The sequence below is a fragment of the Oryctolagus cuniculus genome, chromosome 1, assembly GCF_051225735.1.
Source record: "Oryctolagus cuniculus isolate XC-2025 breed Fujian yellow rabbit chromosome 1, ASM5122573v1, whole genome shotgun sequence".
NCBI classification, from domain to species: Eukaryota; Metazoa; Chordata; class Mammalia; order Lagomorpha; family Leporidae; genus Oryctolagus; species Oryctolagus cuniculus.
The window spans coordinates 66780907-67351560 of NC_142867.1; the positions used below are offsets into that span (position 1 = coordinate 66780907).

At 49.2% G+C, this 570654-nt stretch overlaps 4 protein-coding genes, 5 long non-coding RNA genes, 3 other non-coding genes and 1 pseudogene across 27 annotated transcripts; 7 read left to right on the forward strand and 6 right to left on the reverse strand.

Moving 5' to 3' along the window:
• The first annotated feature begins 7941 nt into the window (after positions 1-7941).
• Positions 7942-20456, forward strand: MOGAT2 (monoacylglycerol O-acyltransferase 2). Of its 2 annotated transcripts, none has more exons than XM_070064860.2 (6): positions 7942-8307; positions 9467-9645; positions 16516-16720; positions 17057-17231; positions 17750-17949; positions 19216-20456. In XM_070064860.2, exons 1-6 carry the CDS (start codon positions 8217-8219, stop codon positions 19368-19370), a joined length of 1005 nt encoding a protein of 334 aa, XP_069920961.2. In that variant the 5' UTR covers positions 7942-8216; the 3' UTR covers positions 19371-20456. The 2 variants fall into 2 exon arrangements, with proteins under 2 accessions (XP_069920961.2, XP_089167725.1); XM_089311599.1 differs by lacking the exon at positions 7942-8307 and adding an exon at positions 8379-8496.
• A 30673-nt stretch (positions 20457-51129) lies between these two features.
• On the forward strand, positions 51130-84256 carry DGAT2 (diacylglycerol O-acyltransferase 2). Of its 2 annotated transcripts, none has more exons than XM_008263828.5 (8): positions 51130-51459; positions 63616-63744; positions 68586-68693; positions 68882-68952; positions 74591-74795; positions 75310-75484; positions 76549-76751; positions 78435-84256. In XM_008263828.5, exons 1-8 carry the CDS (start codon positions 51339-51341, stop codon positions 78587-78589), a joined length of 1167 nt encoding a protein of 388 aa, XP_008262050.1. In that variant the 5' UTR covers positions 51130-51338; the 3' UTR covers positions 78590-84256. The 2 variants fall into 2 exon arrangements, with proteins under 2 accessions (XP_008262050.1, XP_051678248.1); XM_051822288.3 differs by lacking the exon at positions 51130-51459 and adding an exon at positions 53285-53419.
• Positions 84257-92339: 8083 nt separating this feature from the next.
• LOC127483754 (uncharacterized) lies at positions 92340-93238 on the reverse strand. The gene is made up of 2 exons (XR_007910371.3): positions 92654-93238; positions 92340-92490 (listed from the first exon to the last, which is right to left on the reverse strand). It is a non-coding gene; the product is annotated as an uncharacterized LOC127483754 (long non-coding RNA).
• Positions 92406-419632, forward strand: UVRAG (UV radiation resistance associated). Of its 9 annotated transcripts, none has more exons than XM_017344617.4 (15): positions 92406-92535; positions 125130-125247; positions 133261-133295; positions 160089-160250; positions 174246-174320; positions 200247-200329; positions 251828-251933; positions 267799-267925; positions 285294-285378; positions 288452-288539; positions 290021-290081; positions 298044-298209; positions 353687-353765; positions 394349-394440; positions 417773-419632. In XM_017344617.4, exons 1-15 carry the CDS (start codon positions 92497-92499, stop codon positions 418473-418475), a joined length of 2019 nt encoding a protein of 672 aa, XP_017200106.3. In that variant the 5' UTR covers positions 92406-92496; the 3' UTR covers positions 418476-419632. The 9 variants fall into 9 exon arrangements, 7 of the variants coding, with proteins under 7 accessions (XP_017200106.3, XP_002708730.3, XP_017200101.3 ...); XM_002708684.6 differs by lacking the exon at positions 92406-92535 and adding an exon at positions 93533-93825; XR_016232752.1 differs by lacking the exons at positions 92406-92535; positions 298044-298209 and adding an exon at positions 93533-93825.
• Positions 170668-171417, reverse strand: LOC100352559 (ubiquitin-conjugating enzyme E2 variant 2 pseudogene; annotated as a pseudogene).
• On the forward strand, positions 401284-401405 carry LOC127485270 (small nucleolar RNA SNORA26). Its single transcript, XR_007912391.3, has one exon. It is a non-coding gene; the product is annotated as a small nucleolar RNA SNORA26 (small nucleolar RNA).
• A 30219-nt stretch (positions 419633-449851) lies between the features above and the next one.
• Positions 449852-469046, reverse strand: WNT11 (Wnt family member 11). 4 transcript variants are annotated; one of them, XM_008258421.5, is made up of 6 exons: positions 468691-469046; positions 465373-465523; positions 458693-458928; positions 456644-456921; positions 454129-454421; positions 449852-450577 (listed from the first exon to the last, which is right to left on the reverse strand). In XM_008258421.5, exons 2-6 carry the CDS (start codon positions 465453-465455, stop codon positions 450403-450405), a joined length of 1065 nt encoding a protein of 354 aa, XP_008256643.1. In that variant the 5' UTR covers positions 465456-465523; positions 468691-469046; the 3' UTR covers positions 449852-450402.
• Positions 469047-469719: 673 nt separating this feature from the next.
• On the forward strand, positions 469720-473719 carry LOC149128444 (uncharacterized). Its single transcript, XR_016232758.1, has 2 exons — positions 469720-469867; positions 472888-473719. It is a non-coding gene; the product is annotated as an uncharacterized LOC149128444 (long non-coding RNA).
• A 7546-nt stretch (positions 473720-481265) lies between these two features.
• On the reverse strand, positions 481266-487465 carry LOC108178574 (uncharacterized). The gene is made up of 4 exons (XR_001795333.4): positions 487277-487465; positions 484371-484625; positions 482284-482549; positions 481266-481644 (listed from the first exon to the last, which is right to left on the reverse strand). It is a non-coding gene; the product is annotated as an uncharacterized LOC108178574 (long non-coding RNA).
• Positions 487466-487520: 55 nt separating this feature from the next.
• On the forward strand, positions 487521-487592 carry TRNAP-AGG (transfer RNA proline (anticodon AGG)). The gene has a single exon. It is a non-coding gene; the product is annotated as a tRNA-Pro (tRNA).
• A 222-nt stretch (positions 487593-487814) lies between these two features.
• Positions 487815-487886, reverse strand: TRNAP-UGG (transfer RNA proline (anticodon UGG)). Its single transcript has one exon. It is a non-coding gene; the product is annotated as a tRNA-Pro (tRNA).
• A 21280-nt stretch (positions 487887-509166) lies between these two features.
• On the reverse strand, positions 509167-511243 carry LOC138849994 (uncharacterized). 3 transcript variants are annotated; one of them, XR_016219012.1, is made up of 4 exons: positions 511153-511243; positions 510326-510385; positions 510109-510178; positions 509167-509498 (listed from the first exon to the last, which is right to left on the reverse strand). It is a non-coding gene; the product is annotated as an uncharacterized LOC138849994 (long non-coding RNA). The 3 variants fall into 3 exon arrangements; XR_016219011.1 differs by lacking the exon at positions 511153-511243 and having other exon boundaries at positions 510326-510456; XR_011389366.2 differs by lacking the exons at positions 510109-510178; positions 511153-511243 and having other exon boundaries at positions 510326-510632.
• Positions 511244-511722: 479 nt separating this feature from the next.
• On the forward strand, positions 511723-513807 carry LOC149128445 (uncharacterized). The gene is made up of 3 exons (XR_016219013.1): positions 511723-511932; positions 512936-513034; positions 513326-513807. It is a non-coding gene; the product is annotated as an uncharacterized LOC149128445 (long non-coding RNA).
• The last annotated feature ends 56847 nt before the right edge of the window (positions 513808-570654 follow it).

Genomic DNA, 570654 nt, shown 5'->3' on the forward strand with positions numbered 1-570654 from the left:
TCCCGGATCAGCTCCGGTGTCCTAGGATCGCTCTTGAGAATTAAAGGAAGCAGTACGTATGGATTGCCTACTTAACAGTAGACACTCAGAAGTGCAAGCTCGTTAGTAACTCGTTCATATAAAGAGCAACTCAGGGAAGCTGCTTTAGCAGGGTGGTGCGGGAGTGGCGCGCTGAGGAGCAAATACAAGCAGCAGGATCCCCTAAACTTGCTAGAAGGAAGCTCAGAGGTGCAGCAGCAGGGAGGCGATCAGTAAGAAGCACCGACATGGAAACCGAGCAAAGAATGCGTGTACCATCACACCCCTAGTGAGGAGAGCCATCAGCGGCTCCGCACCTTCCGGAAACAGTGAAAGGTCTGAAACTCAGGTCCAAGTGCGCTCAGCGCCTCGGCAGGGCGCCTCTTAAAAATGCACGCTCACATCGCTCCTGGGTGCTGAAAACCAAAGGGGAAGAGGCCCGTTACACAGGGAGGAACAAGGATAGGACTTACATGCTTAAAGGGCCGGATAAATAAAATAAAACCCGTCAACCCAAAACCTGCATTGTGGAAATCTCTCTCACATTTGAAGGCAAAATATGGATGTTTTCAGGCAAACAAGAGCCAGCAGACTTGTGTGTATGAAACATATAGAAAGAATGATATCCAATAACAATGCCACACAAATGCATTAGAACTCCAGAAATGGTCAAAGTAAAGGCTTTTACTTAGATACTTAGTTATATTAAGATACTAATATACTTAGATACTAAGATAACTTAATTTTATTCATGTCAATGATTAAAAAAGGTGGCTAAAGAAAAATAGTAACAATGACACTATTATATACTGTTGTAAGGTTCTTGATTCATGGCAAAATATAGTATTTAATAACATGCTGTTAAAAATTAAAGATTAATATTGTAAACCCCAGGGGGATCATTACAATTTTTTGAAAGAGGAATATAACATCAGTATTGGGACACAATTGGGATCATAAAAAAATTCAATCCAAAGACAAGCAGAAGAAAAGGAAAAGAAACAAAGTTGGAATACAACTAAGAAAACTAGATTTAAATCAAATTCTATCAATGATTACACTAAATGGTCTAGACACACAAATTAAACAATATTCAGACTGGACTAAAAGCAATATGACAACAACATTCTGTATTCAAGTTCACCTTAAAGATAAGATCTCTTAACTTGGTTAAAAAGGGAAAAGATGGAAAGAGATAAACTGTGCCAACACTAATGAAAGAGAGCTGGATAGGCTATGTTAATGTTGAACAAAATAGAATTCAGTTAAAATATTACCAGCATAATGACAAAGGAGAAAATTCACCAAGAAGACAAAGCAATCTAAAAAATGTATGCAACTAATAATAGAACTTCAAAATACATAAGGCAAAAATGAATAGAACTAGGACTGAAAGAACAAATAGATAAATTCACAATTATAATTGGGGACATCAACACTTTCCTCTCATTGATTGTTAGAACAAGCAGAAAGAGGATTAGTACCTGCATGGAGACCAGAGCAAAACTCTCAATTCAGTTGACCCTACTGGCATATGTAGAACATCCCACCCAGAGTTTGCATCATTTTCAAGTGCACATGGAAGAGTCACCAAACTTATTCTGCATTGTAAAACAAGCCTCAACAAATCAAAAAGAATTACTCTCATACATAACACATACAGGCTACAAATAGCAAAAAGATGCCTGAAAAACCCATAACTATCTGGGAATTAACAAGTGTCTAAATAACTCAGGGTCAAAGAGAAGTAACAGGAAAATTAAAGTTATTTTGAATTGAATGAAAAGGAAATCACACAAATCAAAATGTATAGGATTCAATTAGAACTTTTAATAATAAGAATGTTTTAATAAAAATTGTTTATAATAGAAAATGAGTCCCATATAAATTAACTTAACCTTCTACCTTGTAGAAAAAGGAGAAGAAACTAAATTTGAAGCAAGTAGAAATCAAGGAAATTGAAAGCAGGAAAACACAAAGAGATCAAAATCTGGTTCCTAGAAAAGATCAAAATAGCAAAAAGAATATGCATGGAGCAGGCACGTAACCTAGCAGTTAAGACACCCATATCCCACATCAGAGTATCTAGGTTCTATTTCTAGCTCTGACTCTGACTCCAGCTAATGCAGACCCTGGGATGCAGTAGTGATGGTTCAAGTAATTGGGTTCCTGTGACTCATGTGGGAGACACAGACTGAGTAGGGCTCCTGCCTTTGGCACTGGCCTAGCTCCAACTGTTGCTGGTATTTGGGGAATGAATCAGCAGATGTGAGCTCTGTCCTTGTCTACCTCTCAAAGTCTTTAAAAAATGAAATAAGAGTATCCTTTTTTCTTACTCACATGAGAGTACACTGCTAACACGATGCAACACCATTCCCCGATACTTGGGTGGGTAATTCCTGTAGACAAGAATGTTCATACCTAATTATTATAAAGCCATCAATTAGAAAATTAACATGGATGCATTATTATTAGCTGGTCTACAAAGTTTATTCAAATTTTGCCAATGGACTCAATCATGACCCTTATATAAAAAAGGAACTCGGGTATCCAAGTTGCATTCAGTTTTCATGTTTATTTAGTCATCTTTCATATGAAACACTCCCTCCATTTCTTCTTGTCTTTCAGGACTCAGATGCACATGGAGCAGCCACTTTGTGTAGTAGTCTTCGTCTTGGGTTTGTCTGGTGCTTCCTTGTGGTTACAGTCAGGCTATGCAGTGTTGTTGAGAATATCACAGAAGGGAAGTTCTGTTCTTCCTATCACGCCCTGTCAGGTGGTATATAAGTTTGATGGGTTACTGGTGATGTTAAGTCTATTTGGATAAAGTCATTGTCTACCAGTTCTCTCCAAGTAAAGTTACTCTTTCCCAATACATGATAATGAAACATGAGACCTTGAAAGGTTGCTGCCATATGATTTCATTTCCATAACATTCCTGAAATGACAAAACTATAGAAATGGAGAGCAGCTGAGTGATTGGCAGAGTGTAAGGAAGGGAGAGGGCAGAGGAGGCCGTGGGTGGGTGCAGCCCCCCACACAGCACAGGGGCTCTGGTGGTGATGGGACAGCGTCGAGTCAGTGTCCTGCTCGGGACATCATACCACAGTGGTTCACACTGCAGGGACCCGAATAAACCACACATGGGCCAAAGACATCAGTAGGAAGGATAATTAAGTCTCCAATACATGGGGGCGGGCTTAGCAGGTAAAGCTGCCGCCTGCAGTGCTGGCATCCCATATGGGCGTTGGTTTGAGTGCCGGCTGCTCCACTTCCAGTCCAGCTCTCTGCTATGGCCTGGGAAAGCAGTGAAGATGGCCCAAGTGCTTGAGCCCCTGTACCCATGTGGGAGACCAGAAGAAGTTCCTAGCTCCTGGCTTCAGCCCAGTTCTGGTCGTTGTGGCCATTTGAGGAGTGAACTAGAGGATGAAAGACTCATTCTCTCTCTCTCTCTCTCTCTCTCTCTCTCTCTGCCTCTGCCTCTGCCTCTCTGTAACTCTGCCTTTCAAATAAATAAAAAATCTTTAAAAAGAAGAGTCTTCAATACACTGAACAGTGATGGGCGTTTGGCACAGCAGTAGCAACACCTATTGGGATGCCTGCATTCTATATCAGAGTGCCCGGATTCAAGTCCCGGCTTTACTCCTGACTCCAGCTTCCTGCTCATGTGCAACCTGGGAAAGATTGTGAAGGCTCAAGTGCTCGGGTCTCTGACACCCATGTGGGAGACCCAAATGGAGTTCTGGCTTCCATGGATTTGGGGAGTGAACCAGCAGATGGGAGGTCTCTCTCTCTCTCTCTGAAATAAACTATTTTTTTTAAAAAAAGATGAATTTATTTTAAAAATTAGCAAATGAAATCCAGTAATGTTCAGAAAGAAGTAAACATGTGTGCAAGGTGGGGTCAACATTCAGAAATCAATGCACCCTGTCAGTAAGCTAAAGAAGAAGAATCACATGATCTTATCAATTGATGCTGAAAAGCACTGGACGGGCTGGCGTGTCACAGGGAGTTCAGCTGCCGCCTGCATTGCCGGAATCCCATATCGGAGTGCTGGTTCGAGTCCCAGCTGCTCCTCTTCTGACTCAGCTCCCTGCTAATGTGCCTGTGAAGCAGTGGAAGATGGTGCAAGTGCTTAGGCCCCTGCCACTGCTCTGGGGAGCCTGGGATGGAGGTCCTGGTTCCTGGCTTCAGCTTGGTCCAGCCCCAGCCATGGGACCATTTGAAGAGTAAATCAGCAGATGGAAGATTCTCTCTCTGTCTCAAGCTACTTCCAAATAAATAAATCTTTTTGCAAAGGAAATGCACTTTAAAAAATTCAGCTCCCATTTGTGATAAAAAAAAAACTATTAAAAACTGGAAATGGTGAGGAACTTCCTCAGTTATGATAAATAACATCTATGGATAACCTAGAGTTGGCATCACACTTAATGGTGAGAGACTGGATACTTTCTCCTTAAGGCTGGGAATTTGGCAAGGATGTCCTCCTTAGCAGCTAAGGCAAGAAAACAAGAAAATTAAATAGAAGGTATGTAGGTAGGGAAGGAAGAAGGGAAACAGCTTTATTCACAGGTGATGAGATTGTCTACAAAGCTGTGGATTCCGTGAAATTATAACATTCTAAGAGGTTTAATTTATTTTTTTGAAAGAGAGAAAGAGAGGGGTGGGGGGCACCTATTTACTGCTTTACTTCTCAAATGCCTGCAACACCGAGGACCGGGCCAGGCTAAAGCCAGGGTCCTGGAACTCAATCCGTGTCTCCCACACGGGTGGCAGGGCTCCAGTGCTCGATCCATCACCTGCTGCCTCCAAGGGTGATTATTTGCAGGAAGGCAGAATGGGGAGCAGAGTCAGGACTTGGGATGCAGGCACCCCAGGCTGTGCCCCCCCCCCCCACTGTGGCAAGTACCCAGCGCCATGAGAAAAGCTTTTGCAGATGATTCTAAAACATACAAGAGTGATTAAAGATTATTTATAGCCTAAGATAGGAGAGAGCTCCCTGGCCCAGATATTAGAACTAAATAATTCAGAGGGCGTAGCACCATTCGAGACAGAGAGATCGACTAAGGGGAGAGAATGCAAGCCCACACACAGGCCACGCGTGTGGAGAGCGTTGCTACGTGACCGGTGGGGAAGGAGGGCAGGCTCAGCAAGCATCTTCTAATGGTTATCCGCGTGTCACAAGATAAAACTGGACAATAACTCATACTTCGTAAAAACCCAGATGAATTACGAGCTCACACATTGAAAACAAAACTTTAAAATTCTAAATAGAAAATATAAGAAGAGATTTCCTAAGGCAGACCAAACAACAGCTATTAAATAAAAAGCTGATAAATATGAATATATTAAAATTTAAAATATTTGTTTATCAGGGACTGATGCCAAGCCCCTGATGCTCGACTTACAATTCAGCTCCTTGCTAATGCGCCTGGCAAAGCAGCAGCAGATGACCCAAGCGCGTGGGCTCCTGCACCCGTGTGGGAGACCAGGATGGAGTCCAGGCTCCTGGCTCAGCACTGGCTGTTGTGATATTTGGGAAATGAACCAGCAGATCAAAGATCGATCTCTCTCTCTCCCTCCCTCCCTCTCCCTCTCCCCCCACTTCTCTCTGTAACTCTACCTTTCAACTCAGTAAATAAATCTTAAATAGGATGTGTTTATCTAACTGACAAGCTAAATTTTGAGAGAAGAAATTTATATTATTTGCCACCATGAGTCTATAAAAGCATCTTCAAGTGCATATGAGAAGCACAAAAAATGCTGTAGAGAAATGGGCAAAAATTAGGACCTAGCTTTTCACAGGTGAGGAGATGCCTGTGAGTAGAGATGTTGGACATCAGTGATCAGGAAATGCCAATCAAGACTGGAACAAGGCAGCATTTTACCACCTGGCAAAGGATAAGAAGTGTGACCACCCCAGTGTCAGGGGATGAGGATCCATGGGTGCCCCCTTGTTCCTGGGGGGAGTGCAGATTGGTGTGATTGTTCTGGTAAAAGGTTCACATACCCTGAGCCCCAGGGGTCCCTCTGGCTGTGCTGAGTCTGTGGGAAAGAGAGTGGGGATAGAGAGCCCCAGGCCATCCAAGGGGCTGGCTGTGGCCGGGGAAAGTAGCTGCTCCGTTCAGGAGGTGTCTGAGTCAAGAAAAGACTAGAACAAGACCTCTGTGTAAAGTGGTATCTAAATGGCCAATAGACCCAATAAAACAGCTCAGCCCAGAAAGTCATTAGGAAAACCCTGGCGCCACCAGGCAGTACCACTGCACACACAATAAAACAGCTACAATGTGGAAGACACACAGACCAGCCTTCTCAAAGATGCCTTGTGAACATACAAATGCGCTACCACTTTGGAGGACAATATGGTTTCCTCCTGTGAGTCCCAGCCATCCCATTCCCAGGTGTGTACCCAGCGAAGGTGCCCTGAGAGACGCATCCGAGAATGTTCTCAGCACCACACTTCAGAGTAGCCAGGGACACTGGGCAGCCCACATGCTGCATTCACACGGCGAGAACAAAGGCTCGCAGCGGGGACGGCTCTCACACACATGGCCTTGAACCCAAGAAGCCAGTCTCAAAAGAGCACAGACTGCACGATTCACTTCTTTTTTTTATTTTAAAAAATACTTATTCATTTATTTGAAAGAGTTACATAGAGAGAGGAGAGGCAGAGAAAGAGAGAGAGGTCTTCCATCCTCTGGTTCACTCCCCAGTTGGCTGCAACAGCTGGAGCTGCACTGATCCAAAGCCAGGAGCCAGGAGCCAGGAGCTTCCTTTGGGTCTCCTGCGTGGGCGCAGGGGCCCAAGGACTATGGCCATCTTCTACTGCTTTCCCAGACCATAGCAGAGCTGGATTGGAAGTGGAGCAGCTGGGTCTTGAACTGGCGCGCTTATGGGATGGTGGTACTGCAGGTGGCGGCTTAACCCACTTACGCCACAGTACCGGCCCCCACGATTCACTTCTTATATAGATCAGGACCAGCTGGGAAGGGTGTGGACCTACTGGGGGGAGCTCGGTGATTGGCAAGGAGCCAGGGGCTGCTGGCAATGGTCTGTTTGTTGATTCATGTGGTGACAACACGGGGTGGCCCCTGTGTGAAAATGCCCCCCTGTGTTTGATACACTGCAGATTTTGGCCTGAGCAACCTGGTAAACAGTTACCTTTGCTGAGATGGCAATGAGCAGAGAAAGAACCAGAAAGGGGAAATGAGATTCAGTTTTGAACATGTTATAAGGGGTGGCCATCAGCATGCAAGTGCGGAAGTCAAGTAGCCGCCTGGACGTTCAAGTTCAGAGCTCCAGGGAGAAGGCAGAGCTGGCCACACAGACCAGGAGTCCTGACTGTGCAGACAGCATACAGGGCCATGAGCCTGGATGTGATTAGCAGGGGAGTGAATGCAGAGGGCAGAGGTACCAAGGGGTGGGGGTGGCGGCGGGCTCAGACAGTCTTGAGCATGAAGGAGACCATGAAGGAGACCACAAAGGAGCCCCCAGGCAGCTGGGGAGAAAACCAGGAGAACGTGGTGCCTGGTGGGCCAGCAGGAGCTGCTGAGAACTGACCCCTGGACCTAGCGACACCCACGTCACTGGTGAACTCGTCGAGGGCAGTTTTGTGGAGTGGTGGTGTCGGCAGTGTGTGGGCAGGGAGGACCCACGGCGGGTGAAGACAGGAGGGTGTGCAACATAGCCAGCTCATTGAGTTTGGCTGTGCAGCTGGACAGAGAAATGGGGCAGGCAGTGGAGGAGGGGGTGGGGCCAGGATTTTTAGATGAGAGCCACGACAGTGTATTTGTGGGTAGGGAAGAGTAGACATGGCAGGAGAGAGAGAGGGGGGACAAGAGCTGGAGCCAGGTCCTGGAGCAGGTGAAGGGGGTGGGATTGCCGAGCCCCACCTGTCAAGAGAGCGAGCAGTTGGTTGGAAGGGCAGCTGCAAGCAATCAGAGAGGCAGCCTGGCCGATAAGGGGCTGCCGGGAAAGCTGATAAATGCCGTAGGGCTCTTTCTCCTCCTCTTTTCTTCGGCCAACCCCAGCACCAACTCAAAGGTTCCTTCTGGGAAGTAGGGCCCTGCCTGGGTGGGGGCAGGGAGGCCTTGGCACCAGGCTGGGCAGAGTTTGGCCCCCTCCCAGGCAGCTTCAAGCAGACACAAAGCCCGGTGGGGGCCTGGCCACACAGCGGGGGCGCCGGGAAGACGGGCACCATGGTGGAGCTGGCACCCTTGTCTGTGCCGTGGGAGCGCAGGCTGCAGACCTTCGCGGTCCTCCAGTGGGTCTTCTCCTTCCTGGCCTTGGGTAAGGCTGGCTGCGGGCAGGCGGGAGGCCCCAGGCACGGGGTGCGGGGAGGGCCCAAGCAGCCTGGCCAGGTGCACGCCACACGCTGATGGTGAATGGCTGTGTGCTGACCGGACTCTGCTGCAGTCACAAAGCTCTCAGTCGCCCTGGGGGTCTCTTGGGCCTGCGCAGAAGCCTTCTGGGCAGCAGGTGGGCATCATGTGGCCTTGGGCAGGTCCTTAACTTTCCACCCATGCCTAACCTTTCTTGGCCTCTGCTTGAACATCTGCAGAATGGGGATGTCAGGGTTGTTGTGGGTGAAATGAGGCACTGTGATTACTCCTGGCCTGGCCCCTGCGCAAGGCTCACACAGGAGGGCACGGCCTCTCCCTCACGCCATCCGTAGATCTGTGCCCAGGGAGGAGGTCACCTTTGCCCAAACTCCAGCTCCCCTCGAGGTGACATTTTGGAGGAGAGCTATGGACCTGGGTTCCAGCTCCCTGCTAATGCACACCCCGGGAGGCAGGAGATGATGGCTCAAGTGCTTGGGCCCCTGTCACCCACGTGGAAGACCCAGATGGACCTCCTGTCTCCTGGCTTCAGCCTGGCCCAGCCCCAGCTATTGTGGGCATTTGGGAAGTAAACCTGCTAATGGGAACTGTGTGTGTGTGTGTGTGTGTGTGTGTGTTTCTCTGTCTCTCTTTCAAATGCATTTTTAAAAAATTGTTTTAAAAAAAACCCACAAAGTGCCCTCAGCACAACCTTGGACAGTTGGCTCTGGGTGGGCAGGGATTGTCTGTTCACCGCTGAACCACTAGCACCTGGCACGCTGTGGGTGCTATTTGTAAATCGTGGGCAGAAAAGGGTCTCCCTTCTCCCTGAGATCCCAAGACACAGAAACTAGAACAGTGACTCAGTCTGCTGTCACCATTTGTGGAGCACCTGCTGAATGCAGACTGCTGCACGGTTTGCGGGGTGGGCGTGGGGAGGGCCACGCAACCTGGTGCGGTGGATTTAGTGAGCTGGGGCTCATGCCCATGCTGCCTCCCCCTCGGCGCCCCCAGCTCCTCCACGAGGGCGCAGGAAGCGAATCTCCTCCTCCTCCCAGGGTCGAGGGTTGGGCAGGATGGGGCTGCCCTCAGTCTCCCGCCTTCTCTGACAGCTCTGCTGTCCTCCCCAGCCCAGATCTGCTTTGTGGCGTTCATCGGCCTCCTGTTCACGAGATTCTGGGTCTTTGCTGTCCTGTATGCGACCTGGTGGTACCTGGACCGGGACAAGCCCCGGCAGGGCGGCAGGCGCAGCGAGGTCTTCCGCCGCGGGGTGATATGGAAGTACATGAAGGACTATTTCCCCGTCTCTGTGAGTGTCGCCGGCTGGGCTGCCGGTTGGGCTGCGGGGTGGGGCTGGCTGGCGCGTGCAAGACCCTGGGCGGTGCTCCTTCGTGGCCTGAGACAGACCAGCTTCTCTCTGTCCTGGTCTTACCGTCTACAGGGATGTGGAGGGAATGAGGACCAAGGCATACGCAGGCTTTGCAGGGGCTCTGGGGCACAGATAGGTGCTTAAATTTTTTAATGGGTTTATCTGAAAAGCAGAGAAACAGAGAGGCAGATAGAGAGCGAGCTTCCATCCACCGGTTCACTCCCCAAAATGCCCAAAGCAGCCAGGGCTGAGACAGGTGGAAGCCAGGAGCCCAGAACTCCATCCGGGTCTCCCAAGTACTTGAGCCATCAGAGCAGCCTCCCAGGGTGCTTCAGCGGGCAGCTGGATCGGAAGCTCGGAGGCGGCACTCAGAGCCGGCACTCTGGTATGGGATGCAAGTGTCTCAGACGGCGACTCAACTGCTGTGCCAGGTGCCCGCTCCCCCGACATGTTTCTTAAAGACACAAACCCATCCGTGTTTGAGGCTCAGAGTGAAGGCATTGAACTCACTGGTCCTCCGCTTACATTCATCCCACCATAAGACTGAACGTGCAGAGAAGGACAAGGGTGCGGTCCCACCCTGCCCACGGCAAGTTCTTTTACCAATTTTAAAATGCGTGCATTAGCGTGGCTGAAGGGACAGGGCAGAGAGCCTGAGCCGGCCTTGATTTCTCTGCTGTGTGTCCTCACACAAGGCTTTGTCCCATGCAGAGCCTCAGTTTCCCCATGGCCCTGGAAGCAGATGGGTCCCCCCAAGTCTTGGTGCCGCCTACCATCCAGCTCCCTGGCTCAGGACACCACATGGTCCTCGTCAGCCACTGGCCCTGGGCCTGAAGGCCAGGCCTGGATCTGAGCGAGCGGACCCTTCAGCTCCCTCACCTGCCCCAGCTTCCCCCAGCAGACTGAAGGCCTGGACCAAGCCGCCAGGTGGCCAGAAGGGAGGGGGTGGAGGGAGCAGGGTCTGCACAGGGAAGAGGAGAGAGGGAGGGCATGGAGCGGGGTGGCCTCCAGAGCCACGCAAGTTGGATCCTCGTGTGTGACCTCGGGGAAGCCCCCAGTCCCTGGAGCCTCAGTTTCCTGATATGCAAAGCGGCAATAAAGCCACTTATCTCCCTGGGCTGTGTGGATTCAAGGAGATGCCACAGGTCAAGTGCCTTGCAGGTTCTCAGTGCTGTTTCATGGAGTCAGCACGTGAGAGCCAGGAGCCCTGCCATGCTGTCTCCCTCTCCCACCCCCCAGGAGCCCTGCCATGCTGTCTCCCTCTCCTACCCCCCAGGAGCCCTGCCATGCTGTCTCCCTCTCCCACCTCCCAGGAGCCCTGCCATGCTGTCTCCCTCTCCCACCCTCCCAGGAGCCCTGCCATGCTGTCTCCCTCTCCCACCCCCCCAGGAGCCCCACCTCCTCCCGCCCCCCCAGGAAGCCCCTCAGCTGCTTAGAGAGAAGGGGTGGAAAAATGGAAAACCGGGCCCACTGCTGTGAAACAGCCAGCCCGAAGCCCGGAGCTGGGCTCCCGCCTGGCCCCCTCCTGAGTGTCTTAGGGCCCCACAAGAACTAGCAAGGCTGGGCACCCCAGGGAGCAGGGCCTCCCGGGCAAAGGGCAAGAGTTGGCTGGAGGAGGCGTGCACTCACCAGCAAGGCAGGTGTTGAAGGGCAGAGTTCGCGGTGACCTGGGCCTCCAGCGGGGGCTGCCCGGCCCTCACCTGTGCCGCCTCTGCAGAGCTCCCCCCCCCCCGGCTCTTGGCTCTTGTCAGTAGCCGTGGGCACAGACCTATCCTCTCACTGGGACCTTTGGGCTTGGAGATTCCAAACTCCTTTTCTTGCCTCTTCTCTCTCCAGCCTGGGGCTCCCTCTTTTTTTCCCCCTAAAGATATATTTCATTTATTTGAAAGGCAGAGAGAGAGAGAAAGCCCAATCTTCTGTTGTGTTCCGGATTGCCCAGAGAGAAAGAACCAGCGAGACGCACCGAAATGCAAAGAACAAAGGGACTTTATTTGTAGGTCCAGCATGCTGGGGCCCCAGCCTCCCATGCAGCGCAGTGCTGGGAGACCAAGACCCCCTTCTCTTTGTTCTTGGGTTTTTATAGTTCCCTGGCAAACAAGTATTACACCCCCATTCCTTCCTTCCCCTGGCCCTGCAGGACCAGGGACGGCCCACCTTATTGGTTGCCTCCACCTGGTCTTGCAGACTGCACCAAGGACTGCCTGGTGTCAGGTTTCATCTTCTCATACCAGGCGCATCCTGGGCCTAGTCAGTTTTTTTGTCTTGTAAGAAGCCTGTCATGGTGTGGCATGACAGGCAGAAATGGTGTTGGGACAGCTCTGTGCCTACCAGACCTGCTGTCCTTGCAGTGGCTCCCAGGGAGGGTCTTCTCAGTGCTGACACCATTGACATTGGTGAGATAGTGGACTTAACTGGCACAGGGTTTTTTTTTTTTTTTTTTTTCATTTTTTTTTTAATTTGAAAGGCAGACACAGAGAGAGAGAGAGAGAGAGAGAGAGAGAGAGAGAGATCTTCCCTCTGTTGATTCACTCCCCAGATGGCTGGGCCAGGCTCAAGTCAGGAGCTAGGAACTCCACCTGGGTCTCCCACATAGTGGTAGGGGCCCAAGTTCTTGAGCTATCATCTGCTTCCCAAGATGTACATTAGCAGGAAGCTGGATCAATAACAGAGCAGCTGGAACTAGAACTCAAGCACTCCAATATAGGATGCAGGTGTCACAAGCAGCTCCTATTTGCAGAAGTTGGATGTGCCTGGTTTTTCAGGATTATCATGGCACCGAGCCTTTGCCACACCACCTATCAAAGGTAGGCAGTACCACCGAGTGGCCAGCAGAGGGCGAGATGACGCGCAAAGTTGGCTTTGCTGGTCCTGGACTGGGAGCCTGTAGGAGTGCTGCGTGGCTTGCAGACTCCATTCCCAGCAGGAATCTTGGGTGAGCAGAAGGCTGCAAGTCCCAGCTCCATCAGGCTCCCCTGCCTTCACAAGCCCACGCACTCCACTGTCAGGTGCCTGCGCTCATCTGTTGATTCCCGAGCATCTGTGGGTCCTCTTGTGATTCTGTAAACTAGCTCCTAGTGGTGGAATTCAAGCAAAATCAGGAAAACGTTTCTAGGCCCTGGCACTTCCTGAAGTCACCCTGTGGGCTTCCTAGAGAGCTGTGGCCACCTCCGGCTGAAGCCCCCTCTGCCCTTGGAGGGGGCTGGGGAGCCTTCACAGTGATTACGTCATCAGTTGGAGCAAACACTGCCTCCCCAGGCCAAGGCCTTCCTAGGAGCAGCTGGGCGCTGTGGCTGGGGCTGTGACCATGTGGTCACTGTCATGGCCAGGCTCGGGGCTGTGCAGTACACCCCTCTGACCTCACCCAGGCTTGGGACAAATTCTCAGCTCCTCTGTAGCTTTCCAGGACTCACTCGGGACAGTGCCAGACCCTCTGCCCCCACCCCACGGGTCTTTGTTTTTGTTTTGTTTTGTTTCAAGATTTGTTTATTTAGAAGAGTTACAGGGAGAGAGGGAGAGACACACAGAGAGATCTTCCCTTTCCCTCTCTCATGCCCCCTGCAGGCAATGGCAGAGTTTGGCCCCATCATCTGGGTGGCTGTGGGTGGTCACTCGACCCCTCAGCTTACTGGGACTGCCACAACTCAGCAGCCCCCTGGGGAGGGGGCTCTGAGAGGGTTAAGCAATCTGGCTCTGCTGTAGGAGGGGACAGGGCGTTTGCTGGGAGACAGGGCTGGACGGGCGTGGTGGGGAGCTCATGAGCACTCCTCTTGCTCAGCCCAGCCCCAACACCCTCTTCCCGAGAGCCCCATGGGTGCTGTGCTCTTCTGGGCAGGAACTGGGCAGGCGCCTGGGCTTTGCAGCCCGGCTGCCCGCCCCCAGGAGGACTAAAATGCCTCCACTGAAGGCTTGTACACGGCGGGCAGGGCCACGTCATTTGTAGCAGCAACAGGATGGAAGGGACACCGGTGTCCATCGACTGAGGAATGGACAAACAAAACGTGCTTTGTCCACGTGCTGGGGTAGTATTTGGCCATGAAGAGACACAAAGCTCTGACAGCAATGGGCCTTGACAGGGCCACGCTAAGTGAGAGAAGCCAGACCGAGAAGGCTGTGTACTGCATGATCCCATGTATAGGAAATGTCCAGAAACAGGTGAACTCACAGAGAGAGGGTGGAGGGTGACTCCTAGCAGATGTAGGCTTCTCTGTGGAGTGTTGAAAATGTTCTGGAATTAGATGGTGGTGTGAATTACAGAATCATTTAAATATATTCAAACCACTGAACTGGTTTAAAAGGGTGGATTTTATGGTGTGCAAATTACATCAATTAAATAAAAAATCCAGCCATCCCCAGAGCCTGGCAGCCCGGCGTCCCCTTCCCTAGCCCCACTTGATGGCACCACGCTCAGCTTGCAGGTACGTACCTGGCTGGGGTCTCCCAGGCCCCTGTCTGTCTTGGCCCAGGCTCGCTCCTCTCCCCTGAGCAACAGCCCTCACACAGCTCCCCTTCCTCCTGGCTCACCTTGCATGAACCCTGCAGCAGTCCAGGGAGGGGTAGTCCCTGCCCTGGGGGACTGAGGGACCACTGAGGCAAGAAGGGGTCAGGGGCCTGGGAAAGGTCATGTGTGAGCCAGGGTCAGAACCCAGACGTCCCAGCTCCCAGCTCAGGGTTCTCCCTACCGCTGGTAGGACCTGGGGGATGTGTGGACGGCGCTGGGCTCCAGGGGCCTCCCTCCGAGGCAGCTGGTCTGCCCCATCTGTTGGCTGCATCGCTCCCTCCCTCCATCCCACATTCATTCCAGAAGTCTGCTCGGCTCCAGGCCTGCCCTGGGGAGATCCGCGGTCTCCAACCTGTGCACTGATGGCCTTGGGCGCTGGGGATGGGTACAAGAGGTTAGCACAGGAACAGACGGGGAGGCCACGTCTGGGGAGGTGTCAGGAGCATGCAGACGGTGTCAGGATCTTGTGCAAATCTCGCCTCCCTTGCCCACACACGGGCGCCCACAGCATTTCATGGCGCACCTCCCTCGTCGCCGTCCACAAGGTGCCGGTCCCGGAGGGTCGAGTGGGTCCACATTCCAGCAAATCACAGTTGTGGTGGGCCCGCCTCATCTTGCCCCTGCTTCCCCACCTAACAGGCTGTCCCCACCTGTCCCAGCCAGGACAGCAAGAGCTGCATGGTGCTCCATGGTGCACCTGTTTCATAATTCATCTAAACTGGCCCTGTGGGTGGACAGCTGAGTGGATGCTGAGGCTTTGATATTGCCAGAAAATGATGCTCCTGCCAAGACGCTTGTTCAGATGTCATTTTGCACAAGCCTGAGACTTCCTGGAGGCTGCAAGTTCAGTTTTGTTTTTCGGTTTTGCCACATATTGTGCCCTTCCAGGGATACAAAACTCCATTGCAATGAATGAAAACTTATTTCAGTACATTGAGCAACATATGGTTTTAAATTTTTTGAATATTTATTTATGTATGAGAGAGAGAGAGAGGAGAGAGAGAATGAACTTTCACTTACTGGTTCACTCCCCAGATGGCCACAACAGCCAGGGCTGGGCCAGGCTGAAGCCAGGAGCTTCCTCCAGGTCTCCCACGTGGGTGCAGCACTTGGGCTGTCCTCTGCTGCCTTTCCAGGCCCATTAGCAGGGAGCTGGACTGGAAGCAAAGCAGCCAGGACTCCAAGTGGTGCTCCTGTAGAGGATGCTGGTGCTGCCGCTGTGGTTAACCCGCAGTGTCCAACACCGGCCCCCAGGTATGGCTTTAAACAAACTACCACATGGGCTCCTCGCGCAGTACCTGTCATGGTGAGAGTAACCAGAGAGTTATCAGCTCTGTCTATGTTTTCATGTCTGCATGTGGGGGAGGGGTCCTCCAGGCAGCCTCCAGCAATGGGTCAGGAGGTGCCTGGAGGGCAGGTGGGGGGTGGCATCTCCAGAGGCCACGTCCAGGCCAAGGACAGGAAAATGTGGAGCTGTCAGCCAGGCTGGGACAGACATGCTCAGCCACTGCTGCCTGCAGGCTGCCCTGAGGCCGGGCAGCAGGTGTCCAGGGTCCCAAAGGTGGGAATGGGGTCCTCAGGGAGTCATTGGCTGGAGGGCTCCCTTTGATGCCAGAAGGGCAAAGCTGAGTCACAGTGCAAAGGGCTGGGGTGGGGGTAGGGCAAAGTGTAAGGCCCAAGAGCCAACCCCTGGGGCCCCTAGGCCTGGGGCTCCTGGGGCCGTGGGGCAGGGAACTGGTCCCACTTGCAAGCCCAGCAGCAGTGGTCATCTGTGCAGACTGGCCACACGGCAGAGCAGCCTGGCTCATGGTGGCTCCTGCCCTCCGCCCTCCGCCAGCTCCCCTAGAAGCTGCTCCAGACGGTGGCCTCTGCAGCTCACTGTGCAGCCTGGGCTCGCTGTGGCGCCGGCCAGGCAGAGAGTGGACTCAAGGCCCTGAAGGCCTGGCGTGGACAGAGCAGAGAGCCGCAGCTGTTGATGGCACAGCCTGGGTTGTGTTCAAACAGGGCACTTCCAGCTCGGGGGCGCCCCCGTGTGGCCCATTGCTGCCTCCCCACGTCACATGCGGCCCAGCAAGCCCCAGAGTCCACACACCGCACCCTGAGCAGCCCTGGGCAGTGGCGTGGCCAGGGTGAAAGCGTCCCATTTGACAGATGAGGAGCCTGAGCGGAGCGCACGGCGTCCAGAGCCAGCGCCCTGGCGCACACACCACGGCTCGCCTCTCGGAGGCACCTGGAGAGGCAGAGGCTTGCCCAGGGTCACCGGAGCGGGCGGCGTAGACTCAGCTCCCGCTCACCACCTGCCGTCCCTGCAGCTCGTGAAGACCGCGGAGCTGGACCCCTCGCGGAACTACATTGCGGGCTTCCACCCGCACGGCGTCCTGGCCGCCGGCGCCTTCCTCAACCTGTGCACCGAGAGCACTGGCTTCTCCTCGCTCTTCCCGGGCATCCGCCCCCACCTGATGATGCTGACCTTGTGGTTCCGGGCTCCCTTCTTCAGGGATTACATCATGTCCGGGGGTGAGCCTGCCCGCCCTGGGGCGCTGGGAAGGGTGGGGCTGGGGGAGCAGATTGTGGTGGGGGTGGAGGCTGCTGACAGCCCTCCTTCGGGGGGGGGGGGGCTCCAGGAGGAGGAGGCTGGAATCAGGGGGGCACTTCTGCAGCACCTTGTGGGGCACGGGGGCCCACGAGAAGGTTGGCAAGGGGGGGCAGACCCAGGGAACCGCAGCTGGTGCGGGGTGCGGTAGGTGCCAGGAGGCCTCGGTGGATGTGGCTGGTGGGCACTTTCAGCCTTGGGCCTTGCTCTCTCCTCCCCTCCGGTCCCCCAGTACTGACCCTCCGTCTTCTCTCTCCCAGGGCTGGTCACATCAGAGAAGGGGAGTGCAGATCACATCCTGAGCAGGAAGGGCGGCGGGAACTTGCTGGCCATCATTGTCGGGGGTGCCCAGGAGGCACTGGACGCCCGGCCTGGAGCCTACACGCTGTTACTGCGCAACCGCAAGGGCTTCATCCGACTCGCCCTGGTGCATGGGTAGCGACCGGGACTTGGGGGGAGGGGTCCCTGCCGGTGGGAGGGGTCTACTCCAGCAGGGGGTTCTCAGCCCCTTCACGTGGTGTCTTACGTGTGAACGCTGAGAGAAGCTGAGACAAGGGGGATGGGGATGGAAGGGCCTGGGGGGAAGTGGACATGGTCACCAGAGACCGGGTGGGGGTGGTCTGGAGGAATGGGGTTCATTCAGGGGCCTGCTACAAAAACACATCCTCTCGCCTGGGGGTGAAGCGGCTTTGAGGAATAAGAGCCAGCTGGCGCAACAGGGATTTTTCTAGGAAAAAATAAAAGCAGGTGTTTTCTCTCCGGGAGGATGCTGGGAAGCACGGGGCAGACAACTGTGGCCCCAAGAGGGACCAAGGCCGTCTGGAGGATGACCCAGGCCTCTGGACTCGATCCTTGCTCCAGTTCCCGCTCCCTTCCTGTGCAAGGGCAATGACCTTTCAGCTTGTGCAGCCCCTGGGGCCTCCCCCAGCACCCTGTGCTCTGCTTCCCTCCAGGGCGGCCCTGGTGCCGATCTTCTCCTTTGGCGAGAACGACTTATTCGACCAGGTTGAGAACTCCTCTGGCTCCTGGCTGCGCTGTGTCCAGAACTGGCTGCACGGGATCATGGGCGTCTCCTTCCCACTCTTCCACGGCCGCGGCGTCTTCCAGTACAGCTTTGGGCTCATGCCCTACCGGCGACCCATCACCACTGTGGGTGAGCGAGGTGGCGGCCTGGGAGGGGCAGGCTCCAGGGACAGCACCTGAGCCGGTGCCATAGGGGACTTGGAGAGGGCTGGACACACACCTGCTCTCCTGGTGCTCACACCTGAGACTGGGACACGCAGAGAACCCTTCTGGAAGGCAGCCTGGAACAGGAACTGGGAGTCGCTGCTGGTTGCCGGGCACCTGCTGAGTGCCAGGCCCGACCCGGCTCCCTTGCATGAAGCAGCCCAGCGCATCCTGACAATGCCCGAGGCAGGGGTTATGATCCCCGTTTCGCTGACGGTAAACTGAGCCTAGAGAAGTTAAGCAGCTTCCAAGAACTCACTGCGCCTTTGAGTAACAAGGTTGAGGATTGAGTCAGGATTTGTCTGACTTCTCATTATGCCAGACAGGGGTTTAATTTTGCCCAAGAAGACAGAACAAGGCTGGTTTGGAGAAGCTGGATCCCGGGAAAGGGCACTCGAAATGACTTAAAACTGTGCCTACAGCACAAATCCTTGGGCTTGGGATTACAGCCTGAGGGGTTGTCAGGCCAGGGCTGGGCGGGAGCTTCAATGTGCACACTTGGCACCGTCTATGCAGCTCCCCAGACGCCCCCTCTGCTTTCTTCTTGGATTCTAGCAGGGTTCCTCCAACACGGTTGGCAGTGAGAGGCTCATTTGTCTCCCTATCCGTCACTGACTTGTTCTAGCTGAGCACAGGGTGGCCACCCCCGACATCGTGACCTTCCCTGGGTCATGTGGCAACATTTTCATGCTCCCTCCAGAGCTATCCCAGGAGGAAAGGATGGGGAGCTGCCTTCCCAGCCAGGCAGAACCAACAGAAGGAGGCTGATTCCTGTCCAAGGTGGTGGGGGTGAGAAGAGCTGCCTGGCTGTGAACTTGCTCCCTCCTAGAAATACAGGGCCTTGTAATCGGCTTAGATTCCCAGAATCACGTAGCCTGGAGGTGAAGAGCACACCACAGGGGTTTAAAATCTGGCACGGGTGCTTCCTGGCTACGTGACCTTGAATGAGTTTCTTAACCACTCTGAGCCTCATAGGCCGACCTGTCAAACAGGACGAATGAGAGGTCTTAGCACCCGAGGATTAAAGGAGACAGCACGTGTGAGCACCTAGCATATGGCCTGGCCTTCTGCGAGTCCACTTCCTGGAATCAGGACTGGAAGCGATGGCAGGAAGAGTTCCTTCCTCCGGGGGTGGGCCCCTTTGACCCAGCGGCTCCCATGCTGAACCACCGCCCGCCTCTCTGCCTTGCAGTGGGAAAGCCCATCGAGGTGCAGAAGACACTGCACCCCTCGGAGGAGGAAGTGGACCAGCTGCACCAGCGCTATATCAAGGAGCTGTGCAACCTCTTTGATGCCCACAAGCTCAAGTTCAACATCCCTGCTGACCAACACCTGGAGTTCTGCTGAGTCCCTCATGGCAGAGGAGGGGCTGCCCCAGAGGCCAGAGCTGGTGCTAGGGAGCCCAGCTGGAGGCACTGAGGGGGTACATGCTTCGGCAGAGCCTCCCCCGACTCCTGCAAACCCAACCTGTGTCAGGCCCCCACTGGAGCTGGCATCGTGGAAGGAGAGAGCAGGCTCCCGCATGCGCAGAGCCTCCCTCTCTGTGCCTCTGTCTGCTCCTCTATGAGATGGAGAAGGGCTGGAAGAGAATGATTTCTGAGGTCTCTGTCCTCTGTTGTAAAGTTACTCAAACACGGCCCACTGAAATGTGGGGAAACCAGAGCCAGGTTTTTTTTGTCCTCGAACCCTGAGTGACAGTGTAAAAAGTCACCAACTCCAGCCCTCTCTCCTACCAGCTTCCCCACCCTGACCTGGAGGCCCCAGCTACTTCCTTCCCAAGCAAGCGAGGAGAGGTTGACCAGTAAGCCCCTGCGCTGGCACTAGCCACCTTCATGTGTCTGCAGCCTCTGGGCTATGGCGTGGTGTCCAGCAGGCGCAGGAGGTGAGCCACGAGGACGGTGCTGTGTCCCTGTCTCTGTGACTGTGGGCAGACCTCCTTCCCCTCCCTCTGAGCCACAGTGTCCCCAAAGCACATGACGACCTCTGAGTCTCAGCTCTGCCACTGCAGAGGTGGAGGGCTCCACAAGGGCCCCTCTCGCTCGTCCTTTGTAACCTCAGGCCCTGACCTTGGCATCAAAGGGGTGCTTTGGGGCAGGTGTTTGGTGCAGAGGGGTAAGCTGCCACTTGGATGGCCGCTTTCCCTACTCAGTGCCTGGTTTGAGTCCCGGTCACTCCATACTTCCTATCCAGCTGCCTGCCAGTGGAGTTGGGAAAGCAGCAGAGGATGGCTCAAGTGCTGGGGTCCCTGCACCCACCCCTGGAGACCTGGATGGAGCTCCTGGCTCCTGGCTGCAGCCTGGTCTGGCTCCAGCCCCAGCTCCCAGCTGTTGCAGCCAATTGAGAAGTGAATTAGCATATGGAAGATCTCTCTCTCTCTCTCTCTCTCTCTCTCTCTCTCTCTGCCTTTCAAATGAATAAATATTTAAATAAAAATAGGGTTGTGTTTCATAAATGTCTGTTAGGGGCTGGTGCTGTGGCATAGTGGGTAAAGCCCCCTCCTGCAGTGCCGGCATCCCATATGGGCGCCGGTTCAAGTCCCAGCTACTCCACTTCTCATCCAGCTTTCTGCTATGGCTTGGGAAAGCAGTAGAAAATGGTCCAAATCCTTGTGTTTCTGCAACCACATGGGAAGACCCTGAGGGAGCACCTGGCTGCTGGCTTCGGACCAGCACAGCTCTGGCCATTGTGGCCATTGGGGAGTGAACCAGGGAATGGAAGACCTCTCTCTCTCTCACTTGCGCTCTCTTGCTCTCTCTGCTTCTGCGTCTCTGTAACTCTGCCTTTCAAATAAATTTTTTTTTTTTTGACAGGCAGAATGGACAGTGAGAGAGACAGAGAGAAAGGTCTTTCTTTTTTTCCGTTGGTTCACCCCACAATGGCCGCTGCAGCTGGCGCACCGCGCTGATCTGAGGCCAGGAGCCAGGTGCCTTCTCCTGGTCTCCCATGTGGGTGCAGGGCCCAAGGACCTGGGCCATCCTCCATTGCACTCCCAGGTCACAGCAGAGATCTGGCCTGGAAGAGGGACAACCGGGACAGAATCTGGCGCCCCGACCAGGACTAGAACCCAGGGTGCCAGTGCCGCAGGTGGAGGATTAGCCTAATGAGCCATGGCGCTGGCCCCAAATAAATCTTAAAAAGAGTCTGTTAGTCCTTTTTACTTCTGTCCTCAACCTCAGCTAACAGGGCTGGGCAAAGCCTCAACATGGACCCCAAGCCTGGCCCTGTGACCCTCGGTCACCTTTCCAGAAGCTGCCTCAGAGCGGTCCAGAGGGGCTCTCCTCTTCCTGATGCATCAGCCCTAGCTTCCCTGCTCTGACCCCCTTGGGCTGGGTAAGAAGAGCAGGGCAGATGATGTAAGGCAGACACGAGGCGTGAGGGTTCACGCGTCTGCAGGCGGGGTGGGGTGGGCACACGAGCCCCGGCCAGCAGATCCTGAACTCTTGCATGAGGGACTTCTGTCCTCCCCAGGGAGGGGGCAGGGGAAGGCTGGGTCGCACTGGGGCTTGTGGCTCCCCTCCCCCTCCAGGAGCAGATCACACGATGACCACAATGTGGGAGGGGGCATTGGACATATGTAAATCTGATCCCACATCCTGGTCCCATGTTCAGCCTCCCTGGGCAAGTCTCATCACTTCCAAACCTCAGTTTTGTCATCTGAGAAATGGGAGTTAGCACATCCACACCCAGAGTCCTGAGCGGCAGCTGCTGAGATGGTAAGCAGAGGCGGGGGTCAGCGTGCACAGGGACCCCTGCGGGTGCCTGTTACCCGCGAGGGGGCAGGGTGGCACAGAGGTCACAAGGGGAGCAGTGACGTTCAGGGAAGGGAGTGACGGTTTCCAGCCACGGGGAAGACCTGGAGGAAGTGACTCGCAGACAGGGCCGTGAGGAAGTTACGCCAAGCAGGTGAGTAAGGGCCCGCGGTGCGTGTCCGTGGTTGCATCACAGGGGTCACTGGGTAGACACCAGACACAGCTAGTGCACACCCACCAGCTCACCTGCCACCTTACCCCGTCCTGGGTAGAACAAAGTTCACTAAAACGGCCCGCAGGTCAGGGGTGAGGCCTGGACCCTCCCCAGCCTGGCATACAAGGCTCTCCTTGCTGGCCCTCTAGACTTCGCCAGCCTCCCCCTCCCCCCGCGCCGGGCACCCACACTGCCCTCGCATGGTGCACGCCCTTCCCGTGCACCTGAAACCCTTGCCCTGACCCGGTCATCGTCACCCCCAAAGACCACCGCCCTGTCAAACCTCAGCCCCTCCCCTTGAAACTACTCTCTGCCCTGAATCAGAGGTAGTTCCCTCTTTCAGGAGTGAGGTCATGGGCATGGACCATGCACTGGGAACACTCTGAGGGCCAAGACCACAGCCTTGCTGCCTTTGGCGTCTTCCTAGCACCCCAGCATGGGGCCTGATGTGCCTCTGCATCCCCACGAAGGGGGCTTTTTTCCTTTTTAAAAGATTTATTTACTTGAGAGGCAGAGCTACAGACAGAGAGAGGTCTCCCATCTGCTGGTTCACTCCCCAAATGGCTGCAAAGGTCAGAGCCGGGCTTATCCGAAGCTAGGAGCCAGGAGCTTCCTCTGGGTCTCCCGCATGGGTGCAGGCACTTGGCCATTTTCTAGTGTTCTCCCAGGCCATTAGCAGGGAGCTGGATCAGAAGCAGAGCAGCCGGGACTTGAACTGGTGCCCATATGGGATGCTGGCACTGCAGGTAGAGGCTTAACCTATTATTGCCCCCACCCACAGAAGTGGGACTTGATTGGATGCATCAGTTATCCCCATCCAGCACCCTCCAGGCCGCGGCAGGGATGGTGGGGAGGGGATCGCATTCGTTGTCTGTTGAACAGCAAATGGCTCCTAAACAGCGAACGCCTGCTGTCTCACGGTCTCAGGGGCTAGAGACCTGGGAGCGGCTTAGCTGAGTGCTTCGCTCAGGGTTCCTCACGAGGCAGAGCCAGGCTGGGCTGTGACTGTAGTCTGACGGCTCAAGGAGGCTGGAGGAGCCGCTTCGAGCGCATGGGCAGCGAGGGGCAGGAGCGCGCCTCATCACGGGAGCGCCTCACCACCCGGCCCCTCCGCAGGCCGCCAGGGGCACGCTTCTGTAGGGCGAGTGAGTCTAAAAGAGAGAGCAGCCACCCTGCCGTTTGTGTCTGAGCCTCGCAGTCCCAGGCCAGCGAGGCTGCCCTGCTTCCTTGGTTACACCCGAGTCACTCGGTCCAGGCCACGCTGCACACCGGCGGGTGAGCACAGGGGGTGAGGTCGCGGGGGATGGGGTGAGCCCCTGGGGACCACGCTGGGCTACCCCAATCTGTGTGCTTCTGCACAGGGTGGCCACAAAGAGGGCGCTCACGTGGGGGCAGCCGCAGCTGGTGGGAGGCAGCAATGATGCGTGTGATCCATCGGCCTCGCTGGGAAGGCACAGGTGACCACTGGACTTGAGCGAGCCTGGAGGTGGGGAGGCTGCTTCCTTCGAAGAAACCTGGGAGGCAGCATCGAGCCCTGCTGTAGAAGGAGCCACACCAAACCCATGTGCAGAGAGGCATCCTTGCTCGGGGGAAGCCTGGGAGACTGGGGTGTTTGCTGTAGCTTCAGCCTTCTTGACGGGTGGCAGGAGCAGCACGCACAAGGGTCAGTGTATTAATCTGGCACCTTGTAGCTGACACCTGCTGGCACCCTCAGAGTCGCCTGTGGGGCCTCACCATCGTGTGGGGAAGACGATTTCCTGCACCCCAGCACACACGCACACTCAGACAAGAGACGGCAGCACGATGGGTCAGGTCCGAGGTCCTCAGTGCTGGGGACAGGTGGGGTCTCCTCTGGCAATCACACTGTCCTTTGACCTGGGAGAAGTTCTCAGCCATCATCACTCTCTGGGGACAAAGGGCCCGCTGGGGCCCAGACCTTCTGATACTGCTGTGCGGTGACTCAGCTAGGGGTGGCAGGCGGGACAGGGATCAGCCAGCACAGCCCAGCCAGCAGCCACGTGGCATGGGGCCAAGGCTCACCCTCCTGGGGGGACTGTGTTTTCCCAGGACTCAGAAGGAGGTGGAGAGGTGAGGAGGGCGTTGGCCGGCAGCTGCTGAGTGAGCAAAGGCACAGAGGAGTGTGGATTCAGAGAACAAAGGTGCGGGTTAGGTCTCTAGGCCAGCAGACCTTCATGGAGCCCTTGCTGTCCCTGGGACCGGAGGCAGAGCGACGACAGGGTAGTCCGGGGTACTGGTGTGGCCTTGCCCGCTGTCTAGTCACCGAGGCAGGTTAGCAGGAGCCCTGGATGGTCCCAGAGCCAGCAGGGGTCACAGACCAGGCCAGTTGGGCAGAAGCCGCTGTGGGGGGAACAGAGCATCTGCGTGAATGACGTCATGGAGGGGCAGAGTCAGCCCCTCAAGCCGATTCCTGAGCACCTACTGTGTGCTGGGCCCTGGGGAGCATGTTCCGTGGACATCACCTCAGTGGTACCCGCAGTGCCCTCTTTATAACAGTTGAGTTTCCTTCCTCAGAGAAGAACCCTGGCCCCAGCGCAAGGGCCGCCTGCTACCAGACAGCTACCACAGGCCACGCTCTCCCTGCCTGGGTCTGGCCTGAGACCCAGCAGAACCGCACCCCGGAAAGAGCAGGGGCCCAGGAGAGCACCGGGCACACAGCTCCCGCCCCCGCCTGGCCCCTGCCCAAGTCGTGTCCCCGCGCTGAGCCTCGGCTTCTTCCTCTGGAAAGAGCAGGTGCTCATTCCTCCTCTTCCCTCCATTCCATACATCCCAGGGAATGGCCTGTGAGTGCCCCGGGATGGTCCGCACCTGTCACAAAGTAGCTGGGCGGTCCCTAGAGGGCGGATCTCCCTGTACTGCCATGGAAGCCTCACCTGAGGGTTTCCGTCTCCGGCCAGGTGCACCGGGGCGGTGGGGAGTGGCTACGTCTCTGGTGGGAGAATACATAGAAGGAGATGGGCAGGCAGCTCCTTCTGCAGGGACCCTTAAAATAACAAAAAACCCTGGCTCCATCAGGGATGTGTGGGTGATGGGGCCTCCCTCAGAACAAAGTAAAACTGCCAAAACCTGCGTTTGATGAGGCTCTGCATCAATGCTTCCCAAAACACGTGTGATAAAGGACCAGAGGTTTTTTTTTTTCCCCCTAATCATTCACAGACCTCTTTATATTGAAAAATGTATTTATTATTATAAAAATAAAAAATAAAATGAAAAAATTTTAAAAATACAACTTTGTATCAGTTCCAACAGCGATAAAATGGCTCAGCCGCACCGCTCTGCTCTGCCGTTTCTGCCCAGGTCGGGTCCCCAGACCATGCTGCAGCGGGAATCTTGAGCACATTTTGCTAAGTCAGACTTAACGACCACACACTGTGATTTCATCCACGTGATGTTCCAGAGAAGGGTAAGATACTGACATGAGAACCGAATCAGCCCTTACCAGGGGTTCAGGCAGCCTTTGCCTGGAGAACCGTAGGGAATTTCTCGGGTAGTGGAACAATCTGCCTGGAATTGTAGACCTGCATACACAAACCCACAAAGTAGGGGCTAGCAACTGGCCCAGTGGCTAGGACGCTGCCTGTGACACCAGCACCCCACATCGGAGTGCCTGCTTCCAGTCCTAGCTACTCCTCTTCCCATCCAGCTTCCTGCTAACAGGCACTTTGGGAAGCAGCAGGATCAAGCACTTGACTCCTTGCCGTCCACACGGGGGCTCTGGCTTTGGCCTTGCCCAGCCACGGCTGCTGTGGGCATTTGGAGAGTGAACCAGCAGATGATGATTCTCTCTCTCTGCTTTCAAATAAATGCAAGTAAATAAATAAAACTTTTAAAAAAAGGCTTGAAGAATTCAGGTAAATATTTTAAAAAATATTGTGAAATAAAAACCCACAAGTCAATTTTAGTGTATTGAAATTAAATTATTAAAATGAGTCCAAAGTTGAGCATCCCGGAGCAGAATGAAGACTCTGAAGAAAGAATCTTTTTTTTTTTTTTTTTGACAGGCAGAGTTAGACAGTGAGAGAGACAGAGAGAAAGGTCTTCCTTTTTCCATTGGTTCACCCCCCAAATGGCCGCTGCAGCCGGCGCGCTGCACCAATCTGAAGCCAGGAGCCAGGTGCCTCTTCCTGGTCTCCCATGCGGTTGCAGGGCCCAAGGACCTGGGCCATCCTCCACTGTACTCCCTGGCCACAGCAGAGAGCTGGCCTGCAAGAGGAGCAACCGGGACAGAATCTGGCGCCCCAACTGGGACTAGAACCTGGGGTGCCGGCACCTCAGGCAGAGGATTAGCCTAGTGAGCCACAGCGCCGGCCGAAGAAAGAATCTTGGTTGCCCAGTAAATGCAGGTGAGACCTGCGGTTCAGGGAATGAAGGAATACAGGTGCTGGCTTGAGTGACTTGGAGAAAGAGTATTTTGGCTGGAAACTGTAAGACAAACATCAAAACAAAATGTACATAACACTGCATTGTGGTGGGTAAAGCTGAATTGCTCACAGGGAGCACGTTAAAAATTCAGAAACCGCTGTGCTTGCGTGTGAGAGGGAACAGACAGACAAATGGGTGGTGGCAGCCAGTTTTCTCCCTGTGGGAAAGGGAGGGAGCCAGACGGATGCGTGTGGTAAGGGATAAGAGTGGGAGACTTCGCCGTGAACTGACCCAGAAAGACCCAGAAACATGCATCCACAGATTTTCCTAGCTCTGTCTTCTGAGAGAACCCAGAGGCAATGGCACCCCAATAGGAATTAGCACACCTAGAGCCCAGATCTTAGTTTCTAACACCATTCTTAAAAAAAAGGGGGGGGGGTAGAAAGAACAAAAAAAAGAAAAAAACTAAAAAAAAAAAGGGGGGGGTGGTGGTGGTGGTTCCTGAGATGCCTGGGGAAATGGCTGGTTCTAGAGCTGGGGCAGGGACAATCCCAGGTGAGCCCAAGGACTCTCATAGCAGCAGGAACTCAAGAGGAATTCCAGAAACAGGATGATGGGGTGTGTCTCACCCGGGAGCAAACTGCAGAAGCTGCCAGCGGCCAAGCTGGAACCACGGGAGCGGCAAGGTAAATGATGTAGTATTGGGATGCTAACCCAGAGCGCGAAAGGATCTGTGAGCGAGTGCTGATGTAAGTGATCGGAGACTAAAGCAATGGAAGAGACGAGAACTCTCCCTCACAGAAGATTCCGGAGTAATTCACGGGGCTGTTCCCCCCCACCCCAGGCACGGGAGCACAACCCCCTCCCAGGTGAACTTGGAGTGCTCCGTGACTTGCCTCCAAGGGCGCAGGATGGGAAGGGTTGGGTGTGGAGGGACAGACATGGGGTACTGTACAGTGGAAAAACCTTGGGCAGGGGGCCAAGGTTACTCTCCCCAGTGCTGTCATGTTGACAGTGTCCCCTGTGCTGTGGTGAGGATGGCATGCCACTTTGCCTCCCCAAAGCCCGCATTCCCAAGCGAAAACATAACATGCATCCAAATTCAGGGGCATTCTACAAAATATCTGACGCACAGTCCTCCAAACGAGAGGTCACCAGAGGCAAGGGAAGCCTGAGCAACTGCCCCAGACCAGGGGAGGCTGAGAAGAGCACCAAGTAAGCGTGGTGTGGCCAGGCGGCAGTCACCGGGAGTCACGGTGAAACCGGAAAGACTGGAGCCCGCTCGATGGCAACACCCAACCTTGGCTCTGGGCCATGACACAGACAACAGCCACGCACAGTGCTGCACAGGGGAATGTTCTGGGATGAGGCCATGCAGTCCGCAACTTCTCTGTCAACCTAAAGCTAGTACAAAATGATAAGCCTACGTTAGAAAGCTGGCGGTGGGATTAATGCCGTATTGGCTTTCTGAGGCCGCTGTAGAGAATTGCTGCTCAGAACAGCAGGGTCCACGCTGGAAGTGCAAGGTCAGGGCGACAGCAGTCCGATCCCCGCACAGGCTCCAGGGCCATCTCTTTCCCCGCCTTTTCCAGGGTCTACAGTGATGTTCCCCGGCCCAGGGGCTTCCTTCTCTCCTCAGAGCACTCTGCTACCCTCGTGACGTCACTGCTGCCACCTGTGCCTGCTAAACTGTCTCTCTACGCCCCGCTTACAAGGATACTTCCTGCTACATGTAGAGCCCAGGAGACTCCCTGCAACTCGAGCCCTAACATAGGTGGCCGGCGCTGCGGCACATAAGCCACTGCTTGCTGCACCCACGGCCCGTGACCGGACACCAATAAAAGTCCCGGCTGCTCTGCTTCCCACTCAGCTTCTTGCTAACGTGCCTGAGAAGGCAGCGGAAGATGGCCCAAGTGTTTGGGCCCCTGCTCCCATGTGGGAGACCTGGATGGAGCTCCTGGCTCCTGGCTTCAGCCTGGCCCAACTCCAGCCATTGCATCCATTTGGGGAGTGAACCAGCAGCTTGAAGACCTCTCTCTCTCTCTGTCTCTCTCTCTCTCTGTGTGTGTGTGACTCTGCCTTTCAAATAAATAAATCTTAAAAAAATAAAAATAAACACCTGAACACGGTCACGTCAGCAAAGAGATCTCAGCCACATGAGGTGGCATCCACAGCCCCTAGGGGCTAGCATGTGGCTGCCTGTGGTGGGGCCGTTTCTCAGCCACCACAGACGCCAAGCGCACCCATTCTCCCCGAGCCTCAGATTCCGCCCCTGGAAGTCACACACATAATGTCTGTGAATCAGAAGGGACTAGGATCTGAATAGCACCTTGAGCCGGGCAGGTGAGCCATGAGCCCACACCTCCATAGGCTCCTTCTCTCCACTCTTATGGGGTTCTGTGGCAAGGTCAGCGTGGCATAGGCAAGGGAAACTGGGGCTGGGGACCCTGAGACCCAAGTTCAAATCTTGGCTCTGTCGATAGCTGGCAGCCTGCCTGCAAGCAAGTGGTGTTAGTGTGTGCACTAACTTTTGCACACGATTGTTAGAGTTGCCTGGGAGAGAGTTGCAGTGAGGTGACCTTGTCCTGAGATGTCGTGATTGCAGGCTGTTCCCATTCCTGGCGTCTTGACTGGAGGATCTCGGTCCCTCCCAGGAACCGCAGGCCACAAGGCTTAACGATGGCCATAGTGGCAGAGACTCCGCCACCGTGGCCGCGGGAGGGTGATGAAGGGAATAAAACAGCCTTGTTGTTTCTTGCTGGCTCCCACGAGTCCCCCTCGGTCTAATCGGGGTCGGCGGTGGCAGCCTCTGTTTGAATGACCAATGGGGTTGTTTTTGTTGAGGACTGATTTATTGATTGATTTGAAAGGTACAGAGAGTCAGAGATCCCTCCACCCCATGACTTACCCCAAATGGCTGCCACAGCCAGGTCAGGGCCAGGCCGAAGCCAGGAGCCAGAAACTCCATCCAGGTCTCCCACATGGGTGGCAGGGACCCAAGCACTTGAGTCATCGTCCACAGCCTTCCCAGGCCATTAGCAGGGAAGCAGATGGGAGGTAGAGCAGCCGGGACTCGGTCTGGCGTTCCCATGGGGGATGCTGGTGTCTAAAGTGGCAGCTTACCTGCTGCGCCGGCACTCGGACCCTGGTTTCCACAGATGAAGCCTTGCGATTGCTCTGATGATGGGCGACATTAGCTCCGAGCCCCAGTTAGATTATCCTCCAGGAAGACTTCTATTGTTCTTATTAGTAGACCTATATCACAAAAAATTGCCGTACCTGTGAGATTTGCCCACTAACATTGTGCGCAGTCGTGTTTCCCTGCGCGACAGGAACACTTGCATAACATCCTCTGCTCTGCCTCCTCCTGCCGCCGCTTCACCAGCCCCGTCTCCCTTCTCCACTGTCTTTAACCACCCACAGATCCACCCTCCACTATGTGGCCAGGAATGTCTCTGACCCACCAGTCCCTGGGTGCAGACTCACCTGGGCTCCTCAGTGCCCTGTGGAGGGTGCATCTCATGCACTGGCACAGCCTGATTCCCACCCCCCCCCACCAACTCCTTACCCTCCCACCACACTGAACTTTCTCCTAGTTCCCTGGACACCCTGCTTCCCCTAATGCCAGCATTCTGCCCAAGCCATTCCTTCGGCCTGAGCTGCCTGCTACCACCCCCATCTGATTCCTTTTGGTTTTTTAAGTCATTTCAGATATCAGCTCCTCCAGGAAGCCTACCCTGATGCCACCTCCCTCCAGCTGTGAGGTGCCCCTCTGGGTTTTCATGGCCCTCTGCTTCTTTACAGCTCAGCGTCAATCACTTTCTTAAAGTGCCTGGGCCTCAGCCAGACTTCCAATCCAGCTGCTCTCACTTTATGCTGACGTCCTCGCTTTCCAATAGAAGGCTCCTGCATTTAGGGGGAGCAGGCCAGGGCCGGGGCTGCATGTCAGGGGGTCCAATCCATTTTCTTCCCTGGCCTGTAGTTTCCCATCTGTACACCAGGGGCAGGGAGCCCCTGGCTGGCTCTAAGGCCCTGGTCAAAGGTGGGAGGAAACCCCTGGGGGCTGGGGTGGCAGCTGAGCTCCCAGCAGCCTTATCAGCCCTCCACAGGCAGCCCCAGACAGACACGAGCCTGGGTGCTGAGAGCGGCGTGATCTGGGCCATTCCAGCCAAAGGTCAGTCCTTAGTGGCCAGCTGCAACTGGCCTGGCCCTGGCCCATGCTCCCCTCTCCCTTCTCCTGAGAGCTGGGAATTAAAACAAAACAAAACAAAACACAAAACTTGGTAGGCCTGGTTTCTGGTGTGAGCTCAGGAACACGCATGTGCGAAGTATGTGCAAGTCTGCAGATGCGCTTCTGCACCAGTCCATGCGTGCATGTGAGAGCAAGTGCACACCTGTGCATGGGTCTGCGGGAGGGCCCCCGTGTGCGTAGTGCACGTGCAAAGTCCCACCGAGTGTCCCCGTGCCTGCACAGCTGGGTACACGGCTGAGGCAGTGGAGCTGAGAGGCCAGAGAGGAGTTGGAGACCCCCGCCCTGCCAAGCTATGGCACTTGCTTCTTTGGAGCGCCCCCGACCCTGCTGCCTCCTGTCTCATGCCAAGGCTGCAGCCTTGCTTCTGGTCCCTGGTCTCTCCCAGGGAGCCTCGCCCTTCCCCCTGGCCACCCACTGCTGTTGGGAGAGACCCAGAATCCTGAACTCAAGCTCCCCCAGACGCTCCCTGGCCATCCCCGCGTCCATTCCATGCTCCTGCGGGTCTCCCTCCTAGCCACCTGCCCCTGCCCCTTCCCAGGCTGGCTGTGCACTACTGAGCACACTTCCCCCACGTGCAGGGCGCCGTGCCCCCACCGCCCTACCCTCACCCCAGGCGCCCCTGAGCCAAGGCTAAGGGGTGAAAGGCAACTGCTTTGCTCCAAGATGGGACACACTCTGGGGCATAAGTCACATTTCAGGGCCCCTGGGGGAATAGACATGCCTAGTTCCTCCCCTCCCTGCCCTGCGTCCTCAAAGCCTTCCCCAGTTTCTCCCTCAGGCTCTGCTTTAAGAAACCAATGGTCGTTCACTCCCCAGGCCTCCCCATAGCCCACCAGGGAGGGCGGAGGGTGGGAGGGGGAGGTGCTTCCACAGCGACCCTCATCCTGCTGCCCCACGACTATTGCCGGCCTCCCCTGCAGGTCCAGGCCCCTTCAACAAAGCCCCTAACAGCCCAGGCTTGGGGCGGGGGTTCTTTGAGCCTGCTTGGGTCTCCCAATCCCAGGGGGTCCCCTTAAGCCATCATCTGTTTTTGGAAAAGGAAGCACTCAGGATAGGAAGGCACAAAAAGAGAAGTCTTGGGGCCAGCGCCGTGGTGCAGTGGGTTAATCCTCTGCCTGCAGCGCTGGCATCCTATGTGGGCGCGGGTTCTAGTCCCAGCTGCTCCTCTTCCAGTCCAGCTCTCTGCTGTGGCCCGGGAAGGCAGCGGAGGATGGCCCAAGTGCTTGGGTCCCTGCACCCGTGTGGGAGACGAGAAGAAGCTCTTGGCTCCTGGCTTCAGATCGGTGCTGCTCCGGCCGTTGTGGCCATTTGGGGAGTAAGACCTTTCTCTCTGTCTCTCCCTCTCATTTTTTGTAACTCTACCTCTCAAATGAATAAATAAAATCTTAGAGAGCGAGAGAGAGAGAGAGAGAGAGAAAGTCTTTCGGCACGGAGGTCTCAAGGCAAGAATTCCAGGGCCGATACCCTTGCCACACTGCCACCTTCCAGGGCAGACAACCAGGAGGCCAATGGGGTCCTGGCTGGGGAACTCCAGATGGTGTCATTCTTGGGTAAGGCCTCGTGTGGTAGACGAGCTTCCATTCGAGAAACCGAGACCCCGTCCCGACTTGCACTCAATCACTCTAGGGGGTCTCCTGATGCCCTGGGGGCCCCACCTCCCTGTCTGCGGAACTCCAGTGCCTGGGCACAGGGTGCACCCTGGATAGATGCAGCGGTTCCTCAGCCTGTCTGCACCTCAGTGGAGATGAGCTGACTGAGCTCAGCGCTGGTTGGCGGGTTAAGGGGGGTGTGGCAGGGAGAGCACTTGGCTTTGTACCATCCCAGGGTTGTATAACTGGACTGGTGCTGTGGCCTCACCGACTTGACAAGGCTCCTGTGCTTTGTAAAAATCAGAGGACGGAGCACAGGGGACTCAGGGAAGCAGGGAGGGCTGCAGGGACGTCCCTTCCCTGTGGCCCACCTGCCCTGCCCAGACCTTGCAGGCTTCACACAGGAAAAACAGATGCCCCAGGGGCTGCAGCATGCGTTCTGGGCAGCTGAGCTAATCCAGGTTGAGCAGACGTGTCTCCATAGCTGACAGGGTCCACTGAATGTTTTTTAGATTTATTTTATTATTTATTTGAAAGGCAGAGATGCAGAGAGAGAGGGAAACACACCCCCCCCCCCAGAAACGTAGTGAGAGCTTCCATCCTCTGGTTCACTCCCCAAATGGCCACAAAGACTGGAGCTGGACCAGGCCAAAGCCAGGAGCCAGGAGCCAGGAGCCTCATCTGGGTCTCCCATGTGGCTGCAGGGCCCCAAGCACTTGGGTCATCTTCAGCTGCTTTCCCAGGCGCATTAGCAGGGGGCTGGATCTGAAGTAGAGCAGCTGGGACGAGAAGCGGCACTATAAATATGGGATGCCGGTGTCCAAGGCAGCACGTTAACCTCTGGGCCACGGCACCAACCCATAGACTTGTGCTATTGCTACTGTTTTATTTATTTCTTTATTTTTCAGATTAGAAGCCCTGCCATTTTGGCACTCTCAGTCCTTCACTGAGATGCATGCCTGCTCTGCCAGGTGCAGTCCCTTCCTTAAACTTGGCTAGCATGCTTCTGTTAAAAAAAGAAAGAAGATCCATTTTGTCAGAGTTCCACTTTTGATTATGGCAAATTACAAGTAACGTGAAAGCTACCTCGTGACCACGTTTCAGTGGCCAGTTCAAGGATGTCCATGCCTTTCACCTGCTGACCACAGTCCACCTCCAGAACTCGTCACCTCGCAAAGCCCACACAGAGCCAGGAGCTAGACACCTCATCGCCTGCAGCCCCCTCGCATACTGTTCCGTTCTGGAGCTGAGCAAAGCATCGGATTTGATGTACAGTGCCTTCAAGACAGACCTGTGGACGGCTTACTGTGCCACCTACATGGGAGACCCGGAAGAGGCCCCTGGCTTCAGATTGGCCCAGCTCTGGCCCTTGTAGCCATCTGGGGAGTGAACCAGCTGATGGGAGATCTCTCTCTCTCTCTCTCTCTCTCTCTCTCTTTCTCTCTGTAATCCTGCCTTTAAAAGAAATAGAATACTCTTGATTCCAGCCCAGCTGTCTAACTCTGGAACCTCTGCTCTTACTACTCCGTGGGGCCCATGCTGCACAGCTGGGGAGGCCAGGGGGTTTGGTCAAGGTCCTTCCTGAAGGGTCCTTGACCCTCAGCTCCATGACAAGTCCTACTGGAGCGCTGTTCTGGTTCTGTTCAGGAATTCAAGCTGGGACTTCTACTTAGAGTTCACACAGCAAGTTCACATTCAAGTTCCAAAACCTGCATAGGAACTCTGAGGGTCCTTTAAGAGGGGACACACGAATTCGTTCAGTTTTGGCGTACAGAGATGCAATGCAGCTGCCACACAAGTGGGTAAGAAGAAACCAATAACATCTCAGTGGGTTCTTGATGTAATGTGGCCTTGCACGCGGCCAGCAACCAAGAGACTCCAATCAGGGGGCATCTGACTCACTGCGAGGTTCCCACGACCTCTTCCGAGCGCTCCGGGGATGGTCGGGGCTGGGTGCTTTGGACACACTGCTTTGGGCAATCAAGAAACTGCACCCCCTCACTCTGACCCAGTTTGGACACACAAAGAAAGCTGTCGCCGGCACCGCGGCTCACTAGGCTAATCCTCCGCCTTGTGGCGCCGGCACACCAGGTTCTAGTCCCGGTTGGGGCGCCGGATTCTGTCCCAGTTGCCCCTTTTCCAGGCCAGCTCTCTGCTGTGGCCAGGGAGTGCAGTGGAGGATGGCCCAAGTGCTTGGGCCCTGCACCCGCATGGGAGACCAGGAGAAGTACCTGGCTCCTGCCATCAGATCCGCGCGGTGCACCAACCACAGCGTGCTGGCCGTGGCGGCCATTGGAGGGTGAACCAACGGCAAAAAGGAAGACCTTTCTCTCTATCTCTCTCTCTCACTGTCCACTCGGCCTGTCAAAAATAAAAAATAAAAATAAAAAGAAAGCTGTCAAAATCTCCACTGGGAGGACTTGAGGCTGAGATCGCTCCTGGGGAAGCAAACCAAAACCCCATTCCAAGTGAGCAGTGGGGAAGGCCAGCCGACCCCTGCATGGTGATGTCCGGCCGCTCCAGCTCCCGTTACAGCCTGGCCCAGCGGAGCCAATCAAGTCCTGACGACCGGCTGTACTTCCGCTTTCTGACTGTAAAAGCTCAATATATGGAGCACAGCTCGCTGAGCCACTGTGGGATCTGAGTGTTGTCCGGAGAGACCTTGTTATCTTTATTATCTCTCAAGTCTTCTAACAAAGCCACACTTCCAAGCTCAAGGTGGAGCTGGGCCTACCGTGCTCCGGGGCAGGGTAACCAGCCAGCAGCCGCTTAGCACGGGGCGAGGGGGAGAGTTGCAGGGAGCTGCAACCTGAGGCATAGGTGCAGGGGGACTGACACCTGAGAGCGGGGCCAGAGCACTGGGAGACATCCTCAAAATCTCAGACTTCTGTATTTGGAAGGGCACTATCAAGAAACCGAGGGTGGGCACTGGGCCTAGTGGGTAAAGCTGCCACTCGGCACACCCTCGTCCCATGCTGGCCCCTCCTGATGCCAGCTGCTTGCGCATGTAAACCCTGGGAGGCAGCAGGTGACGACTCAAGTGTCTGGGTCCCTGCCACCCATGCGGGAGACCTGGATTCAGTTCCGGGCTCCTGGCTTCAGTCAGTGCAGCCCTGACCACTGAGGGCATTTGGGGAGTGTGTGACCTTGGAAGATCTCTTTCTTTCTCTCTCTCTCTCTGCCTTTTAAATAAACTAAATTCTTTTTAAGCTTTTCCAAAAAGAATTAAAAAGAAAAGATAAATTGAGACAACTCAGAGAATAGGATAAAATATTTACAAAGCATGTACCTAAGGAACTGGCGGCTACACTGAAGCACTGTTACAATAAAAAGCCAACACAGACACAAATGAATGGAGGAGGAGTAGAGGTTGGAGGCGCAGACTCTCTTCCAAGGAAGATCCATGGTCACAAATGGCCAATAAACACATCCCTGGGCACGGGGAAAACACAGATCAAAACCGCAGTGAGGTGCCACTCACGTCCACTAGAATGGCTGGAATCCAAACATCGGGTAATAGCAAGTGTCATGAACGGTGTGGAGAAACTGGGACTTTCAACACTGCTGGGGGAAGGGTGCAGTGGTGCAATCTGAAAAAGTCTAGAAGTGCAAGCAGATGAGAAGCAGCTACCATCGAACTGGGAAATCTCACTTAGGCGGGCGGGTACCAGGAGCAATGGGAACACACGTTCACGCCAGAATGTGTTCACAGACATGCACAGCAGTGTTATTCATGATAGGCGACAGGTAGACACGACCTGTATGCCTGTCAGCGGAGGAATATACAGCCACATGTAGCGTCCACACACTGCGATATTATCTGATCATAAAAAGAGATGCTGCACTGATACATGGTACAAGGGAGACCCTCGTGAATGGCTAAGTGAGAGGAGTCAGATGCAGGGTTTCCCATGACATGGTTTGCCATATGTGCGATGTCTAGAACAGCCAAATGCAAAGAGCTAAAAAGTGGACTGGTGGCTGCCCGGGGCGGGGAGGGATGAGTGATGGCAGGAATAATAGCGACAGTTTTTTGTTTTTTTTGACAGGCAGAGTGGACAGTGAGAGAGAGAGACAGGGAGAAAGGTCTTCCTTTTGCCGTTGGTTCACCCTCCAATGGCCGCCGCGGCCGGCGCACCACGCTGATCCGAAGCCAGGAGCCAGGTGCTTTTCCTGGTCTCCCATGCCAGGAGCCAGGTGCTTTTCCTGGTCTCCCATGGGGTGCAGGGCCCAAGCACTTGGGCCATCCTCCACTGCACTCCCTGGCCACAGCAGAGAGCTGGCCTGGAAGAGGGGCAACTGGGACAGAATCCAGTGCCCCGACCGGGACTAGAACCCGGGGTGCCGGCACTGCAAGGCGGAGGATTAGCCTAGTGAGCCACGGCGCCGGCCATAGCGACAGTTTTAAAAATGGTGGTAAAGTGGCCATATCATAAAGTTTGCCACCGCAGTCATTTCAAAGTCTACAACTCAGTGGCATCGATTAGAGTTGCAACATCGAACGGCAACATTGCCACCCAGTTCCAGAACTATTTTTACTCACTAACAGACGCCCCGTGCCTGTCGCCCACCCTCAGCCCCTGGCAGTGATGGGCCTTAGCTGTTTGCTTTGTCCTGTTTGAGGTGATGAAATGTTCTAAAATCCACCGCGCTGAAGGTTGCACAATGCTGTGTGCACACACAGATCCACTGACTCGCACACTTTCAGAAGGCGACCTGGACGGTACCTGAGCCCCCCCTCAATAGAGCTGCTGAAAAGAAAAGAAAGGAAACACCGAGAAAAACCCTCCGGCACCCTGATCTCTGCCCTCAGCGCGAGCTAACAGCAGCCAGCGCCTGGCGGAGTTGGCACAGAGATCCACAACGGGACCCAAACACCAGGCTCGCTGAGAACAGCACGCGCGCCCATTCCCAGGCCCGAATCCTACTCGCCTCGGTTTCTCCTCTTTTTCGACATAGAAGGGCTGGCACTGCATCTAACAGGGGAGGCCCACTGAAAAAAAGCCCACTGTCACGAAATAAACACAGGGCAGAATCGGACCTACGCTGAAGCTGTGAGAGAGTGCATTCGAGCGATCACTAAGTGACAAGAGCCAATGGAAAGGCCGGCCAGGAGGACAGATGGGGACCGGGGTGGAGAGGTGCACTCCATTCACAGAAGAGTCAGACCAAACGCTAGAACTAAAACACATATCCAAGGCGGGGCCCTCTGACGCTCTCTGCGGCAGACCTGAGACAGCTGGGGACAGAGAAGGGAAATTATCAAACTGAACACACAGGCAAAAAGGACTGTCTACGGGGAAGGGAGGACAGAGCATCCAAGAACTGCAGCACAGAATCAGGCAGCTTAAAAGTGTACAGAACTGGAGCCCCAGAAGGAAAGAGACAGAAAAGACAGGCGGCCTTCAAGGAGACAAGGGCTGAGGGGCAGGCGTTTGGCTTAGCTGATAATGTGTCACCTGGGACATCCACAGCCCAGAATCCATGTTGGACTTCTTCTTCTATTTCTTCTTCTTCTTTTTTTTTTTTTTTTTTTTTTTGGACAGGCAGAGTGGACAGTGAGAGAGAGGAGAGAGACAGAGAGGAAGGTCTTCCTTTTCTGTTGGTTCACCACCCAATGGCCGCTGTGGATGGTGCGCTGTGGCCGGCGCACTGCGCTGATCCGAAGGCAGGAGCCAGGTGCTTCCTCCTGGTCTCCCATGGGGTGCAGGGTCCAAGTACTTGGGCCATCCTCCACTGCACTCCCTGGCCAAAGCAGAGAGCTGGCCTGGAAGAGGGGCAACCGGGACAGAATCCGGCGCCCCGACTGGGACTAGAGCCCGGTGTGCCGGTGCCGCAGGCAGAGGATTAGCCTATTGAGCTGCAGCGCCGGCCCAGTCATTATCTTTTAAAAAATATTTATTTATTTATTTGTTTGAAAGGCAGAGTTACAGAGAGAGAGAGAGAGAGAGAGAAAGAGAGAGAGAGAGAGATCTTCTATCTACTGGTTCACTCTCCAAATGACTGCAATAGTCAGAGCTGAGCCAAGCCAAAGCCAGGAGCCAGGAGCTTCATCCAGGTCTCACACGTGGATACAGGGGCCCAAGCACTTGGGCCATCTTTTGCTGCTTTCCCAGGTGCATTAGCAGAGAGCTGGATCAGAAGTGTGGCAGCGGGGACTCGAGCCAGCGCCCATCTGGGATGCTGGTGTTGCAGGCAGCAGCTTTACATGCTACACCACAGCGCTGGCCCGACTCTCTCTCTCTCTCTTTTTTAAGATTATTTTTATTTGAAAGGCAGAGAGATGGAGACAGAGTCAGAGATTTCCCATCTCTACTGGTTTTCTCCCAAATACCTTCAAAAACAAGGGTGTGCCAGGCCAAAGCCAGAAGCCTGGCACTCAATCCAGGTCTCCCATGTGGGTGGCAAGGACCTAACACATTGAACCATCACCTGCTGCTGCCCAGGGTGTGCATCAGTAGGACCGGACTCGGGAGTGGAGGTGGGACTTGGGCTAAGAAGTCCAACATGGGGCCAGTTCGAGTCCTGGCTGCTCCACTTCTGATCCATCTCCCTGCTAATGGCCTGGGAAAGCAGCAGAGGATGGCTCAAGTGCTTGAGCCCCTGCACCCACATGCAAGACTCTGAAGAAGCAAGTGGCTCCTGGTTTCAGAGAGGCCCAGTTCTGGCTGTTACAGTCATTTGGAGGAGTGGACAGTGGATGGAAGATCTCTCTCTCTCTCTCTCTGCCTCTAACTCTGCCTTTCAAATTAATTAATTAATTAGTTTTTTTTTAAAAAATACTGAAAGGAAAAACCAGTCCTTCCAGGATTGTATTCCCATTGAAAATATCATTCATGGCTGGGCATTTGGCCTCGCAGCTAAAATGCTGGCTGTGACACCTGGGCCCCACTCAGAGCGCCTGACTCCAGCCTCCTGGTTCACACCTTGGTGGGTAACAGTGATGGCTCAAGTGGTTGGGTCCCTGGCACCCACAGGGACTGAGTTCCTGGCCCCTGCTTTGATCTGACCCAGATTGAGCTGCTGTTGGGCAACCGGGACACTGAACCCATGGATGGGAGCTCTCTGGCTGGCTGGCTCTCTGCCTCTCAAATACACAAACTGCTTTTTGAAAAAACCAGTAAAACAAAGTCCTTTTCCAGACAAAGGCTAAGAGAATGCACTGCAGCAGGGGTACACGACAAGAAGTGCTCAAGGAAGTTCTTCAGGCAGGAAGCGTCTGATTCCAGGTGGAAATCTGGATTTACACAAAGAAATCAAGAGTGCTGAGACGCAAGGTCACCATAAAACACCGCGCTCTCACTTTCAAGTCACCTTAACAGATGATGGCTTCCAACACAGATGTAGTGACATTTGCAGCTGAAAACATCTGAAGAAACAAAATGTGTAACAAAGCAGCACATGGGATAGGAAGGGAGAAACCAAAAGCTCACCCTGTCTGCAATGGGAGCTAGTGAATTTAGGATGTGCACTGCAAACCCTAGACCCACAAGTCTAGAAAGGTTATAAGCAATGATGTGGTAGTGGAATGAAATGGAATCATAATAAAATGCTAAATCAATCCACAAGAAGACACGAAAAGGGGAGGAGAGATAAAATTAGATGGGCAAAAGAAAATCAAGAAATCACTACAAAGCTAGTAGATTTAAACTGAGCCATATCAATCACATTTTGGTGAAGGGCTAAACGCCCAAGTAAAAGGCAGAGACTGCTGAATTGGATTTTTGTAAAAAGACCCACCTATACACTGTTTACAAAGTTCTCACTTTAAAAATAAAAGCACTGGGGCCAGCACTGCGCTGTAGTGGATGAAGCCGCCTCTTGCAACACTGGCATCCCATATGGGCGCCAGTTTGGGTCCTCGCTGCTCCACTTCCACTCAGCTCCCACATAATGTGACTGGGACAGCAGTGGAAGATGCCCCAAGTGTTTTGGACCCTGCCACCCACTTGGGAGACCCAGATGAAGCTCCTGGCTCCTGGCTTTAGCCTGGCCCTGCTCAGGCTGTTGCGGCCATCTGCGGAGTGAACCAGCAGATGGAAGATCTCTCTCTGTCTCCCCCCTTTCTCTCTGTGACCCTGCCTTTCTAATAAATAAATCTTCAAAAAAGTAAAAAATAAAAAAGTATAGATAGGTTAAAAGTAAAATGGTGGAAAAATTATACACAAACACTAATCCAGCAATGAGATAAAAGAGAATTCGGTGGCTGTGTTCATTTCAGACAAAGCAGGTCTGAGAACAACATTACCAGGGGTCAGAAGAGATCTTATATAATGACCAAGGGGCCGCTTTGGACAAAGACAGGCACTCCTGAGTACACGGAACCCACTAACAGATCTTCCAACCAGGGCACACAGAACAACCCGACAGAATTAAAAGGAAACATGGTCAAAGCCACACCTATAGTTGGAGATTTCGAATTTCCTTTTTCTGCTGAGTCATGGATTGAACAACTAGACAGAAACTCAGAGGATCTGTGTAACACTACCAAACAACTTGGCCTGATATTTACAGAAAATTGTGCAAGGGTAGCTGAAGGGAGTTCCTTTCAAGTCACATTCAATATGTGCAAAAAAAAAAAAAAATGTGAAAGACTTGTCAGGACAGACCACACTACCAAAATTATCCACAAAACAAACTTCAACACATTTTAAAGAATTGATTCCATTTAAAGCTTGTTTTCTAATTAAAATGGAATTAAACTAGGACAATATAGCTGAAAAACCCCCAAACATTTGGAAAGAACACATTTCTAAGTAAAAACCAAAGGAAGAGATTACAGAGGAAATTTTATAATATTTTGAGATGAATGAAAATGAAAATACAACATATCAAAATTTATGGCATGCAGCTAGAGTAATTTTTAGGAGGAAATTCATAACATTCAAATGCTTATATTACAGAGCCAGCACTGTGGCATAGCGGGTAAAACTGCTGCCTGCGGTACAGGCATCCCATATGGGCATCGGTTCAAGTCCCAGCTGCTGCACTTCTGATCCAGCTCTCTGCTGTGGCCTGGGAAAGCAGCAGAAGATGGCCCAAGTCCTTGGGTCCCTGTACCCATGTGAGAGACTCGGAAGAAGCTCCTGGCTCCTGGCTTCAGATTGGTGCAGCTCTGGCCATTTTGGCCATCTGGGGAGTGAACCAGTGGATGGAAGACCTCTCTCTCTCTCTCTCTCTGCCTCTCCTTCTCTCTCTGTGTAACTCTGACTTTCAAATAAATAAATAAATAAATCTTTTAAAAAATGCTTGTATTAGAAAACAAGAAAGGTTTGGAAGGCAATAGGTCAATGTTAAGAAAAAGAACAAATTATAGTCAAAGCAAGTGAAGGAAGGAATAAAGACAAAAGCAGAAGTAAACAAAATTGAAAGCAGAAAATCATTGGAACCAACAAGTTTTTACTGAAAAATAAAATACAATGGATAAACCTCTAGTCAGACTGTCCAAGAAAAAAAAGTAAAGTACGCAAATTACTAATATCAGGAAGAAGAAAAGAGATACCACCACTGTCCCTACAGACATTAAAAGCACAGCAGGTGACTCTTAGGGACAACTCCACACCACTACACGTGAAATCCCAGATGAGGTCTGGTGGAGGGCCCTCAGAAGTGGCGGAGCCATTTCTTCCACGTCTGTGCCTGTGTAACAGCGAGGCTCGGGAGCCTGCGCTACAGACTGTGCAAACCACTGCGGGAAGCAAGCCTCCAGTTCCAAGTGCTGTGGAGTTGGCCCGGCAGAGCCCACACTGGGCTGGCTGACTGGGTTCAAATTCCTCTGAGTTTATCTCAGGTCTCAGCCTGTCTCTTGACACCATGTACACAAGAAGTGACACCCATGGACTTAATTCTGGGTTCTCCTGGTCACCCCGGTCACCTCCAGCACCAGCCCAATACAGGGAGGAGGGTTTTTTTTTTATTTATTTTTTATTTATTTATTTTTTTGTCAGGCAGAGTGGACAGTGAGAGAGAGAGAGACAGAGAGAAAGGTCTTCCTTCTCTGTTGGTTCACCCCCCAATGGCTGCTGCGGCTGGCGTGCTGCGGCTGGCGTGCTGCAACCGGTGCACCGAAGCCTGGAGCCAGGTGCTTCTCCTGGTCTCCCATGCAGGCGCAGGGCCCAAGGACCTGGGCCATCCTCCACTGCACTCCCAGGCCACAGCAGAGAGCTGGACTGGAAGAGGAGCAACCGGGACAGAATCTGGCGCCCCAACCGGGACTAGAACCCGGGGTGCCAGCACCGCAGGCAGAGGATTAGTCTAGTGAGCTGCGGCGCCAGCCTGGAGGAGGGTCTCTTGCACCTGGTGTCTCCCTCTGTTTCCCTTTCTCTTCCTCCCTCCCCCCTTCTCTGCCCCCCACCTCCCTGTCATTCAGACCCAAGTAAGAACAAGCAAGGGCTTAGGCATCAGACCAACCAGGACTCAGGTCCCAGCTCTCTCTCTAACTCGGTATTGCCTCTCTAAGCCTCAACTTCTTTCTTTCTTTTTTTATTTATTTGAAAGACAGACTTACAGAGTGGTAGAGACAGAGAAAGGTCTTCCATCTGCTGGTTCACTCCCCAGATGGCCACAACAGCTGGAGCTGTGCCAGTCCGAAGCCAGGAGCCAGGAGCTTCTTCCGGGTCTCCCATGTGGGCATCCTGTTCTGGCTGAAAAGCCCAGGGGAGCATTTCAGGCATGGAGAGCCAACACACTGTGGCAAAAAATGTTCTACATAAAGTACCCTTGTGGATGAGATGCCAGTGGAAAGAAGTGGTCAACAAAGAAGGAGGTACTTTTCTCTGAAGGGAGACGAGAACTTCTGCTTTGCTTATGGCCTTGTTGAGCTAGTGGATCCAAAAGGCTTCCACAGCCGAGGCAGCTCATGTCAAGAGCCTTGAGCGATCACTGATGTCATATATAAAGGTGTTATTTGTTAAATAAACAACAAGAGTCACTGTGCTCTAACTTCCCGAGCAGGACCTCTGTCCCCAAAGAGTTGTATCATGAGACTCAATAGTAAAACTTGTTCTCAAGAATCACTTCCTTTTAGAATATTAAGTGGAGGACACTACTATGTTTCATAAGCTATAGTTACGTTAAGAACTCACAAAAGACGCATCAGTCTTGGGTTCTTTTTTAAAGACAATTAAGTTTCTAAAAGGAAAGAGAAGGAAGGAAGTAAGAGAAAGGAGGAAGGGGAAAAAAAAGCAAAATCACCTTCGAGAGGAATAACATTGAACAGCCCTTGTCAGGACTGCCAAGGAACAGGTCTCTTATTTTTTTTTTCATTTCATTTTATTTTTTTTCTCTTTTTTCCCCACTTTGTTTCTCAGACTAAACAAGAGAGGGGTGGGAGAGTGGGTGGGAGGGAGGGTAGGGTGGGAAGAATTACTATGTTCCAAATGGTTTATGTATGATATACATACAAATAATTTTTTAAAAAAAATAAAAGGCATTAGAACCAAAAAAAAAAAAAAAAGACCCTCACCAGATGCTGGGACTTCCTTGCCTCCAGAGCTGTGAAAAATGAGTTCCTCTTCTGTGTGAATTGCCCAGTCCCCAAGATTCTGTTGCAATGACACAGAATGGACTAAGACTAGGGCTTCGGGCTGTACGGAAGGCTTCCTGGAAGCAGAGGCACAGGGCAGAAAGGGGAAGCAGGGGAAGAGTCCTTCAAGGGCCCAGAGCTTTCAAGAGCCCAGGAGCAGAGAGCCAGAGGTGGGAAGGCACAGAGAGCAGCACGCTATGATCAACGACATCAGGGAGAGAAGCAGGGGGCGGGAGGATCACCCGAGGCCTTGATGCTGAGCTGAGGAGCCTGGACTCCATCCTCAGGGGTGTGAGGGGCCCAGAGCGACAGAATGGATGTCTTCCAAAGACGGTCCTGGCAACCCGCAGGAGGGCATCGGCACAGAGGCTGCTACCACGCCTGTGCCGGGTGGCATGGCCCAGCATGCAGGAAGAGAAGCAGCCCCGTTCTGCGCCTTTCCCGTCCCCCAGCCCCGGTTATAATCCCCACAGCACCGCCCTTCCCAGCCTTATTGGTGCCTCTTGCACACCCGGCGGCTGATTTACACACCTCACAAGGCCAGGCTGAGGATGGAGCCTGGAGCCCCCCAGAAGCCCCACTCGAGCCCTAGCCCCGGCCTGGAGCGGCCACTCTTCCCTGCAGCCTGCTGGCCACCGTCCCCGCTCAGGAGCCAGGCTGACAGCCCAGGGCCTAGGTCCAGGTCAACACGGGAATGTTGTGAGGTCACAGAGCAAGCACTGCTGACACAGCGCTACCACTCCCCCTGGGTGACTCGATCCCAGCTCCTGAGAACCCATGTTTCTTCCTCCGACGGCCACAGCACAACCTTCACAGAGGGCATTTTACGTCACTGACCTCAGAATCGGGCCAGCATTGTGCAGCTATTGTAAAGCACAGGCTCTGGCGTCCAGCAGCCTTGGTTTAAATCCTGGCTGTGTGGCTTGCCAGCTGTGTGACCCTGGGGCAAGTTTTATAACCTCTTGGTGCCTCAATTTACGCATCTGAAAAATGGCCTAATGATTGTATCTACTCCACAGGGTTGTTGTGAGGCTTAAATAAAGCCACCCCTATAACATCCCTGGAATAGTTCCTGACAGAAGGTAAATACTGCGGCTCAGTACCTGTCACTCCTTGCGTCCACTTCATGAGACCTGCTACTTCCTCCTCCCTCTGGAGAAATCCAGATGGCACTAGCTCCCCTCCAGTGCCTCGATGCTTCTCCAGTGGAAGCCCATGCCCCAGAGACTACAGAGTTCTCCTGCACGAGCTCCCGCGTGCAGTCAGCAACTGAATCCAGCAGAGTAGCGCCGCTCAGCGCAGGTGTCGCCTCGGCTGTTCCCAAGATGTGGATTCAAACGGTGGGCCCCACCCCAGACCACCGGGGGAGGGGGGGAGCACAAGGCGCCAGGACCCCCTGCAGCAGAGCACGGCCCCTCCTCCAGGACCCTGTCACCGGCATCTTGAACCTGCTCCCTGGATTGCAAGCTCCCGGCGAGCAGGGCTGAGACTCACGCATCCCTGCGCAGGGCACCAGGCTGGTGCTGAGCCAGGCACACGACATTTCCAGGTCCCTCTAATTCTGCCACTGCTGGGCTGCCGCACTCCTGCCAGACCCTCGCTCACTCTGCCTTTTCTGCCTGTTTGTTTTTTGTTTGCTTGGCTTTTTTTTTTTTTTTTTTTTTTTTTTGACAGGCAGAGTGGACAGTGAGAGAGAGAGAGACAGAGAGAAAGGTCTTCCTTTTCTGTTGGTTCACCCCTCAATGGCCGCCGCGGCCGGCGCACCACGCTGATCTGAAGCCAGGAGTCAGGTGCTTCTCCTGGTCTCCCATGGGGTGCAGGGCCCAAGCACTTGGGCCATCCTCCACTGCACTCCTGGGCCACAGCAGAGTGCTGGACAGGAAGAGGAGCGACTGAGACAGAATCCGGCACCCCAACAGGGACTAGAACTGGGAAGGCGGGGGTGGGTTAGATAGATCCTTCCAGCTACGACAAAATGACCCATCGACAAGCCCGTGTCCCCTCTCAGGCCTCCAAACCTGCCTGCATTTGAAGAAGGGGTTCCACCGCTAGAGCAAGCCTGGGAAGCTTCTGCAGAGCAGTAGCTGCTGTTTCACACGTCTGTTTCCTCTTCCCCCAGAAAACAGGAGCTCGGGACTGCAGCCCCAGCAGGCAGCACAGGGCTGTGGTGCGTGTGTTCACGTGTGTGTGCATTGTGTGTGCATTGTGTGTGTGTGTGTGTGTAGGGCAGGAAGGAAGCACGGATGAAAAACGAACGCATCGGCAGCTCTTTACGCAATGCAAGGTCCCACCAACCCCGAGCTGTGCAGGGAAAAGGCCCCGGGCGAGTTGAGTAAGAAGCCTGCCGAGAGAATGATGTAAGGGCGCTTTCTGTGCACATTGCAACAGAACGTTCTAAATCGGGCCCGGGGCTGCTTCCCAAGGGTCTCGGCCTGACCCGACTCCTCTCTGTCCGCCAGATCTGTCACACATGACAAGTCCCCTAAAGCCGGCCTTGGAGCCAGGATTGTTCTTGGCCTCTCTGAAACCTAGAGCCACCCTTGGTCACCTTCCGACCTGCCCTACCTCGTCGGCGGGGTCCAAGGTTCCGAGGCCTCAGTCACCCTGCTTTTTCCGGCCGTGCGCTGCTTTAGGTCAGGCTGCGCCGTCATCATCGCTTCTCCCTTCCCTCCACCCGACAGCACCAAGACCATGGCCAGGCACGGCACAGGGCACTGGGATTCAGACACTTCTCTGACTGCACCTTTTCTGCCCTCCAGTAGCCTCTGCCGGGGAAGACGGGGGCACAGGACCACCGTGGAAAGGGAAAGGACACTCCTGGGCTGGGTGCTGCGAGTCTTCCATTTACCCCTGCCCACCGCCCGCCTTGGCTGTCCCTCCACACTCTGTAGGGACTGCATGGACACGGGCAGCCCTGCAGCAGGTGCAGGGGGCAGTGAGTGACCTTGCCAGGCCACTGCGGCTTCTCTGCACATCTTGGAGCTTCTACCAGGCGGCCCTCCCCTCGCAGCTCCCTCACTCCCAGCCTTGGGCCACTGCAGCCTCCTTTGCTCCCCATACTCTGCCTACACCTTTGCGCTCAACTCTTCTTAGATCTTCATCTTGATCTCTCTCCCTAAGGAGATTAAAACAAACTTAAAAAACAAAACAAAACAAAAAACACCAAACTTTCCTCAAATCCCCCAATTTGGTTGAGCTGTCCCTGCTGGGGGCCTGACCCAGGGCAGTGGTAGTGAGGAGGGATGTCCTGGGGTGACAGCTGAGGCTGGCCTTGCCTGGATAGGCCAAAGCTGACCACACCTCACCCCTGCTGCACACCTGGATGGCCCCCTCTCTTGGAGTCCTCAGTCTGGCACCCGAGACTGCCCCACCTGGCCTGGATGATGCAAGCCGCAGGTGGGGCCCGTCCCCAGGAGAGGGACAGGAGGGGCTGGGGGATGAGCGGGAAGGGGTCCCAGGAGGGCTGCAACTGGGCCACACGGTTGCTCTGGCTGGGAAGGAGGAGGGGGGAGTTCCTGGGCCCGAAGGCCATGCCAGGCTGCCCACCCGCTCGCTGAGTTGATCCACCTTGGGCCATGAGGACGGGTTCCATGGCATCTGGCCACCCTCTGACTGCAACAGCTCTGGTTTGCCCAACTGCCACATGGGAATCGGCTCACAGAGCCTCGGGAGAAGCTTAAAGGAGCAGTGGAGGGGAAGTGGTGCTCAGCCGGTCGTGCGGGAGCGCACGGCCTGGAGGCCAAGGAGGAACTGAGCAGGATCCAGCGTCACCACTCGCTCCCTGTGTGATCCCGGGCAAGTCCCTTCACCTCCCTGCAGCTCAGCTGCAAAGCAGGGGGACCCGGGCAAGCTCACACGAGCCAGGGCCTGGCACAGCACAGGGGGCCGGGCAGACATTCATTTGTGTCTTCCTCTGTCTTCCTCTTCGGGCAGGCATCCCATCTGCCATGTCAGCCAGCCACTCTCCCCTGCGCAACGTGGACTCTGACTGCCATCACCGTCTCAGAGGGGCAGGTGGCAAATCCTTCCCTAAGCCCAAAGCCACGCCTCCCGAGGCAGGAGGAGGCTGGGTCTGCCACCCAGCAGGGCCCATGATGCTCAAGCCCTTCTGAGATGGGACTTGACCTCTCTTAGGTCTGGTTGAAGTGCCTGCAGGCAGGGCTGGGAGATGATGAAGACGACCCAGGTCCCCACAACCGCTGTCACAGCCGTCCAGCTCACACCCAGGGGAAGAGCAGGGCAGGACTGAACAGGAAGGCAGGGCTGCTGGATGTGTGGGGAGGGGGCTGGAGTTGCTGCGTGGCACGAGCCACAACACCCCACCCCCGTCACCTCACACCTCACACCTCACGTACAGGGGACAGCTCCGGGACTTAGACAGCTTCCAAGAACCTTCATCTCTGGGCTTCTCTAACTCTGGGTTTGATTTTCCACCCAAATCCAGCTCAGGCCAGGCTGCTTCAGTCACAGCCATGGTGGTGGGGGCCAGGGCCGGGGCGCTCAGAAGTGAGCCATCACGCCTCTCAGCCCCGGGCTTGCCTCTGCAGCCTTCGGTGCGTGCTTCCACGCGCAAAGCCCCCAAACCAGGGGCTGGATTTTATGGCCCCACTCCTTAAGCCCCCATCCCCACACCTCCAAACCAGCTGATCTCGCTCACCCACCACTCTCTGCTGCTCACTCCCCTCCTCTGGTTCAGCCCACAGCAGGTGGATAAAATGCAAGCTTCAGATCCGGCCTTTGTCAAACTCTCCAGCCTCATCTCCTCCCCCTCCTCTGCCTCTGTCTGTCCTTCTCCCACTGCACGGCGCTCATGGTTCCCAGTCTTTCGCCCAGGCCGTGACCTCTGTCTGAACACCCTTCCCCTTCCCCTCAGTCTGCCAGACTCAACTCAACCTCTCAGGTCCAGCAGCAACGCCGTATCCTCTGCACCTTCCCAATTCCCTAGTGCCTCCTCCTCCAAATAATCACGCATCGGTCAGTCTGCAGAGCTAGGGCCACACTGGGACACGGCGTGATGAGGTTCCTGGCCCAGGAGACAGGCAGACATGCACACAGATGGTGACAGCACAGGAGGGAGGGGCTGAACTTGGCAAAGCCTCCCCTGTTACCCTGCAGCACAGTTCGGCTGCCTTGCAACCAATGGCTTTGGAACATCATTTCTTGATTGCATATCCTCGAATCAGGGACTAGGGCTGGTGCCCCTCTGTGTTCTACTTAGGGCCTAGCCTTCAGAAGGGACAACAGGCAAATGTACTGCTTTAGATGAACTTGGGAACTGCATGTTTCAAATGGGCCTTGTTGACCCGAAGTCTTGAAGATAATGATGTCCTACTTCTGCACAGGGGTAACACCCTTCACCGTGCAATGATGTCACACCCTCTTCCAGTCCTCAGGTGCAAAGGGCAAGATGGGAACAGTCGCCTGTCATATCACCATGTTGAACTGAACCCTCGACAAGACAGGGATGGCAGCTTACCCAGGGCACTTGGGCAGACACTCGCCCCCCAGTCCAAGCAGTGCCCCTCAGCTCATCCTGTGAGGAGAGTGGGTGAGCCGCGAGTTCCAGCCCAAGGCTCGCCCTGCGGGACACCCTTCCAAAGCAGGTGCAGTCACTCACTCATTGACTTGAGGTCTTTTGGGCCAGCAGCAGCCTGACCTCCGAGAGCACCCTCCTCTGAGAATTCACTGACACCATCTTCATCCACCCGGATGTGCGTCTCTTTGCTCATAATATGATGCACCTGTTGCACTACCAAGCCTTTGCACAGCCCAGTCCCTGTGCTCCCCCGTGCACAGTGTGGGCCACTAGCCTGCTCTCGGTTTCCTCTTCTAGCCTCTCAGCCTCACCACGTGCTGGCTCCTCTATCTGGTATGTTTTCCCCCTTGGCCTCAGGTTCAGAAACATTTTCTCCATGGGATTCACCGCTGTGGCCTTGAGGGGGTTGGAGTGTTTCCACATCCCTCTGGTGGCCTTTGTCCCACGCTGCCCTGGGCCTGTGACTTTTGGCATTCTCCCCTCCCCCAGGGAGGCGATGGTGAAGACCCTGAAAGCAGAGACTTCTGCCCTGGTGCTCTGGTCCTGCAGCCAGCTGGCTCAAGCTATGCCCAAAAAATCTGTCTTGTCCCTGACATGCCTGTGGCCCTCCACTGTGCATGCAGTAAGTCACTCCACCTCATTCTGGAAGATCTCTCCCCCTGCCCCACCGACACTCCTCTCAAGGCCAAGCCTCCCCCCAACTCTCTCAACCACCACCCTAGCATGGGGGGTCCCCCTGGCACTTTCCCCACTGCCCTCCTGGCCTGCGGCCTCTTCTGCCACATGTGGCTCCAGGGCTCCTAAAACTCAGCTGCGCTACTTAAAGCTCCCCCACTCCCCGAAACCCCACTCCCATCCTAGCGACTCAAAAGTGGCATGTTCCAGCCATCCTAAGAACAGGCCCTCTGTTCCCTCACTGGCAGCTCATATTGGAACGCTGCTTTGTATCCTGGCTGCTCTGCCTCTCATCCAGCTTCCTGCCAATGCACCTGAGAAGGTAGTGGAACATGGCCTGGTGCTTGGGCCTCTGCCACCTGAGAGGAAGAGCCAAATGGCATTGATGCTTCTTGCTCTGGCCTGGCCTAGACCTGGCTGTTTCCATCAGAGGATGGTAGAACTCCCGGCAACACACGCATCATCTCTTTGCCTTTCAAGTAAAAATAAATCGATCTAATCTGTCTTGAAAAACAAAATGGCAGAGCCCAAAACTAGACTCCAGGTCTGATTCTAAACCTGCTATGCGTCATCCTAAGTGCACTCAGACCCCAGCCCTAGGCAGGGTCCTCGCCCTTCTGTGGTTGCAAAGCACCCCTGGATTCTCTTGTTCTTGACACCATACCCTCTCCGAGAGCACCCCAAGGCCAAGGGCAGCAGATGCAAAGGCAGGGGTAGTTTCCGGGTGGGAGGGTAGGTTAGAAGTTCAGCCCCAACCTACCTATTCCCGACACAACTGAAGAGAGTTGGGATTTCAGCCTCTGCTGCCTAAAGGTGGTCCTGCCAATAGGGAGAAATCGTAAGGCCCGCGCGTGCTCCGCCTGGCCCGCACGTGCTCCATCTCCCGGCCCACGCTACAGCTGCGGGCTGTACCAACCTCCGTTGGGGAGTGCTAGGGGACGGCCGCGGGAGTACGAGAACGGCCAAGTACGCCCGGGAAGGAAGGCTTGGGCTCCTCTCTCCCCTCCCAGCGCCTCTCGCCCGCCGGCTCCCCCATGGCGTGCTCGTTCCGCGCCCGGGCACAGGTGCCACCCCGCGGGGCAGTGGTGCAGCCCGCGGGGGTGGAACGGCCTGCCCCGCCCCGCCGCGCCGCGCCGGCCCGCCCCCTTGTGAGGTTATAAAGCGCCGCGCTCGGCGCGCAGAGCGCTGGAGCTGTCGTTCGGCTCGGGTTTCCGCTGCTCCTCGCGCCGCGGTCGGTCGGCCGCCCGCCTGCCGGTGCCATAGCTGCCCCCCGCTCAGGGGCCGTCCCCGGGCTCCCGTGCTCCGCGCGAAGCCCTGGCCCCGGCGGCCGGGGCATGGGCCAAGGGCGCGGAGTTAGGCGGCTTCCCGCAGGGCCGTGCCCCGCACCGGCGGCAGTATGAAGACCCTCATAGCTGCCTACTCCGGGGTGCTGCGGGGCGCGCGTCGGGCCGAGGCGGCCCGGAGTGAGAGCTCAGATGGAGGCCGTGCGCTGTCACGTGAGGGGTCTGGGAGATGGGGTGAGTGTCACCGCGGAAAGGCTGTGGGAACCGGGCGTTCACCCTGGCGTTGGGAAGGAAGCTCAAGATTTCGGGAAGGGCTCTGAGGCCGGCTGGTGGGGAGTGGAGGGCCGGTGAGGTCCTGGTCACTTCTGGGGAAGCTTGGCGCCTCCCGCCCCCTTCCCCCCAACCCTCGTCATCTGGGTCTGAGACGAGGGAAGGATCATGGTTACCTGGTCTGAGCCACCCAGCCTGGTCCGGTAGTCATCCGGTTCGGGCTCCATTGTGACCACTCATCAATTTTTGCAACCTCTTACATCACTTCCCGGCCCCCAGCGGGTTCCCCTCACGTGTGAGATGGGGGTGACACCATCCACCCTTCTCGGCTCTCAGGGATCCTGGGGACATCTGCGACCCCAGCAGTTCCCTCTCCCTTTGCCCTCATCAGGTGGCAGCAAGCTGTTGCAATGAGTTGGCTGAGGCCGGTGGCGAGAGTCCCATAAGCCTCTAGATGGGGACATGCCTGGAGGACAGGTGTGCCCGTGCTGTCTTTGTCCCACGCCCATCCTCTGAGGCAGGAGGCCCTGGGTGTCCTCCAGGGTGGAACGGAGCCCCTCAGTGAGTCAAGGGCAGAGCTGAGCTCAAACTCCAGAGCTTTTTCCAGGGGGAGCAAGAGCATCCCTTCCACCCCCACACCCCTTAGCTAGACTCAGAGAAACCGAGGCAGGAGGAATGAAATCCAGACGGGGAAGGCAAGGCCCCGGGAAGTCATCAGACGCGTCTGAGTCTGCAGATCTGTCTCTCACCAAGCCCGACTGTCAGCCCCGAGTCTTTATTCCGCTGAACTTCTCCCACCTGGGGTTTCTTTCTTTAGTAATGTACTAATTTTAGCAATGTAGTAACCTACACTCCCCACCTGCGTTATAAAAATCAAATGTATTAAATATAGAAATTTTGAAAGCTATAGACAAACAGGAAGAAAATTAAAATTGCTGTTCAATCAATTATGCAAAGATAGCCTTGAATTAACATTTTGGTATTTTATCTTTATTCAGAGTCTGTGCAGATAAAGTTGAGGGCATACCATAGATACAGTTCTGAACCCTGCTTTTTCTCTTTTAATGTTCGTCAAAATCATTTATAATCTAGTGGCCGGAGCTGTGTCCCCGTTCAACTGTATGCTGGCGTTGCATTGTCCCTTGTGTGTCGAGTACACTGGGTTTCTGCCCCTCTTGGTCTGGGTTGCACTTGGACAGATACCCAGAGAGCAGCCTGAGCGGCCCCAGGCACCCGGCTGGTAGCCTCAGACACCCCTGCTCTCCGGGACTCCCTTTGAGGCCCTGAGCCGGGGAAGGAAGGGACTTGCCCGCCTTCACGCCTGTAGAAATGCTTTTGTCTTCAGAGGTAATGGGCTGGGAATGCTGCCTGTGGCTCTCCTTGGAGCTCCCTGGCCCTGGGCTCTGCGGTCCCCAGGCCGGGAGCTGTGCCCTGGCTCTCACCTCGTTGACCTAGAGCCTGTCGATCAGGAGAACTTGTACTCTAGCAAATGGTTCTGAACGGATCGCTTAATATCATGTCAGAGGCATATCTCCATGCTGTCAGCAGATCTGAAAAATGCCATTTGCTGCTTGCTTTTGTTTGTTGTTTTTGTTGTTGTTGTTGTTGATTTTTTTTGGAAGTGGGTGCAAGAATTACAATACAGAATGTGACAAGGGCTGGTATGAAATGCAAGCCTGTGTGTGTGGCTCTTGGGCTTGCTTTGGTGAAAGACTGGGTGGAGTAGGGGAGGGTACAAGGCGGGTCTGGTTATCTGGGCATCTCCATTAGACCTGCTTTCTCCATCCCTGGTCCCTGAAGACACTCCCCAGTGGCCTAGTTTGCCTCTGCAGATAAGGTCCCACTGTTGCGAGGTAGTGAGCTCCCTGTCAGCGGCAGCGTTCAAGGAGAGACATGGATTCTGAGAAGGGAAGTCCTGTGATGGGTGAGAGAGGGAAATCGACGCCTGGGCGACCGGTGTGTTCGTGGGGGCCTGGGTGCGCGGGTGTGTGCGGATCTCTGAAGGACTGCCCTGGGCCAGGCACAGAGGCTGCAGAGTCACTTGCGTCAACCTCTCTGCCTTTGCCCCCGTGCAGTGGGCATTTCAGATCAGAGGGGAGAGCATAGGAGGCAATCCGGAGTGGGGCTGCCCCAGGACAGTTCTGAGCCGACTGACTCTATGTGGCTCCAAAGAGCAAGGCTGGGGGTGGGTGGGAGGTTAGCAGGGGCAGGTTCTAATGTCCCACAGGGCTCCTTTCCTCCACCTCCAGCTGCGGACCACACGGGCAGGGGCTTGGTAGGGAGTGATTGTTGGGGTGACTCTGGAGCAGAGGGTCGGCGGGTCCCTGGCCCATTCCTCAAGCATCATGCTCTCATATCCTTCCCCCTTGATTCCATGTAGCTCTCCCCCTAACAGCACAGAGACCACGTTCAGGTTGTCTGTGTTGCCAAGAGCTCCTCTGGGCTGGGAAAGGAGAGCTGAGAGTATTAGTTTATTAGCAGGCTGGGTGACTCAGTGGCCAGTGTGGCAATCCTGCACCACCCCCACCCTCCTATCCCCCAAGTTCAGTAACAAGTCCGTGAGTCATGAAAACATAGGTAGCTGTTAGCACCGGATCTGGGCCAGCCCTCATGGTACAGACGGAAGCCCTGAAGTCCCAGAGACAAAGGACTGGTCCAGGATTTTCAAAGCCAGGCCAGAGCCAGATCTGCCTCCCCGGCTGTGGCCTGCCTCCTTAAAGTAGGAGATGTGTGGGAGGCTGCAGGCTCCCCTCTGAGTGTTCAGGGGGTTGGGTGGCTGAATGAGTGAGGGTTGCTCCCAGGGGTGGGGGGTGGGGTGGCAGCAGCTCACCTTTTCCGAAGCTTTGCCGGGAAATTCCCCAAGTTTGCCCTGGGGGATAGAGACACCAGGAGCACCCAGAGCTCCTACTGCCTCGTGAGCTGCTTGTTGCATTCCTTACTCCTCCGCTTACTCCCATCATCCTTCAAACCTCCCAGACTCCCTGCTGTGGCCTGCGACGTGTACTTGAGTACCCTCGTTCTTACTGTCTCTCAGGCTCCTCTCCTGTGTGCCGTCTACCACGTTCCAGACATGCTGGTGGTCTTCCCGCTGCTCCAGCATTGCCCTCCATGCAGTCCCACCTCAGGGCCTTTGCACATGCTGCCTGCCTTCCCAGATCCTTGCATGGCTGGCTTCTGAACATTCAGTCTCTTCTCAGAGGCCTTCCCTGGTCACCACATCTTGTTGTGCTTTAGTAGCCTTTATTTATTTATTACCTAAATTATTGCATGTGCTTAACTGCTAGCGCACTGCCTCCCGCCATGACAGGGTCAGCCCCTGGGGAACAGAGCCCTTATCTGTCTTTCTCAGTGTGTGGCCATGCCACACTGCCTGGCAGGTAGTAGGTACTCAGTAAATGTTTGTTGAGGGAGTGAATCATTGATGGGACTTCCCTGATCCTCCCACCAGGAAGCTCCGCTTTTAGCTTCAGGTGCACCCAACCTTCCTCGGGCCTCCTCTCTGCCTGCCTGGCTGGGTGCTGGGGTCGCAGCTGTTCAGGCCCTGGAGGTGCCAGTCTGGCAAGGAGCTGGGCCCCAGGGCTAGACACCGAAGTCAGAGCTCCAGGCCTGCAGCCCTGCCTTTTCTCTGGGTCATGGTGGGTGGCTCATTTCCTCCCTGGAAATCTCACTCCCCCTCTCTGGAAAACAGGGTCAGAAGTCTCAGGCTCTCCAGGGTGGAATTAATGTGAGTAGGAAGTGCTTTGGAAACTAGCTCGTTCCGCTTGTGCTGGTCCTTGTTGTTTGTCCAGTGTGACGGGCACCAGGCTCCAATGCTTTGGAGCCTCACTTGCTCTGTGCTGGGACTTCCAGGAGGGCTTCACCCAGGTGGGGACCTGCGGTGTGGGCCCTTTGATGCTTTGATTGAGGGCCTCAGGCGTGTCGAGCCACAATCCCTGCCTTTAAGGAAGCAAGACCAGAGGGATGTACACACAGTGACCGCGCAGAGTGAGCGAGCAGTGACCGGGGAGGAAGAGGGGAGAGCTGTGGAAGCTGGAGGTAAGGGTCAGGGAAGGCTCCCTGGAAGAAGCGACATCCTGTCTGGATCTTGGAGGAGGAACAGAGCTTAGCAAGGCAGGCAGGGCTATTCTGCACATGAATAGAGGCGTGAGTACTGGGTGGGAGAGGCAGCCTGACCACAGGGCCCCTGAGTGACCAGCCCGGGCTGAGGTTCTGGTGTGCTGAGAGGCAGGGGCAGGGGCAACGGACAGGCTGCTGGATGCAGTTCACGGTGGCCTGCCTGCGTCTGCCTGCAGCCTCCCCGGGAGGAAAACTTTGAGCTCCTGGGAAAGGAGTTAGAAAATGCAGTTGGTTTCTCAGCCTCCAGCACTCCTGGGTGCTCCCGGGGTGCAGCCGCCGCTAGTGCTGGGGCTGGGAGCTGGGCCCAGGCGCAGGGTAGGTGAGCCCCTGCTCAGCCACAGAACTGCTATGCAGCCTCGACAAACCACTGCTCCCTCCTGCCTCAGTCTCTTCATCTATAAAATGGACAAAGTGCCCTAAGGGTATCTTCCCTGGTTATGGTGCTGAAACCGGGAACGTTTTGGGCAAATCATCAGGAGTAGGAAGGGTGAACTCGGTTTCTTATTAAGGCAGAATTAGCAGTTCTCAGCAGAGTACCAGGAGCCCGGCTCTGCATCTGCTAACTGCGTGCCCGTGGGCACCTCTGCCTCCCCGTCTGCACAGCAAACAGGGCTGGCTGAGATGACCCTTTGGATTCGGGCTCTGCCCCTGACTCTTGGGGTCACCCTCTTCCTCCTTCTTAAGTTCTCCTTGTGAAAAGGTGTCACATCCTGCGTGAGGCCTAGACAAGTGCCCCTCCTCGCCATGTACTGTGATAGGGGCCCATTTCGGGGGCTGCTTGGCAGCACACCCGCAAGCCAGTGGCATTGCTGTGGCAACCCCTCCCACCTGAGTGTTTTGAATGTACTGGGTTAGAGGGTGGAGCTGGGGAAAGCCAGGCCCGGGTCCTTAGCAGTCATGTCCAGGGTCCTTGCTGTAGCTGCAGCATTGTCAAGAGTACAGTGTCCTAAGGGGCACACGTCCTTGGCCTCACCTGCCGGACTCTGCCCTGGTTCATGCAAACCAAATGCATGAAATCCAGGCTTCTGGAGTAGGCCGAGTGGGGTGCCTGCTCCCTGTAGGGGGTGTTTTGTGGATAAAAGCACATCCGTGGGTTCCAGCAGAGCACAGAAGGCCCAGGTTGGCAGGAACTCAGCTGACCAACCCCAACCCCAGCCGCCTGGTTTCAAGCCAGTGGGGAGACCAGGGTCCAGCGAGGGGGAGGGTGACCCTGGGGCTGCCTGGGTCCCTGCACCAGGCCCTGAAGACCAGCAAGCCTATCCAGGGTCCTGATGCTCAGGCCAAGCAGCCAGCCCAGCACGCCAGCCTGGGGTTGCTTTTCCAGTGCCTGGCTTTCCCTTTGGCCAAGAAGTCCCGAGCCCCCCTTCCCCCACCTTGGGCCCTGCTTTAAAGATGCAACATTTGCAAAGCAGACCCCTGGAAGGGAACCATTAGACCGAGAGTGCACAGTGGCAGGGACCAGTGAGTGGCAGGCCAGCTGCCTGGCTGAAGTTGGTGGAGGCCGTGGGGGCGCTGGTTGGCGCTCTGCCTGGCCTTTAGGCTGCGGCCCCGCCCTCGCTGTCTCAGCAAGACCAACGCTCCCAGTCTCTGTGCCGCAGCCCAACTGAACTGCTCGAGGTTATAGTCTCTGACCTGTGTCTTCTCGCCCTTGAGGCCCTGTGGCTGCCAGGCCCCCAGCTCGGGGGGCTGACCCCACCCCGCATCCTCCTCCTAAGCTGTTGCTTCCCCAGGAAGGGCAGGGCTGAGGGCCTCCGCTGGGCTCCTGGCCCCAGCTGACCCTCCACGGTCCTTTTCCCCCAGCCGTATGTGGGTGGGGCATCCGAGACCGGAGCTCAGCCTCAGCAGGTGCCCCAGAACCAGGGGAGGCAGGGGCTCCCCTGAGGAGAGTGTGGCCTGCAAGGGGGACTTAGAGCGTCCTTACTGCCTGAGTGGTGGCGTCTGGGTTCCACCCTCCCTTTTTTCCCCTGGAGCCTCCCACTGTTGCCCTCAGCTTTAAGCAGTCCTCCAGGGCGGAGCCCTCCCCCCCACCGCCCCAGCCCCAGGATGCTCCGTTTGACCCTGTGTCGCGGTGCCGGTCAGTCACCTGCAAAGGGCTGATCTCTGTTCTCATCCGGGTCTGGTTTATTCCTGCCACAAACATTGACCAAGCCCCTGCTCCCAAGTCTGACTCCATGCCTGGCCCAGGGACTCTGGTAAATGAGACGTGGTCCTGGCAAGCGCACACACACGGTTCCCCTGATGAGGAAGGCTGAGTGCAAGAGGGAGGTGGGGGTGTTCAGCGCAGCCTGCATAGAGGCAGGGCAGGAGGGCCGGCTGGCTGGTCACCGTGGCGTGGGGTCGGTGTGCAGTGCCTAGCAGGTGCCTGGTGAGTGTGTGCGAATGCCGGGCTTGGAGGTAACAGAATCTACCCCGAGGGCATCGCAGGCAGCGCACAGAGCCTGAGGGAACTTCCTGGAGGGAAGGAAATTCTGGCTGAGCAGCGGTGAGGCACAGCTTCAAGTGCAAGGCTTTTGATAGCCTAGCCCTGTGCTGGGACTCTCCCAACAGCACACGTGGCCCTCAGAGCAGGCTGTGGTGCTGTGGTCAAACCTCTCCTTACCACACACACGTGAACTCCTGCTGTGCGGCCCCTGCCCCAGGAAGCCTGGAAGAGAGCTCCCCTCTGGCCTTGGCCCAGCTTTCTGGGTCTCCCTGGGGGCCCGGGGGCAGGATGTCCACCCTCTGCTTCCATGAAACCTGTACCCAGCCTGGCATGGGTAGGCTGAGCTTGGGTGCAGATGGGTACAGGTGCGTCGTCCTTGGGGCTGGGATGTGAGCGGGAGGATTGTGCCCACCAAGAGGCTGTCACACCTCTGTGGCCTCGCTGGCGCTCTGTGCCAGACACTCCGGCCTCTTCCTTGAGTTACTCGCACTCCTCACCACCGTCCTGGGTCCCCACCAGGAAAGACGCTGGGTCTGGGGAGAGGAGGTGACTTTCCAGGCCTCCCAGCAGGAAGAGTCAAAGCCGGGACTTGAACCCTGAGTCTCCCTGTTGCCTACGCCTCTGCTCCAAGGCCAGCGTAGGCCCAGTTGTCCCCATGAGACAGGGGACAACAGAGACTCGCTCGCTAATGAAAGAGCTTTCCTTTTTATGACACTCATGCCCATATATTATCTCGCTCAATGCTCACAACGACTTGGCGAGGTGGGTATTAGCCCCACTGCCCTGATGAGGAAACTGAGGCCCGCACAGGAAGTGAGTCATTCAGGCCACACTTCCTGCACATCAGGGGCTGGGCTCTCTGACACCCAGCTTCTCAGGCTGGGGTACCCCTTCCCCAGATGCCAGTAGTGGCGTGGTAATGGCTGGGGGCAGTGGTGAGGCTGTCCAGAGGTGTGACCTACCCACTTTCCGTGAGTGCCCAGTGCCTGCTGTCTGCCGGCCGGGGGGGTCCTCTGGCCCCGGCCTCTATCTCCTTGCCCAAGGGAGTTTTCCTCACGGCCCTCAGCCCTGCCTGACGTTTCACCGCACACTTAAGCATAGGTATTGTATCTCTGCCTGGGCAGAATGTAAGCTTCCTACCAGGTGGGACACCTGCTGTGTGCTTGGCACCTTGTCAGTGCTCTGTGCTTTGAGTCATATCTCTGACCCCATCCGCCTCTGCTGGGAAGCCCCCTTGGGTTGGGCAGTCTTGCATCCCGGCCTGTTTTGGGTAAAGGTACCCTCTCCCCACTTCCAGGCTCTGGGCCTCGGTGTGAGAACCCCGTCGACGTCTGTGCTCCACCAGCTGCAGTGCCCACTCTCCTCCCCTTTGCTCTCGGAGCCTGTCTTCAGGGCCGTGGCAGAGCGCCGGGGCCTCCTTGGAGCATCCTCTGCCACGGCCCTCACCTGGCTACCTCCCTTGTAACAGCCCCGGGGCCCTGCACCGCCTGCAGAGCTGTGTGTGTGCCGGCATTCCTACCCTTCCTGCCCTGTGTGGCCACCACGTTTTTCGTCATTTACTCTTCCTAACCACGTGTGGGGGAGGGTAGTGCGCATCCTCATTTTATAGATGTGCAGCCTAGAGCCAAGTGCGGTTAGGTGGCTTGCGCACGCCGCAGAGCCAGGCAGGGGCAGAGCTGGCCCAGGTCCCTTTCTCCGCTTCAGGGCTTTGGGGCTGAGACTCTGCCGCCCGCAGGTGTGGTTGGGACTGGCTGCAAGCAGCCGTGGGATGCAGCCTCCCAGGCTGCTCTGGTCCGCCGCTCATGTCTCATGGCGCTCAGACACCTCCACCCTCCCTGCTGCTGGCGGCTCTGGTTTCACCCTGGCAGCAGGAGCTCGGCCTGGGGGAGCACGTGGGTGGGGGTGTTCCCACTCCTGGCCCGAGAGACGTGGGGTGTGGGATGGGACATTGTGGGCGGTCCTCCTGAGCTGGGGTGTGTCACCTTCCTGGAGTGTGGGTGGTGGCCAGCCCTCTGTGGCGTGGCATCATAGAAATGATAGGGATTTGCTACCCAAATACCTGAGAGGAGCCTTGGTGGCCCACGCCCCGAGCCCGGGCAAGCGGCTTCCCCCCACTTCTGTTTCCTCCTCTGTGACCTGGGCTGCCAGTCCCTGCCATGTGTCCCTTCCCAGGGAAGCACTGCAGGACAACAGTGCCCCACGTTGTCATGGCAGGGGAGGAGCCCAGCTGCTGTGGGCCTCCCCCACGGGTCCACGTCCTCTGCCCTCCCCACATGTAGGAGCCGCTGTTGGAGGTGGCCCTGGGGACTTGTCTTCTCAGCATGCGTTGCTCTGCTCTCTAGCCTGTCCTGGCTCTCCCCAGAACAAGGGATGTGTGTAGGTAGGGGGGATCTGTCCCCTTCAAAGGCTGAGAGCTTCTGCCCCCCCCCCCCCCCCCCCCGCCTCAGGGTCCTCAGTGATGGGGCTCGCGTGGGTATGGCCTCTCTCCAGGCAGCCAGGCCTCCAGGTGGTCACCCTCTCTGAGTTACTTTTCCTGCCAGACCCTGTGCAGGGTCCTGGGCAGAACCCAGCCCTGGTGCCCGGGAGCCCCTGGCAGAGGATGATAGCCATGCGGGACAGGTGCTGTGACAGTGTGCAGATGGCGTGCAGCTGTGCAAGGCAGGCAGGGAGCAGACTGGACCTGGGCCTCAGCTGGATGCTGTGGTTCCCTGCTGGCCCACCCAGGAGTCAGGATCAGGTAGGCTGTGTGTGCAGGTGGTGGCATGTAATGGCTGTACCGGCAGTCCCACCAGCTTCTGCTGGCCCCCTCCTGGCCACAACTGGGGCAGAGGCAGTGCCGACAGCCGGGACTGTCAGCGGCCTGTGGGTGTCCAACTGAACTCCACTTCCAACTACCCTGGGCAGCTGCGCCACAGCTGCTGAAAGTGATGAGCTCTGGTGCTCTACTCCCGAGCCAGGAGTCCTCTGGAGGTCAAGGCCAGAGGTCAGACAGTTCTCACCACCCCCCCCCCCATTTTATGGTTGAGGAAACCAAAGCTCAGAGAAGTGAAGAGACTTGGGCGAGCTGACACAGGAGTTGGTGGCAGAGCTGGGACTGGAACCCACTGTATCAGCTGCATGCAATGCCTGCACCTGGCCCACTCCTCTGAGGGAAAACAGGTCACTGTCCCTGGCCGGCCTCCAGGGAAGGCTTTGTTGTGGAGAGAAGAAAGAAAGAATTTGGGGAGACCTGCAGCACAGGGGCAGACACAGAAGCCCAGACTGAGACCGACTGCCTGCCTCTGGCTGAGTGACCTTGGCCGTGTAGCACCACCACAGTGGGGGTGTGGTGCTGGAGTCACAGGAGTCCAAGCACCTGTTCAAGCGCTTTGCGGCCCAGAACTTGTCTCCTGGGCATCATGCGTGTCACTCGGCCCTGCAGGGAGGGGTCCTAGGGTGCCGGGGAATGGCTAGAGCGGAGCTCTGCTCTTGCCATCCCCTCTGAGCCCTCCTGACGCCCACCCTGCACCAGCCCTGGCAGGGTACTGGGGTTCGCCATAGACCCGACCCAGGCCTGGCCCCCAGGCAGCTTCCAATCTGATGAAAAGACAGTGTGTTTGTCTGAACTGACGGTGCGTGCCAGGAAGGGAGCCTAGAGCCCCATGGAGGCTGGCGTTCTCTCTCTCCTTCATCTGCAGTGCTGGTCTGGCCTGCTTCCACTCTCAGATTTCCTCCCTGTCGTGGCAAGGCAGCTCCAGCCAGCTCTGGGCTTGTGGGTGGTCTTTAGAATTGACGACCCAAGAGAAGGAAAGCCCTTCTCTCTCCAAAAACGCCAGACACGTGGCTTTAGCTTGTTGTCGGAGGTGAACAGAGCAGGGCAGACAAGCAATGACTTGATGTTCCTTAGGTCCCCTGGGGGTTCCCACTGCGGTCTAGGGTTCAGCATCCCTGGACGGGCTAGCTCCCAAGGCTGGGCTCTGCCGTCAGCCAGGTTGGTCCGAGGCGGCCTGGCCCCCAGCATTCCAACAGCTCACAGAGGCTGCTGATGCCACTGTGCCTGGACCACACTTGGGTAGAAAGTGCTAGAAGCCACTCTGTCTTCTCTCTGCTGGGCACAGCCTGCCTGCCCTGAGTAGAACAGGGTCTCACCTGCCCCTGAACCATTCTGGAGCAGCCGTGGCTCCTGCGGCAGGTCCGGGAGGCAGAGCCACGCCGGATCACGCTGGAGGCCCTCAGACTCCCTGGGAAGCGGGAGTTTGAGAAGGGGGTGAAGGAGCAGTTATGACCGCTGGCCCAGCCTGGTGGCCTGGCTGCTGCTCGTGCTTTGCCGAGTGGAATGGGGAGTGTCAGATGCTCGTGAGCACTGGATCCCGGCCGTGCGCCGGCCTGTAGCAGGGAGCCACTGTCGCATGGGAAGCAGAGCCAGGGTCAGAACTCTGGTCTGACTCTTCCATGCCATAGCACGCCCCCTCCCTCTGATCCGTCAGACCAGGTAAAGGGGATGGACCCATGCCAGGCCTGGCATCTCCCGTGCACCTCCTCAAAGTCACAGCCATCGGCCACTTTCTGCCAACGACAAGTGTGTGAGTGTCTTCTCCCCCACCCCCGGAAGTCTGCTATGTACCTGTTGCTCTGCAGATTTGAAGGACAAGCAAAGGCCTGAGTGTCAGCCCCGAATCCTTCTCCCTCCCCACCCCCAGGCGAAAGGTCATGAGACCCTCTAGGACAAGGGTTGTAATGAATCCTCTGTGCTCTGGGCCTTGCACGGAGTGGGTGGTGTGAAGGAATGTTTGACCAGCACACAACAGGCGCTCAGAGAAGGCATGCAGCTGGGGCTCAGCACAGAGGGGGTGTGATATGGCAGCTGGAGGGAATGGGGAATGGGTTAGCAGCCCTGCCCGGGCCCCTCCCCAGTGTGGCCTCTCCTGCCATCTCCAGGCTTCGTGGGGCCACAGCCACAGTGCCAACTTCATGGGCACACCTTGTCCTCACTTCCAGGCTTGGCGCTGGCTTGGTACTGGCATAGTGTCCTCCAGGTTGCCCAGGGCTCCCTGGGCCCTGGGAGCTTTGCACAAACAAAAACTCCCATGCAGTTTCTCCCCGGGCCGTGAGCTTGGGCACTGGAGATGAAGCCGGAAGAGTCAGTCCCTCTGAAGGTGGCCTGGTGGGGGTGGGAGCATGCTGCTGGGACAAGTGGTATCCGCCGCAGGGGATCGGGGGTGGGAGAGCAGGGACTGGGGATGCTCAAAGTACACTTGGAGGAAAAACATTGCCTACTGGATGTTGACCCTCTGTCCTTGGCCTTGCAGCCACAGCTCGCAAAGATTAAATATTTGCGCTGGATGCAGGTACAGCCTAAGCACCGGAGTTGTACTGGGGTGGAGGAGAGCAGCTGGTCCCTGAGGCCCCTGTACGTGCTTCATCTGCTCTCCACGATGGCCCTGGGAGGGGACACTGTCCCCACTGTGTGTACACAGCCCAGAGTTGCAAAGGGCAGGAATCTGAAGCCAGACCTGACCCTGCAGCCACGTGCCTGTCACCTGGAAGGCACCTGCGGGGGAGGGGGAGGCTGGTGGTGGGCTGACGTGTCCCCTCTGCCGCAGGTGCTGGCTCCAGCATCCTCGCCGCCCTCCAGGACCTCTTCTCTGTCACCTGGCTCAATAGGTCCAAGGTGGAAAAGCAGCTCCAGGTCATCTCGGTGCTCCAGTGGGTCCTGTCCTTCCTCGTGCTGGGTAAGCTGCGGCTCGGACGGGGGGAGTCTGGGCCGGCAGGGACTCTGCACGGCCGCCCCGTGGTCTCCTCGCGCTTACCCCTACTTCTGGGGCTCCAGATCAAGGGCTCTAGCCTGCGGCTGTCAGGAGGGCTCGGCAGCATCCCGCGGGAGGTGGCAGTGTGGTTCCCACTGTACAGATGGGAATCCCGAGTCTCAGAGAAGGTGGGGGCCCTGCCCAAAGGCACACAGATGTAGAGCCAGGTCTGTGGGCCCCCAGTGCCTGTGCCTAGCAACCAGCATTGTCCTACTGTGGGGCCGCTTTGCCCTCCGGCATTAGGCTTCAGTCCTGGCAGTGCTACCCACGGGCCCTGTGACCCTGCGACCCTGCGTGGGTCACTCCAGCTCTCAGCACATCTGTTTCCCCATTTCGAACGTGTCTACTTCACATGGCTTTCATGGCACCGGGAGATGAGGAATGAGAGTGCCTGGCCCAGGGTTGGGCATGCTGAGCCCCCATGATGCAGGCACTGTTGGTCGGGCAGCCCCTGGAGCCCACCCCAGCCCTCGCCCACCCACCCTGCTGCTTCCTACAGCTGCCGGCTTCACGCCCATGCTGTTTTATCCCAGCACCGCCCACATCAGTGCCTTGGTTGCTGCTTCTGCAGGTCTGGCTGGATGTCACCGTGCCCCCAGTTGTCACCCAGGCCTGGGTCAGGACTACTGGGTCATCTGGGAGGAGGGAACAGACCCTGGTGTCCTTACCCAGGCCTCTGCATGCTCAGCATAGCAAGTGGCGTCCCTGGTGCATCGGGCATGGACACGCCTGCTGCTGGGCCTCACAGGGCACAGCCCAGCACCGGGCAGCCAGTCCCTCCTGCCACCCACTCTCCAGGGCTGTCAGGCCGAGGGGATTGGCAGGAGCTTCCAGGCCAGTGCTGAGCGGCCGTCAGGGCACAGGCAAGGACGAGGGAGCTCTTTGTTGAAGCCCCAAAGTGTGCCAGGCCTTTGACATGTCCTCCTTCGAATCCCTACTGCCCGAGCCTGCCAAGCTCATGAAATGGCCGAACTGGGGTATAAGCAAGAAGCCAAGTGCATGCTCGCTGGGGAGCCTGGGCTGCACAGAACCAGCCTACATTTTTAGCCCAAGAGTGGGCTTAGGGGGCCATGAACCCCCTCTAGCAAGCCGCAGACCTACCAGTGTGAGCGTCTGCATGTCTTCTGGGGAGAGGGACCATAGCTGTGGGCAGGTCCTTCCAAGGACACAGGGCCTCAGAAAGAAAAAGACACACTAGTTAGGGGAGCAGAGCAAATTGAAGTGGCCCTCCACAGGGACCAGCTCCCCCCCCCCTCCCACCAATAATGAATATTTAGCTGCTGATTACAATCCTTGGGGAGGGAGCACAGTGCGACCACCAGGCTTTGTTGAGATAAGGAGGAGAGGTCCAGGGAGGACAGAGCCTTGCTCAAGGTCTCACAAGGAGAAAGTAGTGGGGCCAGCACCAGAACCCAGGGACTCTTATCAGCTCCACCGCTCTGCAGGGCCCCTGCTTGTCCCCAGAAGCCCCCACTGTCCTTGTCTGAGTGGTCGGAGCTCAGCTGGTAGGGGGCTGAGCAGCTGGAGGAAGCCCAGCCTACGCAGCATGCCATGGGGATTCCTCCAGCTGTGGTTAATGATTGAGCCAGCCCCGCCACAGCCACAGCCCAGAAACCAGCCCAGCATCTTCCCAACGCCCTGTGTGGGCGGGAGCCGGGCCTGTAGGACAGGGTAGGTCTGCTAAGCTCTGCTAATGAGCACCCTGAGCGCGGCCGCTCCCTCCCACTGCCTCGCAGCCTGCCGGCTGGGACTCACCTGCTGGCACAGAGGCCTCCCTCTGCACAGGGCTTGTCACCGTTTTTACGCCATTGGGCCCCTCTGGCATTCTGGGGAAGGCTGTGGGCCTCAGTGGGGATTTCGCTTTGTTTTAATTTTTTATTTTTCCATGAGATGCAGAAAGAGACACACATACACACAAAGAAAAAGAATACTCAGCTACTGCTTCACTCCCACATGCCCATGATGGCTAGTACTGGGCCAGGCAGAAGCCGGGAGCCAGGAACTCCATCCAAGCCTCCCACACGGGTGACAGGGACCCAGCAAATTATCACTGGCGGGAACCATGAGCAGGAAGCTAGACTCAAGGGCTAGAGCTGGGCAAGGAGCCCAGGTACCCCAATGTGGGACACCAGTGTCTTACCTGGCATCTAAACCACCGACCTGGAAGTGGGGCAGCCAGGACTTGAACTATGGGATGCTAGTATCGCAGGCAGCAGCTTTACCCACCACACCACAGCACTGGCCCTGACCTTAGTGCATTTATTTATTTATTTATTTTAGATTTATTTTATTTATTTGAAAGAGTTACAGAGAGAGGTAGAGACAGAGAGAGGTCTTCCATTGGTTCACTCCCCAATTGGCCACAACAGCCGGAGCTGCGCCTATCTGAAGCCAGGAGCCAGGAGCTTCCTCCAGGTCTCCCATGCTGGTGCAGGGCCCAAGAACCTGGGCCATCCCACACTGCTTTTCCAGGCCATAGCAGAGAGCTGGATTGGAAGAGGAGCAGTCGGAACTAGAACCGGCGCCCATGTGGGATGTTGGCGCCTCAGGCCAGGGCTTAAACCCACTGCGCCACATTACTGGCCCCAACCTTATTGCTTTTAAATGTTCAATACAAAATACACTGGATTTCAAAGGAAGCCAAGGATATTGACATGTAAATGTCTACACATTGGAGAAAAGCCAATTACACATATAGTGACACACGCACTATCTTATTACTTCCAATAAAAAGACCTAGCAAGAGGTAGTAATTACTGTAATGGTCAAGTAGCGAGGAGAAGGAATGAGTTTTCAGGACATCTGCCGTTGCTGGGATGCGACATGGAAGTCCCTTTGTCAGCCTGGGATCATGTCACGAGGAGTGCTGATCCGTTGTGGTTTGTGACACATAAGTGAAAGAAATGCTGAATTTCCGTGAGAGGAAAGTGGGTGTTTGGATGTCCTTTCCTTCCAGTCCAGATCCACGGACACTCACTGAGGGCCAGGGTGTGTGTGAAGTCACCACCCGCTCCTTCCATCTCCGCCACGCTATGGGGAATTGTGGCCAGGGAGCCTGTCGGGCGCGTGGCGGGGGCCTCCGGCACCCGGGCTATTTAGTCTCAGAGTCTGCGCTCTTCATCAGCTCCCACCACTGGGCGTCTGATCGCTGCTTGCCTCCTGGGCTTGGGGCTGCAGAATTGTGTCTCGAGCTGCTGGGCCCCCATGCCACACAGGTGTCCTGAGCCTCCCCCTGGGGGAGCCAGCCTGTTCGCCACACCTCCCGGGCCCAGAGGGATCAGTGCCTGCCGCAGCCCCACCACCTAGGAGGGTGGGACTGGGAGCACAGGACTGGATTCTGAGAAAGCAGTGGGGGTGGGGTGGGGTTCCGTCCTCCCTCGCGCTCAGGAAGCCCTTCTGGTGTTGGCTGCTGGGGGAGAATGCATCTGCCTGGGTTTCAGTGCCTGAGGTGCTCAGGCCGAGGGCCTGCCTGCAGGAGGCAGTCCCCCGGCGAGGGAGGAGACGCCAGGGCCAGGGCTAGATCCAGGAACGCCGTGTCTCCCTGCTGGTTCTTCTTCCCCACGCAGCCACCTACGGAGAGGCCAGCTGGGGCGGGACGCCCTCTGCGGAGAGTCAGTCACTAGGCAGTGGGGCCTGGGGCTTCAGACTGCTCAGAGCCTCCTGACATCTGGGCCCACCCAGGCCCTCCCGGGAGTGCCCACCTGGCCTCTGCAAGAGCTCGGAGACCTGTGGCAGTGGGGGCCAGGATGGTCCCTTTCCTAGGCCTACAAAAGGAGACCTGGGGCAAACTGCTGGCCAGGGTGATCTGGGGCGCGGCCACACATGGCCCTGTGTTGTGGCCTTGGCCCCTGCCTTGCCTTCAGCAGGTACTGCGGGCACACGGCCTCCCGGGCCTGTACTTTCACCTCCTGAGCTGCTCCTGGGCACTGTGATCACACCTTCCAACGCACCTGTGCCCTGGGTCTAGCCCCCCCCCCTCCCCCCAGGACAGGCCAGCTCAGGAGTCTGGGGTAGGATGCTTCCCTGCCCTCAGGTTACGGGGAGTGCGCCTCTGGGCCTGTCCTGTCCCATGGGAACCCAAAGGAGGCTGAGCGGGGGGCGGGGAACCCCGGAAGCAGGCCCTGGGGTGCCCATGGCTCGCTCAGTGTCCAGTGGCGGGTGGGCACACAGCAGGGCTCGTCCTCCCCGAGTCGGGTGTGTGTGTGGGGGGTTGCTGGCAGGGGCCCACGCCTCTAGCAAGCAGGGGTCCTCGCTGCTGCTGGTCCTGTGCCATGTGCCAGGGTGCAAAAAAGCCGTGGCCTGCTTGTGTGGGGCCCTCGGAGGTGAGAGACCGAGGCGGGCAGTGGACGCTCGCTGAAGAGAGGAGATCTGAGCAAGGCCTTGAAGGCTGGCAAAGATCAGAGGGAGAGAAGTGCTGATGAGGGCCTGGAGGGTGAGCCGGGGGCCGGCCCAGCCCTGTCCAGTGCTTTGCTTCTGTTCTGTGCCAGGCAGGCCCGCCTCCGGGGGGCCTCCTAGAGGAGGAGTGGGCTGTGGGCTGTGCTCCCTCCCTATTGCCATGGTAGCCGTGCTGGGCCCTGGCACAGGTGGGACGTGCAGGGAGGAGACAGACCCAGGAGACGAACCCGGGCTGTGCTGTCTGTCAGCGGCTGCAGCTGGGGACCCCCAGGCCCACAGCTTCGGCTGCGCCTGGCTTGGTGCCCCTGTAGTGCACTCGCACTGCACAGAGGGGAGGCCGAGGCCCTGACCGCGGCCCCCACCTCCCCCAGGAGTGGCCTGCAGCGTCATCCTCATGTACACCTTCTGCACCGACTGCTGGCTCCTCGCCGTGCTCTACTTCACCTGGTTGGCCTTCGACTGGAACACGCCCAAGAAAGGTGAGAGCTGTGCCCCCCCCCAGCCCCGACCCCGCACCGCCCCGTTGCACCAGCCCAGGCGCCTCATCATGGGCTCTGTGGGAGACGCCCTGGTCCAGTCCGGTGGGTGGTCTTGTGGGAGGGACCGGAGGGACCTCGTGGGAAGGGTCTCTAACCAAACGCCCCCACCCCTGCTTCTCCCCTGGAAGGTGGCAGGAGATCGCAGTGGGTGCGGAACTGGGCTGTGTGGCGCTACTTCCGAGACTACTTCCCCATCCAGGTAAAGGCTGTGCTCGTTAGCCTGGGTCTGTAGGAACGCAGGGCGGAGCTGCACTGCGGCCCAGCCCACCTGTCCACGGTGGCCGCAAGTGCTGAGCTGGGCAGTGTGGGATCCTGTACCGTGAGCATCTGCGGACTCTACCCTGCTTTATGCAGGATTTGAGGCAGCTTGGGACACACGGGATACCATAGCAGGTAAAGAGCAAAATCAACACGTAGGGGGAAAATACAAGTATTTCAGACATAATAAGCAGCACACTTGTTGCAGGTGAACTTCATATTCAGCTCAGAGCTTCCTGGCAGTCAAGGCAGAAAGGGAAACATGATAGTTCTTGATTTCTTGTCTTGGGCAAGGAGGAGGTGTATTGGTTCCTTGGCAGAAATAAGACTTATTACAACATTTGAATGTAAAAGATGAGAGCCATAGGATAGCATACATTATGACCAGTGCTGGCCTACCATAGAGCAGAATTTAGGCACAGGTGTTTACACAGTGCATAAGATGCATCTCCTCTCAGAGTGTCTGGGTTTAAGCCCTGGCTCTGCTTCCAATTGTAACTTCTTGCTACTGTGCACCCTGGGAGGCAGCAGTGGTGGCTCAAGAACTTGGCTCCCTGTCACTCACATGGGAGACCTACACTGAGTTCTGGGCTCCTCATTTCAGCCTGGCCCAACCCCGACTATTTCTGGCATTTGGGGAGTTAATTTTTTTTAATTTTAAAGATTTTTATTTATTTATTTGAGAAGTAGAATTACAGAGAGAGGAGAGACAGAGAGAAAGGTCTTCCATCTGCTGCAATGGCTGGAGCTGGGCCAATCCAAAGCCAGGAGCCAGTGGCTTCTTCCAGGTCTCCCACGCAGGTGCAGGGGCCCAAGCACTTGAGCCATCTTCTACAGCTTTCCCAGGCCACAGCAGAGAGCTGGATCTGAAGTGGAGCAACCGGCACATGAACCAGGGTCCATGTGGGATGCTGGTGCCACAGGCAGAGGCTTAGCTTACTGCACTACAGCGCTGGCCCCTAGGAAGTGAAATTTTTAAAAATTTAAAGAAAAGGCGTAATTCAAAACGCTGGGGGATTTCTCAAGAGCAGAACTAAGGCAGGTCAAGTGCATCTGCCTGGCCCCCGGCTGGAACTCACAGTGGCAGGTCCCAGGGGCCCGCGCTCCTCCCCGAGCTCCTCCTGTAGAAACACCCTTGTCACGGCCGGCTGGGGCTCGTGGTGGTGGGAGCAAGGGCCCCGGCAATCTGCGTGCAGTGAACGAAGCCTGTGAGCTGGCGGCCAGCATACTCGGCCAGCCCGCAAGGACGAGCAGCACCGAGGCGGGGGGGTGGGGATGGGAGGCGCAGCACGCAGAATCAGAAGGAGAGTCTCTTTTATTTGGAGCTTGCCTGCCCCTTTCCCTCAAGAGTCTTCCGTAGCCCGTGAGGCCAGCATTCACCAGATGCCCGGTCTACGGAAGCCGACCCGGAGGAGCTGGGAGCCGCCGAGCCGAGATTCCAGATTCCACTGCTGTCCTGGGCTTTGCCACAGCCCTGCCTTTGTGCGCAGCAGCCCCAGGGCACCCCACATGGCAGCCGCTCAGGCTTCTTCCCGTGGGCCCGCAGGACGGAGACGGGCAAAGCCCAGTGCCCAGGGCAGGGCATGGTCTCCACTGAGACATCACCCCCCCCCAACCCCCGCCGCATGAAGTCAGGCCCAGGTGACCTCTGGGTTTCCTTCTTGCTTCTCCAGTGGCTGTCCTGGGCCCTGCACTGCTCTTCTGAGCACCTGTGTTCTCCGGGCCGCCCTGAGGCCGGACAGGATACATGGGGGCAGTCCGGCTTTCAGTCTCAGCGCCATGCCTCCGGCCCCTGCCCGGGTCTGCAGTGCAGGCTGACGCTGTGGGCCGTGCTGCTGCCTGGCACGCCAGCAGACTCCTAAAGCTTTTCCCCTGCCTGGCTGGCTCCCTGGGCCCCCAGCCCCAGCACAGCTGCGGCAGTGGCTAACGAGTGGAGGTGGCATGTGAGCACATGATGCCAGGTGGTGTACCCTGGCTGCTGTGAGTCGGTGACTAAGACATCCTGGCCTACTGCCTGGGGGAGGTGGCTGTGTAACTCTACATTCCTCCGCTGCCTGCAGTAGTGTGGGGGTGGCCCCGGGCCGGCTCCCTCTGTCCACCCCAGCCCTTCCCAGGACCTTGCTGCTCCTTGGGCTCCCGGCCCCTCTGCTGACCCCCATCTCAGGCTGTTGCTGCTGGGCGGGTGGGGAGCATGTTGCATCATGGGACCTGAACCTCTCGTTTTGGAGGTGAGGAAACCGAGTCCAAGGAGGGGCAGGGACTTGTCTGGGCTGCACAGCAGGTCCGGGGCAGCGTTGGAGCTGCAGCCCAGCCCTCCTGGATCTGGGCCCCAGGGCCTTTGCACTGAACTCCTGCTGCCTGTTCCTCTGGGACGATCAGCCCTCTGGTTTCCACACTAGGCTGATCCCCACTCCCGGGGTCCAGCTGACCCCCCCTTGCTGTTGGAGGTCTGGGTTCAAGTTCCAGCCTTGCCACCATTCGCTGACCCTATGCTGGGCAGGGGGACACAGAAGAGTCAGCCCCGGCTGCTGTACCACGGTGAGCACTGTCTGATGGCTCCTGCCAGCCTCTGTCCCTCTCTCAAGCTCACTGTGCTGCATTTGCAAACTGCGGCTGTGCACGTGAGAAAAAGCAGTGCATTGGAGTTGGAAGTGAGCAGTGGCCAGTGCTGGGACGTTGAACCATCCCTGCTGTCTCCTTGCTTCAGGGACCCGGCCTCAGTGTCCTCATAGGCCCCTGTGGCCTGGAGTCTGGTAGCATGCCCGCCCCACCCCACAGGATGACGTGAAAGATTGGCGGTCAGGCCTGGGGCAGGTCAGTGTCCCTCCCGCCTGATCGCCACTCTCCCAAAAGATCCGAACAAGCCCAGTGTCCTTATCACCTCTCTGTTCCAAGAAGTCAGCTGGGAATCAGAGCCACAGTGCTCGTGCGAGCTGGCCCTGCGAGGGCCCCTGGGTGCCAGGACTGAGGCCAGCTGGGCCCGAGACAGCCTGGGACGTTGAACCTCAACCTGAGGCCGAGGCTGGACTCTGCCCCTGCCCCTGGGGCCTCTGTGCTTTGGGGCTCTGACGTCAACTCTGAGGCTCTGTAGGGTTGGGTGTGACCCTCCTGTTCCCTGCCCTCTTTCCTGGCCTCTTGCCAAGGCTTATGTAACGTAACTTAACGTAACATGTGGAAGTTTCCCCACCCTCACATTGCATTCTCCGAAGGGCTCTTTGCCACCAGACCAGCCCAGTGGGCAGACAGTGCCTTCTCCTGGGTGTGTGTGGCAGCAGCCACCGCTGGGACCCCTGGCTGCTGGGAAGGGAGTGGGCAGTGCCAGGGTCACCGTGCCTGAGGTGCACGCAGGATCTCTGCAGAGGGGACTGGGGAGGACCGTCTGGGCTTAGACGGACAGTCGGAAGCGTAGAGAGGAGAGATGGTCCCCTCCTGTGCCCCTGCGTCCCTCTGCTGCCTGCCCTGCTGGGTAGGCTGAGGCACAGCTGCTGCTTCTCTGGGCCCACCGTGCCTTTCCTGTCTGGGAGGCAGGCTGGGAGTGACCTGCCAGGAATGTGTCCCAGCTCACATTAACCAGCAGGCCTGGCCTGGACACCCCGCCGGGCTGGGGCTTGGCCCTGGGAAGCAGTCAGGGGACACAGTGCTTCCACCAGCAGTGCCTGTTGAACAGACTCCCAGCGAACAGACTCCCAGCGCCCAGGGCCCTGGGCCTGCACTTAACCTTGGCAGGGGAGGGGAGGAGGAGATGGTGGACAGAGCCAGCTGGGTCTCAGAGGCCAGCGGAATGCTCTCCACCTTGTCATCCAGGCGGCGGCTTAGATCTGGGGACTCCGCCAGCTCGTTCTGTCCCTGGGGCTCTTGATGACATGACAGGCCTGGGCCTGGCCATCGCCATCAGCTTAGGAGCACGTTCCCAGCCCCCACCTCGGTAGAGGCTGGCATGTGTGCTCTCCAGCTGACCCGGTGGGGGCGGAGCTGTTGGTTAGGAGGCAAAAGCCCCGGTAACCTCAGCTCCTCTCGGGACCACTTCCGCCACCCCTGCCCCACAGGCCAGGGCTTAGGCTGCTGCTGTGCCCCACTTGGGGGTGGGCACCTGGGAGTCGGCTGGGCTTTTGAGCTGCTTTTATCTGCTTGCCAGAGGCCAAGTAGGGGAAAGGATCCGAGTGTCCCCCACACTGGGGCCATACAGGCAGGTGCAGCGCTGGGGATGGCGCCAGCCACCCTGTGCCTCCCCGCCAGGCATCCATCACCTACCGATTGGGACCTTTGTCTTCTGAGGTAGCGCCCCCTCCCCCCAATCTGTGCGCAAGGTCCTTTGGAAGCCTCAGCCAGGTTTCCAAATCTGGAGTCATGGAGAATGCAGGCATTTGGCACCATGCCTGTGGTCAGGACTCTGCTCGCTGCTCGGGAGTGTTAGGGGCGCCCTTCTCCTGAGAAGCGGAGGTCAAAGACTTGGATCCTTGTCCTTGGGAGCCATATCCCTAGCTGCGTAGTCCTGAGAGCAGGCAGAGGTGTGGACAGAGGTGCCCTTTGAAGTGTTGCGTTTGCGGAACTGCCCAGACGCCTGCCGGCCAGGGTGCAAGTCCGTCCCGAGGGAACTGGGTGCGTCGGTAGAAAATGGGGGTAACAGCCACATCAACCGCAGCACCTGAACGTGTAGTTTAAGCAGAAACTGTTGGCGTAGAAAAAGGTCTCGCTGTGCCAGAGCTGCCCGTGGGGAGGGTGGGAGCGGCGGCCCTTCCCAGTCTCCTGTTACGTCACTGAGCTCTGAAAGCTCTCCATGGGGATTTGTTATGCTTGTCATCGGGGGCAAAAAGTGATAGTTCCCCAACAGAAGGCTGTCACCTTCCCTTCCCTCCACCCCGTCCCAGGCTGGGGGCCTCTCACTGCACCACCCCAGCCCTCCAAGCCAGCAGCCTTGGGGCAGGGGCCGGCCTGGAGGGAGCCCAGGACAACTTTGTTGGTAGAGCCGCACCCCGCCCAGGCCGGCTGCAGCACGGCACTGGGCAGCCGATTGCCCTGTCCTGTCCTGCCTCAGGACGTGAGCTGCGCGTCGGTGCCTGGCAGGAAGTTTCCATTCAGGCCAGCAGCACGCCCTGTTCTCTGGGCCCGGGAGATGGAGCTGGGCAGCTCAGTTCCTTCTGTGAGCTGTTAAGAGCCCTCCAAGAGGCTCAGTGTCGGGGGAGACTGTCAGTGGGGGTGGAGCTTGCAGCCGAGGTCCCAGTCGCCTTGGACTTGGACTTTACCCTGATGGACGCTGGGTGCCTCTCCTTAGTCTGAGACTGGCAGGGGTTGCATTTAGGCTTTAGAACAATTCAGATGCCTCTGAGGAGGAGGATGGGCCCAGAGGAGGAAGGCAGCAGGGGCAGAGTGCAAGAGAGAGGAGCTGGCATGTGATTGGCTGAGGCATAAGGGAATGAGGGAGAAAAGTCCCCACACCCAGGGGCCAGGTGTTGAGAGATAGGGATCAAGTGTGGGGTCACCGCAGCTCCAGAGGCCTGGCACGGGTCCTTCCCCACCCTCTAAGCGTGCCTGGGTGCCCCCTCCCTGCCAGTTCCCACTGACCTTGGCTTTCCCCACAGCTGGTAAAGACGCACAACCTGCTGACCACCAGGAACTATATCTTTGGATACCACCCGCACGGCATCATGGGCCTGGGTGCCTTCTGTAACTTCAGCACGGAGGCCACTGAAGTGAGCAAGAAGTTCCCTGGCATCAGGCCCTACCTGGCCACGCTGGCTGGCAACTTCCGGATGCCCGTGCTGAGGGAGTACCTGATGTCTGGAGGTGAGCGTCGCCTCCATCCGCTGGCTTCCCGGGTTTGGGCCGGCGCTGCTCTGTGGAGGAGGGTGATGTGGGCACCCAGCTCGCCGGGCCCTGCTGTGAAGTATCTGCCCCAGACCTAGCAGGAGCACTGGCATGCTGGAGTCCCATCCGCCCCAGGGACCCCTTTTCTGGGCACCCCAGCCCTTGTGTTGCCCTCTCTACAACTTGACCATTGTCTGTGGCGCTGCCCTCTGACCTCTATCAGCCCAGTTCACTGGGATCCCCAGCAGCAAGCACAAGCCCAACAGAGTCAGAGCCTCAGGGAATGTTCGCAAAGCAAACAAGTTCCTAGAACAACCTTCTATCGTTATGCCCATCTTACAGATAAGTAAACCGAGGCTCAGCAAAACGATTTGTTAAAGCAGCTTGCACGTGGCTGGGTTAGGTGCCGGGCCCAGTCCTGGGCTTTCTGTGTCATGTTCGACAGTGTCCTTCCTTGAGCAGTCCTGACCGTGTGTCCCTCCCTGCCCCGCAGGCATCTGCCCCGTCAACCGGGACACCATCGACTACCTCCTGTCCAAGAATGGGAGCGGCAACGCCATCATCATCGTCGTGGGGGGCGCAGCTGAGTCCCTGAGCTCCATGCCCGGCAAGAACGCCGTCACGCTGCGCAACCGCAAAGGCTTCGTGAAGCTGGCTCTGCGCCACGGGTCAGTGCCTCCCGCACACATGCACACACGTGCACATGCACGCACACACCCGTGCACACCCCACGGCAATAGGCACCTTGCCTCTGGGGATGGGGCCCAGCCCCCCAAGGAAGGCCTAGGAGGGAAGGCAGGTGGAGCTCACACCACGTGGTTTGGGCCAGGCTTGCCCAAGTGCAGGCTGAGTACCTGGGTGTGGCAAGGGTGGGGCCTACTGGTGGGCTGAGAGGTGGGCTCTTCTGTAGCAGGGGCCGAGACGTGCATGTGGCCAGGAAAACCAGAGGCCAGGCAGGGAGGCGAGGCTGGAGGCCGCGGGGAGGCCAGCGGAGGTGACCTGAGGATGAGCAGGAAGGAGCTGGCAGCTTTCCAGAGAGCCAGGGCCGCATTCCTTGTTGCCCACCTGCTCATCACCTCCCGTTGACAAAGCACATCCCACCCTATGTGCGCCTGCTTCTGCTCCCCAGCAACCCAGCAGGTGGTCACGGCCCCAGCTCCCTCTGGGGAACACCCAGTGAGGCTAAGGGACCCAGCCAAGGGCTAAAGCGTGCAGACTCCAGCTGCACTGCTCTCCTGTCACATCTGGCGCCAGGGTGATGGACCCCAGCAGCGGCCAGGCCTGGACGGGAGCCCGGGCTGCACACACCATGTGGAGAAGGCATGGGTGTCCCGGAGTGTGGCCACAGGACCTTGCCTCAGGCAGAAGAGGCTGCTCGGCAGGACCCTGGCCTGGCCAGCCCCTGGGGGCACCGTCACGTCACGCGGGTCCTTGCCTGCAGGGGAGGGAGGATGGACAGTTAGTGACAACACAGTGTGAGTCCACAGCTGGCAGAGGCTGGTGGATGGGATAGGGAGGCAAGCACGGAGGATGCGGGCACAGAGTGGAGAGTGGTGTGTGGGCAGAGGGCCCTTCACAGCCTGGTGCGGGGGGCACAGGAGCTCAGACTGCCCTCCCAGAAGATTCCAGGGCACCCCGGGGGCAACGGGGCAGCCGGGCCGGCGTCTGGGCTGCCAGCAGGCACCGAAGCCAATGATGGGGCCATGGCAGAACAGGGCCTTTTCCCTTTCAGAGCCGACCTGGTTCCCACCTACTCCTTCGGGGAGAACGAGGTATACAAGCAGGTGATCTTCGAGGAGGGCTCCTGGGGCCGATGGGTCCAGAAGAAGTTCCAGAAATACATCGGCTTTGCTCCCTGCATCTTCCACGGCCGAGGCCTCTTCTCCCCGGACACCTGGGGGCTGGTGCCCTACTCCAAGCCCATCACTACCGTCGGTGAGCCCTGTGGCTGCACTGTTAGCCCGGAGGGCTTCGTGTGCCGGCTGTGGGTGGTGGGGTGGGGCAGGGCAGGGCAGAGGCCCATTGCTGGTTGGAAAGGTGCACTGTGCCCGCTGGTCTACCAGGAAGACACACTGCCACGGAGACCCTGACGGCAGGGAGAGGGGGTGCCTCGCGGGTGCCATCGAAGGCATGGCACACCCCACAGAGCAGGCGACTCTTATGCAAGCTGGCTGGAATTCTGCAGCCGGACAGGGGAGGAAGAGAGTGTTTGGGAGGCAGCATCCTAAGTGAGGGTGCAGTACACCTGGAAAATAGAGCGGTGGGAAGGGCAGCCCAAACAGCCGTGCTTGGCTCCCAGCTATGTGCTCGTGCGTGTCTTTGGGGCAACTTAGAGGATTCCAGAGAGCGACCTATTGAGAAGAGTGTGTGCACAAATGTGTGTACATGTGTGCATGTGTTTGGACACAGGTTTGCACACTTGTATGTGCACACGGGTGGGTGTGTGCATGTTGGTATGTATGCATGTATACTTGTGTGTGCACATGGGTGTGCGTGTGTATGTTGACATGTATGCATGTACACTTGTGCATACACAGGGTAGGTGTGTACATGTCTTTATGTGTGTACACGTGTGTGTATGAGTGGGTGTGTGCATGTTGGTATGTATGCATATATACTTGCACATGGGTAGGTGTGTACTTGTTGGCATGTTTGTGTATACACGTGTGTACATGTACACATGGATGAGTGTGTGTTGGTATGTGTGTATGCACACAGGTGTTTACATGTTAGTATGTGTATATGTGTGTGTACACATGAGTGAGTGTGCATGTTTGTATGCATGCATGTACACTTGTATGTGCACACAGGTGGGTTGTACATGTTGGTATGAATGTGTGTACAATTGTGTGTGCTCACAGGTGGGTGGTATATGTGCATGTACACTTGTATGCACATGGGTGGGTGTGTGCATGTTGGTGTGTGTGTACACGTGTGTACATGTACACATGGGTGAGCGTGCACTCCCCTGCACAGTGTGGCTGGCAAAGGCAGTGGCCCCTGGGTCATGACAAGGACCGTGCTCAACACCTCGAGAATGGAAACCTGCCCTTGCCTTTGGGAAGGGAGGGTGGAGACTGACACTTTAACGTGCCCCTTGGGGCTACTAGATAGAAAACGGGTTAACAAATGGAAGCTAGAGAGCATTCCAGAAGCGTCTGTGGTCCTTGGTGGCTGGGCCTGAGGGAGCGGCCATGGAGAGGGAAGAGAAGTGCAGGAGTGTGGCAGAGACTTGGGAGCTGGCCTTCAGGGCCGGGCTGGCCGTGGAGAGGAAAGCAGGGTAGATCACAAGGCCACACGGCGTGGGGATGCTGGTCGCCTCCTCACTCTCCCTCCCACCCCGCGTTTCAGCGCACGACACAGCGCTCACAGAACCCCCAGCAGAGCCGAGGCTGTGTGACAGCCGTGGAAACTGGGGCTGAGAGGCCTGCCGGGATCGGATCGCCCAGCAGCTGCTTAGCAGCTGTGTGGCCCTGTGCGCGTCTCTTCCCAGGCCCTGTGCTTCAGTCTTCTCGTCTGTGAAAGGGGGCACACTGAGAGGGAGCGCATGGAGCAGTCGGCTCGCAGAGCATGTGGGGTGCTGACTAACCAGAGGCCTCTACCCCTCCGTCCCTGCAGTGGGGGAGCCCATCACCATCCCCAAGCTGGAGCACCCGACCCAGCAGGACATCGACCTGTACCACGCCATGTACATGGAGGCCCTGGTGAAGCTGTTCGACAAGCACAAGACCAAGTTTGGCCTCCCGGAGAGCGAGGTCCTCGAGGTGAACTGAGCCCGCCCCTGGAGGCCAGCTCCCAGAAGGAAGCAGCTGCAAATCATTTTCTACCGAGTTCTCAAGTGCTTTTTGTTCTGTAAATTTAGAAGCGTCATGGGTGTCTGTGGGTTATTTAAAAGAAATTATACTTTGTTAAACCATGGCAATGTTAGGTCTTTTTTGAGGAGGAAAATGTCACTGCCTACAGCTCTCCCCTTTCTGTCCTGTGCTGTCCCAGGTGGCGGCTGACACGGCTGGGCCTCCACGTCCACCTCTTGCCCTCCCAAAGTGAGGGTGCACACTTGGCCCTGGTCAGCAGGGAAGGAGGGAAGGCTGGCCCCCAGGGACTCTGGCCAGGTGGCGCACTGGCTGTCTGCGGCCAGCAGGGAGACGGGCAGCAGGTGCATGTGCGGGGCTTGACAGGGCAGCACGTGGAGGGCACCGCGGTTGTCCCCGTTTGGGGAAGGCCTGGGTGGGCGACTGGAATGCTCCGCCTTGACTCTCCTTTCAGCCCCTCACCCACCCCCAGTCTCAGATCTGCCTCCTGGGGGAGGCGAGGGTGCCAGCAACTGTGCTGGGGACCAGGGTGGGCCCAGACCCACCAGCCTCCACGTTCTGGAGTGGGGGTGGCCTCAGCACAGGCTCAGTGCCAGCCCAACCCACCACCCCCAAGTGTGAGGGTGAGGAAGGGCCCGTCTTCTAGTCACAGAGGGGCCTGGCCTACTGCACAGCACATTGGTCCCAAGACAAGAGGTGCGGGCCCCCGGCCTCGCCCTTCTGTGGCTTTGTGTGGGTGCCGACCCGGGGAAGAGCCCCAGCCCCTACTCCGTGGCTTCTGTTTGTATCCTGTCGGACTTTTGTATATTCCCGACGAATAAACGAAAACGAGAAGCCTCTGTGAGTGATGGCCGTGTGTGACACACCTTTGGCCCCCAGGGAACTGCTGTATGTGGCATAGCCTGTGCTGAGAACCGGTCACCTCAGCATTGAGCAGCTGCAGGCACTGACTGGGGGTCTCAGGGCCGCTGTCCCCCAGGGCCACATCGGCTGGGGAGGGGGCCAACTCTGCAGGTGTCACCAGGCTTGGCGGAGGAGGCAAACATTCACTTCCTGGCCAGCTGTTGACCTGAGGCCACTCTCAGATCCTTGCCTCCTGGGCCTTTCCAAGGGGCAGCTCCCAACACAGCAGAGAAAGTGAGCAGGAGGAACCAGGGTGCCAAGAGCAAAGTGGCCCCGCCCCTTACGACTGCACCTTCACTGACGTCCTGAGCCCTCCTGCTGTGTTCTGGTCATTAGAGGCCAGCACACACTTCAGTGGAGGGGATTGTACAAGGGGCACAAAGCAGGCAACATGAAGCACAAGACTCGTGCCCAGCTGGAAGCTTCTAGAATGGCTGAACTGGATCACTCAGACTGTGGTCCCTGCCCTGGCTTCAGCCATAGCACAAAGGGAGAGACCTGGGCTGCCGTCACGCTAATGATTACGAGATCTCACAGGATGGCACACCATGACTCCAATTTGTTTTTTTTTTTTTTTACATTATTTTCATTTTATTTGAAAGGTAGAGAGATCTTCTAGCTGCTGTTTCTCTCCTCAAATGCCTGTAACACCCAGGACTGACCAGGTCAGGCCAGAGCCAGGAGCCTGGAACAGGGATGGCACAGACCCCAGTACTGGAGCCATCACCTGCCTCCCAGGATGCATGTTAGCAGGACGCTGGATCATAAGCGGAGGAGCTGGGATTTGAACCAGGCTCCCCGATGTGGGGTGTGGGCATTCCTGAACGCCCACCCCCTCAATTCTGTTCAGTGAATTCTGGGAACGCATCCAGCACAGGGGGCTCAGGTCAGAGGTCAGGCATTTCCTTCAGGACACGGCAGGGCGGGGAGCCTGTTTCCTGCTGAGAGTCTAAGCCCCAGCCTGGGGCTGACTCAGGGCTGATGGTAACCCCCAGCTTCTGGTTCAGGCCAACCCCTGGCCCTAGTCCAGCCTCCCGTTACTCTCAAGCATTACTCTTGTGAGTAGTGGACATCTGTCGCACACTAGGAAACTCAGCCATCCCTGCCTCGGGACAGCAGGGCTAATGCCCAGGTCCCAGACGCCCGAGGGATCTCCTAGTAGTGGAGCCCAGCCCTACTCTTAAGCTGAGCAGGAGGGACCCAGGTAGGTGCTGTGAGCATTGTCTTGGGACAGGGAACTGGAACCTCCTGTACCCAGAAGCCACTCTACCCTTTTTGGGGTGCTACTGCAGCCTCCTCCTGGCTTCTGCCTGTGGTTCCCAGAAATGGCCACAAGGGGGCACTGAGGATGGCTCTGAGGCCAAGGCCACAGCTGCTCAAACCGTTTATCCACCTTCTACTCTGGGCTTAGTGAAAGTAAAATCTTGGACTCACAGATGCTCAGAACTAGACAGAAACCTAGAAATTATCCAGAGCCACTCCTCCTACCTGGGGAAATTGGCCACGGGGTGTGCCTTTCATCTGGGCGGATCCGGGAACATTACCACGAGCCGCCTCTGGGTGGCCCCAAGGGCTTCTCAGTCCTGGGGTGTTCGTAATGTAATCAGGCAGCAGAAATGAAAAACACTCATCTTTCAGATTTTTTAGAAGTTCATTTATTCGAAAGAGAAACAGATCTTCCATCTGCTGGTTTACTTCCCAAATGCCTCCAACAGCCAAGTCTGGGCCAAGCCAAAGCCAGGAGCCTGGCACTCCATCCTGGTCTCCCACGAGGGTGGTAGGGGCACCAGGACCTGTGCCTGCAGCAGCTGGATCAGAAGCAGAGGCTGGAATCAAACCCTGCACTCCTGATATGGGATGCGGGAGTCCTGAGTAGAGGCTCCCACCTGCTGCACCACTGTGCCCACCCCGTCTTTAAAACTAACCCTCGCCTCCTATTATGTGTCCTGTCCGGTCCCAGACGTCACCACTGTGCACCATCAGCAGAACATGGTGGACTCTGCTCTCCCCAACTCCAGTGCCTGCACGCTGATGCTACTGTTGGAACGTCTCTCAAATCCCTCCCTCCTTCCTTGTCCTTGAGAGCATGCACTAATGAGTGTGGGATCCAGCTGGAGACACTGCCAAGACACCATGCCAATTTACGTCTCTGAGCCTCAGCTGCTGCTTCTGTAAAATGGGCAGAATCCCTACACCTGAATAAATGAGATAATGGGTAGCACGATACAGGCTAGGTGAATGAAGTGTTCATCTCGGGCCTTGGCCCACAGCTGCGAGTGTGATCATCACCACGGAACTGAGCGCCCCGTGTCCTGGCTTCTTTGCACCTCATGGTTCCTGCTGCCGTCGAAGTGGCCTGCTGCTTGCCCTTCTGCTTTGCTTTGCTTTCTGTTTCTCTTCTTTCCAATAGAAGTTGTATGGAGATGCAATCTGCATGCCGTAAATTGCACCGTTTTTAATTGCACAGGACAGTCGCTTTCCTACATTCACCAAGTGCACATCAGTCAGCACTCTCCCAATTCCACGGTATTTCCATCGCCCTCATTTAATGAGTTACAATGGGGTCTCTAGGAGAGAGAGAGAAACAAGGACTTCCCCAACCCCTGGCTTCAGCCACTTTAAAAAAAATGTATTTATTCGAGGAGGAGGAGAGAACTCGTAAGATAGCCGTTCCCCCAAATGCCCTCAGTAACCCTGGCTGGGGAACCCAGGAGCCAGGAATCACCCAGGTCTCCCATGTAGGTGGCAGGAGCCTAGTAACTTGAGCCAACACCGCTGCCTCCCAGGGCCTGCATTAGTGCTGGAGTTAGGAATCACAGCTGACAGTCAGAGCCAGGCACATGGGTGGGACTTGGGTGTCCTAACCAGAGTTAACCTACAGGCCAGATGTCCTCCCGGAATTGTGGTGGATTGAGAAGGCTGTGCCAAGATGGTGCTGGCAAGCAAGCATCAGTTATTCAGGAAATGGCTTCAGAACCCACCTGGAGCCTGCCTGGCAACAGGCAGTGATTGGTTACAGCATACACCGCCCCTTGACTGGATTGGATGCCTTGGCTATATAAGCTGCTGCACCAACTAAACTAAAACGAGTCTGTGAGCTGCTCGCCTCTGGCCCACTTTCACCCAGCTCCCTTTGTCTGTGTTGTGACTCTGCACCTCTTGCCCCCACCACGCTTCTCCTTTCAGAACGAATCCACAGCAACACCAAACCACAATTTCTGTAACAAAATCACGCACCATATGTATTTCTTTTTCACTCCCCAAATGGCAACAGCTGGGGCTGGTCTGGGCCAAAGCCAGGATCCCACATGCGTCACAGGGTTTGGGCCATTGCCTACTGCCTTCCCAAGTGCATTGGCAGAGAACTGGATCGGAAGCGGAGCAGCGGGAATGCGAAGCTGCACTCCAGTGTGGGACGCTGGCCCTGCAGGTGCAGCATAGCTGCCTGGGCCACAACACCAGCCCCTCTTTCTGTCTGTCTTCCTTTATTTATTTATTTATTTGTTAATTGTTGTGTTTGTTTCTGAGAGGCAGAGACATGGAGAGAGCTTCCATCCACATTCACTCCCCACATGCCCGCATGGCTGGAGCCAGGAACTTAATACAAGCCTCTTACGTGGGCAGCGGGGACCTGACCAATTGACCCATCACTTGCTGCCTCCCAGGGTCTGCATTAATAGGAAGTTGCAAGCAGATGCTGGGTGCAGCAGAATAAGACGTGGATGTCTCAAGTGGCGTCTTAACCGCCAGGCCGAACATCTGCCCCCGCCCCATCTATGTTTCAAACTTCTTTTCCGTATTCCTGTTTTCTTTCCTTGTGAACTCTTTTTCAAAAATATTTTTTCATCACTTTCTGTTTAAGATCTTTTACTTCATGTATTTTCATCTAATTTTTTGTCACGCATACATACAATCTTCCATTTTTTTTCATACAAATCACAATAGCACACATTTAAAAACATTCCTTTTCTCAGTTCTTTTGTTTTTAAAGATTAGTTATTTAAAAGTCAGAGTTAGAGAGAGAGAGAGAGATCTTCCATCCACTAGTTTGCTCCTCGAGTGGCTGCAACAGCTAGGGCTGAGCCAGGACAAAGCCAGGAACCAGGAGCTCCTTCCAGGTCTCCCACATGGGTGCAGCAGCCCAAGCACTTGGACCTTCCTCTACTGCTTTCCAGACACATTAGCAGGGAGCTGACTCAGAAGTGGCGCAGCCAGGATTTAAACTGGTGCCCAGATGGGATGCCAGGGTGACAGGCAGCAGCTTTTACGCGCTACCCCCTGGCACTGGCCCCTCCTTCTCTCAGTTCTAAAATATCAAGTGATTTTTAACATTTCTGAAAACTGGATCAGGTTGAGTGTCCCTTATCTGAAATGCTGGGGATGATGAATCTCAGACTCTTCACATGTAGATGATGAGGTAGCTTGGAGATGAGACCCAAGTCTAAACATACTCGTTATGCATGTATCACATATACACCATTTGCATAGCATGAGACAATTTTATACGATATTTTTGCTGCAGCCCCTCACATAAAGTCAGGTATGGAATTTTTCACTTGTGGCATCCTGTTAGCACCCACATTTTGGATTTTGGAGTATTGCAAATTTTAGATTTTCACATTAGGGATGTTCAACCTTTATATCAAAGTATTTTTTTGTAATTAAACACAAATTATATTTTTTGCATTCAATGTATCTAGTATAAAATTGTGTTCTGAAAACAAACATGACTTCATTGTATAATTTAACATATATGCAGAAACGCTCTTCCATGAGAGACAATTAAAAATATTGGAGTGAGACGGCGTTTGAATCCCAGCTCAACTCTCAAAACATGTGACTTGGGGCGAGTGACCTGGCGGCCTTGGCTTTCTGATCTCATGGCTCTGTTGCTGGCGACACAAAAGCCGCGGCAACAATGCCTGGCAAGGGATCCTGCGCTCAGTAAGTTGGTAGCCTTTTTTAAGCTCTGAGCTTCAGGGAGCATTACCTGACCTCTCCCCGCTTCTACAAAACCCCATTGTTGTAGCCCCAAGTAAGCTAATTAAAATCTAAGCTTTAATAAGAAAAATGTAATGAAAAAGGCCAAACATAAATACGTCTTCATTTTGGTTGTGGGTAATAGATGACTGTGTAATGAACATTACAAGATTTTATTATTATTATTACACTTAGGAAACGATCTTTGCCTACAAAAATGTGCCAACTACAAGACAAAAAATGTCTCCTCTTGTTTGAGAATAAATAAGAGACCTAATGCCCTATTGTGGCCCAACAAGCAGGAGTGTTTGCCAACATAACCACAAGAAAGCCAATTAACACAGAAAAATGATTACAGTCTGATTCCCAGGGCCGTTTGTCTTGGTAATGCCCGTTTTGGTGAAAGGATCCAGTTCAGAGTCAGTGCTGTTACTTCAGCCTCTTCTTATGGGAACCAGTTCCTCGATCTTTCCTTGCCTGCTGTGACCTTGACCTTGGCAGAATGCCAGCCCACAGATGAGGGTTGGGGGTCTCCCAGGGAACAGCTCGGCCTTGCTTTGTCTGTGGCTCCCTCGTGGTTGAGTTAGCTATCCAGCATTAGCAGGGGAGCTGTGGATGCTGGGCTGGCCCACGCCCTATTGGGCAGCACGTGATGTTGGTGTGTGCCACTGCCCATCATGGCCACCGCGATCTCTGTAGCATTAGTCAAGTCCACACTTTCACACTGTGCTGGTGCCTCCCTCCTTATGCCACAGCTATTGTGTCTTTCCATCAACAAAGACTCATGGATGCCTAGGTTATTCAATGGGTTGAAAGCCATTCTGTCATTCTCTTTTGATCCCCAGTGTACCCCAGATTTGGGCAGCAGGAGCCCCTCTAAGTTGGTTTCTGTGGCCTTTGGACAGGCTTTGTCCCCACCATTCTTGAGAGCCACGTGGGTGCAGCGGCCCAAGCACTTCCTCCACGGGCTCCTGCTTCTCTCCTTATATTCAGAACTCCTTTTTCTTTATTTATTTGAAAGTCACAGTTACACAGAGAGAGGAGAGGCAGAGAGAGAGAGGTCCCCCATCCGATGGTTCACTCCCCAATTGGCCGAGCTGCGCTGATCCGAAGCCAGGAACCAGGAGCCCCCTCAGGGTCTCCCATGTGGGTGCAGGGGCTCAAGGACTTGGGCCACAGCAGAGAGCTGGATTGGAAGAGGAGCAGCCAGGACTAGAACTAGCGCCCATATGGGATGCTGGTGCTCCAGGCCAGGGTTTTAACCCGCTGCGCCACAGTGCCAGCCCCAGAACTCCTTTTTCTGATGGAGGACTGCCACCCATCACTCTTCGTGGAGTTACGTCTTTGCTCCATGCCCCTCTGAGTAAACCAGTCTCCTGTCCCTGCTGTTGGCCTCATCTTCAGTCTGGGTACTGATGCCCTGCCCTCCTCCTCAGGGCCAGCTGCATGGTCAGGCCACCCGCGCATTCACCCCGGGCCCCGTGCTTGCTTTAATGCTGTCATCTTCCTGGAATTTTTAATCTTTGCAAAGAGGGCTGTGCATTTGCACTGAGCCCCACAGTGAAGCAGCCTGTCCTGCACTGACCCCTTGCTCGGGGTGGCTCTCCCACCTGGTCTTCCTCACCAGCCATCCTGGCTGGAAACCTTGTGCCAGGGTCCTCCCCTCCAGCGTCTCCTGGGCAGTGTGTGCAGACTCTCCTCATCTTGCCCTGGGCCCCCACCCTGCCCCCAGCCACCTTGTCCTTAGGCCCCACCCTAGGAGCTTGGGGACTAAGTTACTTAGGCATTTCATCCTTTGGATATTTTGCAGCTAGCCTTTGCTATCGACAGGTGTGGGGTTCTCTTCCTCTTGGGAACATTCAGAGTCCTAAACAGCAGGCAGGGTCGTCACTGACACAGCAAGCGTGGGGTGCGGGACACAGCCCTGGCCTGGGAAGCTGGGTCCACACCGCTGATTTGCCACTAGGAACCACGGGACTTTGGGCAAGTCAATTCCGTTTCTGAGCCGGTTCTACTCACTTCCCAGGATCCCGCAGGGGTTGATCAAGCTGATGTCTGTATTCGCCATGTTACGTCTCTGTGGCCCTCAGGGACATCCGTAGGCTTGGAGAGGAGAATCTACTTGTCTAGAATTACCCAGCTAATGAGGTGCAGGTCCAGAATGAGCTCTGGCTTGGTGACTTCTTAAATTTATTTAGCTATTTATTTACTTAAAAGGCAGAATAGCAAAGACAGAGGGACAGAGAGAGAGAGAGAGAGAGAGAGAGATGGGGGGGGGTGTTCATCTGCTGGTTCACTCTCCAGATGGCCATGACTGTTGGGGCTGGGCCAGGCCAAAGCCAGAAGAAGCCAAGAATTCCATCTGGGTCTCCCACGTGGGAAGCAGGGGCCCATGGACTTGGGCCCAATGGATGAGAGATGTATCTCTCTCTCCCTCTCTCTCTGTCTCTTTTCTCTCAAGTAACAAAATGAATGAATGAATGAAAAATAAATATTTTTAAAAACTTCAGAAACTCTAAGCACAAAAAAATAGTGCTGCTTCTGGCTCCTGGCTTCGGCCCGGCCCAGCCCCAGTCCTTGCAGCCATCTGGGGAGTGAGCTAGCAGAAGGAAGAGCTCTCTTCTCTTTCTCTCTCTTCTGTAACTCTTTCAAAATAAATAAATAAATATTTTAAAAAAGAAAAAGAAAGCCTAACGAGCAGGCAAAGAGCTGCACCAGAGTCTGAGCTGGCACCGGGAAGTCACTCGGAAGGGGCAGGCTACGAAGAGGAAGACTGCAGAAGGCCAGGTGAGCATCAGAAAACCAAGAAGAGGCCGTTCCCCCAAAGAGCCCTGCACGCCCAGAAAACCTGAAAGAGAGCTTCCGGAGCAGCCTTTCTCCTTTTGTAATCCCTCAAGGCCACTTTCTCAAAAAAGCATCTCCAAAGTGAATGGTGGGGTGCCCCAGGGGCCTCCAGCCCTGCTCCACTGGCCACAGCCTCAGAGAGGAAATGAACTTGCCCACGGCCACACAAAGTTTGTAGCAAAGCTGAGACAAAGACTTGGACTCTTGTCCCCAACATCAGTGCCCTCTCCTCAATGCTAGTGGTTTGCACAATGTCACCGACTGTCCATGCGTCATCGTGGACACAGGAGGAACTTGAGAAGTTCTGGGCCAGGCGAGGTGCTGCTCACTGAGTGCAGGCACATCCAAACCCGGGCGCCAACTTAGGGAGACCAGCCGGGATGCTCTGCTCCAGCTGGCTGTGTGCTGAGGTCAGAGGGTGAGGAGGAGGTAACTGGGGCTGGAGGGACGGGCGGGACAGGCAGTGGAGGCCTGCAGGAGTTGACAGAGTGGGCAGGGGCAGCCAGGGCTGAGCAGGGAGGAGAGCAAGGCAGACTTTTTTTTTTTTTTTTAAAAGAAATTGATATAATTTAAACATTTATTTATTGTTTATTTGAAAGTCAGAGGTACAGAGAGACAGAAAGATCTTCCACCTGCTGGTTTACTCCCCAAATGGCCGCAGTGGCTGGGGCTGGGCCAGGCTGAAGCCAGGAACCTGGAGCATCTTCTTGGTCTCCCATGTGGGTGTAGGGAACCAAGCACTTGGGTCATCTTCCACTGCTTTCCCAGGTGCATTAGCAGGGAGCTGGATCTGAAGTGGAGCAGCCAGGACACGAACAGGCACCCATATGGGATGCCAGCATTGCAGGCAGCAACTTTACTGGCTACGCCACAGCGCCAGCCCTAAGAGCTTCCTCCAGGTCTCCTATGGGGGTGCAGGGGCCCAAACACTTAGGCCATCTTCCACTGCTTTCCCAGGAGCATTAGCAGGGAGCTGCATCAGAAGTGGAGCAGCGGGGACTTGAACCAGCGCCCATGTCGGATGTCAGCATTGCAGGTGGTGGCTTTACTCGCTGTGCCACAGTGCTGGCCCCCTGATAGATTCTTCTTGGTCAGTGCTTTCTTCCTCTTCCAGCCTCCTTGCCTGTCCTGTTGCTCTCCCGTATCGCCTTTGTGTCAGCCCTGTTAAGCTGGCTGATGGCTGCCTCTGTGCCTTTGCTCATGCTGTTCTTTCTCCCCTAGGAAGTCCTCCTGGACAGCGCACTAGAATCACTCACGTCCTGACAGACTTTGCCATCTCGATTGCTGCCCTTACCGCTTTGCCCTGAAATGATCTGTGGATTCCTTGCTTTCAGACTGGACTCTCTCAGCCTCACTTCACATGGTGCGCAGGCTGGATGCCTGGGGAAGGTCTGAGGGGTGCCTCGCCTCACATGGAGGTGCATGGGAGCAAGGCTCTGTTAAGAGGAAAGGGATGTACTTGATTCTGTTAACATCTGAGACGTCAAAAGACCAATCTGCCCTATTTTGCTCTTTTTAAAAAGATGTATTGGGGCCGGCGCCGTGGTACACTAGGTTAATCCTCTGCCTGCGGCGCCGGAATCCCATATGGGCAGCGGTTCTAGTCCTGGTCGCTCCTCTTCCAGTCCAGCTCTCTGCTGTGGCCTGGGAAAGCCGAAGAAGATGGCCCAAGTGCTTGGGCCCCTGCACCCACCTGGGAGACCAGGAAGAAGCTCCTGGCTCCTGGCTTCGGATCGGTGTAGCTCCAGCTGTTGCGGCCATTTGGGGAAGTGAACCAATGGAAGGAAGACCTATCTCTCTGTCTCTCTCTTTCACTGTCTTTAACTCTACCTGTCAAATAAATAAATAAAATCTTTTTAAAAAAAAGATGTATTAATTACTTGAAAGGCAGACTCTCTCTCTCTCTCTCTCTCTCTCACACACACACACACACACACACACACAGAGGGAGAGAGAGAATTTCCCATTTGCTGGTTCACTCCCCAAAGGGCCGCCAACAGCCAGGGCTGGGCCAGGCTGAAGCCTGGAGGCTAACTACCTGGGTGTCCCATATGGGTGACAGGGATCTGAGTACTTGAACCCTCACCTGCTGCCTCCCAGAGTGTGTATTAGCAGGAATCTGGATCAGAAGTGCAGTAGCTGGGACTTGAGCTGTGCACTTTGCTATGGGATGCAGGCTTCCCAAGCAGCAACTTAACTGCTGGGCCAATATACAGTTTATGGGGAGAACATGCCTGCCCCTGCTCCTCCTCATATAAAACCACTCCTGCATCATGGGTGCACTCACGTTATCCTGATTGTCTCGGAAGGGCCCCACCTCCAAACATCATCAACGTATGAATGGGGGGGGGTTAAGATTACAACACAGGAAATTTTGGGGAATGCATTCAAACCACAGCAAATACTCAACATGGGGACAGCTGGGTGTTAGGACACCAGCCAATCCTGAGCCCAATGGGGCTGAACACCTGTTGCTCATCTATCAGACTCCTAATTGGGGCTGTGATGCTGGCATCCCATAGCACAGTGCCCACGTGAGTCCCGGCTACTCCATTTCCAATCTAGCTCCCGGCTGACGTGCACTCTTATGTGGGCCCCTGCCACCCATGTGAAAGACCCGGATGGAGTTCCTGGATCCTGGCTTTGGCCAAGCCCAACTCTGAAGGCTGCAGCCATTTGGGATGGATGGGTGATCTCCCCAACCCGCCCGCTATTGCTCTGCCTTTCAGAGGAATTAACAAGTAAACATTAAAAAAATCCTTCTAGTCATCTTTAAGACTTGATGACGCCCCTGAAAAGCTGGTCACTCTGTCACCACTTGACTTGATATCATTTCATGAATATCATTTTTGGCCAGCTTACAATCCATGTTCTCTAAACTTGGATACATATTAATTTGGGGGATATACAGCACTGTATAAGTATTACAATAATTTAATTCTAAGTGATTTTGAATATTTTATGTTGAAGCAAATGGACATTTTATGAAATAGGACCCAAATAATATAAAAGTTTTTATAATAAAATAGGACATATGAAAATGGTGGTAGAATTTATTGTACACTTACTATAGCCTAGAGACTTTTTATTCCCAAAAATTCATTTATTTATTTAAAAGGCAGAGTTACTGAGAGGCAGGGGCAGAGAGACAGTGAGAGAGGTCTTCCATCTGCGGATTCACTCTCCAGATGGCTGAAATGGCTGGAGTTGCACCAATCTGAAGCCAGGAGCCAGGAGCTTCTTCCGGGTCTCCCAGGCAGGTGCAGGGACCCAGGGACTTGGGCCATGTTCTACTGCTTTCCTAGGCCATAGCAGAGAGCTGGATAGGAAGTAGAGCAGCCAGGACTCGAACTGCCACCCATATGGGATGCCGGCACTGCAGGCGGCGGCTTTACCCACTATGCCACGGCACTGGCCCCTATATCCTAGACACTTCACCTAATTTTATTGAACATGCTGCAAGCAGTAGGCTATCCGAGTTCTAGGAAGGTCTTGGGGGTGGGAGCTGTAGTTCTGGCGTTTGTGCTAAGGGGGTGGGGAAGTCTGTGATGGGTTGTTTTTCTAGGTCTGCATTTCCAGCATGTAGTAGTTAGCTGGCACTGAGCTGCTGAACCTCAGTAAAAACTTGAGGAAAGAACGGAGCCTGCTCTGTCTGCTGGAATACCCTCTCCATCTTTCTTCCCTGCATGGTAAACTCTTATTGGTCCCTCAATACCCTGTTACATGTCATCTCCACTGTGAAATCTGACTCTCAACTCTTTTTTAGCCATTGGAACACCTGGGCTCTCCTCAGACCCAGCACTGAGCTGGTCATACTTCTGTTCATTTACTGGACTCCCACGGAAGGAGTAGCACTCCTCCAGAGACAGATCTGGGGTTCATTCCCAGCACCGCGTGAAGGGCCTGACACACAGTGAATATTTGTTGAACAAATGAGCAATCAAGATAGCTAAAACTCAGAACGGACCCCAAAAGGAGGAGGAAGTGACTCTGCTCTGTCCCTGAGCCCTTTTTCTTAGCTTGTGTAGTGGGCTGACTGACAGTCTCTGTGCTCTAACTTCTGGATTCTGTGACCATGATCTTATTGGGGGGGAGGGGAACATATTTGCAGACGCAATCAAAGTTTTCAAGAAGAGAGCTGAATTATCTAGGTGGGCTCTAAATCCAGTTACAAGTGTCTTCTTCACAAAAGAAAGGAAACTCAGGAAGGAGAGAAGCCATATGGAGACAGGCAGGGGTTGGCGCTCTGCCACCACAAGCCAAGGAACCCTTGGAGCCCCCAGCAGCTGGGAGAAGCAAGGCGGAGGCTTCCAAGGAAACAGAGCCCCCTGTCACCTTGCCATTGGACCGCCTGCCTCCAGAACCGTGAGGAAATAAAGTTCTGCTGCTTTAAAGGACCCAGATCCTGGCCTTTTGCTATGGCAGCCCCAGGAAATAAACACAGCCTAGAAACAGAGTATGTCTTCTGTGAAATTCCACCAGATCTTGGCACCACATGAGTGGAACCAGATTTGGGATTTTCCCAAGGACTCCCTCTCAACCAACACCTGCCCACACACTGCAGGCCCCAGCCTTGTGGAACCACTCAGCATCTGGGAGGAGGAGGGGCCCACGTGACAGCCATGTGACCCAGCTCCCAATCAGCTCTGCCCTGTTTTTCAGGCTTCTGAGCAGCATAGAGATAGCGTGTTTACTTGTATTAAATGTTTTAAATGCCACTATTATATGTCAGGTCCTGCACTTTACAAACGTCGACTTCACCCCACAGCCACCCCTTTCCTATTTTACAGATGGAAAAAGTGAAGCTGAGTGGGAGCTGACTTGGCCAGGGACACACAGCCAGGAAGTGGCAAAGCCCAGATTCCAAAAGGGCCCGAGTCCTGTGCGTCTGAGTCTAAACCCGGTGTTCTCTCTGCTACGTCAGTCCCTAGGTGGTAGAGCAATGTACAGTCTATGGGGAGAACGGCAGATCAATAGCCTGCAGGATGACTCAGCGCTGTTTATTATAGAAGCGATCGCCCCAGACACACACTGTCATTATGTTCAAAGACGTCTGCATGGAAGAGGTGGCATTTGAGCTGGGGCCTTCACTTAAACAAACTTCCTGATTCTCTTCTCGGTGAAGCGCTGGGAATCTGGAGATGAATCGCACAAGGTCCTTTTGCTTGAGGAATTTACAAGTATGTGTGTGGGGGTGGGAGGGGGGATGGAGGGGGAGGGTGCGGGGAGGGGCGGGGGCCGGCGGGACGCAAGCGGGTATTGAGGAGGGAGGGTGGGCAGCCCGTCTGTGTTACACACCTGGTAAGACAATGCACTACACGGAATAATCAGCTCTGCGGCAGCGGGAAGGTTCCGAACGCAGGGTCCCAGGAGAAGTCTTCTGAAAGTGGGAAACCTGGCCCAGCTGCGCTTTGATGGGTTAGTAAGCGGCACTCAGGACAAGAAAAGCAGCAAAGGCTTTCTAGGGACGGCGTAAGTAACCCCTGCGGAGGTGACCCAGCGCCCCGGGGCGCCAGGCACACCTTGCAGCTCAGCGGACTAGGTCGCGGACTGCGAGGCGAGGCGTGGACTTGCGGGTCGGAGCGGGTCGCCGGAGAGCGCGTCTTCCGCCGGGTTTCCAGTCCACACCCGCACGTTGATGAGGACACCTCGGCGAAGGGCTGCCATAGGGGCCTTCGAGGGGCCGACCAGCAATCGCCACCCTATGGGCGCCGAGCGGGACCCGCCCTCCTCCGGAGCCGGTTACCACAGCAACTAGGTTAGGGCGGAAGTGGCTCCGAATACCGAGTTTCACTATCAGGTGACTCTAGCCTTCTGCACGTGACAGCGGAGCCCAGGCGCGCGCTCTGCCTAATCGGGACCCCGCCCCTCCATCCCTTTACTGACAATTGATGGCGGTCTAGAGCAATGGCCCTTGCGGCTCCGCCAGGAGACTCCGCCCCACAGTAGTGAAACAACCAATTAGACTGGCACATAAAGAAGCACCGCCCCAGGTTTCACTCCGATTTGACAGACGCAATTGAGGCCATCCTCAAGTTCCTCCGCCCCCAGTCCATTCCGGCAGGCGACGGACAGACCTTTCTATCCAATAGCGCGCCCCGTGGCCCTCGTTGGGTCCCGCCCCTAAGAGGAATGAACCAATGAGCGGGCCAGGACTGTGCCGGGTGGAGGGGTTGCACTGCGGTAATATGGCTCTTCCTTAGCCAGCGGCGGCGGCCAGCGGGGAGCTAGAACAGCCCTGCCTCTCGGGTGGCGGGTTTCTAGGCTGCAGGGGCGCGACAGATCGTGGCTAGGAGGTGGCGGCGGATGCCGGAGGAGCGCCTGCCTCGCCGCTTGGCGGCCCCCGAGTCGAGATGAGCGCCTCGGCGTTGGTCGGAGGCCCGGTCCCCCCGCCGCCCCCGGGCCCGGCCGCCGCGCTGCCGCCCGGTTCCGCCGCGCGGGCCCTGCATGTGGAGCTGCCGTCTCAGCAGGTATGCTCGCGGCGCCCGGAGGCACAGGAGAGGCCCGCGCGGAGACCCTGCGGGCTCCGGGAGACGCGGAGAAGTGGCGCGGAGAGCTCGCGGGACTGAGGGCGGCTGTTGGGGGGTCTTGGGAGGGGACGTCCAGTGATGGCCGAACCCCTGGGACATCCCCACGTCCTGGGAGAAGCCCGTTACCTGAGATGGGCTTGCGAGGCGTCAGGCGGAGAGCCTGGGGGACTCCCGGGGTCCCAGTGCGAGGCCGCTTGGCCCCGGGAGCGAGCCGGGAATTCCCTTGCGCAGACCCTCGGGAAGCCCGGGTGGCGCCGGGCACGGAGAGCGCTCGCCCTTTCTCCGTCGGTGCTGTGGCGCGGGGCCGGCGTTCGCTTTGAACGTCCCCTTTTGATGAAGTACTCCCCTCGGCCCCTCAGAGAAATGTGTTTGGGACCTTGGGGTTTCCTTCCCAATTAGTTAGGAGGACTTTCCCCTAGTTCTCTCCGATGAGCGGCTGTGGAAGGAGGGTTTGATGGATGTGCTCACGCCTTCCCCACTTCTTCAGCAAGGGCTTTGAGAGCTTCTTGTAGGGCGCTAAGAGGGAACTGTGGATTTGGGGACCCGACAAAGTTCTTTGTGTCACCCACGTATCTCTAGAGCCCCCTCCCCCCTTCTGTCAGTAGCTCCCCCTCTCTCTCCCAAGGAGAGACTTTGGAGGAGTCATGGCATTAGAGTTAAAATACCTTTCATCCTCTCCATTCCTCCTTCCTGGAAGACCTAAGCGAAACTGGTAGTCTTTGAGAACAGCGTGCTGGATTTGCGCAAAGCGCTCCATGGCCTCGGGTTCCGGGAGCCCTCTCTACTCCAAGGGATGGCTATTGCTGGCATCTTCATTTTACCGTGGAGGAGACTGAGGCTTGTCCAGAGCCTTGCACTTGGTGTTGTTGGGGCTGGATTGCAGAATCCAGCGTCTGACTTTGTACGGTGGTTTGCTTGGGACTTGAGCAACCTTTTCTCCACAACCTTCACACCCTGTCTCCTATTTTCTATCCCTGCCCATGGGACTTAGGAAAGATTTATAAAGAGGCAAGCAGAGGTTTGGGAAGACAGTGCATGAGAAATGGAAGGGATTTAGGAAAGGGGTGGAGGGACTGGAGGAAGAGAGGAGCTGGAGTAATATCCACAGTGGTGGCATTAGGTAGGGATGCAGAGTTGTTCACAGAAGCTAGGGCTGTTTGTGTGGTAGAAGAGGGTCTAAAAGACGGCGGTGGCAGGTGCACTGGTTTTGTGGCGCTCTTGGGCGGGGAGTTTGTGGGTAGTGAGGTCTGGGTTGTATTGTGAGGTCCCCAGAGAGGAGAGGTCTGGCTGGGGAGACTACCTAGCAATGCACATTCATGTGGATTTTCATCTGCGTGGGAGGGGAGATACTGGGGAAGGCCATGGTGGGCGCTGTTGGAAACAGCCTGGGGAAATTCTAGGGAGTTGGGGGCCAAGAAGGTTTTGGTTTGGGGGAGAACATGTGGGAGTAGGAAGGAGAAGGCATCCTTTATTTCAGAGAGCTTGTTCACAGTTTAACACTGGGGGAAATAATCCAAACAAACTGTCCGTGGAATAACTTAACTGCATTTGTTGGCGTTTGTCAAGTTTCTGGATTGGTGCCGAGGGATATATAGTGGCTTAAGTGTGTAGCGAATGCTTTGTGAGTGCTGACTATGCTATTTACAGCTTTCTGGGGGTGTCATCCTTCTTGAATTCTTGGAAGGCAGCCTGTGTAACAAAACACTTTGACTTTTGTCTTTGGCATTAATGTAGTTTTCTGGGTCAAAATGCTTAGATTTTTAGGGTTTAAGTGTATAATATTAAGAAGGTGCACACCTGTGGAAGTGTGATTTGTATGAAGCCCACAGGTTATTAGTATCCAGCTTGATGAATTTTCAGAGTGAACACAGTTATGTAACTACTACCCAGATTAAGAAATACAAAATTATTAACATCCCAGAAGGCCTCCTTATGTTCTCTCCCATGTTTGCCTTTCTATTCTCTCCGAAGGAACCACTTTTCTGATTTCTAGTGGAGATGAGTTTTTGCCTTTCTTGAACTTTATATTAATGGGATTGTGCAAAATGTTTCTTTTTTCCCTATTTTCTTTCATTCAGTATTGTTTTGGAGAGTCACAAGATATGTGTATAGAAAACCTTTTTTCTGCACTTTAATTTGTTGTCTTTTTTTGCCTAATAATTTTGGAAAATTTCAAAGGTTTAAATAAATTTGAAAGCTAGTTTTTCACTTTCTTTTTTTTTTATTTATTTATTTTTGACAGGCAGAGTGGACAGTGAGAGAAAGAGAGACAGAGAAAGATCTTCCTTTTGCTGTTGGTTCACCCTCCAATGGCCGCCGCCGCTGGCACGCTGTGGCCGGCGCACCGCACTGATCCGAAGGCAGGAGCCAGGTGCTTCTCCTGGTCTCCCATGGGGTGCAGGGCCCAAGGACTTGGCCCATCCTCCTCCACTGCACTCCCTGGCCACAGCAGAGAGCTGGCCTGGAAGAGGGGCAACTGGGACAGAATCCGGCGCTCCGACCAGGACTAGAACCCGGTGTGCTGGCGCCACAAGGTGGAGGATTAGCCTGTTGAGCCACGGCACCGGCCTTCACTTTCTCTTAAATAACACTTTGAAATTTGTACATTCTGATACATCCCATGATAATAGGCAAGTTGGCAATGTTTCTAAACAAACTCAGTTGATTGAAAATTTCTACCACGAAGCTGATTATTTCAAAGTGTGGATTCCGGAGTTCCTCAGCCTACTTCTAGGGCAGTTTCTCAGCCGTAGCACTGTTGACATTTTGGGAGTTGGGGGAGACTATATGATGTTTATCCATGTTGCTAGCCTCTGCCCACAAGATACCAGTAACTATTCCTCCCCAGTGCTGACAATCAAGAATGTATTCATTGAGTGGGCTTTTGGCTCAGTAGTTAAGTCACCGCTTGGGACATCTGCATCCCATATTGGAGTGCTTAGGTTCTACTCCTGGTTACTCTACTTCCCGGCCAGCTTCCTGCTAATATGTACCTTGGAAGGCAGCAGAAGATGGCTCAAGTACTTGAATCCCTGCCACCTATGTGGGAGACTCAGACTGGTTCTGGCTCAGATCTGGTGCAGCCCTGTTGTGGGCATTTGGGGAATGAACCATAATAGATATATATAAAGATAGGTAGAAGGAAAGAAAGATCTTTCTCTGGATATCTGTCTCTGTTGTCTCACTTCCCAGATGGCTGCAGCAGGCAGGTCTAAAGCATTCCAAAGCCAGTAGCCAAGAACTCCATCCTGGTCTCCCACATATGTGACAAGGTGCTTCCCAGGCACATTAGCAGGAGGCTGGAATGGAAGCAGAGCAGCTGAGACTTGAACTGCCACTCTGATACAGGATGCTGGCATTGCATGCACTGGCTTAACCCACTGTGCCTCTAGGTTGACCCTGAGAAGCTTTGTTCTAAGGTATATGTTTATTTTAGAATAGAGAGTATTCCTGCTATTATTTATTCACTTATTACAATCTTTGTTCAAGTCCTATTGGTTCTAAAAAAGTGGCTGTAATTCTCAAAATTTTAATTTACTATATGACATTAATTCCAAAAGTATTGGATTCCTCCTGTCCCAGTCGCCACCAGCAAAAGGCTTGTTTTTGCTTAAAGAAAGCCCACAAGCCATGTATAAGACCCAATCTGGCTGGCGCCGTGGCTCAATAGGCTAATCCTCTGCCTAGCGGTGCCGGCACACCAGGTTCTAGTCCTGGTCGGGGTGCCGGATTCTGTCCCGGTTGCCCCTCTTCCAGGCCAGCTCTCTGCTGTGGCCAGGGAGTGCAGTGGAGGATGGCCCAAGTGCTTGGGCCCTGCACCCCATGGGAGACCAGGAGAAGCACCTGGCTCCTGCCTTCGGATCAGCGCGGTGCGCCGGCCGCAGCAGCCATTGGAGGGTGAACCAACGGCAAAGGAAGACCTTTCTCTCTGTCTCTCTCTCTCACTGTCCACTCTGTCTGTTAAAAAAAAAAAAAAAAACAAAAAAAAAAACGATCCAATCTGTTGTATTTTCATTCACTTACCATAAAAAAGTTAAGCCTGCATAACTCCTGAACCTTTTACCAAATGAGTACTAACTATAGTCCAGATAAGCTCTTTGACCATGCTAAATGGAATGACTGTTTAACATTTGGCTCCTTTTGCTTCTATGTAATCTCAGTTTAAGTGTGAACTACTCATGCATCTTTTTAAAAAAAAGATTTGCTTTGGGTCCAGTGCTATGGCCTAGTAGCTTAAGCCTCCGCCTGTGGTGCCTGCATTCCATATGAGTGCCAGTTCCTATCCTGGCTTCTTGGCTTCCTATCCAGCTCTCTGCTGTGGCCTGGGAAAGCAGTAGAAGATGGCCTAAGTGCTCGGGCCCCTGCACCATATGGAAAAACTGGAAGATGCTCTTGGCCCTTGGCTTTGGATTGGCTCAGCTCTGGCTGTTGCAGCCATTTGGGGAGTGAACTAGCAGATAGAAGACCTCTCTCTTTGTAACTCTGCTTCTCAAATAAATACATTTTTTTTAAAGAGATGTGTTTATTTGAAAGAAGTAGGGGGCAGGGGGAGATGGAGAGAGAGAGAGAGATCTTCCATCTGTTGGTTCACTCCCCAAATGTCCACAACCTGCCAAGGCTGGAGCCAGGAGCTTGATCTGGGTCTCCCATGTGGGTGCAGGGATCCAAGAACTTGGGCCATCTTCTGCTACTTTCCCAGGCGCATTAGCTGGGAACTGTATTAGAAGTGGAGCAGCTGGGATTAGAACCAGTGCCCATATGAGATGCAGGCATTGCAGTCAGCGGCTTTACCTGCTGTGCCACAATGCTGGCCCCCACTTATACATTCTGAAGACTGATGTTGTTCTTTAAGTTTTGTTGAAGTTTGTAATTAGCTAATGAATGCATGTAGACTTATCTGAAGCATCGTTTTCTTCACACCCTAAGATGGAGGAGTCTGCACATAAAAATGTGTGTTTTGTGGTAGATGCATTTAATATGTACTTAAAAGCTTAACTGAGAGATTTCTTTTCTCCCCAAAGACTTCCTCACTGGAGTAAAACCTAGCTACATTTCTCAGATAGGGCTCTGGAGGCTTTTTAATGATTATTTAGTGACTTTTTTTTTTTTTTTTTAAAGATTTATTTATTTATTTGAAAGGCAGAGTTACAGAGAGACAGAGAGAGGTCTTCCATCTGCTGGTTCACTCCCCAGATGACAGCAACAGCTGGAGCTGTGCCGATCTGAAGCCAGGAGCTTCTTCCAGGTCTCCCACATGGGTGCAGGGGTCCAAGGACTTGGGCCATCTTCTACTGCTTTTTCAAGCCATAGCAGAGAGCTGGATGGGAAGTGGAGCAGCCAGGACTCGAACCGTTGCCCATATAGGATGCCGGCACTGCAGGTGGCGGCTTTACCCGCTACGCCACAGTGCTGGTGCCCCCTTCTCCCCCTTTTTAAATCTTGTTTATTTTAATTTTATTTCAAAGAAAGAGAGAGAGAGACAGAGAGATAAATAGAAAGAGATTTTCAATTTGCTGGTTCATTCCTCAAATGCCTACAACAGCCAGGGCTGAGCCAGGCCCAAACCAGGGGTCCGGAACTCAATTTGAATCTTCCATGGATGGCAGGGACTTAAGTGTTGAAACTATCATCTGCTGCCTTCCGGGGTACACCTTAACAGGAAGCTGGGTTGGAAGCAGAGTGGCTGGGACTTGAACCCGGCACTTTGATATGGGATGTTGCCATCCCTGGCAGCCAGCCAGATGCCTGCTCCTAATGACGTTTTTTGGAAGTTACATGTTCCTTTAAGACTTCAGTAAAAACTATGGACTCTTTCCTTATATAAAGAACACACAATTTTGCGTGCAGATTTGGTTCTCTTGAAGCATCCACAAAAGACCTCAGATAAAGTGTCTACCTGGTTTAATTCCTTTAAAAATTTCAGAAATTTTGTGATGTATTATTTTTTTCCTGAATTGGGTTTCCCATGTCAGTACATATATACCTATCATTGCATAATAATCCTCAATGATGTTTATTTAACACTGTGTAAATGAACTTTTGGACTGTTTCCAGTTTTTCTCTGTTACATATTTACAATGAATATCAATATACAGGTTTTTTTTTTTAAAAGATTTATTTACTTATTTGAAAGGGAGCATTAGAGACAGGCAGAGGCAGAGAGAGAGCTCTTCCATCCGCTGATTCACTTCCTATTGGCCACAAATGCTGAAGCTGGGTTGATCTGAAGCCAGGAGCCAGGAGCTTCTTCCGGGTCTCCCACGCAGGTGCAGGGGCCCAAGGATTTGGACCATCTTCTACTGCTTTCCTAGGCCATAGCAGAGAGCTGGATTGGAAGTGGAGCAGCTGGGACACAAACTGGTGCCCATATGGGATGCTGGCACTGCAAGTGGTAGCTTTATCCGCTGTGCCACAGCACTGGCCCCAGGTATTTTCTTTATGTATACATTTACTAATATTTTTTGTTGCATAAATTTTGAGCAGTGAAATCACTCAAATGATATATAACTTTAGAAGATATTGGAGGAGCCAGCGTTGTGGCACAATAGGTTAATCCTCTGCCTCTAGCACTGGCATCTCATATGGGTGCTGGTTCTAGTCCCGACTGCTCATCTTCAGATCCAGCACTCTGCTATGGCCTGGAAGAACATTAGAAGATGGCCCAAGCACCTGGGCCCCTACATCCACGTGGGAGACCTGGAGGGAGATCCTGCCTCCTGGCTCCTGGCTTCTAGCTGCAGATTAGCTCAGCTCTGGCCGTTGTGGCTATTTGGGGGAGTGAACAGGCGGGTGGAAGACCTTTCTCTTTATCTCTCTGTCTTTATCTGTAACTCTGCCTCTCAAATAAATAAATAAAAATATTTTTTAAAAGATGTTGGCAAATTGTTTTTCAAAAATGATATTCCTATTTATACTACTGCCATCAAATAATGACAGGACCTGTTTCTCTATTCTTTTGCCAACTTTATGATTGTGTTTTCTTAATGTTTTCAAATTAAGTGTATGTATATAGATTACACATACATGCACACATACACACACTAGGTAATACATTAATATGTATATATGTTTTTGTTGTTTAAATGTATATATTTTAAATTTTTAGCTATATTTTAACAGCTTTTTTTATACCAGACACTATTGTAAGAATTTGATCTCATTTATCTTTATACAAACCTATGAGTTTGAATATCTTTGTATAGGTTTATTTAGCATTTTAATTTCTTTTTTGTGAATTGCTTATGTCCTTGACATTAATTTCTCTGCTTGTTTGCTCATATCTTTCATTGATTCAAAGAACATTTTTTCTTTTGCTTTGGGGAGAGGTAGGGTATATTTGGGCTATTAGTCTTTGAAATTCTTTCTCTCTCTTTAATTTAAAAGTCAGAGTTACAGAGAGAGGAAGGAAGAGACAGAGAGCGCTATCTTCCATCTGCCCGTTCACTTCCCAGATGGCCACAACAGCTGGGGCTGGGGCTGGGCCAGGCCAAAGCCAGGAGTCAGAAGCCTCTTCCGAGTCTCCTACATGAATAACAGGGGCCCAAGTACGTGGGCCATCTTCCTCTGTTTTCATAGGCACATTAGATGCTGGTGTCACAAGTGTCAGCTTTACTCTGCTTTGCCACAACATCAGCCTCTTAATAATTTTTAAGTTGCAATTCAGTGGCATTAAGAACACTCTCAGGGGTGGGTGTTTGGCAGAGCTGTTAAGATGCTGCTTGGCATGCCTGCAAATCCCTATCAGACTGCCTAGCTTTGCTCTGAATTCCGGCTTCCTGCTAATGTGCACAGGTGATGCAGCAGGTGATGGCTCAAGTACTTGGGTCCCTGCCACATACACGGGAGATCCAGAGTGAGGTCCCAGCTCCTGGCTTCAGCCTGGCCCAGCCCTGGCTGTTGTGGGCATTTCGGGGAGTGGACCATCATATGGAAGATCTTGCTTTCTCTCTGTTTCTATCTCTCTGCCTTTCAAATAATTAAGAAGAAGAAAAAAACATGCCCAATATTGTACAACCATCAGTGGTGTTCATTTCTGGGGCTTTTTCAACATTCCAGATGGAAACTGTACCCAATAAACAGTTGCCCATCCCACTCCCTGTCAATGAATCCCTGGTAAACTCTTCTACTTTCTGTTTCTATGAGTTGACTATTTCAGTATTTTAGTACCTCTAAAAAGTAGAATTTTATGCAATGTTTGTCCTTTTGCGTCTTGGTTATTTCACTTAGCATAGTGTTTTCAAGGTTCATCCATGTTCTAGCATATGTTAGAATTTCATTTTTTTTTTTTAAGAATGAATAATTCCATTGTATGTGTATACCACATTTTGTTTCTTCATTCATCTATTGATGGAGCCTTAGGTTTTACCTGATAGCCATTTTCTGTGCCAGGATCCTATTCTGACTACCACATTATATTGAGTTGTCCTATCTCCCTAGCCTCCTCTAAGCTGTGACGATTCCTTGGACTTTCTAAGATGATCTTGACAGTTTGAGTACTAAACTGGTATTTTGTAGGATGCCCTCCCCCAACTGGGATTAGGTTTTGTTTTTTTTCCTCATGATTATACTGGGTTGTGGGTTTTTGAGAGCAAGGCCTCAGAGGTAGTGCCATTTTCATCTTAAATCAAGTGTGTATACTATTAGCATGATGTATCACTATTGATGTTAAACTTTTATCTTCACCAGCTGAAGTAGTACATGATAGTAAAAACATTTCTCCTGTTGTACTCTCAACAGATGTGAGGGTTTATCCCCACACACCAGGCAGTTCTTCAGTGGGACTTGATAGGGTACCCTATAATTCATTTCAGTTGAGATTGTCTACCTGGAGTTAGCATCAGATTCCACCAGCTAAAGGTTCATTCCCACAAGTCTACAAACCTCCCCCCGCCCCCTCCAACTGCCCCTTTGGCTGCCAGTCTCAAGTCTGGGTTTTGGAACAAATTGGAGGTTCCCACATTCCTTCTTCCATTCTGACCGTTTGCTAGAGTGGCTCAGAGGACTCAGGCAAGTTACTTTCTAGTACTTGAACATTTGCTGGCTCTTATGGTGAAGGATATGACAAAGGATGCAGGTGAACCGCTGCGTGGAACACATGCACAGGGCTGAGTTTGGAGCAGGTGGCTGGAGCTTCTGTGCCTCTGGGGCGCCCCACCTCTCCATGCTCAGTAACTCAGAGGGTTTCCAAACCCTGTAGTTCTGGGATTTTTGTGGATGCTTCATCAGTAGGCACAATGATTGTTAGCTCAAGCTCTCGCCCCTTTTCCCTTCATGGAAGATGCGGAGTGGGCAAGTGGCTGTGAGCCAACCGAGAGTTGTTTCATTAGAACTGAATGTGCGCAGAACACCCAGGAACTTCCCAAGGCTTAGGCATTCTGTGTCAGGAACCAGGCCTGCAGACCAAATATTAGAAAAAAGATTCTTCTAGCACCCCTGTGCTCCAGAAATTACAAAGGTTGTAGGAACTGTGCTTCAGGAACTATGATGGAAGACCAGATATTTCTTCTTAATTTCACAGGTTGCATTTGCTGGGTCCATCTGCTGAATGATTCCTCTTTCTGCCTCACCCTTCTGCACTGTGCTCTCTGGAAAGAGATGACTATGCATAGCCCACACTGGAGGTCTTTGATTCCTGTTTGCTGTAGGTGCCCACTCTTTGCAGGTTTCTGGTGAAAAGTTTTACGTAACCTCAAAGTTTGGGACCATCATGCTTTGTTTTATTTACCATAGCACCTGCATTAGCACTGTGCAACATTGTAGGGACTCAGTATATTTTTATTTTTCAGTTTTTTTTTTGTATATGATTTTTTCCTTTGAAGAACTTTACAGCCTAAAGAATGAAAGGAAAGGTTAGATTCAGTGAGATTGAAACACAGTCAAGAAAAATGATAGAGGCACAAAAGCAGATATAAAGCTTAATTTAGTTGTACATGATGCGTATGTCCCCTTTATGTGTCTGTGTTTATTCAGTGTCCTAACTTTTGTTAATGTAATCATCTTTCTGCTATTTAAAAACAAAAAGCCTGTTTTGTTGTTAAGGCCACACAGAAAAAGCAGTGTCTAGGGAACATACGCTCCGTACAGGTACATACCATGTATAGTTCATTCCTTCCACAAAAATTATTAAAAAGAGAAGAAAGTAAATATAGTTGTATACCTGTAAAATAAGATGATGGCAATTCTTTTTTTTTTTATCTTTTTTTTAATTTTTTTTAAATTTTTTTACAGGCAGAGTGGACAGTGAGAGAGAGAGACAGAGAGAAAGGTCTTCCTTTGCCATTGGTTCACCCTCCAATGGCTGCCGCGGCCAGCGCGCTGCGACCGGCGCACCGCGCTGATCCGATGGCAGGAGCCAGGAGCCAGGTGCTTTTCCTGGTCTCCCATGGGGTGCAGGGCCCAAGTTTTTTTTTTTTTTGTTTTTTTTTTTTGTTTTTTTTTTGTATTCAGGAGGCAGAGAGTGAGAAGGAGAGAGACAGATAGACATAGACAGACAGATCTTTCTCATCAACTGGACTGAAGCTGAGAGTCGGGAACTAAATCCAGGTGTCCCATGTGGGAAGCAAAAACCCAGTTAGTTCAGCCATCATTGTTGACTCTTTTTTTTTTTTTTTTTGACAGGCAGAGTTAGAGAGAGAGAGACACAGAGAGAAAGGTCTTCCTTTTTCCGTTGGTTCACCCCCCAAATGGCTGCTACAGCCGGCGTGCTGCGCCGATCTGAAGCCAAGAGGCAGGTGCTTCCTCCTGGTCTCCCATGCAGGTGCAGGGCCCAAGCACTTGGGCCATCCTCCACTGCCTTCCCAGGCCACAGCAGAGAGCTGGCCTGGAAGAGGAGCAACCAGGACAGAATCCGGTGCCCTAGCCGGGACTAGAACCCGGAATGCCAGTGCCGCAGGCGGAGGATTAGCCAAGTGAGCCGCGGCGCCGGCCACTTTGCTGACTCTTGGGGTCTGTATATCTGGAAGATGGACAGGAAGGGCCGGGCCAGGACTGAACCCAGGCCCTGCGATACGGGATGTGGGCATCCAAACTGCTGGGCCAAATGCCCAGTCCTGGTGGCAGCTTTTGAGTTGCTTTGGCTCTTGTGAATAACACCAGATGTGGAAGCTTTGGAAATTTAAGGAAGATATTAGCATCCTAAAATTATTATTTTATGTAACAATGCCATTGAGAATTTGTTTTTTTGTTGTTTGTTTCTTTGTTTTCCTATGAAAATACCTAGTTTTCATTTGAAAGGAAAAGCTATATTCTTATTTAGTCTTTAAGATTTCTCCTCAGGATCACAATTCTTAGCTTTGTGGCAGAAAATTCAGAAGTGAAACTGACTGGAAATAGAGCAAGAGCAGAATTGAAACTAATAAGTTGGTTCTAAAGTGTGTAGTAAAATGAAAAAATACGAGATTTTCATAGTCTCCCAGTATGTATTTTTGAGAGCTGTATATTTTTACCTGTCACACCTATTATTGCTGGGGAGAAAAAGGTGTCATTTTTAGTGTCTGAAAGTGTGTACCTATAAACCAGAGATATTTTTAGAAAAATTAAAGTTATCTAGTTAAGATTTTATATTATACTTTAGGTTTAATGCTATCAGTTATGCCTCCTGCTGATAGAGTTAGCTTTTTCGATTCTTTATAGTTGATCAGTTTGTTTATTTGTTTTCCTTAGCAGATACAGGTAAGGTAAGCACACGGAAAACAGGAAGCTCGATATTGCAATTGTTTTTATTCATGTTATACCTTGTTAGTTTGACACCACATAACCTTGTTTTCCATCTTATTATAAAATGGAAGCAGGAATTTTGAATCGTGGAATTTTACAGCTGCAAAACCTGAGGCCCTCAGAGGTCAGACTGTTTGTCCGGCCACAGACGTGGTGCGTCTGTTTGTTCCTGCCCTCCAGGGTTTGGTGAGGAACACAGATTAGTTTAGCAGATCTGTGTTGAACGTCTTGCTGTTGCCGCTTGGGGCAGGGGGATGGCCAGAACTTGGTGAGCACTTGTGCTGTGCTTGGCTGGGTGTGTGCAGAACTTGTTTCTTTTTGCTGGCTTTGGCACATTCGCCCCACAGCTTTGGGGATTTCAGGCCAGAATGGAAATAGAGGAGCGGCTGTGTTTTGAACTTCTCTGTTAAGGGCAGACACTCAGATTCCACCCTCCCTCCCCGTGTGTGGTGTGCGTTAGAGCAAGACCTTGGAATGCCCCTCTAAGAGTTTGAGTGATCGTCTTCCGGCTTTGTCTCTGGTATTTACCAGGCCTATCTTTTTAAAACTGTTCTACTTAACAACTCCTGATTCTCTGCCCCTTTGTTTCTGAAACAGTAACTGTCTGGGTTTTTTGATGGCAGGAATTTTGTTCTGTGTTAATATTTGATGCTAATTGCTGTAGACTCTCTGGTTAGTAGTGTTGCTGGGCATTGTACTCACTCGTTCTTTGTTGAAACTCTAGTAAATTGTGCTTATTGATTAAGAGGCTGAGGTGGTGGCAGGTCTGTTGGTACCACAGGTTAAGCCACAGCTTGAGATGCCCACATCCCATATCCGAGGCCCTAATTTGAGTCCCAGCTCTTCTGCTTCCCATCTTGAAATAGCACATGATGGCCCAGGTGCTTGGATCCAAGCTATCCATGTGCAAGGCCCTGAAGGGGTTCTTGGCGCCTGGCTTTAGCCTGGCCTAACCCTGGCTGTATTGTGGGCATTTGGGGAGTGGAACAGTGGATGGAAGAGCTCTCTCTTTTCTGTGTGTCTTTGCCTTTCAAATAACCAAATAAATCTTAAAAAAAGGGAGGAGGGCATGATATTGTTGGGTAGCAGGTAAAGTGGATGCTGCAACACCTGCATCCCTTTTGGGTGTGGTTCAAGATTCAGCTGCTCCACTTCTGATCCAGCTCCCTGCCAGTGCACCTGGGAAAGAAGCAGAAGATGGCCCAAGTGCTTGGATCCCTGCACCCATCTGGGAGACGTGGAAAAAGCTCCTGGTTCCTGGCTTTGGCCTGGTGCAGCCCTGGCCATTCGGTCCATTTTGGGAGTGAACCAGTGGATGGAAGATCTCTCTCTCTCTCTCTTTCTCTCCCTCTCTCTCTCTGTAACTCTGACTTTCAAATAAAAAAAAATCTTAAAAAATCTTAAAAATTGTGTGCCATCACAGATAGCAGAGGAAATGCCACGCTGTCCTCCCCAGGAGGTGACTCATCTCCCTGTCCAGTGTACCTGCTACTGTCCATTAGTCACTTAGTAGCTGTTTAGGTTATAGGGTGATTGTTGTGGTGTTGGTACGTTGTTATATTAAAAAAAAAAGAGTCTAAGGCAGTTTTAAAATTGAGCATTAAAACCCAGTACTTAGGAGTCTCACTTGTTGATTGATTTATTGAAATATCTGGCAGTTTTTCTTACCATGGTGTTCAGAATGTCCCAAGAGATGCAGTCAGATATTTTTTAGAAAATAAGGAGAAACATCAGGAAGTTGTTCATGAAACTTGCAGTCACTTTTGGCTTTCTTTAGTAGACTCCTGGGTAAGAAGAAAAGGAAGATATAAAAGTGAAAATGGGAATGAGAATTATAGCTGTTTTTCCCCAGAAAGACTTCGTGATCTTTAGCAAGGCTATGCTTTTTGTGGCTAAGGGTTTAAATCTGAACTCTTAAGTAATTCATATGTTCCTGTCAGGCTGTGTTAAAACTTTATCTGAGTATGTAGTAGAAAAAACTGAGTCAGCCACTAATTTTGTAGATGCATATAGAGGACCTTTTTTGAACTGTTAGGCACAGGATTTGAAATTTCAAAACCGTGTGCTTTGTTTCCGCCGATCTACTTATGTCTTTCAGAGGATATGAATGATTTCCTTCCTTAATTCCAGCCATTCTTTGTATGAGCACTAATTCATAAAACTCAACTTTTTTTAAAAAAGGAAAATGAAAACAGCTTTATTTAGCATTATGAAAAAACGTTTTAAACTTTGTCTTCTCTGATGAACAGAGGGATGTCCTGGAGAAAATGGGTACTGCCTTCATCCACTGATATGTTACTATCTAGAAAATTGTTGAAATTGTTAATATCCAGAGGAAACTTTTTTAGTTTTTCCTTCAGCAAGTAGCTCATAAAGCAAAATGGGCAGGTGGACTGTGGGGTGATTGAGGTCTAGAATACTTTATAGGGCCACACCCACGATAGGCTGGAGATAAAGTGGCAATGGACAAGGTCCCTCACTTTCTAGCAGGTGAGAGACATGGCTGGATAGGCCATGTTTCAGTTCCTGCAGGTCCTGTGGTCTTTGTAGCAGCTCTTGAGTTCTGCTGTTGTAGTGTGGCACCATCTGTATACAGATGAGTGTGGCTGTATTCCAGTAAAACTTTATTGATGTCAATTTGTCAATCACCAAAAATTTAAATGTATTAGTTGGCTTTATTTGCGATTCTAGAAATGGGCAACTGTCCAGTCCATAAAAGTGAGTTAAATGTTCCAGTTGGCTGAGCAGAGGAGAGTAGGCTTGCAGACAGAAAAGGGCTGAAGAAAGCACAAACAAAGAACAAATGGAGATTGGTTGCTTCAAAGGGGTTTTGGTCCTTTCAAAGGGAGATGGGTTATTTCACAGTTAATTTCCTTGTAATGTGAGGACAGTGAGACAGTAGTAGAAGAACAACTGATTGGTTACTTTAGATTGTTTTTTTTTGTTAGGATTAAAGCAGAGGCCAGTTTCATTTTCATGCCAGTTGAAACTGGCCCTTTTGGGAAATTTGGTATGTCTTTCCTGATTTCTCAGATGGGATAACAACTTGGTTTTGGTACTGTACAGCTAACATGAGTGACTCCATTTTGATTTTTTTTTTTTAATAGTACAGTAGTCAAGAAATGTTTAGAACCTGACATCTTGTGTTCAGTTTCTGGTCCCACCATTTCTTAGGTAGGCGGTCTGGAACTTACTTAAATTCCCTATGCTTCAGGGAGGCCCAGGAAAAACGGGCCCCATAACAGCCTATCCTGTAGCGTTGTTAAGAGGATTGGATGAGTAATGGATTTGCTTAATACTTGGTACTCAAGTAATGTTGTCCTATCATCACTACTACTACCTCATTAGTAGTCTTGGCACAGAAGAGTAAATGATCATCTTGATTTGGGTAGTGGGTAGGGCAAGAGGTCAAGAAGGACCCTCCAAAGTAGAAATTGTAGAGCTTGGTCATGAAGAATGACTTGGTGTGTGTATTTAATTGTAAGGGTTCATTTTAGTACGATTTTGTGATTCCCTGCCATATTTTCCTGCATTCGAGATTCATTGTTTATGGGACTGCTTGGTGGCACAGTAGCTTAAGCAGCTTGCAACACTGGCATCCCATATTGCAATGTTGGTTCAGTTCCTTGTTGTTATGCTTCTGATCTGGCTTCCTACTAATACATCTGAGAAGGCAGTGGAAGATTGCCCAAGTACTCAGGCACTTTCCACCCATTTGGGAGACCAGGATGGAATTCCTGACTTCTGGCTATGACCTGGCCCAATCCCGGCTATTGTGGCCAACTGGGGAGTGAACCAATGAATGGACAATTGATTGATAGGTCTCTTTCTTTCCGTCTCCCTCTCCCTCTCTGCGTCACTCTGCTTTTCAAATAAATAAATTTTTTTTAAAGGTTCAGGTTTGTTGTCACACATTATTCCAGAAATATCCTTTACTATTATCCTTGAGCAAGTTTTCCATCCTTTACTTTTTATCTGTTGCTACCCTGTCTTGTGCTTTTAGTAGCTAACCTATTTAAGCTCATTCTCGTAGTATTTTTAGCTACAGTAGTTTGAATGCTCCTCTGCCCCCATCTCCTAGAATAAGTGAGAAAACCAAGACCCAGAAAAGAATAGGGCAGAGGCCTAGAGTTTAAACTCAGTTCTTCTGGCTTTAAAATTCAAAGCTCTTTTCCACTGCCTTACTCTGTTTGCCCATTGGATTTGAAATACAATCTCCAATTTAATTTTTGCCTCTACCTTCACAACCCTTTGTAGCTCCAGGTAATGGATAGATTGTGGAAGTACATGAAAATCAACCAACAAAGGCTAAGGAAGCTTTTGGATGATTGATAGTAGTATCATTATTGAACTGTTAATGTTCTAGCTTTGTGTTTGGTGTACTTTCCAGTTCCCCATTTACTACTCATTACAACTGTATGAGGTTGAAACTATTAGTTCCATTTCACAGATAAGTGTAGAAGCTTAGAGAGGTTAAACACATTCTCAAGAGAAATAGCAAAGCTGGAATTCAGACTCTATCTTGCTAAGTGTGTGCCACATCACAAAAAGTCTTTGGGATCACTGAAATAAATAGCTCACAATTAGATTTTCTTTTCTTCTCTTTTTTTAAAAAAGATTTATTTATTTACTTTAAAGTCCGAGTTACACACAGAGAGAAGGAGAGGCAGAAGGAGATCTTCCATCCGCTGGTTCACACCCAAATTGGCTGCAATGGCCGGAGCTGAGCTGAGAGCCTCTTCTGGGTCTCCCACATGGGTGCAGGGGTCCAAGGACTTGGGCCATCTTGTACTGCTTTCCCAGGCCACAGCAGAGAGCTGGATTGGAAGTGGAGCAGCTGGGACTTGAACTGGCGCCTATGTGGGATGCCAGCACTGCTGGTGGTGGCTTTACCCACTGTGCCCCAGTACCAGCCCTACAATTGGATTTTCAACTGAAGTTCTCTCCTTTTGTATTTTCAGGTAGATTTAGTCCAACTTAGTTTGTATAGGAGAATCTTTAGAAGGGTTTGCCTTCATGCTATAGCATGCAGGCTGTTGTACAGGAGTTAGGCTTCATGCTGTGAGTGCTATATTCTGTCTGTTCAATTATCCCTGTTGGAGCTAAGCATGTGTAACAGTCTTCCCATATTATTTGCTCTTCAAAAAGTCAATACTTGGGGCCAGTGCTGTGGCATATTTGGTTAAGCCTCCTCCTGCAGTGCTGGCATCCTATATGGGTTCTGGTTCATTCTAGGCTGCCCCCCTTCTGATCCAGCTCCCTGCTGGTGGCCTGGGAAAGCAGTAGAAGATGGCCCAAGTGCTTGGGCCTCTGTGCCCATGTGGGAGATGCAGAAAAAGTTCTTGGCTCCTGACTTGGGATTGGCCCAGCTCCGACCGTTGCAGCCATTCGGAGAGTGAACCAGCGGGTGGAAGTCTGTAACTCTGCCTCTCAAATAAATAATAAAATATTACTTAGTAATAGCTTTCTAGTCTTGTGGGTTTCAACTACAGCTTTTACCTGAAATCAACACATTAAACTTTAATGCTTTTTAATGATTTGCCCCTTCTTAAGGAATTTCATAGAGCTTGCTATTTGAAAATGAGCTCTTGTTTGCAAGAGGAAGTTGAAGGGCAGACATTTGGCCTGGTAGTTTTGCTGCCAGTTAAGATGCCCATATGCAGTATTGGAGTGCTTGGGGTTGAGTCCCGGCTCCATCTCCTGATTCCAGCTTCCTGCTGATGTGCACCCTGAGTGATGGTGGATCATGACTCAAGCGATTGGGTTCCTGTCACCCAAGTGGGAGACCAAGGATGAATTTCTGGCTTCTGGCTTTAGATTGCCCCTGCCCAACCCTGGCTATTGCAGGCCTTTGAACCTGCAGATGGAAGTTCTATCTTTGTTTCTGTCCCTCAAGCAAAATAAAATAAATAAATAAAAATGAAAAAAATAAGAGAAAGTTGATAGATGCATAAGAAGGAAGCTGGTTTTTAATAGTATAAACCATGATAGTTTTAGGGCAGTGATTGAAGGGTGTGGGAAAGAAGCAGATGCCAGGAGATACTGTGAAGGAAGAATGGATGGGTCTGGATGGATGATTTGAAATGGAATTGGGAACATGGGAGACCAGAAGAGCCAAGAAGTCTCAAAGATTGTGAAACAGGATGTCTTGGGAGCAAATACTTGGTGTACTTGGCCCAGGAGATAGGGCGTGGGTCCAATTCTTGATTTTGCTTCGTATTAACAGGGTGAACACGGGTAAGTCATTTTTACTTAGGCCTTCAGTTTTACTGTCTGAAAAATATGTGAGATGGCTGGGCTCATTAACATGTGCATGTGAACTACCTGGGGATCTTGTTAAAGCACAGATTCTGACTGGGTAGGTCAGAGGTGGCACTTGCCAGTGAATTCCCTGGCGATGCAGGGTAGCAAAGGGTCCTTTCCAGTCCTGCAGGCCTGGAATTCTAGTTATTGAGTGTCTCTGCTTCGGGTCTGTTATACTCTTTTGACTTTGTCACCTCTGCTTACATAGATCAATTCTTCTCCCTTTTTTTTTTTTTTTTTGTAAGGGAAAGATTTTATTGGGGGAAACCTGACAGACTGGAGGGAAGGGGCGAAGAAGGAAAAGAGGGAGGAGAGTGAGAGTGGGAGTGAGAGAGTGAGAGAGTGAGAGAGAGAGGTCAGGAGATGGAGAGAGAGAGAGAGAGAGAGTAATAGATCAATTCTAAATCTGCCTCTTCAAGTTTAGAAATGCCTAAATCAATTCATCATTTCCACTGATAACCACATCCTGCTCTCAGTATCCCCATTTTTGTATGACTTTATGTTTATAAAGTACTTTACAGTTTTCCAGAGAGCTTTTATATCCATTATTTCATCTGGTTCTTAGAGTAACTCTGTCACACTGCTTCTGGTAATGGGTACCACATACACCTGTGTTTAAAGGTTGGTTGCCATATCTCTGTTCTTTTAAAATGTAAATTTAATTCTGTTTTTAAAAATAGTTCATATATTCATAGGACTCACAATCCAAAAGGCAGATAAGGGAGTACAGTGAACAGTCACTATACTGCTCTGTGGCCTGTGTACCCACTCTGTCTCCCTGGGGCAGCCAGTGTTAACCTGGTAGTATAGTAGTGCCTTTCCAATAGCTACATGATTGTATTCTTTTTCCTTTGCGAAACACAACGATACCATTCTAAACACTCTGACTATATCAACTGTATTTTTTTTTAAACTAATAGCATATCTTGGAGATTGTGCCATGTCAGTATATAGCCATGTACTATTTCCTACAAGATATACTGTAATTTAGCCAGCCCTCTATTGATGAACATTTACATTATTTCCAGTTTTTTCACTAATATAAGCAATATTGTCTTACATATATTGCATATCTTCGAGTATATTTTTAGCACATATGCAGAAATGGAATTGCTGCATCAAAGAATATGTCCATTTGTAATTTTGGTAAATATTACCAGCTTGCTGTCCACACAGGTTGTGCCATTTACACTCCTTTCAGCCCCATTTTTTGCTACTGCCTCATCTTGGAATATGTTATCAGATTTTGTGGTCTATGCCAACTTTACTGTAATTTTAGCTTGCATGTCTGAGTAAAGTTGAGGGTCTTTTTATGTTTAAGAACTCTTTGTATTTCCTTTTGTATGCATTATCTGTCAATATTCTTTGCCTTTTTTTCTCCTGTTGGGTCATTAGAGTTTTTCTTATTGATTTCTACAAATTCTTTATGTTTTAGTGAAAATTGCTTTTATTATTTGAATTAAAATTGTTTCCTTAGATTATTTTTTCCTTTGAATTTGCATGTGGAAGTTTGACATGCATGATTTTATTTTTTTTATGTTTTAAAGGATTTATTTATTTATTTGAAAAGCAGTTACAGAGAGAGAGAGAGAGAGAGAGACAGAGACAGAGACAGAGATCTTCCATCTGCTATTTTACTCATCAAATGGCCGCGGTGCCTGGGACTGGGCCATTCTGAAGCTAGGAATCTGGAACTCCATTTAGGTCTCCCATGTGGGTAGCAGGGGTCCATCTTCTGCTGCTTTCCAGGGATATTAGCAGGGAGCTGGATCGGAAGTGGAACAGCCAGGACTTGAACTGGCACTCTGATATGGGATGCCAGCATCACACACAGTGGCCCAACTCACTATGCCACACCACCAGCCCCTTATTATCTTTTTTTTTTTTTACCATACATGATTTGAAAACATTTTGTATAGTATTTTGTTTTGATAGTTTCTGAGTTTTGTAGTGTTCTTAGACTTTATAAACCATTTCATCATGATTTCTTTATGTTTAAATATTTTTAAACCATCTGGAATTTGACATAAGTAAACTATAGGGTGTGTATACATATGTGTGTCCTGATGAACACTCTTGCTGGCTTATTGGTCTTCTCTTCCTCTTTTCAGCCACATCCAGTATCTAATCAGTCACCTACCAACTCAGTTTTTGTTTAGGCTCTTATATGATCTTATACTTTCTTTCTGACTCATTGCTATTACTCTAAAACTTTTGTATTGTGGAAATTTCATGTACACTGAAATATATATCAGTGTATATTGGTCAGAATAGTAATGCATATTGAAATGTATATATATTACATGTACATATGGGGAGAGAGAGTAAAAGAGGGATGTAACGGACCCCAGATACCTATTACCAGCTTTAATAACTGTTACCTCGAGGTGGATCTTGTTTGATCTACGTGCCTGCTACTTGTTTTCTCTCCCTCTACCAAGTTATTTTGAAGCAAATACAGGCATGATATTATTCTTGATGCTTGGACAACTGACAACTGCCATTTGTCTTCCAATTTAAAAAATAAATTAAAAAATTTTTGTTAATTGAAAGAGAGAAGGACTGGGTCCAGGCTGAAACCAGGTGCCTGAAACTCAATCTTAGTCTCTCATGTAGGTGACAGAAACTTGCTACTTAAGCCATCGCTGCTGCCTCCCAGGGTACACATTAATAGGAGGCTGGAATTGGAAGCAGAGCAAGGCCTTGAACCCAGGACTCTGATGTGGGCATCTCAGTGACAACCCCTGAACCAAGCATCTGCCTTTGTGTGTATCTTCTCAGGTCATCCTGTGTATCTCTGTGTCTTTCTGCCTTGGACTTACGCTTCTAAATACTGCATAAAATTTTACATAAAATGTTCCCTTTTGCTGTGCAATGAACTCCATTTCTTTAGTAAGATTACACACACTGGAGCAAGTTGTTGGGCTGGCAGTGAGATGCCTGCGCCCCACACCGGGGTGCCCAGGTTCCGTTCCTGGCTGTGGTTGCTTACTCAAGCTTTCTGGCGAGGCAGATCCTGGGATGCTGCAGTGACGCCCCAGGTAACTGGGTTCCGGCCACCCGCATCCAAGACTGGTGTTGTGTTCCCTGCTGTGTGGGCATTTGGGGAGCGAACCAGGGGTGAGAGCTCTTTTTCTCATCTTTCTGTTTTCCTATCTCTGTCTTCTCTCTCTGACTCTCAAATTAAAAAAAAGGGGGGGGTGCAGGGAGATCCCATACTCTGTAATTAGGGAATCTCTGTAATTAGGGAATACTGTGTTGTATTCCCACAGTTCCTAAGCATAGTCTGTGAAGGAAATACCAACAGGAAAAAATAGAAGAAAGGAACGAGATGGGGACAGTGAGAGAGACACACAGAGGGCAGCGCTGGATTTGTTATTGCAAAGGATTTTTTTTTTTTCTTAGAGTCAACTTACCTTGAGGAAAAGGAGGATCTCCCACTAAGATTGGGGTAAATGGGGTAGAGATAGGAAACCCAGAGCCACAAGTTTAAGAACTGTACAAAGTTCAGAGATGTATTTTGTCTTTTCTATGTCTTTTTTTTTATAGTGCTTAGTAAATGACTGCATTAAATTCTTGGACTAACTTGAACTTGGGAAAGAGCAGAGAGAAGGGTAAAATAAAGACTTTAGTTGCAAGGTTGTATAGTTTGTGCCAGAGACAGCTCTCAATTAGGACCAAGCCCTAAGAAAGGGATTCCTGAGAGATTAGGGCTGTTGGGTTATTTAAATCTGTACCGTTGTTGGTACTGTTTGCTTATAGCTAATAACAACTGGACTCTAGTTCTAAAGCATTGTGTGTGCTTTCAAAACTTTCCAGGGACCAGTGCTTGTGGTGCAGTGAGTGAAGCTGTCTCTTGTGACTCTGGCATCTCATATTAAAATGCTGGTTCAAGTCCTGGCTGCCCCACTTCTGATCCAGCTTCCTGCTAATGCACGTGAGAAGGCAGGAGATGATGGCCCAGGTGTTTGAGCCCTGCCACCCACATGGGAGACCTGGCCCAGACCTGGCTGTTGTAGCCATTTAGGGAGTGAACCAGTGAATAGATGATCTCTCTCTCTCTCTCTCTCCCTCTTTGTCACTTTGCCTTTCAAATAAATCAACAAGTCTTTGAAAAGCAAGAAACTTCCACAGTGAGTCTTTCAGGTAGCATTAAAGGATTAGGAAGCAGTAGGTGACTGAGAGTGCTGTAATATAGAAGGGAATTTTAGGACCGAGTTGAATTTTTTTTAGAAGATGTATTTGTTTATTTGAAAGAGTTATACAGAGAGAGAAGGAGAGGCAGAGAGAAAGAGAGGTCTTCCATCTGAGCCAGGAGCTTCTTCCCAGTCTCCCACATGGGTGTAGGGCCCCAAGGACCTGGGCCATCTTTTACTGCTTTCCCAGGCCATAGCAGAGAGCTGGATTGGAAGTGGAACAGCCAAGACTCGAACCAGCGTCCATATGGGATGCTGGCACTGCAGGCAGCGGCTTTACCCTCTAAGCCACAGCACCGGCCCCAGCCAACCTGAATTTATCAGGTTTAAATTCTTTATTTGGTAATTCAGTATCTTTACTTTCTATGGAAAACTAGTTTTCCTCTAAGTTTGCTTTTGTTGTCCCCCAAAAAGTTAAAGCAAACTTAAAGTCATCTGAATTTACCTGAGACAATCCAGCCCTTAACTCTTTTTCTTTTTTTTAAAGATTTATTTATTTATTTGAAAATCAGAGTCACACAGAGAGAGAAGGAGAGGCAGAGAGAAAGAGAGATCTTCCACCCGCTGGTTCACTCCCCAGTTGGCTGCAACGGCCTGAGCTGTGCGGATCTGAAGCCAGGAGCCAGGAGCTTCTTCTGGATCTCCCATGTAGGTGCAGGGGCCCAAGGACTTGGGCCATCTTGTACCTTTTTCCCAGGCCATACCAGAGAGCTGGATTGGAAATGGAGCAGCTGGGACTTGAACCGGCGCCCATATGAGTTGCTGGCCCTGCAGGCGGTGACTTTACCCGCTGTGCCACAGCACTGGTCCCTAGGCCTTAACTCTTGCCTGTCATTGAGACTGCCCCCATTTTTTGGAAATAAATGCCTGCACTTAAAAACAAATGAACCCTGGAGTCTAGAGTAGGAATGAGAAAAGGTATCCAGTACAAATTTGACTACATTTCCAAAGCAAATACTATTTTAAAATTTATCTCATAACATCTGTATCAGGGCTCAGCAAACAAGGACTAACAGTGGTTTTTTGTTTTTTTCTTTAAACAACCAATGAGCTAAGGATTGTTTTTACATTGATAAAGGATTCTAATCAAAGTAAAAAAGAAAAATATGCAGACGGACTGGATATCCCTGAACAGTGTAAAATATTTACTCTCTGACCCTTTCAACTTCACCAGCTCCTGATCTGCATCACTCAGGGTATATGGTAGTATTTTTTTTATGTGAACATTTAACATTTCTTGTTCTTTTGTTTATTTTTCTTACATTTTAATAGCTTTTAAAGCATACTTACATGGTTTTTCCTTTTTTGAATGTACTACAATTAAAGAGTGGTTATTCAGGTTTTGCTTTTACAGCAGTGTGGGAATAAACAAATTTGCACACATTTGTCTGACTTGTGGGATTGCTTGGTCAAATATTTTGTGCATTTAGAAATCCGGTAATTGTCGCTAAATTGCCCTTGCTCCAAATTAGACCAGTTTGTATGTTTCCCGATATTATTTACTGTACTTGTATCAACCCTCAGAGACAAAAATACAGTAGTTTGTTTAATCAGGTAGATCTCTTCAGTTATCTATTGCTGTCAAATAGAAAATGTAGTGACTTAAAACGACATCATTTTTTTTTTTTTTTTTTTTTTGACAGGCAGAATGGACAGTGAGAGAGAGAGAGAGAAAGGTCTTCCTTTTGCCCTTGGTTCACCCTCCAATGCCCGCCGTGGCCGGTGCACTGCGCTAATCCGAAGGCAGGAGCCAGGTGCTTCTCCTGGTCTCCCATGGGGTGCAGGGCCCAAGCACTTGGGCCATCCTCCACTGCCTTCCCGGGCCACAGCAGAGAGCTGGCCTGGAAGAGGGGCAACCGGGACAGAATCTGGTGCCCCGACCGGGACTAGAACCCGGTGTGCCGGCGCCACAAGGCGGAGGATTAGCCTAGTGAGCTGTGGTGCCGGCTATTTTGTTTATGAATCTCTAGTTCGGATGGAAACAACTTGTTGCTGCTTGCCATGATGTCATTCGGGAGGCTCAGGGGCTCAGGACATGGTCACTTACAGATCTAGAGATACCAGCTGTGGAGAACACCTGTGAGGCTCTTCCTGTGTCCCTCACCAGGGAGTCACGGGTCCAGGAAGAGCATCCTGAGGAGCAGGGAGAAGCCACAGCACCTGCGTGATTTAGCCTCGAAGTCACATAGTGTCATTTATGTTGGAGTCACCCTTAAATGTGACTTCTTCTTACTGGCAAAGTGGAAACATCAGAGTGTAACGGAGCACGTGAGATGGGATGAATCGGCGCTACCATGTTTGGAAATGACAGTCTGCCCCAAGACAGCATGTTTGTTTTAATGTGCGTGTCTTTACTTATGGTTGTACTTACACATATCTTCATGCATTCACTGATTATTTCCATTTCTTTTGCTGTGGCCTGCCTTTTCATATATTTTGCCCCTTTTCTACTGGATGGTAGGTTATTGGCTATTGTCTGTGTTATTAATTTGTAATGACTCTTGGAGATAAAGCAAATTTCGACTTGCCGATGCCGTGGGAGTTGTAAAAGTTGTATGATTGTATGTGGGGGTGGTTTCGTTTGGTGATTGTGGGGATGTGTGGAGAAATTATGTTTGAGAACCATGGTACTTTTTTTTTTTTTTTAAATATTTACTTATTTACTTGAAAGTCACAATTACACAGAGAGAGGAGAGGCAGAGAGAGAGAGAGAGTTCTTCCATCCTCTGGTTTACCCCCCTGATGGCTGCAATGGCTGGAGCTGTACCGATCCGAAGCCAGGAGCCAGGAGCTTCTTCTGGGTCTCCCACATGGGTGCAGGGGCCAAGGACTTGTGCCATCTTCTGTTGCTTTCCCAGGCCATAGCAGAGAGCTGGATTGGAAGTGGAGCAACTAAGTCTTGAACCAGTGGCCATATGGGATGCCAGCACTGCAGGCGGCGGCTTTACCCGTTACGCCATAGTGCCAGTACTTTGGTTGTTAAGCAAGGGGAAGAAGGATGCGTGGGGACCATTTCCTTTTTCTTCCAGCCATTAGCCTCCCCATCACTCTCCAGCAGTGAGGAGGAGATCAAGGACACTCCAGTTCTCAGAAGCCAGAACATTTTAGATATCCACAAGGGCAAGCAGAGCATGGTGGGGCGGATAATAGAACCACAGAAGCATATATAATTCAGCACTGAAGTTTGCTTTGGGTTTCTTTTAGTTCTAAAGTGTGATCTGACTAATTTTTAAGCCTTGCTGTCCTCTATACTGAGGGTCAAAATTCTATCAACAAAAAGAGATTGGCCTAACAGTTATGATCATTTTCTAAAATATGGGGATGCTTAACAAAATAAAGTATTATTTATACCTTTCCACTAAATTAGAAAGTTACTCTTCATCTACTGTCCTGATATGGATAAATTCTTAATAATAGGTAAGTCCTCCCGATGTTTATCATTTTTGACAGCTGTACAGGGATGGGCTGATGCTTGTCATTATGGTACTCATTTTAGGTACGGTTTGATCCAGAGACTTAAGTAGTAACTGCACTTGAACTCCACGTCTCCTGACTCTGCTCTATTTCTTGTTGGTATCATTGCGTCTTCATTGTGATGGACAGATGGTGGCCAGTATCTCTAACCCTATGTCCTTCCAGGTTCAGGGCCTGTGGGGGATGTGGGCAGAGAACTCTCAGTAGCTTAATATAATTTCTGAGATTTTCATTGGCCATAAGTGGGTAATATATTGTGGTCTGGGCAGTGGAAGTGTGCTGATTGGCCCAATCTGAATCCCATGGTCACTATTGATGCTGGACGTGGAGTTAACTCCACAGGACTGTTCTTGGAGGAAGTGGTTCTTTAAAGGAAATTCTGAGGGTGTGTGTGTTCATTTGTTTGTTTTAACAAAAAAGATGCTGGGCAGGCGGAAACAGACAAATAGAAAAACAAATTCTTATCGACTACAGTTAAGTTTTAAAGCAGTTTTCTTAGGAAATTGGTGGTATTAACAAGAAAACTAGCTACTTTAGTTTCTTTAGAAGCATTGATTTACAATCATATTAATGAATGATTTTTTTTTTACTAAAGCAGATGTTCTGAATTTCTATGCGTGTGACAGAAGTTTTGTGTTCAGATTTATATTTGAAAGATACGTGAAAAGATGAGGGGTTAGGATCATTCTGCCCTTTTGCCCACTGGCAACATTTTGGATAGTCATTCTCTAATTATACATCTCCCAAATAAAATCTGAATAAGTTTTAATTTTATATGTTAGTGAACGTTTTTAACCTCTATATAAAATGTATTATATAGTGTTTCAAAAATATTTTAGTCATGTTAATTCGAACTTAAATATCCAAAATCTCTTCAGCTTTGGAGATGAATGTTATTAAAACACAACTCAAGGCCGGCACCGCAGCTCAATAGGCTAATCCTCCGCCGTGCAGTGCCGGCACACTGGGTTCGAGTCCCGGTCGGGGCACCAGATTCTGTCCCGGTTGCCCCTCTTCCAGGCCAGCTCTCTGCTGTGGCCAGGGAGTGCAGTGGAGGATGGCCCAAGTGCTTGGGCCCTGCACCCACATGGGAGACCAGGATAAGTACCTGGCTCCTGCCATCGGATCAGCATGGTGCACCGGCCGCAGCGCGCCGGCCGTGGCTGCCATTGGAGGGTGAACCAACGGCAAAAGGAAGACCTTTCTCTCTGTCTCTCTCTCTCACTGTCCACTCTGCCTGCCAAAAAAAAACAGAACAAAACAAAACAAAACAACAGCAGCAAAAACACAACTCAGGCTGCCAAAAGCTACCACAGTAGAATGATGCACACAGAGCATTTTTAACTGTGAAAGCATAAAGTTGAGCATTTGAGAAAGTATAAGGAGGTTCCAAGTAAAGAAGATTGACTGGAATGTTATCTTAAAGAATAATTACAAAGATTCTATCAATTTTTTTTAAAGATTTTATTTATTTATTTGAGAGGTAGAGTTACAGAGGGAGAGACAGAAAGAGGTCTTCCTTCCGCTCATTTACTCCCCAAATGGCCACAACAGCCAGAGCTGTGCTGATCCAAAGCCAGGAGACAGGAGTTTCTTCCGGGTCTCCCAGGCGGGTTCAGGGGCCCGAGGACTTGGGCCATCTTCTACTGCTTTCCCAGGACATAGCAGAGAGTTGGACTGGAAGAGGAGCAGCAGGGACTAGAACTGGTGCCCATATGGGATACTGACACCGCTGGCAAAGGATTAGCCTACTGTGCCACAGTGTCAGCCCCAAGACTATAAGTTTTAATTAATCAGAACATTTTTACTTCCCTGAGATATTTGAACCAATTAGATCATAAGATAGTTGGGTTTTAACTTATATAGGTGGACCATTTGAAGAGATGACCTGATTTTTTTAAAAATTATTTTCTATTTATCTGAAAGGCAGAGTTAGAGAGAGAGAGAGAGAGAGAGAGAGAAACAGAGAGAAACAGAGAGAGAGAGAGAGAGAGAGAGAGAGGTAGAGAGAGGTCTTCCATCCACTGGTTCACTCCCCAAATGGCTACAATGGCCAGGGCTTGGGCCAGTCCAAAGCCAGGAGTCCAAAGCCTCCTCGGGTATCCCGTGTGGGTGCAGGGGTCCAAGGACCTGGGCTATCTTCTGCTGGCTTCCCAAGAGCATTAGCAGGGAGCTGGATCAGAAGGGGAGCAGCCAGGTCTTGAACTGGCACCCATTTGGGCAGAGGCTTAACCTTCTATGCCACAATGCCAGCCCCAATGACCTGGTATTTAGTTCTACATAAAGGAGGTAAACAAAAAATCTTATGCTAGATAGTGCTCCTAGACCATGAAGTATTTTTATGTGGGTCCTGAGGATTTGTGCTAGTCCTGAGGCACTGCTGAGACTTGCCCCAAGTTCACTTTTCAGTCAGTTCATAGGTGTCGCTCCCCCTCTTCATGGAGGAACGACACAGGACCCTGTGCTGTTCTTTCGTCTGCTCGGCCCTCCCCGGGTTTGCTGCTGGTTCTTCCCGGGTTGGCTACTGTCCCTTCCACCTCCGTGGAAGGGTGGTTCCCCCTGGCCACTTTCCCCACTTCCGCAGGGGAGCGGCACTCCGCCGGCCGGCTCTCTCGGGGCTGCACAGGTGTTCCCCTTAGATGTTCCTCTTAGATATTCCCCTTAGATGTTCCCTCTTAGATGTTCCTGGTGCATGCCGTCTCTCTCCTCCTTTATAGTCCTCCTCCGCCAATCCTAACTCGGCTGCCCACACGCCAAGTACGCTGCTCTCCTCCAATCAGGAGTAGGTCCTACAGTTTATTGGCTGAACTGGAGGCAGCTGTGTAGAAGCTGTTTTCTTCTCTCCCAGCACCATATTGTGGGAGAGCAGATGCATAGAATAAGTCTTAATTCCAGTAACTTAGTCTAGTCCGAGTTGCTCCCCACACATAGGTTTGAAATGTTCTGTGTTCTCCACTCTCTACTGGGTGAGCATCAGAGTTTGGTAAGGATTCTACACTACTCAGGTCTAGGGTGCCTTGGAGGTGGTTGCCCTAACTTCCTACAGAATGCAGAGATTTCTGCAGTAATATGATGCTTCCATTATAGATTCAATCCTTGTCCAAGCCCTACATACTGTCAGTTGCATTATGATTGCATTTGTCATTCGCGAGTTGAAGGATAGGGCATTGCTGTGTCCTCTCTAGCAGTAGAAGAGTGGAAAGACCCAGTCATATCTATTAGGTATATATAGTGTATAGGTAAACATACCCATAGATAAAGGTGTAGCCTCTTTGATTTCTTTTCTTCCTTCTTTTGAAATATTCTCTCATTATTTACTGTTTTATTTCTTTGTTTACATTTGGTGACTTACAAATATTGGGATAAAGAAATGAATAATGATAATGAGGAATATGTAACCTCATAGAGTTGTTATGAAACTTAAAGGATTGCATGTATAGAATGTTTAACACAGTGCATGACACATAGTAAGTGTTTAATAAATTCTGCCAGTATGGTAATGGTAATGATCTCTAATATAAGTCTTTTCCTGTTAGATTAATAGGGAAGATAACTGTAATTAACACAAGGCTGAATGAAATAACTACCACAGTAGAGAGAGAAATAAAGTTCTTATTTATGCTAATAAAGGAGCAATTAATTTCAGTTGGAGAATTGGAAGGGGGAATTTTTCCTCCTGAACTTTGAAGTGTGAATAGGATTCCTTATAGAAAAGGGAAAGGGGTAGTAGTCTAGTTTGAGGGGTAGCATGAGCAAGACTGTGGAGCTAGGAAAGTGTGTGGCTGGATTCATAGAACCTTCCACAGTCCTGTGTGATCCAGGGGCTGGGTATGTGGTACATCTGGTGGAAAGTAAGGGTGGGATATAGAGAAGTCAGCCTGCTGAGAACTCTGAAAACAATAATGGGAAGTGTGTATTTTATTCTAGAGGCTTTGGGTAATATTTGTAGGTCTGAGCAGAGGAAGTAATTATACTGCCAAACAGATATGCTTATTGTATACGGATAATTAGTGGCTCCTGTCAACTTAAAATTTGACTGAAAGGGCCAATAAAAAGTGTACAGTGAGCGAAAATGGTTGCTGTAGTCTAGGGTGTGAAGTAAAAACTGTTGGTACTTGTGGAAGCATGAGTCTTTCAGAGTAAGCCTTAGGAAACTTTTGTAAATACATTTGGAGCTTTTCATACTTAAAGGATTAAACAAATTTATTAGACAATAGCCTTCTTTCTCAAAGAATCTTAATCTCTACCTTGGGAGAAGGATTGGGAACGTATGTGCATGGAAAAAAAGGATGGGGCCCTCTGGCTGCCTTCTCATGTGATTGAAGATAGACTTACCTTGGGAAAATGGGCTGGTTTTCGGCCTGAAGGGAGAGCTGTAAGCATATTTTAAAACTGAGCACTTGACTTCTATTTTTAAGTTTCTGAAGATAATTTTATGACACAGGGAACTGGCTTTTAGGGATGAATCTGATGTGTGCAGACTTTAGCATTGCCAATATTCCTTCTCTTTTTAAAAAGATTTCTTTATTTGAAGGGCAGAATGACAGAGGGAGAGAGAAATTTTCCATCTGCTGATTCACTCCCCAAATGTGCACAACAGCTGTGGCTAGTTGAGACCAAAGGCAAGAGCTGGGAACTCTGTCCAGGTTTTCTATATGGGTGGCAGCAATCCAAGTACTTGGTTCAGTATCTGCTGCCTCACAGGTGCATTAGCAGGAAGCTGGGTCAGAAGCAGAGCAGCTAGAACTCAAATCGGCGCTCAGACATGGGATATGGGCTTCCCAAGCTGTGACTTACCCTGATGTACCATAATGTTTGCCTGAATATTTTGTGTTTTTGATATGCAGTGATTTGACTATCCCTGAAGCTTTTCTTGTAATTTTTTTTTCTGATTCTTGTGGAGCTTCTTGCATTTCTGCCACTTATGATTCCAAATAATTCAAGCATCCTGGTTGGAGAAATTTTTAGGAAAGAGGCCTGATTAGGAAATAGAGACTGGTTGACGACTGGTGAAGTGAGAATTTAATTCGAGCTTACAACACTGTAGTTATTGGCTGGATGCAGTGACCAGTGAGTTACTCCTTTTATATTGTGGCGTTGGCCTCTTTTTCTGGTTGTATGGATTACCTAGCACATAACTTAAACAAGCAGTGGGAGTGTATGTATGTAATAACTGCTGGGTTTTTGTTGGTATGAGATGGACTTTGCAGGTATTTTTTGGTGGCAAAAAGCAAATTGCTACTTAGTTTGTGTTTCAAGGAGTACCAATGCTGTCCCACAGGTATATAGTACTCATGTAACATTTCTACTTCTCAGAAATATTTCATTTCTGTTGTTGTTTCATGCCAAGAACAACCTGGTATATAGACAGAACAGGTTTGATTCCATTCTGGTACAAAGTGGATGATGAGACCTAAATAAGAGACTGAGTTATAGTTTCTGACTCAACAAATAAATGGCTGGGATAACCATTTCATATATGGACACTAGCTTTCTGAAAAAGCTTTCTTCTAGGAAGAATAAGGCTGAATGCTGTCTCCTTCTGTTACATTTTAGCGGCGTCTTCGACATCTTCGGAACATCGCTGCTCGGAACATTGTTAATAGAAACGGCCATCAGCTCCTTGATACCTACTTTACACTTCACTTGTGTAATACTGAAAAGATATATAAAGGTAAGGAGACCTGGGGGCTTGCTCTCCAGACTGTTGATCTCATTTTACTTTTCCTGTAATGTGAGTTATTCTCAGTGTTTCCTGCTATTCCTCTTTATGGGAAAGCTAAATTGTCATGCTGTCAGAAAATATCTCATGAGCAGTTGTTATGTATATTGAAGAAGCATGGCTATTGGATAGTTCTTTCAGATAACAGAACCTTATGTTGATAAGTTTATAATTTCTTTATGAATGTTAACTGTTAATATTCCAGAAGCTAGCATTTTTTTTAAAGATTTATTTTATTTGAAAGAGTTATACAGAGAGGTAGAGAGAGAGAGGGGTCTTCCGTCTGCTGGTTTACTCCCCAAGTGGCCGCAATGGCCAGGGCTAAGCCTGGCTGAAGCCAGGAACTTCTTCCGTGTCTCCCACGTGGGTGGCAGGGGCACAAGTACCTGGGCCATCTTCCACTGCCTTCCCAGGTGCATTAGCAGTGAGCTGGATCGGAAATGGAGCAGCCAATATTCGAATCCGCACACCACAGCACGGACTCCTGATTCATTCATTCTTTTTTTTTTTTTTTTTTAAGATTTATTTATTGATTTGAAAGGCAGAGAGGCAGAGGCAGAGAGATTTTCCATCCGCTGGTTGACTCCCCAGATGGCCCTTAACAGCCAGGGCTGTCAGGCTGAAGCCAGGAGCTGGGAGCTTCATCTGAATCTCCCACACAGGTGCAGGGGCCCAAGGACTTGGGCCATCTTTTACTGCTTTCCCAGGCCATAGCAGAGAGCTGGATCGGAAGTGGAGTAGCTGGGACTTGAACTGATGCCCATATGGGATGTCAACCCTGCAGGCGGTGGCTTTACCCACTATACCACAGCGCCAGCTCCTCATTCATTCTTAAACTTGGGATTTTTATAAAATCAAATTTGTTCTTCAGCCATAGTTGTGTTCTTACCCTTGAAATGAAGTGTCTTTCCTCCCCTGGCATGCCACTTAGCATAAATATTTCAGAAGAGGAACTCTATCTGAGGAATCTTCAAAAAGTTTGTGGAAAATGTGTATTATTAAAAACCTATGCATGAATTTAAAATTCTTTTGCACCAAAATAAAGTTATCTCTTAATTCCATTTTCCATGCATTTTTTGAAATGTAATACAATTTGGTGATCTCATTGAGGTTTCAGTAGTTTCAAATATTTTCCATTGAGCTTTCCTTTGAACTCATATATCCAGTTGCCTATTCTACATCTTCATCTGGAGTTTTAATAGTTTTTATTTATTTGTTTTTTTGAAAAGTAGAGAGTGGACCTGGAGGGGGAGAGAAAGGGAGATAATTTCTTTCAGCTGCTTCGCTCTCCAACCAAAGCCAGGAGCCAGGAACTCAAACCAGGTCTCCCACGTGGGTGGCAGGGATCCAACCACTTGAACCATCAGCAGCTGCCTCCCAGGGTCTGCATTATCAGGAAGCTGGAAGCAGGTGCTGAGCGGAGACTTGAACTCAGGTGCTGTGATCTGAGATGTCGGTATCCCAAGTGGCATCTTAACTGCTGTACCATGCATCCAGCCCTGATAACTTAATCTCCGATGTTCAAAGTGGAGTTTCTGATGTTCCAGCTCTGACCCACCTCCTATTTTCTTTATTCTGTTAGAAAATAGCAACTGTATTTCCTTGACTAAAAATCCTGGCGTCCTTGATTGTCTTCTTTCTCTTATACCCCACACCAAATCTTTCAGCAAATAATTTTGACTCTTCTTTTAAATCAAAATGTCTCCATATGTGGCCCACTTCTTAATATCTCCACACCTGTGTTGACAGACTTCTAACAGATTTATCTATCCACGTAACCCTTCATTTTTTTCTCTATCAAGATCTTATTTATTTATTTATTTTTTTGACAGGCAGAGTGGACAGTGAGAGAGAGAGACAGAGAGAAAGGTCTTCCTTTTTGCCGTTGGTTCACCCTCCAATGGCCGCCGTGGCCAGTGCGCGCTGTGGCCGGTGCACCGCGCTGATCCGATGGCAGGAGCCAGGTGCTTATCCTGGTCTCCCATGGGGTGCAGGGCCCAAGCACTTGGGCCATCCTCCACTGCCTTCCCGGGCCACAGCAGAGAGCTGGCCTGGAAGAGGGGCAACCAGAACAGAATCTGGCACCCGGACGGGGACTAGAATCCAGTGTGCCGGCGCCGCAAGGCGGAGGATTAGCCTAGTGAGCCGCGACGCCGGCCCTATCAAGATCTTATTAAAATGTTATTCCTCCTCAAAACCTTCCTGGGGCTTTCCATCTGATTCAGAGTAAAAACAAAAGTCCTGTTTACTTCCTGAAGGTCTTTCATGATCTCACCCCCTTGGCTCTTGGAAGTCTCCTGGTGCTCTTCCCAGCTCTGTCTAGCCACATCAAGATTGTTTCAACTTAAAGGACTCTGTACTTGCTGGTTGTTCTTTGCTCCAGTTTTCTCCATGTCTATCTCAGGTCCTTATACCAAGTATTTCTCAGGCCAACTCTCCTTGATCACTGTTTTGTGACTTTTCTCCTTTCTGATTTATTTTCCTCCACTTTACTTAAGATCATTGGATACAGTGGATATTTAATTATGTGGTTAATGTATGTCTCTATCCACTAGAATGTAATAAGCTCATGAGGGCAGAACTTTTTTTTTTTTAAAGATTTATTTATTTATTTGAAAGAGTTACACGATGGGGTGGGAGAGAGTGAGAGTGAGAGAGAGGTCTTCATCCTCTGGTTCACTGCCCAAGTGGCTGCAACAGCTGGAGCTACACTGATCCACAGCCAGGAGCCAGGAGCTTCTTCCAGTTTCCCACGCGGGTGCAGGGGCCCAAAGACTTGAGCCATCTTCTACTGTTTTCCCAGGCCACAGCAGAGAGCTGGATCGGAAGTGGAGCAGCTGGGTCACAAACTGGTGCCCTTATGGGGTGCCGGCACTGCAGGTGGTGGCTTTAGCTGCTAAGCCACAGTGCTGGTCTGAGGGCAGAACTTTTTAGCTCACTTTTGCTCCTTGCACTGTCCCCAGTACCCGGAACAGTGCTTGCCGTATACTAGGCTCTCAAATATTTTTTCTTTTTAATGAGATTTTTGTTAGGTGATGCAGTCTATGGTTCCAAACATATATAAAGGCTCACGTTAAAACTGCCTTTTCACCTGTCCCCAAGTACCCTGTTTTTCCGCCTCACCCTGATAACCACCGTGATTCTCTTTCTTGAAATCCTTTATGCAAACACAATTAAAAATGGGGATGTTCTTATTCCTTTCTGCCCTCTTCCCCACAAAAGAGTTGCGTATTATGTATTTCTGTACTATATATTTTTCACTTAAAGTGTCTTAAAGGTTTGTCCATATCGATTCTGAAAATTCTTTTTTGCACAGTCCTGCACTGATTAGTTGAATCGTGGTTTATACTGGCTCCTATATAAGGATTTAGTCTTTTTTTTTTTTATTTTGATTAATTTATTGATTTGATCCAATTTTCATATATTGATACAAAATTACTTCATTTTTGTCAAACTGCACAGAAGAAAACTGAAACGACTAGATTTAAGTAAATCCATGTATCCAGTTCATGACAATATACTCTTTTTTTTTTAACTTTTATTTAATTAATATAAATTTCCAAAGTACGATTTATGGATTACAATGGCTTCCCCCCCATACCGTCCCTCCCACCCACAACCCTCCCCTTTCCCACTCCCTCTCCCCTTCCATTCACATCAAGATTCATTTTCGATTATCTTAATATACAGAAGATCAGCTTAGTATACATTAAGTAAGGATTTCAACAGTTTGCTCCCACACAGAAACATAAAGTGAAAAATAATAGATGATTTTTTTTTTTGTCTTTTGCTATACACACAGTGCTACATTGAATAACTGCAGAAGTACGTTATTCTGTGTGAATGCTAGTATGCCTATAGGGCAAGTTCCATATGGAGTTACTGGGACAAAGGGAATGTGTCCTTGGTTTTGGTAGATAAAAATGTATGAATGCTTTTTAAACACAGCTTCATCAACAGACTGTGCAAGCTTGAATTTTTGCCAATCTGATAGGTGAAAAGTACTTCTCCAGTACAGCCCAAGTTTGTATTTCACCTGTTGTGACTGAGATTGAGGCACTAATAAAGCATTTGTTGAATGAATGGAATGCTGCATGACAGCCAAAACATGCCTAGGAAGCAGGCCTTGCAATCTCCTGATTGCTTTGTTTCATTAGGTCTTAGGTAGGTACATAGAGAAGCATTTGTATCTAATGGTTCCTTTTATGTAGCAATAGGTCTTGGATATCTTATTGAAAATTTACTTGTCAAATGATTTTGCTCAAATTGAATGGATAAAAATTAATAAAATTTTATCAGTAAAATAATTTATGATGTATTTTTTTAAAAAAAGTTTTATTTATTTATTTGAAAAGAGTAACACAAATAGAGGAAGAGGCACAGAGAGAGAGATCTTCCATTCACTGGTTCATTCCTCAAATGGTCCTAGCAGCCAGGGCTGGGCCAGGCTGAAGCCAGGAGCTTGGAGCTTTACCTGGGTCTCCCACATGGGTGCAGGGTCCCAAGCACTTGGGCTGTCTTTCACTGCTCTCCCAGGCACAGCAGCAGGGAGCTGGATGGGAAGTGGAGCAGCCGGGTCTCAAACCGGCACCCTTATGGGATGCTAGCATCACAGGCAGTGGTTTTACCTGCTATGCCATGACACTGGCCCCATATGAAGTGTCTTTAGCCACTATTTTATTTGAGTCGCATTACAGCTGTGTTTTTTCCAGGTGTCATTCTTTGAAAAGTGCAGAAACTTTAGCCTTAAAAGTTAATTGACCTGTTCAGAGTCTCCATGCTTAGACATACATAGTACATTATGAACTGGAACTACTTTTGTACTCTAAATTCACTATTTTGTTTTTGCACCATACTCCTAATATTATTGACAATATTTTGCTTTTTTTAAGTTAAAGAATGTTTATTTTCATTTTACTTGAAAAACAGAAACAGGGAGAGAGAGAAAGAGATGGAGAGAGATCTTCTAGTTGCTGGAGAGAGAGTGAGAGAGAGGGAGAGAGAGAGATGGAGAGAGATCTTCTATTTGCTGGTTCACTCCCAAATTCCTGAAACGCCAGGGCTGGGCCAGGCTGAATCCAGGGCTCACTCTGGGACTCCCCCTAGAGCCATCATCTGTTGTCTCCCTGGGTGCGTTAGCAGGAAGCCGAATCTGAAGCAGAGTAGCTGAGGCTCAAACTAGGCACTCCAGTGTGGGATGTGGGTTTCCCAAGCACAACTTAACTGCAGCACCAAATGCCCAGTCCTACAGTGTTTTAGATGTGATCGAACGATAGACAAAGTAGGCCTGGATTGTTAGAGATTGCCTCATCCTCAGTGATTTTTTAAAATTCCAAATTGTGCGCCCCCTCTGTTGGCTTCTCCATTTAAATAAGCAGGTCCATTTGGAGGGTCCAGTGGAGAAGGCAGATTGATTAGCTTGATTCATTTATGTGGTCAGCTGGTCCACAGTTTTTGAAGACATGATGTTATTCATCTTCTTAGAGATAGAGCTAGACATTGTGAGAACTGTTTAGATACTTTTTGAAGACTAAGCTAACAAATCCTCTTTCTCAAAAGAATGAAAGAAAGAATGTTGCGCTTTTCACTGGTTTTAAAAGCATTACATACTTGTAATAAATTCAATCAAAATGAGTACAGTAAAAAATGAATATAAAATGAAGACAAGCAGTATTAGATATATGCTGAAAGTTTGCTGCCGTAACAAACAGCACTTTTAAAACCCCTTGTAGGCTTTTTTCTTTCCTGAATAAAACTAGGACACACATATATTAGGATGTATGTATCTACACATGCATACTTGCCTAGTCAGTTAGTGATTGCAATAATTGGTTAACCAAGTGGGAGCAAAACAAAAAGAGTACTATGTAGTATTGTGTAACGACACATAAACATTGTTAGCATAACTGTAAAAATGAGAGCCAATTGTAAGTCCTTTCTTTGAACCTACTTTTTTACTTAATACAATGTGATTCTTTCTCAAAAACAGAATGATTATTTTTTCATCATTTTTCTTTTTTAAAAAAAGGTTTATTTATTTATTATTTGAAAGCCAGAGTTACACAGAGAGAGGAGAGGCAGAGGCAGAGGCAGAGAGAGAGAGAGAGGGCTTCCATCCTATGGTTCACTCCCCAATTGGCCGCAACGGCCAGAGTTGTGCTGATCTGAAGCCAGGAGCCAGGAGCTTCTTCCAGGTCTCCCACGTGGGTGCAGGGGCCCAAGGACTTGGGCCATCTTCTACTGCTTTCCCAGGCCATAGCAGAGAGCTGGATCGGAAGTAGAGCAGCCGGGTCTCAAACCGGTGCCCAAATGGGATGCTGGTGCTTCAGGCCAGGGTGTTAACCCGCTGTGCCACAGCACCGGCCCCATTTTTCAACATTTTAAAAAGAAGATAAAAATAAAGCTGTATAGATGATATGTTTGTAAGAAGTGTTTTCACCAAAAAAGCTTTCCTGTAGGAAGTTTGTGTTTTGGTCCACTTTTCTTTTACTGCTTGAAGATGTTCAAGGTTTAAGTATTAGTGGGCCACTGTGACATGTTTTGCCATTATTTGAGTTCCATCTTTATGGTTGCATTTTAATACTTTTCTTTAAAGCCCATTATTGTAAAACTTTTAAGCATAATCTATGAAATTGATCAGTCGTGTCTGTGCAAGGAATAGTTTTAGGTACTGATAAGACAGTGGTTGTAACAGAACAAACACTGCTACCCTCATGGAGCTTGCTATCACCAGTTGGATGAGTGGGGCGTATGTTTCAATATATTAGAAAGCAATTTTGTCCATGTAGCGCCTAGAATCATCTCATGTGCCAGTGGTAGGTTGCCTCCACATGGGAAACATTGCCCTCTAACAGTGTAAGGACACAAGAGGCCTTGTGGCTTGGGCAGTGGCAGAGCAGCACGTTGGTAACTTGGGCAGGGTTAGCAGAGGGAATGTTGGGGGATCGTCGGGGATGGAATGTATCTTTGACCCTCTGACATTCTTTCATTTTGTCTTTGAGTTTTAGAACATTACTCAGTATATGTGGAGATCTGTAGAATCATGAAACTTTAGTGCTGACAGAGGACTTTTAATTGTTGCTGCAGAGTTGTCTAATGAAGAAATGAGCCTAAGGAATGTTAGTGACAGAGATGCAATTAGAATTTAGCTTGCCCGGTTGCTGGGTCAATGTCCATTCCACAGCACTGCAGTCGCAGTGGTGCTGATTAGATGTTTGAGAGAAACTGAGAGGGTGGAATCAGTTGCAGGGTGGAAGTGGGGAAGCAGGAAGAAAGTTTGAGCTTGTAAGGGCTCCGATTATGAGTCATGGATAAAAGGAGCCAGTAAGGTGACAGTCCCCGTATTGAATCTACAGAGATTTTAACATTCCTCATGGATGTTTTTCTCTGTAGATGGATTTTCTTTTTTTTTTTTTTTTTTTTTATTTATTTATTTTTTTTGACAGGCAGAGTGGACAGTGAGAGAGAGAGACAGAGAGAAAGGTCTTCCTTTGCCGTTGGTTCACCCTCCAATGGCCGCCGCGGCCGGCGCGCTGCGGCCGGCGCACCGCGCTGATCCGATGGCAGGAGCCAGGAGCCAGGTGCTTTTCCTGGTCTCCCATGGGGTGCAGGGCCCAAGCACCTGGGCCATCCTCCACTGCACTCCCTGGCCACAGCAGAGGGCTGGCCTGGAAGAGGGGCAACCGGGACAGAATCCGGCGCCCCGACCGGGACTAGAACCCGGTGTGCCGGCGCCGCTAGGCGGAGGATTAGCCTAGTGAGCCGCGGCGCCGGCCTCTGTAGATGGATTTTCATTTTTATTTCTACTTTATGTGTTTTTTTTTTAACAGATAAAAATACAGAAATAACTGACCCCCTGATGTTACAAAGATTTCACTAGGACATATATCTAAAAATTTACAGGATTAAGAGTTAATGAACTTATTTGCTTTTGCATCACTTATTGTTCTTTTTCTTCTTTTCCAGAATTTTATAGAAGTGAAGTGATTAAGAATTCCTTGGTAAGTTTACTTTCTGGCAGGTGCATGTGACTAAGCCTATAACTCCCATTTCAGAAAATTCACAGGGGTAAAATAAGTTGTCAATCAGCTCTGGTATTGTGAGGCTTATCAAAGTATCATTCTGCCCAGTTATTGTTAAATCACCATTGATTTTCTCATTGCTGTATCTCTAATACCTAGATCATGCCTGGCACATAGCATTTACTGAATGAATTGATAGTTCTTTGTTTAAAACTTTAATTTAAATCTCTTACAAACCTGGCTTTTGACTTACCAAATATCATAATAAGTGCTATGTTTGTTAAGATATAGTTCCTAAGAATTTCATGTGTAGGGCCTTTTATAGGGTAAATCCACTTGTTTCCCGACAGTGGCATTGCTCATTCAGCAAGCTGCAAGTATCCTGATTTTGATAATGTGTACACTGGATATTTGTGTAACTGGCTTAGTTTACTAGGCCATCTTGAAGAACAGAGCTTTATGGTAACAAAAATGTCCTTGTAATGGTCTAGGACCCTACTAGATTGGCTCCTGTCCACTCTTATGGCCTTGTCTGCTAACACTTTTTTCCTCCCATGGTGCCAGATGTATCTCCTCCTTTCAGTTCTTCAGACATGCTGAGCTCGTCTAGTTCCTTATGCCTGGAACACTTGTTTCCTCAGCTCTTCACTTGGCTGAAGATTGCCCTGAAGTCTCACCTATGTCACTCCAGCAAGGCTTTCTACAATCATTTTACCCAAAGTAGTTCCCTTTCCCCTCATCACTCTTTTTCAAAGTCACTTGGTTTATTTTCTTCAGAGCATTTATCACTATTGGAAACTCTTAAAGATGTTTTTTGAATTGTTAAAATTTGAGAGGCACAGAGACAGAGAAAGACAGAGATAGGGAGAGATCTTCCATCTGATGCTGGTTTACTCCCCAAATGCCCAGAATGGCCAGCACTGGACCATGCTGAAGCCAGGAACCTGGAACTCGCTCTGGGTCTCTCACAAAGGAGGCGGGGACCCAAGTCCTGGAGCCATCATCTTTTGCCTCCTAGGATGCGCACTAATAGGAAGCTGGAATTGGAAGTGAAGTCAAGACTGAATCACGTCACTGATACGGAACACGTTCCAAGCGCCATCTTAACACCCACCCCTAGAAACTCTGGCTCTCATGTGCTTAGTAGCTGTCTTCCATCTACTAGAACATTAGTTCTATGAGAGCAGGGACCTTGCCAGTCTTGTTCACCATTGTAACCCTGGAGTCTAGATTACGATAGATGTTCAGTGACTACTTGTTAAATGAATTAATGAGAATCAGTGGTGTGTTATATTTACAGAATCCTTTTTATATATGTCATCCCATTTTGACCATCAGAACAACTGTAAGGTCCATGGTGCTGGCAGATCTGTTGTTTGTTTGCATGTTTGTTTTTAAGATTTATTTATTTCTTTGAAAGTCAGAGTTATAGGGAGAAAGAGAGAAATAAAGAGATATCTTCCATCTGCTGGTTCACTCCTTAGATGGCCAGAACTGCCAGGGCTGAGACAGGCCAAAACTAGGAGTCAGGAGTTTCATCCAGGTCTTCCACATAGGAAGTAGGGGCCCAAATTCTTGGGCATTCCTCTGCTGCTTTTCCCAGGCCATCAGCAGGGAGCTGAATTGGAAGAACAGCTGGTTCACAAACTGACTCCCATATTCTCATATGGGAAAATGCTGGCATTCCAGGCGGTGGCTTTACCTGCTGTGTCACAGTGCCAGCCCTGATGGGGCAGATATTAAGAAACTGATACCCGGGGCAGATGTTTGGCACAGCAGTTAAGTCACTGCTTGGGCTGCCCTCATCCTGTAATGGAGTGCCTGGTTTGTATCCTGGCTCCTCGGCTTCCGATCCAGCTTCCTGCTAAAGTGTACCCTGGGAGGCAGCAGATGATAGCTCTAGTACTTGGGTTGCTGCCACCCAAGTTTGAGCCTGGATTGAGTTCCAGGCTCTTGGCTTCAGCATGGCCCATTCGTGGCTGTTGTAGGCATTTGGAGGATGAACCAGCAGATGGAATTGTTTTCTCTGTCTCTCCCTCTCTGCCTTTCAGATAAAATGAAGAAGAAGAAAACAAAAATCCTAGAGTGTGCCAACGACTTGCAGAATCAGTCACAGAACAAGAACTCTAGACCAGACCTGCCTTCGAGTCTCTGCTACTCTTTTCTCCTCATCCAGCTGTCTTCTAGATGTCCCTAAACTATCATAACAGATTTTGGATCTTAGGACTGATTCCTTGAGTCCATCTCTGGGGAGATCCAATCACTGGTAAAGCTCTGATTCCACATACGCTAAGTGATACACGTTAAACGTCTAGGACCCTGCTTGACTTTTAGTAGCTACTGAGTAATTACTAATTTTCCTCCTCTTCTGGCTCAAGTGAAAACAGATCTTCTGCAGACATTTGGGAGCTTTGGATGATTAGGGGACAAACAGTGTAGAGTTTTGCCTTGATGTATCCTCTTTGTCAGACGGTTCTCTTGTTGGGCATGGTTTTGCAACATCCCATTGCCTTTCCCTTCATTTGTATAATAATGGGTCCCATGCCATAGTGGTAGTTGAGTGTGTTATCATCTTCTTTTTTTTATTTTTAGTTTTTAAAGATTTATTTATTTATTTGAAAGGGAGAGAGAAGGAAAGACAGAGAGAGAGAGAGAGAGAGAGAGATCTTCCATCTGTTGGTTCACTCCCCAAATGGCTGCAACGGCCAGGCTGAGCCAGGCTGAAGCTAGTAGCCCAGATCCTCTTGGGTCTCCCACATGGGTGCAGGGGTCCAAGGACTTGGGCCACCCTATCCTGCTTTCCCAGGAGCATCAGCAGGAAGCTGTATTGGAAGTGGAGCAGCCAGGACTCAAACTGGCACCCATATAGGATGCCAGTGTTGCAGGAGGTGGCCTTACCCACTATACCACAATGGCCGCCCTGAGTGTGTTGTTTTATAGTTATTATATTTCTTGGCTATTTATTTGATTTTCAAATCCGGATTTTGTATCTCTGAATATTAGCTGCCATTTTCAGCTGTGTTTGGCTCCCATCTTCAGTTGCTCTGGAACTATCTGTGAGGTTGTGACACCTCCATCCCTGATACACTCAGGTTGAATACTGTCTCCAAAGGAATTGTAGGATGGATGTGAGACAAGAAAGAGGATTGGACTAGACGACTTCTAAGTCCCTCTCAGGTCACAGTGTGTGCTGTGCAGTAATTGTTTCCTGAATATATCAGTTAGAACGTCAGCTTACATTGTAATTGTGAGCATTCTGTCTCCCAAAGGTGAGAGCCCCTGCGGGTCACAGACTACCATCTTTGTCCCCTTGGTTCCCAGCCTATTTTTATGGAGTAGCTATTGGATAAACATTGATTCATTGATGTCCTTTAAAGGGTATTCTGTTTTAATGTGGTTCTATCAACTTTAATTCATTTATTCTTTTTGAGGGAACTCGTCTGTCTTAGCCATGTGCTGATTGTGACTGATTTAGCTGAATGGGCAGCGGGCACCACAGGCACCAGCCATCCTCAGAGAAAGTGCCAGAGATGGTACATTGTTTCCTCCCTTCTTGCTGTCTTTGAAGAACCACTGCTGGGCCTAAGATAGCAGAATTTGTTGGTTTCTTTTCTTGCTTGGGATTTTTAAGCTATTATGATGTTGGCTGAATAGAATTAGTGATTTAAATGCTTTTATTCCCTACTGGTTACCATTGTGGTTGACACAGTGAAGGTGTTCAGCAAATATTTCTTTTTCTTTTTTTTTTTTTTATAAAGATTTATTTATTTATTTGAAAGAGTTACACATAGAGAGAAGGAGAGGCAGAGAGAGAGGGTGCTTCCATCCGATGATTCACTCCCAAGTTGGCTGCAATGATCAGAGCTGCGCTGATCCGAAGCCAGGAGCCAGGAGCTTCTTCTGGGTCTCCCACAGGGGTGCAGGGACCCAAGCACTTGGGCCATCTTCTACTGCTTTCCCAGGCCATAGCAAAGAGCTGTATAGGAAGTGCAGCAGCCGGGACTTGAACCGCTATGCCACAGCGCCAGCCCCAGCAAATATTTCTTGAATAAATTAATTCTTCCATAAATATATTTATTGACTGACTCAAAATGTCCTGAAATGTTAACTCTTTATTAGCTGTTAAAGGATTAGGCAAAGATACAAATACTTTATTTTCAGCCAAGGCTTTGAGTAAATTTTTCACTTTGGTGAATTATGTTGGACTCTGATGAACTAGTGAGTATCCTTTTTTCTTCAAATAACTTTAGAGTGTAGACTGTTTCCTGGTTTTATTTTTAATATTCCTTTTCATCTGTTTGAAAGGTAGAGTGACCAGGGTTCCTGGGGGAGAGCATGATCTTCTATCCTCTAGTTTACTCCTGAAATGCCTACAGCACACAGGATTGGGCCATGATGAAGCTAGGAGCCCAGAACTCAATTTGAGTCTCTAGTGTGTGTGGCAGGGACCCTAGTATTCAGATTATCACCTGCTTCCTCCGAGGCCACATTGCACATATGTGGGTGCTGGGGCCCGAAGTATCTGAGTCACCCTTTGTGCCTCCTCTGGCGTGCAGGTAGCAGGAAGCTGGATTGGAAGCACAGTGACCGGGACTCGAGCTGGGTGCTTCAGTATCCCAAGCAGCGATTTAGATGCCGTGCCACATGCCCACTGCTACTGCGGTGTTCTTTTGTTTTTAATTTAATTTTTAATGTTTGATTATTTTCATTTATTTGAAAGGCTGAGTGATACATAGAGACAGATAGAAACAGATACAGAGATCTTCAATCTGCTGATTCGCTCCCTAAATGGCCCCAACAGCCAGAGCTGGGCCAGATTGAAGCCAGGAGTCAGGAACTCCATCTAGGTCTACCATGTGGGTGGCTATAAACAGTATTCCCCCCACCTGGTCTCCCATGGGGTGCAGGGCCCAAACACTTGGGCCATCCTCCACTGCACTCCCTGGCCACAGCAGAGAGCTGGCCTGGAAGAGGGGCAACCGGGACAGAATCCGGTGCCCTGACCGGGACTAGAACCCGGTGTGCCGGCGCCGCTAGGCGGAGGATTAGCCTAGTGAGCCATGGTGCCAGCCTAAATTGTCCTTATGTGCCTCTTTTTGTGCCCCTTTCTGACCCATGGCACTTATTAGCACTGTTTAATGAGACTTCCTGCAGCCTTGGTGATGTTCCCTGCGCTGTTCAACACAGTTGCCACTGGCCACATATGGCCTTGAGCCCTTGAAATGTGGATAAGTCCTAATGCAGAACTGAAGTTTATATTTTATTTGATTTTAATTTAAATAGGTACATGTGGCTGGTGGATATCACATTAGATAACAGAAATCTGTTTCTGAAAAGTTTTCACACAATCATTAGCAGAAAAAATTTATCCTTTTTCTCTATTTTTTTTTTCTTAATGCTTGACTTTTGTTACACCACCGTTCTAAATCAGTATGATGGTTGTTTGTATGGTTGCCTTCGCTTTTATAGATAATAAACTTCGTGAAAGGAAGAACTTTGGGTGCTTCGTCTTTGTAATCTCCATTGTCTTTGTTTTGTGAATTGCTTGGACTTGGCAAATAAACAATAGGAATAGCATATCCTATATTTATACATACAAATCCAAGTTGTCAGTTGTAACATAAGTATTTTTAATTAAGCTGAAGAAGTTTTTTTAACCTCTTGTTACTTTGGAGTTTTCCAAGGGTATTTGCAGTCATTCCCCTCTACTGCTGCATTGTTTGACCTGTGATTGAGGATCATTTTATAGATAACTCAGCAATAAAATATCAGTTTATCAATCAATTTCTTGGGCCCCAGTGGGATTTCCCATAAGTCTTGTAAAGAAGTTGTGTGGGGAGCAACTCGGACTAGACTAAGTTACTGGAATTAAGACTTATTCTATGTATCTGCTCTCCCACAATATGGCGCTGGGAGAGGAGGAAACAGCTTCTACACAGCTGCCTCCAGTTCAACCAATAAACTGTAGGACCTACTCCTGATTGGAGGAGAGCAGCGTACTCGGCGTGTGGGTAGCAGAGTTGGGATTGGTGGAAGAGGACTATAAAGGAGGAGAGAGACAACATGCACCAGGAACATCTATCTGAAGGAACACCTGTGCAGCCCCCGAGAGAGCTGGCCAGCGGTGTGCCGCTCCCCCGCGGAAGTGGGAAAGTGGCAGGGGGAACCGCCCTTCCACGGAGGTGGAAGGGACGGCAGCCAACCCGGGAAGAACCAGCAGCAAACCCGGGAAGGGCCGAGCAGACAAAAGAACAGCGCAGGGTCCTGTGTCGTTCCTCCGCGAAGAGGGGGAGCGACAAAGTTGGATGATGGCATTTCTCCACTGACAAATATTTATTTATCTAATACCAATTTCATGCCCTATTGCTTTGTTTCTGTGCCTTTCTGCCTACACAAAAGCTCAATATTTTACTGAAGTCTGATAAAGTTACTGAAGAGTTTACAGACTGTTAAGTGTGCCCATTGCTGAATTCTTTCAGGCTCAATATACTGCTATGGTCCCCTCATGAGCTTCTCAGACACTGTTACTCTCTTACTCTTCTGACTTTTAATACCATAGATTTTTCTTTTTTGAAAGATTTGTTTATTTATTTGAAAGACAGTTACAGAGAGGCAGAGGCAGAGAGAGATCTGCTGGTTCATTCCCCAAATGCCCATAACAGCCAGATCTGGGTTGATCCAAAGCCAAGAGCCAGGAGCTTCTTCTGGGTCTCCCATACGGGTGCAGGGACCCAAGGACCTGGCCCATCTTCTACTGCTTTCCCAGGCTATGGCAGAGAGCTGGACAGGAAGTGGAGCATCTGGGACTCGGACCGGCATCCCATATGGCTTTACCTGCTATGAGACTCATTCATGTTGTGGGATGTATTTGTGGTTAGTTTGCTCAATAGTAATCAATTGTAATCTGTATGTATACTCTTTTTTTGTGTTGATGGGCATTTGGTTGGTTCTTCATTTTGAGCTAATATGGTTAGTGCTGCTATAAATATTCTACATGTCTTTGGGTAATTTTATGTTTGTGTTTCTGTTGCCATAGAGCTAGGAGTGGAATTGCTGGGAATATACATATGATCAACTACAGCTGCCCAATAGTTTTCCAAAGTTACTGTTTCATTTACATTCTCACGACTAGCCTGAGAATTTGTGAACATTTGATTTTTAAAAAAATCTGTTGGGTTTAAATTGTTGATAGGTATCATATTTTTTTATTTCAGTCTAAACCAAAAGAGGTGTTTTATTTAATTTTTAAAAACTTAATTGAGAGACAGAGTGAACTCTTATCTGCTGATTTACTCTGCAAATGCTGCAAACTCAGGAGCTGGGAATGAAGCTGAGAGAAGGGTACACAAACTGGGTTTCCCAGTGGATGACAGGAACTCAATTACTTGAGCTATCACTGTTGTTGCCCTAGGTCCACATTAGCAGGAAGCTGGGGTCAGGAGCTGCAGCTGAGAACTGAACGCAGGTGCTCTGATGTAATTCATGTCATGGGTGGCCTAACCACTAGGCTAAATGCCACCTCCTAAGAGACAGGTTTTAAATGGCAATTAAATTAAGCACACGTGTTAACCAAATGCTCAATGTCAAAGAATTGTTATCAAGCACAGCTATTTTTAAGATACATTGACCCTTGATGTCTGCCACCTGGTGGTCACAGAGTGTAGGACATTTTGATTTTGCTGTTTCTAAAAAGAGAATTCACCTGTCAGTTTGAGGAAAATTGCACATTAGATTTGATGATAAATGGGAATATGTTAGATGGAAATAAATATAATGGAGTAAAATAAATCAGAATGAAAATAGTATCTGACTGGTGGATGTGTCACCGGAGGAAGGAGCCGTGGGAGCCGTGGGATTCTTGCCTTCATGTGAGAAAGAATTCAGGCATGAGACAGAGTGAAGTGATAAGGTTTTACTGAGGACGGGGCATCCGTCAGAATGGACAGGACAGGTAGAGAGCTCTCAGTCACTTGGACTGGGGGAGAGCGAGGTTACATGGTTGAATGGAGAGAATGCACCTGGGCAGGCCAGGCAGGCTGCTTGGCAGATCGCAGAGGGCTGAGTGCACAGTCTTTGTTTAGACTTCCGGTTTTTAAGGGAGTCTCTACCCCCTCCCCCTCTCCTCCAGGACAAAGGATGGAGAGCTTTGGCAGAAGGGTTTGTTGGGTGAAAATACAAAAATTCCTTTCCAAGTTTACCAACGAGGTTGTCAGACAGGGGAAGCATTGTTGGCATCAGCCAAAGGACTTCTCTCTAGGGAAGCCATAGGCTAATTTCTAAGATCCGTATCTTCGATAGGGCAGGGAGGGTGGGGGTTTTCCAGGCAAAGAAACAGGAAAGTACAAAGATAAGAATGTATTTGAGGTTTTCAATAAATGACTAAGAAGTTAGTATGACTGGAGTGGAGTGAGCAGGAGTGGTTTGGAATTTTGTCTAGTTCATACGACAGAGAAGGCAAGAACACTGAGCTTCAAGGTAGCAGCGCAAATGACATGAGAAGATAATAGAATAGTCAAGGGTGGGATAGCATATGAGTTTTTTTAAAAAAGGTTTTGTTTATTCATTTGAGAGGTAGAGCTACAGTGAGAGGGAGAGACAGAGAGAAAGGTCTTCCATTCACTGGTTCACTCCCCAAATGGCTGCAATGGCTGGAACAGGGTCAATCTGCAGCCAGGAGCCAGGAGCTTCTTCTGGGTCTCCCATGTGGCTGCAGGAGCCCAAGTGCTTGGGCCATCTACTACTGCTTTGCCAGGCCACAGCAGAGAGCTGGATTGGAAGAGGAGCCGCTGGGAAATGAACTGGTGCCCATATAGGATGCCGGTGCTGCAGGAGGATTAACCTGTGCCGCAGTGCCAGCCCCGCATATGAGATTTTGAAAAATGCAAATTTCAGAGCATCCGGTGAACAGGGGCTCCCTAACTTACTCTTCTGTTTTCTATAGTCCCTTGCATAGTGCTTTACTCAGAGAAGTCCAGTAAATGTTGCCTTGACGTAATTAGAACGATCAATTTTTGACAGGTTAGATTGTGGGGTATGACTCCAAATTGTATGTCAGAATTCATGGTTTATTCTCAGATATATTTAGTATAGAACAATTAATGATGGATATATAGTTCAATTTTGATGTCTGGTTCAGCTAGGCATACCTTCAAATTACCATTTTGTTGTTCAAGGGAAGGTTAGATCATTAATATTATTGAAGGATCATTGGATTGATTAATAACTAAAACAGTTGAAGCAATGAGAGTGGAAGGGGTGAAATTTTGGTGAAGTTGCTTTTGTACATCTACGAAAGTAGAGCTGCATGGGTGTGATCAACCCATGCCTCTGTCTTTCACAATAATAAAGTTAATCGTTGGATATTTTTCCAAAAGGTAGTTTTTGCTTTTAACTTTTATTAGAATTTTAAAAATCTCACATTGGGACTAATAATGATGATAGCTAATTTGTGTTTTGGTATTTCTCTGTATATGTGAATTTCTTTAATAAAGATCTATCAGTAGGAGTGGCATTGTGGCACTGTGGGTTAAGCCACTGCCTGTAATGCCAGCATTCCATGTAAGCACTCCAGCTGTTACAGCCATCTGGGGAAGTGAATAATGGATGGAAGATTACTTTCTCTGTCTCTCCCTCTATTCTTTGTAACTCTGTCTTTCAAATAAATAAATGAATGTTTAAAAAGCGACATCAATATGTGTTAAGTACCCACCTGTGATTTATGTAGTGTGTTGGATGTGTTATTTATGAGGGTACTTCAAAAGGTTCAGGGAAAATTGAATTAAAAGAGGTTTATTTTGATGCAAACTTTTTTGGAACTCTAGGTATAGTTTCTTCATTATGCAATTTACATGAACTTTTGGAAGACCTCTTATATAGTATTTCTCTTCCTGATAACATTCCAAGGTGAGAATTATGCCTATTTTATGGTGAAAGAAAGAGGTTCAGATAGGCTCAGGAACTTGATCTAGGACATAAAAATAGCGGCTGATAAAACTCATGTCCAAGGCCCTGCTTTTTCACAGCCTCCCATGTATTACATATCCTTCAATTGATCAGAAGTCTACTGGAGACCTAACAGAGGTCAATTATGGGACTTACAGTGGAATAAGCAAAGTTCTGGAGCTTGTATTTTTTTTTTTAACTTATTTTGAATTTTGTTTATCTGAAAGGCAGAGAGACAGGGAGAGAAAGAGAGATGTCTTCCATCTGTAGGTTTACTCTCCAAATGGCCACAACAGCCAGCCAGGACTGAGACAGGCTGCAGCCAGTAGCCTAGGACTCAAATATTTTATTTCCTCACAGTGGCTGGGTTTCAAGTGCTTGAGTCATAACCTGCTGCTTCCTAGGGTGATCATTAGTAGGAAGCTGGAATTGGACTTGAACCCAGGCACTCCGATATGAGATACAGGTTTCTCAAGCTACCTCTTAACCCTTGCACCTAGAGCATTTTTTTTTTTATTTTTTATTTTTTTAGGAAAAACATGACATAATTTATCAGAACCATAAACCTCTGTTGGAATTTTTACTAAGCTGTTTTTAAATCTTTGAGAAACTGAGCAGTACAAATGTTCTTAATGAGATATTGGCCTGAGTTACTCTCAAACCAAGTTTATATTTTAGTTGGATCATGAATGAATGAATTAACATTTAATCTCTCTCTGTCTCTTTCTCTGTATGTGTGTGTGTGTGAGCATGTATGTGTTTTATGTCCAATGATATTGCCCGGTGTTAAAGTGTATCGTTTTCAAGGTTTTTCCAGCTTCAGTCTGCTTAACTGCCTGATTTGCAGGGACAGTGAGATAATCAACACATGAAGTCATAGTGTCAGGAAAGGATGGGCTGCTCTGAAAACAAGTATGAGTGAGTGTTATTTCTCTCGGCTTGCAGGGGGAGTTAGGAAAAATTTCCAATAGTAAGTAATTCCTAAGTTGAGACATGAAGTCTGAAGAGAGGTGAATGAGACCAAGGAAGGAGTTTATTCGGCTATTACTAATTATAAGATAGTATGCAATTCCAGTGAGGTATCTTGTGTTTTAAGAAAGTTGGAAAAGCTTCTGTGTATTTGTCGTTGTGGTTCTTGTGACCATACATTTATTACCAAGCTGTGTTACAATAATAAAAAGGGGTAATAAATAATGACTTCAGGTCCTTTTGTGGGTAGATAGCAAGCAGGGAGCTTTTCAAAGCTGTGAATCCCCGATATTCTGCTACTGTACTTTCAGTGCGTATGGTTTCAGTCGCTAGATGACACTAGCCCTTGAATAATTTATTCCATCTAGAAATTGAACTGGAGGGGCCAGCATTGTGGCGTCGTGGCTAAAGCCACCACCTGTGATGCCAGCATTCCATATCTCTGGTTTGAATCCTGGCTGCTCCACTTCTAATCCAGTTCCCTGCTAATGTGCCTGGGAAAGCAGTGGAAGATGGCCTGAGTCTTTGGGCCCCTGTAACTGTGGGATACTCTGAAAAGATCTCTTCTCTCTCTCTCTCTCTCTCTGTCTCTCTCTGTCTCTCTCTCAACTCTGCCATTCAAATAAGTAAATAAATCATTTAAAAAATGAAAAAAAGAAATTGGACTGGCATGTAGAGGTTAAATAAAAAATTTTTTCTGAGTCTGTACAGTGAATCTATTTAACAGTGGTCTTTGAATGTGTGGCAGCCTGTATCTGCCTCTATCTGAATGTACCAACTTAAGAATTATTGCTCATTGTCTGGCAACTATTTTGTAGAAGTATAAAGGAAAGTCTTTGTAAGGAGAAGATTGACAATAGCTCTACTGTAGAGATGTATTGACTGACAAAGGAAACCCACGTGTCCAACCACATGAAACAACTTCCAAAAATCCCCTGTCCTTCAAATGATTTGATATATTTTAGAATGCAGTTCTTCAGAGTATTTAATACAGCACCCCTGGAAGCATCTTCTGGCTGCCTCTGCCATACAGTATGGCCCTTCAGATACAGTCACCAAGTCTTTCTTTAAATTTGGATGGGGGTGGTTTTTCATGTTTTTTTCTGGTGCACTTATCACATTGATAATGAGGATTCAAAATTACGCTATTTATATTCTAGAGAACATGTACTTTACTGAGAGGTGATCTTACACAGGGGGAGTAAATAAGCACCTTCTCAGGTAGTAGAATTTGGAGGCCTGGAAGGTCCTCCAGCTCTTGCCCTTTAGACTTTAGAACCTGAAATTACATCAGAGAGAGAGATGACTCCATTTGATTTATTTCTTAAGGCATCTCCTTTTTTTCTCATTGTTGGATTTTTTTACTTATTTTTTATTTTTTAAAGATTTATTTATTTATTTGAAAATCAGAGTTACACAGAGAGGAGAAGCAGAGAGAGAAAGAGATCTTCCATCCGATGGTTCACTCCCTAATTGGCTGCAACGGCCGGAGCTGCGCTGATCCGAAGCCAGGAGCCAGGAGCCTCTTCTGGGTCTCCCACAAGCAGGGGTCCTTGGGCCATCTTCTACTGTTTTCCCAGGCCATAGCAGAGAGCTGGATCAGAAGTGGAGCAGCCGGGTCTCGAACTGGTGCCCATATGGGATGCTGGCACTTTAGGCCAGGGCATTAACCTGCTGCGCCACAGCGCCGGCCCCTGGAATTTTTTTTTAAAGAGATATTTATTTGAGAGGTAGAGTTATAGACAGTGAGAGGGAGAGAGAGAGAAGGATCTTCCATCCACTGGTTTACTCCCCAAATGGCCTCAACGGCTGGAGCTGGCCCTGTCTGAAACCAGGAGCCAGGAGCTTTTTCTGGGTCTTCCAAAAGGGCGCAGGGGCCAAGCACTTGGGCCATCTTCCACTGCTTTTCCAGGCCCTAAGCAGAGAGTTGAATTGGAAGAGGAGAAGCCGGGATGCAAACTGGAGCCCATATGGGATGCTGGCGCCGCAGGTGGAGGGTTAGCCCACCTGCCACAGCGCTAGCCCCTCATTGTTGGGTCTTTTAAAAAATTTTCTAGGGCTGGCACTGTGGCGCAGTGGGTTAACGCCCTGGCCTGAAGCTCCAGCATCTCATATGGGTGCTGCTCCACTTCCGATCCAGCTCTCTTCTATGGCCTGGGAAAGCAGTAGAAGATGGCCCAGGTCTTTGGACCCCTGCACTCGCGTGGGAAGACCCAGAAGAAGCTCCTGGCTCCTGGCTTCGGATCAGTGCAGCTCCAGCCTTTGTGGCCAATTAGGGAGTGAACCATTGGATGGAAGACCTCTCTCTCTGTGCCTCTCCTCTCTCTGTGTAACTCTGACTTTCAAATAAATAAATAAATAAATCTTTAAAAAATTTTTCATTGAGATACAATACACATGTAGCAAAGTGAAGGAATGACAGCCTGATGACTTTTTAGAGGGAACAGATCAGTGTAACCAGATAAAGAACTAGAACATGATCAACATCTCTTGTGTTCTCCTTCTTGTCTCTACCTCTACCCGAAGAGAACCACTTGGCAGACTTGCCTGACTACCAGTGTGGATTTGTTCTGCCTGGTTCCTAACTCTGTATGCCATGTAATCTTTTTTCTCAGCGTAATATTTGTGAGAGTCATCCCTACTGTTGCATGTATTAGTTCATTTAAATGCTGAACATTTAATTTGCATTTGCCCGAGGTATTTGCCTAGTTAGTTGTTGAGTGGTGATGGAGTAGCAAGAGCAAGTTTGAGTACTTAGGTGTGGACTTATGTGCTTGGTTGTAAGTTATGTTCTGCTGTAATATATATTGCTGAGTAGTTTTCCAAAGTGTACCAGTTATATCCCTAACAAGAACTGGTTCCAAAAATTGGTATAATGCAGTCTTCGTCAAAGGAGTCTTACTTTTTTGAAGATTCAGTAAGAATATATAATTTTTTAAAAATATTAATGTATTTATTTGAAAGTCAAAGTTACACAGAGAGAGTAAAGGCAGAGAGAGAGAGAGAGGTCTTCTGTCCACTGGTTCACTCCCCAGTTGGCCGCAATGGCTGGAGCTGTGCCGATCCGAAGCCAGGAGCCAGGAGCCTCCTCTGGGTCTCCCACGCAGGTGCAGGGGCCCAAGCACTTGAGCCATCTTCCACTGCTATTCCAGGCCATAGCAGAGAGCTGGATTGGAAGAGGAGCAGCTGGGACTAGAACTGGCGCCCCTATGGGATGCCAGCGCTTCAGGCCAGGGTGTTAACCCACTGCGCCACAGCGCCAGCCCCAAGAATATATAATTAAAGTGGTTGTATGGTGTTTGGTACATGAAACTTTTAGTAATAGGATGATAGGTACTGTAGGAGATAGACACACTGGTAGAGATCCCTGTGTTTAAGGAGCTTACCTTCGGGAAGGGAAGACCAAGGAGAATATCGTGGTGCCGTATCATGCCCAGGGGCAGTAAGAAAGTGCAGCCCTCCCAGGTTTCTGTGGAGCACAGGGGAGGTGCTGTCACACGTGAGGACAGCAGTGCACACACAACTCACAGTGCTCCCCTTTCATGGAGCAATCATGCCAGTAGTAATATTGAGTGAAATGGTTTTTGTTCTCTGTAAAGCATGATTCATATTAAGTGGGACAGTAAATCACTTTTTCTGAAGGACACTTTTAAGCTATGCTTTCTGATTTTGGCTGTAAACTTAATATTTTTGACCCCAAAATGAGTAGCTCTTCTTTCAGTGGAGTACCAGGAGTATGATATTTTCTCCGTGTTTATTCAGCAAACATCTGAGTGTCTAGTGTGTCTCTAGTGTACTGCATTGTCTTTCTGGGAGCACAGCCCCACCTTCACAGAAGTTTGGTCTGGCAGCTCAGGAGTGATCTGCGGAAGAGATGTTTGAACTGAAACCTGGTGGTCAGAGGAGCAGTAACCAGGAAATGAGCGGGTGAGGGGAGCGGCAGGGAAAGGCCTAGACAGACCTCAGCTTCCTCATTTCAGAACTTCAGTTGGACTAGAAAAGTTCAGAGGTCCCTTTGAGTTCTAACATTCTTAGGACATATAAGCCAAAGGAGTCCCTCATTTTATGTCTTACTGTATTTTGTGTAGCTTCCTCATTCCTACTATAGTCCCTGTTCAGTGAAGCCAAGTACAATGCTAGGCTTGCAGTAAGTGGCCCTCAAACGGTTGCCATTAATCCCATAAGGAGTTGGTTTAGTGAGGAGGACGCAGGCCAGCTGGGCGGACCAGTGAAGGCCAGGAATGAATGCTTCAGTCCTGAGGTGATAGTCTAGCCTGTGCTGTCATGTTTGATCACTTAGCTGTCTCTGCCCTAGTCAGCTGTTGAGTCGTGATGGAGTAGCGAGAGCAAGTTTGCTCCAGTAACTCTTTCCTCCCAGGGAATAATGGCACAGGTAAAAGGCAGAGCTCTCACTTCCTGTTTCTGCTTCTGGCTGAGGGATATGAAATAAGGAAATTGTTGACAGTTTCTTAAGGTCTGTTGTTCTCAATTCTGGCTTCTCTAGTCTAGAGGGGCGAAAGAAAGAGAACTAAACTTAAAATAAACATGTAAAAGGAACATGCGGCACATTCTAGAGACCTCCCTCCAAGTTCTGGTACCGTTTTTACTAACTGATGTTAGATAAGGGGCTTGACTTCTGTTTCACTGACTCTAAGATGGACGTTTCCTCACCATTCAACAGCTCTGAAATCTACATTCATCACAAAGTCAGTTCTTTTCAGTGAGGCGAAAATAGTGATGCATCTTACAATTCATAGTTTCTTGAATTTGATAAAATATGGTATTTTGTCTTTTTAGCTGTTTAGGTTAACAAGTTGTCTTATTTACTTCATGAGGTCTTATTGTTGGAATCAACAGTGCTAATTCAACTGAATGGGTTCTTACATATACTAGGTTAGGCATTCTTCTATTTTCTACTCCTGTGTTATCTCACTTTGTATAATACCTAACACTATGTGCAAATGATGGCAATTACTATAATTTGTTATTCTATTTAAGCTTCATAAAATCCTGTGAGGTAATAGTTCTAGTTTTTGTAACTGGAGATTCCGAGACACCAAGAGGGCTTATGTAACTTAACAATCAGTCTACCAGCCATTGGTTCTTTTTGGTTGATTGTCTTGGCCATTCCTAAGCCTATCTATGTTTCTAGTGATTACTCTAATGTCTACGTAGCTTAGTGGTCAGCCAGTAATTGGACAGACTTTGTGCTCAGATGCCACAAGCCAATAACTGCTGCCAATGGGTTGGGAGCGCACTTCAAGTTCAGGTAGTATTTAAACATTCCTCAGCTTCTACCTTCCACTGGGCCTCCTCAGGTCTTCGCTGTTGGCTAGGGATGTGTGGATCAGTTAGATCCTCTTTGGGCTGTCCATTGTTCATAAAAAGATTGCCTCTCATGGTTTCCTAGAGCTGTCTGGTTTTCCAGATGCTCCTGTTAAATGGCTGTCTAGTGTGCCAGTCCTTCGCATGTGCCAGCCAAGACTGTGACCTCAGGCTAAGCTGAGTTGCTGCTCTTCCCTGTTCATTTGCCTCTGAGATCGCTAGTGATACTGACAGCATTGCTAGGCTGCGGTTTATTCCATTCTGTATTCCTAATCAAGTCAGACCTCTCTAGCAGTGGAGCTGCGGGGTTTTACAACTTGCCCTTCCCCCTCAAATGGAACAGCTTTGCAGACCAAACTGGGGTTGAGGATAAAAGCAACCCCAGGTAACAGGTAAGAATGCTATGCACTCCCCTGTTCTTTACCTGAATTTGGCAGTGTTTTTTTTTTTTTTTTTTTTTTTTGCCAGGCTGAATTTATTCAGAGAATGAACTCACAGAGGCTGAATATGTGGCAGAGGCTGGGTCTTTTTATATCTTAGATAGGCTAGGGATGGGGGTGGGGGACAGTAGGTAGAGATGAGGGTCTCCATCTCCATTCTGGTTCTTCAAGTTTGGCCCACTGGCTTCCAAACCTGGGGAACAATACAGAGTATGAGACTGAACTGGTCTCTTGAAAGCAGGCAGGAGTAACAAGAACTAACATGACTGAGGCTTATGTCCTTGTTCCATCAATCCTGACTCTGGTATAGATAAGGAGATGGGGCGCTCGTTTCTTTCTAGCTGCTTCCTTATGATACAGGGTGTTGACGCAGGTTGGGTATCTATACTCTGGATCAGATTGATTGAAGAAGAGCAGTCTTGTGTTGTCCCTGTATGATTGCTTGGGATATAATAGTCATTCGTTTCTGCAAGAACCTTTGGAATAAGTTAATTATATATGGTAGAAATAGGAGCACTATGATTATGAGAATAAAGGAGATATTAGAGACATTGACCACGGTGGGCAAGATAGCTGAAATAAAGAAGACAGAGGGGAACATAGGAAAGCAAGAGTCCTGTCCAGTTAGTGGGAGGCAGGGCTATGCCTGGTTGCCACAGGGAAAGAATGCTCTTTGTTTTGTTTAGTGTGTACATGCTGGTGAGGAGCCGTGGGGTGGAGTTAGTCTGGCCTGCTTCTAGTCCTGGGCTCCCTCATTTCCCCCATCTGCGTATGGAAACCCTGACTGCTGTCCGGGGTGAAGGCCAGGACTGAAGCTGAGTTCTTCAAGCTGAGTAGGAGCGGAGTAGGGAGCCGTGGTCGAGGCGGGGTTCCAGCAGAAGGTGGCCTCGTGAGGGGGCTGCAGCGCTAGCTCACAGAAGCTGCCTCCACTCTAGGTTTCATGTGAGTGGCCATCTAGAATTTTATTGCCTGGAGAAAATGAATATAACAAGCAGATTAAATACACAAGGTCCAAAATTAGAGGACCTAAGAAAGGTACTGTCTAAACCAGGAGGGAGTTTTCCCATTGAGAAGCAAATAGAAACTGACAGGAGGGGCTTGAAAATAATCCAGTGGGCATTAAGGTTTGGCCAGGTATATGTGAGGTATAGACCTGTCTCGTCACATAGGTACTGGATGAGATATCATAAGGGAGGTGTGGGCCAGCGCCACTGCTCACTAGGCTAATCTTCTGCCTGTGGCGCTGGCACCCCAGGTTCTAGTCCTGGTTGGGGCGCCGGATTCATTCCTGGTTGCTCCTCTTCCAGGCCAGCTCTCTGCTGTGGCCCGGGAGTGCAGTGGAGGACGGACCAAGTGCTTGGGCCCTGCACCCGCATGAGAGACTAAGATAAGCACCTGGCTCCTGGCTTCGGATCGGCATGGCGTGCCAGCCGTAGCAGTCACTTGGGGGATGAACCAATGGAAGGAAGACCTTTCTCTCTCTCTCTCTCTTTCGCTGTCTAACTCTGCCTGTCCAAAAAAAAAAAAAAAAAAGGGGGAGGTGTGAACCTCCTTAGGGAAGGTGCCCCGTTGACTTCCATTACCCAGGTGGCCTGGGAGGAGAGCTGGCCTGTATTGGAAGTTAGTATCGAATGGGTGGCCTCTCTAAAATAAAATTTCCAGCTCTGCCTTGACTGTTACTGACCCTAGGCTGTCCTGATGGCAGTGTTTATTTTGGAAGCTGGGCAGAGTGAAGGGCTTTTTAGTGTGGGACCAACAGGGTCTGCAGTTCTGACCCAGGAGTCCTCCAACCCCTAAGGCAATTCTGTTTCCAGTGGCCTGGCCCTTGGCAGAGCTGACAGAACTGACAGCTGCTCGTCCAGTGCCCTGACTTCTCATATGGAAAACAGGCGCCATTTTGGGGTGGAATGGCCTTGTTGGGTCTCCTTGATAACAGATCACGGTGTAAAGCAGCAATTAGTTGGCATGCCAACTATCCCTACATGGCTCCTGCTGCCTCACTCCTCTTTCTCCTGGTTGCTGTTAAAGTAGAACACAGAGGAAGCCTTTAGGAATGTCTTCCAAGTAGGCACTTAACTCCATCCGTAATCTTGGTAGCCTGAGCTAGAAATCTGTGGTCACAGGCATGTAATGGCAGTATTATTCCTTTTAAATAAGACGATGCCCATGAGAAAAGCTATGTCTTTCTATGTAAGATCAAACACAAAGACCACCTTATCCAAACTGTCTTATATAAGTTCTAAAGATCAAACTACATCCTGATGGAAAGTCCTACGAAATGGAGTCAGTTTTCCATCTTCAAGAGAATAGAGGAGAAATGAGGAAACAAGTCAGGCTTCCAAGATTGCTTGCTGTCCATAACTTAATATCAAGTGAAAACTCAGTGAACAGTTTTAGTTGTCAGTTAATTTACGAAAGCATTTACCAAAAAGTCCAATGCCTTCAGTAAATTTTAAGAGCAGATGTAGCGGGAAATATTTCTTGAATATCTAACAAAAGTGTACACCAATTAAGACAGAACTGTTAGTTTTCCTAAGTAGCCATGACACATTACTGGAGAGAACAACAAAGCACTTTCAGTTATTAGCAAAGAGATTTTGGCTGCCACTACATAAGGCAGGGGAGAAGACAGAAGAAGGCTAGGCTCTGAGCGTTCTTTGGAGTGAAGTTGCTCAGGACTTACTGTTCTGGAGTTTTTCTTTGCTATCGCTGCCAAATGTACAATGCCAAATATAATGGAGATGGCTGTCATCTTCATGCAAGGTGTGGCTCCATTATGTTAGGTTTTCAGATTTTGGAAGAAGAGGAGGTGGCTAGTTAAAGACTTTATGCTAGGGAAGACAGAAATGGGGGTTAAGGGAGAGTAGGGGCTGAGCTCTCCTGGACCCGGTGGGTGTGGGTGTGGGTGAATGGGTGTGTTGAAGTCACACTTCCGTTGTATTTGAACAACAGGCAGAGAGTCCTTTCTGGAGCTGCTGGTTGGGGAGGTGCAGAGCACAGCAGGGACCCTGAGAAGGTGGGCAGGAAGATATGAGAAAGGCCTCTGGGTGAAGTTTACAATGCATTGTCTTAGCAGTTTGGAATGTCCCAGGTGCAATTCCAGAGCAATAGCATTCACTATCTTTCTGGGGAAGGGAGGGGTCAGGAAGAGAGAGAGAGGCTGTTCTGGCTGCTGGTGAGTAGGAGGGGGGACAGGGCCAGTAGGGGGTCATGTTCCAGAGGTGGCAGCATCCCTGAGGGAAAAGCAAGAATGGAAGAAGGGAAAGTCGAGGGTTTGAGAGGAGACTCCAAGTGTTTCTCTTGCCTGAGGGCTTGGAATGAGGAAAGTTGACCTTGGAGGACAAAGGCTGGTATGTATGGGACCTCTGACCATTTGCTGTTTCTCTGTGTAAAGTTATTAAAATCTTGGAGAATTTTGAGACAAAAAATGCCAAATTAGTGCAGAGGTGATAAATCCTTCAGGCCTAGCTTGTGCAAGTCTTTTAAGAGGCAGACCGGAGGGAAGTTGAAATTTGGAGCAAAATACAGTCTGAGGGAAGAGGGCTTTTTTACTGGGCATTCCCCAGGAAAGAATCACCCCAACCAAGAACTTAAGTTCTGAGTCCTCTAAGAGGAGAATGAGATAAATCAACTGAACACCCCAGGCCCTGCAAGAGGGAGATGAACCAGTCACAAGCATTGCCCCAGTATGCATGGAGCAACAGAAACCTCTCTTACCAATCTGTTGGGTTGTGAATTAGGTCCGACATGGGCATACAACAATGAGATCTGGCAAAGGCTATGGCTGTGAATTCGTTGGGAAAATGAGGAAGTGCAAGTGGGAATGAGAAAGTGACTAAGGCTGTTCTTTACTTGTCTGGGAGGTTTTGGAGAAGTGTCTCCCAGGCCCATCCATGTCACTCCAAGGATGACAGGTGGGGGAATCTTGGAAGCTGCACACCTCCTCTTCCCCACTGCTACGAGAAGAAGCCAGGTCAGAAATGAAAGTAGAAAGAGAGAGACTTGGATACCCTGTCAGGCTGTTGGGGTCCGGTTTTAGCCTGGGGAAGTTTGAGCCCTGCCAGAGAGTTGCCCTGGTCAGAGGCTCTCAGTCATCCACCAGGTTATTCTAGGTCCCACACATCCACAGTCTCTCTCTTGAAAGGGAAATAATGATTCAGCGTGCCACAGGGAGAAGGAGAGAATTCGGAAAGCAAGGGAATTTGGAAGAAGGGGGGAAGGAGTCACCGCTCTTACTCAAAAGCCAGATCCTTTGCTTCCCTCCTCACATAGGGCACCAAAATGTAAAGAAAAGGGGTGCAGAACAGAGAGGACACAGTGTACAAACTTGGAGCCAGACCAAATTTATTCAAAGAAAATAAACTCATGGGGCCGGCGCTGTGGTGTGCGGGTAAAGCCACTGCCTTCAGTGTCAGCATCCCATATGGGCACCAGTTTGAGTCCCAGCTGCTCCACTTCAGTCTAGCTCCTTGCTATGGCCTGGGAAAGCAGTAGAAAGATGGCCCAAGGCCTTGGGCCCCTGTACCCTATTGGGAGATCCGGAAGAAGCTCCTGGCTCCTGGCTTTGGATCAGTTCACCTCTGGCTGTTACAGCCATTTGGGGAATAAACCAGAGGATGGAAGACCCCCCCCCCCCCCTTTCTGTAACTCTCTTTCAAATGAATAAATCTTACCAAAACAAAACAAAACAAAGCAAAAAAGAAGAGAAAATAAATTCACAGAGATTGACCAGCTGCCAGAGGCCAAATTTGGTAGTTCTTTATGATTGACTGCTTCTCAATTTTTTTATTTTATTTATTTATTTATTTATTTATTTATTTATTTATTTTTGACAGGCAGAGTGGACAGTGAGAGAGAGAGACAGAGAGAAAGGTCTTCCTTTTGCTGTTGGTTCACCCTCCAATGGCCGCCACAGCTGGCGTGCTGCGGCTGGCGCACCGCACTGATCCGAAGGCAGGAGCCAGGTACTTCTCCTGGTCTCCCATGGGGTGCAGGGCCCAAGCACTTGGGCCATCCTCCACTGCACTCCCGGGCCACAGCAGAGAGCTGGCCTGGAAGAGGGGCAACCGGGACAGAATCCGGCGTCCCAACCGGGACTAGAACCCCGTGTGCTGGCGCCGCAAGGCAGAGGATTAGCCTAGTGAGCTGTGGCGCCGGCCTGCTTCTCAATTTTGTATGTGCCTGTAGTTGATTTTCAGGGCCCTGAAATTGTAGTTTTTGTCAGTTTGGTCCAGTTTTATTTTTTTCTGTTTTGGAGAAATACTTGCTGAACTGCTCACTGTGCCCAGTCAGAAGTCCTCCCCACCCCCAAGATTTTTTCTTATATTTATCATTTCTTTGCTATTCACTCTTTCTTACAATACAAGTGTTCTGTCTCGGTTCATTTCCCATATGCCTAAAGTACTTCCTTAAGATTTATCTTTTTTTTTTTATTTATTTATTTATTTATTTTTTTTTTTTTGACAGGCAGAGTGGACAGTGAGAGAGAGAGACAGAGAGAAAGGTCTTCCTTTGCCGTTGGTTCACCCTCCAATGGCCGCCGCGGCCGGCGCGCTGCGGCCGGCGCACCGCGCTGATCCGATGGCAGGAGCCAGGAGCCAGGTGCTTTTCCTGGTCTCCCATGGGGTGCAGGGCCCAAGCACCTGGGCCATCCTCCACTGCACTCCCTGGCCACAGCAGAGGGCTGGCCTGGAAGAGGGGCAACCGGGACAGAATCCGGCGCCCCAACCGGGACTAGAACCCGGTGTGCCGGCGCCGCTAGGCGGAGGATTAGCCTATTGAGCCGCGGCGCCGGCCCTAAGATTTATCTTTAATGAGCGTATGTTGGTATCATGTTCACAAGTCTTCTTGTCCAAAACTGTATTTATTTTACTGATTCATAGACTGTTCTCACTGAGTATAGCATTCTAGATTGTCAGTTATTTAATTTTTTTAAGGCATCAAAAGTAAAATTCCACTGCCTTTGCTATTGAAAAGTTAGTGATTGGTGTGGGATTTCCTTGAAGGGATTTCATTCAGGCAGCTTATCCCTTTGCCTCGGTGTGTTGTGTATAGTTTCACTTTTATGTGTCCTGGCTGACTTTTATTTTCGTGTTTCTTGATTTTGGTCTGTTGGGTATTTTTGAGTCAGTGAATTAATATTGGTGTTTTTTAAGATCAGTCCAGGATTTGCCACTATCTCTTCAAATAATGCCTTGCCCCTTTCCCTTATCTGTTTTCTCTCTCTGGACTGCTTGTTAAATAAGTGTGTTTCAGATCTTTCCATTCTGTCATGCATTTCATTCTGTCATGCATGTTTTTCTTCTCATTCCTCTCTGCTGCATTCTGTGTAGTTTGTTTTTCTAAGGAAGCTTCTTTCTCCACGTCTCATGACAGCCTTGCCCATTGATACTTATGGGTAGGATTTGGGTGAATTTAGTTTTGTTTCACCCGAGGTTTGTGTGGTTTAAAGTTTTTTTGTGGTTCCAGCTCAATGTAGACTTCTTTCAGACAAGGGTGAGGTCTGGGTCTGGGCCTCATCTCTCTTAAGAGCCAAACCCAAACCCTAGGTTTGCATGGATCCACAGTGGTTTCATGACAAAAGCCCTCCAGGTCTCCACTTGTTCTGGGTGCTTTCCTTCTTGGCTTGCAAATGCTTTGGTGAGGATGGTGTTTTACTATTATTCAAAAAGGGTTTTCAGCCAACATTTTTAGTTGTCTGTTCTCTATGGGACAGTTGTCTAGCCTGCCTGTATCAGAAATGGATGGCTGCCTTTCCTTCAGTCCTCGGGCCAAGTAGTCTTTCCTGTTCACCACGTACATACTTATCAGTGCCAGTGCTCCATAGTCCTCCTTTTTTTTTTTTTTTTTTTTTTTTTGACAGGCAGAGTGGACAGTGAGAGAGAGAGACAGAGAGAAAGGTCTTCCTTTTTGCCGTTGGTTCACCCTCCAATGGCCGCTACAGCCGGTGCACTGCGGCCAGCGCATTGCGCTGATCCGAAGGCAGGAGCCAGGTGCTTCTCCTGGTCTCCCATGGGGTGCAGGGCCCAAGCACTTGGGCCATCCTCCACTGCACTCCCGGGCCACAGCAGAGAGCTGGCCTGGAAGAGGGGCAACCGGGACAGAATCCGGCGTCCCAACCGGGACTAGAACCCAGTGTGCTGGCGCCGCTAGGTGGAGGATTAGCCTGTTGAGCCACAGCGCTGACCTCCCCTTCAGTCTTAAGAACTTCTTTTTTCTTTTCTTTTTTTTAAGACTTATTTATTTATTTGAAAATCAGAGCTACACAGAGAGAGAAGAGGCAGAGAGAAAGAGGTCTTCCATCTACTGGTTCACTCCCCAAATGGCCATATAACAGCTGGCTCTGAGCCAATCTGAAGCCAGGAGCCAGGAGTCTCCTCTGGGTCTCCCACATGGGTGCAGGAGCCCAAGGACTTGAGCCATCTTCTACTGCTTTCCCAGGCCATAGCAGAGAGCTGGATAGGAAGTGGAGCAGCGGACACCCAAACCGGCGCCCATATGGGATGCTGGCACTGCAAGCGGTGGTTCTACCTGCCACGCCACAGCACTGACCCCCTATTTTTCCTTTTTCATAATAAATGTTTTATTTATTTATTTTTTTTCAAAGGTTTATTTAGTTATTTGAAAGAGTTACAGAGAGAGGGAGGGAGGGAGGGAGAGAGATCTTCCATCCACTGGTTCACTCTCAAATGGCCACAACGGCCAAGAATGGGCCAGACTGAAGCCAGGAGCCAGGAGCTTCATCTGGATCTCCTGTGCGGGTGCAGGGGCTGAGCACTGGGGCCATCCTCTGCTGCCTTCCAAGACACATCATCAGGTAGTTGGGTCGGAAGTGAAGCAACCAGTGCTCAAACCAGTGCCTCTGTAGGATTCTGGCCCGGCAGGTGGTGGCTTAATCTGCTGTGCCACAGCCTGGCCCAGCAGGTGGTGGCCTAATCTGCTGTGCCCCAGCCCCAGCCCCAGCATTTTTTATACTGCAGCTAGTATAGTTATTCCTAGACCTTAATGTGTTCTTCATAATTAAGTGAAACTCTGCTCCTGTTTAGCAGGGCTGCTAAAACAGTTTGCGTCTGATAGAGATTAGAGGTCAAATAACAATGGGATTCTGTTGAATGTAGATTGAAACTCTTTCATGATGGGAATTTAGTTATTATACAATCCAGTCTAAGTTGAATACATAAATGAACTTCCTGTATTATCTTTGTGCTGTTTCTTGGTGGTATCTCAGGGTGTCCCTTCCCACTTTGGTTAGGGAAAAGAGTGCCATAAGGATCAAGAGGAGTTATCTTATATGAAAACCCTTTAATTTACTGGCTTATATGATATGCAAATTTCTAGTTTAACAAGATTGACCTAACATTTAACATTGGGAAATGAAAATATTTGATGCATTTCTCATTGTTAAAATTTATTTGAAAGACCGAGATGGAGAGACAGATTTCCCATCTGCTGGTACATTCTCCAGATACCCACAACAGCCACAGTTGAGCCAGGCTGAAGCCAGGAGCTGGGAACTTAATTTGGGTTTCCCACATGGATAACAGGGACCCAACTAAAGCCATCGTCGGCTGCTTCCCAGAGTGTTTGTTAGCAGGAAGCTAGAATGAAGAGCAGTGCTGCTACTTGAACCCAGGCACTCCAAAATGGGAGCTTAACTGCTGCACCAGTCACCCATGCCTGTTCATATCTATTGAGGCTATTTAAAAAAAAAATTATTTTTGTTTATTTGAAAGGCACAGTTACACACACAAATACACACACACACACACATACAGAGGGAGATACAGAAAGATCTTCCATCTGCTAATTCACTCCCCAAATTGCTGGGACCATCAGGGCTGGACCAAGCAGAAGCCAGGAGCCAGAAACTCCAGTGTGTCTCCAGTGTGAGTGGCAGGAACCCAAGTACTTGGCCCATCTCCTCTGCTGCTTTCCCAAGAGCATTAGCAGAGAGCTGGATCAGAAATGGAGCAGCCAGGACTTGGACTGGTGCTCATATAGGATGTCAGAATCACAGGTGGCTGCTTAACCTGCTGCGCTACAAATCTGGCCCCCATTCTTTTTTTTTTTTTTTTTTTTTAGTATTTATTTTTATTTATTTGAGAGGCAGAGAGAGAGAGAGAGAGAGGGAGGGAGAGAGAGAGAGAGAGGTCTTCCATCTGCTGGTTCACTCCCCAGATGGACACAATGCCAGGAACTGCGCTGATCCGAAGCCAGGAGCCAGGAGCTTCTGGGTCTCCCAGGCAGGTCATCCTCTACTGCTTTCCTGGGCCATAGCAGAGAGCTGAACTGAAGTGGAAAAGCTGGGACTTGAACTGGCGTACATATGGGATGCAGGCACTGCAGGTGGTGGCTTTACCTGCTACGCCACGGCACCAGCCTCAGCCTCCATTCTTAACCTCAAAACCTTTTAGTGGTCCCCACCTCCCTCCTTGTACAGAGTAAAGTGTTGTCTCCTTGGCAAAGCATGGAAGATCCTTCAATGTAGCCCTAGTTCATCCTCTAGCTGTGTGTTCTGTATTGTGTGCTTCAGCAATTGCTCTTGGTTCCCTGACCATACCATGCCATTTGACACCTCTGAACTTTTGTGTCTTGTTCCCTTTGACTGCAATTCCTTATTTTATCTGGTGAAATTGTATTTTAAAAGCCAAGTTTCACAGCCTTTGTCATGTTTTCTGTCTGTTCCTTCAGAGATTATTATTCCTTTCTGTGCTATGTAACTTTTTATATAATTTTGTGAAACAGTATAATTATTTAAGTAGAGATCTGAATCTAGCAATACATTGGAGGCTCTTTGAGGGAGCTGTTTATATTTTGGTTTTTAATAGTTATGTGTTAAGTGTTGAATGAATTCCCATATGAAGCTCTGCCAGTGAGAGATGGGAATACATGTGCCTTCTAATGACTATAATAAGTACGCAGAGCAAGTATCATTATCATCCCTTTGTGTTAATTAGAATGTCTTCTTGGTTCATTTAAGTTCGCAATTTAATATATTCATGAGGTCTTTTTTTTTCCTAAGTGATTTATCAACTAATTGAAATAATTGTAAACAAATTAGAGTCTTCCTAAAGCGCGTTTTTGCTTTCATCAACAGAATCCAACGTGGCGGAGTCTAGATTTTGGAATAATGCCAGACCGTCTCGACACATCTGTGTCTTGCTTTGTGGTGAAGATATGGGGTGGAAAAGAAGATGTCTATCAGCTATTGATTGAGTGGAAAGTCTGCCTGGATGGGCTGAAATACTTGGGCCAGCAGGTAATTTTTAGACTCTGGGTTTTAGTGGTGGTCATCTCAGAATTAACCTGTCTGACCTTTCTGTTGATTCTTTGGCCTTTTCGTTTCCTAAAGAGAGACTTTATGATTATTTACTTACATTATTGTTTGCTTATGTGATGTTGCTTACTTATGTTTGAGTCATTGCACTTTTTAAAAAAATACCTTTAACTGAAGAAACTTACAAAGAAGCACCCTATACTAAAAAAAATATAGGAAAAAAATTTTTTGAGTGTCGGAAAGGGTAGGTTTTTCACAGCATTCTGCTTCCTCTTTCTTATTGGATATTCTCCCCTAGGATCTGAAAATTACGTTGAAATATGGAATACACTATTAGACACTTCTCTTTCTCTTTTTAAAATATTTATTTATTTATTTATTTGAAAGGCAGGGCAACAGAAAGCGGGTAGTGGGGAGGGACATAGAGAGAGAACTTCCATCTGGTCGTTCACTCCCAAATGGTTCTCAATAGCCAGGACCCTCTTCTGGATCTCCCACATGGGTGCAGGGGCCCAAGGACTTGTGCCATCTTCTGTTGCTTTCCCAGGCCATAGCAGAGAGCTGGATTGGAAGTGGGGCAACCGGGACTCGAACCGGCATCCATATGTGATGCCAGCACTGCAGGTGGAGGTTTTACCCGCTGTGCCACAGTGCCGTTCCCGAGAGCCAGAATTTATTGAGCACAGGGATATGATAGATGCCTGACTGATACACAGCTCCCTGTCTGCACTTTTGCTGTATCTATGACTGATAGAGCTGATCCATCAAGAAGTGTTCTTGTAACTGAGCTCAAAAAGTAGCTCTGTAACCCTAACACAGTATTGCAGTATACAGCTAGCAGCTGCATATGAAATGAGAGCCGCCTGCCATCCCCAGACAGGTTGTTAGAATTAATGTTTATAGCAACCTTGTGAAGGTTATTATTACTCTTTTTTCCCAGATGAGAAAGTTGAACCTTAGAGAGTTTAAGAAATTAATCAAGATCAGATAGTTAGGTAGAGCTAGAATTTAATTCTGGGCCCAGCTGATTGAAAACTTACTTTCTTTGTGTTGTATCACACTGGTATATACACATGTGGAGTATATACACCGCACTATGGAATGAATGCCTTTTGTATTTTGTGATGCCTGTTGTACTGCTATTAAAGGTAACCTTAAAATGTTAGTCACAGATTATTTATACACATCTGTGATGTTTTCTTAGTATTTATTCAGTATATACTTTCTAGTATGTTTCTTTTTAAAGAAATTATTTATTTGAAAAGCAGAGGTATGTATACTTTTTTTCATCTGATTTTGAATGTAACATATATTCTGAGCAGGTATTTTGGCACAGAAATGAAGACAGCATTTGGGATGCCTGCATACCGTATATTAGTGTGCCTGGATTCCAGTCCCAGGCCCACTTCTGATTCCAGCATCCTGCTACTGCACACTGTAGGCCACAGCAGTGCATGGCTCTAGTTAAGTCTCTGCCACCCACATGGGAGACCTAAGTTGCATTCCAGGCTCCTGGCTGTAGAGTGGCCAGTTCTGGCTTTTGCCAGCATTGAGGACCAGCAAATGGAAGATCTCTCTGTGTCTCTTTGCCTTTCAAATAAAAAAACAAAAATAACAATTTAAAGGAATTCTTCTAACCTTTTTTAGAAAAGTAGCACGTGTTCTTTGTAATCACTTTGGAAAATTTTGATCAGTACAGAGAAAAGACTAAAAACTACACAAATTCTTTCTTTATAGCTACAGATAAGCTGTTATTGATAAACACAGAAAACTGAATAAAAAATTACATGAAATCTTCCTGCCAGCTACATCCATTATTAACATTTGGTGAATATGATTTTAATCTTTCTTCTCCTAAGGACATATGTATATAATATTTTATGTTTATAAAATTTCAGATCCCATCCAATCTTAAAGCTGATTTCAGAATTCTTTCTCTTTTTTCTTAAGAGATGACAAACTTCTTGAGATTGATTTGTAGTTTTCATAATAAATTTCTGATTCCAACCTAATCTTTTGGTAGCAAAATGATGGAGATAAACAGAATGCATGTGATTGATTTTGTTTTCATAATAAGAGGTTGAAGATATGGAAGTCAGGTGAATGTTCCCAGGAATATTCTGTTGCTGGCTTTGGTAACTCATCTGTAGATACAGAGAGGAGAGAGCAGACATTGTGTCCTGATAATCCTTGTTTTTCCTCCACGTGAGCCCTCATTTTAATCCTTCACAGCAGAAGCAATTTTTTTATTAGCCACAACTCTTTCTAAAGTAACTACATCTATTTTTATATTTCACAATTGGGCATTTATTACTATTTTGAGTTATTTTAGATCTCAGTTCTTTGAATTTTTAAAGTTTTATTCCTCCAACCTTTAGCTGAAGTTTCATTTGGGGTGATCCTAACTGAGGCTCACATCAGTTGCATCTGAAAGAGAGAGGTATGTAGACAGTAATTAAAGAGACATTAAAGACTTTAGGGATTGGATACTATTATCTCTAAAGTTTTTGAAAATAGAAAATACTACCAAACCTTTATGTTTTTCCTAGTGCTTCATGTGTTTGAAAGCACTCTTGCAGACTTACTGGAGTGTGGTTTCTGGGGATCAGAGAATGTGTAGTATGCCTCTGAATTCCCTGACCTTCAGGAATGCTTGTTACAGTCTCAAGAAGTGTCCATGGGAAATATGTGTGAAAAATGGTGCCTCTGAGTTCACGGTGAGAATTTTGTTGGTATTTTCATTTTAAATGTTTATTTTACAATTTTGGATTAACATGTATTCCTTATATATTTTTACAGAGTACAGTGCAATATTTCAACCTATACACACAGTATTAACCAGTTATAACTGGCAGTTAGCATTTCTATTTCCTTGTCTTTGTGTTTGGAGCCTACCACCAGCTCCTTGGTTCCAGTTCTTTATAGAGAATACACACACACACACACACACACACAGACACACCAGCGAATGGAAGTCCTCTTTCTCTGTCTCTGCCTCTCTCTGTAACTCTTTCAAAAAATTAAAATAAATCTTAAAAAAAAATAAAAAAGACTTTTTTTGTGTGTGTATAAAAAACATTGTCTTGACATATAGTTGCCCATTGTGCTGTAAAATACCAGAGTCCATTATGTTTACGTTGCTGTGTCTTGGTAGCCATGATCCACCCTCCCTGTATCTGCCTTTTCCTCACCCTTCCCAGCCTCTGATTAGCAGTATTTTAAAGTCAGATAGATTTTTAAAAATTCCACATGTGAAAGGGAATCTACAATATTTGTCTTTCTGTGCTTGATTGTTTCACTTATATAATAACCACCAGTTCTGTCCATTTTACTGCAGATGTCAGCATTCTCTTCATTTTTTATGGCATAATAGTATTCAATTGTGAAAATGTGTACCGCACTTCCTTTATCTATTCATTCATTGATAGATACCTAGGGTGAGTCCATATCTTGGCTGTTGTGAGTAGTCTTGGAACAAACATGGGAATGTGGGTCTCTCCTTCAGATGCTGATTTCATTTCCTTTGGCTGTGTACCCAGAAGAGGAATAACTGGGTCATATGGTATATCTATTTTTAATTTTTTGAGGAATCTCCATATTGGTTTCCATAAGGACTGTACTTATTTTGCATTCCCACCAACAGTGTATTAGGATTTCCTTTTCTCTACATGCTCATTAGCATTTGTTACTTTTTAATATCAGCCATTCTCACTGGAGTGAGAGGATGCCTCATTGTGATTTTGATTTGCATTGTCCCTGTGACTAGTGATCCTGAGCACTTTTTCATGTGTCAGTTGATCATTTTTATTTTTTCTTTTGAGAGCTAACTATTCAGAACCTTTGCTCAATTATTAACTGGGTTGGTTTTTGTTTTGTTGAGTTTTATTTATTTTTTATTGTTTTTTAAAGATTTATTTTATTTATTTGAAAGAGTTACAGAAAGAGAGGCAGAGACAGAGAGAGAGGTCTTTCATTCTCTGGTTCACTCTCCAATTGGCTACAACGGCTGGAGCTGTGCCGATCTGAAGATAAGAGCCAGGAGCTTCTTCCAGGTCTCCCACGTGGGTGCAGGGGCCCAGGGACTTGGGCCATCTTCTACTGCTTTCCCAGGCCACAGCAGAGAGCTGGATCAGAAGAGGAGTAGCCAGGACTAGAACCTGCACCTATATGGGATGCCGGCGCTTCAGGCCAGGGCTTTAACCTGCTGTGCCAGCCCCGAGTTTTTTGATTTCCTTATATATTCTGGATATTAATCCTATGTTAGAGAATAGTTTGAAACTATTTTCTTCTAAAGATTTTATTTATTTACTTGAAGGATAGAGTTAGAGAGAGGGAGGGACAGAGAGAAAGGTCTTTCATCCACTGGTTCATTCCCCACATGGCCACAATGGCTGGAGATGCGTCGATCCAAAGCTCAGAGCTTCTTCCAGGTCTCCCATGCAGGTTCAGGGGTCCAAGCACTTGGGCCGTCTTCCATTTCTTTCCCCAGGCCATAAGCAGAGAGCTGGATTGGAAGAAGAGGAGCCGGGACACAAACTGGCACCCATATGGGATGCCAGCACCACAGAGGCTTAACCTATTCCACCCAGCTCCAGCCCCTTGCAGTTCTTTTCTTCCATTGTGTTGGTTGTCTATTTACTCTTGATTGTTTTCTTTGCTGCACAGAAGCTTCTTAGTTTGATATAATCCCATTGATCTCTTTTTGCTTTTGTTGCCTGTGCTTTTGTGTATCCAAAATATTCATGGCCTATGCCAGCGTCTTAAAGTGTTTCCCCTGTGTTTTCTTCTAATGTTGACTTACATTTAGATCTTTGATCATTTTGACTTGATTTTTGTATAGGAGTAGAAGGGGGCACCACTGGTTCACTCTTTTGCATGTGAATATCCAGTTTTTTTCCAGCACCATTTTTTGAAGAGAATGTTCCTTCTCCAGGGTATGTTTTTAGCTTCTTTGTCAAAGACAATTTGATTTTCGATACATAGATTCATTCCTGGGGTTTTCATTTTGTCTGGTTGGTCTGTGTGTCTATTTTTATATCAATGCCATGCTGTTTTGGTTGTATGGTATGTCTGGAAGTCTGGCATTGTGATGCTTCCAGCTTTGTTCTCTTTTTCAAGATTGCTTTGTATATTTAGCTGTCTTTGGTGTTTGCATATGAATTTTCGGATTGTTTTTCTGGTTCTGTGAAAAATGTCATAGATATTTTGATTGGGGTTTTGTTGAATTTATAAGTCACTTTAGGTGGTATGAGCATTTTAATATTAATCTATGAAAATGAGGAGTTCTGTTCTTTTTTTGTATCTTGTCACATTTCTTTCTTTAGTGCTTTCTAATTTTCATTATACAGGTCTTTCACATCCTTGGTGAGATTTCTTCTAAGGTGTTTTATACTTTTCCTGGCAGCTATTCTGAATGGAATTGGTGTTCGACTTTCTTTCTCAGCAAGTTTGTTGCTGGTGTATGAAAATGCTACTGATCTTTTCATGCTGATTTTCTGTCCCACAACCTTCCTGATTTTGTTTATGAGCTCTTATAATCTCTTGGTACGGTCTTTAGGTTCTGTCTCTCTAGAATCATGTCATCTGTATATAGTGATAATTTGACTCCATCCTTTCCTATTTGTATGCCTTTTATTTATTTATTTTTCTTGCCTAAAGATTTTGACTTAAACTTCCAGTACTATACTGAATAAGAGCAATTTAAGTCTGATTCCAGATCTTAGAGGAATAGCTGTCTGTTTCCCCATTCAGTATAATGTTGGCTGTAGGTTTGTCATATATAGCCATTATTATGTTGAGGTATGTTTTTCTATACCTAATTTATTCAAGATTTTTTTTAAATCATGAATTGGTGTTGAATTTTATCAGATGTTTTTCTGCATCTGTTGAAATGTTTTTTTCTGCAGCTGTATTGTTTTTATCTTTCATTCTGTGGATGTGATGTATTATGTTTTTGATTTGCATTTGTTGAACTTTCTGCAAACCTCAGATAAATCCTATTTGATCACAGTGAATAATCTTTCTGATGTGTTATTTGATTCACTTTGCTAGTATTTTGTTGAAAATTTTTGCATCTATGTGGGGAGCAATCCGGACTAGACTGAGTTACTGGAATTAAGACTTATTGTATGCATCTGCTCTCCCACAATATGGCGCTGGGAGAGGAGTAAACAGCTTCTACCCAGCTGCCTCCAGTTCAACCAATAAACTGTAGGACTTGCTCCTGATTGGAGGAGAGCAGCGTACTCGGCGTGTGGGCAGCCGAGTTGGGATTGGCAGAGGAGGACTATAAAGGAGGAGAGAGACGGCATGCACCAGGAACATCTAAAGGGAACATCTAAGGGGAACACCTGTGCAGCCCCCGAGAAAGCCGGCCGGCGGTGTGCCGCTCCCCTGCGGAAGTGGGGAATGTGGCCGGGGGAACTGCCCTTCCACGGAGGTGGAAGGGACAGTAGCCAACCCGGGAAGAACCAGCAGCAAACCCGGGGAGGGCCGAGCAGACGAAAGAACAGCGCAGGGTCCTGTGTCGTTCCTCCACGAAGAGGGGGAGCGACATAATGGTGCCGTGACTCGGATAGGAAACCTAGGACGGATAGGAAACTTAGGAGGGAAGAAACGGGAAGAAGTGGAAAATATCGGAGAAAGAGACTAGCAAACAGCCTAGGGAAAAGCCGGACGATAAAGGTGCCGGAAGAAGCTATTGAAAGCCTAGGCATAGACTCGGATACGGACTACGGGGGGAAGCTGGGAGAAATCTCTAAGGTTGAAAGCGAAAGTGAAAGCTAGAACAAACAGACTCGGATGCGGACTGTGGGGAGAGGCCAGGAGAAATGAGGGAGGAGTATTGTTGGAAGAAAGCTTGGGGAAACATACCGGGTAGAGAAAAATGTTAGGGAAATTGAAGCCGCGGGGGGCAGGCCAAGGCGGAAACGAAAGCCACTTTGGGATTCTCAAGTTAGCCCGGGAATAGGGGGCGAAAAGTTGAAACCAGAAGCTGAAACGTAAGCCAGATTGGGATCCGTCTGATTAGCCCGGGGAGCAAAGGACGGGAAGCCAAACCGTGGAGCGGAGACGTATGCTGGGTTGAATTCGCCAGGCTAGCCCGGGGAACTTGGATTGAATGTTAGTGGTGGAGACGCAAGCTACGCTGTGTGACTCGCGGAAGCCGCCGCGTGCAGAGAGAGCACGGGGCGTGAATAGATAGGGAACGGGGCTGGCGCGAGGCCGTGGTGCAGACGCGAAAGGGCTAGTGAGTAACCGCGGAGTGTGCGCGCAAAGCCGAGCCGCGCAGATGAGAGAGGCGCGGGCTGAAGCGGCTCAGAGCCGGCGAGGCGCTGAGAAGCAGCCTCGGGGCGGAGCCCGCTGGCGGGGTGAGGCGCCGGGAAGCCGCGCGGAGCTGTGAAGCTGCCGGCAGGGCGAGGCGCCGGGAAGCTGCAGGGATAAGAGAAACAGAAGTTTAGAAGTAAAATGAGAGAAATAGGAATACTGGAAGATAGAAGTAAAATGGGAGAAATAGGAATGCCCGGAGATAGAGAAATAGAAAGGCCTCCCTACAATACTGCAATTAGAAGGCTTGGATTCGGTCTGCCTGATTAAGTGAGGCGATGAGCACCTGCGGGCGGCTAGCAGCTTATGCGCCGCAGGTCACCGAAGACAGGCACGAATTAACATCAGTAAGGCCTCCCCACAATACAGCAATTAGGAGGCTTGGATTCGGTCTGCCTGATTAAGGCGGTAAGCACCAGCAAGCAGCTCGACCAGAGTATGAGCTGCAGGTCACTGAAGATAGGCACGAACCAACACTAATAAGTCTCCCCCACAATACGGCAATGAGAAAGCTTGGATTCGGTTTGCCTGATTGTTAGGGCTTGTAAGCCCCTGCAGGCAGAGCAGAGCATGCGCTGCAGGGCACTGAACACAGGCACGCATCAGCGCCTAAAAACCTCACAACATGGCGAAGAGAGGACCCAGATTCGGTTTGCCTGATTGATAGGACTTGTAAGAACCTGTGGCAACTCTAGCAAGCGGAGCAGAGTGTGTGCCACGGGGCACCGAAGATAGGCGCGTATCAATGCCAAAAATAAAAAGAAAGGGGGATCTGTGGGTAGCAATCCGGACTAGACTGAGTTACTGGAATTAAGACTTATTGTATGCATCTGCTCTCCCACAATATGGCGCTGGGAGAGAAGTAAACAGCTTCTGCACAGCTGCCTCCAGTTCAACCAATAAACTGTAGGACTTGCTCCTGATTGGAGGAGAGCAGCGTACTCGGCGTGTGGGCAGCCGAGTTGGGATTGGCAGAGGAGGACTATAAAGGAGGAGAGAGACGGCATGCACCAGGAACATCTAAAGGGAACATCTAAGGGGAACACCTGTGCAGCCCCCGAGAAAGCCGGCCGGCAGTGTGCCGCTCCCCTGCGGAAGTGGGGAATGTGGCCAGGGGGAACTGCCCTTCCACGGAGGTGGAAGGGACAGTAGCCAACCCGGGAAGAACCAGCAGCAAACCCGGGGAGGGCCGAGCAGATGAAAGAACAGCGCAGGGTCCTGTGTCGTTCCTCCACGAAGAGGGGGAGCGACACATCTATATTCATCAGGGATATTGTTCTATAATTTTCTTCTTTTTGTTATATCTTTGTATGACTTTGGAATCAAGGTCGTGTTGCCTCATAGAATGAATTTGGAGAGATTCTCTCCATTTCAAGTCTTTGGTTATAGTTTGAGGAGAAATGGTGTTTATTCTTCCTTAGAATTTGGCAGCAGAACCATCTGATCTTGCATTTTTCCTTCTTTGGAGATTTTTAATTACTGATTCAGTCTCATTACTTGTCATTAATCTGTTCATGATTCAATTTTGCTGAGAACATGTATCTAGAAATTTATCCTTTTCTTCTTGATTTCCCAATTTGTTGGCATATATTTGTTCATAATAATCCCTAATGATCCTTTGCATTTTTTTGTGGTATCTGTTATGGTATCTCCTTTTCCATTTCTGATTTTATTGAGTCTTTGCTTTTTTTTTTCTTGGTTATCAATTTTGTTTATGTTTTCAAAAGAAACAACTCTTCACTTCACCACTCTTTTTGTATTTTTTTTAAAGATTTATTTATTTGAAAGTTGGAGTTACACAGAGAGAGAAGAGGCAGAGGGAGAGAGGTCTTTCATCTGCCGGCTCACTCCCGAAATGGCCACAATGACCAGAGCTGCGCCCACCCGAAGCCAGGAGCCAGGAACTTCCTCCGGGTCTCCCACACAGGTGCAGGGGCCCAAGGACTTGGGCCATCTTCCACTGCTTTCCCAGGCCATAGCAGAGAGCTGGATTGGAAGAGGAGCAGCCGGGACTCAAACTGGCACCCATATGGGATGCCAGTGCAGCAGATGGTGGCTCTACCCAATATGCCACAGTGCTGGCTCCTTTTTGTATTTTTTTTAAAGTTTCTTTAAAAATTTTTTTATTTATTTTTATTTGAAAGGCAGAGAGACACACACGCAGAGATATCTTCCATATACTGGTTCACTTTCCAAATACTCATAATAGCCAGAGCTGGGCCAGCAGAAGCCAGGAGCCCAGAACTCAAAACCAATTTCCCACATGGGTGGCAAGAACCCCAGTGCTGGAGCCCAATCTGTTTCATCCCATGATGTGCACTAGCAAGAAGCTAGATTGGAAGCAGAGGAGCCAGGTCTCAAACCAGGCACTCCTGTAATGTGTGGGAATCCCAAGCAGTGACTTAATCACTGTGCCAAATGCCACCCTCAGTCTCTGTCTTTCCATTGGGCAATTTAGTCCATTTACATTTAAGGTTACTAATGGTAAGTAATGGCTTAGTCCTTCATTTTTTTCTTTTTTTTCCCCTGAGGACGCTTTCCACATTTTATTTACATTTTATGACTCACTTTAATCTCAAAATCACATATCCATACACCTATTTCCTTTTTTTGTTGACTTCACTTGAACTTAAATGCAGTGTTTCTTAAACAAAGAATGTAAACAAATATTTACCGTGCCTGTTACATGTAACACACTGGAACAGCTTTTAACTGAAATTCATCGACTCCCCCAACTTTTTTTTATTATAAATACAGGTATCAAAACAATCCTGAACATATTTTTATACTACTAGTAGTCAGCACCCACACTATTTTAAAATGTAACACAATTTGTGACAATATTCATTGTACCTGCTACTTTAATCAATTTCACTGCAGCTCTTTCACTAAGCAAGATGGATAAAGCATGCCATTTCTGTTTGTCCTTCTTGGGATTTTTACTTTTCAGAAACATACGTTTCCACTGCCATCTCACACGTCTTACCACGCTTGTGTCTTGTAAACCCCAATCCTACCTACAGCACTCCAGGTTTATGTTTAAATGCCAGTGCCTCAACAGGAAAAAGAAAAATTGTGCTGCATTTTTCCTCCCGTTACCTGAAAACGTAATGGGTATACATATATTAAATATATTGCAAATGTCCGGGTCACATATACCAGCTGGAATTCTTTGCTGAATGTGTGGGTATTTTGCACTGTGATATTTAATCAAGACATTAATATGAGTAGAAGGTTGTTGATTTAAGACAAGGTTGAGATCCATTAAAATTAATTGTTGTATGTCCTTCTGGTGGCTGTGGAAGCTTCATAGCTTCTTTGGACATCATTAGACATCTTAGCTCTTGAAGTACAACTTTAATGCTATATGAATTTTGCCTTTTGCTAATACTGGTATGCTCTGTGCATCCACCATTCCACTGAAATTCTTTATCCCATTCATATTAATTTTTGTTACAAATCTCACTGATGGAGGAGCTTCTGAATATTTAGGCCCACATTCTGCTTTCAGGCTGTATAATCTGTTCTCATAATTTGTCCTTGGTGGCCCAATAATCATGCCTCTCCACCTTGTAAGTGTCATATCTTCATCATCTTCAAGGCCCCAGCTAACCGTACCATCGCCTACTCCTTTTTGTCCTTCTTCAGGTTCTTCCAACAAGCGAAATTACGAGGAACTTTAACTCCTGTGGAGACTGCCATCTTCTCCTGCAGCCCGACTAGTCCCGTCATTTTTTTCTTTCATATTTTATTTTTTTAAAGATCCTTTTTTATTTTTCTTACGGATCTTATACTTTCATATCTATTCATGATGTGGTTGTTGCTTTCTTTGTTTCTGAATGTAGGGTACTTTTAAGCATCTTTTTAAAGCTGGTCTGTTGCTGATGAATTCCTTCTTCACTGGACAAAGTATTTATAACATTCTTTTCTTTCAGAAAACAAATTCTGACATTCTCTTTTTTTTTTGACATTCTTTTCTTTCATAATTTGAACTATATTGTTCCATTGCTTCCTGGCCTGTAAGGTTTCTGATGATAATCTGCTTTTAAATCTGATGGGAGTTCCTTAAAAGTAAGCTAGTACCTTTCTCTTACAGATATTAGAATTTTTTTATTTTTTATTTTATTTTTTATTTTTTGGACAGGCAGAGTTAGACAGTGAGAGAGAGAGAGAGAGAGAGAGAGAGAGAGAGAGAGAGAAAGGTCTTCCTTCCGTTGGTTCACCCCCCAGATGGCTGCTACGGCCGGCGCACCATGCTGATCCGAAGCCAGGAGCCAGGTGCTTCCTCCTGGTCTCCCATGCAGGTGCAGGGCCCAAGCACTTGGGCCATCCTCCACTGCCTTCCCAGGCCACAGCAGAGAGCTGGACTGAAAGAAGAGAACCAGAACAGGACTGGCGCCCCAAACAGGACTAGAACCCAGGATGCTGGTGCCACAGGTGGAGGATTAGCCTAGTGAGCTGTGGCGCCAGCCTGTAATATTGTTATTTTGAGAATTTGACCTTACATGTCTTGGGGAAGATCTTTTTGGTCATGTCTATTTGGAGTCCTGTAGGCCTTCTGTGCGTGGAAGTCTGTACATTTCTTCAGATTAGGAAGTTCCAGTTATTATTTCAATGACTAGGTTTTCTGTGCTTTGGATTTTCTCTTTTCTGTGAGGAATTCCCATTATGCAAATATGCATTCATTTAATAATGTCCCAAAGATCTTGGAGACTGACCTCATTCTGCTCTCTCTTGCTCTCTGACTGGTATTTCAAAAGATCTATCTCCAAGTTCAGATAATCTTCTGCCTGATCTAGTCTGCTGTGGAATCTTTCAGCTTTATTTTTATATTCTGTCACTGTAGTGGGTGGTAGCAGCAGTGGAGGTGTGGGACACTCCTGGGACTCAGTGGGGTTGCTTGAGTCTCTGGTACACATACACCAAATGCTGTCCATGCCAAAGGAAGAAGCCGTGGGACCAGTGATGGTTCCAGGATCGGCATGGTGTGCAGCACCCCGTTCCCCAGCCGATGTCTGTTTGAGGGTGTGTAGTCTCATGGCCTGCTGAGATGGATGCTTCATGCAGATCCTGTATGGGGACCTGAAGCAGCAGCACTAGCTGGTGCTGGGATAGGTGGGGTGAACCCTTAGCCAATGTCCTTGGAAGGGCTGGAAGCAGCAAAAGCAGGGCGGGTGCTGTGAGCTGGCTAGGCATATGTACATCCTTAGCACAGTGTGGAAAGTGTGCACAGTTCTGAGCAGTGGTGAGCAGACTAAGCTGGGGTCGTAGGCTCTCTGACCTGGAGTCCTGGTGTGCATGAGTTCCAGCAGCATTTGAGTGATGTCCCAGGTGGTTAGGCACGGGGAAGGAGTTGGGAGGGAGGGTGAGCCCAGGTCTGAGGGGCAAGCACCCCTACTTCTAGGGTGCTAGGAACAGGATCCCCTTGCTGTTCTGCATCCCTTGTCTCTTGAAGGGCAGAGTGCTGCCCAAGCTAGGGTGCCAGGTTTGTTGTATTCTGCTGGATCTGGCTAGATTCATGAAGTTATAGGTGTTGTTGTTGTTGTTGTTGTTGTTTTTTAAGTTGGTAGAATATCTGTGGGGCCCCAGGGATGGGGATGTGTCGGGTGTTCTGTCCTTGGAAATATAGATGCTGTCGACTGGCGCCGCGGCTCAATATGCTAATCCTCCGCCTGTGGTGCCGGCACACGGGGTTCTAGTCCCGGTCGGGGCGCCGGATTCTGTCCCGGTTGCTCCTCTTCCAGGCCAGCTCTCTGCTGTGGCCGGGGAGTGCAGTGGAGGATGGCCCAGGTGCTTGGGCCCTGCACCCGCATGGTAGAAGCAACTGACTCCTGCCTTCGGATCAGCGCGGTGCACCGGCTGCAGCGCGCCGGCTGGGGTGACCATCGGAGGGTGAACCAATGGCAAAGGAAGACCTTTCTCTCCGTCTCTCTCTCTCTCACTGTCCACTCTGCCTGTCAAAAAAAAAAAAAAAAAATCTAGATGCTGTCAGTGACTTCTTTCTTAAGAGGATTCCACGCTGCAGCAGCCTGCGCTTTGAGCGCTGTGGGAGATGGAATGTGAATTCCTTCTCTGAATTAAGGCAACTGTGAGGTGTCTGGGCAGCTCTTCTACTGGGCTTCTAGTCTGTGGTGCCTGTGGATTCCTCCTGCAGCCAGGACCACCTGCTAAGGCCATCATTCGGATGGGCTCTGCTGGGGCTCTCCTGTTAACCCTTCTTCCTCTACCCCAGTAGTGGATTCCTCCGGGCCACTGGGCTGTGTCCTGATAGCTGGGTGGCTGTGTTCCTTTCTCTGTGCTGCTATCCCAGTCCCCCTGTCATTCTCCTACCCGAGTTCTGGTGTTCTTCAGGAACTTGCCTTAAGATGTAGCCATTTATTTGTTGTTTTGCTTCTTCTGTGTGTAGGAGGAGGTGAACATTGGGTCACCGCTGTTTGGCCATCTTGGAAGGTCTTCTGATGGGTTTTGAGGCCTTTTACTAATGCAGGAAGTGCTCAGTTTATCACCTGGTCTTTGATAAGAGATTTGTTTTCTGCTAATTTAAGATGGAACCAGCCTGTTCTTCAGCAATGAAGTAACTCTTGTTCTCTGATCAAATCAAAATGTGATTAGAATGATTAGAACTGATAGTATATTTTCTTCCTCTCTTAGATTCATGCCCGCAACCAAAATGAAATAATTTTTGGGCTGAATGATGGCTACTATGGTGCTCCATTTGAACATAAGGTAAGAGGAGTTTCCTAATGTTATGAGTTTTGTTTAGCACAGTGCACCTTGCAGGAATTCAGAGTAGATATAATCCTGAGAAGCTCTGTGTAAATAGAGTCGTGTTTTAAGCATCATTTATAATATGTTGTTTTGTGTGGCTTGTATTTTGTAAGACATCAGAACCACCCTGATTCATCTTTTCCAAATCCTATTATATTGATTTTCTTAAAGGAAAACCTGAGCTAGCTGTTTCTATTTGACATAATTCTTTGGGGTTAAGAAAGAATAGTGAATTTTGATGAAATACAATGTAGTTTTATTTAATACTTCAGATGCCTTGTACACCTTCCAGTAACTTTTTTTTAAAGATTTATTTATTTATCTGAAAGAGTTACACAGAGAGAGAAGAGGGGCAGAGAGAAAGGGGTCTTCCATCCGCTGGTTCACTCTCCAGTTGGCTGCAATGGCTGGAACTGCGCCAATCTGAAGCCAGGAGCCACGAGCTTCTTCTGGTTCTCCCATACAGGTGCAGGGGCCCGAGGACTTGAGCCATCTTCTACTGCTTTCCCAGGCCATATCTGAGAGCTGGATCAGAAGTGGAGCAGCTGGGACTCGAACCAGTGCCCATATGGGATGCCAGCACTACAGGCAGTGGCTTTATCTGTTCTGCCACAGCGCTGGCCCCCTTTCAGTAAATTTTAAAAAACTATGAATCAAGTTACTTTATAGTCTGTGTAAAGATGACCAGAGAAAGGAGAGGGCTGGGAATCTCTATTTGCCGCTGTCTGTGGTGCTATGCCAGGTGATTCATGTACTTTCTTACATGATATGCTAGCCAGTGTGTCTATTTTATAGAAGGAAACAGGCTGTGAAGGATGAGCATATAGGATCTAGAGAGTAGCTGAGCTGAGTTTTCAGTTCGCCTACCTCTAAAGTCTATGTTCTTTCTACTCTGTTAAGACACTTTACCTAAAAATTTCTAAAGCTACGCATTATTTGCACTTTGTAATCATGTTGTGTTGTAATTCTTGGTTATCTGAGATGCAGTTGCCTGGAGTTGCCTGTTCATTCAACAGCATTTTATTGAGTATAGCTGCAGTGTGTCCGCCCCTGGACTGCAGGTGCTGGGGATGCAGTGGTGAGCGAGTGAAGATACCCCTGCTGTCATGGAGCGCATGGAAGGGCTGAACGCTGATCAAGTAGTCCAGCAGATATATGCATAAACACAAATGGTGTGTGTGTGGGTGCTACGGAAGCGTGTAGTGAGGATCCCATCTGTTCTAGGGGCTCAAGAAAGGTCCTGAGCTCAGACCTAGCTTTTAGATGCTGAAGAGAAGTGAGCTGTGTGAAGGGGTGAGGACTGGATGGGGCTTCCAGGCAGAGGAGAGTAACAAGTTGGAAGGCTGAGGCGGATGGGGACATGGAGAGTTTTAGGGACTAAAGGGGGTCAGAGTGATGGGGGAGAAGAGGACACCAGGAGAAGCTGGAGAAGTAGGCAGGGACCGTATCACATGGAAAAGGATGTGACGCTAAGCACAGGAGGCTGCACTGCACGACCTTTAGCACACAGTGTTCTAACCAGAGTTGTGTTTTAGTAATTCCACTCTGGCCGAAGTAAGGCCTGGGTATAGACGAGGCGGAAAAGGTGTGGGGAGACAGTTGGGAGGGTCTGCACTGTAGTAGGTAGCACATGTTGATACTGTGAAACAGCATTATGATAGAGTCAAGAAAAGCTAGATGAATAAGCTTTTAGGAGATAAAATCATTAGGATTTGGTGATGTTTGAATTTAAGGTATAAGAAAAAAAGAAATGTCAAGGATGGCTTTCGGGTTTCTGGCTCAGATGAAGTAATTGGATGCGTAAAGGTAACAGACACCAAGGAGGCCACAGGACACGGGAGAGAGAGCAGTTGGTGGAGGCACATGTAAGTTGAGAGTGTGTCACTCTGAGTTGGAGATGCCTGCCTTTCAGACATCCATGTGTGCATGTTAAGAGCCTGGAGTTCACAGAGATGCAAATATGGGGCCATTGGCAGATAGCCCTGGAAATCCTGAGTGTAGATAAGAGATGAGAAGCAGGCAGTGAGGAAAAAGGGGCCAAGTAAGCAAGCCTTGAGCACCTCCCACTCTTAAAGGCCAGATAGAGAAGGAGGCACTGGAAAGGTGCCTGGGAAGGAGTGGTCAGAGGAAAAGGGAAAAAAGACTGAGGTTTCTTACAGACTCTGAGGCCAAAGAAAAGAGGGTTGTTTTGTTTTTTAAGATTTGTTTTTGTTTGTCTTGTTTGTTTTTTAAGGGGAGGGAGTGGTCAAATATGATTAGAACTGAAAATTGCCCTTTGGATTTACTAAAATAGAGATTTTTCTAGGTGATTTCTTCAAAACTCAGGTCAAATTCTGACAGTCTTAAAATTATTTTTAATTTAATTTGTTTTTAAATGATTTATTTATTTATTTGAAAGGCAGAGTTAGAGAGAGAGGGAAAGAAATAGCAAGAGAGATATCTTCCATCTGCTGATTCATTCCCTAAATGGCTGTAATGCGAGGGCTGGGCCAGGCTGAAACCAAGAGCCTCATATTCCATCTGGGTTTCCCACGCGGGTGGCAGAGCCTCAAGTACATGAGCCATCACCTGCTGCTTTCCCAGGTGCATTAGCAGGAAGCTGGATCAGAAGTAGAGCAGCTGGGACCCAAACCGCTCCCATAAGGGATGCTGATGTCACAGGTGGTGGCTTAACCCATTGTACCACATGCTGGCACCCTTTAATTTTAAAATTCATTTTCTGAGTTTTTAAAATATATCAGTATCCTAATGCATAGCTTTAACATAAGATATGCCAATTTGTATCTAGGTTTGTTTTTCTTCCTTTCAAATCTGTAAGCTTTTTGACAGATTTCCACTTGTAATATTGAATTCTGGTATATCTACCATAGTTGTTGGGATATGGTATTTGCTTATTAAAAGGGTTTTTCAGTGTAGTGGTTAGGATGCCATTCGGGATGCTCAGATCCCATATTGAAGTGCCCAAGTTGAGTCCCATTTCTGGCTCTTGATTCCCGCTTCCTGCTATCGGCGACTTAGGAAGCAGCAGGTGATGAACTAAATAATTGGTTCTCTGCCATTCTTGTGGGTGACCCAGATGGAGTTCCAGGCACTCAGATTTTGCTTGGCCCAGCCCTGGCTGTTGCAGACATTTGAGGACTGAACCAGCAGTTGGAAGACCTCTCTCTCTGCCTCTCCTTCTCTTTATAACTCGGACTTTCAAATAAATAAATCTTTTAAAAAATAAGTGAATGAATGAATGAATGTATGTTTGTGATTAATGAAACAATAGTGGGACTGCTACTGGTGCTGTTTTTAGTGTCCCATTTACATGGTTAGCTGTCTGGACACTGTGCAGGCATTAAGTTCTTTCTGTAACTGGTAACTCACTTTGGCATGTAGTAATAGCAATACTGATAACCAGTATCTATTACTGCACATCAAACATTATTTTAAGAAGTTTACCTCTGGTATTGTATTGTATTTATTTATTTTTGAAGATTTATTTATTTATTTGAAAGTCACAGTTACACAGAGAGAGAAGGAGAGGCAGAGCAAGTGAGAGAGAGTGGTCTTCCATCCTTGGTTCACTCCCCAAATGGCTGCAACGGCTGGAACTGGGCCAGTCTGAAGCTGGGAGCCAGGAGCTTCTTCTGGGTCTCCTACATGGGTGCACGGACTCAAAGACTTGGGCCATCTTCTACTACTTTCCTATGGCTATAGCAGAGAGCTGGATCATAAGTGGAGCAGCTGGTACTGGAACTGGCACCCATATGGGATGCTGACACTGCAGGTGACAGCTTTACCCACTATGGCACAGCACCGGCCCCTGGTATTGTATTTAATCCCCCAAGAAACCGGTAGCTGAATACTAATAGTTGTTGAGATTTTGAGTAGGCCAGTAAGTAGTATTCCTGTCTTCTCTTGAGTTTGGAATAAGTTCAGAGTGCTAAATAAATGGAGATCACAATGTTGGCTTTATTACTGATAGAAGTGGTTAATGTGGCTGATGCTCTGTGAATTAAGCAGCTGGACCATGACCAACAGGACTTTTGTGTTGTTTTTCCTGAGTTGAATCTCCCCCTAAAAATAACAAAGCAAGTGACACTGAGGGTTTCCTCTTGTAGAAACAAAGTCTGATCCTCCAAGCCAACAGCAGAGGTTGTCCGTGTGCTTTAGATGGGCTTCTCCTGGTGGGAGGGAACAGAGAAGGAGCTAAGCCAGTCACGTTCCGATCCGTCTGCTAAGCTCAGTCCTCAGAGCAGTCAGCTGCTGTTGCTGGGGAGGAGTGGAGGACTCAGAGCAACTGGAAATGTTCCTTGCATGACCTTGTGTCCTGGCAGTGTAGTGGAAAGTTTTTCTCCCATGTGAAAACGTAGGAATGCACACTGAAGTGTTTCCTCTAACAAGAATATCTAATATTTATTGAGCACTTTTGTGCTGAGCACTGTTCTAAATCCTTTACTTTTTTTTTTTTTAAAGATTTATTTATTTATTTTTAAAGTCAGAGTTTCAGAAAGAGAAGGAGAGACAAATTTTCCATCTGCTGAGTCACTCCCTAGATGGCTGCGATGGCCAGGGCTATCCTAGGCTGAAGCCAGGAGCCAGGATTTTCATCCAAGTCTCCCATATGAGTGGCAGGGGCCCAAATACTTGGGCCATCTTCCTCTGCTTTTCCCAGGCCATTAGTGGGGAGCTGGATTGGAAGTGGAGCAGCTGGGACTTGAACTGGTGCCCATATGGGATGTCAGCGTTTTAGGCAGTGGCTTTATCCACTATGCCACAATCCTGGCCCTCAATTCTTTACATTTTTATTTTTTAAAATTTATCTATTTATTTGAAGGGCAGTGTGACAGAGAGATCTCCCATCCACTGGGTCATTCTGCAGATACACTCAACAGCCAGGGCTAACCAGGAGGCAAGAACTCCATCTAGGTCTCCCATGTGGGTGGCAGGAACCCAGGTATCAGGGCCAACATCATTTACCTCCCAGACACATTAGCAGGAAGCTGTATAGCATAGAGTAGCTGGAGAGCACAGAGTAGCTGAGACTTGAAGCAGGCATGGAGTATCTGACAACATGAAAAGCTTTTTTTCCCCTTCTTTTCTTTTCTTAAGTGATTGATTTTCACTAGAAGAAGGTATTAAAAAATAGCCTAATTTATAGTCTTCTTTATGTCCAAGATAGACTGGTTTGTCAAGATTTTCTACTGTTAAGGAAAATAAAGTTGCCACTACTAAGCTTACTATTCTAAAATTAGAATTCATTCCTTAATGCTTGGAATTTCGACATCTCAAAACTGGACCCATGGGAATGCTGATTTGCAAATAAAGCTAAGAATATTTAACACTGCACTTTGAGGTTTAAGTTTTACTCTGCCTAAATTGGTGATAAGCAAAGCAGCCATGAACAACATTTTGTTTATACAATCCTATTGAAGATAATTTATGTTTTTTTAAAAACTCTGCGTCTTTCATCTCTGTTGAATCTGTGTAAATCTTTTTTTTTTAAGATTTTTTTTTTAAATTTATTTGAAAGACAGTTATAGAGAGAGGTAGAGACAAAAAGAGAGGTCTTCTATCTGCTGGTTCACTCCTCAGATGGCCTCAACAGCCAGAGCTGCGCCGATCCGAAACCAGGAGCCAGGAGCCTGGAGCCTTTTCCGGGTCTCCCACGTGGGTGCAGGGGCCCAAGGACTTGTACCATCCTCCACTGCTTTCCCAGGCCACAGCAGAGAGCTAGATCGGAAGAGGAACAGCCGGAACTAGAACCGGCAACCGTATGGGATGCCGGTGTCTCAGGCCAGAGTGCACCACAATGCTGGCCCTGACTGTAAATCTTTTCAAAATGCAATTCTTAAAAATTTTGATTTTCTAACAAAATTCTCCCAAAAAAACCCAGCATTTCCAAGTGGAAGCTTAACCCACTGCCCCACAACAACCCTCTTTTACATATTTTACTTAATTTAAACCTCACAATTGTCCCTTAATAGAAGAAGAAACTGGCACAGAGAAATTAAGTGATTTTCCCAAGATTACACAGCTACTCAGCGGCAGAGCTATGACACAAAACCAGATAGTTAATGCATGATTGTAATAAGTGGTACATTTTATTCTTTAATGCTTTAGTGAATGAGTTATATTAATTAATAAATGTAGCTTATCTTGCTCCTTTACCAGCATTCAAATGAACACCTGACATACAGGCTGAACCTTGAAAAAGTGCCATTTTTAAGAAGGCTACAAACAGGGTTTTCAGTGGGTATGGCAATGTAAGGGCATACTTCGAGATTCCATTCTGCACCTAACAAGTGATGATGAAATTTGAGAAATTTAATGAGGCATGTCTTGCTAAAACAACAATAGCAACAACAACAACAAAAAACAAGATAATAAATGTCTCTGGAACTGAAATGGAAAAGAAGTGCAAAGAAGTGGGCAAAAGCAGCAGCTGTGGGCCTTTTGGACTCCCTTGCCAGAGGAGGCAGCCATGACTAAAAGATGGCATCTTTGGGAGCAGAATGAGCATTAAAAACTAGGTGGCTCTCCCTGTTGAAAAAGGAGATTGAAAAAAAGCTCAAGTTGAAAGAGAATCTTAACAGAAATTTATGTCTTTTTTAGTTTAAATTTTAAATATATTTTATTTATTTAAAGGCAGAGAGAGGGGACAGAGACTGAGAAATTGAGAGATTTCTCATCTTCTGTTTCATTCTCCAAATGCCTGCGACCCAATCAGGGGTCTGAAACTCAATCATGCCTTCCACATGGGTTACAGAGATCCAAGTACTTGAGCTGAGCACCCTGCTGCCTCCCAGGGGACACATTAGCAGGAAGCTGGAATTGGGAGGAGAGCGGGGACTTGAACCCAGACACTCTGGTACGGGCTCTGGGTGTCCCAAGCAGCATCTTAACCACCATCCTTAAAGGGAATTTTTAAAAGCTATGAGAGAAAAAGGAAATAACACCTATGAACCAGACTGTTGTCAGACTTCTCATTGTCCACAGTAGATGCCAAAAGAAATGTAATACTGTTAACCGTTAGCATATAATGTGGGTGTTTCTGTGAGCTGTGAGCTCTCAGTCAAGACGGAGGGTGAAAGAGGGACAGTTTTAATCACACAGACTGAACGGTTCCCAGCCCTAGTCTTTAACCCATATTGAATGATGTAAAGAGAAGTTATCCTCAAGGGATGTAGGGTGGTAGACAACAGCAAGGGGTATAAACATGGTTGAAACAGCAGGGAACTGATGTGGAGCGGCGGGTAAAGCTGCCGCCTGTGACGCTGCCATCCTATATGGGTGCCAGTTTGAGTCCCAGCTTCTCCACTTTTCATCCAGCTCCCTGCTAAAATGGCCTGGGAAATGACCCAGGTGCATGGGCCCTTGTTACCCACATGGGAGACCTGGAGAAAGCTCCTGGCTCCTGGCTTCAGCTCGGTCCACTCCTGGCTGTTGTGGACATCTGGGGAGTGAATCAGCGGGTTGAAGATAGCTCTCTCTGTCTCTCCCTCTCTTTCTGTAATTCTTTCAAATAAATAAACAAATTTTTTTAAAAAAATCAATGAATTGTTTTAACTACTGACTGTAAGCTAACAAACAAAAATCAGTATTTGGTAACTGTGTGTGTGTGTGTGTGTGTGTGTGCGTGCACGTGTGTATTAAGGTAAAGCAGACTAAATAGATGATTGTTATTCAAGGTGTGTTCTGTGGACCAGTGCTAGTGTAAGAGCTGTCATCATTCTGTGGTGAGCCATGTGCTAAAGTAAGAATAAAAATTTTGACACTTTTTTAACTGTTTAGCATTATTATGACATTTTATTCTATTTTACCAAATTATCCGTTCACAATGGATTGAAGGAAAAAGACCCAAACAATTAGTCCTTCCCCACAGAGGGCAGAGAAGCACTGCCCTGGACAGTAGTAACAGGGTGGGCATGGGTATGTTCAGGGTTAACACTCACTGAGGGTGCTGGTTTGTTTGGGAGGCTGGAGATAGTTGAGACTAGAAACGGAGAATATAGATTTCTGATTAACAAGGGGAAAAGGATTATAAAGGTTTGTCAACTTGGTAAGAGACAGAAAAGGAAACAGAAGTATATAGTATGGGCATAACAACGAGTCTAAAGATAGTTGTAATTACAGTAATTAAATGGATATCATCCATATGTTTGCAATGTTTCATAAGCAATTTAAACATATTAAAGCAATGAGACTTTGACAAGATTGAAATTTACAAACATGTGCTTTCTACAGAAGAGGAAAAGTTATACGTTTGAGGCAGTAGTGAAGCATGTGTTAAAGCAACTTTTAAAGTAGTGACTAAAATTTATATTTACCAGTTCCTTGGCAGTCTTGTTCTTTTCATTAGCTGTGCCCAGAAGCTTGTCCTTGCGGGGAATGAGCATGTTCATGTTAATCCTCCCTTTGTCCACATTCTCTTCAAATGTCTTTGGCCACAATAGGTCTAAAAGCTTCAACTACTTCTTCTTTCCCTGAGAACTTTCTCTTTGTTGTTTATCTGCTTCTCTCTAAGGCTTTATTCATTTCTATTGAGCTTTTAGGAACCTAGAAAACCTTTTAACTATACTCATGAACTACAATGAGTAAGTAATTTATTCTCATTTTTAGGAGTGTGCTTGGAAACTATTTAATGCATTTAGTCCTTTGTTCTGTAATCTCTGGTTGGCATTATTAAAGAGTGATATAGTCTTGTTAATTTTATGCAGTAAAATTTTATTTGGCATACAAATGTGACACTCTGAAGTATTTAACTGCAGTGCAAAGTGGTGATTGAACAAGTGATGATGAAGATATCACCAGTTGAAAAATGATTTCATGATTTTTTTTCTGTCAATAAATTCCATGCACCTGCTGTTGCTGTGTGCCTGTTATAAACTAGGCACTGTGAGATGCGAAAGAGTGTAAGACACAGATCACTCAAATATTTTGCTGTAGATAATATAGCATGTATACCAGAAGTCCTCCAGTTTACAGATGGGTTTAGTTTGAAAAAATTTTTTGTTAATTGTTTTATTTATTTATTTGAGAGATAGGGCAGGGAGATGGGATCGCTCCTATTCATTGGTTCACTCCCCAAATCTTGCAATGCCCAGGGCTAGCCTGGACTGATGTTGGGAGCTGGGAACACAATCTAGGTACCCAGTTTACCCAATTAACCGATTACTTGAGCCATCACCATTGCCTCACTGGGTCTGCATTAGCAGGAAGCTGGAATCATGAGCTGGAGCTGGGTGTGAGGTCAGGTACTTTGATGTGGGTCATGGGCTCAATAAATATCCACTCTGAAAAATTGGTTTGCTGTCAGTTGTTTGGGTCTTGCAGATAATACAAGTAAATTACAGCAGGACATTCAGCAATTTGAAGAGTACCCCGGGGAAAGGTTTTAGTGTTTGGAAACTGTGGAGAAGTTGGGCTGAGTGGAGGTTGGTGAATAAGTTGGGGCTTAGAGAGAGGTTTGTAGGTGAGTTTAACTGTTGGGATGGCAGTTGGGGGAGGGTGGGGAATGAAAGGCTGTTGGACTTGCTGTTTACCCAATAAGCTGGAAACTTTTCGGTCCCAGTTCAGATTGTGTCTTTAATATATACATGAAAGTTGGTCTTTGTCTAAATTTCCTTTTGACACTCACTGTTCATTTTGGGGCACTGCTAACAGCTACATTGCGGGGATGAACACTTCTAGTGATTGAGAATATGGATTTTGGAGTCAGATTGTAGTGGGTTGAATTCCTGCACTTCTGCTGCTTACCCATGAGATCTTGAGCAAATGGAATAATCTCTGAGTTTATTTCCTCATCTATAAGTGAAGATAACAATTCCTGTCTCATCCTAAATTGTCTTGAGGATTAAATGTGAAAGTATATATTACAAACCTCACAAGTGATCAAGTTCAATAAGAAATGGGGAAACTATTATTCACTAGGCTCCAAATCCTAAAATGCTTACTGTTATATCACATTGTAACCCTAGCAAGGTACTGGGCATGTAATAGGTGCTCATCAAATTTTGTTAATGAATGCAGGAGAATGCTTGTTGTGTTTAGGACTCTCATAGAAATTTGGGGATAAAAATCTTGAGGAGCTGATATGTTCCCCACCCAACTTTATCTTCCACCTTCAACTTTTGACATTTTTTTAGATAACTAATCCTTGCACAATAATTCTATCTGTTGTACAATTGACAAAGTGCAAAAACCATTTAGATTATTAGGAATTCTTTTCTCAGACTAAAAACTAAAGCAGCAGTATCTTCAGAGTCCAGTAGATGGCAATGCTTTCTCATTTTACTGGAAAAAACAGCTTGGAGATAGACTGCAAGTCAAAGGATCAAGTCTTTTTGAGAGAAGAAAACTCTGAGGCAATTGAAATAGTATTTTGTGGTGAATTTCACAAAATTATCCATATAACTTGATCAGCCTAAGTAAGTAAGTCAAACTGAGATTGAAGCTTTAGGGACAACAACAGCAAGTTTCAGGATCTGTTTTGAGAGACTTTACACATGAAAATTTCCTATTTTATATTTTTCAAGGCATGGTACTTTGAAAAAGTAGAAAACCTGAAGTCAAATCCAGATTTGTTTTGGTGTTATCTGTATTTCTTGAGCAAATCACCTAACTTCTCTTAGTTTTAGGTTCCTCATCTTGAAAGGAAATCCTCAGTAGCTATTTACACTGCTGGGAATGTTAGAATTATCTTGCTAATACTCTTGTTTCATAGATCAAGGCAGTAAGTCAGGGAGCATTATGACCTATTGAATTTGACATGGCAAGTTAATTCCACACTGTAGTTGATAATATACACATGTACACACACATAAATTTTTTTTAAAAAGATTTATGTATTTGAAAGGCAGAATTATAGAGAGAGAGGAAAAGAGAAAAGAGAGAGACAGAAGGGAAGAGAGAGAGAGAGAGATTATCTACCTGGTGATTCATCCCCCAAATGGCCACAATGGCCAAGGCTGGGCCAGGCTGAAGCCAGGAGCCAGGAACTTTATCCAGGTCTCTCACGTGGGTGGCAGAGGCCCAAGTATTGCTGCCATCATCTACTGCTTTCCCAGGCACATTAACAGGGAGCAGGGTTGGAAGCTGAGCACTGGCGCCCTTGTGGAATGCCAGCACTTCAGGCAGCTGCTTACTCTCCCCTCCCCCAATATGATTTACTATATGCTTTCACAGATCTTTAATGTTTGTGGATTTACCTATAAATCATTTTCACTCCATCCTTACAACAACCCTGGAGGAATGAGGGGCAGCTGTTGTCATTATTTGCCCTATAATTAAATTCAATCACAGAGTGGTAAAGTGACTTAGTCATTTCTGTATTGTAAATTGCTCCTTTCTCTTTCTCCTAAAGCCTTTTGGATATACTTTTCTTACAGGCGTGCCAGTTTATTATACATTTTTGGATGGTATATCTGTCTTCTTCTCTAGAGATTCCACACTGTATTTTTTTTTTTTTTTTTTTGATTTGACAGGTAGAGTTATAGACAGAGATAGAGACAGAGAGAAAGGTCTTTTTTCCGTTGGTTCACTCCCCAAATGGCTGCTACGGCCAGCGCTGCGCCAATCTGAAGCCAGGAACCAGGTGCTTTTTTCTGGTCTCCCATGCTGGTGCAGGGGCCCAAACACTTGGGCCATCCTCCACTGCCCTCCTGGGCCATAGCAGAGAGCTGGACTGGAAGAGGAGCAACCGGGACTAGAACCCGGCGCCCATATGGGATGCTGGCACCACAAGCAGAGGATTAGCCAAGTGAGCCATGGCACCGGCCCCCTCCACACTGTATCTTAAATTTCTGTCTCTGAAGCTAGGTTCAGTAGCAGGCATCTAATATTAGGTATATATTGTAATTGTATATATGTATTTGTATATAGGTATTGTAATTGCAATAGGTGAATATTGTAATTGTCAGGTAAATGACTAATATGTCAGGGTGAGTTAGAAGCATAACCAGAATCAGAATATGTTTCTCTTTCTAGATACACACTTTCTTGATTATACCATGTTACTTATTAAAAGGTAATAGCTAGGTGCTTTTCCTCATTTCATTTCTTTTCTAAAGTTATTACTTATTTTCATGCTCTTTGAAAGACAGTCTTAGATCTTCCATCCACTGAAATGCCCATAACAGCCCGGCCTGGTCCATAACGAAGCCAGGAACCTGAAACTCTGTCTGGGTCTCCCATGTGGGTGGAAGGGACCTAAGTACTTGAGCCATCACCTGCTGCCTGCCAGGGTGTGCATTAGCTGGTAACTACAGTCAGATGCAGAGCCAGTCCTCAAACCTGGCACTCTGATATGGGATGTGGGCTTCCCAAGGGGCATCTTAACTCCTGTGCCAAATGTGTGTCCCTCATCATTTAATTTGTGTATGTGTGTGTGTGTGTGTTTAAGATTTCTTCTACCATTTGATTTCACTAACTGTGATTAAATGCTGTTTGAGATCTCTTCTTTAATTCATAACCACTCAAGTAGGCTGAGATGATGAAACCTAGAAAAGTTAACAGATTTGTATTAGTTAAGTGTATAGAACTGACAAATTAAAAAGACATCCATTTCCTCTTGCTAGTCATACTCATGGATATGCACTAGTTTCCAGATCTCATCCCACTCAGTCTGTAAGCAGAACTCTCAGAAGTAGGGATTGGGTGTCCCAAGCAGAGCCTGTATTTTAACAGAGAGCTGCTGATGGTGTGATTTCTGTCCAGGTGTTTCAGTACATCATCATTAAGGAAAAGTTGGAAAAATCGTAAAAATGACTTCTTCCTAAACGTATTTGATTCTGTTTTCTGACCCCTCCATTCCATTATTCCACAACAGAAGAAACAAAGATGGAACAAATCCTCAGGCACTGTTTATAATGGCTGCTTGTTTTTGTTATGCAACAGCTCAGTGCCTGAGCCCAGTTTAAAATTCAGGATAGGACCAGCACTGGGGCACAGTAGGTTAATCCTCCGCCTTCGTCGCCAGCATCCCATATGGGCGCCAGCCAGTTTGAGTCCCGGCTGCTCCTCTTCCAATCCAGCTCTCTGCTATGACTTGGGAAAGCAGTAGAGAATTGCCCAAGTGCATGGGTCCCTGCACTTGCGTGGGAGACCTGGAGGAAGCTCCTGGCTCCTGGCTTCTGATCGGCGCAGCTCTGGCTGTTGCAGCCATCTGGGGAGTGAACCAATGGAAAGAGGACTTTTCTTTCTGTCTCTTCTTTTCACTGTCTGTGACTCTACCTCTCAAATAAATAAATAAAATCTTAAAAAAAAAATTCAGGATAAAACTTTGGGATCTCCTAGTAACTGTTATACCGAGTGGGTAAAGAGCCTTTACAAGCTGCCACAGCCGGCCATCACTCAGAGTGCTTGTTCTGCGTCAGACACTGTGCCAGGTGCTTCACCTGTTTTTATTTTACCTGTATAACAGCCCCCTGAGGGCAGTTACTATCCTCACTGTGTGAGGGAAGCAGTGCACAGCTCGTGAGCAGCAGAGCCCTGTTTCAAACCCAGGTGTAACTTATTTGAAGACTAGTTCCCTTAACCTCTGTGCAACCTGGCACCTCGACATTTCTTCGTAGAGTCTGTCAAAACAGCAGGTCTCTGTCTTTACAGTTAACCAGAGATGCCCACGAGGTGTGCATTGTGAAAATCAAATGAGAGACCACCGGGCCAGCACTTTGAACTGTATGAAGTGCTTTGTTCTACAGACTTGGGTATTTGTTATTGCAATGTGGGCATACAGTGCCCATGAGGCCAGCAGCCCACCAGAGTCCACAGAGGTTCCATGCATTAGTCACCGTATTTGGCTTCCCTCAGAGTCTTTTTCCCCCCTCCTTCCTTTCTTTTGGATCAAATTAACGTTTGACAGATGTTTGGAAAATCATCTTATCCTGTAATTCATATTTATAAATCCTGCTGCTACAGTGTGGTCCCATTCTCTCTCTTCATTGAAGCCAGAGAATAATCTGGGAAAATGCCATGTTTCCTGTTATGAATTTGGAGGATCTTGTCTTCTTAGCACAACTTTTGAGCTTTTGAGTATTTTAATACTGCATAATTCAAAGCCAAGTATGGTTCCTCATATAGATGTTTTAGATTCTTGAGAAGTAAACAGAAACAGAGCTCTAGATTTGTTCTCACCAAGGGATTCAGAGGGCTTAAAATTGTTTTGTTTAAAATTTTGAAAGCCTGTTTTTATTGTTCTTTTTAAAATTTGTAATGAGGGCTTTTGAACAATAAGTCAATTTCAGTTTAAATTATTCTGTAAAGCTGGGAATTCTTTCTCTGTCCTCTACTCCCGTGATGCCAGTCGGCATGTTGTTACTGTCGCCTGCTCTCACTTCTGTCTTCTGCAGTCGTTATAATCATTGGTGTATTAGTGCCTTCTTTGTGTTTAGGGCCCATGCTCCTTTAGGGTTGAGATTTATTGACTTGCAGTCCCATGAGTATTTTTCCATGAATGAATGAAGTTTACTAGGATCACATTGTCCTCATCTGTATTCTAAACTAAAATTTTCTCTTAAGAGATGGCTGCTTAAATAGGATTGCTTTCAATCTTCCCATCATTAAGTAGCATTGGAGATATTTAGTCCACTTCATGCTTGGGAGGGTATGACTGTAGCTATGATTATTTTCCATGAGTACAATGGAGTGTCAGTGAGAGTCTCTGCATCTCTGTTGACTTGAATTTAAAAAAAAAAAGATTTAATTTTAGTTTTGTGATATATATACTTTGCTTAATAACATTCTTATTGCTGATTGCTTCTGTTAAAAATTTTTTTTAAAGATTTATTTTGTGGGCCCGGTGCTGTGGCATTAGTGGGTAAAGGCTCTGCTTGCAGTGCCAGTATCCCATATGGATGCCATTTAGAGTCCCGGCTGCTCTATTTCTGATCCAGCTCTCTACTATGGCATGGTAAAGCAGTGGAAGATGGCCCAAGTCCTTGGGCCCCTGCACCTATATGGGAGACCTGGAAGAGGCTCCTGGCTTCGGATCAGCTCCACTCTGGCCTTTGCAGCCATTTGGGGAGTGAACCAGTGGATGGAAGACACCTCTCTCTCCATTGGAAAGGCAGAGAGAGAGAGGAGAAAGGTCCATCCACTGGTTCACTCCCCAAATGACTGCAATGGCTGGGGCTGGGCCATGCCAAAGTCAGGAGCCAGGAGCTTCCTTCAGGTCTGACACGTGGGTGTCAAAGTCCCAAACACCCTCTGTTGCTTTCCCAAGCACGTTCGCAGGGAGCTGGTTTGGAAGTAGAGCAGCCAGGACTTGAACCGGTGCCCATATGGGTGCTGGCATTGCAGGTGGTGGCTTTACCTGCTATGCCACAAGGCCGGCCCTGATGCGTCTCACTATTTTCAGGGAGAGGAAAATCATTGTCTCAAACCTTTGGCCAGCCCTGGGGGAATGTACAGAAGAGGTCTCACCTTCCCTCCTTAACAACTCAGCATCTGGGCTGCATCAGAGCTCAGAGAAGGAGGGTGTCCATGGCTTGCTGATGCTTTACAGAGACCCTTGCATAGTTTTTCTCAGTTTAAACTTGGCTAGCACTTAAAAGTGCATTAATCTCCTTGAATACATACACATGGGAACCCAGGCTGACTGTGGCTTCATCAGGTAGCTATTTTAGGAGTAGTTATACAAATAAATAACTGTATTTTAAACAAGTATGCCAACTGTAGCTGCAAATGTGTGTAAGTAGTGATGAGCCCTTGTTCCTGTTTGTTTTTGCTTGCCCATCCTGATTTCATTCAAAGCTCGCTTACAGTTTTAAGGATAAAATACATAACACTGTTGAGTTCTGCCGGGGACAACCTGATATTGGGTCCATAAGCTGTTGTCCTCGGGACTCCACTTGGGCCTTTATTCTTTTCATTAACACGTTGTATCTGGATGATTCTGTGATCCCGATTCCTCCCAGATCTGCATCTCTAGTCAGAATGTGCATGTATCTAGACTGGTATCGATGTTTTCAGAAATGCGTCACTAACGTGATCCAGTTCTCTTCACCCTCTCTAAAAACCTGTTAGGGCTGGTGTTGTGGCCCAGTGACTTAACCCACTTCCTGAGATACTGGCATCTAATATCAGCGCTGCTTGGAGTCCTTGTTGCACCACTTCTGATCCAGCTCCCTGATAATACATCTGGGAAAGCAATGCAAGATGGCCCAAGTGCTTGGATCCTTGCCACCCACACAAGAGACCCTGGATAGGGCTCCTGGCTTCCTACTGGCCCAGCCCTGGCCATAGCAGCCATTTGGGGGAGTGAATCAGCAGATGGACGATCTCTTTCTCTCTCTCTCTCTCCACCTCTCCCTCTCCCTCTCTCTCTAACTTTGCCTTTCAAATAAATTAATTTAAAAAAAAAAAAAAAAAAAAAAAAACAAACCAGGCCAGTGCCACGGCTCAATAGGCTAATCTTCCGCTTTCAGCGCCGGCACACCGGGTTCTAGTCCCGGTCGGGGCGCCGGATTCTGTCCCGGTTGCCCCTCTTCCAGGCCAGCTCTGCTGTGGCCCGGGAGTACGGTGGAGGATGGCCCAAGTGCTTGGGCCCTGCACCCCATGGGAGACCAAGATAAGTACCTGGCTCCTGGCTTCGGATCAGCACGGTGCGCCGGCGGCGGTGGCCATTGGAGGGTGAACCAACGGCAAAGGAAGACCTTTCTCTCTGTCTCTCTCTCTCACTGTCCACTCTGCCTGTCAAAACAACAACAACAACAACAAAAAAACAACAACACAAAGCCTCCTGTTATGTACCTAAATTCACTTTCTCAAGTCAGACCACGGGAGTCAGTCAGCCTGGATCCCTTTCTCTCTGAATCACTACTTATGGTTATTGCAAAATAAAATACCTACTTCTTTCCTGATTCTTGACATCACAATCAGATTCATCTTTCTCCAATGCTGATGATGTCTTTCCTTTTTTTTTTTTTTTTTTTTTTTTTTTAGATCACGTTAGTAGCATTTGACCTTAGTAGTTAATGGCTCACAAGACCTGGCTGAGATCTGATTCTTATTTCTAAACACCCTGTCCTTAACAGTGTCCTGTGTTGAAATTTGTCATGCTAATGTTGGCATTGACACTGGAAGGTTCTCTGTCACATACCTTCTGTCATCAGTTTGGATTCCCCCTTAGCTGCGCCCATAGCACCTTGCATCCCATTTCTCTTGTCCCTGACCCTTGTCCTTTTATATTCTGGTTGCCTGTTTGCTCGTTTCTCTCTCCTGCTAGACTGTAAGCTGTGTGAAGGCAGGAAGAGTGACTGTCTGGATCACTAATTTATTCCTAGTGCTTAGCGCTCTGCCTGGCAAATAGTAATAACTCAGTTAAATGTTTGTTGGATGAATTCAGTGAAACCTCAGTAGCAGGAGACTGATAGAAATTGTTTTGGAATATGCTACTTTGTTGTCATCCATAGTGTAGTTTGTTACTAAAAATTCTCTATGTCCTAGTGGTTTCTTTCCATTTCTGTACAGACACCTGTTACAAGTGTTTCTAAGCTGTTATACTTTAAGTGGAACTCTTCATTTTTCTCTAGGCTTGCTTTCCCTTCCAGTTTTCCACATCTTTACTATTTTTCCATTTGTCCAGGCCTCAGATCTTGTAGTCAGTTTTGATTGAGCTCTTTCTTTTATCTGCTGTATTCAGTTAGTCACTAGACTCTTTTGAGTCTTTGAAATAACGCTGGTATCCATGGCTACTGTTCCATCTCTGTTGCCATAATCACTGGCGTCTCCCAAGGACTGGATTTCTGCAGTAGTTTTCCACTCTGTCTAACTGACCGCTGCCTGATTAATCTTGTTAAAGTGGACTTTAATTTCTTGATTCCTCTGCTTAAAGGTTTTACAGAGTAAATTCTTGTTGTCAGCTGAATGTGTCTGAATCTCTGACCTGATTTCCTTCTTTTCAGCAGACCAAGTGCCGTCAGTTTGGCTGCCTCTCTCTTTTCATTACCATTGATGCAGGTTGAACTGTCATTACATCTGGTATTTGTAGACTTTATAACAGCCAGTAGACTGTACCTGGGCATTCTGCCTCCTTGAATTCATAGTTGTCATATCAAAGTGACTTTTCTGGAATGCACCTCACATGATTGCCTTACAAAGTCAGACACGCTTCATGAGGCTTTGTTGCCCATAGGCTGTCTGTTAGCACAGTATTTAAGGCTTTCTGTGTTCTGGTCCCCCCAACCTACTTACTCAGCACTATCTCCCACTACTTCCCTCTCCAGAGTTTTCAATAATTCCCACATCACCGAAGATGAACAACTTGGACCACTATTTAATAACCTCTGAACGCAGTGTGTGTGTTCCCACCGTCATGTTTGGCTAAAGGTGTTCATCTGTGTGGGACTTCCCTTTGTGCCATCCAGCTTCTCAGTACGACTTACTTCCTCCCGGTCCTACCACCATCTTGTGGGGGTTCCTGCCTCTACTCGGTGGAGTCCTTAGCACACCAGAACTCCCATAGCTTTTGAAATTTCCTCTTTCTTATGGCATCTTTACATGATTTACTTCTCTTGCATCCTTAACTGGGTTGTATATGTTATGTGGATGGTGAGTAGCAGTTGTCTAATACCCTCTATGTATTAGGTGTGCAGTAAGCACTGAAATGATTAAGTATGTGTCTAGTACTATGTGAGTAGGTTATCCTATCCAGCTGGCTTATTTCTATATTATTTTATAGTTTTAATGAAGTTAAGGACGGTCTTGTGACTGCTGCCACAGTTAAAAACTCACAAAATGTACAGTAATGTGTTTTGAAAAGTGACTCATCCAATGAGCTAGTATAGGGATGAGCAAACTACAGTCCACATATTTTTGTATGGCCCATGAGCTAAGAATGATTTTTATATTGAAACCATAAGGGATTGAAAGGAAAAATGAAGAAGAATGTGTGACAGAGATGACATAAGGCCTGCAAAGCTTAAAATATTTACTAACTAGCTCTTTATGGAAAAAGTTTGCTGAGCTCTGATCTAGAAATACAACTGATTTGCCTGGCCTCACTCCTGCTCATTGGATGTGTGGAATTATCTGTTTCCCTGAATAGTTTAATAGACACTCACCAGACTAGTGACTATTCCCTTCCTTGAAAAAGAATCGCTGGGCCTGGCTTCAGAAGAGTTTTGAGTGACATGTAAATCTCTCCTGGGCTCTTTGGCACTTGGCAGTATCTCCCTCAGATAACCAGATACAAATGAGCCGTTTCTTTCCATTATAGCCCTCGTCAGAGGCCTGTGGAGATTGCACATCTGGGGAAGTCAGATGTCATTCAGAATAGGGCTCTCAGCATATTTCAAGAATGTTAATTGCCAAGTGACAGCTAAAGCAGAAGGGCTTAAAAATGTCCTTAAGTTGCCTTAAATATACATGGACCTAGAATTTTAGAATTGGAAAAGGTCTTAGAGATCATCAAGTGTGCGGTGGTTCTTAAGAACCTGGGCTGCGGAGCCAGACTGCATGGCTCTTTACTTAATCCTCTCCGTGTCTCAGTCTCCTCACCTTGAAAGTGGGGCTAAGGATGGTGCCTGTCTCCCAGGGCTAAGCGAATAGAAAGTGGATTAACATGCAACACACTAACATTTAAAATGTTACCATTACCACCTAAAACACAATACTGAGCCTGGTACTCTAAATGCTCAGAAACCTTATTCTTGTTTATAGTGCCCTCAGGTTTTATTATTGTTTTTCTTAGTAGTGATCTAATTTGTTTTTTAAGAAAACTTTTTTTTTTTTTAATTTCCCTTTCATTTTCATTTGAAAGGAAGAGAGACAGAGAAATCTTCCATATGCTGATGGACTCCCCACCAGAGTTAATTGGCTTTTCTCACTTCTGTGGCAGCAAAGTGGATGAAAACCTGGGATCCCTGCTCTCAGTTAAAGTGTTGGCTTTAGTTATAGGTCAGTCGGTGTGGATGATTTTTTAATAGAAAGAGTATTTGGTAACTTTTTGTATAACATTAAAAACACCAAATAGAGCATTATTAATCATTTCTCCTGAGGATTTAAAACCTCCTTCTAGTGTCCTTTATTGTTGTTTGGATTATTATTTTTTGGATATGATATTATTGTTTGGATTATGCGGCCAGTTAGACCTGGCTCTCGACTGTCCTCATCTGCCCTTGCCACATGTCATTATTTCATAGCCATCTCTTTTTTCTTGAAATTCATAGAGAATTATTTTCTAAAGATACAGTGTAGGGGCATGGGTACATTCACAGTGTTGTGCAACACTACCTTTCTCAACTTGCAAAACATTTTCTTCACCACAAAAGAAAACTCTCCAGATGGGAAGCAGTCACTCTGCATTTGGCCCTCCTCCAAAGCCCTGGCAAACCCCCATCTGCTTTCCGGTCTGTGCATTTATGTTTTCCAGGTACTTCACATAACTGGACTTCCACTAGGTGACGTGTTCTGTCTGGCTTCTTTCATTGAGCATAATGTTTGTGAGGTGCATCCACATATTGCATGTATCAGTACCCCATTCCTTTTTAGGATTGAGTAATATTCTGTTGCATTTATATACCACATCTTGTTTATCCTTGCATCTGTTGTTGGACATTTGTGTTGTTTCTACCTTTTGGCATTGTAAATAGTGCTGCTATGAACATGAGTGTACCAGTGTTTATTGAAGTGGCTGTTTTCAATTCTTTTAGATATATACTTGGGAGTAGAGTAGCTGGGTCATGTATAATTCTGTATTTAACTTTTTGAGAAATTGTCAGTGTTTTTCCACACTGGTGGAACACTTAGTCTTTTTAACATCAGTGCATCAGGGTTCTGATTTCTCCACATTCTTGTATTTATTGTATGTATTTCTTTGTCTTGTATTTATTGTGTCTATGTGTGTGTGTGTATGTGTTTTAGCCACCCTGGTGGTTATGAAGTAACCACCCTCCATTTTTTTGATGAAATGTGTCTTTAAGTTTTTCCCTCATTTTTAAATTAGGTTTTTTGTCTTTGTTGTTGTTGTTGAATTTTAGGAGTTCTTCACATAGTCAGGGTATCATTAGACCTTTATCGGATATATGATTTGTAAAAATTTTTTTTCTATTCTGTAGGTTGATTTCTCAGTTTCTCTGTACACATTTGTCATGCAGCCAGTGCTACCATGTCTTTTCATCTTGCAAAACCTAAATTCTACCTTTTAAATTTTTTTAAAGCTTTTATTTATTTATTTGAGAGGCAGAGTTACAGACAGAGAGAGGGAGAAACAGAGACAGAGGTCTTCCATCTGTTGTTTCACTCCCCAAATGGCTGCAATGGCTGGAGCAAGGCTGATCCAAGGCCATGAACCAGGAGCTTCTTCTGGGTCTCCCACCTGGGTGCAGGAGCCCAAGATCTTTCACTGCTTTCCCAGGTGCATTAGCAGAGAATTGCATCAGAAGAGGAGCAGCAGGGACATGGGTGCTGGTGCTGCAGTGCCAGCCCCTACCTTTTAAATTTAAAAGTTATTTATTTTCATTTTATTTGAAAGACAAAGACAGAGCTCTTCCTTCTTCTGGCTCACCCGGCAATGATCACAGCAGCCAGGACTGCTCCAGGCGGAAGCCAGGAACCCAAAACTCAGTGTGGATTTTTCTTAGGTGGAAAGGGACCCAAGTACTTGAGCCTTCACCTGCTGCCTCCTAGGGTGCCCATAGCAGGAAGCTGAAACTGGGAGTTGGGACTTGAATACAGGCACTCTGGTATGACATCTGAGCATCTTAACTGGTGTGACAAATGCCGACCCTGAAATTTTACCTTTTAAATAACAATTCTTCTTTCTCCCCTCCCCTTGGGCCTTGTCAGTTACTCTTCTACTTTGTTTCTGTGAATTTGACTAGTCTAGGTACCTGGTATAAGTGGAATCATACAGTATTTGTCCTTTGGTTTATTTCACTTAACGTAATGTCTTCAAGGTTTATCTGTGTTACAGCATGTGCCAGAAATTCCTTTTTGAAGACTGAATGCTATTCTATTGTATAAACATACCACATTTTGGTTCATTCATTCATTTGTCTGTGAACTCATGCATTGGTCTATCCCTGAGATATTGTAAATACTGCTACTTCAAACATGAGTGTACAAATACCTCTTTGAGAACTAGCTTTTTATTCTTTTGCATATATACCCAGCTATAGATCCCAAGTTATATGGTATAATTCTTTTAATTCTTTTAGTACATTATTATACTAGCTTTGCTAGTATTTTGTTGATGATTATATATCTATATTTATATCTATATTTATAAAGGATATTGGTTTTAGCTTTCTTGTGTGTGTGTGTGTTTTGCTAGTTGTGGTGTCAGGGTAGTACTGGACTCAGAATGAGTTATGAAGTGCTTCCTTCTTTTTTTGTTTCATTTGAAGACTTTGAGAAGAATGTTTTGGTTTTTCTTTTATATGATTAGTAGAATTCACCAGTTAAATATTCTGATTCTGGGCCTTTTTTTTTTTTTTTTTTTGCTAGCAGTCTTATGATTACTGATTTAATCTCTGTTGCTGTTACAGATCTATTCAGATTTTTCCATTTCTTCCCTTTTCAGTAGTTTGTGTGTTCCTAGGAATTTCCATTTGATCTAGGTTATCTGATTTGTTGAAATATAATTCTTCACAGTTTTCTTTGATTATCCTTTTTATTTCTGTAAGGTTATTGACAGTGTTTCCACTTCTGTTCCTGATTTTGGTGATTTGAGTTTTCTTTGTTTTTTTTTCCCCTTGGTCAGTTTAACTTAAGATTTGTCAATGTTGTTGATCTTTCAAAAGAACCAACTTTTGTTTTTGTTGATTTTTCTCTATTTTTAAAATTTTTTATTCTGTAGATCTAATCTTTCTTTATCCTCCCTTCCTCTTTATTTTGGAATTGGTTTCTTCTTTTTCTGGTTCCTAAAGGAACTTCTTTTTTTATGTGTTTATAACTATAAATTTTCCTCTGAGCATTGCATCCCTTAAGTTTTGATGTGATGTGTTTTCATTGCATTCATATCATTCGTAAGTCACCTTGAGATTTGTTCTTTGATTTACTGATTATTGAGAGTGTGTTATTTACTTAGTACATTTGTGAATTTTCCAAATTTCTTTCTGTTACTGATTTCTAGTTTTATTTCATTACACTCTGAGAAGGTACTTTGTATGGTTTTTGATTTTATAAAAGGTATTCTTTTGTAAATAGACATCTGTCCGAAGGTGGAGAATATCCCAGCACTAATTGTGCTTTACATAATTGCAAGCAGGTTGTTGACATCTCTGGTTATTTTCCCCTTCAACTTTGTCAGTTTTTGTTTCATATGTATTTTGTTACAGGTTGTTATTTGCATATGCTTATACCTTCTTGACTCCTGTTAGTTATAGAATGTCCTCCTTTGTCTTATAAGAACTTTTGTTTTAAAGTCTGTTTGTGTGATACTAGGATAGCTAGATCAGCTCTCTTTCGATGATTGATGACATGAAATACAATTTTCCAGGCCTGACACTGTGGCTTAGTAAGCTGAGCCTTTGAATGTGGCCCAGGAATCCCATATGGGCTCTGGTTCATGTTCCGGCTGCTCCTCTTGGTGTTATTTCTTCCTTAAATATGATAGAATTAATCAACATTTTGCATGCAAATTCTTTGTCGTTCTTGTTTTAAGATTTGTTTGGGGGCCTGTACTGTGGCATGACTAGTAAAGCCACCACCTATGGTGTCTAGCATCCCATTTGGGTGCTGGTTCGAGTCCTGACTGCTCCATTTCAATCCAGCTCTCTACTATGGTCAGGGAAAGCAGCAGAAGATGGCTCAAGTCCTTGGGCCCCTGCACCCACGTGGGAGACCTAGAAGAAGCTTCTGGCTCCTGATCGGCCCAGCTCCAGCTGCTGAGGCCATCTGGGGGAGTGAACCAGTATATGGAAGATTTCTCTCTCTGCCTCTGTCTCTGTTCTTTTTATGAGAGGATTTTCAATGACTTACTCATTAAAGTAGATCCTACAGGGCTGTTCAACTATTGTTGTTTTCCTGGTGTGTCAGTTTTGACAATTTGAATATTTTTAAGGAATTGTCTAATTTATATTGTCAAATTTATTAGCATAAAATTGTTTATGGTATTCTAGTATCATTTTAATGTTTTTAGTAAAGTGACTTTTAAAAATGCTTATACTGGCATTATAAATACAGATACTTAATGTGGTACTTATTATATACCTTTCATTTTACAAATATTAAGTATTTCAATTGCCACAATAATTTTTGAGGTAGATACTATTAACATCTCCACATTACCAATGAAAAAACCAAAGTTAAACTCAGAGAGTTTAGGTGCCTTGCTTAAAATTACAGAAATGTGGCCGGCGCCGCGGCTCACTAGGCTAATCCTCCGCCTAGCGGCGCCGGCACACCGGGTTCTAGTCCCGGTTGGGGCGCCGGATTCTGTCCCGGTTGCCCCTCTTCCAGGCCAGCCCTCTGCTGTGGCCCGGGAGTGCAGTGGAGGATGGCCCAGGTGCTTGGGCCCTGCACCCCATGGGAGACCAGGAAAAGCACCTGACTCCTGGCTCCTGCCATCGGATCAGCGCGGTGCGCCGGCCACATCGTGCTGGCCGCGGCGGCCATTGGAGGGTGAACCAACGGCAAGGGAAGACCTTTCTCTCTCTGTCTCTCTCTCTCACTGTCCACTCTGCCTGTCAAAAAAAAAAAAAAAATTACAGAAATGTTATGTTAAGGACTTGAATTGAAATCCTGATGGGCTGGGTCCAGTCTTTTTTCCTTATCTAATATTTTCTTTTAAAGATTTATTTATTTATTTGGAAAGCAGAGTTACAGAGAGACAGAGGCAGAGGCAGAGAGAGAGACAGAGGTCTTCCATCCACTGGTTCACTCCCCAAATGGCTGCAACAGCCAGAGCTGGGCTGATTTGAAGCCAGGATCCAGGAGCGTCTTCTGGGTCTTCCACCTGAGTGCAGGGGCCCAAGCACTTGGGCCATCCTCCACTGCTTTCCCAGGTGCATTTAGTAGGGAGCTGGATTGGAAGTGGAGCAGCCAGGTCTCGAACCGATACCCTTATGGGATGCTGGCACTGCAGGCAGTGGTTTTACCTGCTTCGCCACAGTGCTGGATTCCCTTATCTGCTATTTACTTCATTTTTCTTAAAGATGGCAGAAACCCCTCTTCCGTTCTTCTTGTAGAATGATGCTGTCTTTTCTTTAGAAACTATCATTACTCCTTTTTATCACTGAGTGGAAATGTTTGTTTCTTATATTCCTAATTAGAACTTGGAATGCATTTTTCCCACAAAAACTACATATGATGGCTTGGCATATTTGAAAATATTACTGTTAATACTCTTTAAAAATTTTTTTAAAGATTTTGTTTATTTGAGAGGCAAAGTTACAAAGAGAGAGAGAAGGAGAAAGGTCTTCCATTTGCTGGTTCACTTCCCAAATGGCCACAAAGGGCAAGCTGAGCTGATCCAAAGCCAGGAGCCAGGAGATTCTTCAGGGTCTCCCACGAGGGTGCAGGGGCCCAAGGACTTGGGCCATCTACTGCTTTCCCTGGCCATTAGCAGAGAGCTGGATCTGAAGAGGAGCAGCCGGGACATGAATCGGCGCCTGTAAGGGGTGGTGGTGCCGCAGGTGGAGGCTTAGTCTATAATGCCACAGCACCAGCCCGTTAATACTCTTCTTGAGTCATGTAATATGTTAAAAAGATTTCTGGAGCTCCTTTGGGAAGTTCACTGGAGTTTACAATGAGAAACATTGTTTCTGTAGGAAAAAGAAGACAATTTAAACCTTGCCTGAAAGAGTAGACTTCAGCCATGTAGGAATTAACTCATAGAAATCTCTAAAATTTCAAATTGTTTATTGTAAATTTTTCTTTTTAAATAAAATAAGTGTGATTAATTTGTGCACAGATTTGTTAGTGTTGGTTAATTTTTTGATAACCATCTTTCAGGGTCACTCAAGTGCTCAGAAGAGTAACCTTCAGGTGGATCAGAACTGCGTTCGCAATTCTTACGACGTCTTCTCTTTGCTACGGTAAGAAACTTCCTGGAGTCCTCCTGAATTCTAAAGACTCTGCCTTATTTTGAGTTTGTGACATATCTACTGTGAGGAGGTGTGCAGGAGCTTTTGAAGCTATTACTCAGGCTTGGCATTTTTAAGTGAAGGCTTCATGGGCTACAGTGATTTAAGTTTATCTGGTTCACAAAGCCTTTGGAAATTCATTTCCTTTTTCTGGACTGGGGGAGGGTGGTTAAAGCCGGTGATCTTGAAGCAGGCAAGTGATCTGTTTTCTGACATCCTGCACGCTAGAGAGCAGCACTCAGAGGTGTACAATTTAGACACACTGAAGCCTTAACAGCTGCAGTATCATCAGAACAGCCCCTGGCAGCCCCAGCCAGGGCTTAGGGCTTTGACCTGCTGGTCCTCTTGAAGGAATCATGTTTGGCAAACCAAAGGGGCTTTGTATGAATCTAATGCTTAGAGGCCTAAATGTCTCAGCTCTGTATTTTCATAATGTCTGGGCTTAATTTTGAAAGATTTTGAAATTTGGCTTTAATTTCAGATGTGGTAGATCATCAAGGAAATTTTCCCAAGGGGCAAGCTACCAAAATAAATGCAATTCAGAATAAAGTTAACAGTGACATTCAACCTGTGTTCACCCTACTCAGACTGAGATTGTTCATTGAAATTTGATTTTGGCAGGATTTTTCTAATGTTGACATAACACATCATAAATTTCAGACTGTCAGACATGCTCTATATATCTACCAGAGGAAGAGCCCAGAAGGACGACTGGAGAAGTGGTTATTTTATAAGCACTATAAGATTGGCCTTTCATTTTTAAATGCTGACTCTTGTACATGATGCTGTAGTCTCATGGACTGTGTAAATTACTCTGAAGTAACAACGATTTTGACTACAGTAAGCACATATGTTTGATGGCTTGAGTCTTATCTGAGAGATGCCTTCATCTTGACTGCTTGGAACAGGGGTGGGGAGCTTTTTTTGTGCCAAGGAACCATTTGGATTTTTATAACGTGATTTGAAGGCCATACAAAATTATCAGCTTAAAAATTAGCCTGCTATAGATTTATTGAATTTCAAGTCCCAACTGTGGTTGCCTTGGCAAGGCCAGAACAAATGATTTTGTGGGCCTTATAGGGCCTGCAGGCCAGATATTCCCCACCCCTGGCTTAGAATATGTAACAGAACAGTCAGGGCTTAGTAATTAGAGTGGAAATAGAAAGTGGGGGCTGTCAAAGTAGATACAAATTTTTTAAAAAGATTTATTTATTTGAAAGAGATACACACACACACACACACACAGAGAGAGAGAGAGAGAGAAGTCTTCCATCCGCTGGTTCACTCCCCGTTTGGCTGCAATGGCCGGAGCTGCGCCAATCTGAAGTCAGGAGCCAGGAGCTTTTTCCGGGTCTCCAAATGGATTCAGGGGCCCAAGGACTTGGGCCATCTTCTACTGCTTTCCCAGGCCATAGCAGAGAGCTGAATTGGAAATGGAGCAGCCGGAACTTGAACTGGCGCCCATATGGGATGCCGGCACTGTAGGTGGCGGCTTTACCCTCTATGCCACAGTGCTGGCCTCCAGATACAAATATTTGAACCTATTGAGTTTGGGATACATTGAGTTTATTTTATTTCTTTTTAAAGATTTATTTATTTATTTGAAAGGCAGAGTTAAAGAGAGGGAGGGAGGAAGGGGAGGGGAGGGGAGGGGAGGGGAGGGGAGGAAAGAAGGAAGGAAGGAGAAACAGAGAGAGAGAGAGAGAGAGAGAGAGAGAGTCTCAGTCTTCCCTTCTGCTGGTTCACCCCTGAGATGGCCACAACGGCTGGAGCTGTGCCGATCCGAAGCCAGGAGCCAGGAGCTTCTTCCAGGTCTCCCAAGTGGGTGCAGGGGCTCAAGGACTTAAGCCATCTTCCACTGCTTTCCCAGGCTATAGCAGGAGCTGGACCGAAAGATGCTGGCACTGCAGGTGGTGGCTTTACTGCTGTGTCCCAGTGCTGGCCCCGACACATTGAGTTTTAAGCAATAAAAAAACAATGTCTAGAAATAGTTTTAAATTTTAATAAGCCACTAACGTTTCTTGACCTCTGTTCCCTTCTGTAAAATGAATATATGGATACAGTTATTTTAAAGATATTTTCTAAGTGAGATTATGTGATGTTATTAGTAAAAGCAATAGAAGTGAAAGAAAAACTACCAAGTTAGGAAAGGATTTGGAAGGATAGTGTAGCATTTTAGAAGCTAAAAAGAGAATGGTTTCGGCTGGCGCCACGGCTCAATAGGATAATCCTCTGCCTGCGGCGCCAGCATACCGGGTTCTAGTCCCAGTCAGGGCGCCGGATTCTTTCCCTGTTGCTCCTCTTCCAGTCCAGCTCTCTGCTGTGGCCCGGGAGTGCAGTGGAGGATGGCCCAAGTGCTTGGGCCCTGCACCCCATGGGAGACCAGGAGAAGCACCTGGCTCCTGGCTTTGGATCAGCGTGGTGCGCTGGCCACAGTGCTCCAGCCGCAGCGGTCATTGGAGGGTGAACCAACGGCAAAAGGAAGACCTTTCTCTCTGTCTCTCTCTCTCTCACTGTCCACTCTGCCTGTCACAAAATAAATAAATAAATAAATAGATAGATAGAGAATGGTTTCAAGGAATTTTGAAAGCTTTGTGATAAAATAAGACCGCAAGAATCGAAGGAAGACTGTTGGATCTTGTGGAGCAATGTGGTGCACTAGAGAATGTTTTGATTAACATGGTAGCTGCCTTTAATTATCTCAGATTTATCCTAATTATTTTAACTTCTCGAATTCTTCTAAAAGGTGAAAGCAGTGATGTTACATATTTGTGTAATTTAGACTTCACTAAACAAGTATGCATCTTCTGCTCTAGTAAATACTCCACTGTTCCCATGGTTTTTGCCATAGAAATGTTTTTTAGGAAGCTTAGTTTGTGCCTGTCACTTTAAACTGTTCCTTGTTTCCTCTCTCTTTTTTTTAAGGATTTATTTATATATTTGAAAAGTCAGAGTTACAGCAAGAGAGGGGGAGACAGAGACGAGAGAGAGAGAGAGAGAGAGAGAGAGAGAGAGAGAGAGGTCTTCCATCCGCTGGTTCACTCCCCAAATAGCTGCACTGGGATGCCAGAGCTGCAGATGGCAGCTGTCCCCGCTGTGCCGCAGCGCTGGCCCTGGTCCTTCCTCTCTAACTCAGGCAGCATTGCCCACAGAAGGAGACTCTGAAGAAAATATTCCACTTCTTTTTCCCGTGCTTTCTTGGTCTGTTAAATAGGAGCCACTTTGTTTGTTTGTTTGTTTGTTTGTTTGTTTTTGACAGAGTGGACAGTGAGAGAGAGACAGAGAGAAAGGTCTTCCTTTTCCATTGGTTCATCCCCCAATGGCTGCTGCAGCTGGTGCACCGCGCTGATCCAAAGCCAGGAGCCAGGTGCCTCCTCCTGGTCTCCCTTGTGGGTGCAGGGCCCAAGCACTTGGGCCATCCTCCACTGCATTCCCGGGCCACAGCAGGGAGCTGGACTGGAAGAGGGGCAATCGGGACAGAATCCGGCACCCCGACCAGGACTAGAACCCGGTGTGCTGGTGCCACAGGCGGAGGATTAGTCTAGTGAGCCCCAGTGCCAGCCTTGATTTGTAATATTACATGAAAACACAGAGTCTGGTATCATTGAACTGTATAAAGTTTTCGGTGTTGTAAGGAATCAGGATTAGAACCCAGGTTTTCTGCTTCTGTTTGTTGAGAGTGTGTTCTAGTTAAGAACCTTCACTATACTGCTGTACCACTACTGTGCATGTGTTCTCTCTCTCTCTCTTTTTAAAGATTTATTTTATTTATTTGAAAGTCACAGTTACAGAGAGAGAGATTTGAAAGTCACAGTTACAGAGAGAGAGGTCTTCCATCTGATGGTTCACTTCCCAAATGGCCACAATGGCCGAAGCTATGCTGACCCGAAGCCAGGAGCCAGGAGCTTCCTCCAGGTCTCCCACGTGGGTGAGGAGCCTAAGGACTTGGGCCATCCTGTACTGCTTTCCCAGGCTATAGCAGAGAGCTGGATTGGAAGAGGAGCAGCCAGGGCATGAACCGGTGCCCATATGGGATGCCGGCACTTTAGGCCAGGGCTTTAACCCGCTGCACCACAGTGTCAGCCCCATGTGTTCTCTCTTGACTTGTTTCCATGTGACTGTCACAGAGAAATAGAAAATTTTTTTTTATGATTTTTATTTATCTATTTGTGAGGCAGAATTACAGACAGAGGAAGGGAGAGATAGAGAGAGGTCTTCCATTCCCTGGTTCACTCTCCAAATGGCTGCAACAGTGGAGCCATGCCCATTTGAAGCCAGGAGTCAGTTTTCTTCTGGGTCTCCCACATGGGTGCATGGACCCAGCACTTGGGCCTTTTTCCACTGCTTTCCCAAGAGTATTAGCAGGTGCTGGTATCTCAGGGGACAGCTTTACCTGATATGCTGGCCCCTAGAGGTTTATTTTCAGGTAAACAGACTTTTGATTACAGGTTACTTTGTTATTTTTGATCCTTTAGGATGTTCACCACAAGGTGTCAATGTTGTTCTTTAACTGGCATTTGAAATTCCATTCATCTTTTTTATTGTGGGGTGACAGAAGTAGAGCACTTCAATAGAATATAAAGTGCTTATGTCATTTTAGAAGTTAACTTTTAAATGTATTTTTATTCTTTCTAGATTGAAGAATATAAGCTTTTTAGATAGTTTTCTCTTTCTGGTTCTTTTTTACATTTTAAAAAATCTTGTTGGTGATAAGGAGCTATTGAAAGATTACAAAGAGAGGAATGACATGGTCGAGTTGGCAATTTAGAGTTGTAACCAGAGTGAACCTGAGGGGCGAGACTGGGAGCCCAGGGTCATCTCTAGCCCTGCCTGTTCTCTGAGATGGAGAGATTATTTTTGTATTAAAAAGATTATTCTTTTTCTTCTTATACTCCCTAAAAGCAGTAGCTCTATTATAGTGGTTTTCTTCTAGTATAGTTTTTCCCCTCTTCCTCTTCTGAAATGGCTATCTGCCAGCTTGATAAATAGGATTCCAGCGGGAAAGTGAAGGACTTTGGCTCTCCATGGAGGTTCCAGTCCTGAAACTGCCATGTGCAGGTAGACTGGATGTAGAAATTGGAGCTGATGACTTAACTTTTCTAATGAGCCTAATCTTGTAAAATGGGGATTTTATTTCTCTCCTACTATTAGGAATACTGTGAGAATTTTGTAAAGTAAAATATTTCTTTTTTTTTTAAATTAAAAAATTTTTTTTTAAAATTTTTTGACAGGCAGAGTGGACAGTGAGAGAGAGAGACAGAGAGAAAGGTCTTCCTTTTGCCGTTGGTTCACCCTCCAATGGCCGCTGTGGCCGGCGCACCGCACTGATCCGATGGCAGGAGCCAGGTACTTATCCTGGTCTCCCATGGGGTGCAGGGGCCCAAGTACTTGGGCCATCCTCCACTGCAACCGGGACAGAATCTGGCGCCCCGACCAGGACTAGAACCCGGTGTGTGAGCGCCGCAAGGCAGAGGATTAGCCTAGTGAGCCGCGGCGCCGGCCAGTAAAATATTTCAAAGATCCTGGGACACAGTCTGAGATCAGGCCAGCTCTTTGGTTCAGGCATCTGGTGAGGCCAGAGGATGATGGAGGAAGAATCACATAGCAAACCAGAAAGCAGAGAGACTGGGAGCAGGTTCATTCTCCATATCCCTGTGTCTTTTTTTTTTTTTTTTTTTTTTTTGACAGGCAGAATGGACAGTGAGAGAGAGAGACAGAGACAAAGGTCTTCCTTTTTCCATTGGTTCATCCCCCAATGGCCACAGCTTGCCGGCTGCAGCAGCTGGCGCACTGCGCTGATCCGAAGCCAGGAGCCAGGTGCTTCTCCTGGTCTCCCATGGGGTGCAGGGCCCAAGCACTTGGGCCATCCTCCACTGCACTCCCGGGCCACAGCAGGGAGCTGGACTGGAAGAGGAGCAACTGGGACACCCCGACCGGACTAGAACCCCGACCAGACTGGAACCCAGGGTGCGGCGCCGCAGGCGGAGGATTAGCCTATTGAGCAGCGGGCGCTGGCCAATCCCTGTGCCTTTCTTTTTAAAGGAACCATGATTCCATTATGGAGACCCACCCTAGCAACCTGACCCAATTCAATCACTTTTCAAAGTTCCCACTTTCAAACACCATAAGTGGTGTTTAATGCATTAACCTAAGATTGGGGTCTGGTTGTGGTGACGAGCCAAATCGTATTCAAACCATCCAGACTGTGTGGTATGTAGTGCGACCTGTTCTTCCCAGTTGCAGACGAGGAAATTGAGGTCCAAAGCAGGCAAGTAGCTTACCTGAGGTCACATCCGAGGTCACACGCTGGGATACTGTTAGAGCCTGTGTTCAAAGCCAGGCAGTCTAGCCTCAGAGTCCACCTTCTTAACCAGCACGTTGTACAGCTCTCCAGCCTTCTGTGCTGCTTCTGTACAGTTTTTCAGCCACATTGCTGCCATAAAAGAATCATCCATTTTGCCACTGTTTGGGCTTACAAATCTTTGAGCTATTGTGTATAGGGTGGATAAAGTTCACACTTTTAAATGTGATATTCAAAAGATATTGCTCAAAATACTCCCATAGGGACAATGCCTTCCAGCCTGTAATTAATAGCTGTCTTTATGGAGAGCATTTATGGTGTTCATAATTAATTTGTTGTCTGATTCTGCCTCCTCTCTTCTCAATACCCCTAAACTATGATCTCTTTCATAACAGAATCCTGGTATTATTTGGTCTTTGTATTAGCTCTATCACAATGTCTATCATCTTATGTATTAAGTAGATAATAAATGTTGTTTCTGTTGATCAAATTGAACAAGTTTTTTTTTTTTTTTTTTTTTTTGGTAAGGCAGAGTTACAGAGAGAAGGAGCCATAGAAAGAGAGATCTTCAGTCTGCTGGTTAACTCCCCAGAGGCTGCAGTAGCCAAGGCTGGGTCAGGCCAAAGCCAGGAACCAGGAGTCTCCTCTGGGTGGGTGCAGGGGCCCAAACACTTGGGCCATTTTCCCAGACCATTAGCTGCGAGCTGACTAGGAAGTGGAGCAGCCAGGATGTTGCAGGCTGTGGCTTTACCTGTCACCCCACAGCACCGGCCCCCCTGTATCTGAAACGTGTTGAAAACGCAGTGGTATCTGTGAACCTTCAGCTGCCTCTTTTCTTTCTGCCACCGCCCTTCACGCAGCGTCCGGTGAAAGCTTCAGGACTTGGTGACGTTTAATGCTACCGCTTACATGGCTTTCTCTAGGAGAGTTTTATTTGGCTCTCTGCAGGGAAATTCCTCTTCCCCGACTTTGATAGAGGGTAATTTCATCTGTAAAGTTGCCATTTTAAAAGGGGGTGCTCACAACAAATAAATGGTCCTTAGGGTGATATTTATAAAACAGATGGGATGAGAAGTGTAAGTCCATAACTTTGTTTATAATCTTTCAATTATGGATGTGATAACCAACTTGATTCCAGGAAAGGTTTTTTTCTTCTGCCCTAGTAGTCTTTTCCTAAGTGGTAATTGCACACACACAGGCTACTGAGCTGTGAAAAGAAGAGGTCATAAAAGTTACGTATAAAGCTTACATACTTTTCCTTGTAGACACTAGGCTCTTACCCCGTGTCTGTCTGCTTATTTTAAATAGGTTAGAAGCGGGATTAAGAGGATTGCCGTTAAGAGATACTAACAACAAGAAGTGACAGTGGCTAATTTGCTGTGTAATATACTCTTTGATTCCAGAAGATAGCTGAGTGATAAATCATACTAGCTACTGCTACTACCTGTAATTGTCACTAGGTTTGGATTCGTAAATAACCATCTCAATACTTCACATAAGCCAGCACTGCGGCTCACTAGGCTAATCTTCTGCCTTGCGGCGCCAGCACACTAGGTTCTAGTCCCGGTCGGGCGCCGGATTCTGTCCCGGTTGCCCCTCTTCCAGGCCAGCTCTCTGCTGTGGCCAGGGAGTGCAGTGGAGGATGGCCCAAGTACTTGGGCCCTGCACCCCATGGGAGACCAGGAGAAGTACCTGGCTCCTGCCATCGGATTAGTGCGGTGCGCCGGCCGCGGCGGCCATTGGAGGGTGAACCAATGGAAAAGGAAGACCTTTCTCTGTCTCTCTCTCACACTGTCCACTCTGCCTGTCCAAAAACAAAAAAAAACTTCATATAAAAGGAGAGAGGGAGAGAGAATCCTACTGTAAAGAAAGGCAGACTAAGCCAGGCCCCAGTACATATACATTTTTCCATTATGCCCTATTGATAATAGAAGGAAAGAAAGAAAGAGAGAGAGAGAGAAAGGAAGAAAGGAAGGAAGGAAGGAAGGAGGAAAGGAGGGTGAGAGGAAAGAAAGAAAGGAATGAAGAAATTAAAGCTTTTTGTAAGAAAGCAGGTACATGTGTTAAGTATTAGATTTTCAATCAAAATTTAAAATAAAGTGTTAGTATTTAACATAAGTTTTTAACAAAATTTACATTTGTGTGTAATAGCATAGTTTATACTTGTTTTTCATCTTTATGTATATGTGTATAAATGAATATATTTACATAAAAATGCACTTGCATTTTTATAAAAATGGCATTTAAACAAAATGTTAGAGTAATAGAGTAATTTTAGATGAAAGGTCTTTTTTGCCTCTGCCTTGTAACTTTTTTTCTTTAAACCCTTCTCCCCCATCCCCTGCCTGCAAGACAGAACTCATGTCCATATGAAGCTAGTCAGCCCTTCACCCATGTTAAGAATCTCATGTGTTTCCATCTGTATTTGTCTCATGGCTTCCATGAATAGTAGTCATCGATGCCATGTATGTGAATATGTATTGGACTTTTAAATAAGATGCAAATATTCTTAATAACTATATATAAACCATAAATATATATATATATTATATAAATACACACAGAGTGAGAAATATGCAAAAACTATGGCATACTTCCATCTGCTGGTTTACTCCCCAGATTCCTGTAATAGCTGGGACTGGACCAAGCTAAAACTAGGAGCAGGGAATTTAATCATGGCCTCCCATGTGGGTGGCAGGGACTCAAGTAGTTTGAGCCATTACCTGCTGATTGCTGGGACACAGTTTATCAGGAAGCTGGAATCCATAGTGGAGCCAGGACTTGAACCTAAGTGCTCCAATATGAGATGTGGGTATACCAAGTGGCATCTTAACTACTGCACCAAATTACCTGATTTTAATTATTGTTTTAACAAATTGGATAGATATTATATATGAGAGTATTTACTCCGCATCTTGCTTTTGTTGTTCAATGTTGATATGCAAATCCTTCCAATTCACTTTTTTTTTTAAAGATTTTATTTATTTGTAAGTTACAGTTACAGACAGTGAGAAGGAGAGACAGAGAGAAAGGTCTTCTGTCCGCCGGTCTACTCCCCAAGTGGCTGCAATGGCCAGAGTTGCGCCGATCTGAAGCCAAGATCTAGGAGCTTTCTCCAGTCTCCCACACGGGTGTAGGGGCCCAAGGACTGGGCCATCCTCTACTGCTTTCCCAGGCCATAGCAGAGAGCTGGATTGGAAGAGGAGTAGCCGGGATGTGAACCAGCACCCATATGGGATGCCAGCGCCGCAGGCAGAGGATTAACCCCCTGCACCACAACGCCAGCCCCCCCACTCTCTCTCTCTTTTTTTTTTTTTTAAGATTTATTTATTTTATTTGGAAAGCAGAGTTACAGAGAGAGAGAAATAAATATGTATATAGAGAGATCTTTAATCCGCTGGCTCACTCTCCAAATGGCTGCAATGGCTGGAGCTGTGCTGATCCAAAGCCAGGAGCTTCTTCCAGGTCTCCCATGCGGGTTTAGGGGCCCAAGGACTTTGGCCATCTTCTACTGTTTTCTCAGGCCATAGCAGAAAGCTGCATTAGAAGTGGAGCAGCCGGGACTTGAACCGGTGCCCATATGGTATGCCAGCGCTGCAGGTGATGGCTTTACCAGGTATGCCACAGCACCGGTAAATTCACTCTCTTAATGGCTTAATAATAGTTTACCATGGAGCTGTACTGTTTTTATTCAGCCATTACCTTGATGCTAGGGATTTCATGTTTATTCTAGCTTTGGGATTTTTGTGTTTATTTGTTTTCCTAGTGTACATATTACTCAGAGAATATATACATAGATACTCTTATTTCTGTGATGGCTTTATTTCTATGGATTAACTTTGTTGTACCTGAGCGATGTCAAGGTATTACTTCAACTTCTCAGGAGTCAGTGCGATTTCTGAGTCAAAGGGTTTGTGCAGCTTTCATGTTAAGAGATACCAGATAGATTTCTAACAGGCAATATAATATATAACATTACTCCTTACCTTGAATCATTCCAGGCAATTGGTGTCATCATTTTTTGGTGATTTTTAATAATTTGAACAATGTAAATGATACTTCAGTGTAACTTCAATTTTTTTTTTTTTTTAATTTTTTAAGTCTGGTTAACTACTTAGTTTGAGCTACAAGTAAAGCTGAACATTTTTCCTTGGGTTAGTTATTTAGTGTATTATTCAGTTAATTTGTAATTATTCAGTTAACTTGTAATTCAGTGTGCCAGCACTTTCCTTTTCCCAATGGATTTAAATACTACTTTTCTTTTATTAAAAGAAAATATGTACTGCAGTCTAGTTCTGGGTCCCCTTTTTTGTTTTTCTGGATTTCTGTTTATTTTACTGCTTCCAGATTTATTTAATTACAGTATTTTTTAGTATGTTCTAGGATCAAATAGGGCAAGTCCCTCTTTTGCTATTCTTCCTTTTCTTCCTTTTTGGGCTATTTTTAGAGTTTTTCTTCTGTGTAACCTTTAAGGTTATTTTATCCTAGTCTAAAAAAATCAACCTTAGTGGAATTTTAATGAAAACTTTTCTATCAATTGAAATATCATTCTAACTTTGGGCGAGCTGTCAGTTTTATATCAGTGTTCCATTACATTTGTTCATATTTATTTTATTTTTTCAAGAAAACTTTGTAGTTTTCTTTATATTTTTATTTGCCTTTCATTTATTCTTAAGTATGTAATAGTTTTATACATTTTGTATAAAATATGCCTTCCATTTCTGTATACTTATGGCTATTATAGGGAAAGGCTGTAATTTTAAGAAAATTTTATATTCAAAGACCATATCTAATTTTTTTTCTTGTGTTTTTTTTTTTCTTTTTTAAGATTTATTTATTTACTTGATAGAGAGAAAGGAAGAGAGAGAGCATCTTTGACCAGCTGTTTCACTTTCCAAATGGCTACAACCGCCAGCACTGGGCCAGGCCAAATCCAGGAGCCTGGAACTCCATGCAGGTCTCCCACTTGATTGGGTGGGGGGCCCACCTACTTGGGCCCTCTTCTACTGCTTTCCAAAGTGCATTAGTGGGAGCCGTATTGAAAGTGGAGCAGCCAGGGCTCAATGGGGCTGCCTGTATGGTATGCTGGCGTTGCAGGCTGCGGCTTTATCTGCTGCGCCACAGTGCCAGCCCTTCTGTTTTTTTTTTTTTTGTTTTTTGTTTTTTTTTTTTTTTAATGAAAAGTTCTCTTGGTTTTCTTGACATTTCAACATTTGTTAATATTAAACTTTTCTTCCTTTAACTTAATAAGGTGCATGGCTTTCCTGATAAGTATATTACTGACTAGTTATAGTTTAGTCTTTTGATCATGACTACATGTGAGATTATTGTATAGTATTTGTTGCTGTTTTGAGGGTGGTGAGTATCCATTTCTCCCAAGATATTAAAATTGAATTGTGAAGCTGTCCGTCTTTTCTGTGTTCCTAATCTGTAAAATGATGGTAATGACAGCGTCTACTCTTTGGGTTGTTGGGAGGGTTAAGCAAATTATTATAGAGTGCTCAGTAGTGTGCTTGGGCATAGTTGCTCTATATTTATTAATGATTGGCATCATCATCATCATCATCTGAGACAGATTAAATAATTTGGGGGAATTTTCAGCTCTTTAAAGATTAGAACTTAGCTATTAAATCATCTAGGGTTTTTTAATGGTGAATCTTATTGTAACCCCTGTAGTGCCATCTGCTCTATCCATTTTTTCCTTCATTTCCTTGATTAATTAATTGAATTTTTTTTGGTAGGAAATCATCTATTTCCTCTAGATTTTCAAAATTATTTCTGAATCAGTACACAAAGTTTTATTTTAAAATTCTCTGAATCATTTCAATAGTTTACAGTACATTTTCTAGTTAAATTCAGAAACAACTCCAATAATTTCAGTTAGAAGTATTTGTTGTATTATGAACTCTTCTTGGACAGGTGCTTTCTGTTGAAGTTGTAGGGGTGTGTGTGTGTGTGTGTGTAAGCTGAAAAAAAGATTTGAGGTACTTTTTGGCTTTACATTGTTTCTTAAAGGCCAGTGTTGTGGTGCAGTATGTTAAGCTACTGCTTGAGATGTCAGATCCCATCTCGAAGAGCCAGTTTGAATCCCTACTGCTCTGCTTCTGATCCAGTTCCCTGCTAAGGCACCTGGAAAAGTGTGGAAGTTAGACCACGTATGTGTGCCCCTGCCACCTGTGTTGGAAACCTGGATGGAGTTTCTAGCTCCTGGTTTCAGCCTGGCCTAGCCCTTGCTGTTGCGGCCCTTTGGGAAATGACCTGGCAAATGAAAAATCTCTCTCTCTCTCTCTTTCATTTCTCTGTATCTCTCTCTTACTCTCTAATATTCTGCCTTTCATATACATAAATAATTCTTATAAAAATGTTTCTTGGAATGAGAGTGGAAAACATAACCGACATAATGTTAGGGAACTTTATATATCTGGTTCACAATTATTTTCCCTAGCATACACCACCAAAGTGCCTCAGGATAGGATGCATAGAATTTGTTGAATGAATGTATAAACAAATGATTGAAACACAATGTGATGGCATAATAACTGAATAATAGGTATATTTTTGGAGAAATTTTTAAAGTAGTATATTTAAAATCAACTTTTCAAAGATGATATGTTCTGCCATGATTAAACTATATTTTTAATATAAAATAACAATATTTAATTTTGGGCAAAGTGCTTGTTAACTGGAAATGTTCTGTGAAAGCATTGTATGTTAAATGACCTAATTTATTAAATGAGTAGTCAGGACGTACTGAGAGATCCCATAGGATTTACTTTATTTGGAAGGCTAAAGGACACAGAGAGATAATGAGGGGGAGGGTGGGAGGGATTGAGGAAGAGAGAGAGAGAGAGAGAGAGAGAGAGAGATCTCCCATTTGCTCATTCTCTTCCCAAATGGTCACAATAGCTGGGGCTACCTTAGGCTTTTGCTAAGAGCCTGAAACTCTATATTGGTCTCCCACGTGTGTGGCAGGGGCCCTAGTACTTGGACCATGTTCTGCTGCTTTCCCAGGAGCATTAGCAGCTCCTGAATCGGAAACAGAGCAGCTGGGACTTGAACTGTGTCACAACACTGGCCCACTCTCACAGGATTTAACTAGAACTTCTGTGGGCTATTCATGCCGCTAAGTCAGTTTTCTGAAGTTCACTTGAATGTTCAATAGAAAATGGCAACTTAGTGGGTAAATTAAATGAGCCATCCCCAAAACAATGTTTAGAAATCCTGGCTTAGAGCAAAGTCAATTTTCAAATGTTGTTGAAATAATGAATGAAGAATAAAATCAGTGTAAAGAAATATAGAACAACTTTGAGGGCAATTAAGTATGTAAGTAGTCTTCTATGCACGAGATACTCTCTGTCTCTGCCCCTGTCCATTAATTCTGGCTTGAATTCACAGGGTTGCTTTACTGAGACTGCTTTGTTTAAGATGTCACTGTGAATTAAGGCTTTACCATCACGCCCCTCATAGCTTCCTTGTAACTTCTACATTCCCACTGGTGCCAGGCATGTTCCAAGGCAGCTTTCCAAGGTTTAGTGATTTCACCCTGGTGTCTCTGCCAATGAAAATAACAAGTTGCCATTAAACACCTACCCCACCCATAACTTGATTTTAACATGTTGTTTTATTAAGAGAATTTATCAGAAATTTTGGGAGAATCAGTGCATTATGCTCATGAGTATATCACCTGGCCCTTGGACTAATCTTTGTTCTTAAAGTGGGATGGTTCACCTTGGAAGAGAATGTAGTAAGACTCAACGTGCTTATTGTTGAGAGTGGACTTTGCATTGACCTCATTCCTACAGTTGGTTCTTTATGACTGGAAATACTCTATTAACATGAGAAGCCCGAGTCTTTCTTTGGGGACTTATATTCTAGTTGGACAGATTTACAGATATAGCAAGCAAGGAGTCACTCATTCATTGAGAAGTTAATAATAATCTCTAAATGTTTTGTGTTCTAGAGTAAGTCAGAATCCTTTTTTTACAAAGGGTCTATTTATGTGTTGGGAGAAGGAAAGTAATGCTTAAGTACCTAAAACATGAAAAGCACTTAAGTGCTAAATACTTAGCATACGTATTTTTGTGATATTCACAATAACCCTGGTTTTACTGGGTAAGCTTGGGAAGTTGAGTTCCTTGTTCCCAAGATATGCAGCTAGTAAGTCATTCGGAGTCCAGGTCTGTTTGGTGGGAAAGGCCTTTCCATTGTGCTTCTCCATCTCATGTGGTGGAATTCCCTGTGACATCCTTTCTCTTCTTGAAACTGCCTAATAGCATGCAGACCCCTCCCAGTAAAATTTCTTTGGTGGTGCACCTGAGCATAAAGTGGGCCAGGCATTTTTCAGAGTCCTGTGGCACCCACACAATGGAGACTTTCATAATAGGCTTTCCTGAGCTCTCCAGAACACGCATAGTATACTCCTCATTTCCCCACCTCCCTGTGGAAGAGTGTTAACTAACACCTGTAGGTTTGCCACTGAGGTGTTTCTGTGACTAGGGCCACATGGTTCCTTTTACTTCTTTTCCCTGAGGATGATAGGTGTGAAGTGACTTGGAGTTCATGCCTTTTCCTTAGTTGGCATCCCTGCCTGTTCTCAGGCTCCTATTCCTTATTCTTGGACACTGTAGGAAGCATAATGCCATGAAGGTAAAATGACTTCCACAGTAGCCCTGGATTTTTTAGTCCTCAGATTCTTTGATTCTTGTGACAGTGCTAGATTCGAACCCTGGAGGAGAACTGGCTTTAAACAGTTCATGGAGAGCTCGTCTGGAGATTAAAATTTATGAAAAGTTCCATGTAAGCCAAGAAATTGACTTAGCAACATTAAAAAGGAGTTAAGATTATTTTATATTGCATTAATTAAAATATATTGTCCAGGTGGAGGGAAATAATAGTCTTCCTGGACTTTGTGTTTATTAGCTCATATTTGGAAAATTCTTCTTTACTTGAGTCCCAATTTACTCTGAGAAAAAGTGAGGGGAGATGGCCAGGATGGGGAATGGTTTTAAAGCATTTATACAAGAACTAGACGCTATTTTGCCTGCAGAAGAGAGGACTTTGTGGATATAGCTGCTGTCTTTACATAGTTACTTAGTTAATTTCGCAAACAATTTTTGAGTGAGAATAATTAACAGCACATTTATTGAATATGCACTATCTGCCAGGTACGTCCTTTATATCCTGTTTAATTCTTAAACTCATTGGATTGCTGCTGTTATTTCTATTTTACTAATGAAGAAAGGGGAATTGACTTATGTGTTATTGCACTGAGATAGACCTGGGGTTTTCTTAACCTGTTTTCTTTCCCTTTTCCCATGCTGTCATCCATGTTCTGTAGAGTTTGGGCTCTTTTTCAAGGGATGCAGTTTGGAATGGGAAAGATGTATGTGTGTGTGTATTGCAGTTTTAAGCTGCTGAAATTACTGACTATGATTGAACATGTAAGAGTGAGTGCCTGAGGTTGGCATATTGGATAAATTTTCTGTACGTATAAAAAACAATGGTAATGATAGTGGTAGAGTGGTGTGTATGTGCATGTGTGTGTGTGTGTTTGTGCGTGTATAAGGAACTAAAATCTTCAATTAATAAGCTGGAATAGTCACTGGGAGTACTGTAGATAGTCACAAAAAGAGTAAGTGACATAATCACGTAAACAAATTAGGGGGCTGAGGAGTTTTAGGGATTGGAGGAAACCCGTGTTCTGGAAAGCAGCAGAGTTGCAAGAAAGACATCTGCTGTATCTCCAGGCTCAGAGTCACACGAGGTATGGGAGAAAATGCTTGACCATGCATGTTCTTATTTAGTTCTCACAACCACCCTATAACAGGGCTGCTGTTACCCTCACTTTTAAAGTTTAGCTTAGGAATACTGGAAGTGGCATCATGTGAATCCCCAGTAGAAGTCACAGGGTTGCAGATGTTGGTTGACTCAATGCATGAAGAGACTTTTTAGCAGTAAGAGGTGCACTAATGGATGTGTTCTTTCAGGAGAGAGAGTGGGTTCTAGATCTCTCCCTGGAGTGGAGGTCTACCTGCCAAAGTCACTGCTTGCAGCAACCACAGAATGAAATAAGGAGCAGACCAGCATGCAATAGGAGAGGAAGGAAATGGATGTTTGTTAGCTGTTGGAAATGGGGCGAGAGACAAGGAGTGAAACAGTTGACTTAGCTTTTCTTTAAATTTTTTGATTATGTGATGGATGTAAAGCAGTGTAAATGCCCTCAGTGACTCAGTTGTTCATTAGAGGTTTTGAAAGTATTATGCTTGTTTAAAAAATTTATTTATTTATTTGAAAGAGTTACAGAGAGAGAAGGAGACACACACACACACAGAGGGGGGAGAGAGAGAGAGAGAGAGAGAGAGAGAGAGAGAGAGAATCTTCCATTTGCTGCTTCATACCCCAGATGGCTGCAATGGCAGGGCTGGGTCAGGCTTAAGCCAGGAACCAGAAGCTTCAGTTGGATCTCCCACATTGGTGCAGGGGTCCAAACACTTGAGCCATCTGCTGCCGCTTTTCCCAGGCCATTATCAGGGAACTGGATCAGAAGTGGATCAGCTGGGACGTGAATTGGTGCCTATAAAGGATGCTGACATTGCAGGGGCAGCTTTACCTGCAGCTTTATCACAATGCTGGCCCCGTAAAATTATTATTCTTTATTTGAGAGGCAGAGAGACATTTAAATGGATGGACATCCCATCTGCTGATTTACTCCAAATGCCAGTAATGGCAGGAACTGCAGCCAGGAATATAATCCAGGCTTCCCAAGAGGGCGACAGGAACCCAATTACTTGAGCCATCACCACTGCCTCCTAGAGCATGCACTGGAAGGAAGCTGGAGCTGGGAATTGAACTCAGGCATTGTGATGTGGGTCACATATATCTTAACTGCTAGGCTAAATGCCTGCTCTTTCAATTGTGTACTTTAAAAATGGTTAATTGTATGTTAAGTGAGTTTTATTTAGATTTAAAAATATCTATATTTAAGCCGGTAGTTTCCATTTTATTCTGCTGAAAACCATTATTCAGAATATTGCATAAGAGCCGCTGTGGTAGAAAGGAAGTTCCTGGCCTTCATGCAGCTTGAGAGTTTGGTGTGTGTATGTGTAAGGATGTATGGCTATGAAGAATAACTCACCCTACAGGTGGTAAATCTCAAATGCTCCCCACCTCCAAAAGGGTGAGAATAATCGCTGCTGAGCTTCTAAGAAGGAAGGGCTTGCTTGGTTCTACTAAATATTCTTAGTATATTTGTCACGAAACATCTTTCCAGGTGTCCTACTCTCACTATTGCTAGAATTTTGAGGCAGCTTACTTTGTTCCGTTTTCAAGATATTTGAGCTTGAACGATGACATCAGTTGAAGAATTTCTGGAGGAGGATTAGGTTGATATTTTCAAAGAGAATCTTGTCAACTAAAATATCCTGGGAAAGGACTTAGAGCAAAAATACAGGACTGCTGATCTTCTGCAGGATCGCTGTTTTTGTTAGGCTTGATTTCAGTATGACAACAATTTTTAAAGACATATTCCTTTGTTTAAATAAAAAGGACTATTGGTTCCGAATTTTTTCACTAGTTTTTATGAGTATTTTAGGTATTGATTTCTTTTTTTAAGATTTACTTATTTGGAAGAGTTACAGAGAGAGAGGGAGAGACAGAGAACGAGAAATCGTCCATCTGCTGATTCATTCCCGAGATAGCCACAACGCCAGGGCAGGGCCAGGGCGATGCCAGGAGCCAGGAGCTTCTTCCAGGTCTCCCACAAGGGTAGCATGGACCCAGGCACTTGGGCCATCCTCCAGTGCTTTTTCCCAGGCTGTTTTCAGGGAGCTGGATTGGAGGTAGAGCAGCTGGGACAGGACCCGGTGCCCATAAGGAGTGCTGGCATTGTAGATGGCAGCTTCGCCCAGTAGGCCACAGTGCTGGTCCCTAGGAACTGATTTTTCACAAAGGTTTTATGAGCATCCTGAGTCTCTTATTTCCTATTTTACTAAATTAGTTGGGAATTTCAGCACACTAGTGTTTTTTTTTTATGTTATTTTCTAACAACAACAACAAAAAAACCTTTGTTTTTAGAACAATTTTAAATTTACAGAACCATTACTAAGATGGCGCAGAGTTCCCAATATGCCACACACTTAGCTTCCTCTATTCCTAGTGTCCTTCATTAGTATGGCACTTTTATTTCAGTCACTGAGCCAGTGTTGATATAATATTATTAACCAAAGCCCATGCTTTATTCAGATGTTTTCTGCCAGTGTGTCATCTTGGTTACTGTTAGTCATGTCTCCATATGCCACTCTGGGCTGTCACATTTCTTGTTGATGAACTTGACAGTGTTTTAAAAATTTATGATGTATTTTCATCTATTTGCGAAGCAGAGAGGGGAAGAGAAAGAGAGATATCATCCATTCACTGGTTCCTTCCACAAATGGCTGGGCCAGGTAGAAACCTGGAGCCCAGAACTCCATTAAGTTCCCCTATGTGGGTAGAAGAAGTCCAAGCACTTGTAACATTGTCTGCTGTCTCCCAGGATGCATTAGCAGGGTGGAATGCTTTAGGAATGGGGGTGCCAGGGTCAGAAATTGAGGAGCCAGGATGCAAACTGGCATGCTGATATGGGATGTAAACATCAAGTGGTGGCTTAGCGCACTGCGCTGTAATGCCTGCCCCCTATCACAGTTTTGAGGGTTACTGGTCAGATGTTTTGTAGACTGTTGCTCAGTTGAGATATCTGATTTTTTTTTTTTTATTATTAGATTGGACTTACAGACTTTGAACAGTTTTTAAAAGATTTATTTACTTGAAAGGCAGAGTGACAGAGAGAAAATCTTCCATTTACTGGTTACTCCCCAAATGACCACAACAGCAGGGCTGGAACAGGCCGAAGCCAGGAGCCAAGACTTCCATCCTGGGTAGCAGGGACCCAAGTACCTGGCTGTCTTCCACTGCCTTCTCAGATGCATTAACAGGGATCTAAAGGGGATCTGGAGCAGCCAGGACTCCGACCAGCACTCTGATGCGGGACATCAGCATCACAAGTAGCATCTTACCTGGTTTCTTCATCTGCTGCGCCATAATGCTGGCCTCTAGATTTCCCCAACATTTTTGATGATCTAATAGTTGCGATTATTGGGGCCAGCATTATGGCTCAGCAGATTAAAGCCCCAGTGCCAGCATCCCATGTGGGTGCCCGTTGGAGTCCTGGCTTCTCCATTTCCGATCCAGTTCTCTGCTAATGTGCCTGGGAAAGCAGCGGAGGATGGCCCAAGTGCTTGGGCCCCTGTACCCATGTGGGTGACTGGAAGAAGCTCTTGGCTCCTGGCTTCAGCTTGGCTCAGTCCTTGCTGTTGCAGCCATTTGGGGAGTGAACCATCAGATGCACGATCGTTCTATCTCTGTTCTCTCTGTCTATAACTCTGCTTTTCAAACAAACAAACAAATAAATATTTAAAAAGTTGTGATTATTTAATTGTGATAATATGTTTAAAAATAAGCATGTTATCATATAATACCTTTACGAATCATGGAGCATGCTGTGATAACCTTTGCAGTAAGAATTTTAAAGGATGAATTAGGTGCAGGCTTGAGTTCTGACTGGTCAGCTTCTTTTTTTTTTTTTTTTTAAAGATTTATTTATTTGAAAGACAGAATTACAGAGAGGCAGAGAGTGAGAGAGAGAGGCCTTCGACTAACTGGTTCACTCCCCAGATGGCTGCAGCGGCTAGAACTGTACCAGATCTGAAGCCAGGAGCCAGGAACTTACTCCAGATCTCCAACGTGGGTGCAGAGGCCCAAGGACTTGGGCCATTCTCTACTGCTTCCCCAGGCCACAGCAGAGAGCTGGATCAGAAGTGGAGCAGCCAGAACTTGAATTGGCGCCCAGATAGGATGCTGAAGCTGCAGGTGGCGGCTTTACCTGCTATGCCACAGCATGGGCCCCTACTCAACTTGTGAACCAGCTCCTTGGAAATGCACCTGGGAAGACAGCAGAAGATTGTCCAAATGCTTGGGATCACTGCACTCAAGTGGGAGATGCTGATGGAGTTCCTGGCTCCTGCTTCAGCCTGGCCCAACCCTGGTCTTTGTGACTATTTGAGGAGTGAACCAGTGAATGGAAGATTCCCCCTTCCCCACCTTTCTGTCACTCTGCCTTTCTAACATATGATTAAATGTTTTTGATAAAAGATCACTAGCAACAAATCTTGAGAGCCTGTTATTAGTAGGTCCTTGTACTACTCGGTTAGTAATCCCTCCATTCCATCAGTGCCATTGGGAGCTCTACACAGAAGACTAGAAGGATGAAAATCAGAGTGCTGCTTTGTGAGAAGCGTGTGTTCAGGGCAGCTCTGTGAAGAGGCTGGGTTCAAGCAGGTGGATTTAGACCAAAGGGAGCCTCCTACCTAAATCTAAATCTCGGCACCAGCTTGCTCAGTCATATCTTTTTTTTTTTGGGGTGAATGTTGGTGGAGAGAAAGGAAGCACCTTGCCATCTTCCATTATAACACTTTACAGGGTGATGCAATTCTGATTATTCTATATTTCCCAGTAGGTTGTACACCTTTGTGTGGACAGGAACTTTGGTGTATCATGCACATGAGTATAGATTATAGCACATGTAGGTGTTACATTAACAACGGATAATTGGGAGTTTCTCAGGCAGTACAAGCAACAAATTGCCCTTGGGTAGCAGCATTTAGAATGATAGAGAAGCTTGCCTGACATGTTAAATAACTTCTTCTAGATGTTGATCGCACTCCTCCTTAGGAAACCTTCTTGATCTCACTTCATTCCTCGTGCACTTGCTGCATTAGCCTTGCATTAGGCTTTTATATAGATATATCTTTAGCTCCTAAATACAAATTACCACTTTTTTAAGTGCCTGTTATGTGCAGATATTGTGCTTGGTATTGTGCACATGTTGTTAGGCTATTTAATTCTTTCACCAGCCCAGCACATTGGACAGATGAGTAACATGAGGCTCTGGCAGGTATTTCAGCTTGGCAAAGGTTGTCCAACACTTTCTTGGTGCCCCCCAAGCTTGAGGCCTCCTCTCCTGTTCTGTCTTGCTTTCAAGAGCATATCATGACTTCAGTAAAATGTACACTTAATGAAGGTCTTTGATTCTTTTTGGATCCCACCACAATTCCCTTTTCTTATGTTATTATTATTAGATCAAATTCCATTCTGGTTCTGTTGATTATATGATCAAGGGCAGTGTATTCCTAACACTTCCTCAAACTTTGGTACTGAACAGCAAAGCTGGTGAAATAACTAGTTTCAAATGTTACATTTTTCAAGGCAGAAAATGAATGTCTTAACTTCTTGGATCCATCTATGATAGACTACTATTATAGAACTGTTTTTTATATAGAGCAGATAGAAACAGAGTTTCATAATAGCTCTGAGGAAAAAATAGAATTATTCAAAGTGTGTTAGGCATTCCAGTTGTGATACTTCAATACTAAGCTGTGCTCTGAAGCCTTGGAAACCCTAACTTCTCAGGGCTTGTTTTTAAACTACAGTTTTCTTTTCTAATATAAGTAGATTTTGATGGTAGAAAGAAGTTGTCTTGTGGAATTACCCTGAGGAAGCATTTGAATAGACTTGAAACATTGTTTATACATAAATAAATTCACCACTTCGAAAGCTCTTCTGACAAGGCACAGTATGTACTGGCATCTGCAGGCCAGTCTGTGTTTGATACTGATACTGAGTTTGCATCATTCGTAGGAGCTGGCAAAAAGGGCCTCTGATAGAAAGCAAATGGGAAAGGCAAGGTGTTGGAATTCTTTTTATTTGAATTTTCTTTTAACCTTTTTTGGGAATTCTTTGGAAAGTCCTTTTCAAAATGAGCATTTTTTGGTGAGATAGAGTTAGCTTGACACAGCTGTGTTGATTGTATGAGTTTTTTCCTTAGCACTGTTTTCCAAGTCAAGAGCATGATCAGTTACTTTCACAATGGCTGTTACTCATATGTTGTTCATTCATTCAGCAGATATCTAGTGTGCCCTTAGTATTATTGTGCTGGTTATGTGCTGCAAGATACAAACGTAAACAAGTTATGGCCTCAGCCTTCAAAGTGATTTCGGTCTTAGACACCTGGGCCCTCGGGGTCCATCAGTCAGTGTTCTGATGTAGTCCTAGCTGTGCTTCTCTGGAAGCTCTACGAAAGGAAGCCCCAAGCTAGTCATGGGGAAACCTGTAGGCGGAAGTGATACCTTCCTTCCCATTCTGCCACTCTTCCTCTGACACATTTTTAAAAATTAAAGTAAATCCTGCATATGATCTACAAATGTAAAATCAAACTCTGAAATGAAAATAAGAGTTCCTGTTCTACTCTTGCCAGCCTTGCCCTAGTCCCACTCCTTGGCAATAACCTCCTTTAATTAGCACTTTCTGTTTTCTCTTATGGAAATTATTATTAAAACTTGAAATAATGAACATTGTTATTTGTGAACTAAACTTTAAATAGTGACCCTTAGCTTTATACAATGAAAGATGAAGAATTTAGTGCACTTGTAGTACCTGCCACCTTCTCTCTCTGCCCTTCTACTTCTGTTTTCTTGTAGCTGTCTCATTTTTAAAAAATATTTAATTTGCACTGAGAGGCAGAGAGAGCCAGCCACCACATCCACTTGCCACCCTCAAATGCCTCCCTTGCACTGCCCGGATGCTTACAATGACACAGATGGTTCAAGGCTGAAGCCAGGAGCCTGGACCTCAATCCAGGTTTCCTGCATGGGTGGCAGGAGCCTAGCTCCTTGTGCTATCACCTGCTCCCTCTCAGGGTACACATTGAGAGGAAAGTGGAATCAGGAGCTGGAGCCAGGACTCATACTTAGGCACTTTACAATGGGATGCAGATGTCTGAACTGCTGGGCCATCCACCTGCCCTAGATATCTTATATCTATGTTGTCAGATTTAAAAAAATTTCATTTTGTCATGTTATTATAATCAACCCTATGCTTTATCTAAATGATGACTTGAGAAATTGAACCACAGAGAAACATCCTTCATAATGCTCTTTTGGGTCCAAATAGTATGATACAGTAACACTAGGAGAATTTCCTGAGAGTCCATGGACATTGTGGTCTTTTTTTTTTTTTTTTTAAGCATAAAGTCCTGCCTTTCTTTGTTTGGAATTGTGAATTGCAATGTATTTGTCACAGCCAAACAATAACCAAAAAGTTTCCAAAGTACATTAAGCAGCAAAGATATCTCCAAGATATGATATACAAAGTTCTTTATTTTATGCCTGGGATGAATCTGTTGGCTTTGTTCAGAAACTGTTTATTCTTTTTATATATTCTGTTTTACAAAATATGGTACTCTAGTCTCCAAGTCCATAGTAGATTAAATGTTATAATTTAGTGGGGCTACTGGCAGGCATACTGAAAGGCCTGAGCAATGTCAGGAACCATACAGAGGAAAGGTAGAAAAGACTTTAAAAGCTAACATCATAATTTAAAAAGTATTATGATGTAGGGCTGTATGATACAAGGAAGTTCTATGAACCTGAGCATCTTGCTGATGTTTATAATGATTATTATTCTTTAAGAAAATGTATCAGCCGGCGCCGTGGCTCAATAGGCTAATCCTCCACCTTGCGGCGCCGGCACACCGGGTTCTAGTCCCGGTTGGGGCGCCGGATTCTGTCCCGGTTGCCCCTCTTCCAGGCCAGCTCTCTGCTATGGCCAGGGAGTGCAGTGGAGGATGGCCCAGGTGCTTGGGCCCTGCACCCCATGGGAGACCAGGAAAAGCACCTGGATCCTGGCTCCTGCCATCAGATCAGCGCGGTGCGCCGGCTGCAGCGGCGGCCATTGGAGGGTGAACCAACGGCAAAGGAAGACCTTTCTCTCTCTGTCTCTCTCTCACTGTCCACTCTGCCTGTCAAAAATTAAAAAAAAAAAAAAAAAAAAAAAAAAAAAAAAAAAAAAAAGAAAATGTATCATCATTTTCATTGTGTACTGTCAGAGCTAAAGAAGTAAGAAATCCTGTAGTCCTATCCAAAATGGTTAAATATTGAAGAATTATTTTTGATTATTGAAAAAGATAAGTATATGATACAGTTATCTGGGACTTTAATTTTGTGTGACATATTCTGATATTGGTAGAATCGAACAGTTAATTTTCATATTTATGACATCAGCAGAAGTTGCTTTATTGATTATTGGAAACTCAGCCCCAGCAAACTGAATTATTGTTGTGATAACTGTTGAGCCCTGGTTATGAAATATGTCCATTAGGGAAAAGGGCCGTTTTTTTCTCTCTCCCACTGCCTCTCCCATCTCTCTTACCATCAGGTCACTGAATTAACCTTTGTTTCTATTGGATGAGGAATCGCATGGATTGGCTGGCGCTGGGTGTAAGCGGATGTACTTCCCTCTATAAAAGTCTTGGTTTGGAGTGTTGCTGCCTGAACCCTCCCTGTCTTTCTATCTTGAGCATTTTGTGTCTTTTATCCTCTGAAATATTTGCAGATTTACAGAAACATTGCAGAAATGGTACAGAGAGCTTCCCCTCTTCAGCCATTTGAAAGTAAATTAGAAAGATGTTCCCTCAGCACCACTACATATGTTCTCCAAATAACATTTTAGGTACCATAGTACAATGATTAAAATTAGAAAATTTAAATTAAATTGAAAGTTTGTCATTGCAAAAATTCAAAGAAAAATAAGGAAGGAGAATGGTGGGCAAGAGTAAGGCAAAGAGGGCTGAGGAGGGTGGAAAGCATCATTGTGTTCTTAAAACTGTATATGTGAAATATGTGAGATTTGTTCCCTTTATCTAAATAAATAAAAACATTTAAAAAATAAAAGAAAATTAGGAAGTTACCATTGACTCCTTACTGCCATCTAACCCACACACCCCATTCTGATTTCTCTGCTCTCCAAATCTTTTTTGAGAGAGAGAGAGTCACAGAGAAGCAGAGACAGAGACAGATGCTGGTTCACTCCCCAAATGACTGCAATGACTGGGGCTGGGCCAGGCCAAAGTCAGGAGCCAGAGCTTCCTCCGGGTCTCCCACATGGGTACAGGGACCCAAGCACTTGGGCCATTCTCCAGTGCTTTCCCAGGCATGTTATCAGGGATCTGGATCTGAAGTGGAGCAGCCAGGAATGAAACTGGCATCCTTGTGGGATGCTGATGCTATAGGCAGTGGCTTAACTCACTACACCATGGTGATGGCCCCCTCTGCAAATTGTAACAAAGGGATTCCATCTGGCATCACGTATTGCATTTACTTATCATGTCTCTTTATTCCCTGTTGGCCTGAAATAATTCCTCAGACTTCCTTGACAGTTTGAAGGAGCTTTGGAGCAGCTGTTTTGTAATGTACCCCGATTTTTTATGGTATGGTGTTTCTTCATGAAGAGATTGAGGTTAAGCATCTTTGGAAGGAATGTTACAAAAGTAACATGTTCTTTGTGCATCCTCTTAAGTGGTACTCGTTTTGATTTTTCCCACTGCTAGTGATGTTCACTGTGAACCTTTGGTTAGAGTGATGTCTGCCAAATCTCTCCCTGTGAAGGTCATCTTTTTTGACTTTTCAATCAGTAAGTATTTTATGGGGCAATATTTTTAGATTATATAAATATCATTTTCATTGAGTTTCTAGTTTTTTCATACATTAATGTTTCTTGACTGAATTTTTAAAAAAGATTTATTTACTTGAAAGGCAGAGTTACAGAGAGAGAGAAAGAGAGAGAAGAAAAGAGGATATGGTCCATTCACTGGTTTACTCCCTAAATGGCCACAACAACCAGGACTGGTCAGGCTAAAGCCAAGAGCCTGGAATTCCATCCAGGTCTCCTACATGGGTGGCAGGGGCCCAAGCACTTGGGTCATCTTCCATTGCTTTCCCAGGTGCATTAGCAGGGAGCTGGATCAGAATCAGAACAGCCAGGACTCAAACCAGCTCTCATGGGTTGCTGGCCCCTGAATGAATTATTGAAATGATGGTTACCAAATGATTATTTTTAATTTTGTCATCTCTTCTACATTTATCATTTGATATTCTCTAAGAATAGGTTTTCTTTTCTTCCTATTTGTTTATATCAGTGTGAACATATGGATTCTTGTTTTATCCAGTATGTAATAATTGGGTACTATAATTATTTATTTTGATACTCAAATCATTCCAGATTTGGCCATGGGAACCTCTTCAAGCTGGCTTCTGTGTTGTTGTGAAATATTTCCATCACTCTTTGAGTATTTCCTTACTGTCTGGCACAACATATTCCAGGCTCATATTCCCTTTGCCCCTGCATTAGAACCAGTTGTTTCTCCAAGGAACTCTGGTTTCTTTCTGTAAAGACTCATTTTTTTAGAAACCAAGATCTGGGTCTATGTGTGGTCTTTGCAACTGGAGTATCACTGTTTCCAGGCCTTCTCAGTGGAGAGAGCTGGGAAATATGTGCAATCTTACAATGGATACATGTACCTCTGTAGTTTCATATCTTCTATCTATCTGCTTATGTTGAAAGCCATTAATTCAAGCAGATTTCCTCAATTCCAATCCAATACCACAGGTTCATTTTAGTTTTCTTTCTTTCTGTACTTGTGACTCCTTTCTCCAGCCATGAAAAATTAGGTCCCCCAATATCTTTATTTATTTATTAGATGATGATGATGATGATTATGATTTGTTAGACCAGTTCCCTCTGAAATCAGTCTCCTGTTGTTGCTGCCATCCCACCATCATCACTCAGGTACCATCCTCACCTCCCTGAGCCTCTAGCATCCCCCCACACCCTGTGCCAGGCTGGCTAGCCTCCTCCAACCTCCTCCCCCACCCCTCCCCTGTGCTACATAGAAGTCCACCTTATTTGGCTCTACTTAAGGCTCTGGACTGAATTATTCAGGAAGAAAAGAAGAAACAGGGTGGAGGGGAAGGGGTCACTTTTTAAAAAAATGTTTTTTTTCTGGTGGGAATTAAGCCTAGTCTTTGTTAGTCTATTTTAGCCAGAAGTGGAATACCTTACAGTGGTCCTATACATTTTGATGTATTGGAGAGCATTTTGGAAACAATTTTAGTAACCATTGATTCTTCTCTACACTTTAGTGGAAGAAGGGGACCTTATCTTGCTCCTTCTGTATCACATTCTTCATCTCCCTTTGTTTTCATTCAAATTTGAGCCAGATTTATTCAAACTGAGCTGATTTTTTGAAAATCTGCTGTGGACCAGGCACAGTAGAATGCGAAAGAGATTCATAAGATCTGATTCCTTTTCATAGGTAATGCAGAGCTGAAGGAGTTTACAAAATATCCTATAAATTGTACCTCTGAAATTGGTAGAACTGAGTTTTGAACCAAATCTTTTGTTTTCCAGTCTTTTACTTATTTGTTTGTTCATTTGAGAGGTAGTTAGGTAGATAGAGAAAAGAAGAAAGGGAGGCAGGGTGGAGGGAAAGAGACATAACAGAGAAAGCTCCTATCTGCTAGTTCCCTCCCCAAATGTCCACAACAACTGGGGATGGGTAAGGACAAACATGAGAGCAGGAGGACTGAGTGCAGGTCTCCCCTGTGAGGGCCCAACTACTTCAGCCATCAGCTGCTGCCTCCCCAAGGTGCACATTGGCAGGAAGCTGGAACCAGGAGTGGAGCTGGGACTTGATCCAGGCACTCCAATATAGAATGTGTGGTTTTTTTAAATATTTTTTTTTGAAAGTCAGAGTTACACACACACACACACAGAGAGAGAGAGAGAGAGAGAGAGAGAGAGAGAGAGAGAGAGAGAGAAGGAGAGGTCTTCGATCCACTGATTCACTCCCCAATTGTCTGCAACAGCCAGAGCTGCACCGATCCAAAGCCAGGAGCCAGGAGCTTCTTCTGGGTCTCCCACGCGAGTGCAGGGGCCCAAGAACTTGGGCCATCTTCCACTGATTTCCCAGGCTACAGCAGAGAGCTGGATTGGAAGTGGAGCAGCCAGGACTGGAAGCTGCGCTCATATGGGATGCAGGTACTGCAAGCATTGGCTTTACCTGCTATGCCACAGCGCTGGTCCCAGGATGTGGTTGTTTTAACTACTAGGCCAAATGTCTACCTGAAATATCTTTTTTATAATAGCAAAGTATCCTCCTTACACATAATACACAGAGTTATAAGCCCACTCATATGTCTGTGTGCATGCTTATGTACATCCATTTCCTGTATAACTCAGGAAGCTTCATGAGCATATTAAGACTAAAATCAAGTCTTGAGTTTTCACTGTCTTCAAGTTATTTTTTGCTTATCAGTGATTAAAAAGACTTGTGAAGTATCTGAGATTGTGCAAGGCTGGTAATGAGCTGGAGGTCTAATGGGATGAAAAGCAGGCAACAGAGAGTGGTGGCTTATTATTTGGAACAGACTTCAAGGGTTGTCAGTGTCAGTATGCTGGTATAAACTTGACTTTGGAGACACTGTAGTAATTTTGATATATGTCCAGTTAAAACTACAACAAAACTGCCAATATAGAAAGAATTCTGTTTGCTTATTTTCTTCAGATAGTAGGCCAAATGGAGAAAATTTTTAAGTCAATTCTGAAATACTATACCAAAAACCAAAATAAGCAAATTTAATCACATGTGTTGGCAATGAGTGATTTTATGAAAAAGTGTCAATTTGTGGGAGCAGTTTTTCTGCTTTCTAATACTAGTAATAAGACCATTTGCATAACTGTAAATACAGCACAGAAATGGGACAAAGAGGACAAGAAGGCAGTGTAGTGTAATGTAGAAGAAGGAGAAGGAATTGGAAGTTAGGAGACTTGGTCTTTAGTCTCAGCTAATGGACATAGCTTTGAGACTTTGGGCAAGTCATTTAATCTAACTGGGGTTTTATTTTCACAATTAAAAGGACAGCATTGAATTAAAAGACCTAAAATAAATTCTAGTGCTAACACTGTAATGGTCCTTTGATTGTAAAGGTGACCTTAACTGCCAAGAGACCGTTTTCCAGTTATTTCTAGAACTAACAATATTGAAAATAAGAATTGCTTTACAATATTATGACATGGTCTTTTCTACTCAAAAGGTGATTGTCTGGTTGCCTATCTAATTCACAAAAATTTGGCATGTTTATTTTAATGATTCCTAGAATGTTAAAGCCTTCACAAAGATATAGATTGTCCATTATTGACAAGATTATATCACAAGCAATTCCCCAAAATGCCTTGGACAGTGGCATTCTTGCTGGGATAAATATACAGGCTTTAAAAGAGGGTAATGATATTTTGAATCACTGCTAATATTTAATATTTATCAAATGAGATGCTTTTGAAGAATTTAACCCCCAGAACAAACCTCCAAAGTTACACCATTTGCATCCCTATTTTACAAATAAGTCACCAAAATGTTAGGTAACATCCACAAATTCATATGGTAAATAATCCCAGCTGACCTGGGATTTCAACCATCACTGGCACTGCATTCTGCTACTTCTTATATTTATAAAATCCAAATGTATCAAATTGCCTATTGTATTTCCATCGGTAGGTAATGCTCATTGATTGTAAAAATGTTGCCTTTTATAAAAAATTCACGACTTTATTATGTAATTTTTCATCTTTATAGACAATTATCATTTTAATAATTTTGAATTGTGGTTGAGAATGAATCTATACCAGCTCAGCAAGTTCTGATATACAATGACAATCAGTTGTTAGGTGATCTTTGGACTTTCTATCTGAATTGTTTCTGGAAGTTCTTCTGGACAAAAAATGAATTTGTTTCAAGATGTTTCAGCTACGTCATTAATAAACACATTGTTTAATTCAGGTGACTTTTTCCAGTAAGATTTTCTCAGTGAAGATAGTAGTCACTCATTGATTTACATCTGTGAGCAAACTCTAAAAATATCCTTCTAACTTTGGTTTTGTAAGCTATTAAAGACTATGTGTACTAAGAACATGGCTGAAACCAATTCTTTCTGCTAAGAATTTTGTTGTTGAAGTTACAAATATTTCTCCTTATCTTTATTATAAATTTCCTAGAAATTCGAACTTTTCTAGAATCTTCTGTCAAGATCTAAAAATAAAAAAAAATCTTTAGTTATGTTTTCTCTTCAGTAAAGTTTTTTTTAGACAGAGAGAAAGGTCTTCCTTTGCCGTTGGTTCAGCCTCCAATGGCCGCCGCGGCCAGCGCACCACGCTGATCTGAAGCCAGGAGCCAGGTGCTTCTCCTGGTCTCCCATGTGGGTGCAGGGCCCAAGCACTTGGGCCATCCTCCACTGCACTCCCGGGCCACAGCAGAGAGCTGGCCTGGAAGAGGGGCAACCGGGACAGAATCTGGTGCTCCGACCGGGACTAGAACCCGGTGTGCCGGCGCCGCAAGGCAGAGGATTAGCCTAGTGAGCCGCGGCGCCGGCCAAGTAAAGTTTTCTTTATCTCCCTCTCCAACCTAAAATTGTATTTGGTGCAGAATATGGGATTCAAATTAAGGAAATGTCATTTTCCCAGAATTGAGTTTCTGATAAAGTTCATCTTATGCTGAAAGTTGTCATGTCTCATAGATACCAGTACCTCGGGGCCAAGTGGAAAATCATTACAAACCCTTGCATTTGGCTATGTTTTGATCACAAGCCTGCAAATACAAATCCCTGGAAAGTGTAGCCTCTGTCTCAACTTGTGATTTATATTTTTATATATAGTCTTTATTTGAATGGCAGAGAGATAGAGACAGAAAGAGATAAAGATCTTCAGTTACTGGCTCTCTCCCCTAATACCTGCAGTGGCCAGGCTGAGCCGGGCTGAAGCCAGTTTCTTGAGTTGTGTTGTCATTTTTATCTTGAAGTGACTCTCATTGCTGTTTATCCAATGACTTTGAATTCGTGAATTCCCTTTCTGTCTTATCCCTTCAGTCCATTGTGGAAGCTTTTGCTTCTTGGTCAGACGTGGTGGTGCTTCTGCTCAGGGGCTCCACACAACACTGACCTCATGGTAGAAGAATTACTCTCTAAGGTCTACAAATCCGTTTCTTTTCTTTCCGGACCACCACCACTGCTTTCTATTAAGATTTAACCGCATTTACTAATTTCTTTTTTTAAAATGCTATTCTTATGAAACCCAATTAGTTGAAAAAGTATTGTGGAGATTATAATTTTAACATTGACTTAAAAGTCATTAAGTATTTATTGAACACATGCTAAGTATACAAACCATTTGCTAAACACAAAGAGGGAACAGAAAAAAGAGAAAAGAGAAGAACCTTGCTGTGTATCCAGTTGCATAAGATTTAGTACATGGGAAAATGGTGAGACCAAGTGTAGTCAAGTGTCCATACGTTAAGTGGTCCATATGTTAAGCAAATAAAATAGCATATAAGGTACTTAGTATCCTAGTTTCATGAGCATTAAGCGGATTTAGGAAAAAGAGAAGCCAATATGATTGCCCTGAAGTCTTCAGGGAAGGAATGAATAAAGCTGAGGGTTGGGAGGAGAGTTTTTAGGATGTGAGGACAGCGATAGGAGCATACAGCAAGGATAGAAGGAGTGGTAGAGACAGTAATAAGACTCTACTGGAGTAGAAGAATCATCTTGAAATTACACATAGAGGGCAGTACAGTGACATTCAGATTGAGAATTGATTTGGTAAGATAGGCTGTATAGAGAAGTGGCTGATATTAGTAATCCTTGAGAGTTATGTGATATAAACAGTGTTTTAAGAATGAGCATACAGGGGACCGGTGCTGTGCCGGCATCCCATATGGACACCAATTCAAGACCTACTTGCTCTACTTCCAATCCAGCTGCCTGCTAATGTGCCTGGGAGCAGTGGAAGATGGCCCAAGTCCCAGGGCCTCTGCCACCCATGTAGGTGACCTGGAAGAAGCTTCTGGCTCCTGGCTTCCCCGTGGCCCAGCCCGGTTGTTGTAGCCATTTGTGGAGTGAATCAGTGGATGGAAGATTCTCTTCTCTGTCTCTCTCTATCTCTGTCTCTCCTTCTTTCTGTAACTCTGACTTTGAAATAAATAAGAATGAGTATATATTGGTTCAAATATATTTCTTTTTTTCCTATCTGTCTTGAGATCAAAGGTTCAAATTTATGAGCTGGTTAACTGCAGTTAAAGATACAATCTATGGCCATGAGCCAAAGCAAAGACAAACAACCTATAATGAAATTACATTATGGAAATGGGATTAAAATTTATACTGCATTAGTACCGTAATTTTGCCATTGAGATAGTCAGTCTGTTCAATTTAACATATAAGGTTAATGGAGAAACTTTGAAATGGAAGATATCTGTGATTATTACGTGTCAGTTGAGCTTGCATCCAGTTACTTCACTGAACTCTTTCATTTAACAGTTGTTAATCGACTCTCTTGGGTCTATAAGGTAGATAGTGATTTTTTTTTTTGCTTTGCAAATGACAATTTTTCTTTTCTGAAAGAAAAGAAAATACCTCTTTTTTCCTCCCTCACCTTATTATTCTAACTGAATCTTCTACCTTGGGTGTTTTGTGGTTATATATGAAAACACCTAAAAATTTAGTATATAAAATGTATAGTATACAAAATGTATAGTCCTCAGGTCTTCATAGCTCAGTTGTGTGGTTTTCACTGGAGGCCTTCATGTAGTTGCAATGAGATGGCAGCTCAAGCTGGAGCCATCTGAAGATTGTAGTGGGTTAGACGTCAGAGTGTTTCTTCACCCACACGTTTGGTGCCTCAGCTGGAGACGTTGGAACAGAGGAGGCTGGTGAGGTGACTCTGTCTTCTCCAGGCAGCCCCTCTGCATGGCTACCTTGGCTTCCTCATATATGGCATTCTCAGGACAGTCAGATTTCTTACATGGAAACCAGTTTCCCCCAGAATGAGTAGTTAGAGAGAGGAAGTAGAGTTATATGCCTATAATATCAATTATAGGCTTAATTATACTTAAATGATTCTAATATTTCTATGATAAATTTTGCTTGCTTATGATAATTTTTTTCAGTATAACATTGAGTTAGATTTACTGACTTTCCTGTTAATATTTTGCAATTCTTTATAGGAGTGTCTAGCTTAGTTTTATATTTTGTATACTGTACCTGTCCAAATCAACTGGTAAGGTTTGCGCTAGCCTCAAATGAGCTGAGAAGCTCTCTGTATTTTCCTATGATTTGAGACACTTAATATAATTTAGACTTGGGGAATAGATCTTACCTGTTATCCTAGTCCATTTTGTGCTGCTATAACAGAATACCTGAGAAAAACATTGAATTCATAGTGTTCTGCCCTTGGTTCCCCAACACACAACTTTCTCACATGCAAATAATATGCATTTCATCTCAGCAGCCTCAAATGTCTTTTTTTTTTAAGGTTTATTTATTTATTTGAAAGGTAGAGTTATAGAGAGGCAGAGAGAGAGAGAGAGGGAGAGAGAGACAGAGGGAGAGAGAGAGAGAGAGAGAGAGGTCTTCCATTCTCTGTTTCACTCCCCAAGTGGTCGCAACAGCTGGAACTTCACCAGTCCAGAGCCAGGAGCTTCTTTCGGGTGTCTCATGTGGGTGCAGGGGCCCAAGGACTTGGGCCATCTTCCACTACTTTCCCAGGCCATAGCAGAGAGCTAGTTCTGAAGTGGAGCAGCCAGGACTTGAACTGGCACCCATATGGGATGCCGGCACTGCAGGCAGCAGCTTTACCCACTACACCACAGCACTGGCCCCCTCAAATGTCTTTACTTCGGGTATTAACTCTAAAGTCCAGAGTCTCTTTGAAATTAGGTACAGGTGAGACTCCAGGCACATTCATTCTCAGACAAAATTTCCTCCAGCTGTGAGCCTGTGAAATTAAAAAGTTGTATGTGTCCAAAATACAGTGGTGGGACAGGCATTGGACAAACATTTCCATTCCAAAGGGGAGAAATAGGGAAGAAGAAAGGAGTAGCAGGTGTCAGACAAATCCAAAACCCGCTGGGGTGAATAATGCTAAATCTCATCTTGAGAATAGTCTTTCCCTCTGTTCTTTCAGACACTGGATGAGCCCCCAGGCCTCAGGCAGCCCCACCCCAGTGTCACTACTTGTAGTGTTGTACCTGCAGCTTTCCAGGCTGCTGCTGAGTGCTGGTAGCCCAGTAGTTCTGGAGTCTAGGGGAGTTTCACTCCCACTGCTCTGATGTGGGCTAGGCAAGGAGTCTGTGAGGCACTAGGAGCAAAGGACCACCCACACCCAAGCCATGCCCACTGTTCTAGTTCCATCATCTTCCACGCTAGGTAGGCATGGCTGAAACCTTGGCATACCCACTCCTCATCATGGAGCTAAGCCTCACTTAAATCAGGCACCAGGTGCCATGACACTTTTTTGAACTCCTTTTTGGAGATCACCATGGGTGCAGCAGCCCTATCCCTTATTCTATAAAAAGGGGGACCCCAGGCTGGGTCGGGGCAGCTCTCTCTTTTGAGCTTGCCTGCAATCATGTCTTGAGTGTGTGCTATCCCTTTGTCTTTCCCTAAATCCTGGTTTTCTTTTTATCTCTGTCTAGGTCTCCCAGTTGTATTCTTTTTTTTTTTTTTTTTTTTTTTTTTTTTTTTTTTTTTTTGACAGGCAGAGTGGACAGTGAGAGAGAGAGACAGAGAGAGAAAGGTGTTCCTTTGCCGTTGGTTCACCCTCCAATGGCCGCCGCTGCAGCCGGCGCACCGCGCTGATCCGATGGCAGGAGCCAGGATCCAGGTGCTTTTCCTGGTCTCCCATGGGGTGCAGGGCCCAAGCACCTGGGCCATCCTCCACTGCACTCCCTGGCCATAGCAGAGAGCTGGCCTGGAAGAGGGGCAACCGGGACAGAATCCGGCGCCCCGACCGGGACTAGAACCCGGTGTGCCGGCGCCGCAAGGTGGAGGATTAGCCTATTGAGCCACGGCGCCGGCCTCCAGTTGTATTCTTACACACTGGAAAACAAGATCCTGGACTAAGTCTAGCTGGTGGACTCTCTAAACCCAGACAGGGCTGTTAATCCCCACAGCACTTTTGGAGGTCTGCATCCCCCCAACAATTCCACTAGGCATTGCCCTGGTGGGGCCTGTGTGTGAAATGTCTGCAGGGTCATTTTCCCATTGTCTGATCAAAAACCCCTGGCTTCCTTCTATCCAGTACTAAGCTCCTTATCAAATGGCCACTTGACTACACCCTTGGTCTTCTTTTCCCAAACACTTATTTTTTTTAATTTCTCAGATGACCAAGTTGAGAGTTTTCCAAGTCTTTACCTCTTTTTCCTGTTTTAATGATAAATTCTTTCTCTCTTTTTTGCATTTGACTGTGTACAGTTAAAAACAAGCCATGTAACTGAATGCTTTGCTTCTGAGATATTTCTCTCAGGTATCCTGGTTCATTGCTCATAAATTCTGTCCTACATAAACCCCCTGGGCATGGACACTTTTCAGCCAAGTTTTTTGCCTCGGTTTTTCCTCCATTTTCTAATACCTTGTCCCCTGTTTCCATCTTCAAAGTTCATCAGAATCAGAATTGTCTTTACTGTCCATACTTCTCCCAGCATTCTGGTCACAATCACTTAATCAGTAGTAAGATTCATACTTTTCCTACAGCTCTCCTTTTTTTCTGAGCCCTCCCCAGAATTAGACTTCATGCTCCATTCATGGCAACCTAAGTTTTTTCTAGCTAGCTCCTTCAAAATCTTCCAGCCATACACAGTTCCAAAGCCACTTCCACATTTTGAAGTGTTTGTTAGAGCAATACCTCACTTCTGGTACCAATTTTCTGTCATGGTTTGTTTTGTGCTGCCCCAATAGAATACCTGAGATTGGGCAATTTATAATGAACAAAATTTATTTCTCACAGTTGTGGAGGCTGTGACATCATAGATCAGGCTCTAGCATCTGGCAAGGGGCCTTCTTGCTGTGTCTTAATGTGACAGAAGGCATACCAGGGCCAAAGGGCAAAGAGAGAGCAGGGAGGAAAAAGGACGAAACTCATCTGCTCATAACAAACCCATTCTTGTGGTAATGACAGTACTCCACTTGTGAGCATGGAAACCTCATACTGTGAACACTTCTTAAAGGTCCCATCTTCCAACACTGTCACAGTGACAATTGAGTTTCAACATGAGTTTTAAAAGGGACTGACATTCAACTCATAGCACCTATAAAACCATCAGGGCCTGCGTGCAACCTCCTCACCCGACCTGAGTTGACCTTTTAGTTGTCTCAACCTCTTGTTGAGACAGTTTGACAGTTGTGCTAGAAAATTATTTATATTTCTATTGAAGAGTTATTGGCATAATGTTATATATTGTATCCATTCAAATTTTTGAAAATGTTGTCATAATCTGTAGCTTGTTCCCTTTCTTGTTTCTAATTCTAAAATACTTTTCTGTGTACTTCCTCAAATATGTTCATTGTAGAATGAATACGTTTTAACTTGAACTTGCTAAAATGCACATGGAGGATATTATGAAAGAATCTGGAAATGATTTAACCTGTTCTTATGCCAAATGTGGTTCTTCTTGCCTGAAATGAGTTATTTGAGATGAAAATTGGAGATGTGAAGAGTTGATTATTGTTCTCTAACTGTTGCTTCATCAGTATTGTTTGTTAGTTTTTGAGGGTGCATCTTGGTAAGCCCTGACGTACTCATTATCACATGTTTTCACACCACCTACCATGCATCTCCTCACCAGAACTTTCCCACCCACCGTGCTACCATTTACTTTTCCATGAAAGGATGTACACTTTGTACATAGCAATGGCATTGTCTTATTTGATGCCATTACGTTGAGACTCTGTTTTTCTCAACTATGTACACGGTCTAGACAGAGGAATGTAAAAGCAGGCTTTAGGGTAGACTCCTGGTCTTACTGGAAACAATCATATTTAATAAACCTACAAACAAGTATTTGAGTGATTTCCATGTGCCTGAGACTGTTGTAGATGAGCTGAAGATTTCTTAGCAGGCAAAAGATTGCCTTAGAAATCTTAAGATTTCTCCTGACTAGCCTTCCCAGGTTGCCACTTGTGACATTGTTCTCTTCAGTGTATCACCTACTTTCTATTCTGAATGTGCAATGCACTCTTTTAGTGACTTTCAAAAACTATTCCCAGCACCCCAAGCCTATCCTTTGCATATAGCTGCCATAATCCTACCAACCCCTCTTCAAATTGAAACTTAAATCTCATCTCCTTTTGTGAGTCCTTTCTAAGATTGAGTTATCTCAGACTGATCCATTTTGAAAAGGTCATTAGACTTGTAGATACTCATGACTCAGTGAGGTGTTTGATAAGGTGATAAGGTATGTCATAATAATTTTGGAAACAAGATGAAGATGTATAAGCTGTGTGACAGAAAAGATTGGTGGATTGGTAACTGTTTAATGACTTGCTATCAGTGTGGAGGGAGATTTTTAGCATCATGGCATAGGGCTCTGTTTTTGATCTAGTCTTCAACATATTCATTCATTCAGTTACACACCTGTCACATGATTATAGATTACTGTGTGTGGGAAACCACAGTATGCTGGGGATATACTGCTGAACAAGGGGAGCATAGTTCTTGCCTTGAGGATATTACAGTCTAAGCATATGAACAGAGATATGGGAGATTTAGTAAACCAATGCAGTGTAATGTGAGGCTTATTGAAATGCTGATTATTTGAATAATAGAATCAATATATAAGAAGATCTTCTTATATATTGAATATATAAAAGGTAGAATATTTATCTGGCTCATCTTAAACTTCAACATGCAGTTTAATTAGGATAAGAATGTAGTCTCCTAAAACCAGCTTGTAGAGGTTGAGAAGAGAAGATGAAGGTTTGACATATGGGAAACAACTTGAATAAAAAAACAAGGTGTGGGGCCAGCACTGGTGGCCCATATGGGTGCTGCTTCAAGTCCTGGCTGCTCTACTTCTGATCCAGTTCCCTGCTAATGCAGCTAGGGAAGCAGTGGAAGATGGCTCAAGTCCTTGGGCCCCTGCACCCACGTGGGCGGCCTAGAAAAAGCTCCTGGCTCCAGGCTTCAGACCAGTGCAGCTTTGTCTATTGGCGGCCTTTTGGAGAGTGAACCAGTGGATGGAAGATCTCTGTCTCTCCATCTCTCTTTCTGTAAATCTGCCTTTCAAATAAATTAATAATTTAAAAAAAGCAATGAAAACTTTTAGTCAATATTCAAGTCACTGGCAGTTGTTAGAGGTCTCTAACTATGTTGACAGAAATATAGCATCTTGAATGAGAAATAGTAGACCTTGTCTGCTTTGCAAAAATTTTTGTAATTTTTTTTTTTAAATAAAAGAAGAAAGGGAGAGTGAACTACCCAGGTGCCTGCAACTTCTGGGGCTGGATCAGGTCAAAGCTGGAAGCCTGGAACTCAGTCTGGGAAGCCGATATGGGTGTCAAGGACCCAAGAACTTGAGCTGTCACCTGCTGCCTCCCAGGGTGTACATTAGCAGGAAGCTGGATCAGAAGCAGAATAGCCAGGAATCAAACCAGGCATTATGATATGGGATGTGGGCATCCCAAATGAGACCTGATCTCTGCAAAAAAATCTGTCCCTGCTTTGCAAACTTTTAAAAATTTTCCCAAGGCAGTTTTCCAAGAGTTTTTCCATACTTGATGATTACCAAAAAAAAATAAATAATAATAATAATAAGTTCTTCAATTCACAAATATTTTGTGGAATCTGAGAACAATAAGAAGACATGTTACAATAGTCATCTGTTATTTATTGAGTGTTTACTGTGCCATAAATGTCTAAGAGATGGGCCTCTCTTTAAGGGAGAGAGGGAAGTGATAGTCACTGAAGGTTTCTTACTGAAGGCTGGGGTGTTTGAGCTCCTGTGGGGAAGCTCAGGAGCACAAGCAGCAGTACAGTTTTCGAGTAGTGTGGAGCATTTGAGCTGGTCTTAGAAGAAGATTCCAGGCTTGAAAAGAAGAATGGTCAAGATTTGGACTGAACATTTTGTTAGTTTTCTACTATTACATAATAAATTAACACAAATTTAATGGCTTAAAACAATATCCATTTGTGATGTTGTTTCTGTAGATTAGAAATTTGGGCACTTCTGACTTTGGTTTTCTCCTTATGGTCTCACATGACTAGAATCCTGGTGTCAGCTGTGTTGTGCTCCTGTCTGGAGCTCAGGCCCGTTCACGCTTGTGTGGTTGCATGCTTTGTAGGATGACGGCTCCTGTTCTCTTGCCAGTTGGCAGCTCCATAGAATCTGCCTGCAGTTCACAGCTGCACCCTCCACTCCATGGACTTTTTCCTGCATCTAATCTCTTTTAGGAGGGGCCAGTCCTTATTACAGTCTCAGCGAACTAAATGATCAGATCCACCCAGTTTATAGTCAGCTTAGACTTTAACTTAAAACCATAGATGGGGTGACTTTAACAACACAGATTAATTTTCTTATAGATTTGAAGGCTGAACACTGAGATCAAGGTGCCAGTGCCGTTCAGTGGCTGGTGAGGGCTCTCTTCCTCACTTGCAAATGGCTGCCTTCTTTCTGTGTCCTCACATGGCCTTCCTCTGGTACACGCACGTGGGGAGAGATCATCTGTATTCCTCTAATTGGAAGGTCAGCAGTGTTATAGGAAAAGGACCCCATGGTTATGACCTATTTTAACCTTAATCACCTCCCAAAAGCCCTGTATTCAAATACAGTCACATTTGGGGTTAGGGCTTCAATGTGCTAATTTTGGGCAGTACATAGCACCCAGCTAATTTTCTTTTGATTAACTCATAATCAACTGATTTGGGATCCAAATTATATTCCCCAAGTCTGTTTATCTTGTAAAGTAGCAGATCAGAGAGAACGTCGTATCTATGTTTACAAGTCTTACCAACATACTATGGTAGGGGAGCATATAGGGCATGTATGCTGGTGTAAGGATTTTGTGTGAAAGATAGTATTATTAATAGAAACATAGGATGGCAGATGCAGTGGAGATATGGGATATATTGTGAGTAGAATAGAAGAATAATGGAAAGAAAAAGCACATGACAACCTGGGAAATACCAGACCCTAGTTTGGAAGGTTCAACCTAATGTCTAAGAACAAAGCACTTTGGAAACGAAAATGTATTTAGTATGTGAGATGTACTGATGCTGCAGTTTGTTGTGGAGATAGTTGGCAAGATTATCTTGGGAATTACAAGTTCATGAATGGGCTGGCGCCGCGGCTCAATAGGCTAATCCTCCACCTTGCAGCGCCGGCACACCGAGTTCTAGTCCCGGTCAGGGCACCGGATTCTGTCCCGGTTGCCCCTCTTCCAGGCCAGCTCTCTGCTGTGGCCTGGGAAGGCAGTGGAGGATGGCCCAAGGCCTTGGGCCCTGCACCCGCATGGGAGACCAGGGGAAGCACCTGGCTCCCGGCTTTGGTTAGCGCGGTGCGGCGGCCATTGGAGGGTGAACCAATGGCAAAAGGAAGACCTTTCTCTCTGTCTCTCTGTCTCTCTCTCACTATCCACTCTGCCTGTAAAAAAAAAAAAAAAAAAAAAGAAAGTTCATGAATGGAAGATAGACTGTGGACTTTGGAGTTAGACAAATCTGAGTTTGAATCCTGATCCTGCCACTTACTAGCTTCAGTTTTCTTGTGTGTAGCTTGAGAATGATAATCTGTAATGTCTGTGGATAGTTGTGAGGATTAGATGCAATAAACATTTCAAATTTTTAAACTGGTTCCTGGCTCATAGCAAGCACTAAATGGATGCTTTTTCATTCACTAATGATTTATTAAATAAATGTGTAATATGTGCCAGACACTATTAGACCTCTGAGTTTTAATAAATATTAATATTTTTATGCCTTAATTAGATTTTATTGGCCTTTGAGTTACCAAGCAAAAAGCAATAGAGTTTTATTCTATATATAAATAAAGAACTATAGAATGCTTTTAAGCAAGATTTAACATCTAATCATATAATTTGTGATCATTTTGTTCTGGTACATGAATAGCCCCAATTATGTGTGTGTGTGTGTGTGTGTGTGTATGTATAAAATTGGGGAAACCTAATTTACCTGTACTTATCCTAATTATTGATACACTATGACTTGAAAGATTTCTTGATCTCCATTTCAGTGTTTTTACTTTTTTTAAAAATATTAAAAATCAAGAAAAGATGCTTCTTTAATTTTACTTTTGTCAGAATCTTTTCATGCTAACTTCAGTTTTGGCAAAATAATTTAAGGGAAAAGTAATGATTCACCTGAATAAAAAAGGAAATAAAATTTGAATCCTTTGAACATAAACAAGCATCGTCTTTCAAAGAGCATAGAAATGTTTGTCTCTTACTGCTCTCACCTGGCAAAGGACCATCAGCTATTGCATACTCTCAGCAAAAGCAAACACTTGCGACTCACACAATTGCCTGTTTAGCTGAAAGGAAGCACAGAAAGAAAAATGGATGGAGGAACAGAGTGTAGAGTCAAGGAATGGATTATTCCCCATACCTCTTTCCAAAACTCCAAAGACAGTGATCATGTAGGATAGTTGACTAAACACAGAAATGATAAGATTTTTCTGCTTCAGGAAAGCATGCACTTTACTTTAGAATTATCATATAATAACTTTAATTATTTTTCCTCATTTGTGGGAACCATATCCATGGCAAAACTACTCTAAATTGTGCAGCTTTACTTATGGAAGACTTGTTTTTCTCGATGCCTGGTTCCCCAGGAAACATGAGCTCTGTGATTTTCCCTGTATCCTCTTCAGCTGACATTCAGATTCATTCTTCTGAAGTGTTCCAAGTCAATATTATGCACTGATATTTTATAGCCTGGAACTGGGCATTTTCACTGTGTAAACCCGAAAAGTAAATAGTCATATTTCACTATGATTAAGAGAATGAGGAAGCCCATATTTCCACCTGGGAGGCAAAGACCATTTACATGACGGGACAAATGGAGAGGAACTGGCAAGGCTTTGGGCAGTGTTTATATAAGAAAGATGCACTCATTAGTGTACAGAATATCTATGGCAGTGAATTGACTGGAGATTCACTGGGACATCTCCAGAAAGTAAATGATGTGGTCCAGCGTCACTGATGTGCTGAAATAGGCTTTTTTTTTTTTTTTTCATCCCCAGAAGGAATTCAACGGAAGTCATTCCCAGGAATAGGAAATGACACTCCCTGGGGATTGCCATGGTACATGAAGTAGAGAGACAGATATGAGAAGAAGAAGAAGGAGGAGAGAGAGGGGGAGAAACTCCCATCCCTTCTGATTCACTCCCCAAATGCCCAAAATGGCTGGGACTGGGTTGGAACCACAGCTAGGAGCTGGGAACATAATCCAGGTTCCCCCATGAGTATGTCAAGGACCCAATCACTTGACCCTGTTCCCCAGGGTCTGCATTTGTGGGAAGACCAAATCAAGAACCAGAGCTAGGAACTGAACTTAGGTACTCTAATGTGTGATGTAGTTATCTTAACTGGTGGGCCAAATGCCCTCTCCTGGTGTGTGTGTGTGTGTGTGTGTGTGTGTGTGTGTGTGTGTGTTTAAAAAGGAGAGAGAAAGAGAAAGATTGAGATTAATTTCATTTGCAGCAACTCTACTCACCTTTCCCACATGGGTGGCATGGTCGAAGTATTGGGCCATCCTCTGCTACCTTCCCAGGTGCATTAACAAGGAGCTAGATTGGAAGTGGAGCAGCCAGGACCCTAACTGGCACTTCAGTATGGTATGATGGTGCCACCCTAGCTTCGGCTTACCCTGCTGTGCCACAATGCTGGTCTCTGGGGTATATATTTTTAAGACAGCAAAAGTAAGTTTTATTGTTCTTTGCAGAGTAAAACAAGAATTATATAAGGTGGCCATCAAGTCTGATAGCTGAGCAAGTCATTTAACAAATCTGATATTACATTATAATGAATGACAAAATATTAGTATCTATATTTCTAGACTTCTTTCCTATAGAGTACATCTTTGGAAATGAAAAAAAAAGTAATAAAGATTGTGTTGTCCCATAATTGTAACACTGTCATCCTCAGTGTAGGCACAGCTAGTATAACATTTTCCTTAACGCTTTAGGCTCCATTTCCTTTAGCAGCTATTTGTAATATTCTCAAGAACTCAATCCAGGGCTCCTGCTTGGGTTGGCAAGGACCAAAGTCCCTGAGCCATCGCTGCTGCCTCCCAGGCTCTGTATTAGCAAGAAGCTGGAGTCAGGAGCTACAGCTGGGTATTGAACCCAGGCAATCTGATGTGGGACACAGAAGTCTTAACCAGTGTCTTTAAGTGCTAGGCCAAACACCTGTCCCACTAAGGCAATTTACTCTCAGACACGTGAAAGCCTCTGGGATTGGAATGTAAATGAGAACTTTAAAATAAATCTCCGTTAATGTATTAGAAGAGGAGAGACCTGGAATACAGAACTATGTTGCAGGTTGGTGCAGTCTTTAGTCTTTATGTCCTGTTTCCCATTTTTTAACCAAAATACTGTTGACATGTTGCAATGAGTATAGTGATGTAGGTGGTATCAGAATATGGCTTTATACTCAGAAGGCAAGCATCTGGAGGCTATTGGGTAAGATAAACTACAGTTAGTAACAGAGCGTATGAAGAGCAGAGGTGCTTTGGTATTTAGTAGATAATGGAATTGAGAAGAGCGAGAGTTGAAGCTGAAAAACCAGCTAGGAGGCTATGGCAGTATATTTAGACAGAGGTGACAGACTTGAAATGGCCTTCATTGAATCCTTGTTGCTAAATATGTCGATACTGCCTAGGCCTGCTGACTTTGCGACAGGGTCCCTTCCTTGCTTCCTTGAGACATTCTGCTCCTGTGACTGCTCTAACACCAACTCTGCCAGGTGTCCTACTACTCTGGATATTCTGGTTAAGATTTTTTTGGGGGGACTGGTTTTTATTTCTTAATTTTTCTAATCCCTTAAATATTGAAGTTCCTCTGGATTCTGTTCTAGGCTCTGTTCTCTTTCATTCTCACAATCGTCCAGGGTGATCTCATTCATTTTCATAGCATTAATAATGTTTCATAATGTTATTAGCATCTGTGTGCTAATGATTGCCACATTTTTATCTCCAGCCAAGATCTGTTTCCTGAGCTCCAGATCCTAATATTCCACTCATATTCAACATTCGTCTTAGATGTTGCACAGGCACCTCACACTGAAAACAGAACTCAAAATGCTCCTCCTGTATTTCCCATCTTGGTAATTGGCATCAACATTTTCCTGGTTCCCTGAGCCATATACCAGCGATCATTCTTTTTTTTTTTTTTCTTTTCTTTTGCAATGTGGTCTATCTACAATAAACCACAGACAGCTTAAGCTGACGTTAGGTGAGTTTTGGTAAATATACACACCCAATGCTGTAATCATTCAAATCAAGGTATAGGAGAATTTTTATTACCCAGAAAGTTTCCTCATTCCCCTTGGCAAGTCATTCTGACACCCCAAGTCCCACCCCTGGTTGAGTCAAACATTTTCTTAAAATTGCCTCAGCATTTACTAGCTTTTCCTGTTCTTGAACTTCTTATAAATAGTCTCATACAATACATTATTTTAAATTTCTGACTTCTTTTGTGTAGCATACAGTTTTTTTTTTTTTTAAAGATTTATGTATTTATAAAAGGCAGAGTTACAGAGAGGCAGAGAAAGAGAGAGAGAGAAAGGGTGTGTGGGGGGGGGGGGGAGGAGGTAAAGGTTTTCCATACACTGATTCAATCCCCAGATGGCTACACCAGCTGGAGCTGGGTTGATTGAAGCCAGGAACCAGGAGCTTCTTCTGGCTCTCCCACGCGGGTGCTGGGGCCCAAGCAGTTGAGCCATCTACTACTGCTTTCCTAGGCCATAGCAGAGAGCTGAATTGGAAGTGGAGCAGCGGGGACTAGAATCGGCGCCTATATGGGATGCTGGCAGTCTAGTCAGTGGCTTCATTCACTATGCCACAGCACCGGCCCCTATAACATACAGTTTTTGAAATGTATCCATGTTGTTGTATAGATCAGTAGCTTATTCCTTTTTTTAATTTTTACTTCTATGACTGTACCACAACTTACTTATCCATTATTGTGTTGATGGATATTTATATGGTCCACAACAGAAGAAAACTGTTAAGAACACCTTACTCAAGCCTTTTGTGTCATGTGCTCTCATTTCTCTTATACCTAACAAACTGTTGATACCTCATACAAAGAGGTATAAAAATTGAATCATTTAACTTATTGGAAAATGCCACACAACTTTCCAATGGTTATACAGTTTTACAGTCCCACCAGGAATGTTTGAAAGTTCCAGTTACTATACTTATGTCAACATTGGTATTGTCAGTTTTGTAAATTCTAGGCATTATAATAGACTTGTGGTAGTATTATTTTGATTTTGGTTTTTAATTCTATAATGACTAAGGGTATTGAGTACCATTTCATGTGCTTATTAGGCAGTCTCATATCTTCTTTTGTAATGTAATGTGTTTGTTCAAATATTTTGCCCATTATTATTTATTGAGTTGATTGTATTTTTACTGTTGATTTGTAGTTCTTTAAGAAATGTATTTTTTCTCAATCAGTGCTTCTTCCCCACACCTTTTTATTTTCCCAGTAATCCTTCTTGATGAATCCTATTTGGGGGATCCTTGCCTAATCCAAGGTCATAAATATTTTTCCTACATGTTATTCTAGAAGTTTCATGACTTTTGTGTTTACATTTACATCTGCTTCATCTCAGATTAAGTTTTGTGTGTGAGGTGAGGCAGAGGTTAAGGTTTGTTTTAATTTTAAAATAAATTGATTATATAATGAATGGGTCTATTTCTATCATCTGTATTTCATTGTTTTGTTTAGTCTCATGCAGCTACACTGTCTTGCTATAACTTTATGATGAGCCAGAAAATCTGATATAGTTTAAACACTTCAACATTTTCTTGGCTACTATGGGTGTTTTGTATCTATATCATTTTTAGAATCAGCTTGTCAATTTCTACAAAAAAAAGTCTTTTGGGGTTGTTTGCTTTTCCTCTAGAGATAATTTAGGGAGATTGAGCTGTTAGCAATATTGAGTTTTCCAATCTATCATGTATCTATATATCTGTGTTTACTTATTTCTTCTTTAATATCTTTTAATATTTTATTTTCAGAGTACAAATCTTTCACATTTTCCATTGAATTTATTTTAGTTATTTGTTTATTATATAGAAACACCAATTGATTTTTATATGTTAACCTGGAATCTTGCAATTTGCTAATTTATTTATTATTTCTAGTAGTTGAATTGTAGATTTCTTCAGACTTTTCTGTATATGCAGTCATAACATCATTGCCTATATTTATCACTTATTTCTTTTTATTGCTTTATTGCAATGTTTGGACCTTGATTACAGTTTTGAGTAGAGTAATGAATGTGGACATCTTTGCCTTGTGTGTTTTAACATGATCATGATTTCATTCTGTCATTAATTGATTTTTAAATGTTATACCAACCTTATGCTGCTCGGATAAGCCTCCTAATAAATATGTACTGTTCTTTTCATACATTGCTAGAGTTAATTTACATTTATTAATGATTTCTGCATTTATTTTCATGTATGATGTTGATCTGTAATTTCTTTCTGATATTCTTTTCATGAGGCAAATTACTTGCAAGTTATACTCATAAAACAAATTGAAAAGTATTTCTTCTTCTTCTCTGAGAGATTTTTGATGCAACTGGTATTTTACTGGTGAAACCATCCTGGCCTTGCGTCTTCTTTGTGAGAAATGTTTGAATTGCAAATTTCATTTCCTTAATAAATAATGATTAATCATATTTTCTATTTATTTTGTTTTGGAAACTTGTGGTTTTTAAGCAGTTTGACTATTTCTTCTAAGTTGTATTTACTGGTACAGTGTTTTCGTAATTTCCCCTTAATGTCTTTTAAATGTTGGTAGGATCTATTGTGGTGTCTTCTTTTTCATCTTGATGTTGGTAATTTTGTTTTCAGGCATGATTCTTTTTAAAATTTTCTATTTATTTATTTGAGAGAGAAATAGAAAATGAGCTCCTATTTTCTGGTTCTGTTGATTCAGTCAGGAGCATAGCCAGGACGTGAGCCCAGGTACTCTGATACAGGATGCAGGTGGTCTTTTAACCACTAGGCCAAATGCCTGTCCCATAATCTTCTTCTTTTTTTTAAGATTTATTTTATTTACACATTTGAAAGGCAAATGCCTTTCCCATATTATTTTCTGCTTTTTTTTTTTTTAAAGATTTATTTACATATTTGAAAGGCAGAATGACACACAGAGAGGGAGAGAGAGAGATCTGCCATCTACTTGTTCATTCTCCAAATGGCTGCTACAGCCAGGGCTGGACCAAGTGGAAGCCAGGAGTCAGGAATTCCATCCAGGTTCTGCATGTGAATGGCAGGAGCTCAAGCACTTGGGCCATCTTCCACTGCCTTCCCAGGCTCATTAGCAGGAAGCTGGATTGGAAGCAAAGCAGCCTGGACTCAAGCCAGCACTCTGGTATAAGATACTAATATCTCAAGGGGTGGCTTAACCTGCTGCACCATAGCTCCAGCACACCCTATCATTCTTTATATCTCTTCCCTCTCTCACTTTTCATGTCTTTACCCTGTACTGTCACTGTTTTAATTTAGGACAATATTCTCTGTTGCTTGGGCTATGGCAGTAACCTCATAGACTATTTGCAGTCTTTTTTTCTGTGTGTCCCATTCACCTTACTATAAGAAGAAAGGTCTATCTAAAATACAAATATTATTTTCTAGCCTAAAACTTTTTCATGGTTTCCTTCTCCACATGGAGTGAAAAGCTGTTGATGATAAGGTATCTTAGCGTTTGTCTCAAGTAGACCCATCTTTCCTGTATTTTCTTCTCTCTGCAAGCTTGAGGGAACTATTCTTCACCTTCTTTCTAGGTGTTCCAATTTGTCATTCTCCATCTTAAATGTGAATGTAGCACTTCAGATATGGTATGATCAACACTAACTAGACAGAAATTGTCTTCTAATGTCTCCTTTACTGTATTGTTCATATCTGATTCATATGGTCTCAACTAATCTTTATGAATATTTACATGGTATAATACCTTTTATTCACTAGATCTTTACATTCCCAGTGGTGTCTAACCTCAAAGAACTTTCTTAAAGCTCAGTGTATTATCTCAAATTGTGTTAAGTACTAGGGATGCATCTATTTGCTGTCACCAGAGTACCTGTCAGACGTTTGCTTAATCTGTCTTTCCCAACACCTGTGATGATTTTTGTTTCAGCTTGGGAGTGTTAGTGTTGATATTGACCAGTCACCCATATACCCAGATGGTATATATTTCTCTCTTTATAGATTCTTTGCATAGTTTGCAAAATCAAGAAACTTTCCTCTGAAACTGGCCAACTAGTTAGGAGGTAAAGCAGTTTCTTTTCTTGTCAGTCCTTACCCCCTGGGGAATTAGGATGTCCTTCGTTATTTTTAAAAGCCTAAACACTTCAAACTTTTATTCTCCTGTTGGATTTGAAAGGGGGACATTATTAGCTCTGTCTTGATGTAGCAGGGGCTCTGAAAGTCTATTTGGATAACACTGAAGATTGGAGGAAATGTGACTCTGTCTGTGTGTTTTAAGCCCCTAAGGTAAGATCAGAAAGCGTCTGGGCCAGTGAGAGCCAAATAGTTGAAGTCATACATTAATTATGGTCATGAATCATTTTTATTTTTAAAGTCTTTACCGTTTGACAAGGTTGTTTGCATAGTACCAGCGAAGTTTTAGGCAGCACTTTCCTTCTTTTAAAGTCACAGGCTATTTTGTTGCTCTGTTCTCTGGCTTGATAATGCCTATCGTTTTTAGAATTGAGTTAAAATTACTTGTTTTGTACCTGGACAAATGTCAGGAGATATTATGTAGTTATGCACTGACTACTTTTGGTATAATATTTTAAAGTTGTAAATATGGGAAACTGTCATGTTGGTCTATCAGTTAATCTCCCATTGATGTCAATCAAAAATACAAATCTTGAGACTATGCTGTTATATTCAGACATTAGACATTCACTGAGCAAATGTATTTTGAGTGCCTCCTTTGTGCCACATTCTATGCTAATTAGCATTTAGAATACATAGGGGAAGGTCAGATTTTTTTTTTCCCCTCAGAAATACCTATTGAGGAAATAAACAAGGAAATAAAGAGTTGCTATAAAATGTGGTTAAGTGATGTCAGAGTACTTCAAAAGGTACTTAGCTTGGTACAAAGGTACATGTATCTTTCCATTTTCCACAAACTTTTTAAAGTACTCTTGTATTTGTTGTGGTGTCACATACATGGTCTGGTAGATTTCCAGAGGGAGGTCTGCCTCTCCCTGTCTGCGACAGTCAGGGAAGGCTTTTGAAGTAGAGGCTATGCTCGAGCTGCCTCTTAGCGGAGTAGGAGTTGACTAACCTGTTAAAGGACAGAGAGAACTTGCAGGCAGCACAGCTCATACAGAGGTACAGAAGCAAGAAGTGGCGCAATATATTTGGAGAACTGCCAATAGTTCAATATTGCTAGAATTGAGAGTTCAAGGTAAAGAATATCAGGAAATGATACTTGGAGATGTAGGCAGGGACCAAATCATAGAGCCTTCCTTAGAATTTCTTTAGGGCTGCCATACACATGTGCACACCCAGAGCAAGAAGCATAGGATTGTCTGCTCTGGATTCCTTAGGAGCCCTGGAGCAGTTGTTGAATTACTGATCTCATGAGCAAAGTACCTTTAATAAGAGTTGGTCCCTTTTAGAAGACCTAAGAAATCCTCAGCTATCAGGCAATTTCCAAAAGTGCAAAAAGAAGTCGTGAGTATTTTTAGTGTGTAGTGTCATAATAATAATCAAGTTGACAGAAATACTGATGCCATCAAATCCTTAATAAGATGCACCGCCCACATATGTGATGATTTTTAGGTTAGGACTGATGATGACCAGTTTGTAAATACTGAGGTAGAATTTATACACAGTGAAATATGTAGATCATAAGTGTGAATTCCATGAGTTTGGCGTACTTTTCACCCCAGTCAAGGTATAGGTCATGAGGGCCGGTGTTGTGGAACAGCAGGGTAAGCCTCCACCTGTGATGCCAGCTTCTCATGTGATCACTGGTTTGAGTCCCAGCTGCTCCACAGTCCTACCCAGCTCTCTGCTCATGTGCCTGGGAAAGCCGCTGAAGTGCTTGGCCCCTGCCACCCATGTGGGAGACCCAGATGGAGCTCCAGGCTCCTGGCTTCCACCTGGTCCAGACCTAGTTGCTGCAGCTACTTGGGGAGTGAACTAGTGGATGAAAGATCTCCCTGTCTCTCCCTCTCTCTATAACTCTGCCTTTCAAATGAAGAAAATAAATCTTAAAAAAAAAAAATGATGGAGAATAATTCCATCAGTTCAGGGAATTCCTTTGTTTCCCCACTCTGTGAGTCAGTCTGTACCCAGTAGGTTTGTCACCAGTGATAGGTTTTACCTGTTGAAGTTTGTATAAGTGGAATCATACAGTATGTAATTTTTTTTTTGCTTCTGGCATTTTTTTTCACTCAACATAATGTTTTTGTCTATAATTTTTTTGTATATAATTCTATATATAAGAATGTTTATAGAAAATAATGCAAATATCCATGAAATAAGAGATAATAACCACACTGAATTATACCCTATAATGTAAATCTACTTGGCAGAGACCAAAAAGCAAAAGTCTCACAAAATCAAAGCTAAAACACAAAGAAAAGTAGCTCTGTATTTCTTCAGTGAGAATGTCATTGCTCCTTAACCAGTCCAGTGTTCAAGACCTGTGCCTTTGTCTTGCATACCTTCTTTCGTTTGCATTTTTCTTACATGTTTCAGGGTGCTGACTGCTTTGATTGAACCTTCTGAACTTTGTGAATTATTATGAATATTGTTTTTCTTTAGGGATACCCGTGATTAACTCTCTCTGTGACTTTAGCAATCCACTTGATTCCCCTGGGCCTTAGCTCCCATATGTAAATGGAAAGATTTAACCAGGCTGTTTTCTAAGGGTTCTTCCAGACTCCTGGGAGTTCTTCATCCTAGTTGAGTACATCAGAGGCAGGCAGGCAAGTAAAGAAAGGCTCATTTAGGGCTATATTGTTTTAGGATTTATTGTAATCTCTGTTATTTCATTGTAAATATGCTAGGCAATTGAGAAACAATCAGTGTGGGTTCGTCATTAATACTGTCTATCCTGGGAGGTTTGTCACTGTATGTTGAGTTCATGGTTAATTCACTTAAATTTCTTTCCAATTTGTTATTTTTAGGCTTCATAGAGCCCAGTGTGCAATTAAACAGACTCAGGTAACTGTTCAGAAAATTGGAAAGGAGATTGAAGAAAAACTAAGACTCACCTCTACAAGCAGTGGGCTGGTAGGTTTTCAGTGTTTGCCTGTTTAAACTCCTTTTGCACTAAAAGGGATTATCATATTCTTCTTGGATTAATTTTTTTCAAATAACTAGATATTTATTATTTTTCTTAATAATGTTTCACTGAATGTTTCTGTTGGCATTTAGATGTTGGAAATAAGCTTCCCCATCTGCTAATACTGTAACATACAAAGTGCCTGATTATTCTGCTAGATGAGACTTTAAAATCCATACAGTTTCTTAGAAGATAATTAACAGGCTATTTTATTAATGTCTTATAAATGTGAACTCTAAACATGAACTGTATAGTGAAGGAAAAATAGCTGCCAGAAAGAACAAAAATAAACTTCAGGGACCAATCTACTTCTAAGAAATGAACTTAAAAATTACTTGGACTGAGCATACTAGACTGGGTTGTGGGTAAGGTTCTCTTTTGGGAAATACTGTGTTAGTGAGGCATTTCCAAAGAAATCGAAATTCCAACCCAAGTGAACAGACTTATAATATTAGTATAATTTTGGGTTGCTTTGTACTCTTCCTAGTAAAGAAAAAAAATGTCAATTTTAGAATGATGAGTCTGTCTTTGTATGCACAGTAGTGGATATGACTAATAAGTTGAACTTTTTCTTAAAAGAAGCCAAATGGCTATGAATAGCTTTTGATGAAGTTTGTGCTACAGATTATGATACTTAAAATTCAGATCTTCTAGTTAAGTTCTAGATAAACTTAAGTGTTTGTTTGCCTGAATCAAATAGGTAGCATCTTCCATTTGTCATTTGTGCCACTGTCAGCGTGGCTGGGGGTCTTTACATTCCCAAGCAAAAGCTTTTTGTTCCATTGAAGATTTGCCCAAGTAGAGAACTGTAGCAACAGAATTAACCTACAGAATTCTCTGTCCTAGAACTGGAAATGGATTAGTTCACACTATATAAAATTGCTGATTTTGACCTATAAATAACAATTTAATATAGTTCAGTCCAATATTTAGTAATGTTGACCTGGCAAATAACAGGCATACAAAATGTGGTGGCTGCAATAACGTTAACAGTATTTCTTATTCATATGACTTTCCTTGTCTATGCAAAATATTTCATTCCTAAGATACCATTAAATCACCTTTTATTATAACATAAGCCCAATAAAGGACCAAATTCCAGATCATAAATATATTGTCAGAGAGAAAAAAAAATAGCTGATTTTAATCCTTTCTGTAGTGTACAAAAATGCTACATTTTTAGAACTTTTGTCTGGTTAGAAATTGCTAGGTTTTATTTTTCTTATTTTCCTCTCCCAAGGCAAGACTGGGAAATTGCTTGTTTTATTAAATGACAGCACATGCTTTGTCTCAGTATGGAAAAATGTATGTTTAATCCTGTTTTTCTAAAATATAAGTGGTGACACATAGAGCAAGGTGATAGAATGTATGAGTTTAAAGAGGTCAGGTTCAGAGGTTCACTGTGTGTTTTTATGTTGCCTGTTGAACACAGAAGAAAATCACTGGGTGTTGAACTGAAAGTGAACCTAAAAATCATCTACTTCCCTATTATCCCCATTTAAAATCAGTTTCTCCCCGCCCCACCGGTACATTCTCTCCCCTTTCCTGCTTTATTTTTCTGTTTGGTACTTATACCTTTTAACATGGTGTATATTTTATGTATTTCTCCGTCTAATCTGTATGAAAGGAGCAATTCTTGTCATTCTCTTTTTTCCTTGCCATAACCTCAGCATCTAAAAAAGTATTTGATACATAGTGAGTAGTCAACAAACATTTGTTGAATCTAAGAATGAATCTAATATGTCCTTCTATAATAGGACAGAAAAGGGAGACTTAAAGAAGAGAAGCAACTTTTTTAGAATAATTTGACTGACTGAGATAGAGAATTAGTTTTACTTGTCTCCTCTTGGGGAATAATGCCATCTACATGTAAATCATACTGCAACCCAACATATAAGAATTAATTTAATTTAATTTTGGCCTAAGTAAAAATACAGTGAGAAGCTTTCTTTGATATTGAAAGAAATCAGATTATTTTCAAATGCAACTTCTTATTTATTTCTGAGTAGTTCAAAGAAATTGGATTTATAGTTGATGACTCTCAAAGGCGTGGCATCGTCTCACATTATACTAATGCCCAGCTATTTCTTTGGCATTTAATTATATTTCATATGAAATATCTGCTCTTGTCATCTTGAGGTTTTACTATGTGTTTTAGATTTTGTCAAATGGGCTTTCTTGGCATAATTGTGTGTTTTTCTCTTTCAGTATTTCAGTGACATACATTGCTTGATATTTGCATTCCTAGGGAAAGCCTTCTTGGTCATGATAGATTATACTTTTTATGCATGTTACTGGATTCAGTTTGTTAAAATTTTAAAAAATTATACACACACGTGTGTGTAGTAGATATGTTTAAATATTCATGAAGGATATTGGTCTGTAGTTTTGTTTCCTTGGTAATCTGATGTTTTTGTCAGGATAATACTGGCCTCAATTCACTGTTGGGAAGTTTTGCTTTCTGTTTTCTGAAAGACTATGTAAAGAATTGGAATTGTTTCTTAAACGTTAGTAGAATTTGCCATTGAAGTTATCTGGGCTTGGTCCTTTCTTTGTGGGAAAGTTTTGAAGTAGAAATTCAGTTTCTTTAGTAGTTATAGGGTTTTCAAGTTATCTACTTTTTTGAATCAAAAATATTTTAATAATTACAAAACATCTCTTTTACAGAATTGTTATAAAATAGCAGGTATCTTCTCCATAGTTAACATAATTATTTATGCTTCAGTTCTTGGCTAAGTGGAGCTGAAATCAACAAAATGTCTTGGACTGTTGGCTCAGAAATCATCCTAGGAAGCCCGCCCTGTTGATGTCTGTCATGCTTAGCTATCATGAGATGACCAGGCCCTTAAAAAATTTTCATCTTTCTTTCTTTATTCATTCTTTGGGGGCTTGAAGTGAATTTGGCAGTGTTCATTAAACACCTTCCAGCTCCTGTCATTTACCATTTCTCCAGCATTTAGTCCTGACTGTATCCATGTCAGCTTTGGCTACTCTTTTCTAAGTTGCTTTAATAATGTTAAATTATCCAAATTCTTCTCTCTCTCTTACTACTTCTTTTTTTTTTTTTTTTTTTTTTTTTTTTTTTTTTTTTTTTTGACAGGCAGAGTGGACAGTGAGAGAGAGACACAGAGAGAAAGGTCTTCCTTTGCCGTTGGTTCACCCTCCAATGGCCGCCACGGCCGGCGCACCGCGCTGATCTGATGGCAGGAGCCAGGAGCCAGGTGCTTTTCCTGGTCTTCCATGGGGTGCAGGGCCCAAGCACCTGGGCCATCCTCCACTGCACTCCCTGGCCACAGCAGAGAGCTGGCCTGGAAGAGGGGCAACCGGGACAGAATCTGGCGCCCCAACCGGGACTAGAACCCGGTGTGCCGGCGCCGCTAGGCGGAGGATTAGCCTAGTGAGCCGCGGCGCCAGCCTCTCTCTTACTACTTCTGAAGTCTGGGCTATATAGTTTTTTTTTAATGACTCTGTCCCTACTAGCATGAGCTGCCATCAAAGACTCGTAAGTTGCTTACAGGTTTGGCTGGCATCCATTTTCTCTGCAAGGGAAGCTGCTGGAAGTGTAGTGTTTAATTCGTCAACTATTCTGTCATCAATTGTCCTCATCACCTCGAGTAATTCCTGGAACTTGGTGAACTCCTCACAGTTCATACTGCCATATCGGACCCAAGTTATCTACTTCTTGAGTGAACTTTGTTAACTTGTATCCTAGGATTTGTCGGTTTCACTTTAGAGTTTAATCTTTAATTTTAGTTATTCTAATGGATACGTGGGACTTTCTTGTCTTGTTTTTAAATTGCATTTTTATGATGAACCTTTTTCATATCCTGTTAGTCACTTGATTATCTTGTAAGAAGTGTTAAAGTATTTTTTTCTTTAAAAAATAGACGATCTTATATTTACAGGAAACTTCAGAGGTAATTCACAGAGTTCTCATAAATGTTTTACCCAGTTTTTCTTGATGTTGACATCTTGTATGACCATAGTATGTTTGTCCTGGTACATGGTCAAAGCCAAGAACTAATACAGATATGTTACTACTAGCAATGAAATTTATTCAGATTTCACCAGTGTTTCCACCATCTTTTTTTTTAATGAATAACAATTTTTAGAACAGTTTTAAATTTATAAAATTATCACAAAAATAGAAATTTACCTAGTATACTCCAGATCCCATTTCTTCTGTTATTAACATCTTATCTGAATATGTTACATTTGTTATAATTAAAGAATGTATAATGATAAATTATTATTAACCAAATTCCATGCTTTATTCAGATTTCCTTAGCTTCTACTCAGTGTCCCTTTTCTTGTCTAAAATTCCATCAAGGAAAACTTAATACATTTAGTAGTTATGCTTCCTAAGACTCTTCTTAGGTGTGACAATTTGTAAAACTTTCTTTGTTTCTGATGACCTTTACATTTGATTACAGGTCAGGTATTTCTTAGGACTTGTCTGATATTTTTCTCATAATTAGACTGGTTTTTTTTTTTTTTTTTTTTTTTTTTTCTTTTTTTGACAGGCAGAGTGGATAGTGAGAGAGAGACAGAGAGAAAGGTCTTCTTTTTTGCCGTTGGTTCACCCTCCAATGGCTGCCACGGCTGGCGTGCTGTGGCCGGTGCACCGCGCTGATCCGAAGGCAGGAGCCAGGTACTTATCCTGGTCTCCCATGGGGTGCAGGGCCCTAGCACTTGGGCCATCCTCCACTGCCTTCCCGGGCCACAGCAGAGAGCTGGCCTGGAAGAGGGGCGACCAGGAAAGAATCCGGCGCCCCAACCGGGAGTAGAACCCGGTGTGCCGGCACCGCTAGGTGGAGGATTAGCCTATTGAGCCGCGGCACCGGCCTAGACTGGGTTCTAATGCCTCTTTTTTGTCTCAGTATCTTGTCTCTAGGGTATAACAATGTGTCTAGTTAATATGTCTTCCCAGTCTTCTTTGATCTGTGGGTTTTTTAGTTTCTTTTAGATCACCATGGCTAATCACTGTGAATATTAACTTAGATCCTTTGGTTAAGGTAGTATTTGCTAGGTTCCTCTATTATGAAGTTTCCTTTCCAAATTCTTGTTTTTTGAAAGCAATTACTGAACTCAGCCTACAATGTAGGGGTGGAGGTGAGGGTGGGGAGAAATTAGGCTCCACCTCCTAGTTAGAGGGAGTACCTCCCTATATTATTTGGAATTCTTCTAAGGATTTGTCTCTTTTTCCTCCATTTATTTATTCAATCATTTACTTATCAGCATGGGTTTATGTATGTTTATTTTGTACTTGGGTTCGGAGCCAGTGCTATGTTAAGGGATCTTTCAGGTTGGCTCTTGTGTCTTCTTGATATGTTCCCATCTCTTTATTTTTTAAAGTAATTCCTTACTCTGGTACTATATGATCCTGGCTCATCTTTCATTTTTTCTGTCTCACCCATAGAAGCAGCCATTTTTCCAAGAACATTTAATAACGCAAACTAGGTACTGGGTATGCTTGTTGGTACTGCGTTACAGCCACGTCCAGGCCCCTCAGTGGGCAAACCTGGCATATACACTTATCTCTAGAAGTATTATTAAAGAGTTCATACTAATGTTTTCAGTTCTATGTCACAGGGTTCATTCTCACTTCGGTTTTTTTGTAGTATCTTCTCTATCAGTGAGATACCTTGCTCCATTATCTGTAATTATTTTATTTATTTTACTCAGTCCTAGTATACATGTAAAGGAATCTCAGATTTCTTATTTTTCATCAATCTTTATCTGTTTATTTCAGGGTTTTAAGAATGCATGTTTCTGTATGTTCCTTTTTCTGATATGCATTTTTCTCAGTCTCAGGCTTCCTTTTTGTGTTCTTAAAGTATTTTCCAGAAATGAGAGAAAATTTTTGTTTTTTTAAGCAGGATTTTCTTTTCTTTTTATGTTTTTTATTTATTTATTTTTTAAAGATTCACTTATTTACTTGAAAGGCAGAGTTACAGAGAGAGAGGGACACACACACACACACACACACAGAGAGAGAGAGAGAGAGAGAGAGAGAGAGAGAGAATTTTCCCCTTGCTGCTTCCCCAAGTGCATTAGCAGGAAGCTGGATTGGAAGTGGAACAGCCTGGAATCAAACTGGCGTTCACATAGGATGATGTCAAAGGTGGCGGCTTTATGCACTACACCACAGCACCGGCCCCTGAGCAAAAGTTTTTAAGCTTGACAAAATCCAATGTAATTTTGTCTTTTAAAACTGTAATTTTTATTTTGCAGACTTTCTGTGTTTGTTTTAAAAATGTTTCCCTGGCTCAATGTCACAATAGTGCTCTCCTGTGTTTTGTTCTACCAGTTTTATAGTTTTGGGCTTTACATCTAGACCTATGTTTCATTTCAAGTTAATGTTTTGTACGGATAAAATAAAAGTACGTGTTTTTCCTCATGGCTATCTGGTTGAATAGTCTTTCCTTTTGTCATTTAATTGCCTTGACATGATTACCTAAAATCAGTTGATCATATACATTTGTCTATTTCCAGATTTTCCATTCTGTTCCATTGATCTATATGTCTATCTTTCACCAATACCAAACTCTTACTATGTAGATTTATCTTAAAATCAGATAGAGTAAGTCCTCTAACTTTGTTCTTTAAAAAAAAAATTCCAGTGTTTTTTCTAGATTCTTTGTATTTCCAAGTGAATATTAGAATCAGTTTGTCAATTGTTACAAGAAAAAAAACCTCCTGTAATTTTGATAAAGATTTGTAAGATAAAATTATGGAGAATTGCCATCTTTAATAGAATGAAGTCCTCTAAACCATGAACATAGCATATCTATTTAGATTTTTCCCTTTAATTCTTTCAATAATGTCTTAAAGCTTTCACTGTGGGAATTTTGGATAACTTTTGTTAGAGTTATTTGTAAGTGTTTTATGTGAATTTTATGTGGAGGAGGGGATAAAGGGGAGCCATTGTTGCAAATGAATTATTTTAAGCTAATTTATTTATTTTCATTAAATAAAGGGAGATCTTTCATCTGATGGTTCGCTCACCAAATACCCATAATAACCAGGGCTGGACAGGCTGAAGCCAGGAGCCTGGAACTCAGTCCAGGTTTCCTTTGTGGTTGGTAGGGACCCAGTTACTTGAGCCAGTATCTGCTAACTCCTTGTGTGCACATTAGCAGGAGGGTAGATTGGAAGTAGAATAGCCAGGACTCAAACCAGACTCTCCTATATGGGATGCCATTGTCTCAAGTGACAGCCTCTCTGCCAAACACCTGTCCCAACACATTGAATTATTTTTGAATTTTTATTTCCCATCTGTTTGCTGTTAGTATATAAGAATATAGTTAATTGTGTATCTTACAGTATTGTTCTTAACTTACAGCAGTTACTTTATAGACTTCTTACGGTTTTCTATTTAAACAATCAATTCTATAAATTTGGACAGTTTAATTTTTCTGCCTTATATCAATGGATAGGACCACAGTACTGTGTTGAAAAAAGTGATAAGAATTGGAATCTTGCCTTGTTCCTGGCTTTAGGGAAAACAATTTATCCTTTCTCCTGTAAATATAATGTTGGCAATGACCTGTATTGGTTTTGGGAAATTTATGTTATTTGCAGTTTCTTAAATTCTTTTCAAGATTAGGAATGGATATTTCATTTTTTAAAATAGTTTTTCTGCATCTATTAAAATGACCATATGCTTTTCTTCCTTGTTTTGGTAATATAATGAGCTAATCGATTAATTTCAGATGCTTGACTGAACATTGCTTTTCTGGAATAAACCTGTTTTGATTACAGTGTATAGAACTTTTTGTATTTTGCTGGAGTTTTTTTTTTTTTTTAAGATTTTATTTATTTATTTGAGAGCTAGAGTTAGGCAGTGAGAGGGAGAGACAGAAAGATCTTCCGTCCGTTGGTTCACTCCCCAAATGGCCACAACGGCCGGAGCTGCGCTGATCCGAAGCCAGGAGCCAGGTGCTTCTTGCTGGTCTCCTACATTGGTGCAGGGGCCCAAGGACTTGGGCCATCTTCTACTGCTTTCCCAGGCCATATCAGAGAGTGGGACTGGAAGAGGAGCAACCAGGACTAGAACCGGCGCCCATATGAGATGCTGATGCTGCAGGTGGAGGATTAACCTACTGTGCCATGGCGCCAGCCTGGATTTTTTTTTTAAGGTTTATTTTATTTATTTGAAAGGCAGAGTTTAGAGAAGTGGGGCGAGACGGAGAGAGATCTTCCACCTGTGATTCACTCCCCAGATGGCTGTAACAGCTGGGAGTGGGCAAGACCAAAGCCAGGAGCCAGGAGCTTCTTCTGGGTCTATGGGTTCAGGGCCCCAGGCTGCTTTCCCAGATGCCTTAGCAGGGATCTGAATCAGAAGTGGAATAGCCGGGACTTGAACTGGTGCCCATATGGGATGCCAGCACTGCAGACAGTTTTTTTGCCAGTTATGCCACAGTGCTGGCCCCCTTGTTGGATCTGATCTAGTAATAATTAAAGAATTTTATACCTATATTTATTAAGAGATATTGGTTTGTGATGTTTTAAATTACTTTATCAGAATTTGGCATTAAAATTTTGGTAATCTGGTCAAAATAGTTGGGTTTATGTCCCTTTTTTTCCTGTCCCCTTCACTACAAGCAGAAAAATTTCCTGGATATTTTAAATATTTTCTAATTCTCTGCTGAGATTCCATACCTATTTATTTCTTAGGTGAATGTTATATGTCTGTCATTCAGCCTATTTATGGGAGTGGATTTAAAGTATTTTTCTGATAAATCTGACGTTTGGGTCGTCATGAGGTCATCATATATTGTAGCTTCCATGGAGAATAAGTTGTATTTTCTGAACCTCCCTATACTGGATAACATTGCATAGTATCCTGGACATTGTGAATGTAATTTAATGGGATCTCTGGAGTTTTTTACATTGCTGTAAAGAATGTTGATATTTATTTTAGCATGTAGTTAATTCAGTTATACTCAAACTATCATGCTGCAGTGGGCATTTGTTTGCTCAGATTTCAATGTCGTTCTTTTCCCTTAAGCTCAAGCAGCTTTCTGTTTCTTTCATGAATTTTTGGCGTGGAGTCTAGTCAGAGTTCAGTCCAATTTAAACAAAGGTTGGGTTGCCCTTTCTCTGGCTTCCTCCGTCCTGGCAGCCTTGATTGTTTGACTTCTTCTCCCTGGCCCCTTCACCTAGAAAGATAGTTGACTTTCTCTCCGAGTTTGCAGCCACCCTCAAGTCAGAGTCACAGGCAAGGGGAAATTCACCGTGCGGGTTGATTTCTTCAACCAACTTCTGACTCTTCTCCAAATGATGCCTGACATTGATCAATCTCCAGAACCCTCCAGTGGTAGTGGCTTGGACTTTATTGGAGTGTATACTGTTATCTACAGGAAGAACAGTTTGTTAGCTGCTCATTCTCTCAGTGGCCAAACCCTTCTTTATTTTATTGTTAGATATTTTTTGCTTTATCTCCCTAGCTAAGCCTTAGGACTGGGCCCGATATTGCTACGGAGTCTATGAGATGAATAGATTTAGTAGAATATTTTCTAGGAAGTCTTTTCCTCTTCTTCGTGCCTGACTAGGTGCAATAGAAGCAATCTATAAATTACATTTAAAAGCAAGTGTGTTAACTTTTTTGAGAATACCATAGTTCTAAATTTTTTTCCCCAGATTGTTAATTATTTCCAGTTGGGGGAGTGGCTATTATTGGTTAAGATGAAATATTCCCTAAACCACTAATTCTCAAGCTTTTTTATTTCATGACCCTACTGTAGTTTTAAAAATTGTTCTAACCTCAAAGAACTTAGAGTATAATTTTTAATAATTATAGTACTAGAAATTAAATCTGAGAAATTTGAAAACACTAATTTATGTTAAAGTGCCAGTAATAAATCCATTACATGTTAATATAATACATTTTTATGAAAAATAAGTATTTTACTAAACAAAAACATTTGGATTTGCTTTAAGTTTTTGTGCATTTAACTTCTTTCTATTAAGTTCATGTCTAGTTTAATAAAAGACAGCAGGATTCCACATCTACTTCTCAGTAAATCTGTTTCAGTATCACAATCTTCCAGACTCAGCTGAACATTAGCATACGCATATACCTATGAGAAAATGAGAGAGAAAAGGCATGTAACAGTTCAGTGTTGTTATGAAAATGTATCTTGGGGCTGGTGCTGTGGTATAGCAGGTAAAGTTGCCGCCTGCAATGCTGGCATCCCATATGGGCGCCGGTTCTTGTCCTGGCTGCGTCGCTTCCCATCCAGCTCTCTGCTATGGAAGCAGTAGAAAATGGCCCAACTCCTTGGGCCCTTGCACCCATGTGGGAGACCTGGAAGAAGCTCCTGGCTCCTGGCTTCGAATTGATGCAGCTCTGGCCGTTGCGGCCAGCTGAGGTGTAAACCAGCGGATGGAAGACCTCTCTCTCTGTCTCTCTTTCTCCCCCCTCCCCCCCACCATCTCTCTGCCTCTCCATTGCTCTCTGGGTAACTGACTTTCAAGTAAATAAATAAATCTTTAAAAAAAAGAAAGAAAGAAAATGTCTTATCTCATAAACCCAGAAAAAGTCTCATAACTTTGGCCTAAGGCTTCTTCATATCCAATATGATCTATGAGAAAATGCTTATTCCCATTAGTACATTGTTGATACATTAGCCTGTCATTCTGAAATGAGTGTTTAACCTTGCTCATGATTTTTTTATTTTTTAGTCAAGACTAATAAATGGAAATCTGTGTGCTTGCAAGAAGATGAATGTGTTTGTGATTTTCAGTTCAGATACAGTGTTCTATAAAAATGCTAGTCCAATTAGAAGTGATCCATTGAGGATAAATATGTGACATTGAATATACTTGGAGTAAACACATAGGTACCTACAAAGATATTTATGGGATGTTAAGATCTTCAAGCAACTTCTCTTTTTATTTTTTATAGGATAGTGGTTATTTTATTGGAAATATAAAGATTCATTTTACTTATTTGAAAGGCAGAGTGGCATAGAGGAAGAGACAGACAGAGATCCTTCATCCACTGGTTCATTCTCCAGATGAACATAACATCCAGGACTTGGCCAAGCTGAAGTCAGGAGCCCAGAACTCCATGCAGGTCTCCCACATGGGTGGCAGGGGCCCAAGGACTTGGGCGGGTTTCTGCTGCTTTCCAGGCATATAAGCAGGGAACTGTATCAGAAACAGATTAGCTGGGACATGAACCAGCACTCTGATAGCGGATGCTGGCTTTGCAGGCAACTGCTTAATACATTGTACCACAACACTGAACCAGAGCAACTTGTCTTTGAGGTATTTGGGAGAAAGTAGAAGCAGATCCTATGTGCAGAGTTTGATTACTCTACTCATCAGAAACCGCAGCCAGTAATCCTGGTTCTTAATGAATTGATAAAGTTTTGTAACTGACTCAGTTTCTACAATGGACCATAACACAAGCATAATAAACACACATCTTCCTGTATTAGCTTAGTATTTAGATTGACTTGTAACCTTAGTTCTTTGATTCTCAAAAACATATCCCAATTTAAATGTGTACGCTGGGGTAGAACAGATTAGCCCCTTATCACAGCAGATGACTGTTCTCTGAGTAGTCCTGGCTTGGTGCAATTCAATTTGCATATTTTGTGGAAATTTTCAAGTTCAGGGAGTTGAATATCTTGCTCTTTGTAGAAAATGATCGCTTACCAAATCTTCACTAATTTTTTTCATCAGTGATACAGGAACACCCAATCCTACTGTTGGATTGCTAAAGGAAATCCTAGATTTTTCTTGGTTCATTCTTTCCTTTTCATGATAGGCAACCTCACTGACTCTTCATTACCCCAAATCTTTATTATAAAATACACATAATCTCAAACATCGTAAAGCAGTTTGGTGCACTCACAGTGTCGTACAACTGTTAGTACCATCTATCTCCAAAGCTCTCTTCATCTGTCAGTCTAAACCTTTAGACCCATTCAATGCTCCTCTTTCCCGCTGCTCGCCATCCTGGCACCCTTCATTCTACTTACAATCTCTATGTTTTTGACTACTGCTTACTCTTATATAAATGGAATATATGTCATTTTATGATTGGCATGTTTGTCTTAGTATAATGTCCTGTACGTTCATCCATGTTGTAGAATTTCCTTTTTCTTGACTGAATACTACTCTATTGTATACCACATTTTGCTTATCTATTCATCTATACATGAACACTTAGATTGCTTTCTTGTTTTAGAACCAACTGACTTTTGGGCTTTGTTTTACAGTGGTCTCTTGGGGAAAAGTGGGTTTTGTCTCCAGTAAATCTAAAGTCATAGAAAGCAGAAACCATTTTTCATTCCCCCAAAATCACACAGCAGATCCCTCATACATGTTTGCTTTGCTCAGAAAAACTGCTTAGGAACATTCTCTATAAAGGCATATTTCATAGACCTGCAAACCCAGCCGTAATAATAATGATGATTGAAAATAAGCTTTTCTGCTTGTTTTCTTGGCTTGAATGTCTTTAACGGATTATCATGCCATCTGTTTAGAATCAGTGTTTCAAGGATGAGGAAGAAAGCATTTTGGGTGAGAAATGACTGATGTAAAGGACTTTCAACACAACTGCCAAGAATCATTTTCCATGCCCATTGCTTCTACAAGGCCATATTGTGAAGCACCTCTCTTAGTTCCCAGGCTTCCTCTCTGTCTATGAATCAAATCAAGACACTGTCCTTTTCCTTTTGAAGTTCTCTGCCAGCTTATCCCAGGTCTTGGAAACCTATGTGATTTACTTAACAAATGCATTTTTCGTATTTTTTTCCTCCTGTTATAATTTTAATCAGTTACTCTGTACTCTAGAAAGGAGACAAGAATTTACTAGGTATGGCGAAATTGCCATTTGGTTAAGATTTATGTTATGGAGAATTATGACCAGGAGAGAAGAGCATGTCTATTCATAGTGCAATAATTGTGTGTGAATACACACATGTGCAGGCACATGTATGTTCATTGTGGCAGCATGATTTCAAATGTTTGTATTTAGAGGCCAATTTAACCAGAGTACTAGGTGAAAAGGGCAGTCTGAATGTATAAGCCATGCTTTTTTTAAAGATTTACTTATTTATTTGAAAGAGTTACACAGAGAGAGAAGGAGAGGCAGAGAGAGAGAGAGGTCTTCAATCTGCTAGTTCACTCCCCAGTTGGCTGCAACAGCCGGAGCTGCACCGATCCGAAGCCAGGAGCCAGCAGCTTCTTCCAGATTTCCCAGGCAGGTGCAGGGGCCCAGGCATCTGGGCCATCTTCTACTGCTTTTTCAGGCCATAGCAGAGAGCTGGATTGGAAGTGGAGCAGCCGGGTCTTGAACCGGTGCTCATATGGGATGCTCTACCTACCATGCCTCAGCGCTAGCTCTTAAACCATGCTTCCATATAAGTTTACGTAGGAAATTTTTATGAAGTAAGATAACAAACTTAATTGTATCTCTGACTGGCAGAATGGCTATAACTTTGTTTTATTGAATAATCATTCAGTAAAATTGACTTTTTTGGTGGCTACTTCTGTGACTTTTTAAAAACTAAACCTTTTATTTAAAGATTTATTTATTTATTTGAAAGGCAGAATTAGAAAGAGATCATCTGGTTTACTCCCCAGATGCTGCAATGGCCATGGCTGGGGCCAGGAGCCAGGAGTTTCAATTGGATCTCCCACATGGGTGCAGGGGCCCAAGGACTTGGGCCATCTTCTGCTGCTTTCTCACGTCATTAGCAGGGAGCTGGATGATGACCACAGGTGGTGGCTTAATTTGCCTTACCATGCTGCAATGCTGGCCCCAAAATTAAACTTTTTAAATTTATAAAAAATTGTGCAGAAAATTGAGTTCCAATATACCCTTCTCTGCCCCAATTCATTAATTTCCTAACATCTTCAGTATTATATTTGTAAAAGTCATCCTTACCTTCAGGGAAGTAATTAACACTTCCAGTGGGGAACAATTGGTTTACCATGTTACTGCCAGGAGAGTGGTAAAAGACCAGACAATACATGGCACTTGGTTGGTTATTGCCTAGCAGGGAGGAATGCTACAGTTCCCTTTGTGGGCTTTTCTGTATTGGGCAAGAGATATGAGCACCTTAGTTCAGCTTGGCAAGAATTGAAATCTACTTTCTGTTCCTTTGGGTCTGCCTGTGCTAGCCATTTCAAATAAATTGAATTGTACAATATGTTGCCTTGGCCTTTTTTTTTTTTTTTTTTCTTTTTTTTTTGACAGGCAGAGTTAGACGTGAGAGAGAGAGACAGAAAGGTCTTCCTTCCCCATATGGCCACTACGGCTGGCGCTGCGCCGATCCAAAGCCAGGAGCCAGGTGCTTCCTCCTGGTCTCCCATGCGGGTGCAGGGCCCAAGCACTTGGGCCGTCCTCCGCTGCCTTCCTGGGCCACAGCAGAGAGCTGGACTGGAAGAGGAGCAACCGGGACAGAATCCAGCACCCCAACCGGGACTAGAACCTGGGGTGCCGGTGCCGCAGGCGGAGGATTAGCCTAGTGAGCCTTGGCCTTTTAAAAAAAAAATTTTGTTTGATAGAGAGAAGAAAGAGACAGACATGGAGAGAGTTCTCTCATTCAATGATTGACTCTCAAATTCCCCCAACCGTAGGGTAGACTGAGGTTGAAGCTGGGAGTCAAGGATTTAATCCAGGTCCAGGTCTCCCATGCGGGTGGCAGGAACCCAATTACTTGAGCCATGATTACTGCCTCCCAGGATTTGCAGTACCAGGAAACTGGATTCATGAGCCAGAGGTGGGTTTGGAACTCAGGCACTCTGATGTGGCGTGCTGGGCCAGATGTCCACCCATTATGTGGCGTTTGTAAGTTGACTTCTTTCAGTTAGCATAATGTTTTCACTGTTTATGTTGTAGAATGTATCAGTACCTAACTTTTGTTTTATGTTTTTTTTTTTTAAATAAGAATAATGTTCAATTGTATGGAAATACTACATTTTGTGTATTCATATGTCAGCTGATGGACACTTGGATTCTTTGCACTTTTGGCTCTATTGAGTAATAATTGCTGCTCTGAACATTTGTGTTCAGGTGTTTCTGTGGGTGTGCTATTGATTCCCCTAGATATATAGCAAAGAGTGGAATTGCTAGACCATTCTATGGTAATTATATGCTTAAGTTTTTTTTTAAAGATGTATTTTATTTATTTGAAAGAGTTACAGAGAGACAGAGAGAGAGAGAAAGAGAGAGAGAGAGTGAGAGAAAGAGAGAGAGGTCCTGCAACCACTGGTTCACTTTTCAACACAGTTGAAGCTGAGTCTATCCAAAGCCGGATCCAAGAGTTTCTTCCAGGTCTCCCATGTGGTTGCAGGGCCCCAAGCACTTGTGTCATCCTCCGCTGCTTTCACATTAGCAGGGAGCTGGATCAGAAGTGGAATAGCTGGGACTCAAACCAGCGCCCACACGGGATGCCAGTGCTGCAGGCCAGGGTTTTAACACCCTGTGCCACAGCACTGGCCCCTATGCTTAAAGTTTTGGCAATTTGTACTTATTTTTAATTAATAATTTCTTGCCTTTTTTTTTTTCTGATGTGAAGGAAGGAACCTGAGATATTTTGTAGTGTCTTTTTGGTTCTTCAAACTGTCCCTAGAGTTAAAATTTGTTTCTACTGTTATTCTTTGCCTGTTTCTGTATTCTTTCCATTAATGTGATGGTGGCTGGTAATCTGGTTACTCAAAAGAGCCATAGAATTGATGACTGTTTTAGTGCTTTAAGCTATTACTCACTTTGAAACATTGCAAATGTATAACCATTTAGTTATGACTTCTGTACCTACAAATTTGTATATGATTTTGTTTATTTAGAAAAAAGAAAGTGAATGTCTGCAATTAAAAATTTTGGTGCTTCAAAATGAACTGGAAAGACAGAAGAAAGCTTTGGGACGGGAGGTGGCATTGCTGCATAAGAAACAAATTGCATTGCAGGACAAAGGTAAGTGGGAATCCCACACACATCTCCTCACTCAGTAGTTTCCCTTTTCTTTCTCCATGGGCTCAGTCATCTGTGTCAACGTGCTACTAGACTTCTCTTTAATTTTTTCAGTAGTTTTTGAAGTGTTTTGAAGTTGGTTCTTACCGAAATGTGTACAAAATCTTGTGTATGTATAACTGGATTTTTTACAAAGTTTACACACCCAGGTAAGCAGAGTCTCCGTTTAGAAATAACATGACCAGACCCTAAAACCCCTGAAGATGCCTCATGTTCCCTTCCATTCACCCGCTCTCTAGACAGGGTGACCACTGCCCTGAGTTACTGGGTCAAAGATTCGTTTTTCTCGGGGCTGACGCCGTGGCTCACTTGGTTAATCCTCCGCCTGCAGTGCCGGCATCCCATATGGGTGCCGGGTTCTAGTCCCAGTGGCTCCTCTTCCAGTCCAGCTCTCTGCTGTGGCCCTGGGAAGGCAGTGGAGGATGGCTCAAGTGTTTGGGCTCTACACCCGCATGGGAGACCAGGAGCAAGCACCTGGCTCCTGGCTTTGGATCGGCGCAGCGCCAGCCGTAGTGGCCATATGGGGAAGGAAGACCTTTCTGTCTCTCTCTCTCACTATCTATATCTCTACCTGTCAAAAAAAAAAAAAAAAAAAAAAAAAGATTGGTTTTGCCGAAATTTGGAACTTATAGGAATAGAATCTGACACATGCATTTTATGTGCTCACTCTGTTCAGCACTCTCTTTATAAAAGTCATCCTTACCTTCATGTGGTTTAGCTCGTTCATTCTTGATCACAAATAGTATTCCATTATATGAACCTCAATTTATTTATTTATTCCTGCTGTTGGTTTAGAGTCATTTCCAGTTTGGGATTATTATAGTTAATGTTTCCATGAACATTCTAGTGCACATTTCTTTCATTTTTTAAAAAAATTACTTAATTATTTAAGAGGTTGCTTGTTCACTCCCCACAAAGCCTCCAATAGTAGAGGCTGAAGCAGGGAGCCCGGAGTGCATTCCAGGTCTCCCATGTGAGTGGCAGGGACCCAGTTACTTGCGTCATCACTGCTGCCTCTCATCTGCATTTGCAGGAAACTAGAGTCAGGAGCTGGAGCTGTGTAGAGAACCCAGGTACTCTGATGAGGAATTGAGAGTGTCTTCACTGATAGGCTCGATGCCCACTCTCCATAATAGTTATTTCTTAATGAATATTTTATGTAGTTTAGACAAATAAAAACCTATGCCTAGTCCTGGGTGTGCATATCTGCAGCTTTAGCGGATTGTGTGCCAGTTTAGCTCCCTCCGTCTAGCAGCATTCTTGTCCTGTGCCCTGGGCAGCGTGCGGTACTTTGTCTTCTTTTATTTTAGCCTTTCTTATAGGTATGTAGTCATATCCCTTGTGCATGTAGTTTTTATTTTCCCAAAGAAAATAACGAAATTGGACACCATTTCATAGGTTTCTTGCTGATTGAGATAACATCTTTTTTTAAGTACCTGTTGGAGTATTTTGCCACCTTTTTTTTTTTAAAAAAAAGATTTTCTTTTTTTAAAATAAAGTTTCTTTATGTATTATGGATATGGATTCTTTGTTTGATATTTGCACTAAAAATGTATCCTCCCGCTCTGTGACTTGGTGGTTCACGCTTTCATGATTCCTGTAAATGAACAGAAGCTCCATTTTGTCAACCTTTTCTTTTATATTTGAGACTTTTTCTATTTAGGTTAGGAAATGTTTGCTTATTTTAAGATCTTAAAGATACTCTGTTGTTTCCCTTCAAATATTTAGCTATTTTACTTTTTATATTTATATCAATAATTCATATTTAGTTAATTTTTATATATATTGTAAGCTAAGAGTCTAGGGCAAGTTTTTTATATCATCAGTTGATCCAGCACCATTTATTGCACTGTGGTTTCTCTTCTGCCATAAACCAGATGACAATATCCATACCTGTACAGCTTTTAAGGATCCTCTATTCAGCTCTATTTATCTCTTTTTCTTTCTTTCTTTTTTTTTTTTTTTGCCATTCTCTCATGGTTTTAATTTTCCAATATATTCAGTTGTGTTATCTGTTAAAGTTCTTTGGCTTAAGTTACTTATGTTCTTTTGCATTTCATACAAATTTCTACACAGAAGAAAAAACCTTGCTAGGAGTTTGATGGAACTACATTGAAGATGTTAATCAATGTAATTGGGAATAATAGGTGTATTACAGCTATAAAAATAATATATGCCTTTAATTATTAGATATTCCTTACAAAACATTATTGAAATAAAATAGTTAAGTGTGTAGATCTTTCCTATGATTGACTTTTCATCTTCCATTAAGATTATTTTTTGATGTTTTATACTATTGTAAACATATTAAAATTTAATTTTTTTAAAAAGATTTATTTATTTCTTTGAAAGTCAGAGTTACACAGAGGAGAGGCAGCGAGAGAGAGAGAGAGAATGAGAGAGAGAGGTCTTCCACCTGATGGTTCACTCCCTAAATGGCTACAATGGCTGGAGCTGCGCCATTCCTAAGCCAGGAGCCAGCAGCTTCTTCTCCCACGCAGGTGCAGGGGCCCAAGGACTTGGGCCATCTTCTACTGCTTTCCCGGGCCACAGCAGAGAGCTGGACAGGAAGTGGAGCAGCCAGGTCTCAAACAGGCACCCATATGGGATGCCGGTGCTTCAGGCCAGGGCATTAACCCACTGCGCCACAGCCCTGGCCCCAAAATTTAATTTTCTAATTGTTTCTGGTGTCTATACCAATTCAGTTAGCCTTGAATCAAACTAAAATTAATCATAACATAATTTTTTTTGATTGTACTATAAAAGTAGCAGAATGGCAGACAGTCTTTTTTTTTTTTAAGATTTATTTATTTTAAAGGCAGAGTTAGAGAGAGAAGGAGATACAGACAGAAAGCTTCTATCCTCTGGTTCACCCCCCCCCCCAAATGGCTGCAATGGCCAGATATGGGGTAATCCGAAGGCAGGAACCACGAGCTTCTTCCAGGTCTCCCACATGGGTGCAGGGGCCCAAGCACTTGGGTCATCTTCCACTGCTTTCCCAGGCCACAGCAGAGAGCTGGAATTGGGAGTAGAGCATCTGGGACCCAAACCAGTACCATATGGGATGCCGGTGCTGCAGGCAAAGGCTTAACCTACTATGCCACAGCACCGGCCTTAATGTAGACAGTCTTAAAAGCAGATTTCTTGAAATATAATTCACTTGCCATATAATTCACCTTTTTTTAAAAAAGATGTTTATTTTTATTTATTTTCATGTACTTGAAAAGAAGAATAATAGGGAGAGGGAGTGGGACAGAAGAGAAAGAGAGAGGTCTTCCATCCACTAGTTCATACCAAATGGCTACAACAGCTGGGATTGGGCCAGGCTGAAGCCAAGAGTCAGGAACTCCATCCAGGTCTCCTTTGTGGGTGGCAGGGACCTAAGTACTTGAGAGGTAATCTGTTGCATTAGCATTAAGCTGGGGAGAAACAGTAGCTCAAAAGTGAACTGACACTTTGTTATAGGTTGTGGATGCCCAAGGGATGGCTTAACCTGCTGTACCACAATGCCTGCCCTCAATTCACCATTTTAAAGTATATCATTCAGTGCTTTTTAGTGCATTCACAGGGTTGTGCAATGATCACCAACATCTAATTGCTCTCCCTAAAAGAGATCTCATGCCAATAGTATTCATTTCATATTCCCCCTCTCTACAGTCCGAAGTAACAACTAACGGACTTTCTGTTTCCTTTTTTTTTGTTTGTTTGTTTTTTTGTTTTTAACTTACTTATTTTTCACTTCATTTATAGGCAGAGAGACAGAACAAAACAGACAGACAGCTCTTCCATCTGCTGCTTTACTCCCTAAATGCCTGCTTCAACCACACAAAATGTTTTTCAGCTCCTTAATTGTCCTTTGCTCTGTCTCACCTGCATTCAGGCCTTTGCTTAAATGTTGAATTCTCCAGAAAGACCTCACTGGATCTCTTCTCCTTCTGCCCTGATCTTTATCGCCCAGGTTAGAAGGTCTGCTGAGTGTTTCTTCCTTGATAGAAGTGTGATTATCCATCTCTTCCTGTAGACTATGTGGTCTCTGAGAACACCCACTGCCCCAAGTACTGTGCTAAATACTCTTATGTCTTTGGGTATGCTATAGTGCCTGGGGTAGACTAAGCATTCAATAAATGTTTGTTGAATGCATGAATCACATTCATAATTATCTGTGGACACTATTGGTAAAGAAAGACTTGTCTAGTTTCTAGTTTAGCATTCATTTTGGATGATTGGTCCCCTTCTGAGAAATACAGAGTGGAAAAAGTCTGCATTGTTTGGCAGTGATTGTTCAAACTATCTGCATTCCATTATAGCTTGCATATTCACTTCTATAAATGAGAGTCTAATGGAGTGAGACATTGTAAGTAAAGTTCATTTTCATAGTTTCTGATAGAATGACTCCAAGTAAGTATAGAATTGTGTACATACAATACCTGCTTCCAAGGGCTCATCCTCCATGAAAAGACATTTCTTAGGTGACTTGGGAAATCCCATCAACTTTTGCCCTATTCATATTACCTGCTACCTGTAGCATGTATTTCTGTATATCTTGCACTTTTCAGGATCATCAGTTTTCAAAAGAAAAACACCACAGGATTTTAAAGTTAGTGCTTTTGCTTTTTTTTCTAATAATAGGAATAACAATACCAGTAGCTACAATGTTTCAAGTGCAATGAGTTTTACCCTATAGATATGTTGTTGTTTAATTGACATGATAACTTTATAAAGTAGATACTAATATTATTTACATTTACAGTTAAGGAAGCTATAGGTCAGGGCCAAAGAAGTTACATAGTTTACTTAAATTCACATAGCTAATGAGAGTGCATGTTTGGAGTAAAATCTTCCACTGATTAGAACTTTCAGTCACCATATAATACTACCTTTCATAAGTAGTTGGAGGTATAAATTAGCCCATGGAATGTATATTATTTTCTAATATTATAAAAAGATAAGGAGATGTACTTTGATTATATTCCTGACTTGCATTGGTACCTATTAAGATAGAAGGAAATCCCAAAATGGCTACCATCAGATTATTAGCAGATGTGTTGGTAAACAGTGATTTCTGACTTGTATTTGTAGCTTGATTTAATGTGTTAGCTAGGCACTACTGAAATGGTTTGCCAATATGCATGTCACTAGTGAGTTATGTATTATGACTTTGCTACTTAGTGCTTATCTAGGCACTTGAATCTGAGCTCAAGAATTTGGTTAGAATATAAAGTCAGTAATATATGAAATTTAATCTTGACTTTACAATGGATTCTTCTGAGTGACCGTACATTTAATTTTGTCATCTTTTGAAGTATCTGTTCAGTAAGGTTACTGCTGATACAGTACTGTTAAGTATTAATTTGTGAAACACTTGGAAGAAATCAGGTGCCTATATGTTTTAGATTTTTGCCTATAAAAGTTCATTGCAGCATTGGAAAGAGACAAAAAGATCATTTCTCTGCATACTGCTGACTTGTTGAGTGGCCACGTGACTCTGGGGGCCTCATTATTGCATACACATAAGTTTTGCCTTCTGTACCTCAAAAGCATTGCAGTGGGTCTTAACTTGCCATCTACAACAGCTTCCAGCTGGGTCATGAGCTGATCTTTCCAGTATTAGTTTTTAATAATGTTTGTGTTTTCATTCCTGGAAGATATTGGTAACTTACAATGTTTAATAAGCAATAATTTCTCATTAGTGCCTTAAGTCAATTAACCTTCCCATTAACTAATTCTGTTGTTCTATTAATTTTTTGGTCCTAAGTCAACCTTCAAATATTTGAGAAGAAAAACTTTTAAAAAATTAGTTTGTTGGAGAAGTGTTTTAAAAAATGGCTTAAAACGTTGAATTTTTTTTTTTTAAGGAAATGTGTTCAGCAGAACCTAGATCTCTTAGAAAAGAATGTTGATAAAAATCCGAGACTACATTAGTGGGACCTAGAAAGTGATATTAACTTTATAAAAGCAGAAGTCTAAGTTTGTAGGAAGAAGCTACTTTTTTTTTTTTTTTTTTAAGATTTTATTTGTTGTTTTGAGAGGTAGAGTTACAGAAAGAAAGAGGGAGAGACAGAGAGAAAGGTCGTCCAATGCACTGGTTCGCTCCCCAAATGGCCGCAATGGCCATAGCTGGGCCAATCCAGAGCCAGGAGCCAGGAGCTTTTTCTGAGTCTCCCACACAGTTGTAGGGACCCAAACTCTTGGGCCATCTTCTACTGCTTTCCCAGGCCATAAGCAGAGAGCTGGATTGGAAGTGGAGCAGCTGGACATGAACCAGCCCCCTTATGGGATGCCAGCACCACAGGTGAAGGCTTACCCGCTACACCACCGTGCTGGCCCCAAGCAAAAAGCTACTCTTTAGCGCACTTGGTTCTTGATTGTAATAATATGGTTATGCATGTGGCTTAATTTTTTTAATGTTTATTTTTTCATCTCCTTGAGAGGCAAAATGAGATGAGATGAGATGAGATGAGAGAGATAGAGAGATTTTCCATCTGTTGGTTCATTTCCCAATTGCCCACAACAGCTGGACTGGGCCAGAGCCTGGAACTTCACCTGGACCTCCCATGTGGGTGGCAGGGGTCCATGCTTTTGAGCTGTCACCTGCTGCCTCCCAGGATGCATTAGCAGGAAGCTGGATTGAAAGTGGAGTAGCTAGGACTTCAAATGGAACTGCAATGTGGGATGTGGGCATGCTAAGTGTGCCTGTACCTGCTGAATCCCAGCACCTGCACCTGTATTACTTTATAGTTAGAAAGTGTTTGCACAGAGATTATCATTTTTTATCCTTAACATATCCCTGAAAGCTAAGTGGGACCATTGTTGTTATCTTCATTTTATACTTGAGGCACTGGGAAGATGAAGGACTTGGCCAGGAACATATAGATTATTCAGAACGAAGTTGAAATGGGAGCCCAGATCTTTTTACTCCAAATTTTGTTGTGCGATTCTCAATATTCCATACTATCTAAAACCTTGCAAGTACATTCATTTCAATCCCACATAAATCTTGTGAAAGTGATTACTTTTATTGGAATCCTGTAACATTGCCAGGTCTTTTAGTTATGGTTTATCATTTATTTCTTAAAATAGTCCTAAGAGATAATTTTTACTCCCTTTTCCCAAATGAGGAAAACAGTCTCAGATACATTTCCCAAGGTCACAAGTAAATGACAGATCCAAATTCAAATATAAGTTTCTCTGGCTCCAAAGTCTGTCTTGCTCCCATGAAACAGAATACTGCTGCTTTCTTTATTATGTGTACAATAGGTAAACTGACAGCTTGCTCTTTCTCCATTTGGCTGTGGAGCCTTAGCTAGAGCACTTTGTTTTTCTGTATTCCTTTTTATTGTAAGATGGGCAAAGTGAGTTTTCTCCACAGATTGCTTTGATTTGGATTGAAGATCTGCCATTTTCTTAGTTTGTCCTTAGACAAGCCATTCAACCTTTTTTGATTTATTGTCGATTTACAAATAAAACAAAAAATTCTGATTTATATACGATTTCTTCCAGCTGTAAGATCCTGGATATTTCACAAGGGTAGGATTGGCAGAGACTGTGGGAATCTGTTTACCTTTTTAAGTAATCTATTTATTATTTAAAAATTTAATGCCAACGATGCATTTCCCAACGATAAAAGATGCCCTCCCTTTCACCCCCCCCCCAAAAAAAAATAGTTGATCTCACCTAAATGGCTAAAGGTGCCCTTTGTTAACCAGAAAGTCTCTGGTGGGAATGACTCACTAGAATTCCTTAACCAGCCATACACTTTTCCTGTTTTCCATAGACTTTTTAATTCCGTTTGGTAAACAAAAGCAAAAACAAATACGTTGCTTTGTTGACTTAAGTGTGTAGAAAGGATCAGATATATGAGATTTCATTGCTCAGATTTGGGTAAATAAATTATTCTCTTGGTAATTTCAGTAAATAAAAAATTATTGCCAGAATAAGAAATGTTTCAAATGACTATCATCAATAATAATAGTTTCCTTTTGTCACTTCGGAAAAAATCTGTGTAATGATGGTGACCTACAAATATAGTTCTACATGTTGTACCATCTTCTGCTTGGTCAGACATTGTATACTTTTGCCTACATCTTAGGTAAAAGAAGAATCATATGGTATATTGAGATTGAAGCTTTCGATTCTATAAAAAGGTCATAGGTTTCTATTTGAAATTACAGACATTACTAAGGACTGTGCAACAGTTTTCTCTTCTTAGCTCCAAAAGCTACTTCTCATAATTTTTTTATCTTTTATTTTTTTATTTTATTATTTGCTTTAAAGGCAGAGTTACACAGAGAAAGAGAGGCAGAGAAAGAGAGAGAGAGATCGATCTTCCATCCATTGGTTCACACCCCAACTGGTCACAATGGCCGGAGTTGTACCGATCCAAAGCCAGGAGCCAGGAGCTTCTTCCAGGTCTCCCATGTGGGTGCAGGGGCCCAAAGACTTGGGCCATCTTCTACTGCTTTCCCAGGCCATAGCAGAGAGCTGGATGGGAAGAGGAGCAGCCAGGACTCGAACTGGCACCCATATTGGATGCTGACACTGCAGGTGACAGCCTTACCTGCTATACCACAGCTCTGGCCCCCTCATAATTTTTTAACTCAAGGTGTATTTATTTGAAATGAGAGAAGAACCAAAATGTTGATTAGTCTGTGTGTGCTCTGATTTTTTATAGCTATTGAGAGAAATTCCTAAAGAGGCTTCCTTCAAAATAATTTATATCTGCCTTTCAAAAGTTTCAGAGCCTGATGACCGTTTTTCCTGGAATTTCTGCTATTAACATGTACTTACTTGTAGCTACTAGCATTGTATGTAGCCTGTGAAAGGTAGAAACAGGCAAACCTCCGTGGAAGGGCGGTTCCCCCTGCCACATTCCCCACTTGATCTTAGCCAAAAAGCTGAGAAGTAATCTCTGACATTCCTTAAATCCTCATGTTGACTCAAAATGGACACCTAACATCAAGATACATTAATACGTGTGTACAGTGAGACACTGACACTGAACTTACATACACTTGGTTTTGTAAAACCATTTGCTGCTCCTCCGCACGCGGAGGAGCCGCACCGGACCGGACGCTTGTTGTTCCCTTTTTTTACAAGTCCTTTCTATAGTAAAGTAAGAATAAGTAAACAGCAAACTCCCAAAGCAAGAATGAGTAGAGAGAAGTGAGAAAGAACGAAGTAACGAACTTCCCCGCGAACTCTCCAACGCACTCTCCAACCAACCCACACCACCATGCCATCTCTCTCCTCCTATATAGTCCTCTTCTGCCAATCCCAACTCTGCTACCCACACGCCGAGTACGCTGCTCTCCTCCAATCAGGAGCAGGTCCTGCTGTTTATTGGTTGAACTGGAGGCAGCTGTGTAGAAGCTGTTTCTCCCTTCTCAGCGCCATATTGTGGGAGAGCAGATGCATAGAATAAGTCTTAATTCCAGTAACTTAGTCTAGTCCGAGTTGCTCCCCACACTTAGTTAGGGGTGGGCATTTGCCCTAGCAGTTAAAATTCTTCTTGGAACATGGCTTCGTTATATGAGTGTCTGGGTTTGAGTCCCAGCTCTGCTGCTGATTCCAGCTTCCTGCCGATGCACACCCTGGTCCCTGCCACCCCCGGGGCAGACAGATGGAGTTCCCAACTCCTGACTTCAGCCAGCTACAGTTCCCACTGTTGCAGTTCTTTGGGGAATATACCAGTAGATCCCAGTTCTCTGTCTCTCTGCCTCTAGATAAATTAAATACATAAATACATAAATATTTTTAGAATAATACTGGAAATTTTTTTAAAGGGAGCTTTAGAAAGAGTGAAAAACAAGCCATGAGGTAAGTAAGCAGTCCCAAAGTCCTCCATCAGAAAGGATTTTATATCCAGAATACATGAAGAAGTTCTAAGAAACAATATGAAAAAAATAAGGATTAAATAGAAAAATGGGCAAAAACTTGACCTAGCCTTTATTAAAAGAAAAAAACAAAGGACCAAGAAGTGTATGAAGATGAACTCAACCTCAATAATAATCATAAAAATGAAAATCAAAAATTTGATTACACTCAAAATTGTCTTGGGGAAAATCCAGATTAAACAGTAATGAGATTCTGCTACATGCTTGTTAGAATGGCTAAAATCCCAAAACCTGACAATGACAAATGCCGACTGGGGGCCAGAGGAACAGGAACTGTCACTCACTGCTGGTGGGAATGCAAAATGGTAGAGCTACTTTGGAAGACTGTGGCAGTTTCATAAATACAAACATTGAATTAGCATAAACCCAGCAATCACACTCTTAGGTATTTATTCAAGTGAACTGAAAAACTTAAGTGAACATTTCTAGATGTGAATGTTGAGCATGTAATGGCTGAAGTACCTGGGCCCCTGCTAGGTAGATGGGAGACCAGGAATGAGTTCCTAGTTCATAGCTTTGATCTGGCCCAGTCTTTGCTTTTCACTCCCAAATCCCTGCAACAGCTGCGACTGGGCCAGGCTGAACCAAGAACCAGGAACTCAATCTGGGTCTGCCACATTGGTTGCAGACACCCAAATCTTGAGCCCTCACCTGCTGCCACCCAGTTTGCTATTTGCAGGAAGCTGGAATCCGGAGCAGAACCAGTACTTGAACCCAGACACTCCAGCATAGAGTGCATGCATGCTACCTGGCCTCTTCACTGCGCGTCCAAATGCCTGCCCCTCAGGAGATGGTTTTTCACAGATTGCTCAGGGGAGGCTTGCTTTAGGAACTCAGCTTGCAAGACCTGAGGGATCAGCAATTGAAAAGACCTCAATGTGTAAAGGACTTGGCCTGTGGAATAAAAAAGAGGCACTGTAGCTGGAATGTACTGTGTTAGAGTAGCATGACGTGGGGTTGGAATGAAAAGGAGTTCAGAGTACAGGTGAAGATATTTTTCGTGTCCATTGAACACGAGGAAGAAGCTGAGGAAATGGTGTAGAGCTTGGTGAGTTTACATACTAGCGCTGAGTAGGACTGGGAAGGAATCCTATTACTTCAGGATAGTATGAGATGAGTTAGAGGAAGACTTAAGGATTGTGGGATATGTATGGAATAGTCATCTCTAAGGGTGGGAAAGCAAACAAATTATTGAATTGCCGTAGGATTGTTGAACAGTGTGCCTATTTGTGCTTTGTGGTTATTATTTTAAAGCAAAATCAGACTATGTGATTTTTCTCTGCCTTCTTGGAACTTCAAGGGGACAGGCAGAGAGTGCAAATATTGGGGAAAAAGTAAAATCATCTCCATTGTACGGATGAGGCAAGTTAAGCTCAGGGAAGTTGAAACTTGTTTGGAGTATTCAATGGAGCAGAGGCTGGATTTCAATCCAGATCTGTTTCCTGAGTTCATGGGCTTTCCAAATACGCTGTACTGCCTCCCATGGGATCTATTTGTCATTAAGTACTAAAATTAGCTCTGACCTCAGTGGTCAAGCAATTTTGTAGAGGTATGAAAATTTCTTCCCATTGTCTGTTACAGAGAAGCCTATCAGTTATTTAAGGGGAAAAATAGTAATCTCTTGGCATTAAATTCTGAGAGGAATTTAGCATGCAGTTTGTTGTATGCAAGATATTAAATATCATAATGAAATACCGTCAGTTGCAATTTTGTAAATGTTACAGCAAGAACTGTCTTAACCCTTAAGAAGGGCAGCATCATAAATCATAGTTCAGAAAAGGCATTTCTACAGGAAGGGAAGCTAAATTTGTCCAAGTATGCTGCTTTTTGGTTATCTAACTTCATGTAAAAAAAATCTAGAAAAATGGCATTTAATTGATTTTTAATTGTAACTTTGACAATAGCCAGTCTGAGACCAAACTCTGGTAAGAAACTTCCAAAAGAGACTGTGTTTTATATTCTTTTTTTAAGCTGTATTTATTTATTTGAAAAGCAGATTTACAGAGAGTGAGAGCGAGGAGGGAAGGGAGAGACACAGAGCCAGAACGCGAGAGAGAGATCTTCCGATCTGAAGCCAGGAGCTTCTTCCAGGTCTCCCACATGGGTGCAGGTGCCCAAGGATGTGGGCCATCCTCTGCTGCTTTCCGAGGTTCATTAGCAGGGAGCTAGATTAGAAGTGGAGCAGCCAGGACTGGAACCAGGGCCCATATGAGACACCAGTGCTGCAGGTGGCAGCTTTACCTGCTATACCACAGCGCTAGCCCCTGTTTTGTTTTTTATCAAAGCAAGATTCATACTCTTTTTTTTTCTTTAAAGATTTATTTATTTATTTGAAAATAAGAATCAGATAGGGAGAGATAGGGAGGGAGGGAGGGAGGGAGGGAGGGAGAGACAGAGAGAGAGACTTCTACCTGCTGGTTTGCTGCCCAAATGGCCGCGTTGGCCATGGCAGGACTGGGCCAAAACCAGGAGTCTGAATCTCCATCAGGGCCTCCCATATGAGTGCAGGGGCCCAGGCACTTGCTTTTCCAGGTGAATTAGCTGGGAGCTGGATTGGAAGTGGAGTAGCCAGGACTTGAACCGGCTCTCACAAGGGAAGCCAGTGCCCTAGGCATACACTTAACCTGCTGTGCCACAATGCCAGCCTGGAGATTCATGTACTTTAAAGACTGAATTCACAGGAGACAATAGTGACATTTGATTCTGAAGACCTTTCTCTCTCTGCCTCTGTCTCTGCCTCTAAGTCTGCCTTCAATATAAATAAATAAGTTTTTTTTAAGAAAAATTGTGGTGCTAGACTCATATTCTTGCTGAAGCTAGGAATGCTTTTACTTAACAGGTAGACAGAGCTAAATGTTTCAAAAAGTGACTTTGGAAATGGTAACCAAGAACGTGCATTTATTTTTCCCCTTTTTTCAGTGACACTGATATGATAGTAAAATTTAAAAAATAAATCTTTTTTATAAAAAAATAAATTTATAGTGATGATGAAAACAAAAGTGGGTGCCACCAGAATAGCAAAACCTTTGATATAGTTCTTGACATAAAGTAGATAGGACTGTTTTCTTCAGTAAGCTGGAGTAGAGAAAAACTCAACACAAATGGAGAAGCCTGTTGTGGGGGCTCCTGGCAGAGAACACCCTCCAAAACTCCGAGCTTGGAATCTCCAATTGTAGAGCATAGGAGCTAACTGTAGATGGACCTGCTGGCCTATTCGCTTTCTTCTGCATGTCTGGAATAATTCCCTGTAACTTTTGCTCTTGCTACTTTCTAAACTTAATGGATTCTTGACCTGGTCAGGTCCCATGGTGTAAGTGTTTGGCGTGGTCGAGAAATGGAACAGAGCCTAAAGTGACTGTGGACTTTTACAACCGACCCAGAGGAGAACATGAAAGGCAGCTCTACTTAGGAGTGAAATACCCTAAAATAACACAATTCCAAAGTAAAGTTCTACTTATTTGACAGTTGCAGTAGTTGAAAATAAAGGTAGTATCTTCGCGCCACATATATACCTTGAAGGATTTCCTAATTATCAACAGGACCTGCTTGATTATACTGAACTTGTACTGAAGTATGAGGGCTTTTATGTAAGTAGATTTTTACAGCTTCAAAGAAAACCTGTACAAGTGTCAATACCATTATTCTAGTCACATATTTATGAATTTGAAGGGAGAACCAAAGGTCAGCAGGTACTTGAGGGAAAATCACGAACAAGACCAAGTTGAAAAGAATAGCTAACACAAGAGGAACAAAATCCAAAGAACAGAAAAGATCAATTGACTATCCTTACATTAGACTTTCAGCCTCTGCCTCAAATGTAGAGATCCAGAAGTGCTTTGATGTCTACCCTAACAACCAGAAAAAATTGGATACTGTACAAAGTCATCACTTCTGTAGACTCTATCAGAGAAACCAAGACCTCAGAGCACCCAAGTAGCCTGCTGGGCAAGACAAGTAAGTACCTTCAAGAAGAGACAGATGTGAGGTACTGATTACCAGTGGCAGAGCATGGGAAGAAGCTGAGGGCACTGAATAGGAGGTAAAATAATGCAGCTAAAGCTTTTAACAAATGGTTAATGGCCATGTGGGGGTTGGTGTGAGATTACAGCAGGTATAAGACAATTCATACTTGCTTGCAGCTCCTTTGGCGTAGACCTCTGGATATTCACAAGAAAGACTGAGGGCAGGGCTGGAGATCAGAGCTGTAATTCTGGAGGAGTAGTTGTTCAGGAAGAAAAGCACAACACTTCTTCTCTAAGAACAATAGCATTAAGCCTTCAGGGGCAGAGCTGCAACTGCCATCTCTGGACAGGAGTCAAAACCTACAGTGGCTAGAAGACAAAGACTAAATGCATGCAACACTCAACTCTCCATAGTTGATAGAATAAGTAGAAAATCAAGAAGAATAAAGAAAGACCTTAACAATACTATCAGCTTACTTGATACTATCCCATTCCACTGAATACTATAGAATATACTTTTTTTCCAAGTATATTCGGAACAGTCTACCAGACAGATCATATTTGATACCATAATACAAAAACACAAAATAATTAAAATTATATAAAGTATGTTCTTTCACCAAAACAGAAATAAACAACAAATTACTTATGGAAAAATATCTGAAAAATTCTAAATATTGGAAAACTACAGAGCACACATCTAAGAAGCTATGGATCAAAGAAGAAATAAGGCAAATTACAAAATATTTTGACTAATGAAAATGAAAACATCACATGAGTATTTGAAGTGATATAAGATGAGGGGGAATTATATAGCATTTGATGCTTATATTAGAAATGGAAAAAAAAATCTCCAGTCAGTTATCTAAGCTTGTACCTCAAGAAACCAGGCAAAAAGAGCAATTGAAACCCCAATCAACCATAAGGGGACAGTAAAAGCAGAAACTGATAGAATTGAAAGCATAAAATGAATAGAGGCTATCAATGAAATCAAAAGATGATTCTTTGCAAAGATAACTAAAATTGATAAGCCTATAGCCAGACTGACCAAATAACCAGAAAGCACAAATTACCAATATCAGGCGTGAAAGGGAGCATCACTACAGATTCTCTAGAATTTAAAATAATAAGGGCATATTTCATATAACATGATGGCAGCATGCTACAAGGAGAGTGGAAATGTTTGAAGAGTCTTATTTGCTGAATCTGGAACCCCTTGAGCACCAAAATAATTATGGATAGTAACAAAAGAGAATCATTGACAAACAAAAAGAAATCCATGATTCCACACTGGTAATAGACAGTTAATTGTGAAGGGAGGGCCCTTTCTTAGAGAAGAATTCTGAGTACTAGTTGACAAATATGCAGACAATACTGGAGTTGGAATATTATTTTGTAATCATCACAGTAAAGATTAAATCAAGTAAAAGTCATTAATCAGTGCTGAATCTAGAGAGAAATTTCTGTGAGAAGCATGGTCTTAAAGATGGAATCATTTCTTCCAGATGTGATCCCAGTCATACAGTATTCAGGCTATAGCATTTAGCCTGGACAACCTCTGTAGAGATTAAATACACCATTTCCTCAGTTACTACTCCTTGTAAAGTTGCTTTTAGAATTTATGTTTAGTTTTCTGAGGCATCTTCAAATACTTAGTTCTTCTATCTGAACCCAGGTAGCTGAAGCTCATTCAGTGTTATTCCAGAGCCTACTCCTGTATTCCAGAAGCTGTACTACTTACCTTGGACAGAAAAAGGAACCTGATATGTTTTGGAGAGATGGTGCCAGCATAGTTTCCAGGGCCTTGGTTTTTGTAAAGCTTATGGGAAACCATAAACTCTCAGGTGACCCCTTTCTGGATCTGGACCTACTCTTATTTAGAAATCATTTCAGACTTGGAGAAAAGTTGCAAGAATAAGAAGAGTATAATGAATATATGAATATATATATATATATATGTCATTCAGACTTACCTAATTGTTAACCTTTAGCCTTTCATAGCTGGTTAAGATATTTTTAAAATTCAATTTTCATTTTTTGAGCTTGCAAGAATTTTTTTACTTTTGTCATGTAATAGCGTGGTCTCGAGGGCCTCTCAAATTGAGGAGGAAGACACCTATTTGTATTTTGAAGCTCAGATCTGTCTTGGCTTCCTGTTTGTTGTTTTGCTAGCACTGTTAGAGTTGAAATAGCCTATTTTATCTGGGATGAAGAATAATACTGCGAATTTCTCTATTGGTGTAAGAATTCACATACTTTCTTTCGAAAGTATGAGGGGTGGATGGTGTCAACCTAAATGACTTATAAAATTGTTAAGGTGAAATTCAGGGAGGAATTATTTGGGGGTTATTCCCTGAGTAAGCACTTTTTAAGTATAGTTGGAAGAGAAGAAAAGGGTGCTTGGAAATATGAGTGTGTTTAGATAAAATCACTTAGGTTAGTGGAATTAGTGCTAAAGTCCAAATTGTATATTTTGGTCAGTTACCCTACTTTCTGTTCCTCCCTCTAGAAGATGTGCAGAAGAGTTTAGGGCACCTTTTCTTGCCATCTCACAGTTCATGAAGCTAAACTCTTCTGTAAGACTTGCAGCTTAGTGTGTTAGAATCTTAAGACTGTTTCTCAGTGCTTAAGGACCTCTGGAGTTGTAATCAGTCCTGGATTGTCAAGAACGTAAGAAGCTCTCATAAAAGGATTTTATGATCACAGAAATCGAGGTGCGAAAAGTTAATATAAATACAAAAATTGACCTATAAGCACATTGACCTATAAACACATAAAGGAAACACATAAAGGAAATTAAGTGTCCTATAATTAGATTGGGGTATGAGGGTATCAATTAAAATGTGGAATAGTTCTCTAAGTCACGTCTATGAAGTTAAATTTTATTTAGCCATAACGTCATAGTACCTGTCAACATGTAAAAATACTTGTGACATAATTTGGAAAAATCAGAATACACATTTCCTGTACCCTATGATTTTTCACTAAAACTACTCATATTTATGAGCAAGATGAAAGTTCATAAGAACTACTCAAATTTATGAACTTCAGTCGGGTAGTCAAAATATAGGTAATTTTTCCTGCTCTACTTTTTCAGCTTTCCGTAATGTGTGTAGCATTTGTGGTTGAAAAGAAATTAACTTCTCTATTTAAAGTGACCTCTGAATTTTAAAACCTCATCAAAGTTTGGGTCAGCAGTCCAGAAATCAGTAGGCTCTGGTAGAGTCCTACCCTTTGGCCCTGCTAGAAACTGGATTTGTATGAAAATTGGGCCAGTAGGGAAGTTTATTATAATTAGTCCTCTGAAAGTCTTCTGTACTCAACCCACTTTACCTTCTCATGCTTTTTACTGCCCTCTCAAGGTCAGGGCACTGGGCTCTGCCTGTTGGGTTGTGGCTGAGCAGTGCTGTCTGTAACGTTACATCTGGAATTCTCCTTCCATCTCTCCCCCTTTAGGAAGTGCATTTTCAACTGAGCACCTCAAGCTTCAACTCCAGAAGGAATCCCTAAATGAGCTGACCAAGGAGTGTACTGCAAAAAGGTAAATGCAACAGTGAATAAATAATTACTGTCAGTGTTGACTTCACTGTGAGGAGATTCGGAAAAGCAATGTTTTTTTAAAAATTTTTAGTATGAATTTATATTCCATATCCCTCTGCACCACATCCACTTATTCAACAAATATTTATTCAGCACCTCCTCTGTACCATGCTTTGTGCTAGAGACCAGTTACCAAAACTCCTAGGATGTCATCGTAAGCAGAAACGCAAGCAGGTCCTAGTTCTACAGGTCAGAACCCCTGGCTGGTGTTTCCGTCTTCCTGGGTCTTCTGCGTACAGGTTAGTTTTTCTTCTTCAGTGATTTCTTCAGGCTTTTGCTTCTTGTCCGCTCATTTGGGTTACCTCAACAGCTCTATTATTCTCTCCATCTTTTAGTTCATCCTCCTTGTCGCTGACTTCTCTTGAAATATCATTTTTACCATATTTTTTCTCTGGAAGTGATGATTCTTCTGCTGAACGTTTGAATGGCCTTCCTTCAGTGGGCATCCTAGTGGCAGGCATTTAGCCTAGCATTCAGGCACTTGTTAAGATGCCCACGTCCTGCTTTCAGCGATCATGGTTCAGTTCCCCGCTCTGGCTTCTGACTCCAGCTTCCTGCCAGTGCACACTCTGGGAGGCAGCAGTGACGCAAATGCTCAGGTTCCTGCCCCCACATGGAGACCTGGATGGGTCCCCACTCCTGGCCCAGCCCAGCCCCAGTCTTTGTGGGCATTTGGGGAATAAACCAGTGGGTGGGAATACGTGCTCTCTCTGTCTCTCAAATAAGTATTCTTTTTTTAATTGGCATTATACAACCACAGTTAAGTAACTCCCCAATGTTTATTTATGCAGATAGCTTCCCTGTTTTATCCAATTCATGCTTAATCCATTACAATATTTGTTCTTTGCTCATCTTCACTAACTTTTCCGGAAAGTCTTCCCATCCTGAAGTTTTCAGTTTTCTTCAAGAGACCTTAGCAATTGAGGATTAAAGAATGTTAGACCCAGAAACCACCTCTTCTAATTCTCTCAGTTCGCAGATTAGCAAAGCAAGGTTCAGGGAAGATGCTGGTTGTCCAGCTCACTAGCAAAGCCTGGATCCTATTAAGTCTTCAGTGCTGTTTTAGATGAGAAAACCCAATGTTTTTTCTCCTCTCACACACCACGCCACGCAACACTTTTTGACACCAGATTCTCATTCAGTTCTGACACTGTTTACCTGAAGATACATCACTCCCACAGGACTCCCTTTCTCTTTTAGATGTTAATTGCAAGTCCCACGTTCTGAGCTGTGCTTCTGACCTGCTATAAATTGTGGTTAGTAAAACTGTTCACAGTACTCAAGGAAACATGTACATTTACTGGTTTGTTAATAAAGGGTATTGCAAAGGATATGCATGAACAGCCAGATGGAAGAAATGGGTCAGGGGAAGCTATGAGGGAGAGCCATGGAGCTTCCATGCCTTCACCAGGCAAGCCACCCTCTCCGAACCTAGACAAATCTAGAAGCTCATCCTGTGTTGGCCAGGAGTTTTTATGGTACTTGGTTGCTGGCCTTCTCCCCTCTTTCCCTTTCCCAAGTATGGGTAGGAAGGACTGAAAATGTCAACCCTCTCATCACCAGGTCTGGAGAGTAATCAGCCAAAGGTGCCAACCCTAAGTTTCCTCATTAGCATCAACTCTGGGATGATTAAAAAGAGCTTGTTATGAATAATGTATTCTGTAATGTCTCCATTTTACCTTTACCTCGGTTTCTCCTTAAATTGTTTACACAGTTGAACAGACAGTTTATTCTGGGCATTTTATTTATTTATTTTTTTTAAGATTTATTTATTGCTTGAAAAAGAGAATTACAGGGAGGCAGAGTCAGAGAGAGGTCTTCCATCCGCTGGTTCTCTCCCCAGATGGCTGCAAAGGCTGGAACTGGGCTGCTTCGAAGCTAGGGGCCAGGAGCCTCTTCTGGGTCTCGCACACGGGTACAGGGGCCCAAGCACTTGAGCCATCTTCCACTGCTTTCCCAGGCCATAGCAGAGAGCTGGATTGGAAGTGGAGCAGCCGGATCTCAAACCGGCGCTCATATGGGATGTTGACACTGCAGGCAGTGGCTCTACTCATTATGCCGCAGCGCTGCCCCTACCCCCTGCCCCCGAGCATTTTAAATGTTAATGTTTCTTCAGAAAGTCAAGAGAAGAGGGGTCAGTGCTGTGGCTTAGCAGGTAGAGCTGACACCTGCAGTGCCAGCATACCATATAGACATTGGTTCAAGTCCTGGCTGCTCCACTTCTGATCTAGCTCTCTGCTGTGGCCTAGGAAAGCAGGAGAAGGTGGCCCAAGTCCTTGGGGCCCTGCACCCACATGGGAGACCCAGAAGAGGCTCCTGGCTCCTGGCTTCAGATGAGCGCGGCTCCGGCCTTTGTGCCCATCTGGGGAGTGAACCAGTGGATGAAAGACACCTCTCTCTGGCTCTACCTCTCTCTCTAACTTTGTCTTTCAAATAAATAAAGTAAATCTTTAAAAAAAATAAAATGAAAAGAGCTGGGTCTTCTCATGCTATGACTTTCTGCATATTATTTTTACTTTATTATTTATCTAATATTGCAACAGGTTGCTTTTGAAATACTTACTGTTGTGAATGAAAAATGAAATACTACTTTGGGGGAAATATAACCTCATTAAATATTGACTATGAGACCTTTGTTAGTTTATTTGTCTCTAAATTTGGTTTCCTTGTTTATAAATGGTTATAATAATAATCTATTGTCATTGTAATAATTAGATAAACCATTTGTAATACTCTTAGCATATAGTAGTAGATGCTTAGTGGATGATTATTTGTACCTTTATGTCTCTTAGCATGGCGCAGGCAGCCACGAAGGGTCTCATAATTAGCTTGTTTGGTAGCATTTGGAGACAGGTCAGGAGAAATGGTAGCTGTTATTCTTACCCCTACTTCTGAATTTCTGTGGCCTAGTGCTGACCATTTAATCTTCATCCACATTAGTTTATATGTAAAGTGTTATGAAGCATACAAGCCTATTTTCCTAACAGTTGTGCTTCTTTTTCTTTCCTCCTTAGAGAACTCTTCCTGAAGACAAATGCTCAGTTGACAATTCGTTGCAGGCAGTTACTCTCTGAGCTTTCCTACATTTACCCAATTGATTTGGTAAGTTCAACTTTTGGATGTTTTTCTTTTTGGAAAGGTTTTTGCTTGAAATTTCCTCTTACTGTTCGAGTCTTAATAGTATGCTGTCTTGTGATTCAGCCAGGATCTAGTATGAGTTTGAAAAGTAAATTAAGGCTTAGAGTGACAAATTATTTCTGATTTGTTTAGGATCTTTTTTTTTTTTTTTTTCCTTCCATCCGATGGTTTACTCCCCAGTTGGCTACAATGGCCGGAGCTGTGCCGTTCGGAAACCAGGAGCCAGGAGCTTTCTCCGGGTCTCCCACACAGGTGCAGGGGCCCAAGGACCTGAGCCAACCTCCGCCACTTTCCCAGGCCACAGCAGAGGGACGGATCGGAAGTAGAGCAGCTGGGACTTGAACCGGCGCCCATATGGGATGCCAGCTCTTCAGGCCAGGGTGTTAACCCGCTGCACCACAGCTCTAGCCCCTGTTTAGGATCTTTTTACTTAACTAAATCATCCACTACTACCAATTCTGACACATACGTATAGGTTATGTATGCTGCTTCAAAAATATCATTACTAATTAATTTATCTGTACTAGTTTTTAAGATAATCTCAGAGAAACTGGCAGAAAGTTAAGGTTTTTTTGAACCTGATTTCTTAGAAGAAGTACAAAAAGTATATCTTAAATAAAACTCATTAGGACTCTTCTTTAGAGGACTAATCTGCTAAATTTGATGGTTTTCTTTTCAATAAAAAGTGATATAAAAGACTAAAGAGAGCAGATAGGATTTGCTTTTCTCATAGAATGTTCTTAAATCATTTATAGATATTAATTCATCAGTGGATTTTATTTTAAAGATTTAATTATTTATTTGAATGCCAGAGCATCAGAGAGAGAGAGAGAGAGAGAGAAAGAGAGAGAGAGAGATAGGGAGGGAGAGAGACAGAGAGAAAGAAAGAGCGAAATCTTCTATTTGCTGGTTCACTCCGTTCCCCAGTGGCTACAACAGCCAGGTCTGGGCCAGACCAAAGCCAGGAGCCAGGAACTCCATCCTGGTCTCCCACATTGGTAGCAGTGGCCCAAGTACTTGGGCTATCTTTCTCTGCTTTCCCAGGCACATTAACAGGAAGCCAGATCAGAAGTGGTGCACCTGGGACACAAACCAGCACTCTTATATCAGATGCTAGTGTTTTAAGCAGCAATTTAACCTGCTATACCATAATTCCAACCCCCAGAGGATATTTTTATGATTATTATTTTATCTGACTTTTTATTGGGATATGATGTTTTCAATGTTTTTATTATAGAAAATTTCAAGTATGTTTAAATGTAGGGAGAATTGTATAAGGAATCATCTTGTCCTCCTCATTCTGCATCAACAGTTATGATAACATTTTGAATCCAAAGCGGTATTGTTTTTGAGTCAGTGCTGCCTCTTGAATTCTGTGGATCTGAGTTACAGTCTCTGATTTACATATAAGAAGAATTAATTTCATTTTTTGGTTAAATTCACAGAATGAGCATAAGGATTACTTTGTATGTGGTGTCAAGTTGCCGAATTCTGAGGACTTCCAAGGTATTTTATTTTTTATTTATTTCTGAAGATTTGGTGTATATAACATATGAGAAAAGAATTATTTTAAAATGTGGTTATCTAGCATTTTGTCCAGAAAGATTTTTGGACCTTCTGCCCCTTCCCAGTACAGATATGTAGAGTCAGATTCCTTGATGAGAGATGTAACTGCATGTTTGGTCTAATCATGGAAAAATAATTATTGAAGCTTATATTTGAAATTTAAAAGAAAATTTTTAAATGAGCTTTAAGCAAAATAGGTAGTGGTGTTCCTGGGAATAGTAATAATCTCCCTATTCTTTTGGTTTGATTTTTGTTGAAAATGGAGGCTGGTGCTGCGGCTCAATAGGCTAATCCTCTGCCTTGCGGCGCCGGCACACTGGGTTCTAGTCCCGGTCGGGGTGCCGGATTCTGTCCCGGTTGCCCCTCTTCCAGGCCAGCTCTCTGCTGTGGCCAGGGAGTGCAGTGGAGGATGGCCCAGGTGCTTGGGTCCTGCACCCCATGGGAGACCAGGATAAGTACCTGGCTCCTGCCATCGGATCAGCATGGTGCGCCGGCCGCAGCGTGCTGGCCGCGGTGGCCATTGGAGGGTGACCCAACGGCAAAGGAAGACCTTTCTCTCTGTCTCTCTCTCTCACTGTCCACTCTGCCTGTCAAAAAAAAAAGAAAAAAAAAGAAAGAAAATGTATGTGTGGCTGTGAGCCAATATTAATCTGTTGTCATTTTAAAAGTCACTTTTCTGCTGACCTGAAAAGTATTTGAAAGTTTACCTTTGTGACATCAACCACTACCATAGGTTCAACTTGCTTCTCTCCTCATTAAAAAAAATACATTAAGGGTATTCTAGAATAGGATTTGTAGAAATTTTTGTATTTTAAAAATCTTTTGTTTTCCTATTCACTGCTTTGAGTCTTATTAAATATCTTTATAGGTTATTCCCAAAGCTAGTGTATTACCTCTTTGGGAAAAAGTTACTGTGATAGTAGCTGTGATCGGGACTATCTTCCATTTTCCTATACAGAAATTATTGTTATCTGTGGTCCTTTACCTTTTCAGACTGTTTTAATTAGTCACTCCCTTCAGCCCTTACAGGTTCAATAGTTGGAATGTGATGTACAAGAATGATAATCCACGAACTAGAAAAACTGAGTTCAAGTTCTGGTTCTTCTTCTATGAACCATGTAATTTAGAGCAACTCATGTAAACTTTGAGTTAATTTCTTGATGTATGAATATATTAGTTTATTTCCCATCTGTCTTAATTGATTGCTTTGAAAATTAGGTGAGACATTTCAATATCTGTACAAGCACAAGATTTTGTCTTATCTTTAATCCTCATAAAAAAAAACAAACAAAAGAAACCTATAAGGAAAGTGGTATTCAGTGATTTGCTCAAAAGCACAAAACACGATACTTATCTATCTCAGATTTGTCTGGTTTCCATTACACGATACTCCCTCAGATCTCTGGAAGTTGCACAGATGTGGTTTGGTGTTAATTTTTTTTCCAATTTATTTATCTGAGAGAGAGCTCCTATCTGCCGGTTCACTGTCCAGATGCCCTCCACAACCAGAGCTGTGCATGAGCTCAGTCTGGGTCTGTGCACGTGGGTAACAGGGACCCAATGACTTGAGCCGTCACTGCTGCCTCCAGGGCTGTGCGCTAGCAGGAAGCTGGCGTCAGGAGCTGGAGCTGGAGTAAAGCCCAGGTGTTCTAACGTGGGATGCTGGCATCTTAGTCAATGTCCTAACTGCCAGGCTGAACACCTGCCCCTAGTGTTCATTTTAGGCAAAGCTGTGGTGTCTTGAAGCCCATGGCACATCAGTTCTCCTCATTCATTGATTCATTCACTCAGTAAACATACTTTGATCTGGGATATGGAGCATTCATTCAATACTTATGGAATACCTGTGTGCTGGGCTTTTGAGGGTTCCTTCATAGGATGTGTCACCTATTTAAGGAGCATGCCAATAACTAAGAAAAGAATCAGTTAACAAATATTTAATAAGGGACTAATCTGTCATAGGGAGTGAGGGCACCTACTTTAGGTAGAGCAGTCAGGGAAGACCAACATCGAACGGAAGATGTGCAAATGGAAGGAGGCAGCTGTGCTATAGCGGAAGGGAGAGCACCAAGTCCAAAGGTCATGACGGACGAGGATGGGCCTGGCGTGGCTGGCATAACTTAGGGTTGCCAGTGCGGGAGCAAAGACATGTACTTTGCGCAAATTATGTAATCTCACAGCCTAAATTCTTTACCTGTAAAATGAGATGACAGCTCTCTCATTCACTGTGCTGAACGAATGACATAACATTTGAAAGAGCTTTTCATGTGGGCAGTGCTCAGTAAATATAATTGGAATTACTTAAAAAGCAGCGAGGATGGAAAGGAGGGAAAGACAGGAGCAAGGGAGGTCCGAGAAGACCCACAGGTCCTTGTGCTGGGCGCAGAGTGAGCAGGGCAAGAGTGCAGTGAGAGGAGACCCGAGGTCAGCCCGGGCGTGGTTTCGCTTTTATCCTCAGTGAAGTGGGAAGCTCCTGAAGGACTTCAAAAGGGGAGACAGCATGAGCTGAGTTATGCCTTCAAAGTCACCACGGTTGCTAAATACAGAATGCTGTGAAGGGGGTAGTGAGAGAAGCAGAAATACCCCTATCAGTGGAGTGGTCTGTTACTTTAATCCTTTGTGGGAAGTTTCTTGATTCTATTTTTGTTTTTCTTTGAAGTACTTTGTTTCCTGGTTTTTCATAGCTTTTATAGCTGTCTACACTTGGAGTGCCCAGCAAACTGAATACTTTCTCCCTCCTCTTTTTAGGGTAGTTGCTGAAAAATGAAATGGCAGATAAAATGAAATAAATGTGAAATTTTACTCTAAGCGCCTATCCACTCCCCAGTACCCTGAAGAATTAGGGATTTTAAGAAGTATATATTGTATTGGACTTTAAAATCCTATGTTACTATTCTCCAAGGCACTTGGATATTCTTAATGTATTGAGTCCCCTGTGTTTGTCCCCTTCTGTGCCAGATGTGAGCATAGACAAAGAGTATTAAATGTTGATCCTGCCTCAGTGAGGTTACAGTTCAGTTGAGGGTATCAAATTTGTAATCAAGCCAGTTCCTGTCATGACACTGGTGTCTTCCTTACTTAGACTTCTTAGTGTTCTTTAGTAGCTGCATTCTGGGAGAGACTACAGTGAAGGAACTCCACCCAGGTTCTTCTCTGACACTCAGGAGACTTGGCTGGGTTAGACTTTATTCTGCTTGGGTTGACACTGTTCAGGAAACTCTACCTAGTTGTCCATCATTTGTTGTGATTTCTCTATGGGTGAAGTACTGTTAGAGTGTACCAAAGAGAGCTGGATATAATGGAAGAGACTTGTCCAGTAAAGGGTGCTCATCTGAGTTCCATTGACGGAGACATTTGGCTTTAAAAAAAAAAAAAATGTTTGTGCGTGTGTGTTTTTTAGTAATCCATAACATGAGAGCATTTTGTGGTAATGAGACCCAGATTTCCTTCTGTGTCTGTATCCCTTTATGCAGGCATGATTTCTTGGAAAGGAGAGTCCATATGTCAAACAGTATCTCATTGAGAACATGGATTGATTCCATAGATGCTGTGGCAGTGATTAGAGTCTTAAATATTTTGTGCTGTCTGGATCAGTGAGTGCTTGGTTCCTTAACAGATCCGCTGCCTCAGTGATTGGGAAGGCAGGATGGTAAGAGCTTTTAGATCACTTATTGTACTTGGATGCATTTGACACAGAAATCATATAATCAACATGTAAATCAAAGGAGCGTTTGAATTAATTTATAATATTGTCATGGCCATTGCGTGTCTGTGGAAGTTATTGTCACAGAAGTTACACAAAAGCTGCAGCTTTGAGTGGCTACACTGCATCTCAAAAACTAATCAGAAATGTTTCTTAAGAGGAAACTGTGAGTTTTTGTTTTGTTTTTAAGCCCCTAAGGCGTTGTTTGAACTAGGATCTTTTTCACATACCTGAGTCTTACAATTCAGTCCTGTTCCTCGCTGGAGCCTCCACCCCCTCCTACTCTGTCTCACCAATGAAACTATCATCTGTGACCTTCCTAACCCCCAGAGCAGCGTAAGAAACACAAGCCTCTGCTCTGCATTAGGTGTTATGCACGTCATTAATGCTTACTGGAAAAGCACACCCCAGAGAGCTGTGTTTTGGCTTTGGCAGGTAAAAAGTCTTTCAGATCTTGGAATGCTGGAAACCTTAAACCTTTTGGTTTTTCAGCTAAAATGATTGGCAACAGAATGTGACATCTGAGGTTGCATGGCCTGCAATAGCCATAATTAACCACATGAGCTCACAGTTTCCCACTGGAGGTTCAGTGGTCTTGGGGTGATGAAAGTGACTTCCCTACCAGGAGGTGGTTTTCCTTTCGAGGGTATTGGAATACCCTTGGGTCCTATAATGCTTCACCCGTGGTCCTTTTAAAATGCTTTTTAATATAAAGCTTCAATATTGGAAATCCAACACCACAGTGTTTAACGGGGAGGCTGTGTGGAGCACTATGGCCTGGAATGGGAAACAAGCTGGGGCTTTTAATAGGTGGAGCAGGGAGTCTTGTGGTTGCGACAATGGTGAGTGCAAATAACCTGAATCAAAGCTGATTTCCAGTTTTACTCGATTTTCATCATTTGCTGTTTCCTTTTGATTTTTGCTTTCTGTGTGTACGCTTCTCTTAGAGATGCCTTCTTTAAACTTAAGCAAAACTGTTTGTTCACTGGGGGAGATAATGTAAAAAGACCAGTTTTTTTGTTCTGGTAGCAGAGATGTGAATAGTGTAAAAATACACAAACATAATTCTTTACCAGTACCTCCTTAGTAGTATGGGGGGTTTAACATTAAAAGAGGTTTTAAAACATTCATAATTTGCCTTTGACCTGTTTGGATGACTAATTAAGAGGCCTTCTACTACTTTCTGGAAGTATTCAAATCTTTTCTTACAGATCATATAGGAAAGTCCCAACCTAACGTAGTGTTATCATCTTTTTTAAACAACAACCAAAAAAAGCTTATTTATTTATTTGAAAGGCAAAGTTTCTTTGTGGGGGTTGGAGGGGGGGAGAGCGCATGAGCGAGCACACGAGAGCGAGTTTCTATCTGGTGGTTTGCTCCCCAGATGACTGCAGCGTGCAGGGCTGGGCCAGGCTGAAGCCAGGAGCTTCATTCAGGTCTCCCATGTGGGTGCAGGGGACCAAGCACTTGGACCATTCTCCACTGCTCTCCCAGGTGCATTAGCAGAGAGCTGGATCAGAAGTGGAACAATTGGGACTCGAGCTGTCACCCTTATGGGGTGTCAGACTACAGATGGTGGCTTAACCCACTGCAGCACAGCACTGGCTCCATGTTTTCTTTCTGTACTCTAACTCTTCTCAGTACTCTTCTTCTGTCCTTTTAAAAGCAATTTCTTGGGGCCGGCGCTGTGGCGTAGTCAGCTAAGCCTCCGCCTGCGGTGCTGGCATCCCATATGGGTGCTGATCGGAGTCCCATCTGCTTCCTCTTCCAATGCAGCTCTCTGCTATGGCCTGGGAAGACAGTAGAAGATGACCCAAGTGCCTGCCTGGGTCCCTGCACCCGCATGGGAGACCCAGAAGAAGCTCCTGGCTCCTGGCTTCAGATAGGCCCAGTTCTGGTCTTTGTGCCATTTAGGGAATGAACCAATGGATAGAAGACCTTTCTCTCTGTCTCTCCCTCTCTCTATCTGTAACTTTACCTCTCAAATAAATACATAAATCTTAAAAAAAAATTTCTTGAAGACCAAGTCCTTTTACTGCTAGGAGCATTTTTAATTGGAAAGTTCTGTTCCATACAGAAAGCAGGAGGCAGGATTCAGTGACCTGTGAAGGAACTCGCAGTCCCAACTCTGACTCCAGAAATAGATACTTTGGGTGCTAGAATGTGGATACAGTTCTCCCACTTCTCCCATCACTCACTGATTTTTACCTCTATAGCTTTGACCAAACCACTTATGGATCTCATTGTTCTCATTTCTAAGTTGACAATGTCAGATGAGGCCTCTCCCAGCTTTAATACTGTGTGACTGTGAATGTATAATGTGAAGTACTAGTGTTCCCAGGGCAGCATGATGCACAGGTCTCTGTAGCAGTAAAGTGTTGTAGTGCTCTCGAAGTCCTTCCGTGGAACTGGGACAAGAGGATATGGTATCCAAAAGTATTTAGGATTCTCATGAGTAAGAGTATGATTCAGTAGTCAGTTGAAATGAATGCTGGTTTTTTTTTTTTTTTTTTTTTTTTTTTTCCCCTGAGTTTAAGAGAACAGTTGAGAAACCCATTTTCTGTCAGGTACTACACAAGTCATTGAGAACTCATAGATTTTCTTTTATGCATTCTTTCTCTTACCAAAAAAGCATAGAAACTAAGGGTGTGTTTGTGTGTGTGTGTTTGTGTGTGTGATATGCTTGGTATATTTTAGGCTCCCAAGTCAAAAAGTTTATTAGACATTCATTTTTAACAGTGAAACTTTTGAGGCAATATGATAGCATGGATAAGGATGGAGGATGTGGTGTCATTTCAGCTTATTTACTAGCTGTATTACTTTGGACAGTTTCCTTAATCTCTTTATGCATTAGATTTGTTGTCTTTAAAATAGATGGAATGGCATAAAATAAGATGCCCAGTTTAGTAATTCTTGGAAGGTGAATGAGTGTCAAGTACAAAGAACTACAGACAATTCCAGACGAAATAAGAATGTAGTAATAGTTGCCCATTTTGTAAAATGATCAAAGGGAAACCAAGAATCTGCTATGTTAGTCAGGGGCAGAGAACACAGTGAGAAATATATGGCTATAGTGGCATTCCTGCCTTAAGAAGGTAGTACTTAAATGATTAAATGTAAATGTAAAAGAAGAACATGAAGCGTAGTATTAATCATTGAGATTAAAGACACCCCCAGAAGTTAAGGCATAGCAAACTAAGATTGTCATCATGGTGTTAGCCACTTTTTTCTAGCCAGCTGAGGTATTCCAGCTTAAATGTTAAATATTTTAGGGTACGTGTGTTTGTGCATGTGCACTTTTTAAAGTATTTTAAAGCTCCCATAGACCAAGCAAGTTTTTCCTTCCTTCTGGGGGAAGTTTAAAACTTTTTGTTGCATTATTGTCAGTTGTGAGTACCTAAATCATCATTTGTCACTCAATACGTATTGGTAGAAATCTGGATGATGAGTTTACAGACACAAATTTCTGTGCCTTTTAAAAAGCTGGATGCTTATGTTTGACAGCAAGACCATTGGTTTTTGTTCCAATAGTTACTTCTACCTAAACTGCTTAAATAGATTGGCCTGCGAACAGTGTGGTTTTTGACCTGTTTCAATGTTTCCGTTTAAAACATTTTTCCCCTTTTCCCATCTCAAAATTCACAAACTTATTTATGCAACACTGTCTTTATCAGTATCAAAAACATACCCCCTAAAAAGTATGTTATTCTATTTCACTTCATTTTAGAATTAATAATGTTATACAATACTACAACACTACAACTATATTACCTAGCAAGTTGTTCATGAATAAAATGTATTGTGATTACTTAGTTTGTTATATTTAAGCCTCTGAAACTAATGTTCACATCATCTTATAGACTCAAATATTTCCCTTTAAAAATGTTGGGGAAAAAAGTAACAGATATTTGGCACACTAAGAACTCTTGCTTTAAAAATACACATAAAGTTAATCACATCACATTAATTATTAGGAAATAGTTTTAAATATAGTTAGTTAATAAATTTTCAAGGCTATTTAAAGTTTCAAGGTTTGTTAATGTGCCTAGGTTGTATAAAATTCATATAATTTAGATAAATGATTAATATTTTATTTACCTCTTTTATAAGATTTCCTTTGGAATAGATTTGTTATTATTTCATAACTTTATTTATAAGATACATAGTTGTTTTCTTTTCCTCTGCTTTTGAATTTACAGCAAAAGATGATGGAAGCATTGCTGTTGCCCTTGGTTACACTGCACATTTGGTCTCCATGATTTCCTTTTTCCTACAAGTGCCCCTCAGATATCCCATAATTCATAAGGGATCTAGATCAACAATCAAAGATAATATCAATGACAAGCTGACTGAAAAGGAAAGAGAGTAAGTGTTTTTTTTTAATGCTTTTAACATCAAGCCAGTGTGAACTATATGGTATACTAAAAATATTAAGTGTGACCTAAACTGTGGCAACTTATCTATAACCTTTGTAAAGTACTCCATTTCTTTTAAGTGTACTCATTTATTTAGACTTTAATGCTTCAAATCCTGCAGTCCCAAAAATTCCTAGTGATAGCACAGTTGACTCATTTCAGTTTAATTTTCTTTCCTTTTACTTTTGTGAGCACAAATGTCACATGCTCTGCAGATATTCATATACTGCACTCAGCAAGTGAAATAAATGGTAAATGATGTATCAGAGAGCCAACCAGGAAAAGGATGAAAGGATGAACAGCATATTGAACATAACTGAGAAGTATACTGGTCAACTGAAAGACAGATCAGTAGAAAATACAAATTATGGCAGGTCAGCCTACAATTTTTTGACTTTGTGATGATATGAAAGTAATATACATTCCATGGAAGCCATAGTTTGAATTTTGAATTTGGATCTTTTCCTGGGCTAGTGATAAGCAGTATGATACTAGCTCTTGGTATGGGACAGCAACAGTGAAGCACAGCTCGCAGTGAGCCGTGAGTTCAGAATGGTAAACAGCAGATTCTCAGCGATGTTCTGTATCTCTAAATTCAGTGTTCAGCAGTGTAAGTGTATTAAATGCATTTTTGACATTTTACTATTTTCCACTTATGATGGGTTTATTGGGATATAACTCCACTGTAAGTTGTTTCCTGACGAGAATACAGAGAACAAAAGTGTTGGAATGTTGAGAAAAATGCTAGACACATTGGACACAATACACATGTCTACTACACATATTGTTACAGACACAAAGCGAGGGCAAAGGGCAGGGGGTAAACACATTATCAAAAGAGAATGGCTGAGGCTGATGGTGTGACTCAGTGGCTTAAGCCTCTGCTTATGATGCTGGCATCCCATATCAGAGCACTGGGTCCAGTCCTAGCTGCTCTGCTTCCAGTCCAGTTCCCTGCGAATGCCTGGGAAAATAGCAGAAGATGCCCCAGTACTTGGGCCCTTGAGACCCACATGGGAGACCCATGTGGGGTTCCAGGCTCCTGGCTTTGGCCTTGCCCAGCCCTGGTGGTTGTGTCCATTTGGAGAGTGAGCCATTGGATGGAAGATCTCTCTCTCTCCATGTCTCTCCCTCTCTCTCTCACTCTGCCTTTCAAATAAATGAATAAATCTTTTTCTAAATAAAGAGATAATGACTGGGAATTTTTCAAATATAACAAATTCAAAAACAGAGTGACTACAAAGAAAACATACTTAAGGAAATGTAAAGAGCTGAAAATCAAACACAAAGGGAAAATATTAAAAGCAGCTGGGGAAAAATGACATTTTAGTATCAAAAGGCTTATGATAAGATTGAAAGCTGGTTTCTTAGTGGAAACAACACAATCCAGAAAAGGTGATGCAATGACATTTTAAATTACTCAAAGGAAACAAATGTAAGGGCAAAGTAAAGACATTTTTCAGACCATAAAAATGGAGAAAATTCTCCCCAGAAGACCTACACTGAAGGAAATACTAAAGGCAAAATGAAAATAATCCTGCAGAGAAAATGAAGATGCAGGAAGGGAGCCAGCATTGTGGTACACTGGCATCCCTTATCAGTGCCAGTCAGCATCCCAGTCACTCCACTTCCAATCCAGCTTCCTTCCTTCTAAAGCATCTGGGGAGACAGCAGAAGATGGCTTACACCCATACTGCCCATGGGAGACATGGGAGACCTGATGGAGTTCACACTTCTGGCTTCAGCCTGGCCCAACCCTGGCATTTAGAGAGTGAACCAGTAATTGAAAGATCTCTCAGCCAGTGCCGGCTCCCTAGGCTAATCCTCTGCCTTGCGGCGCCGGCACACCGGGTTCTAGTTCCGGTCGGGGTGCCAGATTCTATCCTGGTTGCCCCTCTTCCAGGCCAGCTCTCTGCTGTGGCCAGGGAGTGCAGTGGAGGATGGCCCAAGTGCTTGGGCCCTGCACCCCATGGGAGACCAGGATAAGTACCTGGCTCCTGCCATCAGATCAGCGCAGTGCGCCGGCCGCAGCGCGCCGGCCGCGGCGGCCATTGGAGGGTGAACCAATGGCAAAGGAAGACCTTTCTCTCTGTCTCTCTCTCTCTCTCACTGTCCACTCTGCCTGTCAAAAATAAATAAATAAATAAAAATAAAAAAAAAGATCTCTCTCTCTCTCTCTCTCTCTGACTCTCTTTCACATTGCCTTTCAAGTAAGGTGAAAAAACATTTGTTGAAAGAAGAAAATGCATAAAAGAACAAAGGGCAAAAGAAAGGATTTTGACTTTGAAACAGATAGTAATGCCTCATCAAATAAATGGGATACACATAAAATGTATGTGGGATTATCATGCATGATTCTAACACAAAAATTGAGAAGGAGCACATGAAATTAAAATACTGGGGCTTGCATTATGGCATAGTGGGTTAAGCTGTCGCCTGCAACACCAGCATCTCATCTGGGTGCTGGATCAAGTCCTGACTGCTCCACTTTCCATCCAGCTCCCTGCTAATGGGCCTGGGAGGGTTGTGGAGGATGGTGCAAGTCCTTGGGCCCCTACACCCATATGGGAGACCTGGATGAAGCTCCTGGAAGTGAACTAGCAGATGGAAGATCTCTCTCTCTTTATCTCTCCCCGCCTTTCTCTGTAATTCTGCCTTTCAAATAAAATAAATCTTTAAAAAAGTACTCTAAGATCCTGTTGTTGTCTGGAAAGTAATAAAAATATCATTTTTTGTTACTCTAATAAATCAAAGATATTTTGTGTAACTTCATATCCACTAATAGAATTATTTTATATGAGTGAAAATTTAATGAAGGAAATAAATGGGAAAATATGTAAGAAAATTGATCAAAAGAAGGTTTTAAAAAAAGAAAAATACACATTAAGTAAGATGAATAGAAAACAAATAGCAAGTTGATAGTTACAAGCCCAGATTTATCCTATGATTATATTAAAAATAAATAGTAGAGACTGATGTTGGGCACAGCCAATTAAGCCACCCCCTGTGATGCTGGTATTCAATGTTGGAATGCTAGTTTGAGCCTGGCTGCTCAACTTCTGTTCCAGCTCCCTCTAAAATGTCTGGGAGAACAGAGAAGAATAGCTCACATGCTTGGGCCCCTGCCACCCACATGGGAGTTTCAGGCTCCTGACTTCAGCCTGGCCCACCCACAGCTGTTGTAGCCATTTAGGGAGTGAACCACTGAACAGAGGATAACTGTCTCTTTTTGTCTTTCTCTCCTTTTGCCCTCCCCTCCCCCTCTCCCTTTCTCTACCTTCCAAATAAATAAGAAATATCTTCTTGAAAAGTGTAAATTGTACTAACATTCTTCTTAAAATAAAGATTATTATAGTGAATACTAAACTCATTCTGCTTTCAAGACATACCTCAGTTATGAGGACACAGAAATACTCAAAGAGTGAATGAAAGTGTATTATATAAATAAGATCTAAATGAGAACTAATATAACTATACTAATATCAGTGAAATTTAAGGCAATATCAATTAAGTCAGACATTTTTGTGATAATACAGTCAATTCTAAATCTATGAGACTTTACTTCAAGTATAAAGACAAAATTTCCCAAAACTACAAGGAAATCTTACAACAGAGGACTTTTATCAACTATTAGAGCAAGTAGACAAAAAAATCAGTATCTAAAAGACCTGAGCAGCACAATTAATAAAGTAGACCTAACTATGTATAAATAACATTGCACCGAGCAGTTGTAGGATACACTTACTTTTTCTCTGGTACACATAGATTATTTACCAAAGTTGATTATGCTGGGCCTCAACAAATTCCAGGAGAATGAGACATTAAGAATACATTCAGTGACCACAGTGGAATTTATTGGAAATCAATGATAAAACCCCAAAAATGTGTGGCTATTACAGTATATGCTTCTGTGCTTCTGTATAACTTACAAATCAAAGAAGAAACCATACAAAAAGTCTAAAATTTTTTGAAGTGAATGATGGTGAGAATATAGTGTATCAGAATATCTAAGTTATAGATAAATCTGTAACATTAAGTGCCTGTGTCAGAAATTTATAACCTTAAATGATTGTGTCAGAAAAAAAGAAAGATGTTAAAGTAAATCATCTTAAGTATCTATGTGAAGCCACCAAAAGTCAATTAGTTTAGTGCTAGGAAAGTGAAAGGAAGGAAGTAGTAAAGGTAAAGATAAAAATCTAAATGTATGACTATACAGTAGAAAAATAATAAAGGCAAAAGTTCTAATCCAAAAAAGGCAAAAGTTCTAACGCTTTAGAGAATTAATTTAGAAATGAAAAAAGACAAGGCAAAATAACCAATATAAGGAACAAAAGAAAGTTGATACTGCAAGTACAGACAATTAAGGATGAGAAGATCCTGTTAACAATCTAATGCTAATTAATATGAAATTCAAAGAAAATGTCTAAATTTCAAGCAAAACACAACTTTCCATTTTTTCAAACCATGAGTTTTCATGAACTCATTCCATCCAAACTCATTGTATGAAGTCAGCATTGCCTTGATTCCAAAACCAGACAAGCACACCACAAAAAAGGAAACTATAGACCAATATTGCTGATGAACATAGATGCCAAAATACTAGCAAATCAAATCCAACAACAGATCAAAGTGGGATTTATTTGAAGGATACAGCAATTTGCACATCAATAAGCATATAATGTCACATCAACAGAATGAAGGATAAAAATCATATGAACATCTCTCTAGATGCAGAAAGGGCATTCAGTGGGAGTGGTGCTGTGGCATAATGAATAAAGCCACCACCTGCAATGCCAGCATCCCTGGAAAGTCCTGGACTGCTCCAGTTCCAATCCAGCTCTCTGCTAATGGCCTAGAAAAACAGCAGAAGATGGCCCAAGTGCTTGGGCCCTTGCTTTCCACGTGGGAGCCCCAAAAGAACTTCTTGGCTCATAGCTTTGGCCTGGCCCAGCCCCAGCCATTGTGACCCTCTGAGGAGTGAATGAACGGATAGAAGAACTGTCCCCTCCCCTCCCTTCCCTCCCCTCCCCTTCTCTTTGTAACTCCAACTTTCAAATAAATACATTAATCTTTTTAAAAAAGAAAGAAGCATTCAGTAAAATTCAGCATTCATTCATGATGAAAACGGAACAAATTAGGAATAGAAGGAACAAAACTCAATGTAAAATAAAGGCTATATGTGACAAACCCACAGTCAACATAATTTTGAATGAGAAGAAGCTGAAAGCATTTCCTCTAAGATCTGGAACCAGACAGAAATGTCCAGTATCATCATTCTTATTGAAGATAATACTGGAAGTCAGATTGATTAGGCAAGAGAAAGAAATAAAAGGACTACCAATAGGAAAGGAGGAGTCAGGTTATTCTTGTTTTGAGTTTGCATGATTCTTTATATAGAAAAACCTTATGACTCCACCAAAAGACTTTTTGAACGGATAAGTGAAATCAGTAAAGTTGTAGAATGAACACACAAAAAAAATCAGTAACATTTGTGTAGACCAATAACAAACTCACTGACAAAGAAATTGTAAGAGCGATCCCATTCACAATAACTCCTGGGAATAAACTTAACCAAGGATGGGAAAACTTATTATTATTATTATTATTTTGACAGGCAGAGTGGACAGTGAGAGAGACAGAGAGAAAGGTCTTCCTTTGCCGTTGGTTTACCCTCCAATGGCCGCTGCGGCCGGCGCACCGCGCTGATCCGATGGCAGGAGCCAGGTGCTTCTCCTGGTCTCCCATGGGGTGCAGAGCCCAAATACTTGGGCCATCCTCCACTGCCTTCCCTGGCCACAGCAGAGAGCTGGCCTGGAAGAGGGGCAATCCGGACAGAATCCGGCGCCCTGACCGGGACTAGAACCAGGTGTGCCGGCACCGCTAGGTGGAGGATTAGCCTAGTGAGCCGCGGTGCCGGCTGAAAAACTTCTATAATGAAAATTACAAGTGGCTGGCACTGTGGCACAGCAGATTAAAGCCCTGGCCTGAAGCGCCAGCATCCCATATGGGCGCTGGTTCTAGTCCTGGCTGCTCCTCTTCCAATCCAGCTCTCTCCTGTGGCCTGGGACAGCAGTAGAAGATGACCCAAGTCCTTGGGCTTCTGCACCCAAGTGGGAGACCAGGAAGAAGCTCCTGACTCCTGGCAAGAGCAGGTTAATTGCTGTTTGAGGCACCCTTATCAGAGTGCCTGAGATCAAGTCCCATTCTGCTTCTGATCCAACTTCCTGCTATAATGTGCCTGGAAGGCAGCAGAAAATGGCCTAAGTACTTTGAGTTCCTGCCACCCATGTGGGAAATCTAAATGGAATTCCTAGCATTGATCTGGCCCAGATCTGACTTAAATGTCTGCCCCTAAAACATTTTCATCACTCCAAAAGACCTTCCTGTACTCATTAAGCAGTTATTCCCTGAATCCTACCATCCCTCAGCCCCTGGCAGCTACCAGTCTACTCTCCCTCTCTGTGGATTTTCCTATTCTGTATATTTCATATAATGGAATCATAGAGCATGTGCGTGGAGGTAGAGCCTGTATGACCTACCATAGGTAAGGAACCTTTTTCTTGACAGGGGTCATTTAGATGTTTATAATGTTATTTGTGGGCCGGTGCCACGGCTCAATAGGCTAATCCTCTGCCTTGCGGCACCGGCACACCGGGTTCTAGTCCTGGTCAGGGCACTGGATTCTGTCCCGGTTGCCCCTCTTCCAGGCCAGCTCTCTGCCGTGGCCCGGGAGGGCAGTGGAGGATGGCCCAAGTGCTTGGGCCCTGCACCCTATGGGAGACCAGGATAAGCACCTGGCTCCTGGCTTTGGATCAGCGCGACGCGCCGGCTGCAGCGCGCCGGCCGCGGCGGCCATTGGAGGGTGAACCAACGGCAAAAGGAAGACCTTTCTCTCTGTCTCTCTCTCTCACTGTCCACTCTGCCTGTCAAAAAAAAAAAAAAATGTTATTTGTGGCCCTACACAATTATCAACTCAAAATTAGCCTTTGTAGCTTTCCTGAGTTTCGGGTCCCACCCACGGTTGCCTCGGCTGGGCCAGACCCAGTGATTCTGTGGGCCAGATGTTCCCCACCCCACAACACCTCTCCAAAGGGCTCCACCTCCTAGTGTTGTTGCGCTCAGGATTAAGTTTCCCACACATGAATTTGGGGGCATACCTTGAGACCATAGCGCCATACTAGTTCCCTCTTTCTCAAGTGTAGCTCCCGTGCACCTCATGTGGCGTCCCCCTCCGCAAGCCTGTGAGCATGACAAACTGCTCTTCGACTCATCTGTTCAGGTCAGGTGTTGAGAGCTCGACTGTTCCCATACTCCCAAGGCAGGCATCTCTCCCTCTTAACCTGTTAACAGATAAATCTATTAAAGTAGTCGTTTCACTTTCTTTATAGTGTTCTTTGATGCACATTTTTAATTTTGATGAAATTTAATTTCTTTTTTCTTGTTTTTAGTACTTTAAGTGTTATATCTGAAATCCACTGCTAAATTCAGGGTTATACAAATTTATCCCTATTTTTTTTTTGCAATAGTTTTATTTTAGTTCTTATATTTAGGTCTGTAATCCATTTTGAGTTAATTTTTGTATATGGCATGATATAGGAGCCCAATTCCAGTTGTCTTGGCATAGTTTTTTTTTTTTTTTCCTAAAGATTTATTTATTTATTTGAAAGTCAGAGTTAGAGAAGGAGAGGCAAAGAGAGAGAGAGAGAGAGGTCTTCCATCTGCTGGTTCACTCTCCAGTTGGCCACAACAGCTGGAGCTATGCCGATCGGAAGCCAGGAGCCAGGAGCATGTTCCAGTTCTCCCACACAGGTGCAGGGACCCAAGGATTTGGGCCACCTTCTGCTCCTTTCCCAGGCCATAGCAGAGAGCTGGATGGGAAGTGGAACAACCGGGACTTGAACTGGTGCTCTATAGGATGCTGGCACTGCAGCGTTAGCCCCACTTGGCTTGGTTTATTAAAGAGACTATTATGTCTTTGGCATCCTGGTTGAAAATAATTGCTCAGATTTTATTTCTGGACTTGAGTCCATTGATTTGTATACATCTATTCTTATGTCAGTACCATAATAAGTTTTGAATTTGAGAAGTATGGATTCTCCAACTTTGTTCTTCCTTTTCAGTATTGTTTTGGCTATTCATGGTCCCTTGCAATTCCATACTAATTTGAGGATTTGGTTTTATATTTCCACAAAAAAAAAGCCATTGATATTTTGTTAGAGATTGTAATAAATCTATAGATTGCTTTGAGTAGTATTGCCATCTTACAGAAACAAGTCTTCCAGTGGATCTTTCCATTTATTTTTATCTTTTTCAATTCTTAACAGTGTTACATATCACATCATGTGTCATTAGACATTGTTTTTGTTTTTCCTTTCCAATTTAGGTGTCTTTTTTTTTTTTAAACCTGCCTAATTGTTCTGGCTGGAATTTACAATACAATGACGACTAGCAAGGTGAAACCAGGCATTCCTGGTTTTTTCTTCTTAAGAGAGAGCGGTTAGCCTTTTGCTGTTGTGTATGATACTACCTTTGAGATTTTCATGAATGTCCTGAGTCATGTTTAGGAAGTCCTTTCTCTTCCTAGTTTTTTGAGTGTATTATTGTATTGTTTTTTGGCAAAAATTCAGATTATCAAATGGTTTTATTCTTTTCCTCTGTTAATGTAGTGTATTATGTTGATTTACTTTAGAATGTTCAGCTGCCCTTGGTTCCCTGGAAAATAACACTGGGTCCTGGTCTATAATCCTTTTGAAATGTTTTTAGGTAGTTTGCTAGTATTTTAGTGAGGATTTTATATCTATATTTATCAGATATTGGACTATAGTTTCCTTTGCCTGTGATGTCATAGTCTGGCTTTGGTATTGGAGTATTACTGGCCTTTTTAAAATGAGTTAGGAAGTAGTTCCCTATTCTCTCTCTTGTTTCTTTCTTAAGTACTCTTAATTCACCAGTGAAGCCATCGGCTCCTGGATTTCTTTTTGTCGGGAACTTTTTAATCACTGATTCTATTTTTGTTACAAACCTATTCAGATCTTCTATGTATTGTTGAGTCAGTTTAAATAAGTTATGCATTTCTAGAAATTATGCATTCCATCTAGGTTATCTAATTTGTTGGCATTCAATTGTTCATAGTGTTTTCTTTTTATTTCTTTAAGGTCTAAAATAATGTCCCCGTATTTCTTTCAGATTTTAGTTATGGGCATCTTGTTTTTCATAGTCTAGCTAAAGATGTATTTATTTAGCTGATCTGAAAGAGCTGACTTTTGGTTTCATTGATTTCTTTGTTGTTTTTCTATTTTCTATTTCATTTTTCTGTGCTCTTATCTTTATTATTTTTTTCATTTTATTTTGTTTTCTGTTTGCTTTTTCCTACTTGCTAAGATGTAAAGTTAGGCTGTTGAGTTTTTTTGTCTTTTTGTTTATTGTTTTTAATTTATCAGAGAGACAGAGAAAGAGAGAGCTCCCATCCACTGGTTCACTTCCCAAATTCCGGGAATGACTGGGGCTGCCCTGGGGCTGAAGCCACCAGCCAGGAGCTCAATTCAGGTCTCCTGCCATGGGTGGCAGGACCCAGTCACTTGAGCTGCCTCCCAGGGTCTGCATTGGCAGGAAGCTGGAAGCAGGAGCTAGAGAAAGAAATCAAAGCCAGGCCCTCCAGTGTGGGACGTGGTCCTTTTAACCACTAGGCCAAATGCCTGCCCTGAGATCTTTTTCAGTGTCAATATTTAAAGCTACAAATGTACATGTCCCACAAATTGTTGCATCTTGTATTCTTGTTTTCCTTCATCTCAAAGTATTTTTTAATTTTCATTGAAATTTCTTTATGGATCCTTTGGATGTTTAAGAGCCTATTGATTAAATTTTATGTATTTGTGAATTTTCCAGTTTTCCTTTCATTTTTGATTTCTCAGTTAATTCTTTTTTTAAAAAAAACATTTATTTAAAAGTCAAAATTGCAGAGAGACAGGGATAGACAGACAGAAGGATCTTCCATCCTCTGGTTCACTCCTGAAATGACTGCAATGGCTGGGGTTGGGCCCGGCCAAATCCAGGAGCCAGGATCTTCCTCTAGGTCTCCCACATGGGTGGCCCCTAGAGGCCCAAGCAGTTGGGCCATCCTCCACTGCCTTTCCCAGGCCGTTAGCAGGGAGCTGGATCAGAAGTAGAGCAGCTGGGACACAAACAGGCACCCACATGGGATGCTGGCATCACAGGCAGTAGCTTTACCCATTATGCCACAATGCCAGCCCATTCATGCTGCTTTGACAGAGAAGTTGGTTTTATGATTTTGGTATTTTTAAAAATTACTACAACTGTTTTTGTGACCTAACATATGGTCTGTACTAAGAATGTTCCATGTGGACTTAAGAAGGCATAGAGGCCTGTGCCATCGGCTCTTAGCTTTTGCCTGGCCCAACCCTAGCTGTTCTGGCCATTTGGGGAGTGAACAGCAGATGGAAGATCTCTCTCTCTCTCCTTTCTCTGTAATTCTAACACAAAACTTTGAGGACAAAGCCTTTAACACATGGGCAAACGGGAGCCACCCAAACTGATATCCAAACCATAGTAGTTGTCAAATCCTCTATTTCCTTGTTGATCGTCTGTCTCGATGTTTTATCCATTATTGAAAGTGTTGATCTCTCTATTACTGTAAGATTGTCTGTTTTCCCCTTCAATTTTATTAATGCTGCTTTATATATTTTTATCTCTTTTATTTTTTGGTTCATATGTTTCTTTTTTTTTTTTTAAGATTTTATTTATTTATTTGAGAGAGTTACAGACAGTGAGAGGGAGAGACAGAGAGAAAGGTCTTCCATCCGTTGGTTCTCCCCAGGTGAACCAACAGCCGGAGCTGCGCCAGTCCAAAGCCAGGAGCCAGGTGCCTCTTCCCAGTCTCCCATGTGGGTGCAGGGGCCCAAGGCCTTGGGCCATCCTTTACTGCTGTCCCAGGCCACAGCAGAGAGCCGGATTGGAAGAAAAGCAGCTGGGACTACAACCGGTGCCTGTATGGGATGCCGGCGCCGCAGGCAGAGGATTAACCTACTGCGCCATAGCACCGGCCCCGGGTTCATATGTTTCTGATTGTTGTTAATGTCTTCTTAATAAACTGATACGTTTATCAATATATAATGACTTTTTTTTTGCCTGTTTTGATAATTTTTGACTTTTTGTCTGATATTATTTTAGCCCCTTGGTCTTTTTGTTACTATTTAAATGAAATATTTTTCCATATTTTCTCCTTGAACTTGTGTCTTGGCTCTCATGTGAGTCTCTTGTTGGCAGCATACAGTTGAAACATATTTTGCTTTTTCATTCTGCTAATCTCTGCCTTTTGATTAGCGCATTTAATCCACTTACACTTAATGTAATTACTGGTATGGAAAAACTCATTTCAGCAATTTTTCTGTTTGTTTTCTATGTGTCTTGTATTTTTTGTGCCTCAAACTCTCCTCTCCTGCCTTCCCTTGTGTGTAACTGATTTTTTTGGTAGGGTGCCATTTTTTATTCCATTCTCATTTTCTTTTCTGTGTATTCTTGAGTTTTTTTTAATGGGGGTTTTACTCAGGGGATTATAATTAATACCATATATATATAAAAAAACAATCAAGTTTCTTTTTTTTTAAAGATTTATTTATTTATTTGAAAGTCAGAATTATGCATAGAGAAGAAGAGAGGCAGAGAGAGAAGGTCTTCCATCCGTTGGTTCACTCCCCAGATGGCTGCAACGGCTGGAGCTGCGCCGATCCAACGCCAGGAGCCAGGAGCTTCTTCCGGGTCTCCCACATGGGTGCAGGGTCCCAAGCACTTGGGCCATCTTCTACTGCTTTCCCAGGCCATAGCAGAGAGCTGGATTGGAAGTGGAGCAGCAGGAACTCGAATCGTCGCCCATATGGGATGCTGGCAGTGCAGGTGGCGGCTTTACCCACTATGCCACAGCATCAGCCCCAACAATCTAATTTCAACTGCATACCAGCTTAGCTTCAATAGCATACAAAAGCTCAGCTCTTATACACTTCTGTCCCCCACCCACTTTATGTTGTTATTTTCACAAATTGCATCTTTATATATGGTGTGTCCACAATACACATTTGCCCATTTAGTTCCTTTACTGGAGGTTTTTTTTTTTTTTTTTTTTAAGATTTTATTTATTTATTTATTTAAAGGCAGAGTGGTGCAGGGGATGTGGGGTACAGTGGTAGGGGGGAGGGTCTTGGCAATAAGAAAGGGAGGGAGAGATCTTTCAACCACTGGTTCACCCCAAAATGTGTGCAGCAACTGGGCCTAGGCTGAGCTGGAGCCAGGAGACAGAAGAACCACCCAGGTCTCCCACATAGGTGACAGGAACCCAGATACTTGTGCTATCATCTGCTGTCTCTGAGTTGCATCAGCCAGAATTTAGATTGGAAGGAAAAGCCAGATTCGATCCGAGACACTCTCTTAATGGGATACAGGCATCCCAAGTGGTTGCTTAACCCATTGTGCCACAACAGCTTCCTGTTACTGTCTGCTGTCCTCTAGTTCCAACTCGAAGGCCTGAGCCTTCACTTCCTGCTTCCACTGAACCTAGTAATCAGCAAGAGATGGAAGCTTAGAGTCTTCCCTTAACAGACATCCTGTTCTGAGCATAAGTTCTCCAGTATATTTGGACACTTTTGAATACCCTATTTTCTCAACGAACCTCTTGCCAGCTTTTCTTCCCATGCCTTAGGCAATCTGTTTAAAGTCCTAGTTGTGATCATTTGCTCCAGGTAACTGTGGGTTGTCTGTTTGCCTTACCACTGGAGCAGCGTGAGCTGCTTTGCGGCAGCAAGTTCTGACTAGGTGAAATACAGGCAAGTGCCGTGCCTTATGCAGGCAGCCCATATGTATATTAGAACAGAAAACGCCCATTTTTTTTTTAAAGAAGATCTGCTCCCCTCCCTTAGGAACCAAGGGTCAGGCTCCACACTTATTTTAGCCCCTTGGATGCTGTCTTACAGGCCTCTGTGAGATGGGGAGGCGAGTAGGGCCAGAGCAAGTCCAAATGCTGCAAAGTTTTCCTCATGGTTTTCAATTGCCTTTATCATGATTCAACATTCAGGCAGTTGATAGAAATCTTTTGACTATTTTCCAGCACTTTGACAAAGTTAATTCCGATGTTTTTTGCTTCATTTTTTGATGTTTCTCTAGAGGGGCAGGCTTTGGATCAACCTACTTCAGCATGTTCACTGACATCATTTGGTTTGTATGATGATGAAAAACATGACTTCCAAGGGTTGAAGAGAGTCCTAGATGATTTTAAGCAAGAGAGAATACCGTGACCAGATATGTCCTTGAGAAAGAGTACCTTTAGTTTTCTAGAAAGTGATCTCTCCCAACCTTTTCTAAGTTCTATAAATTCTCTCTCCAGATTGCCATCAAATTTTTACATGATAATCAGATTTAAAATGTTAGTTATGTTGGAAGATTACTTTGGGAGCTTGAAGGAGGGCTGTCCCTTACATGGATAAACATTCTTGCCTATCAGTTATACACTTAATTTATGATAGGAGCAGCTTAACATGTGGGCAGCTCCAACTAGAATGCCCCAATGGGAGTAGCATCCGTGATTTGTTTATTGGTTGATTGATTTCCTCAGGCAGACTAGAAGGCCAGCTAGATGTAGGTGATTACATTACATGTATTTTCTTTGGCAGCCAGGAGAACGACAGGAACTGCATTTTTATGAATGAACTTTACATTCTTCCTCTATCTTTTTCCCCTTTGTGGAAATACAGACAATGTTGATTCTAATAAATACATTGTTGACATTTTGATATTTCTAAAAGTGAAATGCATCTTAAAATTAATGTCACATTATAATTGATAGTCTTATCTTAGTGTTATATGTCAGTGATAGATTTCACAGTTAATGCTAACAGATTTTATGAACTATTTAATGTTTTTAGCTGTTTCGTCCATTTTTTGTAAAGTATTTTTGAGACCTTTTTTGAACAACACAGTTGTATACATGAGATATATAAGTAGAAATACATTTATTGATTATGCTTGCTGATTGAATCCACCTCGGTTATTCTTAGCTGGGATCATTGAGAGCAGATTAGACATGGTTTTCTTTTCTCCTGAGTTTTCAATTTTGATGTAAATCTTTCCAGGATATTAGATGGAGTCAGGTCTTCATGGGAGATGGAAAATGGAAATTGAATGACTCATTGAACAAATTATATTTAATGTAATAGGCCTAGGAATTCCCAGCCTCTTCCCTCTCTGATTACTGCCTCATCTGGCTATTGGCACATGAGATGTTAGAATTCAAGCCCTGTTTAGCCAGTTTTGCTGAAAGAAAAAAAAAGGAGAACCACACAGCTATTTCTTTTCTTTGTCTGGCCTGTTTAAAACATGGGTCTGGACTGATGCCTTGCCTAAGCCATTACTTGTGCACCTGCACACTGTAAAGGGAAACTCTGAAGTCTTTGCTGTACTTCACTCTGAAGACTCAGACCGCACAATGCAAAAGAATGTAACTGGAGTCCAGCTGCAATGTCTTCTTTCACTGAGGCCTGAAATAGGTTTTAAAGTGATTTCTGAAATGAAACTTGTTAGCTATTGTTGTTATACTACTTAGCCGTGTGGTAGATAATACATTCAGAATGGGTTGGTGAAACCATCATTGAACTAGCTGATCAGAACATATGGCTTTTCTAAACCCTCACTCACGTGGAGTTCTTTGTTTTATTCTCAGAAGGAGAAATAGGAAGTGGTATAAGTGACAGGCTCTTTGGAAACTTCCTAGACTGTCCACAAGACTTTTACAAATCTCTGAAAGATGTCAGCTCTCTTTCTATGGAATTATTGGAACCTAGAGGAATCATTTCCTTGATTTTATGTATTCAAATTTGTTCCTATGGCAGATCTTGACTACAACCACAGTAGTTGCCCATTTTACCCAATAGACTCGTTTTTGGTAGAGACAGAATTACTAACGTATGAAGAAATTCTGATGTGTTCACACTCAGATAATATTGGGCTAAGATCATAGTCATTCTAAGTATATCTGAGTCTCACTGTCATGGAATAGTCTGTTTTAATGATCTCTTACCTTTCTATGACCAGGAGCATAAAGTGGGTGTGCATTCATATAAAGGGACTGGCCAGACTGTTCCTCACCTGTGACTGGAATCTTTTCCTGGGCAGCCACATAGAGCATATGGCGCTTCCCTTTCAGTGTAACTGGATTGCATTTTCCCAGGAGGGAAGAAGAGACAAAGGAATTTGCAGAGTAGCAGTGAACCAACCGATTTTTTTCTCTCTCTCTGCAGCTTACCTCTTAGTCTGGCAATACTGACTTGTTGAATAAATGAGCCAGAATTTTTGCCAATGGCATTTTCTTGAAGCAATTAGATTACCTGAACTTTACTTGTATAAGTAATAAATTTTCTGTAGAAATAGTGAGTGGCACCTGGGATTTCATTGGTGTAAAGATTATATTAAAAGCATAAAGCAAAATTCCAGAGCTCTAGTTCTGGCTAGTGTGGCTCTGACTCCTCATTTCTGTTACGACCAGCTTCAAGCCTACTGAAACACCTGTTGACAACATCTTATATTAAGAATTATGGATTCCTTCCTATAAAAATTCTCAGCTTCTGTTTGTTAATCAAGCTGTTTTAATGCACAGAGTTCAGGAATGATGACTGTTTTCACTAAATTAGCATCTGTTTGCTTTCATGGCATCTGAAATCTGATGGCCTCCTTCCAGAAGTAGGAGATTTTCACTTTGTGCTTAGGCTTAAATGCTATGGCTTTAATTTTCACCTCTTCTACTGTATAGACCCTGACCTCAAACCTCTAAATTGAACAATGACTGTGACAGCTTGTAGTAGGTTTTCTGTTTTTCCTTCCTGTGCAACTTATCAAACAGTTGTTTTTCAGAGAAAGAGCATTATTGAAATACACTGAATCACTAGTTGTTTTGGGTTTTGTAATGGTAGGAATTGGACCTAAATTAAGAAACTGTTTTTATGAAAACTCCCCCAAATGTCAGCCATTACAGCTCTGCTATAATTATCTAACACTACACCGTGGAATGGAAATGAAAAAAAGTGTCTACACGCACTCGTGGACTTACTGTGTTTCAGCACCAGAGAGAATATGATTACATCATCTGACTGAACCCTTCATTGTACAGATGGAGAAACAAGTTGGAAGATGAAGTGAGGTCATAAAATAAGTTAACCAAGCATTCCCTTCGATTTGGCCCATGAAGATGGTATGCTGATGTGCTGTCTAATACTTCTAAAGCAAACATGGGACATACAAGAAGTATATTTATCAATGCACATCTGTATCTGAGACTGATAACATCCTTTTTCCCATTATAAAGAAAACTTTCTTATGAAAAATACCATGTAAATCCCTGTGTGTTAGCAGGGTACTATGTCTTGTTGGAAAATGTTAATTTTTGAATCACAGTTATCAATTTCTTTACTTGACACTTGGTTTTTCTCTGAAAGATACATTGCAAACTACCTCTCTTTCCTTCTTTCTTTCCTCAAATTAAACTTGACAAAGCTAGTTTTTATTTATTTTTTATTAACAATTAAATAAGTCTTTGGAGTCATGCTGACCCTATCTCTGAGTGACTATGGAAATATTCACCTGGCTGAGTCTTGATTCTCCTGGTGTGATACCTATGCCACTGTGCCTCTGGGTTGTTACAAGCGTTGAATGAAGCACAGTTCTTAACATAGGCTTCAGACAAACTGAATAATTGGTTGTTTTCCAAACATATCATATTATTTCCTGCCTTGATAATCATTAGCCATGCTATTCCAAGTATCTAGAATGCTTTTCTCTCCATCTTGAGCATCAAAATTGTAGTTGTACAAGAACTCCTTTCCTTATTATCTATAAAACTTTTCTTCATTAACAGTTTCTTGATTTTCCATAATTTGGTGTTCTTTCCTCTTTTGTAGACCTGTGAACAACTCTATAGTATCTCAAAAATGAAATGTTGTGTGTGTGTGTATTCATTTAATTTTAGCAACAACCAATATGTGTCTTATTCCTGTTTGAAATATTTTCAGTGTAAAAATTGCATCTTCTTTGAGATTAAGCTTCCTTGTATTGTGAAGACACTCAATAAATATTTCTTGAATTGAATTAGGGGAGCAAAAGCGATGTTCAGTTTTTGTGAATGCTATTAGGTAATCTGACACTCCACACCATGGCCCAAAGTTTTAACTCTAGATGTTCTGGCCAGGACCATCATCATTTCTTGAAGTCCCTTAGGACGATGGCAGGCTATTAACTTCTGCGCATGCTATAATCCAAGGCACAGGCAGCAATGCTGAAGCAGTTGTGTTCAGGAGTGAGAGCAAAGAACATTTTAAAATGAGGAATCCCCATGGAAATTCAGCCAGGAGAGATCAACAAAATAAAAAATGCAGAAGGTGGCTGCTGGGTGAGACAGGAAATGAACACCTTGTGAAGATTAGGCACTCCACTGAGAGAGGGGAAATGTGGAAAATGAGTCAGAAGTAATTGTGCAACTATTTCATCAATGACACTTGGAACTATATTGTTATATGTGTTGTTTTTAATGAAGTGTGCTTTTATAGTGCTGATGTTATTATCTGGATGAGGAAGTCTTCCTTGGTATTATTGTCATCTCAGCTTTCCACAGCCAACTAAATTAAAATACAGTAATGTGATGGGACAGTGGGATAAGAAAGAAAACCAGACGACTCTGACATGTTATACCAAGCTGAACTTATTGCTTTTCTGTTTGCAGTATACTCAGGTCAGAATAGCAGTTCCATGTAATGTTTAGGGAGAAGGGCCAAAGAAATAATGTATTTAGTTAATAGTGGGCTATGTCATGAGTAAGAACAGTGTTTCTCAACAGGAAGTCCCAGAGTGTCTGTGAGCTCTGCAGGTAGCCCTTGGACTGGCCTTTTGCAATCTATTAGTATTTTTCATATGGCAATGTAAATGTTTTGAGTCACAAGTAGGTATGACTTAATCATTGAATTTCATAAATAAGGCTTTATCTTAACTGATGTTGCCTTTAAGAGAAGCACTCTTCTTTCGTTTAATTCTTCTATGTTTAACTTCTGGGTAGGCAAAGAGTGGGAAGATGAAGTAATTCTATCAAGTGAGACAGTTTGAAGTAGGTGGTTTGTGGAATATTTTCTAAAAAATACTGTAGTTCTCCCTTATCTGCCGTTTTGCTCTCTGCAGTTTTGTTTATGTGTGGTCAGCCACAGTCTAAAACATTGCCTGCTGCTCTATCACTGGGAAATCTCATGCTGTCCCACCCGGTGCTGAATCATCCCTTTTTTACGTGTTCCACAGTGTACACACCACCCAGCAGTCAATCACTCGGTAGCCAGCCTGCTTATCAGATCTACCGTGGTGGTACTGCAGTGCTGGTTTGTAGGGTTTGATACTCTCTGCAGTTTCGGATGTCCACTGGGGGTCTTGGAACAAACCCCTCATGGTTGAGAGGGGACTGTTGTAAGTGCACGGAAAGATTCAGTGAGTTATTTTTAGCTAGGGGTGAATTATTTTAACTTCCATCAATATATCATCATAATAGTTCTCTAGGCAATTTTCTAAGGTTAATAACATTTATGTCCTGGATAGTGTGTCATTATGAAACAAAACTGAGTCATTCACTTAACCATATAGTTGTCTTAACTGTCATAACTTTCCCCAGATGGTTTTCAATTAAGAAAGATAATCATCAAAAGTAACTTGTGAATCAGATTAAATGATCAGTTCGTTTTAGTAATCATGTTTTTCTTCTCTAATTACATAAAAGCGAGAAACAGATATATTTAGTTTATATAGAATTCAATGCCAAGCGTTGAAGTTAAAGGAGGCATAGGTACTGCATAAGAATTCAGTCATGTGCTGAGGATGAGCGCATGCGCGTCCCTGCCCAAGATGCCAGGGCTAGGTAGAGTCTCTCCGCTGCTCGCCAGGCGTCAGGGGCGGACGGCAAGTCAGCAGACCAGCATTCTTAGCACCTGAGGACTGTGGTAGAGATCAGCTCAGACTTGGTTGGAGGCAGCCAGCAAAGGCACGCTTGAGAACATGGCCCCTAAACATCTGAGCTGCTGACTGGGCAAAAGATTCAGGGGCTGCCCAAGCAAAGGGAGGACGTGCGCACTGGCACAGAGGTTGCCCCTTGCCCTGGACCGAAGCTTCCCATATCTTACCCTGCCTGCCAAGTGAAATCACCTGAAGTTGCTCTGAAGTCTACTTTGAGGCATAGATAAAAGAAGGATATTTCTAATGTGATCTTTAGTCCAAGTAAAAACTAATATTTTTTTTTTTTTTTGACAGAGTTATACAGTGAGAAAGAGAGAAAGAGAGAAAGGTCTTCCTTCCATTGGGTCACCCCCCAAATGGCTGCTACGGCCGGCATGCTGTGCTGATCCGAAGCCAGGAGCCAGGTGCTTCTCCTGGTCTCCCATGGGGTGCAGGGCCCAAGCACTTGGGCCATCCTCCACTGCCCTCCCGGGTCACAGCAGAGAGCTGACCTGGAAGAGGGGCAGCCGGTACAGAATCCGGCGCCCCAATCGGTATTAGAACCCGGGGTGCCGGCACCACAGGCGGAGGATTAACCAGGTGAGCCGCGGCGCCGGCAAAAATTAATATTCTTTCAAAGATTATTAGCTTTAGTTGTTAGTATCAAAATAAATTCAAAGCATAGAAATAAATCTTTGTAGTACTTAATATATGACTAATTTGGAATAAATGTGTAATTGCTGCCACCAGTAATTACTAGAGATTAAACACTTCAAAATATTTTTTAGGGGCCGGTACTGTGGCTCACTTGGTTAATCCTCCGCCTGCGATGCTGGCATCCCATGTGGACGCTGGGTTCTGGTCCTGGTTGCTCCTCTTCCAGTCCAGCTCTCTGCTGTGGCCCGGGAGGGCAGTGGAGGATGGCCCAGGTCCTTGGGCCCTGTACTCGCATGGGAGACCAGGAGGAAGCACCTGGCTTCTGGCTTTGGATCGGTGCAGTGCTGGCCGTGGCGGCCATTTGGGGGGTAAACCAACGGAAGGAAGACCTTTCTCTCCGTCTGTCTCTCTCTCTCACTGTCTAACTCTGTCAAATAAATAAATAAATAAAATGTTTTAAGTGATAAAAATTATATATCAGGATGGGTGGGCATTTGGCCTACCAGTCCAGATGCCCATGTCCCATATCAGATTGCCTCGGTTTGATACCCAGCTCTATCACCTGACTCCAGCTTTCTACTACTGTAGACCCTGAGAGGCAGCAGTGGTGCTCAAGCAGTTGGGTTCCTGCCACTCATATGGGAAACCAGGACTGAGTTCGGGTTCCCTGGCTTCAGTCCCAGCTCAGCTCCAGCTGTTGCAGGCATTCGGGAAGTGAATCAGCAGATGGGGGAACAATCTCTCTCTCACTCTCTCTCTCTTCCTCTGTCCCCCCCCCCCTTCCTTCTCCCTCTCCACCTCTTGAATACATAATAAATAACATTCAAAACTGTGTATTCCAGCTTAGGAAAAGAGAAAAAAAAAAAAAAACATGAGACCCATACTCAGTCTCACTAGTAATCAGAAAAAAAACTAATTAAACCAGAAGAGGATATCATTTTTTATCCACCAAACTGGGAAAAATTAGAATATCTATTTTGTGACAGATTTGGTGATTGTATAGAGGAAGAGGAACTCTTATCCTTTGCTTGTAAGAGTTTTGTTTGGTTCGTTTATTTCAGAGATCAATTTAGCAGTACAGTTAAATCTATTCAACCTAACAACCCTATTCCTGGTCAGATCCTACCCTCTCAAATAGCTTTTACATGTGTCATACATGTGAATTTACATGTATATTCTCCAAAAAGTACTGTGTATATACTACCTAGATATTTAAACAAATTCGCTCTGTATTGGAACTATAATTAAGTAGCTAACCTCTTTTTCTGCTCCTTTCAGGGTCTCCATTTCTGTGTAAAATGATGTTATTTTCTTTTTTAAAAAATTTATTTTTATCTTATGTGAAAGGCAGAGTTAATGAGAAAGAGGAGAGACAGATATCTTCCATCCGCTGGATCACTCCCCCAAATGGCCACAACTGCCCCAAATGGCTATGCCAGGTCAAAAGGAGGAGCCAGGAGCTTCTTCAAGTCTCCCATGAGGGTGCATGGGCAGGAGCACTTGGCCCATCCTTCACTGCTTCCCCAGGCACATTAGCAGGGAGCTGGATCAGAAGTAGAGCAAGCAAGTTTCCACCGGAAGCCCTCATGGAATTCTGGTGTTGCAGTAGCTTAACCTGCTGTGCCGCAATGCCAGCCCCAGAACATGATTTTCTTAAACATCTTTAAAGCTTCTTTGCATAAAACTAGGATATTTATTTCTCTGTACAGCTTATCCTTCCTTTCTGATCATTTTCATGGGGTTGATGTGAGCAGTTACTTTTTCTCATAAATCATATCATTTCATACAACAGCTCTTGCTTCTTGATTGGTTTGAAACTTGTGTTAGCAGTTCTCCACGTTTCCTTATGAGCAAAGGTTTGTGGTAATAATGCATAGAGTGTTCAGTGCTTCTCATTTATATTAATGGAGGCCTTCTAAAAAGACTTACAAAAGAATTAATTTTTCCCATGATGCTTGTTAGTAACTACCATTAATATAAATGATGGCTCCCAGGTTCCTGGTGTGGAAAGTCTAGTGATGAAATAGTAGAAGTGTTAACTGTAGTTATTTATAGGAACTTACTGTTGTAAGTTAATTAAACACACCCATAAGTAACTGAAGTGTTTTATTATTTTAATTTGTTTAAATATAGGATTGGTAAGCTAGTGAGAAATGGCAGGTCTCTTGGAGTTTGATTGACACTTGTACTTAAACTTTTTACATGTATAGATGGCAAATGAATTTATTGAGGCAACATTCCCTATAGAAAATATTTATTTCTGAATGTGTAGTGCATAGTATTTCATTTCTAGCATTGAAAAAGTTAGTTACTAGAGGAAAACTTTTTAGAAGCCACTTCCCAATATTAAATTGTCTAAATAATGTTCTGCAGGAGAGATACAGGAATTCTAGATGATTTTCTAGTTTCTGTGTTTGTGGATTTTTTAAAAGATTTATTTTATTATTTGTCAGGCAGATTGACAGAGAGAGAGAGAGAGAGAGGGAGGGACCTTCCATCTGCTGGTTCACTCCCCAAATGGCTAGGACATTCAGGGCTGGGCCAGGCTTGAAGCCACAAGCCTGGAACTCCATCTGGATCTCACACATGGGTGAAAGGACCCAAGCACTTGGGCCATCTGCTGCTTTCCCAGGTGCATTAACAGGGAGCTGTATCAGAAATGGAGAAGCTGGGACTTGAACTGGAACTCTGTAGGAAAATGATAGCTAATATTTCTTTATAAGAGGATGCAATGGGTGTGGGTATTGTGGCACCGCAGGTTAAACCACTTGAGACACACACATCTGAATCAGAGCGCCACTTCAAGTTTCCACCACTCTGCTTCTGATCCAGCTCCTTGTTAATGTTCCTGAAAGACAGCAGATGACAGGCTAAGTACATGCACCCCTGCCATCCATGTGGGAGACCCTGATGGAGTTCCTGTCTCCTGGCTTTAACCCGGCCCAGCCCCAGCTGTTGTAGCCAAATGGGTAGTGAATCAGCAGATGGAAGATATCTCTATCTCACTGCCTTGCAAATAAATAATAAATATTTCAACAATAACAAAAAAAAAGGAGTCTGCTTGTTTGGGCACATCTCATTGAAAGAAATTTCCCTTCCCACTTTATATCATTTTTATTGAAACCTAGCCTGTCTTTTTAATATGCATTTTGGAATAGACACAACTCAATTTTGTCTATTTTTTTAAAGATTTATTTATTTATTTGAAAGTCAGAGTTACACAGAGAGAGAGAGAGAGGTCTTCCATCCGATGATTCACTCTCCAGTTGGCCGCGATGGCCAGAGCTGTGCCAATCTGAAGCCAGGAGCCAGGAGCTTCTTCTGGGTCTCCCACATGGGTGCAGGGGAACAAGGACTTGGGCCACTTTCTACTGCTTTCCCAGGCCATAGCAGAGGGCTGGATCGGAAGTGGAGCACTGGGTCTCAAATCGGCACCAATATAGGATGCTGGCGCTTCAGGCCAGGGCATTAACCCACTGCGCCACAGCGCCGGCCCCAGTTTTGTCTATTTTTTAAGTATTTATTCTATCTACTAGAAAAGCAGAGGCTGGAGAGTGGGGTATGGTATATTCCATCTCCTCAAATGCCCACAATAGCCATCTTGAAGACAGAAGCCCAAACTCCATCTGGGTCTCACATAGCTGGCAGGAATCCAATTAGTGAGCCATCATCGGCTGTCGTCCAGGATGCATTAGCAGGAAGCTGGATCAGAGGTAGAACAGCCAGGACTTGAACTGACACTCCAGTATGGGATGTGAGCACCCCAAGCACCAGCATAACCCATTGCCCTGTAACACCCACACCAATTTTGTCTTTTATTTAAACATATAGTTTTATTTATTTTTTCATCTATTTGAAAGTCAGAGAGTAATGGAGAGAATTCTTCCACCTGCTGGTTCACTCCCCCAAATGCCTACAATAGCCTGGGTTGGACCAGGCCAAAGCCAGGACCCCAGGACTCCATCTGGGTCTCCCACGTGGGTGACATGGGCCCAGGCAGTTGAGCCGTCACCTGCTGCCTCCCTGGATGCAGTTCCAGGAAGCTGGATGGGGAACAGATTAGCTGGAACCTGAACTGGTACCCTGATATGGAATGTAGGCATTCCAAATGGTTACGTAACCTGCTACACCACAACACAATCCCCCAGCACTTTTTTAAAATGGAATTCAAAATCAAAATTCATGGTGTCAGAATTATAAATGAATATACGAACCTGTTCACTTATTCATTCATTCATCAAATAGTTAGTTAGTATGTACTCTGATAGACATTGTTCTAGAGTTTTTTATATAGTAATGAGCAATAACAACAGTTAAAACTATTTTCTCTCTTTAAAAGAAACAGTCATTTTTTAATCAGTTCTGTAAATTGTGTGTTCCATATGAGTAGACTTTATAAGCTAGCTGTTTTTTTTTTACAGAAACTCTGATTATTATCTAATTTCACAGATACGAAAAAAAAATCACCTTGGTTCATGTATCACTCCTTTTATTCAGTATCACTCCTTTCTTTGCCTGGCCTACCCTTGTCTTAGGAGCACATTGCAAGATTCACTAGGCACCCTCAAGGATAGAAAGGTGTACAATATGATTTTGAGCAGAGAAAGATACTATTGGGTGGTCATCTGGTACCAGTCTGAGGTGTCAGTTTGTTAGGAGTAAAGGCCCAATAATTGACTAGCAAGTACTTTTGCATGTTTTAGGATCAACCTACAAGTTACTTAGAATATTCTTTTATTTATCTTTAAATTTTACTTGAGAGACAGGCAGCCAGAGAGGTCTTCTCTACTGGTTCATTCCCCACATGTTCACAACAGCTGGGGCTGGGCAGGAACTCAAGCTAGGGGCCATGTCCTATGTGGGCGACAGGAACGAAACTGTGAGCCATCACCTGCTGCCTCCCAGGGTGCACCTCAGCAGGAAGCTGGAATTGGGACTTGAACCCTAGCACTAGCACTCCAGTGAGGAATGCAGGTGTCCTGAGAGGTGCTGTAACTGCCAGGCCAAACACAGTCCTTTTCAGCCCATACTGATTGAAGGATACAGGGTTAGTCTACCTGTAGGATATTTTAGAGAGACCATACTATTATCAGCCTAAAAATTGGTAGTTCCAATTTTTAAAGAATGTATCCCTGTAAGCTATAGACCATATAAACAACTACACCAGACATCTGAACTCAGTTGCCTCAACATTTCTAAAACACAGCTTCTTTCATCCTGATCCCAGTCTCCTTTTCTTCTCCACTAACCATTTTGGTAAATGCATTCTTAATCCATTCAGTCATCCAAACCAAAAACACAAACATCACTCCATGGACTGTTCCCCTTACCTCCCACATCCATGGGATCACTAAACCAACATTATCTCAGATGGGTCCTTTCCTCTCTGCCACATTGCTGTTGCCACTGCTTTTATCATCTCTCAACCCGTCTGGTCCAGTAACCTCCCAACTAATCTTTTGACCCCTTCCAGTTTATTTGTCTTCTGAAATCTCTTTCTGAAATGAAAATCTAACCATATTACTCTAACATTTTAAATTCCTCAGTGTTTATCTACAGTTTACAGTCCAAAGTCCATAATCTTAGTTTATAGTTAAAATCCTAGACTAAGATTCCTTTATACTGTGAGTTTCTTAATGTGACCCTTATCTAATATTATCTCTTGATACTTCCTCACATAGAACGCCTGTTTCCTGAATGTGCCCACATTGTTTTACGCATTTCTACCAGTAATGGCTAGCTAATAATATGCAAATAGTAATTCTAGATCTACAGCAAAAAAAGTAGAAGTATATTACATTGGGCTTTAAAACACAAGTGCTGTGTTGAAATGGAAATAATGAGAAAACATAGGATAACCATCAGCAGGCAAAAAAGGAATTAGTGGAGGTTATTTGACAATAAGAAGGATATCATATATAGTACTGCAACCCTAAGAAGATAATACACTAACCAAAATTTGTATGAAAATGTAGCAGAGGGGCCGGTGCCGTGGCACAGTAGGTTGATTCTCCACCCGTAGTGCCGGCATCCCATGTGGGCGCCAGTTCGAGTCCCAGTTTCTCTACTACCAATCCAGCTCTCTGTTGTGGCCTGGGAAAGTAGTAGAAGATGGCCCAAGTCCTTGGGCCACTGCACCAAAGTGGGAGACCAGGAAGAAGCTCCTGGCTCCTGGCTTCCAATCGGCACAGCTCCAGTCATTGCAGCCATTTGGAGAGTGAACAAGAAAGACCTTTCTCTCTGTCTCTACCTCTCGCTGTCTGTAGCTCTACCTCTCAAATAAAATAAATAAAATCTTTTTAAAAAATAAGAAAATGTATCAGAAATGAGTTTGGCCAAAAATATTGAGATATCAAAGTTTTGGAGTTTTTTCAATCCAGAACATCATGGGAGAATACCTTCTTCCCATCAGGATCTGATGAAAAAGTTGTGTTATTATTTTTTTTAAGTCATTGAGGGAAAACCCTAGTATACAAATAGTAAATAGGGGGACAACATTTTGCCTAGCGAGTTAACCTGCCTCTTGTGGCACCAGCATCCCATATGGGTGCTGGTTCATGTCTCATCTGCTCTATTTCTGATCCAGCTCCCTGCTAATGCACCTGGGAAAGCAGCGGAAGATGGCCTATCTACTTGGACCCCAGTCACCCACATGGGAGACCTGAAAGAAACTCCTGGCTCCTGGCTTCAGCCTGGCCCAATGGTGACTGTTGGCGGCCATCTGGGTAATGAACCCTCAGATGGAAGATCTCTCTGTCTCTCTCTCTCTCTAGAACTCTGAGTTTCAAATAAATAAATAAGTAAATTAAAATAGTAAAGAGAGAGAGAAATCCAAAGAGTATTAAGAATCCTCTTGAGTAAATGGTTGAAAGACAAATAGCTCATTAAAAAATTATCAAAAAGTACTACACCCATGAAATGTCAATCAGGATAGCTGAATCAGTCTTAGTCTTATGGTATAAGGGATTTGTTATAAAATCTTACACAGTTGAAGAAACAGGAAACTTAAGAGTCAAAAGAGGGAGTCGGAGGATCAGAAAAAAGACACTGAGCAGCCCTTCTGAAGCTTTGTGCAGGGGAGCAACTTAGGCCAGGAAGTGGGACATAAAGCATACCTCAGCTGCAGAGTGAAACCCCAAAGGCGAGCAGGTGCAGGAGACTTCTGTGGAAGGCTGTTACCAGTGCGTATGGCGGTGGGCCTGGGGTCACTGCTGCTCAGCAGAGTGAGCAGTTGGGAGCAAGAGCTCCATGTGGCTGGAAGCACAGAGACCAGGTGACTTCTGCAGGCAGCCTTGAGTCGACCTCACCACCAGGACCTTCAGAGTGCAGTGGCTACTGGTACACTGCTGTCTTCTGAACCTATGCAGATTTGGTTTTTGTTCATTTCCAACCTGGGTCCACACAGGCAGTGATATTCTAGGAAATATTAGCAGCTTAGCTAAGTTGACATGGTAAAAACCCACAATGAATATGAAAAGGCCCCATACTATATTCTAGGAATACAAGGGTACATCTAAAAGTTCATAGAAAAATGGAATGAAAAGTTTATTTTAGGGCAGAAAATTTTGAAGTTCATCCATACATGGTATCTTCAAGAAGTTCCCAGAAAATATGTATCATGAAAAAAAGAATATATGGATTTCAAAACTTTTTTTGCACCAAAATAAGCTTATCTTAAAAAATAACTTTTTAGAATTCATTCAAGAGACAGGGTTCCCATCTACTGTTCATTCCCCAAACACTGCAGCTGAGTCAGGCACAAAAGCCACCACAGCTGAGAGCTAGGAACTCAATCCTGGCCTCGCAGGTAGGTGGCAGAGGCCAACTGCTGATACGGAATGCAGGTGTCGCAACTGGTGTCCTAGCTGCCAGGCCAAATGCCACCCCTAATTTACCTTTTAATTCCGTTTTCCCGTGAACCTTCTTGAAATAGTCTTCTATAATGATTAATGCAACAGTAGTAATCAGTCACAAATTACAGTTGGTCTTGCTATGTTTCGGGTGTTCTAAATTTTATATTATATATATATATGTGTGTGTGTGTATATATTCATTATTGCCACAAAAGCAGTATAAGATTAATACTGTTATCTCCATTATATTCATGTATGAACCAAGTTATAAAGAGTCAAGAAATTTACTTCCAAGGCTATACATTGTTCTCTAGGATTAGCAACAGCACCATTTTTTTAGATAATTTTATTTGAAAGGGTTACATAAAGAGAGAAGGAGAGGCAAAGAGAGAGGTCTTCCATCCGATGGTTCACTCCCCCAATTGGCTGCAGTGGTCAGAGCTGCACTGATCCGAATCCAGGAGCCTGGAGCTTCTTCCAGGTCTCCCACGCGGGTGCAGGGGCCAAGTACTTGGGCCATCTTCTGTTGCTTTCCCAGGCCACAGCAGAGAGCTGGATCGGAAGTGGAGCAGCTGGGACTCGAACTGTCGTCCATATGGGATGCTGGCACTGCAGGCAGTGGCTTAACCCGCTATGCCACAGCACCGACCCCAGCAACAGCACCGTTTTGACAGAATCTAGCAAAGTCAGGACATACTTTCTCTAAGTATGTCCCCTAGAGAATCTTGCTCAAAGGAGGGCATAGAAAGATGCTAAATGTATGACTCGTTGTATTAGTGAATAAATAGGAAAAATGAGAAACAGCCAAAGTCTCCTTCAGTAAGGGAGTAGAGAAATAAAATATGCAATATTTATGAAATGAATATTAATTCAGAGTTAATAGGAATGTATTAGATATGTATATTTACAAATTAACTCAGAAAAGCAATATTGAATGAAAAATGTAAGTTGTAGAACAACATTCATGATTCATTATTGCTCATTAAAACACTTGTATTTCAAAAGCAGAAAAAGTGACTTGTACAAATATTCACCACATTTATAAATCATGACTCTGGGGAGAGGGTATGGCACATACTGTGACTGTCTAACCACAGCCATTCCTGGCCTCCTGCTATATCTCAACAGAACTGCATTTTGTTTTTCATTCTCTTCATTTGCTATGTGGAAGTTGGGCCCCAGTCCAGCGCCAGGGATTAAACCATAATTCCCTGTTTACTAATCATGGAGATGCCATTTTGCTCAGGAGTGATTGGCCTAGGAATTGATTCGCACTTCTGACCCCATTCTAGGGAGCACTTCGGGAATAGTGTTCTGCACTAAGACCCATGGTTGGGATGCTGGGAATAGGCCATTTTCTGATGTGGATGCTGGATTCAGGGAATTCTCTGTGAAAATTAAGAAAGTTTGCACCTATCTGTATGTTGTACTTCAAGAACAAGTTTACTTAGTAAATATATCAAGAGAGACATAGGAGAAAAGCCTGTCACCCTCTACTAGATGTTGTCTCTGCAAATGAGACCTGGTTGTCTAGCAGGCATTTGGGGATCATGAATGGGCCTAATCCAGTCTTGTAAGGATGGCAGAGTGGAAAGATGAGCAAACCTGGGTCCTGGAGAAAGTCGCTGAGTCCCTGAGTTAGCCAGCTCTGTCTCCATTCTTCTTTTATTTAAATCAGTCATTTAGGTCTTTTGTCACTTGAGGTTCAAAGAATCCAAACTAATGAAGGAGGGAATTGCAGGGATAGTAAGCAAGACAACTCACTTGGTCTACATTTATTTATTTTAACTAAAAAATGCAAAATGTTATCGGTTGTAGAATCTGGGTATTGGGTACATAGGTCATTATTCTCTAATTTTAAAATGAATTAGCGCCAGCGCAGCGGCTCAATAGGCTAATCCTCCGCCTGTGGTGCCGGCACACCGGGTTCTAGTCCCGGTGGGGGCGCCGGATTCTGTCCCGGTTGCCCCTCTCCCAGGCCAGCTCTCTTCTGTGGCCCGGGAGTGCAGTGGAGGATGGCTCAGGTCCCCTGCACCCGCATGGGAGACCAGGAGAAGCACCTGGCTCCTGGCTTCAGATCAGCGTGGTGCACCGGCCGCAACGCACCGCCCGCGGCGGCCATTGGAGAGTGAACCAACGGGTAAAGGGAAGACCTTTCCCTCTGTGTCTCTCACTGTCCACTCTGCCTGTCAAAAAATAAAATAAAATGAATTAGGTACTATTATTTAAAATGACCTTTAATTTTAAAATGGAAGCAAACAAGTACCAGATGAGTTGTAGAAACACTCAACAAATAAGATGAAGGAGTGACTAAATTGAGGGGCAATTGGGAAATATTTCTCAGCAAAGAGCAGCTCTATATTTTGGTATATGTCTTCAATAGGAAGTTATATGTTCTGAAGGGTAGCTTCCTATATTTCTAGCTAGAGACTACATTTTAAAATAGACTTCTTTCCCCAGCATTTTATACAAACATGTTTACTCATCATTTAGCTAAATAAAACTCATGAACAAAGTATTCTTACTTTCAGTAGAAAAGTCATCAGAACTTGGACTCCTAAATCTGTGTTGTTTTTACTTGAGATAGTAACTGTGCTCAATTCTCAAATTATGACATGTACACATGTCTGGCTCCAGGATATAATAATTTAAAGAAAGCCTATGATTGAAATATTTGACTTTGGTGTAGGACCAGAGTTGGAATCCCAGCTCCCCGTCTTCTCACTAACTTTGGGAAGTCACTACTATAAGCTTCACCATAGGTATATAGTATTGGTGTGGAGCTTGTACGAAATGGAAACCTCAAATTAACAATGACTAAAACATAAAATTTTATTATCATGCATAAAAATCCAGGGATCAGTAATCCAGGGCTAGAATGACAGGTCCATAAATTCAGAAAATCCTGACTGCTTCGGGGTCTCTGCTGTTCCATCCAGGGGTGTGGTCCTCATGGCCCAGGATGGTTGGTGGTACATCAGCCATTATACAGCCACAGGCAGGTGGGTCTTCCTCCCTCCTCTAAGGACTTCCACGTTCTCCAGGAAATGTGCTTTTTCTGGGTGGCCTACTAAAGCTTGAAGGTTCTGCTAACCACAGAAGAAAAGAATGGGTGTTGGGAGTATTCATCAGTCTCTGCTCCAAGATTGTTCTAAAAATTAAACACACAGCATACAGAGCCAGGAGCCACTGTCTTAATAATTATCATTGAACATCAGGTATCTGACTGAACAAATGTGCTCGTCTTTTCTCTCCTGAGTAGCTGTAAAGTAACAGTACAGGGATTAAAATTTAAAAAGGTAAACCTCATAGTTACAAAAGGGACAAGAAAGGCAACCTATGGAGAAAAGAGATGCCAACAAAATTGTAAAACCTGGACAATGACTTGGCAGCCTGCAAAAATGAAAAGCTAAGAGCCTCCAAGGGAGAAAGCTAAGAAGCAAGCTGATGATTCCTGCTGCAAAAATTCAGAAAAGCTCAGAATTGCAGGCTAGATATCTTTGAAGGTGAGGCAGGTATGTCGGGAAGTCGGCATCAGAGTCACTGTGCATGTGATAATGCCTCTCATTCATTCACTCTTGAAGTTTACTCTTACGAAGTTGAACCAGACCAACTCTGGATTCAGGGACAACAGAGGTGCCATACGAAAAAAGAGGAATTAAGTGACCATCTATGCAAGAGAGTGAAAAATTGGCTGATCCAAGAGGAAATACCTATAGCTTCTACAGTTGTACATCTCCAAGTGAGACTATCTGTCCTCAGCTGACCTTCCAGGGTGAAACCTGCCTTTCAACCAGTACTGTCCATGCACACTTTTTAGTGCCTTGCTTTTTAACAATGAGTAGTCAGCAGACAGAGCCACCAGACATTTGAGGAGACAAATACAGAAGCAGAAAAAAAGTAGAAGGAAAGGATATAAGGGATATAAGGCACAACGAAAACCAAAAGCAAAGGACTGTGAATCTGTATCCTCCAACAGACAAGTGAAAGAACTTTATTCAAGAAAAGAGAAGATGGTATGCAAATGAACACTCATTAAAAGACAAAGGGGCTGGCGCTGTGGCCTAGTAGGCTAAACCTCTGCCTGGGATGCCAGCATCCTGTATGGATGCTGGTTCATGTCCTGACTGCTCCTGGTCGAACGAACTCCCTGCTAATGTCCTGGGAAAGCAGTAGAAGGTGCCCCAAGTGTTTGGGCCCCTGCATCCACGTGGGAGACCTGAAAGAAGCTTCTGGCTCCTGGCTTCAGATCGACCCCACACCAGCTGTTGCGGCCATTTGAGGAGTAAACCAGTGATGAAGACCTTTATCTCTGTCTCTCCATCTCTTTGTAACTCTGCCTCTCAAATAAATAAATAAAATCTTTTTTTTTAAGGCAAAGCTTGGAAAATTACAGCAATAGTTTTTTTTAATTCAACAGAAGGTTGGAAGGTAAAAGTGAGGAATCTCCTAGAAAAAAAAAACAAAGTCAGTGATCAGAAATAGAAAAGATAAGACACTAGAGGCATTGCTCAACTGTCTGACCCAGCATCCAAAAATCAGTGAGTGCAGAAAAGAACCAGATAAAACCTAAGGTAGAAAATTGTCCAAGACATAATATAGGAGAAGTTCTAATAATTTGAAGACTTGGTTTCAGATTAAAATATCCCAGTGGGTGCCACGAACAATGAATTTTAAAAGGCCCACATAAAGGTACATCATTGTAAAATTCTATAGATAAAGTGGAAATTCTAAAATGCTTTCAGAGGAAAAAAATACAAAAGAATAATCATAATACCTGCCTACTCAAAGACAGCATTGAAATCTAGAAAGCAGTGGAACAGTGCTTTCCAAGTACTGAGAGAAAATTGTTCCTGTAACCTAGAAATATGTCTTTCAAACTGCCCATCCAATGGAAGGTGAGTGAGAAGACTTTGCAGACATGGAAGCCCCTCCCCCCATAGAAACAAAACAGCCTACCTGTGCACCTTCCCTAGGAAGCTCTTGAGGTGCACATTGTTAATACAGGGAGTAAACGGAAGAGCAAAGGAAAGGAAGGGATTCAACGCAGAGTGAAGCATGATTCTCTGGGTGGGAGGACATCGTAGACCAGCTCCTTAGGTGCCTCTTGAGCAGGAGGGCTCAAGAGGGAGTGAAACTGAAGTTCACTGGTGGATTTTACTCTATCAGAAGGGGATTTTCATTGCTTTCAGAGAGTCTGGGAATAAATCAGTGAGAGATACATAAATAAACTTAGCAGGCGAAAAAAAATAGGTGGTTATTAACCCCCTAGGAAAACCTTATTTCAAAGAAATATAAATAATATGTATTATATGTTGTATATTGATTTAACAAAAAAATTGTAGGGGTGACCCTCCTGAGAAGTTGGGAGGAAGAAGTGTGACTATTTTGGGAAGAGGTGGGAAAGCAATGTGTAAGAGAGCTAAATCCTCATCTTCCCCAGTAGGTTCAGTGGATCATTTTTTAAACCGCAGAATGAAGAAACAGGAATGTCAGGACATTAATTGGAAACATGTAGGGTAAATACCAAGAGAAATAGCAGCTTAAGTGTTGAGAACAGTTGGCTCTGGTGTCTAGGAATTGAGGTGTGGCTAAGGTATTTTAGCTAATAAACACATAAACTAATGTTTTCTCAATCAAACTTGTAGAACAATTTTACTTTTTAAATGATACACTATACTGTTTTGATGTGAAAACACATTAACTTTCAAATGTGGTTTTTGTTGACTTCATTTTTACAGTCTTTTTATTTGTTTGTAAACCAGCTTAATATCAGTGAGCAGTTCTGTAAGACTGGCTGTTAGATCTCTGTTAGACAGACACTTAGTAATGTATGATTGTAAAACAAGGCCTAATGAGATTAATCATACGCTCCCAGATGATGGACAAATGCTATTAAATCCTGTGGAAGCATCCTGGTTCTGACTTGGGACTGGGGGTGGTGGGCCAAAGAGAGGATAGAACATTTGCGAGAGCCTCTGAGGAAGAGAGGAATGCGAAAGGCAGTTCACTGGCAGCTTCGGCTGGTGTTGTCAGGTCCCACCAAGACTGGAGGCAGAGACGAGAGGGGGGGAGAGGTGTGTGAGAGCTGCGGGAGGCTGTGCTGACTTCTCTGCCTCTCCTAGACATTTCTATTAGTCACTTTTTCCTGGGGATTTACTCCTCCTGCCCTAGCACCGAGACACTCTTAATTTGAGGATCAGCTTCACCATGCTGGGCTGGATTGTTGTTCTCTCTCCGCTGGCACCCTGCCTTTTAAACTTGTGGTCTAATTTAGAGAAGGATAAGGGAAGAAGGAAAAAAAAAAGATCCTGGTTTCGCATGGCCAAATGTGGATTCCTGAATGTAAAAATAGGAATTTCTTCCCTGATCTCACAGATACAGCTGTTATCTGTATCTGTAATCTAGATATAGCTGTTATCTTTGTTAAGATACTATGATTAAGCAGTCACTTTCGTAGTTTGAATGTAATATTTAGAACTCTCAAGAGGAATGTGGGATGCATCTAATTTTTTTCAAATAAATGTAACAATTTGATAACTAAAATATTTATTCCTCGGTTATTTATGAAAAGTTATTTTATGAAAAATTCTAAGTAATTAGGCAAGTAAATGTGAGGGGTGTGTGTGTGTGTAACATCCTCCAAATTTAGGGTTTTGTGCCCTGGATTTGTTTTCTTTTATATTGTTAGGTCCAAAAGAGGAAAGGCTGGCTTAGAACTAAATAGTAGAGCTAAACCATATGTTTTATACCAAATTAGAAACAGGTGAAGGTTGTTAAAATCCGGCAAGCGCTTACAAAAGCTTCAGACTCAAGTTTGTATTAAAGGCAGGTGGTTATATGTACAATAAAAAGCAGTCACCAGCACACCAGCTTATTGATACATATGTGATTGATCTTTTTGGCTAAAAACAAGGAGGAGTTAATAAATCACTGCACGTAGCTATAAAGATGTTTGGGCTTGAAAGCCTAGCCCGTAAGAGCAAATGTGGACCCTGAAGGAAATTTATGAAGCATACATCCTTTTAGCTTTACTTAACAGCTAACATCTGACTGACCCAGGGGGACCGTGGACATTTATTGCTGGGCCATTCAAATATTTGAGCTGTGGTGTGATGTAGAACAGGTAAAGATTAGCCCAATAACAAATATGAGGCTATAAAATAAAATGAGATTTCGATGACTTGTAAGGACTTGTGAGAGGTCAGCTCCAAATGACTGGTCAGAAATGGGAAAAACTTGTCGATAATTAAAACAGATTGATTATGACAAGCTAGATGTTTACACCGTTTGCTGTCGTATCAGCGATCCTACGCGTCCCTTCCTGAGATGTCTCTACTTCACAGAATGACTTAGTGGCTTCTAAATTGTCTTTTTGTGCCCCCAAATTGGGTAAGACAATGAGATGAAGTGATTCCTTGTGCAGTTTCATAATTGAAATACGTCATTCTCAAATAGATTCTGAATAAATGGAATTCTTAGTGTAGTCACAGAAAACTGGCTTTGCTTAACTTCTGTATGTAATTTTGTGCTTTGACATCCAAAAAACAGGCAAAAGTTTTTAGACTTTATGATAGATGATCGAAAATAAGCCTTTAAAACTTTAGTTAACAGATTTATGCACATAGTTATTGAGAAATTGATTTAGTGGAATGAAGTAGGTTTTTCAAAACTTGTGGATTTATTTCCAAATCTGTTCTCCACTTCTATTTATATCAATCACAAAAGTAATAATGTATATAATATTGTTACTAGGACTCCAGAAGTTACATTTTAGACTTTAATGAGGTCTACAGTTATTGGTGTTGACAGTCTCTGCTGTTATTACTTAGTGCTAAACCCAAAATGTTGTCATAAAAGCTAGGTTTGGTTGTTTTCAGAATGCCAGTTTATCAAATCAATTGATTAATTTGGTATACAGGCATCTAATTTGTGGGGAGAAGAAATCTCACAACTTTTCTGTAGACATCCTGGATAAAATAAAAGGTATACAGTGATGCAAATTTACCAAATGGAGTTATTACTAGATGGGGTGAGGAGCATGGTCTAAAATAAAAAATGGAGGCTTTGGAGTCAGCTAGAAATGGGATGGGATTCTAACTCCAGCACTTCATCCATACCTTTACTCCTCCCTGCATTCCACATGTTCCAGACGTGGTGTTCTAGGAACCAGGATACAGCGTTACCAAGATGTGGGCTCATAGTTGACCTTTTTGTGGAAGATTCTAAGGAACGAACAAGCAATTCAATATCATGTGGAAGCTACTGTATGAAGGATTGCCCAGAGCTCAGTGAGGGCACACAGGTAGGTAGGATCCAGTCTCAGGGCAGGGTGAGATAGAGTGTGGATGGCATTTGTGACCGGAGTCAAGTGTTAGGAGGGGGCTGGCGCCATGGCTCACTTGGTTAATCCTCTGCCTGCGGCACCGGCATCCCATATGGTTGCCGGGTTCTTGTCCTGGTTGCTCCTCTTCCAGTCCAGCTCTCTGCTGTGGCCTGGGAAGGCAGTGGAGGATGGCCCAGGTCCTTGGGCCCCTGCACCCGCCTGGGAGACCAGGAAGAAGCACCTGGCTCCTGGCTTTGGATCGGCGCAGCTCCATCCGTTGCGGCCATTTGGGGAGTGAACCAATGGAAGGAAGACCTTTCTGTCTCTCTCTCTCTAACTTTATCTGTCAAATAAATTTAAAAAAAAACAAAAAAAAACAACAACAAAAAAAAAACCATGGTATCTGTCCTTGAAATACTTACAGATAGGAGCAGGGAAAAAGAAGGGAAATAAAGCACACCTTTATGAAAAGTAAAATGAACAACTGAATGCCTATTGTATAATAATTGTGTTGGGTCATAAATTTTCTTGTAATTCTCACAGAAGTCCTGAGAAATTGGCATTATTTCTTTAAAAAAATTTTTTTTTTATTTATTTGAAAGGCAGAGGGGCAGAGAGAGATCTTCCATGCACTGGTTCACTCCCCAAATGGCCACAACAGCCAGGGCTGGGCCAGGCTAAAGATGGGAACCAGGAACTCTATCCAGGTCTCCCATATGGGTGGTAGTGATACTGATTTGTCTATCAGTATTCCAGAAATTAATAAGCTGTGTGGGGTCTTGCCATGAATTCAGAAAAGAATTTTGAATACTGACTCAGATAAACTAGGCAGTGTTAGCTTTGGGAGCCACAAGGAGGGAAGGCCTATACTTCCGGGAATGGAGAGTCCCTACCCGCACTTCTGGGAAGATTTGTTATGCGCCGGACACCTTCCCAGGCATCTGCAAGATGCAGGCAGACGAATCATCAATTAATTCACAAGCTTTTATTGGGATTCCGTTCCCGGGTGAGGTTCCCGGCTCCAACAGAGCGGGGGCCAGGGGGAAGTCGCTCGTCAGAGGTTGGGAGGGCTCCTTTTATAGATACAGGGTGTGGGGGTTAAAGTTTGAGGCAGGTCTGATCCTCATTGGTTGACCTTTAGGCACCCGTGGGGACCTTGACAAGGACTTTTCTTTCCCAGAAGTGCGGGTAGGGGAATATAGGCCTTCCCTCCCTGCGTCTCCCAAAGCTACCAGGCAGCATGGTAAAATTTTAAGCTTTTTATTTAGTGAGAGAAATGCATAGGAGAGTGAGGGCTCTATCGAAAAGAGAAAGGGAAATCTAGATTCATACGGAGCAGAAAGCAGGCCAGAAGCCAGCCTCATGGAGAAGCATGCAGGCCAAGGCGTGGGGCAGCAAGGGGAGGAAAAAGAAGGGCCAGGCCCACCATGCTCCAGGCATTTAATCCACTTCAACAAGGTAGTGGTCAATTAGTTTGATTTGCAGATGGGCATAAAGGTGTGTTCAGGTAGGGATATGAGATCACACAGGGGCGTGGTGAAGGCGTGGCCTTCCAGCTCACAAACCTAACTGAATTTTATCCTGTATGCTTGCTGATATCAGAAGGGGCCCAAGTATTTGGGCCATCTTCCACTGCTTCCCAACTGCATTAGCAGGAAGTTGGATTGGAAGCATTGCAGCCAGCTGGGACATGATCTGGTGCTCTGATAAGGGATGCCAGCATCGCAGGCAGCGTCTTACCCTGCTGTAGCACAATGCTGGCCACCAAAAGATTGGTTTTCTTGATGCCATTTTAGGGTTTTGGAAACAGGAGATTCAGCACAGTATGTTTTAGTTCACACTCAGATAGGCAACAAAGTTGGTATCTGAGCTTCCTTTCTGATTTTTATTACACCTAAAGCCCCCTTCTGCTTTTCTCCTCTCCCCAAAAAATAGACATTAGAATTAAATAAAGGATTGAGTACCTACTGCCTTGCCAGCACTGTATAAGGAATTACCATTAAGTGTGCTGATAATATTTAAACAAACCTACAGTCAGCCCTCTATATCCATGGGTTCTGTGGATTCAGCCAACTGTGGATCAGAAATATCTGAACATGTATAAATTTTTTTCTTTGTCATTTTCCCCTAAACAACACAGCATAGGAATGATTTGTATAGCTTTTATGTTGTATAAGGCATTATAAGTGATCAAGAGATGGCTTATGGGGGAATGTGCATAGGTTATATATCTAAGCTATACCCTTTTAGAAAGGGGACGTATGCATTTTGGTATCTACAGGGATTCTCAGAACCAGTCCCCCATGGATATCAAGGAACAACTGTGCATTATATGCACACATCATGAAGGGTTGTCTTTCAAAACTTTAAATGGTGAATAAATTCTCTTTCAAATTTATGTTCCAGATGGAAATATCTTTTGGCATTACCAAGTGTTTATGCACCTTGCATACTTAATTGTACTTTTTTTTTTTTAACATTTACAGATTTTGTGGGAAACAGGTGCTGTTAAATCCAAGCAGGCGCAGGATGGCTGTTAATGTTTTGGAATGTGATTTTGATTTACTTGGCAGAATTTTTATTTTACAAAATTAACTATTAAAGAAGACATGGTTTCCATCCTTTATTTTTGCCCTATTCACTAAAATTTGCCTGCGGAGTATTTTTTTAACAGTTACAAAAGTGTGGAAAAACTGGAAGGTTTCTATAAGGAAATTGATATTGAGTTCTTTAACAATTTCCACAGCCCTAAAACTTACCAAGTAAAAAAACAATCGAGATTATTTTTAACTTTCTTACTGAAATTATCTGGAATTCTATTTTCCTGAAATTCCATTCTCTTTTTAGTACAACTGTGTCTTAAAAATATTATTATTTGGTATTGACAAAGAATATCTTGATGTAAATCTTTTCATTACGTGATTTCTTCATTAAAAATTTTGAGATGGCACATTCACTAACCAGCCTCCCCATTGTAACCTCTCCGATGGGCTCATACGCTCTCCCGTCGTGTGTTTTCAGTCTTCTCACCATGAGCCGCCCTGTGTCTCCCTCTGCAGCTTCCCCCAGTCCCCCTGGCCTGGCCGCTGTGACTCCCTGAGGAAGGGGCTTTCTCTGGGTGGAACATTCCTTCCCTTAGCTCCCACCCACCTGGGAGATCTCAGCCACAGCGCCGCATCCTCTTAGATGGCTTCCCTGCTCCCCTCGTCTTTGTCTCCCTCTTTTCTGGAACGGTGTCCTTTCTTTCTGAGTTACTTGATAAATCGTACATTTTTTGGTGTGATGAAACGAGCAATGTCTGTTTATTCCACTGGACTTTAAACTCCATGTCTGTGTTTACCCGTCCTTGTATCTCTACCCCCTAGCACTGTACCTGGCACATTGAAAACTTACTTAATGTGGGGCTGGCGTTGTGGCACAGCGGGTTGAGCCACCACCTGTGAGTGCCAGCTTGCGTCCCAGCTGTTCTACTTCTAATGCACCTGGGAAAACAGCAGAGGATATTCCAAGCCCTTGGACCCTTGCCTCCCACATGGGAGACCCAGATGGAGTTCCTCGATCCTGGCTGCAGCCTGGCCCAGTGTGGGCCATTGCAGCCATTTGGGGAACCTGTAATGGAAGATCTATCTCTCCCTCTGTCTCTGTAGCTCTGCCTTTTAAATAAAAATCTGAAAGAAAAAAGAGAGAAAGAAAGAATAACAAATAGAAATGAGCCAGGAGGCTTATTTAGGATAGTCTGCGTCTGTAGTGATCATTTTCCTCGCTCCCTCCCATCCGTGCCTGACGCTGACCCCTCCACTCTTCTCTCTGCAAGCTTGTCATCATCTCCTGTTTCCTCAGCTCCAGTCTCCCCCTGAATTCACACCAGTCTGTCTTCATCCCCCACAACTTCATTTAAACGTGTGTCTACTGTGTTATCAAGGCGGCCTACCAGTGAGCTCATGTCATTTTATGTCCAGGAGATGTATGTTAGTCTCTGTGTTGCTTGACCAGTCAGCAGCATTTGACTCTGGAGGAAACCTTCCTTCTTCAGTTAGCGCTCCCTCCCAGTTTCCCTGACGCATGAGGCACCTCCTGACCTTCCTCCTTTCCTTTGGGAAGTCCCGTTCCCATCCACTCCTATATGGAACCATCCACTCCTATATGGTTTATTCAGGCTGCCTATCTCATTCATACCCATGGCTTCAGTTTCCATCTAAATGTCTGCAGCCCCAAATTGGTGTTTTTTCCTCAAATTTCTCTCCTAATTTCTGTATGATACATTTATTTAAGAAATATGGGTTTCAAAAAGTTCATAGAAAATTGCATTACAAGATAAATTTATTGTGATACAAAAATTGAGATTCATGCATGGTTTTTCATGACACATTTTCCATGAACTTTCTGAGGATCATGTGCTTTGTTAGTCTATAATATGTTAGATATCGTACGTGTATAATATGTGTAATACATGCATTGCTCCTCTTCCAGCATTCCCTCTCTCAGCTCACAGATCCCACCATCTGCTTAGTTCCTCGGTCGAGAAACCCAAAGGCCAACCTTGGCTCCTCCATTTTTACGATTATAACGTCCCCTCCATCACAAAATCCTTTCAGCTTCTCCCACAAATTATAGCTCAAATCTGTTCTTCCTCTTCGCTAGTCAAAACTCACCATTTCTGGCCCTGCCCATTGCAACAGCCTCTACGTCCAAACCTTCCCCTCCTTTATTTACCATGCTTTAGCCAGAGTGGTGTTTAAAAATTATAACCCCAATTCTGGCTACAAAAAATTTTATACTCCAGTTATCCTTCAGGGTACAGTCTGGATTTCCTGTGGCTTGTCAAACGCTGCTCAGTGTGGTCCCAGCTGACCCTGTTACAGTCAGCGCCCCTCCCCATGCTGTTTTATCTCAGCCCCAGCTGTCTGTTTTGGCATCACCTGTACTTTGTCTCACACGATGGCAACTCTGTGTTGCTGGGGCCCCAGACATTGAAGTTATCCTTGACTGCTCTGCCTCTCACGTCTAATGTGAGCTCTGTTAGCAAACCTGTTGGCTCTGTTTTCAAAATAGGAGAAATTGGCCGCTTCTCGCCATGACCTGGCCACCGCCACTGTCTTCCTTTGCCTGTGTTTCTGCTTTTCTTGCTGCCCGCCGTTTATTCCTACTGAGCAGCCAGTCATGTCTTTCTTCATGGCAGATCCCTGCTGGGAAACCAGCGTCCCGGCCGTGACCTGCAGCGGCCCTGCCTGCCCGGGGCCCATCGCCTCCCTGACCTCGTGTCCTGGTGCTGGGCCTTCGCTCTGCTGCTGCCACCCTGACCTCCGTTAGTTCCTCAGACGGGAGCGTCGGGCCGCAGCATCTCTTCTTTCCTTTGCCTTCAAGACTTTCTCACGTGTCAGGTTTTTATTAAAACGTCACCTGCTCAGTGATTCTTGGGCGTCATGTCTCCCTCGCAGAAATGTAAGCTTCAGGAGAACAGGAATATTTGTGTGTGTTTTGTACACTGTGTTAGCCTAGAACAGTGACTGGCGGAAGGTAAGTATATTTACTGTTTGGCAATTGAGTGAAAGAAAATGAAAGAATTTGTTGATTGTATTATTTCTTTCACTATCATTTCAAATACTCCTTAATCTTTCAAAATTCTGATCTTCACTTGCTTCAAGACTAGTTTTAAATTTTCTACTTATGAGAAGCTGCCAGAAATGTCTCTCTCTCTCTGGTCCCTCCTCCATATCTCACTATTTAGCTGTTACAGTTGCTATTTTTAACTTGTTCATTTTAATGGGGCATGTAGACCAATTAAATGTGGAGAAAGAATCTTCAAAGATGATCCCATTCAGTTGAGCAAAAAATTTCAACTACAAGGTATATTACGAGTGCTGCAAGACTTTCATACCTAATGTTAAAGTATTTATTCAAGGTTTAAGGTAGATGTGTAACAGACTATTACTCCGTCACGAGAAATTTGACTAGCAGAGGGTTCACAAAGTGCTATGGGGAAACAGGAACGCAGAAGAAAAGCCTTCCATTCAGGCCTTGCACAAACAGGGAGGGATGTCAGAGATGCTTCCTGGAGTAGGTGATGCCTGGGTTGATTCTGCGAAGATGAGCAAAAATTACCAAGTGAGAACAAAGAACAGATAATTTTTTGACAAAGGGGACCATAGATTTCTGGCTTGAGCACATAGGTGGCTGGAATTAGAAAAAGTGTGTTTGTTGTTAGGGTAGCCTTTCCAGCTCTCCTTGCTCGTGTCTGCTGGGCCTGTCGCGAAGGCAGGTTTAGAGGATGGTACAATCCAGTCATGTGCCTTTCACGCCTAGAAATACATTGTTCTTGTGTGAACATCATGGAGTGTACTTACTCGCACCTGATGGTAGAGATCAGTGGAGATACAACAAATGCAAGGTGGATAAGGTGCTGCTTATGACACAGCATGCTGTTCTACAGTGAACTAGTGTAAATAGGAGGAGTACGCTCTAAAGTAAGTTAATAGTGTGATATACTTAATAATACCATCATATCAAGTATTACATGCTGTCTGTAACTGTGTGTGCTATACTTTTCTATGACTGATGTCCATTTTCACCAACTGACACTTTATTTACACCAACTTCACCCCAAATACATACATAATGTGCTGCACTAAGATGTTGTGATGGCTGTGAAGTCACTGTGTAATGGGAAATTTAAAAATTTTTTTTCATTTTATTTAAAAGGCAGAGAGAAAGAAATCATCTATTAACTGGTTCACTCCCCAGATAACTGCAACTGCTAGGGCTGGGCCACACCAAAGCCAGGAGCCAGGAAACTCAGTCTGGGTCTCCCACATAAGTGGCAGGGACCCAAGTACCTGAGCTCTAATGTGCCACCTCCCAGGGTATACATTAGCAAGAAACTGGATTGGAGGCAGAGGTGGAGCTCAGATCCAGGCATTCCAGTAATGGGATGCAGGCAAACCCCAGCAACACCTTAGCTACTCTCTCCAAATTCCCACCTCCTTTAAGTTGTTTCTTTAAATGTATTTATGTGAGAGGCAGAGTGAGAGACAGAAAGAGAGAGCTCCTATCTGCTGGTTCACTCCCCAAGCTAGGCTGAGCCAAAGTTGGCAGCCAGGAACTGAAATCTCCTGTGTGGGTGGTAGGAACTTAAGCCATCATGGCTGCCTCCCAGGATCTGCATTGGCAGGAAGTTACAGTCAAGAGCTGGAATCAGGCATCAAACCAAGGCTATCTGATGGGACACCAGCTGTCTTTTTTTTTTTTTTTTTTTTTTTTTTTTGACAGGCAGAGTGGACAGTGAGAGAGAGAGAGAGAGAAAGGTCTTCCTTTGCCGTTGGTTCACCCTCCAGTGGCCGCCGCGGCTGGCGCGCTGCGGCCGGCCCACTGCACTGATCTGAAGCCAGGAGCCAGGTGCTTATCCTGGTCTCCCATAGGGTGCAGGGCGCAAGGACTTAAGCCATCCTCCACTGCACTTCCGGGCCACAGCAGAGAGCTGGCCTGGAAGAGGGGCAACTGGGACAGAATCCGGCGCCCCGACCGTGACTAGAACCCGGTGTGCCGGCACCGCAAGGCGGAGGATTAGCCTATTGAGCCTCGGCGCCGGCCTACCAGGTGTCTTAACACCTGCTAAACACCTGCCCCATTTTAATCCAATCATATCACCATTGTATATGCAGTCTGTTGTTGACCAATATATTGTTATGTAGCACTTGCTGCACTTTTTTTTAAGATTTTATTTATTTATTTGTAAGGTAGAGTTACAGACACAGAGAGGAAGAGAGAGAGAGAGAAAGGTCTTCCATCTACTGGTTCACTCCCCAAATGACTGCAATGGACAGAGCTGAGCTGATTCGAAGCCAGGAGCCAGGAATTTCTTCTAGGTCTCTCTTGCAGGTTGCAGGGGCCCAAGGACTTGGGCCATCTTCCACTGCTTTCCCAGGCCATAGCAGAGAGCTGGATCAAAAGAGGAACAGCTGGGATGAACTGGCACCCATGTGGGATACTGGCGCCACAGGCAAAGGCTTAGCCCACTAGGCCATAGCACTGGCCCTGGTATCCTTTATTTTAAACATATAGAATTTCAAATATCTCTGTAACACCTAGAAAAAGATCTGGCCTATGATCAGAATATAATTATGCCATTTAGGAGAAATGATGATATAGTATAGAAATGATGAGAAATTATGATGTAGTATAGGAATTAATTGTGGTATAAATGGCTTTTGATGTTTAGATTATTGAATTTCTATATTTGACAATATTCTAAATACTAGGATTATAATAGTAAACAACACAGATAACAATTTGTGCCCTCTTAGAGTTAACATTCTAACTGATGGAAACAGATCCAAAACAAATGACATAATTGAAACTAAGGAGCTGTTGTTTTATCTTTTATCTTTTTAACTTTTACTATAGAAAATTTCAAGCATATGTAAGAGTGAGAAAATGATATAGCACACCCTGTATGCCCAGCTTTTATAATTGGGAACAATCACAATCTTGTTTTATCTGTTTCCCTTCCTCTGTCTTCATCCCACAATTGTTTTTAAGTGAATCCGGATGCCATAACAATTTTGTTCAAAAATCCTTCAGCATTTGTCTCTAAAAGATAAATTTGTCACCATAATGACTATATAATTATCACGTTTAAAGAATAGCAATTTTTTATTGTCATCAAATAATTACTCAGAGGCTAATGTTGTATCACAGTGGGTTAAGGTGCCTCTTGCAACACCAGCTTGCCATATCAGAGTGCTGACTTGAGCCCTGGCTACTCCTCTTTCAGTTCAACTTCTGCTAATGCACCTGGGAAAGTAGCAAGTGATGGCTCAAGTACTTGAGCCCTGCCACCCACCTGGAAGACCAGGCTAGAGTTGTTGGCTCCTGGCTTTGGCTTTGGCCTCACCCAGCTCTGGCTATTGCAGCCATTTGAGGAGTCAGCCAGTGTGTGTGTTTATCTCCCTCTCTGTCACTACACCCTTCAGATAAATATTTTCATAAACTATGCAATGTTCAAATGTTTCCAGTTGTTTCATAACCTCTTTTTAGTTCCTTCCTTCAAGTCAGAACCCAGACCAGTCCTCACATTGCCTTTGTTCGGCATCTCTAATGTTGTCTTAAAGCGTTTCCATTTTTATTTATTATATATCAAATTTCTGCTTTGTGCTTATTTTATAATATATTTGCACAGTTGACCTGTATGTCATTTAATAAAATATATTTATTACTTACCTTTAGAATGGGGTTGTGTTCCTAATTTTTTACTGATAATAGTATGAAATAAAGTTTGGAGACTAGTAATCCGTTCTCTATTATACTTCATTAGATTTTTCTCTTATCATTATTACTAGCTAAATCTTTTACTTGGTTATATTTTGTCCTAAATTCTTTTATGAAGAGTCCCAAACATTTAATAGAGAGAATTTTATAGTGAACACCCACATGTCTACCACTTAGATTCTAAAATGAGCTTTTTACTATACTGAACTTGCTTTATTATATAGATTTCCATTTATCCATTCCTATGTTCATCTGCTAACCTACTTATTTTGGTGAATCTCCAAGTAAGTTGCAGATACCAGTATACTTCCCCCCAGTACTTAACCATGCATATGATTAACTAGAGAGCTCGATATTTGTTTATGGTTTTTTCTTCTATTGAGATAAAATTTACGTACAGTGAAATTCACAAGTCTTAAATCTGCCAGTCTGAGAGTTCTGTTAGTTGCATATATTTATCATATAGTGCAATCCAACCCCTATCAAAATATAGAACATTAAATCTCCCTAGAAACTTCCCTCGGTCTCCTTTCCAGTAAATCACTGCCTTCCCCCAGTGCCCTAGGCAACCATTGTTCAAACACATGTGTTAGTCTTACCAGTTCTAGAACTCAACATCAGTGGAAGCATGCAATATAAACTTTTTCACATAAGGTTTTCTTCATTTGGTGTGTTTAGGGTCTTGTTTTTGTGTGTATCGGTAGTTTATTTTCTTTCATTAAGTAGTATTCCATTGTATGGAGATGCATATATCATGGAGTGTTCTAGTGATGGATACTGAAGTCATTTTCAGTTTTTGACTATTATGAACAAAGCTGCTTATTTTTCTTGGGTAAGTGTATATGTTTAGTTTTCTAAGTAACTGCCAGACCACTTTCCATAGTGTGGAGACTTTACACTCCCGCCAACAATGTACGAGTCCTTGTTGTTTCACTTCTTAAACCTCTTTTAATCTGAAGGTTCTTTCCTTCCTTCTTTATTTGTCCTTGCTGAGTGAATTAAGTCTTCAGTTTCCCCATGGAGGTCCCCACGGTTTGAATTTTGTAGATTGTATTCTTGAATTAATCATTCAGCATAGTTCTCTTTCCCCTGTATTTTCCAAACTCGAGATAAAAATTTAGATGATTGATCATATTCAGATTTGATTTTGTTTTTCAAAGGTCACTTTGGGCATAGAGAAGACAAAAAAAAGACCTTTGTTAATTATACTCTTTATAGATTGTAACTTTAGCACAGTCCAGTGGATATCTGTTGCTTTCTCTGTTATTGTAAATCAATTAGGATGCTTAAAATAAGATACCGCTTTTGGGAGATCAAGTGGTCTTTAAAGTTTTTAAAGAAGAATTGAAACTTAAAAATAAATTTAGATAAGTTAGAATAGAAATCGTAAATTATAAATTTTCTTTAATAATTTTTTTAAGTTATAGAGGTTGAGTCCTTAAAAAAAAGATTCATTTATGTATTTGAAAGTCGGAGTTACAGAAAGAGTCTTCCATCCATCGGTTCGCTCCCTAAGCCACAACAGCCAGGCCAAAGCCAGGAGCCAGGAGCTTCTTCCAGGTCTCCCACATGGGTGGCAGGGTCCCAAGCACTTGGGCCATATTTTACTGCTTTTCCCAGGCCATTACTAAGAGAGCTGGATCAAAAGTGGAGCAGCTGGAACACGAACCAGCACTCATATGGGATACTGGTGTTGCAGACTGTGGCTTTACCAGTTTGCCACAATGCTGGCCCCAAATGGCTTATTTTTTAAGTGTACATTTTGAGCTGGCTAATGTGACTTTTTTTTTTTTTTAAGATTTACTTATTTATTTATTTGAAAGGCAGAATTACAGAGAGACAGAGGCAGAGAGAGGTCTTTTATTCGCTGGTTTACTCCGCAAATGGCCGCAATGGCTGGAGCTAGGCTGATCCAAAGCCAGGAGCCAGGAGCTTCTTACCAGTTTCCCACTTTGGTGCAAGGGCCCAAGGACTTGGGCCATCTTCCACTGCTTTCGCAGGCCATAGCAGAGAGCTGGATCATAAGTGTAGCAGTTGGCTTTGAACTGGCACCCATAGCAGATGCCAGCACTGCAGGCAGCAGCTTTACCTGCCATGCCACAGTGCCAGCCCCTAATGTGACTTTTTAGCATAGAAACAAATTCACAAATATTTTTACAATCTGCAGTAGAACCACCACCGCCGATCATTTCCACCTTATGTGCCTGTGGCCAGCCTATGGTTTTACCATATTATCATCAGCTAGCCTTGTGTTGAGGTTTCATTGATATTAGACTTCTCAGAAAAGTGAGAGTTGTTTTTTCTGTAGTCTTGACAAAGTAAAACAGACCCCTTTACATTGCCGTAGCTTGAAGCTACATAATTTAGTATTGATCTAAATAGTTTTTGGTCATTTCCCATCCTCAGTCATGGGAAATAAAGTTATATAGATAGCATGGTGCTAGCATTTTAGATTTTTAAAGTGTCTCATAATTCTTTTTAATTTAAGATTTATTCATTTATTTGAAAGGCAGAGTGACACAAAGAAAGGGAGAGACAGAGATAAAAAGTTAAAAGTCTTCCATCTGTTGAGTTACTCCCCAAATGCTTGCTAAAGCTTGGGCTGGGCCAGGCCAAAGCCAGGAGCCTGGAATTCCACCCAGGTCTCCTACATGGGTGGCAGGGACCCAAGTAACTTGGACCATCATCTGCTGCTTCCCAGGCATATACAGGGTGCTGGATCTGAAGCAGAGTAGCCGAACTCAAATCATCACTACACTATGGGATGTGACGTCGGAAATGGTGACTTAACCTGTTGTACCACAATTTTTGTTTTGTTTTGTTTTTGTTTTTGTTCTGAGGAATTAGTGACCTTTATTTGGTTTTTAAACTGCTTCTTTGGAGTCCATGCAGCTTTAAGATTTAGCAGTGCTCCAACCAAGAGCTGGTTGCTCCTGATAGTATTCAAGCCACGAGTTACAAAGACTGGCCTTCTAAACCTCCTAGCAAGAGGAGTCCACTCGATAGTAATGTAATAATCTATCCTGAAACCCTGAGGATACCAGTGTTGATTCACAATGTATTGTGTGGTTATTTTAGGGGGACGTTTTTGGAAAAATAAACATTGAAAAAATGTCTTTTTGTGGTTGCTTCTTTAAATGTGACTTAGCCCTCAACTAAAACATAAATCAGCCAGAAAAGAACTGTGCACCTATGAATTGTGAGGTGAGGAGAATTAAGGCCCTCCCACTAGAAAATGAAATAAACAAATACAGAAACAACTTACAGCCAATCTCTAGGCACTGAATAGGCAACAGGAGGGTCACAGGAGAATCAGTGAAGCCTGGGGGTGGAGAGGGAAGAGGCGTTTGGCCTCGCTGCTAAGATGCCCTCATCCCATATCAGAGTGCCTAGGTTCAGCACCTGGCTCTGACTCCAGCCTCCTGATGCAGACCGTGGGAACCAGCAGTGATGGCTCAAGTCACCCATAAGGGGGACCTGGATTGAATTCCTGGCTCCCGGCTTCAGCCCCATTTAGGGCCATTGTGGGCAAAACAAGCTTCCTCAGATCAATCTGGCAATGATAGAATGAACTGGCATTAAAGATGCTGGCCAGGAATCAAATTAAGAGCTTTAATCAGTAGTTGTCAATTAGAGGCAATTTGGCCAGGGAACCAGCACATGGAAGTTCTGTCTCTCTGTCTCAAATACATAAAATTTTTTCAAAATTTAAAAATAAAAGGGACATGACAAATTCACCCAGATCTTATAGAATAGACTAGTATTTGAATAGAAAGGAAAGAGATAGACGTTTCTAGGAAGTGAGCAAAAGCAGAGAAAGAGAAACTACCTTGGTGTATTCTTGACACTTGAGCAAAAGGCGGCCAATAAACCCACAGATCAGACCAGACAACTTAGGCCTTGAAAGCTCAGCAGAAGAGTTGAAATTTCAAACAAAAACTGATTTGGAAGCAGGACTGAGAAATGACATAAGAAAGTATATTTATATCATAATTTGTACTTTCTCAATCTTTTGGGTTCTATCCTCACGAGATACTTGTGAAGAGACTGGAAAGATGGTAGTTTCTCCACTTCACAGCTCTAGAGCAGTTGGGATTTACCCAAACTCATGTAACAAGGAATTCATAGAGCTGAGACTGGAAAAACTTGGTGTCTGCTGTCACTGTTCAATTTTTCAAAACATATGAGGCTGCCCGACGTCAGTCTGGCAGTGACGAGGAGAACGAACTGGCATTGAGGATGCTGGCCAGGAAGTGGCTGTAGTAATCAAACCAAGAGCCTAGACCAGCACTTCTCAACTGCAGGCAGTTTGAACCCTCTCCCACTCCCACCCAAGCGACACTTGGCAATGTCTGCAGACATTTTTGGTTCTCACAGCTGGGAGTGGAGAGCTGTTGGCCCTTAGTGGGCAGAGGACAGGGTTGTTGCCCCACTAGACATCCCCCAGTGTGTAGGAAAGCGCCCACATAAAAGAATTGTCCAGAGTGCCATTAAGAATGGAGAAGTCAGAATATTTCAGAGGGAAACTGACTTGTCAACTTGGAAATCACTGCACATAAAAAAGGCAAAGAAGGTGGGTAAAAATGGGATGTCTGTCTAAACCTGGGTAGCAAGTGTGTTGATTCTGAGGGAAAGTCATGGACTCAGGGCATGGTAATGGTTTGAAGGAGCTGGCCCCATATCCTGCCTAAAGGACCAGACCTGGATGTGAGGCTCTAAGGTTAGGCAAGAAACTGTCACTAACTTGGAGCTCTTGCATGAATGTCTGGGGTGAGGGAGAATAGACTAGTGCTTTGGAATAATTGTGTATTTTTTTAAGTAAGAAGGATTCAAAATCCATTTCTGTTAAATTTTTTCCATGTTGACTGTGAAATAGTCCTCATGCATTCTGTCTCTATGGGTATTTATACATAAATTTCTACCTGTTAGTAAGGTCCCTATAATTTATCTGTCTATGTAATATTTATGTAATACACGTTAACCAAAGTAGTTGTCACAAAGCACATTCTCGAGTTTAGCGTCCCTGCATTTGTTAACACAGCCTGGGATCACATTAGCTTTTTTTTTTTTATATAGTCACGCCTAATCCTCGATTCCTATTGGAATTGTTGGATACTGAAGCACTCCAGATCTTTCTCACACATCATCTATTTTTTTCAACTCAGCATATTTTTATTGTCTACAAGTAATAGTGCTAGACTCTTGACCAGAGAGGTAAATAAGGAATGTTTCTGCCCTTTTGGAGCCTACAGTACACAAATAAAGATACACATTAATAACAATCACACAGTGAATAAAAAATTAGAAGCTGGAAAATGGAAGGGTTACAAACTGACCCAAGTCAATGTGAGAGTCTACAATGAAGAGATTATGTACAGTAGATAAAAGGGGGATCTGTAATTAAGGTTGGAGGTCTGTAAGTTCTCCCCAGTCACTCCTCACCACCTGGCGTGAGTTACAGTGATAGTAATCCTCAGATGGAATTCCATTGCATAATCTATTATTTTCTAATTCATAGATTTTCACCATGAAGACCGAGTGATTTTTTTTCAAATAATTTGAAGATAGTTTTATTTAATTTGAAAAAGAATTTGTTAGTGACCATTTTGATTGAATGTAATAATTAATAAAATAATGTGTTAATAGGAAATACAGTTTGTCTTCCCATTAGTAAATGTAATGCTGTCTCTAATGAGATCTGTTTGTGGTGTTAGAGATTTTTCTCGTTGCACTTGAGAGACCACATCTTATTAAATCTTTTATAGTGTGGGCTAATCTGATTCTCCATCTGTACTGAAATAAAATGCCTTTGATTTGTATCTTATGTTCTGATGGTAATAGGTTTTGACCTTTAAAATGGATTCCATTTTTCCAGATTGCTTAACGAATCTATAAATCTGTGTACTTTTACAAAGTAAAATGAATGTGTGAAAGTTATAAGCTATTACACTGTTCAACTTGAAGTGACCCAGTAAGAATTTGAAAGCAGTGTAACATGTGAACTCTGTCCTAATATTTGATCTGTATTTATATTGCCCTCTTTCAACCTTTGGCTCTAATCATACTTTAGATTTGTTTTCATGCTACATACACACCTTGTGGCTCCTCTATAAAGAAGCCCCAATGAAGTCGTCATAAAGCCAAGTGTTGTAAGACCCATTTTGCAGGAATGTAAAGGCCTGGTTTTCAATCATGCTGATCTCAATTTATCCTTCCAATGTATGAAATAGTTTCTGGATTTGTATCTTGGAAATGGAGATGGCTGTGGGTTTGGAGTTGTTCAGATAGTTGGAATTTGATGGTTTGTAGAATAGCAACTACACAGAGCTTTAGGACTCTAGCAGATTCCTGTAAAGTGCCCCTGTGGGGAGCAGCCCGGACTGGACTGAGTTACTGGAATTAAGACTTATTCTATGCATCTGCTCTCCCACAATATGGCGCTGGGAGAGAAGTAAACAGCTTCCGCATAGCTGCCTCCAGTTCAACCAATAAACTGTAGGACTTGCTCCTGATTGGAGAGCAGCGTGCTCGGCGTGTGGGCAGCCGAGTTAGGATTGGCGGAGGAGGACTATAAAGGAGGAGAGAGACGGCATGCACCAGGAACATCTAAGGGGAACATCTAGCTGAAGGAACACCTGTGCAGCCCCCGAGAAGAGCTGGCCGGCGGTGTGCCGCTCCCCTGCGGAAGTGGGGAATGTGGCCAGGGGGAACTGCCCTTCCACGGAGGTGGAAGGGATAGTAGCCAACCCGGGAAGAACCAGCAGCAAACCCGGGGAGGGCCGAGCAGACAAAAGAACAGCGCAGGGTCCTGTGTCGTTCCTCCACGAAGAGGGGGAGCGACATAATGGTGCCGTGACTCGGATATGAAGCCTAGGCAGGGTTTAGTGTCGTTCCTCCACGAAGAGGGGGAGCGACATAATGGTGCCGTGACTCGGATAGGAAACTTAGGAGGGAAGAAATGACTCGGATAGGAAACCTAACTCAGATAGGAAACTTAGGACGGATATGAAACTTAGGAGGGAAGAAACGGGAAGAACTGGGAAAATATCGGAGAGAGAGACTAGCAAACAGCCTAGGGAAAATATCGGAGAGAGAGACTAGCAAACAGCCTAGGGAAAAGCCGGACGAAAAAGGTGCCGGAAGAAGCTATTGAAAGCCTAGGCATAGACTCAGATACGGACTACGGGGGGAAGCTGGGAGAAATCTCTAAGGTCGAAAGCGAAAGTGAAAGCTAGAACAAACAGACTTGGACGCGGACTGTGGGGAGAGGCCAGGAGAAATGAGGGAGGAATATCGTTGGAGGAAAGTTTGGGGAAACATACCGGGTAGAGAAAAATGTTAGGGAAATTGAAGCCGCGGGGGGCAGGCCGAGGCTGAAACGTAAGCCACTTTGGGGTTCTCAAGTTAGCCCGGGAATAGGGGGCGAAAAGTTGAAACCAGAAGCTGAAACGTAAGCCTGGTTGGGATCCGTCTGATTAGCCCGGGGAGCAAAGGACGGGAAGCCAGATCGTGGGGCGGAAACGTGAGCTGGGTTGAATTCGCCAGGCTAGCCCGGGGAACTTAGATTGAATGCTAATGGCGGAGACGCAAGCTACGCTGTGTTACTCGCAGAAGCCGCCGCGTGCAGAGAGAGCACGGGGCGTGAATAGATAGGGAACGGGGCTGGCGCGAGGCCGTGGTGCAGACGCCAAGGGCGTGGAGACCGCGGAGCGCGCGAAGCCAAGCCGCGCAAAGCCGGGAAGCCGCGCAGATGAGAGAGGCACGGGCTGAAGCGGCTCAGAGCCAGGAAGCAGCCTCGGGGCGGGTGCTGAGAAGCAGCCTCGGGGCGGGCACCGGAAAGCCGCAGGGATAAGAGAAATAGAAGTTTAGAAGTAAAGTGAGAGAAATAGGAATGCTGGAAGATAGAAGTAAAATGGGAGAAGTAGGAATGCCCGGAGATAGAGAAATAGAGAAATAGAAAGGCCTCCCCTCAACATGGCAATAAGAAAGCTTGGATTCGGTCTGCCTGATTAAGTGAGGCGATGAGCACCTGCGGCGGCTAGCAGCTTATGCGCCGCAGGTCACCGAAGATAGGCACGAACCAACACTAATAAGTCTCCCCCACAATACGGCAATGAGAAAGCTTGGATTCGGTCTGCCTGATTAAGGCGGTAAGCGCCAGCAGGCGGCTCGACCAGAGTATGAGCCGCAGGTCACCGAACACAGGCACGCATCAGCGCCTAAAAACCTCCTCACAACATGGCGAAGAGAGGACCCGGATTCGGTTTGCCTGATTGATAGGACTTGTAAGAACCTGTGGCAACTCTAGCAAGTAGAGCAGAGTGTGTGCCGAGGGACACCGAAGACAGGTGCGTATCAACGCCAAAAATAAAAAGAAAGGGGGATCTGTGGGGAGCAGCCCGGACTGGACTGAGTTACTGGAATTGAGACTTGTTCTATGCATCTGCTCTCCCACAATATGGCGCTGGGAGAGAAGTAAACAGCTTCCGCACAGCTGCCTCCAGTTCAACCAATAAACTGTAGGACTTGCTCCTGATTGGAGAGCGGCGTGCTCGGCGTGTGGGCAGCCGAGTTAGGATTGGCGGAGGAGGACTATAAAGGAGGAGAGAGACGGCATGCACCAGGAACATCTAAGGGGAACATCTAGCTGAAGGAACACCTGTGCAGCCCCCGAGAAGAGCTGGCCGGCGGTGTGCCGCTCCCCTGCGGAAGTGGGGAATGTGGCCAGGGGGAACTGCCCTTCCACGGAGGTGGAAGGGATAGTAGCCAACCCGGGAAGAACCAGCAGCAAACCCGGGGAGGGCCGAGCAGACAAAAGAACAGCGCAGGGTCCTGTGTCGTTCCTCCACGAAGAGGGGGAGCGACATAATGGTGCCGTGACTCGGATATGAAGCCTAGGCAGGGTTTAGTGTCGTTCCTCCACGAAGAGGGGGAGCGACATGCCCCCATTGGTATGTCTTTGCAAATGTGTTGTTTCTTTGCATGCTGCCCCATATGTGTTTGAATGATTCCCAGACACCTTGCACAAGCCTAGAATTGTACTTTGCTTGTCCTGAATTTGCTTTGTTATCCTTTTTATGCACCTCAATTTGGAGCCAAACCACATGTCCTAGTTTATTTTTTACTGTTTCAATTAAATACAGAGCTCTATCTTCTTGATGGGTGTCTGAAGCATTTGGTTTCCCTTAGTAGAGAATAGATATAGTTCATGACCTTGCTGTCCCCCAGTGCTTATAGCTTTACAGCACAACAAATTCGTCTTTTGGATACTGTATAACCAGCAACTCCTGAGAATTTGAAATAAACTTTTAAGTTGCTTCCTTTATTTTATTTCCTTTAGAAAACAATCTCTTCCAGGCTTTATAGGACACATTTTTTTCTTCAAGCAATTAAAAGACATTTGCAATTAAGAATATCCAGTAATTATCACCTACCATTCATTTCAACAAGATTATTTTATTCTTAAGAGTAATCATATATTGCAAAACTAAGGAAGATAAAGTTTTCTTTTTGCCTAAGTTACAGCATAAGTTATGATTCATCTGTTGGTGGAGAAATCTAATTCAGATTATAAAACTTTATGTTTGATCTTTGGAGTCAGGGAGGAAATGACTGGAATATATGTTTGCTCTAATCTTTTCCTCTTCATTTGCAGAGATAAGGAAAGGGAACTAGTGAGGGAAACTTGTTCTCTAAAATAACTCACCATCTTTATGAAGCAGATCTCATGCTTTTGTTTCTTCCGCAAGTCAGGTTAAAATGGAAAGTCATCTGTGAGAGCTTTATTGCCTGAGCACATTGCCTCAGAGAAGTTGCATCCAAATGGCCATCCCTGTACATGTGCATGAACTTTTGAATGAATTTTGGCTCATTTTGGCACTGTTGGTTTGACGGGCACCTTCAGAGAAAAAAAAAATCTTATAGATGGCTTTGAAGTTTGATTTTTTTTTCTATAATCTTCATCTCATGTTTAGTAGAATTTGAGATGTCAGACCCAAGGTATTATTAGAGGGAAAAACTTCTGAGATCTTTATCTTAGGATGGCAGTTATGATATGTAATTGGAAGAGCGGCCCCACCTCCTTAGAGTTGTGGGTCACCCTTATTGTGTGTTTGTTCTTTGAAAGCAATCAGCTGTTGTTCCGACTTGACTAATATGAAGATCTTAGTAGATCACAGTGGCTGTAATTAAGTGATTGAGGCCAACTCATGAGATATTTATGCAGTAGCTAAGAAACTTCAGCCTCTGTCAACAACTCAGAGGTTGTATTTACTCAGTTTTGGAAAACTCTGACCCCTCTTTACCTTCTTTAGGTTCCCACTATATCCAAAAGGAGGGGAGAAGTTACAATTTGATTATGGTGTCTATCTTCTGAACAAAAATATAGCACAGGTAAGTAACTCTTCTTCACTCCTCTCCTTCCTCCTTGGAATGCCCACCTTCTTTCTCTATAAATAAGTGTTGTCCTTGACCCCTTTGCATTGGTATTGCAAAGTTCTTCTTTGGCCATGGTCTTACACTGTGGTATTCAGTGACTGTATTGGAATCCTGCTAAATTCAGAAGCCCTTCCCTGAGTTCTTAACTTACTGGTGGTGGGCACTTGGCTGTGTGGGCTTTATAGCCATTTACCTCTGCAGCTTGACTGGTAATTGGTTTCTTCTCTTTGGCCAAGTCTAGGGACTCATTTTACTTCATAGTTTATGGAGTAAAAGTTTAATGCTTTGGCAAGTCCTCAGTGATCCCCAGGGCCCAAACGAAAAAAACAAGCATATGGTCCTTCCAACCCATCTTGGATTTTTGTGGCTCTCTCAACATCACTTCTGTTGCTATCCCACTTGAATAATATTTTTCTACATGCTATTATAAGACTGTCAGATGCCCGAGTTTATGTTTTACTGAAACAATTATGTAACATTTCTTTAGCACATTTGGTAGATGCTCCATAAATTTTCTAGTTGTACAGGAAGACTTGAGCCTGGTGTTGTGGTACAGTGAGTGGGTTATGCTACCACTTGCAATACTGGCATCACCTATCAGAGTGCTGCTGGTTTGAGTCCCAGCTGCTTTGCTTCTAATCTAGCTCCCTGCTAATGCACCTGGGAAGGCAACAGAAGCTGACCCAAGTACTTGGGCCCCTAACACCCATGTGGGAGACCTGGATGGAGTTTTTGGCTCATGGTGTTGATGTGGCCCATCCCTGGCTTTTAGAGTCATTTGAGGAGCAAACCAAGAAATGAAGGATATTTATTCATTCATATTCTCTCTCTCTCTCTCTGTCTCTTTCTCCGTCACTCTGCCTTTCAAGTAAATACATTGAAAAAAAAAAAAAAGACTAGCTTCAGTACTTAGTATTTGGACATCCTTCCAATTGGAATACCACATGGATATGTATCCAGTTTGGCTGTTATTTGTTTTAAAAACATCATCAACTGTATCCTCTGACCTTTCAGTTTTATAGAAGTAATAAGGCTTGTGTGTTTTTCTTTTTTTTAATGAGCCTGAGTTGCTTTTCATCTCTATAAATCTAAACACTTTCTGAACAGTGCCCTTGTTCATGTCTGATTGATCTAGAGTTATTCTTCCATATACTGTCATCTTGGCCTTTCTTTTCCTCAACCAATCTCAGCTTGATGTTGGCGTTGTTTTAATTCAATTTCTAATTCAGATTGTCATACTTATTTGAAATTGGATCGGTTTCCAGTTTGCAGTGCTCACTTAGTCATTTGCCTCATACCCTCATGCTGGTGCCCTCTCACTCATACTGCTTTGCTGTTCATTCCCCTCCAGCTCGTGTTCCTCCCTGCAGCCTTGCACGCAGCCACTAGCCCATGACTCACCTTGCCATGTGCCATTCTTCCCCCTGCCATGCTTTCTCTCCCTCTGTTTTTGGCATATAAGTATTTCAGTCAAAGAAACAGAACTTTAATTTCAAGGCTGCCTAGCTCATACTCTGTTGATCACACCATAGAAAAGGCAGTGCATTGACAGAACCAGACAAGAAGTGCCCGGACTAAGATTGCATTAAGGAAGAAGTAAATTAGGGGGCACCTCCTGTGAAGTCAGCCGTAGTGGAAAGAGCACGGGGATACTACAGAGACCAGAGTCTTGGAGTGAAGTTGGTATCATTTCGTAGAACTAAGTTCTGATCTGAGTTCCGAGGCCCATCTCTCCTGGTACTGTTTCTTGCTTTAGGCATGTAAGTGTTAAGGTTGGGAGACTGTTGGGAGCTTGCAGCTGAAAGCTGCTCCTGCCCAAATGCTGGGACTTCCTCATAAATCCCGGCTTTAGGCACACAGACATACATGTGCACATATGCACAGACATACATACACACTTATTTATTCTCAAGGACTCAGTAGGAATACAAAGGATGCTATAGAGAGGTGCTAGCTTTGAGAGCAAGACCCAGATAGGAGCTGATTGTGTGCGGCAGAGAGCCTAGGAAAGTCAGGCCTCCGGTTTTACTCCTAAATGAACCAGGGCCACAAGCATGCTGAACCAGCCTTACTCATCTGTTTAAGAATGGAATACTTCTAATAATTGTGTATTCTCTCCAACTTTCTACTTGTTTTTGAAAATTTTAAAATGTGTGTATCTAAGATCAACAGATCAACCACTCTAAATACATAGGAAGCAGTATTTTACTGTGTTTGTTTATTTCATCATTGTTGCTGCAGTTTTAAAAGGCGGAGACAATAAACTTCTGAAAAACAGGCTTTCTTGGGACCAGCATTGCGGTGTAGTAGGTTTAGCCACCATCTGCAATGCCAGCATCCCATATGGGTGCTGGTTCAAGTCCCAGATGTTCCACTTCCAATCCAGGTATCTGCTAATGTGCCTGGGAAAACAGTGGAAGAAGGCCCAAGTATTTGGGCCCCTGCACCAACATGGGAGACCCAGATGAAGCTCTGGGCTCCTGGCTTCAGCCTGGCCATTGTGGCCATTGGGGGAGTGAACCAGCCAATGGAAGATCTCTGTGTGTCTCTCCTCTCTGTAACTCTGCCTTTTAAATAAATAAATAAATCTTTAAAAAATAAAAAATAGGTTTTATTAAATTTCAAAGTGTGTTCAAAGGGAGTCCCTTTTGAGCACCTAGAAAAAAACTTTTAGTAAATTTGTGGCCTTTAATTTTTTTTTCTTCAGCTCTCTTGATTCTGTGTCTTGGTATTTCTTAGGGGAAGTTTCATTTTTGTCTTTAACCATACTACCATCACTTTTTCAAATTTTAATTTGTAATCAATCAAAAAACATTATTTTGTCTCCTAAGCAAGTATTATGGCCATGAGATATTTCTAACTTTTGAAGATCTATTTTCATGCAGATGTATAGTAATACATGATGTCAAATGAGCCAGTCTCATTTGGACCCCATCTCTAGAGATGTGAACAAATCAGACTACTAAAATGACCCCACCTCAGTAATTTATAAGCCATGTTAGTGGAGGTGGATGAAAGCATTGGCATGTGTTAAAGTGCCAGAGAAGAAGGAGTGAAGTCATTTAATACAGCGTCCATAACTGGGTTGAGGATTTGAATAGTCAATAGGACCTTTCATCACAACCAGAAGTAGTAGTAAAATCACTTTTTTGGTAGAGGAAATGACAGAACCTAGTAATATTTGTTACTTCAGTATTTGGGATCGGGCCAACCCAAGTTTTGAAAGCGCAAGCTTAGAAAACAGGCCTTCAAGTAGAAATCCTCAAGTGTTGGTGAAGAGCGGAGAGCACTTGTAAGGCCTGCTTGCCCTCCTCCTGTCACTGCTGTCTGACGGGGTGTGTGCGCCGCATTAGGGGTCGGACGTGAGTAAAGCAAAGCGTCTTGTTTTCAGAGCCGTTTGCTAATGTTTGTCGAGTGCCAGCCTCTTAGGTTGGAAATAGCCTTGCTTCTTGGTCAACAGGTAATGCTTTAGGACAGACCTGTCATAATTTAGGCACGGTGAGATTAGCGTTGATTTTTTTAAAACCTTTAAGTTTTTACCTTAATTGTCATTAGACTTATAAGTACATTATAGAATTTTTGTAGAGCACAGTGGTTTGCTTGTAATTCACATAGTGTAAAAAATAGTAAAAAAAAAAATTTTGTACTATTTTGCCCTTAAATTTATAGAGAGTTGTTTTTAATATGATTTTATTTATTTATTTACTTGAAAGGCAGAATTACAGAGAGAGAGAGAGAGTTCTTCTATCCGTTGGCTCACTCCCCAAATGGCCAAAATGGCCAGGACTGGGCCAGTCTAAAGCGAGGAGCCTAGAACTCTATCCGGGTCTCCCATGTGGGTGGCAGGGGACCAAGCAGTTGAGTCATCTTCCACTGCTTTCTCAAGCACATTAGCAGGGAGCTGGATTGGAAATTAGAGCAGCTGGAACTTGAACTGGTGCCCATATGGATTGTCGGCATCCATTGCACCACAGCATCAGCCCCTGTGGCGAGTTTTATGTTTCATAAAGTACATGTATGTGTGTCTATCTGATCACCATCATCACCCTGCAAAGTAAAAAAAAACTCAAAATGCTAAATGGATTTGAATACCCTGTAGCTTGCGATCTGTCACTTCAGTGTGGGTTCCTGTTACCTGACAGGAAATGTTGTGCGTATATATGCTTTTATATATATACATACAAATGGTAACTATGGAAGGTGATAAATGGGGGGGGGGGGTCTTCAAAAAGTTCATGGAAAATGCATATTATGAAAACTGTTCAAAAAATTATTTACACCTTTAAAATAAACTTATTCTTAAATTCTATTTTCCAAAACATTTTGATGTTTCCTCATGTTAGCTCGACTTTCATACCCATTTCACTGTGAGTATGCACATCAAAACATCAGGTTGTATACTTCAAATATATAAAAAAGCTCAAATTTTAAACAAATTTTAAAACGAATAGTGATTTGCTTAAAATTGAGTACTATTTTTGGTTGTTGAGCATCTTTTGTGAGCTGTATGTGCTGTATTACACTGCAGCAGTTACAGCAATGAATACACACACAAGATTCCTGGTGCCTGCCTCCTTACTAGAGACTAGGGGAAGGGGCGAATGGTTACAGAGTTGCTATTTGGGGTGCTATAAAATTTTGGAAATACAGTGGTGATGGTTGCATAACACTGTAACTGTAATAAATACCACTGAATTTAAGCACTTAAAAAGGGTTTAGATTACAAATTTTATTATACATTTTACCACAATTTAAAAAATAATGTAATATACCAAAAATCATTGAATTTTGTACACTTTAAGTAGATGAATTGATGATAGGTAAATTATATATATATATATATATCTCAATTTGCCTTATAAGGCCTTATAATGGCAAAAAGACATACAGTAAACAAAGAAAATAATTTTACATTGAGATAAGTGCTATGATAGAAATTAATTAGGTGATATAATAAAAAATAACTGGAGAGAGACCTACTTTAGATAAAGTTGTCAAGTAAGCCTTACTGAGGAAGTGACTGTTGAGCTAAGACAAGGGTGATGACAAGGATGCAGCCTGGCAGACAGAGCTAGCAAGTGAAGTTCCCTGAGGCCATGGGAACAGCAGGGAGGTAGGAAAGAACTTGGTGTGGTCAGGTAACAGGTAGAATCCAAGGATCATGTAATATAAAGTCTTAGAGCTCCTATTCAGGAGTTTTATTCTAAATATAAATGGAAGCCATTAAATGAATTAATTAAGCAGGAGAGCAACGTGGTAATTGATTTTTTTCAAAGAGCACTCTTAAGTGCTCTAATGGATTACAGGGAACTAGAATTTAAGCAAAGTTACCAGTTAGAAACCTATTTCAGAAAATCAGTTTGGGGCTGGCATTGTGGCATGGCCAGTAAAACCACTATCTGCGATACTGGCATCCCATATAGATGCTGATTTGAGTCCTGGGTGCTCCACTTCTGATCCAGCTCCCTGCTTATGGACCTAGGAAAGCAGCAGAAGACTGCCTAAGTACTTGGGCCCCTGCCCCACGTGGGAGACCCAGATGAAGCTCCTGGCCATTTGGGAAGTGAACCAGCAGATGGAAGATCTCTCTCTGTCTTTCCCTGTCTCTCTAATTCTGCCTTTAAAATAAAGAAATAGATGTTCATGAAAGAAAAAAAGATAAAAGAAAACCAGTGAAGATGGTAGGGGTAGACATGGAGAGAAGTGAACAGATTTTTTTAAATATTGTAGGGGATGAACTAATGATTTGAATGGGGAAGACAAGGGAAAAAGAATGACCCTAGGTTTTGTTGATGAGCAACTGGGCAATGCCAGTTACTGAAATAAGGAAGGATCCAGGAGGGGAGTGGGGAGGGGTCACAGAACCAAAAGATCTGCTTTGAAAATACCATTTGAGCTGGGCTTTAGAAATCCAGAGTCATTAAGTAGACGAAAGGATATATAGGCCTGGAGTTCAGGGCTGAAGATCAGTACTGGAGAAATTTGAACGTTAGCAACATAAAGATGATATGGAACTGGATGAGATTAACCAGGGAGAGAATGCAGAGCTGGAAAGCAGGACAGACACACACAGCTGGATTTAGGCCTGGGGAGGAATCCCGTTGAGCAGGTGAATAGAAGAGGAAGCACCAGCAGAGACGGAAAGGAATGGCCCATCTTGTGGGAAGAAAATGAGGCCAGAGTAGTAATTTGGAAACTAAGGGAAGTGAATTATTGGAAGCAAGGAGTAATGAGCTCTGTTCCATTGTAGGTTCATAACTGATGGAGACTGTGATGTTAAGAGAAAAGTTTTGTTTTGTTTTGACTCTGTGGGGGTGTGGAGTTGTGTGTTCATTACGTTTGTGGAGGTGGGAAAGACCGGGGCATATCTATGCTGCTGACTGTGAGCTTTTGCTTGTGCCACTTATTTCAAACTGCTGTTTTCATATGCATTAAAGATGGTAGGCTCTGCCTAAGGAAGGGGTCAGGGAAACAATCCAGCTCGTTATTTATCTTATGACGTGAAGACTTTTGATAGACATGATTTCAATGTGTAGTTCTTCCCATAGCTCATACCATACTGTGAATACATTTTTTAAAAGATTTGTTTATTTGAAAGGTAGAGTTAGGGGGATGGGGGAGGGAGGGAGAGAGGAAGAGAGAGAGAATCTTTCATCCATTGGTTCACTCCCCAAATGGCCACAACAGCTGGGACTGGGCCAGGCCAAAGTCAGGAGCCAGGAGCTTCATCCGAATCTTTCACGTGGGTGCAGGGGCCCAAAAACTTGCACCATCTTCCACTGCTTTCCCAAGTGCATCAGCAGGGAGCTGAATCAGAAGTGGAGCAGCTGGGACTCGAACAGCTGCCCATATGGGATGCTGCTGTCACAGGTGGCTATAATGCTGGCCCTTTGAATATATTTTTAAGTTAACAATAAATTGGCCATATGTTCATACATTAAGCTGATTTAATTTTGGATACAGTGAAGCAAACAGATATTGTGAAAGTAAATAATTCCTTCCAGGTTGTTAGTAGTGAAGGTTTAGCAGATTTTTTGAATAGTTTCACATTAGCATGCCAGCTGTATACAATCTGAGTGACAGAGATTGCTGTTTCTCTTAGAGCAGCCGTGTGATTGATCCCTTGTTCCCTGGGGGTTCCCAAGCCCCTCATTGGATCTAGGAGAGCAAAAGTATGTTCATATAATATTAAGATTTTTTTTAATCTATTTTTGCTATGCTGACATTCATGTGATGTTACAAAAACAATGGTGTGGGGGCAGGCATTTGGAATAGGAGTTCAACCCCCAGTTGGGGTACCCACGTCCTGTCTCGGAGAGCCTGGATTTGAGTCCCAGCTGCACACCTGATTCCAGCTTCCTGTGCGTTCCTGGGAGGCAGCAGTAATGGCTTAGGTACTTGAATCCCTGCCATCTGCCGTCCACATGGAGACCTGCATTGAGATCCCACTCCCAGCTTATGGCTTGCCCAGCCCTGGCTGTTGTGGATATTTGGAGAGTGTACCAACAGATGGAAGATATCTATCTGTGTGTGTGTGTGTGCGTATGCGCGCGCACGCATGCATGCATGCCTTTCAAATGAACAAAAAATAATTTTTTAAGAAATATTTATTTTATTTGAAAAAGAGTTACAGAGAGGCCGGGCCAGGCCAAAGCCAGGAGCCAGGAGCTTCATCCAAATCTCCCACATGAGTACAGGGGTCCTAACACTTGGATCATGTTCCACTGCTTTCCCAGGTGCATTAGCAGGGAGCTAGATCAGAAGTGAAGCAGTCCGGACCTGAACCGGCACCCATATGCTATAGGCAGAGACTTTAGCCACTACACCACAGCACCCGCCCCATCAAATAAATAAAATTTTTAAAAAATGTATAAAACTGCTGGGGCTGGTGCTGTGGCATAATAGGTAAAGACACCGCCTGCAGTGCTGGCATCCCATATGAGTGCCGATTTGAGTCCTAGCTGCTCCACTTCTGATCCAGCTCTCTGCTATGGCCTGGGAAGACAGTGAAGATGTCCCAAGTCCTTGGGCCCCTGCTCCTGCATGGGAGACCTGGAAGAAGCTCCTGGCTCCTGGCTTCGGATTGGCTCAGCTCTGGCCATTGTGGCTATCTGGAGAGTCAACCAGTGGATGGAAGATTCATTCTCTCTCGCTCTCTCTCTCCCTGCCTCAACCTCAGCCTCTCTGTAACTTTGCCTTTCAAATAAAATAAATAGATCCTTAAACAAATATTTAAAAAAATTTTTAAATAAAACTGCTAGCCCACTAGCACAAACCAAGCCATAGTCACTAAACTGCTAGTGTTATCTTCTGCAATGCCATGCCTTTGTAGTTAAAAAAAAAATCCAGTTTTACTTAAGCATATCCTTAATGAAGTAGTAAAAATGATATCTTAATATTCTGTACAATGGAAAGAGAGTGTGCATAAAGCTTCCTGCTGCATACTGCAAATAATAGAATGTCACATGTGCAGTTGAGTTGCTAACTGAACTGCTGTTTGATGGGCTGTCATCTTTCCTTGAGAAACTGACACACAAGCTATGGTCATTCAGACTTAGATATCTCGTAGGTGTTTTCTCAAAATTGAAGGAAGTGAACCTGTCATTTAAAGGAAACTGATGATAACATTAAGGGGTTTGAATGAAAAGTAGACTTTTAGAATACTTGTGATATGAACAGCTTCCCAATCCTTAATAAGTTTACTTATTTTTAATTCATTTGAAAGAGACAGACAGAGATCTTGTACCTATGATTCACTCTCCAGATGCCTACAACAGCTGGGGCTGGGCCTGACCAAAGCCAAGAGCCTGGAACTCAGTCTGGGTTTCCTACACTGGTGGCAAGGATCCAAGTACTTGGGCAGTCACCTGCTGCCTCCCAGAGGGTGCATTAGCAAGAAGTTGGAATTGGGAGTGAAGCTGAGACTTGAATCCAGGCAATTCCATTATGGGATGCAGGCATCTCAGGTGACATCGTAACTGCTGTGGCAAACTCCCGTCCCCTTAAAGACATTTTTGATATAACTGGTAGTGAAATCATTGCATATGATTTTGAAATAGCTTACAATGGGATATGTTAACATTCGAAGTATTTAAAACTCAGTGAGCCAGTATTTTCCAAATTGACTAATATATGATGCTACAAAATCATGCACAAGTAAAGATTCCTTCTAGGACAATGCACACGCTTGTGTGTGTGTGTGTGTGTGTATGGTTTTTGTTGTTTTGTTTTTATTATTTTATTCGTTTATTTAAGACACAGGCCCAGAGAGCTCCTTCATCCTTTGGTTCACTCTCCAAATGCCTGCAATAGCCAGGGCTAGGCCAGGTGAAAGCTAGGAATCAGGAACTCCATCTAAGTCTCTCACATAAGTGGCAGGGACCAAAGTACTTGAGCCATCACCTGCTGCAAACCAGAGTTCTCGTTTGCAGGGAGTTGGAACTGGGAGTGGAGCTGAGGCTGGAACTCAGCCCTTGGATATGGGAGGCAGGCATCCCAAGGCGTGCTACACCAAATGCTCTCCCCTCAATGGATTTTTTTGTTTGTTTGACAGGCAGAGAGGGAAAGAACAAGTCTGCTCCCATCCACTGGTTCACTCCCCAAAAGCCTGAAATGCGAGTCACCCCTCTGGGGCTGAACCCAGGAGCTGGAAACTCAGTCCGGGTCTCCCACATGTATAGCAGAAACCCAATTACTTAAACCATCACCACTGGATCCTAGGATGTGTATTAGCAGGAAACTGGAGTCACAAGCCCAAACCCTGCAAGCATATCTAGGTACTCTGATGTTTTAACTGCTAGGCCTAGATGTCTGCCTCCAGCCCAGTGGATTTTAATGAAACAGTGTAAAAAGTTCATCAATAGAGTCTCACCTTCAAAAATACAACTTGATGAGTTTGAGAGTAGTATCAAAGAAGAATATCCACAATTCTTGGAAAAGGCTACTAAAATGCTAATTTCTTTCCAACTGCCTATCTATATAAGGCTAGGTTTTCTCACAGAACAACATCTGGTAGCAAAATGAATGCAGAAGAAAATAAGAGACTCCAGCTGTGTTCTGTGAAGCTAGACATTGCAAGAGATTTGCAGAAATGTAAAACAGTGTCACTCATCACTAAATTTCTTTTTTGGAAAATATACTTGTTTTTCATTAAATTTATTAGCAAACAATAAATTTCCATTGCTACTTCAAAATAAACTAATAAATATCTGAACTTTTCCTGAATTTTCATTTATAATATGGTCAATGTTAAACACTCATCTGACCACTCGGACAAAAGCTGTTGGTGGTCCTCAGTAACTTTAAGCGTGAAAAGGGAAATAGAGACTAAACCATCTGCTTTCCTAGAAAATGTGGCCATCTCGATTTCTCTGCAAGCCCTTGGTTGCTCGTAGTTTGGTAAGCCAAGACACACGTGTCAGTTCCCCAGATGTGGCAGAATTGCATGAAGACCTCCTGATCCGAGACCTGGGAATGCACGAGTCAAAAGGCTGGCAGTGCTCAGGAGATATTTTCCTTTTGCATTTAGCTTTTCTGAAGTCAGGCCTCTTCTCTTTTCCTGAAAGCTCAGGCCCTTAAGAGTAATACTTTGAGTGTACACATTGCAAATAATGATATTCCTTTGTATTGAATGGGAAGGCTTGTGGTATGCTTTAACCTCCATAGCTCATTTTATACTCTGAGAAGTCATGTTGACCAGGTCTGTATTTACAGATGAGAAAATTGAGCTGCTCCTATGCTGATTTCCTTAGCTTGACACAGCTATCAGTGACAAACAGAATTCAAGACCAAATCTTCTGAGGTCAAGTCCACCTGCAGCACACTAATATTCCTTCCCTACCCCACCCTTGCTAATTTGGGCATTCATAAAGTCTCGTGCGGTGGATCAGGCAGAGCCAACTATATGCATTTTACAGGTGAAACTCCTGAGACTGCGAGTTCACTCAAAAAGCTAGGATTGCAACTAGGGGAGCTCGGTACCTCTCTTTTTTTACCTCTTTCCCGTCAGGTTATTTTAAAGTTCCATAGAATGTAAAAGCAGCTTCTCCTTCCAAAACAATTGGGAACCCCTGTTCTGCCAAGTACATGGTCTTTCCCTAAACTGACTGTTCCTGGGGCTCACAGTGCACAGCTATTTAGAAAGGGTCAATGCCAACTCACACCCGGAATCTTAAAAGCACATATATTTCTTCAACATACAGCCCAGTGTATATGACACATGGGGAGGGAATGCATTTTTATTTTCATATTTCTTGGAATCGAGAATACAAATTCCGAGGATGTTTTAATAGTTTAATAGTCCAAATGCCTCCCCCACCCTGAGTTGCCTGCAAAATTTCCAGTAATGAAGCTTTTTAGAAAAAGTCCTAAATTAATAGGAAAAGCAACTTTACTGAGATATAATTCATATACCACGCAGTTCACCCTTTTAAAATCTACAATGGCTTTTCGTATATTCGCCAAATTGTGCAACTATCATCACAGTCGATTTTAGGACATTTTCATTACCCCCAAAAGAAACCCCATCCCCATTAACAGTCACTCCTCATTCCTGCAACTGCCTCCATGCATCCCTAGGCAGCCTCCACTCTGGTTTCTGTTGCTATAGATTTGCCTGTTCTGGAAATTTCATATTAGTGGTATCATAAAATATGTGGTCTTTTGTGGCTTCTTTTGCTTAGCAGAGGTTCAGGGTTCATCCATGTTGTCACATGTATCAGTCATTCCTTCTTACTGCCAAATCATTTTATCAGTTTGAAGTTGTAAATAAATATCCCACACTTGGTTTAGCCACTCATGAGTTGGTAGACAGTTGGATTGTTTCCACTTTGGGGCTCTTGTGAGTAATGTTGCTGTGAACATTTGGTGAGAGTTCTTGTGGGCACATCCGTTTTCATTACTCTTGAGTGCGTGCCGAGTCGTGGAATGCCTGCGCCACATGATGACTGATATTCTGAGGAACCAACTGCCAGACTGTTTTCTGAAGCAGCTACACTGTCAGACATTTCCACCAGCAGCAATGCATGAGGGTACTTCAAATGGTTTGTGGAATATGGAATTAAAAAATAAATTCAGGGGCCATACATCCTGGTTTCCTTTTGTCAGACAGAAAGAAACAGAGCAGATTTGCCTTTTATGTATGACTGTCTGTGAGCTGTATATGAATTTTGCATCTTTCTTGGTATAGCTGCTTTGGCAACATCCCTGTCTTCCTTTAGCCTAGTTGCTTTAAAAGATTCACTTAAGTCTTGATATGGTTGGATTTTCCCAAAGCACCACCATAAGTGACATCTTTTGTTGGGAGGAAAATATGTAAAGAATGCACCTCAACTGGAATGAAATATGCAGTGCTTAGTTCAGAGAACGTGGGATATAAATCCATAACTGTATTTTTTATGATGAAGCCTCATGAAATGAATTATAAGCTGCATGAAAAATGAATTTGGTCTGATTGTAGTTGGCATCAAAGTGACCAGCATAGCTTAGATGTAAGCTATTTGAAGAAATGATGAATTCTAAGAAATTGGTTTTTTATAAATGCTGGTACATTTTAGAGAAAAATATTCTAAAATGTATAGACTTGGGTCGCCAGTGAGAATAAAATTAGTATACTAATTAATGTAATTTATCACACAAAAAGCTAAAATCCTAGTGTAAAATCAACTGTAAAAAAAACACAGCATAGCCAGGTATGCGTGAATACCCTGGACCTGAACCTCCTGGATTCAAACCTGAGTTCTATCACTTCAGGTATATGGCTCGGAGAAGTTACTGCACCTTTCTGTGCCTCATTGACCTCATGTGCAAACGAGGATAATTCTACATAGCTCTTAGAGTTATAAGGATTAGATATATGCAAGTCACTCAGAATAGTACCTGGAACAGAGTAAGTGCTGAGTGTTGGCTAAGTAAAGAAAATGCACACTACATTGTTGTTGTTGTTGTTGTTTGTGTGTGATTAAGAAAGCCCATATTCCACAAATACAAATGACATGAAAATGTGTGGAAGTAGATTACAACGTAAGTTCAAAGTTACAGTGTGTGAAGTAGAGGAAAAGGGTTGCCCTTTTCTTTTGACAGGCAGAGTTAGACAGTGAGAGAGAGACAGACAGACAGACAGAGAGAAAGGTCTTCCTTTTTCCGTTGGTTCACTCCCCAAATGGCCGCTACGGCCAGCCCGCTGTGCCGATCCAAAGCCAGGAGCCAGGTGCTTCCTCCTGGTCTCGCTTGTGGGTGCAGGGCCCAAGCACTTGGGCCATCCTCCACTGCCTTCCCAGGTCACAGCAGAGAGCTGGACTGGAAGAGGAGCAACCGGGACAGAATCCGGTGCCCATATAGGATGCCAGTGCCGCAGGCTGAGAATTAACTAAGTGAGCCATGGCGCCAGCCTAAAGGGTTGCCTTTTTAACTGCATCGGCTGGGTTATCCTGTAAAGGAGGGAAAAGCACAGAGACACTTTTCATTATCGACAAATCTTTGTTTCACCTAAAAGTAATACTTTCCTTTTTTTTTCAAAATAGAAATAATGCTTTTTAAAAATCATGTAAGTGATCCAATCTCAGAATTTTTAAATACAGAAAAACATTAAAAATCAGAATCAGAAACTTTGAACATCAGTGATACTCAGAAACCATGATTTTCAGGTTAGGAGTGTATTTAGAATAATAACTTTGTAGATACTTGTGTAAATCGTTCATTTTAAATTGTGTATATTATAAACTCTGACTAGCACTTTGCATTTAAAATGACTTACATTAATTCAATGAAAGGAATGAAATATTCCATCCATAGACTCCAAAAAGATGGATGAAATTATTTAATAGAAAGAACATAACAGCAACAATTAGAAATTTCAGGATTCTGTTCCATCTTTAACTTGCTGATGCCCTGAGCAATTGGTTTCTTTCTCCTGTGCTCCAGTCTTCTCATCTCAAGAGTAAAGAAGCTGAGCATTATGTACTCAGAGGTCCATATCATTCTCGATATTCTTTGTATCTCTACTTCTTAGCTTTACCATTCCTAATAGTTCATTCTGTTATTTTTTTCTATCACTTGCAAATTTGTTTGACTCACCACAACTTGATCAAAAAGATTTTAAGGGGCAGGTGTTGTGGAACAGTACAATTAAAGCACAACTTGGGTTGCCTGCATCCCGTATCAGAGTGTCTGGTTCGAGGCCTGGCTATTCTGCTAAAGCACCCGAGGCAACAGATGATAGACTGGAGTTCCTGCCACCCATGTGGAACACCTGGATGGAGTTCCTTGCTCCTGGCTTCAGTATCACCCAGCCCCAGCTCTGTGTGCAGGCATTTGTAGAGTATAACAACAGATGGAAGATCTCTCTCTCTCTCTCTCTCTCTCTCTTTCTCTGTCTCTCTCTCTCTCTGTCATTCTGCCTTTCAAATAAATAATCTTATTGAAAAAAGATTTGAAGATGCTCTAAGATGTACTTTATAAACAGTATGCCATATATTGGTGATTTTGTTTATATAAAACATTGAGAGATGTATGCAGTTCATGCCATAAATAACAAAGCACTGTAAATCCAGTATAATATGGACTTATAAAAATAAGAATACCATCTTACATTTATATTGTGCTTTATAGTTTTCAAAGTGCTTTCACAAAAAGTTCACACACGTATCTTCACAATTTCTCCTCTGACATGAATTTGCTAAGAATTTTTGCCTTTGATTTAATAATTCCTCCTAGAAACTCTATCATAAAGAAACATTTCTAAATCCTGAAAACAATTAAAGGTGTTTGGCATAACTGAAAATAGTTGTCTGGGAATAGGTTAAACTGAGGCACATCTACTGTGATTAAATTTTTTATGAGGGGCAGGTGTTTAGCCTAGCAGTTAGGATGCCTCATCTCATGTCAGAGCCTCAGTTCAGTGTCTGGCTCCAGCTCCTGTCTCCAGCTTCCCGCTCATGCAGATCCTGGAAGGCTGCAACTGAGTTGCTGCCACACGTCTGGGAGACGGATTGAGCTCTTTCTCCTGGCTGAGACCCTGCCCTTGAATGGCAGCAGATGGATGGGAGCCTTCTCATTCTTCTCTCTCTCTCTCTCTCTCTCTCTCTCTCTTTCTTTCTCCCCCCCTCTCTCTCCCTCCCTCCCTCCCTTGCTCCTTCCCTCTCTCTCTAATAAATAAATATAACTTCACCACAGACAGAGATGGAAAACAGTGGGATAGCATATGTGGCACTATTTTATTGAATTCCTGTAGTCTCTTGAGAAATAATTTCCTTTACAGAGGACTTCACATTCTATTGTCATGTAACAGAGGGAAAAGGATTTTGAATTAGAGCCCTTCGTTTTTCTTAATTTCACAAATATCAGTTTTTATTGATTGCCTACATGCAAAGCATTTTTATTCTTTATTCCTTATCTTCCCAATAAGCCCTTCTCAGTTTTTATTATCCTCATTTCATAGAAATGTAGACAACCTTACAGTAATTTTTGATAGAAGAGGAATTTTGAATAAATTACCAAAACAAATCTGGATGGAATATTTCTGGTAGTTTATCTCCATGACAATTTGGAAATAACATTTGAGATGATTTTAAGGATATTTTATATAAAAATAAGCCCTATACAAATGAATAGTCTGAGTTCTGGATAGATATATTTTCTTTCAAATATGCCTCGAAGTCTAAGATTTCCCAAATGCCTAGTAGTAAATGAATTTGTAGTGTGTGGGCTTTTACCAGTTGTGGGTCAAGCCCTTGGACTGAGCATTGAAATCAAACCTAATTAGAAGAGAAAGTGAGAAAAACGATGTCTACATTTTTGATACACTAATTGTGGTGGGCATTTTATCCAAAGTTTGCTGAACTATAACTGCTAAACTAACCATGAAAAGGAAATTACTTTGTATAGTCAAGCCAAGTATTTTTTTTAATGTTTAGTTTATAATGTCACTTAGGATTCTTCTTAAAGGCTTGTGAACCTTTGCCTTCCTTTAATAAGCCTTCGTAATGACAAGGTCTCTCGGGAATGAAGTCATCTGAGCAGAATGTGCTTGCATCTTAAAATCTGATAAACATCACTTCATGGAATTTAGGAGATTAAAAGAGACTTAAAACACATAACTGTTACTTTCAGGTTGTTACAACCAAGGAAGCCTGTGGGCCAGCTATCAAAATAGCTTAGCTTCAGTGCGTTCTGAGCAGTGGGTGTAGCCAGGTTGGTTAGCGCTGCTCTAGCCCTGGTCCTCTGAGCTGACCTGTAACTTGCCATGTCCTCAAATGTAATTGCTCCATCTCTGAGGCACATTTATGTGTCCCTTTGCCCCTGATGCTAATTCATCATTTGCTTTATGGTAATTCCACTCAGACATCATCAAGCCCCACTGGAGGCTACTAAATGATGTGAGTGGATAGATTTCCTAATCAGTGACATTAGTTTACATCTCCTTATTAAGATTCCCATTAAATTCCTACCAGGAGAGATAACGTGAACACTAATGCACTTTACATCTTCCATCAGTGCTTTTTTATTTATTTCTATAAAGGCGGTACTAATATCTGAATTTAAGAGTCCCAGAGAATACAAAGCTTTTAGTAATGGTCTAAGGTCTTTTATTCTAGTAAGATATGAAAGATGTGAAAGAAAAGACATTCATTATTATGTTGTAATTTTAATCTCGTTCCCTCCCTAAAGCCATTAAAATCTACTTAATATCATTAGTTTTAAAAATTAATTAATATCTTATGTAATCTTTTCCAAACAGAAATATATTATCCTTGTTCCCCTGGACTTTATTTTTATAAGTTATCTTGATTTTCTAATTTTAATCTGAAACTCAGGATATATACATATGAACTTTATGTATCTTTTGATATACTAGCCAGAAAGTATTAATTGAATAAACTGTGTCAGGCTCTGGGCAGTGGTAGAGGGATACAAAAGAACTTGACCCATATGAAAACTAGTTCATATGTATATAAAATCTAATTGTTTTGATGAATTTCCCACCGTGTCACCTTAACCAAAATAGCTATTCAATAAATATCTCTTTTATTGCATTCATTATCAAAGTTGCTAATGTGACTTACCATTTCATAAGTCCCTAAATTGCTGCCTTCAGGGACTATCACAACTTTGTGACAATGTGGTACCCTTTTGTTTCACTTTGGGTTTTTGCTGTTACTACTTTTTCAGAACTGGTGATATGAAGTAAGCAATACCGGAAAGTGACAGTTTTATAAATCTCCTAGTACACATATACTTCTGTGTATATGAAAGAGAAAGAGAAAGAAAAATCCTGTGTGTATGAAAGAGAAAGAGCAAATTAGGTAGTGGAGCCTTTTTGATTTGCTCTTTGTGGCAGACTTCATTACTAAGAATAAAATACTGAAGAATATCTGAGACTTACTGTTATTAATTCAGTGCGTGCACTCTTTCCTCCTCCTCCAAGTAATGATATAATTCCATACACTCAAATTTACTAGCACACACATTTACTAACTGCATTAGTTTGGACCCAATAAGAAGCGGACTCCGAAGGGGGGTTAGATGTGCAAAAATGGTATTGGTGGAGGTAGCAGGAGAAAGTGGGGAGAGCCTCCAGGCTGCAGTGCAGATGTGATACCTGTAAAAGGAGAGAGGGAAGGGAAGGGAGGAGGATGAGACAGAGAAAGTCATGGACTGGGGCTGGCACTTTGGCACAGCAGATTGGGTCACCACCTGCAATGCTGGCGTCCCATATAGGTGCCCGTTTGAGACACCGCTGCTCCACTTTCAATCCCGCTCCCTGCTAATACACCTGGGCAGGCAACAGAAGATGGCCTTGGGCCCCTGCCACCCACATGGGAGATTTGGATGGAGTTCCTGGCTGCTGGCTTTGATCTGGCTCAGCCATGGCCGTTGCAGCCATCTGGGGAGTCTCTCTGTGTCTATAACTCTGCCTTTCAAGTATAATAAATAAATCTTTACAAACAGGAAGTCTTGGACTGCAGCTCACTTTCAAGAAAGGTTCATGAGAGTTGATGAAAGTTCCTCAAGCCAGGTGTAGTCCCGTGTGTCACCAGATGGGCTTTCCTTGACCACTGCTGTACACGGTCATCGACTGGGAAGGCATGGATGCGGTGAGCACCCAGAGAGGTAATAGCTGAGCCCATTTCAGCCAGTTTTGATCCCTGTGTCAGGAGATTTGGGTGGCACATCTCACGGCTTTCAGACTCTTAGCATGACTAGATAAGTATCCAGGCACCTCACTGAAACTCTGTTCGGAATGGTCACACGACCAACTCAGGCTTATAAACATTCAGTAAAATATACATCAATAAAAATAGTAAACAAAAGATATGGAACATAGTTATAATAAATGTTAGCTTTCTTCCTGTACCCCCTTCTCCTAGCCTGTGGTTAGTTTTAAATAGTCTGTCTCATCTCTTTTTTTCTCTAACAAACATCAAATTGTGCTGAGTTTGGGAACATCAGTGCTGCTCCAGTGTGGTTCTCAAGCCAGCAGGCAGCATGCAGTCCACAGAGCTGTATGTTTTCAGTCTGCAATAAGGTAATGAACTTGTGCTGAGTGCAGGTTGGCCATGTCACCAATATGCCGCTCTGTCCAGATGTACTCTTTTCTTTTGCATCAAGACATTCTTGGTGAAGGAAGTGGTGCATTTGTTTATATTCTGCCACAAACTCCTCATCGGTTGTTGACTGGCACTTTGAATAGCATTGTGGTTTAGGCAAATGTAAAAAGTAGAATGTGAAATCCTTTTTTGAGTCAGATTTTCTTCTCTACCACAAGCAAGGCTTTGTCATGTGTACTTCTGGTTGTCGGCCGCAGGGAAACCACTCCAAGCTGCAAGTTCCTTATGTCCATGGCAGGCACTGGCAGCGTTAGTCAGCATTTGCCAACAGCGAGGCTTGTGATCAGATACCTAAGTAGTCAGATATATCACTGTCATATTTTCAGGTCCTTTTCCATGCATGCATCCCCTTTGCAGCTCATTTGTCAGCAGATATTTCTTGAGCCCTTCCTACGTGCCAGATCTGTGCTGTGTGCCTGCTGATGCCCAGTGCCTGGTACCTTCTGTAACCTTGAGCCCTTAAACTGTGGTGCCCCACTAGCATCCACACTCCTTCCCAGGTCCAGAGTGCTCCAAGGCCCATCCCCCAGGAAGCACACAGATAGCTAATTAAAAGGAAAATAATGTGATTGAAGTAGTAAAGCTGACTTCCCTTCTACTTACATGTTTGTGATTTAAAATCAGGGCCAGTTACTGAAACAAGACATGTTTTTGAACTGTGGATGCCCTCACCTAATCCATGAGCTTTGCTCTTTGTTGAGTTGTTTTCACCCTATATTGGAGAAGTGCTTGTCATCACACTTCTATAAAGCTGCCACCTCCTGCCCTAAAGTGGATGTCGGATTTTCCCACAGCATTTTACTTTGATAACTTTCTCTCATGGAATAAACTTGGTCAGGGACACGTGAAACCGGGAAACCAATCTGGTCTATTGTATGTTTAAGGATTTAAATTATTGGCTATATCTTGTTTTTAATTGTAGATGTCCTTTTATACTTGAAGCTAATTAGATAGAGATTTGGTGCATTCCCAGATCTTTGATGGTTAACATGATATCTAGTTTTGCTTTCATACTTTTCAAGACTAACATGCATGTTGCATAAAATTAAAGCACCCGAGAGTCACTTACCAAGGTCATAAGTGATTTAATATGAAAGATCATATTTTATTATAACCCTAAGAGACTTAACAAAATCTAGGTAAACAAATTGCTAGTTTAGAAATGATGTGAACTTAGTTTTCCCAGAACACATCCACACACACAAACCCACCAAATTGTGTATATATGGCAACAGGCATTATTTCGTTGATCCCCAAGGTTGTGAATCCAGCAGCGGCTATTATAACATGCTTTGTTTTCATTATTGCAATGCTTAGTCAGTCATCTGAATTCTAGCCATTGCTGTTTATGGCAAGAAATAGCTTCCCAGCTGAGGCAGCACAGCCAGTCATACCTTTTTATTGATGTAATTTGACTTATTTTGGTTCTTTTTCCTAGTGTCTAACATTTTGTGAAGCCCTAACATAAATTATTGGCTTGTATAACCCACTGCATCAGCTTCACTCAGAGATTTGCTGCCTGTGCAGTTCCTGAATTTTCAAGTGTGAGAGATTTATTTTTCCTTCGTGAGTCCTAATGTTTCTACACGTGCTCACACACACACATGTTGAGGACGTGTGTGAGTACATAGGAATGCCAGTGAGAAAGTTAAACATATCCTTAGTTAATTCTCACACGAGATTCTGGAGAAATACTTACACTTATAGATACTGCTCGTCGTGTTCTCAGATTGACCTGATCATAAGCAGTGCGGTAGTGTTTTTAAATTTTGTCCTCTTTGGGTTTCTTTTCTTAGTAATTCTGACTAATCGGGACTTTGCACACTTCATCTCCTGGGTGAATATTTATTGTGTACATAGCTGGCAAATCAGTATTCCATAAACCAATGTAAATGGCAAAAAAAGCTACAGATAATAATCGTAATTATTGTGTATCAGACAACATGTTTTAGCCCTCATAGCAACCTGTAATATAGATGGAATTGTATTATCTTACTTGATCTTATTCGTTAGGTAGACAGAACAAGCTATTCAGCATTTATTTATTTATTTTTAAGGATTTATTTATTTATTTGAAAGAGTTACACAGAGAGAGGAGAGGCAGAGAGAGAGAGAGAGAGAGAGGTCTTCCATCTGCTGGTTCACTCCCCAGCTGACCGCAACAGCCGGAGCTGCACTGATCTGAAGCCAGGAGCCAGGAGCCAGGAGCCTCCTCCGGGTCTCCCACTCGAGTGCAGGGGCCCAAGGACCTGGGCCATCCTCCACTACTATCCCAGGCCATAGCAGAGAGCTGGACCAGAAATGGAGCAGCTGGGACCAGAACCAGCACCCATATGGGATTCTGGCCCTTTAGGCCAGGGCATTAACCCACTGCGCCACAGTGCAGGTCCATTCTTCATCATTTAACTTTATTATTTATTTGACAAGCAGAGAGACAGAGCTCCCATCTACTGGCTCACTCCCCAGAGGCCCACCACAGCCAGGGCAGAACCAGGTCAAAGCTAGAGCCAGGAGCTCACTCCAGGCCTCCTAGCAAGGTGCCAGGAACTCAATCACTTGAACCATCACTGCCACTTTAGCATTAGCAGGAATCTGGTGCACCCTTTTCGGCATTTAACATGCCTATATTCTCTTACTTGCCTTGGTTTTAGTGCCAGAATGTATCCTTATTTGTGCCCGATATTTCCCTCTCCAAAGAATAACATCTTTTTTTTTTTTTTTTTTTTTTTTTAAATCTCTTTTTTTTTTTTTTTTTTTTTTGACAGGCAGAGTGGACAGTGAGAGAGAGAGACAGAGAGAAAGGTCTTTCTTTGCCATTGGTTCACCCTCCAATGGCTGCCGCGGCCGGCGCGCTGCGGCCGGCACACCGCGCTGATCCGATGGCAGGAGCCAGGAGCCAGGTGCTTTTCCTGGTCTCCCATGGGGTGCAGGGCCCAAGCACCTGGGCCATCCTCCACTGCACTCCCGGGCCACAGCAGAGAGCTGGCCTGGAAGAGGGGCAACCGGGACAGAATCCGGCGCCCCGACCGGGACTAGAACCCGGTGTGCCGGCGCCGCAGGCGGAGGATTAGCCTAGTGAGCCGCGGCGCCGGCCAAAGAATAACATCTAATGAAAGGGAAAGGGGTTAGTGCCTGGCTCATGGAGTCGGGCAGGAATCTGGGGATATTAATTGTTTCGTAGATTTTCAAGCTTTACTTCAAGAAGTGGCATGGAGCCTTGGAGAGTCTTGAGGGGTAGCTGAGATTGCCTTTGAGGTGATAGCACAGGATCCAGCTGTTTCCAGTCTGCGTATTACCCCTGGCTGGCTGCTTTGCAGCCTGCGAAGTTGTGTTGCAATTAGATCTCCTGCTCTCTTGTTTCATGTGATTTTTAAAAATCCCTTGAAGGTTCCACTTCTGGTATTACTGTGTGGCTTCTATCAGGTCAACCCTCTTACAGTATAAAAATTATACAGTATGGATAAAAATAGAATAAAAACAAACTGCCGAAAGTCCTGGACAGTGACTGAAAGCAGATAGCTAACAAGAGAAGAGGGAACTGCTTGGAGTGTCTTCTTTGTAGGGCGTTTTAGCCTGAGGGCAGGCCCAGACTGTACCAGAGCAGCTAAAATTCTTAGATACCCTTGTGGGTCTCCTGAAGAAACAATAGAGTTCCGGGAAGTACAGCTGCTGGAAACGGAAGGGGGAAATTCTGTAGAAGTGAGAACTATAGATGGGAGCTCCAAATTCTGTGTATTCCCTCTGCTCAGATCTCTGACTGTTAGACCTGGCGTGCACAGTCTAGACCCTGAAAGCAACCCACCCTAGGGGAGATGGTGCTTTGCAGTTCTGAGTCCAGCCAAGTTAACTGCCTCCTCAACAAAACTAAAGAAGCTCTCACAATGTCTAGGATAGAACCCAAAATTGTTTGACACACAAAGAAACAGGAAAATCTGAGCCATTCTCAACAGAACTTAGCGAACACCAACCCCAAGATGACCTAAATGTTGGAGTTAGCTGGCAAGAACTTTAAAACTACTGTCATAACCACAATCAAAGATATAAAAGAAGTGTGCTTTTAGTAAATGTTGATGTAGGAAATTTCAGCTGAGAAACAGGAACTACTAAAAAAAAATACAAGAACTAAAAAGTGCAATATATGAAATAAAAATAAGACCTCTGGATGGGTTTTACAACAGAAGAGAAATGACAAAATAAGGTCTGTGAACTTGAGGGTGAATCAATAAAGATAGTGCAATCTAAAGCAAAAGATTCAAAAGAATAAATGATGAGAGTTCCAGAGGCTTGCTGGAAGAAAAGAGAACATGAGAATAGGAAACAAACTCTAAAAAGCCCAGGGACCTGTGGGACAATACTCTCATCATTAACATTCATCTGCTTAGAAGAAGAGAGAAAGAATGGGGCAGAAAACAAATATTTAAGATATAATGGTCCAAATTTTTCCATATTTGGTTCTGTAAAAGAAGATTTAGATGTGCAGAGTCACGGAGCTCAGCAAAGCCCGAGGAGGATAAATATAACCCATGCGTGCACCCTCACAGGCAAATGGCTGAAATCAGAAAGAGAAAATCTCGGAAGCAGCCAGGGAAAGCAGCACAATTCACAGAGGGGCACAGGCATATAAATACTGCTGTCTTCTCATTAGAGTAGAGGTGGGGACCCTTCCGCCCACAGGCACTGTAGGGCCCTTAGGTCCTTAGGTCGTCTGATCTGCCCTGCCAACACAACCGCAGGTGGGAATAGAAATTCAATAAATCTATAGGAGGCTAATGTTTAAGGTGATAATTTTGTATGGCCTGCAAATGATGCTATAAATATACAAATGGCCCTTGGCAGAAAGAAGGTTCCTAATCCCTACATTGACAGTGGAAGCATGAAGATCAGGAAGCACATCAATTTTTTTTTCTTGTTTTTTAAAGGCTTATTTATTTAAAAGGCAGGGTAACAGCGAGTAAGAGGCAGAGAAAGAAAGAAATCTTCCATCCACTAGTTCACTCCCCAAATGGCCCCAATAGCTGGGGCTGGACTAGGGGCCAGGCCAGAGGCAGAAGACCTAAACTCAGTCTGGGTCTCCCACATGGGTGGCAGGGGCCCAAGTACTTGGGCCATTCTCCACTGCCTGCCCAGATGGCTATGTGGAAGCTGAATCTGAAGTGGAGCTGGGACTCAAACCAGCACCGATGTAACCTGCTGCTTCTCAGTACACAGCTCTGAAACACATTTCTAAATGCTGAAGAAAAAGAGAATTCCATCACTGACATCTTATTGGAGTTTCATGAGTTTGCAAATGTAAATAGGTGTGTTCAGTCTGCCATCTTAACCCACAGGTCCCCAAAGTAACTCTTTAAAAGGAGGAAGAAGATTTTTAAAAAGCATTTTAAAGAAAACAGCAAACTTTAAAATAGTCTTGGCTCTTGTCTGTAGCCACAGCCATGCCTGCTGTGAACCCATGCACATGGCACACTACATACAGGTCAGCAGCTTCAAGGTAAACAGGTAGTCCCTGGAGGGGTAGAGCCACACACGCTGTTACACGAGCCATGTGAACCTGTTCTGCTTCTGGACAAAGCACGGTTTGCTGGAGTGGACATCCATGTCCCTGAGAAGGGTGGTGATCACGTGTCCCAGCTTTAGGCTGCCCACCAGTCTGTCTCCAGAGCCAGCTCGTGTTACCAGGAATGTATTGATGAGACATCCTCAACCAGTGTGACTGGACACCACTGGTAGCTGACTCCCATCACTGTGAATCCAAAACATTCAGAGGCTTCTACTTACTTCCAAAAGTGCTACTGATAAGCCCATCACAAGGACCAGGATTCACCGTTATAATAAACAATGGGATTCTAAGGTTTCAACAAATTATAATAAAATATTATTTTTACTTAACCAAATTTAGCATTATTGTTACTGCATTTTCAGCAGTGGAAGAATGAGATCCAAACACACTAGTGAGTGTCCCAAAGTCACAAGCAGGCATCTCTGAGTATTTATCTTTTCTTCGTCAAGAATTAAAATCCACCGAGTCAGAGTTTGGAGATCAGAAACAGCTTCTCTAACTTGCAACCCTGCAGACGCTGTTCTCCTGTCTTCTTAAGAGACATTCACCCTACTTAAAACCTAATTAATTAGGAATTTATTACCCCCGAATAGCTTTTAGGCTGTCTATGATATTAAAAGGGGATAAGGGTAGGTAGAAATAGGGTGGGGCAGGGAGAAAGGAAGGAAGGATGAAAACAAGCACACTCTACATAGAGAACCAAAATTCGTTTTCCTGTGCATTTATTCATAATACGTGAGTACATGCCATAAAGAAAGTAAATAGAATGTTATGGGAGCAGCAGTATTTGATATCCCTGTGCTTTAAATCAGATAGACGAGAGTTTTAATATTTTCTTGGCTATTTGTGGATTGTGTAACTTGAATCTCATAACTCTCTGAACTCCAAGGTCATCATCTATGAAGGAAAGATATAGTAATACCTCAGTGGTTTTAGGAACTTTGGATAAATTAAGATGGATCATTAAGGGGTGGTCATTGTGGTGTAGCAAGTAAAGCCACCTCCTACAATGCCAGCATCCCATGTGAGCACCTGCATGCATGTGTGAGACCCAGCAGAAGCTCCTGGCTCCTGGCTTCGGACCGGCCTAGCTCCAGCCGTTGTGGCCATTTGGGTAGTGAACCAGCAGATGAAAGACCTCTCTATCTGTCTCTACCTCTCTGTGTAACTCCACCTTTCAAATAAATAAACCTTAAAAAAAAAAAAAAAAGAACAAGTGTTTCTAAGTGTATGGATTATAAAGTACATGAAGGGATACAGCATAATGTGAGTGAAGCTGGGAAGGTTGTGACATACGCACCTTAGCAAAAAATAAAGTCCTTCTCCCATATTGCAGCACTCAGGGAGACGCAAGATGAAACAAAGATTTGTCAAGAATTGCAATGGATGTTATTGATAGCTTGAAAAAAATGTGTTAATCATATAGTTATTGCCTTCTAGACAACTTAAAAATGCAAGAATGTGTCCAAGGGAAGGAAATAGCTGCCTTCCTATTTAAAAGAGGACAAGATGAAGAAAGAGTAAAATTAAACCTTGCTGAAGTCCTGAATTAACACAAATAGGTAGAGATCAAAAAGGTGAAATTTCTAGCTCACATGGGAAATAATATTTCTTAACAGATAAGCTGCCCAACAGTGGAATGGAAAGCCATGAGATGAGTGACACATCTGAGTTGTAGGATGTGTGTATGCCGAGGGTAGATGATTGTCAAGGATGCTAGAGAAAAGGCGTCTGCTCTGTGGGCTAGGAAAACCAGCATGCCTCCCAAGACCCTCAGCCCTGTGACTCTGTGCCTAGCCAGTGCTCTTGCTGTCATCTTGGGGTAAACCTGCATCCGGTTTTGCCCCACAAGAGCCATTCCATAAACAAATGGCTTCAGAATCTGTTTCTGGAGTCAGCAGTTTCAGCTGAGACCTTCCCCAGAGACTTCTCGTCAGTCCCTCTGAGCGTAGTCAGATGGTCTGCATCCACAGGAAGTCTCTGATGCCGGCCCCTGGACCTCAAGGCTGTCCTCCTCTGAACCAGAGCCTCCAGACACCGTGAGGCAGGGCCCGCCAGCCCCTTGCTCACCTGGTAACCGTAGAATTCTTTCCTTCTCTTCCTCTTAACCAAAACCTGCAGCTGCTTCCACTGAAGATGTTTTCCACAAGACCAAGAAGGTGATGGAGGGAGAGGGATGGGAATGTTGTCCGTATCTTCCGGCCGTTACTGTTCCCTTCTTGTGTAAAACCACCATCCTGCCTTTGAGGCTGTTTATTCCACTGCCACACCTGTGCACGTCCATGGGGAACTCAGAGTTTGCAGCCTTGCCAAAGGTTTCCACTCTTGTAAACGGTACTGCTCTCGTCTCATCCCTGTCCCCCTGGCCTGACTGCTTACTATTTTGTGTGTTCCTTTGTGCTTCTGGTCATTTGCACAGGCAGTTTCCTCTCTGTGAAATACTGTTTCCCTCCCCATGCCCCTACTAAAATCCAGCTTGTACTGTGTTAGTCCATATGGGTCATTACTTCATTTCCAAACGTCCTATCTCTCCGTGAGACTTGTTAGCTGTCCCTTCTCTGTGCTCTTGTGTTTTCTTCTAACCGGCTGCTTAGTATTTTTAATACAAGTATGTTTCAGATTTCTAAATGTCTTCTCCATTATTTTAGGATTACTTTGCAGGAACTGCCTCTTTTTTATCTTTGTGATTTCAGCCCATGGCCGGCACACAGAGGTGCTGAGTAGCATCCAGTAGGCTGATTGAACGCAGAGTGAGTGTGTGGTCTTTTCTGCACCTATACCAGACTGCAGGGCGAGCAGGAGGGAGTAGATGTGGTGTTGTTACCATAGCTGGTTTATCCAAATCCTGTTGGAAACATATATTCATACCGGATGAAAACATACAGATGAACTTGGGTTCAGAATAGGTTTGCCTCCTTTTTTTTTTTTTATGTTCTCTGCCTGTTAATCCTGCCACCATCATCCCACTTTGGTTTTTCTGTCAATTTTCCAATCCCCTTACTTCAGTCTAGTCCCGACCCCCACCCCCCCATACACATCTCTTACTTCCAAATGCCATATATCTTATGTGTCTTGGGTGTTTTCTTTTTGATGTCTTTTTATATATGCTTGATTATTGAGACCCGAAATATCCCCATATAGTCTTAACTGAGGAACTTACACAGAAAAACTAATAATGAAATAGAAAAAGAAAGTACAACATTAAGGGTTTCCTGTAAAACTCAGTAGTGTTCTTAGGAGTGGCTGCTGCGGGGAGAAGAAGCTAACTAATTTATAAGATACTTACAACTCAAAGACTGTGGGGAGTTCTACATACACTATTTGAATTAATCCACCCAACAGCTCTGTGAAGCAGGTGGTGTTATATGTTCTCTGCTGACAAGGAACCAGGGACTATGGTGGGGGAGTGAGTGATTCGCCTTTGTTCAAACAGGTAGTAACCAGCAAACCTACACTTCCAACCCCAGGCCCTTTCACTTTCTTTGCTCCTTCTCCTTTACCATTTCGTGTATTTTGTTTTATTTTTATTTATTTGAAAGGAAAAGAAAGAGAAAGGGCGGGAGAAATCAATCTTCCATCGGCTGGTTTACTTTCCAGATGCCCACAACAGCCAGGGCTGCAGGCCAAAGCCAGGAGCCTGCAACTCATCCAACTCTCCCATTTGGGTTGCAGGGATCCAAGTACCTGAGCTATCATCTGCTGCCTCCCAGGGTACACATTAGCCGGAAGCTGGATCAGAAGCAGAGTAGCCAGGAGTCAAATCAGCCTCTGATGTGGGATATGGGCAGCTTAACCTGTGCACGATGCCTGTCCCAAGAAAGCTTTTTTTTCTACAGGAATCTATCCATAAATGAAATGAGAAACATGAACTTCACCCCTGCAATTTGTAATCCAATTTCCAAAAATAGTTCATTAGCAACCATGCACCTGGCATGATGTTAGGTCTGCACATTAAAAATACGTAAAATTCTCTGCCATTAAAGCATTTATAGTCTGGTTGTAGGTCTGGTGTAAGGATCACGTAAGGATCTCTCAGTGCCTCAGTTTCTTCATCTGTAATATAAGGATAGTAACAGTACCTGCCTTGTTAGTGTTCTTATGATGATTGAATAAGTTAAAATTTATGAAGTACTTAAAACAGGGCCTAGCAAATAGAAAATGCTTTTGAGATGTTTTTACCAGAGCAAAACTGGACTTTGGAATCAGTTTTCTAAAGTTATAAAAAAGTCATATGACCAAAGTTTTTTTTTTTTTCCCATCCTGAACCAGTTATTCAGGTGTATCTCAGTTGTCCAGCCTGTCTTCCATAAACTTGAACATCAAGATTCAGCTGTGACACTGACAAAAATGTTCTGGAATATTTTAGAGACTCATACTCTATGTATCATAAGAACTCAAATTCCCAAAAGGAAGTAAAGTCAGGGATGCTTCTTCAGTTTCACTAACCCTTTTCCTCTAAGCGGAACATTAGCCACTGGGGAGTAGGTCCCAGCATGTGTCAAATGCCCCACCTCTTTCTTCCTAACTAAAACCTCTGTGCTCTTGTTCAGAGCTATTTGCATTGTGCCTCACATGTAGCAGATCCATAGAAATGCTTATTAGAAGTGTTGAGCGACATTCTAGAATGTTCTCCCCCAATCTTCTCTGTGTCTATGTACTGCCTGCCCAAACAGGATCTGCTCAGGCCATGTTTCCTGTGAGCGCACCCCTGGTATCTTCAGGTGAAAAGTAGAAGTACTCTTTTCCACCTGTATTGGCTTTCTGTTGCTTTGTAACAAATTACCACAAATTCAGCAGCTTAACCACTACTCATTTTGATGTCACAGTTCTATAGGTCAGAATCCTGGATGGGCTCAGCTGGTTTCTCTGCTCAGGGTCTCACGAGGCCAAAATCAAGGTGTTGTTTGGAGTTGGCTCTTCTCTGGAGGCTCCTGGGAATGACCCACTTCGGAGCTCATTTAAATTGTTGGCAGAGTCCACTTCCTTGCAGGTTCCCATTTCCTCTCTGGCTCTCAGCCAGGGGCCGCTCTTTGCTCCTTCTAGAAGCCACCTGCCCTTCGTCTTTCATGGCCACTGCACCTTCAGACCAGCAATGTCATGTGATGCCCTTCCCATTTCCTTCTGCCGCAAGCCAGAGAAAACTGTCTGCTTTTGAAGGCTTGTGTGATTAGAATAGGCCCGCTCAGGTAATCTCCATTTGCTATAAACATCAAATATCAGAGGAGTGATACCAGGGGGTGAAAGTGACTGGGGCTGGTTTAAAATTCTGCTTACTCCCCCACCCTTCAAACTCCTGTAGAAGGGGTTGCTTTCCTTGCAAGTTCACTAAGTTATCCCTTCATTAAGAGGTAAGCCTCTGGCGGTACCCATCACACCCTGTAAGTAGTAGGCATTCCATGCATATCTAATGAGGTAATTGCTTTTTGTTAAAGAGGTTAGGAGATCAAGTCCTCATCAAAATTAGTTCAAAGCAAATTCTTTTTTTTTTTTTTTTTTTTTTTGACAGGCAGAGTGGACAGTGAGAGAGAGAGAGACAGAGAGAAAGGTCTTCCTTTTGCCGTTGGTTCACCCTCCAATGGCCACCTCGGCCAGCACGCTGCGGTCGGTGCACCGCGCGGATCCAATGGCAGGAGCCAGGTACTTCTCCTGGTCTCCCATGGGGTGCAGGGCCCAAGCACTTGGGCCATCCTCCAGTGCACTCCCCTGGCCACAGCAGAGAGCTGGCCTGGAAGAGGGGCAACCAGGACAGAATCCGGCACCCTGACCGGGACTAGAACCCGGTGTGCCGGCGTTGCAAGGCGGAGGATTAGCCTAGTGAGCCGCGGCGCCGGCCTCAAAGCAAATTCTAAGAGCATCCGTCCTGTCCAGTTGGAGGAGCAGTGTGCAGTGTTCATGATGTTTAGGATCTTTTTTTTTCCTAAGCTCCATTTGTTTATGATCATCCAGAGAGACTAAACAGTGTACACATGGGTTTGCACTCTTGTCACAGTTTACATGAGGTCAGAGGAATTCCACACACACACACACACACACACACAAAAACTTAAAAGGCATGAAGTAGCTATTATAGTAAAATTAATATTTTAAGAGAAGAAGAATCATAAATGAGAGAAAAGAGCGTTCTGGAAAACTGTGTTCCATTTAGAGCACCTCATTACCAGATTCTTTAAGGGAAACTGGAGGGAGTTCAGGGATGTGATGAATGATTGAGAGGCTGTAGAGATTAATTTACAAGCGAGGATTTTATAAGACTCAGTGTGTACTGCTCCGCTGAGCCACAGCTGAGTTAGAGGCATAACTCGGAGACAGTCAGATTTCTGAAATCTGATTAAAAGTTGAAGGTCTTCTTCATAAAAATTGGAATTAAATGAGGAATAAAAAAGCACAGTCTTTTCTAGCCAACTTTAAGCAGTATCTGGACTATGTGCTGTGATGTAAACTCTGAGTTGAGTTCAAATCCCAGCTCATCTATTTGCTACCTGGGAAGTTTCCAGGCAGCGTGTTTAACTTTCTAAACTGCCATGCATATGTGGAGTGGCAATTATCCCACCTACCCCACGGTTACCATGAAAATTAAGTGAAATGACATAAGTGAATAGGTTCCATGCCTAGCACAGATTGCAGGTTGAGGAAGACAGTAGCTGCTATTGATATCACATTATCATCATTATCCTTAGTTGGCTAAGAGTTCAGAGTGCTAGTATTCAGGACCGATCCGAAGCCAGGAGCTTCCTCCAGGTCTCCCAAGCAGGTACAGGGGCCCAAGCACTTAGGCCGTCTTCTGCTGCTTTCTCAGACCATAGCAGAGAGCTAGATCAGAAGAGGAGCAGCTGGGATATGAACCAGTGCCCATATAGGATGCCGCCACCGCAGGCAGAGGCTTAACCTACTACGCCGAAACGCTAGCCCCTAAAAATAGTTTTTTTAAGATTTATTTATTTGAAAATCAAAGTTAGAGAAAGAGATCTTCCATCCACTTGTTCATTCCCCGGATGACCGCAACAGCCAGGATTGAGCCAGACCAAAGCCAAGAGCCAGAGGCTTCATCCAGGTCTCCCACACAAACACTTGGGCCATCTTCAGCTGCTTTTCCAAGGCCGTCAGCAGGGAGTTGGATCGGAAATGGAGCAGTCAGGACATGAACCAGTACCTGTATGGGATGCCAGTGTCACAGGCAGTGGCTTTACCTACTGTGCCACAATACCAGCCCCTTCATCTGCATTTCTGCCTTTACCAACACCACCTTCAATACATACAAACACACACACACACGCGCACATATACATACACACATGTGCACACACACAAACTGTTCAATAAATAGTTAATTATATATTGACTGAATTGAGTAAGTTCTGTCAATGACCATGGTCACTGTACATTGCTAGGGAGGTGGTGGAGTGGGCCTCTGTTTTCCTTATATAATCAAATTTATAGTAAGAGATTTAAGTGCATATCTAACTCCAATAAAATTCTTAGATTTGTCTGAACTTTTATGAACAAATCTCTGCACTCAGAACATTTTCATTTTGCTTTTTCCACACATAGGAACTCCTTGTGGCTCCTCACTACATGTAGGTCTGTGTTATTGCAATCAACAGAATATACCCTAGCTAGATTAAGCAGAATTGGGGTCAGAGTGTTACTAATTACAAGGTATTAAGATTGATTAGCGAGTATAAGTCAGATGTATGAAGTACTCATCAGCAGGGATTCCTATTCATCATTCAGTAGCTAACGGAAACTCCAGCAGGACCAGCAGAGATATAGATGGCAAATAAGCATGTGGAAAAATGCTCAATATTTTTAGCAAATTAAAACTCCAGCATGGGGCCAGTGTTGCAGCACACTGGATTAAGCCACCATTTGGGATGCCAACATTCCATTTTCAGAATACCAACTTGAGTCCTAGCTGGTCTGCTTCTGATTCAGCTCCCTACTAATGTGCTTGAGTCCCTGCCACCCACGTGAGAGGCTCGTATGGAGTTCAGGATCCTGGCTTCAGCCTGACCCAGCTTCAGCCATTGCGAAATGAACCAGCAAATGGAAGATCTCTCTATCTCTCCTTCTCTCTCTCTATCACTCTTCTTTTCAAATAAATAAATAAATCTTTAAAGCACACATACAATAAGTTCCTACTACACAGCTGCTAGAATAGCTAAATTGTAACAGTTGACAGTTTTAAGTGCTGACAACAATGCAAGCAACTGAAAATTCACCCACTGCTACTGGGAATGCCAGATGCCACTTTGAAAAACGGTTTGGCATTTTTAAGTAAAGTTAGAATTGTATCTTCCATTCGACCCAGCAGTTCTACCCCTAATATTAATCCAGGTATTGATACAGGAGAAACTAAAATATATGTGTAAATGAAAACTTCTGGCCAAATATGCATAACACCTTAATTAAGCAGACAAAATGATGCTCTTAAATCTTACATATGGAAATATATGAAATTTGTTTCCCTTGTTATAAATTTAAAAATTAAAAATAATAATAGACAAAAGGGAAACAGCCCAAATGCCTATCAAGTGGTGCACTAAACAGTGGAATCCTACTTTGCAGTAAGAAGGAGCAAAATACTCACTCAGATCGCAGCCATCTGAATGCATCTCAGAAGCATAAATGAGGAGACAGATGGGCGTTTAAGTACTAATCTGTGACTTTATTGCTGCAACATTCTGGAAAGCTGTCTGCTCTGCTAGACTGTGCGTGTTCTGACCTGTACAGTTCTTCGCATCAAGATTGTATCAACGTCAGTGAACTGGAAGCAGGGATGGCTGAGGTGGATCAGTTTAAGGAGTCAGGGTTAGCTCTAAAGGAAATCAAGAATCCAGATTCTGTGCGTAGAAGCCCAGCACACGTAGGTTCTGGTGGCTGGAGTCAGCCTGGCCAACCTTAGGCCATCTCAACTCTCGCCCGCCTCAGGGTAAATGAAGCAGGTGGGCTGCTTGCCTTCACAGACGCCACTCGGTTCTGATGCTAATTCCGTATTCTAAGAGCAGTTGATGGAGTGTGACTGAGAGGAGGAGTCAAGGAGCTTTCCCACTTTTGGACTGTAGAGCTTTTGGACTTGACTCTGAGGCTTTGGTCCCAGAATGGCAGGCCTCAGCTGTGTCCAGTGTTTACATTATAGCGTATCTATTTTGGAAAAGACCAACATGTGTTTATAGATGGGGATGGAAAAGTACTTAGGTTGTTCTTGCAACCAGAGTCTTATAATCGAGTTTTTATGCTTTTCCTTAGAGATCCATATTGCAGTGCCTCCCTGTAAGAAACAATATTATTGCTCATATTAAATATTCTTTCAGCAGCTTTTCCATATCTTTGAGAGTTGTGTTTTCTTCTAGGAAGGCAGATTTTACTGTTGACATGATGGTGCCCTTTCTTTTAAGCTCATAATCTGGTTCTTTTCATGTCTTGTGGAACCATAGTATTTAAAAATGAATTGAAATATCAGTAACTGGTCTTACAAAGATTTTTGACTGCATAAGCCAGAACTCTAAAGTTAAGTCTCTGATGCATATGTACGGTTTTAATTTCTTATTTTTCAGTTCCTCCAGACTGGTTCTCTTTGTAGTCAAATTCATTGTAATCCCATCACGAAAGTGTTGCTCTTCTAGCAACCTCTATTGAAGCATTGTATTAATCCACATTCCCTCACGGTGCCAGACGGTTTGTATCAAGTATATCATGCAGCTTTGCTCAGGCTCCATATGGAACTAATAAGCCACGCAATAAGTGGCCTTGTGTAGATGAATGTAGTTTGAAAGGGTGTGTGTGTGTGTGTGTGTGTTTATTGTCTAAATTCCTCCTCTGCCAAAACCTAAATGGCAGAATGATTCCTGAACCCCTAGAGTTTTTCGTGGCCTAGAAAAATTGTGTTTTGAAAAATAAAAATAAAATTGAGCACTTTGATTTTAAATTAGACCTCTCAACTCACTGGGAGGATGCTGAGTACAAAAACTCTACATTTTCCTCCTCAGAAGTACAGTCAACCTGTATTTTAAATGTGCTCTTCTTTTTTTTTTTTTTTTTTTTTTTTTTTTTTTTTTTTGACAGGCAGAGTGGACAGTGAGAGAGAGACACAGAGAGAAAGGTCTTCCTTTGCCGTTGGTTCACCCTCCAATGGCCGCCGCGGCCGGCGCGCTGCGGCCGGCGCGCTGCGGCCGGCGCACCGCGCTGATCCGATGGCAGGAGCCAGGAGCCAGGTGCTTTTCCTGGTCTCCCATGGGGTGCAGGGCCCAAGCACCTGGGCCATCCTCCACTGCACTCCCTGGCCACAGCAGAAGGCTGGCCTGGAAGAGGGGCAACCGGGACAGAATCCGGCGCCCCGACCGGGACTAGAACCCAGTGTGCCGGCGCCGCTAGGCGGAGGATTAGCCTAGTGAGCCGCGGCGCCGGCCAAATGTGCTCTTCTGAGCTGCAAGTGACCATACCTAGGTAATGAGGCAGCATTTAGCAAGCTGTACAAACCAGTTAATTCCAGCAAGAACTCTAATGTCATAGTTGATCTTTCTTATTTATTTATCTTATTTATTAGTGAAGCGCATGGTGAATGTGCAGTGATTTGGAAGGAAACCAGCGTGTTGCTTTGGAAAAATGTTTTTTGTGCACAGGAGGAATGCAGAAGGAAAGGAGAGAGAGGATAATGGGACTGACGTGGCTGTAATCTGTTGCACCGTCAATCCACCCTTTGCTCTGGTTTCTTTCTTTCTGCTTGTTGCAGTAACCATAAGCCAGATCTGCCTGCCTATTTTAGCATAGGGTTTCCTTTTGCTAGGAGACAATAGTTTGTTAATTTTTCCGTGGAAACCACTGAACATTGCTTCTCCCCACTTCCCTTTGGTTTATTATCTATATGTAGCTTGTGCCTTAGTTGCCCATTAGCTACCGAGCTGAACAAAAATTGAATTGTTCCCATGGAGTCCTAAACCAATCAGAGAAGAGCTGAAATTCGAGCTAATTGAAACCAAAATTCCATGTAAAGACTGCTTAGACTCTTTGGGTGGCGGTGCAGTAGGAAGTTGTTACAAAAGGTGTTTATTTCTGAGGCTAATTTGAGGCAGTTAGACCCCAAGCAATATTTGGTTTGCTTGGGTTTCTTGGCAGTGCCTTCCCCAGTCAGAGTGAGAGCAGAGGGAGCGCTCCATCCGGCAGCGGGTGCTGATGGAGGTTGGTGAGGGTAGTTTTGGGTGGACACGAAGTGAGGTTTCTCAGGGAAACGAATGCTTCTTTTAACCGCCCTCAGCTGCCTCTGGGCTGTTCTCCTCCTGGCTTCCCTGTGTGAAGCCTGGGGCAGGGGAAGTCAGAATCTTCCTCTGATGCGCCAGCCCTCAGCAGTTTTCCTGGCTCCCCTCTGAAGTGAGGTCTCCACTTCGCTTCACTTCTAATTGAACTCTCACAACAGTCTTCTTAGACAAATATTGTTAGTCCTGTTTTATAGACAATGCAGATTGGTTCTGGAGCTTGTTCAAGGTGACACATTGTAAGGCAAGAACAGACTGAGTCCAGATCTATCGATCTGTCATGTCCAAGACGGAGCTGATGACGATTGCGGTACCTCGCCTAGTGGACCCTCGACAAAACGGAATGACGGGGACACCTAGGAACTGAGTAGTTGACGTTCATTCTCCCCTCCCTGATCCTGTCCTTTCCTCCTTAGTGGGGTTCCTTCTTTTCCTCTCTGTAGAAATACCTTACCAGGAAATTACTTGCTGAAGACTCCTTTCAAAAAGTTGGACAACTGTTTGCCTAGGCCAAGCAAGGAAGGACCTTGTGCACGCCACACAGCAGAGCTGGGTGTTCTGACCACTCGCACACACCCATTGCTCCATTTCACTGTGGGACTGTTTGAAAGATGTTGGCATGGCTGTTGTTTATTGCCACCTCCCTGGAGTGCTTGCAGTCAGAAGCTTGGGAAAAATTAGCACTTACAGAATTGAATAGACGTAAGGTGCTCCCTTTGATTGAAAGTGACTCTTCTCCTTTTTCTGATTCCCATTCAAATTAGGTCAGTGATAAAGCATTATTGAGCACCAGTTCTGTGCCCAACTTTGTGGTGCATGCTTGATGATGATAATGGAAAGAGTATAGCTGTATCTTTATTTATACTATATATAAATTATATATAGTGTATAGGTATTATATATTGAGCACTTAACTGCGTACTAGATATTGATTTTAGTGCTTCGTATACTTTATCATATTTAAATTTTATGGTAGCTTTGCAAGGCAGTTGTCATCCTCATTTTGTAAAGAAAAAAACTGAGAAGTCAGAAGTGAAGTGACTTATCCCGGTTTTGGGAGATAGCTCTCTAACAGGGGAAACTGACTTGGTAGATCAGATGATGTCTTTAATCAGATTGAGAAGAGTTCCAAGGTTTTGTCAGAGTTTGGGGAGTATCCAGCGACAGGCCCACAAAACAACTCAACAGGTAGGAGAGAAGCAGCAGCTACCACTTCTAGAAAAGTAAACAGGAGAGTACAAGTATTATGTGGCTCAGCAGTGAGCGATACTTACATAAGATGCTGAGTATTGGTTTGGCAAAATTGAGAGGATGAGACGAGAAGTATCTGTGAGAGGCAGAGAGTCAAATCCTTACGGTCTTTTAATTTAAAACTCAGCTAAATAATGTGTGGAAGAAGGGATCAACTGTGTGAGAGATGAGCAAAAGAGCTAAGTTCTCATGGCTCATGGTAGGAAAACAGTGGACGATGTCTAACATCAGGGAGGGAACGAGAAGTATTAATCTGAGCATGTTATTTAGAACTAGGACGGGAAAGCGGAAACAGCTAAAAAGGATAGCTACTGAAGAGCAGGGAGCTGCTGTTTGTTTTCTCATAAGCCTTGTAGTAATTTAGACTTGACGGCAGGCGCCGCGGCTCACTAGGCTAATCCTCCGCCTTGCGGCGCCGGCACACCGGGTTCTAGTCCCGGTCGGGGCGCCGGATTCTGTCCCGGTTGCCCCTCTTCCAGGCCAGCTCTCTGCTGTGGCCAGGGAGTGCAGTGGAGGATGGCCCAAGTGCTTGGGCCCTGCACCCCATGGGAGACCAGGAGAAGTACCTGGCTCCTGCCATCGGATCAGCGCAGTACGCCGGCCGCAGCGCACTGGCAGCGGCGGCCATTGGAGGGTGAACCAACGGCAAAGGAAGACCTTTCTCTCTCTCACTGCCCACTCTGCCTGCCAAAAAAAAAAAAAAAATTTAGACTTGACAGTACATGTACTACTGCTTTTCAGCTTTTTGGCTAAGATCAGGTGCACAGTACCAATACTTTACTAATAAAATTAACTTAACATGTTTTTATGTGTCCATTTCTTTTTGTTGTTGTTGTTCTCTGTGTTGCAAATTAAAAGGGTGATACAGTAAGAAGAATTTGGAGCCCTAATCAGGAGGTTCTCTCCTTGGTCTTGCCCCTTACCACCTCTCTGGCTTTGGGCAGGATACTTGCAAATGAAGGATACTTCATTGCTTCATTTATAAAAGAAGGTTGGAAAGATGATCTCCCAAGCCCTTTAAGCTATACAAATCCTAGGGTTCTACAATAAAAATAAGAGTGCGATTCTGCAAAGGAAGAGTTAAGACCTGGGTGGAGGCTTGAAATTCCCATATTTTCCTTTTTTTGGTTGAAATCAGACTTGGAGAGAAATTTTCATTGTGGTCTCTGAAAAGAATTCAACACCCACCTTCCATTGTGGAGCCTGGGGCAGGCAATTGCCTGTGTACTGGCTCAGAGACACATAGCTTGGTGTTATTTCAGTATGAGGCTTTTTTGATATTTAATATTTTTCAGTATGAATCACAGGTGAAATTTCCATGCCATGTGTAAACAATTTCACTTTTTTATTGAAACAATGAATTCAGGAATGTCATATTGGGATATCAGCCATTTTGCTTTTATCAATGTATGGAAAAAATGCTTTTATATTAATGCAAGAAATGATGTCATTTAATATGGAGTAGATCTTATAATTCAAGGTCAGCAAATCTCGGGAGGTGCTTTGGGTCACCAAGCAGGATTCGAAAAAGGAAAAGAGTGTTTTCCCTCTGTCTTCTCAAGTGCTGTTACCAATTTTCTTCTGAGACTGGGGTGGGTGGTGGAGTAGCATGGCTTGGGGAAAGGAGGGCCCAGCTAATAACATCTGCACCACGTGGCCCCTGGAGAATTTACTTCCTCCTTCTGGGTTTGTTTCCCCATCTGCAGAAAGAAGGGATTGACCTAAACAGTATCCAAGATACCTTTTAGTTTTAACATCCTATGTTGCTGTGTCCTTTCTTTATGTATGTATTCATCCAGGCCATCCAAGTGACACAGATTTTAGGATTTTTCTTAATAGCTTGGTATTGGGTCCAGCATTGTAGTACAGTGGCACAGTGGGTTAAGCAGTCTCTTACAATATGCCATATTACAGGGCCAGTTCAAGTTCTGGCTGCTCTGCTTCCAAGCCAGCTTCCTGCTCATGCACCTGAGAAGGCAACAAATGATGGCCCAAATACTGGGCCCCTGGCACCAATGTGGAAACCTGAATGGAGTTTGTGGCTCCTGGCTTTGGCCTGGCCCAGACCTGGCTGTTGCAGCCATTTGGGGAGTGAACCAGCAGATGGAAGATTCATTTATGTTCATATCCTCTCTCTCTCTCTGCCTTTCAAATAATTAAATAAATATTTTTTAAAAAAACACTCCAGTATCAGTGAGAGTAAGCTCTCTGTTAAACATGCATTGCTCACTCATTCAGAGAAAAATGATACAAACAAGAGGAAACCTCCTTTCGTGTTGGCAGTGACTGTTAGGCAGAGAGAGCTCTTCCACCGACTAGGTCACTCCCCTACTGGATGCTTCCAATAGCCAGAGCTAGGCCTAGCCAAATCCAGGAGCCTGGAACTCAATCTGGGTCCTCCCACAGGGGTGGCAGGGACCCCAGGTACTTGAGCAGTCTGCTGCCTCCTGGAGTGCACATCAGCAGGAAGCTGGAATCAGAAGCTGAGCTTGGACTTGAACCCAGGCACACACATATGGGATATAGGCCACCCAAGCAGCATCTTAACCACTGCACTGAACACCTGCCTCGATTTTAGTTTTTAAGAAAGGAAAATATTGGCTGGCACTGCGGCTCACTAGGCTAATCCTCCGTCTGTCGTGCCGGTACTCCAGGTTCTAGTCCCGGTTGGGGTGCTGGATTCTGTCCCGGTTGCTCCTCTTCCAGTCCAGCTCTCTGCTGTGGCCCGGGAAGGCAGTGGAGGATGGCCCAAGTGCTTGGGCCCTGCACCTGCATGGGAGGAAGCACCTGGCTCCTGGCTTCAGATCGGCACAGCGCCGGCCGTAGCAGCCATTTGGGGGGTGAACCAACAGAAGGAAAACCTTTCTCTCTGTCTCTCTCTCTCACTGTCTAACTCTGCCTGTCAAAAAAAAAAAAAAAGGAAAATATTAAATTTAAGTGTTAAAGAGTAAAAGCCTTAAGACTGATGGCCCTTCACATTTATATGCCAGGACACAGTTTATAAAGTGTGTGAACTTTCTTCATATGAGTTAGGCCATCTGAAAAACAGTTTTGCGGGGGGCTGTGGTCTACTTCCTGTGTACCTGTGTGTAGATGAGCATAGGTAGGAGTGTGGACACACACCTACCTCAGTTGTCCATTGTGGTCGGTTGAGGAAGCGAATGGTTGGCATTCGGAGACGGAGGGGAAGAAGGTAGATGAAAACCACTTGTACGCAGAAGGACACTTAGTCCTAGAAAACCACCTCTGGGAGAGATAAGTCCAAGAAAAGGCAGAGGTCGCCCACGAGCCTGTGGTTTCCTCGCGCAAGTGCTCCAGCCGCGTGCTCTGATTCTGGACAAAGAGGTAGAGATGCAAGACAGATACAGGCACGGCCTCTGTGAACGGTGCCTGGCTGTTTATTTGCTTCATAAACACAGGCTGGGCACCAGCCCTGTGCCAGACACTGTTAGAACCGCACACGACTCCAAGATGGTCCTTGCCGTGTTGATGAAAGCGCAGAGGGAGGCCCTGGGAAGAAGGAAAGCTGCCAGGATCGAAAATGAAATGCTTGGGATTGGTGCTGGCAGACCCTCGAGGGTCCGGCAGGGGAGAGGCAGACTCAGCTACAGGAGTCCTGGAAGCATCCTGGCTCCACAGTTGACCAGGTTAGTCTCCTCCCCTTGCACGAGGCAGGGGAGCCATAGGCTGAGGCAGGGGAGCCATAGGCCGAGGCCGCTTTTAAATTCCATCCCAGCAGGGTGGTTGGTATTGGGATCGTGCATTTCCACTTCCTCTCTTGGTGTCCAAGAATTAACCGGTTGAGTGGTTCATTTTCCTGAAGCATTATCTAGACTGCCAACATTTGTTTTAATTCTATTCTTTCCACCTTTGCAGCTGAGATATCAACATGGACTAGGGACTCCAGACTTGAGGCAAACCCTTCCTAACCTGAAAAACTTCATGGAACATGGACTCATGGTCAGGTGGTGAGTACCTTTACCTCTGATATGCAGAAACTGGGGTGTGGCTACTGAGCTGGTGAGACTTCCCTGACTTCCTGTTGCTCCACACCTGCCTTCTGGGGTTTCTCCTGAAATGAGACATGTAGAGAAAAGGAAAGGCAACCCTCCGACCTGGGTGAGTCTAAGCTGCAGCCTGGCTGAGAGGACGGGGACGGGACCGTCAGCTGAACATTGAGAGGTTGTCTGGCAGGGAATCCTTAGGTGCATTGCTGAAACTGACTGCGGGACAGCCAGTGTGGGCGCTACAGAGCCCCGAGGGCTTTCTGAAGAACAAATGGCGGACCCGCCTGTAGAACAGAATCAGGGCCAGCGCCTGTGGGAGTGGGGGGCAGACAAGGGGTAGCTCAGCGGCCAGGACCTAGTCTGAGACCAAGAGATAGGTTCTAAAATGTCTCTCTCGTTTGATGTCAGTGCCTGTTGTACCATGAGCAAGCTGTTGCTGGCAGTGCTTTGTCAAAGTAGCATGTCACAGCAGGACACCCACATCCCCGTATCCGAATGTTGGTTCCACTCCTCTACCTGTGACCCAGTTTTCTGATGCACCATTCCCATGAATGCTGCCTGGGAAAAAGCAGAGGTGGCTCAGGTGTTTGTGTCCCTGGCAGCCATGTGGGAGACCCAAAGGGAGTTCTAGGCTTCTGGCTTTGGCCTAGCCCAGCCTTGGCTATTGTGGGCATTTGGGGAATGAACCAATAGATAGAGGATCCCTCTCTCTCTCTCTTTCTCTCTCTCTCTCTCTCTCTCTCTCTCTCCCCCTCCTTCACCCCCTCTCTTACGCTACTGTTCAAATAAATAGATTTTTTTTTGTTTTTTTTTTTTTGTTTTTTTTTTTTTAATGAAAAAAGGCATGACCCTTTGACCAAGAGAAGGGAAGAGGGTAAGTCTGATGTAAAGAAGATGTTAGACTGATTGACTCAACTAAGATAAAAGGAACGCTGTAAGTTCTGGCCATTCGGTTCTGAATCCTTGGGTGACAGCCTTAGCTTACAGAACCATGGGATGTGAGTGGGAATGAGGCCGTTGGGGTTAGACAGCTGGCAGCAGTCGTGTGACTTCCTCTAAGGCACCGGCTGCTTATCCCAGTTCTGATCTGCCGTGGGGTTGAGGTCCTGGTTTCTGAAATGTGATTTCCTCGTCTGTAATCCCTGCCCTGCTCTTCTCACCAGACTGTTGTGGGGATGAAATCAGATGTTAGATGGAAACACTACCTGGGGAGAGAGGTTCAATATTAGCTTTATTTTCTCCTATGCCATAAGGGTAGGCCTGACACAGATAATAAGAAAGTGACTTTTATGGTCAGTCTTCACTTTGACATTTGATTTTTGTCCTATGAGATCTTTACAATGGTAAGTTCCAGACGTCTGGTTTTAGAAACAGACAACTGTTTAAAGTATCGTACTCAGAATATCAAAGTAATTACCAGAGCTCGATGCCGATATAGACCTTGGTGCCTGAGGAGCACAGGAGAGGAATTGAGTTTTAATGCAAAGGGACAGCAATAACAGTGCTAATAATGAAAGTGAGCCAGAAGACACTTCCTCACGTCATGTCGGTGTGAAGCTCTGCGCCAGGCCCTCTGGAGAATGACCTCGGTGCAAGGCTCCGACCCTGCCTTCCAGGGATTTGCGGTCGGTCGGAAACCAGGCATTCCTGAAGCGTGTTCTAGCACAGATGGCAGATAGCCTCACATAATGAAAAAGAGGCCACTCACAACAGCACCCGATTCAGCTAAATGAATTTTCCCGGGACAGATAGCAAACTGTCCCTGGACTTTTGAAGGGCCTGTCTTTTCTCCACCGTCAATAATGTCATTTCTTCCACAGAAGGGTGCTTCGAAGAGCTCGTGGAAAATGTGTATTATAGAAAAATGATGCATAGATTTCAAAAACTGTTTGCACCAAAATAAACTTATGTTTGAATTCCATTTTCTACGAACTTCTTGTGCCCTTATCTACCACGTTCCCTTATACACAGGGATCTGTTTCCAAGCCCCACATTCTCCTCCGTTCTTTGATTTGACTATCCGTGGGCTAGCACCACATTCTTAACTATTGTAAGTAAAATTTCTGTAGGTCTTGTTGGGGTTTGAGGATGCCCAATAAATAGCATCCCTCTTCCCCCTGACATTTGGAACCATTTGTGGGAGAGGAAGCAAGAGACAGCCTAATACAAATCAAAATGTCAGCTTTATTACTGATAAAGCTGCTTGGAAGATGTGGCTTTAGATCTGTAATAAAGCGGCTTGCAAAGACATCACTCAAAATTAAACTTCCCCTCATCCTCGCGATGTGAGTGGGAGAAGGAAGGGCTCTCCCTGCAGAGGCAGCCCCTTCGCCCCACTGCCGAGAGCCAGGCAGGCGACTCCTCTGCAGGAAGCCAGCTAAGGCTGCACCAAGAATACCGGCTCTCTGCGACGCCCCCTGCGTTCATCTGTCAGAGAAGCCCCTCCTCCTCTGAGGGTGAATGAGAGCGGAGAGAAGCAGTGGTACTTCTCCTAGGCCGGGGTCCTTCCCCCCTTTTCTTCCTGCCTTCTCTCATGTTAAACCATCCGCCTCCTGGGGTAAACTCTGCTTAGTCATGATGTATTGTTTTTCCCTACATTATTGAATTTGATTTGCTAATTTTTTAGAATGTCTGCATCTGTGAACTGAAATGAAACGGGCCTATAATTTTTCTTTCTCATAAAACCCTTGTCTGATTTTGGTTATAACATAACCAAACATGATGAGGTTATGACAGCCTCATAAAATAGAGAATGTTTCCCCTCTTTGCGGTTCTCTAAAGCAGTTTATTAAGATAGGAGTTAGCTCTATCCTGAAGGTCTCATAGAACTTAGTGAAACCTCGTGTGAGCAGTGGGCAGTGTCGATTTTTAGCTACTGAGTTAATTTCAGTCATGATTGCGGGTCTGTTTCTGTTCTGTTTTCCCAATTCTTCAGTACCTCACTCCAGTCCGTCAGCACAATGGAAGTTGTGTGAGCTAGCGGGGTGCCCACGGAAGTCCGTGTTGCCAAGCCGACCCAGGGCCACTTTCCTGTCCTTGTCCTGCGCTGCAGCTCGGTGACCTTTGGCCTCGCTGGCCATCCTCCGTTCTTGGCTTCCACAGACCACCCTCTCCCGGCTGCCCTCCTCTGGCTGCCCCTTCTCTGTTTCGCATGTTCCTTCTCCGCTACTTGACCAGCAAATAGTAGAAGTGTTCACAGTGCCGCCTCGGCTCCTCTCCTCTCCTCTCTGCTCTCTGCTCGTGTATTCTCACCCAGTCATGTATTCTGAAAGATCCGCTACGTGTATGCCTCCCGAGGTTCTCTCTCCAGTCTAGCCCTCTCCTGCCGACTCTGGGGGAGCAGAGACCTCCTGGTCACTGCCCCCTGGAGCGTCAGAAGCATGTCAGCCTTAGTCTTGTTCCTCTCAGCAAATGCCACTCATCTACAAGTGGCTCAGACTGGGGCATCATCCTTCATCCTCTTAATGTCTTAATTCCCATTCCTCCTGGATTTGCTTTTTTTTTTCTTTTTTAGATTTATTTTCTTTATTTGAAAGGCAGAGTGACTGAGAGAAAGGGAGAAATAGAGAGAGAAAGATCTTCCATCTGATTGTTCACTCCCCAAGTGGCCACAATCACTGGAGGAGCCTGGGAACTCCATCTGAGTCTCCCGCATGGATGGCAGGGGCACAAGTACTGTGGCTGTCTTCTCCTGCCTTCCCAGGTGCGTTATTAGCAGGGAGCTGGATCTGAAGTGGAGCAGCTGGGACTCAAACTAGTGCTCTGATAAGGGATGCCAGTGTCACAAGCAGTGGCTTAACTGGGTGCACCACAATGCCGGCCCCCCACCAGATTCAGTCTCTAATGCGTTATCTCTACCTGCAAAACATGTCAGTCTGACCAAGTCCCACCATCTACTATTACCACCGTCATCTAAGCCACCACCTTGCACAGACAGCTGTGCCAACTGTGTCAACTGTGTCTCTGATTCCACTCATAGCCCACCACTGTTCATCCTCCATAGTAGCCAGAGTGACCTATTTAAACTTAGGCTGTATCTTAACCTCTCCATCATCAGTGGTTAGAGTACCATCTAGGTTATTTTCATGACCTACTTGAGCCCTCCCTTATCTGACACCACTCTCTCCTTCGTCATGGACCATCTGCACACGGGCCTTCAGTTAGTTCTGAGGACAAGCTCGTTCCTGGCTAAATCTTCACACTCACTGCCCCCGCTGCTACGAAGGGCTCTTCCTGTTCCTTCTCTCCTACCACCGTCCTCATCCTCCAGAGAGGGGATGGTTTACGAAAGGGTACATCAGCTTTATTGGAAAGTATAGGCCACCTTATGCGGTTGAAAATTCTTTTTAGGGGTTGAGAGGATCTGGGTTTTGTGGGTCCTAGAACTTAAACAGTTTGACAGTTGTCTTAGTTTTCTGTTAGTTTAACAAAATACCTGAAAATGTGTGCTTTGCAATGAAAAGAAGCTTATTTCATTCAGAATTCTGTAGACTGGAAATCCAAGGGCCCAGCTTCTGGTGAGGGCCTTCTGCCTCAGCATGGCAGAGGACATCATGGTGAAACAGAGCGACCCATCTATCCATGATATATAAATGCACTAAAGGGTGGAGAATCTTTTTTCTGCCAAAGGCCATTTGAGTATTTATAACATCATTTGCAGGCCATACAAAATTATCAACTTAAAAATTAGCCTGCTATAGACTGACTGAATTTTCAGTCCTACCTGCGGTTGCCTTGGCAGAGCCCAACCAAATAATTTCTCAGGCCTTATGCAGCCTGTGGAGCAGATGTTCCCCACGTCGGGATGATTCCCTCACTTCCCATAGATCCCACCTCTCAACACTGCTGCGCTGGGGACCGAGTCTCCAGTACTTGACATTTACATGACATATTCAAACCATAGCAGAAAAAGAAAGCAAAATGACAAATATCAAAGTAGGGGGAAACTGTAGAATTCGATTTCTTAGAAACTTAGAGAGTAGTTTCCTTTCTTCTGAAATTTCTGTAGATAATTTACCCCTGAAATGTCTGTGGAAATTGTTCCTCCCCACTACCTGACTGTCCCTCCCCTCCTAAAACGGTCATCTCCAGCCACTCTCAGTTGTGAGCTAAAGTGAAACGGTTGGCTTTCCAAGCGTGGTTGACCCATGGGCCTGTGGCAATAAAAAACTGGGACCTAGGTCTCTGGCACTTGATCCCCTAACATAGAGATTCGTGTAGGGCCCCTCCGTGCCAGCTGCGCCAAGCACATTAACAGGGATTGAACAATAATGTGCCATTTTATGATACTCTAATGAAAAATAGGCTGCCAACATGGAGGCGAAGTACAGCAAAATGAATGCCACAAAGTGGTTCTAAGTGAAGACCGCTGCAGGAAGCCAAGCTGCAAGTTACAAATCTAAACAGAGCCGGAACAAGCACTTTGAGCCTCAGAGGAAATCTGAGAATTTCCAAGAGCAGCCCGGGATTGAGGAATTACCTCCCAAGCCTCTGCTCCTTAGGGCAAAGGGTAAAAAAACTCAGGCTCCTCAGGGAAGCTCTTACATCTTTCGTAAAAGAAAACACTTCCATTTCCCTGTGGTTGGTAGCACTCACACACTGGCCCCTGCGGAAGCAGATTGCTGTATATTTGTATATATATATTTTCGTGTCAGGATGTCAGACCGACAGGATCAACGCGTTCACTGAATTCCTCCTCATGATAAGCTTCAAAATATGCAACAGCTTGTTGTGTTGTGGTTTGTTTATGAGACAAGACTGTGATAAAAATTCTTTTAATGAAGTGGGTTTTTTTCCCCCTTGCACATTACAGAAGCGTCTACCTGATTAGTCCTAAAACAGCCTGGTTTTCCTCCTGAACACAGTTGCTTGGGACACGGTTCTCGGTGACTGATGCCAGCTCTTTCCAAAAGAAGTCCCCCATTCTCAAACAGGGATCATTAACCCAGTATCATCACCACGCAACATAACTTGGAAAAGCAAAGTCTCAGCTTCGAGGCTTTGCTCTTGGATATTTTAGTGAAAAGTCACCGGAATGGCACTTAAACATTCCATTCTTTCTTGTGCTACTCACTACAAAGTAGTCGGAGATTCAAATTGACATGCACACCCACCGCTGATGCTGGTGCTGAGTTATGGTCAGGGAAGAATGTGCGTGCAAGCTGCTGCCTGATGGCTGCCAGTGAGCTGATGAGGTTAGAACGGAGTAGAGGAGACTGTGCTGTGGTTTCTCTGCATGGGCCATGGATGGGCTGTGTGACGGGGCCCCAGCATCTGTGACGGTGCCTCCATCGCGTCTCCCCGCCTCAGCTGACCTCGGCCATAACGCACCCTTTTCTGACCCAGGTCCGTAACTCTGACAAGTTCCCACTAACTAGAATGGCCTGCCCCTTCCTCTGTCCCATCCAAATGTTGCTCTCACGTCAATATCCAGCTCATATCCAACCTCACTCACTCACCAGGCCCGGAGGCAGGTACAGGGGTAAACGCGGATGCCCTCGTAGCTTAGGGCCGCTTCTCCCACCAGCCTTCTGAGCAGCATGGGGCTCACCTGTGCTGTGCTCCCCCCGGCTTTTGGGAAGTAAACAAGCCATCTCTCCTGTAATATTCATGGAGTATGCTCCGTGAGTAGCAGAGTGGGTTAAGGAGCAGTGGCCCAGTTATGTGGAAAGAGCACAGGCTGGGAACCCGAAAGCCAGCACTGCCATTTACTGTCTCTGTAAGCTGAGGCATATTTGAACTGTCCCTGGATCTGTCAGTCAGGATGACAGTGCCCACCTGACAGTCCAAGTACACACCTCTCCTGTGCCCTCTTCCAGCTGACGCGGTGCGCTAAGATGGCTGACACAGAAGGCTAGGGTGCGTCTCCATGTAACCCAGAGAAGAGACTGCACCCTCGCCTTCAGAGCCTGTCTGGAGTCACAGCTAAACCAGGAAAAAAAAAAAAAAAAATCTAAGTACCCAGTGCACCGCCTGGCACTTAGGAGTACTCAGTAAATGCTAGCCGGGCCAGGTGTTTGCTGCAGAGGTTGGGAAGCCTCGTGGGATGCCTGCATCCCATATGGAGAGCCTGGGCTTGAGTCCCGACTCCACTTCCAATTGCTGCTTCCTGCTAATGCACACCCTGGGAAGCAGCAGGCAGAGACTCAGGTGGTTGAGTCCCTGCCACCTGTGTGGGATACTTGGAGTGAATTCTTGTTCCAGGCTTCAGCCTGGCCCAGCCCACACCACTGGGGGACATTTGGGGAGTGAACCAAGTAGAGGGAAGATCTCTGTCTCTCTCTGCCTCTACCCTTTCCCCCAATCTGTCTTCTCTGCCTTTCAAATAAATTAACAATCAAACAAACAAAAATTGCTTATGAATGAATCATTATTATGATCTCTGTCTTAAGTTAAATCCATTCTTTATTGTACTTGTTTTGTTTGCTTTTAAAATACAGTCATCAACAAGTAGGTATAGAATGGTTCTTTCCAAATTTTAAAATAAGGCTCATGCTCCCTTCTACGTTAATGGTACAAAATATTCACCATCTCCTTCTCGCTTTCCCTGAGTCTTTTGTAAAACTTTCTGAAGCCTTAGAGATAAGTAACCTACAAATCTGTTTGCCTGCGATCTTTATTTGGTACCTAACTTCTAATCCAGTTCCCACTCATAGTTAAAAGTGCTTAATAAAAAAAAAAAAAATCTTACTTAGAAAACGTTCCGTTTCAACTTGTCACAACCCTGTGAAGGAAGTGGGGCTACTGTACTGATCAGAAAACCAAGACTCAAAAGCATGAAGTAGCTTGCCAAGATCACAGGGGGAAGTGGTAGAACTCAGTCTAGAAATAGAAACTCAGACGTGGCTGACTCTTGGCCCTGTGTTCCTTTTACCATACCATGATGCCCTTCGTGAGTTCATGGTCATTCTGTTCCTTCTCTGCCCTTCCCTGCCTTCCATCTCTGAGCTACCTATATCCTAACTCCTGTTACCTGCTACAGGGAAGCCCAGCAAGGTCAAATCCAGAGCGCTGCAAAGACAGTACTGCGAAATGTTGGCAGCAGCTCTCAGGGGAAGTTTCTGTGTTGCTTATCCCAGCATTTACCTCAAAAATTCAGGAAGCTAAAAGTCATCAAACTTTGTGAAGAATTTAAGACAGAGAAAATCGAAAATGATAATATGTCTCAACTCTTAACCAAAGAAACAAGAAATCTGAAGAAGAAAGTTGATGGTTGGACAGTGTCCTAAAGCGTGTTTGCCCATAGGATTTGTCTTCCTTGAATGAAATGTTCTTTTTTCAGAATAAGATATGATAAAAGCAGGATATCCGAGCCATCTGGCCTGTCTTAACTCACTGAATGTTTTGTTCTAAGTTAACCTTGTCTCAATTGTAAAGGTAAAACTGTCACCTTCATAGAGCAGCGCAGTACAGAGGAAGGGGCACTGGATTTGGGATTCAGAAAATGTGGGTTCCAATTTCAGCTCCATAACTTAATATTCATGAATAATTCTTGAGTATCAATTTTGTAAATAAAGTTGACATCAGCCCTATTTCCCAAGCATAGTTGTATGGAACAAATGAGATAATGTCTGTCAAAGTGGTTTATATACTAAAAAGAACTGTACAAAGCATTAGTACGTGTTATATATTTGACAGTTCATTCATTTACCATCTCCTCTGCCTGCAGCACTATTTAAGAGATGGGCAAAGAGTCAGAGTGTGAGATTTGCCCTGCCTTTGCCTGGATGACAGTTGTTTAGTTTATCATCTAAATGAATAGATAAGATGAATTAAATATTTTGAAGGACATGACTTGCAAACATATTCCTATATTCTCTCTCTCTCTCTCTCTCTCTCTCTCATTTGGGACTTAGAATCTGAGCTCCAGCTTTAATGGACAGTCAGCTGCAGTGATGGAGGTCAACCTTGAGCTGATCTTACGGCCCCAGTGGGCCACTTTTAAAGAGACTGAATCCGTCTCAGTGACGTTAGTGAGGCTGGTGCGCTGGAAAGCGTCCTTGGCTCGTCAGCTACATGCAGATTCCTTCTCATGTTGAATACTGGGGAAAGCAACTGTGGCTTTATATAAGGTCATCTCACTTTAGTAGTAAAATTTCCCAATCTGCTGAGCTAGTCTTCCATTCCTTTTTGTAAATTGAAATAATCAAGTCCAATGGATTTAAAGAGAAGTAAAAGAAGAAAATATCTAAGAACTTTGGCACGTTTTAAGAGAAAAAATTTAGGATTTATTTATTTATTATTTGAAAGGCAGAGTGACAGAGATCTTCCATCCATTGGTTCACTCCCCAGATGGCTACAACGGCCAGGGCTGGGCTAGGCCAACACCAAGAGCTTCATCAGGGTCTCCCAAATGGGTGGCAGGGGCCCAAGTACCTGGGCCATCATCCGCTGCCTTCCTAGGTGCATCAGGGAGCTGCATCAGAAATGGAGCAGCCTGGGTGTGCTCCAGCACTCTGATATGTGATGCTGGCATCGCAAGCAGCAGCTTAAAGCTCTGCACCACAACAATAAGAAAACAATTTTTCAATAAATCTAGAATCAGTGAGCCAACCTACTTTCTTTACAATCAGAGTGTGTGATATGCTAGTTCTGCTTTTAAGCCAAACCATTTCTCTTTGAAAATGAGGCAGAACCCAGCATTAAAAATTCCAAAAAAATCTCCCCCCTTCCCTTCCCTCCATCATGCATATCCTGAATTCAGAGCTGATTGTCAGGTGACCCCGGGGGACGCTGGTTTGAAGTTGAGGTCAAGGAGCCTTGTCTTTGGGCCATCCAGAGTGCTGCCCGGGGTGGCTCCCAGGCTGGCACCCGGGAGGGAAAGGCAAGTCTCCTCTGAAATAAGTGAAGGAGAAAGCTTTATGGGCGCATTGACACTAAGACGACGATTTCAGAAGGAGCCTCCAGGAACCATCTTCTGGCCTCCAGACGGGAACACGCCAGGCATGGGTATCTGCAGGATTTTAAAAGACCCTGGGGGACCAGGCTTCTCCCATAACTCACTGCAGAGTTTAAACACCCTCACTTCAGGAAATTCTTCCCTCGGTTTAACTCATAGGCCCCCTCCTGCGGTTAACACCCATTTCCGCTTTCTGCTGTCTCCAGTCAGGATGGGGAACAGCTGGCCGACGTCTTTTGTGCGTTGACCCTCCGCTGTGCGGAGCCCCACAGCCACCACCAGCCACTGAGGCTTTGAACCACACTGAAATCTCTTCGCTCTCTGTTTTTCTTTGCGTCGTACATATCTCTGTTTATGCCTTTTAATTATAAAATCATATACGTTCAATGAGTAGAATTTGCAAGTTATAAAAACAGGCCAGAGAGGGGAAAACAATCACCCCACAATCCAAGGACAGAAGCCACTGTTGTGTTGTCAGTTTCCTAGGTATTTCATACGCGAGAGATCATACCAGCTGCACCAGTGCTGTTCAGTAGGAACACAGTGTGAGTCAGGTATACAAATTCATATTTTCTGGCAGCCATGTTAAAAAATGGTTAAAGGAAACAAGTAAGTTCATTTTAATAGCATATCTTATAACCCAAATAAAATCCAAATTACATATCTAAAATAATATCTCGTTCACTTGTGATCAACATTTTAAAAATTACTAGTAAGATATATTCCCTTGTTTCATACTACCCCTTCTAAATCCAGTGTATATTTTATCTTCACAACACATCTCGAGTCAGTCTAGTCATGTTTCAAGCTCTAGGAACCAGTAACCAGTTACTAGTGGCTACAGTTCTAGACAGCATAGTTACATAGTCTACTTTTTTGTATAATATCACATATTAAGCATTTTGCTGATGCTATTTAAAAATTTGAGCATCATTTTTAATGGCTATATAGTATTTCTTCCTTTCAATTTACTATATCTCTGAACGGTTTTGTCTTTGCCTTTTTATATTAACTGAATATTTCTCAATGCATTGCCAAATAATTAAATTTTTCTTTTTGGATGTAACTGATTAAACTCATTTATTTTTAAAACAGAGATATTCACTGAGAATCAGCAGTGTTATCTGTACTGTAAAATTGGAAGATGGATTAGAGGATTTCAAGAAAGGAAGGACAAGCCCTCCCCCGCCAATACTCTTTCCAAGACTTGACTACACAGCCAGACCATACACATACAGTGGTTCATTCTGCCTGGAATGCGCTTCTCTCATTTCTTACTGCACCCACCCCCGCGCGCACACACACACACACACACACACACGTGGGCGCACACACGCTCTGCCTGGTTGATCCCCACTTATCCTTCAGGGCACCAGTCAGATATAGCTTCCTCTGATGAGTCTTCCAGCTTCTCCATTGTACTAGACAAAATGTGTACTGCACATAAAGCACCGTGGCATTTACTGTCTGTATTCTCAACTATCGTGGAAACTCCTTAACGATAGGAGGCTGATTTTCTAGACACTCCCTTATTCCTGGAGGCTCACAGACAGGCAGGCAGTAAGTGTAGATTTCAATAATGTCTCCCAGAGCATGTGTGGAGACGCAGGTGGAGCATCAGATGGCAGAGTAATGAAAACTGTAGCTGTTCCGAGTGAGAGGGATCACTTCAGATTGCTGTGCTGAAAGAAGGCTCGGGGGCGGAGGCGGCGCTGCAGGTGGCTTGTGGAAGATGGGTGTACCTACATGTGGGGGCAGGGAATCCGCAGAAAAGCTACGTAGGCACTCTCCACTGAAAAGCCAGCGTCTCTCGGGAGAGATTCTTCAGCACCTGTTAGTAAGTGGCACTCGATAAGCACCCTTTGGAGCTGATGCACTGTACTAGTTTCAAGAAGGCTTAAAGATAGGATCTTTGCCCATCAAAAGCTGGCGGGTTTGCAGCATTGTTCAGACCTGGGACGTTAAGCATAAAGCAGTTACGTGGGGAAGAAAGAAATGATCACCAGCTGCTGGCATATGATGTTTGGGTTCAGGCCCAATTTGACATAATTCCCTGGAGTTGTTAAAGATCTTTTGATATGATGCTGGTCAGCAATCCATAGTAAGGTCCCTCATGAGGGCGGATAGCAAATGGGCCTGTCCCTGCAGACGAGAAACTCCTCCCGAGCGCTTTGGAAGCACTGCCCGGTCCATTCCTGTCACCTCGCAGCAGCCCTGAGAACTGGGACTCACTTTCCTCTTTCATCTCGCAGATGGATGAACTGAGGAGCTGAGGGGTTAACATAACTTGAAGGTGACATAGACACCACGTGGGGGCTGAGATTTTAGCCTCTGCAGGACAGCTTTGGAACCCCTGCTTTAACCATCATACGGCACAGCCTCGCGTAACTATGCTAAGAATAAAGTGTTTTCCAGAAGGGATCACTTAGCGTCTGGCAGCTCCAGCAAAGGAAGCCCAGGATCACGGGCTTCTCCTGGTTCTCCTCACCGCTGTCCGACAGCTCCTCCTTATCTCACCGTAGACTCCTCTCCCTCGCCCTCGTCATAAAAAGCTGCAGGTCCTGAACGCGCAGCCCTCGGCCCTCTTCTCTCTGTTTATTTTTAGTGTTGATCTTTTCCAATACCAAACCTGTATTCAGACTGCCCCCGTACGTCTTCGAGCACTATTTCCCTTCCTGTCTCCTGTCCCAGTCACCCTAATCCTCAGTCTTCCGTGCTCCGTCTCCGCACACGGGACCTCCATCCCTTGTGCCGGACTAGCCAGGGAGCCAGGCATGACCCTTGGTTCCCCCTTCCCTCTCACCCCTGTATCCAACCCTTGCAACTCCCGACTGCTTTCCCTCACTTTGTTTGTTTGGCTGTATCTGCATTCCCATTTCAGCCACAGCCCCATCATTTCCCTGCTTGTGCACGGCCACTCTGGGCCCCTTCCACTCTGTTCCCCAGCTGTGGCCAGCGTGCACTGTAAGTCAGTCTCGCTCCTTGGCTCATCCACGCATGCCCACACACACACACACACACACACACACACACCCTTGCTCGAAACACATGAATGACTTAATGACAGCAGAGATCCTGAGGGCTTTGCATAGCCCAGACTGTTTTCTTCTCCAGCTTCATCTCCTACCAGCCACTGCTCACTGACCTCTGGGGTCCTCAGATACAGGGTCTTTCCCTGCTGTTGCTTCCCCCGGAAGAGACCCGCCCAGCAGCCCACACGTCACCTGCTGAAGAGCTCTGCTAGCCCTTCGAACCTTGGCCTTTGCTGGCCACTTGTCTGTCGCCAGCCCTTTCAGGCCGCGTGCTTTCCTGTGGAGTTTGTGTTACAGGTTGTCCTTTCACAGGCAGGTCTGATTCTACTTCCCATCCTGCTCCCTGCTAATGCTCCGGGGAAAGCAGCAGAGGGTGGCCCAAGTGCCTGGGCCCCTGCACCCACGTGGGAGACCCAGAAGAAGCTCCTGGCTTCGGCCTGGCCCAGCCCTGGTCATTCCACCTATTTAGGAAATGAACCCGTGGATGGAAAATCTCTCTCTGTCTGTCCTCCCTCTCTGTAATTCTGCCTTTCAAATAAGTCTTTAAAAAAAAAAAAAAAAAAAAAAGATGTATTTGTTCACTCATTCATTCAAAAGGGTGAGAGAGAGAGAGAGAGAGAGAGAGAGATCTTCTGACTCCCCAAATGGTACCAACAGACATTGCTGAATTAGGTCAAATCCAACAGCCAGAAGCCACGTGGGTGCAAGGACCCGGGTGTTTGAGTCATCATCTGCTGCTTTCGCAGGCACAGTAGCAAGAAGCTAGATCAGAAGCAGAGGAGCTGGGACTCAAACCAGCAGGTACCCCAAGCTGCAGCTTAGCACACTGTACCACCACGCGGGCCCCTTGTTCTGTTTTGTGTGTAATTTTGGCCGTAAAGAGCTGATTGCTCCCAGGTCTTGAGCGCCATCCTGACCCTCCAAGGGGTCCCCAGGTATCATTCCCGGTGTCTCTTCCCTGTTCCTGACAGGTTTTCTTGTATGCTGTTAGTTATGCTCTATAAATGGCATCAAGATGTGCTGTCTCGTTTCGACAGACCGTTTTACAGTCTCATAATGTCAACTGTGATCGCAATGCGTGCGTGTGATGAATTCTTAACGTGAAAGCTGATGAGGGAAGTGGTTGACTTGGCCCCTCCCAGTCCCCACACCCCCCATTTGTCTCTCTGGAGAATCACTTGGTACCGCCCACTCCACGGAGCTGTGCCATGAGACTGAGCTGGCCCCCAGGTGAGCCTGGGAGCCCTTACATCACACAGCCCGGGCAACTGGATCCTCGCTTGCTTATTTTGTCCTGTGCCTGTGGAACTTTCTCTTTCACAGGTTCATCTTTCCATCACGACTCAGCTTAAATAAAATCTGAAGGCTCCCTTGTTCCGTTACACCTTTTTATGCTCTGTTTTTATTTAGTCAGACTTTGGCAGGACCCCTTCCTAGCTGAGCCCGAGGGAGGGTGGCCGCTGGCCCAGGTTTCAGTGCGTGCTTCGGACCCAGGCTGATTTCTATTTTTATTTTGTTCTGTGTTTTTGCTAACATGCAGCACAGAGATCAAGCACTTACACTTATTTTGAGAGGGCCCGCCCGTGGCCAGGAGCCTGGCGTCCTTAAAACTCTTAGCCCGCCGCTGCCTCCTGGGAGATAAGCTCTCACTGCTCGGTTCGCTTTCCCCTAGGTGCTCTGTGCTTCTGCTGGATCCGAGAGAGAGAAATCCCAGCCTCAGCTGGATTTTGAAAGAGGATAGTAGCCTGATTTATGGAGGTTGTTGTTTTGCAAAAACTAACTTTATGTCATAATTCCTGAGCTGCCAAAAGCCGTAGCTCCACCTCAGCTGCACCCTGGCAACCTGCTTTTGGCACTCCGTGCAGGCCTGTCGCTGTGCTGCATTATTTAAGCAGTGATCTTTAAGAAGGTGAGAAACCATTATTGCTGTTTAGCACAGTTGACATGATATTGGCGCAGGGTCGCACCTAGCGTTTCAAACATTTCTAGTGGCCGTAAACCAACTTAAACAGCTCCGTGCTGAGCTCTCCCTGCCATGAGGTCATAGCTTGCAGCAAGGGGGGAGAGAGAGAAGAAGATCAAATGTTGTTTAAAAGGGCCTGTGTGTGTGTGTGTGTGTGTGTGTGTTTCTCTTGAAATATTCTTACTCCATTGAGTTGTGGCTGTAGATGTTGGCCAGGGTCCAGGCAAGGAGGATTTAGTGTGTTGCCCAGCTGTGATAGAGTCATGTGCCTCCAAGGAGCTGTGCTGCGGGGAGGGAAGGACTCGTATCTGAGGCTGTGAACTGAACTCTTCCCCAGCGCTCTGCAGCGTGAGACCCGGCTGCAGACAGCACAAGGGAATCTGAAAGAGAAAAGGGGCCGGGGCGGTTGCGCACAGTTCAGACTCTCTTGATGTGGGAAATCTGTACCTTGCTTTCCTGACTTCACTTTCCCCTCGGTTTCCACATTTACGTCACCTCATGGCAGAATGTATTTCTCTTCCTAACTGATGCTCAGAGTGCCTGGCGGTATAAGTCCTTGCAAGCTGACGGAGTACAGACCGTGTAGGCAGGAGGACAAAAGGAGGAGGTCAAGCCCCTCCTAAGAGGTACTCTCCTGATTCTCAGCCCCCGCCCCTGGAAGACAAGCAGAGGTCAAACGTAGGCGTTTGATAAGGTATCGAAAAGCAGAAGGGCCCTGGGGGCCAGGAGAGAGAAGGAAACTGACATTCATTTGGTCACACTGGCTTGGCTAAATCCTAGCTTTCTATCCAGCGTCTTTGTGACCTTGGCCAAATTACCTGCCCACTGTGCCATCGTTTCTTCATCTGTAAAATGAGGCGATGTCTGTAATCCTTTATAGAGATGTTAGGAGGATTCAGTGAGGCCGTGTGAAAGCACCTTACACAGTGCCTCGCCCACGCACGGCAGGTGTTGGGGTGTCGGGTAAGCTGCCACTTCGGACACCTGTATCCCTTGTCACCATGCCTGGGTGCAGGTCCTGCCTCTGCTTCCAGTCCAGCTGCCTGCTCGTGTGTGCCCCGGGAGGCAGCAGGTGATGGCAAGAGGGCTGTGGGGTGGGAGACCCAGATGGAGTGCCAGACCCCTGGCTTTTGCTCACTCACTGACTCCTTCTGTCTCTTCCTTTCAAATAAATAATCAGGTATTGTGAATTTTTTTTTTAAGATTTTATTTGTTTGAGAGGCAAAGTCACAGAGAGGAGAGACAGAGAAAGAAGTCTTCCATTCTCTGGTTCACTCCCCAAATGGCATCAATATCCAGAGCTGCGCCGATCCGAAGCCAGGAGCCAGGCGCTTCCTCCAGGTCTCCCTCGTGGGTGCAGGAGCCCAAGGACTTGGACCATCTTCTGCTGCTTTCCCAGGCCATAGCAGAGAACTAGATAGAAAGAGGAGCAGCCGGGACTTGAATTGGCACCCATATGGGATGCTGGCACCGCAGGCAGAGGCTTAGCCTACAACGCCACAGCACTAGCCCCTGGCTTTATTTTTTTTTTTAAATTTAAAATCATTGTCAGTTGCAGTTGTTTTATTATTAATGACTTATGGAGTGCCTACTCTACGCACTGAGAATGTTTGGCCTTTTAACCCTTACTGCAGTGACTGTTAACTCCACAGATGTTTTAGGGAGGGGGCACCTGAAGGGTGAAGTCTGGGACACTACACATCGGGGTGGGGGTGTGGGAATCCCATTCTGAATCAGTGCTTTTGTACCGTGTCTTTTCTCAGGCTCTCTTCTCACTGGGCAGGCTGTGGCTTCATGCAGTAAAAGCAAGAGACAGAGGAAGAGGAGAGGGCAGTGGCGGGGCAAGGATGGTCACAGAGAGCGAGCTGGGTTCTGCTGATTCCCAGGGTGGCTCCACGGCAGTGCTTCTGTAGCCCAGTTTGACATGCAAGTGCCCAGCGTGTTCCCATTCATTTAGGTTAGGAAATAGAGAAGTGCTCCCTCTTTGAAAAATCCCCCCTCCCTGAGGCTAAATTCACACAGAACAGTGAGGAACCAGGGGTTTGCAGACAACTGGAATGTACCACCAAGTGTTCCAGAAAGTTCTGCCAGTCGCCCAGCAGTTGGGCAACAAAGGTGTCTGGAGCATTTCTACTTTTCCGCAGCCTCCCCTACCCCAGGCCCCCAAGGCAACAACGGAAATAGTGAATGATGTTTCCCTCTGGGCAGAATAAACCTCTGGGCCCATTTGGTACTTTGCTCCAGAACTCTTTTCCACTGGCCTTCATTTTGTTTTTGCTTCTTGCAGTGGGCTGGGTGAGGTCAGAAGCCGAGAGGCGGGTGGGTGGAGAGTTGTTTGTTCCTGCCTGAAGCAGCCTGCTAGCTGGAGCAAACAGGAGAGGGCAGGAGACCTGGGTTTCAGTCCGTCCGCTGCCACCTTTTACCCTGTGTTCCTTTTCAAGGCACGACCTCAGCTTCTCCTTGGTCAGATGGGGGAAGGGCTTCTACAATGAGCAGCCCGCGCAAGCTAATACGACAGCAGCCGCAGCGACAGTTGCTGCTGCCGTCAGGATGTGTGCCAGGCGTTCCGCCAAGGAGTTCAAGTGCATCATTCTAGGTCATCCTCACCCCAGTGTCATGATCTGTTTTACAAAGCGGAACACTTCCCACAGTAGATGGTGATCTCGACCTGAAGTTGTAGCTCTGCGCACATGGACTCAAAGCGGCAGGTCTCTAAGGCTCCTTTCCCCAGGCCGCCATCTCCAGCTAGAGCCGAAGAGATAAGAGAAGGTAACTGGCCGCGGTCAATAAGCACTCTCAGACCCAGAAAGAAATGAATCACTTCGTGCAGAGAGCTCCGAGAAAACGTGCTCCAAAGCCAGATGTAAGCCAGACAGTCCCCCTTGACCCTTACACGCCAAGCCACTTGGCTTCTCCCTCGTCCTGCAATTATTTGTGACCCTAGGAAATCCTTTTTTACTCACAGCACAAGGTTTATTATTAAGTAATTTACAGTCCCTGATGTGGTTCAGTTATTCAACAGTTTATGCCATGTTTCACTAAACTATGGCCTAGTAAATTTGCAATTATGGGTTGTTGTTTTTTTCATAAATTCTTTTTAATTGTAGCATTAAACCCTGGATATCATGTTTCCAGATTGTACCTAAGCCAAGCGGGAGGAGACACCACTGAGGAGAAAGGCTCAGGAGGAGGGTGTGTGCGGTGGACTGCGGGGCTGCCCGATTGCCTGATTCTCGGGCTGTGGACCCCCAGTCTAGTGCCGGGAACACACAGGGCCTCTGGGGGAGAGTGGAGGTGCAGCCACACTTCCCCAAGCACCCACTATCTTGTAGTTGTTTTTGAAGAGTAGAAACTGTAAGTTTTCATTCCAGCGTAAATGAGTACTGATTTCATTTGGGGAATAAGTTGTTTAAAATCCTTTAAAAATCAGTCAAATAATGAGTAAGTCTGAGGTCCAGCGCCTTCACCTGAAGGCATCCTGAAGCCAGACCGTAAGCAGCCAGGAAGAACTTTGGAACCTTCTGAGCGCCCCTCCTTTTTGATCTATCATTTGCCGTGCTAATTGCACCTCTCACTTTTAGGTAATACTAGAGCTGAAATTCTCTTTTTTGTTGGCTTGTACTAAAATACCTAATGAGGAATCCTTTTTGAGACCTTCTATTAGAAATGAAGACCAAAGATGGTGTATTAAAAACGTGTGAGTGTGTTTTTACACAGACCTGCTCTCAGCAGTCTGCTTTTATAGTGAAACGAGGGAATAATTAGGTAAATTATGATATTGCATCCAGTGGAGCAGCATTTAGAACTGTTTCCCAAGAAGCTTTAATTACATACGCAGCAGGGTACAGAATCATGCATGTATACCACAAACACAACTTTAAATTTTTTAACAAAATGTACACACATAAAATCAAAGTTAATAGTAGTTACTTAATGGATAATAGACCTGTGAGTTGCTTTATTTTTATATAGTTTATACTTTTAACTTTTCTGTGAGTATAAATTATTGAAGTTAAAAAATGCATGCATGTAATGACATATTAATGTAATCACTTAATACTTCAGCTATTTGGAGCTTAGCTATCTTGAAAATCTGGAATGTAGTGAAGATCCTGGAAGTGATTTGAAGATTAATTCTGAGCAGTCAAAACCAATGTTATAAAATCTACAGGATAAAGCCCATTACGCCCATGACATCTCCTCGCCCACCTCTCAGATTTTGTCAGCCCCTAATCTGCACACAGTTCTCAGGATACCTGCTTTCTAGGAACACAACAAGGGGCCAGGCTGTGGCATAGTGGGCTAAGCCTCCACCTGCAGCGCCAGCATCCCATACGGGCGCTGGTTCATGTCTGGCTGCTCCACATCCGATCCAGCTCTCTGCTATGGCTTGAGGAAGCAGCAGAAGATGGCCCAAGTGCTTGGGCCAAGTGGGAGACCCAGAGGAAGCTCCTGGCTCCTGGCTTCGGATTAGCTCAGCTCAGTTCCTGCTGTTGCGGCCATTTGGCGAGTGAACCAGTGGCTGGCTGGAGGGTTTTTCTGTCTGTCTCTCCCTCTCTCTGTCTAAAACTCTGCCTCTCAAATAAAAAGATAAAATCTTAAAAAAAAAAAAAAAAAAGAAGAAGAAGAAGAATACAACAAGCCAGCAGCAAATATTTACAAAAGAGCGGAGGAGAGGAGCCGGCTGGCAAAGGAGAGCACACAGCAGGAGCCCCACGGACCTCACGGCAGCCCCGGGTCCTGAGGCGCAGGGCTGCTCAGAGCCCTTCGTCTCCTCACTGTGTCATCGCTGAGCAACACATGTTCAAGTCCATTGTCCAGTGTTGCTGAGAAAATAGCTTTTTTTAAATCAACTTTTTAAAATTGTAACAAAGGCTTCAATAAGAGTTTTTGAAAAGTTTGCTCTCGCATAACTAAAAATGGGAAGCAAAAGACAAAACAATAAAAGAATAAACCTTAGCTATATAGACTTCTTTTTTGTCTATCCAAAATATCTCATTCTCGTAGCATTCTTAAAAGAGAATGTTTTATTGTAATTTTCCAATTTGTATCTAATACTGTTCTTACCTGAGTTCTCATAAAAATTTAAACAGACTGGAGAGTAGGGTCACAAAATCAGGATATCAGAATATATCCAAAGGGCCAGCTTTGTGGTGCAGTGGGTTAGGCCACCACTTGCCAATGCTGGCATCCTACATGATCCTGGCTGCTCTACTTCCAGTGCAGCTCCTGCTAACATGCTTGGAAAAGTAACAGAAGATGGCCGAAGTACCTGGGCCCCTGCTACCCACTTGGGAGACCCAGATGGAATTCCAGGCTCTTGGCTTCAGCCTGGCCCAGCCCTGACCTTTGCAATCATCTGGGGAATGAACCAGCAGATGGAAGATCTCTCTCTCTCTCTCTCTCTCTCTCTGTCTCTCCCCATAACTCCACCTTTCAAATAAAGAAATCGTTTTTAAAAACAAGAAAGAAAATCCAGGTCTCCACCTCTCAGAGCCATAGAATACATGTGCAAAATATCCCTGAGCTTGGATAGAGCCTGTGGGTGAGTGAGAAGGCCTGTGTGATGGCATTTAGCTTGGTGTGTGCCGTGTGGTTGGCCCTGAGCAGAGGTTAGTTGAGGTTCAATGTGATGTTCCCATCTGGGACTAGCAGCGCGAGCTCGGGAGTCAGACCGAATCTAACGCAGAGGTTTCTCTGGGGGTCTTCGGCCTGAACAAACTCCGTGACCCGCGCACCTGCCTACCAGGCAGATGAAGGGTTCTGTGTGTAGAGCCCCTTCTGCGGCGCTCAGAACGTCGTGGCTCTGCCCGTTGTCCGGGGCGCAGGGCTTACTCCTCTGTGCACAGCTGAGAGCTTTCCAGAGGCGCAGAGTCTGTGATGGCTGCAGAAATGCCTTTTTCGCCGGCGTCAGAAGCCCTGCTGGGTACGCCCAGGCCTGCTCCCCATGCTCCTGGCTGCTGGCCCTCCAGGATCCCAGCCGAGCAGCAGAGCAGGACGCCTGGGGGAGGGGAGGGGACGGCAGCCCCTGGGGGAGGAGGGAGTATCACGTCCCTCTCCCTTCACAGCCACTCCCCTGGCCAGCGCTGCCCACACCCCTCCCACCGGGCCGTGGGGGCTCGGGCTCGCTCCCCCTGCGTAGGGCAAACCGTGCTGGTGCCGGTGCTGGCGCTGTTTGGCTGGGATTACCTGGTCAGCCTGCCAGGTCACTTAGAGAGGGACACTGCCGTCCACAGTAGTAGACTGCAGACAACAAGGAGGCCAGATGTGTAGCTCAGCCCGTTCCTGTGAGTTTCATGGAAACCTGCGTTTGTTGTTGCTGTTTGGGAACTAAGAACGGTAATCTACTGGTCTGCGTGCAACCCAGTGACCACCCTCATATGAAATTTGACGGTCCCATGGACTAGAATCCCTGTGGTGGCTTTTCCCAAGGCTAAGGCTTGCCTGGGTATCTGAGCCCACAGGTGTGATCAGGAAACATGGCAGCTGCGTGGCGGACTCGAGGCCGAGGGCTCCGCGGCAGGACGCCTAGGTCCCTTCTCTGGTGCGCAGCACTTGCTCTTCCTGCAGCTCGGACGCGCGTTATTCCTGCGAGAGTGGAAGCTCCTGGGAGGCAGGCCTGCTGTGTCCCTTCCCACGGCCTTGGCCTCTTGGCCTCCCATGAGGCCTGTTTGCCGAGTGTGTCAAGTTTCAGGCCCGCCCCTGCTCCTGCCTGCAGCCCACTTGCAAGCCCCTTAACTTCTCTGGGCGAGTTTCCGCGTCTGAAGAGCGCAGGCCAGCCGGGTCTGGCGCTTGTGCCCCCAGTGCTCCGGGCCCCAGTCTGTTCATACAGTCAGGCTGAGATGCACCGACGCCATCTTCGTCTAGCAAGACCTCTGGCTTAGCCAGCGGCGTCTGTGCCGTGACCACCGTCTACTGCCCCGCACTGACGATTATTTATTATCGCAGACGTGTGTACTCGTGCACACCGACTTTCTGGACAGGCTTTCTGTTGGGACCAAGTAGAACGATGAATGTAAAATTACATCAGAAACTATACGGCTCTGTCTAGCTGAATGGGGACTGTGACTGCCGGCCCACAGACGTCTTCCTGGAAAGTTAACTTGGCCTCAAGGAAGGCACTGAACAGAAAGTGTCGTGAAACATGCGTGGCCGGCCTTCCAAAGGAGAAGTCATGGCCTGAGTTAATTTTTCATTAAAATAAATAAATAAATAAAGGCCCCTGACCCTCCCACCCCGGGTCTCCAATACAAGGGGGTTTGGGTCTCGGGAAGGGGAAGGTCGTGGCCCGTGGAGTCGCAAGTGACAGGCGTGGGCCTGGCCCTGCCATTGCCTCATTGCCTGGTGGAGTTATTGAACTTCCCGGCCAAATGCTTTGTGGGAACCAACTAGGAACTAAGTATGAAAGCAGAGACTGAGAACGCGGTAGCCCTCTAACGTAAGACGTTCACTGCATTTCTCCTGTTTTTCTTTCTTTCCACAAGGAATCCATCCAATGCCTTCCCACCTTCCCCATGTGCTGTGCTTTCTGTCCCCTGCCTGCCCCGCCCCTCACCCCCCACCCCTCCGGCACACTTCTCTAACAGCACTGCACTTTGCATATTGGGCCTCGCCTGGCTCACCTTGGGTGTTTTGTTTTGTTTTTTTGTGGGTTTTTTTTTTTTTTTTTTTTTTGGCAGGCAGAGTGAACAGTGAGAGAGGTCTTCCTTTTGCCGTTGGTTCACCCTCCAATGGCCGCCGCGGCCGGCACGCTGCGGCCGGCGCACCGCGCTGATCCGAAGGCAGGAGCCAGGTGCTTCTCCTGGTCTCCCATGGGGTGCAGGGCCCAAGCACCTGGGCCATCCTCCACTGCACTCCCTGGCCACAGCAGGGAGCTAGCCTGGAAGAGGGGCAACCAGGACAGAATCCGGCGCCCCGACCTGGACTAGAACCCAGTATGCCGGCGCCACAAGGCGGAGGATTAGCCTAGTGAGCCACGGCGCCGGCCTCACCTTGGTTCTTACCCTCAGACGCTAATGTTCTCTCCTGTCTTTGGATCCTCGAGGGCTTCCCGAGCTCTGCAGTGGAAAGTAACTTCTTGGGGACCCGCTCCGTGGCTCACTTGGTTAATCCTCCGCCTGTGGCGCTGGCATCCCATATGGGCGCTGGTTCTAGTCCTGGTTGCTCCTCTTCCAGTCCAGGTCCTTGGGCCCTGCACCCGCATGGGAGACCAGGAAGAAGCACCTGGCTCCTGGCTTCTGATTGGTGCAGCTCCAGCCGTAGCGGCCATTTTGGGGGTGAACCAACGGAAGGAAGACCTTTCTCTCTCTCTCTCTCTCTCTGTCTCTCACTGTATGTAACTCTACCTGTCAAATAATTTTTTTAAAAAAAAGTAACTTCTCGTTTCTGTTTGTCTCCTAGCGACAGGCATCACACCTCCAGTGCCATCCCTGTTCCAAAGAGACAGAGCCCCGCGTTTGGGAGTGCAGATGGAGGCTTCTCCGGGGCAGTTCCGTCCGCAGACAAAGGGCACCGCAGACGGGCCAGCTCTGAGAACGAGAGACTCCAGTACAAAACCCCGCCCCCCAGCTACAACTCGGCGCTGGCCCAGCCCGCGGCCGCCGCCCCCGCCAGGGCAGAGGCCGAGAGGAAGGCGGCAGCACTGTCCTCCTCCTTGGACACCTCCTTGGACTTCTCCAAAGAAAGCAAGAAAAAAGGGGCCGACTTGGGGGACAGCTTGAATGGAGGCCCCGTGGACCTGAACACTGGCCAGGAGCGAGGAGAGGGCCTCCCTGGGCACCCCGCCGCAGTGAACGGCACCGCGCTGGCCGGCGAGCAGGCCGGCCCCGCCGCCGCGCAGCTTTCTGGTGAGTTCCACCCGGCCTCGGAGGCCGAGCTCCGCTGCGCTGTGGAGCAGGCGGAGGAGATCATCGGGCTGGAAGCCACGGGGTTCGGCGCGGGCCACCAGCTGGAAGCGTTTCAGTGCATCCCCGTGGACAGCGCCGTGGCGGTGGAGTGTGACGAGCAGGTCCTGGGAGAGTTTGAAGAGTTCTCCCGCAGGATCTACGCACTGAACGAAAACGTCTCCAGCTTCCGCCGGCCGCGCAGGAGCTCGGACAAGTGAGCTGAGGGCCGCCGCGGGGCCAGCGCAGAGGCGCTGCCTGCGCCGAGGCTAAGCTGCGCTCGCCCCCGTGGTGGTTCTGCCACGGCTGGATGTGAGTGCAGCCCGTTCCGGAGCCGCGGGCTGGCTGAGCGCGGCGGGACTCGGGTCAGAGCTCACTTGCAAGGCCGGCCTTCCTGGCCCCACGCTTGTTTGAAGGCAAGAGCCACCCTCTGGTCGGAAGAGCTGCTCGCTCGGGTCCCTGTCCAGGTAGCCGTCTGCGTTTGAGTTACACTTGTGCGTATCCTCAGAGGGAAGATGATAATATATAAATAATATAATAACTCACCGTTCCTTCCTCACGAGCGCTGGCCGTCGCTGTAGTTCATAAACCGCTGGGGACATGGACTACGCAGCGATAGGTTTCTGCTATCTACTGCAGCGTCTGTGGTTGGTGGGGAAGAAGTGCAGTGGTCTCGGCCCCGGGCCCCTCTCCCCGTCCCCACTCCCCTGTCCCCTCTCCCCTGTCCCCACTCCAGCCGTAGCCCACCCGTGGACCGCACTGCGGCCCCTGCCTGCCCAGGGGCTGGGCTGTGCGGCCTGAGGCCTGAGCGTGTCAGGCTCACTGGTTCTCTGACCCCGTCGTCCCGACGGTCCATCTCTTCTGGTCAGCCATGACCTTCTACTTGCCCTGCCGGACCCGGGACCCAGGCCTTGCATTGGCTGGAAAGCTTGCCTCTGGCGGACCCTAGCGTCCCGCAGTCAGAGGCCAGCCACGTCCCTGGGGGCCGACGTCCTCGTGTGGACAGATGCCGTGGGCAAAAGCAGGCCGTGCTTCCTGGCGGTGCACTCACACTCGGCAGGCAGAAATTCCTGTATGTAAATCCCATGTTAATTTATTAAATTGCGGCAGAAGGAAGACACTGTGGAGCGAGAAGCGGGCGCCTTGGGTGGATTCAGACTTGATGAGGCGTGGACTGCGATTGGATGTGTGTGCAGTTTTCATAAATATTAAATTATGTTTTTGAATTCCAGTTGTCATTCCTGCATTCAGATCTCATTTGCTGTTGCTTTATACATTATGTACCCAAGGACATTGCCTCAGGGTTGCAAACTCTTTAAGGAAAATGTATCTATATATCCATGTATTATATAGAATAAACATTGATTACTTCACTTGACCTGACTCTGCCTTTCTGAAATTCCTCTCGCACCGCCGTCTCCTGTGCCATCATGACAGGACTAGCCTGAACAAAACCCCACGGGAGCTCGGGCCGTGGGCCACCTCTGAGTGTACACAGCGTGTGAGGCAGCGCAGGCAGCCGTGTCCGGTAGCAGAACTGGTCCTACCTAGCAACTCAACTCACCCCTCTCATCAGCGGTTTCCCGTCGTCCAGGCGTTCCTGAGCCCCGTTCTAATTCATAGCTACCTGTGGAGCGGAGTAGTTCCTGCTGCCATTTTCCACGCAGGGAACTCAGAACTACTGCACAGCACACAGACCCAGCTGCCCGGCCACTGAAGCTCTCCCTGGGTGGCGAGGCCATCTTCTTCCACGTGCAGAGCTGGGACGGTTCCCACCTGGAACGGCAGCTGCTTTGCCACGTGTGTTCCTTCGCAGACACTCGCAGAGGGCAGGGGGAGAGGCCATCGGGGATCCACAGCGTGCTGTGGGGGCCTCCAGGGAAGCACCAGCTTACCACAGAAAAGTTTGGAAGGCCGGTGTTGGTGTAAAGACAGTGGAAGGTGAGCCACACCCCGGTGCTGGGTGACTGCCCCAGACACAGGGGTGGCCCTGCCCACCACGCCAGCCTCGAGCCGGGCACGTTCAGTTGCAGGCCTGCAGCCTGGCTCGGGCCCCATACAGAGCTCTCGAGGGTATGACAGTCATGTCAGCTTCCACAGCACCGGCCGGAGGTCAGGGGGCGGAGCCTGCGGCTGGGGGGCCAGGGCTGGAGCTGGGGGCTGGGGACTGCATCTGTCAGGCTCCCCTCGTGGAGGCCCTGATTCTGGCCTCTCTGGCTTTCAGTGCACAGAGCCGGGGCCCTGCCCTTGAGTGTGCGCTAACCAGTAGTTCCCTGGACATTGGCTTGACCCACGCTGTCCAGTGACGGATGCCTCAGAATCACCACTGAGAGTCGGGGTTTGGGGCTTTCATCCGGGTGTTTGGGCAGTTTCTACCATGACCTGGGTGGAACCTACACTGTTACGTGTCTCCAGGAATAACTGGTCCACAGCTTCCACAGCTACAGGCTTGTGCTTTCCTCTGCTTGAAGTGGACAAGCCCATAGCGTGGGATGCATGATCTGCTTAGTCTTGTAAATCACTGAAAAATGTAAAATGTGCTTGGCAGATGTGAGTTGCGAAGGAAGCTCATCACTGCGCATTTCCGAACTGCCAAGAGCCCGTTCAGTTTTCATGTAGCTAAGGCACTTTTAACGACCAGCAGTGTTATCAGATGAATACATTTGATTGTGTTTTCTCTCTCTACTTCCCATCATAACCGCCTTAGAAATTCCAGAGGGTTTTTTTTTTTTCCTTCAGAATATTAGTTTTGGAAGATTGTATCCAGCTCTATTTTTTCAGCAGTTCTAATGCTGCCCATTTATCCTGACCTAACCGGTTATTTAAATACTTTTTTAAACCCCCACCAATAATAAGTGGCATGTGAAACTGATCTGTTGGTAATTGGAAGAAAACTCAGCATCTGTATTTATAAAATAAAATTGATTAGTATTTATTTTGAGAGTTAAAAGTGTATGTTATTTCCCTGCTATGTTTAAGTCCTGTCTCCATTGTTTTGAATTTCACATTGAAGCTGGGTTAACTATGAAACTTTGTTCTTAAACATCGGCCGGCATTCGGCACGTTCTCCCATTCTCTGCTCAGGACACCGGGCTAAACAGAGTTAATAATGCAGGGATTAATAAGCCTTCACCTCTGCCACAGCTCTAGGGGGGCCACAGGTATATTAGCAATTATTTACAATTGGAAGGGGTAAGATTCTGTGACGGACAAATGCGCAGCCGGGCCCTGGCATGCGGAGACAGCTGTTCCGACTCAACAGCCAGAGGTTCTGCAGATGAAGGACACTTAGGAGTCCACATTCTGCATGGAGAGAGCCAAATGAGCCAAGGCCAGAGGCAGGCAGGGCCTGGTGCAGGTGTTTGGAAAGCAGCAGGCGTCGGCCGAAGAGAGGTCAGAGCAGAAATGGAATTGCAGGGCACTGGGGAAGGGACTTCCAGTGCCCAGCAAACAGATGTGGGTGAAGGGCGTGGCCAGCCGGTAGGTGCCCTGTCAGGGCTCCAAGGCAGAGAGTAACTGGGCTGGATCTGAGTGGTGACCAGCAGCCAGGCTGAGCTGGAGTCCGGTGACACCTGCCAAGCGTCACCTGTCCAGTCTGGTGAATCTTCTTTGCCGTTTGTGTCGGAAGAAGAGAGGCCTCGCTGGGCCTGTGATGTGTTCAGGGCTCAGGTGGAACCGGGCTGGCTGAGGGCCAGAGTGCGGCTGGCGCCCGTGATTCACACCCCGTGGCGATCGTTCTCGTCTCCACACCAGGGAGCGATGCCCCGGTCAAAGCGCGGGGCCAGGAAGAACCGCCGCTGCCTCACCCGTGCAAAGCTGGACAGCCTTCTGCCCTCACCAGCTCGCTGTCTGGGGCCCCTGCCGCTCAGCCCCCTTTTGTACTGCAGGAGGCCCCTTCGCCGTGACAGATGGAAAGTGTGCCTGACCCTTGTCATCGGGCCTCCAGCTCTAAGTGCTCGGGCATTGCCACTTAACCCCTCTGGGGAATCCCCCCGCCCCGGGGGCGGCCAGAGTGTTGGAAGGGAGAGCCGTGGGATGATCTTTACAAAGCAGGACGCACGGCCAGGGGAGTGACTCACTCGAGGGGGTCTTGGGTGTCCTAGTTGTCAGACTTCGGCGGGGTCCCTGAAACACAGACGCGTTGAGATGTGCCCCAGACGGGGCTGCTCACGGTCTTGTGAAAAGCTGAGCTCTACACACAGGGAGGTGTTGAGCTGCCTTGGGGGTGGCTGGCGTGAGCACAGTGCTGAGAGCCGGCCTGGCAGCCTGCGGCGCCCAGCCCTCCTGCTAACAGCCGCCCTGCGCTGCCTGCCGAGGCCGCCTCCCGGGAAGCACGCCCTCCGCTCTGGCCATCTCTCCGCGTGCCGAGCCAGCGCCCAGAGCTCCTGATTCTGCTCGAAGCAGGTAGCTTTCTGTTTCTTTCCTTTTTCTGCATCCTCCGAGCACATCTAATTACAGTTTTGTAGGTAGACAGCTCAGCCTTGTGGATTTTAAATGAATAAAACAAATCCCAGGGCTATAAAATAATTTCAGCTTGTTAGAGGCCAGCAGTGTCAGCATTCCAGAAGAAGCAGAGTCATGGATCTGGATAAAATGGGAAAGACTAGCAGTGGGGAGATAGCTGTGGCCAGGCCCAGACGCGGCTCCCGGCCACAGCGGCAGGTGCACATCCTCCCAGCTGTTGAGTCCAGGACGGCCCCCAGCTTCCCCATTCCCAATCCAGCTCCCTGCTAATGCACCTGGGAAAGCAGCGGAAGATGGCCCAAGTCCTTGGGCCCCTGTACCCATGTGGGAGACCCAGAAGAAGCTCCTGGCTCCTGGCTTCAGTTTGGCAGAGCTCTGGCCATTGTGTCATGGAAGCTGGAGGAGATTATGAGACAGGAGGACACTGGGAGGAGCCAGAACAGCAGACAGGACAAGGGAAGAGCCAGGTCCCAGAGAAAATAGGCAGGGGAATGTGGGTGTGGCGAACGAAGGCAGGAGTGCCCGGGGCTGGGGGGAGGGATGCGGCGGGCTTGCCCACCTAGCCCCTGCAGGCTGCCAGCCTGGTGTGGGGGCCTGATTGGACAACTGTGCAGGGTACAGGCCAGGGGCATCATGGCAGTGGCTTGCAGCTCCTAAGCCTTTGGAGGCGCTTCCCGAGGTTTGAGGGAAGGCACTGGCTGCCCCCCCACTTCCCTATGGCTAGAGGAGCCCCCAGATTGCAGGCACCTCCCCTGCAGCTCCCACGGTCACCCTGCTGCCTCCAGCCCACACCTTCTCTGCACACACAGGGAGCTGTGTGAGACGGTTCTCACCTTCTAAGAAAGGAACGCGTCAACAGGTACTTCTGTTACACACCTCGCACCACAAGAACCGTCCAGGTCGGGGCTGACGCTGGGGCCGATCCAGCTCCCTGATAATAGCCTGGGAAGCAGTGAAAGCTGGCCCACATCCTTGGGCCCCTGCACCCACGTGGGAGACCCAGAAGAAGCTCCTGACCCCTGGCTTTGGATCGGCGCAGCCCTGGCTGTTGCGGCCTTGGGGAGTGAACCAGTGGATGAAAAATCTTCTCTGTCCCTCTGTGACTCTGCTTCTCAAATAAATAAAATATTTTAAAAACTTGGAAAAGGCAGTCAGAGAAATCCTGTTGGAGGGGAACTACATGCAGGCCACCCATGTGCAGAGTGCCCATTTCACAGATGAAGCTGTTGAGGCCCAGAGAAATTAGGCAGAGCCCCAGAACTCAAACGCAGAGCCCTGGAGTGGTTTCTCTGCATTCCTTCACAGCTGCAGGCCACATTCCCTTCATTCATTCTCCCGCCAGCGCTGATTGGGTGCCCCCTATTGCTGTGGCCCATGCTGCACCAATCGTGGACAGTGCCCAAGGGTCCGCTTTGTCCAGAAACCTCAGGCAAGCCTCCGTGAGGACAAGGGTCAAGTCCGCCTGTGGCTGCCTTGGAGCAGGACAGAGCATGGCCTTGGGTGGGCGGGGTAGAGTGCCGAGGGCGGCCTTTTTCTGCCGACCGTTTGGGCATGCTACTGTGAGTGATACAGGGTCGGGGGTGCCGCTTTCAAAGTTGTCGTTACCATAAGAAGTGCGCCCTATCCCTCTGGCTGGCCGCCTTAGACTCGGTGTCTGCGCAGGCCACCCGCGGCATTGATTTGGATGTCCCCAGGGGTGGCAGGTGTGCCAAATGTCGCCTTATTTCACGCTGTCCTCAGCCCATTTCACCTGCTGGCGGAAAGCTCTGGTCTCACTACGGCAAGGCAACTCTGCCATTTCTTAGTCCCTGTCAGAGCGCCGGATTCTGTCCCGGTTGCCCCTCTTCCAGGCCAGCTCTCTGCTGTGGCCAGGGAGTGCAGTGGAGGATGGCCCAAGTGCTTGGGCCCTGCACCCCATGGGAGACCAGGAGAAGCACCTGGCTCCTGCCATCGGATCAGCGCGGTGCGCCAGCCGCGGCGGCCATTGGAGGGTGAACCAATGGCAAAGGAAGACCTTTCTCTCTGTCTCTCTCTCACTGTCCACTCTGCCTGTCAAAAAAAAAAAAAAAAGTGTATTTACTGGGGCTGGTGCTATGGTGTAGCGGGTAAAGCGCCGGTTCAAGTCCCAGATGCTCCACTTTCTATCCAGCTCTCTGCTATGGCCTGGGAAAGCAGTAGAAGATGACCCAAGTCCTTGGGCCCCTGCTCCCACGTGGGAGACCCAGAGGAAGGTCCTGGCTCCTGGCTTCAGATTGGCACAGCTCCGGCTGTTGCAGCCATCTGGGGAGTGAACCAGGAGTGAACCAGGAGGATGGGAGACCTCGCTTTGCTTCTCCTTCTCTTTCTTTGTATAATTCTGACTTTCAAATAAATAAGTAAATCTTTTTTAAATGTATTTTTTATTTATTTATCAATCCACTGATTCACTCCCCCAGTGCTGGCCCAGGCTGAAACTAGGAGATCAGAACTCCATCTGCGTCTCCCACATGTGTGGCAGGGACCCAAGTGCTAGAACCATCACTTGCTGCCTCCCAGGGTGCGCAATCCCAGGAAGCTGGAATCGGGAGGGGAGCTGGGACCCAGACCCAGGCACTTGGATAGGAGACGTGGGCATCCCACACAGCGACTTCGCTGCACCAGGCACCGCCCCTGTTCCCATTCAGAACTCAGGAGGCCGGGGGGGGGGCGAGGGCTCCTCACAGGCTCCCCCAATTTTTTGACTTTGAGGTCTCACTTCACCCCTTCAAAACAGCCCTCAACAGAGCTGTTCAAATTTTCACTTCCCTTTTAGGAGGTGAGAAAACACTCTATCATCTCCAGCCTGCATTCTTTTCTCCTCTGTGGCTCGCGCTTTCTCTCTCTCTCTCTCTCTCTCTCTCTCTCTCTCTCTCTCACACACACACACACACACACACACACGCACACTCCAGATCCTTTTCTTGCTCAACGAGGGCCTTGCGATGCTCTCTCACCTGCCCAGACACTCAGCGCTCAGTCAATTCCCTTCCTTCTCTCCGGAGCTTCCACTCTCTGCTGGAGGCAGCGAAGGAGGCGGGGAGGGGTCGGGCGTGCAGGGGTCAGAGCACTGGAAGCCCCGAGCTGGGGCTGCTGTCACTGCTGCGGAGCAGGGACCAGGCAGGCCAGCAGGATGCCTAAGGGACATCCCTGCCCAGCGAGGGCCTGGTGATGTCAGGGTCACAGCCCAGACAAACGGAGCCCGGGAGTTCGGAGGAGACAGACGTTGGAGCAGGAGGGGCGCTGGCGCATGGGCACAGTGAGGCAGGGGCGCCAGTCACCTGTTGGAGGGCGGCTTGGTCTCAGCACGCGTGACCCGCTGCCTCCAGCCAGGACTGCTAACAGGATTTCAACTGGCCGAGTGCTTTCATGTGGTTTTAATTTGTAAACTTGTTGGGGTTTTATGGTTGTAGGAGAGCTATAAACATCAGTTCGCATGTAGTTTTTATTTGTGAAAAAATATTCTTTAAAAAAAAACTTTAAGTATTTGAGAGACAGAGTGATGGAGAGAGAGACCGAGAGCTTCCATCCGCTGCTTCACTCCCCGAGTGGCCACAATGCTATCTTCCTCAGGTTTCAGCCAGGTTTCCCTCACCCTGGGGGCTCCACGGGGAGGGCTGGGTGGAAGGGAGGGGGCGCTAGGTCCTGTTGGGAGAGCAGCCACCAGACACTCCAGCCACTGGTCGTGCCCCGGGGGGCCCCTCAGGGGCCTCTTTATGCCAAAGAGGTTCTGGCCCCCGTGTCCCCTGGGCCCCCCGGCCGAGGTCCTCCAGGAAGGAGGCAGACAGGGAAAAAATCAGATCCCAGCACAGACGCAGTTAGGCAACATCACAGATCCAAACAAGCTCGCCACGTAGGGGCTTACAGGACTCTAACATGAAGCCATGTCTCCATTGTGTCTGGTGGCAGAGATCTTCCCAGGGGCTTTGTGCTTGATCTCCAGGGCGGTGGGAAGTCTTTGCAGGACCTTAAGGATGGACATAACATGTTCTCGATATGTCTAATTAAAGAGATGTGTCTATGTATTTGAAAGGCTGAGTGACAGCGAGAGAAAGGAAGAACATCTGTGGTTCACTCCCCCAAATGGCCACCGCAGCCAGGTCTGAGCCCGACCAAAGCCAGGAGCCAGGGCCTCTGTCAGGGTCTCCCTTGTGGGTGGACGGGGCCCAGGCGCTGGGACCGTGCTGCCTTCCTGGCGCATTAGCAGGGAGCTGACCAGAAGCAGAGCAGCCAGGATTTGAACCAGTGCTCCCACATGGAAAGTTCAGGAAAAAGTCATGAAAGTGAGAGAACAGCAAAAGGCCCAAGACCCAGCCTCTTGAGCAGGCGCTCTGTCCAGTTCCGGGCGTGCGGAATGTCTGGCCCAGGGCTGTATAAACACTGCAAAATCGTGTGGCCCAGCTCTGCCAAGGCAACTCCAGGCGGAGCTCCCAGTTCTACAGAGGAGAGCGGCGAGAGGGCTGGGGGGAGGAAAGGTTATCTACATGGTACCGGCCAAAAACGGAGGTGAAATGGAGGCACTCCGGCAACAAGGAGATGTGAGTGAGGAGATGTATAAAAGGGAAGCCCTGGGCCCACTTGGGGGGGGGGGAAGAGCCCCCTCCCCGGGAGCAGCCGGAGAGGCGGGAGGGGACCAAGGGGTCCAGGCGGAAGGGACAGGGTGAAGGGACACGGTTGGCGGAGGGCAGAGCAGGTGCTGCCCCAGGGGCTGTAGGGCATGGTCTGCGGCTGCGGCTGCACGTGCTCACCCATGACCGCCCTCTACTGCTGCCCCCTGGACTCCCAGTCTGGGCCACAAAACTGGGTGATTGCGGCGACTACGGCAGGAAACTCTGGAGGGGAGGTGGGGAGCAAGACAAGAAGGAGTAAGGGTCCCCAAGGAGGCAGGGGAAGCTGAGTTTGTCCTGTTAGATCCTTGGGATGGACCTGGGGGCCGGTAGAGTTGGGGGGGGGTCACAGGAGGCAGATGCTCATGCCACACAAGTTGCATGGGGCTTCCTGGAAAGGGGTGGGGGCACCCCATCTGGGGAGCGGTGGGCAGGTGGGCCCACAGAGGCAGGGAGGCTGCGGAGGTCTGATGCCGCCAGCACGCGGCCCTGAGAGCCGGGTCAGGGACTCGCGCGTCGGCCAGGTTCATTTCCTACGCAGGCCGCGCTCCCGGGGGTTTCATCAGCCACGTGCGGCCCAGCTGCAGAGCCCGGCGGGGGCTGGGCCCGCATCTGCTCTCAGGAGCTGCGACTCCCCCGGCCCCCGGTCCAGCCGTTGAGGCAGAGCCGGGGAGGTTCCCCACCCCACACCCGGTACAGTGTGTGGGGCTGGGGAGACCGGCCGGGGTCCAGGGGAGCCCAGGCAGGGCCTCCAGCCAGAGAACGCGCATGGCGGGCTGGGAGGTCCCTGGTGTAGACCCGGGCAGGTCGAGAGTCCAGAGGCTGGAGCTCGTGCGGGCGGAGGTCCCACCGTTGCCGGCGCGCGGTTCCACCCCTGCGCGGGGACGCGGCCCGTGTGCCACTTGACGCGCGGATGTGTTTGCTGCTGTTTCTGCGGCTCCAGGCCGCAAGACTTGCGATGAAGATGATTTCCTGTGATTGCCATCCGAAAGGAGAGAAAACGGTAGGTTTGTCGTGAAACCCGGGCGGGGGCGTGGCCGAGGACCGAACCACGCCCTCGGCGTCGCCCGGTTTGATGGCAGTAAGGGTTTTGCCACGGCTGGCATCTGGCTCTGCCTGTCTCAGACGTTGCTCTTCCGCCACTGCCACACGTCGCTGGGGCCAGGGTCCGCAGGACGGGCCGGTGTCGCCCTGTGACTCGACCGCGGGTCACGACGCTGGCTGCGAGTGGCAGCGTCCCTGGCCGGGAATAAGGGAAGCGGGCGTGCAAGTGGCGGCGACCGCATAAGCACCCGTGTATCCTCCTGACCCCAAGTCAGAGTCTCCCAACTCAGAGTCTCCCAACTCAGCTCGCCAGGCGTCTCCGGCTGCCCTGGAGCAGGAAGTGCTGTAGGAGTCACAGTGGAGACACGTTGGTGTCCACCAATTCAAACTCCACAGCTGTGCAAATGCCACAAACACAGAACCTTGTCCTGGCCCCTCGCCTCCCTGGGGCCTGAGCCATCTCCCTAGGGCACCGCTTCAGGCAGCGGGCACCCTCAGCGGCCACTGGGGCATCACCAGCCCCACCTTGTGCTGAGGAGCAGTGGGCAGTGGGCTTTTTAGGGGAAAACAAAGATGGAATCCAGTGAGCAGACTCTGAGGTAGTGGGGGTGGCAGGCCTTGGGGGGCATTGGCCATGGTGGCCTGCAGAGAGAGCGAGAACCTGTGACTCAAGACCTGACAGATGAGGCCTGATGAGGCAGGACCTCCTCTGCTGAAGCCAGGGGAGGCTTTGCTGGAGCAAAGCATCCTGGGAAATTCTTTTCTGGACCCCCCCCCCCAGGGTAGGAGCACAATAGGGCAAGGACTTACTCTGAAATCTGAAGACCCGAGTTCAAGTCCCTGCTGTCTGCTCTGTTGGCTGTGTGACCCTGGGCAGGGGACTTCACCTCTCTGAACTTCCGGGCACCAGGACAGGCTTGGTTCACCACAGGGCTTTTGTGGGGAGTGAGAGAAAGAAGCCTTGTGAGGGAGCCCACACGGGGTGGGCCCAGGAGAAAGCTGGGCGCCCAGGCCCTCACAGGGGTCCCCCGGCCACTGCACTACCTTGCTGGCCCCTCGGCTGGTTAAGCGATTGCACTGACTTTGCACCTGTGCTGGCGGCCCCCGCCCCCACCATGGAGTGAGCGTGGCTGTGCCAAGGAGGCAGTGTGTGCCCTGCTCCCCACCAAGCCTCAGTCTCCCTGGCTGAACAGGGAGGGGCAAGCCCAGAGCGCCCCTCTGTCCCCATGGGCCCCTGCTCCCTGGTAGGGCTTTCTCTCCCCTTCAAACATCCCCGCTCAGCACTGCCCTCTGCCCATCCCACATCCCTGCACACCCCTAGGGACCTGCCTGGCACCTGCCTGCTCCTTGCCAGGCCGTTGGGTGGTAGAGGCTGAGACAGTGCCTGGGGGTGCAGGATTTGGGCTCCCAGGCCTGAGGGGGGCAAGGTGCTCCTAGACCCCAGCTGCCAAGACCTTGGCCTGGGTTTGGCGTCGACCCGCCCCCTCGGCTGTGCCTGTGGGTCGGTCTCTTCCCTTCTGAGCCTCTGTGACACTGTGGAGAGGCTCCCAGGTGAGTCCCCCTGAGAAGGTGCCCATCAGCCAGTACCCCAGAAGCTCCCGTTCCCTAAAGAATGAGGGGCCCCCCAGCCTGGCCCTCTGCCAGGAGCCCTCCTGAGCCATGTCCCCCGCATGCTGGAGCGGCACCTGGCCACAGCCAGGCTGGGAGCTGGATCCCTGAGCTCCAGTCCTGGCTGGCCCTCTCTGCAGCCACGCGTTCCTGCCATCTGAAGTGCCAGGGCCCCTGGGAGCTCAGAGACAGGGGGTGCCCATGGGGAGACGGCCTGGTGTCCCTCGAAGCTGGGCCTGTCTGTTCTCTGTCCGCCCTGGGGTCAAGGGAGTGATGTGCAGGGCGCGTAGAGCTGCTGTCTCTGGGTCTGGTTCTTGCTCAGTCACCCATCCATGGATCCGCCCATCCTGACCCCGGAGCCGCCGCCGCTGCCTGGACAGTGGAACGCAGTGCGGGCGCTCAGAGACCCTACAGAGAGGGGCAGAAGGGAGCCCCAGGGTGACCCCTGGGCCTGAGCCCAGGCCTGCCCCTCTCAGCCAGCGTCACACCCTGCCTTGGGCCAGCCCTGAGTCTGTCTGGGTCGGAGCCAGTCCAGCGGGATAGGGGCCAGGCCACCCTGCTGTGCGGGGGAGCAGCGGGGCCCCATGGCAGCTGGAGCCCTGGCCCAGGCAGGGGTGCTGAGCCTGGGGATGCCGCGGGTGTTCGCGATATTATCTCCGACCTTGGCTCGGCCCTCCGAGCAGGATGCGGCTTTCAACACCTCGCTCCCCTCGGACAGACGCGGGCCTTTTGGAGTTTCTCACGCACGGATCAAGGGGCTGGGCTGGGCGCCCCCACCGGATCAGAGCAGCCGTCAGGCAGGCACAGCCCCTCAAGAGCCAGAGGGAGGGGCGGTGGGCACGGAGGGGGTCGCAGCGCGGCTCCCCCAGCACCTCCCCGCCCCCTCCCACTCCCCTGTTGTCCGTGCTCCGGGCGCCTGTTCAAGGAATTCTCCGCCCGTGTGTTAGTGATTTATTTAGACTCAGCTCATCCCGCCAGCCCGGCGGGTGACCGACCCCCACTTCCCCGCCTCGCCCCAGACCCGGGGGCTGTTTTCATCTCCCCCACGGCAGGCAGGCCTGGCCATGCTCCAGGCAGCTCCAGATGGCCGGGGCTCTGCCGGACCCTGCAGGTTTCCAGGGGACCCCAGAACCCCCCTCCCGGGAGCCAGGGTGGGGGGGGGTGCAGGTGACTTTAAGAGCAAGAGGCAGTCCTCTGGGTCCTTCAACACGATCTCTCCATCGAAGAGATGGGCAGCTGGAGGCCAAGAGTGAGAAAGGCCCCAGAAAGGCACGCCCCTCCCCCGCCACGATCTCCTCTAAGCCTCGGTCAAACCCTCCCACCCAGGAAGGGTTAATACCCCCACTTCACACACACAGGAAGCGAGGCTGGGGCTGGGAGAGTGGCCGGGTAATGGGAACCATGCGGTGGGGCCAGAGGCCGGGTCCCTGCCCATCTCCCTCAGGGTCACCTCCAGCTCAGGTGGCCAGGGCTCTACTGCCCACTGGCTGCACTTTGCAGGTGGGGCTGGGCGCGCCCCTCCCAAGTCCCAGCTATGTACAGCGCCTGGCTCAGGAGCCTGCTGGGATGGTGCCCGCCCACCGCTGCCTCCCCCCTCAGCCCCTGCACCTGGCCCTGGCCTGAGCACACAGCACCCTGGGGTGGGGGGCTCCTGGCGCTGTGGCCTGGGATCCTGGGGCTGCTGTTCCGAAGGGCCGGCTGGTGAGAAGCCCCTGTTTTCCCCTCGCCCTGGAAATGCCCCCTCCCTCATGTCTCACCAGGTGACCTCAGGGTAAGCAAAGGAGAGGAACAGCTGAGGAGGAACCCCGTCCCCAAAGGGGTCAGGGACTGGCCAGTGGCGCCATCTTGCCCTGAGGGGAGGGAGGGACCCGTTGGGTCCCAAGCCTGCCAGGGTTCCTGTCCTGCCCAGCGCAGAGCCAGGAGCCTGGTGGTGGAACCCAGTCTGGGCCAGACCCCACTTGGGGTGCAGGGCGCACACACACGCCACTGGATCCTGTAGCCGGGACACGAACCGGCACCTGTATGATATGCTGGCCCTGCAGGCCGTAGCTTAACCCGGTTGGTCTTTAACGCCTCTGGGCCGTGGACCCCTCTTCATGGGGTGTGACTCCTGATCCAGGGTTGGATGCGGCAGCAGTCAGGAGCACTGGGAGCAGGGGTCACCACAGTCAGGCGTCCCCAAGGCCAGGAGCAGGACCGATCTCATGGAGCAGGGCTGAGCCACGCCCCTCATGGTGGGGGGTGGGGTGGGGGGAAGGCGGCAGCCAGCTGTGCCTAGGCTGTTGTGGCTCCCCTCCCCTGGGTGCCCCGGGGCTGCTCGTGAAGGTGCCCACGGGCCCACTTCTTGCACGACGGTGAATGGGCTTGAGGTGGGCAGGAGACCAGGCACCTGTCTGTCCCCCGGCTACAGGTCCAGGTGTAGATGAAATAGCACCGGCAGGTGGCAGGGAGCTCTGAGTGTGCCTCTGCTTCCAACGGCCCCTGGGGCTCCTCCGGATGCTGTCAACCCCAGGGGGTGAGGAGCCACAGACCCGAGAAACGGGCACGCATGTGCCCATCACCCCAGGGGCACGAGGGCATGGTGAGCGGGGCTGTCTCCTGCCCTCGGCAGCCACAGCCACCCACCCTCCCCTGGGGTTTCTCCTCCCCACCCTAGGCTGTGGGGCGCCCAGCCAGAGTCAGGCACCGTGGGCACAGGTGCTGGGCTCCAGCAGGCCAGCTCCCATGCCAGGCCGAGCACCCAGGGCCCTGTTGAGAGTGCTCCCTGCCCCTCACCATCTCCAGGGCAGACCTGCGGGGGAGGGTGTAGGTGTGGGACTGGCTGGGGTCTGCACACAGTTCCCAGAACCTCCCTGCTTGGATCCTGAGGAAGGCTCCCTGTCTGGATCCAGGAGCTGTCTCCCATCTGGGTCCGGGGATAGCATGGGATGGCCCCACTAGACCTGTCCCTGGGTCCCCAGAGCCTGAAGAGGGCTCATTAGGGGCCCGCGTGACGCACTGAGGCAAACTTGCTTCCTGGAGTTTCATCCAGCAGAGGTGGGAGCCTAGGCGAGAGTCCCCTCCTCTCCCAGGGCAACTCTGGCGAGTGGCGGGTGCTGAAGACGGACTGGGAGGCAGCCAGGGAAGGGGGTAGAGCTGGGGGGGCTGCGGAGACAGATTCAGATTCACCCAGATCCCTTCCCCAGCGCCCCTGCCCCCTGGGGACACGCCCCAGCCTGGGCTCTGCTGTCCCAAAGGAAAGACAGACTGGTCTCCGAGGAGCCCCGGCTGCTTCTGGGAGCCAGGCCTGGGGCCCGGGGCTCAGAGATGTCGGAGAGGACACCTCCCCTCCTGTTGGCCTGCCAGCTCCGCGCAGAACCGGGGAGGGCACCAGAGGGCCCAGGGCCCAGGAGCTCTTGATTTGAACCGACTGGAACCCAGAACCAGAACTCGCAACTCTCCTGTGGCCCAGAATGCCATGTGGGGGCTGGGCCAGGCCACAGCCGCCCCTCCCAGCATCCTGGAACAGGGAGGACTCACACGGTCTCCCAGGAGATGCACAGCTCTCGCCATCTTGTAATAACGATGTGGCTTATGTATTTATTTACCTTCTTTTATTTGAAAGGGAGGGGCAGAGAGGTCTTCCATCAGCTGGTTCACTCTCCAGATGCCCACAACATGTGTGTGATGTGTATGTGTGTGGTATATATATGGTATGTATGGTATGCACATGGTGTGTGGTGTGTGTATGTGTGTGTGGTATGTACGTGTATTCGTGTGTGTGATTTATATGTGGTGTATATGTGATGTGTGTGGTGTGTGTGTGTGTGGTATATATATGGTATGTGTGTGTGTGTTTGGTATATATGTGGTATGTGTGTGTGTGGTGTGTATGTGGTGTGTGGTGTATATGTGTATGTGGTGTGTACGTGGTGTGTGGTGTGACGTGTGTGGGTGTGTGTACGGTGTGTGGTATATATGTGGTATGTGTGTGTGTGTGTGGTGTATATGTGGTATGTGTGTGTGTGGTGTATATGTGGTATGTGTGTGTGTGTTTGGTATATATGTGGTATGTGTGTGTGTGGTGTGTATGTGGTGTGTGGTGTATATGTATATGTGGTGTGTGTGTGGTGTGTGGTGTGACATGTGTGGGTGTGTGTATGGTGTGTGGTGTATATGTGGTATGTGTATGTGTGTGTGGTGTGTATGTGGTATGTGTGTGTGTGGTGTATATGTGGTGTGTGTGTGTGTGTGGTGTGTGTGGTATGTGGTGTGTATGTGTATGTGTGTGTGTGTGTATGTCTATGTGTGTATGTGTGTGATGTGGGGAGGGCGCAGGGACCTCAGCCCAGGCATCACCTCCTATGAGCGCAGCCCCCAGCTGAGCAGGCGCCGCCCCCCTGGGTGACACGAGGGGTTGCAGGAGCCCCAGGACTGGAGCCGTGCAGTAGGCATTCGCACACGGCCGTCTCTGAGCCCGTTTCATACTGGCTCATCTCTTTCGTCAACCAGGAAGAACAACCAGAAAGAGGGTGGTGGCCTGGCTGGACCCCAGAGCATGGGAGGGCCAGGCTGCCCCCAGTGCGGCTGCTGGTGGCGTGAGTGAGGTAGTAGGGGCCAGCCTCCACGCGGGGCTTCCCGCTGTGACCCTGCGGGGGTGGGTGCCCCGAGCCAGCTCCACCAGGCTGGGGAGAGGGAGCACAGGGTCTCCTTGCTCCCACTCCCCGGTCACTGACACGGGAGGAGGTGAGGTGTCGGCCGCCCTGGGAACCCCACGGGGGCCCAGTTATTTGCTGGAAGCTGTGAGGGACGCATTCCTGGGGGCCTCAGTCCCCAGCTCAGCTCGAGCCTGGTTTTGATCAGTTCCAACCCAACGGGCGGCTTGTGGAGTCTGAGCCAGACGGCCTCCCTTCTGGAGCCCCTCTCCGGCCCTCTCCCTCCCTCCTCTGGACTGGAAAGCCCCGTGGAGAGCCGTGAGCGCAACCCACCCGTTTTACAGACAGCGAGACGGAGGCCACTGCCATTGCTGTGGATCCGGGCGGGCAGAGCCAGGGGCAGGGCAGAGGAGCTGTGGCCCTGAGCTCTCTGCGCTGAGCAGGCTGGGTCCAGAGACCTTATCCTGGTACCCAACCCCGCCGACCCCAGCCCAGCCTCCCAGCAGCTCTACCCAGACCTTCTCAATGCTTCCGCCAGGTTGCCCTGGCCACACTTCCCCTCTGTGGCTGAAGACAGGGGCAGAAGAGACTGCTGGGCTCTGGTGTTCTCATCTGAGAAATGGGTTATCAGGATGCAGGCACCCAAGTCAATGGGGAGGGCAAAGCTCTGTCCAAGTCTGGTGCCCAGGGGGCGCTGTTTGCTGGGCTGCGCCTGCCTCTCTCCAGTCTGGTCCTCGGGTTCCTCCCAGCCCACTGCCCCGAGGCCTGCTCCTCCAGGCAGGGTCAGCAGGGCCAGCGCCTGGGCAGGCAGAGCCTGGCAGTGTTGGAAGTGCCCACCTGCACTCCGCCTGGCACCCGAGGCGCCCTCGCCCACACCCGGCCCCAGCGTAGCTCCGCCGCACTTCCAGTCTTTGCTCCTGCAGCCCTCGGAGCCAGGGCCACGTTCTCGACCTAATTCACATGCGGCCCCTCGCTCTCTCCCCACTTGGGAGGCAGCTGCCAGTGAGGGTCCTCCTGTTCCTGATGGAGCTCGGAGATTGGCGGGACCAAGTCACTGGCTGTGTGGGGCGGGGGCTCTGCCCAGCCGTGGGGGAGTCGGGGCGGGGCTAGCATGTCGTCCAAACCTCAGAGCAGTCTCAGCTCAGGAGGTCACTAGCATCCAGCGTCTCAGCGGCCGTGACCGCTGACCCTGTCCACCTGGCTCCCAGTGCTGGAGACCTCACTCCCTCCCCCTGGGAAAACACTGACACTGCCATTCCTCCCACAGAGCTCAGTGGCCCTGCCCCCAGCCCCTGGCCCAGCACAGCCTGGAGACAGCAGCAGAGGCCCCTTCTCGGCAGGGAGCCCAGGGCAAGCCTGGGGACTGGGGCGGGGAGGGGAGAGCCCTGCCCTGGGCCACGAGGGCGGGGCAGGAAGTCCGGCCCCACCTGCTACAGACTCGTGGCCCCCACTGGGTGTCTGCCCCTCTCTGAGTCCTGTCTCCCCATCTGGAAGTGGGAGAGAGTGGCTGAGGGCTGACAGGCTCCTGGCTCGCTTTGTGTGGCCACCTCGAGGGCCTGTGGGAACCTCGGGTGGCCTCTGGCTGCCCTCAGCTCCCCGGCGGTCACCGAGCCAGCGGCCCCTTCCAAGCCCTGATTAGCAGCTGGGTCCGCGCACCTGGCAGGCAGATGTGGGCTCCTCGTCACCCTGGCTGCATCCTGCGTGTGCACGTGCAGGGTGTGTCTGGGTGTGCACACGTGTGTGAGCCGGCCCTGGGCAGTGAGGGATGGGGACGCACCCCCCGGGGACCAGGGCTGGGGGAGGGCCTGGTTCTGTCTGAGCTGGCAATGGAACCCTGGGAAATCCCTGCCCCATGTGTGCCCAGGCGCCCCCAAGGCTCTGAGCAGCGGGCTTTAGGGCAAGGCCCCAGGGCTCAGTGGAGAGCCGGGGTGGGGTGCTGGGAGGCACAGGCGGGAAGGACATCCACAGAGGGAGCCAGGGTCACAGCTGGGGGATAGGAGCCGGGGCCCTGAGCATCAGCACAGCTGTCTCTATGGTCCCACAAGGCCTAGGTCGAAATCCCCATTCTGCAGAGGAAGCAGCCAGCAGCCAGGGAACCCTGCCCAGCGGCCCCCCACTCCCTAGGGGCTCAGACCGGAAGGGGTCAGGCAGCGGGAAGGGGTCTGAGAGTGATCTGATAATTAGACAAGAGGCCTTGACAGGCAGTCCCCGGAGGGTCCATTACAGGGCCCTGGGGAGGTCTGCGGCGCGGCTGGCCGCCTGCCAAGCCCCACGGCCCCTCGGCCCCCGCCCCTCCTGCACACTGCCTGCCAGCCCTGATAGCGAGTCTACGGGGCCCCAACACACCATGTCCCCCACGCCAGCCGGAGCCCTGGGACGCCGCAGGGCAGGGCGGCAGCCAGGGCCGTGCAGGGGTGGACTGGGGTGGGGGGCGCTGCTCTGCCTCTTGCTAAGAGGCCAAGGGACCCAAAGAAACTTGGGGTACAGGAGAGAGGAGAGTGGGGACACACTGAGTTGAGTTGATGCTGGCATCCCACACTGGAGTGCCAGTTCTGCCAGGCTGCTCTGATTCTGATCCAGCTCCCTGCCAATGCACCTGGGAAGGCAGTGGAAGGTGGCCTGAGTGTGGGAGACCTGGATAGAGTTCCTGCTTCCTGGCTTCGGCCCCACTCAGCCCCACTGTTGTGGCCAGCTTGGGGAATGAAGCAGTGGATGACAGATCTCGCTCTGTCTCTTCCTCCTTCTCTGGCATCTTGAATTTCAATAAGTAAATATAAGTCACATTTTTTTTAAAGGAAAAGCGAGAAGCAGGGGACCAGGCTAGGCAGGGGGAACCGGGAACAGCTCAGGGTTAGGGGTTAGCCTCTGAGTGCCCTCCGCTCCGGGAAGGGAGGGGGAGGGGCAGATAGCCTCCTCACCCTCCTGGAACCTTGGCCCTGATGCCAGCCCTCCCCCTCCCCTGGCCCGCAGCTGCCACCCCCCAGCAGGTGCGGAGCAGAGAAGTGTGGGCCACCCGTGTCCTCCCAGCTAGGCCCTGCCCTGGGGGTGCTGGTGCAGGCAGGAGCTCCAGCAGCAGCCGGGCAGCTGGTCTGCACACTGGGGCTTGAGCCGTGCAGACCACACTGGCTGTCGGCGGCCGGCCGGTCCTGGGTCAACCTGGCAGGAACACGTGCTCCCAGAACTGCCTGGACACAGTCAGGACGTGGGGTGACAGGTGTCCCCAGCTGAGAGCCGATGGGCAGTCGGCCCTTCTGATCTCGGAATCCATGTTTCCCATGTCCCTCCCCATGCTGCCTCCTGCCGTGAGGCACGACCATGCACTGTGACCTCTGACCTGGGAAAGAGGCGTGGGGTGGGCAGGTGCCCGAGATTTGATCAACACTGTGATGGAGCAGTGGACTCTAATAGGTGGGGAAACCAGGCAAAGCGGTCGCCTGAATGAAGGTGGTAGTTTGCACATCCAAGGCGTGAGTGGAAAACCATGGTGGGGCGCGGGGCGGGAGGGGCAGCCAGGACACCCCCTTGCATACCAGGCTGAGAAGAGGGCTGCCCCCGGGGGCCAGTGGCATGCTTGTGACGCTGTCCTTGGATAGCTTGGAGCCCTGCCAGGACAGGTGCTCCTGAGTCCCCAGAGTGGGTACAGAGAAGGGCCCTGGGACGCCATGAGGTCTGCTCCCCAAATCCCCCTGGCAGGTGACTCCTGTGCTGGTGCTCGCCGGAGCTGCTGCACCGGGTCCCTCAGGGGAAAGGAAACTCCCCCCTTCTGGTGCCCACCTCTGCTTCTGCGCCAGCTCCTGCAGCGCAGCCAGGCTGGGAGGTGGCTTCCGGCCGCACCAGGCCCTCCCTCTGCACCCTGCCTCCGGGGAGCGGGCCGGGGGCTCACCCAGTGCCCTGGGCCAAAGACATGAGCATCCCACCCCTTCATCTGGCAGCCAGACTCCCACAACCCTGGGGGGCCCTCCTTTTCCCCCTGAACCCTTCCTGGCCCAGGACAAACACAACGCTGCTGGTGTTCTGGGCCCGGCATTCGGAGCCCTGGGCCGGGCAGCCGGCAGCCGGAGCCAAGAGCCACAAGCACAGCCGGAGCGCAGGGGCCTGGGAACTGCTCGCCCAAGGAGGTGGGGTTGGGCCTCTGAGCACCCCCCCATCCCCCCTGTCAGGATGTCAGAGTGATTTATGGGCAGATGCAGAGCGAAGAGGCCGAGGAAGACACAGCCACCCCCGCCCCGCCTGGCCAGCTGCTGTGTGACCAGGGCAGGCCCCTCCCCTCTCTGGGCTGCCACTGCCTTTGAATTGGGTCTGAACACCAGCTCCAAGTCACAGAGCGGTCAGAAGGACCAAGTGAGGACTTGCACGCCCAGCACCCGGCTCAGAGCGCGGCACAGGCAGGGTCCCACTCGGCTCCGGGGTCCCTCTGACCCTGCTCCCTCTCTGACTCCCTCCCCTCCAGCCCCACTGGCCCTGGGGCCCCCATGCAAGGAACATCCCTGCCTCCAGGCCCTCCTGCCCTAGGTAGACAGCGTGCTTCCCCTGTGCCTTGGACCTCCGTGTTTCCTTGCTGGTACCATTCCTTCTCCCTGACGGTACCAGTGCGGTGAGGGCCGGGGGCGGCGTCGCCTCTGCTTCCTGCAGAACACCTAGAACAGGGCTTCCAGGAGCAGGGCCGGGCGGGGCGGGTGATTGGGCAGTGGGACTTGAGCGTGCAAAGCCAGGGGTCCTTCTTGTAGGGGGTGGCCCCGGATGTGGGGTTAGCATCTTGCCAGATGGGCAACAGCACTCCAGTCGGGGTCACGGGCAGACGCCTGGGAGCAGACACGAGCCAGGGGCGCTAGGGGACACAGAGGAGACCCTGCAGCCTGCAGAGGCGGCGAGGGCAGGGCTGGAGGAGGATCAGCGTGGGCTGGGGCCAGCCAGAGCAGATCCGTGTACAACAGGCAGGGTTGAAAAGTCACATACTTTTTGATGGAAAGGAAGCTATGGCCGCCTTAACCAAAACCCCTTTGAGTAGGAAGTAACTGGTCAACCACAGAGGGAGCTCCGTAATGACTGTGATTAAGATAGTTCAGCCCTGAACTTCCTGTGACCACAGCAATGAAGGAAATAATGTGAGTCAAGTGCTTTGCATTGTCTGAGCAGAGCAAACACCCCAGTTCCTTGGGAGAGACTTTTCCCCTAAGTTCGAAGACTAATTTGTCCACGGGGAAAAGGTGCAGGGGCTGCAGGAGCCCCTGGCAATTGGCTGAGGGAGCCACTGTTTGCCTATCACGTGCCATGGTCTGGTTACTCACGGATCAGCAGGACTTGGGGGAAGCAGGGTGAGACGTGTGAAGTCGCTGGCCGAGGTCACACAGCTGGTGAGGGGCACCCCTGGGACTCAAACTAAGGACCATCACTTTGAAGGCAGAAGGAAGGGGTAACCATGGTGACGTCCCAGGCTGGAGTGGGGGAGTGAGAGTCAGACCAGTCGCCTGCAGCTGGGTGAAAGGTGCTGATGCAGGGCAGGGGCGGGGGCCCCAAGACGGCTGGGGCTGGAAGACTCCCAGTTTGATGCCTTAGCCCTGTGGGGAGGGAAGAGGGTTGGGGAGGCAGCGTGTGAAAGCAGTCTGGAGCCACGCCCAGACGCATCCAACTCCTTCACTGGAGACCTGCCTGTCCTCTAGTGGGATGGCAGCTGCGGCTAACAGCCTTGCACAGATTTGGACTGCTCCCTCCCCCCCGCCAGAGCCCCCCAAGGCCCCCCACTGCCTCCAGGAACACCTCCACCTGCTGTTCAAACAGCACAACATAGCATGGCACACGGACACCTGAATGCAAACCTTGGCCCGCCACCTCCTCCCGGTGAGACCTGGAGAAAGTCACTGCCTCTCTCCAGGGTGCTTCAGCTCCTTGATGTGCGAGACAGGGAGGCTTCAAATATGCTGCTGGATGCAAAGAGGCTGGCATGCACCTGGCACAGGGCAAGTGCGCCTGCAGCTTTGACAGTGGCTACTGCAATGGCAGTACACCCACTCCTCCTCCACCCACCCCTGCAGGAGCAGCCCATGGCTGGCCCTTGCTGACTCTCGGGCTTCCCCCTTCAAACAGGACCCCTTGCCTGTCTGGAACTGATCCATTCATTTTCTTTCTTTCTTTCTTTTTTAAGATTTATTTATTTACTTGAAGGTAGAGTTACAGAGAGAAAGAGGCAGAGAGAGAGAGAGAGAGAGAGAGAGAGGTCCTCCATCCGCTGGTTCACTCTCCAATTGGCTGCAATGGCCAGAGCTGTGCTTATCTGAAGCCAGGAGCCAGGAGCTTCCTCCAGGTCTCCCATGTGGGTGCAGGAGCCCAAGGACTTGGGCCATCTTCTACTGCTTTCCCAGGCTGTAGCAGAGAGCTGGACTGGAAGTGGAGCAGCCAGGACTAGAACCAGTACCCATATGGGATGCCAGCACTGCAGGCAGTGGCCTTAACCGCTATTCCACAGCACCAGCCGCAATGATCCATTCATTTTCATTCATTGTCCAGAACTTCCCTGAAGGCCTCTCTGCACACATCCTAGATTGAGTTTTGGAGACGGATGATCCACACCCCTGTCCCATTCTTTAGAATCCTTCAGGACAGAAAAGCCCAGCAACTATGAGAGGCTCTGCATCAGGCAGATCAAGGAAGGCTTCCTGGGAGAAGTGATACTTCAGATAAGTATTCAAGGACATCATCCATCCATCAGCCCATCCATCCATCCATCTACCCAACCATTCATCCATCTATCCACTCAAGCATCCCTCCCTTCCTCCCTCCTCCCATCCACCACCCAACTCATCTATCCATCCATCCATCCATCCATCCATCCATCCATCTATCCATCCTACCTTCCTTCCTTCCTTCCACTCAACCATCCATCTATCCAACAATCCATCTATCCATCTAACCACCCAACCATCCATGGAAGCACTATTTTTTCCACATTTCAGTCAGTCCATCTAGTCACCCATCCTTTTGGTTTTCAGTGTGTTATTCATCCATGCACCGGTCACCCAGTAACTCAGCCACACACACTTCAGAGAGTGGAGAAACTAGGCACAGACTCTCCACCCCAGCAGTTGATGTCCAAGACCAAAAGGCTGGGTGACCACTGATATCCTAGGAAGATGAGCCCCTTCCAGAATCTCCCTGCTCCCTCCCTGGCATGGTCTCCCCATTCAAAGACCACCTGGATGACCATGAACTGGGTGAGGAGCTGGAGGAGAGTCACACCCCAGGGAGCAGGCAGGGGCCAGGCCTGGCTGAGGACACCGAGTCAGGGGCAGGGGGAACCTGGCCCCGGTACCCTGTGTGGTCCCCAGTGAACAAGCCCACTTGTTCTCGTCATCTGGGAGCGATGTCTGGGAGTCACCTCCTGGGGAGCCTGTGGTTCTAGGAAGGGGCTGATCCCAGGGAAGTCCAGCAGGGGGCCTCAAGGCCAGGAGGGAAGAGGGTTCTTGGGCCCCACAGATCAGCCCAGGGGACAGGCAGGAGCCCCAGGAGCGCCAGGAAGGCTGGAGGGAAGAGCGCCAGGCACCCTCCGTCCCCAGCGCCTGGGCAGGGAGGCCCCTGGCGAGGCACAGGTTGGTGAGGGGCCTCCCTGCCCTGGGGCCTCTGTCCCTCAACGTCTCCGGGATGGGGGCAGAGGCAGCCCCTGGCCCTCAGTGACTCCTGGATCTCCAGCACCTGGCTCAAAGCCAGCCGGGCTCCCTTAGAAGACGCAGCCCCGACCCCTGCCGCCGAGCCCGCTTGTTCTCTCCATCTCAGTGTCCACTGGGGACCACACAGGGAGACTGGGGCTCTGGGTGCCACACGGGGGCCGTCTCTGCCTGGAGCAGTCAGGGAGGACCTCCAGAGAGAGAAGGCCTTGAAGAAGCACGGTCACTTCCAGGCTGCCAGGGACAGGCAGGAGGACAACATGCACAGGGCCTGAAGAACCTGAAGAGGGCAGTGTGGAGGGAGTGTGTGTCAGTGAGTGTACGTTAGCGTGTGTGTGAGTGTGTGATAGTGTGAATGTGTGTGTGCTGAGTGTGAATGTGTTACTATACGTGTGTTGAGTGTGTGTTACTGTGTGTGTGTGAGGCAGCAGGCCAGGAGAGGAGGCTGGCTGTGGGCAGCGGCCAGAGAGAGAACTAGAATTAATCCTGAGGGCCTGTGTTGTGGCACAGTGGGTTGAGACGCTGCCATCCCATATGAGCCGCTCCACTTCCGATCCAGCTCCCTGCTAATGCACCTGGGAAGGCAGCAGAAGATGGCCCAAGTGCTTGGGCCCTGCACCCACGTGGGAGACCTGGATGGAGCTCCTCTCTCTGGGACTCTGCCTTTCGAGTGGGAGCCACAGAGGGTGTCAGGCAGGTGAGTGAGGCATCAGAATCCCGCAGCTTCTGGGCCCCGCCCCCCAGCGTGTCTGGGGTTTGGCCTAAGAACTTGCCTTCCTACCTTGGGGCAAGGAACCCAAAGGGGCTCAGGACTAGGGGATGAGGCGGGGAGGCCAAGGATGGTTCCAGGGCACCTGCGGGAAGCCCATCTGGGTACAGTCAATCTACAGCCAGGGTTGAGACCAGGGCAGGGGAGGCGCCTGGGGCACGAGCGGTCCCTGCCATGGCCTGGGATGGCCCGAGTTCCAGGGTTCCTCCCGCCCAGCAGGTGTGAGGCACCCCACCCCCTCAGTCCCGCCCGCAGCCCTAGCAGCGGGACCAGGACTCTGCGGTCAGACCTGGGGCCCAGGTGCCCTGTGAGCCCCGGGCGACTCCCGCCCCACTCTGAGCCCCGATCCCCCATAAAATGTGGCGATCACAGCACCTGCCTTACCGAGCCGCCGTCAGCTGCTGGCGCCAAGTCCAGCCTGAACCACCCGCCACCCCGCGTGCAGGAGTCGCCATGGCTATTCTTTCATCATCGCTACTGTGCCAGGGAAAAGGGGACTGGGGGAGACGAGACTGATGCCTTCACAGAGGGCTTGTGAGCAGTGGCATCTCAGGTACCGGAACAGATTTGTGCCGGGGTCCCAGGACACCGGGGGCAGGGCTCCGCGCCCTCTGATGTGGCTGCTGGCACGGGGCCCGGGCAGGGCCACTGGGGCAGGATCTGAGCTCTGCTCCTTTCTGCACAGACTAAATATTTGGGCTTCTCCTTCCGCAGCCACCGAGGCCCCAGGACCCCTCTGTTGGGGAGCAGGGAACCCTGCCTGGGGGGCTGATTAGAGGAGGCCCAGCTCTGTCCAGGCCCCAACACCCAGCCCAGAGCACAGCCAGGAAACGGCCTCCGCCACGCAGCGGGCAGCCCCGCCCTCCACGCCTCTCCTCCTCCCTGTGTAGTGATGGCTGGCCAAAGGAGGGCTACCCCTTCCCAGGTCCCTCTGGCTCTCTCTTCAGTGGCAACAGCCTCCCCTGAGGACTCCCACTGACCTGCAAAAGGGGGCAGTCCCTCCCGGGCAGAGCCATGAGGGACTGGTGACAACACGACGCGTGTCCCCTGCCAGGGCTGGGAGGCCGTGGGTGGCAGTTCTGGGTGGGCTAACAAAGAACTGTGGTCATTTGTGGGCCCCGGTCTGCGCCCGACCTTGAGGCAGGAGGCCCGCCCTCGTACTTCCCTGGGGGTGGGGTCCCCCGGCCGGGGCCTGGTGGGGGCAGCCACACAGTCCCTGCGCCAGGAGCTCCACGCTGTAGCCCTTGACCTCCCCTACTCCTCTCAGCATCCCACAGAAGGGAGGGCGATGGTTGTCCCCACCTTACAGCGGAAGCAGCCACGGCGCAGAGGGTGACACAGGTCCCCCGGGAATGAAGCAGTGGGGTGGAACCTTGGCCTGGCTCTATGGCCACCTGGGAGCGCGAGCCAGCAGCTTCTCTTCCTTTAGTAATGGCGCTGCCGGGTCCCACGGCGCCCGCGGCTGTGAGCAAAGACTGCTCAGAAAGTGCGCGCTGCAGGGGTGGTGCCCGTCTTCCTGTGCGGCCCCCTGCGGACATCCTGCCCCAGGCAGCCTACGTCCTAGGCAGAAGCAGGGGGCTCTGACCCACGCCTGAACCTCCACGCGGCAGGGTCCCCAGAGTCCTGGGCAATGGCAGGTGCTGGGACAGCCCCGTGGCCACTGGGGTCAGGAGCCCTGGGAGTCAGAGCCGGGCAGGAAGCCCTCAGGTCGGGGGCCCCCTCTCAACGGTGCATGTGTCCACGAGCCAGGAGGGCCAGGCCCCCAGCCTAGCCTAGTCCCTGTGATGCGGGCCCTGCGCTCTGCTTCAGCTCTGGACCAGACCAGGACAGGGCTGGCCATGGAAGACAGCGGGAAGACATGGGAGACAGGGTGGGCAGGAGAGGCCCCGGGGCCCCAGGTCTGGGCCAGGCTTTCCTCTGCCTGCACTTCCTCCCGCCATCAGGGCAGCCGTGAGTGAGGCAGCGCTCGGGGCCTCAGGGGCCTGCTGTGGCTTCTCGCAGAGTCTGAAGGTCCCTGGCTCTGCCATCCCTGAGCCTCAGCCACTCTGGGGCCAGCTTTGGAGACCTTACAGGCCTGGCCTCTCCCGAGCACCAGGACAACCCTGAACGGTCAAGACAAGCCCGTGTTCAATCATTTTACAGCTGAGAGAGTGGACTTCGGGGTGCTGTGCATGTGTGCAGGGTCGCTCAGCTTGTAAGCGGAAGTTCAAACTCTGTGTGGCTCCCACAGGCCACGCCCCTACCTGCCGCAGCCTGTGGGGGCCCCTGTCCAGTCCGTGCTTTGGAGAGATGGTGATAGCCAGCGACAGGATCTCCCTGGTTGGTGGCACAGCTGTGAGCAGTGTGTGTGTGCATTTGTGTGTGTGTGTGTGCAGGAGGTAGGAGGTCTCTTTTGCTTTGCCCTCAAAGTGGATCTTAAGCCAAACCTGGGCTTTGGCCTGGACAGGGACAGTCACGGGCAGCCTGAGAAACCGGCCCCTACCCCTGGGGACAATGGAGTCTCTGTTGGGCGAGGAGAGGGGCCCTCAGGGGCTGGCTGGCCCTCCCTGCAGGGCAGCAAAGGGGAAGGATACAAACCACCAGGAGGAGGGGTCCCCAGACAGTGCAGCTGGCAGGTGCCACTGGGGCACCGCGTGACCTCCATCCCAGACACCCAGGGCACCGTCCAGGACCAGCAGCCATTCCCAGGGCCACCCTTGGATCGGACTGTGCCTGGGTCGCCTGTTCTCTTGCCCAGAACAGTCCAGAGAGCTGCCAGGGCTCCAGGGACACAGGGTCTGCCTCGGGGGTCTCCCGCCTGCCACTCCAGCCCCGATGTGACCTCCAACGAGGACAGCTCTTGGGAAGAGCAGGGGAGAAAAGGCCCGAGGTTATTCTCACGCTCCAGGCGACGACATGCAGAGGGAGACGGCTCTCGGTGCTCCCAGCCGCAGACAGGTTAGACCCCCCGCAGCTGCGCCTGCTTCCTAAGCCAGGTGGGGCGTCGTCGCAGGGTGCGGGGCTGGAATCAGAAGCTGACTCTGGAACCTTGAGCTGGAAGGGGCCTTTGCAAGGTCGGGGTGTCTGGCACGCTGCTGTCCCTGCCCCTCACAGACAGCCCCAGGGGACGCCACGCTGCACTGGGTCCTCCTGTATGCGTGGATGTTTGTCCTGAGCCGTCACCCCCTCCTCCTGGCCCACCAGAGCCCCTGGCCCCTCTGCCCTGGAGCCGAGCAGGTGAGGCAATGGGGACCAAGGGGCTAATAAGGAGAGTGTGTGGGGCAGCCCCGGGCGGCCCGGCGAGCCAGGCGGATATTGATCCCGGCTACGGGAGCAGGGGGACCCGTGAAACGCGTGGCTGTTAAACCGCTCTGCCTGAAGCCAGCCTCTGCGGGGGCGGCCGGCGGCCGGCCCAGCACCCCGCTGGGGGTGGTCCTAGCCACCCTGGCTCTCACGCACCAGTCTGGCGCCTGAGGCAGCCGGGCGTGGGCCGCAGTTGCTCCTGCGCGCCAGCCTCACCCACTGCTTGGCGTCCTGTGGACACGCCCTGTTGCCACCCAGCCCTCCCCGCCTCGCTCGCCGTCTCCCCCAGTCCAGGTCAGCTCTCCGGGACAAATGGCGTCTATTCTGTGAAGCCTTCTTTCTCCTCTCTACCCCCGAGGGCCCCAGACCTTGCTGTCTTCTGCCTCCTTCCTCTGTGCTGTAACAGCCATGCAGCATGGGCCCTCTGCAGGGCACCTGTGCTTCTCCGCCCCCGCCCCCCCAACCAGTCAGCTCTGCACTGCCTGCCCCTGCGACGGACATCAGGAGCCACTTGGTGTTGAATGGCACCTCCCGCTGCCAGGCCACCCTGATGCTGCAGACTCACTGCCTGCTTGGCTGGGCCAGCTCCGCCCCTGGGATGCCCCCGGGGGAGGCTGTGAGCAGGCTCGGGACTTAGGCAGGCCAGCTGGGGCTTCTGTCCCACTCTGTCGCTAACTGCTCTGCAGCCTTGGCCTGGTCACTGCCCTCTCTGAGCCCAGAAACACAATACGGGACCCTGCCCCTCAGAACGGCTGTGGGAACTCAGACACCCAGAGAAGGTCCGTGGTTGCCTGAAGCCACACAGCAGGAGAGGGGGAAACGCAGCTGGGCTCCCCCGCTCCCCACCTGCCCGCTCCAGCCTGTCTTGGGTCCGGGATCCTGAGTGGGGCCTGCACGCACTACCTGGCAGCTGGCATCCGTGATCACGGATAGCAGACCCGGCCCGGCCGGCTCGGCTCAGCTCCGCCAGCCCCTGGCCCGCCCCGCCCACCCGCCACTGTGTCCTCTCCCCTGCCTGTGCCTTATCTGTCCGGTCTCCGCTTTCCCACCAGACTAATCTCTCCCTCCTTCCGAGAGTTCCTGTTTCCTCTCTGCCGTCCTCTTGTCTCTCTCCCCAGGCTGTCTCTCCCCCGGCTGCAGCCAGCCTCCCACACTGGCTCAGAGCGGCCTGTGATATTGTCGCACCGACACTGGGCTGGCGGGCAGTTTCCAGGCCCGCCAGGGTCGGGGGCTCCTGCTGGGACAGGAATTCAGCCACCAGAGATCCAACCCTGGGCCCTTGGATGCTCTGGGTTGGCTTCCGGTGCCGGGGCCTGTGGTTGAGGGGTTTTCCTCTGGGATCCCCTAGTGCCAGGACACCTGAGGCCCCGCCCCCACCTACCCCCACATGCCCGGTGCCTCCTCTCCACGGCCAGCCAGAAGGGGACAGGGCTTGGTCATGGGTGTGCGACTGGCCAGTGCCAGGGACCCAGGCCTACTGAGGCAGGGGCTCCCATCCCGGCCAGGGAGAAGGGTCACAGCTGGGCTCAAGGCCTGGTTTCCTCTGTGGCCAGATGGGGCCATGTGGGAGGGTGCACACAGCAGGTTCTTTCAGCTCACGTGGCCCCCTTCCTGGGAGCCATCCCCCCACTCGCCTGTCCTGGGTAGGAGGACACCCCCAGCTCCAACACTCTGAGGCCTGTTTTATGCTCAGCCCTGTCTGTGCCACCCTCAGGCCCTGGGCCCCGTGGGAAGCCCCAGACAGTGGGGGAGGCAAGTGACAGACAACATAGACCTCTCAACCCTGGCTCGGCGTGGCACGAGGTGGGAGCACGGGGGCCGTGGGAACCCAGAGGAGGTCCCAGGCCCAGTTGAGGGTGTCAGGGAGGGCTTCCTGGAGGAGGGAGCCATTCACCTGCGCCCTGCGAGAAGGCATTAGCTGGCCCCCTGAGGACAAGTACATTAGCTGTGCTCCTCTGTGGCTGCTTTAAAGGGTCACAGGGTTGTGGGAGCCTGGGGCGGGAGAGATCCCTTCCACCCAGAGGCTGGGAGGCCTGGTGGAAAGCGTGAAGGCTGAGTGGATTCCGGCAGGGAACAGGGCACCCGGGCCTGGGGGAGAACAGCAGAGGCCCAGAGCTGAGCTGCAGGCGAGCCGCCTGCCTGGGGCTGGAGCAGAAGGGCGGCCTGGGGAGACACCGGATGACACGGGCCGCCTTGTGTGCCCACCCGGACCTTAGGGATGGGTGCTTGGTCCCAGTGGAGCCTGTGGAGCAGGGCAAGAGGCCTGAGCCCCAGGGACCGTGAGCTCCAGGAGGCGGAGGCTGGCGCCGCCCAGCGCCCAGCGGGCTCCACTCCCCGCCCTGTGGAAGTCCCACCCCATGGAGCCCCCAGCCCCCAGCCCCTTATCAGCTCTGTGAGCACAGGAAAGGCCCTCCCACCTCTGAATTTCCTCATCTGCAAACAGCAGAGGCCACGAGATTTATCTTCCTGCTCCTTCTAGCCTGGATTCTGTCTCTGCCCACCCCCTACCCCTCACAGCCACAGAAGCTGCCCTCTTCCCACCCCCTGGATTGGCCAGTCCTGGGGCTGCGTCCATGGCATCCCACCCCTGGGAATGCCTGCTGCACCCCCCCACACACACACATCCTGCCCAGGCTCTGAGGCTCCGCCCCATGCCACTGTCTCCAGCTGCTGCCTAGAGTTCTCTTAGGTGCTGGGGTTTGGGCGGTCACCCCACAGGCGGAGCAAGGTATGCCTCCACTGGGGGGGCACTGGCCAGGCACTGAGGGCGCCCCGCTTGTCACCCCCATGCTTATAAGGGCCGGCGTCGTGCAGGAAGCGGAGCTGAGACTGGGGTGGCGCCACGGTCCCTGTGCTCCCTCTCCACCTGCCGGACCCCCAGGGTGAGGGTGGCCTGTCCCCAGCCCTTCCCGCCAGGGGAGCCGGGCTCCTCAGAATTTCCCCTTGAAGCCGGATCCGCATGGCAGTCCCCACGTGTCCACGTTGGAGCCCCGAGCCCCTCTCTGCCCCATCTGCTAGGACCTCTGCCCCTCCATCCTTCAGAGGCTCCGGCCGAAACCCAGGCAGCCTCCCCCGGCCCTCCTTCCCCTCACCCCACGCACAAAAAGAGGCCAAATCCTGTTGGCTCCACTCCAAAACGGAGCCAGAAGCCAAGCTCCGGCACAGATGGCCTCAACCACTGCCATGCCGTTTTACCATGGGGAAACTGAGGCTGGGGAGCACGGGAACCCCACTGGGGCCAACTCCTGGGGTGGGGGGATGGGGGATTCTCTCGCAGGGAGCTGAGCAGTGCCCGCGCCTGCGTGTGTGTCCCTGAGGAACAAAGATGCTGCCAGCCGGGCTTATGTTTCAAGACATCTGTCCTTGCCCTTGACCAAGAGATCTCTCAGGGGGACCAGGGCCAGGGCGGCCAGGCGGTGCGGGGACATCAGTCAGAGGCCGCCTTGCCCGGAAACCACGGAGTCCCCGCCAGCCCCGGGTCACCCGAGGAAGCCAGAAACTGTAGGGGCGGGCTCAGGGCGGGGGCGCACTCAGCATTTATTTCATACAGCTGTTTTAGAGGCTTGTTGTTTAAAATATAGATCATTATATATATTTTTAGATTTATATATATATATATAAAATATATAAAGAGGAATTGAGGCCAAGCCACCCCAAAGAAAAAGCAATGATTTATAAATATTTCTGTAGCTCCCACACCCCAGAGGAAGAAAAGAAAAAAAAAATGTACAACCCAAACTAGTGGTTCCATGTGGCGGGCCCTGGGCGGGGCCGGGGAGCCGTACGCACCCCTGCCGAGCGGGGCTCTCTCCAGTCTCCCCTGGTGCCACGCCCGGCTCCTCGGAGCAGCCTGGAAGGCAGCGTGCGGGCACTGCAGGGCCCCCGCTGCCAGGCTATTTTTAAGCCTGTCGGTCTCCTTTGAAGTCCGGGCCTTCCTTCCAGGGTGGCCAGGCCCCCGGGTGCTGGTGGCTTGCAAGCGGCCTCCCGCGCCTGCCCGGCACCTGGCCTTCGCTCTGGGGCGAATCCACGGGGCGTCTCGGGAGGGCGGGGCCGGCGCCCCCGCGGCCTCACTTGCACACGTAGCGCTCCACGGCGCGCTCACAGCGGCGGCACGTCACGTAGCAGCACCAGTGGTACTTGCAGTGGCACCGCTCCACCACGCGGTCCGTGTAGGGGTTGTAGCCGCGCCCACAGCACATGAGGTCACAGCTGTCGCTGCCATTCGACGTCTTGTTGCACTGCCTGCGGGGGAGGGCAGGCCGGTGAGCGCTCGCGGCCCCTCTAAGAAGGGCCAAGGGGGGATGCTAAGCCATTCTCCTACCCGAGCCACTGCTGGCTTTCCCTGTATTTCCAATAAGCTGCTATCCAAATGACAGGGCTGTTTTTGCTGTCTTGGAGATGTCTTTTTTGGTTTCTATTTTTTTTTTTTAAGATTGATTGATGGATGGATTTGAAAGGCAGAGTGAGTTGGCCTCGTGGCGCACTAGGTTAATCCTCCGGCTGCGGTGCCTGCATCTCATATGGGCGCCAGTTCTAGTCCTGGCCGCTCCTCTTCCAGGCCAGCTCTCTGCTGTGGCCCGGGGAAGGCAGTGGAGGATGGCAAGTGCTTGGGCCCCTGTACCTGCGTGGGAGACCCCAAAGAAGCTCCTGGCTCCTGGCTTCGGATCAGTGCAGCTCCGGCCATTATGGCCATTTGGGGAATGAACCAGCAGAAGGAAGACCTTTCTCTCTGTCTCTTCTTCTCACTGTCTGGAACTCTACCTCTCAAATAAATAAATAAAATCTTTTTTAAAAAAAGGCAGAGTGATAAGAGGGAGTGAGGTAGAAAGTTCTTCTACCACTTGTTCACTCCCCAAATGGCTGCCATGGCCAGGCTTGGTCCAGCGCAAAGCCAGGAGTCCAGAACTCTACCCAGGTCTCCACACAGGAAGCAGGGCCCCCAGCACCTGGGCCATCCTCTGCTGCCTTCCCAGGCCACGGCAGGGAGCTGGAGTGGAAGCAGAGCGGCCGGCTCTTGAACAGGCACTCCGATATGGACATGGGCGTTTGTGCTACCAGTCTGTGTACCACCCCGGACTCCATGCATTAATCTTCACTGATCACAGATGTCAAGATCAGTTTTGCAGTTAGAATCCCAGGGCAAATCCGGAAGCACCCACTGCTGCACTGAGGGCCAGGCCTCTGGGGCCCCGGGGGCCTCAGGCTCAGGGGGTCTTAGGGCCACCTGCCTCCTGCGAGACAGGCGCTGCCCGCCAGTCAATGACCCCACTGCTCACGCTCCCACGGGAGCCTGGGGACAAGCAGGTTTAAACTCAGGGGTGCCACCCCACGGCCAGTGCTCACTCTCCCTGCCCGCCCCCTGCCCCAGGCCTGCCAGGGGCTGCCACACTTCCTGAACCCCTCCCGCAGGTCCTGGGAACTGGAAGTGTCCTGGGTCACCATCAGTCCTGTCTGCTGAAGACGCCCGTTCAGACCGGCGGTCCCTCTGGCTGCCCTGAGGCCTGGGAGCCGGGCAGGGACAAAAAGGTCCCCACGGCCGTGTGGACAGAGAAGTCCCAGAAGGTATGAGGTGGGCAAGCCCTAGGGGTCACTGCATCGAATCGTCCTGTGCACCAACGTGGAAACCAGGGCACAGAATGCAGAGGGAGTGTGCCCAGGACGAGCACGGGGTCTGTGAGTGTGCAGGAGGGCTCCCTGGAAGAGGGGGTTCCCCTGGAACACGCAGAGGAGGGGGAAGGATGGGGCACAGGGACCGCCCCAGGAGAGGCCGGGGATGAGGAGGCAGGGAGAGGCCCCGCTCAGGCTGGGAGGAGGCAGCGCCTGCGTCACAGGTGCGGGCAAGCCAGACGGACGTGCTTCCAACCCTGGCTCTGCCGCGCTGGGCCTGTCACTCAAGGCTGTCACTCTGCCCCTCTGTGCTTGTTCAGCCGCTCAACACCCACACCCATGAGTCCCCGCAGCCCCATCATGTTCTGGGCCAGACCAGGCCTGAGGCGGTGGCCAGGACCAGTGGCTGGGGGCCCAGGAAGGGCTGTGGCAAGAGGGCCGGGGTCTGGGAGGGTGGCTGCTGACGGTGCCTCAGTTGCCCCCAGTTGGAGGTGAGGAGGGCAGCAGGTGCCCTCCTTGGCTGGGGGGCCATCCCTAGAGTGACACCACCATGCACACGCCTTGCACAGCTCATAAAACTCACCCACATACAACCCTCTGCACCCCCACATCCCCCAGTCTAGCCAATCCCGCATCTCCCTTCCTCCAGGAAGCCCTCCTTGATGTCGAGGCTGAGTCGGGCCCCTCTGTGCTGCCCTTGCTCCTGGGCTTCCCTCTGCCACAGCCGCCACTCCCTGTGACTGCCAGAACCAGGCGGAGCAGCAGGTGACCTGCAGCCCCACGGAGCAGGGCAAAGGCAGGGTTCACTGATGCAAGCCCCCGAGACACAGGGGTCGCTTGTTCCTACAGCCAGAGCCCCTGAGGACTGAGGCTGAGCCCAGCAGGGAACCTGTGGGGGGCAGGCTGAGACAGAGGGGTGGGGGTGGCGTGGGGGCAAGTCCCAGAGTACGGTGGGACCGGTGGCACTGGTGGCCTGAGGGCGGGAGGGAGACTGGCTGGCCCTGCACAGGGAGAAGCTGGGGGAGTGACACTGGAGATGACTAAGCTGACTAAGCCTGTGAGCTGGGGCCAGAACACCCATTGCACAGATGGTGAGACTGAGTCCCAGAACAGCAAAGGGTTTGCTCAGGTTCACACAGCTAGGGGGGAGCCATGCCCATCCTGGTATACACACACACAGCCGCTTACAGATTCAGGGAGCCCCTCTGCCCTGGGGTCCTCTGCGACCTCCCCAGTCCCTGTGCATTCCAGAAGCGGCCGCCTCCTCCCATCACACCCGCCCGGCTGCCTGGGCACAGACTCTCAAGCTCCGGCCCCTCTCCCCGGCCTGACCTGCTCCACCCTCACTGGGCCCGACCCCTCCATGTGGCCTCCAGATGGGAGCCCGGGGCCTCCTCACCGAGCCCCCCAGCCGGCCCTCCCCCGCCGGAGGCAGGAACGCGGCTTCGGAGGAAGCAGATGCTGGCTGGACACCAACAATGTGCCAGACACGTTCGCACACACCCGCGCTCGGCTTCAGGCTGCTCCGAGCCCTGCGCACACTGGCTCGCCGGCTCCCTGATGGAAGAGTTCCTGGGGCAGACCCCCGGGGGAACTCGGGCTGCACCAGGCCCTGGGCCGCGCGGGGCCTCAGCGCCCTGAGGATGTCCTGTGCTTGTGAATCAGAGGGGCAGGCCCCGGGCCCACGGTGCACACCGAAACACTCCTTCCGGGACCCACGCTCAGGACTGGCCCTCTGCAGAGCCCACGCCTCCCACACACTGGTCTGCAGCCACGTGGGCTCCCTGCCTCTCTCCTGCACTGGGGCCAGCTGTAAGCACCCCCAGCCTGGCTCAGACACACAGGGTCCTCGGGAAGCCCCGGTGCCTGAGAAGAGCTCACAGCAGCGGTGGCGGCGGGGGACGAGGGAGGAGGCAGGAGGCCCTCGATCAGTGCTGCAGCTTTGCAGGGCACCCCTGGGCTGGCCGCCGCCCCCGCCCTTTGCACCTGCCGATGGCACGCCCCCTCCTCCGATGGGCACCCACTTCCTGGCCAGCAGCCTCTTTCCCAGCAAGCCAGCGTCCCTTCCCATGGGGGGCGGTGGGGCCCCTGCCAGCCTCCACTGCAGCGAGAGGTACAGCCAGGCCCCCAGGCCCCGGCCCCTCCCCACAGCATCCCCCAGACGCCGGCTGAGGACAGGCCCTTACCTGTCCTGGGTCCCGTGGGAGCCCACCTTCTCGTTCTTCATGCAGAAGTCGGGCGAGCTCTGCAGGTACACGAGCTCCGAGTCCTTCACGGGCCGGATGTCCAGGTCCTTGGGCACCAGGTGCTTGCGGGTGCCCATGGGTCTGTGCACCACCTTGGTGGCCGACAGGTAGCGGCTCTTGAGGTCAGCGGCCACATCCCGCAGCTCCTGCAGCCCCTTCCAGCAGGTGCGGATGGAGCAGGAGCCCGACACCCCGTGGCACTTACACTTCACTTCCAGAGAGGCACGCAGAGCCTGCAGACAGGGGAGGGCGCTGGGCTGGGCGGCCACAGCCTCCTCGGGGGCCTGGCTGCCCTGGGGGCCCCGGCCCCACCCACTGTGTGGCTGGGGGAGGGCAGGGAGGCAGGGCCCGCTCTGGCCTCCAGGGGGCGAGCTTTTGCCGGCACGCAGGGTGCTGCCGTGGGTCTTCCTCCCACAGGGGGGCAGTGGGGAGGGCAGGGGCAGTGGCATCTGCAAGGACAACAGCGCCTGTCACATGGCGCTTCCCTTCCACTTTAAGGAGAGACAGAGCTCATGCCCAGGGCTGCACAGCCAGGAAATGCTGGAGCTGGGATTTGAACCCGGAGTGAAGGTGACCCCAAAAGCCATGGCCCTGAAATGTCCCACACAAGCGGGGCTCACTAAACGCTTGCTGGAGAGAGGGAGAGAGGCAGCAAAGGAAGGCAGGGTGTGGGGAGGACTGGGGACAAGCGCGGGAGGGAGGGGGCATGGGGAAAGCTTGGGGACACCTTCCTGCCCATGGCGCGAGGGCTCACCCGAGCAAGCACCGGCCACTGCAGCAGGCCCTGTTCCTGGTGGCCGAGTGTCACCAGGGTGACCCGTACAAGACGGGTTGTGAGCTGGCACAGTGAAGTCAGTTTCAGTTCTGAAAAACGTGCTGCAGTGGGGACTGGGGCCGTGAGGGAGGCTCGGGGGCGCGGGCTTCAGGAATGACTTGCTCCCACCCCCAGGCCTCAACGTCCTCGTCTGTCCCGAGAGGCAGGAGGTAGGTACCTTCAGTTCTGCTTTTCAAATGAACCAGCAAGCGGCTACCGCTGTGCAGGCCTGTGCCCCCTCCCCCCCGGGGTCAATTGGGTCCACCTGCATCAGAGGGTTGGGGAAACTGAGGCAGAGTAGGCGGGAACTTGCCCAGAGCCACTCCGGGAAGGAGGGAGCTGGCCAAGGTCCTGAGGCTCCTGCCCCCTCCCCAGGGCCCGCAGGTGGAGACCCAGGGAGTATCTGGGTGTAAAACCTAGAATTTGCCCCACAAGCATCGGGCATGCCTGAGCCCCCCGGGACATGGACGCCGCGTCCAATCCTTGGTCTAAGGGGAAGGGGCCTGGAGCTGTGTCGATGCCCCGTGCGCCGAACCCATCTAATCCTCACGCAGCTCCGCACACCGTGGCCAGGGGGCCCTGATGTGGCGTCTTTGGGCTGCCCTGGGGCCAGGAGGGCTGTGCTCTGGCAGCAGGGGGCTGGAGCTGGCCCCAGGGTAGAGTGGAGGAGGCTGGGCTCCAGGATGGGGGCTGGTCAAAGGCTCCCCCTGGGCTTCCAAGGGTGCAGGGGCAGGTGGCCAGGCCTGGGAGATTTGAGTCCTGAGTCCCTGGCCAGGCTCTGCTACAGACCCACGGTGTGATTTGGCCTCAATGTCCCTAACTGGCCAAGAGTGGCCCAGAAGGTTCCCAGTGAGAGACAGCCAGGACACAGCAGCCCCTGGACTTGGAGCCCACGGCCTCATCCAGGACTTCTGCAAGATGGGGCTAACGGTGCAGAGGGGAGTGTGTGAGGAGGCAGTGCTGGGGGAGGAGCCAGCCGCGCCCTCACCCGGGGAGAGGGGGCAACACGCCTGGCCCAGGGGGAGAGAAACTGTTGGCCGCCCGGCGGTGTCTGCAACACTGACTCCTGCAGATTTGCCTCTTTCTCTACTTCCAACAAACTAGAGGTCCTCTCATCCACTATGCATTCGCCCGCCCAACCTTGCTGGAATGAGGACAGTAACGGGTGTTGCGGGAATCTGTGCTGGGGGGGACTGGGCTGGGCCTGGCTGGGTCCCCGGTCAGCCCCAGGAGATGACTCTGCTGCCCACGGCCCTTTCCACACCCAGAGGAAGAGCTGGTGGGACACCAGTCTCCCTCCATTACTCAGATGGAACAACTGAGGCCAGAAAGGAGGGGGCATGCCCAGGGTAGCTCCTCAGTGAGCTCCACGCCACAGCCAAGGCCAGAACTCAGAGTCCCTGGCTCCTAGCTCAGTGCTCCTTCTGCTCAGACAACCCAAATCCTAGTGGGCTGCCTGGAGGAGGAGGCAGGCAAGCCCCAAGCAGCTGGAGGGGAAAGAGCTGAGGGAGGTCGGAGGCACATCAGGTGTGGGCCGACCAGGGCCCGTTCCCCCCACCCCCATCGGGGCACACGGGGTGGACCCTTTCTGGGCCAATGGCACACGCACAACCATCTGGGGTGGGTGGGGTGGGTGGTTACCTGTCTCCCCACTTCACTGTTGTGTAGACGCATCAGTTTATTGGCTTGGGATCCTGTTTTTTTCACCTTCATAGGAGCATCGGAAAACTTGGCCCCCATGAGGAGCCCGTAGCTGAGGTTGTCCGCACATCCTCCCCAGCGGTTCCCGGGCCCGGGTGGCTCACCTGGGACGGGGCCGCAGGAGCAGCCGGGCAGGTCGCCAGAGGTGCAGGCCCGGGCGATGGCGTGGCTGATGGCAGCCGCCGACAGCGCATACACGAAGGCCGACTCCCGGGTCCCTGGGGTTGGGGAGCCGGTCAGCCGGGCGGGGGGCTGAGCCAGGAACGGGACCCCACCTCCCCCTTCGCGCCTCTCCCCCCGCCGTGGAGTCAGCCAGGACAGGGCTGGCACTAGAGCCATCAGCCTGGCACCCCCTCCCCCAAGTCCCCCACAAACACACGGCCAGGCACGGTCACTCACAGGGCCCGCACGCACGGCCCCGGCCCCGCACACTCACAGCGCTGTCCCTTCTGTTCGGGGCTCTTGTCAGAAACGGAGACCCAGGCCCCGGGCCCAGCAAGGAACGGGTAGCAGGATGAGGGCACCAACGGCCTGGGGGCTTCAGCTGTGGCCCCCAGAAACATGCCGGCAAGGGGTCCCCACTCTCTGGAAGCCTGGGTTTATGCAGACATAGGGTCTTGGGCCAGCCCTGTGGCATAGCTGGTTAAGCCTATGCCTGCAGTGCCGGCATCCCACATGGGCATTGGTTCGAGACCTGTTCACTCCACTTCTGATCCAGCTCCCTCCTAGTGTGCCTTGGAAAGCAGTGGAAGATAGCCTGGTGCTGGGGCCCCTGCATCTAGACCCAGATGGGGCTCCAGGCCCCTAGCTCTGGCCTGGCTCAGTTCTGGCAGTTGCAGCCATCTGGGGTAGAAACCAGCCGATGGGAGAGCTCTCTGTCTCTCCCGCTCTCTCTAACTCTACCTTTCAAATAACTAAACCAATCTCATTTTTTAGAAACGGAAACCAGGTCTTTGCTGGTGTACGGCACTAAGGCGAGGTTGTACTGGGTCGGGGCGGAGGGGTCCCCAAGGCCAGTGGCTGGTGTCCTTCTAAGAGGGCATTTGGGGTGCACAGACACCTGAGGGGAGACCGCCACAGCCCCGCAACGGCAGAGCAGGAGGGGACGCAGCTGCAAGCCAAGGTTGCCCAGGACTCGTGGCCAGCAGTAGAGGCCAGAAGCCAGCAAGGAGGCCCCTTCCGGGAACACAGCCCCGCGCCCCGCGGGCGCCCAGACCTCTGCCGTCCGGCAAGGCGCAGTTTCGGGGGCTCTGTGGCAGCTGCCCCGGGGAAGGAATCTGCAGACCCCACCCACTGGCTCTGGTGTCCTGGCTGGGACGAGGCCCAGCACTTCTCCAGCGAGTCCCCTCCGTGCCCTCTGGAGCCTCGGCTGCCTTAGCCATAGGAGCAGGCGGCTCCAGGCCAGCAATTCAGGAAGGAAGGGAGCTTTGCCGAGTGCTGCGCAGCCGTCGGCTGTACTCGGACCCTCGGGCTCTGCCTGCCCAAAGCCTATCTACATGGGGCCCCAAACCCAGCCCAGAAGCCACCTCCTCCAGGGAGTCCTCACCGAGACGTTCTTCTGTCCCTCTCCTCTCTAGGGATAATGGCACAGGCCTTTCAGTTGGCCTGGCCTGGGATCACCTGGGTACACCTTGTCAGCCCCGGAAGGTTCTCACTGTACACTCCCCTCCAAGGAGCTCCCCTGCACCTGACCCTCAGCAGAGCAGGTGGCAACCTGGGAGCACGGCGCAGGTGCCGCTCACTCCTTCACTCACGCATCAGGGCACTTGTGTTTGTGCTGTCACTTACAACCCTGCATGGAATGATTGTCCAGGTATCGATGCATGGCCCTGACTCACTCATCCACCTGTCCATCCCTCCATCCATGGCCACATCCACCTGCACGTCCATCCATCATGGCTCCATGCACTCACCCACCCACCTGTCTAAACACACACGGATTTACGCTGCAGCCATCCTGGCCCCGACGCCCACACACGCAGCCCCTACCTCTCTCCAGGTCGAGCAGGTAGTTGGGGGCGAGCTCGATGGAGGAGCAGTTCCAGCGCATGTCGGCGAAGGCCCTGCGGCAGGCCTTCATGACCTCGCGGGCGGCGCGCACGATGGTGTGCATGAGCTCCAGGTTGCTGCGGCACAGCTGCACCTGCGCGGACACCAGGCCCTCCAGCTGCTTGCAGTGCTGCGTCTGGTTCAGTGCCAAGGCCGCCGGCGTCTTGGACAGCGCCCTGCACACCGCCGAAAGGCAGCCGCCAACAGAAGGAAAGACAGGGCTGTGAGGAGCCAAGCGGACCTGCACCTGCCCTTCTGGTCCCAGCTTTCCCCTCAAGGGACCCTCCCAGGGCCAGGTAACTGGGAGGCAAGACGCCACCTGGCAGAGCCATGGGTCGCTTCTCAACCCCGTGTGACCCGGGGGACATCACTGCCCGTCTCTGGACCTCAGGCCCTAACCCTAACAGCAGCCGACCTACAGCTCACGGCGCACTCACATGGCGCCGCTGTTCATCGCTCGGTCAACACTGCGCCGTCACGACCGGCAACCACGCTCACTGCCGGCTTATCACAGTTGTGACCTTGACTCATACTATTAACCGAGTGCAACACGGGTCAGGGACTTCTCATCCCTGCTCCGGCTCACTGCTAAGGTCATCTCTCAGGCTGTAAAGTCTCAGATCTGTGCAAGGACTGAAGAGCCTCTGGACTCGGGGACAATCTGGAGCCAGGGAAACTGAGTCTCTGCTTCAGACGCAGCTGTGAACTTGCTGTATGACCTCAAAACTGCACCGCCCCTCTCTGGGCCTCGGCGACCACACCTGTAAAATGTGTTTCTCAGACCGGGTTCTGGTGAGACGCTCACTCCAAGAAAAGGGCTCTGGGGGACGCGCGGTGTGGACAGTCACCACGCGTGCTGACGCTTCAAAGGTCCTGAGAAGACCCGCAGGGCAGCACAGGGAGCTCAGAGCCCCTCCCTGGGCAAGCGCTGGCCCCGCCCATGCCTGGGGAGGTGGGGCCAACCCTGATGACATCACAGGGCCCAAGGGCCTCCCGGCTGCTGCTCTGGGCTCAGGGGTTCCACGGCTCTGGCACCAGGTCCTTCCTGGACTTGCCATTCTCTCAGGCCGTCACCAAGAAGCAGAGGGACCTCACAGCCCCAGGGGACTCCTCCCAGACTCATCCTCTGCCGCCAGCCACAGCAGACGGGCCTCTGGAACCCAGAGCCCTCAGCGGCTCAGCAGAGACCCTGGAGGGACACGGGATCCTGGAGAGAGCATGCTGCAGTCCCGGCCGGGTGCCCCAGATGCTGACATCATCATACAGGCACAGGCGGAGACCTGGGGTTCACAGCCTGGGCTGGAGAGACCCCCTGCTCCCCGGCTCTGTGCTGTTAGCCTCCTGGCAGTGTCTCGGGGGTGAGGTTGGACACGGCTTGGCGCAGGCTCCGCTTCGGGCGGACGTGCCGTGGTCAGTGCTCAGTGACAGAAACCACGACAACCACTGCCTCAGTGGCCTTCCCTGCCCGTGGGCGGCCTCCCTTGTCCAGCCAGTCAAGGCCAAGGGCTTCCTCATGCCAGGAATGCCCCTCCCCCAGCTCCTGGACCTGAAAGAACACATGTGCTCGCCTACTCACTGGAGAAATAAAGTGCACCTCCTGTGCTCATTTGGTAATGAACATGACCTAGGCCCTCTCTTCAAGGAGAGCCTAAGAGCTGGATACACCGATCAATGGCGACAGGCAGGGAAAGCGCCCAGCTCGGAGTGCCAGCTGTGGGGCCGACAGAAGTTACCCAACCCTTCTGGCCTCCAGTCACCATCTGCTATGAGGAAGTGATCATTTCTCCTTCCAAAGGTTACGACGAGACCTAAGTAAGATGTGTGCAGAGTGTGGACTACTCATGGGGTCTCCCCGCTCACTGGAGTAGAAGCTGGGTTCCAGCCCAAGTTCCGCCCTCCATGCGCTGTTCATCTTGGGCGAACTGCTGCCCCTCCCTGAGCACCAACTAGGAAACAGTCACCCTAGGGCTGGCGAGCGCTGGGAGAGACGACATGACACGTGACCCAGGAAGCACTCACACCTTAACAGACCTCCTCCTGCTTCTCACGCTGCCCAGGAGCCTTGGTAGCAAGCCCGGGCCAGTGGCAGGGCGCCACAACCCAGCCTGCTGGAGCAATCGTGGTGTCCTGCGCAGCCGCCCCTGCTGCGGTCCATCGCCGCCCCGCCAGCCGAGAGCAGTGACAGAGCTGGACGCCAGGGTCCCGCACAGGGCTGGCCAGGAGCGGCCTCAGCACGGCTTCTGGTGAGCCACGCTGCTCTTCCCTCCCAGGGGACCAGCTGTCTAAGTCCTTGCAGCCCTTGCTGGGTGGGCTTTGGCCACACCAAGGCCAGCGTCAGGGCCTCAGTGGGCTTCTGGGCTGTAGGCAGCCTCTCCACCTCCCCCCAGCAAACAATGTGCGGAGCTGCTGGGATGGAGCAGCCCCCATCTGGGCACTTCTCAGCTCCCAGAGCCTCTCACTGCACACCTCGGGGTGGGGGTGGGGGGCTGGACCAGACTACCCCCTCTTCGCACAAATGAGGGCATTGAGGCTGGGCCCAGCATCCTCCAGCCAGTCACAGCACCCCTCTGCAGCAAGGGGTCGGTCCCTCCCAAGGGACATGGCCTTTCATTCCCAGGGCGCCTGTGCCCTGCATGGGGCCGGGCGCCCACATCCTGTCCCGGGCCTGCTCTGCCCTTCACCTTGGCTGGGCTTTCTTCGCTGGCCTCTGAACCACTCTCTCAGTTCTGACTGGCTGCTGTGGCTCTGGGGCAGGGGTGCTGTCTGTGCCCCTGGAGCCTGCAGCTGGGTCCCAGCGGCAGGGAGAGGAGGTGCTCTGAGTGCACCCCCAGGTCAGGGCCTGGACTCCCCCCGCCCCCGGCAGCTGTTTTGCAGGTGCCTGGAGGACACAGGGCAGTGCAGAGGTCCAGAGTCCCGCCCTAAGGGCCAAGGGAGCCGCTGGCTGGGGCGGGAGTGCCAGCAGCGTCCACAGGAGCAGGCAGGTGGAGGCAGCCGACTCCACTCCAGGGGAGGGCCAGGCACTCGTCTGGTAATTAGCGGTAATGACCGCTTGGAACTAAATCCCCCTTGGGGAGGTAATCAGGGATTAGGGCGGTCGCGGGGGAGTTGCCTGCGTGGACTTCTCTCTGGCTGCCTCCCTCTGCAGACCCCCTAATTGGAAACATTTTGCTTTGTTGGAGTGGGGGGAGAGCCTGGGGGAGAGGGTGGAAGAAAGGACAGGAGGGGACAGAGAGTTCACGGCCAGGCCATCCCGTGGTTCTGCCGTGGTGGCCCGTGGTGCCTCTCATTCAGGGTGTCCAGGCTCTCCTGGGACAGGCTGTGGCTCGGCCACTCATGCACCACATGACCTTGGGCAAGTCGCTGCCTCTTATCAGCCTGTTTCCCCCTCCACAGTGTTCAGTGCATGACCAACACACCCCCGGCCTGGGTGGTCCTCCGCGCAGGGCCATGTCACCTCCCGCTGGCTCCTCCACGCTCTCCCAGCCTACCACTGACTTGCTTTCCTGGTTCTACGGGCAGCTGCGAGGTCCACGGCCCAGGTGAGGCCCCTTCCAAAATCAGACCCTGCCGGCACCTGCCCCGGTCAGCATCCCTTCCTAGGCCACGGCTCGGGCAGCCGCCAGTGGGCTCCTGTAAGAGACCTGGGCCCTGGTCTCCCTCTGTAACTCACACATGACAGAGCCACAGCGCTGGTGCCACCATTCAGCAGGGCGGGGCTCAGGCACCGCCAGGATCACCCAGAGGTAGGCAGTCCGCCTGCCGGCGCCGCCCCCCTGGGGAGACGGCTGAGGTCAGCCATGGGTGGGGAGGAGGGGCAGGTATTAACTTCAGTGCCAGGGAGAGAAGGCGCCTGCACCAGGCTGGGCAGCCTGGGGTTCTACCCCTGGGCCCTGCTGGCCCTTGGTAGAAGAGCAGTGGAAGCCAAGGAGACCCTGGTCCCCACGCCAGGCCTCTGCCTGCCCCTACCACATTCCACGCGTCATCCTGGTGCCCACGTGGCCTGGCCGGCAGGGCGGGATCCAGGCTTCAGGCCACCCAGGCAAGCCCAGCTTCTCCTGTGCTTCCATCTACCCCAGGGTGGCCTCGGGGAGCCGCTCCCTCCTCGCCAAGTCACGATTCCTGTGTTTGGGACCAAGTGTAGGAGCCAGAGCGCCCCAGAGCGGCCCCTCCTGCACTGGCCAACTCCTCCTGTCACCTCCGAGAAGCCTGTCCCAGGTCGAGGGACCCGCCAGCTCCTCTGGAGCTGAGCAAACAGGCTGAGAGGGGCTGAGGTGATGATGGGCCTGGGGCCCGGCTCCCAGCAGGGGCGCTGCCAGTGCGGAGGCTGGGCCTCAGGCCCCAGCCCTGCTCCCGGCCCTCAGCCTGCAGGCAGGAGAGGGAGGGTTTGGGGGCCTTCCTGGCCAGCCTGGGACTGCCCTCAGCCTCTCCTCCCGGGGCAGCGGTAAAGGGGCTGGACCGCCAGACTGGGTTTCCCCCTAACATCTGCTGGGAGCATCTCGGGGCCTGGTGGGCTGCAGTTAAGAGAGGCAGAGCCCCCCTGGCTGGGCTAAGATAGGGGAAGGCTCCCTGGGTTATACCACCTACCACTGGCAGCCGTGCTCCGCTCCAACCCCTCCCCCCCCCCCCGCCTCCTCCCACCTGCTCAGGCCCCAGGGCACCCACCAGGTGGGCATTCCAGGCCACATCTGGTCAGGTGCCCTTTCATCTCCTGCTCCCTTTCCTAAGCCCGAGACAGCTGTGCCTCCGGGATGGGAAGAGTCCCCAGCCTCCCGCCCCCACCATGCACTTCCCTGTCCCCCACTGCTGGCCGCCTCCTGCCACCCACAGGCCCCATGCCTTCCCTTTCTCTTCTGTGAAATGGGGGTAATGGCAGAGCGAAACCATACACGGACGGCGCTCAGAGCAGTGCCCGCCATGTCGCGCGGGCTGAGCGCCCTGTGTGGGTGGAGACATTCAGCGCACGGCAGAATATAATCGCTGTTCTTAAACACCACCTCTTCCCCGACCCCCTCCGTCCCGCCTCCGGTGAGAGCTTAACCATTACCATGAGGTTTAGCCTCCTGGAGCCCGGCTGCCCCGGATGCTCGTCCCATAGCCGCCAGCCGCCAGCTGCGTGGCCCTGGGCGTTCCTCCACCTCTCTGTGCCTGACTCGCCTCTCTTGGCAAAAGGCAGAGCCTGGGCTGTCACCTCCATGAGGACGGGGGCTACGGCAGCAGTCCGGATGTCTCCAAATCCCCTGCACGCCCACCCCGAGCCCGCCAGGCCTCACGGCTACTGCTGCCTATCCCTCTTAGGATGCTGGCTCTCCTTGCAGCTAAAGATCCCACTGTCCTGCCAAGCCCAGTCCAGCCACCTGCCTTCCAAGGGACCAGGCACTCCTCTACTGGGCTCGGGATTTTCTGTGCGGCCGTCTGCCCCACAGGGCTGGGGGCTTCTACCCAAAGGGGCGGGGTCCAGGCCCACCACACAGCCTGCCCACTGGGGGCCCCCACAATGCTCTGGGCAGCAGCAGAGGGGGTCCCACTTGCCCACTCGTGTGCCCTTCCCTTCTCTGGACCCCAGTTTCCTCAGCTGGTCGACTGGAGAGGGGGCGGCCAGGACTCTCTGCCAGTGGCCAGAGCACCCAAGAGCAGCAGGTGACCGTCTGGGAGAAGCGGCTGCCCCGGGGAGGAGGCCCAGGCCCTACCAGAGCCAAGCAAGATGGGGCTCCTCTTTCGAGTCACCAATTAATCGATAACCCAACCCCGGAGGGACGGGCCGGTGACCTCCACACTGTTTGCTGGCAGCCGGCCACTATCTCCTTGTCTTCCAACTAATCCACAGACCCTCCACGCGGGCTCCTCTGCAACGCCCCTAGTCTGTCCCCTGCAGTTTTATCTGCTCAGCTCCCCGCCCCCCACCCCAAGTCCAGAACCAGGTCTCCTACCCCTGGCCCTCTGTTCCGGGAGCCCCCTCCTCCCCACGGCCTCTCCTACCAAACCCAGGAGCCTTTCCAAGGCCCCGGGGTACCAGCCCATGGAAAATCTTTGCGGTGCCGGGTCCCGAGGGTCGCCCTGCCTCTGCCCCCCCAACACCTCCCCACACCGGAGTCCCCTAGGACACAGGACACTGTGGAGTTATTTACGGCCTGGGCTTATCTCTCCCGGCCCAGAGGGCAGCTCCTCTGGGAAGGGGCTGGGTTTCTCTCTCCCGGCCCACAGCCCCGCGGAAGGCAGCTTCTCTCCCGCGGGCCCCGCCGTCAGCAGCGCAGAGCCCAGGGTGGACCTGTCTGCACGTGTGCCCACCGTCTGACGGTGCGCAGGGGCAGCCCGGGGATTCCTGCCTGACTTTGCCCCAGGGGGACACTGGGGCTCCGAGACGTGGAGCGGCACTTGCCCAAGGTCACGCGGCAGGACGCCCCCCAGGGTGAAGCTACTGACAAGGAAACACGCGGGAGCCCAGGCAGCCGCGCCTCGCGAGGGCGCCCCTGCGGCGGCGCGGGCACCTCCACCGCCTGCTCCCTCTCCGCAGCCCGGGACAGAGGAGCAGAACGCCGAGACTAGAGAGTGGCTTGCCCACGAACCCCACCGCCACCCCCAGGGGCCCTCCCGCTCCCGGCCGCCGCGGGGTCCCCACTTACAGCCACTTGATGCCATAGCACACGCCGGTGTGTAGCGCCAGGGCGAAGAGCAGAGCCTCGCAGACCTGCGGCCGCGCCCTCATGGTTGCACGCCGGGCGCCGCGCTCGCACCCTGCAGCCGCCGCGCCGGAGTCCGTCCCGCGCACGCCGCCTGCAGTGGGGAGAGCGGGGGTGGCGGGTTAAGGCGGCGCGCGGGGCGGGGAGGCGTTTATTCAAATTACAAAGGAGGGGTCGGCCCGGGGAGGCCGCGCGTCCCTCCCGCCCCGCACGGCCCCGGGGCTCCAAGAAGAGCGGCCGGCCGAGGGCGTGTCCGTCCAGCGCGGCTCTGCGGGGGCCCAGGCGGCCGGCACGAAGGGCCTGGGCGGCAGAAGCGAGAACTTCGGGAGAGGCGCTCGGAGCAGGCGGCTGGGAGCCACGGCGGCGGAGGGGGTTCCCGGGACGCACACCCTGACCGAAGGCGGACAGGAATGGACCCTTGCTCTCGGTCATCGTGGCCTTGGCATCTGTCCGTCCCTATGGGGCCTCAGTCTACCCGCTCTGTAAACCGGGGTGATTCGGCCTCTTTAGAAAGAACCTTCGCCTTAACAGCTGCTTTTCCCAGCAGCTCCGTGAACTAGGCACGCTCACTGCGCCATCCCACAAAGGAGAACACTGAGGCCCAGAGCCGTGCGGTGCGCCAGTCCAGCTGGCCAGTGAGCGGCGGGTCCCTGCGCGGGGTCCGGTGAGAAGAGGGGGCTCGCCCCTGCACGGATTTCGTGGCCTGGGCAGGGGAGGATGAGAGCGGGCGTGGCGAGGCGCTCTGTGCAGTTCAGAGTTCCGGGTCTCTGAGGTCCCCCTTAGCTACAAGACTCCGGGGGGTCGGGGGGGCGCGGCCGCAGGCGGGGCAGGGCTGCGGAACGCGGCCGCGCGCGGCAGCTCGCCCGGTGCCCGCGCCAACCGCCAGGCGGCGCCCCTGGCCACGCAGGAGCCGCTCCCCCGCCCGCCCGCGGCCCGAGGAGCTGCTCTGCTGCTGCCTTTTTTTTTTTTTTTTTTTTTTTGCTGCTCCTCATTCTCACCTCATTAACTCCCTTCCCAACTTCTTCCAAATTTACCACCACCTGGCGTTCGCCTGGAGTTGCACACGGCCCCAGCCCTTCTCCCTCCGGGAGGGGCAGAGACAAAGGGATTCCTTTCCGCGGGGTTTGGGGCACTGGAGCGCCAGGGGGCTCTGCGGCCGAGCGCAACTCTTCAACCCCGCCTCCCGTCCCCTCCCCGCCTCGGCTTCAGTCTCCCCTTCCACAAAACCGGAGTGGGCGTCAGCGCACATCTCCCGAGTCCTCCCGGCCTTTCGGGGGCTCTGCGACTCTGCGCCGCCGCCCGTGGGCTTCCACGATCACGGGCACCCGGGTTTGCGCTTGTGCGGGCACGTCCCGAGCACCGCGAGCATCCCGCATCCCACTGCCTCCTGGCGTTCTTGTGCACGGCCAGGAGAGCCAGGAGAAGCCCCCGCGCTCGCCGCTCCAGAGGGTCCCCAGCCAGGCACCCAGAAAGCGCTCGCTGCTAACTCACCGACCCAAGACTGAGGATCTGGGCGGGGCTCTTGGTGGGACTGGGCCCCCAACTCCACGCAGCCCGGACCCAGGCCCTTTGTTTGGCTAGTCCTGGGCGCACCCCGCACTTCTCAGAAAAAGGCCAGCCCAGCGGGGCGTGGGGCGAGTTGTCCAGACTCGGGCCAGTCTCTCTCCGCAGCTCCCACCTCTCCAAGGTGGCTCTTCCAAGCGCCCAGCATTCCGGGGTGGGAGCGGGCGCAGACCCCCAGCGGGCGACCCGCGTCCGGCTCCTAGGATCACACAGCGGACAGAGACCGGGGGCCTCCAGCTATGCCTGAAGCTTGCCGAGCGGCCCCCGCAATGCCAGGCTTCTCCCTCCGCCGACCCAGCTCGTCGCCGTGGGAGGCGGCGCCTGACCTGGGCCTGTGACTCCGGACGGACTATTCCTGGCCGGTGCGCTAGCGTCCTGGACTGCCGAGCGCCGCGGGTCACCCTCAGCCTGCGTGCGTCTGCGGATCGGGACGCACTCGCGGCGCGGAGCCCCCGGCCCGCCAGGGGGCGCCAGGCGGGGATTTGCGGCGGGAGGGGCTGCTGCCTCCCACCGGTGGCAGTTGGGGGCAAGTCCCCTCCGCTAACTGGGTCCCTGTATCCGCGTGCCGGGCTGGTGCAGCTTGAGTGCCCTCTGGGTCCTGGCCTCGCTGAGCTCAGCCCGGGGCCGCCCGACCTCTGACTTCTGGCCCGGCGCGCAGTGGGCCAGCGTCACAGCATGGGGTCTTGGGTGAGCCAGCTGCCCCTCCCGCCGCGCCGCGGGGCAGGTCCAAGGCGCCCCCTGAAGCCGCGGGCGGGGAGGGACACGCGCCTGGCCCCACATCGCGGGCAGGTGGCCACAGGCTTGAGCCGCGGTCTCCGGAAACGTCGCCGACGGCGCGGCCTCCCCTCCGAGCCGCACTGGCGGGGACTTCGTAGAGCCTCTCCTACCCCCGGCGCGCGGGGTGCTGGTCTGAGAGCCGCAGCGCGCACCGGGGCAGCATACACACGGTACGGGAGGCCACCGTCGGCCCGGCCCGCGTAGCGACCCTCGCGATACAAGCAACTGCGCTAGGGTTACCTGCGAGGCCGGCTCGGACACTCGTCCCAGGTCTCCGAGGATGCGGCTGCTCCGCCGCGGCGCGGGTCACCCGGGACACGGGTTGTTTGGAACTGGGAACGGTGAGCCGGGCACACGCGGGAGCTCTCCCGCGCTACCCCGGGCCCGCCAGGGACACGGGGTCACCCCAGCGCCGGGATTGGGGGGGCACGGTGTTGTGGGGCTCGCGCGCGAGCTTAGCCAGATGTTCGGCGGCTCCAGACTTGCGGCGGGGCCTGGGCCGGGGCTTCCCTCCTCCCCACCCCCAGCCTGAAGCTCAGGTCTGTAAACAAACTCGTTTTTGCCCCTTCCCCCGCCGCCTTGGAGAGCCATGGTCAACCCCAGGCGGCCCCCGCCACCTCCCAGTTTGGTGGGAGCTGCCGAGTACTCTGCGCCTTCAGCCACCCTCTCCCGCCGAGCCTCACTCGCGCCCTGTACGGCGGGATCCAAGACCCCCGACCCCGGGACGGCTCGGGCGTGACCTCATCCGAGGACCGACTGGGAGGGACGCCGGGGCCAGGAGGGCTGATGAGGCTGCGGGAACTGCTCAGCGCCCCCAGCCCTCAGCCCCTAGGGCCGCGTCCCCGCACTCGGGGCTGCTCTCGGTCGCGGAACTCGCGGGTGCTACAGAGCGCAGGTCTGGAGGAGACTCGGTTTGCTTACCCGGGAGTGGGTGCCCAGGGGGTCGTGGAGAATGCAAGAAGCGCTGTCCCCTAGTCCTCGGGCGATCCCCGCCCTCACGGGTCCTCCTGAGCGTCTGCGGGCTCCGGCGACCGCGGTTCCCGTCTCTGGGCGCTCGCGCTGCGCCGGCCGGCCCGGGAGCCAGGAGCGCGGCTCCCAGGGGGCCCGAGTGCGCTCGGCTGGGCTGGAGGCGGGAGCAGGACGCCAGGGAGCCTGGCAGGCGGCAGCCGGCTCCGGTGCCCCGCGCACTCCGGCGCGCACTCGGAGGGCTCTCCCCTGCGCTCGGCTCCCGGGGCCTGCGCTCGCCCGCTCTCCCGGCGAGATCTCCAGCGCCGGCCTCGGCAAAGGCTTTATAAGGCGCGGGCGGCCGCTTTGATCCGCCCACGTCAGCGCGCCGAGCCCCACCGGGTGGTTGGGCCGCGCGCGGGGGGCGGAGCGGGATCCCCGCGGACGCCACGGATCCGGCGCCAGCGCCGCGGCTCCCGCGGACTCGGCGCCCCGAGGATTTACGGAGGGGGCTTGCTCTGTACAACAGGCGTCCACCGTGCGCGTGGGGCCCAGGTGAGGCCCGGCTCCAGTAGCGGCAGCCGCGGGGCGCGGAAGTCCGATTTGGGTGTCCCTGCGGTGCCCGGGCATGGTTGGGCGCCCGCCAGCAGCTTGGTCACCGCAGAGGTCGGCGTCCGGAGACCTGAGTTCTTGTCCCAGTCCTGGTTCTTCTCAGAACCATCTCGCCAGGCCTTCGCGCAATCTTCGAAGCGCCCTGTAAGCCTTAGGCACCACGCCCAGCTGGCGTCCTGGCTCCCCAGGTGAGGGGGGTGTGCTGATGGGGACAGCGGAAGCCTGAGGCTCAGAAGCTAGGGGAGCCTAGAGGCGCCTGGGGCTGGAGCTGGGCTGTGTTTCTGGGGACCATTCCCCTCTCTTGGCCTCCCCTGAGCAGACACGCCGCTTCCCCCACCCCATTTCTGACTGCCTGTCAGGTGCTGCGGTCAGCTTCTGTCTCTCCCTCCCCAGAGGGGCCCCAGTCCCGGAACATTCTCAAGGATTACCCAGCTCATTAGAAGGAAGGGGAATGGAGATGGTGAGAAGAGGGAACTTGTCTCGGATCCCCCAAATCACCTGATGCTCTGTGGAAGCCAAGGCTGCCCACACCTGGCCACAGGTACGTCCACATGCGGCAGGTGCATCTAGGCCAGCAACGCCCACAGCCACACAAGTAGCCCTGCACATGGTCTGCCAGTTTCTCTTGCACACTAGGGACAGATCACTCTATAGGTAGACATATCATAAGCAGTTTATATACTCAATAGCGCATAGGTATGAAACAGCCACACACATGTCATTAAGATGAAGCTGGACACACACAGAACCCCTCCCCCCAGTACATGTTTGACACATCCGTGCTTCCATGAACACAGACACACAGCTCCCATGCATGCCACGCCAGGTGCACCTGCACTTCTTCACCCAATCACAGTGGGTAGGCAATGGGACATGGAGTGGGGCACTTAGGAAGAGGGAAGGACAGGGCTGCTTCACCAAAGAGCCTGGAGCAGGGGCTTCCAGGGACTGACTGTGTCCTAGGCTCCCCTGGCACAAGGCACCTGGGGCCACCGTTGTCAGGGCCATTCCAGGTGGCCTGTGTGCTCATCTGAGAAGCTGTCAGGCATCCCCAAACATTTGCATAAGCAGTGCATCTGCCAGACATCCCCTCCCAGCTCCCAGCTGGAGAAGAATCAGAAAGCTGGTTGGAGTCTTGGAGACTTGGGTTCCAATATAGATTTTGCCCAACTTGCGTTTAAGAGCGGTAATCTTCAGCAGCACTGTTTTCTTATCCACTCAATGGAAGTAATACGACCACATGAAGTCATCTGTAGTCTCCAAGATCAGGCTTAGTGTCCCTATTTCACAGACGGAGAGATGGAGGAGCAAAAAGGAGGTCATGCTAGCGCTCGTATCTGAGCTCAGATCTCTCTGGCTCCAGCCTGTGCAGCTGGTGGCCTCTGTGAACGGGCGTAAGGAAGGTGGTGACTTTGCATCATCTGCTGGGGAGTTGAAGGAGCCAGGGGATGCTCCCAGGAACCCCTGAAGCCCAGCCTGACCCCTCCTGGCTCCTCCTGACCACCCCCCCACCACCAGCTGCTCGGCTGGGTCCTGTGGGTCAAGAGCCAGGCATCAGCCAGGGTCGGAAGCCCTGCCTGCGGAGAGTGGGGGCAGGGCTGTGTGGAAGCTTGAGTTGAAATCTGGGGAGCCCTGGGCCAAGGGTCCCCAGGCGCTTAGCAGGGGCTTTGCTGAGATGTTTGCACGAAGGGCTTTTTCTCATCTCTATGCTCTCCGGAGCTTTCGCCTTCCCTCCCTCCTCCCTCCCCCCCCCCCCCCGCCCCCTTCCCTCCTTTCCTCCAGGGCACCTGGGTTGAGGGCTCCTCTTCAGAGGGGACTGAGCTCAGAGCAGGGTGAGGTGGCCCTTGGCAGCTGCTGCTCGGGCATGAGTTTATTTTCCTTCTCCCCACTGTCTCCCCACCCCTGCCCTAACTCTAATTATCTGATTGCCCAGACCAACAGTTGGGGGGGGGGCTTCCTGTCAGCCCGTGCCTCACCCCAGCGGGGGAGGGGGTGGGCACACAGGAGACCGCTGGGCGGAAAGGACAGGGGTGAGGGCAGCCGCAAGTCATCCACTGTGCTGACCTCCACTGACCCCCACCCTGCCAGTTCAGCCAGAGGGCCAGGGCCCAGGTGGAGATGGTGGGGGCCCTGGGCGGAAGGGGCTCAGAGACCTGGTGCAGCGGGAGCCCCACCACTGAAGCAGATACCTCCCAGAGCTTTTCCTGCCCAGGCCATGGGTCCCCCGGCTCTGAGCTGCATTGAGGGCTGAGCCACGGACGTGGAAGAAGGAAGCCGGGTCGCTAGGCCGGCAGCGGTGCTGGCTTCCTAGAGCCCTTCTTGGAGAGTCCTCATCCTGCCCAGGACAAACGTGGAGGGAGGGCAGGCAGAGACCCTCGCAGCCATTTCCCAGGTGGGCAAAAAGCCACCCAGGTGCCCTCACAAGCCTCTCTGGAGGGTGTCAGCCCTGGGACCCTGCCCTAGGCTCTTAGGTGAAGCGGCCAGGTCCTTCCCTCTTCCTAAGTGCCCCACCCCACGTCCTACTGCCTTCCCACTGTGATTGGGTGCGGGAGTGCAGGTGCACCTGGTGTGGCATGCTTGGGAGCTGTGTGTCTCACTGTGTGCATGGAAGCACGGGTGTGTTCATACATGAACTGGGGGGGGGCAGTCCCCTGCCTTGGGAGGCAGAGGGCATGTCCCTTAGGCCTGGTTCTCCATTCACTTCCCTCTCTCCCCTCTGCACCCTACCCCAGCCAGCATTCAGCTTCTGCCAGCCTTGATTTCATCATCTGTAAAATGGGACAGCACTAAACCACTCCCAGGCCAGGGTTACCAGGAAAGAAGTCACATGGAATGGCCAGATACCTCCTGGGTGCCAGGCAGGTTCTGCATGCCCAGGAGTGAGACGGGCTGTCCTGAGATGTCCCAGGGACCCTGGGAGGAGCCTCTGCCCACGGCCCCTCAGTGACCCCATGGGGGCCAGGGCCAGGCTTCTTCCCTGGGTGCAGAACCAGGTGCTACCCTGTCCCATCTGCCCAGGCGGCATTCAGAAAGGCCATTTGCAGCTCCTGATCGTTTAACCGCCATGGTAGCTGCTAGGGAGAGAATTCTCGGGCATCTTTCAGCTCCAGGAGAGAAAGCCAACCCAGCCACCTCACACCCAGAGAGCCTGCCCGCTCATTCTGGCAAAACAAGAGGGCCTGGAGGGATGGCAGGAACCATGTGCTCTCCGCCACGTGTTTCTGCTTCTCCCTGCCCTCTTGGAGCCCACGCACTCCCCCTGGGAGGTGGCCACCAAGAGACCTGATTAGGGATCCCAGGCAGGTGGGTGCCCATGATATCTTGGGGCAGTGCACAGTGTGTGTAGTGCCAGGGCACGTGACCTCCCTCAGATCAACTGTTAACTCCATGAGGAGGGGGTGCTGGGGAGGCCTGGGGACAGCAGCCATCCCTAGAAGAGGAGGGAGAGGAAGCGTGGGCCACTGGGGACAGACTTTGGCAGCCCTGGTGTGCACACAGGTCAGGGTGTTTGCTCCCGGGGGATGGGGGTTCTGATCCACTTCCCTTCTTCTGCACACACAGGGCAGGAAACCCCAGGCCCGGGGCCCCCATTGTACCCATGGAGCAACCAAGGCTGAGAGAAGGGAGCGACTTGTCACCGATGGCTTGTTGAGTGACACTCAAACGGTGAGCCATGCAACATTTGTGATTCTTTGCCCAGCATCGTTTCAGCATCTTCGAATCTCAGAGCTGGACTGCCTGTTCTCGTGGTCCTGATGCTCCTGCCTCCAGAAGCCCCACAACATCTCCAGGGACCCGGGAGCGGCAGGGGGTCTGCGCAGGCTTTGTCTTGTCCCCTGCTGTACTCCCAGCGCCACGCCAGGGCCAGGCCAACAGCGGTTGCCCCAAAGTTGCCTGATGGCCCGGTGAAGCTTCCTTACGCAGGCTCTGCTTGCACAGCCCAGGAACAGGAGCTCATTCCCTGCAGGATGGGGTGGCTGTGGCTGGGGCAGCACCCTGCCCCCTCTACAGCAGAGACCTGTGGCCCTGGCTCTGCCTGGGGTCCCCTCTTCCGTCACACAGCCTTGGGTGAAATGCTGCAGTCCCTGGCACCAGCGAAGCAGCTTCCTCTTAGGGAGTGTTGGCAGCAGGCGCGGCCATCACAGATTTGGCGGCGGGGGAGGGTGGTGTTCAACCAAGCCCCACTCCCGTGTAGCCTTGCAAAAGACACTTCCTGTCTCTGGGCCTCAGTGTTCTCATCTGGAAAATAGGAGGCGTGAGATTTATTGCCCGGGGCTGTTCCGGGGCTTACAGAGGAGATGATGTATGTGAAATGCTGGGCTCGCAACGGGTCCTTGATAGAGGTCCGTTCCTTTTCTGCCAGGTACATAAACCGTTCCAGATGGAAAGCTCATCTGTGCTCCGCACTGGTGTCTACATAAATAATGTGCAGGTGGGAGGGGAGCTGTCAGGTGGCCGGGCTGGGAGAGGGCGCCCCAGCAGGGGAGCACACAGCGAAGGCGGAAGGGAGGAGGGTCCCTTCGGGAGAGCATGAGTGGGTGGCTCCGTGCTGCTGGCATGGACAGTGATGACGGGGAGGACAGGGCCCTCGCGTGGTCGCCTTCCTTGAGCACTGGGCTCAGAGCCCAGGCTTTGCCAGCAGAGCCGTGGGGGAGGTCTCAGGAGTGGAGGGGCCTGGGCCAGGGGTGGGAACGGAGTCTGGGGAAGATATGGGGCTGGGTGGGAAGGGTGGGGCTTAGAGGGAGTCCTCGGGAACCTGGGAGGAAAAAGCTGGGGTAATAGCAGGAGTGGCACAAGCCCCTGGTGGAGAGGAAGCCACTGGCCACTGATGCCGGCCACGAAGCCACTCCATGCCTGGGGCCTCTCCTGCGCTTCCTCAGGGCCAGGCTTTGTTGGGAAGAGCCTTGCTGTCTACCTGGTGGGTTCAGCAACGTCCCTCTTGGGGTCTGTCTGCTCATCCTGTTGACCATCCTGGACCCCAGGCTGAGCTTTGTGGTTTTGTGGTTTTGCAGCCTTGCCACGGCCACAGCCTCATTTCTTGCTGGCAGCTGTCTTGGCAGGCAGGGAGGGTGAGAAGGGAGACCTGGGCCCAGAGAGGGACGTGACTTGCCCAAGCCTGCACAGCAACCCAGGCCTCCTGCTTCCCACTCCCCGCCTAGCCTCTGTCCTTGGCACCGAGGGAAGGGGCAGGACTTTGTCACTCATTCACTCTAGGTGGAGAACGTGGGGAGCAGAGAGAGAGGTTGACAGGCATCAGCAGACAACACTTAACCCAAGCTGACAAGTTAATTGTGAAAATGTGCACGAGATACAGCTATGTGCAAGGAAATCCAGACGGCCTGGGCCCCTGGGGAGCCTCGGCCAGCACCCCAGTTGCCAGGAAACGGGAGAGGATTGGGGATGATGTCACTGGACTCTGAGCCGAGGGGTGGGGGATGGGCTGCCCATCCACCGCTTTGGGGCTGTGGGCCTGGCCACAGGCTGTCTTCCTCCTGTTTAACTCCTTGCTTTATAGATGAGGGTGAAAAGGCACTGGGGGGGGGGGGTGACTTGCCCAAGGTCACACAGAGTCAGAGAGACAGCTTCCCATGTTCAGTGGCTGCGTGGATTCATTCAGCCAGGCTGGAAGAACCTCGAGGCCAGAGCTGGGTCCGAGAAATCTGTGAGCCCCCAGGCCCAGCACAGGGCCTGGCAAAGAGCAGGTGCCCCACTGTGCAGCCAGGGCTGGAGGGTCTCTTTACAAAGTAGGAAGATGAGCCGGCGCCGCGGCTCACTAGGCTAATCCTCTGCCTTGCAGCGCCGGCACACTGGGTTCTAGTCCCAGTCGGGGCACCGGATTCTGTCCCAGTTGCCCCTCTTCCAGGCCATCTCTCTGCTGTGGCCAGGGAGTGCAGTGGAGGATGGCCCAAGTGCTTGGGCCCTGCACCCCATGGGAGACCAGGGTAAGTACCTGGCTCCTGCCATCAGATCAGCGCAGTGCGCCAGCCGCAGCGATTGGAGGGTGAACCAATGGCAAAAGGAAGACCTTTCTCTCTGTCTCTCTCTCTCACTGTCCACTCTGCCTGTCAAAAAGAAAACAAACAAACAAAAAAAAACAACAACAACAAAAGTAGGAAGATGGGTCACTTCGGGCAGTGACACTGCTGATGTCATTGCCTGTCAAAAAGAAAACAAACAAACAAAAAAAACACAACAACAGCAAAGGTAGGAAGATGGGTCACATTGGGCGGTGACACTGCTGATGTCATTGCAACCTTCCATGAGCGGTCACTCAGGGGCCACTGAGCTCAGAAGGGGCAGGAGGTCACCAGGCCCAGGTCACTCAGCAGGTTGGGCAGCCCTGGGCTGAGCCAGAACTCCCAGGCATCCAGTCCTGTCCCAGTGGTCCCTCTTACCGGCACCCCTCAACCCTGGGGCAGGCCCTTGGACCCTGTGGAGCCCCCATTGTCTGAGGCATTTCTTCAGAACCCCCAGCCCCACCTGAGGGTGGGCATCAACAAGGCATCAACAGCATCAATAGCCTGGGTGAGGCTCAGAGCCCGCCCTCTGCTCCTGCGCTCAGATAAAGCTGGATATAGAGCCCCAGGTCTCTCCACTGCTGGCCCCCGTGGCTGCCTTCTTCCCTAGCTGGCGGGTCATCCCCACAATGGCCCGAGTCCCAGTGGGCCAGGGCAGCTGGGGTCTTGCCTGCCCAGCCTCCCTCCCACTTCTGATGGCAGGAGCACCCCTCCCTGCCACCCACCACCCAGGCACAGAGCCCAGTACCTGACACCGGCCGTCATCACTGGTCCAGGAAGAATGGGTTCTAAGAGCAAGCAGATGACGCCCCGCTTGAATACAAGCTCAGAGTGTGACCCAGAGGCCAGTGCATGAACCCTGCTGTGTGAGGAGAACAGGAGGAGGAAGTAGGCCGAGAAGGAGGTGTGGAGGCCATCAGAGTCCCTGTCCCCAGGCTCATCGGCACCATGTCCCTGTTTATCCTCCTGGTTTGGAGCAGTCCTGACCATTCTCTGCCACGAGCTGAGCCCGGGGCTACTGGGACAGGACATGCAAAGTACACAAAGGTTCCTGGTTTCCAGGAGCTGACAACCCAGGCAGAGGACAAGGGGGTGGCAGCAGTTCTGGGTCCTGGTCCCTGTGCGGTCCCAAGCTTGCTGTGTGGCCCTGTCCCTCTGGGCTGTCACTTCCCTGTCTCCAGCAGGGAGCTGTGTGTGTGAGACAAGTGGGGGACACTGGACTCAATGTTAGGCAAAATCCCTTCCAGATCTGTGCAGCCACTGGAGGGATAATTCACAGATCACCTGTTGCCTGTTGGAAGTACACGGTTCAGCATTTACTTTGCTTATGCATGAAGTTGTGCAACTGTCACTGCTTTCCTTTCTTTCTTTTTTTTTTTAAGATTTATTTATTTATTTGAAATTCAGAGTTACACAGAAAGGAGAGGCAGAGAGAGAGAGAAAGTCTTCCATCCGTTGATTCACTCCCCAGTTGGCTGCAATGGCCAGAGCTGTGTCAATCCGAAGCCAGGAGCCAGGAGCTTCCTCTGGGTCTCCCATGTGGGTGCAGGGGCCCAAGTCTTTGGGCCATCTTCTACTGCTTTCCCAGGTGCATTTAGCAGGGAGCTGGATCAGAAGTGGAGCAGCCAGGACTTGAACCAGCCACACATGGGATGCCAGCACTGCAGGGGGCAGCTTTACCCGCTACACCACAGTGCCAGCCCTGCGCCACTGCTTTCTAATTAGAGCATTTCCGTCCTTCTACCCCAAAAGAAGCCCCACACTCATTAGCAGTCATTCCCCCGCTCCATCCACCACTCCAGCCCCGGGAAACTGCTAATTACCTTAAAAAAAAAAAAAAAACTATGGATTTTCCTATTCTGGACATTTCAGGTTCATTTTCAAGTCCATCCATGATGTCACAGGGGTCAACACTTCATTTCTCTTTAGTGCTGGATATATTCTGTTGTATGGACATACTGCGTTTTGTTGATATATTCTGGGTTTGAGGGACACATGGGTAGTTTCCATGTTTTGGCTGTTGCAGATAACTGCTGGGAGCATCCACATGCAAGCATTTGTATGAAAAATGTGCCTTCTGTTCTCTGGTATATGCATGCACCCAGGACTGGCATTTCCAGATCACGTGGTAGCTCATTCCAGGACGTTTTCCGCAGTGGCTGTGCCACTGGCCGTTTCTACCTGCAGTGCAGGAAGGCCTCAGGTCCTCCACGTTCTTGACAAGACTTGTGATGTTCCGCCTTGTGTACGCTAGCCTTTCTGGGAGGCGTGCAGGGGCACTCACTGTGGCTCTGACTGCCTCTCCCCATGACTGCTGATGCTGGGCATCCTTCAGCCATTGGTAGATCTTCTCCGGGGAAATGTCTGGTCCAACCTTTGCCCATTAAAAGAACTGAGGTGTTTGCTCTTGTCTCACTGAGTTCGGAGTTCTTTTTGCATTGTGGTTAGTATAGTATGATTCCAGACTCCTACAGGATACTTGATCTGCAAATACTCTCTTCCATTCTGTGGGCTGTGTTTTCACTCTCCTGCCTGGGTCCTTTGAAGCACCAAGTTTTAAATTCTGAAAAAATTTGATTTCTTTTTCTTTTTTTAATGTGGTGTCTTGTGCTTCCAGCATTGTATCAAAGAAACCATTTTCTAAACAAAATCACAGAGATTAACACTTAAGTAATGGGAGCTGCTACCTTCAGGTCTGGGTTCCACACTGAGTTCCCTTTGTGTATGGTGTGAGGTAAGGGTCCCACTTCATTCTTTTGCACGTGAATATCCAACTGTCCTGGCATCATCTGTTAAGAAGACAACTTTTTCTCCATTGGATTGTCTTGGCACTCCTGTTAATCTCAGTTTATTATAACAAACAGATGTGCTTATTTACCCCGTGACCTGTAAGGCACGTTCAGGAATTGATTTAGAGCAGGGTCCACATAGCCATAGCCATAGGACAGGTGGTGTGGCAGAGGGAAGAGTCTTGCCACCCTGCACACTGCAGGTGCACCCTGACCCAGGCAAGCTGTTTCACTTGGTCTTTTAAGAAATGGCACACGGCAGGCATCTCTCTGAACACGTTCTGGCAGTGAGCACCTGCACCTGCTGTCTCCGCCTCCATCAGGTCTAAGCACCGGGCAGGGCAGTGTGGGTTCCAGCTGGGGTCAAGGCCACTAGCACTGGCTGGGAGGCTGGGAGGTGCAGGGTATGAGGCATGGGTGGTGTTGAGAGCTTGCCTCTCCTGTCCTCCACTTGGTGAAAAACAAAAACTCTGGCGCCTGAGTCCCCATTTCGAAGGCGCCTCCCACGTCCCCCAGGGGAGCCCCACGGCAGAGAGGGCAGCCAAGACACGCAGGCACGCCTCCCGCCACGGGGCTAGCCAGGAGGCCGGGCCTGCGGGAGCTGGCAGCTGGTTCAGGGGAGGGGCTTCTGTTTCTTGTGTGGAAGTGAGCAGGATGGCAAAGGGTCAGGAAGGTCGGGCAGAAGGCAGGCACGTGCTGAGCATCTCTGCGGGCACCCACCCAGAGAAGTGGGAGGCGGGAAAGTCACTGCTGCCTCGGCTGGGGAACCGAGGCACAGGGGCTCCCTCTGCCTGGGCTCCACGGCTTGCAGGTGACAGAGCAAGGGCTGGATCCCACTCTGTTATAAAGCACACACTCATAGTGCCAGCTACACTGGAGCAGAGAGAGAGAGAGAGGAAGGCGAGAGAGAGAGAGAGAGGGGCCCAGGCAAGGGAGCACGCCACAAGGAGAGGAAAAGAGAGCCGAAAATGAAAAACAAGAGTGGAAAGAGCTTGAGGCCCTGGCCTGGCTGAGGCCCGGAGCGGGTCCTCAGGGAGCAGCCGAGGGCGGGGACGGCCTGAAACCGGCTCACCAGCCCTGGAGCCAAGAACCGCGCTTGGCCTGTGCACAGTGGAAAAGCTCGCACCTCAAGACACTGCAGTGGGGCAGCTGGCACCGGGGCAGAGGGCTGAGGTGGGCACGGGTAGTGGCTGCCATACAGGGACAGCGTCTGCCCGAGGAGCTGCTGTGGCTGCCCGGGCTACACGTGCCGATCAGCAGGCCGGAGGCTGGGCCCGAAGGAGCCGGGACCCGACTTTCACCTGCGCGTGGCCTCTGAGTGGCGTGGCTGTGTGGCCTATTGTCCCAACTGGGATACTTTAAGAGAGGGGCCACAGCCAGTGCCCATGCCCACCCCCTCCCCGGCCCCACCCAGGACCTGTAGGTCACAGCCTTCCCTGGCCTGCACCCCACATCCACTCTGGCTCTCCCCTACAGGCACTTAGGCCCTTTGTGCCCTGGTTAAGCCATTCAAACTGCCACGCACAGCAGCAATGATGGAATCACGCTCCACTGTGTGTCTGGTTGTTTCAAAGCCTGGCCGCTCCCGGGGGCAGGCCGGGCCTGATGGGTGGGCCCACAGCTGTCTCCCCATCAGCAAGGCCCTGCAGTGTGCATGAGTGAACCAGCAGCCTCTGGGCGGAGCTGGGTGCCCACCTGTGGACTCTGTGGTCCCTTCCTGTGCGCAGCAAGGCAGGGAAAGGACTGGGTCCTAAAGAGCGAGCCTCTCGCGCACCCTGTACACCTCCAGTTTCCCCCATGGACTCCGAGCCCCCGGGGGAGGGGCTGCCTGCCTGCCATTCTCCTCCACGGCCGCTAGCCTGCCTCTGGGCCTGACTTAGGTGCTGAGGTTGGACTCGCGGATGCATGGCTGCAGTGCCGGCGGGCACTGGGTGTGAGATGCCACACGAGGGTGGGTGGGCGTGGCAGGCACACTCCAAAGCTGGCGTTCCTCACTTTGGAGGTCATCTCGTGCAACCAACCGCCTTGGAAAAGAAGTTGATGCTGATGAAGCTCACAGAGCTGTACATTTAGCGCCACAATCCGATTGCAGAACGTGTGAGCCACACTGTAAGGAAGCCCAGACCTAGCACCGCTCGCGTCTCCTACTCCCTTCCCCTCCGGCAATCTGCAGTTCTTTTATTTTACAGAGAGGGGAACTGAGGCCCAGAGGGGCAGAGCTTTACCTAATGTCACAGGACCAGCCAGGGGCAGGAGAGCTGGTGCCCAGGCCCCCGCCGCCCAGCCTGCTCTGGTCAGCAGCCAGGCTGCCCACTCTCTGGTCAGCTGAATCTGTACCACCTGTAACCACGCCCTGGGCCACCTGGAGCCTGCCTGTGCCCAGAGTGGAGCCAAGGGCTTTAAAGGTGCAGGAGGCCCACTTCCGGGGTGTACCCTGGTGCCACCATAGTTGGCGTCCTCTTGTCCCCCAGCTGAGCGCACGGCCTCCTCCTCACCTCCTCACCTCCTCATGCGTCCTCTCAAAGGCCCCTTCTCACTGCCGCAGCCTCCCTGCCCACTGTATTGGAAATGCAAACAGGCCCCACCCCGCATGCCCTGGCTTTCCCACCTCTGCCACCCTGCGTCTCCCTCCCGCTCTGGTTCGCATTCGCTGTGTCCCCCAGTGGCTCCCTTGCTGGCAGCTGGAGCCCCACTGTGACAGTCCTGGGAGGCGAGGCCTGGTGGCAGGTGCAGAGGTCACGTGGCCACCTAACCCCACCCTTGTGAAGGGGTGATGTCCTTCTCCAGACACTGGGGAGGTTCTCTCGATGCTGCTTTGGGTCTGGGGGCCCGTGGCGCCCACAGAGATCAGCCTCTCGTCTGCGTCCTGCACCCGCGCTCCTTCTGCCAGGCCTGCTTGTCCTCCGCTTCTCTGCCTAGATGACATGGCCCAGCACAAGGCCAGGCAGATGCCCGCGCTGTGTGCTTGGATTTCAGAGTTCAATGACCCTGTTTTCTTCATCAGGCACCCTGCCTCGGGTATTTCGTCAGAGCAACAGAAAGCACACGAAGATGCCTTCCTGATGCTGTCATTGAACCCCAGCCCAGGGGCTTCTGCCCGTCCGGCTCCCTGCAGGGCAGGGCTAGCACTGTGTTTCTTCTTCTTTTCAAAAAAGATTTATTTGTTTATTTGAAAGGCAGGGTTACAGAGAGAGGGAGAGGGAGGGGGGAGGGGGGAAGGGAGAGAGAGAGAGAATCTTCCATCTGTTGGTTCACTCCTCAAATGGCCACAATGGCTGGGGCCTGGGACTCCATCCGGGTCTCCCACTTGGGTGCAGGGGCCCCAGCACTTGGGCCATCTTCCGCTGCCTTCCCAGGGGCATTAGCAGGGAGCTGGGCCAGAAGTAGAGCAGCTGAGATGTTGGCGACAGGCGGCTTAACCGCTGCTGCACTGCCATGCTGGCCCCCTGCATCTGCTTCTTGTGGGTGCACGGTGTCTGCTTCCTGGATGTCCAGCTGAGGTCTAGCGAACCCTTGTGGGAAGGAGAGGCTGTCCGCTACCTCCCCTGACCCCGAGGCACCTGGCCTGGGCTCCAGGTAGGCCCAGGAGGCAGGAATCTGACTTCCAGGTTGGGCTCTGAAACCAGAGTCCATTTCTGAACGCAGCCTTTCCTTGGCCTGCAGCGTCCAACAGCTTTCGTGTCCGGGCCACAGCCAAAACAGAAAGCGAAGGAAAGGGAAAAGGGCAGTGCTGCGCTCCAGAGTGGCCCCAGCCCCGGGGGGCCGGCCTGGAAACTGCTCTCCGTGACGTCATGGGTCCCGAGGTCCCCCCCCACCCCAGGCTGGGCTGCGGGCCATGCACCCCGCCCCCCGCCTCCCAGGGCTATGTGAGCAGCTCGGGTAGGCAGTGGCTCCACTTACAGGCCTGGGAGCTGGGAGGGAGCCAGCCAGAGGGTATACTCTGGCCCTGGGGTGAATCCCTGATCTGTGTCTTTTCTGGGGAGCAGGAGTTCAGGGTGTGCAGCGCCCTGCCCATGGTCGTTCACACAGCTAGCGAGGGGCGGCCTCGGGCTTGACCCCTGACCTCTGACTGAGTCCTGGGGCTGACCGAGGAAGGGAAGGCATGGTTCTTGCCCAGTCTGACCCAGGCAGGGTGGAAGTGGCTCCATTACCTGTACATCACCACTATCCAGCTGACAGAACCAAGGCTCAGAGAGGGGCAGGGACTGGCCCGAGGTCACACAGCCAGTCCCAGGACCCTGCGGGCAGCTGTCGTCCGTGGATTGCGGCTGGAAGCATTTCCCACCTTGTCCTGCACTTAAACAGTTCCATTCGGGCGGAAGCTCTGCTGTTCCGGAAGAGACGCCAGGGCCTCCCAGAATCCGGTCTGCGGCAGTCTTCCAGAATCTGCTGTCAAGGCTTGTTCCTCAGGGAACAGCTGTTGGCAAAAGGAGGCGAGATATTGATTATGGCTGGGCGTGGGGGGAAGGTGGCCTAGGCAAGGGAGAGTGGGGGAGGTGTCTCGGGAGGTGTATTTCTGTGCACTCTTGCCTAGCAGTGTTTTCTACAGGTGTGTCATTTTTAAATAGATCTGAACGTGCTGAACTGTTTAATTGACAGTGGTCTGGAAGCCAGGGCTCTCTCAGCCTGCCTGGCCGGGTGACCCTGGGCAGGTCCCCACCCCTGTCTGGGCTTTTCTTAGAAATCCCAGTAATAAAGTCGCCTTGGGAGAGGCGTAGGAACCCAGAGGCTGTCTCCCTGGCTACATACACAGCTGTCCAGCTCTGCAGGAGCCTTGGGAACCTGGCTAAGGCGAGAATGCTGCCCCCCCCCCGCCCCGGGAGGGAGGTGTCCAGAGAGGCCCCCTGTGGCCATGTCTGGAAGGTGGAGTGGGGGTGGGGTGTTCCTGGTTGCCAAGTTACTTTCTGGTCTCGCCCTCCTAGCTCCCCTCTGGTCTCCAGGCCTCGGGGAGGACTCCCAGCTCCCCAGCCTGGAGCTATCCTCCAGCCCTCGGCCATCTCTCTGCCAGCCCTGAGCTAGACCTCTGGGTGGCGCCGGGGTCCCGGGACGTCAGGGCTGGAAGGCCCTCAGTGTGTGCTGATGGTGCACACACTGGGAAACTGAGCCCCAGAGGTTTGCAGAGAGGCGAGAGGGTGCTGCACTGGGCCTGGGCCGGGCCAGGGCTTTCTTCAGTCTCCTCTGCTCTGCAGCGCTCCCCAGAGGCCACTCGGAGCCCCCGCCACCCCCCCCCCACGGTGGCCACCTCCCCTGGTGGCCAGGTCTGCGTTTGCTCTGTGCTCTGCAGCCCTGTCTGGGGTCATTCCCACCAAGCAGGTGGGCCGTGGGGAGCAGCCGCTAACGAGCTGCAGGCGTCCTGGGCAGTGCTGGTCTTGCCTGGCGGATGCGCTCCTGATTGCAGAGGCGGGGCCCGGCCCTTGGGGATGGCTGCAGGGAAGCAGGGGGGACGCCTTCCCACCCAGGCTAGCTCCCGCCCTGGACGCAGCAGGTTCACCGTTTAATCTCCAGATCCTAGGCTGGTGCGGCTCTTTCTAGATCAGGACAAGAGCCGGGAGGCAGGAGGATAAATGCATTTGCTCCCTTGGGAAAGTTATTTCTTCTCTCAACCGAGGCAGCAGCAGGGAGCAGGAAGACAGAGCAGTGGGTGAGCAGTTAGGGGTGGCCAGTCCCTGCCACGCTCTGGGCTGGCTGCAGATGTCGTGGCCACCAAGCCTCACAGGCACCCTGCAGAGCAGGACTGTCCCCCGTCACTTCACAGGAGAGGAAAAAGACACTCAGAGGGGTGAGGCGACTTGCCCAAGGTCACACGGCCCCTGCATGGTCAAACCGGGATTCTAGGTTTGATGTCTATCGGGGTGAGGCTCTTCCCAGGAAAAATCTGGGATACCTCCAGAAGACCAGAGTGGCTGCCGGACTCTCAGCGGCCAGGGTTCCAGGCCCCCAGGCCACCTTTGGAGCCGGCTGGCTCGCCGAGCATGACAAGGCAGTGGATCTCACGCACGTCTACACAACGCACGTGCGGTCTCCTCTCAGGTGAGGCAGAGCTCACGGCCATCAGCTCATCCCCAGGGTGGGGCTTTCCGCCATTCAGCCAGAAAGAGCTTGGATCCCTGAGTGCTGCCTCTCGCTGGCTGTGTGACCCTGGCTGGGTCTCTCCCCTTCTCTGTGCCTGGGCCCGTTTTCCCATCTGTGGAAAGGCGCCAATAGGAGTTCCGCTCTCGTGCGGTTGCTGTGACATTACCTGAGTTCCTCCTTGCAAAGAGCTCAAAGCGATGTCTGGCACAGGGTTACACCCAGCACGTGGGAGGCTCGCGTTGGGCGCAACCTTGTGATCAAGCGCTACTTTCTCTGAAGTACGGATGAGGACACGCAGGCCGTGCAGTACAGGGATCCTCAAATTCGGGGTGTGTCCGAAACACGGAGAGTCTGCTGAAGTCGCCAGGGCTGGGCTGGGCCCCACCGCCTGGCTTTGGGCTCCATGCGTCTCAGGTGGGGCCTGAGAAGGTGTATTTGCAGTAAGTTTCCAGGTAACGCTGCTGCTGCTGCTGCTGGCCTGGGACCACACCTGAGACCACTGCGGGGGTGGAGCTGCGTGTAGCTGTGTCCGCCGGCCCGGGGCCGGCTGGGACAAGGAGCTGGCAGCAGGGCCAGAAACGATTAGATCATGCTGGGAGCCAATGAGTGAGAGCTGCTGGGAGCCAGGAAGGCTCTCTGACCAGCAGCCCCTGGGCTCCAGGCTTGCATCGCTCCCAAAGCCCTGTGGACCTGAGCCCGGCACCCTAAAACAGCGGCGGGGGTGCTCGCCCTCACTCCAGGGCTCTGCAGCCTGCACAGGCCACTTGCATAGAAGGCCCGGACGCCCCGCACCATGGTGGCTGTGGCTGGTGCTGGCCCGGGTCCTCATGGCATTCCCTCGCTGCTGCCCCTCTCCCCTCTGGGCACCCAGGGCTGTGGTCCGTCCCTGTCACTTCTCTCTTGAACCTCATTTGGGAAGATCAGCGCCACCCTGTCCCCCACGCCTCATGGCAGAGGGCAGTGTGCTGGCCGCGGCCACAGGTTGCATAAGGGGGCCTGTGTCCGGGCTGCTCACCTCCCACTGTGTGTCCAGTGGTTTTCTATTTCAGTTGCTGTAAAAATATCACCTTTGATCTCTGCTCGTGGCTCTCAAAAAAAGAAGAAACCACTGTCGGCCTGGATTTGCATTCTCCCCTGGCCTGCCTCCCCTCTGCCCCTCTCCCCTCCTCTCCGTTCTCCCTCCAGCTCCCTCCCTCCTCTCTGGCTCCCGGCACCCTGGCTGGACCCTGGCAATCCCTTGGCACTCCCCTCTGTGCGGGTCTCCCCCAGAGCCCCATTTGCCCAGCGAATGGTCTGAACAAGAGACGGTGCAGGAAGAAGCGCCTTCCCTCCTTCCTCTCCCCAGCCCCTTCCTTCTGCTCCCTGGGCCAACAGCCTCCAAGACCCCGCGCGTGGCCATGGCCGCTGCCAGGCACAAGGTATCAAGTCACAGCCCTGTGAAGCATCTGGGAACTCTCGGGTCCTCCCCGGAGGAGAGCAGGAGCAGCTAGCGGGGCCTAAATGTCTGTATCACACCATGTGCTGGAGAGCCCAGGAGCTGCCTATATCTGCCCGGAGGATGGCCTCATATCCCACCTCCTGGCTCGGCAGGCACCCAACCCCCAACACTCGCCTGTGCACCTCTCCTCCAGTAAGCTCTGGCCAGAGGCGCATGCACACACACACACACGCCACGCAGCCGGGCCACCCCTGGCTTCTCCACCACATTCTAGAGCCTACTCAGTCTGTGCTGAGGCCTCTGAGCCAAGCCCTTCAGGTCGGGAAGTCACCAACCAGTGACCCCACACCACTGTCCCACCAGCCCTCTGCCGGGTGAGGGGGTCTCTGAGGGTCTCGGATGCAGCAGAGGGGCCAGAGCTGCGCCAAAACTTGGCAGGTGGGCATCTTATGCCAGTTGGAAGGGTGAACGAGCCTCCAGCCTTGTGCCTCTGAGCCCCGCCCCCCCCCCCCCCCCCCTTGCGCTGTGCCTCTGTGGCCTCGGCTTTTAGAGACAGCACACACTCCTCTGCAGCTCAAGCGCGCCTGCCCAGGTGCTGACATGGCCGCTACCTTCCCCGGAGAGTCCCCTCACACCCGTGGCAGTGGAGACCCGGACACCAGGTCCGAGCAGAACCGGCAAGGCTGGGGCACCCCTGATGCAAGGAAGCAGATCCAGCAAGGTGGGCGTCAAGGTGGAGCCAAGAGCAGCTGGTGGGAGCGGGGCGGGGGAGCCCTCCCATCCCGCCCAGGGCCCGTGGGGACTGTCCGGGCGGAAGGCAAGTCTGGGGCCACGGCCGCCTGGGCAGAGGATGTGAGGCCCTGGGTGTGCGGCCAGGCCACAGGCTCGCCGGGCAGCGACCGCACCCCGCCAGGGCCCAGACGGAGCTTGCAGAGCAGCCCACAGCCCTGGGCTAGGCAGAGGGCGCAGCCCGTGTGGCCGCTGCCGGGCAGGGGGTTCAGGAGGCAGCCTGACTCATCAGTGTCCCCAGGGGCCAGCCCAGGGCTGGGCAGAGCCGGCGCCAGGGAAAGCGCGTGGTGGAGTGAAAGAAGCTTTACAGACGCGGCCAGCTGGCCGGCTCGGGGCATTTCTTCCCGCCCGCACCCTCGGGCCGGGGGCAAAGCAAGTGTGAGGGTCCGTGCGGCTCCCCGCGTAGCACCCGGCTGTGGGAGTCGAGTCTCGGCCTCACGGCCCCAGGGCCCATAGTGAGACCAGGCTGTGTGCGCGTGTGGAACGGCCTGGCCGGGGGCTGCGGGAGCGCGGGCTGGAGCTGGCGGCCGCGTTGCACCCGGGGGCTGCCCTGCTAGGGACCCGGGGAGCCGGCCGGCGGGAGTACCCCGGTCTCCCTGTCTCTGAGTGTCTCTGGCAGGGCCGCTCCCCTGCAGGGCCTGAGCCGGAGCTGCGCCCAGGTTCGGCAGCGGAACTGCGGCTGCACGCCTCAGCCAGCCCTGTCCGCCCGGCGTTTCGGGCCACAGCTCGGTGGCGTCCGGCTGCCCTCGCCTACAGCCACCCGTCCAGGAACCCGGGGTCAGGGACACGAGCGCCTTCGCCCCCTCCGCCGGACCCCTGGCGCCCCCAGCTGCCTCAGTCCCGACCTGCTGCCCTCGCCCCCGGTGCCGAGTGAGCCGGGGATCCCCGCGTCTGCACACGAGCGCTCCCCCGAAGCCCGGCGGCCGGGCCGGGGTGAGTCTCGGCGCCCCGGACTCCACAGGGCGGCTCGGGGTGCGTTCACCGAGGGCGGCCGGAGAGGCAACTAGGAAGGCCCACGACGGAACTGCATAGGCGCCGGGCCACTATTCACTCTACTTAGAAAGTAAACTTCCAACACTGTCGAGCGGTGGCTCGTTGGTCTAGGGGTATGATTCTCGCTTAGGGTGCGAGAGGTCCCGGGTTCAAATCCCGGACGAGCCCTGTTTTTATTTTACTTTTTTTCTTTTATTTTTCTCCCTTTTCGGGGTCTCCGTCTCTGGATCCCTTTAGTGCGTTTCTGGTCTGAACGAATTGCGAGATGCAATACGGCTCAATTGCAATCGGCGATTCAGCTCGTTGAAATCGTATCGTCGCAGCCCACGTTTCTGAGGATCGTAGACGAGCAAGTTGCGTGTGCGAGGAAGGAAAAAGTCAGGAAAAGAGGGGCTCGTCCGGGATTTGAACCCGGGACCTCTCGGACCCAAACCGAGAATCATACCCCTAGACCAACGAGCCGGCTGCTGTAAAACCTCAGCTTGGATGCACTAGAGAGCGATGCCGGCGGAGCATGCGCGTGCGCCTGCGCACCGCGCTCGGGGGCTTTGTCCAGCCGCGAGACCGAGCCGTCCCGGCTCTTGGAGTCGGCTGCCCTGTCCTTGCGGCCGGGGCGTGCGGAGCCCCTGCCCTGCCCGGGAACGCCCGCCGCTGCTCCCCTGCCTCTTCGCGCCCCTGCCAGTGCGCTCCGCGAGGCCTCGCCGCCATGGCGGGCCCCGAGGGTGCTGCCCCGCGCTCCCCGTCGCTCCGGGCTCGCGGCGGTTTTCGCGCTGGCGCTCAGGCCGCGGCCCGCCGTGCGGCGGGGTTCGGTCGGCGCGGGCAGAGCGCAGGGGCCGACGCCCGGCCTCAGCGTGGTGGGCAGAGGCCGCACCGAGGACCGCGCCCCTCCGCAGCTCTGAAACGAGGGAGGCGCCGGGGCGAGCAGGGACGTCGCTCCCGGGTGCCCGTGTCGCCCCCGGCGCGCCCCTGCAAGTGACCCTGCCTCTGCCCTCGGCCCCGGACCACCAACATCTCCCTTAAGTCCCCGTTCTTCTGCTCCCCAGCTCCATCACGGGGTGGGGCTGCGCTGCCAGCCGGAGGTCTCCGGCCCTCGGAGTGGGGACCGTGGCAGTCACCTCACTCCCGGCCCTCCATTGCATTCTCCCCGTAACCCGCATTTTGCTGGTGCGCCCGAGGATCGGAGAGGCCTGGCGTCTCTCCCAAGGTCGCTCAGCTGCGAGTGTCTGAGCAGGTGGCGGGCATCTCTCTCCCTCGCTGCCCCACTCTCCCCACGGACTCCTCGCATCAGATTTATGTTCGCACGTGTTTTCCAGGAAATGTCTGAAATTGTGGGGAACGATTCAGAAAGCCAAGGGCAGCTCTCAGCGTTCCTGCGTCCCTGAGTCACTAACCCCGGCTTCACTCCTGGCTCTCTTGCAGTCTGAAAATGACAAGAGTGCAGCGGGCGCAGCTGGGCCCCCACTTTCTGCACATTCCTGTCCGAGCGCTGCAGAGGGGCCGGCCCGTGCAGCGCCTGTGAGTGACACGTGAGCGGCGCCTGAAGGAAAGGGAAGCCCAGTGCCTCACCGTGTGCCGGCGCAGCCTGAAGCATCTTACAGACGCCTGGTCAGCAACCTGGGGGAGCGCATCTTCTGCTTCTCCCCATTTCCCGGGGAAGGAAGCTGAGGCCACAGCGGCCGAGGGGCTTGGCCAGGCGCGCAGAGGCAGCGGTTGCCGGGGCTGGGCTCGTTCAGCTCCCCAGCTGGCTCCCAGGGAGGCCCCGGGCTGGTGAGCAGCGCCCAGCCCCTGTGGGTCTGGACCCGTCTGCCCCACACCAGAGCGCAGAGCTCGCTCTATATCCCAGCCTTGGAAAGTGCTGGCCCCATCCCTTTGTGAGGCTCACGCGCTGTTGTTCTAGGTCATTCCCTGCCTCCTCCGACCCCCCCCCCCCCATGGACTTTCTCTCTTCCAAGCACTTCTGAAAATGCTGCCTCTTGCAGGAAGTCTCCCCTGCCTGCTCCACCCCACATCCCCTTCCTCCGCTTTCCTCCCCCACCCTCCTCCCTCCTGGGTCTTGCTTTCGGTGACATCTGCTTGTTCCCCCGCCACCCCAGACGGGGAGCTCCTGAGGGGCAGAAAGTGTGCCCAGTCCCTCCCTGGGCTTTTGATTGTGAGCTAAGTGCTCCAGAGAGGGAGAGACCAACAGCGTGTGTTCGTACAAATCACTGCCTCTCTCTGGACCTCCCTGTGTAGACGGGGATTGTGACCCCTGCCCACCCCACAGCCGTGCAGGGAGGGCGTGGTGAGGACGGAGCTGTCCTCTGTGTCCCCAGAGTCACAGTGCATCACCGCTCGCTCGTCCTGGTGCCTTTTCCCTTCTGCTGACCTCTGCCCCAGAGGTTCCCCGTGGCTCTGGTCCCATCTCCAGTCGCCACCGTGGTGTGTGGAGCTGCACGTGTGCCTGCTGTGTGGAATGCCTGTGCTTCCGGGTCTCAGCTGACAGGGGTCTGGCAGGCCCGCCTGGGCCAGAGGACTTCCCGGGACTCGCAGGGCTCCAGACCTTCCCAGAGACAGGCAGGAGCCCCCACAGGTGGCGTGGTCACAGGGGGCATCCTGTGACATAGAGCAGAGCTGGCGGGGGGGGGGGTCTCAGAGCCCAGCCGCAGGTGCAGGGACACCTGCCACACCCCGATCCACTGCCAGGCGGCTTGCTTTTCTCCACACACGTGCTGCCCTCCTGCCGCTGCCAGCGCAGGCCATACCTCCTGTCACCAGGACTATGCCCCGGCTACCTCCCTGGTTTCCTCTGTGGTCCGTGTGCAGAGTGGCCACAGTTCTCTGCCCTGAGGATGCAGAAGAGCCTCAAGTCCTGTCCTGGGGGCAGCTCCAGGCGGTCCCATTCGCCCTGTGCCCAGGGCCTGGCCCTGAGGGAGCTCCCTGCCGCCCCATGCCCTGTCCGCCAGCTCAGCAGAGGCGGGGAGCAGCTCTCACCAGCTCCCAAGTCCTGCCGGAGCCGCCCTCTGGGCAGAGTCTGGGGGCCAGAGGGTCCCGTGCAGGGCACCTGCCAGGCCGCACCCAGGACTGCAGATGCAGATCAATCATTAACTCCTGGCCGCGGCTCAGGAAATTGAAAGCCGCTTGAGCTCTCCCCCCGCCCCAGAGTGGGTTTCTTCTCCCATCCTCCTGGAGCTCTGGGGCGCCCACACGCACACAGAGCCGCTGTGCGGCCTTCCTTCGCCTTGTAAACGGAGCCCGTGAAAAGGTAGCTGTCCCGGAGCAGTGGGGACACGGAGGCGGGTGCGTTTGCCAGGTGGCGTGAAGGTGGACACCTAGCCTTTTGTTGTTGTTTTCTTTGTTAACGTTTATTTATTTATGTGAAAGTCATAGAGGGAGAGATCTCCCATCCACTGGTTCACTTCCCAGCAGCCAAGTTGGACCAGGCCAGAGCCAGGAGCCAGGAGCCTCCTCTGGGTGCAGGGACCCAAGCACTTGGGCCGCCTTCCACTGCTTTCCCACCCAGGCTGGAAGCTGAATCAGAAGTGGAGCAGCTCCGAGCCCTACTTTAAAAAAAAAAAAAAAAAGATTATTTATTTATTTGACAGGTAGAGTTACAGACAGTGAGAGGGAGAGACAGAGAGAAAGGTCTTCCTTCCGTTGGTTCACCCCCAAAATGGCCGCTACGGCCGGAGCTACGCCGGATCTGAAGCCGGGAGCCAGGTGCCTCCTCCTGATCTCCCATGCGGGTGCAGGGCCCAAGCACTTGGGCCATCCTCCACTGCCCTCCCGGGCCACAGCAGAGAGCGGGACTGGAAGAGGAGCAGCCGGGACTAGAACCTGGTGCCCATATAGGATTACTGGCACCGCAGGCGGAGAATTAGCCAAGTGAGCCACGGCACCAGCCCCCGAGCCCTATTCTTTCCAGCATGCCCTTCGAGATGCTGGCAGAGCTGTTGTCTTCATCTCTTAGGGTTGGGGTAGACAAATCTAGAGGTTTTAAGTTGTTTGTTTGTTTGTTTGTTTGTTTTTTAGGCAGCTATGGAATCTTCTCATTGATTTATTTACTTATTTTCATTTTATTTGGAAGGGAGAGACAGACACAGAAAAACAGAGAGCTGCCATCCACTAGTTCACTCCTCAGGTGCCTGTAACAGCCAGGGCTGGGCCAAGCCAAAGCCACCTCCAGGAGTCCCCTGTGTGTGGCAGGGACTAAACCACGTGAGCCATCTTCTCCCTGGGTTGGCAGGAAGCTGGATCAGAAGTGGAAGAGCCAGGATTTGAACCCAGCACTCTGATGTGGAATCTGGGTTTCACACAGAATTTAATGGAGCTGCGTGTTGGAAAAGAACAGCTCTCGCCCCTGGCATGGAAGGGGCACCTGAGCAGTTTGCGGTGCGGGGCACCCAAGGGAGGGAGGCACTTGGCCAGAGGCGTGGCAGTGGCAGGGCAGGTGGGCGGATGGCAGGTCTGTGGGGGGGGGGGGTGTGGCTGGGGCGCGGCGGGGCAGGAGAGGGCAGGGGTGAGCCAGTCCTGGAGACATGGGGCCTCCAGCGAGGCCTGTCCAGTCTGATGGGGGAGACCGCCCTGTGCCCACACATGATGCTCAGGGCTCTGACAGGACTGTAGGGTGAAGTACAGGGGGCTGAGCTCTGGGGTTGGGGGATCGGGGGAAGAGATTGGCTGGGGAGTCAGGCGCCCTACAGTGAGGATGCAGGCAGAGGACTAGGGTACCCTGCCCTGCCCTGCCCCCCCCACCAGCTTAGCTGGACCTCCTCTCCCTGCCACCCCCCAGCCTCCCTTTGCAGTGCACCCTAGGATGGCACTTCTGGAGTCCAGGCCCTCGGGGCAACGTCCAGGTTTCCCACAGAGGCTGGGGAAGACCAAGGCCCGAGTGAGCCGAGCCCTGCTAAGCTTCCCAGCCTGCAAAAGGCAAGGTAAGGTGAGGCCAGGGGCGGAGGGGCCCAGCCGCCTCTTCCGGATGGGGCGGGCGGAACTTCCCCAGATAAGGGCCCGACAATGGGGGGCCATGTGGTGCGGCCAGCTCCCGGGTGCAGGAAATGAGCAGCCTCCGCACCATTAACCCGCACAGCCCGCGGCACCCTGGAGAAAGGCGACCCGGTGTGGGGGGTGTTCCCAGGAACCCCACACGCTGTCACAGCCACCTCCTTCCTGCAGCCTGTGCACAAGCAGGGGATGCGTGGAGGGGCAGTGGTGAGGGTCGCGGGGAAGAGGGGCGACACTCGGGGGGCCCCAGCGAGTGTCCAGCCCCTTCCAGTCCCTGCCCCCCCCCCCCGCCCACCCCCAGGCTCTTGCCTTTCTGCCCCTCTCTGCACAGTGCCCCTGCACACATGCTTTATCCTAATCCGGAGGCTTGGATGTCAGGGTTTAGGCTCAAGCAGGGCTGTGGTGGGGAGGAGACCCGGGCTCTGCCCTGTGCCATCAGGGCCTCAGATTCACCTTCTGTGTCCTGAGGTGTGGGACCACCCAATGACTACTGTCCCATGTGGTCAGTGTCAAGGCGGGTGATGCCAGGGGACCCCCTCAGGTCCCCCTGAGCCCCACCTTCCTACAGACTTGCCGTGCAAATCCAGGCAGATCCCTTCCTGCCTTGGCACCTTGATCTTCCTGTCTGTAAAATGGGTTTGTCCAGGCAGCTCCCAGGAATTCTGTGACACGTCCCCCGCTCTGCCGCGGGGAAGGCTGGGGTTTACCAGCCGGCCCCCACCCCAACCGGGGACCACTGCCCTCACTGCCCCTCCCCTTGCCACCAAGGACAGGACCTTAGATCTCCAAGGCCAGCCCACTCATTCAGGTAGGGAAACTGAGGAAACCCAGGCTGAGAGTGTCTGAAAGCCACTGGGGCAGCACATGGCAGAGAGTCTGGAACCCGGCCTCCTGCTGCCCACACCCCCTGGCTGTGGGGCACTCAGCTGGTAGGGCCATGACACATGGACACATACAGACACAGACAGGTTAACATCCAGCCTGGGGGAGGGCATGGGGGTGGGGGCGCCCCACGGGGAGAACTCTCCTGTGCTCCAGGTCCGGATCCTCATCTGCCTTGCCCTGGGGGCCCGTGGAGCTCTCCCCCTGCTCCCCAAGCCTGGTGCACCCACACTGCGGGAGCTGGGAGGACTGGGAACCTGAGCCCCACGCCCATACGATGGGTGCTTCCAGGGCCTCCCCTCCAGAGCAGGTACCCTGACACCCCCAGCCCCGACTCTGCCATGCCATGTCTGCTGGTAGAGGGCCCGGAGCTGGCTGTGGGCAGGGACCACCCGGAACCTGCCAAGTTCATCAACTGCAGCAGTGCCTGACTAACACGGGGCAGAGGGCGGCTGCAGCTGCTACTCGCCTTCCATGTGGAAGCCCTCCCTCCTTCTGTGCCCCACCTTGATCCCTGGCCACCTCTCTCCTCAACCTCAGGCCACCAGAGGCAGAGATCAGGGCCCCCTTGGGGGACCCCTTAGGCCGCACAGATTCGCTCCCCTTCCTGCCTGTCTCCAGTCCCCACCCACCCTGAAGCTGCTGCCCCTCCCCCTTCTGCCCACCTGCCACAGCCTAAACGTGGCTCCGTGCAGAGACCATGTCCCTAACCCAGTACCCTCATTCCGCATTTCAGCTCCATGACCTCACTGGATACCATTCCCCTAGGAATGTGGCAGGCGGCATCAATCCCATTTGACAAGTGGAGAAACCAAGACCCAAGACCATGCCACCACCACAGGCAGGTGGTGGAGCCTGGGCTGTGTCCGCATCCTGTGGTGCCTGTGACTGCTGTGAGTAGGGACAGCCACCCTCACGCCCCACACAGGAGAAGGGGCAGGGCGGGGACTCGAGCTGGGAAAGGATGGGGTTCGGAGGCCAGGCATCGCCCTGAATGTGGGTGCCTTCTCCACTTCCTCACATGCCTCTCCAGCTGCCCTCTCTCCAACCGCTGTCCGCTGCACACCCCAGACTCCAGCGGGCCCAGCCTGGCACCATGGCTGCCACCTGGGGAACCCTGGCCACGCCGGGGCCCCTGCTGAGCTCCACACGCATCCTCTCATCTAAGGGTCATGGCAGCGCCACGAGGGGCAGGCACCGTGATGCCCCACTTACAGGTGTGGAAACCGAGGCCTGGAGAGGCCAAGTCCTGTCTCCAGTCCCAGGAGGCACACGCCGGCCTGAGGAGCAGAGCCGCTCCAACCACCCTGCCATCCTGCCATGTGGCCAGCGTGGCTCATAGGTGCGCCCCACACAGGTCCACCCCCTGCCAGGTTCTGGAGCCACCCCACAACTCCCAGACTGCCCCTGGGGACCGAGGGCTTCCAGCTCCTGTTGTGTCCCAGGGGAGACTCCACCTGCACACCTGCAGCCGCTTCCCCTGGCCCCTCCTCTGCCCACTCCAGTTCTCTCTGTTCCCCTGTCTGGGAGCTCAGTGCTGGAAGGGCGGGGACGCCCGAGTCCAGCCCCACTGCTAGGAGAAAAAGATGGAAGTTCTGTGACAGCCGCGAAGCAGCCCAAAACCACCTGGCCCGGGCTCCCTGGGTCTACCCCCTCCCCCTCGGACTCCTCCTCCTCTACTTAGCTCAGCTCTCTGGGGCTCCACGCTGGGGTTGGGTTCAGCCTGGTTTTAACGTCCTGAGAATGACGAGGCTCCCACCTCCCCCAGGATGATGTCCCAGCTCCTTGGCCTGGCACGTGAGGACCCAGCCCTGCCACCTGTTCCTATGGGTCGCCCCACCCCAGCCAGCTTAAAGCTCCAGTGCCTCTTGTACATCTCAGCTCCTGCTGTTGCACCGCTGACTGCGCATGAGCAAGCCCCTACCTCTCAGCATCACCAGATCGACACTTCACCTTGCTAAACAGAACCCAGAGAGGGCCAGGGACTCGCCTGAGGCCGCACCGTGCAGGGGTGAGGTGTTGCCCAGCTGAGGGTTCTGCAGTCTGCAAAGCCTCCTGCCCTCCCTGCACCCCCGTAGTGGCTGAGAGGAGACCCCTGGTGTCCCTTGTGTCCAGATGAGCAAGGGGGGCGCTGGAGGGGAGGCTGCACAGCTATGGAGTGGAAGGACCAGAACAGACCCAGGTCTATCTGCAGCCAAAATCTTGGGCTCCTTGGGGTTGCAGTGTTGTGAATGTGAGCAATGGCATGGTTAAAAATGGTTACAATGGGGACGAGTGCTGTGGTACAGCAGGTGAAACTGCTGCTTGTGGTGCTGGCATCCCGTGTGGGTGCTGGATTGAGTCCTGGCTGCTGCACTTCCGATCCAGCTCCCTGAGGAGGCCCAAGTCCTTGGGCCCCTGCACCCACATGGGAGACCTGAGGAAGCTCCTGGCTCCTGACTTTGAATCGGCTCAGCTCTGACCATTGCAGCCATCTGGGGAGTGAACCTAGCCGATGCCCAGCTGCTGCATTTCTGGGGAGTGGACCAGAGGATGGAAGAACTCTCTTCTCCTCTCTGGGCCTCTTTGCCTTTCAAATACACACATACATAAAAATCCTTAAAGAAAAAACCTTCAAGGACACCAGGAGTTGCCAGGCACTGGGTGAGGTGGCAGCGATGGAGGAAAATAACCCTGATGGGAATGGGTTCTCCTTTGTCCCCATACCAGGCAGCAGCAAAGGACAGCCCACACTGAGATTGTACTCTGTCACCACTGGTAAATTCTGCCCTGTGTATTTCAGCATAGTACCTTCTTTTTTAAAAAATTATTTATTTATTTGAAAGGCAGAGTTACAGAGAGAGAGAGAGAGAGAGAGAGAGAGAGGTCTTCCATCTACTGGTTCAGTCCCCAAGTGACAGCAATGGCCAGAGCTAGGCTGAACTGAAGCCAGGAGCCAGGAGCTTCTTCTGGGTCTCCCATGTGGGTGCAGGGGCCCAAGGACTTGGGCCGTCTTGTACTGCTTTCCCAGGCCATAGCAGAGAGCTGGATCAGAAGAGGAACAGCCAGGACTGGAACTGGCACCCGCATGGGATGCCGGCACTGCAGGTGGCGGCTTTACCCGATATGCCGCAGCGCCAGCCCCCTAGCATAGCAACTTTTTAAAGCAGCAGATGAGGGAAAACAAGCTGTAGGAGCACTGTGATCCAAAATGGGGAGCAGCAACCACAGTCATTCACTGAACACCCCCGAGCTGCCAGACCCAGGAAATGATGGTGGGCCCCAGGGCAGTGGAAACCCCACGTCAGCAAGCCCAAACCCTGGGCTAGTGCAGCCCTCCTAGAAACGGCCAAGGAGGGTGGGGCACGGCGAGACGGGCTTTCAGGACATGGGCAGCACGGAGTCCCGGGGGGACAGAGGGACGTCCCCGATGTCTGCCTGCCCACCCCTGTGCCTGGTCTGAGGGGAGTGCTCCCTGAAAGAGCCCTGGCGGGAGGTGGAAGCTGGAGGAGCTGCCTTGCCCTCTCCCCTCAACTTCACCTCCCTGGACCGGAGGTGGCTATGGGACCCAGCTCCGCCCATCAGATGCCCTGGCAATGGCTTTGTCTTGAAGGAGTGACCACCTGCTGCAGATGCAGGGAGCCGTTCCCATGGGAGGCTGAAAGGGAAAGCAGGGAGCTAATTCATTCTTCAGGGACTTTGTACCGAGCGCTCACAACGCACGGAGAACAGAGTGCAGGATGAATGAGTGAGGGCCGAGACTCGCGGGGCTGTCAGGGAGTGGTTCTGGCCGGAGACCCCGTGAAGCCCACCGGCATCCCATTCAGAGGCCAGGCGGGGGTCTGGCCCCTGCCAAGCGCCCGCCCCCTGCAAACCGGGATTTGTGCTGCAGCCCCGCGGCCGTGATGTTGCCCAGGCCCTGTTTATTCATCTGGGCGGGCCAGGCTGGGCTCTGGCCCGTCTGTCCTGTCTGCACGCGCGGTAACCCCACAGGGTGAGGAAGACGGATGCCTTGGAGTTACTTTGCATGAAATTGCTGCGGAAAACTCCGGGCCACATTTGACTTCACCTCTTGTTCCGGCAGAATTTGTTATCCTGACATGGCGGCCGCTGGAGGCCTGCAGGAGCAGATGTTCCTGGTGGGTGGGGGTGGGGGGAGTCCCCAGGCAGGGAAGGCGGCAGCAGGGGCAGAACCAGGGCACTGCTACTGCCAGGCATGCACAGTCCTCACACACACTCACACACACACACACACACACACACATGCACCAGCGGTCCTTACAACTGTGCACAGCCCATGGCGCCATATCTGGGCCTTTGCTTCCCTGGGAAGAAGATCGGAATGCAGCCACACCAGAGGCACCGGCTGAATGAAGTGATTCAGGGCGGGCACTTAGCACAGTATGTGGCCTATGCAAAGCCTCCGTGAATGTTGGCTGTTACTCCCCAGGAAAGGACTGGCCAGGGCCTGGCGCTGTGGGGCGGCCAGTTAAGCTGCTGCCTCCAAGCCGGCGCTGGCTTGAGTCCTGGCTGCTCCACTTTCAATAGATGGCATAAGTGCTCGGGCCCTGCCACCCACGTGGGAGACCCAAATGGAGTTCTAGGTTCTTGGCTTTGGCTTGGCCCCACTCTGGCTGTTGGAGCCATTTGGGGAGTGAACCAACGGATGGCAGATCTCTCTCTCTCTTGCTGTGTAACTCTACCTTTCAAATAAATAAATAGATCTTAAAAGAAGTGATTGTCCAAGAGAGATTATGAAGCAGGGAGTAGATGCAAACTCTGTACATGTTCTCTGGCCCCCCACAGGCAAAGACATGGAGGGAGAACAAGAACTGTTACTGGGCAGCCAAACCGGAAGGGGGCGGGAGGGGGCAGGAGAGGTCAGCAGTGGTTGGTTTGCAGCTGTGTCACTCCAGCCTCTGCCTCTGTGGCTCGGCTGCTGCCCTGGGCCCCTGCATCTTGTCCTCTCTCACAATGCTGATCCAGGATGGCCTAATTACAGTGGCAAAGACCCTATTCCAAAGAAGGTTGCCCTCGCTGGGGTCAGGACAGCACATGTGAGCACAATCATCCCACAACAGGCCCCCGTGGCCCCCTCTAGCACCCAGCACCTCCCCAATGAGGAATGCTCCCTGCTTTGGGTTGGAAGCTGTCTGGGAATCACTGTATTTGGGGGAACACAGCAAGCCCCAAGCGTCAAGTGGCTGTGACCAGCAGAGAAAGGGCTGAGGCCATGACCCATGGTGGAATGGGGGGGCTGGGGCTGGGACAAGCGTACTGATGTCGGAAGGTGGTTTTGACACTCCAGAGAGGAAGGAAGGCAGGCAGCCCGTCAGTGCAGCAAGGTGGCTTCTGGGGAAGCAGAGCCAGTGAGTGAAGAGGCGGGGCAGGCCAGCGTGGGCACCAGGCGCTCCCGCCTCTCCCCCTCTCCCCCTCTCCCCCTGGCTGCCCAAGGGTCACAGGAATGGAGGGGGCTCTGTCCTGTGCGTTCCCTCAAGCTGTCCCATTTGGAATGGACAGGGATGCGGTGGCAGCAGGATGGGTGGCCCCAGACGCCCGTGGTGAGGGCATAAACATGTCTGTGGTATTAAAACAAATGGCCACTCGTCCCACTCTGCCCAGGGCAGATGTCCCGGAAAACCAAGGCTCTTAAGGGGTGATAAGAGCTGCCTGATGGGAGTGCCAAGGGGTACTGGAATTTGCAAGCTTCTGGAAGGCTAGGTAGCACCAGATGGGGGTAGAGAGAGGGTGTATCTGGGTAGAAGGGCAGCGAGCCCAGGTGTGGACATATGTTAAGGGCGTGGCCCCGAGCGCGGGAGAAGGGAGAGGGATGGCGCAGTGAACTCCAAGGCCAGTGGGCGTCGGAGTTCGTGCCCGAGAAGCCGCGGCCGGTCAGCAGTCCTGTTCAGACAGGTGGGCGAGCTCCGGCCCAAAGGGTCATTCCGCTGAAGGACACGGCGTCTGTGGAACTCCTGCACGCCGGCGAGGGCCCTTGGGGTAGGAAGTGCAGCCAGGAGCTGAGGGGGGCAGGACCGGGACGTGCCCATCACCGCCTCAACCACAGCCCTGGCTGCATCTCGCCTCCACTATACCACAGCCGTCCCTGACCGCCAAACCCCACAGCACGAGGACACGTGACTGGGCCAGCCAGGGTCACGTGTCCACCCTGCTCCAATCAGGAGCCAGGGTCACGGTCGGGCAAACATGGCTGCCAGGGTCTCACCTTTCGGCTCCCGGGTCAGAGACAGGGTTGGGGGCACAGGCAGCGCAGAGGGCAGCCACGTGGTAGTAAACGCGAAGGCCAATTACAAGGAGAAAAAAGGTCTCCACGACACGTTAAAAACCCCAGGCACGGGGGCAGGGAGGTGGCATAAAAACAGCGGCAGCACATTCCAGAGCTCCCCGCAAGAGGCCCTGGAGGCCCAGCCGAGGGCTCCCTGGGGCTGGCGCTTCACGCTTGTGGCCAAGGCAAGGGAGCAGAGAGCAGAAGCGTGGGCTGTGGGGGCAGAGGGCGAGCCCGCGCCAGCCCTGCCGGTCACCTTGGTGGCCCCACACGCTGTCTGCCTGGCCCGCCAGGGTGCCAGGCCAGGGACTGACGCAGGGGGCACGCCTCACTAAGGGGCTAGCCCCGGGTGTGAGGAGCCACAGGCGCTGAGCATTCGCTGCTTCCTCCCACATCTGGGGCCCCGGTCTGAATAAAGGACCTGCTCCCCTGGCAGAGCTCAGAGGTGCTTCTTAGCCAACTCGTCAATGTCAGGCCTGGTTTATTCTCAGCTGCTACTTCCCTGGGAAGCCGGCAGCACAGCCAAATGTGAGCGCAGACTCCCCGGGCCAAGAAGCCCCCAGCTGAGCCTTAACTTGGGCCAAGAGCACAGTGGGAGGCGCTAAGGCCCTGCTCCCCTCTGCTGTCTGTGCCTGCAGGGTTCATGTTGCTAACAGAGGACTGGTGCAGCCCCAGTCTCCTCACCCTCCCTCCTGGCCTTGGTGCCCGGAGACCCTGGCATATGTGAGCACAGGCCGGGAGCTGCCCTGTGCCTGTGCCATGGGCTTGCAGGGAGGGCCACTCGCCACAGGCCTGGGACAGCATGCCCCTGTGGGGAGCCTGCAGCCATGAGTTCCCTGTTTGCCCCCACCCCTGGCCCAGCCTAGCCTGGGGCTGCCTGGGACACCCAGTTCCTCCTGGAATCTCTCTTTGGGTTTGGATTGGGGTTGGAGTTTGTTTCCATTCAGGGCAACTTGATCCCAGCCCAGCTCCAACCCACCATGGCCCGGCCTCCCTGCCTCTCAGGAGGGGGCTTGTCCTTGCCCACATGCTGACAGGGCAGCTCCTGCAGACCTCCCATCCAGGGCTCGGAGGTTTGGCTGACTTTGATGTCCTGAGCAGGGGGGGTGGTGCTCAACCCCCTCTCCCTCAACATGTAAATAAGTCAGAGACTGGGAAGACCAAATGCCACCGTGTGGAGTACCAGAAAGAAAAACAGGTTTGGGGAGACAGAATGGCTGGGGTCTAGAAGCTTCTCCACCAATTCCGCACTCTGTGGCCTGGAAGAAGGTCCCGGCCTCTTGGGGAGAGGGTGGCCCCAGCTGGGTGGACGAGGTGACCACTTTCCAGCTCCAGTCTCTGTTTCTGCTGTGGGCTCTGGCCCACACTGTGCTGGGGAGTGACACATGGCTACACTGTAGCCCTGCCCTCTAGGACCCCCCGGGGACAGAGTCCCAGCCGCTCAGAGACAAAGATGTGTGGTCAGGAGGAGGCCAACGGGAACTGGGTGCACCAGAAAGACTTAACCACAAGACCCCTCCGTGCCCTTCCCTGGTGCACCTCATATCGGGCATTGACAAGCAGAGTGACAGAGACAGGGAGAGGAAGAGGAAGGGAGGGAGGGAGAGATCTTCCATCTGCTGGTTTGCTCTCCAGATGGCAGCAACAGCCAGCTCTGGGCCAGGCAGAAGCCAGGAGTCAGGAGCTTCATCTGGGTCTCCCACATGGGTGCAGGAACCCAGGGACGTGGGCCATCTTCTGCTGCTTTCTCAGGCACATTAGCAGGGAGCTGGATCAGAAGTGGAGCAGCCAGGACTGAACCACCACTCTGTTATGGGATGTTGGCACCCCAGCAGTGCCTCGGTCTGTGTCACACCAGCCTGACACCTGCTTTTCTTTTCTTTTTTTTTTTTTTTTTCTTTTTTCTTTTTTTTTTTTTTTGACAGGCAGAGTGGACAGTGAGAGAGAGAGACAGAGAGAAAGGTCTTCCTTGCTTTTCTTCCATTTGCTTTTGAATCCCATGAGGCCACCAAAGCTTTTCAGAGAGCCTGGCACCATTCAAGACCCCGCACACCTCCCACCAGGAGCTTAGAACAGGGATCAGATGCGAGCTAAGACTGTATTGCTCACCTAAGGTTAGCACGTCCGTGCTGAGATGAAAGTGGAGATTAGGAGGCGGATGGGCTTCCGGGGCCGCACACTGAGGGGCTGGCAGCCGAGGGTTGGGATCAGACACGAGTCTGTCCATCGCCAGAACGTTCCTCTCTCGGGTGGGCCAAGGGCCGGCTGGGAGGGCTCACCTGCAGGAGATGCACTCCTGGGCCCAACTTGCCATCCGGGGCACCCGTGTGTGAGGGATTCTGGGGGTCTGCATGCCAAGATTCCGTGTTGCAAATGGAATCTCTGTTTTAACAAAAGAAAACACCAAGCTATCGTTACTGTGGCTTTCTGTGATTCGGTGATTATAGAATTCTGGGATGACATCAGTCGAAGGCTCCATTATCCCGCGATTCCAGGATGTCTCTGAGAGCTTGGGTTCCGAGGAATGGGAAAATCCAGCCGAGGTGGTGTGGGGATGGGGGGGCAGCCTTCCACCCTGAGACTTTCCCAACAAGGGCAGAACAATGTGCTGTTTGATTTTCATTGTGTTCAAAAGAAAGCGCTGGGTTCTGCCAAGCCACATCAGAGCTCACCCGCCCTGGGGCAGAGCAGCCTGGGGAGCTGGGGGAGGGGAGGAGAGGATAAGGAGGGAAGAAGGAAGAAGCGCCATCCTCACAGGCTGAAGTTGGCTGGAAGCCTGCTCCCATCAGCAGGAGTCTGTATTGTGCCCGGTGCTGTACTGGGTACCAGAGCCCTGCGTCGCTGTTCCCTGGTCCCCAGGCACCAGGCCTGGTCAATTTGGGTGAAAGAACAGGCAGGGCAGATAATAAGAGTGCAGTGTTTGGATGCAAAGAGGAGCGAGCAGTACAAATTCACTCTGGAGTAGGAAGACAGTCAGGGAGGGCTTCCTAGAAGAAGTGACATCTGCAGGGGGTGAGGGCCCCGCAAGGCGGTCAGGGAAGGGTACTGCAAGTCTGGGAGGCGGCAGCTGACTCCATGTTGCTGGGGCCCAAGGTGGGAGTGTGGTGCAGTGGGGAGAGAGGGGGTCACAGGGTCACCGGGGTCGGCCCACACAGGGCCTTGAATGCTGCGTTGAAGAGCTTGAGCTCCATTCACAGAAGGTTGGTGGAGGGAGGCTACAGGGCCCCATGGGATTGTCACAGATGAGACAGCAGAGTCCAAACCCTTACTGGACAGTCAAGAGAGCAAAGCTGGGGGGATCAGGTCACTTACCATCACCCCACGCGGCAGTCGGAGCAAGCAGGCCCTCCCAACCCGTGCCCAGCAGGTTACGGTGCAGATGGCCCTGGCTAGGCAGTGAGGCGCCCCCCAAGTGGGTTCGCTCTGGCTCACTCTCCAAATAGCCACAACAGCCAGAGCTGAGGTGATCCAAAGCCAGGAGCCAAGAGTTGCTTCCAGGTTTCCCACGTGGATGCAGGGGCCCAAGGACTTGGGCCATCCTCCACTGCTTCCCCAGGCCATAGCAGAGAGCCGGATCAGAAGTGGAGCAGTCAGGACTCGAACCGGAACCCATATGGGATGCTGGCACTGCAGGCAGCAGCTTATCCACCACGCCATAATGCCAGCCCCTCTATGATTTTTATTTTTAAAATTTTATTTTAAAAGGAGAGGAGGGATCTTCTATCTGCTGGTTCACTCCCCAAATGCCTGCAACAGCAGGGGCATGGCCAGAATGAAGCCAAGAGGCAGTAAGTCCATCCAGGTCTCCCACGTGGGTGCAGGGGTCCAGGCACTTGGACCGTCCTCCGCTGCCTTCCCAGGCACTTTAGCAGGCAGCTGCTGGGTGGGAAGTGGAGCGTGACTTGGTTCCAGGCACTCTGACATGGGAGCCCTAAGGGGTGGCTTAACCACTGTGCCAAATGCCGCCCCATCTGTAATTATCTACAAGTAAAAAGGTAAAGATTTTTTTAAAAAGACACAGAGAGGGCCATAGTGGGATATGGCGGATGGAAGCAGAGCAGGCAGGAGCAGGTGCTCTGTCCACCTCGAGGGCGCTCAGTCCGGATTAACAGACAGCACGCGCCGGGAAGAGCTGCTCCTGAGCTACGTGAGACGACAGTGCCGGGACTCAGCCATCTCATCGGCAAGTTTCTTTTCCAGTGAATGTGGTCTGCTTCCGTTCAGGGAAAAAATGGAAGCCCCGCCTTGGCGCAGGGGCCCCGTGCACGGCCACCTTGGGCTGCAGGGCTCTCCCTGGAGGCTAATCGGCCCTGGCCTTCCCAGCCTGGGACACAGGCAGCCAGCAGCTCTGAGTCCTGGCCCTGTGTGCTCACGGCCTTGCTGTGCCATCCGCGCACCACCCCCACTTCTGGACCCCTGGCTGCACCTCCTGGTGGTCTCAGCCATGTTGCTGGACGAGCCGCTGGGCTTTCTTGGCAACAGAGAGCCTCCCAGGCTCAAAGCTTGAGACCCTGGTTACAGGGTTGCCCAATAGGCTTTGGGTCACGGAAGCAGCACCTGCCACTTGGCAAGACATCCGAGGCCTCTTTAAAACAGGTTGACAGCAAACCCAGGTCCTGTGGCACATTCCACCTGCAGGAAGGGGTGGCGTCTGCTGTCCTCCACTGTCTACAAAACCCCATGCTACTGGAGGAGGTAGCCCCTCTCCAGGCCTCCCACGGGGTGAACAGCAGTGGCAGGTCTGTGACCCTGCCAGGAGCCCTGAGACCACCACAGGCCAGGACTAGATGAGACAGGACAGGACCCTTGCAATAGCACTAATGTCCTGGCCAGCTAATGTCCCATCTTCTGATTCATAACCAACAGTGGGGCCCTTACCCAGAAATTGTCCCCTCCCACATAGAGAACGCTGGGACGCTCTTGCCTCGCAGACAGGGAAGTCGCACATCTGCGGTGGTACTGTGACAAGTGGGAGGGACGCACAGTCCCACTTCTCATGGTACATAATGCCAGACTCCCGCAAGGGGCAGCCTGTAGAACTTTCTCGTCCCTGATGGCCCTCTGTAGCTGGTTTCATGGAGAGATGTGAGAGGGCTTCCTCAAAGAACGCCTTTGAAAATTCCAGTCTGGTGAATACACCCAGAAAACGGGTTTCCCTCTTGCCGCGGGCCTTGCCTGTACTTTCTATCTTGTTCTCACCCCGCAAGGGCTGCAGGCTGGAGGAGGGACATGCCCTGCTGGGACCCATTCCCCACAGATGGTCCCACAGCAGACCCATGTGGACCTCGACTTCCACCAAGCCGTAGCGCGACTCTGGTGCCTGGCTCTGATGCCTCCCAGCCTGGGAGCGTTCGCTGATTGACATTTAAGAGCCCAAGTCCTCCAATGGAGCCAGAGTTCCAACCAAGCATGGCTGCATGCTAAAGCCCTAGTGGGTATCCACTTGGAAAGGTCACCCTCGGCCCACATCCTAGACGACCTCGGCTTGGGCCAGGAGCTTACCCTGGAGATGCCATTGCCCAACCCCCATCGCCCAACCTCAGCAGCCATCACAGTTGGGGTTGGCCACACCCCAGCCACGCCCCTGGGCACGCCCATGGCTCTGGAGCTGCCGTCCCTATACATAGAAACCTTGCGGTAATAGCAGAGGCCGCCTGCTGCACGCTGCCTTGGCCATCCTCACTTTGGGCAGCTCCCAGCCCCCAGGCTTCCCCCAGAAGCCCCGTCTGCCCAGACTCCTCTCAGTGGGGCCTCCCGGGCTCCAGACCTGTTGGGGCATTCCATATGACAGCCCCAGCCTCCTTTAGGAGATGGTGCACTTGCCTGCCAGAAGACGGGGCTGGGCTTGTCACATGGGGCTCTGCCCAGGCTGCTCATCTGTCCCAGACCCCCTGCCTTCCCGGGGAAGACTGAACTGGGCCCAACCCTTGGACCATGTTGTAAAGGCTCCCAGGGTTGGGGGTAATCCTACCCCAGAGCGCCACTCTTTGGGGAGCTGGCCGGGGACAAGATCTGGCCCTGGACAGTAGCTCTTATGGGGGAATCACAGGTGCCAGGGTGGGTCCAAGCAGTGCTATTTGGGAGCTGAGGAGCCCCTGGTCCCCCTGAAATCACAAACTAGCAAGACATCCATCACGGGCTCCCCTGTGTGCTCTCGTAGGGATCCGCCAACCTCTGGAAGGAGGGCCAGGCTGAATTTGCTCATTCATGGAGCCAGAGGCCCCACAGGGCTGTGGGGACTCCCACTGTGTCCTGGAGCAGACATGGATCCACGCTGGAGACCGGGAGAAGCTGGGGCTGGGGCTGTGGCCACAGGCTCCGGGCCTCAGTCTGCTCACCTGTAACATGACACTGGTGAGGCCCATTTCACAAAACTGCCGATCTGAACAGCCAACGCTGCAAAACACCTGGCTGGCATCCTGGTGGCCATGCAAGTGCTGTCATCCAGAGACTCCCGTGCCTCTCACGGCAGCCACTGTGCCCCTCAGCAAGCCCCCTGAGCCTGCCAGCTCTGGCATGGGGACCCCTAGCAGCTGGTGACCTGTGACAGCACAGTGGAGGTGGCCACGTGACCTCCTGTCAGACTGAGGGCGGCTTCACTCCACAACTCAGCTTGTGCCCAGGGCGCATCCTGCTGTGGGGTGCCTTGGTGTCTCTATGGCTTGGCTCAGGACGCCTGCTGCAGGGGCTGGCATTGGTTAGAAGGCTGCTCGGGAGGCCCACAGACCTCATCTGGGTGCCTGGGTTCGAACCAGGACTCTGCCCCTGCTTCCAGCTTTCTGCTAATGCAGAGCTGGGAGGCTGGCTCTAGTACCTGCATCACTGTCACCCACTGGGAAACCCAGGTTGAGTTCTTCAGCCTGGCACAGCTCTTACAGACATTGGGGTGGTCACTCAGGGGATGGGAGCGTTCTCTCTCTCTCTCTCTCTCTCTCTCTGCCTTTCAAATTAAAAAAAAATATTCTTGCTTCAGTCAATTCCACACTCCTGCATAAAGCGTCTTCAGAATGTGGTCCCCCGCCGCTGGGGTTCTGGACAAGGTCCGAGCCTCGGTTGTCTCCTCACTAAATAGGAAATGCATGTGCCAGCGTTAAGGTTGTCGTGAGACTGAAAGGGAAGAACGCGCGGAGAGTGACTGAGCTCAGCACCTGGAATGCGGTAGGCACTGCGCTGTTCTGTCTGAGACCGCGTGCTCAGCGAGAGTGCAGAGTGGACGAGCATCCCTATGCCCAGCTTACGGAAGGGGAAGACCGAGGCCAGGACAGAGAAGCCTGGCTCACCCCGTGGCGAGGATCTCAAGGGCTCCGAAGTCAAAGCTCCGGCCAAGTCCCTCCCAGTCTTCCCTCCTTTCCGAGAGGTGCTTTCTGATTGGGTTCTGGGGAACTCTTTGGTCTCTGCCTGTTGGCAAATCCCTGATGCTGTCTGGATCCGCCCACGCGGCTGGGAAAGGACAGGCGCAGAGGACAGCAGACACAGAGCCGGGTCTCTCCCCAGACCGTCCCCAGTTCTGGACATTCCGGAAGCCACACCCTGTCCCCAAGCCTCTCCGGAAATCTTGGCAGTCTTATCTGCAAAGGGGAGGGGCCGTGGGTCTGGGGAGGAGGAAGGCAGCTCAGGGAGGGATGGAGAGCGGCCCGTGGGACCCAGCCGTGGCTCACGAGCCCTTGCTGTCCTCCCAGACTGAAGACAGCTGGTGAGAACTGGCTTCGGGCCCTGACTCTGCCCTGAACCCGCTGGGTGACCTTGGGGAATCCATTTGTCCTTTCTGCGCCTTGGTGTCCCAATAGGAAGTTGACCCACAGTGGGAGCCTCCGTCCTCCGGGAGGAAGCAGGGTTTCCAGAGCGAGGCTGCTGACCTGCCCGCCCCCTGGGCCCCACGCCACCTGCAAGGGTCCAGGAATTTGGCTGGGGAATTTCATTCATCATCCCTGCGGTTTGCAGGTACTGCGGTCGGCAGGCTGATTACTCAACAGGCCTATTACACTCCTTGGTGACTAATAGATTCTTTCTCTGTTTGTGTTTTCAAGCCATAGCAATAACATTGGCTCTCCGGAACGCCACTGAAGTCACCATTCTTCAGGCTGACCCTACCTACACGGTAAACAGCAACAGAAACAGCTCTGCTTAGAGAACAGGGCCTCTGCTTCTCTCGGGGCTGGGCCTGCTGCCTTGATAATGAGGCTGCCACTGCCGTGTGCTGGGGGTGGGGTGGGTTGACAAACTGTGCAGAATCTTGGGATTAGATCATTCCTCTGGCCCGGTCCAGCTCTGACCTACACACTGGCTCTCACTGAAGGGAGGGGTGGGAGAGATACCATCTTCCCTTTGAAAGTTCCCGAGTGCGGTTAAGGGCCCAGCGGGGAGTCAGACAGCCTGGCTTGTGGTGCTGGCTCCAGCACTCTGGCCGGTGACCTTGGGCAAGTCCCAGCTTCTCTGAGCCTGTCTTCCTGTCTGAAAACTGTGGAGCAGAGGATGACCCCGCCAGGAGTCTGAGGAGGGGACCCGAGGAAGTAACACAGGACAGGAACCTGTCACATGGGGGAGGGGGCGGGCTCCAGTGGGGGGAGTTGTTAATGCCAGGGGTCTTCAGAAAGTCCAGCACAACGCATATTGCAAAAAAAAATCATGCCTGGATGTCAACTGGTTTTTGACCCCCAAATAAACTCCCTTTAGTTCTGGTTTTCCATGAACTTGTAAAAGGCCCCTTGCTCGGGGAGATGCTGAGCGCCTGGGCAGTGGGCTCCAGACTGACACAAGGGGTAGCCCAGGGGGGTCAAGACCAGGGCCAGCCAGTGTCGAAGCCCCGTGGCCGCCCCTTTGCTGTCTAGCTTTATTGCTCCTGACTGCAAGGCACAGAACAGCCCAGCCCAGCATAGCAGCCCCAGCACATAGCACCCATCATGCCGCAAAGTTGCTAAGATCTTCGGAGGGAGGGAGCAGCCCCTGCCCTGCCCTGAGACGGGCACCTGTGGTCCACAGGGGAGATGACGGGCAGACCCCTGTGTGGCTCCAGCTTTGAGGGTCCTCCTCTCACGTGCCCAGGGCCCTTCAGCAGCCCCCTTCTGTCTGCATCGCTGGGGGGGGGGTCCCAACCGCTGTCACCATCTGTCCCTCTGTCCACCGCCCTGGGCCTTTTACTGTGTTGGAACCATCCTCATAGACAGGGAGGAAGCGTGGCCAGGATGAGCTGGTAAGTGTTCTGTGACCGTCTCTCAAGCACACAAACCCCGATGGCCATCGCTGGCCAATTCCTGCAGTGTCGACACTTCCTTCGAGGCGGATTCCAGGCCACCAATACGACGGCGCCTCATGCAGAGCTGGGGAGCAGTGCACCCCATCTGCTCTCCTGTGATACAGCTCCAGCACGCCTCTGAGGTAAGCGGACAGACTCATGATAGCTGACTACCAATAAGATGTACTAAAAGGCTATGGAGGGTGCAGCCTGGCCAGGTGTACCAGAACGATCCCCAAGCGTCAGGAGACGGCCGCTGCCAGTGACGTCAGCTTGGTGACATGGTGAGCTCGTCTCCACAATACCCAGAACAAGGTGCATCTTCCCCAATTTACAAGGTTGTCATACTCTGGGAAAATCAGGGTGTACTACCATCATGCAAAAAATCATTTCTCAAAGAAGATTTATTTATTTATTTGACAGTTAAGAGTTACAGAAAGAAAGAGACAGAGAGAGGCCTTCCATCTGCCAGTTCACTCCTCAAGTGACCACAAAGGCTGGGGCTGGGCCAGACCAAAGCCAGGAGCCAGGAGCTCCTTCCAGGTCTCCCATGTGGGTGCAAGGGCTCAAGCACCTGGGCTGTCTTCCACTGTTGTTTTCCCAGGTGCATTAGCAGGGAGCTGGATCAGAAGTGGAGCAGCCAGGACTTGAACCTCTGTCCATATCAGATGCTGGTGCTGCAGGCAACAGCTTAACCTGCTGAGCCACAGTGCTGGACCTGCAAAAAATAATTTGTACTTAGACATAAAACAGAATTGAATTCAAGGCCCAGGTAATTGTAAGCAGGTTTCTCATTCACCCAAATGTCCCTCAAGATATCCGAATGTCTCCACTCACAAAATGCCAACAGAAACTCCCATAAACTTCCAATACAGCTCCTTGATTTGGTAGCTTGGTCCACTGCTCCAAATGCATACCCCTCACCACAGGCCGCCTCTCTCAAGGTACATACTTTCCTGTGAGCTTTGCTAATTGGTTCATGCAGAACCTTCCCAGTTCTGGCCTAGAATTTATTCGGCCAGCCAACCACTCACCCATCCACCCACCTACCCATCTATCTACCCATTTACCCATCCATCCATCCACCCATCCACCCATCCACCCATCTATCCATCTGTCCATCTTCCCATCCATCCATCCATCCATCCACCCACCTACACAGACCCTCATTTACCCATCAACCCACTCACCCACCCCTTCATCCATCCACCAACCCATCCTCCATCACCCACCCATACACTCACTCATTCACCCATCAACATATCAACCTGCCCATCCATCCATCCACCCATCTATGCACCCACCCATCTACCCATTTATCCATCTACCCATCCATATCTTCTGGGCCCGTCCTTAGGTCCCAGGATTCAGCCGCTGTGACCCTCTGCTCGGGCAGCTCTGCGTAAGGGAGGAGTCGGAGCACAGATAGATGCTGGTGATGCAGCGTGCCCAGTGAGCTAACAGAGGGGAGTGTTTTTGGCCAGAGTAGCTTCCAGCTTTGGTCTTGAACACCTGACTTTCATTCCCAGCTGGGGAGGTACTCACTGCGCGACCTCAGGAGAGTGGCTGTTACACCCGGACATCCCGGGCTGTTGTCACGGTGGCCTGTGCGAGAAGGCAGAAATGGCAGTCACAGCTCCTAGCTAGTGTCTGGTGGCTGCCTCCTGCGGATGCAGAGGCTGTTCGGTGGCGACCAGAGGGAAGAGCTGGAGGTTGCTCTGGGCTTCCCAGATCCAGGTTCACAGCAACCTGAACTTCCAGGGCCAGCCCAGGGCTCTCCCTGTGCCCGGGATGGCTGCAGTGACCCACAGCTGGGCAGAACGGCTGACCCAGTGAAACCCGTCAGGGAAGTGCCACTCACCAGGCCACGCCCCTACTCTGGGCCCACCCTGAGTGCCCAGTGGTGCCAGGGGGCGATGGAGGTGAGCCCAGGGAGCTCCCAGCCCGTGGACAAGGCAGTCCCCACAATGTGCATCCACGTCCATCTCTCTCCGTCACCCACCCGGCTCCATCCTGTCCTGCTGCCCATCCTCATCCTGGCCCCAGGAACAGCCCCCCACCCCGCCCCAGGAAGCTCCTGGCTCCGGCTCGGCTCCGGCTCTGGTGCTCCCCGGCTGCCTCACTCCCCCGCCGGGAGGAGGAAATTGCCCTGCTTCTCCGGCTTCCCCAGCCCCGTGGCCTGCAAAATCGCAAACAGCTGCTGTGACCATGGGCTGCCCGGACCCCGGGGGCTGGGGGGGCTGCGGGCCAAGGGGAACTCAGAGAAAGAGCTCTTAATAGCATGCCTTCCCCGAGCTGCTTCCAAAGAAACTTCTCCTCACAAATCATTCCATAAACACTTAGCAGGCGCAGGAAAGCGCGCACGCTCTCACCGCCTGTCAGGAGGCTCCTCCGAGTAAATTGAGACCAGGCAGCCGAGCCTGCGCCAAATCCCCCTTCCTGCCCTCTTCCCACCGGCCACCCCTCCCCCACGCTGGGCCCTGCAGCTCCACGCACGCACGGGCAGGCCGGGTCCCGTCCTCTGCTACTGCTGCCTCAGACCCCTCTCCCCCTCTGAGCCGAGGGTGCCCTGGAACCCAGCCCCCTCCCGGAGCCAGCTGCTGCCGCCAGGTGCCTCTCCTGGGCTGCTGTGGGAGTCTACAGCCTCCTGAGACTTCTGGGGGCCACCCCACCCCAGCCAGGCTCCGCGGATGGGACTGGCCCACACCCGCACCCTGTCCCAGCAACCACGCAGCAGAGGCCGCTGGTGCCTCTCAGGCTGGGGCTGCTGGGGAGGGAAATAACTCCAGGTCCATCCAAGTCACGAGCTGGAAAATCCCTCCCCTCTAGCAGGCCCCTCCAGGGAGAGTGCACTGCGCAAGGTTCAGCTGGCCGGGAGCCAGCCGCTGGCTGACCCCCAGCAAGGATCGCGGAGTGATTGGGGCGTGCGCGAGCTGACACCTGGGCTTGTCACTTAGCAGCTTGCTGGGTAATGAGGTTCGCGAGGGCCTGGGAGAACAACTGCGCGGGTTGGTACCCCAGGGTCGCCCCTCTTCTTCACCGGCTTTGGGAAACAGGCCGAGAATGGGAGAATGACCACCCCCTCTGCTGGCTTCGTCCAATGTCGTTTGGAAGAACCCAGAGCTCTGTAGCAAACAGAAATCATCTGTGCTGTAAGTACACTGTTCAGATGGAAATGGACTCGTGGGTCTGTGGGTGCTGGAGTTAGCAGCCGACTCGGGGACACACAGAGCTGGGCTCAAGTCCCAGAGCCCCACTTCCCGGGAGGCTGATGGCGAGCAAGGCGCTGTGGCCCTTGGGTCTCCCACTCTAAAGCGGGGGAGCCCCCCTCTACACAGAGCAGCCAGGATGAGCGCCCCGCGCTCTGCCAAGCTAGCCGCCTGCCCGGGCAGGCCTCAGCCGTCGCGGCCATGTGCCTGTTCACTCTGGGAGTTCAGTCATGGGTCGCTCCTTCAGTCTCTCTTTCAGCGAATATTTAGGGGGCCTCTTTTATGGACCAGGCATTGAGCAGGCTGCTGGCCAGGACAGAAGCAGGTCTGCTCCCTGCGGGGCGGACACAGAGCAGGGACAAGCACTCAAGGATAAGGAAGAGTCGCAGCTGTGGTCAGAGGACGATGGCCACAATACCTCCGTCCCAGGGCAGGGCTCAGACTCCAGGCCCCCCGACCGAGGTGAAACAGAAATCCAGGCCCAAAGGCATCTGGGAGAAGAATCCGGTTTCCAGAGTGCGGGTTGCAGCGGAGAAGGGATGGGAGGAAGGTCCTGACGTGGCCCTGACCACGATGGTGATGATGGTGGCAGAGGGGAAGGGCGGCTGCGTACTGATGTGAAAAGCAGAGTGATGGGGGGGGGCAGGAGGAGGGGAGAGGTCTTCCAGCTTCTGATTAATGCCCCAAATGCCTGCAGCAGGCAGGCTGAGCCAGGCCAAAGCCAGAAGCCTGGAGCTCTATCAGGGTTCCCCGCCGGAGAGGCAGGGACCAAGCACTTGAGCCATCACCTGCTGCCCCCAAAGTGCATTAGCAGGAAGCTGGATGGGAAGTGGAGGAGCCGGGACTGCAAGTAGGCATTCCAACCTGGGACACGGGTGTCCCGGGTGGTGACGTGACCTGCTGTGCCACAGTGCCCACTCCTTCATCCTTGCTCTGTAACTTACAGGTGTGACTTCAGAGTGTTCAGGAAGGTGAGGTGCATTGGCCAATGACGCACATCTGGGAAGCGAAAGGGTCACCCTGGAAGCCCTGGAGGCAAGCCCAGGTGTAACTGTGCAACCACGAGATAAGCCGACAGTGGATCCCCCCCTCCCCAGACCCGAATCGGAGGAGTCCCCTCTAGAAAGTGGGCCGAGAGAATACCTGTCCACAGCACGTGCTCTGTGGACTCAGCACAGACCGGCAGCCCTTTTTCCAGGGCTGGTCTTCTAAGAGGCCAGGGGCCAGGATGTCCCCACTGGGACCCTGCCTCTTTGTACGTCGCCTTGTCACCTTCAGACAGACAGGGATCTTTCAACAGCACACAGAAAAGATGTATTATGATTTCTTTCCCAAGACTGCAGCTGCCTTCTGGAAATACACCCTTTCCTCTGGCCAGCACTCACCTATGGCGAATTGAAGCGGTGAGCATCAAGAGCCGGATTATGTGTCTGGAAACAACATTGATGCTGAGCCCCCTGGTTAAGAGGTTTCCATCATGGGGCCGGTGCTGTGGCACAGCAGGTTTACACCCTGGCCTGAAGCACCAGCATCCCATATGAGCACTGGTTCGAGACCTGGCTGCTCCACTTCCAATCCAGCTCTCTGCTATGGCCTGGGGAAGCAGTAGAAGATGGCCCAAGTCCTTGGGCTCCTGCACCCACATGGGAGACCCAGAAGAAGCTCCTGGCTCCTGGCTTCAGGTTGGCACAGCTCTGGCTATTGAGGCCAATTGGGGAGTGAACCATCGGATGGAAGATCTCTCTCTCTCTGCCTCTCCTCTCTCTGTGTAACTCTGACTTTCCAATAAATAAATAAATCTTAAAAAAAAAAAAAAAAGAAGAGGCCTCATCAGAAAAAACCTTGGGTATTTACATACTGTCAATTAAGGTGACTCATTGTTTTATTTACCTCCCCCTGAAGCTACCCTTGTCCTTTAAGAAACCCTTTAGCAGTTATGGCCTGGGATAGCTGTAGAAGATGGCCCAAGTCCTTGGGCCCCTGCACCCAAGTGGGAGACCCAGAATAATCTGGCTCCTGGCCTCAGATTGACACAGCTCTGGTCATCGCAGCCAATTGGGGAGTGAACCTTTGGATGGAAGACCTCTCTCTCTCTCTACTCTCCTTCTCTCTCTGTAACTTGGACTTCCAAATAAATAAATAAATCTTTTTAAAAATTTTTAAAAAGATGTATTATGAAAAAATTATGCATGGATTTCAAAATTTTTGCACCAAAATAAAGATCTAAGTACTTTTTTTTTTTTTACCAACTTTTTGAAGTCCTCCCATACATCCCAGGAATCAGAGGATTTTTAAGTAGAAGTTCCTTAACTTGGCACAGGGGCTGAGGCAGCCTGGCTGTCACCTGAGCACCTGTCGTCACATCCCACACATGGCTCCCGGAGGTGCAGCCAGCCCCCTCTCTCCACCACACCTGCCAGCCCCTCCTCCTGGCTGTCACTCACAGATGAGACCTCCCCCCCTTCTAGCTCAAACTCTACTTCTTCCCAGAACCTGCTCTGATTCCTCAGCTTCTGTAGAGGGGACTCGAGAAGGGAGGAAATACACACACACACACACAGAAACTCTTTTATCTGCGGGTTCACTCTCCAAGTACCCACAATAGCCAGGGCTGGGCCAGGCCAAAGCCAGGAATGCAGACCTCCATGCTGGTCTCAGTGTGTGGGTGCCAGGGACCTACTTATTTGAGCCATCACCTTCTGCCTCCCACGGTGCACACTGGCAGGAAGCTGGAACTGGAAGTGGATTTGGGAGTCGAATCTGAGCACTCTGAAATGGGGTGCAGGAGCCCCAACTGGCATCTTAACTCTTGCACCAAATGCCTACCCCTCAGTTTTCTTATCTATACAACAGGGCTGACAGTCCTTACCTCGTGAGCTTAGTGTGATGGTTAAGCAAGGTGTGGATATAAAGTCCTTTGTAAAGGAGAGGGTAGTGTAAAGTATGCTTTATAAACCATGATTCCCTTGCCTTAGACAAATGGGCACACTGACTCCATGGCTCAAAGTCCAAGGACATGAGGATTTCAGATGTGGCTTGATCCAGGGACTCCAGCTCCATCCCAGACCCTGTCTACACAGTCTCCGGGTTCTCCTGACTCCCATGTTGGCTTCTTTTGTGAGCTCAGTGTGGTGGGAAGGTAGCTGCAAAGTCAGCTCAGGTCAGGGCCAGCCTCTCCCTAGCCTTTCCCCCACAGTCCCAGCAGGTATTGAAGTATTTAATTCAGTTGCTTCTGATAGGTCCCCTGTCCATCCCTGGATAAGTTCCTGTGGCCAGGAAGGTGTGGCGTGCTTGGTAGGGACTCCAGGGGCCCCAGGAAAGGACAAACACAGGAAAGAAGAAACACAGGACATAGCTCTCCAGGAGCCCTGATCAGGGGGAGGAGGGAGGACCCGACAATATGATCTTCAGATGTTGCTTTTGCCACACTGACCTGATGGAGCACTCTGCAAACTTCTGTGCAAAACAGGTTACTCCAGGATAGTTTAGAAAAGGTGGAAAGAGGGCAGTCTCAGGGAAGAGTTAGGGAGAAAACAGCAGAGGAAACTCTATGTGAATTGGAGGGACACAATGGACCTATGTGGAGGTCATGGACATGCACAACTCAGCACCCCAGCAGCTGAGAGCCTCCACACCAGCCTTGGAGAGGAAGGTTTAAGAGCAGACATGTGGCCCAGCAGGTTAAAGCCCTGGCCTGCAGCGCCGGCATCCCATATGGACACTGGTTCTAGTCCCGGCTGTTCCTCTTCCAATCCAGCCCTCTGCTAGGGCCTGGGAAAGCAGTGGAAGATGGCTCAAGTGCTTGGGCCCCTGCACCCACGTGGGAGACCCGGAAGAAGCTCCTGGCTGCTGGCTTTGGATCAGCACAGCTCCGGCTGTTGCAGCCATCTGGGGAGTGAACCTTTGGATGGAAGACCTCTCTGTCTCTGTCTCTGTCTCTACCTCTCTCTGTAACTCTGCCTTTCAAATAAATAAAATAAATCTAAAAACAAAAAAAACAAAAAAACAAAAAAACAAACCAGACTGCAGCAGGCCAAGCCACTGGCAAAAAGCTACCGGAAGAGCCTAGAGGGAATCGGCTTAGAGGGGGGCATGCTGGGGAATCTGAGCTTACACCGAGGACTGCACAGATCCTTTGTGTGGCCCTTGGGGCAGAATGGATGAATAATATACCCACTGGGGTTAGCATGCAGGCACTGGTCTCCATTGAGGAGAGGATCTCAGTTGAGTCTATGCCAACAGACAAGAAGAAACCTCCCCACTGATTAAAAAGAGAGAGAGAGAGAGAGAGAGAGAGAGAGAGAGAGAGAGATTTACCGCGCCAAACCTGGGTGTGTCTCCTCAAACACGCCCTTCACCCTGGAGCACTGAACAGAGCCCTTGGCCACATCCACAACATGCCTCTAGGTATTCCCTGAAAGCAAACACTCCATTAATCCACTCAGACATGGACCAAGGATAAAAGCCCGCACAGCAAAAAACAAAGAAGAAACCAGAAATGCCAAATAACAAATGCACCAATTCAAGAAGTAAAAATAAGGAAGACTGCATTACCTCCCCAAAAGAATACATTTCAATACCAGATTGTGAAGATGATGAGATTAAAGAAATGTCAGAAATAAAATTCAAAAAATTGATCATATGATTACTTAGAAGTAAACAGAAGTAAATGCATGAACTAATTAAATCCATACATGACATGAAAGAAAATTTCTCCCATGAAATTGAGATCTTAAAGAGAAATAAAAAAGAAATCTTAGAAATGAAGAATTCAATAGAATAAAGGAAAAATGCAGTGGAAAGCCTTAACAACAGAATCAGTGAAGCAGAAGAGAGAATATCCAACTTAGAAGACAAAGCACAGGAAACTATACAGTCAGCCCAAACACAAGAAATTAGAGAACTAAAAAACACTGTTGGGAATCTACAGGATACTACCAAACGACCCAACGTATGGGTTCTAGAGAAGGCATGGAAAGAGAGAAAGGATTAGAAGGCCTTTTCAGTGAATAATAACAGAATTTCCCTAAATTGGAGAAAGGGACAACTCAGTACAGGAAGCACATAGAACTCCTATTAGACATGAACAGAAAAGATCTTCACCATGACACATTGTAATCAAACTCATCACAGTAAAACGTAAAGAAAAGATTCTAAAATGTGCAGGAGAGAAATGCCAGATTATTTTCAGAGGATCCCTAATTAGGCTCACAGTGGACTTCTCATCAGAAACCCTACAGACTGGGAGAGAATGGTGCGATATATTCCAGGTCTTAAGAGAAAAGAACTGTCAACCCAGAATAATATACCCTACAAAGCTCTCATTTATGAATGAAGGTGAAATAAAGACCTTCCATAACAAATAGAAATTGAAAGAATTTGTCATCACCAAATACAATAGTAATGGGGGACTTCAATACTCCAATTTCAGCAATGGACAGATCAACCAGACAGAAAATAAGCAAGGAAACAGCAGACTGAATAGACACTATAGACCAAAAGGACCTAACAGGTATCTACAGAACTTTTCATCCTACAGTTGCAGAATACACATTCTTCTCAGCAGTGCATGGAACTTTCTCTAGGATTGCCCACATGCTAGGCCATAAAGCAAGTCTCAGCAAATTCAAAAAAATTGAAATCATACCATGCATCTTCTCAGACCACAATGGAATGAAGCTGGAAGTCAGCAACTCAGGAATCTCTAGAACATATGCAGACACATGGAGACTAAACAACATGCTCCTGAATGAACAATGGGTCATTGGAGAAATCAAAAGAGAAATCAAAAAATTTCTGGAAACAAATGAAGATGACAATACAACATATCAAAACTTATGGGATACAGCAAAAAGCAATGTTAAGAGGAAAGTTTATAGCAACTGGTGCCTAAATCAAGAAATTGAAGAGGTACTAAATAAATGAGCTATCAATGCATCTCAAGGAGCTAGAAAAACCAAGCCCAAAACTAGTAGGAGAAAAGAAATAATTAGAGAAGAAATCAACAAAATTGAAACCAAAAAATACGAAAGATCAGCAAAGCAAAGAGCTGGTTTTTTAATAAATAGACAAAATTGACACACCATTGGCCCAACTAACCAAAAAAAGGAGAGAGAAGACCCAAATCAATAAAATTAGATGAAAAAGGAAATGTAACAATAGACAACACAAAAATAAAACGAATCATCAGAAATTAGTACAAAGAGCTGTATGCCAACAAATTGGGAAACATAGAAGAAATGGATAGATTTCTGGACACATACAACCTACCTAAATTGAGCCATGAAGTCATAGAAAACCTAAACAGACCCATAAATAGGACAGAAATTGAATCAGTTTTAAAGACCCTCCCAACAAAGAAAAGCCCAGGACTGGATGGCTTCACTGCTGAATTCTACCAGACATTTAAAGAAGAGCTAACTCCAGTTCTTCTCAAGTGATTCAAAAGAATTGAAAGGAAGGGAATCCTCCCACATTCTTTCAATGAAGCCAGCATCACCTTAATTCCTAAACCCAGAAAAGACGCAATAGAGAGAGGACTACAGACCAATTTCCTTGATGAATATAGATGCAAAAATCCTCAACAAAATTGTAGCCAATTGAATCCAACAACACATTAGAAAGATCATTCACCAAGTGGGATTTATTCCTGGTAAGCAGGGATGGTTCAACATTTGCAAATCAATCAATGTGATACACCACATTAACAAACTGAAGAGCAAAAACATATGATTATCTCACTAGATGCAGAGAAAGCATTTGACAAAATACAATACCATTTCATGATGAAAACTCTAAATAAATTGGATATAGGAGGACTATTCCTCAACACAGTCAAGGCAATTTATAACAAACCCATGGCCAGCATCCTACTGAATGGGGAAAAGTTGGAAGCATTCCCACGGAGATCTGGAACCAGACAAGGATGCCTGCTCTCACCATTGCTATTCAACACAATCCTGGACATTTTAGCCAGAGTCATTAGGCAAGAAAAAGAAATCAAAAGGATGCACATTGGGAAATAGGAAGTGCAACTATCCTTTTTTGCAGATGACATGATTCTATACATAGGGGATCCAAAAGAGTCCACCAAGAGACTATAGGAATTCATGGAAGAGCTTGGTAAAGTAGCAGGATATAAAATCAATACACAAAAATCAACAGCCTTTGTATACACAGACAATGCCATGGCTGAGAAAGAACTTCTAACTAAGATCAATCCAATTCACAGTAGCTACAAAAAAATTAAATACCTTGGAATCAATTTAGCCAAGAATCTCTATGATGAGAATTACAAAACATTAAATAAAGAAATAGAAGAAGATACCAAAAAATGGAAAAATCTTCCATGTTCATTGATTGGAAGAATCAATATCATCAAAATGTCTAGCTTCCGAAAGCAATTTACAGATTCAATGCAATACCAATCAAAATACCAATGACATTCTTCTCAGATTGAGAAAAAAATCATGCTGAAATTCATATAGAAACACTGGAGACCTCAAATAGCTAAAGCAATCTTACACAACAAAAACAAAGCCAGAGGCATCACAATGCCAGATTTCAAGACCTACTACAAGGCATTTACAATCAAAACAGCCTGGTACTGGTGCAAAAACATATGGATAGACCAATGGAACAGAATAGAAATGACAGAAATCAGTCCAAGCATCTACAACCAGCTTATCTTTGACCAAGCAGCTAAACAAATTCCTGGAGCAAGGACAGTCTCTTCAACAAATGGTGCTGGGAAAACTGGATTTCCACATGCAGAAGGATGAAGCAGGACCCCTACCTTACACCTTACATAAAAATCCACTCAACGTGGATTAAAGACCTAGATCTATGACCCAATACCATCAAATTACTAGAGAGCATTGAGTAAACCCTGCAAGACATTGGCACAGGCAAAGAGTTCTTGGAAAAGACTCCAGAGGCACAGGCAATCAAAGCCAAAATTAACAAATCCAATTACGTCTAATTGAGATGCTTCTGTATTGCAAAAGAAACAGGAAAGTGAAGAGGCTGCCAACAGAATGTGAGAAATTATTTGTAAACTATGCAACTGATAAAGGAGTAATAACCAGAATATTAGAGAGATCAAGAAACTCCACAACAACAAAACAAACAACCCAGTTAATAAATGGGCAAAGGACTTAAACAGATATTTTTCAAAAGAGGAAATCCAAATGTCCAACAGACACATGAAAAATGCTTAGGAACACTAGCTGTCAGGGAGATGCAAATCAAAACCACAGTGAGGTTTCACCTCACCCCCATTAGAATGGTTTTCATACAGAAATCAACAAACAACAAATGCTGGCAAGGATGTGAGGAAAAAGGTACCCTAATTCACTGTTGGTTGGAATGTAAACTGGTAAAGCCACTATGGAAGACAGTATGGAGATACCTCAGAAATCTGAATATAGACCTACCATATGACCCAGCCATCCCACTCCTGGGAATTTACCCAAGAGAAATGAAATCAGCAAATAAAAGAGCTATCTGCACCCCCCATGTTTATTACAGCTCAATTCACAATAGTTATGACATGGAATCAGCCTAAATGCCCGTCACCTGAAGACTGGATAAAGAAATTATGGGATATGTACTCTGTGGAATACTACACAGTGGTAAAAAAACGTGAAGTCTGGTCATTTGCAACAAAATGAATGAATCTGGAAAACATCATACTTAATGAAATAAGCCAGTCCCGAAAAGACAAATACCAGATGTTCTTCCTAATCTGTGATAACAAATAGAGCACCTGAAAGGGAATCTGTAGAAGTGAAATTGACACTTCTTAGAAGCAATGACTTGAGCAGCCCTTGTCTTGACTGTTGAAGAACAGTTTGTTTTTTCTCTTCTTCATACTATTTGTGAACTCTTAACACAGAGTTACTCATATGTGTATAAAGTCAATTGAAAATAGATCTCAGTAAAAAGTAAGAGTGGGAATAAGAGAGGGAGGAGGAAGTTTGTAACTATAAAGCTGTATAGTTCTGCATACATTCCTACAGACTTCTTCTAAGGGTACAGTTTAAAAACTTGCCATGGGACCCCAAATCCCATTAAGCTAGGTGGTAAAGATGCCATCTTAAGTGTTAAAGTGACCATATTAAGTGTTTAAGTGATCATGTAGATAGGATTAAGTGCTAAAGGGATCATATAAATAACAACAAGTGTCTAGTAATAATAATAATAATAATAATAGATAGAATTAAAAAGGAGAGACTTCCAACATGGAAGCAGTCCACACAGCAGACTCATAGATTGACAATCTCTTTAAATATCACTGAGCTCAGAATCAGCCCTTAAGGCATTCTGGTCTGGCTGAAAAGCCCATGAGAGCATTTCAGGCAAAAAAATATCCTACATGAAGAACCTCTGTGAGGGAGACCCCAGTGGAAAGAAGGGGCCATCAGGGAAGTATATAGCTTTCTCTGAAGGGAGGAGAGAACTTCCATCTTGCATACGGTATTTTCTGAACACTGCGGATTCAAAAGGCTCCCATAGCCTTGGCAGCTCAGAGCCTCAGGTGGTCACTGATGTCATACATAAGAGTGTTAATTGCTAAATAAACAACAGGAGTCACTGTGCACTTACTTCTCATGCAGGACTTCTGTCCTCAATGAGTTGCATTATGAGAACTGTGAAACTTGTTCTCAGTGTGTGTGTGTGTAAGTTGTGAAATCTACTTAGTATAGAGTTGGTCTCCTGTGTATAAAGTTAATTAAAAATGAATCTTAATGGAGAATGGGACTGGGAATGGGAGAGGGAGGAGTAGGCGGGGTGAGAGTGGGTGGGAGGGTGGGTATGGTGGGAAGAATCCTTCTGCCGCTACACCTACATCACTGACACCAGAACTCCCGAGCACCCTGATTGGTCAGGGCCGGGTCCCGCGCCAGCTCCAGAACTGAAACTCATGAATCAACATATGGGGGACAGTGGGCAGGCAGTGCCTCCTGCCCCGCGGACGTCCACATCCAAGTCCCTGGAAGCTGGGAAAATGTCATGTTAAGTGACAAAGGGGACTTGAGGCTGCGAGTCAGCTGACCATCAAAGAGAGAGATGATCTTTGATTGGACGAGCCCACAGTGATCACAGGGATCCTTGAAAGTGGAGGAGGGAGGGCCCGGTGCTGTGGCATAGCGGGTAAAGCCACTGCCTGCAGTGCCAGCATCCCATATGGACGCCAGTTTGAGATCCAGCTGCTCCACTTCTGATCCAGCTCTCTGCTGTGGCCTGGGAAGGCAGTGGAAGATCCTGAAGAAGCTCCTGGCTCCTGACTTCGGATCAGCACAGCTCTGGCCATTGGCGGCCATCTGGGGAGTGAACCAGCAGATGGAAGACCTCTCTCTCTCTCTCTCTCTCTATGTGTGTGTGTAACTCTGACTTTCAAATAGATAAATAAATCTTAAAAAAAAAAATGAAAGAAAGAAGGTGGAGGAGGGAGACGGAGGAAGAGAGGAGGACTCCACCAGCCACGGTTGGCTTCGAAGGGGGCTGGGGGGCCAGCCCGGGAATGCAGGAAACTTCTAGAAGCAGGGAAAGGCCAAGGGCGGGACTCTGCCAGCACCTCCAGCAGGGACGCAGCCTGCTGATGCCTCGATTCCAGCCCAGTGAGACCCAAGGTGCACTTGTGGCCTTCAGAGCTGTGAGATCAGTGTGTGCTGTTCTCAGCCACTGGACTTGGGCAGCTTGTCACCGCAGCCCCAGGGAGTTACAGGCGAGAGCGAGACTACAAGCCCACCCCTGTGACACGTTGCATCCTGCTCCCTGCTGGCTTCTCCCGCTGCCCTCTCCACTCCGATCCAACCCAGGAAGGTGCTGGGGAGAGTCAAGGTGCAGGGGCAGCTCTGGCACCTGTGAAATGGGTCTGGGGCTGCAGGGGGAGCAAACAGATCCCTACATGGGTCGTGTGTGCATGTGTGCACAGCCTGGGGCTGCGAGTAAGCTCAGGAGACCCCGGGGGTGGTGACTCGGCAGGTGTGGCCCCCTGGGCTGGCCCAGAGAGCTGACAGCTCCAATACAGCCACCTCCCTCACCGCCAACACACACAGCCCACACTGCGGCCCATGCACCCTGGCCTGGCAGGGGCAGTCGAGACCCCAGATACCAGGCCAAGAACCCACCGACTCCGGGGTTGGATGCAGCCCAGGAGAGCGTAATCTGATCTCTTCGTTGGCTCTGACAAGGGAGGTGGCTTTCCCAGCATCTCAGCAAAGCCAGAACTCCCAAGGGCAAAGTGCAGGCCTGGGGAGAAGCTCAGGTGGGGCAGGGACTCCTGAGGGAGCTGACGGCCCTGTGTGCATGAGCACTGTGTGCTGAGTGCTGGCCGTTCTCACCTCACTCGTTACTCCTCACAACATGCTGGGGGGCTGTGCCCCAGTTTGTAGATGAAGAAACTGAGGCTCAACAAGAGAACTCTTTTTTAAGAATTTTATTTATTCATTCATTTATTTGAAAAGCAGAGAGAGGGAGAGACAGAGAGAAAGGTCTTCCATCTGCTGGTTCACTCCCCAGATGGCCACAACAGCCAGAGCTGGGCCAGGCTGGAGCCAGGAACCTGGAGCTCCCTCTGAGTCTCCTACGTTGTGGCAGGGGCCCTGGTATTTGGACTGTCACCTGCTGCCTTCTGGGGTGCAGGTTAGCAGGAACTGGACTCAGAAGCAGAGCCAGGACTTGGACATGAGATACGGGCAGGCCAAGCAGCGTCTTAACCGCCGTGCTGAGCGCGGTTCAACACTGCAGACTGATGTGGGTGGTGGTTGCACACCTGTATGCACATGGGAAAAGCGAGCTGTGCCTATAAGGCTGGTGCACTTTACTCTGTCAGTCGCACTACACTTTGTGTGAAATGCTGTGAAAAGGGCTCAGAGAGGCTTAGCAGCTGTTTCAAGATCACACAGCAGACGAGCTGCAAAGCTGGTGCACACAGCCACTCTTCTCACCACGTGGGCCTGTCACAGGTCAGCACACGGTGGCTCCTCCCATATCCCGCTCCAGTGTATGAACCCAGACCCAGGCAGTGACCGGGAGGCTCTGGAGAGAGGCCTGAGTCTGGACCATGGGCAGAAACAGCCGGACCGCAGTCCCCAGCCCTCAAACCCGGGAGAGGGCCAGGGTGGGCTGCAGGGATCCCACCTGCCCGGGGGCGGGGGTAGGGCGGCTTCAGCTGGGGCACACTCCTCCTCACCCACTGCCCTGTCCTCCCTGGGCAGCTCTGCTCGGGGCCCGTGTGGCTGCTTCCAAGGGTGCAGGCCCCGACCAGGGTCTTTGGTTGCAGGGCACACAGGTGTCACTCACTGTGCTGGGCTCTGGGGACAGGGATCCTCAGACACAGTGCCTGTCCTGGAGCAGCCCCCAGGGCACTGTGGGAGATGAGAGAGAAAGAGACAAGAGCGGGGGAGCCCGCAGCCTTCCCCACCCACAAAAGGTACCCCTCGTGCAGAGCAGAGTTGAATAAACACACAAATCCCTGCTGACAGCCGAGCGAGGGCGGCACCCGCACAGCTGCACGCGCCCCTGCACCCCAGATCTCTAGGAGCCTCCAAAGCTGCCACACCAGGCCCGGCTCCTCCCTTCCCCTGCACAAGCTCCCCACCTGCCCTGGGCTGGCAGCTCCGGGCCAGGCCTCCACAGCATAAGCAGGGCTGGAGGGGGTACCCCCAAGGCACCTCCTGCCTGGGGCGGCCGGGGTCCTCTGCGTGGGAGCATGTGCAGACCCGGCTCTTGAGCAATGGGCCTTGACGTGCACGAGAGCATTCCCCGTCAATGTGTCGTGACCACAGGGGTCACTTGGAAAGGGCGGGACAAATGGGTCATGGGAGAGAGCGGGGGCATGGTGAGAGCCCGTCCGTCTGCACAGCGCCTGCTGTATGCCAACAGGAGCCTGCGGACTCCATGAAGCTTCAACAGAATGGGCAGCAAGGGAGGCCCAGAGAGCCCCAGTGATCTGCCACAGGTCGCACAGCCACAGCGCGTCCACACACACTGAGCCCGCACAGCCGCCTGTCTGCGTCACGGGCTTCCTTCGACACACCCAGCCCCACACGGGTGGGCTCAGGGAGGCAGGGGGCTGGGTCCCGCCAAGTGCACTGAGCCGTTGGAGTTGGCGATGATGACAGAGCTGCCGTCTGCTGGGAGGGGTCACGGTCTGCAGATGCCACGGTCTGCTGGCTTTTCGAGCAGGGCAGACTAGGGAGGCCCACCTGGGCTTCAGAGGCTCGGGCCCAGGGTAGGCTGGGAGTTCTACCCAGGGGAGGCAGCAGCACAGCCAAGGCCCTCCCACTGGAGTGTGGGCACGAAGCCCATCAAAGCTTCTTTGCAGGCCGGAGGGTGGGTGGCAAGCTGGGTGAGGGGGCCGTGGGGCTGCAGGCCAAGGCAGCATCCTCAGCACCCTTGGACTAGCCAAGCAGGAGAGCCTGGCTCGGGAGCTCGGAGCCACCTCTGTGTGACCTTGGGCATCCGTAAGACGGGGCTGAGAAGGAGGGCTCCCTCCTGGGGTTGTCATGGCGACATGGAAGCCAGGGCCAGGCTGGGGTGAGTGGGTCTGGCCCCTGAGTCTCCGTGTCCCTGAGTCGCTGGCCACATTGTGCCCTTTGCCCCCATGAGTACTAAGCAGGAGGGGCGGAGCAAGACTGGCCAGGTCGCCCGCAGGACCAGGGCAAGGAGAGGACACCCATGCCACAGGGCAGGAGCACAGGTGGCCCCTTTCGGGATGTGGAGAGTGGTGCAGAGGGGGCAGGTGCTCACTCCTGGGGCCTCGTGGGGGACCGTCTCCCCCATGTCACCTGCCCAGCTGGCTGAGGTTTGGCATAGCCCCAACAGGTCCCTGGATAACTTCCCTTTCAAAAGCAAAACTATGCCCAGGTCTTTCTCTCAGGATGGAGTCTGGGACCACACAGGTGTGTAGGTTCCCATTCCACTTTTCCCGCTTGATGCTGTGTGACCTTGGGTAACACCCACAATCTCTCAATGCTTCCGTTTCCTCACCTGTCACCCTCATAGGAAGGTGACTTGCGGGAGAGCTCCATGCCCAGAGACGCCGACTCCCTGGTCCCAACCCCCGGATGCCAGCTGAAGTGGCCGGGGCCCTGGAGTGGGCTGGAGGCCCGCGCAGAGCAGCCTCAGCCCCGATTTCTAGGAGCTCAGGGGTCCCTGTGGGCCCCGTGTGGGGCTGAGTGCAGGCTTTGTGGCGGTGTCTTCTTGTCGTTGTTGGAGGCGGGTGGTCACTTCAGGGGCGATCGTCACACTGTTCCCTCTGACGCCCTAGGGCTTTCAATTCCCCACAACTGAAGCTTTTTCCTGAATCACCTAGAATCATCTGGAAAACTGTGACCCACATGGATCGGCCTCAGCCAGACTGCACGGGCTGCCTTTGAGGACCTAGCTAGCTTTGCCTCCTATGGCGAGCTCGCGAGCAGGCTGTTCTCCCCCACAGGACACGCCTCCCTGGTCCTGACCCTATGCCTCTACCGATATCGCCGGAGGCGGTCCTGGCATCCCCTGCAAGCCCCTGCTGTGGGCTCGCGGCCGCTCTCCCCGGCTGCCCCTGAGCTGGGTGGTCTGCAGGTGGGCCGAGCCACAGGAATGTGCTGTCAGGGAAGACCACGCAGCAGGTGTCTGTGTGTGTGCCAGAGGTGAAACAGGGGCCAGGGGCTGGGAAGGAACCGCCTGACGCCTCACACCTGTGAGGAGGCCCAGACAGTGGATGACCCAGCCCCAACCCCAGTCAAGTTCAAAGGCTGAGAGAGACGGTGGGGGGAGGGGTGCAGATTGGACACTTGAACAGCAGGGCACAGAAGTTAAAGGTGTCATCAAGGGCTGGGATGACAGCTCCGCAGCTGTGCTTGAGCTGGAGCCCGGCCTGACGAGGCAGGTGGGGTCTCCATGGTGGGGGAGGGCAGCCCCGGGGAGAGCCCCCTGAATGCAGAGACCCCTGGGGCAGTGCGATAAAACCTGAGGAGCTGGGGAGCCTGGCATACCGGGATCAGGTTGGGGAAGGGGTTTGGCTGGGTGCAGTGCTGCACAGAGGCCCCTGGCCCACTGGTACCCGCAACCTCAGCGGGGACACCCCTTCTCCCAGCCCCTCCCTCCCCTCAGGAGTAATAGTGCCATCCCTCCCACCCCCCAGGGTGTTAGGAGCAGGGGTGACAAATGGCCGGTGCTCAGCAGAGAGGAAATCACCTGTCTGAATCAGGCCCAGCCTGTAGCTCAGAATACAAGGGAACTGCAAAACATTTGTGGACAATGGGATGAAAAGGCATGCTTCTTTTGGAGAAAAAAAAAAATGAAATCCATGCATTGTTAGGTGTCGCTCCCCGTCTTCGTGGAGGAACGACACAGGACCCTGCGCTGTTCTTTTGTCTGCTCGGCCCTCCCCGGGTTTGCTGCTGGTTCTTCCCGGGGTTGGCTACCGTCCCTTCCACCTCCGTGGAAGGGCGGTTCCCCCTGGCCACTTTCCCCACTTCCGCGGGGGAGCGGCACACCGCCGGCCGGCTCTCTCGGGGGCTGCACAGGTGTTCCTTCAGGTAGATGTTCCCCTTAGATGTTCCTGGTGCATGCCGTCTCTCTCCTCCTTTATAGTCCTCTTCCACCAATCCCAACTCTGCTACCCACACGCCGAGTACGCTGCTCTCCTCCAATCAGGAGCAGCTCCTGCAGCTTGTCAAGTTGGTGAGAGGCAGCTGTGTAGAAGCTGTTTCCTCCTCTCCCAGCGCCATATTGTGGGAGAGCAGATGCATAGAATAAGTCTTAATTCCAGTAACTTAGTCTAGTCTGAGTTGCTCCCAGTTGCTCCCCACAGTTAGGGTCTTCCAGAAGTTCAAGAGAGAAATGGGTATCATTGGAAGACTTTGCATGGATTTCAATTTTTTTTTTGCACCAAAATAAACAGTAAAGAATGATTTAAGAGACATAAAAGAGAGGGAGAGAACTCCCATCCACTGATCCACAACCCCGAATGCTTGCAACCAGGAACTCAATCCGGGTCTCCCACGTGGGTGGCAGGGACCCAGCCTCTTGAACCTTCACCACGGCCTCCCAGGGTGTGCATTAGCAGGAAGCTGGAATCCGGAGCAGAGCCCGGATGCATTGTGATGTGGAATGCAGGTGTCTTTAACGGCTGCACCAAATGCCCATCTTCTAATCCCAGTTCCCAGGGCCTTTTGCAGGCCCCTCGTCCTCCAAGTGGGAGCTGCCCTCAGGGAGCAGTGACAAAGTGCCCAGCATTCATTCTGAGCTTTGCAGGCCCTAGGGCTGGATCCTCAGGGTGCCTGCACCACGGAGGGGCTCCCACGATCCCCGCTTTCCGCCGGGAGGGTACTGAGGCCAGGGAGGCTGAGGACATCTCCAGGTTGCAAACACAGTGTGTGATGGTGAGCTCGTCCTGTGGCCCCCTGTACCCCGCAGTCTGCCTCCTGGACTGCTGCGGGCCTCACTGCTCCTGTGGGCAGAGGCTCCGTCCACGCCCTCCTGCTAGCCCACCAGGGCAGGGAGACCCTGGGCAGCCTAGGCCCCCACGGAGAGCTGAGGGCCCGGCTGAGGTTGCCTGTGCCCTGGAGAAGAGGGAGGTGGAAGCAGCGGGGGCTGGGCCATCAGCACGGGGGCCCAGGCAGCCAAACCTCCCCTGCTCATCATCTGGGGTGAGCAGAAGAAAGGGTGCCAGGGGCTGGGGACTTGGGGTCTGCAGGGTGGCCCGGGCAAGCCCCACAGCCTCTCAGTGCCTCCATTTCCGCCCAGCTGATGGCAGGGGCGTCCAGCGCGAGGACCTGTGGGCAGCGCCCCACGCAGCGCCTCCTCCTCCCCCTGCTGCTGCTGTTGTTGCTATGTGAGCACAGGGTGCAGGTGTGGCTGTCCTGGTCCGCTCAGATAAGAGGGCTTTGCTCCAAAACAGGATGGCAGAGGCACCCCCGAGGGATGGCTGGAGTCAGTGGGCGCAGTCAGGCGGCCGGCAAAACAATACGATGCAGCCGCATCTTCCTGCGTGGGCAGGGTAGGGGGATGGGGCCTGGCTCGGGGACTCTGGAAACTCTCTGGGAAAGCTAAGCGTGACCCCAGCCTCGCCCAGCTTGGAGCTCTGGGCTGGGGGTGGGGACGCCAGTGCATGGGCAGTGACCTTGCTGGGCCGCACTGAGATGGCCCCTGCCCTGCCCCATGGGACTTGAGGATTTCCATGTGTCCCACTCCTGTGCGATGGACACCGTCGCCCAGACCTTGCCACGTCCTCCCCAGGTTCCCAACACATCTCTCTCCTTCCAGAGGGGTGCAGACATCACCCCAAAGAGGGGCCCCCAAGGACAGACCTCTGCAGACGCCTGGCAGAGGGAGTGCCCAAGGAAGCTTCACCGAGGGCGAACTGCAGGTGCGGAGAATGGCGTGGGCACCATCGTGTCCTGGGCTGGCTCAACAGCTGAGACGTGGTGAGGACACAGTGGACAGGAGTGGGGCTGGAGGGGGCCAGAGCGGGCTGGAGAGGGCCTCTGGGGCAGACGGTGAGGCTTTGGGAGAGCTGCACTCTGTGTGCAGCGTGGAGGCCACGGTGCAGGGCCCTGCAGAAGGCAGAGCTGAGGGTGCCAGCTGGGAGGGTGCGGCTGGGAGGTCAGGGTGGTGTGTTCCAAAGCCTCGGCCACAGGGTGCTCACCTTGCTGGGCTGGAGGTCCCATCACAGGCGGGGGTGGGGTGTGGACAGGAAGGATCTGGGGTCCACAGCCTGGGCACATCGCTACTACCCTCCCCATGACAAGCCTGGCCGGTGTGCAGCTAGCCGAGAGCCCCCTTACTCTGTGCAGACACAGCCCCTGCCCTGCCTCTCCTACGAGGCCCAGTAACTGCTCTCCCTCTCCCCAGACTCCTCCTGCCCCAGCCCCTCCCCCAGTGTTCCCAGGGTTCAGACCAAGGACACCTCTTCCAGGCAGCCTCCTGGAGCCTGCCCACCAGGGCTTCCCCACCATGACCACACTGTCCAGCACCGTCTGAACCAACACTCCTCACCCCACGTGTGCTGCAACTCCTGGGTGTGACTGCTGACGCTGTCGTGTGCTCTGGGATGGTCACATGTGTGGGCTGGGTGTGGGGTGGAGTGATGAGAACGGGCACGTGTGTCTAAGAGACCGTGGGGTGTGCTGTGGACTGCGTGCGTCCCCCAACAAGCATGTGCTGGGCGGTGATTGGGCCATGCGGGAGCGATCGCACAGGTGCATTGGCCCCCCAGTGGCTGCCTTAGCAAAGGATGGCTGTGGCCCCCAGCCTTGCTCTTCTCACCCCTCCCTTTGTTCTTCTGCCTTCGGATGGGTGATGGCACAGCTGGAAGGCCCCTACCAGACTCCAGCCCCTCAACCTCCAGAACCGTAAGGCGTGTGGGGTGCCCCGTCCACGGCACAGAATGAGCTGAGATGGTGGCCACTCAGAATCCTCGGGAAGCAGTTGCTTGCTTCTACCCCAAAACGGGCAGCTCTGTGTCAGAGACCCACTGGGGACAACCAGCAGGACCCCAGCAGCCACTCCCCTGGGCACCGTGCCAGCATAGGGTGCAGCTCTGCCACCATCCAATGACAAGGCCGTGGGGAGGGGGCACTGCACCTGCTGTGGCCTGGGGCTGCCATGTGAGGCATCGCGGGAAGCCCTCACACAGCTGTCAGAGGGGCAGGAGGGAGGGTCAGTCATCGAAGTGTCCAAAGGGACAGCCCATGTGGTACCGAGCAGTCCCCGAATCGGGGTGCGTGTCCCAGGGGTGCTGACTGACTGTGGGCAAGTCGTGCGTCTCTGAATCTCAGTTTGCCAGTCTGTGGATGGCGTCCCAGTCACCGCTGAGTCCATCTGCGGGCTGCTGGAGCCTGCTCAGACTGCAGCGGTCATCACCCACGGCCTCCTGTGAGCACCCTCCAGGTACTGCATGTGCTTGGTGCCCACGGGGCCTGGGGAGAAGGGAGGCCACGTCCTGACTGGCCTGTGAGTCCATCTGAGCCACCTGCACCCCAGGGCTTCACCCGGCCGTGCCCAGCCCTGCCCCTCCCTACCCTACCCTGTGTGTCCCAGAAGCCCCAGTCCTCTGGGCCCTTATTGTTCACAGGGTTCCTCCTCCAGGAAGGCCTCCCTGCCTGCAGTGCAAAAGACAATGCACACTCCATTTCAAGTAGCCTGTAGCCCCCACTGTGCCCTCAGCCTCCTACAAAGGGACTTCTAGAGCTGGGGGTCCATCTATTTATTTTATTTTATTTTATTTTATTTTATTTTATTTTATTTTATTTTATTTGAAAGTGTTACAGAGACAGAGACAGAGAGAGGTCATCCATCCACTGGAAGACATCACTCCCCCAAATGGATGCAAGCACCAGGGCTGAGCCAATCTGAAGCCAGGAGGCAGGAATTTCTTCTAGGTCTCCCATGTGGGTGCCAGGGCCCAAGGACTTGGGCCATCTTCTACTGCTTTCCCAGGTGCATTAGCAGGGAACTAGATTGGCAGTGGAGCAGCCGGGACTTGAACCAACTGGTGTCCATATGGGATGCTGGTGCTGCAGGCTGGGGCTTTAACCCACTGCGCCATAGCACTGGTTGGGGGTCTGTCTTTGCAGAGGGGCCAGGCTACATGCGTCTCCCAGCTCAGCCACCTCTGAAGGTCTTGCAGCCAGCAGTACTGAGGGGAGCTCCAGTCGGTGGAGGGTGCGGCGAGGAGGGCCTGACCAACTTGAATGAGCTCTGCTCGGTGGGACTCGGGGTCAGGCTCTCCCCTGGACCTGCTGGGCAGTCCCGGTTAAGCACTGCCCTCTTGGGACCTCCACTGCACCTTCTGTAAATCGAGGGTGAGACAGCAGGTGTGGCAGGCATGAACACAATCTCTCCAGTCCGGCACCTGGGCAGCTCCGGGCTTTGAGCCGGGCAGGTCACTGGGCCTCTCCACACCTCGGTTTCTCCTCTGCCCAAAGGGGATGATGCCAGCTCTGACTCACAGGTGGTTGTGGGGTTCCCTGTCCCAGTGCTATAGACCTTGCATTTGTGTCTCCTATGCTGGAACCCTAACCCCTCCGGGTGACGGTAGGGGGCGGGGCCCTTGGAAGGTGAGGAGGGTCTGAGGGCAGGGCCTCATGGGGGAGACAGGAGAGAGGTGCTTTGCTCTCCGCCCTCTGCTCACTGCCAGGTGAGGACACAGCAAGAAGACGTCCCCTGCACCTGACACCCAATCTGCTGACACCTTGACCCGAGCCAGTGGAAACCCCCAGCCCATGGGGCTTGTCTAGTGCAACCCGAGCTGATTACGACTCCCACCCTGTGCAGGGCTGGTGAAGGACACCCCTGGCAGCTCTGTGGGAGCACGGGCACAGGGCTGGGCCTGGGCATGGGACCTTAAAGGGATAGATGGGCCGGACTTGCTTGCTGGGTGCAGCTGGAGAGCTAGGGCTGATGGGCATTGCAGGAAGGGGGATGGGCAGGAAGAGCTGAGGCTGGGAGCCCAGGGAGGCCTGGAGTGATGGCAGGGAGGTAATAGGGGTGGAATCCCCGAGCTCCTCGGGCTCTGGGCTGTGCCTCTTCCACCCCCTCCTGGCACCTGCACACCTTACCCTAGGCAATCAACCTCCTCCTCACTGATCTCACCCATCTCAAGTGCCGGTCACGGGCCTTTGTTTGCAGCACTGCGTGGCCACCAGCTGTACCTGTGCATCGCCCAGGCCCGTCTGGCATCCCTGTGCACCCCTGCCCACAGCCCCCTCCTGCAGGGTTTCCCACCTTGGCCATGCCCGTCTGGCTGCTGGCAGCCTGAGCCTGCATCTGCTCTCCCCTCAGCCCTCCCTGCAGGAGCCCCACGGGCTAAACTGACTCCCACTCTCGGCCATTGTGAGGGCTGGGAGGGTCTTCCCACTGGGCTGTGGGTCCCCGAGGGTGAGGGCCCTCCCACCCTCCCACCCCTCCCACCTCCCAGGCTGGGCTGGGCAGGGCTGCTCCTGGCAGGCCTTCTGTTGAGAGTCAGGACCAAGACAGAACAAGAGGCTTGGCACCTGCCCTTCCTGCCAGCCCAGACCAACTCCCCAGCCCCTTCACTGCCTCCTTAGAGCTCCCTGCAGCCTGAGAGCCACAGTCCCAGAAGGCCACGGCCCCACCTTCACCGTCCATGTCCTTCTACCGCCACCAAGAGCCACGTTGTGTGTCACCATCTCCCGATGCCCCTGCTGACCATTTGGCGGGGTGCTCCAAATGACCAACCAGTCAGCCCCCCAACCCTGCAGGCCCACCCCCACCCCAGGCCTGGAGCCCACGGACACAGGGCTGCATCTCCCGCTCCCAGCACGGGGCCCTCTGGTGGGTCCGGTGTTGACCAGCTGGACGGAAGGCGGCCGGAAGCTCGGATGAATGGCAGGATTGGAGGGACACTCCAGCCTCCACACGGCCCAGCCAGCTCCCCTGCTTCCCCCCTCCTTCTCCGCCTCCCAGCCAGGGAAGCGTGGGCCTTGCCCTCCCTTGCTGGCTCTGATTTGTGGGGTCCCCGAGGTGGTGAAAGGCCGCCTGCTCGGCCTGCGTGGACCTCTCGGAGTCCGCACGCCAGAGCAGCCCCTGGAGAGCCATCTCTCCGCAGCGGCAGGGAAGGGACACGGTCAGCTCATCTGTCAGCTCTGCCTGCTGGTCCGCACCTGACGCGCAGCTCCGGCCTCCCCGCCCGGCCGCCCGCCACGGCTTCGCCCCCTCGGAGCCCTTTTCCAGAGCCATCTGCTCCCCATGAGCAAAACCCGTTCATTTCCTTCTGAAAATACAAACCACTTCCTGGCTCTGCAGAGAACTGCCAGGTGCAATGGGCCGTGGGCTGAGGGCAGTCTGCAGCCCCTCCCCACCCGCTGCTGAGAGGTACCCCTCCCGACACCCTGAGCCCCACCCTTCAAAGCCCTGGGGCAGGCACAGAACTCGGCAGCCCCCACCCACCCACCCAATCACCCTCTCTGTGCTGGGCTGTCTGCATGGGGTCTGGAGAAGAGAAGCCAGGGGCTGGACCCCCAGATCTGGGGTCCTATGCGGACCCAGCCACTCCCGAGGCCACACACAGCCTAGAGGTTAGCCCCACTGCACTGGATTGGCCCTGGGCAAGGCCTGGGCACTCAGCCCTGGGTGCAGGTAGCAAGGCTGGGGGAGGAACAGAAGGCACAAGGTGCTTCTCCCTTTGAAGCCCCAGGCCAGCCTCTGGCAACAAGGTTGCTAATCCCCATCCCCAGGCTAAGGGAGCTACAGTGCTGCTGTGTTTCCCAAGCTGGGCCAGGAGTGAGGACGGGCGCCCCCAAGCACCCAGGGCCAGAGCCCTGAGGCCCTGGAGCCCAGGCTTCGCCTTGTACAGAGGGGGACACTGAAGCCCAGAGGAGCAAAAGCTTGTTCCGGGCCCCGCAATCAGCAGCAGCAGCTGGGGTGGGAGGGGCTGTCAAACCTCGGCTCGCTGGAGGTGAGCCCACGACCCTAGACAAACTGGAAAGAGGACGATGTGGCAGAGGGGAGCAGAGGTGGCGAGGATGAGGTCCAGGCAGGTGTGGGGGTAACGAAGAGGGGGCAGGTGCACATCTGCTCTCCGACCCCACCCTGGCTGCAGACACACACCGCGGAGAGCCTGCAGACCCAGCACCGCCACCCCCAAGCCTGCTCCTCTCCTCTCACCGCGGAAGCCCAGCCAGAGGGGCGCCTCCCTCCCTCCCTCCCCACACGGAACCTGTCCATGCCAATGAAAACCTCTCAGGTGAGGAGGTGGCGCCCCAGGGACTCCCAGCGGGGCGAGGAGGAGAAGTGGGTACACACGCTTTGGAAGAGTGTGCAGTTAAAGCCGGACGCCCCCGTGAGCCAGCAAGCTGTCTGCTCTCTCAGGGGTGCTACCTCCAGAGGTGTGCTGGTAGATGTTTAACAAACAGCGCTCAGGAAAGCCACAGCCCCGCTTCGTAGCATTTGCTGGTTTCTCTGGAGTAAATATTCCCTCTGTGGCCCAAAGTCACACACTACCAAGGTCATGTACACCACTGAGGGTAGAGCTGGGGAGATGCAAGCGCTGCAGCACAGCCCCGAATCTGTCCCCTAGAAGCGTGCGAGTGCACACCAGTAGTGCATGCACTGGGTCCTACATGCCCACTGCAGCAGACAGGCCGTCCCTGTGGTCTCTTCATCCACTGCACAGCCGCTGCTGGACACGCAGCGAGCGGTGTAGGCCCCAGACGCCAACCCTGCATGGCACACCCGGAACTGAGCCGTCCGAAGGCTGCACGGGAAGGTTATGTGGGCTCTGTCCTGTGTTGGGATTGCCTCCATGGCCACTTGGGTGTGGTCACAGTGAGGATTTGTGGAGGGGTTTGTTTATTTATTTTTGTGAGTTTTCCTGTATGGCTGCTATCCTGAAAGGCTAGTTTTCATTGGGGGAAAGACAGCCAGCTCTCGGCCGTCCTCCCCCATCCTCCACAGTCTTTGCCATGGTCAGTTCCCCACAGGAAGAGCAAACAGAGCCAGACTCCAGCTCCTGACTCCAGCTTCCCACCACTGCAGACCCTGGGAGGTGGCAGTGACAGCTCCACTGGTATCCCCGTGGGAGACCTGGATTGAGTTCCTGGTTCCTGGCTTCTGCCCTGGCTATGTCCTGGCCATTTTGGGATTTGGGGAAGTCAACCAGCAGATGAGAGTGCACCCCAAAATAAACTTTTAGACAGCAATGTTAAGGTACACTAGCACCTGAAATTCAGATTTCTCTGGTTGTCTGGGTGTCCTGGTTTTGACCTGACAACTCATCCCCCAGCACAAGGGGCTACAGAATCTTTTGTGAAAACAGGGTGGATACGCATTGCCATGGACTCTTGAAAGCCCCTCCATGTCCAATGCCAGCCTCCCTAGAGCTGTCACGAGGGCTAATCTGGTCACTCCCCTCCCTTCTCCCAGCTCCCAATGGGACACAGGACCCACCCAACAGCTCAGCGTGGTCTTCAATACTTTCCAAACCACAGCCCCCTCCAGTCTCCCTCCCACACAGTTTCCTACCAATCATTCATTCACTGAGTGCCAAGGCGCTCTCCCAGCCACGCTGTTCCCTGCAAGGGACTGGCATTGCACCTGCGCTGTCCCCCTCCCCCAGGAGCCCTGCTGTCGGTAGCTGGCTGATCCACCTGTCCCTCCCCACACTGCCTGCCCCCAGGCTGTGGGAGGGGCCCCTCTGGGTGTCCCTTTGTCCCAGTGCTGAGCACGCGGGTCTGTCACTGTCATTCCTGTGTCCACACCTGTCTTCCCACCAGACTGTGACCTCATCCTGGACACAGGCCAGGCCTGACTCATCTGGGGTCCCAACGCCGGCTCAGGGCCTGGAGCGGAGCTGGCACCGGGAGGGGAGGACTCGGTGATGAATGAGCCAGGGAGTGGAGCCTGGAGTTGTGGGCAGGCTCCGCTGTCAGCTTCTTGCCAGTGGCTGCCCTTAGGAGCCAGCGAGCAGCAGGCAGGCAGAGCAGCACTGAGAAGGCTCCGTCTCTGTCTTTGAGGAGGACCCAGGGCCTTGCAGCGGCCGGGGGCCCAGCGGCCGGGGGCCCAGCGCTCTACCTCTGTGGCTGCCTCAGTGGGCCCCTGCTCCCTGCCCTCCTCAGCCCCCCTCTCAGATCTGGGCTGCAGCCAGGGAGCCCGCACCTCGCTCTTCTCCGCCCTGCAACCGGCCTCACGCTCCAGCGCCTGCGGCTCCGCGGGGTGAAGCTGACTGCAGCAGAGGTGAAGCCCCGGGTGCATTAATGGAGCCCGTGTTTACCCAGGCTGAGCCCATAAAATGCCTGGAGCGGAACTGAGCCCGGCTTAGAGCTCTGAGGCATTGTCCGTTCCGGCGGCTGAGCTTCGGAATGGACCACCCGGGTGGGCATCTCATTGCCTGGACTCCTCGGAGAACTCCCAAGGGAAGCTTGGGAATGCCTGGGAGCCGAGGAGTGGACAGAGCGGGCAAGGACGGGTTGTAGGGCTGGGGACCTGCAGGTCAACCTACCCCCGCAGGCTGCATGATGCCCCCAGAGCAGGAGCGCTTGGACTTTTCCTGCGGGCACCAGCGCCAGGTGCACCAGGCACCTAAAGCCCAGAGCGCATGTGCACCAATGCCAATTAGACACGATGTGGCCCTGCCGCCCCAGCCCAGAGCGATGGCGTGCCCTGTCCCCACACCTTTGCTGAGCTCTGTCCTGCAGCCTGGCCCTTCTCAGAGCGCCTCTCCCGTGCCCTGCCCTGTCTGAGCCCAGGCAAGCAGCAGACTTGCAGGGAAGACAGCCGGGTGCCCAGGGAGTTAGACGACAAGGCAGGAGTCTCTCCCTGCGCCGCCCTCTACCGCATCTCAGCAGCTTCCGGGGCGGGGGCCGGGGCCGGGGCCGGCATTAGTGCGGGCTCCAGGGTTCTCAGGGTCTGACCTCAACCCTGTGCTCCATCTTGTGCGTTCCCTCTCGGCCTCTCCGGACCTCAGAGGGTGACGGGTGATGCGCGGCCGCTGAGAAGCCTTGCCTGCGACCCACGGATGCCTGTATTGGGGACCCCTTCTCTGGGGTAGCCCTGCGCCCCCCGTGTGTTGTTGGAACATTTTGTCTGAGTTCCCCTCCGCCTCCCTTTCCCTGTTGGGGGGTGCCGAGTGCCTGAGGCGCAGGGTAGTTTAGCTCAGAGGGGCTGAGCTTAAGATGCAGTCACGGTGGGCTGGGCTCAGGGGTGATATTGACACGTCCCCCGGTCACTTAGGGGTGGCGCTGCTGGAGGAGCCGCTCCTGGAGTGAACGCCCCTGCCCACGTGCAGACTCACTTGGCGCCCTATCGGTGACCGGCTCTGCACGTGTGTGCGTGGTGAGAGAGAAACAGGGCCTGCCATACAGGGAGCTGGAAGCTAGACTGGAATATTCTTTCAGGCGGCAGATGTGCCAAAATTTAGGCAAAGGATTTGGACCTTATCAAGCCCGACATTCTCTTCTGTGCAGAATGGCACTGATGAGGCTGCCCGTATCATTTCAAGTTATCAATACGTCTCATTTTTTTCTTCATGGGAATCGTATGAAATGGAATTTACCGGAAGTTCTATATTTGTAGGGCACAAGCCTATAGCAACACCACAAACAGCAAGTGTATTTGTGTCTGAAGTTGTACGTTTTATGTGTCCAACTGTCAATAATAAAAAACTAGTTTTAGCCATTTGTATGAGAGCCAAGAGCGAATTCTCTTGCCAGTCTTTCTGTAAATACATCGACGTGTTATTGTAATCTGAGGAAGCAAATAAACAGCATGGAGTCTAAAATCGGAAGAAAAAAGTTATAGAGATATTTCTGGCACCTAAGAAAAAATATAATTTTTCTGAATTTGGTGATGTTTGTGGTGCTTGCTGGCTTTTAAAAACATGTAATTGATTGTGATTTTTCTCATTCTAAATATTCACTTTTTTTACTTGATTTTGTGACTTTTATGTTGGATTTTTCTTCAAGAGAGACCCCCCTAAAATTATGTTTCTGGACCCCCCACACTGGGTCGGACCCTGCCCAGCCCCAGCAGAGGTTGAGTGGGCGCTGGAGGTCTCAGATTTGGTTCTTATCCTAGCTAGGACATCAGGCAAGGCCCTGACCCCCGCCACCATGGAGCCCAACATCCCTGCTCCAGTTTGTAATTATAGATGCTCCTTGAGTTACGATGAGGTTACGTCCCGACGGACCCATCCGGAAATCAAAAATGCATTTAACGAACCTCAGCTGTGGACCTTAGCGACACGGGAGCCTAGCAACGTGGTCCAGCGCAGGGGATCAGCCTGGGGGATGGTGTGGCTGATGGAGAGCAGCCCTCCCTGCCCCGGCCCACATCCGGCGCCTTTTCTTAGCCCGGAGAAAGACCAAGATACACACTTGGAAGTGCGGTTTCCACTGAATGTGCATCACTCTCACACCACTGTCCAGTCAGATCCGGGAGCAAAGACAGTGTGGGTGCCGCCAGCCTCCGCCCCAAGCTCGCCCCAGCAGGGATGTGTGGGAGTGTTCCAGTGCCCAGTGCCCAGCGCAGCCAAGAAGGTGGAGGGAAGGCGGGCAGCGGAGGCTCCAAGCCCCCTCCCCTCCCTTCCCCCGGAGCACCGCCCCTTCACTCACTGGGCTTCTGCTGCAGAGTTGCTTCTCGAATGCTTCCTGCCTCCTGCAGGTTCTGGGAAGCCTGGGGCTGTGTCCCGGGCCCAGGTTCGGTGGGGAGAGCCTTCCAGCAGGCACCATGTGATCTAACCTCACCTCTTGCATCTTGTCTGCGCTGCTGGTCCTTTCTCCCTGTAAAAGCTGTGGCACGGTGGGCTAAGCCTCTGCCTGCAGTGCTGGCATCCCATAAGGGCACCGGTTTGTATCCTGGCTGCTCCTCTTCTGATCCAGCTCTCTGCTGTGGCCTGGAAAGCCATAGCAGAAGTGGAAGATGGCCCAGGTGCTTGGTCCCCTGCACCCTCGTGGGATACCGGGAAGACGTTCCTGGCTCCTGGCTTCAGATCAGCCCAGCTCCAGCTGCTGAGACCTCTGGAGGAGTGAACCAGAGAGGGAAGACCTCTCTGTCTCTCCCTTTCTCTGTAACTCTACCCTTCAAATAAATACATAAATCTTTTTTTTAATGTGGTTTTGTCCTATATGTGTCTGTAAAAGCCAAACTAGAAATACATTAATCTACGGGCCAACGCTGTGGTGCAGCGGGTTAACACCCCGGCCTGAAGCACCAGCATCCCATATGGGTGCCAGTTCTAGTCCTGGCTGCTCCTCTTCTGATCCAGCTCTCTGCTGTGGCCTGGGAAAGCAGTGGAAGATGGCCCAAGTCCTTGGGCCCCTGCACCCGCATGGGAGACCCAGAGGAAGCTCCTGGCTCCTGGCTTCGGATCAGTGCAGCTCCGGCCGTTGCGGCCAATTGTGGAGTGAATCAGTGGATAGAAGACCTCTCTCTGTCTCTACCTCTCTCTCTAACTCTTTCAAATAAATAAAATAAATCTTTAAAAAAATACATTAATCGAAGGGTTTAATAAAAGTGTGGAGAATGAAAGCTCGTCCCAGCACACATACGCCCCCGCCAGCAGCCTTCTTTCCCCACGGGAGGAGAGCGCCCAGGGCAGGGTTCTACCACCCTGCCCATTCACAGAGTGCTTACAGAAGGGGGGGGGGGGGCGTGGCAGCCCTTTGCTCACGCTCAGGGGCAGGGGCCCAGGAGTCAGGCCCACTGGGGTTCACGTGTGCCATGTGGCCTTGTGCAAGCCACTTCTCCTCAGCCAGGAAGGGGGATCCCTCCCTGGCCAGTGAGTGACGAATCGGTGGGATCCGGCCAGGCCTGCCACATGGGGCCTGTGCAAGACAGGGCTGCGGGTGGCTGGACTGGCCAGGAGGGTGGGGCCTCGGCACACAGCTCCCTGCCCAGGCCTGAGGCATCCTCTCAGCCCTGGGGCTCCTTTCCTCAGGGACTTGGACCCCAGAGGTCCAGCGTCCTTCCACCTCCCCCCCCCCCCCGCAGGCCACCTTCTCCACGCTGCCAGGCTCCTACAGCAGCATGTTCTGGGGCCTGCCTGCCACCACCAGCCTGCCTGCCTCATCCTGCTGGAGAGCCAGAAGCCCATGCATGTGGCCAGGAGCTCAGGGGAGTGGGATGCGGTCACAGTCTGTGGGTGTGCTCCCAAGGGATGCGCAGGCACCTCTGAAAGCTGCAGGTGCCCCGGGCTTCCGCGGATGACAGGAGATGATGGAAGGCCAGCGTTTAGAGGCCGTCTGCCATTCCTGAAACCATCTGCAGGCAGCCCCTGACCTCCCTGGGCTCCGCTTAGGGTTGTTTTTCACTTGCAATGGTGCAGAAGTGATACGCATTCAGCAGAAGGATTTTAATGCGATCTTTCCGCAGGCTAATGGCGTGCAGGACCGTGGTCGCTGGGGATGTCAGGTAGCCAGTCACGATCATGAGGGTGAGCAGCTACCTCCGCAGCGGGCTGCATTCCTGGGCGCGGGGGCTGGCAGGTGAGGCGGGTTCTGGGTAGCTATGGCTCACCACATTTTCTTTCTTTCTTTTTTATTTATTTGAAAGGCTGAGTTACAGCAAGGGAGACACAGAGACAGAGAGCCCTTACATCCTCTGGTTCACTTCCGAAATGGCCGCAGCAACCGGTGCAGAGCCAGGCTGAAACCAGGAGCCGGGAACTTCTTCTGGGTCTCCCACGTGGGAGCAGGGGCCCGAGCACTTGAGCCGTCTTCTGCCGCTTTCCCAAGTGCATTAGCAGGGAGCTGGATCATAAGAGGAACAGCCAGGACTTGAACCAGTGCCTATATGAGATGCCGACAATGCAGGCAACAGCTCAACCCACTGTGCCACAGCGCTGGCCCCAAGCTCACATTTTTCAACTCATCATGGGTCTGTCAGGTTATAACCCTGTCATTAGTTCAAGGAACATCTGAATATCATTAATTTCTCTAAATACTATCCCTATTTGTGGGCATTTAGGGAATGAACCAGCAGGTTGAAGTTCTGCTTCAAGTCCCCCGTCACTCGGGTGAGGTCACGGAAGGAGTCGGGGAGCAGGGCAGCGCTAGGCCTGCAACCCTGGCCCCCATCTGCCTGGGGCTCCAGCCCTTGGCTTCCCGGGGCCCTCTGAGCACTGTTCAGAGGAGCAGCCAGGTAGCAAGGGGGCGGGATTGGAGAAGGAACTGACCATCAGCCCCAGGCCAGCTTCCAGAGGACATAGCCAGGGGATTATATCCCAGGCTGCACCCACGCTGGGCTCGCAAACTCGAGGGCACTTCCCAAACCTCGTGGAAAACTGGGAGTGCACCTGGGCCGGCCAGCCAGCCAACTGCTGAGGCCCCGTCTGACTGCCAGCAGAAGTGGGGGCCTGTGGAGAGCTCAGGGCCAGCCATGGCCTCCCCACCCCCTCATGTCAGCCAAGCGCTTTCGGGCAGGGCGGCTCCCCTGGGTGCCCTCACACATCTGCAACTCCAGCTGTGCCGACCCCCACATAACTCCCATTTCTGTCCCCCACCACTAAAAGCAGGTTCACTCCTTTTACATGTGGGGGCGGGGAGAGGACCTCAGTTTGGGGTACTGTTTCTTTCATTTAAGATTTATTTATTTTTGCCGGCGCCGCGGCTCACTAGGCTAATCCTCCACCTAGCGGCGCCGGCACACCGGGTTCTAGTCCCGGTTGGGGCGCCGGATTCTGTCCCGGTTGCCCCTCTTCCAGGCCAGCTCTTTGCTGTGGCCAGGGAGTGCAGTGGAGGATGGCCCAAGTGCTTGGGCCCTGCACCCCATGGGAGACCAGGAAAAGCACCTGGCTCCTGGCTCCTGCCATCGGATCAGCGCGGTGCGCCGGCCACAGCGCGCCGGCCGCGGCCATTGGAGGGTGAACCAATGGCAAAGGAAGACCTTTCTCTCTGTCTCTCTCTCACTGTCCACTCTGCCTGTTAAAAAAAAAAAATAAAATAAAAAGATTTATTTATTTCTTTGAAACTCAGTTACAAAGACGGAGAGGGAGGCGCAGAGATGTTCCATCCCCTGGTTCACTCCCCAAATGGCCGCAATGAAGGCAGGAGCCAGGAGCTTCTTCCAGGTCTCCCACATGGGTGCAGTGGGCCATCTTCATTGCTCTCCTTGCTACCATTAGCAGGGAGCTGGGTCGGAAGTAGAGCAGCTGAAATGCAAACCAGCACCCATATGGGATGCTGGCATAGCAGGCGGTGCTTTACTGGATACCACTTCTTAGGTGTGGAGCCTCCCTCTGTAGTTGGGATGGGGGGTGCCTGGGACAGCCCAGGGACTTCCTTCTTCTCTCCCCTCCATCCTCCCAGCGCCACCTCGCTCTTCAAGCTCCATCCCCTCTCTGAGCCTGTTTCGTCTCAGGCAAGATAAGAACAAAGACTAGTTTACAAAATCAAACCAAACCAAAGTTATCCACAAAGGAATGAGCCCGCACCTGCAGTGGGGAGCGTGAGGGCTGGCGGAGCCCGGAAGCTGTGGCTTTGCCAACGCTGCCTCCGGAGGGTTTCCGCTTTGGTCCCGGCCTGGGGGACGCGGGGGCTCTGAGGTGGGGGACGCGGGGGCTCTGAGGGCTTCCAACCCAGTGTGCTTTGACGGCCCTGTGAAGCCAGCAGCCCCACCGTCGCTCTGAGGGGTTTGCAGACTCCTGAGCCCTGGCCCCCTGAGCTCTCTGGAGAACAAGCCACAGAGCTCCAAACCAAGGCCGGGATGCCGGGCCCGCTCCTGCGTCTTCCGTCTGCCTGGCTGCCCCGGAGCGCTACGCTTGTGGAAGGCAGCCAGAGCCCCTCTCCCGCTGGCCCCCTGTGACCCCTCAGCGTGGGGCACCTGCTGAGCAGTCTGGCAGCCCGGCCCCACTGTGACTCCTGTGCCTGCCTGCAGCCTCATGGCGTCACAGAGCCACACCCCGCTCTTGTCTGCAGTGAGCACACGCGGGGTTCGAGCCAGATGAGGGGACCGGCGAGGGCAGTTATTCTGTGCCTGCTTCCACCTCCAGACAAGGCGGGGCTGTCGCCCACCCACAAGACAGGCGCATCTCTCCAGGGCCAACCCCGGCGCAGCTCCCTTCCTTCTTGTTGCGAGGGACTTTCATGAGAAACCTCTGGGCCCCTCTCTGGGCCTGTGATCTCCTTCCAGATCCTTCAGCCGCAGTCTCACAGGTAACATCACTGCTGTCACTGCTCGGACGGAATGACAGTGCCAGCCAGCGTCGCTGGAGCACTCACTCCCCGTATGCTGCATGCGACACGTTACCTCCTGGCCGAGGGTCCTCGCGTGAGCCATGAGCAGGGACTGAGGGACCCAGCAAATGTGGCAATGAGAGGGTCTGGGTGTGCACACAGCGCCAGGGCAAGAGTGCTGCTTGAGCTCTGGGCACCTGCTGCTTTCCCATCACAGGGAAGGAGGCGACATGGGGACCCCTGTGCAGTCACCTGCAGTGCCGTTCTGACCACGCAGGCGTGGGGTGAGGGCTGTTTCCCAGGTCTCTGTGGCAGCAGTGGGATGCAGTCCTCGGTCCCATCCCCAGTGTCCTGAATTGGATTGCCTGCAGTTAAACAGAATTTCTAGACCTGAAGGAGTCCTGCCCGGATACGGGGGTCATTCAGACGCTGGATTAGGCACCTTGAGCAAGTCGTGGGATTTCTCTGAACGTGCACGCTTGGACCTGTAGTCTGTTGAGTCCAGGGATGAACGTGTGTTTGACCTGTGTATGGGGCAGGCTGGACTCGGCGGTGTGCAAAGAAAAGCAACTTTATTCCCTGCCGTCTCTCACACCTGTGCTGTTGGATCTTCCTCCTCCCCCAGGGACCCAGGGCCCCCGGCATGCCCACCTGCGTTCACTGTTCAGCGACAATCTCACTGTCAGAGGGCGACAGGTGCTCCCAGGGCTGCTGGACCTGGGGGTGGTGGGGCTCCCCTCAGAGTCTAAGTGCCAGCCTCCTCTCTCGGGGAGCAGCTGGGCTTGCCATGACCGCTCTTTGAGGAGAATCTCTGAGCTGTAATTCGTTGGCACAGGTGACGTCTTCACATCTCTCCAGCCCCGGTTGATGTCTGTAATTTTCCTTTTAACCCCATGAGCCAGTTGCTGTTGGGGCACCGACCCTGGCAGATAGCAGGCGATTTGGGCCAGTCCTTGCTAAGCGACCTGAGAGCATCGTGGGCGTGGAGGTCCATGTGGCTGCAGCAGGAGGAAGCGGCTTTGGAACCGGGAAGGCACCAACTTGAGGCTCAGATCTGCTTTGTTCGCCGTGGACAGGGAGGAGGTCACTGGACAAGGCTGAACCTCAGACTCTGTGCAAAACGGAGCTGTGGCTCTTACTTCCCAGGGCTGTGAGGGTTCCATGCAGGAGGGTGGCCCAGCCCCAGCCCCGTGGCTGGCAGAGGTCAGGGCAGGTGGAACTGGCAAGGGGCCTGGCCCACAAGTGTGGGCCACTCCACAGCGCCCACGTGGACCCACAGAAAACTTGCCACACTTCAGCAGGCCAGGAGAGACCCTGCAGCCCCCTCCCCTCCCCTCCAGCTGCAAACCTTTCAGGTGTAGACTGGACACACATCCCTCTGTCCCCAGACTCCAGGGGTTGCCATGGTGAAAGACTAGGCCTCTCTTTCCAGTCCCTGCCTCATCTCACAGCTGGGCTGGCTTGGGGGGGGTGTCCAGCCCTCTTCCTGTCCTGCACGGTGTGAGGTGCTGGGCATCTGGAGCGCAGGAAAGGGCCCAGCACTCACACCAAGCAGGCGTCCCGAAAGAGTTCCAGACGCTTCTCCTCCTAAAGCAAGGGGAGCTGGGGGCGCGAGGGAGGAAGTGAAAGAGCAGAAACCAGCAGCACACAAACCATCAGGCAGAGCGTGGCCTCCGCAGGAGACGGACGTAAAGCCGGGCATTGGGAGGGATTCGTTTTTAATTAAAAAGCAATCGAGGCGCAGATATAAAGTATCGTGACACTAATGGGCCAGGAAATCTGGAACCTTAAATCACAGCAATTTCTCCCCAGAGGCCAGGCCTGGGACCCCAGGATTAGACGGGGGGCTTGGCGTGTGCCAAGGCAGGAAGTGACGCGGGGCCAGGCAGATTCCTCCCCACTGCAGCACTCAGGGAGCTGGGGCTGAGAGCTCAGGGACTCCAGGGCCCGCGGGGCACTAACGTCTCTCAGATGGGGAAACTGAGGCTGAGAGAGAGGTGTGAGCTGCCTAGGTGGGTGCACACAGCGTGGGGGCAATGCTGGCACCGGAAGCTGAGCTGGAGGGCCTCTCCCACTGGGGCCTGGTGACCGCACCTGGGCATGGAGGGCGTGCCTATGGCCCCTGCTGCCAGGGCCACCGAGCCCAGAGACTCGAGTTTCTGCAGGGCTGCTGGGAGTCGCGGGGCCCTCTGCAGAGGCCTCCAGGCCCGACAAGCTGTGAGTCCGCAAGTCTGTCATCCTGCCGCCCCACCCTGCGAAGGGAGCGAGTGACGGCAGAAGGTGACCCGCAGGGTGGGGCGGGTGATGAATGGGGAGACAGGAAACATTTTGAGCTCCCAAGGAAAAACTAACAGCGCTCCCAGCCTCGGGGGGGTCCCTCTGTGCCCCCTAATTCTCTGGATTTCCCTCCTCACGGCTGGCCTGAGCCAAAAGTCAGACACTTCATTCATTCATCCCGCAAGGATTTATTGCTTCCCTGGAATGCTCTTTCTCCTATAAATCTCCGGCGGCCTGAGAGCATCTAGCCCGAGTGGGTGGCTCCCCTGCTGCAGCCGAGCGAAGGAGGGGCTGCCACTCAGCCACTGACCTCTCTGGTCGCATCAGCAGGGACTCCGAGTCCACACCCAAGGAGGCGGCTCCCCGGGCTGTCCCCTGCTGACCAGATTCCTGGCCGGTGCTGAGCCGTGTGGGAATAGAACTTTGAGTGGAGCCAGATGTGAGCGGGCACGTGGCAGTTCTGGAACCCAGAACACGCAGCCCAGCTAGACTGGAGAAGCAGACTCAAGGTCAGGGTTCCCCGCCTCCAAGGGTGTCCTGGGGCCGAGAGACTCACGTGTGTGGGGGAACTGTAGACCAGGATACCCCATGGCTGAGAAGACACGAGCCCAGCTGCCCCCAGCTCCTGTGACGCGGGTTCACGTCACCTGGCAGGTGCTGCCTCAGTGAGAAGAGTTTGCTTACTAGAAAGTTCTGCGTCTTTGTGGTGCCCCTTGCCAGGTCCACCTGCCCTGACCTCTGCCAGCCACAGGGCTGGTGCTGTGCCACCTTCCCGCGTCGAACCCTCACAGCCCGTTCTGCACACAGTCTGAGGCCCAGTGACCTCCACCAAGTCTTCAGCGAATAAAACGGAGCCGAGCCTCCAGCCGCCGCCTTCCTGGTTCCAAAGCCGTTTCTCCCTGCTGCAGCAGCACGGACGTCCAAGCCCCCGACGCTCTCTCGCGCTTGCCTAGCCCAGCGCACCACATGGGGAAGAGGGACACCTCTGCCTGCCTCCCTCGGCATCTCACAGCACAGCCAGAGTGCTTGTATAATTCCAGGCCTCACTCACCCCGAGAAGCCTGCCTGAGGCCCCCCCAGGGTGAGCCAGCTCAGCCTGGGCTCTCTGCTCCCCACCCTACCCTCCCTATACCACTCGCCCGCTGGCCCCTGGCCTCTCTGCTCACCTGGTGCTCAGAAAGGAATGCAAACAGGAGGCCAAGGTAGACCCCGAAAGATGTGAAGGTGACCTTGTGTGGTCCCCTGTGGTTACTGAGAGGAAACCGAGGCTTGGAGAAGGCACAGCAGAGGGACTGGGTGCCGAGCTCCAGGTCCCTGAGCTGTGAGATGACCTGATGGAATGGGGTGGGGGTGGTAGCCTGAGCTCAGGCACCCGGCTGGGGGCCCTGCCCAAGGGACCCTGCAGAGGCCGGCCCTCAGCTTCTGCCATCAATGTACAGTCCCCTCACAACTTGTAGGCCTCAGGGGTCGGGGAGGCGGGGTCCCCCACAGCCTCCTCTGTCTTCCTCCAATGGCTTTCAGAAACAGGCCTCGACCCCGGAATTCCTGAATGCCTGATGCAGGAGAGGCTACCGGGGTCCCTGACGCCAAGCCCCGTTTTTTGCACTGTGCTAGAGGGGAAGAGAGGGAAGCGAAGGCCAGGGGCTGAGCCGGGTCCTTCAGCCAGTGTGGGCTAGCCCACAGGGGACGTGGCACAGTCACAGCTGCCAAGCTGCACTCCGGTTACGGACCCCCCCCCATGCCACCCCCATGCCACGCCCTGGGGCGTGGGGATGATCAGATCCGCCCCTGCCCTCCTTCTGGTCCTTTCCTGGCAAGTACATGCAGTGACGACAAGAGGGGAAACAGCTGGTCTCCCGGAAGCAGGGACACAGCAAGTGCAAAGGCCCAGGGTAAACACCCAAGCAGTGGTGTGTACAGGGTGTAGGGTGCACACCCAGCCGGAAGGAAGAGAAGCAGAGGCTGGGTGGGTCGGGGCTCTGTGGGCTCCCCCCTGTGCCGAGCGAATGGTTTGAAAGCACCCTCCCTCCACATGGCTGGCTGGGGCGTGGCCCAACCCGTGCCCAAACCCACACCATGAAGAACCACGAAGTCCTTTGCCAAGGTCACCAGCCTGGATGGTCCCTGCCAGCACCCTCCCGAGCAGTGCGGGAACCATGTCCTTGGCAGACCTGCCAGGGCTCACCTTCTCTAACTAGAAGTGGCTTCCTGGAGTCTTTATGTAAGCAGGGTGGTTTTCTCCCGACCTGCACATCACACGGAGACAGACCTGGATCGCAGTCCTGGCCTTTCTCTAAGGAGCTCCGGCCCTGGCTTTCCTGCCACTACCCAGAGCTCCAGTGTGGCAGGGCCCAGGGGCCAAGGTGTGGGGGGTCAGGCTTGCCCCACCGCTGGCTGAGGGAGGGGCCGGAGCATAGAGTCCACATAAATTAATTTAATTGGGCCCTATTATCACTTTGCTCCAAGCCTGCAAGTCTAATCTAGCGTTGAAGTAATTCATAGGGTGTGAAGTGTCCTGGAGCCAAGACTCGCCTCTGCTCACGGAACAAACCTCTCCACGTTTGGCCCAGGCCCCGGGCCACTGCAGCCTGGCTGGGCAGAGGGGCTGTGTGGGAGCAGGGCGGGCGGGGGAACACCTTAAAATAGCGTCGTGCCTTGGCTGCCTCCCCTGACTTTCCCAGAATGAGGCCCCAACCCAAGCCCCAGCCCCCAGTGCACGCGCTCGGCCGCACAGGCACATGTCGGGGTGACACTGGGGCCTCCCGGAGCCCGAAGGTGGCTGAAGAGCTCCAGGAGGCCTAGCGGGATCCTGAAGTACCACGCCTCTCTGTGCCTCAGTTTCCCTTGTTACAAAATGTCCTGGCTTCTCCCTTTAGTAGCTACGGGACCTTGGGCAAGTAATTAAGTTTCTCTAAGACTCAGCTGCCTCATCTGTGAAAGTGGATTGGACTTGCAAGCTCAGAGCAAAGTGACAATGACTATCGATGAGAATCTTAAAAAAAAAAGATTATTTATTTGCAAAGCAGAGTTATACAGAGAGAGAGGGGGAGACAGAGAGAGAGAGGTCTTTCATCTGCTGGTTCACTCCCCAAATGGCCATAAAGGCCGGAGCTCAACAATCCAAAGCCAAGAGCCAGGAGCTTCCTCCCGTCTCCCACATGGGTAGAGGGGCCCACACACTTGGGCCATCTTCCACCGCTTTCCCAGGTGCATTAGCAGGGAGCTGAATCAGAAGTGGAGCAGCTGGGGCACAAATGGGCACCCATATGGGATGCTGGCACCGTAGGCAGAGGCCTAACCTACTATGCCATAGCGCTGGCCCATTGAGAATCTAATAATGACTTTCCAGTGTTCTTGGAAAGATGAAATTAGTTAACATGTGTAAAATGATTAGAACTGTGCCTAGCGTACAGCAAGCATTCCGTAAGTGCTCACTCATTATTATCATGGGACTCAGATGGGATGGGGCAGGGAGCCCTCTTGAACTGGGATTGCTCAGGCCAAGGTACACACGGCAGCCGCACCGTCAGCCAGGCAGGAGAGAGCGCGATGGAGTGGTTCCCACGGAGGTTTGACCCAGGATCGGGGCACTTGAGAGCTGAGAGAATGCCAGTTGCCCAGCATAGTTGTTATGATTAGATTTACATAATTTATGGTGCAATTACTCAAACGCCAATGCCAAGCCCATTAAGCAATCAGGCACCATGAACCCAGCGGTTGAGCCCCAAACTGAAGGAGTGACATAGTCTTGGGGGCCCAGGGGCCCCTGGCCAGAGGGCAGGAGCAGGACACTCATGCGTGAATGTAAGGTGTGCACAGCACACCCATGGTGGGGGGGGGGGGGCAGGCAGGCCCCTTGTTAGGAAAAAGAAAAGGGCCACTGGCCTTCAGAGTCGGGGAGGCTGCTGATCCCTGGTCCACCCTGCACTACCGGGAGCCCTCCTGCGCCCCAGGCTAACTCCTGCCGGGGAGCCGACAGGCAGTGCCCATGAGCACCACTACTAGTATTAGCAGCCAGCTGACACGCGGGGACAGCGAGGGTTGGCAGGGCCCTGGCAAACATGAAGGGACAGCCAGAGGCTCCGGCTCCCTGTTTCAGGGACTATGGAACGCGAGTCTTGTCTTCTGGGGAAGTGGCTGGAAGTTAGGTGACCGGAGCAAGCCCCTTCAGCTCCCTGCACCCCAGCCCTCCCCATAGGAGCAATGGGAGTGACCGCCTCTCTCCCACTGGGCCACTGTGCAAACCAGACGTGGCCTGGCGCATGCTAGGCGTGCCCAGGAAGAGACAGCACCTGCACGCAGCCCCAGGGACACTCACGGGGCTCCTCTCTGGATCCCAGCCTCCTCACCCAACTGGGAACCTTGCTCATCCTGCAGCTGACAGCTACAGTGCCTGATGGTGGGGAGGCAGCGGATGGCTCCAGCCCCCCCTCCCGCTTATTCTTTTCTCACAACACCCAGGCTTTCCTAGCTGGAAGGCTCCGTCAAACTCTACCTGGGGCTTCATGGTAGAGGCAGATGGAACCTGTCTCACCTCCCACACGCCTGCGAGTGTAGACCTGAGACGACCTGACAGGCCCCTCCAACCTCCCAAGGGCCGCTCGGACTCTGGAAAAGTGATGGTGGGTCCCACAGTCAGGGGATTCCCCCATCTCTCCCAACCCTCCCTCTGGAATGCTCCCTGCTCTCTGGGTTCCCACTGCCCACCACTGAGAAGCTGAGTATCACCATGCAAGTCACTGGGACTCTCCAAGCCTCGATGTCCTCATCTTTAAAATGGGCTAACAAGGGGCTGGCATTGTGGCATAGCAAGTAAAGCCACCCCCTACAATGCCAGCATCCCATATGGGTGCCGGTTCAAGTTCCAGCTGCTCCTCTTCTGATCCAGCTCCCTGCTAATGGCCTGGGAAAGCGGTAGAAGATGGCCCAAGTGTGTAGGTTTCTGCCACCCATGTGGGAACCAGAAGAAGCTCCTGGCTCCCTGCTTTGACCTGACCCAGCCCTGGCCGTTGCTGCCATCTGGGGAGTGAACCAGCTGATAGAAGACTCTCTCTCTCTCTCTCTCTCTCTCTCTGTGTCACTTCCTTCCTCTCTGTAATTCTGTCAAATAAATAAATAAATTTTGGTAAATAAATAAATAAAATGGGCTAATAAATTGCCCCTCCTCCTAGATTCTGAGAACTGCCTGCCATGTACACAGAGCACACGGGAAAGCGCTCTGCAAATAGTCGCAGATGGCCGGGGGCCGGGTGTCTGTTTTGTTTTGTTGTTTAGCCTGTCTAAGCCGTGATCCTGGGAATGGCAGGGCCTGGCTCTGGCTTACCTGCCTTTCCCCTAACACATCTTTACATCACCTCTTGGCTCTCAGCCAGTACTCACGCTGCGTCAAAGAAGGCTCTGGGGCCAGGGACGCCACCAAGGGCCAAGTGAGGACGGCTCCAAGGCTGTGAAACACCCACTGGAGGCCGGGAGCTGCCCCGCCTGAGCCGGGCCCTCCCTGCCCCTACAATCCCACGGTGCTCAGCTGTCCCCGCAGCTCCCCCAGAGGTAAAGCAGGTGCCAAGGGACAGAGGATGCCTGGGAGCAACGAGGCCCGGTGAGGCTGGCGGATGAGCCACAGCACAGGCACGGCTTGGAACCCCAAGTTCCTGGGTTGGAGACTTTCCGCTCCGAGCAGCCGCGTTGAGTTGGGGTGGAGGGTGCCTCGAGGGCGTGACCAGGCCGTCTGTCCGTGGGCCCTGGGCGTGCCCCTCTGCTGCTGACGTGGGCGTGGCTCCGCTATTCTAGGGCAGGGGTGGGCTCCTCCTGCTGCCCTCAAGGTGGTGGCTTGTGCCGCCGAAGGACGCAGCAAGGGGACTCAGCATCTATGCCCCGGCCCCCCTGGGATCCCCCGGCTCTGAACCCCGAGCCAAACCCACGTCTGCTCCTTGTGAGTTGCCAGGTGTGCAGTATTCTGCTAGAAGCGAGCTTAGGCAGCACGCGTGGGGACGCCAGGCGCCTCGCAGCGGCTGCGCGGGGCCTTGCAGCCCCTCCTCGGGGGCCAATGCTGAGAGTACAGCCCAGATGGCCCCTGGCTTTGGCCTTGAGGGGCTTGTTCTGCCGAGAACTCTGCCTGGCCCAGGCGCCCGCCCTGTCCTAGGAGCCGCCTTAATCAGCATCCCGCACTGCGTCATCTCAGAGGGAGGTGCCCGCCGGCTCCCATCTGCAGGCAGCAACCTGGTGTTCCCTCTCCTCACCTCGGTCTCCCTCCTTAGCCTCGGAGCTCCACGGGGGAGGGGACCGTGTTCATTTCCATCCATCTCTATATGTCTACACCTGGAATACAGTAGGTGCTCAACAAACAGGCACAGAGAGAAGACAGGCAGGAAACGCAGAGGGTAGGAGGATCCGAAGGGAGGGAGGCAGGAAGCCCAGAGGGTGCGCATAAGAATGAGACTGGCTCAGGTAAGACAGCTGCAGGGCGGCGGAGTTCAGACGGAGAGCTGGGAGAGGGGAAGATGGGCGCAGTGGATGCCACCCGGGGCAGGAAGGTGCGAGCTCCGAGGTGGAGAGGCGAGGAGCTGGTAAAGCCCAGGGGCACAGGCTGAGGCCAGGAGCTGGGGACAGCTGGACAGTGGCCCATGGAGCATGGCTTTAGCCTTAAGGCCCTGGGGAGCCTGGAAGCATTTTCGGCAGGGACACAGCAGGGCCGCATCTGGAAAGACAGCCAGCGCCACGCCGAGGAGCGGTGAGAGCATGCCCAGCCGGAGCAGTGACGGCGGGAGGGAGGAACCAGATGCAGCAGAAACCCACGTGGAAGGAGAAGCCTTGGGTTTTCCTGCTTGGCTGGTGGGGTGTCAGAGCGAAGGGAGGGAGGAGTCTGGGAAGGCACCTCTATGTAAATGACCAAGCTCGGGGAAGGGGGGATGGTGGGGTCGTTGGCTGACCTGGGGAGGCTTAGAAAAGGAGCAGGGATGCATGTGTGCATGTGGTGGGGGCGGGGCAGAGTGCAGATCAAGTGTTTGAGCTTGCGGAGCCTGTGGGACATCCAGGAGGTGAACCCAGGCTTCTGTGGAGTATAAGAACTGTCCAACCTGGGGACAGACGTGGGGCAGCTTGGAGGGGGACTGTGAGGAAGACCCCTGAGGGGTCTGCTCTGCAACCCCACGTGGCCTAGGCCCAAGACGGACAGTGCCGGCCAACTGCTGCATGGATGAGAGGGTGGGTGGGTGCGTGGGTGGCAGATGGATGGATGGATGGATGATAGGTAGATGGAGGGATGAATGATAGGTAGGTGGAGGGATGGTGGATGAATGAATGGATGGTGGAAGGATGGATGGCATATGGAGGGATGGACGGATAATAGATGGATGAGCAGATGGACAGACTGACAAACGGATGTGTTTTCTCCCCTCTAAAACCTTGGGCTCCCCGGGAGTGAGGACTGGGCACTCTGTTGATTCCCCCAGTGTAGCCCAGTCCAAAAGTAGCCAGTCCACAGGATGGTCCTGCAGCTACTGCCCTCGCTGTGCAGATGATGGTGAGCGGGTGCGGAGGGAGCAGGGGGAGCGGAGGGCGGCCTTGGCCCCTTCCCTGCAGATAGGGAGCTGAGGCTGGAAAGGCGTGGCATCTCCCCCGCCCCACTCCCAAGAGCCCCTCCATCTGCGTGGGCACCTTCTGGAATACTGAGCGGCAGGCAACTCCGTGGACCACAGAAGGGGACCAAGACTCAGAGGAAATCACCCACACCTTCAGGAAGTAACGGGATTTTCAGATTCCCAGCTGGGGTACTGCTCGCCAGCACCCCGCCCCCTTCAGTCCTGCTTTCCTTGGTGACCACATGAAGACAGGGAGGCCTGCCCTCTGGGCTGTGGGGGGCTGGGTGGGGGTACGGCACAGGCTCTGTAACCCGCAGAGCACTGTGGATGACCTTTCCGACCCTGTGGGTGGCATGGGGGGCCCTGCCCCCACCCTGGCCCCCAGCAGGCCCAGGTGCTGTCAGTGGGTCGCTGGCCAGGCAGGCTCGCTTGGGACAGAGGGATCTGTGCTGAGCTGAGTGCTGCTGAGGATGACCCCATGTGAAGCCAGCACGTGTGGCTAACGCAGCTTGACAGCCCCGCCCCCACCCCCACCCCCCGCCTTGGGGCTTCGGCAGTGGGGACAGGGACAGGGAGGCAGCCTAGCCCCACCATCATCTTTCTTTCTTTCTTTCTTTCTTTCTTTCTTTCTTTCTTTCTTTCTTTCTTTCTTTCTTTCTTTCTTTCTTTCTTTCTCTCTCTCTCTCTCTTTCTCTCTTTCTCTCTTTCTCTCTTTCTCTCTTTCTTTCTCTCTTTCTCTCTTTCTTTCTCTTTCTCTCTCTCTCTTTCTCTCCTTCTCTCTTTCTTTCCTTCTCTTTCTCTCTTTCTTTCCTTCTCTTTCTCTCTTTCTTTCCTTCTCTTTCTCTCTTTCTTTCCTTCTCTTTCTCTTTCTTTCCTTCTCTTTCTCTCTTTCTTTCCTTCTCTTTCTTTCTTTCCTTCTCTTTCTCTCTTTCTTTCCTTCTCTTTCTCTCTTTCTTTCCTTCTCTTTCTCTCTTTCTTTCCTTCTCTTTCTCTCTTTCTTTCCTTCTCTTTCTTTCCGTCTCTCTCTCTCTCTCTCTTTTTAATTTTAAGTTTTGGGCCGCACATCATGGGGAAAGTACTTGGGCCCCTGCCACCCATGTAAGAGATCTGGATGGAGCTCCTGGCTCCTGGCCTTGGCCTGACCCAGCCCTGGCTGTTGCATGCATTTGGGAAGTAAACCAGCAGATAGAAGATCTCTCTGTGTGTTTCTCTTTTTCTCTCTGTCACTCTACCTTTAAATAAATAAATAAAAGTATTTTAAAAAGTGACAGAGCAAAGAGAGAGACAGAGAGAGAGAGAGAGAGATCTCCCATCAGCAAGTTCAGTCCTTAAATGCTCACAGCGGCCAAAGCGAGGAGCCCGCCCAGTGTGGTGTCCCTCAGAGCTGGTGCTGAGTGCCGAGAAGGGCAGGCCACCCACTGTGCCCCAGCCCCAACAGCCAGTTTTCTCTCTTGTTCACTAAACCAGTACTCACTGAGCCCCAGCTAGAATCGTTCTAGGAAAACACAATGCATGGACAGTGGGGACCGCTCGGGCAACGCGAGGCATTCAAGTTCCAAGACATTCAGGTCCTGATGCCCCCGCTTAGTGGTTTGGCAATTTTGGGTCCCAGGTGGCCAGTGGGTCCCAGAGCAGCTGGGAAGGCTGGCAGAGGCAGAGGCTGGACACACGTGTGTCCCCTCTGCTTGCGAGCAGCAGGCAAGCCCCTCCACACACCTGCCAGGGGCAGGCAGCGGATGCTTCAGGAATGAGGCAGGGCCTGCGGAGGAGCCAGACGGCCCAGGGGGAGAGGCCGTGGGGCGCGCTGAGACTCGCCTCGCTTCCCCACTCTGGGTAGGGGGAGGGATGATGTCTTAACCCTCCTGTCCCCCGAGGCGGGTTGGTGGCATCGGCCCAGGGACTGATCTGTTTTCCCACCAGGAAACCAGCAGGAAGCCCTCCCAGCTGGGAGGCAATGACCAAAGGCCTTGCCATCCAGAACCAGGCGATGGTTGATGACGGGGCAGGGGGCGCAATGGGGGCTGGACCTTCAGCTGAGTCAGGGAGGAGCTCTCCCCGAAACCCTGTGGGAGCCCCTGACTGGAGGCCTCCCAGCGAGAAGATGACCTCACCCAGCGGCGTGACGCGGTGGGCCGGCAACGCCACGGAGCCAGCGCTGCCTCCTCCCCAGCGTGCCCTGCCCAAGCACACCCCACGCAGGCCGGCGCGGCCAGGGGCTGCCAGCCTCCAGGCGCTCCCTGGCGCTATCTGGAGCAAACCCAGACCAGGCAGACATGCTGGGGGGGAGGGAGTCGCTGTTCTGGCCGGCCACAGGGGCTGCATCAAGTCACTGTCCCCAGGGTATCCAGAGAGGACCTGGGAGCCAGGCTTGTGCTCTGCATGGCCACCCAGAGTGGTCTCAGGAGCCCTGACTCAGACACAGATGCGGTCCTCCCCGGGCCCATTTATCCTCCATTAAGGAAGGGCCTGGGCTTACACACCGGGGGCCCCGCCTGGCTTCCAGCCTGGACGCGTGCACAAAGAGGCCCCTTACAGCTGCCTGGAGAGCGGCAGGGGGCTGGCCAAGGCACACAACAGGCTGAGAGTCCTCCCATCCCTCTCGCTGGGAGCACTCCGTGCCCTTCTGGGGCCGGCTGTGTGGGATAGCTCCCAACTCAGCACCCAGTCCTACACCAGGAGGTAGAGCCATGGCCTGGATCTGCCCGAGCCTTCCTCTCACGAAGTCATCCACAGAGCAAGGCTGTGCCGGGGGAATCAGGCGCCAGGGTCCCCAATCCAGCAGAGGTGTTACAGCAAGAGGACGTAACCAAAACACACCTTGCTGTGGGAGCCCGGGGCCCAGGCATCAGGTGCAGCCACAGCCAGGGGTCCCGAGTCCTGGAGAATGAGTTCAACACAAGGCTTGGCAGGGAGCATCAGCTTAAGCTAGGGGGCTGGGGTAAGCAGGAGCCCACGTGGCTCAGGCCGGGGAGAGGAGCCAGGGTCCTGGCTGTGCTGCTGTGGGCAGGGAGGGGCTCCAGCAGTGGAGGGGGCAGTAGCATCTTTTTTTTTTTTTTAAGATTTATTTAATTATTTGAAAGGCAGATTTACAGAGAGGCATAGGCAGAGAGAGAGAGAGAGAGAGAGAGAGGTCTTCATCCGCTGGTTCACTCCCCAGATGGCTGGAGCTGTGCCAGTCTGAAGCCAGGAGCCAGGAGCTTCTTACAGGTCTCCCACGAAAGTGCAGGGGCCCAAGCACTTGGGCCATCTTCTAGTGCTTTCCCAGGACATAGCAGAGAGCTGGATCGGAAGCAGAGCAGCCAGAACAAGAACCAGCACCCTTATGGGATGCTGGCACGGCAGGTGGTGGCTTTACCCGCTTTATGCCACAGCAACGGCCCTAGCAGTAGCATCTGTGTGTGAGAAAAGGCCCCGGGCTTGGAGGGGGATGGACAGGGATGAACAGGTACAGAGAGCCACAGAGCAGGTACCTATAGGGGCTGGCAAGGTGTGCAGGCCTGGCAGGTGGTGAGGACTGGGTGGAGATGGCCAGGAGGAGTGAGGGCTTTACAGCAAGGGGTGGAGGACCTCCAACATACCCGCTCCTGATCCACAACCTACGCAGCCACATGGGTCCTCTATCTCCCCATCTGTGAAACAGGAACCTGGGCCGGATGAGCCCCAGAGGCCCTTCCTGCTCACACACACTTCCCGTGGCTCTGTAAAGCAAGGGGCTTTCCCTGCCTCTGGGGGAGATGGAGAGCGTCCACCCCACCCCGTGCTGGCCCTTCTCTGAGCCTCAAAACTGGAGACAGGGTCCAGCACTGGAGCTGAGCAGGACAAGGGCCCCTCCTGCCCAGGTGAGCACAGGTAGCCTGGCCCAGGAGGCTGGTTGCACAGGACTGCAGCGCCACCTACCGTCCACCGAGGCAGAGGCCAGCATTCCCTGGAGTCTGGCTCTGACCTAATCCCAGCGGGCAGAATCAGAGCAAGAGCCCCAGCACCCCCTGCCCCAGGAACACAGCACATGGCTCTTGCTCAGATGAGGCTTCATCATTGCCCCCAGACTCCACGTCCCTAAGTTCCCCACCAGGCACAGGCCCTGCCGCAAAGTAGAGGCTGCCTCCTGCTGCCCCCTGAGTCCCCACAGTCCCTGCCCTGCCCTGGACCTCTGCAGACGCCAGGAATGGTTCAGGGCTCGTCTCTCCCTCTCCCCGGCTCCGAGCTCCTCAGGGAAGAGGCTGACTGTGACCCCCTGCTCCCTGGAAGCGGGCTGCTGTTGAGCGGCGTGGCCCTACTGTGCTGAAGGACACAACGCCGCCACGGCCACTGCTCCTGCAGCTGGGACTCGCCCAACTCCTCCCCCACCCCCGGGCTCTGCTCACACACCCCTTGCTGCCCATCCCTCTGATCGCGCCAGGCGCCATGCCCCGCTGGCCCCAGGTCTGGCCTCTCAAGGCCTCAGCGTCCCTGCCAAGGTGATTTGGCCACGAGCGCTGGGACCCCACAGTGCTCAGAGCTTTCTGGGAGCCGGGGGCCAGCACAGGAAACGTGATGGGCGGTGGGGACTGCAGCGGCCTCCGTGCCCACCTCCTTGCTGTACAGGGCTCCCAGAGGGGCCCTGGACTTGCCTGAAGTCCCAGCAGGGGCCTGCGTCTCCCTGCCCCCACCCTCACCTTAAAGTGGCCACTCCGTGACTTCTGCCCGAAAGCCCAGGAGAAGAGGGTTCAGGAGCCGGCCCGGGGCCCTACTCTGTGTCCAGACTGGGAGAAAAGCTCACTAGTCTGGCACACGGCACGCGCCAGGCACACAGATGCTCCAGGGAGGATGGTGAGGCCCAGGGAACGAGCGGCCTTTCTGGGTCACAGGTTTTCTCGCGGGGTCTCCACCACCATGCACAGAAGTCAATTCTGCAAGGCAGGACGAGAAAGCACAAAACCAAAACACACCTTGCTGTTCGGAGACCCTGAGCAGCATGGAAGGCTTCCTGGACGTGGTGAGGGGGGCACTGCTGGAGGCTGTAGCGCAAGCACAGAGGGGAGGTGCCTCCCTGCCCCTCGCTGTCCACTTAACACATGGCGTTCTGGCCCCACACAGTCCCTCACCTACTCCTACCCCGCCACGCAGAAATCCCCTTGGGCTCATCCCCTTCTCTCCATACCCACGGCCACTACCTCCATCCAGGCACCATGACCTCTGCCACAACCTCCTCGTCCTCACCATCGGCCTGCCTTAACAGCCAGCCATCTGGTCACACAGGCCCAGCCTGGGTTCTCAAGGCCCTAGTCCCACCCCCCAGCCCCATCGCGTGACACTTCATCCTGAGCACAGCATTTGGTGACACAGGAAACTTGTCATGTCGGCCGCTTTGTCCTTCTATCTTGCAGAAAACTGGGCTAGACGGCCTCAGGCAGCCCTACCTGGGCTCCTCCTGCGGCGCCCGCCGCGGGGGTTGGGGGAGGTCGGCGCCGCCTCCCCGCCTTCGCCGCCGCCCCCTGGAGCGCTGGGCGGTGGCTCCTGGGCCCAGGCAAGCCCAGCCCAGTCCCGTCTGCCTGGGAGCGGGGAAGGTCTGGGGGCTGCTGGAGCTGCCGGGAGGGGAGGCGGGGCCCGCGGCTGCTTGGCGGGCTGGCAGCGTCCCCTGTGGGGGCCCGGCGCGCGCAGAAAGCCGCCCACAACCCCCAGCCTCGGCCCGCCCATCCGGCCGCGGCCGATTGGGAGGCGCCCTCCACCTGGAAGCGAAGAGCCCCCAGCTGTTTCAGTCCACCCGGGCGGGGTGGATGGAGGCGGGAAGGGCCCTGGGAGGGAGGCAGGTGCGCCCGGAGCCGGAGCCCACTCTACAGGAGGGAAACTGAGGCGGTCCCAAGGCCCGAGCTAGCAAGGGAAGGGCGGTGCTGACTCCCGCGCCCCCTCTGCCCGCCACCACACCTGGCGTCCCAGTAGGCCAAGGGAGCTCGCTCTTAGAATCACAGGGACAGTTAGCATGTGGATTCTAGCACCCCATCTCCTGGAAACCAGGTGGGTCTGCGGTGAAACCCAATAATTGGCTTTCGATTTCAAAAGTGTTTTATTTGAGAGAATCCTGTATCCCTGGGGTTCACTCCCCAAATACCCACAACAGCTGGGGCTGGGTCAGACTCAAGCCAGGAGTCCGGGTCTCCGACGGGTGGCAAGAACCCAAAACTTGAGCCATCACCTGCTGCCTGCCAGGGTGTGCATTAGCAGGAAGCTGGATTCCCAGTGGGGCAGAGATTCCACCAGGCTCTCCAGTAGGGCATGCGGGCGGGGCAGGCAGCAGAGGGACCTGCCACGCCACAGTGCTAACCCCAGTAATCCACTTTTTAAAATAAGCAGGCAGGAGAGGCATTTGGCCTAGTGGTTAAGACTGCATTTGGGACACACACTTCCCGTCTGGGGAGTCCCTGGGTTGAGTGGCATCACTTCTGATTCTAGCTTCCTGCTAACATGCACTCTGGGAGGCAACAGGGGATGGCTCAAGTGGTTGGACCCCTGCCCATCCTCCACGGAGACCTGGCTTTGGCCTGGCCCAACTCTGGCTGTGGTGGGCATTTGGGGGGTGAGCCAGCAGCTGGGGAGATACTCCTGTGCACAGTCCCTAGCATGTGTGTGGGGTACCTGATCTGTGATTTAGTGCCCCGGCTCAGTATGAGCAGACAGCAAAGAATAAGCTAACATTTGAGGAAAGCCTCTGTTAAGAAAGACGTAGGGGAGCAGGTGTTCAGGCTAGCGACGTAACATGCCGTGATCCATACTGGCACGCCTGGGCAGCAGCAGTGACGGCGTGACTACCATGGGGACCTGCCCCTGAGGCTTCCGCCCTGGCTGGGTCCCAGCGGTTCTAGGCCTATCAGTGGGTGGGCGCGCTTTCTGTCTCTTTCTCCATCTCTTGAATAACTTTCTTTCTTTTCTTTTTTTTTTTTTTAAAGAAGTCAAGGGGCCGGCGCTGTGGCGTACAGGGTAAAGCCGCCCATATGTGTGCCAGTTCCAGTCCCGGCTGCTTGACTTCTGATCCAGCTCTCTGCTATGGCCTGGGAAAGCAGTGGAAGATGGCCCAAGTCCTTGGGCCCCTGCACCCATGTGGGAGACCCAGAGGAAGCTCCTGGCTCCTGTCTTTGAATCGTCCCAGCTCCAGCCTTTGGAATGGAATGAAGACTCTCTCTCTCTCTCTCTCTCTCTCTCTCTCCCTCCCCCTCTTTTTCTCATTGCCTCTGCCTCTCTGAAACTCTGCCTTTCAAATAAATAAAAAAATGTTAAAAAAAAATGGGGGGAGAAGAAGTCAAAGCAGATAATGGGGAAATAAATAAAAAAGAACTTAGAAAATAACAATGATGCCAAAAGTGGACTTAAAAGAGAAAACTGGGGGCCGGCACTGTGGCACAGTAGATTAATCCTCCACCTGCGGCACTGGCATCCCATGTGGGCACCGGTTCATGTCTCAGCTGCTCTACTTCCCATGCAGCTCTCTGCTATGGCCTGAGAAAGCAGTAGAAGATGGCCTAAGTCTTTGGGCCCCTGCACCCATGTGGGAGACACGGAAGAAGCTCCTGGCTCCTGGCTTCAGATCAGCTCAGCCCTGTCTGTGTGGTCATTTGGGGAGTGAACCAGCGGATGGAAGACCTCTCTCTCTGTCTCTCCCTCTCACTGTCTGCCTCACAAGTAAATAAAATCTTTAAGAAAAGAAAAAAGGGGCTGCCTTGTGGCTTAATGGGTAAAGCTGCGCCTACAGTGTTGGCATCCCATATGGGTGCTGATTCGAGTCCCGCTGCTCCACTTCCAATCCAGTTCCCTGCTACTGTGCCTGGGAAAGCAGTGGAAGATGGCCCAAATACTTGGGTCCCTGCACCCACATGGAGACCCAAATGAAGCTCCTGGCTCCTGGCTTCTGCCTGGCCCAGCCCTGGCCATTGTGGCCATTTGGGGAGTGAATCAGTGGATGGAAGATTTTTCTCTCCTGCCCCCAACCCTGTAACTCTGCCTTTCAAATAAATAAAATTTTAAAAAGAGAAAACTAAAGTTAATTTTCTAATAAGATATTGCCCCCATGAACAAGAATGGGATGCTACAAGAGAACTCTGGATAAACAAAACTGAACAGATAAACCAAAGTCTTAGTAAGACAATGGCAGAAAAAATTTTTAAAAACTATGGAAAAAGGGTTGGAAGATAATTGTAAAAATAATGCCAAAAAGCAAAGAGTAGGAAATGGAAAAGATAAGACAGGTAGGATAATCAAGAGCTCTCAACAGCCAAACGAGGACTTGGAATCAGCCTCAGAGAAAATGTGCAAGAAGGGGGAGAGTTCCAGACGGGAGAGACCCACCGCGGTCTCCACGCGGATTCGCGGCAGGACGTCCACACTGGAGAGCCCTGAGAGCCCCGGATCACAAGAGCCTCCAGAGAGAGAGAAAAAAAAAAAGCACTTCCTAGAAACCGGGACTGCGAATCAGGATGCGTGGATGTTAAAGCGAAAAGGAACGGGCAGGGGCGGCACTGAGGCTCAGTAGATGAAGCTGCCACCTGCAAGCTCATGTGGTCACCGGTTTGAGTCCTGGCTGCTCCACTTCCAATCCAGCTCCCTGCTAATGTACCTGGGAAAGTAGCAGAGGGTTGTCCAGGGGCTTGGGTCCCTGCACCCACGTGGGAGACCCAGATGAAGCTCCTGGCTTTAGCCTGGCCCAATCCTGACCATTGCCATCATTCGGAGAGGAAAATCAGCAGATGGAAGATCTCTCTGTAAACTCTTTCAAATGAATAAGTAAATCTGTAGAAAAAGAAGAAGAATCGGAATGTCACTGGGTTTCTCAATAGCAAGACAGGAACTTGGAGACATGGGGGAAGTGCCTCCAAAATTCCAAGGGAAATTATTTCCATTCCAGAGTCGTGGCCCCAGCCAAGGGCAAAGACAGAACACGTTTTCGGTCATGGAAGCTCTCTGCATACTTGCTCAGGAAGCTGCTGGGAGAGGTGGTTCAGCAGGAATGAGTGAGTAAGGCGAGAGGAGAACACGCGACCAAGGAGAGAGCAGAGCGCGGCTGGGTGTCAGGGCGCCCATATGGGATGCCAGCACCATAGGAGGAGGCTTATCCCACTGCACCACAGCACTGGCTCCCTCCACCCCTGCCTTTTTATTTTTAAAAAAATATTTATTTATAAATCTGAAAGGCAGAGTTAGAGAAATAGAGAGATAGAGAAAGATCTTCCAGCTGTTGGTTCACTCCCCAGATGGCCTGAATGAGAGGCTGGGCCAGGCTGAAGCCGGGAGCCAGGAGCTTCATCCAGGTCTCCCATGTCGCTTTCCCAGACAAATTAGCAGGGAGTGAGATCGGAAGTGGAGCAGCTGGGTCTCCAACTGGTGCCCATGTGGGATGCTGGAGCTGCAGGCAGTGGCTTAACCCACTGCGCCACGGTGCCGGGCCCCTAAACGTTTCAAACTACATGCATACGCTCCTAATCTGGGGCCACTGGCCGCACAAGGACAGCCGTTTTCAGCAGAAGGCCTGGCCTGGCTCTGGACACCTTGGCAAGGAAGTAGGAGAACTTGGAGCTGGGAGCTAAGCCGAGGAGGAGGAGGAACGAGATTCCTCTCTCAAGGGCAAAGCCAAATGCTAGCCCTTCATGCCACCTTCTGTGGCCTCGGCAACCACGTGCCACGCTTCCCTCCCCCGTGCTCATCCCACTCCCACCCCTGCACTCACGGTCCGGCTTCAGCGGTGGCTGTCCTGTCTGGTCTCGTCACTCCCACCAGGCCGTGGGCTCCCCAAGGTCAGTGCTACCCACCCAGTGACACTGAGAAGCTGCTCGGTGACTGAGCTGAACGCACGGGCGCCGGCACCCAGTGACAGCCGGCCACGTGCTTCCCGGCAACCAGCGTGCCCCATGGTTTTGGCACACACCAGCAAGTCCCTGAGAAACGTGCCTTTGCAAACAAGCCCCATATCCCCAGACGTGGCCAGCATTTCCCCCTTATGTTCACAGGGGAAAGGGCAGCGAACGACCTGCTGGGAGCCACAACCTGGAACTCGAGCAGGGCATGGTGACGATGGGGCACAGAGAAGCCCTGAGGATTCCAGGGTGTCCAGGGGAAGGGAGGGACTCTCTGCAGAGAGGCCTGGGTGGGCGGGAGGAGTGAGTCATCCCCGGCGCCGCCCACCCCGAGCTGCCCCTCAGAGCTGGCTTCCAGCTGCCAGTGGCTCTGAGCCCCACATCTGGAGAGAGGTTTTGGCCTCTGGGATGGGGCAGGCAGGGTCGCGGGCTGCTCTGGCTGGTGCGTCACCAAAGCGGCTGGCTGCAGAGTCCTCACCCTGCCGCAGGCATTATTAGCCCATCTCGCCTGGAGGGCCCCGAGCTTTCGATTTCAGGGACTGGTAACATTTAAATAAAGACGTGGTGACCAACAGAAAGTGGTCCTTTATTTTTGCGACAGAAAGAACATCTAGCAAGGAGCCATCTGTACTTTCTGTCTCTCAGTCTGCAGTGTTTATGTGATGTGCTCACTGACAACACCTCGAGCTGCATACCCATGGCTGTGGCTACTCTGCATGTGAGAGAGGCTTGGCAAAAAGAATGGCAACAGCGCTGTGGCATTGTGGGTAAAGCCACCGCTTGCAGTGCCGGCATCTCATGTGGGCGCCAGTTCCAGTCCTGGCTGCTCCACTTCTGATCCAGCTCTCTGCTATGGCCTGGGAAAGCAGTGGAAGATGGCCCAAGTTCTTGGGTCCCTGCACCCGCGTGGGAGACCCAGAAGAAGCGCCTGACTCCTGGTTTCGGATCAGTGCAGCTCCGGCCATTGTGGCCTTCTGGAGAGTGAACCAGCAGATGGAAGACTCTCTCTCTCTCTCTCTCTCTCTTTCTCTCTCTCTGACTCTGCCTCTGCCTCTCTGTAACTCTGCCTTTCAAATACATAAATAAATATTTAAAAAAATAAAAGTAACCACTTGGGGGCAGGCATTGGCCTCGTGGCTGCGAGAGTGGTTGGGACGCCTGTGCCCCTTGTCAGAGTGCCTGCGTGCGAGTCCTGGCTCCGCTAGATCCCAGCTTCCTGGCTAATGTGTGCCCTGGCACCTGGGAGGCAGCAGGTGATGGCTCAAGTAGTTGGGTCCTTACCACTCGTACGGGAGACCTGGATGGAGTTCCTGAATCTTGACTTCAGCCTGGCCCAGCCCAAGCCGTGGCAGGCACCTGGGGAGTGAACCAGCAGATGGGGGCTCACTCCCTCCCCCCCGTCGGGTATGTGTGTGTGTGTCTGTCTGTCTGTCTGCCTGCCTCTCAAATAAATAACACATTTTCACACCATAAAAAATGAGCAAGGCATAATCTCAACACAGAACAGTCCTTTTACAAAAGGGCAGCAGTACATTTAGAATAACAGGCTTCATATGTAGGATAGAAAAGAAATCTGGGGAGAAATAATCCAAAGGTTTGCTTCCCAGTATCACTCACCCATTGACTTTGTGGATTTAGCAACTCAGCTAGTCACTGTCGGGGCACTTGGGGGGCCCGGAAGCCCCACCCCACGCAGTTCCACTGGTGCTGCGCGGTCTCCACATGCTGAGAGGCTGAGAACCCTGGATGCGGGAAGAGCGGCTGGTCGGGCGGTGTGCAAGCTTTGGGTCCATCTGGCAGACCCTCTCTGTGAAAACGGAGGTCCTGAGAGGGGACTCGAAGTCACACAGGAAGCCAGTGAGGAGCCGGCCCGGCCTGCCAGCCACCCTCTCCTGAGCTGCAGGCTGCTGGCAGGTCCTGCCCCGCTGCTGGAAATGCTTCGGAGCCGGGCTGGGGCTGGGCTGCGGGCGTGGGTGGGGGATCGAGTTACCTGCTTGGAGAGGGCCCCCTCCCGCGGGAGCCTCCAGCTGGGCAGGAAGGCAGTTCAGCCAGGCTGGGCTCCTGCAAGAAGCCAGAGCTGCTACAATGGGGCACTTGAGCCATCCAACACCTCCTCGGGGCTGCCGACACCCCTGCTCTGGGCAGAGGGGCGCGGGAGGGGCTGAGCTAGTCAGGAGGGCTCTGCCTGGTGGGGGGTGGGTGGGTGGGGTGTAAAATGGGCCTCTTGGCCACCCCAGGGCTCTGCTCAGCTCTGCCCCCTGCCTGCTGTCTCTGCCACATAAAGCCTCGTGGGTCAGTGACACCAGGGCCCGGTCCACTCTGGGGGCCTTCACCACCCAGTCTGTGCAATGGGCAGTTGTGAGGACGCACTCGGAACCTTTCAGCTCAGCGCTGGGGTGGGGGCGGGGTGGGCTTCCAGACCCAGGCCCTCCCTGTACAGCCCTGCTGGCTCTTTCCCACTCTGAGTGGAGGGGTGGGGACGCTGAATTTCCCTAGCATATGCCAGAGACTCCAAGCAAGAAGGAAATGCAGTCAGCAGTATGTCCCAGGCACCTTGCAGGTCTCAGTATGTGCTGAATGGAGAGAAGAATAATGAGGTTCAGTTTAAAATGTCCAGGAAAGGTGCCAGTGCTTCTCCCACCAAAACCCAGTCCTAGGGCCGCGGCCCTCTCTCGGGGGAAGCAGGCTTGGGGAAGGGCCCCTCGTGCCCAGCTGTGTGAGCTCTGCTGTTCTGACTGGCGGGAGCCAGGGCCCAGTCCTCCACGGGCACCCCCACAGCTGAGCGGCTTCCTACACAGTCCCGGCGTTCCTCGGGTGAGCCTGCTCCCACCTAACCTTCCCGGAACCCTGGCCCTGCAGGAAGCAGCTCGGCCGTCTCTAAGTTCCAGGCTCCTGGGTAAAGTGAGCTCCCGCTGCTGACCCGCAGTGGGCCGTGAAACTCATACTCCAGCAGCTGACATGGTCAACACTCCTGGGACCTACCCCCAACCCACACCACCCTACAGGCAAGCACGTGCGAACACGGGCCCTCTCTTGCACAGAGCAGTGTAGGGGTTAAGTGGAAATTGGATTGGAATTCTAGCCCTCCTAGGACTCTCTTTTCCCATCTTTAAAATGGAACTGCTAACGGCCACGGCGCTGGGTGGCCGGGAGGATGGAAGGCAGTCCTGTAAGCAAAGTGCCCCACCCGGTGCAGGCACCCAGCGGTGCCCAGCGAGTGTCCGTGCATCCCTTCTCCTTGAAGCGTCCCTGGCCCTTGGCGAGCCTTCAGTCCACAGCTATGGAGTCCTACTTGGGTCTAAGTGGAAGCACCAACGTGCAGGGGAATGAGGAGGCCCTGGGCTGGGAGCTTGGAGCAGGGGTGCTGTGAGGGGCTGGCAGCCAGCAGGCCTGGCCCTGAGCCCCGCCCGGGGCAGCCACCTCTCTAAATCAGAAGCTTCCCCTCCTCCCGGCGAGCAGGCTCTGGCGGAGGCCCTGGCCACGCACAGCGGACCCTTTGTGAGCTCTTGGCTCTCTCCATGGCTCCCCCGATCCTGTCATCGCCTCCAGGGAGCCCTGGGACTGCAGGCAGGAAGGCGGTGCGCAGCCCTTCCCGCTCCCTACCACCTCCAGCCGGCTCTGCCGGCCTCCGCCCTGCATTCAAGGCCTGGGGCTCTGGTCCTGCCCCCTCTCCAGTCTCATCCCTGCCAGCCCCCTCGTCCTGTCCCCTCCGCTGCTCTGTCTGCAAGCACGGTCCTCGTCCCGTGTGATCCTCAGAGGTGGAGGCCAGGTCTGTGGGGGGCCCTGGCGTGCCTTTACCCCAGGAGAGCTCAGCCTGTCCTTGCGCCCAAGTCCCTCAACCCACTTCGTTCAAGGAGAAGTGAGCTCTTCTGCACGAAAAAAACAGTCAAATAACCAATGGAGACAACACGTGCACACGAGACGACAGAATGCTGATTGCGCTCACGTTTTCATAAAGCTATAAGAAAAATATTTTTATACTCTTTATCCAGTTGAAAATTAACTTTCTAGAAAGGAGGACTGTAGGGGCCTGTGCTGTGGCGCAGCAGGTTAAAGCCCCGCCTGCAGCACCGGAATCCCATTTGGGCGCTGGTTTGAGTCCCAGCTGCTCCGCTTCTGGTCCAGCTCTCTGCTATTGTGCCTGGGAAAGCAGCAGAGGATGGCCCAAGTCCTTGGGCCCCTGCACCCACACAGGAGACCTGGAGGACGCTCCTGGCTCCTGGCTTTGGAATTAGCGCAGCTCTGGCCATTGCCGTCATCTGGGGAGTGAACCAGCGGATGGAAGACTTCTCTTTGTCTCCACCTCTCTCTATAACTCTGTCTTTCAAATAAATATTTAAAAAAAAAAAAGAAAGGAGGAATGTAAACATCTTTATGCCTGTGAAAAGATGCTTCATCTCACTCAAAATAAAACAGCAGTGCGAAGTGCCATTTGGGCTGCGTCCCCAGACTGGCTCCGACCAAACGGGAGACCCTGTGTGCTCTGCCCACAGTGCTGTCCCGCGGGCAGGGGGAGGCCGTTTCCTGCAGCACTGTCTGGAGCAGGGGTTGGCAAGCCTGGTCCGCTCAGGATCAGATGGCCACTATTTTAGGCGCGAGGACCACGCGGTGTCATCGCTGCTACCCAACACTGCTGTTGTGGCTCAGAGCAGCCAAAACAAACATAAATGGGTGTAGATGTTTCCAACAAAATCTTATTTATGAACATTGGAATGTAAATTTTACATCTCATAAAACATCCTTTTTTTTTAAAGATATCACTTAAAACTTAAAAAAAAAAAAATAGGGGCTGGCACTGTGGTATAGTAGGTTAAGCCTCCACCTGCAATGCTAGCATCCCATAAGGACGCCAGTTCAAGATCCGGCTGCTCCACTTCCATCCAATCAGGCTCCCCGCTAATGTGCCTGGAAAAGCAGCAGGAGATGGCCCAAGTGCTTGGGCCCCTGCACTCATGTGAGTGACCCAGAAGAAACTTTTGGTTCCTGGCTGTTGCGGTCATTTGGGGAGTGAACCAGTGGATGGAAGATTTTTCTCTCTGTCCCTCCATCTCTTTTTTGTAACTTGGCATTTCAAATAAATAAGTAATTAAAATTATTTTTAAAGATTTATTTATTTATTTGAAAGTCAGAGTTACACACAGAGAGAGGAGAGGCAGAGAGAGAGAGAGGGAGAGAGGTCTTCCATCCGATGGTTCACTTCCCAATTGGCTGCAATGGCCAGAGCTACGCCAATCTGAAGCCAGGAGCTTCTTCCGGGTCTCCCAAGCAGGTGCAGGGGCCCAAGGACCCGGGCCATCTTCTACTGCTTTCTCAGGCCACAGCAGAGAGCTGGATGGGAAGTAGAGCAGCTGGGACTCAAACCTGTGCCCATATGGGATGTCAGCACTTCAGGCCAGGGAGTTAACCCACTGCACCACAGCGTCAGCCCCAATAGAATTATTAAAAAAAAAAAAAACCATAAAAATACTTTTGTAATTTGAGGGCACTGGGCTGGATCTGACCAGAGCATGCCTGCTCTGTTTGCAATAGATGGGTACCATAAACACCTGTCGACTGCTTGCAGCAAAGTAAGTGTGGAATGAGCAGGGGTAGGCCAGGGTCCCTGCTGCAGGAGTTGGGGTGGGGCAGCCACTACCACACGGCCGTGCCTCCGGAATGCCCCTGAGGACTGGTGCTCTGCAGGCTTTTTGCGCTGAGTATCTCTGGGGACGAGGAGTCCGTGCCTGGTGTTGGGGCTCAGCATCGTGGGGAGAAGGGACAGGTTCTTCACCCTCTGTGCGCCACCACACGCACCCTCTGCCACAGCTTTTCTCAGGCCAGCAATCTCATTAGCACCCTGCCAGGTGGACGGCCAGCAACTGTTCACACTGCCCGCAGCGTGCGCCCTGCTCTGCCTTTGCTCACGCTGCTCCTTCCACCTGGGTGTGCTTTGTTCTCACTCAGTTCTGTCTGCAAAGCTCACTCCCATTGGCCCCAGGCTTGGGGCTGGTGCTTTCTGCACCCCGATGAAGGCTTCTTGGGTTCTGGCAAAACACTTGAGGTGCCTGGCAGGTGTCGGGATGGCGGAGGGGAGGGAGAGGACAGCCGGACGAGTGCAGGTTTAGACAGATGGGGTGACGGGATCGGGATAATGAACGGGGCATGAGTGGCCTGTTCATGGTGGGTGGTACGAACAGGAACTCCAGCTCTGGGGGTCTGACTGAAGCCTAACTTGGGCTCTCTCCCTGGCCCAAAGCCCCACCAAGAACACCACTCATCCCTGGAGGGGGATCTGGGGGTGGCTTCCCACATTCCTCCCTCTTGCCCTGTAGACTGTCCCCATGGGCTCTCCAGGGGAGGTGAGCATCTGAGTCGCTCTGACCAGAAAACCTGGTGGAGCTCTGGACCCTGTTGAGACTGGTCTGTTCTTTCTACCCAGATGCTGCAGCTCACTGGCCACCCCAACCTGCCCCAGTCACAGGCATATGTGGGTGGGTGGACCCTCACCGGGACCCAAAAATGGAAAGAAGCCAATCGACCTGCTGGTCCTTAGGCACCAATCCTCTGGAACATGCAGTAAATCGCCTAACTCCCTGGCGCCTCGTTTATCTGACGTCTACACTGGGTCATCTACCGCATCGGCTACTGTGAGTATTAAGCGACGTGTGGGGCACAGAGCGGGCACTTGCCAGCATTTGCTTTCCTCCTTTGGTCCCCATGCTAAGTGCAAGCTGCGGGGACTGTTGCCTCGTCTCGCATGTGTCAGGACACCGCATGAAGGACAAGTTGGGGCGGCTGGGAGAGGCCAGCTATGTCCCACCGTGCCAAACGCATGCAGCCAGCCTTGCACCGGGGACGCTTCCTGAAGCCTTTTCACCCCACAGACTGTTTGGTCATGCAGTCTCACCGGATTCCCCTCTGTCTCCTCCCCTAGATGTGGACCCCGACCTCAGGTCCCTGGGGCGATCGCTAGCAAGGGTGCCACACCCTGGGCAGAAGCAAGCAGGAGGGGCGGGGCAGGGGTGGGAGGCAGAAGAGGAGAGGGACTAGGTGCTGAGAGGCAGGGAGCAGAGCTCAGTGAGGAGCACTGGGCCTGCATTCAGTAGGCTCCATCCGTGCTAAGTGCCTGGTGTTTGCCAGGATCCTTGCACGTTCTGGCTCCAAGTCCCGTTGGGAGCAAGGTGGATCTGGCCCCGCGCATCCTTGCACAAGTTACTCATGTCTTGGTCTCGGTGACATCACCAGCAACGTGGCCGTACTGCTCACGCTTCACAAGGCTCTTTTGCCAATGACATGCGTTTATTTATGCAAATTGCTTGGCTCAATCCCTGCTAGATAGCTGATGGCTAATACAATTGTTAAAGAGAAGATTCCCATTCAGTA

Coding starts and splice junctions, on each gene's coding strand:
- MOGAT2 (XM_070064860.2), top strand. CDS start 8,217: ATGGTGGAGCTGGCACCCTTGTCTGTGCCGTGGGAGCGCAGGCTGCAG. Junction 8,308..9,466: donor CTTCTCCTTCCTGGCCTTGG/GTAAGGCTGGCT, acceptor TGTCCTCCCCAG/CCCAGATCTGCTTTGTGGCG. Junction 17,232..17,749: donor CGACTCGCCCTGGTGCATGG/GTAGCGACCGGG, acceptor GCTTCCCTCCAG/GGCGGCCCTGGTGCCGATCT.
- DGAT2 (XM_008263828.5), top strand. CDS start 51,339: ATGAAGACCCTCATAGCTGCCTACTCCGGGGTGCTGCGGGGCGCGCGT. Junction 63,745..68,585: donor CCTGTCCTTCCTCGTGCTGG/GTAAGCTGCGGC, acceptor CACCTCCCCCAG/GAGTGGCCTGCAGCGTCATC. Junction 75,485..76,548: donor AAGCTGGCTCTGCGCCACGG/GTCAGTGCCTCC, acceptor TTTCCCTTTCAG/AGCCGACCTGGTTCCCACCT.
- UVRAG (XM_002708684.6), top strand. CDS start 93,709: ATGAGCGCCTCGGCGTTGGTCGGAGGCCCGGTCCCCCCGCCGCCCCCG. Junction 133,296..160,088: donor AAGTGATTAAGAATTCCTTG/GTAAGTTTACTT, acceptor TTTCATCAACAG/AATCCAACGTGGCGGAGTCT. Junction 288,540..290,020: donor ACATTTACCCAATTGATTTG/GTAAGTTCAACT, acceptor TTAAATTCACAG/AATGAGCATAAGGATTACTT.
- WNT11 (XM_008258421.5), bottom strand. CDS start 465,455: ATGAGGGCGCGGCCGCAGGTCTGCGAGGCTCTGCTCTTCGCCCTGGCG. Junction 458,929..465,372: donor TGCTATGGCATCAAGTGGCT/GTAAGTGGGGAC, acceptor GGCGGTGTGCAG/GGCGCTGTCCAAGACGCCGG. Junction 454,422..456,643: donor ACAGTGAAGTGGGGAGACAG/GTAACCACCCAC, acceptor CCCTGTCTGCAG/GCTCTGCGTGCCTCTCTGGA.